We start from the raw sequence: 576,716 nt of genomic DNA, 5'->3' as shown, positions 1-576,716 counted from the left end.
GCCAAGTCAATCCAAGAAAGATCTGGGAGTAATCTTAGATAAAGACTTTTGAAATGTATTTGATAATAATTATATTCCATTACAGAAGAAAATTCAGGAAGATCTACAAAGGTGGACTAAATGAACTTTTCCTGGTTGGCATGAATGGCCACCGTAAAAATGAACATTTTACCTAAGTTAAACTTTTTATTTTAAGTGATCCCATTGGACATCAAGGACAAGACTTTGCATAAGTGGTAAATTTATTCCATTTATATGGAACACCAAGAGTAACATTCAGAGTCCTTCAGGATGATAAGAGGAGGACAAAGCATTTCAAACTTAAAGCTTTATCTACATGCTGCTGCGCTATCATAGTTAACAGACTGGATCATGGACCCACCTTCAAGAAGCTTAACATTTGAGAACTGTGGGTTAGAAGATGGCCATAATCTTTTACAGCCCACACAAAAGGTTACGAAAAATCTGGACTTAAATCACAGGGCCCTTACATTAATAAATATCTGGAAAAATATAAATAGAGAATAACAGTAAATTAATGTTTTTTTGAAATCCCCAATTGAGGCCCATTTTGACAAAGCCCAACTGAAAAGAATGGGCTCTCTAAAATATAAAAACTTTTTGACGGCTACGGGAAAATTAAAAACTCATGAGTTACTCAACAAAGAGGGGATAGATATTCTATGGTTTGCATATCTTCAGGTCACAACAAGGTTTAAGGCGGAAATTCAAGAGCAGGTAGATACTGTTCCTATTCTAACCAAGTTTGAAAATCGTATTTCAAGACAAACCTCATTTACAAGGGCAAATTTACAAGTTGTTGTTAAAATATGAAACTGAAGAGAAACAGGTTAAGAACTGTATGGTTAAATGGATGCAGAAACTAAATATTTCATTAGATGAATGGGAACTATTGTCGGGTAAAACTGTAAAACATAAGGAAAGTCAGTTATTAAGGAAAAATTGGTATAAAATGTTTTACAGATGGTATGTTACACCTAAATTAATTAGCAAAATGTCTAAAGAATGTGATGACAAATGCTGGAGATGGAAGGACAAGGTTGGCTCTTTTTATCATACATAGTAGTCATGTAAAATAATTAACAAGTTTTGGATAAAAATCACACTATTTTAGAAAAGATGTTAAATATCAAATTTCCGATGCATCTTAATTATATGTTATTATGTGTAATGCCAGTTAATATTCTTCAAAAGGCCAAAGATTCTTTCCCCCCCATGCAACTACAATGGCAAGAATAATCATAGCTAAGAACTGGAAACAACAGGACTAGTTGGATAACCTGGGAGAACTATCTAAAATGGAAAAGATCTAGTCAAGGGCAGACCAGAAGAAGAATTTAAAGAACTATGGCATTACTATATAGATTATATAGATTGATAGTTAACAATTGTATTAGTTGAAAAAGGGCTAACCATAACTTTACTGAGGTTCAATATTTCTTTCTTTCTTTCTTTCTTTCTTTCTTTCTTTCTTTCTTTCTTTCTTTCTTTCTTTCTTTCGCTTTAAAACTAATAAATGCTGGTACTTCCAGCAATTAAAAAAAGAAAGAAATTTCAAGTGGATCCTTGAAAGGATACAGAAAGTAATACTTGGGGCCATTTCGCACAGCTTCAAAGTAGCACAATGGTTGCTATTTGGAAACGCTACTAATTTGCCATAACCCACGACGTCGTAGACAATCTGCAACAATCCTGAAACCAATCAGCAAAAAGCGCTTCGTTGTGGCGCTTTCAGGGGAATCCAGAAAAGTGGATTCACCCTCCGGATAGCGATACACTCCTGCAACCAATCTGCAACAGTAGCGCTAAAGACCTGTGCGTTACCATTGTTGCTGGTTCTTCAAAGTCCCTCCCCCTGGCTCTCTCCTCCAAACTTCCGGCGAAGCGATCGCCATTTTTTTTTCTCCGAGCGAGCGGGGATAAACGCACCGGCGAGCCTCTTTCTGTTTAGAGGCTTCCCTGGCTTCAGTCCTTCACCTTTAGTCACTAAGCACAAACCACTGAAAAGCCCGTTTGCTGAAATAAAGTCCCTTTATTTTTTACAAATAAATTCAGCCGAAAATCGGGCCCGTGAGAGGGGGGGGGATTTTTTTTTTATCACTCGAGGCAGCGTGCAAACGATCATACAATCAAACGACAGCTCACATTAGGCAGCTGGATGGGTCTCTCCGTAGCAACGAATCTACCTAGATTCGTTGCTATGGGTCGTTTTTTTAAAAAAAAAACCTTTCTTAAAGGGAAAGGGGCTGTTTGGGAGCATGCTAACGGCTGCCCATTGGCTGCTTGACGGCCAGGGGCGGGACGAGCTTGGCAATAGCGCTTCCTTTCTAGCGATTTCTGCCGAGACCGGAAGCCTGTGGGAAACGCTAAAAAACGCAACTGATTCCACTACAAAGGCAGGTATGCATAACGACGAATTCCACTATTTTAAATGGCGATTTTTCATTCTGCAAACAATTTGCAACAAAGATCCCTGTGCGAAAAGGCCCTTGGTGCATAAAATGACAGAACAGGGCAAATAACTTGTGACATGCCTACTGTCCCCAAGGAACACGCCGGCCCCATAGAAGCATTCCATCTATCTTGCATCTGCTGTAGGATTCTGCCTGCAAGAGCCTACAGATGTAGAAAGGCAGTGTTGCAAAGGAGCTATGCTGTGTCTCAGCCTTATTATTTTCTAGGCCCCTCAGCCAAAACAAACTTCCCAGATCAAGATTTAAGGTGCATGAATATAGAATTAGGGGTTTCAAAGGAGCCATGGTCAAGAGAAGATGCTTATCTCTGTGGCATTAGTCTACAGCAAGGGAAAACATTCAACCTGTAAAAAAAAAAAGAGGCTTTTCAGCTAAGTGCTGACATTGGCCAGGCTTGGTTATAATTTGGAAAACTGCAACCTAGAGCCAGTAATGTAATTACAAATAAAGGAAAAGCCTAGATTGTTTTTCCATGCATGAAACATTAAGAAAATTAAGGCATTCCCCTCCCGTCGAAATATTGACTGTAATTATAGATAGCAACCGGCCTGAGCGGCTATAAAATATTGAAAGTGCTTTTTCTATTGCCACCAATGATAGTTTATTATTTAGGCCTTTCACAAAGGCTGCAATTTAATGAAGTGCAGTTTCACTGCACAATGGAAAAGAGGCCATTACCACATCGCATTGTCGCCTTTTCCATTATTAGCATGAAGCCACTCACCAGAAACAATGGGGACAGGTTTAAACTTGTTTTATTGTACCTCTGTAATGTTAATTTGCCCTGAGCTGCTGTACCACCATGTAATATCTTCTTGGAACAGGGAAAGGTACAAAGTTTTTAAAAAGAAGGCTTGCTGGTCAGGGAGATTTTTTCTTTCTTTCATGGCACATGGAAAAGGTTTCTGAACAAGGACCAGGGCCCACAGAAAGGCTGGGTTTTTAAAATGTAAAAACTTGCAAGCTCCGGCACTTTAAAAAAGTTTTAATTACCAGATTTTGGCCTGAAAAAAACTGTTTTTGGCCTGTTTTAATGGCTGCTTCAGAAAACAGGAGAAACTTGTCAAAATGTCATACAGCTCAATAGTTGACAGATGGAAACTGGTACATTATTTTATGATGAGTGAAAAGGCAAAACTCTTTTTTTTTTTTTGCTCCTAGTCTCAGGAATGGTTTCTCAACATCCATTTAGACTGTTTTGTTTTATGTGGGTTTTTAGTGACACTATTAGCTCAGTTTGTCCAGTTTAAGGTGTGCAAAAGAAATGTGCCTACTTGCCTTCAGATGCCAGTTGGATGACATTTGAAAACATAGCATAACATGTATATAAAAGACAAAGCAATTCAGATCCCAGATCATTTGCAGAAAATCCCATGGAGGAATTTTGCAATGCCTTCGGTCACTTGAGGTTTGTGATCCAGTAAAAGAGAGTGCACTACTGTCGAGGAACCGTGAATCTTGCTCGTTCGCATGGGAGGATATATGTAGCGTTCTCTAAGATGGTTGTGTTGCTCACAGAGGAGGAGAACACGCTCCACTGACTCAGGTTTCTTGGTGGGACATGAGTAGAGTCTGTCGGCATTTTTTTTTAGCATATCGACCTCTCGTCACTGCCATTGGTAGAAGGTTTAACCTTGCTAGGATAAAAATCGCTTCAGGGAAGATGATTTTAAAGATGTAAAGTACCCTGGAATCCTTCTTGCTGGGGGATAGATATCAAAAAAGATGGAAGAGCATGTTCTGCGTGCTCCGGCAATAGTGTTCTGATAGTCAACATCCAAGATTCATTGTCTGATGGTGTGGTAAGCTTGGTTCAAGGTTTTCCAAAAGTTCAATAGACAGTCCTAAAGATTGTAGTTTGATGTTAATCATCACGAACCAGGGTGATAGAAACGTATCAGACAACATAAGATAGACCAAGCCCCCAGCTTGGGCCTGGGAACTTTTTTTTTTTAATTGAATTTAAGCTAGTGTGTACAATATTTTGTTAAGACCCAGTAGTATTTTCCATTATTAGGTACCATGTACCTAAGTATTACATTAAGTGGAGACTGCATAGTTAGGAGAGATCCATGTGGAGGTCTTGAAAAAAAAAATTAGAGCAGATGGAAATGCCAAAGCAGTTCGTATTTTGAGGATTCAGGATGTTTTCTGGCCCCAGGCATCAGTTATCAGAAAAAAGATATAAATGATCAGAGAGAGTGTTCAAGATTGATTACAGTACAACTCAGCCAAAGCTGAAATAGGTCATTGCGCTCAAGTGACTATGACTGGTCTCATATCACTGGGGAGAGAAAAATGGCTCACCTTCTTTAGGGCGCTATGAATTTTTCATTCATGGCTATAAGTTGCATTCCTGCCCTTCTGCAACAGCCTTAAAAGTAAAAAAAAATTGTGAGGTAGTAGGGCAATGAGAGCATTTGCTTCTTCTTCTGAGACTGTGCTACGTGAGACTGGCCAAGGTCAAAGAACTGCCTCATGATGCTTTGCCCTTTCTTAAACTAGGCTCCTATCCATGGAAAGGAACGTGGCGATACAGAGCAGCTGTGCACCAGTAACCAGTTTAAACGAGATGCTGTCCAAGAGCAAATGTCCTGGGGGATGGTGGTCTTTTAAATCAAGCCCAAGGAAAAGCTCGGAGAGAAAAGATCATTACCACAACAAACCAGCACCATACTGTATAACCATTGCCACTGTAAATAAGGATTTCATTTTTATTCCTTTCTGCTGGAGAAGGGTCCTACATTTTTGTCACTCCAATAAAATACCTTCCAGAATGTTTCTTTGGAAAAACTAGTATTGTAACTGAGGGTTTCAGTTCAGAGCAAAGCTATGAGATCTAATAACAGATAGGAAGGGTGTTTGTTTATAAGAGGTGGAAGAGGTGTTTTGGAGGAAGGAGTCAAGTGCCAGTGGGCAGCCTGGGTACTGGCAGTGGGAACTGAGCAACAGCTACGGGAGATGATCTGAGAAACAGAGGTGGACAATTGGGGTGGGGGGATTTCCCCAATCCATCCATTATTTTGGAAGTTTGTGTTGTGTGCCATGTCTCTATCATGTGGCCTTAACTAGGATAATTAAAAAAAATAGTTGTAGAACTGGAACAAGCACACTCCATGGCAGCCATCAGCTCCTTCAGTTGCATCTGTTTCTACTTAGCTAAGGCACCTGTGAACATTGAGGTATCTTGACAAAAATATGTCTGGATGTGGTTGTCCAGCTGGTAGTTAGTTGTTTAGGAAGGTCCTGGTGGTTTCAGGGTGGATATCTGTGGCTTTGTTTTGATTGGTGAAGGGATGGAGATACCAGTTCAGAGGGGGGCAGAGCCCAGGAGGCAGGGTACAATGTCACAGAAAACCCTCTGCCTGACCTGATGGAAAGGCTTAATCACATAACTGAAGAAATTTAAAAGACCCAACTTAAAATAGTTAAAGTTATACAGTCTCTCTCTCTCTCTCTCTCTCTCTCTCTCAAACACACACACACACCCCGTACAACCAAAATGCAGGAATCCTAGAATCCTAGAGTTGGAAGGGGTCAAACAGGCTATCTAGTCCAACCCCCTGCTCAACGCAGGATCAGCCTAAAAGACTGAAGATAAGTATCTGCCCAGTCACTGACCCAGACCAATACCCACCTTGGTAAGTGCCCATACAAAAAACAGCAATGGCCACTACCCAGATTTAATCACACAGGGCAACACCTAGACAAGGAACACATTACATAATATAAATGTTCTAGGTCTTGGCATTACAGAATAATGACATGTACTGTCAGAATCACAGAATCATAGAGTTGGAAGGGGCCATACAGGCCATCTAGTCCAATGCCCTGCTCAACGCAGGATCAGCCCAAAGCATCCTAAAGCATCCAAGAAAAGTGTGTATCCAACCGTTGCTTGAAGACTGCCAGTGAGGGGGAGCTCACCACCTCCTTAGGCAGCCTATTCCACTGCTGAACTACTCTGACTGTGAATTTTTTTTCCTGATATCTAGCCTATATCATTCTACTTGTAGTTTAAACCCATTACTGCACGTCCTGCAGCCAACGGAAACAGCATCCTGCCCTCCTCCAAGTGACAACCTTTCAAATACTTAAAGAGGGCTATCATGTCCCCTCTCAACCTCAGAAATATGATAAACAGCATCTTCTCCCAAATAAGCTTTACAAGGCAAATTTCTGGTTGGTGTGGGTGGAAAAGAGAGGGAGAAAGCCCTGTGTGAAAGCAACGGGATGTGACTATGAAGAAATTTGTTTCCATGTGCTAAGTGATGCTTTGAAACAATTAGTCTAACAAAATTCAGAGCTACTGCTGCTGACTGGTTTTGGCTTCGTTAGTAAGTCCATTTCTGGTTCTAAGTCATCCAGAGTTAGTGGGCTGTCACCTGCAAGAGTGTGTTTGTTGTTCTGTGGTGTCTAATCTAATCCAGATACATGTTATGTTGTAATGTTCATATTTAAAATGTCTTCTTCCTTATCTTTGAGGGTCACAACAACCTCTTTGAGGGTCATAACCTTCTGGAGAGTTCCAGAAATTGCATCTAATCTCCAAACAACAGAGATCAGTTCCCCTGGAAAAAATGCCTGCTTGGGATGGTAGACTCTATGGCATAATACCCATCTTAGCTTCATCCCCCTGAAATCCTGATCTCCCCAGTTTCACACCCAAAACGATCTCCAGGAATTTTGTAATACACAGTTGGGGACTCTAAATGTATATGCAGGTTCACTGAGCTGGGAGAGATCAGGTGATTGTGCTCAGATCCAGGCATCTGTGGCCATAGTTCTGGACTGCTGAGGAGGTGAAGAGCAACTGAATGGCAGAAGGAGAAGAGAAGGACTCAGGAGATGAGAGGTTCAGGTGGGTAGCTATGTTGGTCTGAAGTAGCAGAACAAAGTCTAAGTTCAGGGGCACCTTTAAGACCAACAAAATTACATTCAAGGTATAAGCTTTCATATATATTCCAAAGCACACCAAAATAGTCCAAATATTAGCTGCTTCTTGGCAGAGTCTGCACTTACTTTGTTTATTCCATTGTCAATCCTGCTGAATTCAGATAGCTTTGAACTCGATTCTCCCTCCCCCCCCCCATTGAAACAGGAAAGTCTTCTGCCCGTGGTTAGGGAGGCTCAGAAGGTGGGGGGGGGGGACCCAAGCCTCTTTCTTTCCGGATCAATCCTTCTTGCTGAAGGAAAATTAAAATTGCCCAAAATCCAAACGGAAATCGCATTCTGTGTAGAGGGCAGGGACTGAATCAATCTGGGGTTGGAATAAAAACTCCGTGCAGTTTACACCAAGGATTGAAGGTAGAGGTTTTTTCTCGTAATTTTCTTTCACCCAACCTTCAGGTGCCCAACCTCACAGCAGGTACAAATGCTCTCTTAGCATTGGTGTGTGCTACCATTGTTGAGGAAAATCACTGACCCCCTTCTTCCGCAGCTGAACATGGTTTTAGCTGAACTTACAAAAGATTTCCACCACACTATTTTTATTATTATTAATACAGTTCCAACCTGGAGGTATTACCAAATAGTTCTATGTTCAAGTTTGTGTATGTAAGCACATGTTTGTTACACAAGCAGTTTCCATGGGCAAAACCTCTGCCACCCTGTTTTCCCTTGCTAAACTTTTCCTTTCAGGCCCTTCTCCTTACAAGGCAATGCCTGCTTCCATTTGCCGCTGAAATCAGCAAGTCTGATCATGGCTGACAGCTGGCATGCCACCCTCCAAGGCCCCAGGACAATGGTCAATTACTTTAAAATGTTCCACATTTGTTTTGCTATCCCTGATTTCCAACTAATTACCATTGCACTTAAATGGGAGGAAAGAACAGCTAACGGAAAGGTTATTTGCATTGAGCACTGCTTAGCTGTAACAGAACTCTTTGTACACCTTGGAGTTACCACTTTTTTCATCTAAACTCAGTTCAGAACAGACTTCTTAAAAAAAGACATATCAGGAAGCCTGTGACTGACCAAAACTCATCTCCCAAACACATGATGGAACTGCTTCTGCAATCACTCATACTCGACCTTTGATATCCTCGCTCCATTGCATCTATGTCTGGTGATAGGCTTAGTTACAAGATCATCTGGAACTCAACAGACACAACATGGGAAAGTTTAACTTCCAGAATTTATGATATAGCTGTGGTGTTGGTTTTGTTCCAGGTTAGATGAAGGCAGGTTTATGTATTATTATTAGTCAAATGAGTATGCTGTTTGTTTTCTCCTTGTCTCCTAGGAAACAATAGCCCTGTTTACACGTTACAATAAAAGCACATACGATCTTTGTACAGTGTATGTTTGGTTTTGTGTACTGAGTAAGTCCTATTTTACTTTCAACACATGTGCAGTTGACCATGTCCTTGCAACTGTGCGTTTCTCCATGTATCATGGGCAAACATGTATCCCTGGTGTAATTTGTAAAGTGAAGGCATGTTGAATCTTTCTTACAAACAGACATTAACTGTAGCATGTGGACAGGGTCAATATAATGGGCTTTACCATTGGGGGAATAAATGCCTCTAAAATTTGGGGATAGGTAAAGGGCACATACTGGGGAGCCATGATAGGTTTCCCTACAGATGCCTTCAGGGTATATATTGCCACAAACCTCTATTTAGAAGAACAGTTGGTTTTTATACCCTGGTTTTCACTGCCCGAAGGAGTCTCAAAGTGGCTTTTAATCGCCTTCCCTTTCCTCTCCCCACAACAATCACCCTGTGAGGTAGGTGAGGCTGAGAGCTCTGACAGGACTGCTCGGTCTGAACAGCTTTATCAGGACTGTGACGAGCCCAAGGTCACCCAGCTTGCTGCATGTGGAGGAGGAGCGGGGAATCAAACCTGGCTCGCCAGATTTAATGCTACCACTCTTTAGAGAAGACATCCTATTCTCTGACAACATGTGGACATTCTTCAGTAGCACCTCAACTTCTGGTTAGCTGAAGGAACTCCCAGCACATGTCTGAATTGGTATTGCTACTAAGCAAAGCAGGACTTCATTATGTTCAGAATGGCACAACAAAGTACTCTTACTACAAATCACAGTTAAGCTAGATATAAACCATGCTTTAGAATCTTGGTTTAATGCTCACCAGTTTGTTTGGATAAGCTGCATACCGACATCACTGATGTTTAATCAACCCTTCATTTATAAACTGAAAACACTGTCGTGGACATAAGCAAGAACCACGCAACACAATCATTTCCATATAAATTAAATAATAATTATTATTATTATGGTGAGGATAGCTGAAAAGTCTCCTTCTTATTTTATAGGTTTCTGCTACAGGTCAGTTATTATTCTGGAGGTTTGCAGATGTTGGCAGAGTTAGAATATGCAAAGACAAAGAACCAGGTTACTTAACAAACAAAACAGTTTTATTTATGGAGAGAAACATGTATAAAAAGAGAGAGGCAGAAGCTAACTGTTCTAGCCGTTGTCTGCAGTCATTCTGTCTGTTCAACAACAGTTCTAGAGGCAAGCAGGGAGGAAGTGAGCTCAAACAAGCAGGAAGTCTCTTGTTGAGTCGATTAGGACATTGGAAGAGATAATCTGAAAATCATCAGGAAGTTCCTATTCCAACCATGCTAAATGCACATCTTCTCTGATGCCCCATGCAGGACACTGCTCAATTTTGCACTCCGTAGATTTTGAATTTTCCAACAGTAGACTGGGGAGGTGGTCCTGTCATTTTTCCTGTTGCAGTAGGAATGGGACTTTGCAGAGGTTAAACCAGCTTCATGGGTCCAGAAGTGAGGAACACTATGGAATAGCCTTGCTACACAATGAGTGTGAAAACCAGATGCACTATGATAGTTGGAACTGGAAGCTGTAGCTTGTGATGTAGGTCTAGGACAGGCTTAAATGGCCAGTGATGGGCCTGGAGGGGGTGGGGAGGGGCCTATATGGGCATTTTTAGGCTGGTCTAGAGTGGTCTAGAGCAGTGGTCCGCAACCTTTTTAAGGCTGTGGACCGGCGGCTGCGGACTGGCAGACCGGCGGCGGTGGGGAGGGCGATTGGCCACAAATGTGCAATGTGCATGTGTGGCCGGGCACACATGCTTGTTTGCGCCATGTGCGGCCGCAAATGCGCGTGTGCATTTGCGGCTGCGCATGGCACAAACGTGCATGCGTGGCCCTGCTTCACTCTCCACCCCACAAAAAGAAGCTTGCTTCCCTTTCCCCCCTCACAAAAAGATTTGCTTGCGGCCTGGGAAGTTTCTTACTGCGGGGGGGGGGGGGCTGGGAGAGGGAGCTGCGGCCTGGTACCAGGGCCAGGCCGCGGCCGGGTGGTGGTTGGGGACCACCGGTCTAGGGCCTCTTGTGGCGCAGAATGGTAGGAGAGCAAACATGCAGTTTGAATACTCAGCCCATGAGGCTGGGAGTTCAATCCCAGCAGCCGGCTCAAGGTTGACTCAGCCTTCCACCCTTCCGAGGTCGGTAGAATGAGTACCCAGCTTGCTGGGGGGGTAAATGGTAATGACTGGGGAAGGCACTGGCAAACTGGGGAAGGCACTGGATGACTGGGGAAGGCACTGGATATTTTATTTGCCACCTTGGTATCCCAGTGCCTCAATACTTGTTTTTTATATGCACCAGCCTGGCCTCTTTCCAGACCCCACCAGAGAACAGCTACCCACCCACCCTCCCCTTCTTTATGGTTGTACTGGTTTGTTATGAGTTTGGGGTTGAGGTGTGTTACTGTTACGTGTTGTTTGAAAATTGTCACGGCCGACAGGCCAATGGAATGGAGACATGACCCGGTGCTTGCACAGGGGATACCTTTTTATCTATAGAGTGAAATAATCATTCAGAAATGGTTAGATTAAGCTAACCAGAATTGTTTTTTCTTTTGCATTGCAATCAATCAAAAGAAACCTTCAAGATGGACAGTATTCATCATGCACAGAAGGATGTGTTCTCTAAAAATCAAACATGATCTTTGTTAATGAGAATTTTTAGAAAGCAAACGTAAGGGAGGATTAATGTGGGGATAACATATAAATTTTCAGCCTTCTCTGTATACAGAACAGAACGGGACCCACTGCCTCTCCACTGTAGCTCCAGAGAATTGTGGTGCTGACTCACCTTAGCCGCAAGATTGACATGGCTGGGAGCTAGGGGTGGGAGCAAGGACACTCCTGGCATGCATGCCAGAGGGCACATAGTGTGTGTGTGTGTGTGGGGGGGGGTGAGAATGACACAGTGCTTCATCACATGCCCTCTGTCTTTCATCGTTAAAACCCAAACAGGTAGTGGCGCATCATTCTGGGCAGGGTGAGGCCATTTTAAATGATAATAACAATATAGGCTGTTGTAATTTGGTAATGTCTTAGTAATATACTAGATTCCTGTTATAATAATTGGATTTTTTTTATTTCTGTTCTAATTGTACCTTTGTACTTTCTAAGATTTAATGTCCCTTGACAAAGCTAGTGGGCGAAACGCGTTGGGACTGTTTTGAATATAAAAGAATAAACAGAAGATTGAAGACTCCACAGAAGTCTATTTTGGATATTTTATTTGCCACCTTGGTATCCCAGTGTCTCAATACTTGTTTTTTATATGCACCAGCCTGGCCTCTTTCTGGACCCCACCAGAGAACAGCTACCCACCCACCCTCCCTCCCCTTCTTTATGGTTGTACTGGTTTGTTATGAGTTTGGGGTTGAGGTGAGTTACTGTTACTTGTTGTTTGAAAATTGTCACAGCCGGCAGGCCCATGGAATGGAGCCTGTTTTTTTTTTTGTTTTTTTTGGGGGGGGGTCCAGCCTGCATGCCAGACACCCCACATTAAGAGGCAGCAAATTGCAAGCAGGTGCCAACCTGGGCGGGAAGGTGGGGGCTTACCTTTCCAGGTGGCCTGGGAAGCACTGGATGAGGTGTGTGCCTCACCCTGGTTTTCCCAGTACCCTGGTGGTGGGGATCCATACAGCCGGGTAACCCGAGTTCCTTGCTGGGAATTGGAGAGGGGGGGGGGAGTTCCCGGTGCCATTGGGATCCCTGAGGGGGGAATGGCTTCACCCATACCGGTTCCCTCTTCCATGCAGGGCCAACACTTCTGTTGGGTTGGAATACTGAAATAAACAGATGTGGCCATGTTAAAGCCCAAATATATATGTGTGTGTGTCCTTATTGGTGCCCACAAGATGCCCCCATGCTAGTCAATTACTGGTACTGAGACACACTTGGATATTGCCCAGGTACAGCTGCCCTATGGTTGGTTCTTCATACACCTTGATGGTTATGTTTTCTGCCTCTGCTATCTGTTGCGGTTTCACCACTGCAGCAATCTTGCTCCAGCACATTCCTTGCAATTACTCCATTTGGTCTTTGCTTCACAAGCTGGCTGTGTGACAAGTGAGACATTATCTGTGACACCTCATCCTTCTTCTGACAAATTGAATCAAATGCCAGAGTGCACTATAATTTACAAATTAGATGGGAGCTTGGACATTCATGGAGGCAGTAAAGAAGAGAGTTGCTAACAAGACTTCTTTAGATGGATAGGTACAGAGAGAGAGAGAGAGAGAGAGAGAGAGAGAGAGAGAGAGAGAGAGAGAGAGAGAGAAATGATATGGAGCTATTTTAAAACATTACTTTGAAAAAAATCAAAATGGCAGCCCATCTACCACCCAGGAATTTATATGAGGTCCACTAATCAGGGATTTGTTAGTGAGGTAGGTTATTTAGAACACTTTTCAACTAATAAGTCCCAGAGGCAGTTTAGAGCACAACACATTAAAAATTAAAACCAATACAATACAACAAAGCTTCAGTTAAAATATGAGCAGCAGCACCCGAGGCCATCAGCCCTGAGCTGGGCTGGCAAGAAGGAACCTCTCCCCAGTGCCTTGTGAGCACCTGAGACTGATGGAGGGGGCTGGTGACTATCTGATGTTCTTTCTCTCCATTATTAATGGTGCAGGGCAGGTGGAGCAAGCAGGTGGTCCAGGCAGTGTCGCCAAGGCCCAAAATGCCATTTGGGGCTGCTGCTTGCTCCAGCAAGTGTCCTTGGTGCACCTGGTGCAGCTGTGTATGTTCATCTGAGAGGTGGCTGACACTGGCTTTCCAACAGAGAAGATCATTTCAGAAGAAAACTGCATTGAACTGCAGTAGAACAGCTTGATTTGAGTCCAATAGCAGCTTAGAGACCAAGATTTTTGGTTGGGGGGGGTGAGCTTTTGAGAGTCAGAAGTGGATTTGAGTCAGACAGAGAAGAGTCTTTCCCAGCATTTGCTACCAGAGATCCTTTCATTAGAGGTGTCAGGGGTGGAACCTAGACCTTCTGTAGGCAAAGTATGAAGCTTAATGTTGAGCCACGCAGTTCCTTCCTTTAATCACTGAACTGTATCCCATGGGTTAAATCACTTCATGGACGACAGGCTATGAGCCATTACATCTAAAGGCAACCTCCATATTCAGATGAAGTATAGCTTTGAATACGAGATGCTGAGGACATACAGCAGAGCAAGGCATTCTTGCCTCACCTCTGGGCTTTACATTGGCTTACTGCTTTTGGGAAAAGGGGATTGTTCTAGATTGACCATGGGCTGATCCACCAGGGCCCTTCCTCTTTTCTTAACAGCACATGAGTCATCATGTCAAATGCCGTCTGTATCATCTGTAAATTAAATGTTATCCATGAGCATGTATTTTGCTGTCTCCTGGAAAAAAGGAGAATTACAGGGCAGCCCTAAACAGATTTCATCCATCTAAGAGCATTGGATTCAGTGGATTTTAAAGGGCGCTAACTCTGCCTAGGATGGCACTGTTAGTTGTTCCTAAGCCATTTGGGAATGCAGCAAGAACCAGATGGAGCTTCTGATCAGAGATAGTGTCAGTAAAGATTTATTCAGACAAAACATAACAAATTGCATCAGCCTGCATTCATCTTCTTCCATAAAAAAGAAAAAATAAATAAAACTTGGTAATTACAGTTTTGCCTTCCAGGGTCCTAGTACAAAACTTGGGAGCAATTCCTAGCAGGGGGAAAGAGACACATGTCAACATTCAGAAGCATACTGAGAGCAGTAATTACAGCCACAGATTCTAGACAGCAGCCACCACCAAGCTCCAACTTGTCACCTCCAGCTGTGACCTTCAAATGAATCTGACATTTGCAACCAATAAGGAGGGAACCTGGGATAAGCAGATGAAGCTGCATACCAATGTCTGTCAGGAAAACCAACCAAGAACTCACAGTGTCACCAGGGGAGGGGGAGAAGTAGCAAGTTAAAGCCCAGCCTGATGCTGAGATCTTTATCTCTCTTGGAGGAGCAGCCCATACCCAATGGTTTCCCCTGAGGGGCTGGCTTTTACACAGGATCTTGTGTTCATTGAGAGTTACTCACTGGGTTTTACCTTAGGGGAGTTACCCTCTCTCTAATCTCCCAGTGACCCCCAAGGCGAAAAGTTGCCCTGAGAAACAGCATAAGGGCCACACTCTAGGAACAGTGTCTTCCTACCTTCTCCAGGAACACATTGACCTTGACAATTGTTGGGTTTATTATAGGCACCCTGTTGTCTAGATTAAAGTGTGAGCCCTGAACACCCCTTTCATTAGTTATCTAGCACATAACTTTATTAGAATCAGTTTGGGATTTAACACAGTTGTTGGGACCTGGGGGAGGGGGCAAGGGGATGTCAAGTAACTCATCCCTCTGGCACAGAGGTCACATGAGTCGAAGTCTGGCTTGCCTCTGTGCTTATTGGACTGCTAGCTTCACAGTTTCCTGAGACATGATGATTACTTCAGCAATACCTACCATGCTTTACCACCTTGTCTTCCTCCTCTACTCCTTCTCTGCTGTATCCTGAATTGAGCCTCATTGTCCCTTGGCTTCTTTTATGGTGTGCACATACTGTTTATTGGATGTTTCAGAGTTTGAATTCAGAGTTTGAATACCAAGGCTGTGTATGTATGATAAGCTACAAGCTAAGCTACTAGAGCCCTACTTGGCCCTGGAGCACCTAGCCACAGTGATCCATGCGACAGGCATCTCTAGACCAGATTACTGTGACTTGCTCTATGCAGGCCTGCCCTTGGCCCTAATTCAGAAATTACAACTGGTCCAAAACACTGCTACTCGAGTCCTCACCAGAACACCATGGAGGGCACATATAATACTAGTCTTGCAGCAGCTACATTGGCTCCCAGTGGAGTTCCAAATTTGATTCAAGGCTTTATTGCTAACTTTTGCAGTCTGGGACTGCATAAATAAAGGACTACCTGTCTGTATGACCCTCAGAGAATGCTGTGGTCAGCAGTGGTCAACCAACTGGTGATCCCTCACCCCAAAGAAGTGTGATGGGCCTCAACCTTCTCGGCCTTGGTCCCTGCTTGATGGAATGAGCTCCTGGAGAACATGAAGGCCCTGATGAAGCTGGTACAGTTCCTCAGGGTCTGCAAGATGGAGCTCTTCTGCCAAGCATATGGCCGAGGCCAGTATAGCTGGAAGATCAGTGCACCATATGTGTCTCCCCAACCGGTCTGGGATCTCCTCTACAGGAAACATCAAGCAGAGACTCTGTAGATATCGCAGCTTGTCTGGGAGTGGCAGACTGTAAGTCAAACAATTAAATAAACAAACAAAATGTTAGCTTTTTAGCAATTTCAATGTAGTTGTGTATTTTTACTGGTTTTATTTCATAACTAGAAATTAAGCCTGCTGTACGCAAAATACAGCGGGCACTAGTCGCCCTCCTGGCAATCTACTTCTTTTCACACCAGTCATCTTATATGAGCATCTGGATATTATGAAGCTTGCAGTATTACCCCAGTCTAAAGCTCTTAACTGAAAAAGATATTTTTATTGGTAAAACAAAGAGAGCCAAAGGCATCAACAGAAATGCAATTTAGAAAAGAAAACAAAGGATAAAATGACTTCTCTACCTGGACGGCAGTTTTGCAGAGCCAGTCTACAACTTAATTACTAGGCTAAAAGGTAGCATACTCACAACTGAATCATCCTTACTGTGCAATTCAAAGCAAAATTAACCCTTTCGAAGTCTCTGGAAGTCAACGGACTTAGGATATCATTCTCTTTAGGAGTGCACTGTTGGGCTGAATTTTCCCTGGATTAGTAATTTCTGATCCAACTTTTTCCCCCAAAGGGCAAAGAATGTATAATTTTCCTTTGGGCATCTTGAGCAGTGACTCACAAAAGTTCATACCCTGCCCCAAATTTTGCTACTGGACTCTTGTTCTATTTTACTGTCTATTTGTCTACCTGATTTTTATTTCACTTTCCTCCCTAGTGTGGACAAAATGACAATGTAAACAAACCAACAGAAGAAACAAAAAAGACACATGTCATGTTCTGGGATGGTTACTAGGCCAGCTTACTCAAGACCACAGGCTGAAAGAGCCAAGAGTCTCTGGTCACACCTATGTGACATGCCTGCCACAGGAATGGAAGCTCAGCCAAAATCCTCCCACAGGATGATTAGAATGTGATTATTTGTGATATCATGAAGCTGTCTTATGCCATCGGTCTATCAGGATCATCAGGCTATCAGGCCATCAGTCTGTCTACTCATATCAGCAGCACTTCTCTTTGATTTCATGCAGAGATTTTTCACAGTGCCTGGTAGCAACTCCTTTTCACCGGAGATGCCAGGAACTGAACCTGAGATCTGCATGCCATGCTTATGTTCTTCTATGGTGCAATAGTCCCTCCCCAATCCATCAGTCTGTTCTCAGGACATAATAATGTATAGGTAGCTAGCATGATAAATCAAGAAGGATCCACAAGATCAGGGGTAGTCAACAGAAAACACTGGCAGGGGATAATGGGAATTGTAGTCCATGGACATCTGGAGGACCACAGGTTGACTACCCCTGCACAAGATGTTTCTTCAACAACAGTGCTTCCAGATAAGTAAAAGAGAGCTCACCCTTGAGCTGTCAGCATGGCATTGGCAAATGCCAGAAGATTTTTCATGTGATTTCTGAGGAAGGTAGAGTTTGGGGAGGATGTGACATCACTTCTGGGTGATGTTCAAGCAATTTCCCTTAATATTTCCACTAGTTACCATAGAAACAGAAACATTCCTAGAAACCCATTATGGAGGCCATTTCCCTATTTTTTCCTCTTTCTCCTCAATTTCTTGAGATCAGAAGATAAAAGCTGAGGGCAGTGGTTTGATAGTAGCAGAGCAGCAACCCTTTGTTAATATTATGAACAGGAAGTGGGAGCTAATATTTCCCTATAATCTATCAAAGGATGCTTCCTAGTCTCCATCTTTTCCATGCATGGTAACAGAACGTTAATCTGCCTTAGGAACAGAAGTTAGAATAGATTCAAGTGCATAGTCATGTTGGTCTGAAGTAGCACAACAAAATTTTAGTCCAAAGGCAACTTTAAGACCAGAAGTTAGAATATTTATTTATTTACTTTATTTTTGTCCCACTTTTCTTCCCAAAGCAGCCTGCATTGTTCTCCTCTTCTCCATTTTATCCTCAAAATAATCCTGTGATGTAGGTTAGGCTGAAAATTTGTGATAGGCCCAAGTCACCCAAGAAGCTTCCATGGGTGATCATATGGGTTTCCCAAATCCTAGTCCAACACTTAACCAATACAGACACTTAGCTTCCATTGCAAATAGGAGGGGGGGGCAGTGTCTGGAGTTAACCTGGGACAGGATATTGCTTTAATTTTTGGCCCTGGAACTCCTATGAGTGGCCAATTTTGACTTTCCGAGTTTTATTTCCTGAGTTATGCCTGCCGCAAATGGACAGACAGATGGACATGCAGATACTATTATTATTATTATTATAGATGCATGGTAAAACCCAGTGAAGTGATTTGTTTTGTTATGACATTTGGTTTGGACCAGGGTCATATGATGGGCCCAGATGAAATCTTAGTTGTGAGACACATGGCATCTCTTGGCAGCCCCATCCAATGTGCAATAAAATTTGAAACTACTCCATATTCTGGCACCCTAATACTATAGAATAGTTTTCTGAATATTATACACACAATTTTTTTTTAAATGCAGTATCAAAGAAAACACTCCAAAGCAAGAGATTTAAAGGGTTCAGCTACAGTTCTTCCACTTCTTAATATTCAATAGTTTAGCAACATTTATAAATTTTGTTTCACTTTTCAATTTTACCTGCTTCTAACAGGTAGCAGATACCAGGGAAAGACATTTTTGCCTTCCACACAGTCCTGACTTGCTTCTTGACAAAGAGAGAGTTTTATCAGTTGCTTTTCAATGTCAGTGGAAGATCTGTAAACTGAAGCATTTTCTGTCCATGGTATACAAAACTGTGTTCATAAAAGACATCATGTGGCTTTCGGCCATTATAATATGTTACTGCCAACAAGTCACAGATGGCTCTTTGTGCTATTAAAGGTAACTATCCAAGAACAAGGCCAGCTGAACTACAATATGTTATGGCAAGAATAATTCCATCTTTCCCCACAATATAGAAAATACCATTACTATTTTCTTTCCTTTTTTAAGGAGAGAGGTTTTTATGTGTCTGACCACAAGCAGCTTTAAGACCCAATGTAGCAAGCAATTTAAGTGTCAGACTAGGTTTATTTTGCACATGGAACAGGCATCATAACCGCTGACCATGCCTGCCTCAGATTTTAGGGACTCTCAAGGATGGCACTGTAAGAACATAAAATCTACCCTGCTGGATCAGACCAGTGGTCCATCTGGTCCACCACAACATCATGTGGCACAAATTCCACATTTAAATCACACATTGAGCAATGGAATATTTCTTTTCTTTTTTTCTGTCCTGAACACACTGCCCATCAGTAGCTGGATGCAGTATTTCAGAAGAAGTTACTTCCATCCACTCTCATCATATATCCATATCCATGGTTCCTCCATATATTTGTGGAATGTGTTATATATATATATATATATATATATATATATATATATATATATATATATATATATATATATATATATATATATATATATATATATATATATATATATATATATATAATCATGTTCTTCTGAGTTATATTTCCCCAAAATGAAAATAGCAGCAGTCTTTCCTCATTGGAAATGTGCTTCGATCTCTCAATCATCAAGTTTGTCCTATTCTATAATTTTTGCAACTCTGCTTACTTCTTTCCATTGAAAGAACTCTCCATTTGTTCCTAGTCTCTGCTGCTTTTAGTTTAACCAATTCTTAATTCCTAAAAGTACCCATTCTCTTTGCCCACAATTGTTAACCTTGCTCAGGAGTCTTTGGTGACTTCTGCCTCTCTAGGTATACCCCCAGGAAGAAGTTCTATTCTCATAATGGGAACCTGCTAATAGTCCCTGGTCTGAGGCAAGTGCAAGTATCTTCAACCAGGACCAGGTCCTTTTTTGCTTTGGTTCCAAAATGGTAGAACACACTTCCCGTGTGACCCAGGCCCTCCAGGACTAGTTGCAGTTCAACAGGGCCTATAAAGTGGAGTTGTTTGATGATGGGTGCTGAAATTCTGTTACTTCTCTTCCTGCAGACTCCACTCCTTTCCTTTCTTATCATTTTCCTTTCTTTTTCTTTTTTCTTTCCTTTCCTTCTTTAACTAAGTTTGTTTTTTCGTTTATTATATGTATACTAGTAATCAAGCCCGCTGTATGTCGAATACAGCGGGCGCTAGATGCTTACATTTGGTGTTTGTGGCGGCGTCCTGATGGCGGGGGCTCTGTCGGGCGGCTCTCGGAGGCGGCGGCCTAACGCAGCGAGAGGCGCTTTGCACCTCTCGCCGCGCCAGGCCACTGGGCAGGGAGCCCCTGGCAGTCCCGCTCCGTGCGGCTGCCGGGGGTTCCATTTGTGGACAGCCTGACAGGGCGAGAGGCGCTTTGCACCTCTCGCCGCGTCAGGCCGCCATCAAGGGAGCAACTGCGAGCTGCGCTCTGCGCGGCTCACAGTTGCTTCCTTGTCAGTAGGATGGGAATCGGCCGGGCCAATTGGCAGGCGCTTCGTGGTCAGTGTAAACTACTCTCACAAAGTTGCTGTTGTGAATATCTAGAGAAGGAGGAGAGAATGACATGAAAAGCTGCTTTGGGTCCCTTATTTGCATTATTTACAAAGTTTACACAGCAAATATTGTAGCATCTGTTCTGGTTTACTGTTTAAGCGCAGTTAAAAACAAGCAGCACAACTTCATTCATCTTAAACAACAGAAGAATAATCATGCCAGACATTTGCTCTACACTGTCATTTATCCGCTTAAGATTCCTGACTTCAGTGGATTTAGAAGGATATGACCCTGTTGACAATTGCCCAGAAACAGGTAGAGGCTTTATAAAAGAGCTTCATTCCAAGGGGTGGGATGGACATAGGCCTCCCATCTTCAAAATCAAGATTCACCAGAACACTATTGGAGATATAATTCCTCTACAGACCTTGACATTACAATCAATAAATTGAGAATAGGGTTTGCAAATTATTTCAATTTTACCAAGGGGAGCCATGATTTACAATGGAGTCAGGGTCCCATGCACTTAATTTGAGCTAAGGACCTGAATCTACAGACCATTCTAGACCAGAAGAAGCATAAAATCTACCTTTCTTCATCCTACAGAAATATCTGTGACACACCATTGATTTCCCTTAGACTTGGGTTTTAAAAAGCGTTTTTAATAGTCTACTTTGGAAGCAATTTGAAATGAAAGCTTTTAAAAACCTCTCAAGGGTATTAACTATTCTCAGATCAGGGGTCGGGGGAGGGAGAGATATAATCCTTCCTAAAAATATCTGAAGAAATACAGTGTAGATATTTCTCGGATATATAATTCTCTTGTGAGTGACACTGAACCATTCTGAAAAGGAAAGGGATAGCAGATCACTGTGCAGAATGCATAAAATTGTTATGGTGCTTTTGGAATTCTTCACAAGTCATCACATGGAGTTGCCTCATACTGACTTGGACCACTAGTCTTTGAAGCTCAATACTGTCTCCTCTGACTGGCAGCAACACTTCAACCAAAAAGCACCCACTGCGTGTCAGGGACTCTATGCAAGTCATGTGCTTAGAACTCATCATCTGGTTTATTTAGAAAGGGATGTCCTCCTAGGGCCAAGAGAGATGGTTTTGTGGGGCCTAAATCACCCAGAAAACTTCATGGCATGGTGTAGATTTGGACATGGGTCACCCAGATTCAAGTCTGACATGAATACCACTACATCACATTGACTCCCAGCACAGAACATGTGGTTCTTCCAAATGATGTATTCTGTGTTTTTACTGGGAATCCCTTTGGGCAAAAGATTTTTATTTTTGAAGCTGTGATCTATAATAAATACATTAAATACAAATGAAAAAAAAATGCTCAATTAAATGGATCTATGCTCCACATGTACACCAAGATTCAGGGCCATTCCGCGTGACTTAAATGTAGCCAAAGTCTTACCTTTCGTAAATGTTATTAATTCAACATTCTGCATGACATCGTAAACAAACCGCAAAACTCCTGCCAAACTCCAGCAACAATAAGAATTTTACAGCGCTTAGGGGAAAATCCAGAAAAGTGGATTCCCCCTGAAAAAAACACTACACTTCTGAGCACAAGCCACAACACATCAGCAAAAGGCATGTGCATTCTCAAAATAGCAGTAGGAAGAATGTCCCACCCTCGCTCTCGCCCCCGAGCTTCTGGAGATGCGATCGCCATTTTTTCCCCCTTAGACCAGAGAAAGCAATGAACGAACATGGCTTCTCCAACTAAAGTCTCTCCACAGAAGTGCTTAACAGTAAAACAAAGCTCCCTTCTGCAAGTTCCCGAGCACAATACAGCCCCCTGTTCGACACTGGCCGTAATTTCGGTCACAAATCGCGCCCATTGGGCGTGTAAGAGCGTGTAAACGATTAAGCGCCAGCTCCTATGCCAGCAAAAAAGGTCTTTCTGAGACAATGATTGAACAAATATTCGTTGTGACTGGTGCGTTTGGGTTTTTAAAAAACAGTTTTTAAAGGGAAAGGGGCCTTTCGGGAGCACGAACACAACAGTTCATTGGCTGTTCTGTTTGATTGATGCCCAGGGGCAGGAAGAAATGTGGAAAAATATTGCTTCCTTTGCTGCAATTCCAGCAAGACCAGAAACCTGTGGGGAATGAATAGACTGCTACTGGGATTACAATATTCCACTAGAATTGAAGGTATGTGGAATGACGAAATTTCACTATTTAATATAGCATTTCTGCATACTGCAAACATTTAGCAACATTGGTCCTTGTGCGGAAAGTCCCTCAGACTCCTTTGCTTAGACTTTTGGCATGTGTTAACAATGTGTTCTTATACAGGCTACTTAAAAAATTAGTATTAGATTTTTTCCAAGAATACATGTTGGATCTTTGCCAAGAGTCTTCCTTGTACCCCACCCCACTTGTACTGCTGAAATCTTAAATGGTGCCCTTCAAGGTACCTATCATAGTCATAGACTGTAGATTGTTCCTCCCTATGGCCATTCATACAGGCTTATTAGCTGTTAATAACCACAGAATCCACTGCATTTTCTCATCTTTGAATCTTGTGTATTATGGACAATGCAGGCATTTATTACACCTACAGGATAAAACAAGAAAGAGCATTAAAGGACTCATTGCACTGGATAAAGTCATGGGAGTCTTGCTGAATTGTTTACATTATGTTGTTTATTAAATAAGTTGGAAAATGGGTCACCCCTTATTACACCATGCTTCCATTTCCAAGCATTTAGGGCAAACAAACAACATTACTTATTATATTTTACAGAAGAACGTCTTCTCTAAGGTTCTGCTATTTGCTGCCCCCATAAACTCAGTTCTAAAAACCAATAACAACAGAATCTCAAGAGAACTTCTGATTTACAATCAATGAGCTTGAACAGAATAAGGTTTTTCAAAGGCATTTAAAAGAATCCTCAGGAAACTTGTTTTATGATAGTGATGTCCATTGGTCAAGTGGCCCTGATAGTTTGCCAGCCATATTTCTCTCTCATTGTTCTTTAGAGAGTGCTGATGATGAACCAGAAGGCAGCCAGGCCAGAGTTAGTGAGCCAAGTAATTCCCAAATCCAACTGTGTTTGGTTTCTTCCTTGTTATATATAGCTTGCACTATATGTCACATTTGGTGCTTTGTGGAGACCTTCTTCTGGACAGCTCTAGACAGTTCTTTCCTCCTGGATTTCGACTGCTGTTCTTTCCATAACAGAAGAGAAAAGACATAGTTTATCATGTGAAGTCAGTCTTTGCTAATACTGGTACAGCTAGCAAAATGACCTTCTCTATGATAATAAGGGGAGGGGAGGTTGGATGGTATAGCCTGATCTCATCAGATTTCAGAAACTGAGCAGGGTCAGCAGGTGGAAGGAAGCCCTTCCACGGAAGACTCTGCTTCTCACTTGTCTTTAAGGCCTTGCTGGAATTGCCAAAACTTTACAGACATGTACATGATAATAAGGGCCAGTTTACCGTAAGGACCCTCTGTATTTGCGTGTGCGTGTGTGTGAGAGAGAATGTGCGTATGAGATTCCATCTATGCCACCACAAGGATTTTGTATCACTGGTGAAATAGGAGTTTTCTGCCTCTCCAGTGATCACAGCAGCAGCTGTAGCCTTCCGCCCATGCCGTTTTCTAAACCTCAGACTACTCCCATCAAGCCACCATAAGTTTTATTGTGAAACTGATATGTAGCCATGATTTTTTTTTCAGCAGAGCCAATGAAGGATCCATGGGCTGGTTTGAGGACATGAAAACAGTGGAAGGAGGGAAGGAAGGAGAAAAGAAAAGATGGTTTATATCTCTCAGTTTATCTTAAGGAGTCTCAAAGCAGTTGACAATCACCTTTCTTTCCTGTCCCCACAACAGTGACTTTGTGAGGTAGGTGGGAGGGAGAGAGGGAGGGAGGGAGTTCTAAGAGAACTTGTGACTGGCCCAGAGTCCCCCAGTGGGCTTCATGTGGTGAAGGAGTAGGGAATCAAACCCAGTTATCCAGATTAGAGGCTGCCACACCAGCGAGGAAGGCTAGAGCTGCTTCACCCTGAGTACTGTGGTTGCAAAAAGAAAAGAGTTGGTATGAAGAAGAAGAAGTGTTGGCTCTTGTATGCTGTTTTTCTCTACAGTTGCCTTCCCTTCCCACAACAGACACCCTGTGAGGTGGGTGAGGCTGAGAGAGCCCTGATATTACTGCTTGGTCAAAACAGCTTTATCAGTGCTGTGGCAAGCCCAAGGTCACCCAGCTGGCAGCATGTGGGGGAGCGCAGAATCGAACCTGGCATGCCAGATTAGAAGTCCGCACTCCTAACCACTACACCAAACTGGCTTGCATTGCAGGGGCTCACAACTCCCCTCACACATGCAATACAAAAGTCACTGTGTTGTTTCCCAGTTCACCTAAGAACTTTGTAATGTGGTGCTTCAGAAAAAAAGCATGAGAGCACAGTGTCAGAGAGAGCCTAAGCAAGTCTCGGTTGAACTAAATCCCATTTGATTCAATAGGGATCATTCCTTGGAGAGTATTCTTAGGATTGTAGGATATGGTTTTGCCTCAGGCATAAAGAGACACTCGATCCCCAGCCAATGTGCCACCTTGGTTTTTGAGGTCCTTGAGCTCCAACGACCATTACAGAGTGGGAAATTTCCACAGTGGCCTCTGAAGCTTCAAACTTCAGGTATGGTGGCCAAGATTTAGGAGTTTTTCCATTGTGGGTAAACTGTAAATATTTCTAAGAGAGGCCTTTTAATCAACGTGCCATGACTTTGTTGCATTTTTATTGGATGCTGTTTTGCCACGTCTTGTCTTGGAAGTTGTTTTATTACGTTGTGAATTTATTTTTGCAACTTGACCTTCAGAATCTTGGTACTGAAAAGCAAGTAATAAATCTTCCAAATACTTTGAAAACATAGAGGCTTGATCAGTCAATGTCTTGGGCGGAGAGCACTGCAGTCTTGCCCTGAAATGCAGCACTTTCCCCCCAAGAGTAGCTGAATTATCATGTGTACCTCTGGGCGTGGAACCTAAACCTGATCTCTGCCTTTGTGTGATCTATAAATATCCCTGTTCCTAATGCAGTGAGGAGAGGGCAAGTCTTCACCCTGGATTCTGATCACTCGATTTTTTTTATAAGTCATTGAAGAGCAAATAAGTAGGTCACAACTTGGAGCCCAATTTGGGAGAAAATTGTGCTCCAGTTCTCCCCAATATGGGTGACCCTGTGACAATCTTGAGCAAGAGCTTTGATTTTTGTCTCCTGCTTTCTCCACATTCCAGCCAGCACACAATGGGACTCATTGTGAGCCAAGACCTTTTCATCCACATAGCTTTGCTGGCATAATTCTGCAACACATTTCCTTTCTTCATCACGAGCAAACATTCATTAGTGATGGGCAGTTTGGCCGTATTTTCAGGACATGGATTTTTTGTTAGACCACTGTTCAGAAACTTATGTGACATTGTCAGACAGAAGGTCAAGAATGTGGCTTACAGGAAATTGTGAATGTCACACCATTACTTATTTATATGTTTATTTAACAAAGTTTTGTGCTACCTCTCCAAAGAACCTGCCTGAGGCAGCCTGCAGAATAAAAGTGAAGGTCATAATTCAGGGCAACTAAGGACATTTTCATTCCAAACCCAGGCCTGTTCCCATCATGAGAACATGTGAAAGATATGTTATTCTAAGTCAGTCCAATAATCCATTTAGTCCCTTGCAATCTATTCTGCCTGGCCATTACGCTAAAATGTGTTGGCAGATTGTTGTGTTGGATTCTGGAGATCTTCGTAATATTAAGACATGAGGATTCCTCCCAAATAGGAAACAAGGAGCTCCAAAAGAAAGCACATTTCTATGATAACCCTTTATATTTTAGTCACACTGTACTAAAAGTATTACCATCTTGTACATATACAGCTCTGAGAAGATCAGCTTAATATGTTCTTAAGTGCTAGAGAGCTTAAATGAATTCTTAAATCTATGTGCAGAGCCTGGTGTAGTCCCAGACCAGGTTCTTGGGCCCAAACTGAGTGAGATGATAAAACTGTGTATTTAAACCCAAGACTTACCTAATCATGTAGAAAACAGAAGAGAAAAATGGTTGTGTGGTTGAGGGCTGCTAATATAGACTCTCCCTGTGGCTAATCTCCATACAGTTTGTTTCCCCAGGCTTTAATATCAGAAGTGAAGTAGGCTGGGAGAAGAAAACAGTTCTAATATTGGAGTAAGAGGCTTGCAGAAGGAAAATTCAACTCTCTGCACCCATACGCCACTTTTGTTCTGTACATTGGATTCGATGCTCCACTTTGACTCTGAGGGGCTGGCCTTTGAAAATAGCAAGGTTTACATCTACTTTAAGGTATTTCAGTGAATTCCTACAGTACTTTGCGGTAAGCTGCCTCTGCTGTCCTTGGAGCTGTCCATGGTGTGGCATAGATATTTTTCTCTACTGAACTGATTGCTTTCTTCTTTCACCTTGCTTCCAATGCAGAGTAACCTCACCAGCTGTTTTCTGTCTCCCACCTATGTGTGTCCTGCCACGTTTCAGGGGAACATTCTAGTTTTTTTCAGTGTCAACAAGCCAATGCAGGAAGCCCCACAAAAATTAAAGAATCCAAACAAAGCAATAAGGCAATAACAGTGGTACTATCTTAATACCGCCCGTGGCGCCACGGGCGCCACGAACTAAATAAAACGCTAAGGCGTTCTGAGGCGGGATGTGTCCGTGATGAGGAAGGGTCCGGATTGGACCCTTCCTCCGGACAGACAATCGCGCCTGCCGATTGGTCCCTCTGATTCCCAGCCCTGAGCAATTGCGAGCCGCGTGCAGCGCGGCTCGCGGTTGCTTCTTTGCCACCAGCCTGACACGCCGAGAGGCGCAAAGCGCCTCTCTCCATGTCAAGCCACCGGCCTGGGAGCCCCCAGCAGCCACGCTGTGCGTGGCTGCTGGGGGCTCCCTGACCTCATCGCCGCTGAAAAACAAAACCTCCGAGGAGCCACCGAAAACAGGAAAAAAAAAACCCGACAAGCGTCGACGAGCCGCGTCAGGAGCCGCCGAGGAGCACCTGTCCTCCGACGCGTGTGCACAGTGCGGCTGCCGGGGCCTCCCTGCCCTCATCGCCGCTGGAAAAAAAACCTCCGAGGAGGAAAGAAAAAAAAAACCCCAAGCACCACCGAGGAGCTCCCGTCAGGAGCCGCGGAACCGCCGGCAGCCTCCTCTTACAGGTAGCCTTCCGCCCCTCGCCTGCCCCCGTCTGCTAGTGCCCATTGTCTCCTTTATACAATGGGCTTTTTTTTACTAGTATGAATATAATGCTTTGAGAGTCAGCAAAGATGTTTTGGAGAAGAAACATGTCATTTAGCCAAATCATGTGAATCCTCTTTACAGTGTCACTATAGAAGAGTGGGGCTGGTCATATTATTTGGTAATGTGTTCATCAAGCCTAAGAATCTCTCCATCAGATGTCTTTGTTTTGCAACTCCTAATGCTGGCAGGGGCTCATGGGAATTGTAGTCCATGAACATCTGGAGGACCACAGGTTGACTACCCCTGTTCTAGGGGGCAGGAATGTGAGACTATTGAATTTACTCTACCTGACCATCTCAGTTCCTTGACTCTTCCCCTGACTGTTTCAAGGAAAAGATCAAGGAACTAAGAAGGACATCTAGGGTTGATCCAACAGTCCTGTCTTCCTACTGTCATTTTGTCAAAGGCAATCACTGTACCATCAGAGTGGAAAAGAGTAAGCTAGAGACATTCAATATGCTCGAAGCATCAAAGTTATTACTAGAGTTCTAGGAACAAGATCTAACCCTTTGCAACTCTGCAGGAAACTATCGACCTCCTTAAGGCTCACTCTTTACAATGTTCCATCCCTCCCCACTTGGGACTGGCTTTCTTTTTGATAGGACTTACAGTACCATTCTAAGCAGGTCTGATTAGAAACCTGAAATCTACTGAATTAGGTTTATGTCCAGGGAAAGGTCCTGAGCATTGCACTGATGTCTATGTAGCAAAAGCAGGTACTGAGTCCAGTTCACAGGCTAATGCTGCGTCTATCTGAATTACTTCCTGGCTCATCAAGTCTCTCCATCATTCCTGAGTCTCATAGGTCCAGTTGCCCACCTCTCTATCTACCCCAGTCTGCTAGACTATCTTCTGAGTATGCACCTCAGGTTGCTGCTTCAACCTACTTTTATCCATATATTTGTTGTAAACGGTAATGACTGGGGAAGGCACTGGCAAACGACCCCGTATTGAGTCTGCCATGAAAACGCTAGAGGCCGTCACCCCAAGGGTCAGACATGACTTGGTGCTTGCACAGAGGATACCTTTACCTTTACCTTAAGTAGAACTTACTTTTATAATCAGGCTGTCATTTACATTTTGTTGTAAACTGTTTATCAAATACATTCAAGGGGGGAAATAATTTTTATTTCAATCCAGGATGGAGTGGAGGGTTGATACTCCAGATTTTTGGATGTCTTATTACTTTTTTCTCCAGGACACAGAATTTCTGGACCAGTATGTCCTATGGGAGAATTGAGCTGGGGGCTGATCCTTGTGGGATCTCACTTCTTACTTCCCTTCATTGTAAGAACTGTCCTTTTATTCCTACTCTTTGTTTCTTGTCATTTAACCACTTTTGAATCCATAAGAGAACCCTTCCTCTTGCCTCATGATACTAACTTTACTCAGGGGTATTTGGTGAGAAACCTTGGCAAAAGGCTTTTTGCCAGATGTCTTCTGGATCACTATTGTCTACATGCTTGCTCACTTTCTCAAAGAACTCTAAAAGGTTAGTGAAGTAGGATTTCCCCTTGCAGAAGCCATGATGATTTTTGCTCAGCAGGTTTTGTCTCTCTATGGGCTTAAAAATTCTATTTTTTATTACAGTTTCTACAGACATTATCCCCTCTGAATCTCTTTTTAAAAAATTGTGTCATATTTGCTCCTCTTTAAGCTTCTGGTATAGCAGCTGAATTTAGTCATATGTTGCATATATTCGCCGACACCACAATGCGGGGGACAGTCCTCAAATGGCTGATCTTCTTCCTTCGTGTTCGCAAACAGAGGGTAACTATAGGAGGAAGAGTATCTAGCCAACACCTGCTCATATGTGAAGTCCCAAAGGGAGTGGTCCTCTCTCCAATCCTATTTAACATCTTCATGCGCCCTCTTGCTCAGCTGGTGTGGAAGTTTGGGCTAGGGTACCATCAATATGGGGCAAATTTAAATGGACTCCGGGGAATGGTAGAAGACAGGAAGGCCTGGAGGACCATTGTCCATGGGGTCGCGATGGGTCGGACACGACTTTGCACCTAACAACAACCACCACCATCAATATGCAGATGACACCCAGCTCTTCCTCCAGTTGGATGGCCACCCTGATTCTCCCCCTGATTCCTTAGCCAGATGCCTGGAAGCAGTGACAAGGGAGCTCAAGCAGAGTAATCTGAAGCTCAGCTCTTCAAAGACGGAGGTCCTGTGGCTGGGCAGGGAAGAACCAAGCAAGGAAGCACAAGCCTATTCAACCTGGATGGAGTGCAACTATCAGTAGATCATTCCACCAGAAACCTGGGTGTAATCCTTGATGCCTTCCTTTCCATGGAGCACAAGTCACGAGAGTAGCATGGCTGGCTTTCTACCACCTATATCAAGCTAAGCTACTAGCACCCTACTTGACCCCAGAACATCTAGACACAGTGATCCATGCAACAGTCACCTGTAGACTAGACTTCTGCAACTTGATCTATGTAGGCCTGCCTTTAAACTTGATGCAGAAACTGCAACAGAATGCCATGGTCAGGATCCTGACAAATACACCGTGGTGGGCACACATCGGGCCAGCACTCCAACAACTCTACTGGCTACCGTTGAATTCCAGATCAGGCTTAATGTTTGGTATAGTGGTTAGGGGTGCGGACGTATAATCTGGCATGCCGGGTTCGATTCTGCACTCCCCCACATGCAGCCAGCTGGGTGACCTTGGGCTCGCCACAGCACTGACCGGTTTTGACTGAGCAGTGATATCAGGGCTCTCTCAGCCTCACAGGGTGCCTGTTGTGGGGAGAGGAAAGGGAAGGTGACTGTAAGCTGCTTTGAGCCTCCTTCGGGTAGAGAAATGCGGCATATAAGAACCAACTCTTCTTCTTCTTCTTCTTCTTCTTCTTCTTCTTCTTCTTCTTCTTCTTCTTCTTCTTCTTCTTCTTCTTCTTCTTCTTCTTCTTCTTCTTCTTCTTCTTCTTCTTCTTCTTCTTGCCTTCAAGGCCATACGCAGTCTGGGCCCAATATACCTAAGAGACTGCCTCCCTGCCTATACCCCCAAAAGAGCCCTATGCTCTGCCATCACTTACTTAAGAGTCCCTGGCCCCAAAAAAGCATGTTGGACCTCAACCAGGGCCAGAGCTTTCTCTGTCCAGGCCCCCAGCTGATGGAACAAGATCAGAACCCTTCCTGAACTCCCTTAATTCCATATGGCCTGTAAAAGGGAGCTCCTCCACCAGGCATTTGGTTGAGGCAGACTGACCAAACAACATTTGCTGCATCCCCAGAGTGACCCAACAATATGGCTGGTCCCCAGACACCCCCACAATGAACTGAATCCAAACTGAACTCCCTGTGGGTTTATATTGGAAGTCAAAAAGTTATCGTATTGCAAACTGTTGTAAACTGTTGTTAACTTGGAACCCATTGTTACAATTATTGTTATTATTGTCATCATGATTCAATGTATACCTTCTCATTTTATGTAAACCACCCTGAGCCTCATGGAAGGGCCGTATAGAAATATAAAAAACAAACAAATAAACAAAATGTATGGCCTAGTAGACCAACTATCTCACATTTGAAATCCTTAGGGACTCTAGGGTATATGCCATCAAGATCTGGAGACTTATCCATTTTAAATTTCCCCAATAAGTGTAGAACTTCATCTCTGGTCACCTCAGTTTGGCTCAGTACTTCTACTCCCTTACTGAAACAGGAAAGTGCCCTACACGTTCCATAGTCATTGAGCTTCTCTGCTGTTTTGTAATCTGTTGACTGGCTTTTCTATTTGAGTGTGGTTAGTCACCTTATTATTGGTTCAAAGTCTTTTGTAAGGCAGCTTGAGAATGCCCCTCAAGAGGTGGGGGTTAAATGTCAGACAATCAATGATGGCACAGACAATTCAAGTCTAAGTAGGAGCACACCAGCAGCCTCTTCCTGCTCACAAGGGTTCCTGGTGGGTTGGATCTAGGGATGTGCACCTCAGCTCAGTCACCTTGCTGATCACTGAAGCCTGAGGCGGCATGTAGGAGGCCAACACCACACTGGCTGGTGCGCCACTGCCACCCCTGCTCTCTGCGCCATGGTGCTGGCCTCCCAAGTGCCGCCTCAGGCTTCGGTGATTGCTGAGGCAGCCGAGCTGAGGTGCACATCCCTAGCTGGATCCCAAGATAGCAGCAGTCTTGTCTTCCAAGGAAGGAGCAAGGAAGAATTCTTTAACCAAGTCCATTCGTCAGCTGTAACCTCTGCAACTCACCTTATGCAGGCCTGCCCTTAATCTTGATCCAGAAACTACAGCTGGCCCAGAATGCTGCAGCCAGGATCCTCATAGCAACATCATCGAGGGCCCACATTCAGCCCATCCTTCAACAACTGCGCTGGCTACCAGTTGAATTCCGGACCAGGCTTAAGAATCTGGTAATCACCTTTAAGGACATACGCAGTCTGGGCCCAGTGTATTTGAGGGACCCCTTTCTGCCTACACCCCTCAAAGAGCTGTACACTCTGCTATCTCCAACTGGCTGGTGATCCCTGACCCCAAAGAAGCCCGCTTGACCTCAACCAGGGCCAGAGCTTTCTCCATCCTGACTCTCACCTCATGGAACGAGCTCTCCAAAGAGATCAGGGCCCTTAAGGACCTAGAACAATTCTGCAGGGCCTGTAAAAGGGAGCATCAGGCATTTGGTTGAGGTAGACCAGAACCATTACCTTCCTCTGGGCCCCTGAACCTCCCTTCCATGAAAATCATCACCTGAACCATCCAATCGCGGGGCTGTTAGTATGCTACATTGAGTTACTGTTCATTACTGTTCCACTGTTCTATTATATTATTATACTGTTTTTATTGATATCTATTATTTACTATTACAGTTATTTATAGCCACTCGTCTGTATTGTTCCTGTTTCATTAAGTTCTATGTAAACTGCCCTGAGCCTCAGGGAAGGGCAATATATAAATGTAAAAATAAATAAATGAATAACATTAAATAATGTTGGTTTCAAGTGGTGTGATGCTGACCGATGGGCTTTGTGCTTCCTTGGATATCATCTATAAATTGGATCTTTTGTTCCACCAGCGTTTGGACAGCTCCAGATACTTGCTATGCTTGTGGGTGAATGATGCTTCTCGTGTTTCTCATGAGTCAGTGCAGCCCAGCTTCTTCCAGATGGCTCAAAGAGCAGTGGGATCCTTTGCGAGCCCACAAGCCATTTGAGCAGTCTTATAAAGATTTGTTTAACAAGTGCTTAACTGCTTCGGAAATGATTGCTAAACAAACTTCCACATGGACGGATACATATTGGAGAGCACTAGTCATACTCCGGATGTGCTGAAATTTTTACAAGGGCCCCTGCATATCCGGCCCTCTCCGTGCTTAACACATGGAAAATAAAATTCAAAACAGCAAGCACATAAAAAGGTAACGGAATATAAGTCTACAGGGACTGGAGGCTGAGTTTCAGCCTGCCTTTGCCAGCACATAATCTCTTAAAAGGTCCAGGGCAGAAGGAGATGGGTGTTTCAGAAGATTAGTCAAAGAACTGGCAGCTGCTTTGGGATGCAGAAAAGAACATTAGTTCCCCCTCCAAGACTGGTAACAGCCAAACTGGATTGCCACCTGATGGTCCTTCCTAGTGTGCCTCCACATGGGAATGGAATTATTTTGCTCTGAATAGTGAAGGTGATGTTTTTTACCAAGGTTTTTGTACAGCTGCTATCTAAAGACAGTTCCTCAATGGTTGCTGTTGGAAGACAATGGGCTGAATTCCATGCATGGACCTTCATGTGAGGGTCTCCTACTTCCCCACTCCCTCCTCCCTCCAGCAGCCAGTACTGACCCCAGGAAAGTTTATTTGTGGAGTTACAGGATCCGCTTCAAGTAAGAAGCACATGGATCAGGAAATGGAAAGGGAGTGAAATTGCTCCCTTAAGCTTCTTCCATCAGCAGTGCTCTACTCACACAAGACATAGAAGGGAATAGTTTTAGTCCATTTCCCACTGCAGTACCCTGATCTACATGGCAGTGACTCCACACAGGTACCCTCCAAATCCTGTCCTCAAACTACACCCTTCTAATTAGTGGAGCAACTCCCATTCAAAACTTTCTACAAATCAAAGAACTGAGAACAGTGAGAAATGACTACTTAGCACTCCACTGAGTACAAGAAGTAGAGGTTTGCATCATGAAACATCCAAACCAAAGACATACACCGGTCCTTACCATTACATCCCAGAATGATATTAGCAATCCAGTGAAATGAAACCACCCTCCCTGAAGATGTCTTTGTTGTTTTCCACTTTGAGTAGGCAGCATGTGCTTGAGTCCACCCTTGATTCTAGATCAGGGGTAGTCAAACTGCGGCCCTCCAGATGTCCATGGACTACAATTCCCATGAGGGACACAGTTTGACTACCCCTGGCTTAGAAGGTCTGCAAAACTGAGTCTCTCGCTCCAATTCACTTGGTACATGATCTTTAGATTAGAAGGAGTAGTATGTTCTGTACAAATTTGATGCCATTATCTTCATAAAGAACTGCCCCAAACATTATACACATTTGCATTGAAAACAATGTCCACTAAATCCAAAACAACATGGATAAGAATCCCAGAACAGTAATGCCCTACCCAGAAATAAGTAATCAAGGTAAAAATCCACCTACTTCCAAAGTACAGATCCAAACTTATAATGATTTTTTTTTCTCAAAGCACACCCCTAGTAAGAGCCTGTGATATGAATTTATTCATTTAACACAATTCGTGTAGCGTTTTGGTTGCCTCTATCCCTATTTTTGTTTCCATTTTAACTTTTAGGAATGAAAAAAACAGCACCTGCAAGATGTCCCTGGACAAATTGCTTTTACTTGTTCACTGTAACTTTTGTTGCTGTGGGATATTCCTCTTGTATTCTTGTGTCCAAAAGCTGTTTATGCTCTTGGGGAAAAGGATATTGGCTCTTATAATGAACTGGATCTTCCACAGCCTGATCCTATCTGTTTTTTATGGAAGTAAGTTCAATATGGGGAAGGAGACATGGGATAGTCCAATCTTGTCTCAGAAGCTAAGCAGGACTGGTGTATGGAAGGGAGATAAGCAAGAAAGTCTCTGCAGAGGAAGGTGATGGCAAATTCCCTCTGCTTCTCATTTGTGTTGAAAGCCACATGTGGGGTCACACCATAAGTCAGCTGCCGTTTGACAGCACTTTACATAGATACACACACAAAAGGGTTCTTAGGCCTCCAACCTCAATAGACTTTTTAAAGGTAAATTGTTCTACTTGCAGTGTGATTGCTGCTCTCCCATCATAGTAGCGAGTGACATCCAAAATTTCTCATCACATAATCACTTCAGCCTTCCAAATGACTGAATTTCTAACCCAAAGGTCTCCATTCAGCAACAAAAGTTCTTTGAAATGAAACTCCAGAGTGAAGCTCCTGATTTAGAATTCATCAGGAAGTCACATTGTATTTCCTGAGGCTTGAACAAAAATTTAGGACTCCTCAACCAGGTCAGGTATTAATCAGAAGAGACACCACTTTATCACCAGTTACTGATATTGTGAAAGTTCATCTCTTTTTTTCCCCTTGATTGCATTTGAATTTTACATCATAATATCCAACCACAGACCTTGCACTGCATGAACTTTTTACCCTGCTGTTTGCAATTTATTTTCTCCACACTATGTATGTCCACCAACCCATATGCCTAAAGGAGTAGAGTTTTTCCCATGCAAACATATACAGGAATACAAATGTATTAGTCTTTACGGGTGCCATATTTCTGGGTCACAGAGTTGTCAGATCAGCACCACACCTCTGTTATGCTCTTGTGATGTTCACATTGGAAACACCACATGACAAGAGACCAACTTGCAGCAGTATCCCAGATGTTAGCAATGCAATGCAAGAGCTGACTATAAAGGAGAGTTTTTAAAATTTGATTTCCAGCCCACCAGAAGGCTCTGGAAGGCAGCTGACATGACAACAAAATAAAACCACACTGTGGGAATTGCCATCCTCTCTAGCTCGACATGGCTCTAGGGTGGCATCACAGCCAAACTTCACTTTTCATTAGGTCACTGTGGTTGCCCCCTTCCCTTCTCATGCTAATTCACACCCCCAAAAACTGGCCATGGGATGAGGACCTGCCAGGCTGCATTCTCCCTAGCACTGTAGAGAGTTCCCACCCCGAAAGGGTAATACGTCGATTACAACGAGATTGTGGGGGCCAAACAGAGACATGAGGGAGGCAGACAACGTGTTTATTTTTGCATGTTTTGCTGTCCATGTATAAAATCACCTGGGGTGAATGAGAGCTCCTACTTAAGAATAAAAGGAGCAGACAGGAGAAGGTTGTTGGTGAATCCTGCCTCCCAGGCCTTATCTCTCTCATGTCTTATCTCTCAGCTCATTAGATATTCTGTTGTCATTGCTTTACAGCAACCATTTGCAATGACAGGACAATATCCAGCAATGTGTGCAGATGCAGTCTTCGTCCAGTTGCTCCAGTCTTCTTTCTCTGTCTTCTGCTTGCTTTGGCATCACAGACAGAAAGGCAGGAAACTGGAGGTGAAATGAACACACGCACACACACACATGAAGCTGCCCTATACTGAGATAGACCATTGGTCCATCAAGCTGAGCACACACAAAAGGCTGCCTTATATGGAATCAGACCATCAATCTATCAAGACCTCTGTTGTCTACTCAGACTGGCTGTGGCTCTCCAGGATATGTCCCCCTGAAGAACGTTAAGATCTTGCAAGCAGAATCTGCTCACAGTCCCTGGCCCCAAAGAGGTAAAACTGGCTTCAGCCAGGACCAAGGCTTGTTTTGACTCTGCCCCCAGGCAGGTAGAACATTCTGCCCTAATGAGATTGGGGTCCCGTGGGACCTCAAATAGTTCCACAGAAATGCTGCCAGGCCTATGGTGGAAGCATTTAAACAATATCGTCAGCTGGCCTCCCTGCCCAAAATCTCCCTAATTAGTCATTGAGATATACACTGTATACCCCCATGAAAAAGACTAGTTTTAATTGTTAATTGTTTGTTTTAGAATTTTAGACCAAAATAAAAATGAACATACTTCTTTGAGGCCCCTTAAGCAGAGATATCAGGGATTGAACCTGAGACTTTCTACATGTAAAGCAAATGTTCTTCCACTGAGCCATAGCCCCTTTCCTAGCAAGAAGGAAAGATATAGAAAGGGGAAGGTCTATTGCTTCTATCCATTTTTATTGTTAAAGGAAGATAAGATGCAAACCCACACAACTGATATAAACTAGTCACTTCTGAATAAGCAATTTAAAAAAATTTAAAGGAAGAAATACTGTTTGCAGCCAATCAGCTTTTCCACTGGGGAAAAGGAGAGGAGAGAATCTCCTTTGAATACCTAAAAAGGCTATGCTGGGGATCATGGGACCTGCATAGACAAAGGGGATATGGAATCAGGAGCTTTAATAAGGAAGGGAATTAGGTGTGGCTGAGTTAAAAAGCTGGTCTCTTTGGTCAAGCAGCAAGATTGGCAGGTGCTTGTTATTTGGGCTAGAGCTCTGTCCCTCTTCATGTCAGTTAATAATGCATCATTCATGTGGCCTAACAAAGAGATTACATATAGTTTATTTGTTTTGCCATAGGTTGTGCAAAATTAAAACTAAATCAAATGATGTACATTGGACCAGAGATGATGAAACAGCATAAAAATAAATCATCCACCAGGCAGATGTAAACAGAACTGATAAAAATATCACAGAGACCAATTTTCCATCTTAATTAGGGATGAGCCAAAATGTCCCTCATTGCCTTGTTCATTGGCTGCAAATGGGAAGTGTCTGTTCTTTTTCAAAAAGGGAGCTCAAAGGGGCACCATGTCTACCCCACTTATCAGAGATAGCAATCACTCAGTCTGCTACTGTAGGCACAAAACAGAAACAGAAATGCACTCCTTCCCATTTTTACCTGTGCATCTTTATTGGAGGAAGATAGTGAATCTGAAGGCAGATGGATATGCTTCCAAAATTCTCCTCATTAGAAATTTGAAGTCACCCTCACCTTGTTTCTGGAGTATAACCAATGCCTTAGACAATGCCTCAGTTTTTGTACAGACATGAGATATCTAATATATGTTTCCCCAATAAACCTGCCTACCCAAAGAGATTTTTGCCAGAGACCCTTGTATGCATGCTCCCTCCTACTAAGCTAAGATGGAATGAATAAAGAGGGGGCACCATTGCAGAACCAAGAAATTCCTGTAGAACCACATGCCAAAGTGCCAAGCCTAACAGAACCCAAATTGAACCAAAAAATCTCTGCAGTGGAAACTCAAGGAGGGGTACTTTTGCAAGCACAGCATAAGCAATTGCAATGTGCAGAAACCCAGAAGAACCCAGTGCTACTGGGGGTAGTGCAAGCCCAACAGAACCAAAGTTAAACCAAAGTATCCCTACAGTAGAAACTGGAGGGGGCACTTTTGCAAGCCTAGTAGAACCAAATGCAATGTGGAGAACACAAGGCCACTGTGGCAGTGCACGCCCACTCAGTGGATCCACATATACACTCTATATTTTAGAATAATCTGTCATCTTTTAGTGGCCTGCTGGTTGTTATTCTATCATTTTATGCTGTTTTAAATGTTATATTTGTTGCTGTTTCATTGGTGATAGCTCCTGTATTAGGAGCATTCTGTTGTCATTTAATTATTAAAGCTGTTTTTTCTGCAGATTTTGCATTATTAGATCATTTATCAGGCTAAATTGTTGTAAGGATTCTTTCTGCTACATTTTTGTTAAAGATTTTATACTGTCATTTACTAGTTTTCAATAATTTTAAACTGTGGTTGTTTATTTTTATTCCATTCAATATTGATCCTCAGTGTACTAGTTGACTGCTGTGAGTCTCTTTGGACATTTTTTCATGTTTAAAGTTGGGTTAGAGCAAAGGTTTGGCACTCTTCACCTCTTACAGTAAGGGCCCATATTCTGCACATTCATCCATCTGTTGATAGGAAAGGACTGATGAGTGCTCACATTGCTAATGACACCGGCGACCAGTACCTGATTTCTGCCACAAATTTAGCTGTATACGTGTTGAATCTAACATGAGAATTAATCAGGAAACTTATAAAGAAAAATCAAATGTACTCTGAACTCTTGTATATACATTCACTGTAACTGTAAACTTGTGAATGGGGCTTCTACTCTAGGGGTCCCTAGGGGTCTCCAACAGGGGTGAGAGGCTGTGGCCCAGTGTGAGAGCATAAGCTTGGTATGCAGAAGGTCCCAGTTTCAATCTTCAACATATCCAGGTAAAAGGATAAGGCAGTGGGAGATGTGAAAGACCTCTGTGTCATGCCCTGGTTGGAAGTGCTGCCATCTAAAGATTTAGGTGTTCAAGGAGCCAGAGCTAGTCACCCCACCTTCCAAAAAAGTGGACGCTGAGCTTGAAGAGTTGGTAGGGGATCGGGATTCTCCAGGGCCAAAACAGCCAGTATCTCTGGATCCCAGTTATGAGTCCACTATGTCCAGCATACTGGAGGTGCCAGAACCAGCTGTGACATCTAACTCCAGCCCACAGGGCTCCCAGCAGCAATGAGCTGTGTATGACAGCACACCTGCAGAGTGTGCACTTGGAGGCTCACTGTCAGGCTAGATGGAATGCAGCTGCATATCTTCTCTCTGAGGATGATTCAGCCCAGGCAGCCCAGTTGCATTTAACGGGCAACGGGACCTTGGGTTCTTTGTAAATGCAATAGACTTCTGAAGATGACCTTGGACTGCCACAGACCTGCAACTTGGATTTTACCCCTGGCAACCTTGTTCCTGCAACCTGTCACAGTTCTATACCAGATCCACCCTACCTTCTCCCCACCTGCCTTTCCAGTTTCTGGACTTACTCCTTTGCTTGCTTTGCATAGGCTGATGCCACTCTGGCCTTGGACTACATTTTGGTTGCAGTTCCCTGACCACAGCTGTATTGACTTGGCTAAGTCTGGCCTGGCAGAGTAGCGTACTCTACTTGAGACCCTGGAGAACCACTGGCAGTCAGAGTAGCAACTTCATGTGTTCAGGTGTTCATATGTTCATAGCTTGTTAACTTCTGTTAGCATCTGGCTACTGAAGAGTACTCAGGAAAAGATCTGCTCTAGACTTTCTATTTCATAGGCTCCCCCCCTCCCTTCTACGATGATAGCTTCATTTTTGGTGTTCCTCCTATTTGATGTTCCGTTTCTAGGAACGAACAAAAGTTTGGTAACAAGTTGGGGGAGAAGCTTAGGATATTTTCCTTCATTCCTCAAAAGCAGTGCTTGTTAAACAACAAGTTGTCAACATCTGGCTCATCTAATTTAGCATTCTATTTCACTGAGTGGCTAGCTAAAAGACTTACAAACAGGGCCTAAAGGTCGCAACTTCACTTTACAGAAGAACTGAGCCTCATGGTATATGCATACTTCCCACTTTGAGGGAGGGGGTGCTACACAGAAAACCTAACAGCTAATTTAGCCATAGAAATAAGGATGAGTGACTGGGAGTTAAAGACCTGTTTACAAAGGAGGTAAGGCTACCTCCACACATGGATCTCCTTCTTGGATAGGGTACTGCTTTTGTCCAACATTGCTGGCTGTTATATATGCAACTTTGGAAGGTATCTGTGCTGATCCATTGAATAGTTTCTCACTGGGAAGCTCACATCCATAGCACCTCCTGGGGTTGGGGGGTTGAGTATTGGAAAGAAACACTTCCTTGGCATTTTGCAGATCAAAAGGATTGACAGCTACCTCAGGGCTCAACCTTCAGACTCATCAAATCAATTTGGGACAGAGGCTGATCCAGAGGAATCGGAGCTGACAGGCTTCTCTAAAGAAATGAAGTGGAAAACAATGGGCTATAAAAATTCCAACTGAACCTTCACCTTTTAAGTTTTTATTGTCTGAAATTTGCTTGTTTCATCCTTTCTAGAATTGATAAGTCATGAGAGTTAAATGGAGCCCACATGCCATTAAGTCACAGAGTACCAGGTGCCAGGGACATGTGAGGGGGAAGAGCTTCCCTCCCCCACCCCCTTGTCTGATTGTGGACTTCCTGAGGACATCTGGCTGCCCACTGGAAACAGCAGGGATGGTAGAATGGATGGGCCATTTGGCCCGACTTTGCCAGGTCATTCTGCTGTTTGTTTTTAGTCACATATTGCTGTTTTTCAGATGTTTCCAGTTCAAGTAATTCTCTGTGTTCTAATAATATTGCAACTGCTTGCCTTTTGATGTGTAAAGTGGTATTATGAGCATGTTCATGATTCCAAAGAGTGGCTGATACATCCAATTGCCTGTGGAATAGTCATAAACTATACATATGGTACCCAATCAGCTGTGGTTTGTTTGGGTTGCCTCTCTAAATCATTGTATTAATCACTAACACTCTATTAATGAGTTCTCATGATGCCTGTTGGATGAATACTATTAACTGATTAATTTGCACTGGCATCAACTCTCAAATTTTGTAATAAGTCAATTGAAAACCACTTTCTAGCCAGCTTCTTGATGCCCATAGCTTGGCAGCAAGCCATTACATTAGAGTGGGGCTTAATTGATCCTTATTGAAATTCTTGGCTCTGAGGAATCTGGATGAAATGAGTCTGTGCAGTGTGGAAAATGTTCCATTATATTCTGTTTTTTTTTGTAAAACAGGTAAAGGGGAATGTGTTCTTTGCAATTTGTTCTATTTGTGAAACTATAGACCAGTTTGCAAATTAGCAAGGAACTCTTGCTGCTTTTTATCTATCTTGCTTAACAATCCACCCATTAATCTTTATGACTTACTATATTTTGGACAAATAAAAGTGAAAGTATCACTGCTCTCTGGAGGATGGATCCAAATGCCTTCATTCAAGATAGTTCTGTTGCTGGGAAACCACATTTCTCACATGGCTATATTTGGTCGTCTGGAAAATATCCATCAACCACAAGATCTACCACTTCTTCAAGCTAAGCCTACTTTTTAACTCAGAAGTAAGGCCTGCTGAGTACAATGGGGCTTACACCAAGCAAGTGCGTGCAGAATTGCATCCATGAGTCCCAACCCGCATTAAAGATAACTGAAAAGTAATGTCAGTGGGTTCAATGGGACTTAACTTCCTAGATTTCAGCTTCCCTTCATAACTATATACTTTTTTCTACACTCGTCCCTTTTCCTCCTTGTCTAATTTCTGCACTTTCTCTCTGACCATTATGGGAATGTAGTCCTGAAGGGACATCTACAGATGCTCAAAAAGGAAGGATCTCTAAATATAGAAACTGAATTCTCCATTCTGGTTCACCATGTTTCAGTCTGCAAGTCCTGTCCCTGTATGCTGCTGCTGTTGTTTTCTTTCCTAGCTGGGCTCATTTAGGGTACATGAGCCCAAGAAGTGAAGAATAATTCTGGGAGACAGGTTGCAAAGGAAAAAAATCAGAGCAGAGGGGTGAGCACTCTTCTTTGCATTGACAGACTTTAAATATGAAAAGAAAAACAACGTTGTATAGAAAGAAAGGAGAGAGAGAGAGAGAGAGAGAGAGAGAGAGAGAGAGAGACCTTACAAACTGCCTAATTGTTCTGTTCTGCATCAATTCTGTCTATTCTGGAGGCAAGCAGGGAGGATGTGAGCTCAAAGAAGCAGGAAGTGTCTAAATGAGCAAATTAGGACACCAGAGGAGATTATTTGAAAAACATTAACTATGCTGAATACATGTTGCCCCTTGTAGGATATTCTTCATATCCCTTTGAACCATACACACTACAGATCTTGCATATTGCAACACAATGCTTTAAATTGATTTATTTTACTTCATTTGTTTACCACCTTTCTCACCAGTAGAGACCCAAAGCAGCTTACATTCTCCTCACCTCCATTTTATTCTTGCAACAAGCACATGTGGTCAGTTAGGCTTAGAATGTGTGGCTGGCTCATGGTCAACCATGTGCAATTCCAGGTCCATAAACAATACCTCAACCCATTTGGGTCAGCCCTGAGTCAGATCAGTCCAAGGTCATTCAATGATCTTCATGTTAAAGTAGCAATTTGAATGCAGTTATTTCCAGTTCTAATCATAGAATCAAAGAAGCATATAATTGGAAGTGGGCATACAGGCAATCTAGTCCAGCCCCCTGCTTATTGCAGGATCAGCCTAAAGAATCCCTGACAAATGTTAATTTAGCCAGTGTTCAAAGACTGCCAGTGAGTGGAAGTTCACCACCTCCTGAGGCAGTCAATTCCACAAAAATTCCCAATATCTACCCAGTACCTTTTTGCCCACAATTTAAGCCCATTATCATGAATCCTATCTTTTGCTGCCTACAGGAACCACTCCCTGCCCTCTGCTGACAGCCTTTTAAATGTAAATTTCCCCCTGAACCTCCTCTTCTCCAGACTGAACATCTTCAAGTCCCTCAGTCCTTCCTTGTAAGGTTTGGTCTCCAGGCCCCTGATTATCCTCATCACTCTTCTCCACCTTCTCCATTCTGAACACATCCTTTTGAAATGAGGCCTCCAGAGATGCACATAGTACTCCAGGTGCAACCTGACCAGTGCGGTGTACAGCAGGACTATGACATCATGCAATTTGTATGTTATGCCTCTATTGATAGATTCCAAGACTGCAATAGCCTTTTTGTCCCAGCATCTCACTGATTGCTCATATTTAGCTGATAGTCCACCCATATCCCAAGATTTTGTTCGCACACACTGCCACACAGACATGTATCTCCCATCCAGTATGCGTGCTTCATATTTTTGCTACCCACCTGGTTCTCTTGAGTACTTCAAGATTCTCTTGTGCTGTGTTTTACTGATGTGCACATATGTTCCTGCTATATAAAACTATATAAAAATAATCTTGGTAGAGTTGTATATATATAGTTATATATAGTTACATCAAGAGTGCATTTCTGCAGTGGTTTCTCCCAGAAGTACAAAATTTGTGTATATACTAGGGAAAAAAGTACAATGTGATTTCATTTCAGAAAAGTCTGATGAAGCATAGCTAAGTCACAGCAATGTACATTATTTGCTTTGTCTGTATTCCCATATTTTGACTGATTTTCACCACCACCCAGCATAATTTTTCATTCTACCAGTTTAGATTCAATAAAAACATTAGAGGCTGGACTGGAAGAAGAAGAGGAAGACGAGTAGGTTCTTATATGCTGCTTTTCTCCACCCGAAGTAGTCTCAAAGTGGCTTACAGTCGCCTTCCCTTTCCTCTCCCCACAACAGACACCCTGTGGGGTGGGTGAGGCTGAGAGAGTCCTGATATCACTGTTCGGCCAGAACAGCTTTATCAGCGCCATGGCAAGCCCAAGGTCACCCAGCTGGCTGTATGTGGGGGAGTGCAGAATCGAATCCGGCTCGCCAAATTAGAAGTTCACACTCCTAACCACGACACCAAACATAGGAGGAGCTGCGGGCCCTGCAAGCCCTGCGGGAGCTTTTAGCTTTCCACAGGGCCTGCAAAACGGAGCTCATCCACCAGGTCTATGGTTGAGGCCAGGGCAAAGAGAAGATCTATGCTCCCCCTAAAGAAAGAGTATTCCACCACGTGCCATCTGTGGTGGTCAGCTGCCCCCCCTGGCTCCCAGTGAGGGGTAGGTGGTGGGTTGGTTGCCACCATTTGTATTTTAATTATTGGTTTTAGGGGGGTTATAGGGGTTTTAGGGGATTGTATTGTTTATTCTGTAACCTGCCACAAGCCAGCTTGCCAAGAGTGGCAGGTAATTACCAATACCAATAACAATACCAATAGAAGCCATGTTGAATCAGGCCACTGGCTTATCCAGTGCAACAGTCTGTGTCACACAGTGGTCAAAACCCAGATGCCATCAGGAGGTCCGCCAGGGGGCTCAAACTCCAAAAGCCCTCCTGCTGTCATCCCCCAAGCACCAAGAATGCGGACATCACACCTGCAGACACTGTCTTCCATCTATACCTTGTGGCCAATAGCCCCTGATAGACCTCTGCTCCATATGTTTATCCAATCCTGTCTTCAAGCTATCTGTTCTTTTAGTCTCTGCCACTTCTTGAGGGAGTGAATTCCATGTGATAATTAATCTTTGGGTGAAGATGTACTTCCGCATACCTGTTCTAATCCAATTGCTCATTACTTTCTTTGAGCACCCACAAGCTCTTGTATTATGATGACAAAAGGAGAAAAAGTACTTATTTATCTTTGCATAATTTTTTAAACCTCTATCAGGTCTTCTCTCAGTCACCATTTCTCCAAACTCATAGGGAAATTGTTCCATTCCTTTAATAATTTTTTTTGCCCTCTTTTGCATCTTTTTCAGTGCTATAATATTTTTTGAGGTGTGGTGACCAGCACTGTACACAATGTCCCAAATGAAGCTTCAGCATAGCTTTATACAGGGGCATTGCGGGACTGGCGGGTTACCTTTTAATCACTTTCCTAATACTCCCCAGTATAGCATTTGTCTTTTTAATTGCAATCGCACACTAAGTCAACATCTTCAGTGAGTTCTCTACCTCAACTTCATGGTCTTTCTTCTAGTCAATTACTGCCAGTTCAGACCCCATCAATATATTAGGATTTTTGGCTCCAATGTGCATTACTTTCCACTTGCCCACACTGAACCTCATTTGCCACCTTGACGCCCACTTTCCCAGCCCTGACAGATCTCTCTAGAGGGCCTCACAGCCTTCCCTGGTTCTCACTGCCATGAACAACTTAGTATCATCCACAAATTTAGCCACTTCTCTGCTTACTCCCAACTCTTGATCATTTATGAACAAGACAAAAGTATCAGATCTAGTACCAAGCCCTGCAATACTCCACTTCCACTGTGAAAAGAGCTCATTTATACTCATTATTGGCTTTCTATAAATTAACCAGTTTTTAATCCACAAGAAGTCTTGTCCTCTCATCCCATGACTGCTGAGTTTACTTAGGTGTCTTTGATGAGGAACTATCAAAAGCTTTCTTGAAGTCTAGATAAACATCTACTGGGTCACCTATGTCCACATGTTTATTCCCCTATGTCCCCTCAAAGAATGCTAAGAGGTTGCCAAAGCCTTCTCAACCTTTTTACCACTGAGAAATCCCTGAAACATTCTTCAGGCTTTGAGAAATTCCAGAAGTGCCACAATTGTGCAGAACATGATTGGGAAGCATGGTTGTATACATGCACACCTAGGGCCCATCCCCTTCCCACCCTCTCCAGGGGGTGACATGATGGATTGACATAACCATGTATGGTCATATCACCTGATAAATATTTAATTCATTTAAAAATATGCAAATAATTACCCATTCATAAAACCCTTCCAGGGCTGTCAAAACCCCCAGGGTTTCATGAAATCCTGGTTGAGAAAGCCTGGGCTAGCATAACAAGACCTGCCCTTACAGAATCAGGCTGATTCTTCCTCAGTAGCTTATCTTCAATTTTTTCTCAATGTCCTCTTTATGTTTTAGATTCTTAATGCCAAACTTAATAATACTGGGACCAAGCTCTTTATTTTATGAAGATCAGAACAATCAGATTGTATCATGGGAAGAAACTGAAAAAATATTCTTGGGAAATGGCCCCACTATTTTTTAAAATAAATTGTTATTATAATTAATAAATAACAGACAATCAACAGAAATACCCCACCAAAACAAAATTCACTGCTATGATACCCGTGTATCTCCAATCACTTGCAGGAATTTTTTTGGAGGATGCCTACTCAACACAGATGTCAGTAGCCTCCAGTTAGGGCCTTTGCATAACACATTTTCTGTGTGCCTTTGAAAAGTCCTTAGAAATTACAGGGGATCCAGAATGTGGCTGCCAAGTGATTAAGAAGGACAGGCTGATCTGATTGCATTATTCCAATCCTGAAAGCATGGAAGAAGTTACCACTTAGTTTCCAAGTCAAGAGGGTGCTTTTGACCTTAAATTTAACCCACCTGTCACTAATTCTTCGGTCATAGTGGAATTCCACAGTGTTGGTATAAATTTCCCTTTAAGTCTTTGGTGGGGCACTTGAGGTCTATAGCTGCAGCTTCAGATAAGGAATTTTTACATTAGCTCATCCTTGTATCTGGTTAGTTTGTCTTCTAAACTTGTTTCCCCCTCTAAACTGTATAGCTGATACAGAAGGAATTGGTCCTTAAAGTACTCTGGTACCAGATACTCTTCCCCTGGGATCTTAGGCAGATTTGCTGCATGTTCCCCTGCCATAAAGGGAGTGCTAGAGGGTTAGGTGGGAAAATGAATTCTCAGCAGATACTCCAAGAGTATAGAATCCCCTCCCTAAGTAATCTTGCTCAGCTCCATCCCAACTAGCTGTCAGCTATTTGAGATTATCCTTTTCCAATACTTTGCTACTAATGAATGTTAATTTAAACTGTTTATGCATGTCTGTTTTCTCCTCAACGTTGTCTTCAGATTTACTTATTGTTGATTGGATTATTATTGATTCCCATTGTTTTGCTTGTAGATTACTATATGAATTTTTCATGATCTCAGGGCTCCCTCAGCCTCACCCACCTCACAGGGTGTCTGTTGTGGGGAGAGGAAAGGGAAGGTGACTGTAAGCCACTTTGGGACTCCTTTAGGTAGAGAAAAGCAACATATAACAACCAACTCTTCTTCCTCTTCCTCTTCCTGTTCTCCAGTGGATAAAGCTATTCCAATATGCTCTATAATAATTGGGAAAGGGGACTCACCCAGAGGGTATCCCGGTGCCCCAGGTTTCCAGAGATAGCTCTTGGATGCCTGTCTAACTCTTTCGTCAGTTGGTTTTGCAGATACATATAAGTTAGGAGAGTCAGCTCAGCCTGACTTGTGTAAATGGATTGGCTTTTTCAAAATTACATTTTCTCTCATCTCTTTCAGAACATTTAGATGGTTAAAACTCAATTAAGGCTATTGTAATTAATTTAGCTTGATGTTCACTAATCATATGTATATCCAAGACAACAGGAGCATTCTTGCCTGTTCTATTTATAGCTCCCACCCATGGCATGACAGATTAAAGACAAGCAGTAATCTAATTGCACATATCTGAGCAAACACTAACAAAGATTTCCCCCTCCCTCAAAGCTGAAAGTCAGGCACATTAAAAACAAAACAAAACATGGAGAGTTTAATACCAAAATCTGCAATTGGGCAGGAGAGAGGAGAGAGAGAGAGAGAGAGAGAGAGAGCACACTGGGCCTGTAAAGTGACAGGGAACTTCATTCTCTCTAAGGGCCTCTTTACAGGATCATTCAGATTTGTGCCTGAGTGTCCCATTCCTGCAATGACTTGTGCTTCGAATGACATTTATTACATTTTGTTGCTTAGTCTTTCATTTTTATTCTGTGAGTCATGCAACATAATCCTGTGCATATTTATTCAAAAGTAATCCCACAGAGAACAATAGGGATTACATGAACATAAATGGGCATAGAATTACAGCCTATATTGGTTTTAAAGAAATCTATATACTTTGAGGTTATTGTAGCACAAGGTTGAGGTACTGAAACACATATACATTTTTTCTATAGAGTAAGCACAACCGGATGGATTGACAAAGTTGTTTATTCTGCTTTCCACCCAGAACACTCACACCTCATCATACGAAGGTCCCTGGTCTCTAACCAGGTTTACCTTTGCTTTGTTCCAGTGATACGACCAGGTCCCAAATGTGATTGTGGCCCGCCAAACTATTTTCCATCTGTCACAGGAATGTGAGTGTCATGCTTTCCAGGGAGACATGACACAGCCCTTTGTATTGAGTGGATTGAGTGACTTGAGAAGAAGAGTTGGTTCTTGTATGCCATTTTCTCTATCCGAAGGAGTCTCAAAGTAGCTTTCATTTGCCTTCCCTTTCCTCTCCCCACCACAGACACCCTGTGAGGTGGGTGAGGCTGAGAGAGCCCAGGGTGTAAACTGCACGGAGCTTTTATTCCAACCCCAGATTGATTCAGTCCCTGCCCTCTACACAGAATGCAATTTCCGTTTGGATTTGGGGCGATTTAAATTTTCCTTCTGCAGCAAGAAGGATTGATCCGGAGTGATCCTACCTTAATTGTGCGATATCTCAGACTGCTGTTAATCCAGAATATCCATTTGGGAAAGAAAGCTCCGTGGTAGAGAACCTCTGATAGGCTACACCTGGTCACATGACATGCTTGCCTTAAAGGAGAAGCCCCTAATTTATCTCAATTTCTGTCGGTCCTGGATTTTTCCTCCCTCGTCTGCCTTTTTCAATCATCTCCCCCACCCCTCCAAGAAAATAAAGAGGCTCCCTGCCTGGCTCCTCTCCCCCCCCTTCAAGAAAATAAAGAAAGAGGCTTGGCTCCCCCCCACCTTCTGAGCCTTCCTAACCACGTGCAGAAGACTTTCCTGTTTCAATGGGGGGGGGGAGAGAAAGAATCGAGTTCAAAGCGATCTGAATTCAACAGGATTGACAGTGGAATAAAGAAAGTAAGTGCAGACTCTGCCCTGGTATAACAATTTACTGCTCAGTAAGAACAGCTTCATCAGTGCTGTGGTAAGTCCAAGCTGGTTGCATGTGGAGAAGGAGCGGGGAATCAAACCTGGTTTGTCTGATTAGAAGTCTGCTGTCCTAATCACTTCACCAAGAGCCCTGGATGGTCCAGTTCTGACCCATGGGCCATACATTTGACATCCCTGCCTATAAACCTTTGCCCATCCCTACTGAATTGTTTCCTATAACATGAACATGATGCTAAGGCAGTGGGTCCTTCCCCAGAATTGGAGTCCCTCCTATTTGCCACCCTTCTAGCCTTAAACAGAGATTTGCCTCAGGTACCTTTGAATCCAGCACTTCTCAAGATGGTACTCCAGCTACCTATATCAAATGGGTCCTTATTGTTTTGACTGCACAGCTATTGGGCAGCAGTCTCCCTCACTGGTCATGGACCATACTATGTCTTTATCATGGTTTGCATTTTATTGCTAAGCATCACCCCCCCCCCCCGAATATAATGGAACATGTTGCCTTCCTTTCAGTGTCAGCCATAATCTCAGCAAATATCAGTCTTGAAAAATGCTGGTGCTGAAAAGTTTGCTTATTTGCACCTCTTGTTTTTGCTTAGCTGTGCCTGAAATTAAATACACAAAAATGCACAGGCAGACAAAAAACAAAACAGGGCTCATGCAAAGTCGAATTATTCAGATTTGTTACTTGATGAATAAGATGTCAATTTAAAACGAAAGGAGAATGTATGAAACGAATCTCATTTTTGCTCTGTTGTAAAAGAAGGTCCATTTGCTATTTATCAATTGTTTAATAGCTTCTAACTTCGCTCCCTCTCTTTATAGGGTGTTTTCCTGTTAAACTTTGGCAGTCTTTAATGAAAATGTTGGTGCCTCAGGTTCAAAGTAAAAGAGGAAGATTTAACATACACTTATGGAATTACATCTCTAAACAAAGTCGAGCATAGGAGTTAGGGCTGCATTCACCAATTTTCTGGCAACCAGCATTATGTTGTGTTTATAGCTGGAGTGTTGTGTTTATAGCTGGAGTAAAATCAGATACGAGTTTTTTTGTCTTATACCCCCAAATATTTTTAGGAATAGTTGTAGAATGTACTCACCCTCATAGGTGTGGCAGAGTTTAAATATGCAAAGGGGTACAGCACCAAGCTGCTTAAAGAATAAAACAGTTTTATTAAGAAAAAGAAACAACTTTGTAAAGAGAGGGAAGAGCGATAGTCCCGATAGTCTGACTGTGTTCTTCTGGAGGTAATCAGGAGGAAGGAGCAGGAAGTCTCCAACTGAGACAATCAGGACACAGGGGGAGATTATTTGAAAAGTACCAGGAGGTTCCTTTCGAAATAAGCTCACATCTCCTCCGATGCCCTCTGTAGGATATTCTTCATAAGCCGTTGGATCATGCACGTGACAGCTCTTGCAGAGTCCAACAACAGGAGCCTCCTCCCTGTGGCGTTCTAAATGATCCGTTGTTTCAGCTGTGCTTCTTTGTAGTGGCTTGTGCAGAGATGCAGCAGCCATAGCCCTCTGAGGGCTCTTACAGCACTGCATTGGGAGTAACTAAATAATCCGGACGCACTCTGTGAAACCTGAAGGTAACTGGCTGAAGGCAAGGCCGGAGCATTTGTGCACTGCAGGAAGCTCTTTCATGTGGATGTGTGCTTTAGGTTCACCGGAAAATGTGATTATTTAACTAGTTTCTCATGGCACCTTAGTGTGCCTTGGGATACAGTCTGTAAATTCCGGAGTGAGGGCTATGGTCTAATAGGGGCATCACAAATTTCCTTTTATTCAAACCAACACGGCTACCCACTTGAATCTTTCATTTTATCCTGTTTTAGCAACACATTTAGCCTTGAAAGTTGTCATGAGGCATGGGTAGAATCCCATACCAGATCCCACTCGTGACTTGAAGGGACAACTATATGATCTTGACACTGTTGACTACAGAAGGAGGTAATTTCCATAATGTCACCTTCAAAATGTGTTACAGAATCACCACAATTGCATAATTAGTTGTCATTGGTTCGAAATTGAGATTATCACTGGCGCAGCTTTGCAAAATACACATTTCATAAATTCTGATTGACAACCCAATGGAACCTAATCAAGCTTAATTAGATAACAGAAATAGAATCATAGAATGATATAATTTTATAGTACAAGATCTGCATTAAACAGTCCAGAGAAACCTTTCACATAAAGGCAGAGTTACAACCAGATTCTAAGCTGTAAATTCACTCACTCCTCAATGTTCATAGGATAACCCTACTACAATTTGTTACATGTACACATTCATTATTCAGTTTGGGTCTTTCCTTACAAACCTGAGTCTGCTACAGGCAATCTCAGAAATCTGATGTGTATGTGTGAGTTTAGTCCCCCTTGTTGTTCACCCTTTAGATTTTCGAGTACAGTTAAAACATCTGAATGAATATCTTTAAAAATGACAATCAGTCCTGTAAATGAGCAAATTCCAGACACCAAAATGAGTTTGCAGGGGTTCTACCCTAATGCTTTCCAATGCAGTTCATATATTTTGTGATAGGCACACATGTGAATCCGCTTGGCATGACTTGATTGTTTGTATTGTGGCCTTCTGGCAAATACTTCCAGGGAGTTGCATGCCTGTCAACCATCAAATGGTTATCTGCTGAGAGAAAGGGAGGGAGAGAGAAAAAGAAGGATTTGTCTAACAGGATAAAATGCCAAGTTCTTCTGTCAGACTGAACCACTTACAATAAAGATCATCTCTGAAGGATGGGCAGCAGGGTATGTTTGTCCTGCTGGTCAAGGCAGACACAACAAAGAGCAACAGGGACTGGTGCCATACCCTCCCTCCGTTAGAGGCAGTGCAAGCAATTGGGTGGGCTGAGCAGATGCAAAATAGGATGTACTTGGAAGAGAATGGGGGCAAGTTTTGTTCCTCATGCAGACACAACTCAGTAGCACCTGTGGCGATGCTTGCGTCTACATTCCAAGGAAATATACAGTCCCCTTTCTTCTCTGCACCTCTCCTGTCCTTGTTGTTCTCCCTATTGTAATTACTATAGCACTTGCAGTATCCATGGCTCTTTTCTAACTAATATAAGCAACCAGCCTTAAGGAGTTTACACGTAGACTTGGGTGGAGAGGAGACAACCAAAGGAGGGGAAAAGCTGTGGGTCCTGCTCTTTGATTCTCTGTCACATCTTACTAGTCAATGTTGGAAGCAGGATGCTGGACCTGTTCTTATATTCTGATGGCAGAAAGTGTAGGGAATGCCTGTGGAGACTGGGGATACAGCCAAGGAGAGCTTTGTCAGATGGAATTTGTGTTGCCTATGAAAGGGGATGGGGAGTTGTCTAGGGATCTGTACATTTTAATAATTGATTTGATAATTTGAAAACACATTTGATGCATTCTGAGGTGTTTGTTTTCAGGCATCAGAGAATGTATGTTCAAATCACTTCTAGCACACACACTTAGAATGTCTGTCTGTCTGTCTCCAGTATCCTTCCTTCCTTCCTTCCTTCCTTCCTTCCTTCCTTCCTTCCTTCCTTCCTTCCTTCCTTCCTTCCTTCCTTCCTTCCTTCCTTCCGGAATCAACTACCAGGAAAACTTTCTAAAGCAAATGCCAACAAAAAACAGCACTGAGATGAGCTGGCTTTGTCTAGATGATTAAAAAACATCTCCTTTCCCTTTTGAAGTTGTATTATTTTAGGAAGCAGCTTCCTCCACTAAGTCCCTTATTTTTAATATACATTCAGAAACACGCATTTCCCATACACAATGAAGCCTTTCCAGAAGAGAAGATTGCAGTGCATATTTTGAGTTCACAGGAACAATAGTATGTGTTTGGATGCCTTGGCTTCATTGTGCACACATGACCTTTCAGTATTTAAGGAGACAATTAAAACACCTGAGACTTTGAAGTATGAAAAGCAGCTACAGAGTAATGTTTTCCCCCCTAAAAAGGAAGGTTTGCCATTGGATAATGGGCTGAACACAATGCATATGCAGAAGCTGGAGTTCTCAGTGAATAACTAAACATTCCTTTCCAATAGAAAAAAAAAGTCACCCATACAGCAATTCCTTCTCTAAATAGTTTTGTATTTTATTTAAATCAGCTAGCACAACACTGTCAATTCCACCTTCGAGAAACGATGGTAAAGCACGTGCTTGGCCTTGTGAAGACCTCAGGTTCAGTCCCTGACCTTGATAGCTAAAACATCTCAAGAGGCTGGTGCTCTCCCACTTGAGGAAAGTTCTCTCAAATGCATAATTGTTTGCTTCGCTCTACTATGGTATGCAAAAAAACCCAAAAAAAACACACCAAAACACATGTTTTAAAAGGAAGCATTTTAAAAAGGGGCAATTTAACAGCACCAGTGATCTAACTTTGATGAAAAACTGAATGCATAACTGCCCAGGCCTCTTCCTGTGTCATCAGAGTTGACATATCTATTCGATCCACCCCACCTCCACCTACCTTTGACTTTTAGACATTGCCAGAAAGGCCAACCTCCAACCTGGATTCTCTAAAAAACTTTATGCTGAAACCATGCTATAATTATTACTATAATCACTCCACCACAAGCCATGCATACTGATTATAAAACCCTACTATATGGCCTGTCTTAAGAAGAAGAAAAGGTTTTTTTATACGCCACTTTTCACTGCCCAAAGGAATCTCAGATCAGCTTACAATCGCCTTCCCTCCCTCTCCCCACAACAGACAACCTGTGAGGTAGGGGAGAGAGCTTCTGACAGGAATGGTCAATCCAAGTAGCACTATTAGATCTATGACAAACCCAAGATCACACAGCTGGCTCCAAGTGGAGGAGCAGGGAATCAAACCTAGCTCACCAGATTAGAAGCTGCCACTCTTAACCATTATACCACATTGGCTCAGCTACAGGAAATCAAATTTTGAATACCACGAGAAGTTGGTTTTATTTAGGATGCTTTTGTTTACGCTTAGTAGCAATTTTGAATTGTGATTTTAAATCTTGGTTTTTATGTTTTTAATGTATATTATGTGTTTTGGATATGCCATAAGCCGCCTTAAGTTCTGTGAGGATGAAAGACATCTAATAAGTGTTTTAAATTACACACACACATACATCTGAATAATGTTTGCAATAAAAATGCTCAACGTCTGAGGACAATTCTGGAAAATAAAATTGAAGTAGGCTACAAAAACTAGGCCATTTTAAATGTGATTTACCAGCATTGATATTTCTGCTTTGTAGAGAAAAGAACATCTGCTGTTATGTGTGATAAATGCAGCCAATTGTGCTATCTCAGTAAGCAAAACATGACACTTGATTACAAATTATAGGTATACACATTTTCCTGTGTGGAATAATCTTTCTGCAGGAAATTCATGAGTGAAGTGGCTCCTTGATGAACTGACTTCAGCATCTACTTTGAGACAAGGCTTTGACCTATAGTTTGGGCCTTGTCCTGGAAACCATAAGTTGGTGTTTTTTCCCCCACTGCATATACATGTTGATTAAACAATCAAACAATCAAACAGAACGTGTCCTAGTGGCTACCACAGCGAGCATCTTAGAAACTCAGGGTGGCTTAGATCAAGTAAGGGAGAAGCAGGTGGTGGCCAAAGACTAGAACGTAACTTCCATATGCAAAGGCTGGGTACTTCAGAATGCCACGTGTTTGTGGTTCATAGTGAGGGCAGTTGCATCCTTTGTGTGATGTTTGTTGGTTTCTCAAAAATGTCTGGTTGGGCACTATAGAAAACAGAATGGTGGAAAAGATGGGTACCAAGGTCATAATTCACCTAGGGTGCCAAATAACCTTGGACCAGCCTTGAATGGGTAACTAAACAAATATTGGAAACCACTGGTTCAGTCAAGTTATACCCTTCCAAGTTTCTTAAAATCATCAGGCTTTGAAAGGTGTAATTCTCCTAAAGACTGCCCTGCACTGTTAGCCTGGCAAGCAATTGTCAGGGCAATCAGTCTGTGTCTGCACACAAACACACCTTTTGGCCAGTGTGATTGAGCAGCTTGGTGGCAGAGTAACTGAAGGCATCTCTGGATGAAACATCTGTCCTTGACCCATTTCAATCTGGTTTGAGGCCAAGTCGGCATTGATTGTTGATTTTCAGCTACAGCTAGATAAGGAAATCCATCACATCTGATAATGTTAGACCTATCAGTGGTATTTCTTGCAATCAACCATAATATTTTGGTAGAGCAACTACAGTGATTAGGATAAACAGGAAGAGCTGGTTTTTGTTACCCTACTTTTCACTACTTGTAATCTACTTGTAAGGGTAATCTTGCTTAGAAATGCCTACCCTCCTTTCTCCACAATATACAATTTGTGAGGTAGTTGGGGCTGAGAGAGCTCTGAGAAAGCTATGACTGGCCCAAGGTCACCCAGCATGCTACTTGTGGAGGAGTGGGGAATCAAACCCAGTTTTCCTTTGAAGATGGATTGGAAGCTTCTGTTGGTACAAAACTCAGCAGCAAGACATCTGAGTGGCATTGGCCTCAGTACATGTAACTCTAGTGCTGTGCCCTTCCAGGCCCAATTCAACATGTCATTTATCATCTTTAAAATCCTTCACTGGCCTTAAACCTATGAAACTGCAGTGCCCAATATATCCCCATGGCAACAGCTAGATCATGAACTTCCCAGTGGCCTTCTAGTGGGTGTGGAAGGCACCTTCTCTAGCTGCATTTTGGATGCTTTAGGATGCTTAGGGCTGATCCTGCGTTGAGCAGGGGGTTGGACTAGATGGCCTGTATGGCCCCTTCCAACTCTTCTATGATTCTATGATTTAAGAAGGCCCGGAAGTCAGTTTTGTTTCAGCAGGCACTTGGTGGAGGGCAAACAACTTTGGCCAGTTTGGCAGTTGTTTTTATCTGCATATATGTTTTGTATCTGTGTGGTTCTTTTTAATTTCTCTATGTTTTTAATCCTTCTGTTTCATTTGTATTGGTTTGTGATTAGTGTTTTCATTTTACATGCTTATTTCTGTAAGTTAATGGATGCTTTCGTGCTATCGTTGCAACCCACATTGAGTGTAAAGAGTGAAGCCGAATATAACTGATCTAAACCAATCTATCAGGAAAAGTATTCCACCTTGAAGCACTTGTTCTTTGTCATAGGTTGCTTTCTTCCTCATTTCCACATCCACTCCCCTAGCCTTAATTTCCTGTCAGTCAATTTTAAATTGCCAGCCTGCAGGCAGGGAATTGTCTTTTTTTAAATGCATAGAATTTTAGTCATTTTTCTCAGTAAAGGTGTGATAATGATGAGGACAGCACGGAGATATCACACCATGTATTTGGAGGTATATGCTGTATTTAACTGAACGTTATAAAGAAGAGGGAGCAATGTCATCTCACTTTCTCAAATAAGACCTAGTCAAGCCCTTGGGTTAGATCCAGCTTGTGCTAGTAACAAGATTATCAGCCTTGGCTTGAGAAACTCCTGGAGATTTGGGGAGTGGCTCCAGGGGAGAGTGGGGTTTGAGGAGGGAGGGACTTAAGCAGGATATAATGCCATAGAGACTAACTTCCAAAGCAGCCATGGTCTCCAGAGGGAACTGATCTCTGTCTTCTGGAGACCAGCTATAATTCCAGGAGAACTCCAGTCATTTCCTGGAGGTGGCAACCCGATCTAGAGCTCTTGCATGAATGGATACCTGCTTGCTCTGTACTCCTGCTTGCTCTGTACTCCTCACTAGCATCTCAGCTAGTGCAAGATCTTGTGCACAAATTTCTGGGCACTGTAATATGTAGGAAGAAAACTGCTAAATGTTCCACAAGATCTTGTGCCAATGGAACTGTGTCAAGTTCCATTATGGTTTTATTGTTGTTGTTGTTTTACATGTCTCATTATCCATCATAGAGTTGGAAGGGGCCATACAGGCCATCTAGTCCAATCCTCTACTCAATGCAGGATCAGCCTAAAGAATCCAGGGCAGAGTCTGCACTTGCTTTCTTTATTCCATTGTCAATCCTGTTGAATTCAGATTGCTTTGAACTCGGGTCTTCCCCCCCCCCATTGAAACAGGAAAGTCTTCTGCACGTGATTAGGGTAGTTCAGAAGGGGGGGGAGCCAAGCCTCTTTCTTTCTTTACTTGAAGGTGAGGGAGAGGAGGCAGGCAGGGAGCCTCTTTCTTTTCTTGGAAGGGTGGGGGAGAAGATCGAAAAAGGCAGACAAGGGAGGAAAAATCCAGGACCGACAGAAGTTGAGAGAAATTAGGGGCTTCTCCTTTAAGGCAAGCATGTCACATGACCTGGGTATAAACTGCACGGAGCTTTTATTCCAATCCCAGATCGATTCAGTCCCTGCCCTCTACACAGAATGCGATTTCCGTTTGGATTTTGGGCGATTTAAATTTTCCTTCTGCAGCAAGAAGGATTGATCTGGAGTGACCCTACCTTTAGTGTGGGATATCTGCTGCTAATCCTGAATATATTCAGAAAATCACAGTGTTTTGAATCTGGGCTCTCTTCTGCGGTAGAGGACCCGTGATTAACTACAGGTGGTCATGTGACAAGCCTGCCTCAAAGGAGAAGCCCCTAATTTCTCTCAACTTCTGTCGGCTTTGGATTTTTTTGTGTGCCTTCTTCGTCCCCCCCCTTCAAGAAAAGAAAGGATTTTTCCCTCCCTCCTCTGACTTCTTGGATCCGTTCCCCCCCTTCAAGAAAACAAAGAAAGAGTCTCCATTTGCCCCCTCTCTTCTGAGCCTCCCTAGCCACGTGCAGAAGACTTTCCAATTTCAATTGGGAGGGGGGGGGGAGAGGAAGACTCAAGTTCAAAGCAATCTGAATTCAACAGGATTGACAATGGAATTAAAAAAGTAAGTGCAGACTCTGCCCAGGTGTAGCCTATCAGAGGTTCTCTACCACGGAGCTTTCTTTCCCAAATGGATATTGAGGATTAACAGCACTCTTAGATATCACACACTAAAGGTAGGGTCACTCCGGATCAATCCTTCTTGCTGCAGAAGGAAAATTTAAATTGCCCAAAATCCAAATGGAAATCGCATTCTGTGTAGAGGGCAGGGACTGAATTGACCTGGGGTTGGAATAAAAGCTCTGTGCAGTTTACACCCAGGATAAGGATCTGTCCAGCTGCTGCTTAAAGACTGTCAGTGAGGGGGAGTTCACCACCACTTTAGGCAGCCGATTCCACTGCTGAACATGGCTGGCTGTGAATATTTCTTTCCTGATATCTAGCTGTTACTGTTCTACAAGAAGTTTAAACCCATTACAGTGGGCCCTATTCTCTTCTGCCAACAGGAACCTTTGCCTGCCCTCTTCTAATATCCAATCCCTTATTTCCCTTAGTTGGTATTTCCAACACACCTCTGTTATTCTATCTCTGTTATTCTAACTGCTGACCCAGTCAGTAAGCCAAGTTAGGGGGTTCGGTTTAGATTAGAACAAGGAAGAAGAGAAGGCCATTAGAAAACATGCCTGGGAGTGAGAGTTATGCCATTCACACAATACTGACTAAAATGCTGATTAAAAAAAAATGTTGCTTTATTAGAAGTTAGGGATCATTTTGTTTGCTTGCCTGTTACAAATGTTACAATATCTTTTCAGAAATGACAACCAATCCCTTGGTTTCAACTATTTCTTGTCTCTTCTTTTCTCCTCTCATCTCCTAATAGCTAGAATTTCTCCCTCTCTTCCTCCCCTTTATTGTACAATTTTTGTTAATGTAAAATCATTATTAGAGGAAGAGTGAACAAGTGCTTTTATAAGCAAACAGAGAAAACATCAAACCTGAAACAGCAGTGGTAACATTGATTGCAACTATTACAAGAACACTGGGAAAGGAGGGGACTCTGGGAGATCTCTGGGGTGCTGTCAGTCATCAGAGAGCTCTAGGAAACTCTTGCAGATGGTCTGACTTTTTCTCAAGGCAGTAATTTATTTTATTTTATTTTATATTTTATTTATTTAGATTTTTATACAGACCTTCCATATGGCTCTGGGTGGTTTACATAGAACCCCGTAGGATAATTACATAGAACATTGTAACAATATAACAAATCATAACATAACATGTTAACCAGAACAATATTATAACAGGAACAGTAACATTGACAAAATCCTTGGGTAGATCAGATTGTTCGATCATGGGAGGGAGTGCCTGGGGGGGGGGGAAACAGCAGATATTTTGGGGTCAGTTTGTCTCAAACAAATGCCTGGTGGAAGCGCTCCCTTTTACAGGCCCTACAGAATTGAGGGAGTTCAGGAAGGGACCCGATCTCTTCAGCGAGCTCGTTCTACCAGGTGGGGGCCAGGACTGAGAAGGCTCTGGCCCTGGTCGAGGTCCAACGTGCTTCTCTGGGGGAGAGTCAGGGTGGTCATCCATCAGGAGGAAGAGCTCCATGCACACTCTGAAGCAAACTTCACTGGGTTCTATGTAACCTCCATCATGCATAGGACTGAGCTGTAAGTGATTTCTTGCAAGTCACCTTCTTTATGGAGCATCTCTGAGCAAACCACTTGATTAGAAAGCTTCCTGTGCTTCCATTAGATATATATCTGGTATGCAAACTCTGACTCATCTGGAACCATCAGTTTGGTCTTCAGATCTAATTCCACTGATGCAGGGAAGGGGTGAAAGATGTCAGATTTGTGATTCTGTCTTCCCATTAGCAAACCACCATACTGCCATTTGGGGGAGCAGTCAAAAGGCTTCATCCAGCCAAGTGAAACCTCCACTACAGAAACAATTAATGCAAAGAAAATGGTATATAAATAGAGAGTAGAATTGCTGAGGGAGGGAATAAAAGCTAAACCTCTAAAATTTAGAAAAGAATAAGTGACTGGACCCCAAGGAATCTAAGTCCCAGAAATAGAAAAGTAACAGGGTTGGGTTCATAAACAAGTGAATCTCAAGATGCTAAAAGCCCACACTCACCTGAGCTCTCTATTCCTTTTACTTGATCAGGGGTATTACCAAGATGGTTCTCACACCTATAGGGTGGGGAGAGAGGTGTAGACATATAATTTCCCCTCATTTGTTGTTTATATTGGCACCTTAGGAAACAAATATTCATTTCCCCAAAGATCTTTTCAGAATCCCAAAACAATACACCAGTTTGAGCTCTTACTGTTGGTCATAAGATTGGTCTTCTTGTTGTAAGAGTTACAGGTATTTGTCACAGGTGTGTTTGTCAGTCTTCCAATGACAGATTTCAGGCTGGAGGTTATGGGAAAGTACTCTTGAATAACATGATTGTGCATGCTAACAGTCATGGGGGTTATCTTTCTCCCGTATATGTGAAACCCAGTCATAGAATCATAGTGTTCGAAGGCCATCTAGTTATACCCCTGCTCAATACATGATCAGCCTAAAGCATCCAGGATAAGTATCTGTCCAGCCACTGCTTGAAGACTGTCAGTGAGGGGGAGTCCACCACCTCTTTAGGCGGATTCCACTGCTGAGCTATTCTGACTGTGAAATTCCCCCCCCCCCCCGATATCTAGCCAATATAATTCTACACATTGTTTAAAGTCATTACTGAAGGTCCCATACTCTGCTACGAACAGCAGTTGCTCCCTGCCCTCCTCTGACAGTCTTTCAAATACTTAAAGAGAGCAATCATGTCCCCTCTCAACCTCCTCTCTTCCAGGCTGACCATTCCCAAATCCCCCAGCCTTTCCTCACGAGGCTTTTCCCCCAGGCCCCAGATCAGTCTGAACAATCTGGTTCTCATGGCATCTCAGCAGCTGCTTACCTTAGCTGATAAAATTAATATTCTAGTCAACATGCCAGTTTCTAGACTCATTCAGCGAAATCCACACATTTCCCCATTGGTGCAATCGCACATAGAAAAAGGATTTTAAAAGTCTAGCATTCCATGCTTCTTTTCACCCCATAATATCATGCAGGGTCAAGCATCATTGAAGTCCTCTGGTCATAGGGGTCTTCTGTTGTCCATTTGAACCAGCTCAGACAAGTTTTAAGCGGGTTTGTGTAAATTGCCCCCCTTAACAAAAGCGTTCTCTTGATACTAAGAGGTGCTTTCTCAGGGTTTACAGCTACTTGCGGTTAGATTTTCCTCATGGAATGCACAATCATCACTTTACAATTAATTACCAAAAGCCATAATTTCTGATGGCAAACTACATAGGAAGGATCAGAAATCCATTTTGTTCATGCATGGAGGTTGTAACTAGGCCAATTCAGGGCCAGAAAGATTAATACATTGCTCTGGATGCTAATGCAGCCAAAGGTGTTAATGATCAGAGACGTTAGACCCAGTCAGAAGAATAACAACAGAGGAACTCTCATGTCCAGGACCTGAAAATGACCTTGCACAGGCCAGACTGTCCAAGGTGATGCACTCTAATTGGCACGAGAAGCCTGATTTCTTTGCTAGCTGCAAATGCCACATGGGCTGTAGCCAGGAACATGAAGAATCTGAAAAATAGGATGCAAAGGGATTAATGTGATATTCTTTGTTTCTTAGACCTTGGCCTCGCCAAATTGCCTTATTGTCCATTACTTGGACATGAGCCTCCCATCTAGTGAGCTGTTCCACTTTATATCATCTTGAATTCAGCAGTGCTGTATCCTCAGATGCTCCCTGACCATTCTTTGCATCCCTGCTGCGCTTTAAAAATTTTTGTTCATATCGAAAAATGTGATCCATACATAATCCGTAAGCGTGACTGCAAATATGTAAAATACACTGCCGTGCCAAAAAAGCCATTTCCACATAATGTGATCCTAGGTGTAATACGGTCATCACAGCAGAAATAAGTGCAAATGTGCACTAGTCATATATTTACTTCATTTACAGCCCACTCTTCTTGCTGAGGCAACCTACTGGGAAGTTCTTCTTGCTAAAACCCACTAAAATTGTTTTAGTATTAACTGACTATATTAGTCCATTGAATTTATATGTGTAAACTGCCGTGATACAGTTTTCCTGAGAGGGGCGGTATATAAATCCATAAACAAATCAAAAGTGGCTACTGGGAATATGATAGCTCTAACTAATCTACATTTGGTAGTCAGGCTTATGTCCTTGCTTTTCCATGTTGGTTCTAGCTTATCATTGCTGAGCAACCCAGAGCAATTTGATATTTTATTTCAAAGCTGCAACCACCACTCTGATCCGAGAAAAATGAATTCTTCAGTGCATTTGATCTCTTCACCATCAGTCGCTATTATGTCATGTCTGTTTTTTGCAGTGGTCACTATTTTTGTCTTTCTAATGTTTAAGAAAAGGCCAAATTTCTTGCTTTCCTCACTGATTTTTATAATCAGCTGTTCTAGGCCTTCCTTAGTTTCTGACAAGAGAGTAGTGTCATCAGCATACCAAAGATTATTTATATTCCTTCCTTCAATCTTAATTCCAATGTTTGATTCTTTGAGTTCACTCTCTTTCATAATGATCTCAGAATACAAGTTAAACAGGAAGGGGGAAAATACAACCCTGGCTCTCTCCTTTCTCTATTTTGAATCAGTCAGTATCACCAAATGGCTTCTTGGTTTGTGTAGAGTGACTACATCAATTTGATCAAATGCCCTGGCACCCCCAAATTGTACAGGGCTTCCCACAATTTGCTGTGATTCATTCAATCAAAAGCTTTCTTGTAGTCAGTAAAGCAAGATACAGACATATTCCTGTGTTTTTTCTAAAATCCAGGACAGGTTTGCTATGTGGCCACCAGTGCTACGTCCCTTTTGAAAGTCAACTTGACCATTTGGTAATTCCCAGATACTGGGAATATCTGGGTGCTTCTTTTCTGGAGTTTTCTTTCCTGTCCTGCATCTAAGCATGTACAGAAAGGATATTTAAACCTGAAGAGCACATCGAGACTATTAAGTGAAGTTTTCAGACTGAATAGAGAAGTCTAGCTTCTCTTCAGAACAGATGGAGATGTTTCCCTCATCAACAGTCCTCCACATTAAATGCTTATTCCAGACCGGCCAATGAGCTCATAAAACTGAACCCATTTTCAAACAGCCCAGCTGTGATTTCTCCACTCCCAGCCTTCAAAACATTCACCTTTCCATGCTGTACCCTTGTTTCTGAAAGGAGCAGAATCACTCAAGAAACATCACCTGTTTTTATCAGGTTAGAGGGCTGGCACCGACTGAGATGAATGCAGGGTGGCTTTCCTCTACAACCTACCAGGCAGGGGCCTTTGGGTGCAAGTCTGTTCACAAGGCACAGCCTTTCTTCTGGAGAGGCCAAACCAATCGGCTAGCCCAACTCACTGAAATACTCTTCCTTTCTATAAAAAAAGAGATAGAACTAGACAGCACCTGGGAGTGATGGGATATAAATTGAAATATGATTGAACGAACAAATGAATGAATGAATGAACGAATGAATGAATGAGGAACAGTTGCATGCTGACAGCTGCTATGGTAGATCCTACTGTATCCCCAAAAAGCTGAAGCACCTTATTTCTTTGCACATTAAGGCAAAATACAAATTAAATATAATTCCCAGTGTTCCAAATAAGCTCTTCATTTTCCATGGATTATATTTTCCCTTATCAGGTTCCTACTATTTAAAAAAAATCTTCAAATTAGGTATCAGTAGGATATATATAGGAATCCCTGTCCCCTTCCTAAATGAAAATCTTGTGGCTATCTCTTCAACATGCCATGTAGAACTGCAACAAATTCAAGTTAGCAACCTTAAACTGAGTCAGACCATAATGATTAAAGACTAGCTTCAAAGCCCGTTCCTAAGTACTGACCTTCAAAAGGTCCTCTCCCCTGGCCCCCTAGCCAGGCAGCTTAAGGTGGCTTTGGGCCGCAGCTTGCAGCCAGTGGGGCGGACGGGCCTGGCCAGCTTGTTAGCAGGGCTGGGACAGAGCTCCTTAGCAGGCAATCAGCAGGCCAGAAGACCCTTGTTAGCAGGCCCTGTCCCCAGGCTGTTTCACAAATATATAGAGGAACTATGGATATGGATGATCATCAAAGAGATCAAATTTGATGGTTATGGGTCTACAAACAAGCAGATTTAATTTGGTTGTTCAATGGACTCTACTGAATGAATGCCACACATTTGGAATTTATACAATTGGATTTCTCCCCCTAAACTGTGCAAGGATTGTGATAGTCTTCTTCAAATATGCATATATTTACTGCTTTCCAGATTTCATGGTTGGGCTTGCCTGGTTTATTTCTTTATCTGCATGCATCCAACGTTTTTACTGCATTAAAAAGGTGCAATCTGCCTGTGACTCAGATAGAAATGAAATAAGGAAGGAAGGAAGGCTTGTGTCCTAAAAACAACTTTCATGGAAGGAAGTTCCCTCAAATAAAATGGAACTGACTTTTGGTCACAGCTGCTGAGGCTTGCTCCCTAAATCCACAAACAAAATAAAACAATAACAATAATAAAAATGATGACATTTATTTCCTGCCCTATCTCATGAGACTTAGGGCAGATTACAGTGGATGTAAAAACATAAAATTGTAATATAAAAATAGAAATTTACCAAGGAAATGATGATGGTGATAATTTCAAGCTTGCACACTTGCTGGCATCTGTCATACTATATGAATCCAAGCGGCCATGCGGTCACAAAACACAAAGAGTGTATTCAGTCCCCAGGTGTTCTTTGAGGAGGGTCAAGCTTTAGGAGAGTGAATGCCTGATGGGATGTAAGTGAAAGAGAGAGTAACTACAAAGAAAACACAGTTTGGTGTAGTGGTTAGGAGTGCGGACTTCTAATCTGGCATGCCGGGTTCAATTCTGCACTCCTCCACATGCAGCCAGCTGGGTGACCTTGGGCTCGCCACGGCACTGATAAAGCTGTTCTGACCGGGCAGTGATATCAGGGCTCTCTCAGCCTCACCCACCCCACAGGGTGTCTGTTGTGGGGGGAGGAATGGGAAGGCTACTGTAAGCCACTTTGAGCCTCCTTCGGGTAGGGAAAAGCGGCATATAAGAACCAACTCTTCTTCTTCTCTTCAACAACAACAAGAAGAAAAGTTGGTTTTTATCCCTGCCTTTTCACTAACTGAAAAAGTCTCAAAATGGCTTACAATCACCTTCACTTCCTCTACCCACAATAGGTACCCTGTGAGGTAAGTAGGGCTCAGAGAGCTCTGACAGAACTGCTGTGCAAGAACAGTTCTAACAGGACTGTGACTAGTCAAAGGTCATCCACCTGGCTGCATATGGAGCAGCAGGGCATCAAACTCGGCTCGCCAGATAAGAAACTACCACTCCTAACCACTACACCTCACTGGCACAACAGAGGGAGGAATAAATGTGCTGGGGAGGAGTGAAAGCTTCAGCTGTAGAAAATCAGATGGTGATAACTCGTTAGGGGCTCCTTGTTGAGGAAAATATGCTAGAAGTATCAAGACAAGTTAAGAAGAAAAAGAAAAAAAACTTCCAAGGAGATTGATGACTTTTTTGAGGAAGGGGTTTTTCCTGTCCCGGGGAGGCCTCTCCCAAACTCACCTGAAACAAATTCCAAGGACAGTGTGAAGGTTTCTGTTTGGACAAAACATCTGAGGAACTTTGAAGAAAACTGAACTGAAAACCATCTTAGAAGACTAGTGAAATCTCTGTGGAGATTCACACATCCTCCAGCGCTTTTTCGCTTCTCTGACTCTTGTGCCATCCATGGCTCATAAGGAACAGGTGATTGCTGTGAAAACCTCATTATAAATCAGAAGTGGAGAAAGGTTCACTAATAAATGAGAATATTCTCCTGAAGAGGAACTGAGGGGTCCAGCAGACTATGGGAAAAGATTACCAAGTGAAGACACGATTTATAAAAATGTGTACATTGTGAAGGAAGTGGAGAGAGAGGACATTGTCTTCCCCCTCCATGCCATCAGGCCATTGATGTATGTGCCATTATTTAGGCAGAAGTGGAAAGCAGCGCTTTTTAAGATGGCTTCTGAATGATTAAATATGTTCCAGTTATTGGCTAGCAAGTATTTTCTGCAGTGGAATTTAATTTATGAGACATGGTTTTATGGACCGGATTGACTGCTTTGAGCAATATGGAAGGCAGCAGAGAAATATTTCAGATAAATAAATAAATTTAATCTAATACTAGACAAAATTTTATACTAGACATCAGCAGCATCCTATCAATCCGGTGGAAAGTAGAGTTGGGATAGACTAAAGAAAGCAATTCTTCCTGCAGCACACAGTCAAGGAATTCACTGCCCCAAAATGTAGTATGGGTGTAATGACCCACAGGAAATGCATTCAGAAATGTATCTTCAGTCCCAACAGAGCAAAGTCCCAGAATATCATGCACTTAAAGTCCCAGAACATCATGTACTTAATCAAAGTTAGTTTATTAGAAGGAACAAATAGGAATAGGTCTCAGTGGAGGCTCATCACAGAAAGGAAATTGCTGAAAACAATTTAAACAGTGGACCTAAGGCAGTGGTCCCCAACCCCCGGTCCGGGGACCGGTGCCGGTCCATGGATCAGTGGGTACCGGGCTGCAGCTCCTCCTCATCCTCCTCCCCGTCTGCTGCCTTGGGGGGCTGCCCTGCCACTCTGCCGCTGGCTCACCTTCGGTGCTCTCCAGCAGCCTCCATGGCTGGGGCTCCCCCTCGGTGTGGCACTGCGCAGCTGCTGCTGGCAGCGCCCCCCAGTGGGCACTGGCAGGAAAGCAAGTGGAGCAGGGGCTCAGGTGGCAGTGGTGACGTCCCACGGCAAAAGACTACCCCTCCCCCGGGCTTCAGCAAAATTGTCAAGCGTTGACTGGTCCCTGGTGACAAAAAGGTTGGGGACCACTGACCTAAGGGACTATTTAGCTTAAGCTCCCGCCCCTATGATCAGGCGGGAAACCAGGGTAAATCATTTGAAACTCAGAGGTGCAAATACTGGTGTCAACTGGGCTGAGTTATCTCCCCAGCTGGCCTTCCAGTCTGCAAAGGCTGTTTAACATTTCAAAGGGGAACACGGGGAGGAGAAAGGCAAAGCATGGACAGGGAAAAAACGGGGAGGAAGGGGTGCAGTGGAGGAACCCACCTCCAACCCTGGAAAATTAACAGAGATTGGCATGGGCACATGACAATCGGCTGCAAGTTCAGATGCCTTTAAGGGGGACAAATTCAAGCAAGATAGGTCCATCAGTAACTCAAAGCCATGGTGTCTGTATGAAAGTGCCAATGTGCATTCACTTTACAAAGGGAGTCAAAAACTAGCACCTTTGGGTCGTGAATCATGCTCTGAGTTGTAATACATCTACTGTAAGATGAGAATGATGTGATGTGTGTATAAGGAATAATCAACTGTACATTCTATAGGGATTGTCCATACATTCACTGCAACTTGGGAACAGGGCTATGGGATTCCCAAGTGGTCTCTGAAGCAGGCATTGGCCCAACATAGACCTGGTTACCTCCAGTAAGGTTGCTGCAATATATGCCTACAGACCAAGCTTTGGCACCACAGCAGTGTCTTCCCTTGCTCATGTTCCATCATGTTTTCCTGCATCACAACACTGTGGAGCAGCCTAATTGGTATTCTAAGGGGTGAGGCTGTGGCTCAGGCATAATCCATTAACCCTGCATACAGAAGTTCCTAGGTTCAATCCCTAGCATCTCCAGTGAAAAGGATCAGGGGGCAGGTGATGGGAAAGACATTAATCTGAGACCCTGCAAAACCGCTGCCAGCATGAATAGACAATACTGATCTTGAAAGAACAATGGGCAGGACCAAACCCATCATACCCTTTGGTGGGGTAGCTAACAGGGCTCAGGGCTTCTGGTGGAGCCTGCTACTTTTGGCCGTTCCTTTGCCTGCTCACTCCTGAGGGCCTCTCCATCCATGCATCCAGCTGCACATGCTCAACAGTGCCATCAAGGAAAGAGCTGCGGGCTCTGCAGCTGGCTAGGAGGATGGAGAGCAGCAGGACTGGCTTGAGAGCAGGGGAGGGAGGGATGCACAGGCAGGCAGTGAGATGGGTGGGTGAATGGGTGGGAAGGGAAGTCTCTGCTTGGCATTTGGAACCAGCCTGATTATGGGCCATGTAAATGATTTCCTTTTCTATGAAGCCATTTCTTGGGGAAGAGTGAAGGGATGTGCTCACGTCTTAATAAGAAATCAGACTTATGAATAAGTTCAATCAGCACATTTTGTGATCAGATGGGGGTGGGCGGGAAGCAATTTCATAGCCCTGAGTAATGAGATAAGCATATTCCTGAGCAAATAAAAAGTAAAACATAATGGCCCTGGCAAAAATAATAGGGTTTCTCTAAAGGACCCTAATCATAATGAATGCCAGCTCATTGTCAATATTGCGGTGTAATGGGTTGCACAGACAACGCAGGATAGTACTCGGGGAAGGAGAGCTATGGTCCCATTATGTGTGTCAGTTTCTAGTATCTAATCTATATGCTAATCCCTCAAAGACTATCTTGCATGGATGCAACATTCAAGCAGTCACTACGCTCTGTAACTTTGGATTCCTGTGTGGCCTGAAAGCTAAAAGATTAGCAGAAATATTGTCCAAATGCTAAAACTGGTGAGCTTCTGCACATCTACTGTCTTTCTCTGCCCAGCCCTGCTATTATGCATGTGCAATGAGAGTTGTCATTCTAAATCTCAGAGGCAAATGGCCATGTGTCTAGTATGCATCCGGACATATGCCTGTGCAGGAACCATGCACCATGCAGCGGACAGACAGCCACTCCACAGACTAAAGAAGCTGAATTATATTTCAGACTGTTGATAACACCTTTTAAGGAGTATTATGTTTCATAGAATCATAGAGTTGGAAGGGGCCACACAGGCCATCTAGTCCAACCCCCATGCTGTTCCCATTGGCTGCAGAGGAAAGGACACGTAGTAATGGGTTTAAACTACAAGTACAACGATATAGGCTAGATATCAGGGGGGGAAATTTCACAGTCAGTAGTTCAGCAGTAGAATAGGCTGCCTAAGGAGGTGGTGAGCTCCCCCTCACTGGCAGTCTTCAAGCAAAGGTTGGATACACACTTTTCTTGGATGCTTTAGGATGCTTAGGGCTAATCCTGCGTTGAGCAGGGGGTTGGACTAGATGGCCTGTATGGCCCCTTCCAACTCTATGATTCTATGATTCCATGATTCTACCATGATGCATGGCAATGGGAAAGGCATGGCAAAGCAAAATGCCCATCTCCCAACTGAAATAGACTCCCAGCTGAGGACACTGAGTGAGAACATTCAGCACTGTTAATTGTAATACTAGGTAACTACAGCACCAGTGAATGGGGACTGGAGGTTAATTGTTTGTATGACAAGTATCAGTAGTCCACCTCATCCCAGCTGCTATTGTTTTATAACATTAGGTTGCAAAAAGCAAAGGGGAAAAAAGATTGCATAATCCTCCTGGAAAACATGGCCAAACTTCGCAGAACTCTGAATACTTTTTATGGTGCTCTGGACTGCTATGCTTTTTATTCCATTTCCTCTGCTGGCAGTGAAAATGCACGGTTATTATGCATGAGGGGCCTGATCACAAGTATGACATAAATGAAATGCGCTTGGTTTTATGTGTGGAAATAAAACACTCCAGATGTGCCAGGAACCCTTCAGCAAAACAGAGGTCTAAGCAGAGGGATTAGATGCCAGTCAGAAACATTCATTTTCCTTCTTTTGCTGTCTCATATATATATTTTTCATTACAGGAGCTTTAGAAAAAAGAAGGGAATTAAAGTGCTGCAGTTTCCCTTTGGAGAGTCAGTCATCCTGAATTCTGAACCCGAAATATTGCTTTGAGATCTTGGCTGACAGGAAATTTTCTCCTCAGTGGCTGCCATTATGTCAGACTGACTCATCCAGTCCTGGAAGGAGCAAAGCCAAGATGAGGGGCAGAGGGCAGCCTCACACAGGGCAGCTGATCTTCTTGTTGGTCCTAGAGAGAGGGACATAGCCTGAACTGCTGATACAAGCAGAAAGTCACCACTGACCCTGGGGACAGAAGAGTAGTGTTGTTCTGGATCTAGAAAACTTGTTCTGTAATTTAAGAGTGGAAATGTCAAAGGCCAGTTGGTGGCGGGATCATTTGGCCTGAGCCTCAAGCTCAGATGGGGTCTCACTTTTACACACTTGTTGGGTTTTAGAAATTCCAACCCTTTTCGAATGGCAAACCACCCTGTATTGAGTCTGCCAAGAAAACGCTAGAGGACATCATCCCAAGGGTCAAACATGACTCGGTGCTTGCACAGGGGATACCTTTAGCTTTACTATAATCAGATTACTTTTAAACCATCTCAGTTACCCAGTGGAGTAGGGCAGGTGACAAGCACCATGAAAGCTTGGCTAATGTTTTTAAAAGAAGAAAACCAGTCGAACCAACAATGGCAAAGAAGAATAAAAGGAATGACAATGGCTGTCCAAATAAGAAAATCCCACACAGGTCTCAAGATTTTAAAAGTTCTTGTTTATGTAGTTCAAATAATGGGGCTTTATCAGAATGAGGTCCTGTACTTTTTACCTCAGTTTCAATAACTTTTCCTCTATGCCAAAACTACTAATTAATGCTTCAAAAAAGTATGCATCCACTCTTGGTAATTTTTCAGGTTCTTCAAGCAGAGCTATGGCCAATAGCTCTGAGTTACATGGGAGACTACAGACTATTAAGGTTTTTTCTTAAAATGAGTCCATCAAGACTGGAGGCAGACTTCATAGTATGGTTGCTGTGCAGAGGAAGGCAATGGTACACCAACTCGTTTCTTCTGTTACCTTCAACTCACTGTGATACAGGGTTTACCAGTAGTAGTAGTTTCTAAAGAAGACCTATTGTAGATACAAACTGGAAATCCCCTTTTTTAGCCTGGAAATCATCTACGTAAGACAGCAAGTAGGAGTGAATTCATTCTTGCAAGGGGAAAAAACCCTCCAAAAGTACAGCACCCTAATGCTTTAGATAAAATATGGTAACTGGTATTCAATATCCAAAGTACATGGGCAAGCATATGTGCCACTTACTGAAGACCACGCCATTCTTTTGTCACAAGTTGGCTACTGACCAAACTATAGGCACCAGTCTTCCCTAAGGCCAGAAGAGAGTCATAATCCAAATCAAGTGGGTTCAGTTTATCTGTGAACAGGTGAACCCATTAAGGTTCAAAAGAATCTAATACTGATAGTGAAACCATAGATGTTTTTATATGCTATTAAAGGTTTTTTGAATTTGAATTTGATAGTGAAACTATTGATTCCGAGCTCTCTAGATTAATTGTAAGCCAATGTTTAATAACCACTAGTCAAGCTATACGAGAAATTGTCTTATACTCAGTTTCCATTAACAAGGAGGATGAGGCATTGACATGCAACTCCCAGATATTTATGACTGAACTTCTTCCACAATGTGACATGCATAATAACATGACCCGCATATTCCAGAGTAATAATTTTAGTCTACAAGTTCTTGCAAAAATCACATTTAGATTTTTTGAAATTAATTGTCAGCTGTTCAATCTGTCAATATTAAATAAAGATCTCAATTTATCAACACAGTCCCACTCTGGTTACTAACACAAAAACCAAATCGTCTGCATGTAACATGACTGGAGTCAGATGAGTCCCTAGTTGAGGAGGGTACAAAGAAAGACCTAATAATACATTGCAGGTAAATCTCTAGCAGACCCCTCAACTCCATATAGATTCAGTGGAGCCAAGGCTTTGAAGATCTTCGACCCAGTTGTCTGTTTTCAGTGGACTCACTTGTGGAACCAGTCCTCAGACATAAGACTAAGGGGCAAGGTTTTAGAGGGTGCATATTCCACAGTTTGGAACATCACAAATTTAAATCAGGCCACTTTAATTGATGAGAACATAGCTTAACGCTGGTGAGCTGAAAACACTTGTTGAAGTAGACATTTCAAATTTTGTTTGTTCACTTTGGCGGGAGTAACAATCTCTGGTAAATGTGGTCCCTTGACCAGTCACATGACTGTCTAGACTGACTTTCCTTTCTGGCTCAAAGCCCTGAGAGATTAAACTCATTTCAGGAAATTCTCATTCATTGCACTTGCAAACGCTCAGATGTGCTCCCCCCTGTGTACAATAAGGTGATGCTCTGCCAAGATTAAGCACTTGCTGGGGAAAAAATTATGCCAAGCTGAAGAGCAAAGGGAACTGCAATGTACATGGCAACTATAGATGGGGATGACTGAGACAAATCCATCAGAAAAAGAAAGCAGTCAGAGAAATGGTGGCAAAGTTTACAACTTCTCAGAGAGCAATTTTTCCCCACACTGAAGGTTTAAACCAGACTGCTGCAATGTGATCTATTGTGTGCAGATAGATTAGACTTTAAGCATTCACATTTCATTCAGTCAGCACAAGAAAGCATCCAAGTGTGTTTTGAGTTCTGCATTTCTGTGTAAAATCAGTCCTGTTCAACTCAGTGTGGGACAGTCTTCCAAGCAAATGTACTTGGTTGAGGTTGGCCAGAATCAGCCACACCACTAGGCCCTTGAATCTCCCTCCCAGGAATCTATGTACTGAATCAAGACCATGGCCCTGTTTGAGCCTCATGGCAACTCACTTACTTGTGTAATCTGTAACTGCCTGGCTGGGAGAATGTTTAAATCACCTAGTCCTCTGGGCAGGGTCCAGCTACATTGGTCTCTCCCACAGAACTGGAAATTCTATCCATGGATGGGGTATGGACCCTGTCTGGTTGGCTGGGTCTGAAATGTTCTCACAGCTGGCTTAAAGAACATCAGCACCCACACAGCAAAGAGAATACCTTAAGGGCACAAATGAATGGATACCTTCAGAGGAGCCAGAGAAAGGAAATGTTCAGTCTCATTCATTCTGACAGTCAGGCCACACAAGTGCATTTGCAGGCTGTTTCTTGCTATTCCACCATCTCACAGAAACAGCTGATGCCATAGAGAGTTGAGGGGGGGGCAGATGTTCCTGGAAGTATCCACTGCTGATGCCAGAACTCCATATTCATCAGGAGTTTCCATATGGTAAACAACATGACATTCCTCAGATGAAGAGTCACCCTAAAGTGCAGACAAGGTCAACCCTCAATCAGAGGACCCCCTTGCCAAGGGCAGGGCTCAAGACAACAAAGGAAGTATCTTCAAGCTTAGCGTTCAAAAGGCAACCATAGTTTTGGGGAGACTCTAGCGCAGATTTGCTTCTCGATTTCCTGATGACTAAAGTGCTGCCTTAAAAGCAGTGTTGGTATGAGGATTTTAAGAGCCACAAAAGAATTTCCAAGTCAAGCTTGGTCTAAGTTTGCACATTTTCCATAGTACGAGCCAATTCTGTTTGTAAGAAAAGAACTATCAAGCTTACATCAGGTAAGTGAAAGGAAGGAAACAATTCAACTAGTACTCAGATTGTCTTTTAAGGAATCATTTTTCATCCTTGCAATTATCAGTGAATAAAAATAGCCTTGTGGAAGTAGACTATTTATATTTTTGAAAGTTGGCCAACCTATAGCGAGTGTATTGGGAATTGTTGGCTGCAAGTCAGCAACTTCATATGGAACAGTAAGATACAAACAACTGTGGGCAAGAATCTTTGCAAACTCCTGGACCAATCAGTTTTCTGTCGGGGGGGGGGGGCAAGGTTCAAAGATTTGAAAGGCATTTACTGAAGCCAGTTGAGAAAATGAATGAAAATTCTGTGGCAGGACAAATTTCCGAATATCAATGACATTGCTAAACTCAAGTTGTCAAGTGTAGCAGCCCCATTTATGGAAACACAGTGGAACTGGTCAAATAACAACATTCAAATGTCTCGACCCCCGCTTCTCTAAAGGATCAGCAGAGAGATGTGTGTGAAGAATGAATTAAGTATGTGGCACAGGATGTATAGAATCATGGAGCTGGAAGGGGCCATACAGGCCATCTAGTCTAACCAAACTATAGGTACCAGTCAATGCAGGATCAGCCCAAAGCATCCAAGAAAAGTGTGTATCCAACCTTTGCTTGCAGACTGTCAGTGAGGGGGAGCTCACCACATTCTTAGACAGCCTATTCCACTGCTGAACTACTCAGTATGTGAAATTCCCCCTCGCCCCTCGATATCCAACCAATATAATTCTCCACAGAGGGGAAATGGGAAGTTAGCACCAATGAATTGCCATCTTTTAATGTATTGGGTGGTTTATGGGCTGGGTTGTTTAATTCTTTTATTGTAAATCGCCACAAGTCTTTGAGAGTGGCAGTCTATAAGTTAAAATATAAGACTGATTCTGTGAAGGTTCAAGGGGGTGGCAGTTTACAGTGGATGAGCGATAGGGTAGTGAATGTCCTGCATAGTACAGGGAGTTGGACTAGATGACCCAGGAAATCCCTTCCAACTCTATGATTTTATGTTTCTGTGATTCCATTATTCTAAAAAAATAAATATAAATAATCCATTATTGCGGGTCCCATCCCTTGCTACCCTTCTCTAAATGACAACCTTACAAATGCTTTAAAGAGAGCAATCATGTCCCCTCTCAATATCCTCTTCTCCAGGCTGAATATTTCCAAGTCCCTCAGCCTTTCCTCATAGGGCTTGGTCCCAAGATCCTGGATCATTCTTGTTGGCTCTCCTCTGAACCCTCTAAATTTTGTCCACACTGTTTTTAACAGAACTCCAGAACTGCACACAGTACTCCAGGTGGGTTCTGACCTATGCGATAAACAGCAGGACCCATTCCGCACACAGGATAATGCACTTTCAGTGTGCTTTGACAGCTGGATTTTCCTGCGTGAAACAGGAAAATCTACTTCTAAAGTGCATTGAACATGCATTATCTATTGTGTGCAGAATAGGCCCAGGACTATGACATCTTGTGATTTTGATGCGATGTCTCTGTTGATGCAGCCCAAGACTGCATTCATCTTCTTTATCGCCGCATCACACTGTCTGCTCATATTTAGCTTACAGTCCACAAGTACTCCAAGTTTTCATTCACACACACTGCTACCCAGAAGTGTATCTCCCATCCAGTATGCATGCTTCTAATTTTTGTGACCCAGATGTAGAACACTACATTTCTTCTTATTGAATTGCATCTTGTTCTCATTTGCCCACTTTCCCAAAATGTTCAGAACTCATTGAACTCTATCTCTATCTTCTGGGGTGGTTGCTACTCCTCACAATTTGGTGTCATCCATAAATTTAACGAGGAGTCCTCCTACTCCCCTCATCCAGATCATTTATAAAAATGTTGAAAGTACTGGACCCAATATCAAGCCCTCTGACACCCCACTACTCTTTCCAATCTAATGAAATACTATTGACAACCACTCTTTTGAGTGCAGTTTTCTACCCTGTTCCCTTATCCACAATTGTGGATTAATGGTGCTTTGATTGCAATGCTTTGTAAGAGAGACCTTTTGCATGGCATAGCGATGGAATTAGGTGACAGCATGACACAATGGCTAGAGCACTGGAATTGGATGTGGGAAAGTCAAGTGCAAATCCCTTGCTTGGCTATAAAGCTTACTGGGTGGCCTGCCGTGGACAGATCCCACACATGTTCTCACTCTCTCTCTCTCATAGACTTGCTATGAGGCCAAAGCATGCTCTGGTCTCCTCAGAGAAAGAGTGATTAACAATAATAAAAAAACAGCTATGTTCATTCAAGTGGTCTGTAAAGCATCACACAGAAATATAAAGCCAAGCATAAGTCCAATAATGTGCAAAGTTACCAATGACATTTAACTTCAAAATAAAACATATTTTTAATTGAGTTTTTCCCAGAAGACTTTTAAAAGTCTTAAAACACTGCTGCTTAATGTGTGTGTTTCCTGGTTTCTGAAACCCATTCCATCATCCCTGGCAAACCAAGAAGTCACTTCCCAGTCTTCTTCCTGAAAACCTCATTCTCTGTAGAGTTTGCATCTGTTGTTTTCATTGCTCAGATTTCTCCCTCCTTTCCCTGGAAGGCATCCTGTGTCTAGACCTCAAATCCCAGAATGCACTGTTTCTTCATTTTGTTGTAAGTGGTTCCTCTCTTTCACTTTCATCCCAATCCAATTTCACTCTCTACTCATTTCACATCTTCCTCCCCTCACATAGGAGAGCTCTGCACATTACAAACAGAAGAAGAATTACATGAAGGGTGAGTTGCCATACATATGTGGATACAGGTGTGCTTAAAGACACATATCAATGCATGTTACCTTGAACAAACTTGGAAAATGGAAGGTGGGGGCAGCATGTTTATACTTATTAGATTTTTAGATCACCCTCTCAGCAAGGTGGCTCAGAGCAGCATACACAGCATACACAGTTTGGTGTAGTGGTTAGGAGTTAGGAGTGCGGACTTCTAATCTGGCGAGCCAGGTTCGATTCTGCGCTCCCCCACATGCAGCCAGCTGGGTGACCTTGGGCTCGCCACGGCACTGATAAAACTGTTCTGACCGGGCAGTGATATCAGGGCTCTCTCAGCCTCACCCACCCCACAGGGTGTCTGTTGTGGGGGGAGGAATGGGAAGGCGACTGTAAGCCGCTTTGAGCCTCCTTCGGGTAGGGAAAAGCGGCATATAAGAACCAACTCTTCTTCTTCTTCTTCTTCTAAAATATACAATAACTGTAATAAAATTAGATTTAAAATTAATTTAAATAAACCTTAACAAGTTTTTGTTGTTAGGTGCGAAGTTGTGTCTGACCCATCATGACCCCATGGACAATGATCCTCCAGGCCTTCCTGTCCTCTACCATTCCCCGGAGTCCATTTAAGTTTGCACCGACTGCTTCAGTGACTCCATCCAGCCACCTCATTCTCTGTCGTCCCCTTCTTCTTTTGCCCTCAATCGCTCCCAGCATCAGGCTCTTCTCCAGGGAGTCCTTCCTTCTCATGAGGTGGCCAAAGTATTTGAGTTTCATCTTCAGGATCTGGCCTTCTAAGGAGCAGTCAGGGCTGATCTCTAGGACTGACCGGTTTTTCGCCTTGCAGTCCAAGGGACTCGCAAGAGTCTTCTCCAGCACCAGAGTTCAAAAGCCTCAATTCTTTGACACTCGGCCTTCCTTATGGTCCAACTTTCACAGCCATACATTGCTAAAACAGGCTAAAAAGAGCAATTATTATGTATTATGTGTATTGAATCCTCCCAGAAGTAGATGGGCCAATGTGTGGGTGGGGCCATGAAAAGATATGTAGATAGATGTTAATTTTGGCCCCAATCAAAAACCTGGCGGAAGAGCTCTTATCTTACAGGCCCTGCCAAATTGTCCTCACTCCAGCATCACTCAAGCAGGGTAATATCAATTATGAAAAAAAGATGGCAGTGATATCATGGAACTCTTCAGGATTTTCCAGAAATTCTGTGATGCAGTCCAGTTTGTTGCTGTTTCTTTCTACTGGCCTTTTAGGTGCTAGCAGACAACATTGAGGTGTGCCAGGAGATCAGCTTCTCCTCGCCAAAATCCTACCTTTCCAGGCTGTGTCCTCATATCATCAGAAATTTCCCAAGCCAGAGTTGGCAACCTAAACTAGGATCAGGTTTAGGGTTTCTAGGTCTCTGACTATATGTTGATAGGCCCTGGGGGAAAAGATGCAGGGGAAAAATGGTAAAAGCCATAGTTTTCTCTTAATGTTAGTGTGACAGGATGTCATTTTTGGGTCTGTCCCGGAAATTATGTCATGCTGTCAACATAGTGGTGCCCTCCCCCCTCAGTCACCTACAGGCTTGGTGAACTACCACAGGTTGTGTAAAGGCTTCAGAGATCTCCTCAGGTACATAAGAGAATAGGTAGGGTTGTGAAGAAGCATCCCAGAAGAAAAATTAAATAGAAATATAAGGCCAAATATGGCCTTGAATGTGAGTACCAGCACCTTAAACTTGATCCGGTATTCAATTGGTAGCAGCACAGCTGCCAGAGGATCGGGGTAATACGGGCTCTCCATGGTGCCTGTGTGAGGAGCAGCTGCATGTTGTACCAATTGTAGCTTCTGGAGCAGGAATAAGGGAAGGCCCACATAGAGCAAGTAAGTTGCAATATTCCAGTCTAGAGGTGACTGTTGTGTAGATCAGGGGTAGTCAACCTGTGGTCCTCCAGATGTTCATGGACTACAATTCTCATGAGCCCCTGCCAGCAAATGCCAGCTGTGCTACTCTTGTGATTTGAGCCTCCATGATTAGGGAAGCATCAAAGATCACACCCAGGTTCCTGGCCAATTTTGCTGTGTTCTTTATGCAATGATTGCTCACCCCTCTCCAAACAAATCAGCATCAATAGGCGAGCACTACAGTTACCTGGAGGTCTCTCACCATAAACAGGAAAGGGGAACCCTAAGCATAGTGGTATCCAACATCAGCTCCTGTGATTGGCGGGTGGTTTGCACTTTCCAGATTGGCCAGGCCTTTGCTTGGTCAACAGGGGAATAGGTTCTGCTTCTCCAGGGAAAAGACCTGCTCTTTCAGATCCTGCAAAGCAGACCTACCCAGTTTAGATTCAGACATAGCTCTGACCTGGCCTACCTTTAACACAACTCAAGATCTGGTTCTTTGCTGAAGTTGTTAGGTCTCTTTCTATGGCAGCACAACTCCACTGATTGTCACCTTGTCCAACTGCTTTTCCAAGCAGAGGCTGGAGAAAAATTGTTAAAAGCCACAAGCTTCAGCACTAATACATCACTTCCAGTACCAGTACATCCCCTGGAAGAAACCATGGGCAGCTCCAGAAATTTCCAGATACCATAAAGTTTCTAGCAAATCCTAGAGCTAACCATTGGCACTTACATATGACATAGTAACATCAATGTCATCACCAATGTCATATGCCCTCCCCCATACACATACATGTCCCCATCTACCAGCTGACCTGCTAGCTGTCCAGCTTGGACTGATGACTCTATTCTTTACATGTACAATCCAATTCTTTAGCTCAATTTAAGCTAAGGATGTCTGGAACCCTAAGGGAATTCTGTCATGGATTTCACTGATCATAGCAACAGATCACAGACTGATTCTGTGTGGCCCCTTCCATCTCTGATCCTATGATTCTATTTCTGTGGAAATCTCTCTGGCCTATCAGATTTGGCCCAGTCTCTTTGGCTAGGCTTGGGCAGTTTCTCGAGAATTAGGGACACTGTTTGAGGAGAGTGGAGTTCAGGGAAGGGAGGCAGCTCATGATACCCTACAGTCCACTCTCCAAAGCTGCTATTACCACCAGTAGCACCCCAGGCCACACCCTTGGCCTCTTGTCTTTACAATATTTTTCAACAGCTTGGTGTAGTGGTTAGGAGTGCGGACTTCTAATCTGGCAAGCCATGTTAGATTCCATGCCCTCCCCCACATGCAGCCAGTTGGGTGACCTTGGGCTCACCACAGCATTGATAAAGCTGTTCTGTCTGAGAAGTGATATCAGAGCTCTCTCAGCCTCACCCACCCCACAGGGTGTCTGTTGTGGGGAGAGGAAAGGGAAGGCGACTGTAAGCCACTTTGAGACTCCCTCAGGTAGAGAAAAGCACCATATAAGAACCAATTCTTCTTCTTCAAATCTTTTTAGACACACACTGGTAACTCGCAGTTACACTGCACAGTGAACCTTGTAGTATATAAGCACGGAATATGTCCAGTTAATCAAACATGCAAAATAATAATGTGACAGTTAAAACTGGCTCAAGAAATGGGAGGACTATATATAGCTTCCATCTTCAAGAAGTCAAACATCTGTGTGAGTGGGAATATGATGGCAACACTGTCCCTGCTCCCCTTACCCCTTACACACATTCAATATACTTTCTCAATGCGTCTACATGCATACTGTAGGTACTATACAAGCGACTGGAGGCCCCACAAGAAAGGCTTTATGAATGTATGTTCTGGATGCCAGTGTGAGTACAGTTTGCACACACATAGGTTTTTGAAAAGCTTGTGCATGCTCAGTTGCAGCCTCTCAGACATACAATCTCGTATCTTGAAAACTGGTCATCTGTAGGATTCAGCCATATGGTGAGCCATAAAAATATAGGCATTTGGAGAAGGTGAGTGATGCTAAAGTATGGCTCTCTCCCCACGACAGTGAGTAGGGGTCTGTTTCCATCATCAGTGAGACCAAGACTGTGGTTAAAACATATGACACAAGCCTGATTAAGATCAAGTGAATGTCGAGTGGGATGGAGGATAGAATTCCACAATAACTTGATTGTTGCCAAAGATCCATCATAGCTGATTGGCTTCCTGGAATATCAGATCAAGCAGAACTTTATTCTGCCACCTTTTCGAGCACATAGCACCAGCGTAATTGTGGGTGTTGTTTGGCTTGCACTTTCAGAGGCGAGCACTGGAAATGTTGCAGGGGGCGGATGGCTAATTATGTTGTCAGCAGGTAAATAGGTACCATATGGTGGCTACAGGCTGGGTTTGATAAAGCCTGTTCAAGGCACCTCATTAATATAAAAATTTGAGCAAACAAACAGAGAGGAAAGACACAGGGAAGCAACGCTCGATTGGCATCCAGAAATGCAATGCAGAGGCAGAACTGCGTCATCGGCAAAGGCAGTGACTGTACTCAAATCTTCAGAAGCCTAAGATTATTGAGGTTTATATAGCACAGGATCAAGACCCCCCTGGGGAGAGTGATCACTGGCTGCCGTATTGGTCATAAAGTAAAAGGCACAGCTGGGGAGGGGTACAGAACAGCAAGAACGCAATATTAAAATTACGCAAAGCATTTTCAGAAATGGAAAGAGTAGGGGCACAGAATGCCTTCTGTGACTTAGGTCCATTATGTAAGGTCTTTATCTGTGCTATGGGGCTGCCATCACTTGCTTCTGCAGAACTGCTGGAGGTGGGGGCCAGGCTTATGGTGACTTTGCATTATCAGGGGTGTTGCACAGGATGATCCAATTGGAGGGAGTTGGGGAAACAAATTCTAGCCCTCTGATTATGCAGACAGCCATAATGCCAGGCAAGTAATATAATTTGTTTTCCTTCAACATCCAGATTGGGTCTGCATGCTATAAAAGAATGCCAAGGAGGAAGTTTGTCAGGGAGCCTGTAGTGACTAGGAATGGGCACAAACCTTTTGGAGGTTTGTGAATCTAAGCTCATGAATGAAAGAATCGGGATGAATTTTGGGTGCAATTCACAGTGGAACATGGCAATTCATGAAGAGCAGAAAGCAGAGGTAAATGGCTGCTCTGTTATTGGGTTGAAACAGCTCAGAGCCACCAGAGTCTTGTGCTTCCTGCAGCTTTCTGTGGGGAGCAGAAAATGGGTTTAAATGGCACTGCTTTTTGCTCCCCACACAAAATGGTAGTGAGCAGAAAGCAGAGCTTACTGTAAATGGAAGGGATGAAATCCCTTCCAAGGAGATCTTCCCTCACTCCTTTCTCCTGGTGGTGGCTTATGTGGCCAGCAAAAAGGAAGGGGGGGGGAGATTTCTCTTCCTGGGAGCTCTTCTCCCCGCTTTCTGTCGGTCAGGGCTCTCTGCAGCCAGTTGAAAGATGGGAGGGAAGTCAATTCCCAGGAGATTCCCCCCTTCTGTTGGCCACTATTTTGGGGCTGTCTTCTGCAGTATTTTTAAAGATTAAAGGGACTGCAGTAGACAACGCAAAACCACTGCACGGCATGGAGTGCCTCCCTGCCCTGCAGCTGTTGCTCAGGCTTACTTCTGCAGTCCCTTTAAATTTTACTAGAACTGCACAAGACAGCTCGAAACAGTGGAGCAGCTTGCTCCCCACTGCTTGCCTGTTTCTCTGGCTTTCTGCAACCCCTGTTTAAAGGGACTGGAGTCCTTTTCAATGGGGTTTGCAGGGCTACAAACTGAGCAAACTGGTTTGGTTCATCTACGAGCCTCCTGACTTGGTTCAGGGTTCAGTCTGTAGGCTGCCCCAGACTCCAAACTGAACAGCCGTTTCCCAATCCATGCCCATCCCTAGTGGTGTCATTTGATAACCCTGGTGCTGCAACAATATTTATTGGAAGGAAAATAACAAAAAGGAATAGGTAAAAATATATCTAGCACACTAGCTGAGTGGATAGGAAAATAAAGGGGGAAGAGAATTGCAGTAGGCATATTTACCAGTCCTGGAGAGCAGAGAGGTCTGAGAGCGACACGACCAGCCAGCAGTGTGAAGGGTGTTCCGTATGGATCTGAATCAGAAGACACTTTCGCTTAGCAAAGCCAAAGTTTATAGAGGCTTTTAGGGGAGAGGGGGTTTGCTGGGCTCGTGTTGGGGTGAGTGAGGGGCATGGTTGGGTGCATGATGGAATTTTCCATGGGTAGGAAGTTAGGAAATGGTCTAGCCAGGTTCAGAGCTGGGTGTTAATGGGTCCATACAAAAGTAACCATCATGTCAATGGGTCTATCTATGGTGTGTGTGGGGGGAAATAGTTTCTCCTGGCAGATTGGCCCAGGGTGAGTCATATGTGTAAGACAAAGGAGCCCCTAGGCAAACAGGACCTTACCAGCCACTGGATCAGCAATACAATGGGGTGAGGGTGGTTGGAAACAAAGGAGCTTAGCTGAATCTGTCATTCCAAACCTGTAGTGAAGGATAGGCTAGAGAGGGGGGTTTACCCAGATGGAGTCTGGCCCTGCAGGGTCTTGGCAGACTTTAACAGTGTCTGGCTTTGGCACAAGCCTAGACTATGGAGGAGTGCCATGGATTGTGGAAGACAGTGAGCCAGTCTGTAGGGTAGGGTCCTGCCATATATAACACAGCCTAGGGCATCATGCTTTAGCCATCCAGGCTCTGACTGAGTGCCTGGGGCAGAGCTTAGGGAGGTCAGTGGACTCAGTGTCCGAGGCTGGGTTTGTTCCCTCTTGCCAACCTCCAAGTGAGAGCTAAAGATCTCCTAGAATTACAACTGATTTCCAGACTACAAATGTCAGTTCCCTTGGATTAAAAGTCTGCTTGGAAGGTAGATTCTGTGGCATTTTGCTCCTCTGAGATCAACCCCCTCCCCAAACCCCACTCTCCCCAGGCTCCATCCTCCAAATATCCAAAATATCCCATCCCAGAGTTGGCAAGCCTCTAAGGCTCCATGATACCTCAGTTGGGTGCTATAGGTCCCCTTGTGATTTCTTGGCCTTTGCTTTATTAGGAAACAAGGAGAGTAATTCTCAAAAACTCTAATCAGAACGATTTATTGGGGCCAAATATATTTCTACATTTTCTCCAAGAGGCATGGAACCACTTTCTGCTACAGGCAGCTAAACAAGATCTGCATATTAATCTTATTCCTTTTCTGGCACATTCCTTTTCTTCTTGGCTTGGTTAAAAACTGCAGAGGAAATGGAAGATAAATACTGTGAGACAATCCAAGATAGGGTGCCACTGGTCCAGATACTTTCCTTCCTCTTCATGGACCACCTTCTTCCTCTGCCTTGATCTCTTTCTTTCCATGGCTAATACATACAGATGGGTGGTCACATCGGACTCAGCTTGGCAATATTCCAAAGGATGTGGCATCTACTGGCTGATTGCCATGGGAGAGGTTGGTTGTCATTCTGAAGATGCTTCGATCTGGAGGTATCCAGTTGCACACACAACTGTCTCCAAGATTATAGAACCATGGAGTTGGAAGGGGCCATACAGGACACCTAGTTCAAATCCCTCCTCAATGCAGGATCAGCCTAAAGCATCCATAATAAGTATCTGTCCAGCCGTTGTTTAAAGACCACCTGAGAGGGGGAGTTCACCATTTCCTTAGGCAGTTGATTCCACTCCTGAACTACTCTATGAATTTCCTCCCCTGATATCTAGCCTACGTATGTATTTATCTATGGAGATTCTCTGACAATCCAAAGATTTGATCCGTGTTATGTATTTTACAGAAAGCCATATGAAAATGAGAAAAGTCCTACTGGACCAGGGGTGGTCCAACTCATTTCACGCCACAGCTAGCCAGTTGCCCTGGATAGCCAGAAAACATGGCTCAGATACGTTTCCCAGATGTTGCCTGATAGCACTGGTATTCAGAATTTTACTGCCTCTGGATATAGAGGTTCTCTAATGGCTTGTAACCATTGATGGCCCTTTCCTCTATCAAGCCGTTCCATTTAAAGCCATCCATACTCAAGGTGATAACTAAATCCATTGGCAGCATGTTCCACAATTTAATTTCTTGTAAAGAAGTATTTTGATCTGTCTGTCCTGAGTCTATTGGCCATCAGCTTCACTGAGCACTCCTGGGAGGGAGACAAATTTCTCTCCATCTCCTTTCTCCACACCATGCATCATTTTATTAGCATCAGCCATATTTCAGTCATCCCTTTTCTAAACAGAAAAGCCCCAGATTCCTTCGGCTTTATTCATCAGAATGGTGCTATTTACCCCTTATTATCTTGATTCTGCGGCACTTTTTGCAGGGGACTGACTGTGAAGACTGACTGTGGACCATAACATTTCATTCATCAGACAGGGTTGAGATTTGTTTGCTTGTTTCACGTTTTTAAAAAGCTAGCTGAAGAAGGGTAGCCGTGTTAGTCTGCCTGTAGCAGTAGAAAAGAGCAAGAGTCCAGTAGCTCCTTAAGATTAACAAAATTTGTGGTGGGGAGGAGCTTCCATTAATCACAGCTGACTTCTCCAGGAAAAAAACCTCTAGCTGTTTCTAGAAAACAGAATCGATTGCATTGGGCTTAGCCTAGGGCAACTTTGGCTAACATCATGCTGTAAGCATGTCATTGAGCAGGTATTGATTTCTAATGGCATGCTCCCATGGGAATCTTTTGTCTCTGTGACATTCATTGCTATGGAAGAAACAGATTCACTAAGGCAAGAAATACACATGAAACGAACAGGTCAACCTGTGAAGGTGGCAAAACGGACATACATGGCACTGGAAGATATTTTGCATGCACATAGCCAATATATGTGTCAAGTTGAGATGGCAATATAACGTTGCTGTTCCCATTTCCTTAGAATTGATTGGATCCCGCTACTTTTCAGCCGGTAAAAAAAAAATGGGGAGTTCCGTTTGACCACTAAGACTGCTATGGTGGCATTCATGGGAACATGCACTGGCAAAAGTCATGTGAAACAGGATTGTAGTAAATAGAGAACTGGGAGATGCTAGCTAAAAAGCAGGCTGGATCCAACCCAATTTCCACTGCAGGAAATATGACATTTTTGAAAGATTGCCTCAACACAGTCTTTAGCAGGAAATGGTGACCTTCTCCTGAAGAAAACAGCTGCTTTGGAGGAGCACTGGCTCTCCTACCCCCAACAGAGTGTCTACATAGGTCAACAGATGATCAACAGGCAGAGAGTTCTGACCACCAGGAGGGAATGGAGTTGCAGAAAGACCAGGGTTTAGATTCCAAAGTTGTTACAGGAGCTCCTAATTTCTCTGCCCATCCTCCAGCTGTAGCTGCCTGCCTTGTTAGCTCACCTGAGCCAATTAAGCAATGCTAGCTATGTGCTAGAAGAGAGCTCCAATCTAAAAGCCACCACAGTATGCAAGCAAGGCAGTTGCTGACTGAAGAAGACTGGGAGTCATCACAGACTGAGGACTGAGAGGCTGCTGACAGCATCTATTAACTTGAGGCTGGGAAGTCTGGGCTGTGGACACAATCTGTGACCTGTTCCTTCTGCTGATGACCTTGGACTCCTGAAGAAATCCTTGACTCACTGGACTGAGTTAAGACATTCATTGCATTCTGTCTGTCCGTTGGCATTCTGTTTTTGAAATACTGAATATGTCTGCCTCCCTTGCAGTTTGTCTGTGCTTCCTTCCAGCAGAGAGCTTAAACCTGAGACCAACACAGGAGGCAAAGGAATCAGCTGGCTTCCCTTTCTTGTCCGGGGAAGATAGAGGGTGGGAAAAGGCTGTGAATGGAGTAACCCTGCTGAGCAGGGCCTTTCAGAGAGACCAGCATTTCTTCCACCCAGCAAGCAGCATGAAGAGGAAAAAGAGGACAGATAAGCCCCATGATTGGCCCTCATTGGCAGACTGTTCTCTCCCTATTGGCTGAACACTCCCAGAGAGTGCCAATCAGATAGGGATTAAGTTGTCTGCATGCAATTTGACCTGATTTGCCCTCACTGGCAGATTGCAATTTGACCTGATTGGCCCTCACAGGCAGAGTGGTATCTCCCTATTGGCAGCACACCCCCAGGACCAATCAGGTAGGGAGTGACCTGGCTGCACGCAACTTCAACTTTCTAATGCTTAGTGGTATTTATTTTATTTATCATGGGATTTCTTGACTACTCCCCCCCCCCACTCTAGAAAGCCACCTTGGAGCAGTTTCCAACATGATCAGATGCTACTACAATAATTCATAAAATATACATGCAATAATTTATAAACATTCATTTACATTTAAACATTATAATTAAATTGAATAAAACTATTTAAACCATCTACATGAAACCATCAACCCATAACTAGCAACCAGCTAAGAACTCCTTTTTGTACTGCCAGTCATCAGTCAGATTGATCTCAGGCGGTGCATGTGGAAGGCTGTCCGGACTGTGTTGATGTTTATAAACCTCAACCAAATCCTGGTGGAAGAGCTCCATCTTGCAGGCCTTGTGGAACTGGGCCACTTCTGACAGAGCCCTCAGCTCGTCTCAGAGCTCATTCCACCAGGTGGGGAGGACAGAAAAAGCCCTGGTTCTGGTTGGAGCCAGATGTACCATTTGTAAAGAATACTGCAAATGTCTGGCATGTTGATTTGGTAGCTTGATACTTCAGGGATCCATCTCAAGAATTCTTTGATGTTTTCATGTGTTCCTTTTAGCCCTTGGCATTTTGAATGTTTGCATTATGCTTACAGGGAACATAACTTTTTTAGCTGCTGGTCATTGTGTTCTGAATCCAAGCCTTCTGAAATAATGGAATAATGGAATCTATCTCGTTCTATGAGGCTATGGTTCTTCTACAAAGTACCGGCTCAGATATAGTTTTTACAACTTCCCTTAGCAAACTTGGTGATGACTGGTGGGATATGGAACCTCCAAAACTCCGAGAAAGGGGATAGGGGAACACGTCATCATGGTAAACCTTGTTTACACCAGGCAATAATATTATCTTAATGGTGATCAGTACTCATCACCAGTCAGAAACATGGTAACTGCATATAGACTAGACCTGAGATCCCTTTAATTTGCCATGACGAGGGCTGAATTGGGGAGTTTCTGTGGGCAAATTATCTGCTCTACCATTGAGACACAGTCCTTTCCTTTCCTGGGGCTGAATCATGGTTTGAATGTGAGAGTGAAAACAGAAAAATGAAGACAGCCAGGTGATGTGAGAGGGGTTATAGAGAATGCAAATTAAAAGATTTCTTGTCCATGGTGCTTTCAGCTCTGCTTTCAGCTCTGGTTAATTGGTTGTGCAGGTTTTTGTTTCCAAAACCTCCTTAACAGAGGAACCTTCGACAAAAGAAAAATGTACACTGTGGAAAAATGGAATCTCTTTCAAACCACTTTCAACTCTAGCCACAGAGGGAACATTTCCATGTGCACATATCATATTGCTGCAATGATGGCAACTCTTTGCACTTCCCCAGGGAACTTCAGGGGTCCAGAAAATTTCTCACCCTCCTTTGACAGCATTCTGTAGGCCTCTCACGCTTGGGGCCACAGATGCCATTGTGAACACGTGCCAACCTTATCTGGTCTTAATGTGGTGGGATGCCTATGCCTATCTACAGGATCTAGGATCACATTTCAGCGAGTGCAGCAACATGACACGGCTTCAATTACCGCCCTTGATCTGATCCAGAGAAGCAGGGTGTGAAGCCGGCAGCCTTGCTTGCTCGGGCACTGCAAGGCAGCAAGCAAATCAGTGAAATGATGGTGACATGAGCCACGTTTTCGGGCGGCAGGGGTGGAGATGAGAAACCCTGAATGCCTTGTGTATATTGGTTGATGAGAAGTGGCACCTCAGAACAGCAGTGGCATCTGGGCTGGCTACGATAAGCATATAAAAGCTTTTCTGTGTAGTCTGTTCTCTGCACCAGGCAGAAGCTCCTTCTGGAATGAATTAAATATGCAATGAACCAGATGGATGAGGGGGAGGGGAATGGAGTCATGCACTACATATTGAGACACACAAATGCATAGGTGCAGTTTTGTCATATTACCACATGCAACATCCACTCTGCAATCTGACTACCCCTGGATGTTTCCCCCTCCTACAAATATTCTTGATGTGGATGAAGCTGGAGATGTGTCATGGCTTGTTTGTTGGCTGCTATGGCAAAGTTATGTTCAATGCAACGGACAAAAAGAGTAAAAAGGCTCCCATTCTGGGGCTTTCATTTCAGTGTATCTTTAACTATAATTCTGCCTCAGATTTCACCTTCTCTTCTGTCATGGTATGTTCTGAATTACTCTTGTGAGGCTTCATTCAGATATAAACATGCTCCTAGGCATCTAGGTTGTTGTTGTTTTTTTGGGGGGGGTTGCCCTCAAGTCACATCTGATTTATGGCTACCTCTTCTGGGTATTTTGGATTTAGCTCTATTAATAGGCACTAGGAACATGCACAGGAAAAAGAATCCGGACTGTTTCAGCTGAATCCAAAAGGGTCCAAAGCACCATTCTGTGGTTCAGGTTCAGCCAAATAGGTCTGAATTTCCCCCCATGTACATTGGTGAGGGCAGATGTTGGGTTCCCTTACCTCCATTTCCCGATATCAGCAGGCATATGACTCGGGGTGGGCAGGCATAGAGTTTCCTGCCCTTCCCTGATGAAAGTCTGCTCTGTGCTTGGTGGGAAGTCTGGGAGGGGAGGGAGGAGAGAGAGCATGCCAAACAGCTGATCAGCACTTTAAATGCCCCCCCCCTGCTTTCTAAAGCAGCAGAGACTGCAGGGGAAGGAGGCATTTAAAAGGGTGTTGTCCTGGGACCCTTCCAGACCCCAAACCCAGGATTTCAAATTATATGTCCCTTCCCTAAAACGTCCCAGTTTCTTCCCTTCTCTTGTATATGTGTACCCTCTTGTTGGTGTGTGTCCTCTTATGGATTTACTTCTCAGTGTAGGATTTTTACATTTTTATTATTTTTAATATTTTACTTTGTAGGCAACAAAGTTGTTTGTGTTCACAGTCACTCTCTCACTCTCTTTCTTCATAATTTTATTTTGGGATTTCTCTACCAATATCTACCTTGATTTACACAGAATTATAAGGTCTATTATTACTTTCTGGAATCCTTTTAAAGCTAATTTATCCTTCTTTTGGTCTAATTTGGGTAACACATATTGGGTCTATTCATGTAGATTAAACTGTTTCTAATTTAGCAGAAGCCACTTGCACCTTTGCTCTTTGTTCTTCTCCAAGGCACTTCTGCTATAGGCCTCTGAACTGGCTCTCCTCCTATGCTCCACCACCACTTCCCATTTGCCCATCTGATCAGGATATTCTGCAGGTGCGACACTACAGTTGCCAATTCCAGCTTGGTACATTCCTGGGCATTTGGGAGGTGGAGCCTGGGAAGGGCAGAGTATGATAAAAGGAGGGCAGTATGGATGTTATAATTACATTTATTAACCACCGCTCTTGGCCAGTTGGCTCCCAGTGGTTTACAACAGAATAAAACACACTAAATTGTAATAGTACAATAATACAATGAAATATAATGGTAGTACAATGATGCAATAAAATGAATAAGAAAAATCCAATCCACCCGCCAAATTCCTAACTCAACAGACCCATCTTGACCCAGTACCTCAAGGCAGGTGCTTGGAGGAGGGCCCCCCCAATCTTACTGCCTTCCGGCCTCAACCTGGTGGAAGAGCTTCATCTTGCCAGCCCTGCACAGTTCTAATCTGTTGCAATTACTTCCTGGATGTCCCCTTCGGTTGATTATAGTGACATATCATGTAATCCACCTGGTTTTAGGAAGAAAGATGGGCTATAGATAGTTTAAATGAAAGGCAGCCCTTATTCTGGACTACAAATGCATCTTCCTCTTTAGTAAAGACCAGCTTTTAGCACCCATTTTCATGTGTGTGTGATTGTGGAATATCACCAAATTGAACTCTGCTATATACTACAGCAAATAGGTGGTTGCTTTATCACTGGATCCTGCTGTCCTTCAGCAGAAGATGGTGATGCTTAGCGGTCTTTCTCATTGTTTTCTGCCCCCTCCAGCAGTCCATTTGGACCCCAGCAAAGTTGATGCCCAGAGTCGGCCAACCAGCCTGAATGAGGGAGCTGCATTGAGGAAGGAGAAGAGGGCAAAATCTCCACTCTGGTTTCTTCAGTCAGCAGAACTGTGCTGACAGAAAAGGATGTGGGAACAATTTTGCCACCTTCCTCTCTTCCCTTCAGCTTCCCCACACCACAGTTCAATTGCATGCCATGCCTGATCTTGGAAATAATCTATCTCAGAGTCAAAATAGACTGCTGTCAATGGGAGGGATGCAAGCCAGACTCTGATCATTACACAAGAAGATCATGCAACCCAATTCAATGCTGCCTCCTTCACCCTCTCGCTATTGGGCAATCAGGTGTCCTCTGTACCTGGCTTGTTGTACCCCACTTTTTACAACCCGATGGAGTCTCAAAGTGGCTTATAATCACCTGTCCTTCCGTTTCTGAACAACAGACACCCTGTGAGGTAGGTGAAGCTGAGAGAGCTCTGTGACTATCCCAAGGTCACCCAACTGGCTGTGTGTGAAGGAGGAGAGGGGAATCAAGCCCAGTTTTCCAGATGAGAGGCCATCACCACTACACCAAGATAACTGCTCTGTTTCCATTTCTGGTTCTTGGCTATGGCATGTGTTCCTTGTAACTAATGGTTGAGGAGGGGGTAACAAGGAGGCCATGAAAGAAATGGAACAGAATATTTAATTTCCATACTGCCCCTCCTCTTATGGGCTCACAGGTGAGTAAATTTTCACTGCGAATTCATCATCTTCTCCTTCACAACAACAGTTCCTTCTTTTTCCTCCTGCCAAGAATGGAAACATCTTGCAGCTGGATGCTTTGGATGGAAGTTGCCAGTCTGGGATGCCTCATTTCCCAAATAGAGGAACAAGAGGTGGCTTCAAAGGAGCAGCCATCCAGCAGTTGCAGCATATACCAGCAACAGGTTCATTGATATGCGACACTCACTTCTCCACTGCTGTAAGCCTCTTTGGAAGCCGAGTCTGTATGCAACCTTAGTGCTCTGAAAGCAATTTACATTATTATCTCTGCACAGAAATGCCAATCGGAATGATCCTGTGCCTGATGTCTCTGAAACACACACACCGTTGATTCTGAGTCATTCTTTCCACTCCCTGTTCCAACCTCAACACAAAAAAGAGAGATAAAAGACCACAACTCTGTAAAAGACAGATCGATATTATTATTCCCATGTTGCTGATGGAAGCTGAGGATGGGTGCCAGTGCTGAGACAGCAGCATGCCTAAGGCTACAATGAGTTCATGGCTAAGAAGAGTGCAATCTCTTCACTACTATATTCACCCACATTCTCTCATTCTCTCTCTCCTTTATTAAGCAACACACCTTGAGTTACAGATTAGAAAGCAGGGCCTGTTTAGAAATAAGCCTCCATAAGGAATTATTGCAGGTTCATTTCAATTTCTAGGTCAGCGACTTCAAAAAAGCCTTTATCAAGCGGCATACAAAATATCTGGACCATTTCCACATGAGGAATCTACCCCTGGACAGTCTCTGGTTGCTGGCAGGTTTTAAAGCCCCCTCCAAATGATGTTGCTTGCATCCTGTGTCTGCCCAGGGGCTGGCTCACATTTTGCCCAGAATTGCAAAAAGTGGATTTGCCATTTTTTATCTCACATCCCATTGGTGAGCAACCAGGGGCAAGCTTGTATGGATGGGGAAAGGCAAGATAGTCTCTGTAGCATTGTCCTGCCCTTGCACCTGGTTCCCCTCTCCATTTCCTGCCTGGAGGTTTTTGGTTTTTTTGGTTTTTTTATGGTGCAGTCCACATTGCAGCATGACCAGAAATCTATACTGTCAAAGGTTAAAAAAAAACTTTTTTGGGGGGGAGGGGGGGTGGGATCAGGTAGGCAAAAACACAGTCGCATTTCTGAACTGGGAAAGAGGGGGGAGTGGGTGATTAAGCAGCCTTCTCCCTATCATCCAGGCATCCTGGGCACTTTGTTTTTAAGCCAACCATTTACAAAAAATGACTCTTTGGGCTCCAGTCACCATGTTCAGTCTCTCACAAAACAGGCAGGCAAAACACAGTACCATTTCCATTTTCTGGAGGTGAGGGATGAGCCAGGAAACAGGAGGGGCAGGTGACCAAGCAGCCTTCTCCCAATCATCCAGGCATCTGAGCACTTTGTTTTTAAGCCAACTGTTTATTTTTTTTAAATGACTCTTTGGGCTCCAGCCACCATGTTCAACCTCTCACAAATCAGGCAGATAAAACACAGTCCCTGTTATATTTTCTGGAGGTGGGGAATGAGCTGAGAAAGAGGGAGGGAGGGTGATCAAGCAGCTTTCTCCCTATCATCCATTCATCCTAAATGCTTTGTTTTTAAGCCAAGCGTTTACACAGAAAGACTCTTTGGGCTCCAGTTACCATTTCCAACCTCTCACAAATCCACCCTAACAGAAATCAAGTCTGAAAAAAACATGAATCCCAAGATGCTGTATCATTCTGCCGTTTCTCCATAGCAACACAGCAGTGTTGATTTTTATTTAAAATATATCTGTGTTGTGGCATTACTGCATGGCAATGCAGAAGTGCTTTTTAAAAAATGGGTGGGCTCAGGGAGGAAGAAAGTTTCCGTCCACGAGACAACTACTGTGCTGTGATTTGTGGCTTGCTGTGATTGACAAGCCAAAGAGCAGAGGTTGCAGCCTCATCAGGAGGCAAAAAGCCAAAATGGGGCAGCGAGAAACCACAGGATGGTTCTCCCATGAGGAGGACTGCAAGCACAAGGTTTACCATCCCGTGTTTGCAAGCAGGAAGCCATGCACGTTTTGCCCCACTTTGTGGAAACGGTCCTGTTTTCAGCATCCTTGATTCAGACTCTTACTTATTTGGTCCTGCAATTTCTCCTCCTCTGATTAGGCCATGACACTTATGAGGGACTAGAAGGATAAGGAGAGGATGTGCCTGGGAGAAAAAATGACGGTGTGTCTTCTAGGATCAGGAAAAAAAGAATTTCCTTGGATAATTCCCAGCAGGCAGATTTCAGAAGAGTAGCCACAGTGCAATATAAAAGGACAAAGAATTGCAGAATCTGAAGAACTAATCGATTCTGCAGGCAACAGCGTTGAATACTTGCAGTAGAAAGAAAATGTGTAGCAATATACAGAAATGAGCAGGTTGGTGGAGGCACAAGGATGAGGGAAAGTGCATATAGTATACATATAGCAGTTTGGGGGCTTCAGAATCTGCCCATTGGGAACACACACATTACCTGCATTCCTTATGGTTGAACGCTGCAGTGGAAAATCAGGAATGAAAGCATGCTGTCTTTCATCAGTACGTTTCATTGAGAAATTCTGTACAGACTTATTAGGACATTTTCTCCCCAAAGTTTCCCTGGAAGAGTGAAGGAAAAATGAAGAAAGCTATAGCAGTCTATAATGCAATGAAAGTTGGTCTAATGAATACGTTCCACTTTCTTATGTATTTCTTTTTAGGTCGCCAATTATAGAACTGTACAGTTACACCAGTGTAAACCCATGGAAAATAATGGACTATGACTGGGGTAAAGGCACAAAGTATTGCACTATAAATGCATATTCAGATCAAGTGTCATTGTAGAGAGGTGTTTTTTTTTGTTGGTTTGTTGGTTTGTTGGTTTGTTTGTTTGTTTTGGGGGGCGAAGACCCAAGGCTAAAGAACCAAGAAATAACTGATGAAAAATTAACCAATCCTACTTAAAATTAATTTGACTCAGCCTTCCATCCTTCCAAGGTCGGTAAAATGAGTACCCAGCTTGCTTGATGGGGGGTAAACGGTAATGACTGGGGAAGGCACTGGCAAACCACCCCGTATTGAGTCTGCCATGAAAAAGCTGGAGGGCATCACCCCAAGGGTCAGACATGACCCGGTGCATGCACAGGGGATACCTTTACCTTTACCTTACTTTAAATTAAAGATGGCCAAAAAGTAGATTTGGGGTTCTGGGGCATTCATTAATTTTGAGCTCTTTGTGTCCTTCTCTAGTTCTTCTTCCAAAAATCTCAAATGTCAAATTTTTAAAAACCTCCATTATAAGATGGTTACTTTATTGTGGTCTGCTTTTACATGACTGAAATATGTTCTGTGGAGGTATGAATGGGCTTTTAAAGCTTCTCTATAATTTAGGCTTGTTCTTGCTATTTGCACTTCCTCATTTGGTAACTTCTAGGGTAAATTCTATTTCTCAGCTAAGCACCAAAGGTTTTTAATTGATTATTACAAACTAACTAACTTTTAATCTGCAATTGCAACTGTTACCGTAGGCTCTGTTTTCTGAGTAATTCTCTCACCAAGAAATGTGCTTTGTGGAAACACTGTAGATAGCTTAAGAAACACAGATGGATATTTTGTGTTTAAAAAAATCTTGCCATGCAAGTATGCATAAATGAGCAAGCATTGGTCCTTGCCCCTAAAATATCATTAAAATAGCTTACATAACCACATTACTAAATAACATGCTTGGCTGCCTCTGTAAACCTCTTTTCAAAATAAAAATCTTTGCTTAATGAAGTAGTTCTACATTATAAAGCAAATAAAATAGAATAGTTTAAGAATTCTGGTACAATTCACAAAGGGGGCAGGGGGTGGGGAGAGCAGATGGTGGTAGCAACTGGCCAGTAGTATCTGCAAGATGGAGCTCTTCCACTGGGCATTTGGTTGAGGCCGGTCGGGTTGCAATAAGATCAAGGGCCTCTCCTCAGTTTGGACAGGATATCATGCTCTCCTGCTGGTACATCTTTTTCCCCAAGGCATCGGATGGGGGTGCTGTCAAACCGAGGGGTGGGGGGAGGGTTAGTTGGTCATCGGACTCAGAATGGTTTTAGTTGGTGATGGTTATAATTTATTGTGTGTGTGTGGGGGGGGGGGTTAAAGTTGTAACCCGCCGTGAGCCAGGTAATAAATCCAGTCATCATCATTATCATGATGAGTATTTAAGTATTAGAAAGGTTGTCACTTGGAGGAGGGCAGGATGCTGTTCCCATTGGCTGCAGAGGAAAGGACGTGCAGTAATGGGTTTAAACTACAAGTACAACGATATAGGCTAGATATCAGGAAAAAAACGTTCACAGTCAGAGTAGTTCAGCAGTGGAATAGGCTGCCTTAGGAGGTGGTGAGCTCCCCCTCACTGGCAGTCTTCAAGCAAAGGTTGGATACACACTTTTCTTGGATGCTTTAGGATGCTTTGGGCTGATCCTGCGTTGAGCAGGGGGTTGGACTAGATGGCCTGTATGGCCCCTTCCAACTCTATGATTCTATGATTCTGTGATTCTGTGATCATCACCATCATCTCCATTGTCATAATTTCAGATGTGTGGAACATATTTGAAAAAAGCATGCACTCATGCAGTCTTAATAAAAAAAATAAACCAAACAAAAGGAAAATATCAGAAAAGTGTGAAGCAGACTTTACAAATCATACAAAAGATATCTAGTTTTGCTCTCAACATTCATATATAATCTCATTCATCCAATGAATGGTGGTTCAGCCTCACACTAAAAACATTTCTTCATAACATTATGATTTGAGCTGAACAATTTTTTCCTTATCCTTAATTAAAATGTCACATCTATTTTAATCTGTTATTTGAAAACGTTTGGTACATCATGACTGAGAATATATTTACTGGTATACAGACATGTCCAGGGTTTAATTTGTGCCAGGACCCTTTTAATGCCACAGCTGAACCCTGTCAGACCCTAAGAAATCTTTGCTGGATCCATTCCTTTGTCCTTGGAATCCAGTGTCTTGTTTCACAGAACCAATCATACCAGAGGCCAACAAATGGAGCATAGAGGCTTCCTTGGATGTTCTGCAAGAACAATTGAGCAACTTCAGAGTGCATTCTCCTTACACTGCAGAAACACAGAAAGTTGTCATACATACAGTTTGTACTTCATGCATTCCAGGATATTTCAGTACAGTAGCCATTTTTGCAGATGATACTAATGATTCAGAAAGATGAATAAGCAGAATGATGAAAAGCTCAAAGAAGATGAGCGATAGGGTTGTAAGTGTCCTGTATAGTGTAGGGGGTTGGACTAGATGACCCATGAGGTACCTTCCAACTCTATTATTCTATGATTCTAGAAGAAGAAGAAGAAGAAGAAGAGTTGGTTCTTATATGCCGCTTTTCTCTACCTGAAGGAGGCTCGAAGTGGCTTACAGTCGCCTTCCCTTTCCTCTCCCCACAACAGACACCCTGTGAGGTGGGTGAGGCTGAGAGAGCCCTGATATCACTGCTCGGTCAGAACAGCTTTATCAGTTTTGTGGTGAGCCCAAGGTCACCCAGCTGGGTGCATGTGGGGGAGTGCAGAATCGAACCCAGCATACCAGATTAGAAGTCCACACTCCTAACCACTACACCAAACTGGCTCTAGATACATCTACAGCCTGGGCAATGGGCAACAATGAGGCAAAGTATAAATGGGTGCACATTTAGTCAAAACCTCTTAGCTTTGCATATATCCTGATGGGGTCTGAACTACAGATGTTCAAACACCCTCTAGTTCAACTCGCATCCTGTTCACTGGTTGCATACCGGGAGCCATGCAGTTTGAATCTTTCTTGCTCCATTCATACCTATTTGGCAGGTTATTTCACTGTATTCCTTCCTAACCATGCAGCCCAGAGCAATTGGATTTTTGTGCAGGCAGGTTCTCCTCCTGCCCTTCCTTGCTGCATGAGTGCTCTGCTCAGCAGGCAGTGGCCTAAAGAGACAATTAAACCAAACACAAATCATATAAATCAGTGATGAATATATTCTCTGTGTTAATACAGCCAGACCCTTTGGTGTTGGTTTGTCTAAGTTGTTCCTAGGACTCCAATGGCTCGGTTGGCTTGGTTTGAAAAACCAAATGCAAACCTGTTTGGCAGGCATTTCACGCTGTTCATCAGGAGCCAAACCGATCAAGTAACTGGCCCACATCCAACAGGCAAGTTCAACTGTCAAACACATTTGTGGCCAAATTTGCAGGACCCCTAGCCCCAGCTGGCAGTGACCGACTCGGAAGGATTTTCTGGGTCAAGGCGGAGAGCTAAAAGAAAATGTCCACTCAGTGCATGGTAGCAATGGAAAAGGCAGACTGTGAGTATCAGGAAAGTGATTGTAAATTACACTGCTGGTATATAATGCCCTTGTACACGGTTCTGGTTGCCCATTTCAAAGGAAAGATAGCATGGGTCTGGAAGAGACACTGAAAAGGCAATCCAAATGACAGAGCCTGAATGCTAAAGGAATTGGAGAACCTTGGAAAGTGTATACAGCCTTATATTTTAGAGCAGCCTTTTTCAACTTTTTTACCATTGAGAATCATAGAATTAGAAGGGATCTCCAGGGTCATCTAGTCCAACCCCCTGCAGAATGCAGGAAATGGGCACAAGAACCAAGCACCTACATAATCTGTCCACCTACTTACAAACTGCCTAAATTCATAGAATTAGCATTTCTGTTAGATGGCTGGCTAGCCTCTGCTTTAAAACTTCCAAAGGAGGAGAACCCACCAGCTCCTGAGGAAGCCTGTTCACTGAGGAACCACTCTGTCAGGAAATTCTTCCAGATGTGTAGCCAAAAGAGTTTTTGAATTAATTTCAACCCATTGGTTCTGGTCTGACCCTCTGGGGCAACAGAAAACAACTCTACTCCATATGCGACAGCCCTTCAAATAGTTGAAACCCATGAAACATTCCTCATACTTTGAGAAACTCCAAAAGTGGCACAATCCTGTATAATATGGCTGGGAAGCACAGCAGATAAGTGTTGTGTTTCTTTTTTATCATGGTTGGCATATGTGTGCAGTGTTTTTTTTTAATGGTTTTATTGTATGGTTTTACTGGGATTTTATATGCTGTGACTCACCTCGAGCCTTTGTGGAGAGGTGAGTAATAAATCTAAATAATAACAATAACAATAACAATAACAATAACAACAACAACAACAACAATAATAATAATAATAGCTGTGTACACACCTATCTAGGGGCCCTCCTCTTCCACCATCTACAGGCCCCTCATTGGCCATTTTGAGAGGGGGGAGGTCATCATGACCATATGTGGTCATATCACCCAGTAAATGTTTTACAAATTTAAAAATATATTAAAAATAATTAACTCCCACCCACCTAGGCAACCCTTCCAGGGCCATCAAGAAACCCCAGGGTTTCACAAAAAACTGGTTCAGAAAGCCTGGTTTAGAGGGGGGAAATGACCAAAGGTGAATATGATGTAGGGTGGCCACTCTCCTTTGCAGACACCAGGTTGTGAGTGCTCATGGCATTGAAGGTTGCCACCTTCCAGATGGCTTGTGCAGGTGGCATCAACAGGTTAATAAACAAACCTCCTTAAACTAGCTGTATGAAATCAGGCTCTCTTTCTGTGGAGTTTCTCTGTTGCCAGTAACATTTCTGGTTCTTCCACAGCCAAAGTAGTTTCCCTAAAGGCCCGCTGCGATGATAGAAAGCTTGCTTTGCCTGCTTAGAATCAGAGGCTGTGAGAGTCTTTAAGTTTTAATTTACTCTGTCTGAGGACATAACAAGATAACAGGCTGCAAACCCACATCCGTTCTTAAGCACAGCTAATTTGGGAATTTAAGGAAGACAAGTGAACAAAATAGCGACCTGCAGTGATTACCTGCTGAGCTTCTGCTTTATGTAACAGCCCAGGAAGTAGGATAGGACAGATATTTCCACTCATGACTGGGAGAGCCAAGTCAATTTCCTATTCAGTTCAGCACACCTGTGCTCTTAAGCCAAGTTACCCCCTTCTAACTCCAAAGGATCTCAGTGGCTGTTATTCTGTTTAGGATTGCACTTTAAGGCTGCAACCTTGGAAACATTTTCCTGAGAGCAAGCCCTGTTTATTTATTTACTTAATTTATACCCAGTGGGGACCCAAAGTGGTTTATAAATTCTTCTCTTGGAGGTAGTTTAGGCTTGGAACTTGTGTAACAATGGCTGTAGTTTACAGACGCATCCTTATAACAGCAGAGTGAATGAGAATTTCCACAAGATCTCTAGGAGGGAAGGGCTGCAGGCAGTACGGCTTAGAGTGCAGTCAGGGAAGCTATAAGGATACTGTATTTGTTTGGCTATAAACAGGTACATTTATTTTTAGAAGAAGAAGAGTTGCCACTTTTTCTACTAGAAGGAGTCTCAAAGAGTCTCAAAGCCTTCCCTTTCCTCTCCCCACAACAGACACCCTGTGGGGTGGGTGAGGCTGAGAGAGCACTGATATCACTGCTCAGTCAGAACAGTTTTATCAGTGCTGTGGTGAGCCCAAGGTCACCCAGCTGACTGCATGTAAAGGAGCAGGAAATCAAACCTGGCTCACCATATTAGAAGTCAGAGCCCCTAACCACTACCCCAACTTATTATATAGAGTAATGATGGGGGTTGCCAGTCTCCAGGTGAGGCCTGGAGAAAGGGTTGCTAGGTTCTCCCTGGCAACCAGGAGAAGATGGAAAGTAGGGTTGACAGATTTAGGTTAGGAAACTCCTAGAGAAACTGAGCTCTGTAGTCTGGCCATGATTCCAGGGGTTCTCCAGGCCCCACTTGAAGGTGACATCCCTATCTGGAGATCTCCTGCTTTTACAATTGCTCTCCAGACTACCGAGATCAGGTGCCCTGGAGAAAATGGCTGTTTTGGAGAAGGGTAGACCAAACTGTGGCTCTCCAGATGTCCATGGACTACAATTACCATGAGCCCCTGCCAGCTGCTGGAAAGGGCTCATGGTAATTGAGGTCCATGGTCATCTGGAGAGCCAGAGTCTGGTTACCACTGCTGTATGACATTGTATTATGCTAAGGTACCTCCTCTTCCCAAAGCCTGCCCTCTCTAGCCTTCACTCATAAAACCTCCAGGTATTTCCCTGAAGTGGGATGCCAAACAGACATTTGAATCAGAAGAAGGAGCAGCAGGATCCTCTGGACAAGACCCAAGGATCTGAGGCCTGGTTGCAAACCAACAGCAGTATGGCAGAAAACTGGAGGACATTTAGGCAAAGATTTGAACCGTATCCAGCTGCCATAAGGGCTGGAGAAAAACTGACAATGAAAAATCATCCATCTTGTCACATGTGGTAAGAGAAACAGCACCGGAGATTTATAACAGTTTCCAATTTGAAGAAGGAGAACAGAACAAGTTCAGTGTAATAATGCAGAAAATTGAAGAAAGAATAAGATATTTGAGAGGCATAGATGCTTTACATGCATGCAGAAATTGAACGAAAGCAATATACCACAGAGCTTTAAAAAAAAGCAGATTCTCGGATCAGGGCCAGGATTATATGGAACAACAGGAAAAATGCAATAAGGGAAAGGCTGTTGCAGGAAGAGGACCTCACGCTGGGAAAAAACTTTTAAGATTTATAAAGCATCAGAAGCAGCAAAGGCCCGAGCAAGAGAATGGAAGAAACTGTCCATGCGGTAAGCAAGCAGGAATACAGACACTAGAAGTTAACCCAGATATTGCAGTAACCATTTGGGGAAGCACCTGGGAGTGGATACAGAGGGGAGGGGGTTGGGGGGGCAGTGTTCAGAAACTGTAGCATGCAACATGACCTCAAACAGTGTGAGGCTTACTGGAAACTCTGTTACACCTGTGGGGAGCACGAGCATTTTGCCAAATGCTGCAGATTACAAGCACTGAAATCCCAGGTGCATGCTGTGGAGCAGAGGCAGGAAGAGGAGATCTTTGTGGTCAGTATATGCAGGCAGCAGTAATGAGAAGAAATGGAGATTACCACTGCAGATCCAAGGAACGAAGATGTCCAGGTCAATGTTTTGCCGGAACAGACATATTACAGAACTTACTTCTGAGTATACCATTTTAGGATTGTTCCCTTAGGTCAGTGGTCCCCAACTCCCGGTCCAGGGACCAGTACCGGTCTGTGGATCAGTCGGTACCGGGCCGCAGCTCCTCCTCATCCTCCTAGCCCACCCTGCTAGTATAACTTAAGATACTTTTAAATGAGGTCACCCATGATGGCATCTGGCACAGCCATTGAGCCTGTCAGCAGCAGCTACTCAGCTGCCATACCAAGTACTGCACTGTTCCCATGGAAAATGGATCACAGTACGGCTCAGTATGTGAAGCCAGTCTTCACAGCGATCAAAAGAGAGGCTCAACTAAATAAAACAGGAAGCAATTTGAAGATGGTGAGTTTGAATGACAGTGATATTCATGAAAATCTGTTGTTCTAGTAACACATTAATATATTCCTGGGAATTCAGGGGAGGGCATAAGACCACGCAGGGATAGAAGGGACAAGAAGTTGCCACAAGCGGCCAAGGCCCCGACTATGAATTCCCAAGAATCTCCCACCACTTGCCTTGGTACAGAGAGGTGATAATGTAGCAGAATGAGAGAAATCCACTCTATCCAGTAGTAACACAGGAGAAAGATAAGACATGTCCTATTCCTATTAATAGATGCAACAGAATTTGCTTTGGTTTCACCCTACTGTGAAAGGAATCATTCTCCTAGTCAGGTTAGAGAGTGGCAGCTTCTAATCCAGATTCCCCGCTCCTCCACATGCTGCCAGCTGGATTGCCATGTTGCTCTGAATAAGCAGACAACATTTTAGTCCAGTGTCACTTTATTCGATGTGTGAGCTTTCATGTGCATGCTGATGTCCATAAACCCAGCTGAGGGATCTTGGCCTGGTCACATTTCTCTTAGGGCTGTTTCTGTATTGCAGTTGTCTCAGCACTCAGCCCCACTGACCTCACAGGGTGTCTGTTGTGGGAAGAGAAAGGGGAAAGTGTTTGTAAGCTGCTTTGGGACTCCTGCGAGGAGTGAAAAGTAGGGCACAAAAGTTCCGCTCTTCTTCTTCTCTTCCAGATAAGTAAGCTGATTTCAAGCACAGTTCTTTGGAATTACAATGAGAGTTTCCCTTTGAAAAGATGCATATTTAGGATCCAGAACAATACCCTCTGCAGAGTCTAAACTCCATCTGTGAAGATAGACAGTGTAAGAAGTAACCTTCCTTTGACTCGTGCAGAGTTTGCCTCTGTGGCAATGGCATCCTCATACATCAAAGGAGGCCATGTTGTCCATGTCAGAATTCAGGCAAGGAGGATCCAACAAATAGGAGGGATGGTGTAGACTAAACAATTCTGCCCATAAAGAAATTCTGACTGTGCTTCATATCAGTTACCAAAGCCATTGATCTTATTCCCTGATGCATTCAGTGCTGCATTGACGGAGATTTCTTGTTTAAATTCTAGGCTGACAAGGTCACATTGGGAGCTGTTTACCAGAAGGGGAATTTATTTCATCGTGACAGCAAAAGTCCATTGCAGTCCCAGCCTAATTCTTTGGGAAAAGAGTGTAAGACAAGCAAGTGCGATTTATTTTCCCATCAAGGCCCCTAACATAAAATGTGTCATTTCATTGCATCTTTGCTCAGCGTTAGAGTTGTTTTATGTTGATCAGATGCATTTAGATACAGTGTGCTGAATGCTGGTCTTGCATGCAGTTGTATAAATCCTTTAGCATTTTGATGATTTCTACTAGTTTTCGTCTACCTTCAATCCCACCAATATCCGGCATTAATGTTTTGAATGTGCTGCTCCAGCAATCAGCATGTACAAGAACTTTGTTTCCCCCCCCCTTGTCCCTACTCCAGCAGCCTTTTCCAACCCTGAAAAAGTTGGGACCCAGACTCATAGGACCCTGAGTGAACTCATAGCCCTACTGATTGGGGGACAATACCATCTTCTCCTCCTTCTTCCATTCTGTGGGCCCCCAAAGAAGATGACCCCATACTCCATTGTTTCTGGTGGGGGAAAATGTCCCTGAGAATCTCTGCAGTGAAAGGAGGGAGTTTTTTGCAAGGTTAGAAAACAAAACATTACTGAGCTTCTGTGTATTGGGTTGGCCATGTTTCATGCGGGCTGGCAAGAATGCCGATCCACCCTGCACTTCTGAGTGCTCTGCTAGCTTTCTACTGCCTTTGTGTCTTGTGGGATTCTCAGGTGTGACATTGGTGTGGTCCATTGGGCCTGCATTGCATTGCTGCCACTGTGGCACCAGTACTGGGGGCATTTCCACACATTAGTAAAAATAGCATTTTGCCAGCTGAATGGCAAAATGCTAAATGTTATCTCGCTTCCCAGCCATTCCTCACCTTTTCTGCTGTCTCACCTTGTCTGCTGCCATTTCACTCTTCTTACACTCCAAATGTGCTGCTGGAAATGGCAGAATAGAGCAACACACCTTATACGTGACTTGCTTCTGCCTGTCAATCAATCCAGGCAGCCAATCCCCTTCCTCCATATTCTATAATGGGAATTTTGTCATTCCTGCATATTCCAGGTGCCCCCATCCCTCCATTATATCCAAGGGGTTGGACTCTCCATAGAAGGGATGGACTCTCTCCTAGAAGTGGACCCCTTGGACCAATCATTCTGAAATTTGGAGGGGAGTCAGGGAAGAGACTCTCAGAGGTTCCCTGAAAGTTTGGAGGCTGTAACTGGAACCCCCCTCCCAAGCCCTGGGACAGGCAGGAATGCCAAAATTCCCCTTATAGTCTATGGTGCCATAGACTTTCATGGTCGCCAAAGCCCAGATGGCTGAATCGGACCCTTAGTGATTTGAGTCCTTTGATTGGGGAGGAAGGGGAAGAATCGCTCCTGATTGTGGGGGGGAAAACTTTAAAGAGCCATGCTTTGTGTAACAACTTGGGGGGGGATTCTTTTTTGGCTTCGCCTACATACTTGTACTCATATTCGTTGCTCCAGGCCATTTGCTTTAAAAAAAAAAAAGCATCCCCGGGAGAAGGGAGAGGGAGGCAGGTGCAAGGGAGGTAGAGATAGCACCTCCATTGGAGGTGGAGACAGCACTTCTTCACCTCTATACATTTCTTTAGTGTGTAGTGTGCCGGTGATGTCATGCAGAGCAACAGGAATATGGCATCTTTACAAGGTAAGCATTTCATTATATTTATTGCATGAAGAAAAGCCCTGACAAATACCAACAATACTGATTTTTTTTCTTGCACATACATAGTGGTGACCTCTGACATAACTAATTTAATATGAAGTAGGAACTGTAAGTAATAGTTCCAGTGGTTCCTGCTATGCGCATTTTAATTGTTATAGTACCAGCATATTCTGGTTCTTCAAAACAACTTTGAGATATTGTTGTTAGAGGAAATGGAAAGATCAAAGTATTTGAATAAACAAAGAGAAGCCATATCTTCAAGATCATCATAATCAGCATATTCCTAGGGAGTCCTGAATATTTATCTAACACAGTTTACATATCTATTTCTATGAATATATTTTTTCCTGTGTTTTACTAGTCATTTTAAAAACTGTCCTGATCACATAATCTGTCTGGAGTAAGGCTGAGATGAAAAATACTTAGTTGGATTATATATGGTTAAAAATGCAAATAGAGCAAGGAAGAGTCAGCTATCCTCATTCCCCAAAAGCAACAACCTGTCCTTGTGTGTCCCCAAGGCCATTCTTGCTCTGCCTGATCTTTCACTTTTCCACCTTTCTCCCTTTCTCCCCCACCCCTTCTCTGTCACTCCCCCACCCCTCCAGTATTGCCATCTTGGTGCCCAGCGAACAGAAACAACTCCTGTGCTCCCTCCCCTGCCCACTTGCAGCATCACTACAACATACAGGAAGAGGAGTGTCACTGCTTCTGCAGCAGGGAAATGGTGGAATCCTATACATTCTTCCCCATCTACCCCAAATGTTGCTGCCTTTGGGGGAGAGTGTCACTACTTCAGCAGCAGGGAGGGCTGGTAGATCTTGTGCCTCCTCACCCATATCTCTTCAGTTCACCACCTCAGTGGTTGCAGAGATTAGAGTGCAGTAGCTTCTGCTCATACTCTCCAACACTCCTGTTCTTTGCCTGGCCCCTGCCTCTGAAGAACAGTTATGTGTGCCTATGCAAACAACTGCTCTCTGTTTGGGAATTCTTTGTTTTAATTTTCTTTTAGGATTTTTCTGCAAATTTGGATCTCCCCAAGTTAGTAGAAATATCTCTGTTGTCCCTACATGGCCCCAATCTCTGGATTTAAGTATCTGCAGATGGGCCATGTTGACTATTAGCTATTGACTATATCTTATGCATGAGCCTCTTGTGGCGCAGGGTGGTAAGGCAGCAGAAATGCTGTCTGAAGCTCTCTGCCCATGAGGCTGGGAGTTCGATCCCAGCAGCCGGCACAAGGTTGACTCAGCCTTCCATCCTTCCGAGGTCGGTAAAATGAGTACCCAGCTTGCTGGGGGGTAAACGGTAATGACTGGGGAAGGCACTGGCAAACCACCCCGTATTGAGTCTGCCATGAAAACGTCACCCCAAGGGTCAGACATGACCCGATGCTTGCACAGGGGATACCTTTACCTTACCTTTACCTTTATATCTTATGCAGCTGACAATGGTTCAGTTCAGTCCTTGCTTTCAAAACATATCGAGGTTCAGATCATGAACTGTTACTGGCTAAAATCAAAACAAAACTCTGCAATATCAAGAGAACATCAGGGTTAAGGAAGTTCAACGTAAATAAAATTCCACTCACATGTGTAGTGGAGATGAAAAATTGATTTCAACTATTGGACATAACAGAGAAGATGCCTGATGAACTGTGGCAGGAAATTCAATTGTTGTTGAAACAGTAGTTAAATACACCATACCACACACCATCACACGAGAAGCCAGAAAAAGGATCCAAATGACTCTCAGAAGAATAGCTGAATGAAGAAAAGCAGCCAAATCTGCAGGCAAAAGGGAGGAAGCAAGAAAATAAAGAGCAGATTTTCAAAGGGCAAAAATAATAGACAGTGAAGCTTACTGGAATCAGAAATGCAAGCAGTTAAAAGAAGACTACAAGAGGGAACATGCTAGAAATGTTTTCTCACAAGTAAACATTCTATAGAATTATAGAATCAAGGAACCTCCTGGGTCATCTAGTCCAACCCCCTGCACTAGGATGCAAATGGGATGTTTTACTTTGATGCAAACTGGGATGTCCCTGTCCTTTTTGACAATTAGCTCAAGAAAAAAAGGAGAAAAGGGGTTGGGGAAAAGAAAGAGATGCACAGATCAAAGATGCTCAAAGTTGCTCTATCAGTGCTCTCCATTTTTCCAAAAGTTCCCAGAGAAGTAGGCCTGACTAGTCAAAACACCCAGAGAAATGTATTTCTTGCCTACTTTCTTACCCTGACAAGGCTAGTCAATTACATATGTTTCTTCCAAGGTCTTAAATATTTTCCTTACATGACTCTGAGCTCCTTGGAGGAAGGGCAGCATACAAATGCAATAAGAGTGTGTTCAGGCCATCATAATTCAAGGCATTAAAATATCTTTAAGTGGGCCTATGGATGTTGAATAGACACTTTCAAATGGATCTTGACAAACAGTTTTGTCTGTTATCACGTCCCAGCATAAAATACTCTTTTCGGTGCCTTTTGGAAGAAACCTGCAAAATCGCACACTCCACATGGAACGGGCAAATTTCCTTTTTTCTTTCTGCTTCACAGCAGCATTTGCCGTTTTGCTGTCAGAGTGGAAATGGTTCGGAAGTCCTTGTAGGAGGGGAGGGGGGAAGAGAAAGGAGTGCAGTCAGCAGTTTTGCTGATCAATGAATGTTGAACTTTAACACTTTCCATTCCATCATTCACAGCCCTTTGAAAATTCCAACTTCATTCTATTATCTTTCATTGCTTGATTTTTATCCAACAAATACAACTGCAAGTCACGTAGTAAAGTCAAATACATAGTAATTTGATGTTCGGTTACAATTGCTACAAACAATATGAAGTTCTCCTGGCCCCAAGTTTTGCATTACGTATAATATGCTCTGGTCAATAATGCACTTGTGTTCTGAAAAGATCTACAGTCAATCTCAATGGGAGAATATATGAACCAACTATCGAGGGCGACTACACTAGTTAATCTGCTTCATGCTCCCTTTCTGCCTCGCAGTGGGGAAAACATCTTACTTGTCCTGCATTCTCTGCACTAATCAAGAAGTTGAATTCAGACATCACAGCAAACCACCCTTTGTATGAACCAACAACAGATACTAATTTGAAGAAGAATAAGAATGCCAGATTAGAAGTCCGCACTCCTAAACACTACACCAAACTGGCTGTCATGGGACCGAGCATCTGCTCTCCCTCTCTCCCTCCTAGCTGTCTTCTGGTTTGGGACTAACCGACAGACTGGTGTGGTGTGACAGACTTAGTTGACAGACTTAGTTGCAGGCATAGATCCTTAGATGGCAGTCCTAGAGAGAAGCTGATATTTGATCATCAGAAGGTCTTCATTAGAACAAATCCATAATTTTATGCCCTGCAGAAATCCATTGGATTGATGCAGAAATACCTCAGCCTCCTATGCACACCTGAAGTTCTCCTGCTCACATGGGATTTACCATTGAAGAGGCAGCTTTCTGCATGTGTAATGATGCATGCTCACAGAGCTGCCCCTTCATTACTGCTTAACAGGCAAGCAAGGGCTTGCAAAAGCTCTATATGTACACCGTCATGTGACCATTAGCAACACATAATTCTAGAGATAGGCAAAAGCATCTCTCCCAAGTGCACTTGGGAAATAATTCAGTGAAAAACAGTTGTTTTGTAATTGTCCAAAATGGATCCACAACATGCTTGCAGTTTTTTAAGAAGAAGAAGAAGAAGAAGAGTTGGTTCTTATATGCCGCTTTTCCCTACCCGAAGGAGGCTCAAAGCGGCTTACAGTCGCCTTCCCATTCCTCCCCCCACAACAGACACCCTGTGGGGTGGGTGAGGCTGAGAGAGCCCTGATATCACTGCCCGGTCAGAACAGTTTTATCAGTGCCGTGGCGAGCCCAAGGTCACCCAGCTGGTTGCATGTGGGGGAGCGCAGAATCGAACCTGGCATGCCAGATTACAAGTCCGCACTCCTAACCACTACACCAAACTGGCTCTCTTAAGCACATTTATAGGAAAAGTGATAGAGAAAATTATGGCAGAGCAATTTCAGAGTTTTTGGAGTAATTCATCTACCTTTCATATGTTCCAGTCTGGTTTCAGCCCTGTGTTTGGTAGATTATCTCAGATAACCAATGGATGAAGGAATTCCATTTCTGTTAGTTCTGCTGTCTGCAATATTTGTTACTGTGAGCCACTCAATTTTGTAAATATGCTTGGAATCCATAGTAGGTTTATAAAGACCTATGTTTAAATGGTTTCAGTCTTTTTAGGGAGAAGTCCTTGGGGATGCCAAAGCTGCTCTGTGCTGTCTGCCTACTCCTGTTATCACCAGTATCGTATAATATTTATGTTAGATCTTTCAAACACATTGTCCATAGGATTGGATTGGTGTATCATCAGTATACTGGTAACACTCAAGCCTCCAGATTGGTTGTCTTTGCTATTACTCATGCCTGGAAGCTGGGATCAAATGGCTGAAAAAGAATAAACTGACACTGAATCCCCAGAGACGGTTGTTTAGTATTGACTGAGTTCGTCAAGAGTTCGTCTTTCAAACCAGTGCTTTTATTGGAAAATCAGAACAATATAGTAGCCAAGGAATGCTTTTATCAACTTCCATCTTCAGTGAAGAATCTCTTATATCATAAGCTCTTATAATTTGGCTGTTCTGGTTCATGTGCCTGTCATCTTGAAGGCAACATATTCTCAGTACAGCTGCCCTTGGAGAAAATTCAAACTAAAGTTGGTTCTACATGCAGCAGTTCCTCTTTTGAGAAGTGTTCTCCAATGTGATCATATTCAGAGCTGTTCCAAACCATCCACACGGTGCTCATCTGTTCCTGCGTTCAATTTAAGTTGTTTGTATGTATTTTTAAAGCCCTTCAGGGCCTGAGATTCACAGACTGGAATGATCATGTTCACCTGTAGGAACCTGAATGCCAGGGAGACTCTTAAGCTGTTGGGTTGTTTCTGTGAGGCGTAGGTTTTTTGGAAGCCTAGTAAACCCCCATTGTTCAGGTGGGCTTCTGGAAGAGACTAAAGTCCTTGAGAGTTGGAATGTTTCTCTGGAATCTCGATATTATGCAGATTTTTGCTTCATGTTTGCATTATATGAGCTTCTTGAAGCCCTCTTTAAAGGAAGAAGATGGGTTTAAAGCAATATATATATATATTAACATTTTTAATTTACTAGAGTTTTATATTCATGGTCTGGCCATGTCTATTCTATCTGACAGCTATCACGAGTAAAAACAGAAATCCGTCCTCTCCCCATAGTAGCTAGGTGACGTTATACAAACTGTGGAGAAAGCTGGTTATTGGAAAAGAGCCAAGCAGAAAAGGCTAAATTCTTCCCTGATCTAAATGGAAGTAACACGTTTACTCTAGCAGAGGCTTTCGCCCACAGCTTTCCCTTCCCTAGTCTCCTACATTCAATACACATATAAGTGATATTTACAACAGCAATACAGATAAGACATGTTTAGACACAAACATCCTTTTTACATTGTTGTTGTCTCTTGTTAATGATGCACGTTCACCTTTAGAATAAATAAATACTATCTTAAATGTGTGTGTGATATACTCTTTTAATAAAGAGTCTTCTGTTTTGTCACATGTACAAAAAATCAGCATTATTTAGAAAGCCTGATCCTGTGAAATTCAGGAAAGCCATCTTGGGGGAAGAGGGAGAATAGTTTTCTTTTACAAAATTTTCCTACAACAACACCTACATTTCTGAATATTATGAAGAAACAGCTAACCACTGAAAACTGCTTTCTATGTTTCCTGACTAGCTTTGAAGGCATTGATTGCTATTTATATTGATTGTCAAACAGATTGTTTTTTTTTGTTTATTGTATTCTGTACATTTGTCCTCTGTAGAATACTGAGCTTATGTGGTCCTGGCAACACAGTCCTTTAGACCTCGAGTCTTTATGCCAATAAAAGGTTACTGACTGACTGACCTCAAGCCCCATCAGGTTTTCAGTTTCTGGCTAGTCACATTTTATGGATGGAACACTGGATCTTGAATAAGATTGAAGTTCCTCCTTCCCTGCATTTCCATATCATCTTAAATCTCAATTTACAACTGAGAGATTATTCAGGTTCTGTCTAGCTGACCACAAATGGACCCTGGAATATGAGAATATGGCTGCAATCTTAGCAGTTATCCTGGGAGTAGTTATGCCAGGTCTTGAGGCTCATCGTGAGGGAGGCTCCCACACTGGGGATGGGTGCAAATGGAGTCACCGAGATGCCACAATGTTATTTCAGGCTGAACAATCAGAGGTGATGATAGATACTTGGGAGGATACAGTGTAGCACCAGAATCTGGAGTTTTGCATGTGGCAGTTTTGCATATTTGCATTTCCAGTTTTGCATGTGGCAATGATGATGCAGCATTGGCAATGCCAGTTTCCCCTCCCCATTTCCCCCTGTTGCTGTAAGACACTTTGAGCCTCCTTCGGGTAGGGAAAAGTGGCATATAAGAACCAGTTCTTCTTCTCTTCTTCTTATTTAAGCAACAATATGGACCAGGGAGAACTGGCAGAATCCCTCCTTCTGGAAGCAGATGGGTGGCATCCCTACCTGGGCATAAGCTCTACTGAATAAAATGGGTCCTGCTTCTGAGACCTGCTGAGTAGGTAAGCATATTGAGAACAAAACAGACATTGGATAAGAGAACAAACAGTATAGGAAAGCGGAGAGATAGCAGTCTTCTGTGTGTTCTAGCTGGAGCAAACCACCCAGTTGTCTGGACCTCTCAACTCTGGCAGCCCTCCTGGTCAGGAAGCTGGGCTTGCCCAAGCCCCTGGCCCCAAGGAAAGAAGATCCAGCAGCCAGGCTCCCCAGGAGAAAAGCCCCCACCCCACCCCCACACAATGGCTCACCTCCAACCTTGCCATGGAGGGTGAAGCCACCACTGGGAACCCTCCACCATCCCCTTGACAGAGCAGCCAGCATGGTGAGGGACCAGCCGCAGAAGTCCCAGCAGTGACAAGGGGTGGCAGGGAAAGCAAGGAGCCAGCCACAGTGCTCATGACTAGTAGCCTAGCAGGAAGGTGGGGAGGAAGCAAACAACAAAGATGCTGAGCAGAGGGACAGGGTTAATCTAACCTCAGATGGAGGACGGGATGAGAAGGGGCTAGGTGTAAGGGGAAAGATAAAAGGAGGGAAGGCTCAGGCACTGGTGGTAGGGGAAAACTGGAAGAAGGTGGAGTGCACAAGGTGACAGATAAGCAGGTGACCGAGGAGGAATGGAGATGGGATAGTGGTCTGGGAGAAAGGAGGAGAGACAGAACTGGTGAGGCAGAACTAGCTCTGGCAAGGGACTGGGGTAGAGGATGCTGGGCAGGCCAGAGCCATTATCTGGCTGCTTTGGAAGGTCGTGCACCAGGCAGTGTGATCTCTTCACTTGCACCACCATTGCTATTCATTGTAAAGGGACTGCAATAAAGCAGAACAGGGAACAACCTGAATGAGCCAATCAGAAGCATGAAGAGGAATCCTTTAAAATGGGGGAGGTCCCTAACCTTGCTAATCTAGCTAGCTGTCCCCTTTACTGTCCCTGCAGGATTTTTAAGTCATCCATCTGCATCTATACACATTAGATCTTGTATATTCCAACATTTTTTTAATGTGTAGGAAGGTTCATTCCATGCTGGAACTTTCAAACATTTATTCCAAACACATTTGAAGCTTACGTGAGCTGCAGATTGTTTTATGAGCTGCATGACTGTCTAGATCAGAGAGTCAACAGGGTGGATCCAGTGGAAATTTATGCAGAGGAGAGGCAGGGTTTTTGCCTCTGCTGAATTCTGATTTCCCCTCCTGATGTTCCTGCAGATCCCCTGTCCCTCAGAAACACGGGGGGGGGGGAGATTTGGGGATGCAGCAGGAGGGGGAATCTCACTCAGCTGACAGAAATCCTTTCTACCTGTGGCAATTTTGCACAGGATACAACCCAGAATTTTTGACAGTTTTGCATACCTGAAAAAGAGGACTCTAATCCATGAAAATTTCTGATACAATAAGTGTGTTCATCTTGGAGGTGCTCAAGACTTCGTTGCTTAGATTGGACAGTTACATACAGTGAACAGATTGGAGGTAGTATATGCAGTCTTAGGTGGGGGTACCTGTGTCAGGCCCCACATCAGGCACATTGCCGTTCTTTGTGTCAAGGAACATTACAAACATGCCTTATGCCAGGCATCCTGCAGCTGCACAGCAGTCTGGCTCTTCCCTTTCTTCCTTTGATTTGAAACAATAGCATCAACTGAACTTTTAAATATAATTTTTCTTATGAAAAACTGTCTCTGTACTTGTCTTCATTTCCACTTGTTAATATATTGCTCTTTGTTGCTCTTCTATAATATGAATGTTCTGTTTTGCATTTGCCACTCGATATGTAAGAGGAAATTTCAGTATTTAAAACCCACGATGCCACAGCTTTTTGATTTTACACCACTGAAGATAGTGGGCATGAAACCAGCTTCTCACTGTCTACAGAGCTGTAATTTTCCTGGTCCACATGGGAAAACAATGATGCTACGAATACTTTGCTTTACTTTGAGTTTGTTTTCATTTCAACCACTATTTCCCTAGGACATTTCTCTGAGCCTGACAGGGTGTACTCTTGAGCAAGCCTCTAAATAAAAACTGACCGTACTTCCTCTTTCAGCTGAGATTTTCATAATCTTAACTGTCATATGAAAGAAGGAATTTTAAGCAACACCTTTTGCCTGAAGGAAAGCCAACAAAAATACTGCAGTACTAAAGACACGTCATCATGGAAACCTTTTCAGTGGCATCAGAATGCTGCTTAATTCAAAAGATTTTGTCCCTTTTACAGATGGAGATCTTGGAGCGAGCCAGTGTGGTACTTAAGAGCCTGGACTCTAATCTGGAGCACCAGGTTTGATTCTCCACTCCTTCACATGCAGCCAGCTGAGTGACCTGTGGCCAGGCATGGTTCTCTTAGAGCTGTTCTCTCAGAGATCTTCTCTTAGGGTTGTCTCACTCTCACCTGGATCACAAGGTGTCTCTTGTGGGGAGAGGAAGAGAATGGTAGAAAGGAGTTTGTAAATCATTTTGGGACTAGTAGTGTAAATTGAGATTAAAAAACCCAAATCTTCTTCATGCCACTGGATTCTAAATCTGTCTTTGTAGTATCATTGTGCAGGAAGCTGCAATCAGCAGACCTGTCCACAATCCAAGGGGAATGCAGATAATCTGTCATACATCATAGTCTTTCAAGTGCTTGACTTCTCAATCTCAGCAATCCAGAAGGGAAGGAAGGAGATGTTCTCACTGTGATCAAGTAAGCAGTGAAAGCACTCCGGGTCTGAACATGCACTAATAGAGGGTACTGCATAGGATTGCAGGACTGGGTTGAGAAATACTTTGGGGGTGGAGCTGGGAGTGGGCGGGATTTGGGGTGAGGAGGGAACCTCAGCAGAGTATAATGCTATGGAGTCCACCCTCCAACGTAGCCATTTTTTCCCAGGGGAACTGAACTCTGTCACCAAGAGATGATCTATAATTCAAGGGAATCCCCAGGTGCCATCTGGAGGCTGGTATCCCTAGTACTGCCTGTGTCTGCTTCAACAGATGAATACTGACTGCTCAGGCCAAAAGTGGGACATCAATTTAAAATAGGCAACGGTGAAAGTAAGCAGAGGGGGGGGGGTGTTGGAAGCAGAAGATGGGAGGCCCCACTTTGACTTCCTTCTTCCTAGTACTTCATACCAGCCTGTACCATCTTATTCCCCCCCCCCCCGAGAATATTTCTTATTACTTGAAGAGCCAGTTTGGTGTAGTGGTTAGGAGTGCAGACTTCTAATCTGGCATGCAGGGTTCCCTGCTCCCCCATATGCAGCCAGCTGGGTGACCTTGGACTTGCCACGACACTGATAAAACTGTTCTGACTGAGCCATGATATCAGGGCTCTCTCAGCCTCACCCACCCCACAGGGTGTCTGTTGCGGGGAGAGGAAAGGGAAGGCGACTGTAAGCCACTTTGAGCCTCCTTCGGGTAGAGAAAAGCAGCATATAAGAACCAACTCTTCTTCTTCTGAATTATGAATGGAATATTTCAGGATAAGAGTACTCAGTTCACAATAAAAGCTAGAATTATGAGCAAGGAAAATGATAAGCCAGTTAATTGCAAACTAAATCAGCATTGATGGAAAATGCTGACCTTGGCCTCCTGTGGTGTGTTTAACAGGAGTTTGATATGCCGAAATCGGTAGGTGAAGGGTTTCACAGCAGGGAGATAAACATTATCACCTGCTAATGTCTGCTGATCAAGCAGCTATGGGGGGGGGGGGGAAGCTGGCCTTCCAAGGTCTACAAGATACCAGCCCAAGTAGAATTTGTTGAAAAGAACAAAGAAAGATTCGCCTTGCAGAAGGTTGTGTTTATTTCATGACTACCATCTTCATGATGGCTCTACTTGACCTGTGGAAGGAGAATGTTTTTCTCTGCTTATTTATTTGAATTCATTCTACTGGACTTTGGGGACTCTGGTTATCTCCTCTTCCCTGCAAAGGGCATAGGGCAATTGGGGTGATTTATTTATTGCACCCTTGCGATCCTTGCACACATTAAACACCTTTTAATGCCTTTCTTTATGTACCCAACCATCAGGAAACAGGACCTTCTATATTGTTGCATCCTGATGCTGTGAAGTTTCTAGGATGAGGGTATCCAGTTCATAATAAACTCTAGAATTATGAGCAAGGAAAATGATAAGCCAGTTAATTGAAAACTAAATCAGCATTGAGGGAAAATGCTGAGTTGGGTTTGGAAAACAGCAGGAGAGGGGGGAGATGAGGACTCAGATTTTGTGGAGAGATGGTCAATAGGCACAGTGTAATAATGTCACTTCTGACATGCCCATGAATTGACGTCCTGCTAAGATGAGGCGTGAGGCTCTATCATCTAAAGATATTTTTGGCCACCCAGGCTTTCAGGGAAATCTGATTGGTATTTGTTTATTATAATTTTAAAACATATGTTATTATTACTATTATTATTTTAAAATATGTGTTAATATAACCATTTTAACTGGTATTGTAAGTTACATTGCTGGGTGGAAAGGTAGGGTAAAATACATACAAATAAAATATCTTTATTTTATTTACTTTATCTTATTTCCCTGTTTACTCAGAATTGTGCTGCAGTGCTCTATGTGGGAAAGACACCCTAGGAAAATTTGGTTTGCAGAAACATGAAGCTGCTTTTCTCTGATAGTTCTACAATTATGGGATTCCATTTCAAGAACAGCCCTCTTGGGCATATCTCATTATTGTATATTGTGAGCTACCCTGAGCCCACTTACGGGGAAGGCAGCCTAGAAATTAAAGAATAAATAAATAAATTCCGCATGTCAATGATTGTTTAACACCTTCCAGTTTTGCCAAGAAAGAGGAAATGATGGCTAGTATTTCTCGCCCTGATCGAGCAAGGGTTATTGGCCTACTCCCACAAAGGGAAGGTGGTGTATAAATATAAGAAATAAAATAAATAAAATACTTCTCTTTGCATATACAATGCAGATGTTTTATTAATACTTTTATTATGAGGCTTAAAGATCCACAAAAGTAATTTTTCCCCCAATTTTTTTTATGGGGGGAAGGGGAGAGGCATGCTTTGTGTGGCAACTGGTGGGTAGAAATCTTTTTTTCTCTACCTGGCTTAAGCAACTCATATTCATTGCTCCAGGCAGCTTGCTACAAAAGAAAAAAAGCCCCATTAATTCCAGGAGAAGGGAAAGAGAGGCAGGCATTAGGGCAGGTGCTGGAGACGGAGATCATGCTACTTCTGGCCACTTTGTTTATGCACAGCTATTTTGCTTGTGGTTTCTGGTTGCTCTCCTCCCATTTGGGCTACAAGGCTGGGGGAATCCAGTTTTGTGGATTCCCCAGCTAGCGTTTTAAAATGTAGGATGTAGCTGCCAGTTTGCTGCTGGAATGCTGGACGCTGTCGACGTTATGTAAAATGTCAAAAGAAAGCATCTGCAAGAGGTAACCCTTTCACTTCATTTTCTGGGTGTAGAATGGCCCACAGTATTAATAATCCCCAACTGGTGGTCTTGCTGTCAGGATTGACTGACCAAGATGGGTTGCCATGTTTGTCTATCTGAAGTAGTAGCAAAGAACAAGAGTCCAGTAGGAGCTTAAAGACTAATAAAATGTGTGGCAGCTTTTGTGAGTTACTGTTCACTTCTTCAGATCTGCTACAAGGGTTGACCATCTCTAGTCATAGCACCAAGGTTCAATAAACAGTTAACAAGCCAGCAGCCTGCAGACACAAAAGTTAGTATTGCCTTCCTTGTCCCAACTAAGGTTGTCAACTCCAACTTGGGATATTCCTGAAGACAGGGTGGGAGGGGAGCAAGGTTGCCTCAGAAGGGTAGAAGGGGAAGGGGAGGGAGCTCAGCCGGCATGTAACATCACATCCTATGAAGTGACATCCAGGTCAAAGGTCACCATTAATTCCACCAAAAATAAAATATCAAATATCCGGTCTCATATCATTTCCTCATGTGTAGGTGTCTATCAGCATGTGTCATGTGCCGACAGGCCTCCGGGGAGAGGCGAGTGATAAATCTAATAAATAAACAAACAAACAAATAAAGTATTAATCCTTTGATCTTAAATGTTTATACTGGTATAACTGGCTGTTCTCCAGTTGTGATCCACTCAGGCTTAAAAAAAAAACCCTACTTAGAATTTATTTACTCCAGATTTTTTCTCAGTGTCAAAGAGAAAAAAGTCCACTCTGATGACCCTTGTGAGGATGCCAACCAACAACATTCCCACTCCTCTCTCAATCTGCATTTTCCCACTGCTCTTTTGTATATTTATAGATGGCAATCAATTTATCTTAGGAAAACCATCTGTAGATACTCTAGGAATTCTTTTTTTCCTAGACTCCATGGTACACCATAGACTGCCTGCAGAAGCTGCCATTTCACCATTGGAACTAATCTTGTTAGACTGAAGATCGGTTGTAATTCTGGGAGTACTCCACCCCCTACCTAGAAGTTTGTACAATCACATGTGCCACTTAAATCTACCCACCATAGCCTTCTCTTCCCCCTCCCCTCTGTCATGTCTCTTCCTTTCCACCTCATCATTCTTATCTGATTACTTTTCTTTCCATCTTTAGAACCACAACCTGTACCCTTAGCACCATCTCCTCTTGACTCAGCATAAGATCCTTTACTAAATGGCCATGACTGTGTATGTACATTTGTTAGATGCAGTGAAAAAGCTAGAGAAACGGCTTCCACATACAGTGTCTGAAGATTTCTTTGCAATTTCTACTCCTTGTTCATATTATTAACAGTGACTATGGAATGAATGCCCTTGCTACGAATGAAAATCTGCTCTCTAAATAACTAATCAAGCAGAGCACGCTAGCCTGGAGCCACTTTCTGAAGGGTGGGGGAGAGAAGCTTTGCATACGTATTATTAAACAGCAGGGCCATCCAATATCATCTTGTTACCATTAATAGACTCAAGTGACACTCAGGCATACTGACAAATGTTTTTTACCATAATGAGAAAGGGGTGGGGGGGGAGTTCTTATATTTTTAAACAAAGCATACAGACCATAATTTCTTAAGATTTTCAGAGTGCCGTACTGCTTAAATAGTTCTGCTTCCTATAACCATGCATGGAGCATTCGGTCCAGTGCATACTAATGGGAAGAGAACGGAGCTTCTTGCTCTGAAATGAAATACACCTCAAGGTTAGGACGAATTGGGAATGGGGGTTCTAATCGAGGTAAGGTGCCTGATCTCTATGTGGAGCTTCCAAAAATTAAGCCATGTGGAAGGGGGGTTAAGTATTTACCAATACAATATATTTAAAAATTACAACTCAGGTTCTCATCTGAATGTACAAGCAGCTTGGGAGGGGGAAAAAGAAAGATATAAAGAAGCCGCAGCATTGATTTCCTTGTCTCCCATTGTTACAAACCCCATCACTCCTTCCCAGCCGTGGTGGAGGAATAACGAGACTCATCATGGTCAAGGTCGCAGACTTTATTCATTCCCCATTTTAAAAGAAACCCTGCCGTTTTGATTCTGAGAAAATTAAGGACAAAATAACATTTCCTTTTAAAAGAGGGGGAAAAAAACAGAAGATGTTCCAGGATCTTATCAAATTTGTATCTGTGTTGTTCAGGCATGCCTACTTCCTATTTTTATTCCCTGCAGCGCTGCTTACTTTAACATAAGTGGCTTGTAACAGTAAAAGTCTGATAAAAGAATATTGCATCAAAAGGAAAGAAGCATCCCACATTCAAAATCTATCACGATTCTGGAGTTCTAAGTGGCATACCACAGATTTCCAGAGGACTGGTGATGTAGTGGAATACCTGATATCATGGACCTATAACTTCCTAGAAGGCAAGGTAACAAAACTTGCCGTAAGGCATCCAATTAATTACAGCAGCAGATTCATTCCTCAGAAGCATAAAGTGTACTGCCAAAGTTTAGGGATGTGCATTTGGGTATTAATTATAAAGGGATTAGAACTGTAGAAGAATGGAACACTTCAAGAGGGGGCCTTTGTAATAGAACAGGATTGTAGCCTACTGCAATAAGCATTGTAGGCATCATCTTTCTGTTATTGTGTGTCCTCTACCTTTGTAATTCCATTTCCTGCATTGTTTAGAATACCTTGCCTTAGATAATTCGTTGTTTGCATTGCTTTCTAGTTCTGCATTCCTAGTCCTGTCACATTGTTATATTTTTTTATATTCTGTAATCTGCCTTGAGTCTATTATTATTATTATTATTATTATTATTATTATTATTATTATTATTATTATTATTATTATTATTATTATTATTATATTTATATTTATACCCCGCCTCCCCCCGAAGGCTCGAGGCGGCTTACATAAACCCGTCCCCTAAAACCATAAAATGACAATAAAAACCAATGATTTACAATAATTGTAACAGCGATGGCGTAGCCTACTCATTTGCTCTCCGCATCCTCATCTACGGTGGGGGGTGACGCTCTCTACCACCAGTTTGTGAGGGGGGGGCTGATCTTCTTTCCGCCCGGCCTCAGTTATAAGCCTGGCGGAAGAGCTCCGTCTTACAGGCCCTGCGGAATGCTGGTAATTCCCGCAGGGCCCTCAGCTCTTCCGGGAGCTCATTCCACCAGGTTGGGGCCAGGACCGAAAAGGCCCTGGCCCTAGTCGAGGCCAGGCGGGCTTCCTTGCTCATGCTGTCTGTTGCATTGCTCATGCTGTCTGATTGCATGGGTTTATATTTTGTAGTCTGCCTCAAGTCTCAGGGAGCAAGGCAGGCTAGGAATAAAGTAAATGAATGGCTGTATTAATAATCAGAATCACAGATAAGTAAAGATTCATCTCTGTCTGAGGCCCCAGGGAATCGCAGTCAGTGAGAGGAGATAATGCTGAGCTACCTGGACCAAGATTTGATTTAATGTAAATTGTGAAATCAAACAATTCTGACTTTTATCAGTAAATCTCAAGATTAACCAGATTCCATCTTCACCCCCATCATTTACCAATAAATGAGCACAATAACTGTGGTCCAGAGAGAGATGCCAAAAACTGTCTTTGGTTTTCATTCAGTTTGTGATTCTGTTTCTGACATTCATAGGGTACATCTTAAGAGTAACAAACTATATTAATTAGGAAGGCCAAGAACCTTGTGGCAAAAGTGCTCACAAGGCAAAGTTAGTTTCTTCAGTCTTACATATGAGGCTAGTTGCTAATCCAGAATGGATCACCTGAACCTTCTTTGGTGAAGTTTGTCCCAGGCCATGTAGCGCCCTGAACATCTTTACGCTTGTACAGTAGCCTCTTATACTTACAGAGCCAAGTTGCTGCGTCTACTTTACTGGGGATCAGCCTTCATTAGCCATGCATTCCTCTCCAAAGTTATTCAAATCTAAGCCCACTACGTTAATCGGCTTAAACTGGAATTCATAGGACTGCATTGTCAAGTATGCAGTCCCTTGCTGTCCATCCCTTCTTTGCACCTACACAGTAAGATACATCCTTGAGATGACTGACATAAGATAACGCATTGCTTTCTGCACCTACACACTCCTTGGCATCTACCACGAAAGGGACTGCAAAAAGACTAGTCAGGTTTATGGGCAAATACCCAAGGCTCAGTCTTGACTCAAACATCTCAAACCGGTGTCATATCCACCTCCATTTTACTAATACTTTTTGTTTTTTAGTGAAAGTAGCTCCAGACAAGTGGCAGGGCCACAACAAGAAGTTTAGTCATGCAAGAAAGCAGCATAAATGTACGCATTAGATTATCCCAAAATTCTTGGACCCTTCCAAGGGAGGAGTGTTTCAGAGGGGAGCCATTTTGGTCTGTAGTAGGACAGCTAGAATTCAGTCCAGGATCATCTTAGAGGCCAACAAGAGTTTCAAGGTATGAGCTTTCAAAAGTCAAAGGTTTGAACAGTTGTGTGAATACATTCTCTCCTGAAAGATACAGATAAAAGGAGCTCTGACTCTCAAAAGCTTATGTCCAGAACATCTTGCCAGTCAATAAGGTACTGCTGGACTCAAATCTACCCCTTCTAAATGGCTTCTTGAATAATTGGCTCGATCAATAACGTACATTCACCAGTGGGCATAAATCATAAATAACCCCATTTCCCCTCAAATTTGCCGGTCATCTCCAGGTTAGATAACTGTAACTTACTCTACATGGACCTGCCCTTTTCCCTGATCTGGAAACTACAGTTAGTCCAGAATGCAGTAGTCCTTACTAGAACACTCTGGAGAGCCCATATTTAACCTGCATTGAGGCAGCTACACTGGCTTCCAATTGAATTCCAGATCAGGTTCAATGTACTGGTATTGGTCTTTAAGGTCATCTACAGTATGGGCCCAACATACCTGAGGGACCACGTGGAGAGAGATTTGCTCAGCCAATGTGAACAGGCTGTTGATCCCTAGCCCAAGAGGTGCATGCATGGTCTCAACCAGGGTCAGAGCCTTTTTGGTCCTAGCCTTGACATGGTGGAATGAACTTCCGGCAGAACTGCAGGCCTTACAGAAACTGCTATAGTTCCAATGGCCTGCAAAATGGAGCAGTTCTGCCAGGCATTCGGTTGAGGCCAATGAGCTGACAGAACACCATCAAAAGGGCCATCCTCTGCAACTCTCTCCCACCCTAGACTAAGAAGGGAGCTGTTCAATCAGCAACTTGGCAGCTACAGTGATCTGAAATGTTTTTAATGGTTTTAAAGTTGTTAAATGATTTTATTGATTATTATATCTTGTTGTAAACTACCGTGAAAGGGCTGTGCCAAGAGTAATATGCTGACTTACATTCCACAACTAGCAGATTCCTGAGCAGAATTATACCCTGCTAGACACATTAACTTCAATGGACTTATGAATTATGTTGACCAGGATGTAAATATTTATTTTAAAATGCAGGGCCCCCCCCCAGAAAAAAACACACATATAGGTCCATGTTTCCAGAAAAAAAACTTATTTCTTTCTCCCTACTGAAATCAGTCTGTATCCATTAAAAAGAGTTAATCAATGCAGAATCCCTTCCATGATGACAACTCACAGCTGAACTTCTCATTATCAAGGGGGAAATTATTATTTTAAATAAAGGAACTATGCAAATCCACATGGTTTAAGGATGCTGTAGAAATGTTTTATTAATTGTGTGCCAACAAGTTGCAACCAACTCATGATGTCCCTGGCAGGAACTGAGCAGAGGTGGTTTGCTATTCTCTGCCTAGGTAGAGATGTTTAAATCAAAATTAATAGTAACCAGTGTATACATAGAGGTATGACGCACATTATATATATAATGTGCTGACCGGTTTGTTCGCCTTGCAGTCCAAGGGACTCGCAAGAGTCTTCTCCAGCACCAGAGTTCAAAAGCCTCAATTCTTTGACGCTCGGCCTTCCTTATGGTCCAACTTTCACAGCCATACATTGCAACTGGGAATACCATAGCCTTGACTAAATGCACTTTTGTTGGCAGGGTGATGTCTCTGCTTTTTAGGATGCTGTCTAGATTTGCCATAGTTTTCCTCTCCAGGAGCAAGCGTCTTCTAATTTCTTTGCTGCAGTCCCCATCTGCAGTGATCTTGGAACCCAGGAAAATAAAATCTGTCACTATCTCCATTTCTTCCCCATCTATTTGCCAGGAATTGAGAGGGCCGGATGCCATGATCTTCATTTTCTTGATGTTGAGTTTCAAGCCAACTTTTGCATTGAGTGCAATGGTGCGGTAGTTTGAACATTCTTTGGCATTGGAGTGTGTGTGTGTATATATATATATATATATATATATATATATATATATATATATATATATATATATATAAAACTAATATGTATAACAAAAGATTGCAGTATCTGGAACTAAGAAACTTTGATCTCAACTAAAATGACAATTTATACTATCAAATGAGCTGCAAAAAAACAGAAAATCATAACTCTGTCACAAGCATCCATTCATAGAAAATGCTAGACATTTTAAGTATAAAATTAGGTCACCAATCAAAGCCCTACCTGATCATTTCCCCAGCATAATCCATATAATCCCAGCATAATCTCTTTTTTTAGGTGTATATATCCTTTCACACCATATCATATTACTGTACATTTTGGTTATTCACTCGAGTCAACTTAAAATAGGCATGTATTTATCTATTGTATGAAATCTACAAAGTTATTTCCTTCAATGGAATGCCCAGGAGTCATCTTTTTATAGCACTTCACAGATACTTCATGTAGTGGTTCTTTTGGGGAGAAAAGATATGTTCTCAGCAGGTACTAGAATTACTCCTCCCAGTTTCACCTACAAAACAGTATAAGTACGGTACACCCAACTCCTCTAGAAGTAGGAGCAAGTGGTTGAGTGAGTCTACAATTACATGGGAAGGTAGTACTGTTCAGTGGGCACTCCCACAGATTAAAGAAGGCTAAGCTGAAGATCACCAACATCCAGGCTGTTTTTGGACTAATCACATCATCTATTCCCAAAAAGGGCTGCCTTACTTCACAAATTGTACTAGGACACTCAAAATCAGAATGCATGTGACCTGTTCTGCATTTATCTCCTCTTCCATAAATTCATTTAAAAGCAGTCTGGATTGACTGATTATCAAAACAATGCAGAGTGAGGAACCCAAGGCACCAGTCTTTCCATGTCCCTAAACGCTTTCCGTGAACAGATCTACATAAGGAGGACATATATTTAAAAGGGGGAGGGGAAGCAAAGATGAATATAGAATGCCAGCAGGGGAGTGGGGGCTATCCGGTGTGTTGCACTGAGGGCAACATGTCTGTCTGATTGCCAGCTGGACAGAAGACAGGGATGTGTGCCCTGTGCAAGGAGCCCCTGATTCTCAGGAAATGAGTTTGCACCCTCAAGGTCAAGGTGGCTGGAGAAGTACAGACAGTTAGGCACACAGATAAGACTCTTGGGGACTTGTTAGATGTGTTCCACTCTGAGATTGGCAGCCCCATCTCTGTTAGTCTCAAACCAGAAGACAGCTAGGAGGGAGAGAGGGAGAACAGATGTTCGGTCCCATGAGAGCCAGTTTGGTGTAGTGGTTAGGAGTGCAGACTTCTAATCTGGCATGCCAGGTTCGATTCTGCACTCCCCACATGCAGCCAGCTGAGTGACCTTGGGCTCGCCACGGCACTGATAAAACTGTTATGACTGAGCAGTGATACCAGGGCCCTCCCAGCCTCACCCACCTGTTGTGGGGAGAGGAAAGGGAAGGTGACTGTAAGCTGCTTTGAGCCTGTTTCGGGTAGAGAAAAGCAGCATATAAGAACAAACACTTCTTCTTCTTCTGAGAAGTTCTGCTTGTTCCATGCCAAGGGCCAGATTGACAGGCACAAGGCTGGAATTTCAGTGTATGGATGAGAAGGTGATGTAGGGAGGAAGGATTAGGCAGGTACTGGGACGTTTTTTGGAACAAGCTTGACCTGTATGAAAGAGATGGACTAGGCTGCAACTGCTTAAAATCAAAAAGCCAATAGAAGATTAAATGTTTCTAGTTCAGAATGGTTCATCTCTAAGAGATAAAAGGGTAGCTGTTACTGTTCTAGAGGGAAATGTATTATGTTTGTCACTGAGAGGGAGACAAAATATATTAACTGTCTGACAAGGTCTAGAGACCTGTGGGGAAAGCTGCAGTCCTAACATGTCTGGGGAATTATAGATGTTCATATGCAAATGCTAAAAGTGTCTGAGGTAAAATGGTGGAGCTGGAATGCTTAGTGTCAGAGGAGAACATCAACACTGTAAGTATTTCAGAAACATGGTGGGTGAGGAAGCGATACTCAGTGGGATGCAGTGATTCCTGGATATACATTATATCAGAAGGATAGGGAGGGAAAAGTCAGGGATGGAATGGCTCTGTAAGTTCGGTGAAAGGGAGAATTGAAGAGAAATAGATTTGCTTACAGAAACATTATGGATGGAAATAGTGGGTCCAAAAGGAAGCTTAAGTCTCAGAGACCGTTTATGCACTGGAGGTTTCATGCTGAACTGCAGGCTGGAGTTTTAGCCATTGCAGGTTGCCCCACCTCTTCCTACACCCACACAGGGGAGCATTTGGCCTGGTCCGTCTCATCTGCCCCCGAATTTTGCTCCTGCACAAGAGGTGGGGCAGTGAAGTTCCCAGTGCATAAATGGTCAGAATATGTTATTGCTCACCAAATCAAACTTTAGAGGATAATTTAAGAACAGCAAAAGAATTAAGAATAGTAATATGGTATTCAATATAGGTCAGTTCAAGATCTGGGAGAAAAATCACAGTTTGAATTAGGTGTTCGTTGGTGATGAACTTGCTAAGAATGCGGGGGGGGAGGGGAGGGGAGAGAGACCCATCTAAGAGGAATGACAAGGCCACCTCAGCAACAGCATGATGTCACTTTTGGGCAAATGAAAGTGATTTCACACCATCTACCTGACAGTCATTTTTAATTATTATTTTGATTATTATTACTTTTCTCTCACCACTGATCCTGCAGGGCCAAAATGGCAGGAATCTTTTAATTTCTCTCCCCCCCCCGTCCCTCAACATTACCAGTTATTAAAGCTCCTGGATGTAAATGTTTTTTAAAAGACATATAGAACATCACACAGCCTCCTTGCAGAAAACAAGCCTCAATGCAGGATTAGCCCTAAGCATCCTAAAGCATCCAAGAAAAGTGTGTATCCAACCTTTGCTTGAAGACTTCCAGTGAGGGGGAGCTCACCACCTCCTTAGGCAGCCTATTCCACTGCTGAACTACTCTGACTGTGAAAATTTTTTTTCCTGATATCTAGCCTATATCGTTGTACTTGAAGTTTAAACCCATTACTGCGTGTCCTCTCCTCTGCAGCCAACAGAAACAGCATCCTGCCCTCCTCCTAGTGACAACCTTTCAAATACTTAAAGAGGGCTATCATGTCCCCTCTCAACCTCCTTTTCTCCAGGCTGAACATTCCCAAGTCCCTCAACCTATCTTCATAGGGCTTGGTCCCTTGGCCCCAGATCATCCTCGTCGCTCTCCTCTGTACCCTTTCAATTTTATCTACGTCCTTGAAGTGAGGCCTCCAGAACTGCACAAAGTACTCCAAGTGTGGTCTGACCAGTGCCGTATACAATGGGACTATGACATCTTGTGATTTTGATGTGATGCCTCTGTTGATACAGCCCAAAATGGCATTTGCCTTTTTTACCGCTGCATCACACTGCCTGCTCATGTTTAGTTTACAATCCACAAGTACCCCAAGGTCTCGTTCACACACAGTGTTACCTAGAACCGTATCCCCCATCCAGTAGGCATGCTTTTCATTTTTCTGACCCAGATGCAGAACTTTACACTTATCTTTATTAAATTGCATCTTGTTCTCATTTGCCCATTTTTCCATTGTGTTCAGATCTCGTTGAACTCTGTCTCTATCTTCCTGTCTGCCAGTCCTCCCAATTTGGTGTCATCTGCAAATTTGATGAGTAGTCCCTCCACCCCCTCATCTAGATCATTAATAAATATGTTAAAAAGTACCGGGCCAAGCACCGAGCCCTGAGGTACCCCGCTACTCACCTCTCTCCAGTCTGATGAAACACCATTGACAACAACTCTTTGAGTGCGGTTCTCTAACCAATTCCCTATCCACCTGACTATCTGAAAATCCAGATTGCAGTCCTTCAGTTTATCCATCAGAACATCATGGGGAACCTTGTCAAAAGCTTTACTAAAATCCAAGTAAATGACATCAACCGAATTTCCCCGATCCAGCAAACCTGTTACTTGGTCAAAAAAGGAAACTAGGTTGGTCTGACAGGACCTGTTGGAGACAAATCCATGCTGACTTCCTTGGATCACCAAATTGTCCTCCAGATGTTTGCAGATCGCTCCCTTTAATATCTGCTCCATTATCTTCCCCACAACAGAGGTCAGACTCACTGGTCTGTAGTGATAATAATAAATAATAAATAATAAATAATAAATAATAAATAATAAATAATAAATAATAAATAATAAATAATAAATAATAAATAATAAATAATAAATAATAAATAATAAATAAGAAATAAGAAATAAGAAATAAGAAATAAGAAATAAGAAATAAGAAATAAGAAATAATACTCTGCTTGGTGTTATAGCAATAAGGAATTGTTCAAGTATTGTTTGTATTGTAAACATGGAGGGGGTGTTATTGATCCAAATATTCTAGGCTTTAAAAAAAACATAAGTCTGAAAAATTTGTTTTAAACTTTATAATTATAACTTAGTGCATTTTATCAGGCAATGTTTGCAGAACTCCACTTGGATCTACAGATATACATAATTAATGCAAAAATAAAAACCATGAGGCTGAATTAAATTATTATAAAACTGTCACTCTTTTCCTAGGGAACTGAGCTCATAACTGGTTTGGGTTAGCTTTTTTAAAAAAATGAGTGCTATAATGATCAAGAACATATTTAGTAATTAATAAATGATCACTCTTATCTCCTTTTGGTTTTGGAGTCACTGGCTGTGCAGCAATGGAACTGGAACGCTATTGAGTGTAATCCATCTCTAATATTATTGCAAGAATATTACCCTGCTAGTTCCCCTGGAAGCCCCATAGTATGTAGCAATCCAGAAGAGATGGTGGAACTTCTGCTGCTTCCATATAGAAATTTTTCACCACACGAAAAACAAGAATCTTCCACTTTAAAGATGTGCACATTGTGCTCATTGTTGTGTTCCCAGTGCTTTTCACTTTAAACCCTGAATTCAGAGGGAAGAATGAACCTATTTTAATCCAGCGCAAAGAGGAATCCGTGGCATGACTGTTGGGAGAGAATCTGTGTGAACGCTTCCTCCATTGTCACTAAAGGGAACGGTGGCTTAGCAACGGGGCCCTGATTAATGGTCTCATTAACAGCTATGACCTGAGAACTTCCCATCAGATCCAGCTTTTTCCAGGAGTTTACTCTGTGGCCTTTGGCAAATCACCCTTTCTTAATTTTAGTTGCCCACCTGCTATATGGCAATAATAACACTAAAGTTTCTTGCAGGCTGTTGTAAAGATTAGATGATTGTGTTTGGAACAATCAAAGCATAATATTATCAAATTAATAGCTGTCAAAGTCCATGCTGCTGAAATATATTCTGTGCCGTGGGAGGGAAAGAGGCATGGTATAGCCAGATCTTTTCTGATCTCAGGAGGTAAACGAGGTCGTTACTTGGAAGGATGCCACCAAGGAAGACTCTGCAGAAGAAGGCCATGGCAAATCACCTCTGCTTCTCACTTGTCTTGAAAGCCCCTTAAAATATATTTTTATTTATCAGTTAAAATTCCCTATGTCAACAGACTTCCTTGGGGGAATCTGTTAGTTTTGTAGTGTTTATTCACTACTGATCTTGTACTCTTTTTGAAAAATATATATTTATTTTACACCTGGCTCAGGTGAAAGACTCAGCCAATTTTTTTGTTTTCAAGGAAGGTACCTTTTTAATTGTTTTGTGTAAGTTATTACAGCTGTCATTCCTCAGGGTTTATTTCTGAGGATCTTTAGAAGTTCAATCTAACAAGCCCCATCAGTGTGCCTGGCCAATGCACATACTGGGGATACAGAACCAAGGTTGAGGGTTCACATATCAATGAAGCTGCCTTATAGTGAATCAGACTCTGAGTCCACCAAAGTCAGTATTGTCTACTCAAACTGGCAGACGTTCTTCAGGGTCTTATGTGGAGCTCTTTCACATCACCTACTATTACAATCTTTAACTGGAAATTTATTTATTTTATTTATTTATTTATCATACTTCTATACCGCCCTCCCCGGAGGCTCAGGGTGGTTTACATTATAACAGAGAACCATACATAAAACAGTCTGTAGAACATGTACATCGATAACCAACAAATGGCTGGGATTGAACCTGGGACCTTCTGAATGACAAGCAGATCTTCTACCACTGAGCCGTGGCGACCATACCTAAAAGCAGTTGGCCCAGTAGCTCACCTAGCCTTCCTTCCCCCCCCCATGAACTCCCTTCTTTTTTGGTGGCAAATATGACAGCACATACATGAAGCTGCCTTAAGCATGGTCCTGCCTGTTACGCACCCTCAAGCACACTGGCCCCATGGAACCCCCATTCCTGATCATTTCTTATCATTGGGAGAGAGTTTGCACGTGTAGAGTTTGTACTCCCATAGACACTGTGCCCATGTGGGCTAAATACACACAGGAGAAGAAGGAACTCTATAATCCTTAAAAATGTTTTGTTACACCTTTTTAAATTAATTATTTTTTTAAATCAAGCCAACAGTTTTTCTTTTTGTCATATTCAATCTTTTGACTGTGCCACGAAGGTAGGTTTCAATAGCTTTAAAAGTTGGACGAACAACTCTGGTTGACAATCAGAACCTTTCTAGTTTCAGTACAAGGGAAGAGGAAACGGAACCCATGCTCTTGGCTCTGAGCATAAGAAGAAGAGTTGATTTTTATACCCCACTTTTCACTGCCCAAAGGAGTTTCAAAGCATCTCACAATCGCCCTCCCTTCCTCTCCCCACAACAGTTAGTAGGTGAGGCTGAGAGAGCTCTGAGAACTGTGACTGACACAAGGTCACCTGGGTGTATGTGAAGGAGCAGGGAGTCAAACCCAGCTCTCCAGATTAGAAGCTGCCACTCTTACCCACTACACCAAGCTGGCAAAACCAACATGCTGGTCCCCACACCCCTTCTACACATGTTGGCCATGTGCTTCAATATGTCATGAATACAGTGCTTGAGTGGAGAATCTGAATCATCTCTGTATTAAACTCCAGGTGCATGAGGACTGAGAAACACTACATTACACAGTCTTCCATTTATCTCATGTACAGCTTAACCGGGGTGTGGATAGCTCCAGAGTAGGATAGCAGATCATTACCAGGAATGCCCAGGAGCTTAGGATGTGGGGTAAGGCTCAGAAATGCCATTGCACGATGCACTGCTGTCACTTCCAGGTGACAGGTGTTATGGATCATGCAGTGTAAAATTTACAAGACCACAACAAAGACAGCTAAGCAGCAAGAGGATTTATTTAGGATACATGTTTGCAAGCATGGAGAGAAAGCTAATAGGTGCATTCTCTGAAGTCTGCATCAGTGCAGCTCATTTTTAAGACCTTGATACGTCATCATGAGGTATCCTGACGCTCACTCCCTCACTGCCCCTTTGACCAATCAGGTCAACGACGAAGGGCGTACAATCTGACCTATCACGGATGGCTATATATCTTATTACAATTTTCTCGCTCTTTGTTTCAAAGAATACATTCCTTTATATGGAGGGATGCTACATTCAGGAGCTATCTGCTTTTGACAAATTCAAGGTTACTTTGAGAGACAAAGAAATAACTATACCCATAGTGCCACAGCAGCCAACAATAAACTCAAGATACATTCTGCCTGACCTAAAAATAAACCATGTGGCTAAAGTGTGTTCCACAAATCTGTATTTGTGTTCTCAATTGTGTTCCACAAATCTATATAATCTATATCACAGGCCATATCACACAGTGTCATTTCCACCCCCCGCTGGTCAAGATGGACTCTGGGGAATGGTAGAGGACAGTAAGGCCTGGAGGATCATTGTCCATGGGGCCGCGATGGGTCAGACACGACTTCACACCTAACAACAACAACAACAACTGGTCAAGAAGCAAGGATGGATGAGAAATCCCATCTGCCTGGAGGTCACTCACTCACTCACTCACTCACTCACTCACTCACTCACTCACTCAAAAAGAGCAAACAATAAGCCTACTGCAGAGCACGGTATAGAGGAGAGAAGAGTGGATAGATTTAGAGCAGGGAGTGCTGCAGCTTTCAAATCTTCCTTCAGCCACAACACTCAGCAGGTCACCCGCAGTGCCATGCCATACAGAGTTACTGCAGCCTAAGCCTTCAGGGGATGTAAATTGGAGTGACTTTCCACAGGATTGCCCTGCCAGTCAGCTTAGTGGGGAAGAGCTGGTGACACACTCAACCATGCAGCGTTCTCCCAAGGTGGCTTCCAAGGGAGTCTCACTGTGACTGCCTCCAGTGTAACGAGGTGAGAATGGCGCCTCACCACAAGCAGCAACACCCATGTATGCTGCCAATAAGTTGCTCTCTAACAGGAAACATCCCCAATAGTAACCTATGCATGCTAGCATCTGTTTTCAGTGAGAGACATGTCAGCTGCTTTGCACTGGGAAGCAGCTGTAAAACCAGGCTATCTACTATGCTGCCCTTTAAAGCAGGGTTTATTTCTGATTTGTGCCAGAGTAGCAAAGAAGAGCCAGAGTATATCATCAAAGGCTTAAGGGGGTGGCAGGTTGAGCAATAGGGTTGTGAGTGACCCATGAGGTCCCTTCCAGTTCTATTATTCTATGATTCTATTATTCTGTTTTCTAAATATAACTTGTGAAATGCCCACAACGTCTGTAAGGTTCCTTCGATCTCAGCGACCTGTTCTCTGGCTTCCTCCTGACCAGACCTGCTCATATGGCCTGGAACGTAGCCAGAGGTCGAGGAGCCTGTCTAAACACTAAAAGCGGGCAGCATTCACAAAACTGTCCTTAAATGGGTTGCCAGAAGTTCAGGATATATTCCAGTAGCTGAAGCACATGGGATGGCAGGCTACACGCCATGCCCATGCTTTAATATCCATGTGTATGTATAGACGTACCCCTGCACTACAGACAAGACGCGCTCATTCTTCCCTTGACGTTTAATTTCTAGACACACTGGGAACAGAACTCTTAAAATATTACAGCTCTGCAATATACTCTACAAAGTCAACAGAGATAAAATAGGGCCAATGATTTACCAAGGAAAGGTAAACGGGGGCAAACATTATTTAAGGACCAAGTACTTTGTTCCTCTAAGAAAGTCAATGAAGCTTCCAGGAACTCATTAAGAAACAGGGGGAGATGCCAGCAATCTTCAATTTAAACAAGGCTTTTGGTACTGGGAGCCCAGCAAGGAAGGCCTGCAAATGCTCAGATCCGAAATGACCCTCCACAACAGCCAGTAGGCGCTGGACACCACTGACCAGTGTTGGCAAATCTGGTTAGACAAGTCTTGGAGATTTGATGGTGTTGTCTAGAGATGGCAGAGCGTGGGGAAGAAAAGAAGCTCAGTGGGGATCTGATGTCAAACTAGGACTTCTATTTCTCTAGATGAAAACCTTAGAATTTCCATAAAGTCCACCTTCCAAAGCTTCCATTTCCTCCAAGGGAACTTATATCTGTAGCCTAGAGATCAGTTGTAATCTCAGGAGAAAGCCAGACTCTGCCTTGAGGTTGTTATCCCTTTCACTAAACAACAAGACCCCAAGCTTTAGACTCACCTGCCAACGTTTTGTTTGCATGGTTTTAAATGTAGCCCCTGGGGTGGTTGCACAGAAAGTGACTGGCCAAGAGGGCTTTTGCTGAAGGTTGCCATGTGATTTGTAGCCTCTGTAAATAGCTGGAGACAAGCCTCTCTGGGGACCTAGCCCAGTTTGGTATTCACTTATACACCCGAATTAGCTTTGGAAACATCAACCCTGTTTTCCTCAGAGTAGCACCAAATTGGATTATGGGCAGTTCACCCATCTGTACTGACTGAGGAGCACTTAAGGCTGTTGTCATCTCCACCTGCTTCTGCCTTCTGCCCTCTCTTTGCTTGAAAGAAGTCCAGCTAGCCAGAGAAGTGTCAGTCATTTGCTTGTTGCTTGCCCAGCGATCTTGGGGTAGGTGGGGAAAGGTCCCAGTTCTGTCAAGGAGGGCATGAGGAGAGGCTGCAGCGGAGACCGCATTTGGCACCAATTACTAAGGGCATAATATTTAGCCCCTGTTTTAGTTAGATATTGTCAAATATTTCTGTGGTGGGAATGTGGAGAATGGTCTCAGGAATGCAGTCTTGATCCCAGGAGTAAATTGAAGGTAGCTGGTCAAAGACAAAATCCTTGGCACATTTGCTTGGAAGGAAGTCTTACAGAACTTTGTGCGGGGTTACCAGGTAGACTAAACTCAAGAGAGTAAGTATAAATAAGATTATTTATTAATTGATTTTATTAATCAGTTATTAATTAATTTTAAATTAAATTTATATACCTCCGCTCCAAGCAAGCTGGTTCATGGCGGTTCACAATAAAACATAATATATCACAGTTCAGTCCTAAAAACATCATACTAATAAATCCCCAAAATACAACAGTCTGCATGGCAGTAACAGTATAAAATATAAACTCCTTCCCAATGACCCAAAGCCCCATTACCAGTATGGGTCCCAATCAAAGTTGGCAATGAAGTAACCAGGGGATAGATGAACAACATCCGGACCTAGTATAATACCAGACCCGGGATCCAGAGGGAGGGGAGACCCTATCTCGAAGACCTCGGGATCTTGACCCAGCCTCAATCATATAGCTGGCAGAAAAACTCCATTTTGCAGGCCCTGCGGAACCCAGAAAGCTCCATCAGGGCCTGCAGCTCTTCTGGGAGCTCATCCCACCAGGTAGGGGCCAGGACCAAAAAGGCCCTGACCATGGTCAAGGCCAAGGGCACCTCCCAGGGACCCAGGATCATCAGTATACCCACAGAGTGAAGAGCCCTGCGGGGGACATAAGGAGATAAGTGGTCTCATAAGTAGGTCCCAAGCCCCATATAGCCTTAAAGGTCAAAGCCAGAACCTTGAACTTGATCCAGAAGCAAACTGGCAACCAGAAGCAAACTGGCAACCACTGCAGTTGCCTCAGCAACGGTTGGACATGGGCCCTCCAAGGTGACTTAGTAAGGACCTATGTAGCCGTGTTTTGTACGAGTTGCATTTTCTGGGTCAAGGCCAAGGGCAGGCCTGCATAGAGTGAGTTGCAAAACCTGGAAGTTTTTTATACTGGGATTTTAATTGGGGGTTTTGTGGGGTTTTACCCAGTTTGGTGTAGTGGTTAGGAGTGCGGACTTCTAATCTGGCATGCCAGGTTCGATTCTGCGCTCCCCCACATGCAACCAGCAGGGTGACCTTGGGCTTGCCACGGCACTGCTAAAACTGTTCTGACCGGGCAGTGATATTAGCACTCTCTCAGCCTCACCCACCTCACAGGGTGTCTGTTGTGGGGAGAGGAAAGGGAAGGTGACTATAAGCCACTTTGAGCCTCATTCGGGTAGGGAAAAGCGGCATATAAGAACCAACTCTTCTTCTTCTTCTTCTTCTTCTTCTTCTTCTTCTTCTTCTTCTTCTTCTTCTTCTTCTTCTTCTTTTTGTAACCCACCACGAGCCACAAACTCAAACTCAAACTAAACTAAACTAAGTGACCATTGCACAGCCAGGTGTTCCGAGGACAGGTAGGGCGCTAGTAGCCGTGCCTGGCGTAGATGAAAAAACACTGTCCGAACTACCGACATGACCTGAGCCTCCATGGATCAGGCATCAAAGATCACCCCCAAATTCCTGGCCAGAGGTGCAGGTGAAAGTTACTTAAAGTTAGGAGTCTTAAAGGGAAAAAGGACTTTCTACCTGAGGGCTGATTCAAACAATATTGGTTACCTTCACGGAAAACATAAAACCATCTGAAGCAGATTGACAGTGCCCAACCTATTTTTCTACAAGGCAAGACCAGGACTGGAAGCATTGGCCCTCACCCACCCCACTCTTTTAACAGAGGGGGCACGTAAATATAGGGCATGTATGCAGACTTAGTGTCTTGTGTGACACTCCATTTGAACCTGTTTTGCTTTGTAGATATGTACTTGGAAAACAATAGGTCCTTCTGCTTACACATGATCAGAGCTGGTTATATGTACAAGCTAAGTAAACTGCTGTTTAGGGCCTCAGGTTACGAGAGGTCTCTAAATATAACAAAGAGACATGAAAATACAAAATTACAATGGAGCCTTTTAAACTTGACATCTTTCAGAGCCTCAGCCTCCAGCTGTGCACAGAGTATTCAAACTCTATAGAAAAATTATTTCTGAACATATACTTTTAAATATGCTGCGGGACTGTTCAAGGAGCACTGTCTATTCAACACAAGGGTTCTTTTCCTTGAAACATTATTATATTTGAAAGATTCCCTCACTCCCCCCCCCCCACACACACATATACACACATAGTTGTTCCTGAAATTGATTCAGGGAGGATAGAGAAATCTCATTCTTCTAGCAGGCACAGTGTACATGCTGTGTGTTGCCCACTGGTATTATGCTGGTAGCTGCTGGGACACCCACGCCATGAATCCGTCTGTGGTCCAGTTTTTCAATTTCTTTCATTAAAGATCCCAGCAGCTTCTTAACAATTGCTCCATACTATTCCCTCTTTTCTGCTTTAAGTAGATGGCAATTCATTTGAGGAAATGGCTATTCCTGGAACAAACGTCTGCTTTAGCATCAGTGCTTTTATATGTATGATACTGTTCCTGTATAGTGGTACAAGCTATCTGTTAGATGCTCCTAATTCAAATCAGGCCTAATTTTTCAAACATCAAGCTGAAGCAAACGTAAATTAACCCTCACCACTATGGCAGAAGACTTCTCACAGGCAACCTTTGCTGCCCAGCACTTTTCTGCTGGCTGTTGGGTGACATATAAGCTAAATCATTATTGCGGCTCTCAGAATGTTGTGCCACTTCTGCAAAAGCCTGGAAGTGACATTATGCCTCTCTAGGAATCACAAGAAACTCTATGGTGCAGATGCTCCCACCGCCATGTTCCCCCAGTCTTCCACTGTTTTCCAGCAGCTGACACCCATGCTTCAAGTATACTCATTGGGGAGTTGCAGCCAGTTAGAGTTCTGTGAGTCTACCTGTACGATACATATATCTGCCATTGGAAGCTATTGCTGGATGGTTGGAGCAGAGTCGCCTGAAACTCATTCCCTCAAAGAGGGAGGTCCTGTGGCTGAGCAGGAAGAAGACAGGTCAGGAAGCAAACCTACTCACCTTGGCTGAGGTGCAACTAACATCTCACCCTTGGTCAGGAATCTGGGGATGATCTTGGATGCCTCCTTATCAACGGAGGCCTAGGTCACAGGAGTAGCCTGCATGGCGTTTTTCCTCCTGTGCCAGGCATGGCTACTAGTGCCCTATCTGTAATTGGACTGTTTGCCTACAGTGATTCATGCAACAGTCACCCTCAGATTAGACTTCTGCAACTTGCTTTACATGGGCCTACCCTTGTCCTTGACCTGGAAATTGCAGCTGGTACAGAAGGCAGCTGCTAGGGTTTTCACTGTTCCATCTTGGAGGGTCCACATCCAGCTAGTGCTGAAACAGCTGGTTGTGATCCAGATCAAGTTCAAGGTTTTGATATTGCCCTTCAAGGCTATACAGTACCTGGGCCCTGCATACCTGAGGGACCGCTTGCCTCATGTCCCCCACTGGGCTCTTTGCTCTGCATGTGCTAATCTACTGGTATTCCCTGTCCTGAGGGAAGTTCTCCTGGCCTTGACCAGTCCCTGGGCATTTTTGGTTCTGGCCCCAGTCTGGTTGGCTGGGTAGGAGCAGTTTATTGCTGCTAAGATATTTGGATTTAATTGCTTATGGGTTTTAATGTTGAGACCCGCCATGAGCCACATGTGGGAGTGGTGGATTAAAAATAGATAAAATAAATACAAAAAACTTTTTAGGCATTCAAGTGATACCATGATAAACTCTGTGGGGATAGCTACAGGTACCCTCCCTATCTTTTCAGTTTGCAGAAACTTCAACAGGAAATTATATTTCAGGAATCATTGCAATGCCACTTCTGTGGAGATCACATTACTCCTGTCCTGTTCCTCTCTATTAGGCCCTCTGTGGTTATTAGAGTTAGCAAGTCCCTCCTGTAAATAAGTCATTAAACTGGCAGGCTGTTTTCATATGGATGATCTGTCCCGGGTTCAATGCTGAAGGCGAGGGGGATTTCTTTTCCTGCTTCCTCCAACCATCATGGTGCTTCCATGTGCTTCCTGGGTTTTTCTCAACTTTTCCATGATCTTTCCTAACTTGCTTTGCTGCAATGTTTTTTTTGTTTTGTTTTGTTTTTTTAAGGAAAAATCATCGCAATGCATGCCTGGTTGTGAGCTGAAAAGTCTGGATGTTCCCATTCCTAGCTACATAGCATCAATTTTTCAGGCCTGTTTCCCTGAAGTAGCCAGCTTCCAGGTGGGGGAAAGAGATGCTTTGGAGGCTGGACTCCATAATATTATTCCCCACTGAGGTCTCCCCTCCCCAGGCTCTACCTCAAATCTCCAGAAATCTTCTAGCCCCGAATTGGCAACCCTACCCTGCATGCCACCAGGAAGCTTTGTTAAGGGTTTTTTAGAATGACAGTTGGCATATCAATATAGTGATACACTGGTATGCCCATTTCCAGGTTCAAAAAACTCTCCAAAACTCTCCTTTATAGTCTTGATGGTTGTCATGGTGACTGGCGCAGGGATAATGAAGGCAAAGCTGAAAGCCCCATTGCTGCTGGGATGCATTTGCAGCTGCAGCAACATGGAAACACAGGGAACCACTGTCATGTGAAAAAGGTCTTAATAGCTATCTAAGCCTCACTCCCAAAGTGGGAAAAATTAGACCTGAGTGGATCACTCTTCTTCTCAAAAGACATCAGAAGCATTGAAGAATTCCTCCTTTTTGGTTTTACTCTTTGAGAAACTTTGGCCTGCTCGTTTACACTGCCCTGATGTACTCTCGCTTAACTTAACCTGCACTCGATCATGGCATCACTTCAACAAATCTGATTGTCCATATTATATTGTGGCATCCTCCCATTCACTCCATAATCATCTCCCATAGCTGGGATCACCTTGGTGTCTGAATCAGGAAGTTCTATCCTGACTCTCGATTGCTTTCAGTTGCCTTCAGGGAAGCCATTACCGAGCCAAACGTGACTGACTGTGTGGCATGAAGGTGCCATAATATTCATATCATGACCCCTGATTGACAGGGAGCACCCTTATTATTAATCCAAATGGGAGAAAGAAGCAGCATTATTTCCACTTGGTTAGAAATAACAGCCATCCAACAAAATTGGATTTACTTTCAAGCAGGCTTACATAAGACTGGGCTATAAGCCATTTCATGCTATTTGTGTTAAATGCCAGTGGAGGGGAAATGTACCCTTCACTCTCTGCTTCTCAAGGGCATTTTGAAATCTTTCTGCAAGAATTATAAGAGAATTACTAAACGCAACACAGACTGATTTGATCAGGCTTCCCCCCCCCCCTCTTTTTTTGGTCCTTTGACATTTAATAGCCCAATTTCTGGTTCAGAGGAATCCTGTTATTAAGTGCCTCTGAGTATATAGAGGTGTTACATTATTATTTGACCCTTGGGTTGAACCATGTCTCAAAGATATTCCATTTGTACAATCTTTCCCAAATATTGGATAATGATATTGTTATGATTCATGGCTTGCAAAACCCGTTCTCTGCCATTATAACTATATTATGAACATATATGTCTTTCAAATTGTTTAAGAATACACTAAATCCAGGACAGCCTAGGAAGCCAAGGACTGAAGCAGACTGCTTTAGCTCCTATTAGCAGGCAATGAATGGTGCCTACCAAAACAAAAGCTATTGCCCATACACTTCTTTACTGACTTACTAGGTGGACCCAGTAAGTCATGTTCTATCCAGTGATAGGGCCGATCAACGTGTGATGTGGTAGGCTGGTGCTCTGGAATCCAGATCTTCTGTGGGTTTGGGGAAACCCAATCCTGTGGGCTGCTGTGGCAGTGGTAGCCAGCCTCCAACATAAAGGCAGAAGTGCTGGCTCCATCAAACGTGCAGCAGGGAGAGAGAAGAAGAGCAGCTCTGGCATAACCTGTCCCTCTGCACCATCTTCTCAGCTTAAATCACTGGAAACAGGAGAAATGGTGATCACAGGAGTTTTGCTTGCAATAAATGTGATTTGCAAAATAAAAAAGGGTTTGTCTCCAATGCATAGTGCACTCAAAATGAATGAGGAACTTTGGTCCATTATGTACAGGTGTTTTCCCTTCCTTTTCCATGCATGTCCATTGGGTTTTCTTTGTCATTCAGTATTTATTTTCCTCCCTTCGGTGCTCAGTTCACTTTGTTTCCCTGGGTTTTCTGAGAATGCTTTTGCGCTGATTTTCCCCTTGTTTTGCTACCAAGCTGAAGGTAATTCAAAAGCACTCAGGCTCCCTTGAATTCTCCCTCCCTGCCTTTTTGTCAACCCTTGAAGGTCAGTCCCACATCCACATTGAGGTCATTCCACCCAATCTGCACCTTCCACCATCCTCCCCCCTTCATCAGTGTACAAGTTCCATTTCCCCCACATTTAAATTTTTTACAAGAAGCATGTGTCTATCAATAAGAGACTACTGCTAATCTTGGGTTGCTGAATAAAAATATAACAATAAGGAAAAGTTTACAAGGAACTGCATAAGTTTTAGTTCTCTGTTAATATTTACTTGAAAGGGAGATTAGAGAGGTGGCAAACAGTAGTGTCCTCAGTGCAAGGAAAAAAGAGGATTCCAGTGCTTCATGCAAACAAAATAAAGGGGGAGTGTTATCAGCATGGATTTAAATTGACATGAGATATAAAGAGAGAAAGAGAGAGACACTGGGATGGGAAGCCTAAAACTTTGAAAACAGTTCTATCTTTCATGCTGTAGTGAACAATGTTTAGGAGGGAACCAATTTGACAGTGTCCAGAAGCCTAACATTAAAATAGCAGCTGAATCACATGCAAACCACTAAACTTAAGAATCACTTGGGATCAATCAGACAGGATCTAAAAATCTGCCAAGATAATGACAAGTGTGTACAATCAAATTAAAGAATCACAAAGAGAAAACCATGCAATTTTATAATGAAGGACAGGAAAATAGCATTGGTGTGCAGTTGTGCTAGAACATCAGCAAAAATACCCCCATTCTTTTTCAGTTCAGTGGGTCAATACTAAAAAAGCTCTCCAAAGCTTCTGCCAGAGGAACCCCCCCCCCATACAAACTACAGTCCTATTCCTCCATATTATAAAATCATGTGACTCTCATTTTTCACAGTGGCCAATAACACAGCAGGGATTCCCCTAGTGCTCAGCAATATGAAAAAGAGGGCCTTGCAGCTGCTTGTCAGTTTTAAAAAAGTCTGGTCAGGTTCAACATTGGGTTTTGCACTTTTTCCGTGTTCCATTCTATTCTCTTTCATTCAACACTAAAATGCATTGCAAAACCTTAACCACAAGATTTAAATGGAAAGTACTTGCTGTATGCTCCTGCACAGCTGTGGTAGGGCAATTACATAATTTGTGTTAAAAAAAAAAACTTTGGATGACATCCCCAACACATTACAAGTAACATCACATCAGTTTTTAGAAAAGTGCAATTTTTACATTGTAGCAGCAGAATAAATACACTGGAGGAAAAAGAATAGTGGGTAAGACGGGCACAGAATCCCAAGTCAAGATTAAAGGCTTACTGCTCTGAAAATCTGCAGAAAGATGTGTGAGCTTAATGGGCCTTTGAGTTTTCATATTCATAATTATTACTGTTATTCACCTGGACAGTCAAAATGATTTAAACAATCACATGTATTGCTGTGAACTGTAGGCTTGCATGGACAACATTACAAAACTCATCATCGTGTGATGTCCAGGACACTGATATGGGTGGCTGTAGCAAAATATGAGACAAATTCATGGGAGCTCAGAGTTTTTAAAAAAGAAGCTACCCACATTTCATATTTTTCTGATTATGAGAGGGTGGTGACAGACAACAGGAAATGGATATCACAGTTTGTAAACCTCCCAAGAGCATTTGGTTAGTTATTCTTATTTATTTTTAAAACAGTGTTTCTCAGAGTGAATCTTGTTAAAAACAAACCAACCAACAAAAAGACCTCCAAGCCTGCCAGTCTACGAATTACACAGAAAAAGGCAGTGAATATTTAGAATAAGTTCCTGGATTTCTCCTGGGGTAACAGCTGATCTCTAGTCTACAGAGACCAGTTCCCCTGAAGGAAATGGCAGCTTCCAAGGGCAGGCACTACGACATGTTATCCCTACTGAGATCCCTCCTCTCGCTGAACTCTGCTGTCTCCAGGCTCCATGCCTGATGCTGCATTCATTTCTCAGGTTGGAGATGGCAATCCTAGGGGAAGAAGACATAACTAAGTGGCTCAGAATGTATGAGCAACAGCTTTTTCTATGTCAATGGTTGGCTCTTCTTTAGGAAAAAAGAGAAATTAATATTCTATCTTTTGGTAGTACTAAAGTTTCTTTACCAAAGAGTTTCCAGAGCATCAGCTGACGTGCTGTTATGTCCACCCTGGCACTGCACTCAAAGTTCTTGGGGATGCCAGGCATCCCTAATTTATTCCCACATGATAAACTCACCTATCCATTAAAATCTTCAATATTAATCCTTCTGAAATTAGGAAGGTGGGAGAGAGAGGGTGAATCTTATCAGTGGCCAAGCCCCAATTATCGAATTTCCTTCCCCTGTGAGATCCACCTGCCATAGTCACTAACATCTTTTAGGTACCAGGCAAAAACCATGCTATTTACCCTCCTTTGGATTGCAGATATATAGGTTTATGGCTTCTTTTTAGCATTTTTATGTTTATGTTGGAGGTCTACTCTGGCACACCGGGTTCAATTCCCCACTCCCTCGCATGCAGCCGGCTGGGTGACCTTGGGCTCTCCACAGCACTGATAAAGCTGTTCTGACCGAGCAGTGACATCAGAGCCCTCTCAGCCTCACCCACCCCACAGGGTGTCTGTTGTAGGGAGAGGAAAGGGAAGGAGATTGTAAGCCACTTTGAGCAGTGAAAAATGAGGCATAAAAGACTTTGGGCAGTGATAAATGAAGCATAAAAACCAACTCTTCTTCTACTACTGTGAGAAATGAGATGCTGATCTAGTTGGACCTCCAGCAAAGTGTTTTCTGCATTCTTTGATGTAGGAATAAACGTCTCCTGGGTGTATATCCTGCACCACTGAGTAGATATGGAGAATCACCTCACATGAGGAATTTGGGAGGAAGGGTTCCAATGTCAAAAGCCACAACATGGTGATTCATTCTGAAGCTACGACATGGTGATTCATGCATCACGGGGACTTTCTCCGTCTTTGAATTTAGGCTCATACTAAGCAAAAACAAAGGGATTGGTAGATGGCATTAGACATGATGGAAAGCCCAGGTTTTGAGCAGATCAAGTGTGATGAAATCAGATCAAAACCATGCTAGGTGCAAAAAAAAATGTGTTACACTAAAAACTACTAGGACAAAGAAACAATGGCAGACATTGCCTCCAAAAATATAAAACCCAGGAATAATTTGAAACTATCTCCAACATGGAACAAATAGGTCCCTTTGTATAGCATTTTCAGGCAGACACCCACCTTAACTTCTCTTTTTCTAGAAGGTAATCATGACTTCACAATAAAAAGTCTCAACAAATTTGCTGCCCCTTCACTACCCTTAACCTTGAAGAGGTTCTTCCTCCCAGTACCCTCCAGATCTGTCATCCTGAAAGCAATGTATCCCACTTGAGACACTACCAATGAAAGCCCCCCTAATTAGTCTAGCAAGAAGAAGGATCAGAACAGACTGCTTAGAACACAGTGAAATAGAGTTGTTCGGAAAGTTCCAGTTGTCACAAGACTCCCACCAGCAGAATAAAACGTAGGGCCAGCCATCATTTCTATAGATGAAAGGAGAAGAATTCGGGGGGGGGGGGGAGTACGCCTCCAGTTCCAAAGAAAAAGAGCCGCATTTACCAGTGTGTAGGAGGAAGTCCCCAGGCTTTAAGTTTTCTGTTCCTGCTAATGCAGGGCCAGTGCCTTCCCTGCTAATGCAGGGCCAGTGCCTTCAGCTTTGACTTATTCTTTTACCATAAAAACTAGAAGTACATTTCACAGCCACACTAAATATCTCACAGTCAGAACTTGACAGTTATATCAACAACAGCCAAAGGTTTAGAGAGTAAAAATATAGCGTGAGGGGGGAAAGGGCGACTTTGCTTGTACTAGGTCTCAGCAGAAAATTGTGGCCTTTGGCTGCTAAGTCTCTTGTTGTGAAGTTCAATAGCAATAGCCAAGGCTACAGTGACCCGTGAGGAAAGTCTTTCAATGGCGTCTTTAAAATATTGGTCTGCACCAGCAAAAGTCGGTGGAAATGCAAAAGGAATTGGAAGTGGAAAAGGGATGAAAGGGCCATGCCAAACTCTTCATCACCAGCTGTTTTTTTCTCAACAGTGTATCCTTCCCAGGTCATCACTAATTTGTTTACTATTTGAAAACGTTTATCCCACCTTTTATCCTAGGCTCATAACCAAGTGGGATTTTTAAAACAATTAAAACTAGTGTTGTGACAGTGCTTAAAGCCAAAAACACATAATAAAAATGATCAATAGGGTTGCCAGCTTCAGGTTGGGAAATCCCTGGAGATGTTGGGGGTGGGGCCTCCGGAGGGTAGAGATTTCAGTGAGGTATGATGCCACGGAGTCCACCCTCCTCAGCAGCCATTTTCTCCAAGGAAACTGATCTCTGTCTCCTGGAGATCAGTTGTAATGGCAGGAGAGCTCCAGCCACCATCTGGAGGTTGGTAATCCTAAGGGGAAACATGAGAATAACCTGTCTTCATCTGACATCTAAAAGCTATCATCACAGTTGCCACGCGAGCGTCCCCCTGCAAGAGTAATCCACAGCAGAGACAACAGCACCAAGGATTCAGTATTCCTGGTCTTGATTCACCACCACATCAATGAAGGCCAGAGCTTCAGGAGCACAGCTTCTGACAGACAGAGAGACAGACAGACAGCCAGAGTAATGGCAGCTTCAAAAGAAGCTCTTCAGATTTTGTTGTTGGCTATGGTCCCAGACTGGAAGTAAGCTTAACTGGCTCAAGAGCTTGGGAAAGCATTGTTGGGTCCCTCCCTGTGAATCTCTTTGAACAAAACACACTGTTACCTGGGGAGGGGCTGGAATGAAATAGGGAACTGTAAATAAAATTGAGTTTCCCCCGCTGTTCTCTTTGTGGCCTGTGCTGATCTTTAGCTCATTTTTTAATGGCGCACTGGGATGGAAGGTGGTGAGAAGAAAATTGCCCTCCCTATGTAATTGGCTGCCAGAAGCAAGTTGCATCATGCCCTACCCATTAGTGTGCCTCCTTTGTTGGTAGCAATGATCACCCTTCAGACCTAGCAACCAAGGCTGCGCGGCATGAAACCCATTTTCCCAGTGTTGGCCTTTTGTATTGTTTTGGCTCATGGTAATGTAAAGTGACGAATTATTCTCTGCAGTCAGGAAAAATTACCCAGCCGGCAGACCCTCTGTCACTCAAATAAGCAGCAGCTTATCTCAAACATGAACACTTAATAGGCAGACATACCTGCCAGGTTCAATGGTCTGCCATTTCCCCTGCTAATGGCATGCCAAAACCCCTGCAAAAAAGTACGAATGTAGCCACAAGTCCAACAATATGAAACAGAGAGCCAACAAGATGTCGTTGCCTACCAAATCAGGACTATAAGGTTGTCAGCTTCCAGGTAGGCCCTGGAAATTTCCCAGGATTCCAAGTGATCTTCAGACTACAGAGATCAGTTCTCCAGGAGAAAATGGCTGTTTGGGAGGATGGGCTGTATGGCATTATGCCCGGCAGAGGTCCCTTCCCAAACCTCACCCTCCCAGATCTCCAGGAATTTCTCTAACTGGAGCTGGCCATCCTATGTATACATGGAATTGTCCTGGCTTCTTTAACATCCAGAAGCTCTGGGGAGCTTTCTTAAGTCTTGTGCCATGCTAATTTTCTGCCCTTCCTTTCAAATTTGTATGGTTTTCTCTTTATGATTCTCTCCGTTAATTCTGCACACTGGTCATTATCTTGGCAATTTTTTAAAGCCTGTCCTGTGCAGGTTGCACCCCGTCCTCCAAATCGATCAGTTCATACATTCAGTGCCTTGCAGAAGTTCCATGTGGCTCAACAGACATTTTAATGTTAGGCATCTGGAGACTTCCAAAATGGTTCACCCCCACCCCCCAAAAAAGCCTTGTTCATTAAAGCATGAAAGCGAAAAACGTTTTCAAAGCTTTAGGCTTTCCATCTCAGCATATCTCTCTCTCTCTCTCTCTCTCTCTCTCTCTCATGTTATCATTTTGTGCTGACACACACAACCCATTTATTTTGTTTCTTTATATATTTTTTGCTTTGGGGACACTGCTATTTGCTCCCTCTCTGATCCCCTCTTTTAAGTCAGTACCAACAGGGAACTCCCACAGCCCCTTTTAACTTCCCCACGTCATTTTATTTTTGTATTCAGCAGTCTAAGACTACAGATAGTTTCATATTGTTAGACTCAAGCCAATTGTAAAAAAATAAAATGACGAGAGCAGGGGAGTGACCTTTGAGGGGTAACAAAAGGCAGGGGGAAATCTGAGGTAATCTGCATGCTTTTGAATTACCTTTGGCTTGGAAGTGAAACAAGGGGGAAACCGGCACAAAAGCACTCTCAGAAAAAATGGGAAACTGCAACCAAAAAGCAAACTGAGCACTGAAGGGAGGAAAATCAATGTAGAATGACCAAGAAAACCCAATGGACATGCACAGAGAAAGCAAAGGAAAACACCCATGCATAATAGGCCAACGTGTATGAAGTACCTTGAACACTTGAGAGTGCTATACGATTGTTAAGTATTATCATATAAGCAATAACCAGCCATTTTCGGCAGTCCTACAAAATATGCTGTTAAAATGTCCAATAGTTCCATCTAGTCTCCCCCCTCCCCTCTCTGCTAGATCACATTGGAGTGGGCAAGGCGATCACAGCTGAAATAAAGCATGAATTTATTATTGAAGTCCTAGTTCTATGAAGCTCCTAGTTCCATCATAGACTCATGATATCTCCTAAGTTTGACTTACTGTTTGTCTTTGTATATTGCATGTCCCCTTTCCCAAGTGACTGATGGATGTCTTGTCCTTATTAATCTTCCCATGAGTCATGAGACTTGTTATCAACTACTGCTGAAGAAGTTCAACCAAACCATCCCCCATAGGAAAGGGATGATGCTCTTTAGTCAAAAGGGGTGGCCGTGATAAGTTTGCCATAGCAAAACAAAACAGAAGTCCAGTGGCATCTTGAAGACTAAAAACATTTATGTCAATCTGAATCTTCATGAGTCACATTTCATGACATATTAGCAAAAGACTGTGGTGGGTGAGGTATGGGAGTTGGCCATTTTCAAGGGTATAATATCACTTAAGGAAAAACCCCAGAAGCGATATTACACGTCTCTAGGCATCATCAGAAACTTTATAAGAAAATCATAGCATTTCCAGCAAATCCTAGAGTGGACTGATGTCACTGCTGTGTTTTCCCTGGAAATGACATCATGTCATTGGTCTGATGGCCTTTAAAAAAAGCCCTTTCATCACCCCACTGCAGCAGCTCAAAACAAGCTGGCAACCCTACTTTAGATATGTGAAGGAGGCTTGATTATATCAGTGCTAACTGGTACTATCAAGATCCTTTTGGGGGGAGGGACCAGCAAATGAGCAACACAATAGTTCAGTACACATGGGGAAGGCAAGTAGAAACAAAATTGGATTGTCCCTATGACTGCTAGGAACTCACAACTTCACAGTCTGCTGTGTACAGCCTGAAGATAATAACACTGACGTACATTGCAAGGTTATTGTAAGGATTACCAGACAATTGCCATATCCAACCCTACCATTAAGTGCCCTTTTCTTAAGAAGTGGTAGCAGAAATCCCCCCCTTTGGCTGCAGTCTACTGAACCTTCAGAAATTTTATTCTTGTGGCTTAGTGGACAGCCTCTCTAGAAGAGCCTAGAGGGGACAGGGAATGTGAGGGAAGCAGCACAACTAGATATGATTATTTGCCCCCTTTTTTGGCAGAAAAAGCACTTAGCAAATGGATGAAATATCGGAAATCTTCCTATGTGGAAGATTACAGGGCAGGGAAGCTGAGGTAGAGCAGTGGTATGAATTCTCTCATGAAATACTAAATTTCAAATGTAAGGGGGGAGGGAGGAGCTGAAAACAAAGGTTAGATTTGAATCCTATCAAAAATGGACAGAATTAGTAGTTAAACATAACACATGAAGACAGTGGCCAGAGCTTTGAATAGCAAGCAATTTGATGTAGTAGGATAATTTGTAGTAGGAGGCGGTCGACCACAAGTTGCTGGCCTGTCCCCTCACCCGGGCTAGGATACTTGGCACAGCCCTTCAGCGGCTGCTCTCCTTTCTCCAGAACTGGACCCAGAGGGTTGCTGTAGGGAAGGAAACATCTTCTTCCTTCCAGCTCTCTTGTGGAGTTCCGCAGGGGGGGTCCTCTCCCCCACACTTTTTAACATCTTTATGAACCCTTGGGCTCAGCTGGTATGGTGTTTCAGGCTGGGTTGTCACCAATATGCAGATGACACTCAGCTCTGTCTCCTGATGGATGATCAACCGGACTCTCCCCCAGAAACATTTGCCAGATGTTTGGAAGCCATGGCTGGATGGTTGGAGTTGAGCTGCCTGAAGCTCAACCCCTCCAAGATAGAAGTCCTGTGGTTCGGCAGGAGAGGGGTTAAAATTGTTGAAAGCCTGATGGAATCTCTTCCTTCCCATGAATCTCAATGATCTAAGGAGCAATGGAGATGGTCATCCTAAACTGTTTTCCCACTGGCATTAATTCTAGATTACTGTAGGCCTGGTCAACTTGTTATTGAGATACACATAGGATTGCATATCTCCGAATCCTCACAAAGGGTCTCCTTGTGGGCTGGAAGTTTGCACATGCAAATGCATGCATGGTTCATCCAATTTCTGTCATCCCCCCCACCCCCACCACAAATAAAAAAGGAAGAAGAAATTGAGCAAATGTATATCATTTGCTCACACAGCTTTCAACATATACCAATAGTCAGGTAAATCCCTCAGACATATTCTCGCAATTCACCACAACGTAGATTTCAAACTCCACTAATGTCTACCTGGCCCATAGAAGTAACATCCATGAATTCAATCAAGTGGAAATGAAAATGAGCAATGGCAGCATTAATTAATTAATTAATTAATTAATTAATTAATTAATGTTTGGAAGCCATGGCTAGATGGTTGGAGTTGAGCTGCCTGAAGCTCAACCCCTCCAAGATAGAAGTCCTGTGGTTCGGCAGGAGAGGGGTTAAAATTGTTGAAAGCCTGATGGATTAATTAATTAAAAGCAGCAACATAGAATTCAGAAAAGCAAATATATTCTCAGAGTGGTTCAAAATTATATGGAAGAGAAGTAGTACCTAAAATTAAATAAAAGCCCGAAGAGCCATCTCCTCCCATCCTGTCTAGCCTGCCAATTAAGATCTGCCAGAGAGAGGGCATTTTCAATACTGAAACCTCCTTGCCTCTGGAATGCCCTCCCTTTTGAGGCTTGTCTGGTGTCTGGTGCTTTATGGTCTTTTAGGTGTCGGGCCAAAGCATTTCTTGTTACCAAGGCTTTTCATTAGGGTTGCTGTCTTTCAATAACCCATTTTATGAGCTACAGCTGATCTCACTTTTATATCACTCAGCTTGTTTTAAATGCTTGCTTTTATATTGATATTTTATCATTTTTAATGTAAGTCATTTTGAGCAGAACTCAGTCTCCTAAATAATGCATTTGTTGTTAGCAGTGGATCTGTCTGAACGTTTGGTCCAGATACATAAGAAGGTGCAGAGGAGGAAAGAAAGGGGAGGGGAGAAAAAGGAAGGGAAGGAAAAGGGGGAGAGGTGTGACTAGGTCTCAGTCCCATGCTGCCACCCAATAGTCCAGTGAGGAGGAAGGGGGAGAGGAATAAACATTCAGCCAATATCACAATGTCACCACTAGCGCAAATCTGGAAGCAATGTTGTGTCAGTACAAATTGAAGCAGTGTGGGTCCTTAACCAGTTGAGGACACACATGATGCCAGTGCTCTCCCAGCTGCATTGACTCCAGATTGGAGACTGGATCAGGTTCAAGGTTTTGGTATTAACCTTTAAAGCCTAAGCAGTCCAAGACCAGTGTATCAACAGGACTGCCTTTCCCCTCATACCCTCCAAACAGTGCTGAGATCAGCAGACCAAAATCTCCTAGGATCCCTGACCCAGGGGAAGTGAACCTGACCTCGACCTGAGCCAGGGTCTTTTCATCCTTGATCCTGGTCTGGTCGAACGCTTTGCCAAAAGAGACCAGAGCCCTGCAGGTCCTTAAGCAACCCCACAGCTGTTTCACCAGGCCTGTGATCGAAGCCATGAGAGATCATCAAGAAGGAACTGAGAGAAGACCTGCTCTGAGAACCTGGAGCCCCTCCTGTCTAAATTGCTTGTGGGTAACTGAGATTATAAGCTATTTTGTGCTCTTTTATTTTATTGACTATTGTATAATCATGTCACCCACTCTGGGCTACAAAGGAAGGGCAGGTTATGAAAATATTTATTTATTTAATCCTTTAGGATTCCACTGAAACTCTGCGGTAAAACCATAGTGATTCGAGTGAACCTTAGAGCAGGGGTAGTCAACCTGTGGTCCTCCAGATGTTCATGGACTACAATTCCCATGAGCCCCTGCCAGTGTTTGCTGGACATCTGGAGGACCACAGGTTGACTACCCCTGCCTTAAAGCATTACACCAACACAATGATGCCGCTTCAAGGTTAGTGCTGGAAGTGACATTGCAGCTATGCCTATTTGCTTGTCCCCACTGGTTGTAAGTGCTGGGTTGGCAGCTCTACTTGTGGGTCCATTGGGCAGGCAGAAAGATATTAAATCACAGAAAGAGCCAACAAAATGGGGATAAATAGCCTCCAAACCGATCCTCGGCTCAAGCCACCCAATGGCTGCTGTGAGTGGCACAATAGGGGTGAAGCTGATGCACCCCAAGGTCTCAGCATGCTCCTGGCTGACAGCATCACAGAAGGTGCCAGATGATGTCTCCTTGACCTCAGCCGACCTGCACCAAGTCTGAGTCCCAGCAGCACTGCCACTGCTACAGAGATACTGGGGCTTGGTTGGCTCCCAGCTTCCTCGCTGAGTGAGAGGAGGTGACAGGCATGCTTTGCTGGGAGTGACAAAATGTCTTGACCAACAAGCCCTGAACAGCTCAGTGACTCAAAAAAAAGCAGCTGCTGCAGATGTTGATATTTGCATGTGAATGCTGATGACTGAGACATGTTTTATGGATGTTCAAAACCTCGCAGAGATTCCACCAAATACTGATAGTCACCCAGTCCAGCAGGCACCAATGCATTTCTGAAAAATACACAAATATTTATGTATGCTTGGGCATTCACAACATTTTTTTTTGGGGGGGGGGGACTGTCGGCATTCATACATGAATGTCAACATGAATTTTAAAACAAGCTCAGTAGCACTTTAAAGATGAACAGCATTTATTCCTGTATGAGCTTCTTGGTGGCCATTGGAATTACTGGAGTCCCCTTGGGAAGGGGTTGTCTTTCAGGTGAGGTGGAAACACCATAAGCCAGATCTTCATAATGTCTTGGCCAGCTAGAAGGAGGAGGGGACTAAGAGGGACATTTCCTCTTTGAGGTGCCCCGTGGCTTTCATTTTATTTTGCTATAATAGACTAACACAGCTAACCCTCTGAAACAGTCCTTAGCTTTTATTCCAATGTACTAGAGGTATGTTGGGAGTCATATTCCACAGCATTTCATTTTGTAAGACGGGAAGGAAGCAGATTGCTTCCAAAAGAAGAGAGACAGCTGCCAGCCACAGCAAATGAAAAAGCTATGATGTCAATTAAAGTGTCAGTCAAAATTAAGCAGATCATTTTGAGTTAAAACTTCCCTGCCATAATAGTTATGCTAGTATTGTCAATATGAAACAAATAGAGATGAACTGGTTATGCTCAAAGATCTTTGAACTCCTGCAAAAAATATAAATTAGCCAGCTGGTGTCCAAAGAAAATATATGTCAAAACACTTCCGGAAAAATGATGGCATGGGCCTGAAAAATAAAAAACATGAGGGCACTTTCCTTACTTTTCATACTGGAAAAGCAGATTTGATGGGCTTCTGGTACAGCCAAATGACCTCTGAATGCAAAGCAGCAGCGACTTTTCCAAGTCATTTGCAGCCCCAATAAAGCAAATGCAGCCAAGATGAATGATCAGCAATCCAGAGATTGATTTTTGCTGTAAGTAAACCTAAGTGAATGAACAAAATGGCAAAATGAAAAAGGGAAATGGATTATCGGGGAAAGTGGGGTAGTCAAACAGCGGCCCTCCAGATGTCCATGGACTACAATTTGCTGGCAGGGGCTCATGGGAATCGTAGTCCATGGATATCTGGAGGGCCACAGTTTGACTACCCCTGGGGGAAACTGCCAAGAAAAGGAGTGAAATGTAATAAGGTCATTTCTGCCCAAGATACTGCAGCCTGCACAACATCACGTTTCCTGCCGTGAATGTATGGCACAGCAAGGGCAGGGCAATTGTTCCATTTTAAACTGTGCTCTTACGAGTTCCTCTGAGCAGTGCATGGCTAATAAGTCTTTGCTCCATTGCTTGGAAAGGCCACATTCTGAATTGGACTGGAGGAAGCTGGCTTTTCTCCCATCTGGTGGACATTGTTCAAAATTAAGCAGCCTCTCCTCCCCCGTTGAACAATGTGCAATAATTGGCTCATGTAAAATTTGTTCTCCACTGTGATGCCAATTCTCAGTCTGGCATAAGCATGGACAGCACTCCAAATTGGGGACTCACAGCCCTGCTCACTTGCACGCAGACGGCTGCGCATACCTAGACCGTGAAAAGCATATCTACTGCTGGCAAGGCAAGAAAACCCATATGGCTGAATCTCTGCCCATTACACTGATGCCCTTTCTCTGCTGCCACCAATGTCACAGTGATGTTCTGTGCTTCTTTTGATGCCTAGGCTTCTGTGGCAGACCACCATACTCTCTATAGAAAGTAGAAAAGGAAAAGAAATAAATTAGTGACAGTCTGATTCTCACAAGTTACGTGGAAAACATACCTGCTCCAGGGCTCCTTGGTACTGGCCCCCTCCCTCTTTCTCTAAGACACACACACACATAGCCACAGACTCCTTCCCACCCATTTCCCTCTGGCCTCTCCCCCTTCCCTCTTGGTTCCCCGACTTCCACCCTGGTCCCTCCCCTCTCTCTCAGACACACACACAAACTCCCCCCCCACTTCTCCCTACCGTCTCCCCCCCCCTTACCTCTCACTTTCCTGACCTTCTCCCTGGTCCCTCCCCCTCCCTCCCTCCCTCCCTCCCTCCCTCTCTCTCTCTCTCTCTCTCTCTCTCACACACACACACACACACACACACACACACATGTGATGTAGTGGTTAAGAGCAGTGGCTTCTAAACTAGAGAGCCGGGTTTGATTTCCCCACTCTTCCACATGCAGCTATCTGGGTAACCTTGGGTCAGTCACTTCCCTGTTAGAATTGTTCTCACAGAGCAGTTCTGTCAGAACTCTCTCAGCTCCAAATACCTCACAAGGTGTCTGTTGTGGGGAAAGGAAGGAAAGGTGACTGTAAGCCATATTGAGACTCCCTTAGGTAGTGAAAAGTGGAATATAAAAACCAACTCATCTTCTTCATTGCTGGAGTCAGTTTCCTTATTAAAGGTAAAGGTGTGCAAGCACCGAGTCATGTCTGCCCCTTGGGGTGACGCCCTCTAGCGTTTTCATGGCAGACTCAATACGGGGTGGTTTGCCAGTGCCTTCCCCAGTCATTACCGTTTACCCCCCATCAAGCAAGCTGGGTCCTCATTTTACCGACCTCGGAAGGATGGAAGGCTGAGTCAACCTTGAGCCATATTATGCATATGCAAACACATTGCGAAGGAGAAGATTGTTTGTGAATTGTGGAGGTACAATGCCATAAAATTCAAATGGTCTAATTTGTGGCATTTCTATGCAAACTCAAGTATATATAAGATAAGCATAGTGGCCGATCACAACAGGTAAAACTGGCTAAACAGGTATAACCTATAAACCTAAACACAGTTTCAAGTTCCACAATCTCTCCTTGAGTGATGGTTTCTATAGAATAGGTGATGGTGTGGTTGTGGTTGTTGTTGTTGTTGTTTAACATAACAAGGTCAACATCAGCAGACAAATATTATATTGCTCAGCCTTCTTAGTACTAGATTTCCTTCCAGGGGTGGTTTTGATAGGGGGCCCAGTAGATGTTATCTGATTCAAAGGCCCCAGCCAAAAGGCTGGTGGAAGAGCTCCATCTTATAGGCCCCGCAGAACTGCACTAGCTCTGTCAAGGCAAGGATTTATTTATGGATTTCATTAGATTTGTAGGCCACTGCTCCCAGCCGGCCAGCTCCCAGCAGCTAATATCAAATTCCAGATACATATATAAAAGCAACAAATATATTACAACAAATAATCAAATCCGAGCATAAAAATGTTGAACACAGCTGGGGAGAGAGATCCAGCTTGGTGTAGTGGTTAGGAGTGTGGACTTCTGACCTGCCGAGCCAGGTTTGATTCCACGCTTCCCCTCATGCAGCCAACTGGGTGACCTTGGGCTCGCCACAGCACTGATAAAGCTGCTCTGATCAAGCAGTAATATCAGGGCTCTCTCAGCCTCACCTACCCCACAGGATGTCTGTTGTAGGAAGAGAAAAGGGAAGGAGAATGTAAACCACTTTGAGTCTCCGGGCAGAGAAAAGTGGCATATAAAACCAACTCTTCTTCTTCTTGTGGTTCTCCATGTGGGAGATGGGATTGAAGAGGCTGTATTGCCCCAATGGCTACCCTCTGTCCGCAATCCCAAAGAAAGGAGATCATTAAAAGGCTGTCTCACATATCCCAGCATTGGCAAGGCGGTAAGCTGAAAGTTCATGATTGACTAAGTTGAATGCTGCAGCAAGATCAAGTAATACAAGCAGTTGGTGGATAATGATAAAAAGATACATCAGGATGCCATATAGACCAATGTGATCTGTTAAATCCTTATATACTTGGAATTCCCCCCCCAAAAAAATACTTTTCCACTTTTCCTTCATTAAAGTACAGCATTCAATTGTATACTGATGATCTCCATTAAAAATCATATTCCTTTAAATGTCTGTGCATAAGCTTCCATGTGTATGCACACTTCTTCAGATGTATGCATGTGAAAGCTTACACCCAGAACAACATTTTGTTGTTCTTAAAGGTGCCATTGGATTCAAACTTTATTCTGAAGCTTCAGACCAACATGGCTACCTACCTGAACTTATAAATGTCTATTATGTTCCCTCCCTTTCGTCACATTTCTTTTAAGTCCGAAAGCCCCAAATGGCTGTAGTATTTTCTTCAAGGGGAGGTGTTCCATCTGACATCTGCTTTCAATGACCCTGCTGAAGGAGATACTTCAGTGAGAAGAATCTCAAAGAAAAGTCCTCCATTGAGTGGGGTTAAGACCCCAAGTACAATGGTAGGAACTCTGCTTATTGGTATCCCCCCCCCCCTCCCCAAGTCTCACAGCCGATTTAAGGCAATCCTGTAGGGCTTTCAAGGCAAGAGATGTTCAGAAGTGGTTTGCTATTGCCTGGCTCTACAGAGTTACCCTAGACTTCCTTAGGGTCTCCCATCCAAATACTGACCAGGGGTGGCCCTGCTTAGCTTCCACGATCTGACAAAATCAGGCTTATCCAGTTCAGGGGAGCCTTATTTCCTAAAAGCAAAAATAAAGATGTTCAAATATTGTGCTATTTTTCATCCTTGAATTATTCAGCATTCAGGTCCTGTAAACAAAACATGCAATTACTGCACAACAAAAGAGCCGCTTCTCCATGCTGTGTTGCCATTGAAGCAGCAGTACACGCCGGTAGCTTTAGTTGTATGACTGGGATACAATATCAACTGTTCACATTCAGTTCATTGTCTGACTGTCAGTCTTTTGTTAAACACCACAGATTAGTTCTGAAAATACTAATTTCCCTCTAAATCACTTCAGGCTGGGGTTGAGACAAAAATTTGTGGGCTAACATTTTTTATGGAAAAGAATGAGCTTCTGAAAGAAAGTCCTTTTGCTGTTTTGGTCACCCCTCTCAGCAGCCAGGGGGAGGGTTAAGACCCAAAAAGGATTGTTTTTCTTGAAGGCCTTGTCAATTATCTCATAAATCAGAATTAAAGTGGTAACAATGCTTCTTGCCCTACTCAGAATGAAAGAACATTGCTGTTTCACAGCCTCCAAATAATTGCCAATATGGTATTTATTGTATTGATATTGCCTTTATCAGTGCTGTCTTTCCACCCCAAGGTGTAGACTTGCCAACCTTCAGGTGGAGCCTGGAGATCTCAAGGTCTCCAGACAACAGGGAGCAGTTAGCTGGAAGGAAATGGCTGCTTTGGTATTATGCTCCACTGAAGTCCTGCCCATTCCCTAAGCCCTGCCTTCCCTACATGTTAATAGCTACGTGGTACAGAGCAATCTTTCTCAACTTTTTTACCATTGAGAAATCCCTGAAACATTCTTCAGGCTCCAAGAAACCCCAGAAGGGGTACAATCATGCAGAATATGGTTGGGTTTCATGAAACCCAGGTTGAGAAAAACTGGTATAGAGCTAGATTGCTCTGGATTCCTGCCTCCTCCACCTGCAGCCTGCTGGTGACCTTGGACCAGTCACGGTTCCCTCAGAACTTGCTCAGCCTTGGGTTGCCAGCTCTTCGTTGGGAAATACCTGGAGATCTTTGGAGGCAGGTTTGAGAAGTGAATGGACTTCAGTGGGGTAGAATGCCATAGAGTCTCTCTTCCAGAGCAGCCATTTTCTCCAGGTGAACTGATCTCTGTTGTTGTTGTTGTTATTTTCTATACCATTCCTCCCCATATGGGCTCAGGGTGGTTCACAACAATAAAACCACATATACAGTAAAATAGAATACATGAGAACATAAGAGAAGCCATGCTGGATCAGACCAATGGCCCATTCAATCCAACACTCTGTGTCACACAGTGGCCAAAACCCGGGTGCCATCAGGACATCCACTAGCGGGGCCAGAAGTCCTCCCACTGTTGTCCACCCAGCATTAAGAATGCAGAGCATCACTGCCCCAGACAGGGGTTTCTATCTGTACCTTGTGGCTAATACCCATTGATGGGCCTCTGTTCCATATGTTTATCCATATGCTTATATGTTGCCTGGAGATCAAGTGTAATCCCAGGAGATCTCCAGCTGCCACCTGGAGGTTGCAACCCTATCACAACCACACTTACGTGACAAGGGGGTGGAGGAATGCAGTTGTAAGCCAATTTAAGATTCCTCAAGGTAAAGAAAAGTGGGGGTATAAAAGCCATCTCTTCCTCATTATAATCCTTTACAGTTCTAGACAAGGGAATCAGGCAACTCACTGAAACGTCTCTAAGCATTACTAATTGTTCGGATTGTTTCCTGTCTCATAAAGCCAAGCTGGTTGGCAGCTTTTGGAAGAAACTCAGCATCTCCCACCATGCTCCTGTCACAAATCTCTCTCTCTCTCTCTCTCTCTCTCTCTCTCTCTCTCTCTCTCTCTCTTTATCTCTCAATTCACAATATGCTTTACTGCCTTTTAGGTGCAGCCCACAGAAATCGCCTAATATGTTTATGTTTTTTAGATTTGTAGACCACCCTCCCAGAAATATAACAAGAAAATTTAACATGAGCAAGAATGATAAGATGGGTGAGGCACTCTTGCCAAATGCACAAACCACCTGGAAAGTGGTTTGGTACCACCCTCATAACTGCACAATTCATGCCCAAGCCCGAATTGCAAGGGAGTACCTTACCAAATATCAGCTCCTATACACTGTTTCTTTAAGTGTGGAACTACATCTGAAAGACATCAGGGCCATGTCCTAATTTCTTTCCCATCCTTCCTTCCTTGTCTACATTCTGTTCTCTTTTGGCATGGTCTGGATCCATGTGTTTCATGTAACACCACCCCTGGCCTTGCTCCCCAAAGGAAGGAGGGAGAAAGAGCCAGACCAGCCACTGCTGCACGGTGTGTTCCTTAACCAGAGGTCTCCTCTTGTCAAGAGCTACAGTGTGAGGACAAAACATGCTTTGCCAGTGAATGTTTTTGAGCTAAGAGATGGTGGGTTGTCTCTCTTTTACAGGCAATGCGGTGAGGAATTCTTTAACGTTATTGAAAACAACCTGTTATGAGCTTGAAGTATTTGCTATATAAATGTGCAGTCCAGTCTTACTGTGATTAACCTGAATCGCACACTTTACCAGGATCCCATGTTGGTGTGTGTCCCCCCCCCCCATTTGTTCCCCCCAAAGGACACTCAGCTTACATCCCTTCACAGAACACAGAGACACCTAGTGGTTCACTGTTGTACTGCTACGTATCAAATCAATACAAAGAAAGGGCAGGCACCTGCAAAGGTCAGCTGAGGGGGAAAAGACAGTAACTTCCAGAAGCCTTTTCTCTTATATGTGGAGCCTCTGAGACTCTTCTACTCTTCATAACTGCATGCAGACCCTGGCATTCTGTCTTTCACGGTTATGGGTCAGTGTCCTAGAACATTTTCTTGTGAGAGATGCAAATGCAATTTACGCAATTTATGCCAGAGACATAAATTGTATTTATGTTCGTGAAGGAAGAGCTGCATTTCCAGTGCAAACAGACCTGCTGCTCAGTGTCAGTTTTACAGTCACGTTACACACCAAATGAAGTCAGTCTCTTGTCATCAAACTATTTTAAGCCTCATGTATGAAAACACCTTGAAGCTATTTCCATGCAAGGACAAACCCTGCTCTGGATAGCAAAATGCAGCATAGATTCCCTTTCCTGGATCACATCAATACATGTGAAATTTGAGCCGGGATGTATTTCAAAATGCCATGCTGCTTTGCCAGGCCTATTTTATTTGAAAAATTATATGGGAAAAATTGTACTATGTACCAAGGTTGAATTTGCATCATCTAGTCCTGCTAGTCTTGAAGTTACAGCTTCTTCATGAGCCCAGATCTTACTAGTAAGATAAAGAGGCCAACTATTATTTTGTGGCATCCTCTCTTGCTATCAGTTTCCAACAGAAATTCTCAGCTGAGATCAATATGGAATAATACCTAAAACCAGCCAAGGGTGTCAGGGACTGATTTCCCCTCAGCTCGATTCAGAATATTTACAGACTTTCACTGCCGGTTCTGTGGATTGACTGACAGGGAATTAACATGCTGCTGAAAGGTTTGCAAGCTATTTATTCCTTCACTTGGCAATGCAGGTTGCCAACGTTTGATTTCTGGGCAGGGCCCAAGGGACACAAAGTGAGCGTCAGAATATTCTTGACAGTCACCACACAGCCCCAGTGCTCTGCCATTACTCACCCTCAGGAGGGCAGCTGTGGGTGAACTCCATGCAGGGACCCTGCAGACCCTCTGGCAGCCATGTATGAAGCAAGGCACTCAATAGCCTGGTGCTCTAGCCGGGATAAAAACCAAAGAACTACGCAAGAGAAAGTTGTCACTTTTTGAGTCCCACAATAATACTGAACTAAATATTAAAATATCATTTTGTCATCTGTACTTGTAGGTAACATGCCCCCCCCCCCACCTTTCAGGATAATGTCTTATTTTCTCCTGATAAGGGGAGCTGCTTTTTACTTCTTTATTTATTGTACTCAGAAAATTTCTATGCTGCTTCTCCAGAGGCTACTCAAAGTAGCCATACTATGCCCCCACCATCCCCTGCATAGCAATCAGCATGCATTAAATGCTTGTTTACCTCTGGAAGGCACACAGACTTCTGAAAAGCAGATTGGGGGAGGAGGCAAATATTTCACCACACTCTCAAAAGGCAACAACAAACCAGTTGTGAAAAATCAGCATGAAAGATCAACCGGGTTGGGCGTAGTATGATGTAAAAGCAAGTGGAAAAGACCTACATTCCTCAAATACCCTTTGTAGTAGAGGACACTGGGCAGAATGCCAGAATGTCCCATGATCATCCTGAGGCTGACCGTAATAACTCTGTGCAGTGCACAACTCTTGATTTATTGAGCCTAATGGCATTCCCCTACCTAGTGGGAGACTAGCTATCTTACAGATGGAGACGTTGAGTTCCTGACAGGTACTGCGACCTCCCTGAGGTCATTTGGGAAATGTACAACAGAGCTAGGAATAGAACTAAGGTCTTGAAGTGACAGATCCAAGTTTCAGATATTGTGTTAACTACAGGTACTTCTCAAGGTAAAGTAATGAGGTCCATGACCTTGGAAGGTATAGAATGGCACTTCTTCTGTGTTTCCATCTGTAATTAAGTGCCAAGAGATCAACAAGTGGAAAGTACTGTGGAAACATCAGCCCATATGGCCAGCGTCTTTTTTTTCCTGGTTAAATGTAGCAACAGAAACCTCAGAAAGTGGAATAGGTGGCTTCGATGGGGGACATTAAAGTACAAATGCAGAGAGCTAGTTCCAGGGGAGGAAGTCAACAGCAGTCGGCAGCAGGCTCATAACCATATGGGGAGGTTGGTAGTCGGCAGCATTCTCCACTCTCCATTTCCCCCTAATCTCAGACTGGAGGCAAATATTTGGTAATCTTCAGTAGGAGATGTGAGGGAGAGCTCAGAGAGAAGGCTTCCAGGCTGACTTCACTGGCAGGAAGAAGATGCCTGATTGGCCCTCAGAGGACACTCCAGAATCAGTCAAGCTGGAATATGAGACAGCAGGCAAATGCAGGAGGCCTTCCTGGTAAAGGTAGTTTACAAGTGAAAACAATACCATAGGGCAACAAAATCAACATAAGTTATTAGTATTAAAAGCAAGTCCTGAAAAAAAAACCCTGTTCCCTGACTACCTTGGAAGAAGCCTTCTTGTCGTCTTTCCACCTGTCCTTTCTTTCCTTTATTTCCCTCCACCTACCTCAGCAGTTTGCATCAGATTTTTTGGATATTGTTAACCACTACACTACACTGGCTCTCAAATTACCCAACTTTAAGGGTAATTCCATGGTCATTTTTTTGTGGGACAGGGTTTCTTTTGTCATAAGAAGGGGTCTATTTAACCCTCTCAGCTTGGTGTAGTGGTTAGGAACGTGGGCTTCTAATCTGGCAAGTTGGGTTTGATTCCGTGTTCCCCCACATGCAGCCAGCTGGGTGACCTTGGGCTCGCCACGGCGCTGATAACGCTGTTCTAAGCAGTAACATCAGGGCTCTCTCAACCTCACCTACATTACAGGGTGTCTGTTGTGGGGAGAAGAAAGGGAAGGAGATTGTAAGCCACTTTGATACTCCTTCAGGTAGAGAAAAATGGCATATAAGAGCCAACTCTTCTTCTTCTTCTTCTCTTGCCAGCTATTTGCCCATTTGAAATTGCTCTGCTCAGCCTCAGCTGTCTCCCGAAAGCAAAAGGAATCAGGGCCTTGAGACGTGTCTCCAATAACGAATCCCTCCCAAGCATTCAGATTCTCATCTCTTTTCTCTCTCCTCTGCACAGCAGGTACTCAACCTGACAACAGAGACTCCTCCCTTGACTAACAATCCTTCTTTGCGTGCAATTATGAAAAGGGTGGGTATGTGTCTTGTCGCAGAGGCGAGTCAAAAGAGCCCTTCTGCAGAGAGAGCTTCCTGCTGTGACCCAGAGCTTCTCCGTGACTATGGAGAGCAATCCCTCAGACAAGTAGCCCTGTTGCCATCTGTTGGAGCCCCCCCCTTTGTATAATAAGGGCTCCACAGTGTGGAGGAGTGAGACTGCCTAACGTTAGGCCTTGGATGGAACACTTTGTGCCTGTTTCTTTGCCTTCCCTCGCCACTGGATTTGTGTGCTCTAATATGCTTTGTTTCTGACCCCCCTCCCCCCCCCCCCCCAAAAAAGATAGTCCTCATGACATGTAAACACAACTCCCACACCCCCACTGTGTGCCCAGAACCAGCTGGCATGGCTGCCTCTCCTATCGACAAGCCTCAGCCAACCAAAGTATCTGTTTGCTGTTGTAAAAATCCAGACTCACAACGGGGGCTCTTCCTCCTAACAGCATTTTATCTTTATTACACAAATGAGGCCGAAAACTGCTCACTGCTGCTTTCAGGGATGATAATTAGAACAAAGGAAAAGAGGGAAGTCACAGGCAAGAACTGTGTGGACCAGTGCACAGCACATATACAAGGCTGGAAACTCTTCACACATTGGCCCACTAGCCAAAGGAGTCCCAACGTAGCTAACAAACACCTTTCCCTTCTTCCCAGGTGGGCCAGGAAGCCTTCCTCCCACACTATCATTTTCTCCATAGAGATGAATGGCAACAAGAGAGAAAATCAAAGAAGCCACTTGGTTATACCATTAGGGCTGGTCAGCCACCCTTCACAACACCAGTATATGAAGGAAGGGACAAGGTCAAGCCCTTCTCTTAAACTGGGTTTCCAGCTGCAGCTATGTCCCTTGGACATCTGTGGGAGCTGCTGAGAATCCTATATATTGTCAAAACCTTGTGGTATTTGCCATATGTTCTATTTCTGTTTTGATTTGGTTTTGCAAACAGGCAGCCATCAAGCCCTACAAATTCCACATGTCTCTCACACCTCACACATCACTCACATCCTGCAGGTTCCCCGCATCCTCTTAGTCATCTTTTGTAATTCATATCCCCCTGGGCTAGCCCAGGTCTTGGGCTACTTCCTGCTGAGAGTGAGTAGCCCCCCACCATTGCTGTGCTGATCCCTTGCAATCCCAGGAAAAGAGGGGGTTGACCACCCAAAAGGTATTTAAGACCTGAACTGGGGGTATCTCTCCAGTTCAAGCAAGAACCGCATATGCTGTTGCTTTGATGCTTCCCATTAACAAGTTCTGATTACTAAAATCAGGAGTCTTTGTGGTGTCTACAAAGCAATCCTCCGAGCTATGGCCCCATATCCTGTCACTTTTACGGTCACTGTCTCACCAGTCTGCAATTGGACCCCAGGAACTGGCTAATTGTTGCCAGCCTCCAAGTGGGGACCTGAGATCTCCCAGGAATTCCAACTGATCTCCAGCCATCAGTTCCTCTGGAGAAAATGGCTGCTTCGGAAAGTGGATTGTATGGCATTATAGCCCTCTGAAGTCCCTCCCCTCTCCAAACCCCACTGTCCCCAAGCTCTACCCCAAATCTCCAGGGGCGGGGAGTTGAGATACTACCAGGGTACCTGAACTTATTTCATGAATTTGTGGCTCAGCTTAGCTCAGAGCTTCTTAGTTGACACCATTAGTTATTCATTGCAACATGAGTTCTCACTAAAGGAGGATATCATGAATGTTATACAATGCCAGAGGGGATTGGTATATGGCTGGCAGCTAAAGCTAAGCAAACTGACAGTCTAATCTATAGTGACCAGTAGCACTGGTGTGTGGAGCTCTAATGGAAGGGAAGGAGATCCAGGGACTGGTATATGTGATAGCACAAACACCCTACATTGAACACAGCATTTCCAGTCTATGTGCTGCATAAGTCCAGCTTAGGCTCTGGTACTTGTGAATCTGGATAAGCCCTTAAATCCAGGTAACCGTAAGCTGCTCTCTTTCATGGCTCTATTCCATGGCTAAAAAAATTTCTGCTGCAGTTGCCTGATGACCCTAAATACCCAGGGCCATTCTGCATTCGTCCAAAATAGCACAATGGTTACTAATTGAAATCGCTACAGTTTTGCCGTTATGCACAATGTCGTTGACAATCTGCAACACTCCTGAAACCAATCCGCAAAAAGCACTTTGTTGTAGCGATTTCAGGGAAATCCCAAAAACACCCTCTGGATTCACCCTCTGGAAAGCGCTACACTCCTGCAACCAATCTGCAACACTAGCGGGAAAGTTCTGTGCGTTACCATTGTTGCGGTTTCTGCAAAGTCCCTCCCCCTGGCTCTCTCCTCTGATCTTCCGGCAAAGCGATCGCCATTTTTTTTTCTCCAAGCGAGCAGAGATCAACGCACCAGCAAGCCTTCATATACCCAGTGAGGCTTCCCCAGCTGCAGTCCCTCTGTTTAAAGTCACCAAGCACAAGCAACAAAGAGGCCCGTTTGCTGGTTTATTTTCCCTTTATTTTTCACACTGTTTTCGGCCGAAAATCGTGCCTGTGAGGGGGGGGTTTCACTCGGGGGGAGCGTGGCAACAATGAAACGGCAGCTCAAACACCACCTGCTAGCTGGATGGGTCTCTCCGTTGCAACGAATCAATGCATATTCGTTGCAACGGGTGTTTTTTTTTTAAACCTTCCTTAAAGGGAAAGGGGCTGTTTGGGAGCATGATTGTTGTTGTTGTTATGTGCAAAGTCGTGTCCGACCCATCGCGACCCCATGGACAATGATCCTCCAGGCCTTCCTGTCCTCTACCATTCCCTGGAGTCCTTTCCCTGGGAGCATGATAACGGCCACCAATTGGCTGCTTGACGGCCAGGGGCGGGACACAGCTCAGCAATAGCGCTTCCTGGCTAGCGATTTTTGCCGAGACTGGAACCCTGTGGGAAACAATAGAAACGCAACTGGATTCCACTACAAAGGCAGGTATGCATAACGACGAATTCCACTATTTAAAATGGCGATTTTTTGTTCCGCAAACAATTTGCAACATGGATCCCGGTGCGGAATGGCCCCCAGTTTTCTCCATATTGTCACAGAACGGCATGCCCCCAATATTATGTGTTCCACATGGTTTTATAGCTTATGGGGCTGCATTATCATTATTGTCCTGTTCAGTGATAACCTTCTGAAGCTATCACAGTAATTAAGACTGGAGTGAACAATCACAAGTATCCAAAACTTGCTAAAAAAAAAATCCAGGTTTGCCACCGCTTAGTGACTTTTCAAATGTGAGCTTTGAATCTGCATGTAGAATTTTACTCAGTCTGAGTGCTTTTGAGACCCATTGACATTTCTTGATCATTTTGATTTCGGTAGCCTGTACATTCAGGTATACATGGCATCACAGGAAGGGTGGTCTGAAAGTGCGGTTTTATAGCATTACATCAGCATTGAAAGATATGCCCCCTATGGGTGATTTGGAGGGGGGCATGAGAGGGGACAAAGTTGTCTGCCTGTTTGAGAAGCATTTACCTGAACATTTGTGGTTTGCCCTCAGTGACTTTGGCATGTAGTCATTCTGACTGAGAACACAGCATTGTGACAGCATCATGTCTACCGCATGACCCTTGTTTAGTTAAGCAGATCTCTCTTTGGCTAGAACAACCCAGAATGCATTGCCTTTGCTCTAAATAGTCTTTCTTCTCCTCAGGGACAGCAATATATACACACATCCAACTGGCTATTTTGTATTTTCACATCATCACATTAACTACATTGATGGGAATCACTATAGGAAAGAAAAAGAAAAATGCTAATAAGGAAAAAAATCAAACTTGCTCCAAAGCAGATGCAGATTGTAGAAATTGTGACACTGAGGAACTCAGAATGAGGGTGAATGTGTGTACATTTTCCTCCCTTTCCCCAGTCTAAATGGGTTGGCAGAATATTAAACACAGCACACAGGAGAGATGCTGACCTCACTGTCCTAATTGTCTACTTGCTGCCCCCTGCAGGGTCTTCTTCTCCTCTTCTTTGTACACCAGACATTGCCTTTTCCAACAAAACTGAGGGCCCAATTGCACTGTGGTAAATGGTTTACAAAGTTACTTAATAAACTATAAGGACTGTGATCTATACCGCTGAGCTTAGGCTGCTGAAACTAGGATCCTTCTGTGCAAATTTTATATCATTTAATAATATGTCACGTGAAAACTTATGCTTTTAGATTTCCAATCGGTTCCACAACCCTAACCCAATCTGTGGATTGCGTTGACAAACTCTGGGTAATCCACCTTGAGTCCAAATGAGAAAGGTGGACTAAATATTACTTAGACAAAATAAAATTAAACAGAAGAATGAGAGTAAGTGCAGTCAGATAGGCTTTGCTTTGAATGGCAAGGATGTCTAACTGGAGAGCAGGCGATCATTCAGAAAGTGGTCCAAGGATTGGACTGGCCTCCCCAGTTCAGATCTCCACTATGCCTCAAACCTCCTCATCACTATCTCTCAATCTAGCTTACTCCACAGGGTTGTTAAACGGGTAACATGGGAATGAGAGAACCATGTATACAGGCATCCCCGAGATCCCAGGAAACACAGAATGAACGTGTAGTAGACGGATTTCACCACCTTGGAACTGAGCTGTGTTATTGCACTCATCAGTGAATAAAGAGTAGTATAACATTCATCACATATCCTCAAAATAGCTTTACAAGTTAGGCGTAGACACAGAGAACGACTCACTCAAGGCCAAACATTGAGCTTCATGGCTAAATTTAAAACTCATAAAAAGTCAGCTCTTTCTATCAGCTTACATAATATAATAAGAATCTTCTGTCTTCTAGAGATCCCAGTCACCAAAAAGAGAGAGAGAAGTTAAAAAATGAAAAGGGCAAATAGGAAAAACAGCTTCCTGTTCTACGATGAGTTCCACAAGTTAGAAAAAATGTTTTTTATTTTAAATGAGCTGGCCACAACCATTTTGCACTAGACGTATCTGGCAATTTGCCATGGTTTGGTTGGGTGCTTCATCTGTTCATTACTTCTCATCCATCATGTGACACAGATTAATTACCATTTCTAATCAACCCTAATCAAGGAAGGAAATGCTGGGCTCCTTCCCTTTTTTCTAAACAATATTTCCAAGAAGGCAGCTGGTCTACTATCCTTTGCTTTCCAAAAGTAGTGGGAGGAGCTGGTTTAATCTGCTTTCAAAGCCAAGAGAATAGAAAATGATTTTCTTTCCTTTATCAGCGATATGGCAGTGTATTTTCTCTGTCACATTACCTAACCCACTGTACAATGTGACACAACAATACAATCAAGTTCATAGAACTGTAGAGGCTGGAGTGTGTTCTCATGACCATCCAAGGGATGCATGGTCTCAGCTGGTGGTGGCTCTTTCTCCCTTACAGGGCTTTTGCCCATGACCCTGGATGAGTTTCAGCTTTTGGTGCTCTGAAACCCAAATCACCGTATATACTCGCATATAAGCCGAGGCGCCTAATTTAAAGTGACCAGATTTTAACATTGGTAAAGCAGGACACCATTGACCGGGGATGTTCTTGATTAAAAATTTGGTCTATATGGAGCAACAAAAATTTTCATAGAATGCAAAAATAGTATTGTAATATATATTTTTTTAATTTCAACATAAGTACAATTTGCCAGGTGCCCCACAGATGTCCCTCCAAAAGTCGGACAATCTGGTCATCTTAACCTAATTTTACCACAAAATCTGGGCAAACCTATTGACTCACATATAAGCCAAGGGTGGGAAATGCTCCGTCATCACAGGCTCTCCCATCCAGCCTCCCCCCCAACAAATACAGAAAAGTCAAGAGGATGAATAGCTGCTGGTTTTTGTACCCCACTTTTCACTAACCAAAGGATTCTCAAAGCGGCTTGCAATTGCCTTCCCTTCCTCTCTTGATGCCAGACACCCTGAGAGAACTCTGACAGAACTGCTCTGTGAGAACAGCTCTGGCAGGAGAACCAAACAGTGCCCCCCCCCAGGCCAGCAAACCAGAGTAGAACAACAGTACCTGAAGTTGGCAACCTACTACAAGTACAACAGCTACCAAACTGGGAGAATGGACTAGTCTAACTACAACTGGAGTGCCCCCAGAACAAAACACTGAAAGAAAGAACTGTAAAAATCAACTTTTAAAAGAAACACAAGTCAGAGCAAGCTCAGCTTGCAGTACACATTTGCAAAAGGCAATGTAACGAATGACCAGCTGGCTTTTATTTCAATTACTGTATATACCTGCGTATAAGCCAGGGAGGACTTTTTCAGTGTGAAAAAGGTGCTGAAAAACTAGGTTTATACGCGAGTATATAGGGTATGCCCATGGAGCCTCTACTGGCTTGTCATAAATAAGGAAACCAAAGTTCTGAGTAGACCAGTAGAGGACCATGCTGTAAGACCAAAATTTGTCACAAGGATTTTAGTGGTGAAGCTGAGATTGCATTAATCAGTTCTGAATAGTTGAACTAGGTGAAGAAGGAGAGCAAGTTTTTACATCCTGCTTTTCTCTACCTGAAGGAATCTCAAACAGGCTCACCTTCCCTTCCTCTCTCCACACTAGGCACCGGTAAGTGGAGCTGAGAGAGTTCTGAGAGAACTGTGATTGGTCCAAGGTCAAAAAGCCCCCCCCCCCACAAGAAAAAGCATAGAAAATGTGCCCTGGAGTTTGGCATCCTGCCAGGCACAGCAGCTGTGGCAGCACAGCCAACAAAAGCCCCTGCAGGTGCTGAGCTTCATCCTTTACTGGCAACAATGCCTATAAATGGTGAAGGCCAATCTGGGGCAGTGGGCAGCAGAGGAGTGAACTTCAAACTGCTATGATGGCATCCACAACAACTGCTTGTGCCCACCCTGCCAAGACACATGAGCCATCTTGGTGTAGTGGTTAGGAGTGCGGACGTCTAATCTGGCAAGCTGGGTTTGATTCCCCACAGTTCACCCACATGCAGCCAGCTGGGTGTCCTTGGGCTGCCACAGCACTGATAAAGCTGTTCTGACTGAGCAGTGATATCGGGGCTCTCTCAGCCTCACCCACCTCACAGGGTGTCTGTTGTGGGGAGAGGGAAGGGGTTTGTAAGCTGCTTTGAAACTCCTTAGGGTAGAGAAAAGTGGCATATAAGAACCAACTTCTTATTCAAAAGATACCCAGAGGAGACTGACATATGGCTGAGGATGTGAGGGTCATGTTTATGCGGGAGTGAGCCCCATAGACTCTGTGCTCCCCCTCCCAAGCCTTCTTTAAATTGGGATGCTGCCCATGCATAGCTAGGGATGGATGCTTTCAAAGTCAGCCCAGCTAAAAGAGGAGACTGGTGCCCCCACTGCCCCCTTAACAAAAAATTCCCTCCAACAAAAAATTTCTGCCTATGGGCCTGCAGTCTTCCCAGCCCCCAAATTATCAAGGCGATCTACCAGTGAAAACACAGAAGGGGGGAAGGACTGCTTTCCAAAGGAATGAGAAAAGGCTTCTTTCATCAGATAAAGCCAGTTTTTATTTTTAAAATGCTGATTAATAGCAAACACACTAAGAAAAGCTTTCTTCTTTCATTTCCCCCCCTATTTGAACAAATAAACCTATCAGCAATGACATTTCTTTAATTACTCAACAGGGTTTCTGCTTGACCACAGTCTATTTTAAGAAGACAAACTGCTCCATAGCGTAAGAATTTAATTAAATATTATTTTGTTTTGAATGCTGGCACCCTACAACCATACTGAATTATTCTTGTGCAGAGCCATGTGGGGTTGTTCCTGGCTGCAGCTACTGAAAAATCACGAGTCAGACCCATAAAGATCACAAGATTAACAAAATAATTGAGTGTGGGAGGAGATCTATTCATATATGTATATGCATCTGAAATGCCTGTGAATGCAAAACACGGCAATGGATTTCAGGAGAAGGAGTCACATATACCATCTCATTGTTATTGCTTCCAATTCTGGCCAGGTAAATTCCTGTAGACTTGGGGACATTGCAGAGAGATTTCACCTATAATCTATAGCAGGGTGGCCAAACTGTGACTCTCCAGATGCCTGTAGACTACAGTTACCATGGCCCCCTGAGCCCAGTGCAGCACATGCACTGCAGAGTTTGTACTCTGAAGCTGTCATTTTCTCCAGGAGTATGGATCTCTGCAGTCTGGACATCAGTTGTAAGGCCAGGAAATCTCCAGTCCTTTCCCCACCCAGAAGTAGGCACTATGATGCAGTGAAGCAAGCCACAGCTGAATTTGCATAATAGGAGCTTGAGTACAAAATCCTCTTTGAGGCATGAAGCTGACTGGGTGATCTTGAGCAAGTCACTGTCTCTCACTGTACCTACCTCAAAGGATTATTATATGGAAGAATCCCACCTAAACCACCTACAGGGAATAAATGGCTATCCAAATAGGAATGAATATGTGGATGGGAGAGTAAGATCAAGGGACCAAGCCCTATGAAGATAGGTTGAGGGACTTGGGAATGTTCAGCCTGGAGAAAAGGAGGTTGAGAGGGGACATGATAGCCCTCTTTAAGTATCTGAAAGGTTGTCACTTGGAGAAGGGCAGGATGCTGTTTCTGTTGGCTGCAGAGGAGAGGACACGCAGTAATGGGTTTAAACTTCAAGTACAACGATATAGGCTAGATATCAGGAAAAAATTTTTCACAATCAGAGTAGTTCAGCAGTGGAATAGGCTGCCTAAGGAGGTGGTGAGCTCCCCCTCACTGGCAGTCTTCAAGCAAAGGTTGGATACACACTTTTCTTGGATGCTTTAGGATGCTTAGGCCTGATCCTGCGTTGAGCAGGGGGTTGGACTAGATGGCCTGTATGGCCCCTTCCAACTCTATGATTCTATGATTCTATGCCTGATGTTCCCTGACCTCCACATGAACCTATAAATACTTAGGTGGCCCCTGATTAAATGTACAGAATTTATGGGCTGCTTTGGCCCATACATTCAGTCTAAATGTTGACTTAACACCTGAATCAGGCAGATATGCATACATGTCTCATGATCTGTTCTTATGTATTGTTAGGAAATCAGCTACATAATCAAAGAAGAAGAAGAAGAAGAAAAAGAAGAAGAAGAAGAAGAAGAAGAAGAAGAAGAAGAAGAAGAGTTGGTTCTTGTATGCCACTTCTCTCTACCCAAAGGAGTCTCAAAGTGGCTTACAATCTCAAAGTGGCTTACAAAATGTTAATGATAATAAATAATAACATTTTTAAATCTCCAAATTGCTCAGAGTAGGTAACAACATTCTCATGTCATAAAGCAAACTTGAGCATTCAAGAACCAGCATTCATGCTTTCTCTTCTGTGCTGCAGTTTTGTGTAGGCTGATGTGCACAGTAGTATTTTAACTGCAGAGCAAGTGCAAAGTCAGGGTCAAATTATCATTTCTCTGGACCCTGGACCCATTTGTAACATACCCCACCTGCATACGTACATCCCATTCTCTCAATTGGTTAGTCATGAAAAGAAAATGCCTGTTTTACAGATTGGATCCCACTAGGTTTCTCTGGTGATGGGAGGTGAGGTAGTTACCAAAAGGCTGAGTGGGAATTATGAAGAAGTGTTGGTTCTTATATGCTGCTTTCCTCTACCCGAAGGAGTCTCAAAGCAGCTTACATTCACCTTCCCTTTCCTCTCCCCACAACAGACACCCTGTGGGGTAGGTGAGGCTAAGAGAGCCATGATATTACTGCTCAGTAAGAACGGCTTTATCAGTGCTTTGGCGAGCCCAAGGTCACCCAGCTGGCTGCATGTGGGAGCAGGGAATCAAACCTGGCTCACCAGATTAGAGGTCCACGTTCCTAACCACTACACCAAACTGGCTCAATATACAAAGAACCATTCACAAAATGTTAATGATAACAATAACATTTTTTTAAATCTCCAAACTGCAAGTCTGCACTCCTAACCAATACACCAAGCTGGGACCCACATGGACAAATGCCATGTGGAACAAGAAAAAAAAACCCACCTTATTCCTGAAATGATATCTAGAGACTGTATCATGGTATTGGGAGTTAGTATAGTTTTCCCATGCCTCAAACACTTGGACTCTGAGAAAAGCATGTGTTGTATCAAGCCACCACAGTCTCTGCCAGTCCCTGGCATGAAGATTATTATTATTATTATTATTATTATTATTATTATTATTATTATTATTATTATTATTATTATTATTATTATTATTATATTTATACCCCGCATCCCCCCGAAGGCTCGAGGCGGCTTACATAACCCCGTCCCCTAAAACCATAAAATGACAATAAAAACCAATAATTTACAGTAATTGTAACAGCGATGGCGTAATCTACTCATTTGCTCTCCGCATCCTCATCTACGGCGGGGGGTGACGCTCTCTGCCACCAGTTTGTGAGGGGGGGGCTGATCTTCTTTCCGCCCGGCCTCAGTTATAAGCCTGGCGGAAGAGCTCCGTCTTACAGGCCCTGCGGAATGCTGGTAATTCCCGCAGGGCCCTCAGCTCTTCCGGGAGCTCATTCCACCAGGTTGGGGCCAGGACCGAAAAGGCCCTGGCCCTAGTCGAGGCCAGGCGGGCTTCCTTGGGGCCAGGAACGACCAGTAGGTTAGCCCCCGCAGAGCGTAAAGCCCTGCGGGGGATATAGGGCAAAAGGCGGTCCCTCATATATGCTGGGCCTAGACCACGGATGGCCTTGAAGGTCAAAACCAAAACCTTGAACCTGATCCGGAAGGCGACCGGTAACCAATGCAGCTGCCTCAGAACTGGCTGGATGTGAGCCCTCCATGGTGTAGCTGTGAGGACTCTAGCAGCCGCATTTTGGACGAGTTGCAGTTTCCGGATCAAGCCCAGAGGCAGGCCGGTGTAGAGCGAGTTACAGAAATCTAGTCTAGAGGTGACCGTCGCATGGATCACTGTGGCCAGGTGTTCGGAGGACAGATAGGGCGCTAGTAGCCGAGCCTGGCGAAGATGGAAAAATGCCCGGCTAGCTACCTGTTTAACCTGTGCCTCGAGTGTTAGTGAGGCATCAATGGTCACCCCTAAATTCCTGGCCTGAGATGCGATATTAAGTTGCGTCCCGGCCAGAAAGGGTAAGCGCGCTTCCTGATCTGCCCCCCTACGGCCCAACCACAGAACCTCCGTCTTGGAGGGGTTGAGTTTCAGGCGACTCTGCTCGAGCCATCTGGCTACGGCTTCCAAACATCTGGCAAATGGATCTGGGGGGGAGTCCGGGTGGCCATCCATGAGGAGAAAGAGCTGGGTGTCATCAGCGTACTGGTGGCAACCCAGCCCATAGCTCCGTACCAGTTGAGCCAGAGGGTGCATAAAGATGTTAAATAATGTAGGAGAGAGCACCGAGCCCTGTGGGACCCCACAAGGGAGCCGGTAAGGGCCCGATACTTCCTCTCCCACGGCTACCCTCTGTGTCCGGTTTTGGAGGAAGGAGCGTATCCAGCGTAACGCTGTACCCCTTATCCCCGTACCGGCAAGGCGGCTCGCTAGCAGCTCGTGATCGACCACGTCAAACGCGGCCGACAGATCTAAAAGAACTAGCACAGCAGAGCCACCTCGGTCAAGCTGGCGACGGAGGTCATCCAACAAGGAGACCAACACAGTCTCCACCCCATGACCAGGGCGGAAGCCAGACTGGTATGGATCGAGTGCCGAAGTATCTTCCAGGAACGCTAGGAGCTGGTCCGCCGCAGCCCTTTCCACCACCTTACCCAGGAACGCTAGATGCGCTACTGGGCGGTAGCTTGCAGGGTCATGTGGGTCCAGGGATGGCTTCTTGAGGAGAGGGCACACCATCGCCTCCTTCAGCACCTCAGGAAACTCCCCCAACTGGAGAGAGCAGTTAACAATATCCCTGAGCTGCTCACCTATCCGTCCATCCCTCCCCTTAAGGAGCCAAGACGGACAGGGATCAAGGGGGCAGGTGGTTGCCCTCATCCTCCCCAGCAACCCGTCCACTTCGGATAAAGAGAGCCGCCTGAAGCCATCAAACGTTACCTCCAAAGGCGGCTAACGGGCCTCTAGTTCATTAACTGTATTAACTGTAGCTGGAAGGGAGTGGCGGAGCGACAAGACTTTATCCGCAAAATGGCTCGCAAATGCCTCACAGCTGATGGTCACAGCTGATGATTAAATGCAATCCTTGCACAGAGAAGTACATGGAGACTGGATCCCAACCATGCAAACTTAAGCCAAGTTAGACCCTACTAAATCAAGTAAAATCACTGGGTTTAGAAGGATATAACTTTTTTAGGGTTGCTCTCTGCTGATGCCATTATTTATTTTGACATTCTTTATTTATTGTATTTATTGTATTTATATACCGCCCTCCCCTGAGGCTCTACATGGGACTACCCCAAATTCTTTCCCGCCTCAATCTCAAAATAAGTATACTTAGAAAACCAGATACAACTTTAACTTCAACTCCCTCACAGAGTTGTTGTGAGGATCAAGGGAAGTAAAGGAGGACAGAGTAAGCTGCTGCTGAGAAAAGAGGGGCATAAATAAATTCAAGAAAATAAATTTCTAAAGGGCAGTACTGAGGATTCTTCAAAGATAAATATTAATGAATTAAATGGCAGGGCACAGGCTATACCTTTCAGAATATGATGATGATTACTTTTAAATTTTTTAAAAACTTGGCCTCCCCCATTGCCAGAAGTCCAAAATCATTTAGTGCTCCCTGTAATTACATCCTAGAGCACATAACTGACAGTGTGTTGACATCACATTGCCAAGAACTGAAGCTCTTTCGTTTTCTGAGAAAGCATTTTTAAAACCCTGGCTATTGCTCAAAGATTAGCTAGGCTGCCAATGTGCCATGCTTTTATAGGGACAAGTTGCATTTGAAAGGCTGTATTTCATTATGGGGGGTTTGGGGTGTTGAATTTTCATGCCTCAATAAAACCTGGATGCAGAACTTAATAGATAGATGGAACAAGCGCTTAATATGTCGGCCAGACATGATCAGGTTTAAATTTCCCCGTCGCCCCCCCCCCTAGTGCAAATATATTTATTAACTTGTATTAATGGTCATTGGAGGTGGGATGCTCAGTCCGATAAAAAGAGAAAGGGATGTTTGTGAAGTTTTACCACTTAATAATTAAGAACAATATTCGTGATTAGATATGTTTAAAATGGTAAAGGGAAGACTTTGGAATGGGAATCAGGGGTTATAGCCTGGCAAATTGTAGGTGACAAATATCTAATACAAGCATTAATTTGCAAGATTGGCAGCTTTATTCTGGGGTAAAGGAGCTTTATTATTGCGGCTAGCACAGACCAATTGACAAAAAACCCATCAGAGCCCTAGCAACAGAAGGATCTAGGAGGAGGTCCAAAGAACATTTGCCCTTCAATTTTTGTATGGGTACATGTTTGTACACATATTGCTAATATGTTGTACTTTTATTCATTTTGTAAGCCCAAGAATCACAGAATCAAAGAGTTGTAAGGTACATCCAAGGTCATCTAGTCCAATCCTCTGCACAATGCAGGAACTCACAACTAACTGCCCACCCTCGGTGACCTCAGTTTCATGCCCCAGTGATTTCCCCCACACTCACCAAAATTTTCCAGAATCCATCCTGGCCTGGAGGAAATTCACCTACTATCCCCACAGTGGTGATCAGCAATCCCCTGGGTATGCAAGGAAGGGCCACAAGAGAAAAACACTGATACATCCTTTCCTGCCCACCAACTCACAATCTGCCTAAGTTCATAAAATCAAGTTGGTGATGGCAAACCAAACTTTATTCAAATAATATAAGCAAAACAAGTTCCTAGGTACAGTCTCATTTCCGCATTACTTCATCCGTGATAATTTATCAATATTGTACTCTATTTCTTTAAAGTTTATTTCTACTAAACTGTCAGGAACTTCTTCCAAATGTTTAGCCAAGTTGGAAGGTGTCATACAGGCCATCTTGTCCAACCCCCTGCTCAATGCAGGATCAACCTAAAGCATAGTTCAGCAGTAGAATAGGCTGCCTAAGGAGGTGATGGCAGTCTTCAAGCAAAGGTTGGATACACACTTTTCTTGGATGCTTTGGGCTGATCCTGCATTGAGCAGGGGGTTGGACTAGATGGCCTGTATGGCCCCTTCTTCCAACTCTATGATTCTGTAATTCTGTGATTCATACTTGCAACTTTATTAAGTGGAAGGCAAGGTTTAAAGAAAGTTCTAAATAAGCAAATGATCTGATATGATTCTAACACCTACAGTGGCATTCTACCCTGTGGGGTGTCTTTCAATCAGCCTCCCTTCAACTTCCTCCAATGGAAGAGCCACTTGAGTGAGAAGAATGGACCTTACATTAGAGGAAGGTTTCCAGCTTGAGACTGAAGGGAAAGTGGCGTATAAATATAAAACAAATAAAGCTTGTTGAATGGAGTAGTTAGAATTGTTGGAACCTGTTGGAACCTACAGTATGCATGACTGAACAGAATATGAAGAGGGGGAATCAGAGTAGATATATTTTACCATAGTTAGATCAGGATCATCCTGATATTTTTCAAATTATCTCTTCCAGTGTCCCGATTGACACAATGGGAGACTTCCTGCTCTTTCGAGCATACTTCTCTGCTTGCCTCCAGAATAGACACAACAGAAGAATGACTGCAGACAACACTTAGCTAGACAGAGAGTTAAGAATCTCTCTCCTTTCCTCTTCCTAGACAAAGTTTGCCTGTCTTCTTAATTAAAATATTTTGTTTTTTTAACAGCCTAGTGCTCTGTCCTCTTTGCAAATTTAAACTCTGCCAACTAGGGGAGGATCCACCCTAGTGACAGCTCTAAACATTTCTATTAAAAAGTATATAGAAATTGGAGTGTCAAAGTCGGTTTTATTGATTTTCTCACTTAATAGTCCATCTTTCTAGTTAAAATTCAAGGCAGGCTATAAACATAAAACAAGGCAATACGAAGCGTGTAAGACATCAGTATAATACATGAGATGACCGAATAATGTACACAGAAATGCAGCCCTTGACTCATAGTGAAAGTATTTCAAAGCTCCTTTCATGGAGAATTAAAGAATGGGGAAAACATGCTAGTATAGTGCAGTTGTGGCTAAACTGTGGCTCTTCAGATTTCCATGGACTACAATTCCCATGAGCCCCTGCCAGCATGTGGAAAGCCACAGTTTGGTCACCCCTAGGATAGAGATTAGTGTTAGACTAGGATCTAGCAGACCAGATTCAAATCCCCTCTCATGAGGTTGTTATAAGGGTAAACTGGAGAAGGGAAGAACATTGTAAGCCACTTTGGTTCCCCATTGGGGAGAAAAGTAGAGTATAAATGATGTAAATAAATAAATATCTGAGGGACCACCTTCCCTAATATGTTTCCTGAAGAGCAAACACCAACTTGCTGGTGATCTCTGACCCCAAAGAGATCCGACTGGCCTTGACCAGAGCCAAGGTGTTTATGGTGTTGGCACCTGCCTGGTGGAATGAGTTGCAAGTGGAGATCCAGGACTTACAAAGCTATCAAAGTTCTGCAGGACCCGCAGACCAGCACTCTTCCACCAGGCCGATGATTGAGGCCAGGGAGGCTTTCTGGATTTCAGAAAAACAGCAAGTTCAGGTAGTCCAGTGCATGTGGTCAGCATTTGAAGTGGCTACTCTCTTCTTTCCACACCATCAACATGCTTTCGTGGACCTGCAAGACCACCTCCCGGCTTCTCCGCCTCCTGTTTCATTCCCCTGCACTCTGCTGCCTTTTAGTTTTAAGTTTCTGGTTGCGTTAAGACGCATGATTGTTGTTAGAAATTAATGCACCCACAAAATACAGTATTTGCTGGCATATAAGACTACTTTTTACCCTTGAAAAACATGCCTCCAAGTGGGGGGGTCGTCTTATACGCCGGGTGCACTTCAGTTGGGATAGACATAGTTGCCCATAGTGGCCCATAGTACTGTATTTTGAGTGGAAATGTTGGGGGGTCGTCTTATACACCCAGTCGTTTTATACGCCGGCAAATACGGGTATAAACCTTTATCTCCATTTAGCAGCTAAAATCAGCTTAGAATGACCACCTAATATGTTTCTGGAACTCTTAGGAACCCCTCTAACCGCCCCAACCATGGCATTAGATGTGGGGCTTCTGAGCTATGATTTCTTGTTGTTTCCCCTCCCTCTCTATCTGATTATATTAAGATGCATGGTTGTAATTATGATTATGCAAACCCCCACCAACACTGAGGGCTTCTCTGGAAATATTTGAAAAGGCATTGTTTTCCCACCCCCTCCTTTTTGCCTTCTTCTTGAACAGACTTCTCTCCCTCCCCCCTCCCCATCATTTCAGCTTTGAAGTACAACTTTAGAGTCCTGTGGCACCTTAAAGACCAATAAGGTTTTATTCAAAGTTTTATTCACACTTCCTCAGATACAAAGAAATCACAAATCCATGAAATCAAATGTATGTCATTGCACATGTGCAAAGAAATAAAGATTAAAAATGAAGGGGGCGGGGCTCCGCACCTCCGAAAAAAACATGGGCACACGTGGCTCTGAAGTTAATGTGAATGGCATGAAAAGAAAGCACATTCTCAGTATCGCCATTTGGAAACTACATATGCAGATGGTCTGGGGCAAAAGTAAAGTCGACCTCCAGAGGCAGAAATGAGATGGGTCATTGTGCTGTAACACTGATCACTCCATTGGTTGAGCTCTCTTAGTACTGCTGCATGCTCTGACCAGCAGCAGCTTTCCAGGGTTTCACACCAAGAAAGGGGTTTCCAGGGTGGCACTCCTGGTCAACTGCGTGCCCTATAGCTGAGTCTCAGCCGTTCCCCAAACATTACAGGAAGAAGTGTGGGAAGAAGATGTGCTTGAGACATTGCTGTTGTTGTTGTTGTTGTTGTTGTCGATGTTATTAAATTACTTGCCACAAATGTCCAGTTAACACCCCCCCAAAAAAATTTTTTATGGCATTCCTGTAATGTGCAGGTTTTCATATTTTTCACGTGTGAAAACAATGCTTGGGCTAGAATGTTGAACTTACTCTTTTAGGATTTCTGTACGCCATTAACAGTATTTGCAAGTCATACACCTTCTAGCCTTAAAAAAGTATTGCTGGCTTCACTTGTGACAATGCCCTTTTTCACTGGCACAGAAACACAGTTGAGATTAATGTAATGCTTTCATTAGCACCAAATGGAACAGAACAGCCAACTGTAAATGTGTCTCTGTCCAAGGAAGGGAACATATTTTTTCTCTCAAGGCTGGTCTCCTAAGACTTTCCCAGAAGTTATGGATAATAAAATATCCCATTGTTGTGCTGTAAAGCAAGTGGCAGTGATTATGGTGTCCCAAGTCTGATGGCAAGCATTCATGGTGATTTGTACTCCTGGTGAGTTAAAGCAGGGCTCTGCACAAGAGCTGGCAATGGCTGTTCAACGTCTGTTCAACAAGCTCCAGTATTGTCCAGAAGATCTCTGGGCTTGTTATCCTGGTTTTGTGCAGAGTTCCAGCATGGACTTTCCAAGTGTTACTGATTATCAGTGATGTCCCACATTTTAATGTGCCTTCTAAAATTGTTCCTTGTTTCTTTGATTTCTCACAGTAGTCCCAATGTAGATGTCCAAGTGGCTGGAGTGACTAATGGTATGGATTGCTAGAATATGCAAGATCTGTAGTGTGCATGATTCAGAAGCATATGAAGACTGTCCTAGAGGGGGCATTGGAGGATATGTGTAGTATGGTTGGAATAAGAACTTCCTAATGTGCTCTCCTCCTATCTCTTTTGGAAACTTGCTGCTCTTTTGAGCACACATCTACCCTGTTTGCCACCCCTTATGGAATCACGAGTCTTGCTTCTTTTAAAAATGAATCGCATTTCTGATTTTTGTGGGGGAGGGGGGAAGCTTAGAGAAGCATGATTTGTGCTACAACTTTGGGGGGGATTTTTTTTTTTACTTTGCCTGCACACTTTTATTCTTATACGTTTCTCCAGGCAGTTCGCTTAAAAAACCCCACAAAATCCCATCCCCAGGAGAAGGGAGAGGGAGGCGGGTGCAAGGCAGGACAATGAAGATAGCACTTTTTCGCCTCCACACATTTTTTTGTTTAGTGACCTACTGGTTTCTCTCCTCTAGCTGGTGCTTTTTAGATTTGGAGATCCACTAGTGCTTTAAAATGGAGGATGTAGCTAGCCATTTGGTGCCTGGATGCAGGATGTTGGTGACATCCTGTGGAGCGCCCAGAAAATAACAACTACCTAAGGTAAGGATTTCACTTCATTTAGCGGGTGCAGAAAGCACCCCCCTCCCCGCAGGTTTGACTACCAGAATGCTTTCCATGTGGGACTCCCTTTGAAAATTGTTCAGAAGATTCAAGTGGTTCAAAATGCAGTAGGAAGACTGCTGGCAGTGGTAATATTTTAGCAGTTTTATTTTTTAAAAACCCTGAAACTCCACTGTAGGTCCCTTTTGGAGGTCCCTTTTAGAGGTTGGTGGATCAGTGAATTAAGAAGTCTATGGGGTCTATTTTCTCTCAGAGCAACTAAGCCTAAAAAGAGACAGGCAAGATCTCTACATTTGGCAGCTGGGCCTCTTAGTAGTAGTAGTTGCCATCCTGAAACCACCAGAACTAATGGTGTTAAGAGACTAATGATAAATTATATCCTTAATGAAATCCTGCTCTGTTCTTTAGGATCATACCAAGTGGCCTTGGTAAACAGTTATAGATTATTCATTAGAAGAAGAAGATGATTCATTATCAGCATCACACTCAATAGGAAGCCCTGCAAGGAAGGGATTACAAATTGCAATTGGGTTTTGCTAATAATCATTTAGATGGGGTTTTTTTTCTGGCTGGAATATGAAATATAAACACAATTAATTTTTCCAGCTTGCGGTGTCGATCCAACCCATTAATCAAACAAGATTGCCCCTTTTAAAACAATTTATTTTGGATGCCTTTGTTACCTGATGGACCATAGCAAAATAAGAGAGGCAGCAGAATATTTCTAGAACAACAGATTAGATTGTATATGACTGGATTTATTATTCCATTTATTTTTTACAAAAATATTTATTAGCTATGTGGTAGTTTAATCCCTCGCTTTGATGAACTGGGATGGAAGATATCACATTTCTCTTAGATTTATATTCACCTTCAGAGATTCAAAGGCATAAATATTACCAATCCTACTAAGCAGTGAACACCTTTCCCTGTCCTTCAAAAGATGATATTAAACAGAACATTGCTGAATGTACTAGAACAGGGTCCACAGCCGGAATGCAAGTCAATTGAGAGGGCTGCCAAGAGCCACCATGCCCCCCCTCCCCAGACAAAGACTCCACCTGTCCCCAGTGCCTGACCCTGATGCAAGCCACATGTCTAATTTTGTAATTTTATATTTGTACACACAAATCAGTGACATATTTTCTCTAAAGAATTGCCATTTGTTGTGTAACATGAAGCTTAATGTCTACTGTTGGAAAGTCGCACTTACAAAAGTGTATTAGATGCAGCACAATGATAAAACACGGCCAGGACTTACCTATGTCACTGTTGATGCAGCAGGAGGGAGGGCGAAGATTGGCACGTTGGGTGCAGGCACACAAAGCTTCGTGCCATGCGCCAAAAGGGGAGTGGGCACATGGCTATATAAAGAACTGCATGCTCAGAGCTCGCCCTTCTCCCGCTGGCTGAGCAAGGCATTTTTCCACCCACCACAAGTTTTTGATGTTTATAGTGTGTTGTTAAAGTCTGAACTTGTTATACAAAGTTTGATGAGTTATGTCACAACTGGCGGGAAAGGGCAGAGGGAGGAGCTTGTCATGGGGGAGTAGGACAGGCCAAGGGGATCTAATTCCACCACATTTGTTGTTGTTGTTGTTAGGTGCAAAGTCATGTCCGACCCATCGTGACCCCATGGACAATGATCCTCCAGGCCTTCCTGTCCTCTGCCATTCCCCGGAGTCCATTTAAGTTTGCACCTACTGCTTCAGTGACTCCATCCAGCCACCTTCTTCTTTTGCCCTCGATTTCTCCTAGCATTAGACTCTTCTCCAGGGAGTCCTTCCTTCTCATGAGGTGGCCAAAGTATTTCAGTTTCATCTTCAGGATCTGGCCATCTAAGGAGCAGGCAGGGCTGATCTCCTCTAGGACTGACCGGTTTGTTCGCCTTGCAGCCCAAGGGACTCGCAAGAGTCTTCTCCAGCACCAGAGTTCAAAAGCCTCAATTCTTTGATGCTCGGCCTTCCTTATGGTCCAACTTTCACAGCCATACATTGCAACTGGGAATACCATAGCCTTGACTAAACGCACTTTTGTTGTAGGACAGCCCATTATAAAAATGGGCTGCAGGAAGGCAAAGGGAGAGCAGAGTGGCCCCTGCAGACTGGGGCAGGCCCAGCAGCAAGACTGGCTGCCCAGGCTGTCATGGCAGAGTGCAGCTGGATCCCCCCCTCCCAGCTCTCCTGGCAGCCAGGGAGCAAGGGCAGCTATAGCAGAGCATGCATGGTCAGACAGGTGGGAGATTTCGGGCAGCCGAGGAGGAGAATGCTTGGACAGGCCTCCCCAACTCCCAAGCTTACCTCTTGCCAGCTTTTCCTCCTCATTCCATGTGCCATGAAGCACCATAGAAGAAGGGCAGGGAAGAGACTCTGACTGGCCCTCAGTGGGGATTGCTATCACCCTATTGGGGCCTATCCTCCAGTGAGGGCCAATCAGAGGCTCAGCACATCATCAGAAGGATGCAATACTTTTTATGAGGTATGACATGCTTCTTGTGTGTAACTCTGTCGTACAATAAATAATAAAAATGGAAGGAAGAGCTATATCCTGCCATTTTGAAGAATAGAAATCTTCCCACTTTGGGGAATCTGATTTTTTTTTAATTCAAAAAGAAGAGCCTATGAAATTTGACCCCTTGATACTTTATTTTATGGCTTTCAAGCGGATTATCTGGAAACAGCAGGTACTCAGCACTTAAAAAGTGCTTGTTCAGGGAGAACTGGCATAAGCCCCAGGGAACATTTCAAGTCAGTTAATTCAATAATTCATTCTCTTCCCTCCAGTACTGTTGGGGTGGGGGTGTTATATTCTATCTTTACGATTGATTTGTTGTTTATCTTAAAATGTTCATTAATTTTCTATTTTCCTACACATTAAAAAATACATCTTAAACATTAAACATGCATGCAATACTTTTCAGGTCAAGGAAATATATTTAAGCTATAACGTAAATATTCAGGTTCATGCTGGGGAGTGATATATCAGTACGTGTGTCATGGGCCACCCAGCTGCCTCCTACTCTGAGAAGGAAGAAATGGAAGAGTTGGGCCTTGCACAGCCTGAGCAGCTGAGTCAAGAACCAGACCCAGCAAGAGAAGTAGCAGGAAGCATGAATGTTTTCCAATCACAGCCAGGCTTCTCTTTCTGGCAGGAGAAAAAAGGAATTACACAGAACTCAGAGCATCAGTTGCCAACTGTTTCTCTTAAACCACCAGAGTGCAGAAGGAGGAGAGAGCACTTGACAGCTCTAGAGAGATGGAATGCCCATCGTGGCCCAGCAGTGATCAGTGTTAATTCTCATAGCAGAGGCTTTGCAGGAGCAGGAATAACAAGCTGATAGGGAAGAAAACTACTTGCACCTAAAGGACTAGCAGTAAGAAGCAACACCTGGGCTTTGGGGATGAGTCAGCTAAAGAGGCAGATAAAAGGCACATACTGAGCAAGGCCAAGTATGGCAGCAACCTTGTATGCCACATACTTCTGTGAGTTGGCTTGGTCTACCCTGACCTGCTGCCTTTGAATACTGTTCTTGTTAACCTTTGCTTGTGCTCACAGCTGAGACCCAGACTTTGCACTGGTTCCAAGTCCTGGACTTTCTTTTCCTTTGACCCCTGTACTGAGTCTTTGGCTCCCTGGATTGTGCACCTTGCTCTTGTCTCTTCCCTTGTTGGTTGCCACTGTCTATGTGTATCCTGGAATCTCAGGTAGAGTGACAGTGCCAGGCTTTGCCCTGAAAGTGACAACTTGTTCCTCTCAGAATTGTCAGAAGACCTTCAAAAAAACATCCTTTCCCTTTGACAAGGATTTAATGTGTGGAACTGGGCAGTTGCAGCTTTTCATGGAAGCAAACAGCATCAACTTTTTAAAAACATCAATTTGAGCCTATGTTAAAAGGACATGACCTTTTTCTCCAGGCAGTTGGCAACCTAAGTTCCTTGATTGGTAGCATCCGTCTTCCAGATGGAAAGGCACACAGCCCCTCCCATGAGCAGAACAGGCAGCAGGAACTTACTGCCCTACTGTGGTGAACTAAGGGGGGGAATCTCCCTTGGGTGAGGGAGGACTTTGTTTGCCCCCAGCAATAGACACTAGGGGAGGTGCTGTTGCTGAGAACAGAGAAGACCATCTTGGAAGGAAAGTTGGCCCTTCCCTTCCTTCCCTAAGGTACCAATTCATGAGTGATCTGAGGGTGTGGTAGAATGTTCAACAAAATATAGCAATACATGGTTAATGGCCAAGAGCATTGGTGAAGTTTTGAGCAGGTGCGGTTCATTTTTGGAATCAAAGGGATTCAATCTTGGAGGCAAAATTAATGACTATAAAAGTATAAACACAATCAAACTAGCAATATCTCCTGCCCTAGTATCTTGAAACTGGTAGGGTTGATGTAGGGTTGTCCACAGGCCTGAAGAAAAATGCCCAGCTTCTTTAAGAGAGGCTTAATGGCTGGAAATTAAAAGCATTAGATGCCCATGACATGGAGGTAAATTATATTGCCAAGAAAATAACATCCCATTAAGCCTCTATTAAAAATGGCAGGACATTTTTTCCCAGGCTTTTTGGCAATCCAAGGATCCAGACTTCCTTTTCACTCTTCCAGTGTGTCAGGGACAGAACAAACAGTCAATGACCAGGCAGCCCTTCTTACTGGTTATTTGAATTCTAGAGCCCAATTATCCCATTGGCTTATTTCCAGCAGGGGGCATTCTATAGTTCATTCCAGAGATGCTGTGGATCATTTGCCAGTTGTTCAAGCTAGCTGGCCCAGGCTATTGTGTTTCCTTACACTTGCCAGATTTTGGAGTGTCTGTGCCGTTCTTGATCAATGTGCCATCTGCTCAGTTGCTGAATGCTCAACCAGTGCCAATTATGCACTGGGTTTTCCTGCAATTTAGAGAGAGAAAAGGGGAGGGCCAGCAAGGATGGGGCAGGAGACTGGGGGGACGAGTGCTCCAACCCTTGGCCCAGATAATTTCAGGAACCCTCCCCCTCCCACAGTCAAGCCCATCATGGTTCGTGGGGCCCTCCTCTTATTTTGTGCTTAGTTGTTTTATTGGCACCCCCTTTTACAGCCTAAGAGCCACTTGGGGAATTTTATAAAGTCACCTGGGTACAGCCACGACACCAGAAAATCCCAGGGAAGGAGGGTGTGCTACAATTAGAAACTGAGGAAGTGTCATCTGTCCCAGCTCAATGGCATATAATTCTCAATTACAAAAGATTTTTCAACACCGGAGACATCATCCAATGTTCCAAAGATGACTGCCCAGCCCAAGGAAGTTGCTATTTCCAATGCCTGGTTCCTCTTTTTCTTTTTTTACTCCATCAAGAAGGACATTCAAGTCATTAACTTACACTCCATCCTGTTTCAGGAGCTAGCCTGACTCACCAAGACTTTTGTGTCAGTGCAGATCTGACTCACTTCAGGCTAATTAAAGTGTGCTGATCATGTTGCCTCACCCTGGCTCTTTACACTCATGCAGATTGGGCTTAAAGTAGCCTAATCATGATATTTTCCCCACCAAAGTGTGACAGTATTTAACTTTAAACCAGCTAGTGAGATTCAAACTTTTTTCTTGACTGAATCTGAAGGCAAGTTGGCCCAAATCCCACCGACCCTGGGGTCCTTGTGTCCATAAAAGAAGGGCCCCGTGTCCTAGCAAATGGTTCCTCAAGTCCCCTGCCCAAATCTTTATGGCCAGAACTCTGGTCTGTTGCTGAGAACCCCTACTGCACATTGCAGGTCTTGTCTTCTTGTTTAGCCAGCTCCTCATGCTGCTCTTTAGACCTCAGCTGCCTTTTCCCCTGGACCTCTACAGACCTCAAGCCCAGGCGTTCAGGGCATATGAACCTTCCCTAAAAACTTCCCAATTTCCTTCCTCCTGTCTTTTATAAGTGTGCCCTCTTGTTGGGTGTGAGTGTGTAGTTATTTAAAGAATTAGTTCTCAGGTGACTATTGCAGGTTCTTTACATTTTTAGTTTGATGTTTTTTATTTTGTATACAATAAAGTGGTTTCCTTTTGGTGGAAGGGTTACCAGTAGATTGATTGTTCTGACTGTTCACTTCTGAACTGCTCTTCAGGTTGACTAGCAGGGTGGCAGATCTTGCCAAGGAAGACACGACTCCTTGCTTCGCATAAACATGGCCACAGCCTTTATTGCAACTCTAACCTCTGAAGGGGTTGGCTCTGCATGTTAGGAAGCCTAAACCCCCCCAGCCGTCCAACTGCTTGACCCAAGGGTCCTTGGATGTATGAGGCCCCACTACATTCCAGCCGGGAGAGCAGGTCCTCAATGTCTGGACTCCTTCACCAGGAAGCAACTCTATTGGGGCCCATCAGGCATCCACTTCACTTTGGTACCCCTGTAGGTCACTTGGCTACGAGCCCCTGGCCTCCCAAATGCACCGTCAATGGCAGCCTCAGGTAAGTCTTTGCCGCTGATTAACTGCACACACCAAAAGTCTGGACGATGCTTCTGTTGCCCTGCCCCTACTGAGGAATGGGCAAGGAAAGAATGAAAGCAGGAGACCCCAAACTGCCACATCTCAGCAGCACAGCTCCTAGACAGCTGAGTTCAGGTGTTCCCATGCTGTGTAACTGCACAGTGCTTAGATTTATAACAGAAAGCCAATGTAAACTTACAAGCAAACAAGGGAGGTGGTCATCACTCAGTATTACAGCACACACTCAAAGATTCAGTCACTAGCTCCTCCAGATGCTGGAAAATAGCCTGAGATCTCAGCTGGTCAAGACTAGATGGTATAAGGCTGCATAGAGCAGTGGTGTGAGTCAGTCTAAGCTGCCTTCATCTGTGTTGCAGGGATGCCAAAAGTAGGAAATATTTGGCCAGTGCATGACCAAATATAATTTTTGGTATAATCAAAACTATCTATGAAAAAATATGAATGGTTTTGGCTGAAATTTAGCTCCAGTGTGCAGCACCTCTCTCCTCCTCACTATAATATAGAACGCATCCTGTTCTTCCTGCTGGCCTGGGTAACATTATATAATGGTCAAGATTCAGTCAGACTGCATCCCAGTAACCACGATGTGGCCTAAGCCAGTGGCCTCCAGACCATGGTTGGGGTCATCAGGTTGGTCATGCAACCCCATCCGTTGAGTCATGAACCTCTAGAGAGCTGCCATTTTTTGTTGCAGGCATAAATCCAAGATGCAGTGCCTCCTGCCGATCTTGGCATTCAGACTCAGGAATGGCAGGCTGATAAAGGAAGGTCAGTCATGGTTGGAGAGGATTCTTCCTTGTCTCTAGCACACACTTAAGTACTCAGCTTGGGTTTTTTGTCCCCAGCTCTTTGAGTCTGCTGCTCCTAGTCCTCATCCATGAAGAAAAGCCACTAACCCTGTCCTACCTCTTCCTCTTACTTACAGCTCAGCAAATCCCATGTCTCCTCCCCCCACCCCCTGAAGAACTTCTTCTGCAGACTGGAGAGCAGTTGTCATTTTGAAAAATCACCAGACCTCACCTGAGGGTTGGCATACCTGTTCAAGTGGGCCTTCCTCAGCCAGTCTGGCCATTCCAATGGGAGATTTCCCTACATTTCCTTCAACCACCCTCTCCTCCCTCCGTTTGGGTAGCTATACCATTTCCATACTGGAGGCTTCGCATGGGGCTGCAGGCTGGAGTTTGATCTGGGGGGCATGTTGGCCCACCTCTTCCTGCTCCCGTGCAAGGGAGCATTTGGCCTGGTACACCTCGGCCACCATGGATTTGTACTCCTGCACGGGAACTAGGGCAGCGAAGTTCCCATTGTGGAAATAGTCAAAGTCATGTTTTTATCTCTAGGAAAGAAGAGTTGGCTCTTATATGTCACTTTTCTCTACCTGAAGGAGTCTCAGAATGGCTTACATTTGCCTTCCCTTTCCTCTCCCCACAACAGTGAGGTAGGTAAGGCTGAGAGAGCCTTGGGGCCATTCTGCACCAGGATCTTTGTAGCAAATTGTTTGCAGAATGAAAAATCGCCATTTAAAATAGTGGAATTCGTCGTTATGCATACCTGCCTTTGTAGTGGAATCCAGTTGCATTTCTATCGTTTCCCACAGGTTTCCGGTCTCAGCAAAAATCGCTAGCCAGGAAGCGATATTGCCAAGCTTTGTCCCACCCCTGGCCATCAAGCAGCCAATGGGCGGTCGTTATCATGCTCCCAAAAAGCTGCGTTGATTCGTTGCAACGGAGAGACCCATCTAGCTAGCAGGTGGTGTTTGAGCTGCCATTTCATCGTTGCCACGCTCCCCCCGAGTGAAAAAAAAAATACCCCCCCCTCACGAGCGCGATTTTAGGCCAAAAATACAGTGAAAAATAAAGGGAAAATAAACCAGCAAACGGGGCTGTGTGTTGCTTCGTGCTTGGTGACTTAAAACAGCTCTGGGGAGGGACTGCAGCCAGGGAAGCCTCGCTGGGTAAACGAAAGCTCGCCGGTGCATTGATAAAAAAAAAATGGCGATCGCTTCACCGGAAGATCAGAGGAGAGAGCTAGGGGGAGGGACTTTGCAGAAACCGCAACAATGGTAATGCACAGAACTTTCCCGCTAGTGTTGCAAATTGGTTGCAAGAGTGTAGCACTTTCCAGAGGGTGAATCCACTTTTTGGGATTTCCCTGAAAGCACTACAACGAAGCGCTTTTTGCGGATCGGTTTCAGGAGTGTTGCAGATTGTCAACGACGTTGTGCATAACAGCAAAACAGTAGCGATTTCAATTTGGGACCATTGTGCAATTTTGAACGAGTGCGGAATGGCCCTTGATATTACTGCTCAGTCAGAACAGCTTTATAAGTGCTGTGGCGAACCCAAGGTCATCCAGCTGGCTGCATGTAGATGAGGAGCCCCCTGGGCTCGCCAGATTAGAAGTCTGCACTCCTAACCACTACACCAAGCTAGCAGATGCAGCAGGTGGTTCTTGCTCAGCTGGTGGCCATGACACATCATTGCTGGCCAAACTGTCTCCACTGGGTTGGGCCTGGAGAGACCAGAAGGCTGATAGCCAGTCACAGTGGGTGGGGCTTCCCTGGCCTCACAACAGCCTTAGTCTAATACTAAGGTGACCAGATTTTAACATTGGTAAAGCAGGACAATATTAACCGGGGGTTTCTTGATTAAAAATTTGGTCTACATGGAGCAACAAAAAGTTTTATAGAACGCATAAAACGCAAAAATAGTATTGTAATATATATTTTTTAATTTCAACATAAGTACAATTTGCCAGGTACCCCCAGATGTCCCTCCAAAAGTGGGACAATCTGGTCAACTTATTAATACCCCCATTTTAGAAAAGGGAAGCCAGAGCTGTCAGGAATCTTTCAAGATCCCCCAGATCAAGTGCTCGAGAGAGCCATGCCACTTGCCAGATCTTCTTATCATATTCCTCTTAAGCAGAAAACAGGGAAAGCACATCGAGTTTTTGAGAGGCAGCAATCCTACACTTGTGCCTCTGTTGGCATATTAAAATCAGGCAAAGCCGTGCCCAGGCCAAATATCAACCTTTGCTTGTTCAAAGGGCACTATCAGGCTTCAGTCTAGCCTTATGCTTTAAAGGCCAGTGGTTTGTTGGTTCAACGATTGTTGCAATCTACCAATGGAGCTCCCATTTAGTGACGGTTTACACAGCCTGTGCATTCGAGTCAATACTGTTTGTCTCCGACAACGGTACTATGTCAGATGGATTAAAAGAGAGGTGATAATAACTTCTTAGCCTCCTTTCGGCGCAGAGTCCTGATAGCCTGAACAAATAAAAAACACAGGAGAGCACGTAAAATAATATTTGCCATATACCTTTTCCAAAGAGGGCAATGAGCAATAAGAGGTGTAATAACAGTAATATTTCAGGAGGCAGAGCAGAAAGGAAATAATTACAGCGGGAGAAATACCTATATGATGGCCAGCATGCAAAGTTAAACAGGCCCTGTTTATTATCCTGTTCGTTTCTCCATCTGCAGTTCTGCTGAATTATTTTGGAGGGAGAGGGCAGTGGAAATCAAGCAAGCACTCCTGCTATTGGGCCTGCTTAACATTTATTTTGTACAAGCTATTGCCAGTGCCCGACCAGGACCTCAAGCCACTTTACCCAGGAGTAAGCCTAGGGAAAAGTGCATCTGGCTTTGGACTTCTGCATTTGATTTCCTGATTAGGGGAAGCTGGAGCTTGGAGTGCAGCAAGGCAGGCCGTTTTGCTACAAGCTGCTGCACCTGCAGATTAATGCTTGGAATGAGGTACCATTATGCCTGCACCAAAAACAGGGCTTAGCCAAAAGTACTCATGTTTTCCTCTACAATGACATTAAGTGCTCCCTTGCAACAGTTTCAGTGGTTGCTTCAAACGTGCTTGTCTCACTCAGAAACATGTCATTGAAGCCTACGACTTTCTTTGCAAGGGCAGCACATACTCAGAATCGACTGGCTACCCCCTGGTATTGATTGTGTTAGGAAAGCCCTGGGAGATCAGATCCCTGCAGAACATTAAACAATTCTGCTGGGACTGTAAAACTGAGCTGTTCCACTATGGGTGGGTGGGTGGGTTGATTGACTGCTTTATTTAATGAACTGCCCTTCCTTACGGCTCAGGTCGGTGTACAACAATCAATCCACATTAAACATATAAATGTTAATAAAAACCGTAAAATGATAAATACAGAACAATATTACCAGTTTTACATATCATAGAGCTACGTAGTTTCTTCAGATGTAGCTTATCAGTAGACATTCTGTGTGTGTGTAGGGGGGGATGTTATTCAGGGAGGTGCATTTGGTGTTATTACAATCATGGGCCCCAACCAATGCTTGGCAGAAGAGCTCAAGCAGGGCCCTGATCTCCTCCGAGAGCTCATTCCACTAAGTGGGGGCCAGGACTGAAAACATCCTTGCCCTGGTTGAGGCCAGACGTACTTCCTTGGGGCTTTCTGGAATTCACGAGGTATAATGCCCATCAGGGGACATAGGTAGAGAGGTAGTCCCTTAGGTATGCCAGGCCCTGACCACAAATGGCCTTAAAGGTAAGAACCAATACCTTAAACTTGATCTGGAATTCAACCAGAAGCCATTGCAGCTGCCAAAGAATGGGGAGAATATGGGCCCTCCAAGGAGTACCCAGGAGGACCTGGGCAGCTGCATTCTGGACCAGCTGTAGTTTCCAGGTCAAGGATAAGGGTAGGCCCATGGAGAGCAAGTTACAGAAGTCTAGTTTAGAGGTGACAGTCACCTAAAATTGAGGCTTAATATTTTCTCAGAATATCTGGCCTCTCTACTGAAAGCATTCAACAACTCATAACGATTATTAAAACCTCTGCCAATTTAACACTGAGACTCCAATATATGTTCCTCCCCCTCCCATCAGAGAGAAGGTGGCAACTTGATATGTCTCTTAATTAAATTAAGTGGACTGTTTTAAATGTATTTATGTGTGTGTATTTAATATTAAATACTTTATAGAATGCTGTGCACCACCCTAAGCCTTCGGGGAAGGGCGACATGCAAATCAGAATATAAATAAATAAAATAAACAAGAAAGGCAAGACACCTGTGCATTCCTACCATTTAACTGACAAAGCCCAAAGATTCACCCCTTGGTACTATTCACTCCTTCACATTATTATTTAAGATACCTTGGTGCTTGACTCTCTTTGCATATTAAATTCTATCAACACCAAAGAGGCTATTTGCTTTAGGTAAACTGATCTACATCACCTGCAGATCAATTGTAATAGTGGGAGATGTCCAGCCAGCACCTAGAGCAGCCTTTCTCAATTTTTTTTTTACCATTGAGAAACCCCTGATACATTCTTCGGGCTTCGAGAAACCCCTGAAGTGGCACAATCATGTAGAATATGGTTGAGAGAAGCATAGTTGTGTACACGCCCATCCCACTAATGGACCCCTCCCCTTCCCACCCCCTTCCAGGCCATTTTCGTGGGGAGGGGTGGGTCAACATGATCAGATGGTCATATCACGCGTTAAATGTTTAAGAAATGTAAAACACATATATAAAAATAATTAACTCCCACCTATTTGGGAAACCCTTCCAGGGCCCTCAAGAAACCCTAGGGTTTCACAAAACCCTGGTTGAGGAAGCCTGACCTAGAGAGTGGGAACTGTACACAAATCTTAGCATGCAGAGCTATATGACTAATTTGTATTAGCAGCACAGTGGAATCTATAGACCTAAAGCAGGAGGTATTGCCTTCCCTTTTAGCTGATTTTGTTCTCAGAGCTGTCAATACCAGCTAAACCGGACTGGTTTCTGCAGTGATAACACAACATCACATTCCTTATACCAACTCTGAGAGGGAGCCACAATCATTTGTAGCTAAAATGAGTAAGATTACTGCGGCGTTTTGAAATCAACACACTTTTATTCTGATTAAGATTCTGCAGACTAGAATTCACTCAGGCAAAAGCATGAGATGTTTCCTTGCTTTCGGCAGACCACCAGTCTTCTTACCAGCTTTTCACCAGCAACAGTGGGTCACATTATTAATAGAGTCACAATGCAGGAAATATACGTTTCCACAAGGCTGGTTGCTAGCCTTGTCTTGGTTCACAGTTTGGCAATACTGGTCCAGGAGTCTCTGGCTCATTCACTTGCTCATTCACTTGGCGGGGGGAGGGCATCTCTGGCTCATGCACTTGGGGGGTGTTAACAGGACATTTGTGGTGGATAATAAATATTATTATTATTATTATTATTATTATTATTATTATTATTATTATTATTATTATTATAATATTTGGAAAACTCAACAATGGCCACAGGATTGGAAAAGGTCAATTTACATTCCAATCCCAAAGAAGAACAATGCCAAAGAATGTTCAAACTACTGCACCATTGCACTCATTTCTCATGCTAGCAAAGTTATACTCAAAATCCTACAAGCTAGGCTCCAGCTATACGTGGACTGAGAAATTCCAGAAGTACAGGCAGGATTTCAAAGAGGCAGAGGAACTAGAGATCAAATTGCCAACATACGCTGGATCATGGAAAAAGCTAGGGAGTTCCAGAAGAACATCTACTTCTGCTTCATTGACTATGCTAAAGCCTTTGATTGTGTGGAGCACAACAAATTGTGGCAAGTTCTTAAAGAGATGGGAATACCAGAGCATCTTATTTGTCTCTTGAGAAACCTATATGCAAGTCAAGAAGCAACAGTGAGAACCGAGCATGGAATCACTGATTGGTTTAAAATTGAGAAAGGAGTTCGGCAAGGCTGTATACTGTTGCCTTGCCTATTTAACTTGTATGCAGAGCACATCATGAGAAAGGCGGGGTTAGATGAGTCACAAATTGGGATCAAGATTGCAGGGAGAAATATCAACAACCTCAGATATGCAGATGATACCACTCTAATGGTAGAAAGTGAAGAGGAACTAAAGACCCTGTTGATGCAGGTGAAGGAGGAGAGTGCAAAAGTTGGCTTGAAACTCAACATCAAGAAAACGTAGATCATGGCATCCGGCCCTCTCAATTCCTGGCAAATAGATGGGGAAGAAATGGAGATAGTGACAGATTTTATTTTCTTGGGCTCCAAGATCACTGCAGATGGGGACTGCAGCAAAGAAATTAAAAGACGCTTGCTCCTGGGGAGGAAAGCTATGGCAAATCTAGACAGCATCCTAAAAAGCAGAGACATCACCCTGCCAACAAAAGTGCGTTTAGTCAAGGTTATGGTATTCCCAGTTGCAATGTATGGTTGTGAAAATTGGACCATAAGGAAGGCCGAGCGTCAAAGAATTGAGGCTTTTGAACTCTGGTGCTTGAGAAGACTCTTGCGAGTCCCTTGGACTGCAAGGCGAACAAACTGGTCAGTCCTAGAGGAGGTCAGCCCTGACTGCTCCTTAGAAGGCCAGATCCTGAAGATGAAACTCAAATACTTTGGCCACCTCATGAGAAGGAAGGACTCCCTGGAGAAGAGCCTAATGCTGGGAGCGATCGAGGGCAAAAGAAGAAGGGGACGACAGAGAATGAGGTGGCTGGATGGAGTCACTGAAGCAGTCAGTGCAAACTTAAATGGACTCCAGGGAATGGTAGAGGACAGGAAGGCCTGGAGGATGATTGTCCATGGGGTCGCGATGGGTCAGACACGACTTCGCACCTGACAACAACAATACTACTACTACTACTACTACTACTACTACTACTACTACTACTACTAGTAGTAGTAGTAGTAGTAGTAGTAATAATAATAATAATAATAATAATAATAATAATAAATAGACACTCTGTAAGGTAGGCGGGGGGAGAGAGCTCTGACAGAACTGTGACTGGCCCAAGGCTGCCCAGGTAGCTGCATGTGGAGGAGCAGGGAATCAAACCAGTTCTCCAGATTAGTGGCCACCATTCTTAACCACTACCCCAAGCTTGCCCACACAAATAAGAGTTTGTTTAGCATTTGCATGAAATGTAAAAAATATTTTTTTTCTTTGAAACCTGCTGCGCAGTTAACCAGTTGCATATTTTTAATCTCTCTAAAGACTTTTAATCCATTACTTTGGCTGATTAATGAATGGAACATTGCAGCTCAATTCAAAACTGATCTCCATGATCTGAAATGCAAGAGGGGGGAAGCAGGTGCAATGATGGATGGTGAGGTCGTTTGCCAGATGGAATCATCTGCAATAACCGTAGGGTTGCCAACTGGCCTGGAAAATATACTCTGTTCCTCTTAACGGAGGTTTGAGGTGTGAAACGGGAAGCTTTTCATGTTGAGATAAATAAAATCACTTGGTACATAGTATCCCATGACTCTTCTGTTGTAGGATCAGGATATTTTTCTGCATGCCTGTTGGCAACTCGGATGACGGGGAGTGATTCCTGCCTTTTCTTGTAAGCCACAAGGAAGGGCAGTTAGCGTTATCCAAGCTGGTCAGCATTATCCAAGCTTATAATTGTTGACTACCCTACCTTAGAAACCAGACCTGCTCTCCCTGTCATCTCAGTTTATCCCCTAGCTCCTGTTATCAGGCCCACAAGTTCTCAACCCTTAATACTAACACATTTCACCATCGGGCATTTATGCTCGCCAGGTTAAACATTTTTCCATCAGTAATGTTATCAGGGATATATAAAGGTGTCCTCTTGGAGGAGAGATTGTGCAAGCTTTGCTCTTTTGAGCCTGATTCCATATCTCACATTTTACTGCACTGCCCATTGCTCTCCAACTGGTCAACACAATCCTATTTTACTCCATTCGATTTTTATGGAAGGGACATTCAATTATTATTAGCAAGCAAGTTTCCTACTGTAGGAGAGAAAGTGGGTGAATTTTTGGTCACAGTTTTTCAAGACAGACCTTGTATTTGTAAGGAGTAACATTCCTCTTATATTCCCATGCGATGGTTTTGAATTATGACTTCCCCTTTAGCTAACCTTACTAGTAATTCATTTTTAACTTCTGTTTTAAATGTTTACTTAATTTATAACCTAATTTTAATTTGTCAGACCTATTGTCTTATGCCTAGGTCTTATTATTATTCCAAATATCTGTTCTATTTTAAGCAGGTTGCATATACCTGATTACTATATACCTGGATGCTTGTTAAACCACTTTGGTGTATGGGGCATAATCATGTGATGTCTCCTACCACAAATGCATGATAATAAATTAGCCATTTTTCCCCTTCACAGTCTGTCACGGTGTCTTGCCTTTCCCCCTTATCACAGGCTGCGAAAAAGACTCTAACAAGAGCAACATGCTCTTTTAGTCACTGCTCCTCAGCCTGTCAATCAACGGAGGCAACCAATCAGAGGTTTTTGTGCCTCCAAAGTTCCCCTGGGCACGAACGTTCTTTTTAAAAAAATTGAAAGCTATGCGTGGCAATGAATATGCATTGCCATGCAAGACAAAGCACACACACAGAGAAATACAGCAGGGCAAGGGAGGCAGATTCCCACCCCTGCAGTACTTCAACCGCCATCTTTATCTAAATAACCACCACTGCCACGGCCGTCTCATTGCCCAAGCTGTCAAACCCCCATCCCTTATGCTCCTCTTCTCAGCCCCAATCCATCCCACCCCACTGGTCTGTGTGCCTGCCACTCAGCCTTCCCCATTTACCTTGGCCCTCTTCCTCCATGGACACTTCTGAAGCGTGGGCACTGCTTCCGCCACCTTCCCCACCATGCATGCATGCTTCCCTGTGATGCCTTGTCACTGCTGCCGCTGCCACCTCCCCCATGAGGCCTTGCCACCATCACCCCCCCACACACACACACACCTCACACAAACACCTGATCATAATTTCTCCATCTTCCCCTCACAGAGTTACAATCCATGAAGGCTTCAGCATAGAGTTTGAATGCATGGCCATGCCAGGCTGTGTAATGTCCTTTTCTGCATGGCTATTTCAGGACAGATGTTTCTCGACCAACTGGCTGCTGCAAACATACTTCCCCATGAGGCCTCACCACTGCCACACATACACACACACCCCATGCACACACACAGACCTCCCAGGGAAGCATGTTGTGTCTGCAGGAGAGTTGGCACAGCAGCAGCAGTGATGAGGCCTCATGGGGAAGCATGTGTGCATGTGGGCGGGGGAAGGTGGCAGACGCACGGACCAATGGGGTGGGATGGGGTGGGGGGGAGAAGAGGAGCAGAAGGGATGGGGGTTTGACAGCTTGAGCCGCGAGACGGCCACGGCAGCCACGGTTACTGCAGCTGAACTACTGCAGGAAATGGTGAGCAAGCAGAGAGGGCGGGATAGCACTCAACAGACTATAGCATGTTTCCCCCTCCATCTGTTCTTATCCCTGGCTCCTGGCTGCTTGCTCACCCCTGGGACGCACGATAGATAGTGGTAAATCCATTTTCCTGGATTTATCACATCGCGCTTTAAAAATGGCCACATCACAAAAAAGCCTCCAAATGTTGTCGACATCATTTGGAGGGGACTCAATAAGCCAATAACAGTAGGGGGCTGTGATGCGAAAAATGCCTTGTGCGGCAATTGTATTAGTGTCCCTAAACCGTTAAGGTCTAACATTTGAATTTGAATTCCCTACCTGCTGTTAGCAGCCTGTGCCTGCCCCAGGGGTGACCATCTACAACCACAAGTGTTCCAGGGCTGACTGAGTAAAGGCAGAAATCCCCCCCCCCCTTCACCTCACAGTGGTGGCCTGCACTTTTGACCGGAAAATCTGCCTCAGAAGCAGCTACAAAGTAACTATACACAGTCTCCCTTAATTATACCTTAACATGTTCTGTGTCCGTCTGTTTTTGTCTGTCTGTCTGTCCTCTCACGCACACAAACACACAGATCATCACTTTCCCAGCCCCATGACACAGTAGATCCAGTTAGCCAAGAACCTTCTGATTGATCATCACAACACAATTTATCATCTGCAGTAGTTTCTTTCAGCTGCTGTACAAGACAAACTTAGTTTTGCATTAAGGAGCTGAAGGGCGGCGGGGGGGGGGGGAGCTCCTTAACGAGAAAAATAATAAAATAGCGGCAACATTCTCCGTGGAGGGGGGGAGGATGATCACAAAAAAACCATCCACAAACAACACTTGAGACCAATCACAAAAAAACGCAAACGTTCAGCAGGTTTCTTCTGCATGTGCTAACTGTTTGAAAAGCAATCAGAGAAGTTAATGTGTTTCAGGCAAAAAGCATTTAGCTCCTTATTGGGAAAGTTGAACTGAGCAACAAAGTAAACTGCTGGAGTCAGCAGAACAGGACACAGTCAGATGGGTGCCTTAACATTTTCAAAAATAGTATCTGTTACTAAAGGCCTTTTGCAGCATGCTCTAATTCCAGAAGATATCAAAATGGGGAGAGGGAGAAATAGGCTAAACCAGTGGTCTTCACTGGATCTGTAATGGTTGCAGGAAAGCAGGAATTTTCACCCAGGCCAACCTATTCCATGTTGCAGCAAGCAATATTTTCTCTTCTACGGAGCTATTAACTCCATTGTCCTCTACATCTTTCCTTGTTAATCTTTTTAAAAAGAATCAAGAAAGAAACTCTAACCAGAAAAAAGCCATATTGATGCCATGAGTCCAAACCAGCTTAAATCCCTCTTGTGGGTCTCTTGTCCCATAATTGGCTCCCCAGCCAAAAATGGTTTGTTCAACAGCAGTACCAAAAATGATGTGTTTTTCCCCCTACTCAATCTGCACACAATCTATACATAAATTCATGATAACACATTAAAGAACTGAATTAAAACAGAAAATAACATCTGACTAAAATCCATAAAACTACATTAATAAAAAACCCAGCAATAAAATGAAATCAACCAGCACTAAAAGCAATAAAGCAATAAATGTGCAGTAATGTCAATGGTATCATCAGCTGAATATTTCATTGTATTTATTTATGCTATTTATAACCAGCCTTTCCCACAAGGACCCCAGGCAGATTACACATAATGAGCCAGTACAATCAGAAAAATGGGACATTCAGTAACCAGTGCATCAGAATATTAGAAGATTGGAAATCACAAGAAGAAACGGAAGTATAGCATAAGTTTTAACATGACACAAGTGGTGCAAAATTACATAATAGGATCCTAATTAACAGTAAGCTGTAGTGCAGCAGTGTAGACCACAGCCCTCAAACATTTATCCAAGTAACTTTGCAAAAATTTTGAACAGTGCAACCGTACTCTGTGCAGAAAAGCCTTCTTGAATGATTCGGGTTTGCATAGTTTGCAGAAAGCCAGGACAGTGCGAGTTGTCTTGAACCTCCTGGGGCAGGCGATTTCATAAGGTGGGAGCCACAATAATGAAAGCATGTGTATGGGCATTTGTTGAGTTGACCCCTTTGCAGTTTGGCTCCTGTACAGAAAATAAACATGGTAAATAAAATCACATTATAGTTCAAACTAAACAGGATAAGTAAGACAGAAGATCAGTGAATACTATGAACAGTTCTAAAATTCAACCCATACACATTAAGATGCATGGGGAAATGCTTGTGCATGCATGTGCACATGTCTGTGCTTGACTGACTTAAATTCTGCTTCCTCAAATACTCGTAGTGACCGATAACTTCAAAGATGATGTGAGCATGTCTACTGGCTCAACCTAAAATGATATGTCTGGGGGAAGGCAGAACCCATGATAAAAACAATAGGCATGTAGAAAGATAAACATGGGAATGCATTAATTGAACAGTAAAAAAAGAAAGGGATTGGAACAGTAGACTGAAGAACTATACAAACGAGTGTAAAAGTTTGCAAATTCCAACAAGAATCTTTTGAAGAAGAACCTATGGTTTTATAAAGTGAAGTGCACAGGGAGCAATTGGAAAAAAACATATCAGGAGTTGATATTATTTATTTATTTATTTAATTTTTATACCACTCTCCCTTGCAGAACAGGGTGGTTTACAGCATAGGGCAGTGTACAAGTTCCATTAGAACATGAAATACAGTACTGGGTCAGGGGGGACTCAGTGAATTGTAGCAACATTATTAAACATTTAAACCATTAACCATTTAACATGTAACTATTGCTTAACAGATTGGCCGGACTGGGAATTGCCTTGCCTTTAGTTGCCTTTAGTAAGGGTATCTGGAGAGGGGGGGGGGGGGTCTGGATGGCCCAGGGATGATGATAAGTCCAAACATGCACCAAGCAGTAATCCCAGGGCTCTCTTAGCTTTACATACCTCAGAGGGTTTCTGTTGTGGGGAGAGGAAAGGGAAGACAATTGTAAGCCGCTTTGAGACTCCTTCTGGTAGAAAAAAGCAGAATATAAGAACCAACTTTTCTTCTTCAGTAATATCAGGGCTCTCTCAGCCTCGCCTACCTCACAGGGTGTCTGTAGTGGGGAGAGGAAAGGGAAGGAGACTGTAAACCACTTTGAGATTTCTTTGGGTAGAGAAAAGTGGCATATAAGAACTAACTTTTCTTCTTCTTCACTTATGAGAACATAAATTGTGATTTGCTGAAATAGACCATGGCCCACCTAGTACAGCATTCTTGGCAATGTAAATCAGAAGGTCTGCCAGAAATTGTCCTATGGTCCATCTGCGGGTTGTGACCTACCGTCTATCCATAAATGTTTTATTACATATGAATGTCATTCTAAATCACACAGAGTCCATCAAAGTATTGGGATTGTGCTTACAAATATATGGAAAATAAAACGATTCAGAGATTGTTCAGTGTAAGGATGTGTCACAGTGACCAGGATCAAATTAATTCATGCCATACTAAAGAAAGCTGTCAGGAAGAAAGTTGAGTCCTTGGTAAATGTGATTTTGGCGGAGAGTTTTACAGATACCGCGGACTGCCAAAAAGACAGATAAGTAGGTTCCAAATCAAATCAAGCCTGAACTCTCCCGAGAAGCTCAAATGATTAAACACTTTATGTGAAGGCAAGAGTCACTGGGAAAAAAGACATAAAACTAGGGGGGAAAGATTCAAATGGGTAGCCGTGTTGGTCTGAAGTAGCACAATAAAATCAGAGTCCAGTGGCACCCTTATGACCAACAAAGATTTATTCAGGGCATGAGCTTTCGAGTGCAAGCACTCTTTCTCAGATATTCCACACCCCATTGCCAACACTGCTTTTTTGGTTGTTGTGCGGCAGCCATATTTTATTCTGGCAAATGGATCCACATGGCTAGAACTGGAGCATTAGTCACACAAGGGATTAATATTAGTAAAACATGTCTTGAACAGTGTTTGCATAGGCAAAAACATGCAGGGCCCCTTCTCCCTTAAAATGTTTCAATCCAAATGCAACAGCAGAGATGATGACAGAGGGAGGGGGAAACAGCTCCACCCCAAAGTCTCCAGATATTTCCCAAATTAGAGCTGGGAACCCTAGATACTAGATACTCTGGGCACTGTTCGCGTGTCAAAATTTGCCACGGCAACATTTGAAACTTCCATACTGAGAAGAGCTTTAAAGGTTAAGCGGTAAGGCTCCTTCCAAAGTCAAAGTCCTTCATTAAGAACAAAGCCATGCTAGCAAAAATTTAACAAGGAGGCAGAAAAATGAAGTGCTGCTGAAGGAACACATGCTTGGTCCAAAGACAGTCCAACAGATGCCAGCACTGCTGTAGCTGATTCCACATTAGTCACAGCACCAGCTGAATCAATTCCAGGTGGATAGAGAGCTCTAGTGGGATCTGCTGTGACAGCCCCGGTCTGCAAATGGAGCTGCAGTGAGAAACTATGTCACCATGTTGTACGGAATGCAATGGAACAGAACCTTCCAACCGCAGCTGTATCAGCTGACTTTTTAATAGCTCTCCTAAAGTGAGGAGCAGAATGAGCTTCAATGAATGCTTCTGCTTTAAACTATAGTGTTTTTTTTGTTCAAAACATAACTCCCCATTTTAGAAAAAAAACACACCGTGTAGTTATATCATAAAAAGGAGTAGACCCTTGAGAAAAGGTGACAGATATAGGTTTTAATAAATAAATACTATAATCGAGGGTGTTTCATACCCTTTATCTTCATGAACAGTTTCTGCCTCCACTTCAAGTATTCAGTCACTGATTATAATAGCACAGCCAACAAGGCAGGGGGAAAAGTGAGGGTAGATCCTGCTAACTGACTAGCAGCAGATGTGGCTGAGTTTGTTTCACTTGTGTCCATAGATTATGAAGGCCTAGATGAGTCTGGGGCTGGGGGTGGGGGTATGGGCTCTTCCTTTTTACCATGGGCTCTTGGCAGTGAAGAGCTGGCAGACTGGCTGCAAAGAGGAAAGGAGGAACAATTAGGGTGTTTCCGCACAAGGACCAATGTTGCCAATTGGTCGCACAAAGCGGAAATGCTATTTTTAAAAGTGCAATCTCGGCGTTACGCATACCTGCTTTTTTAGTGGAATCCAGTAGCATTTCATTCGTTTCCCACAGGTTTCCAGTCTTGCAAAAATCGCTAGCCAGGAAGCGATTTTTCCTGTGCTTTGTCCCGCCCCTGGCCATCAGTCAATCGAACAGCCAATGGGCGGTTGGTATCATGCTCCAGGAAAGCCCCTTTCCCTTTAAGAAAAGTTTAAAAACACACACACACACACGTTGCAACGAATATGCGTTAATTCATTGCAACGGAGAGCCCCATTTAGCTGGCAGCTTGTGTGTGAGCTGGTGATTCATTGTTGCCACGGTCCCCCGAGTGAAAAGAAAAATCCCCCCCCCCGCACGGGCGCGATTTTCGGCCGAAAATTAATGGAACTGGCAAACGGGGCTGTGTTGTGCTTGGGGACTTAGGGGAGCTTTAAAGCATCTCTGTGGAGGGACTGTAGCTGGAGAAGCCTCGCTGGGTGAATGAAGGCTCTCTGGTTCGTTGCTTTCTGCTCGCTCCGAGAAAAAAAAATGGTGATCACTTCACCGGAAGTTCGGAGGAGAGAGCCAAGGGGAGGGACTTTGCTGGAACTGCAACAATGGGAACGCACAGGTCTTTTTCGCTAGTGTTGCAGATTGTTTGCAAGAGTGTAGTGCTTTTCGGAGGGTGAATCCACTTTTCCCGATTTCCCTTTAAGCGCTACAATGAATCACTTTTTGCGGGACAGTTTCAGGAGTGTGGCAGATTGTGTGCGACGTCTTGCAGAACTGCAAATTAGTAGCGTTTACAATTTGCAACCCTTCTGCTTCTTTGAAGTCGTGTGGAATGGACCTTAGATTTTGGCATCCCTTCCCTTTCACCCATTTTAACTTTGTTACATGTTTATGTTTTATTTTTGCATTGTAAAGAAAAGCAGAAGAAATCAATAAATATTCATCTGAATTTTTTTTTTACTGACAGTATGACTCTCAGAGGGCATGTGAAATGCATACCTGCTCTGGGACTACTTGGTCAGGGTCCCCCCCTCCCTTGAAAACACTCATACACATATACACAGAGAGACTCCCTTCCCCCCTCCTGTGGGTTTCCCAACCTCCTCCTTGGTTCCTCCCCCCTCCCTTACTCACCAACACACACACACAAACACTAAGGTGACCAGATTTTAACATTGGTAAAGCGGGACACCATTGACCGGGGGAGGGAGGGGTTCTTGATTAAAAATTTGGTCAATTGGAGTAACAAAAAGTTTCATAGAACCCATAGAACGCAAAAAAAAGTATTGTAATATATACTTTTTAAATTTCAACATAAATACAATTTGCCAGGTACCCCCAGATGTCCCTCCAAAAGTGGGACAATCTGGTTACCTTAACAAACACAGACTCCCTTCCCCCCTCCCATTTTCCCCTTACCTGTTGGTTTCCCAACCTCCTCCATCGTTCCTCCTTCTCCCTCCCTCACTTGCAAGCAAACACACAGACACACACTAAAACCCTTCTGTCTCCCCTCCCCCTTTTCCTCCTTATCCTTGGGCCTCCGCTGGTGCTGCCATGGCCTCTGCCATGGCTTCAGCCCCTCCTGGTGGTTTAGTGCGGGTAAGTGTAAGGTTATGCACATTCGGACAAAAAAATCTCAGCTTCAAATATGGGCTAGCAGGGTCTGAACTTCCCTATGAGGCAAGGATGAAGAGTATGGGACTTTTCAGTTGAGAAAATAGACTAATGGGGGGACATGCATGGGGTGGAGAGCATGACAAAGATAAATTTTTCTCCCTATCCCAAAAGACTAAAATTTGAGGGCGTTCAATGAAGCTGATAGGCAGTAGGGTCAGAACAGACAAAAGGAAATATTAGTTTACACAGAGTGATTAATATGTGAAATTCACTGCCAGAGGATGGTCACAGGAATAAACAGCTTTAGAAGGACATAAGATGAAAGATAAGTATATTCATGGCTACTAGCCATGGTAACTAAGATGAACCTCCACATTCAGAGGCATTAAACCTCTGAATCCCAGAGCCAGGAGGCAGCATCAGGAGAAGGCATCAGCTGCTATGACCTCCACAGGAATTGGTTGGGCACTGTGTGAGACAGGATGCTGGACTAGATGGACCAGTGGTCTGATCCACAAGGGCCCTTTTTTTGTTCTTATATCCATCATCGTCATGATGAGCTTGGCCATTATTCATCATTTTTAGTTTGAAAAGGAAGAAAAGGGGGATATGGGGATTATTACATTTACAGCAAATATGTGCCAGATGTTAATTTGAAAACCTAATTAAAACAATGGATATGGGAACAAAGATTCTTCCTTCTCAGCTTTGGTGGTCGAGCAGTTCTCTGGCAAACTTCTAATCTTTGGGGGATTTTAGCTTCTTGTCATTGCTGTGTGTTTTTTACTGGCTGCTCCTGAATATTCCTTCTTGGCCTGTCTTATTATACCGTTGTATTAAAGCTGTCAGAAATGCAGGTTCCCTCCAGGTTTTTCTCATTAAATTATTTCTCCCCATATTTAAAAGATACTCTTTCATTTTAATGACTTTCTTTAACATTTCTGTGCAGCTGTTCTTTTCAATGTCTTCTGACTTTTTCCATTTAAAAAAACAACAATATAGAATATAGGTTTATTTTATTGAGAAGTAAATTCAGCCTGTATTTGTACAGATACGTTTGTACAATACGTTTCTGATTTCCAGTGGGAACTTTCCTTCCTCCAATCCAAGAACTTTTCATACAAAAAGAGGAAAATCCCACACACCTACGCCATTTGCAGATTTACATTCCTAGCTACCTCTCAGTCTGATGCTTAATTCTAATGTATGAAAGAGGTCAATATTCTGATTTGTTTGCCCTGAAGTGCAAGATTGTATTATTAAGGAAAGCATCTTACATATTACATTCTTACACCTTTTGACCACTAGCCAAAAAAGCATCCAATTTTAAGCTTTAGCCTGTCTTAGAAAGTATATTGAATATTAGCAGAACAGGAATACCCTTACCCATTTTAGATACCCCTCTTCCCATTTATTGACAGAGTGTGTTGAGCTGCCCATTGTAGATGACATAAAAGTACCTTTGGCTGCAGTCTTCTCTTCCCCTTATAATGGTGCACCCTTGATTCAGAAGGCCCTCAGGAATATCACACAGGTCAAAATGGGAGGGATTGCACTGAGAGGGGAGAATCAGTAAATTTCGATCACTTTTTTACATGGGTAGCACACTGCCTACAACAAGCAAACGTTTAGGATAAGACCCCTATATAATTCTATGTGTAGCTGCTTTGGAGTACTGTGTAGAATAAATTCTGGTCCCTGTATCTCAAAAAGGACATAGCAGGGCTGGAAAAAGTATAAAAGATCACAACCAAGATGATTTGGGAGTTGGAGCACCTTCCCTATGAGGAAAGGCTGATAAATCTGGAACTTTTCTATTTAGAAAATAGATGACTGAGGAGATACTTGATAGAGGTTTATAAAATTATGCATAAGTTAGAGAGAGCAGAATTTTTCTCCCCCTCCCTAAATACTAGAATTCAGGGATATCCAATGAAATTCATTGGCAGTCGATTCAGAATAGACAAAGTAGATACAAAAAGTTCATGCTTTTGAACAATCTAAGACTGAATTTAAAGTAGAATTGTGTACAAACGTTGAACATATTATAGCCAACATGTATAAAGTCTTTTTGAAATGTGAGATTGCGGTAAAATGAGTGAAAGAATGTATGATAAAGTGGGCTAAAAATTTAGCAATAACATGTAAATGGAACAATAGGAATATATGTGGTTAAAGGGGTCTTAAATTTACATATAAAAAAACTTTTATAAAATGTCTCAGTATTTGTCACCTGACAGGTTATTCAAAATATATAAAAATATTTCAAATGTATGTTAGAAATGTAAAAAAAACATGAAGGGACATTTTATAATTTATGGTGGATATGTAAGAAGGCAAAAATATTGGACACAAATCCATGCATTAATCCAGAAGAGTTTAAAGATTTTAATATACAAATTAAACCAGAAAGTTTTCTTCTGGGACTAAAGGATAAAGAACAAGAATAAAGAGACCTAATTTTGTTTTTTTTTTATATGACTGTGGCAGCAAGACTGTTATATGCTCAAAAATAGAAACATTTTACCCACAAAATGATATTACCCACAAAAGAATGATTTATAAAATGGTGGAATTGGCAGAGCTGGCTAAACTCTTTTCTTTAATTAGAGAGAATTGTTGCTAATTGGAAATATCTTATAAACTTTTTGCATGATATGAGGCAAAATGAACTGATGGTGTAGTGGCTTGAGAATTAAGGGGAAAGATACGAGTTTAAAGAAAAATCATAGAGCAACTGATAAATAATTTGATTTATATTCATTATAGATAAATTCAGAACCTTTTCTTTTTATGTAATTTATCTTTTTTCTGTATTTCTTATTCTATTATCTGTCTTTTATGTTGTGTTTAAAAATCTTTAATAAAAGTTATTACCCCCCCAAAAAAAGGATCTGTTTTATATACTCTTGAATCTCCTGAACCTGCACATGTCAAAAATGACCATTCGAAAGCAGTCATTTTTACCACAAACTGAGGAATGTATCAAATCATAGAATGACAGATTCATAGAGTTGGAAGGGGCCATACAGGCCATCTTATCCAACTCACTACTCAATGCAGGATGAGCCTAAAGCATCCAGGATCTGTCCAGCTGCTGCTTGAAAACTGTCATTGAGCTCACCACCTCCTTAGGCCAGCCTTTCTCAACCTTTTTACCATTGAGAAACCCCTGAAACATCCCTCAGGCTTTAAGAAACCTCTGAAGTAGCACAATCATGGAGAATATAGTTGGGAAGTATAGCTGTTTACACACCCACCTGAGGTCCTTCCCCTTCCCACCCTTCCAGGCCTGCCATTGGTCATTTTGGGGAACAGGGTGTGGTGACATAACCAGTTCTGGGGGGGAGCCTAGGGAGAGTGAGGTTTGTGGAGGGGAGGGACCTTGGGAGCCAGCTTAGTGTAGTGGTTAAGAGTGGTGGCTTCTAATTAGGCGAGCCGGGTTTGATTCCGCGCTCCTCCACATGCAGCCAGCTGGATGACCTTGGGCTCCCCACAGCATTGATAGAGCTGTTTTGACCAGGCTCTCTCAGCCTCACCTACTTCACAGGGTGTCTGTTGTGGGGAGAGGAAAGGGAAGGTGATTTAAAGCTGCTTCAAAGTTGGTGATGAGAGCAAGCAAAAAAACAAGGAAGGAGCGGGAACCGTGTCTCTGAAAATAGTACGGGAGGTGGGACCAGCTGCCAGCACCTCTGAAGTAAATATGAAGGGCATGACACAAAACCAGTTCTCAGGGCCTTTTCGCACGGGGATCTTTGTTGCAAATTGTTTGCGGAATGAAAAATCGCCATTTAAAATAGTGGAATTCGTCGTTATGCATACCTGCCTTTGTAGTGGAATCAGTTGCGTTTTTTAGCGTTTCCCACAGGCTTCCGGTCTCGGCAGAAATCGCTAGAAAGGAAGCGCTATTGCCAAGCTCGTCCCGCCCCTGGCCGTCAAGCAGCCAATGGGCAGCCGTTAGCATGCTCCCAAACAGCCCCTTTCCCTTTAAGAAAGGTTTAAAAAAAAAAAAACAGACCCATAGCAACGAATCTAGGTAGATTCGTTGCAACGGAGAGACCCATCCAGCTGCCTAATGTGAGCTGTCGTTTGATTGTATGATCGTTGGCACGCTGGCTCGAGTGATAAAAAAAAAATCCCCCCCCCCTCTCACGGGCCCGATTTTCGGCTGAATTAATGTGTAAAAAATAAAGGGACTTTATTTCAGCAAACGGGCTTTTATGTGGTTTGTGCTTAGTGACTAAAGGTGAAGGACTGAAGCCAGGGAAGCCTCTAAACAGAAAGAGGCTCGCTGGTGCGTTTATCCCCGCTCGCTCGGAGAAAAAAAAATGGCGATCGCTTCGCCGGAAGTTTGGAGGACAGGCTCAGGAGGAGGGACTTTGAACCCGCAACAATGGTAACGCACAGGTCTTTAGCGCTAGTGTTGCAGATTGGTTGCAGGAGTGTATCGCTATCCGGAGGGTGAATCCACTTTTCTGGATTCCCCTGAAAGCGCTACAACGAAGCGCTTTTTGCTGATTGGTTTCAGGAGTGTTGCAGATTGTCTGCGACGTCGTGCGTTAAGGCAAATTAGTAGCGTTTTCAATTAGCAACCATTGTGCTATTTTGAAGCCGTGCGAAATGGCCCTCAGTTTTGACATTCAGAGATGACGTCTGGTGAGCCAGGAACAAATTCGATGTCAACTTCCAGATACCAATATGAAGGAAACCTGGAGAAAACAGACAACTGTAGGAAAAGCCCTGGTAGAGAAAAGCAGCATATAAAAACCAACTCTTCTTCTTCTTCTTTTTCATATAAGGTCATATCACCCAATAAATGTTTAACAAATTTTTAAAATATCTAAAAATATACACATTAGGTAAATCCTTCCAAGGCTATCAAGAAACCCCACAGTTTCATGAAACCTGTTGAGAAAGCTTGCCTTAGGTAGTGGATTCCACTGCTGAACTACTATGTGAAAATTTTTTATCCTGATAGCTTGTTGATATTGCTCTCTGCATACTTTAAACCTATTACTGCAGGTTCTATCCTCTGCTAGAACAGATCCTGTGCAACTGGAAGTTACCAAACACTCAGGTGGCCATTTCCACAGAAAGCACTTTCCTGTGGGCAACTTCTTTGAGGGCCATAACTTGGACCCCATAAATCCAATCTCCCCCATTTTTGGTGGGCAGGTTGGAAAGAGTCAGTTGGGATTCCTTGTAATTTGGGGGTCTCTAACATGCCAGAGGGCAGCTAAAATTCATGATGGATTGTGGTTCATGAATGAGGGATATCACATAGCCTGAACCACATTTTTCCTGGTTCCCTATTTGTTACCCAAACTGGACTGAAAGAAAGGGAAATTAGCTTTAAAAGGGTTCCAGAAAGTAATAACACAGGAGCAAGGAATATTATTGTATTACACATGCATTAGAGATGGGTAGACGCCTCTGGGGTGTCTCAGGATATTGGGTGATGTTCTTAGCATTAAAAGGCTGTTGTTGATGAGAACAATATGCCACTGAGCTGGAGGAGATTGCACTTAATTAGTTTCTAATTCCAGCAAAAGCTTTCTCTTCTTTCCTGGGATTTTCCAGGGTCATGGATGTACCCACGTGCCTTTACGAAACTCCCCAAGTTTTAGATCCTCTGGCATTTAGGCTGTAAAAGGAGGCGCTTATTAATACAACTAAGTCCAAAGTAAAAAGGTAACCCTTCTATCCCAGAGGATTTCAGTTGAAGGAGGGGACAGGGTTCTCACAGATTGCAACACAGGATGCTGGATGAGAAAATGTAAGAAGATCCCTGCTAGGATCTCAGGCTGGCTCCCAGATTAAATATCTATTGGATTAAAGAAATCCACCACTGGAGTATAGACTCTCTGGGAAAGAACTGTGTCACTTCGTGTATTGTTAGAGATCCTGAATGTTAAGTAGAGGTGATAGCAATTATTGTGTGCAGCAATTTTAATCTTCTCACTGCATTCTGGTGTGACATTTATCCCCCCAGTCTGTAGAAAGATAATTGATGTCACCCTGTATTATTGTGTGCATCTTTATCCTCATTAACATTTTCTCTCTCACTGTAATAATAAGGATATCAGCAATCTGCTATTGAAATACTTAGAATTTTTTAACTTAACAATATAAGCATATAGTACTTTATATACTCTCATTTTTGCAACAGTTCTGAGAAATAGGTCAGTACGAGTGGAGACCTACAAGAAACTTGCTGGAGCAGCTAGCCTGTTACCTCTGCCTTGCTTGCTCTCCTGTCCTCCCCCCACACTCCTCTCTCTCTCTCTCTCTCTCTCACTATTTTTCTGGTTCTCCCTCCCCACAACACTTCTTGCCATTCTTCCTCCTCCCCCCTATTGTCAGCATAGTGCCCCATAGGTAGGGCAGGCTAATCTGGGACTAATTTCCCATGGTGGGGGTGATTTCTCTTCCGGCATCAGTTCCTCCTTCCTGCTATGCCCCCACCAGCTCTCTAGCCCACAACTCCATTCTACTGCGTTGTCTACACTTGCTTCTGGCGGGGTGGGGGTGGGGATTTAACCCTCCAATATATTTATTTTTCATTTCAGATTTTTCTGCAAAAGCTGTTTGCTTTCTGAGTGCTTGTCTTTCCGGTAGATCAAAAATAGGTTTCTGGGGCTGCCATTAGTATTCTGTACCAGCTGATTCCCACAAGGTGCATCCTTTCACCTGATTCATATGCCACTAGCATTGTGTAGCTGTTACTCCCCTGTGGCTAAATCCCAGGATGCTCCTATTATATCATGAGAAGCTGAGAATTTGGCAATATCCTTTTATTGTATCTTATGGTTATTTGTGATCCCTTAATGAAAAAAAAGCACTTGCTTTTGTTTCACTTTTAATTTTTTATGTTGGGTGACTGGCTAATAAATGATCTAGCAGTGACCAACTACTACTACTACTACTACTACTACTACTACTACTACTACTACTACTAATAATAATAATAATAATAATAATAATAATAATAATAATAATAATAATAATAATAATAATAATAATAATAATACAATTTACATCCCACTGCTCCCAGCAAGTTGACTAGTGGTGGGTTACAGGTAAAACCCCAGATATGAACTTGATGTTTTATGTTTTTATCTGGGGTTTTACCTGTAACCCACCACTAGTCAACTTGCTGGGAGCAGTGGGATGTAAATTGTAGTAGTAGTAGTAGTAGTAGTAGTAGTAGTAGTAGTAGTAGTAGTAGTAGTAGTAGTAGTATAAAACAACTTATTCATAAAAACTGCCTCCCATTATTTATATACCCAACTGAAATAATTTTCAGTCAAATATATCTAATAAATATCTAATTAATTATTATATACTATATAGAAGAAGAAGAGTTGGTTCTTATATGCCGCTTTTCTCTACCCGAAGGAGTCTCAAAGCGGCTTAAGTCACCTTCCCTTCCCTCTTCCCACAACAGACACCCTGTGAGGTGGGTGATATCACTGCTCAATCAGAACAGTTTTATCAGTGCCCTGGAGAGCCCAAGGTCACCCAGCTGGCTGCATGTGGGGGAGCGCAGAATTGAACCTGGCTCACCAGATTAGAAGTCTGCACTCCTAACCACTGTAGACTGTACAGTGTACAGTCTGTAGACTGCACTTCTGTAGACTGTAGACCGCACTGCTAACCATTGTAAACTGTAGACTTGGTCAGAGTCTTCAGTCCACAAGAAATGTGGATAGGAACTATTCAATCTGTGGGGTAGGGAGGCAAGGACACTGCAAGTTCATTCCAGATCTTTATTGAACCCACATCCTGTATCATGATTCTGTCTTCTGGTACGTTTGTTACCCCTCCCTGTTTAGTGTTGTCTGCATATTTAATAAGTACCCCCTCTCATCCCTCTTCCAGTCAGAAATGTTCTTGTAACCTAAAATGATATTTTTTGAACTTCAGCCTCATCTCAGTGTTATTTTTCGAGTAAAAGAAGTTCTTCCTCCTCCATCCTGGTCTCCTCACTGCTGATATCTATGAATGGATTGAACACCCAGGCTGGTATTTTAAGCAAGAAAACCTCTTGATATCTGTCAGACATGTCTTTATGCAGTTCATCCAAGTGTGCACAATACACTTGATGGTCATCATCTGGTATGCTCTTCTCCTTCTCCAGCTCAAAGGGACGAGGCGCTCGCAACTATTACCAGAAATACACCTGTCACCTGAATTGATGGTGGAGGAATTAGCAATTCTAGGAGAGTAATAAGTAATGCAAGAAGTGGTAACAAGAGGGAGACTCCACCTGTGTTTATGAAGAAACTATCTTGCAAGAAATACTAGACAGAGGCAGTTATTAAATTAATAAAAATGAATTTTATTGAAAACCAATAAAAATAATCCCATGCAAGTATCTCTGGAGAGAGTTTCAGAATTTTGCTGCCATGACTGAGAAGGCCCTCTTACTTAGATTGTTTTGCTGCTTTAGATTTTATATTCCTGCATTTATGTTCTAAGTTGGCTTCTGTAAGTCTCGCAATCATTCCTTTAGAATACAGCACACGAGGGCCTTAAATGAAATGGAATTTTGATCCCAAGGAACTTCATGTCTCAAGTCATTTAACTGCCAAAATCAAATGCTCTCAAAGTGCTTGGGTGAGTTAAATAAACTTCTCTCTTGATCAATCAAACAATGCTCTGAGGTGAGGTGCACAAGAAGATGACCAAGTGATCACTCCTCATTAAGCACCACTTATAGAAACAGCTAGTGACCCCTCCACTGACACAAATTATGTCATCACAGTCATTATTTAAATACTTGAATGAATATGGCAGCAGCTTCATAAGATGCTCTTAATAATGACTTCCACAATAAGCTGTTCTACTGGCTTCAATCTTATTAAGGACATTTTCGCAGCCAGCTGGGGATTCCACTGACTAATTGGACATGCCTTCCTGTCCCCAAAATGGAAAGTCAGCAGTTGGCAATCTGTTAGGAAGATCCAAATGAGAAAACTGTTGCTGCTGAAGCCCCAACATCAATTTATTTCTGACAAAGTCTTAGTAAATACATTGGTGTCAGAAATCCTCACAAAACCCTGATCACTTTCAGCAGGTAGCCACAAGTGCGATTCATTAAAACCACTGATGCTACAGTTAGCTAAGACAGTTAGGAGTGACTTGGATAAAATTTTGTTGGTCTTAAAGGTGTCATGGGATTCAGAATTTGCACCATTAAGAGCTGGAGCTGATTGCCCTGGTACAACAATACTTTCTGGGCTAGGCAGAGGAGAGCCAATGTACATATGCAGTACTCCCAGTCAGGGCATCCACTTCAGTAAGCAGGAGCAATTCTACAGCATTTCTGCATCTGTTAAATGTAATGAAATGATTACCTTATCTGGTCATTATATTCTGGCCCCTCCATATGACATCACCAACATCCAGTGTCTGGGCAGTAACTGGCTTGCTACATCCTCCATTTTCAAGCGCTAGTTGGGAATCTCATAAAGTGGATTCCCCAACCTATTTAACACAAGCTACTGGAGAGCAACCAGCAGGCAACCAGCAGAGGGAAGGTATGGAGGTTCAAACGTGCTAAAGGTTCCTGCCTTGTCCTGCCTTCGCACCTGCCTCCCTCTCCGTTGTTCCTGGGGAAAATAATTTCTTTTTAAAAATGGCTAACTTCCTGAAGCAATGAATAGGCAGACAAGCATGCAGGCAATGCCATAAATAAAATAATTTTTTGCAAAGTTATTTATTTATTTACTTTTTATTTATTTATTTATTTATTTATTTATTTATTTTTATAGTTGGATTTATATACCACCGTTTGCCAAAAGGTCTCACGGCGGTTCACAATCTTTAACCCTCCCCCCGCTCCGGAGGAGCGGGAGGAATAAAGGAGTAAGGGCAAGTGGGGAGGAGTTAGGGCGGGCCCTGTCTGGGATAAAAACTTGGAGGGCCCAATCAGGAGCCGCGAAGCGGCTCCTAATTGGGCCCTCCGAGTGTCACTCGAGGGCCATGGGGAGCCGCGCAAAGTGCCCCCGTCCCAAGCCTTCTGCCAGGCCCTGGATCAGCCGAGCCTGCTCCTAGGCCTGGCAGTAGGCCGCGGAGCCCACCGCCCCCGTCCCGAGCCTTCTGCCGGGCCCTGGATCAGGCGAGCCTGCTCCTAGGCCTGGCAGTAGGCCGTGGAGCCCACCGCCCCCGTCCCGAGCCTTCTGCCGGGCCCTGGAGCAGCCGAGCCTGCCCCTGGGCCCGCCAGAAGGTCCCAAGGCCACCTACCTTCCTCTGTTCCTCCCTTCCTCCCAGCATTCCCTTTGCCCTTTCCTTCCCTTCCTCCCAGCATTCACTTTGTTTTTCCCTTTCTCCCTTCCTCCCTCTCTTCCATCTGCCTCTTTATGGCTACCTGTTTCTCTCCCTCTTCTTCTATCTCTATCTTCCTCCCTTTCTTTCTGTCTTTCTGTCTCTCTCCTTTTCCTTCTTCCTTCGCCCCATTCCTCCACCCACCCATCATGCTAGGGCCCGCTGTATTTTGCCCACAGCGGGCTTAATATCTAGTCAAATATAAAATCGAAGTAAAATCACATAAAACCCCATAAATACCCCATTATTGCAATAAAAAGATGGCATTCTATTCTATAACTCTCCCCGCTTTCCCCGCTTGTTCAGAGAGAGGTTGGACGTTAATTCTGTAAGAGAGAGAGGAGAGAAAAACTGGCTGATGGATTAGGGATATTGGGTGGAATTTCTAAATGTCTCAAAGGACTCATGATCCCAGATGAAGCTGATGATGATGTTAGCCATTCAGCTGACTCTGACTCTTGGCAAACCTATGTCACAACTGCCACCACAATTTCTGACCTTGCACCACCCCTTTAATTGTGCAATGTTCTGGCCAGTATCCATTTTGCTTGTAACTAATCACCACATTCTTTGTTAGCCTGATTTCCTTTTTCCACTGACCAATCCTAGCATAATTGCTTTCTCCAATGAGTAAGATTACATGATTTGGCCAAAGTAAATGAGCCAGAGTTTCGAGATTTTGCCTAGTTGTGATAGATCAGGCTTTATGCACTGTAGCATTTCCTTGTTCTTGACTTTTATCATCCATGAAGCCCGCAGAAGCCTTCTCTAACACCAGAGTTCAAATGAATCGATTATTCTCTTGTCTGATTTTTTCATCGTCCAACTTTCACAACCATAAGTGGCTATTGGAAATACGAGAGATCTTACAACTGGTAGTCAGGCTTAAGTCCTTGCTTTTCCATGTTTGTTTCAAGCTCATCATTGCTGAGTGACTCAGAGCAATTTGACATTTTATTTCCATACTGCAACACTACTCTAATCAGTTTGGGATCCCAGAAAAATGAATTTTTGAATGCATTCAATCACTTCACCATCAATTGTTATTTTGACATGTCTGTTTTTTTGTAGTGGTCATTATTTTTTAGTGCTTAAGAGAAGGCCACATTTCTTGCTTACTTCATTGACCTTTGTAATCAACTGTTCTAGGCCTTCCTTAGTTTCTGATAGGAGGCAGTATAATCAGTAGTTCAGTTAGTTTTATTAAGGTCATAGACCAGCATAAGATGATACAGAAAAGTATAATCAGTATACCAAAGATTATTTACATTCCTTCCTTCAATTATAATTCCAATGTCTGATTCTTTCATAATGATGAATTTATGATTCTTTAATGTTAAGCAGGGAGGGGGAACGAATACAACCTTGGTGCACTCCTTTCTCTATTTTGAACCAGTCAGTGTCACCAAATGATTTATGTACAGTGGTTTCTTGGTTTGCAAAGAGTGACTGCATCAGTTTGATCAAATACACTGGCACCCCCAAGTTTTGCAGGGCTTCCCACAATTTGTTGTGATCCAGACAATCAAAAACTTTCTTGTAGTCAATAAAGCAGATGTACATATCCTTCTGATATTCCTGTGATGTTTCCAAAATCCAGTGCATCTTCGCAAAGTGCAGACCCTTGCTTTCACCACTGGCAGCATGAGCACCTGGGGTTCCTGCTGGATTTGCCCAAGGGTTATTTGCTGCAGGTCCTTGTTCTTCCTCAGTCTATTACCTTGAGGGGTTCACCACTGGGTGCTATATCAAAATTATTTGATAACTTTACCATAGGCTTTTCTTGGCAAAATTTTTACCAGATATGTTGCCAGGTCTTTCCTTAACCCTCCCCATTTACCCGGACTTGGGACCAGCATGCTCAGGTGTGCATGGCTGGGTTCAGCTGAAGCTGAGAAGTGGATGTGGCAGTTTATGAGCCTCGTAGTATATTACAGCAAATTCATTTCCCATTTGGCAAGTCAAGCAGTTCTTCATCTGACTGCTTAAGCAAGGATCATCCAACAGCATATAGTGGATGCTGGCTCACATGTAAGCCTTGACTAACCTCTGAACCACACTGGCCCAGATCTTGGTCTTGCAGAACCCAGAGTTTCACAAGCCCTTCACTGTCCACACTGATACATTATACTCTGGGCTCAGGGAACTTCAATAGCATGAGACAGAAGATCAAGTATATCTAATACTGTTCATTAAATAGACATTACAGTCTGCAAACACACAAAAAAGGCCACGGTGAAAAAGGAAACTTTCCCAAGTGAAAGAGGCATTAGGAGACAGGTCTTCAGGCAAAAATCTACTGTAATAATGCTTGTTTTACACCTGCAAAAACTTTGAACTCTCAAGAGAGTTTCTTGTTCTGTCTTTCAAAAGCACAAGTCCAACAATGTTTTGACCCAATTAAGGAAAATATTGCAACACTTCTCTCTTTCTAGCCATTAGTATTATTCACATTGAGTAGATTTGCTCCATTATAAATCATCTACAAATAATTTTTAAAGAGGCAGAGTGTCTTAAATTATCTTATCAAGCTGTTTAAATATTGAGCAGCATCAAATATTCATGTTGTTCAGTCCTGGCAAATTCCTGCCCTCAATTGCTTCAGTGTTCCAATCAGCATATAGATATTATGATGAACCTAGAGGTCAGAGGATTCTGGCATACAGATGCAAACAGGCATTGGTCACAGAGACCTGGCATTATGGGATAAGTTTTCATATTTCCGCTACTGCAGAATGTTAGCCAGCTAGTGACTCTGACTGAATTAATAGCAGGTGAACTACAAAAAAAAAAGGGGGGGGGCTTTTTAACCCCAGAGGCAAATAAAAATTACAGGAAGATGAAATTGGCTGGTAAAGAGGAAGGAAGATCATTGAATTTAAAACTATCCAACAGGAGGCTAATCTCTTTTTTACTGTCACCAGTCAGCTATTTCTCCACATACCTGCAAATCTCCCTGCTACTTCTGAACTGTTTACGGCTGCAGTCAGGATAAGTACCTTCTCACAGCTGGGGGAAGGAAAAAATAATTGGCTGTGTTTGATGGATCTATAATATTTCATTTGAGAGAAAATTGTACAAAATCTCTTCTCCAAGAAGCGCACAGGGGAAACCCACTTTGAGGCAACTTTCAATACCTTTGTAGCACTCCCAGTCAGTAAGCCAATCCCATCCTTTTTCTCACAGCTGTTTGCATAATTCCATGCCCAAAGCACAACAAAACTGAGATTGTGGTTCAAACAGCTTGGGGCAGCCGTCAGCAGAGAGATTTATAATGTCTTTGGGTAGATTTTTCTCCTCAAAAATTCATTTTTTCTCTTGTATGAAACAGTATTTTGACATGCTTTGCAATGTGACATGGATGCCTCTTGGCTGCTTCTAGTCTGATTCTTACTGGATCATGCTGTGATTACCTTCAAAAGTTGCTTCAAATCTTCCAACCAACTTGATTCAACAACCACCCATTGCCTAATGTTATACAGCACATCCCTGGATGAATTTCTTGACTTTATTTAAATAGAAGGCTGCCAATTTTCTCAGTATCTGCATCCCCCCCTCCCCTGCACAAAATAACAACTGAGAGAGGCAGCAATTCTGATCAGAAGACAAAACAGGAAAAGCGCTCTACATTTCCTGAAAAACTGGTGGTCTCAGCTGCATTTCATTTGTTAAAAAAACAGGATGTCCATGAGCACATGTCACTTGCCCTGCTACTGGGTTTGGAGAAACGATTACAATGCCTTTTCAACCATTTAGGACAACCAGCATTACCTTTTATATAAATGCTAAATTATGATGATATATTCTATAATATTCTGTAGAATTAAACTTTTAATGTTTGCACATGGAAGACAATTTCCACATGGTTGTCCACTAACAATTTATGGAACACCTAATCCCAGGTCTTCCTCCCCCTCCCATGCAATTGGCCACCATTTTGGAACCAGAAGAAAACATCCTCCTGTGGTGGTGATGACAGCAGCAGTGTGGAAACAGATGGGAGTGGCACCTGGTCCACTCACTGCTGTCACTGTCTTCTTCATGCTGTCCACCCGGTCACCCTCCCTAGCTGAGCCACTGTATAAAACTACATCGCAGTTAACTGGAAAAGAAAACAAACCCTTTAAAAGCCTGAGGGGGGATAACACAACAAGAATAAAGACAGGGAATGACACAGCTATAACCTTATATATCAGGGCTCTATACCTTCCAGGACTTTGTATTCTCATAAGTGCAGACCACAGAGCCTCTGGAGAAAATGGCTCAGGGAGGGGGGGGGGGTAAAGTCTATGGCATTATACCCTGCTGAGACTCCATCCCCAACTCCATCCCCGGACTTTCCCTGATGAGGGCTGACAACGCTAATCTATACAAGGAGAAAGACTGGCATGTGTATCCCACTAGTCAGCTGACTTCTTGACCTAGTAGGGAGAAGTCTGGTGAGACACAGGCAACAGCTGGTGCTCAGTGCCTGGGTGATTGGGAGAATGGCCCCCTCCCCATACATGCTTTCCCAGCCCTCTTGCACCAGCCCAGCTTCACACTCTTCTGTTTGTAGTCCTCCTGGCAGCAGTGTCTGGGGACAACTTATCAGTGGGAGGTATAGTCACTACAGCAATGCTCATCCAGCCCATTGCAGTGGGACTCTTACTTCCAGTGATTCTTGTGCTCTTGCTTAAATCTGTAGAGTGCTTATCCTTACATCTGCAGTTATAGCAGTAAAGTTGCAATTCCTGCAGGGCATGAACTACATGTAAGAACTCTGACAAGGGAAATATTAGCATTATGCCCTTTTGGCTTTCTTGCAAGCCCTGGCTATTTGTTCAAAAATGCCTTTTCACCGGCACCCTTCAACAAGTTTCCACTTTCATCCTTTTACGTCTACAGACATAAGGGCAGAGGCCTGTGTTCCAAGCCTGTGTTCCATAGCCAAGTCTTATGTACATGGGTTTAGAATCAATCGAAATTTTGTCCTCCATTTTGGCCAGCAAGGAAGACTGAGAAATGAGAAGGCTGATAGAACCCTAATTGGGCCATTTGGCTATCAAGGCAATCATTTGAGGTGGTAAATAGGCTTGTTCCTTATGGACAAGTCCAGTTCAGAGAGTTTCTCACCAACATGCTTCTGCTTATAATATAAGACAATGATCAGATATTTAAGCAGTTTCTTGGAGAATGCAATGCACAAATTTCCCCCACCATTTGCAGTGGTCCCCAACCTTTTTATCACCGGGGACTGGTAAACGTTTGACAATTTTACTGAGGCCCTGGCGGGGGTAGTCTTTTGCTGAGGGACGTCGCCGCCTGAGCCCCTACTCCACTGACTTCCCGCTGCCCTCTGGGTGGTGCTGCCAGCAGCAGCTGCACAGTGCCACACTGAGGGGGAGCCCCAGCCATGGCAGTCGCTGGAGAGCACCAAAGGTGAGCCGGCAGCAGAGTGGCAGGCCAGACCCTGAGGCAGCAGCAGGGGAGGAGGACAAGGAAGAGCCGCAGCCCGGTACCGAGTGATCTACGGACTGGTACCGTTCCCCAGACCGGGTGTTGGGGACCACTGGTTTATAGGATAAGTGCCTTATGGTGGTTTTTAAAAAACTCTCAGTCCTTTAGGTATAGTAGCCAATCTTTCCTATTTGTATTTTCACATTTCATATTTTATCTAGCCAAGTCCTGCCCATAGAGTCCTCCTTCAAAGCAAGGACTCACGGAGTAGTTGAATGCTGTTATCTGTACTACAAGGTTTGCAAAGGTCAAGGGGACAGACTGACCAAGCAAAACTGGTTGAACCAGCAAATCCTCTGCTGTACCAAGGGCTTAAATAACCTGATAGGATGAGAAGTCCCATCTGTCCCTGAACTTTATCTAGCTGGCCCAGGATTGGGACCTGTGTATCCAACCTTTGCTTGAAGACTGCTTGTGAGGGGGAGCTCACCACCTCCTTAGGCAGCCTATTCCACTGCTTGACTGTGAAAAAACTTTTCCTGATATCTAGCCTATATCGTTGTACTTGTAGTTTAAACCCATTAATGTGTGTCCTTTCCTCTGCAGCCAATGGGAACAGAATCCTGCCTCCTCCAAATGACAGCCTTTCAAATACTTAAAGAGGGCTATCATGTCCCCTCTCAACCTCCTTAGGGCTTGGTCCCTTGGCCCCAGATCATCCTCGTCGCTCTCCTCTGTACCCTTTCAATTTTATCTACGTCCTTCTTAAAGTGAGGCCTCCAGAACTGCACACAGTACTCCAGGTGTGGTCTGACCAGTGCTGTATACAATGGGACTATGACATCTTGTGATTTTGATGTGATGCCTCTGTTGATACAGCCCAAAATGGCATTTGCCTTTTTTACTGCTGCATCACACTGCCTGCTCATGTTTAGTTTACAATCCACAAGTACCCCAAGGTCTCGTTCACACACAGTGTTACCTAGAAGCATATCCCCCATCCAGTAGGTATGCTTTTCATTTTTCTAACCCAGATGCAGAACTTTACACTTATCTTTATTAAAATGCATCATGTTCTCATTTGCCCATTTTTCCATTGTGTTCAGATCTCATTGAACTCTGTCTCTATCTTCTGGAGTATTTGCCAGTCCTCCCAATTTGGTGTCATCTGCAAACTTGATGAGTAGTACCGGACCGAGCACCGAGCCCTGAGGTACCCCGCTACTCACCTCCCTCCAGTCTGATGAAACACCATTGACAACAACTCTTTGAGTGCGGTTCTCTAACCAATTCCCTATCCATTTAACTATCTGAAAGTCCAGATTGCAGTCCTTCAACTTATTCATCAGAACATCATGGGGAACCTTGTCAAAAGCTTTACTAAATTCCAAGTAAACGACATCAACCGAATTTCCACGATCCAGCAAACCTGTTACTTGGTCAAAAAAGGAAACCAGGTTGGTCTGACAGGACCTGTTGGAGACAAATCCATGCAGACTTCCCTGGATCACCAAATTGTCCTCCAGATGTTTGCAGATCGCTCCCTTTAATATCTGCTCCATTATCTTCCCCACAACAGGCTCACTGGTCTGTAGTTTCCCAGGTCATCCCTTCCTCCCTTTTTTGAAGACTGGAATAACGTTTGCTCTCTTCCAGTCCTCCGGGACATCTCCAGTCCTTAAAGAGGTCCCATTGCAACTGGGAATACCATAGCCTGACTAAACGCACTTTTGTTGGCAGGGTGATGTCTCTGCTTTTTAGGATGCTGTCTAGATTTGCCATAGCTTTCCTCCCCAGGAGCAAGCGTCTTTTAATTTCTTTGCTGCAGTCCCCATCTACAGTGATCTTGGAGCCCAGGAAAATAAAATGTGTTGTTGTGCAATGTTTGCAGTGGTTCCACTGGTTTTTTTTTTTAATGAGCCTTTGGTTCTGCCCTAGATCTATTGTCAGTGTTTGAGCTTTTTAATGATTAAAAGCACAATTTGATGTTGATATGAATAGACTGAAGGCTGCTTCTGACTGTGTTCACTTTGGTTCAAACCCTCGTTTACCTATAGGTAATAAGTAACATCTCCAAAAGGTCATGCAGTTTAATTGCCTCACCTTATTATGCTTTCCAATATTCCTCAGTGCTGGATGCATAGAGCTGGATGGGCTCTTATTGACAGAATGTTTGCAGAAATGAAAGGGATTTAGAACTTCATCAGTCGCATCAAGGCAATGTGCGCTGCCGAGATCTAGATAATCCTTGATTTTATAGCAAAGGCATATTAGGTCACAGCTTTCTGGTTCTCTCCATAGGACAAGAAATGGAAGGGACGAAGCTATCTCTGTTCTCTCAGTACATCATAGTTCAAACAAGTGCATCACTAATTATCAGCATAGCTGGGAGCTGGCTGATACTCCCTGGTTTTGATAAAGGACCCCATGAGCCAAGAAAGCCACCATTCTCATTCTGAAAGCCCTGGCTTTTAACACATTTTTGAAACAAAATAATATCATCCCCTAATTTTGCCTAAAAGAAGGCCTTTTCTGTAATTCTCCATTTGCAGACAATACCTTGCTTACACAGAGCAGAAAGATCAACAAGTATTAGGGTTAATCTGGTGAAAGGACAGTTATGTGCTTCAATACATTTTACCTGTTGCAAGACCAAAATGAAATAGCTTTTAAAAAAATACATCCACCTGGCAAATGAAAATATATTGGTATCTTAATGGTAGAGGAAATAAAATTAAAGTGGCACTCAGGAACTCCAATTTAATCAGGATTTTGAAACTTTCCAGTAAAACAATCCACAATTTGCTTGTTGGGTGTCCATTATTTGACAGTAAGATCTTTGTACAGTGGACCCTTCAAATTCCTTTAATGCAACCAGGCACTCCCCCACAACGCTTATTCATTAAATGCCTGCCTTTCAGTTTCTTCTAGTGTTGAGGATCTTCTCCAATACATGGCATGTGGATTATATACACAGTGCCACAGGGTCATTTTGAGTGTCTCTTGGTTAAAGGTAACTTTCCATGCTGGCTGTATTCCATACTGGCTATATTTATGGACCAAATTGCTTTATAAACATAGTAGCATGCTGTTCTTACACCAGCAAACAGGTCACTAGACCATACCAATCACATTGCATTACCACACCCACTGGCCTTTTACTTCCTCTTCTTGATTGATCTTTATTGTGCAGTGTTTGTGAGAATTTGAAATAATGCCAACTTCGTGTGAAAGAAGAAGAGTTGGTTCTTATATGCTGCTTTTCTCTACCCGAAGAAGTCTCAAAGTGGCTTACAGTCACCTTCCCTTTCCTCTCCCCACAACAGACACCCTGCCAGGTGGGTGAGGCTGAGAAAGCCCTGATATGACTGCTTGGTCAGAACAATTTTATCAACACCATGGCGAGCCCAAGATCACCCAGCTGGCTGCATGTGGGGCAGCATGGAATTAAATCTGGCATTCCAGATTAGAAGTCCGCACTCCTAACCACTACACCAAACTGGCTCTCCGCACCAAACTGGGTATTATAGTCCTGAGTATTTTTACTGGGAAACCCAAGTTTGAATCCTGACTCTGTTTACAGAAGCTCCCTGGGTGACATTGCACCAGACACTTTCTCTCTGGCTTACCTACTTCACAGGATTGCTGTGACAACAAAAATAGAGTCCAATAGCATCTTTAAGAACAACAAAGATTTATTCAAGGTATAAGCTTTTGAGTGAAATCAGTTCAAATTGCAAGCAGGCAACTCAGTGCCTACCTGATTGGCTCTCCCTGAGAGTGTGCAGCTAATAGGGAGGGAACACTCTACCAATGAGGGCCAATCATGGTGCTTATCTGTCCTCTTCTTGCTGGGTGGAAGAGGTGTTGGCCTCTCTGAAATGCCCTGCTCCTGCTAAGTTTCTCCATTCTCAACCTCTTCCTACCCTCCATCTCCCCCAGGCAAGGGAGGGAAGCCAGCATCTTCTTTTGCCTCCTGTGTTGGTCTCACGTTTCAGCTCTCTGCTAGAAGGAAGCACAGATAAGATGCAAGGGAAGCAGAGATAATCAATATTTCAAAAACAGAATGCCAAGGAATAGACAGAATGCAATGAATGTCTTAACTCAGTCCAGTGAGTCAAGGATTCCTTCAGGCATCAGCAGAGGTAGCAGGTCACAGTTGTGTCCAATACCCAGACCTCCCAGCCTCAAGTTAATATAGGCTGTCTGCAGCCTCTTAGTCCTCACTCTGCGATTAATCCCAGTCTTCTGCATTCAACAACTGTCTTGCTAACATGGTGTGGTGTCTTTTAGACTGGAGCTCTCTTCCAGCACATAGCTGGCATTGCTTAATTAGCTCAGGTGAGCCAGGTCAGATGACAAGGCAGGGAGCTGCAGCTGGAGGTTAGACATAGGAAGGAGGAGCTCCTGCAACAACTTTGAAATACAAGCTCTGGTTTGTCTTCAGCTCTATTCCCTCCTGCTGGTCAGAACTCTCTGCCTGTTGAACATCTGGCTGGGCTAAGCTCTCATCCAGTTGAGGCTTGGGTGAAGCTCGGAGTGCCTGGCAAGGCTTTTCCTCTGAGGACTCCTTCCTAATGGATCCAGCTTGGCCCTTGGGAGATGTGGGGGCATGAGAAGGATGCAGCCCCCTGCAGCCTTACCTGTCCAGCTTGAAGGCCTATGACTATGTAGTTCTAAGTCCTCTTTTTGCTGTCCTCGTGTTCCTTTCACTTGTAAAAAGTTGCCTTTTTTGGGATATCCAAGTAATACAGTTGACATAGCTATGTCTTCTTGTGGGCAGAGTCCTAAAAGGTACCATGATGCTTTTGTCTCTTTATCTGTTCTCTAGGCAGGTGGTGACAGGATGACATCACAGTCACATGATAAAGTTGGTGTTCATTGGTTGCCTACTCCCTTATTTGGCTGAGAGGATCAGCTGCATTCAGCTCCATGACTGAGTGGTTGATGGTGATGCTGTGGACTCCAACACAGTCATTCGTTTGTTCATTCAATTTATATACTGCCCCTCATAGCTGGCTCTTTATTGGAATTTCTTTTTTGTGCTGAGAAATTATAGGATACTGACTAGCTACACTAGCAGCAGCAACATCCTGATATTACAGGACTGGGCTCCCAAAACCCTACCCAAGTTTTTAGAATCCACATTCAATTTTCTTTCATTTCTCTGATAGTTACAACTTGAGTTCACTTGTTTAGCTTTCTGCTAAGAATTGTTCCCCCCAACACCCACCCCGTTGTTTGTATGCTTGCATGTGGACAAGATGGAGATGTGATTCTGAGCACAGAATTAGCAAATGATACTTATTCCCTAATAGGGGTAGGGATTTTAATATATTGCCCTCCACAGTTGCTAAAGGTACATACATATAAGATGATATAAAATTGATTACTTACATCTTAACATCATTTATTTATCTTATAATAAAATACAATGTGGTAGAAAGGGTTTTTTTAACCTATTCATTCCTTGTTTATGGGTAAAATGAGAATTTTAAACTGAGAATTTTAATCTGAGCTAACTCCTGGGATGTTGGGAGAGCAGTCAGGCCAATTTATTCTGGAATACAAGAGCATGCGTCAAATTTTCCATTATTTGAAATCCCAGCTTGAATTATCCACGCTCGTCTGTTTTATTATGATGTTGTAACCAGCAGCCGCAGTGTTCTCCCTACATAAACATAGCAAGCGCTCAGTATAAATTATTTGCTGAGTTTTAGATGTTGTCTTTATCCACTAGGACAGTGGACATTTCACAGTACGTATCAAATGTATTTGGTATGTACATATTTAACAGAGTCAAATTGCACTCTGGATGGTAATATTAATGACAGCTGTTCTAGAAACAACATTGCTTGTAATTTGATTATGTAGAATTAATATTTTCTTCCCTTTTACATCACCTCCATGTAAGAAACACTGAACCTATTAAATTTCTACCTGCCATGAAACTCTTGAAGGTACACAGTTTCTTCAGGAAAAAGAGCAATAATTTAATAACCCACAGTTGACCCTGGCTAACCAAGGAACAAAACAACATTGAAAGCTTTGAGGACAAATTTAATAAATTCTCCAGTGACCCATCATCCTATAAAATAGAGTGTACATTGGTTCCTCTGCTCCGCTTTCACTCAATAAAGATATGAATGCCCTACCTCTGTAAAATAAGGTATGAGCAGATTCCCTCGCTTCCTTTTCACTCTATAAAGCTACAACTTTCTTCCTAACATCATGGAGCAGGCAAATAAGAACATATGGAATCTAGGTTTTAAACTATGTGTGGAGACATCATGCCTATTTATTGAAGCTTGAGTCTGTCCAAATTACTTATAAAGGACATATAATTACATATAATTCAAAAGAAATTCCATCTAAACATCAGGAAGAAGTTCCTGACAGAGCGGTTTCTCAATGGAACTGGCTTCCTCGGGAGGTGGTGGGTTCTCCATCTTTGGAATCTTTAAACAGAGGCTGGATAGCCATCTGACGGAGGGGCTGATTCTGTGAAGGCTCAAGGGGGTGGCAGGTTACAGTGGATGAGATGTAGGGATGTGAGTGTCCTGCATAGTGCAGGGGGTTGGATTAGATGACCTATGAGGTCCCTTCCAATTTTATTATTCTATGATTCTATGACAGGATCTAAGTTTTAAACTGACAGAAGTGCAAAGGCAAGAGGAGGGCTGATCCCACTTTCTTAATATCACTCTATACTATTTCAAAACTAAGCTGGAGGAAAAAATGCCCTGCCTCTTTAATGAGAGACTCTTTTTGGCATCTTCAAGTCACAGCCCCTCTCACTTCGTAGAGTTTCCATGCAAGAGATGGTCGTGCCTGTCTTTGTATGGCGAACCTGGTGCTCTATGGTGATGTCTCATACCAACATTAACCCAAATCCAAGCTTTCTTAGCTTCTATGATCTGGCTATCCTGGGCTAGCCAAAACAGGGCTGAATAGAGGCTTAATTACTCTTGTTATTTTAAGGTTCTTGTCTCAGGAAATTCTGGGAAACTGGGCAAGGAAGGCAGCTCAGTGGGCATGTGATGCCAGAGCCTGGCCTCTGAAGTAGCAATTCCCTTTGATGAACCTGATTACTGTAGTGTGGGAAACTTCAGGCACCTCCTATATCATTTACCTACATATCATGTCATGCCCATTTCCACATTTGATTGATTGATTGTAGGGTGTGTGTAGTGTGGCAAGGAGATCCAAGGATTGTCTGGCAACCAAGCAGGGGACATTTGGAAATAGTTTGCTATTGCCTGCTTCTGTGTTCCTTTGGAGGAACTATCACCCAAATCCTTACAGCAGAGGTCTCCAACCCCCGGTCTGCGGCCCGGTACCGGGCTGTTAAGGCCATGGCACCGGGCCGCCAGCGGCTGCACCTGCCTTCCCCTCCCCCCACAGCGAGAGTGGGGGAAGAGGCAGGCGCGGCCGCTGTCACCCCAACAACGCAAACGCGCACGCGTGGAGCCGCCACGCATGTGTGTTTGCGCCCCCTGCTGGCGAAAACGCGCACGTGCGGCTGTTCTGCGCGTGCGCATTAACACCACCTAGTGGCAAAAACGCGCACACCCTCGGAGGCGGTCCCCGACTACAAAAAGGTTGGGGACCGCTGCCTTACAGGTCTCCCATCCAAATACTAGACAAGGTCCTGCTTAGCTTCCAAGATCTGACAGGATTAAGTTTGTCTGGGCTATCCAGGGTTGAACCTCCATGGAGCTTTTATTCCAATCCCAGGTCGATTAAATCCCTGCCATCTACACTGAATGTGATTTCCATTTTTGATTTTGGGTGATTTACATTTTACATCTGCAAGAAGCATGACTGATCCGGAGTGACCCTACCTTTCCCCCGTGATATCCTGCAGTGGATTTAGCCCTCAATATTTGAAAAATCAGCATGAGTAAGCGTGCAGCTGATTAGCTAAGTGCCAGTCCAAAGAATTCCTAGTTCTTGGTTGCAAGTTTTATTTTTTTAACAGTTTAAGGTGACTGTGCTTTAGAATCCACACTTCACGCAGCAGAGATTTGCCTCATTCTGTGAGAAGCTGCTGCTGTCTCATCTCCAATCATCTTGGCTCCCCCCCCTCCCCGAATGATCAGGCTCCTCCTGAGATGGTCCCCCTGAGGCATTGGTATTGGTATTAGTAGTCTGTTGAGCCTGGGAATGGGGAGGGAGTTGTTGCCATCATGGGGGGGTTTAACTGGGGTTTTAATGACTGTACTGGTGTTAACTGAGGTTTTAATTACTGTTTTATGTGGTTTTATGTGGGTTTATAAACCGCCACGAGTCGTTGGGAATGGCGGTATAGAAATTGAAATATAAATAAATAACTGCAAGAAGCATTCATAGGGATAAATAGCAAATGGAGTAGTTTAACCCCATTGAATCAAACTTGTGAACAGTACAGAAGTGAAGTGCTTACTACTAAGGTAAACATCTGCTGTCTAAAAGTATAGGTGCATTTGAGCCTCTATGCCTTTTAAGCACTCTGGATTCTAGACTAAATTAAAATAAGCACCTATTAGATGCAGGAGTTCTGGTGATATGAGGTGTTGGTATTGGTAATCTGGTGATATGTGCTGACTGAAAAGTCTAAGACCTCAGTTGAAGCTGAAGTGAATGCAAAGTTCCATACAAAGGACTGAGGCCTGAGAGAGCCCTTGTGGCACAGGGAAATATATAAGCAGCTATACAGAAGCTTAAGAGAGGGCAGACCATGGGGCTTTGTATGTATGGACTCCTCCTGAAGTAAACTGAGGGTCTTTGTGCCAAAGACATTACCAGGCCTTGCCAGTCAATGCTAGTGCATGTAGTGCTTATACCTGTAAGACATATATTGGGGAGTGTTCTAAGGCTGTAAGCTGTAAACTCTTTTGGGGGTAAAGGGAGGAAATCGGGAAGTGCCGTTCACTTTCTTGTTGTGTTTCTTGTTTTTCCTTTATCAGGCATGACTATCCAGTAACCAACCAGGCTAAACAATCATGTATGGGGACAACCAAAGTCAACCAAAACCACCTTAAAGAGTGACAAACTTTGCAGCAGGGTATGACCTTTCGTCAGTCAGAAGTGAGCACTGACTCCTGAACGCTCATGCCCTACTACAAATGTTAGCCTTTAAGGTGCTTCTGGATTCTTGCTCTTTTCTAGTGCTACAGGCAAACTAACACATCTACCCATTTTGATCTAGAACCAAAGTCTCAGTAAGTCACTTTTTTTGCTTCTTGCAACTGTGTGGGAGAATGGGACCAAGTGCATGACAAGCCATCATTTATGATTAGTGGCCTACCTCTCACTTGGCAGATCACAAGCTCAGTAGGCCTAGTAGACTGTTCCTCATTTCTCTCTCCCTTTTTGCCTGTTGGCTGATGACTCCCCCCTTTGCCTCCTTGTTATTTCAACTATTTACATATTTTTAAAAAAATGTGTTTCCCTTATCATAATGTTATTCTGTTGGTCAGCATCTGGGGGAACCCCAGGAGAGGGAATTGGCACATGAGGTGCATCCATCATGATACGAGCTCTAACACAAAGATACTCATGAACTCTTAATGAGCACTATTGTTAAAAATCTGAGAGCTCTATTGCACACTTCTCTCTTGTGTTTCTTTTCGTCTCCACAAAAATGTGACTTTTAACTTTCCATCATTGCAGACATGATGTATATTGTCTTGAAGCAGTTCCAAGTAACTTAACAAACAAACCCCTGATCTCTAAGGAAAGTTGAAAAGGTATTCTTAGAAATAAAACTGCTGGGGACCTTGTGAAAGAGAGGAAGGGAGAGGAATATGTCTTTTCCATGTATATTTAGTGGGACCTAATGATTACTGTACAAATATTTTGAGAACTAGCAGCCAAAGGAGCTGAGGGTTACACGTGAGCCTGAAGCCATTTTAAGTACAGTGTAAGCCTAAGCATCAATTTTTCATAGTTGCATATACTAGTCTCAAATGATTTGTTCCAGCCAGCAATGAAAAGGAATATGATGCCTTCAAGTTGATTTCAAAAGGGGAAAAGGACCAGTGTTGTGGCACAGACCAAAAGGTTGCAGAGGTGCCAGGCTGAAAGGGTGGCCCTTTTTATCCTTTATGTGTTGGATGAAGCCGAAAGCTGCCAGATAGCTTCTTTTCGACAGCTTGGAGTTACTGTTGGGAACAGATCCATGTATGGAAGCAAACGCAGAAAAGCAGAGATAAGCCGCTATCCAGCTATGCAAACCATGTTTAGAGACTCTTGAAGGACAAGCATCCAAACTCTTTTCTTTCTGGTAAATTTAGAGGAGCTATCAGATGAGGTTCTTGTTCTTTTTCAGACCTACGCAGAACTGCTGAGATCTGACGGCGGTAAGTGCTGGGGGGTGAGGGGACTTGCTCACTTTACCTTCCATGAATGTGTCGGTTTCAGCAATATCCAGGGGAAAATCATTTACACGGGAGGCTTTCGTCTGTTTTGTGAGAGAGAAGTTTTGGCTGCGGTTTCTGAACAATTGACATTGAGCAGACTGCTACTGGAAAGGCAGAGAAACTTTCCTGGGGAGGAAGGAGGCAAGTGGAGAAAGGAGGGAGAGATTTCATCACAGATGATTTTCTGTTGGGATTTATGAATTGCCTGGTTCTCATTCATCAACACTAACAAGGTCAGAAACTGGCCATTGTTTTGTCTTTTTGTCGATCAGTTCATTTAAGGTATCTGGTATCTTTTTACTTTCATTTTAAGAAATGTGTATAGCGGAACACTATATGAGTTGACTTGGATAGTTGTAGGGATAACTTTCAGTGAACAGGGATGTTTTCTTTGGCAGCTGAGGGCCTATTTCCTGTGTGAGGATTTTCATATGACTTTAATTGACATTGTGGTATTATACAAGATTGTGCCCCCTCCCCCCTCCCGCCGCATCTGCTTACATCCCTCTGTGGCTGACTTTGCATCTCAGGGAAGACACTGTGCCTCTCCTTTAAAGTAGTACGTATTTAACACAAAGTTAAATATTGCTTATCTAAATACAAAAGTCCAACTAATATAGGACAATAATTCTGCAGAAAAACTGCCTTGAATTAAATCTATAGTCAGGAGTTGTTTTATTTTATGTTTTGAATCTGACTTTTGACTAGTTGCGTTTGCATAGATAAAGGCTGCTAATTTTGGAAAGGCTAAAATCAGGTCGAAAGCAGTTTGGGGTTTTAGATGTGGACCAGGAGGAGGAGGGGCACAAAATCCTATTCCAAATCAGGAAAAACAGTTTCTTTAAGTAATCAGGCCTGGAGTTAAGGAAGCTTGTGGCCATAATTCCTTTCTCTTTGCTGCAGAAATACAATTTGTCCACAAGTTTCTGTTCCATTGTGTCTTCCTTTGGGATGGGCCTTTATGGTGCCAACCAGGTTGAATGATGCATAAATATAATTCAGCAAAAAAAAAGAATTCAGAGCTTCTGTGTCCTTGCTTGGTTCCAAACCATATATGTGTGTATAGAATAATAATAATAATAATAATAATAATAATAATAATAATAATAATAATAATAATAATAATAATAATAACAACTTTATTTTTACAGCCCACCCTTCCCAGCTGGTTTAGGGAGGGTAAAAAGGCATGTACATGTCATAAAGTTACACTGATAAACAGTTAAAATTAAAATGTATTAATTAAATTTAATTAAATAGTCCAGCCGCTTCGTTCTGGTGGCACACCATTTCTTCTGTCACTACCGTTTTCAAATGGAGAAGAGAATACCTCTCACCGCCTTTCTAACAATTGTCTTCCTTACAGGGCTGTTGTAAGACACATCAAAATAGTATATAGGAACCATATTGAATACTGGAAATGCTATTTAAATGCCTAGTGCAGACAAAGCTCTGGCTATTCTGTTGGCTAATTGTGAGTAAAGGGGGAGGGCTTAGATTGGTATAATAAAGTGTGAAAACATAAAAAATAGGCCAGAAGAAAGTTCTAGATTAATTCACAGATGAATTATTTGGCAGTCCAGGTGATAGTTACCATGTATAATGAGAAGTTATGTTTTGCTGATTTCTGTGAGATGACTTCATCTTTCATGTTACAGACTTCAGATTTGTGAGAATTGAAAGACATGAAACTGCTTTATACTGACTCAGACCCTTGGTCCAACAAGGTCAATATTGCCTACTCAGACTTGGCAGCAGCTCTCCGGGGTCTCAGGCAGCGGTGACATTGTTTTGTGGATCACCTAAGCTAGGGGGAGCTGGTATCAGTCTGGTTGTGGCACAAGGTCTTTTCAGTGGTGGCCCCACTTTTCTTGCATTCCATTTCAGGCAAGGTTCGTGAGCTGGTGTCTTCACATGCTTTTAGACAACAATTTTTTATTGTAAGAGCTCTTAATCTGTGAGGTGGGATGGGGTGTCTTTAATAATTTTCACAGCAATGTGATTTGGGGGACCAGTGTGAGCATTGTACCACCGTGTTTTACATTCTTGCTTGTTAGTAGTGTGAAGGCAGTATAGAAATTGTATACCTGCATGATTGCTGCCTGCCTCTGAGGAACTGCATTTCTGTCTGTTCCCCAGTTTAAACTCACCCAAGCGTGAGATCTGCATTTGTACTGTGGCATGTGTGAGAGAGGAAACTGTCTCATTCCTTAGACTTGATTTGTCTCCCTCTTGTCAACTGGTCTCAGCTGTATGAGGAGGTGGTTCAGTCCTGTGAGGTGACTGCACCATACCCCAAGCGGCTCATTTTGAATAATTCATTCCTGTTCTATTTGTCTGGAAATCTAAATACCGGGTCTGTTGCCTTTTGCACAAGATGTGTTTTTATTCCCACCCCCTGTCTATGAGGGGTGCACACGATTTATTTGCATGAATATTTAACAGCAAACACTTCAATTGGAACTAAAGAAGGTATTTGAAACTATGTCAGGTACCATTGCAAAAGGTATTCCATGTAATATTCAAAGGGATTGCAGAGATGGATTCTTAAAGCAATCTGGTTTGTGATCGGTGAATTTTATAGATGGACCTAGGATTTAGGAATGCTCAACTGAGGTGTTACAGTTGGATTAAAGTTCTGTGCCGAAGAAAACTTACTACATTGATATTACCCATTTCACAAATAAGCGACAAAGTAACGTCCTCCTCCAGTACGTGCCGCAGTTCTGTTAATTTTTGTCTCAATGCAGGAAAGAGACGGTGGTCAATTGCCGTCTTCAATCCATTTAAAACCACATTGTACCTAAATCTGGAACCATCTCTGGACTCAGGTGCCACTTTAGGCAATCCTGTCGTGATACGGTACTTTGACAGCAATCTCAAAACTGTATTTGCTGGAATGACAAAGAAGGTTCAGTTGGCCTAGTCTCGCAAATTAAACCTTCCCAGAGAGAAACACAGCAACATGTTGCATGACTGGTCACCCAGCCCTCACCATATTGCTCCCTTGCTAAATATCATTGATCTCAATGAGGTTTAGAGTCAAATGTGGATATTTAGGATTGCAGCCAGAATTGAAGTTCATATTGATGAGTCCGGTTTCTATAGTTGTAAATTAGGAACTGATGGGAGGGAATCTAAGGATGCAACAAGACTTTCTGATCTGTCTTGAATAACAGCTTCCCAGGCCTCAATTTTTGTGAGTACAAAAGGCCGGGGGAGGGGGCAGGGCCCTTTCCAGACCTATTTTGGCTTTTGGGGCAGAATTCATTGGGACCAGGCCTGGCAAGGGTTGCCAGCTCCAGGATGGAAAATTCCTGGAGATTTTGGAGTAGAGTATAACTGCTCTTCAGAAGACATAGATCAGTTCCTCTGGAGGAAATGGCTGCTCTGGAAGATGGACCTTAAAACACTATACCATACGGAGGTTCCTTCCATTCCCAAGCCTTATCTTCCCAAGGGTCCACATTTGAATCTCCAGGGATTTCTCAACTTTTATGTGGCAACCCTACTGGGAACTGATCTTTGTAGTTGAGAGATCTCTTGTGATCCCTAGGAGAGAAGAAAGCAGAAAAGGGGAGAGGCTATAGGGGCTTTCAGGAAAGGGAAAGAGGAAAGGAGGAAATGAGATGCCTACATACATACATACATACATACATACATACATACATACATACATACATACATACATACATACATACATACATACTCACATTGAATAAACATAAGTCCGGAGACAGGAACTTCTACCGATCCCACTAATTTGACATCTGAAGGCAGCGCTTTAATCATTCACCTCTCTCACTTCTCTCAAAGCTTGGCCTAGTGTTCCCTGCCACAAAGGAAGAAGGGCTCCACTATATAGGAGGGGTTTCCTTTGTGCAGCCTCTTTCTCCCTGCAAGAGTAGCAGTGTCTTCTAAAGTTCCTTCTACTAGATCTATAATAGCGGCGTAGGAGTTCTGTCCTCCTTTCCCTCAGCCTGCCCTGCTCCATGCTGCTAACAGATAATAAAAGCAGAGCTCCAAACTTTAAACTGTCACAACAGCCATTAGAAAAATATACAAAACTCCATCCAACGGCACATCTATAAAACCAGCAACTAACAAAAATATCTTTATAATCCTGTTTTAAAAATTTTTTTAAATACGATTGTTGAAAATTTTTTGTTCTTGGACTCTTCTTGGCATCAGTGTGGGAAGGGAAGTATTCTGCTGCATTGCGAAGATTATGAAAGAGGTCTGAATCCACCTCCCTCCCTAATGCATAAATTCACAGGAGTCAGGGAGGACGATGGGGATTCCTTTTCTCTCATCAGCTCAGGAGCATTTCATTCCCAAGAGGTGTATGGGTGTCCTTTGCTCTAGCCTTCCTTGAAAGTCTTAAGCGTAATGTGTGGTTGTGAATTTACAGTACATGAATTTCATCTGCATGTGTAAAATTCAGTCTGTAAAATGCATATTCAAAGTTCAGCCTTTAAACTACAGGCTAGATTTAATGAGAGACCCACAGTTAATATGATAAATCATGCAAACAGTGAAAATAGGTTTGGGATTTCAGTCTGTGGATTCCACACTGATATTGGCTACAGTGAAGACATATGCCGCCATCTTGAAAAGGATATTTGCATGCAAAAGCAACCTCTGCATGTGCCGCTGATATGGAATTTATTATTTACCATTACATTGATGCCCCCATGAATTGACTAGATCAGTATTCTCTAATGTGGTACCTACTCATGGGTAACATGGCACTTGCTTGTGGGTTTCGTAACACTCATTTGTTTCTTTTTCACAGCACACATAGCTTCTTCTAGCTGTCTTCCACTTCACTAGAGTAGGAAGCAGATCCTTCATGTCTGCAGGCATAGACTACCTGCATTATACAAGGATGCCTGACAAGGTGACTAGCCCTAGCCCTACAGGTCATTTTGTGATTGGCCATAGGCCCCATGGTGGTCACTTGGTGGTGGTGTCTACTCCCCATTCTCAAAATTCAAAAAGTGCTCACAGACATTTGGAGCCACTGGAGTAGAGGTATCTTTTGATATCAATAGAAATGTACAGTCAGATATGAACCATTAATTATTGCAGGTCAACTAGGGCTGAATCTGCATGGAGCTTTTATTCCAATCCCAGGTCGATTCAGTCCCTGCCGTCTACACTGAATGCGATTTCCATTTTGATTTTGGGCAATTTAAATTTTTTATCTGCAACAAGCATGATTGATCTGGAGTGACCCTACCTTCCCCCTGCGATATCCTGGAGTGGATATAACACTCAGTTTTTGAAAAATCACCATGAGTAAAGGTGCAGCTCTCTGCTTTTCTTGAACTAACTTGCTGCTGAGCCTCCAACATTGTAGAAAAGCCCTAATTGGCCAGGGTGTCAGTTCAAAGGCTTCCTCGTTCCCAGGTTGCAAAACTTCCCTTAAAGGGGAAGCCCTAACTTCTCTTGGCAGAAGCTCCAGAAGTCCTAACTTATCTTGGCAGAGATTTGCCTCTTGGATTTATTCCCCCTCCTCTGCTGTCTCCAATCGTCTCCCTCCCACCCCCCACCGCCACTCAATAAAAGAAAGAAAGAGGCTCCTGCTGCCCGCCACCCTCCTTCTGAGCTTCCCTAATCATGTGCAGAACACTTTTCTATTTCAGTGGGGAGGGGGTGGGATAGAGAAAGATCTGAGTTCAAATCCATTTGAATTCAGCAGGATCCACAATGGACTTAACAAAGTAAGTACAGAATCAGCCTAGTTGTGCACAACCAAAGCTGGATCAGCATTATCAAGTATGAAAAGATGTCTAAGTATGTTTCTTTCACATCCCCAAATACTTAACAACTCTTGCTCTTTTTCACATCACATGTTTAGTCAATACTGAAGTAGCTTTAGCTGCAGTGCACAAAATCAGATAAAATGACACCATCCTTAAGAGAAATACCATCTGGTGGCCATACGCATCCTGAGCACTAGAAGGGCAAGATATACATTTTAATATTATTATATAAAATCACAATGGGTCATCCATTGATCTGTGAGTTGTTTGTCACAAGCACCAACCATGAACAAGAATTCAGTCTTCTTGCTTTGTGTAGTTTTGAATGGATTCTTTTCTTTTGAACAGCTTTGTGGAAACCATTCCAAGCTGATGCAACCCATTGCTTTGGTTTTGGCTTTTTGCTTTTGAAACAGACCTCAGGCCAAGGACAGAGGATCCCTGATAAGGAAGTCCACCACAACCCCTCTGGGGAGGGATGCTGCTATTCACATAGCTAGCAAAAGAAACACTGATGAAATGCAAGACATCTCTGGAAAAGAATTTTTTGCACACCAACTTGTGACTCAGAACAAGCCTGCTGCACATCTTCTTTCCTGAAAAAAGAATCTGATATTTATGTCATAAATCCCCCAAAGCCAAATGGCTTTAAAAATGCTCCCATCCCTTTAAGACTTGACAGTTTTGTTGAGTTTCTAAACCTATTTAGGGACAACCCCTCAGAGATTTCTAAAACATTTAAGATGTGCTTTTGAGAATGTTTTTGTAACTATTTGCAAGGAGAGTCAAGAGAAACCTGAATATATAAATATACATATCTCTCTCTCCTCACTGACCTTCCCCACCACGACCCTAGTTTAACAAATTGGTATAATCCACCTGTAGTGAAGCAGGCCTCGCAAATAGTCAAAAATGATGGGATTAAACATTGCACTCCGGTCGACATTCTGAAAAGGACAGCATGCAAGCAACGCTAAGATCTGCAGTATGTAAAATGCATATTTAAAGAATATATGTGGCATTCCAAAACAAATGTGATCTCTGTGAGAGGGTGTCTGCTATTTTCGTGTCCATTTTCGATCCCACTAAGTATAGTTCAAATAGGTTCACAGCCAGAAATCCTCCCATTGATGGCTCATTATCCTTAATTGCAGCACAAATTCCATAAGAAAAGTATGCTTTCTGATATTTCATTTACGTACAGGGGTTCTTTTAATGCCAAAATGAATTAAAGATGCAATCCTAGAAACACAGATCTGGAAATAAACCTCATTTAACACAATAGGACTTACTTTAGAGCAAATATGCACAGGCTAAAGGGGTAAAACACTTCCAATTTATTGTAATTTCAGTTACCCCCACTTTCCCTGAACCTCACTGGATAATCATAGGCTAGTCATTTTCTCTCAGCCTAATCTATCCCTCAGGAGTAAAATAGGGGAGAATTGTGCATTCCACTCAGAGCATGTACATAAGCACTTCCCCATGTAGAAGAAGAATTGGTTCTTATATCCTGCTTTTCTCTACCAGGAGGACTCTCAAAGTGGTTTACAATCTTCTTCCCTTTCCTCTTCCCACAACACTCTGTAAGGTAGGTGATGCTGAGAGAGCCCTCATATTACTCCTTAGTCAGAACAGCCTGATCAGTGCTGTAGAGCAGTGGCTCCCAACCTTTCTGAGGCTGGGGACCGGCAGGGCATCGGGCCGCGCCCGCGTGGGCCATGCCCGCACATCGGGCCGCACCCGCAGGCCGCGCCCACGCATTGCGCATGCGCAAATGCGCCGTGCGCGGCCGAATCGCGGCCTGGCCCTGATTCCCTCTCCCCGCCCTCCCACAGTAAGCAGCTTCCCGGGCCGCAAGCTTGCGGCCTGGGAAGTTTTTTACTGCGGGGGGGTGGGGAGAGGGAGCCGCGGCCCGGCACCGGGCCGCAGCCCGCAGGTTGGGGACCACTGCTGTAGAGCAGGGGTAGTCAACCTGTGGTCCTTCAGATGTCCATGAACTACTATTCCCATGAGCCCCTGGACATCTGGAGGACCACAGGTTGACTACCCCTGCTGTAGAGAGCCCAAGGTCAACCAGTTGGTTGCATGTGGAGGAAGAGCTGGGAATCGCACCCAGCTCACCAGATTAGAAGTCTAAGGTCCTAACCACTACACCAAGCTGACTCTATTCTGTAGATCAGAATAGAAATCTACTAAATAAATAAAGGTATCCCAGTCCCATCAGATCTCAGGAAGCAAGGTGAGTCAGCCCTGGTTGGGATTTGGATGGGATACCACCAAGGAAGTCCAAGATTGTTACACAGAGGCATATTCCTTTGAAATAGTCTTAATTATTATAGGACTAGGCAAACTTTTGAGGTTTGCAAAAATCTTGGGGTGGTATTTTACCAACTTTTTACTGTTTCACTTTATCTATTAAAACTATCAGAAAATCCTGCAGATTAAAATCATTTATGTTTCTATTTATGTTTCTATTTATTTATTTCATTTACAAGATATTTATTTACATTAAACAAACTCAAGGCAGTATCTTATCTATACAATAAAGTATAGATAAAATATATAAAATAAAATACATCAATAAACCATAGATTTTACAAAAGGACAGGTCACTCGCTACCTAATTATCAGCCAGGAAGGGCTAATAAGTCCTCTCCACCTCCAACTTTCTGCCAGTTTCAGAAATCTGCTGGGTGGAAGAGAAGATAACCTCAGAACATGTCCTGCTGCCAGTAAGTTACCCTGGCCTCCTGGCCTCTTTCAACTCAGAGGACGGGGGGGGGGGGTGACCTGCCTCCTGGGGCAACCTCTGTGTGCCTTCCGCTGTCTGCCTCCAACTTCCTGCCAGTATCAGAAATTTGTTAGGTGAAAGAGGAGCCAACCTCAGAGCATGCCCTGCTGCTAGTAAGTTGCCTTGGCCTCCTGCCACTTTCAACTCAGAGGGCATGGGCAGGGGGTGGAGAAAGCTGCCTCCTGGCACAGTCTCTGGGCACCTTCTGAAGGCAGGGAGGCTGCGGGAGGACCAGAAATGGCTCCTGCCAGCCCTTTGAAAGCCAGGGCAGCCAGGAAAAGCTTCTGCCCTGGGAATGTTTACTCATGAGTAAGTTATGTGAAGTTTGCAATTTGCAATCTGAGAAAAGAGAAATGCTTGGGGGGCGACCATCACAGGCAATTGCAGCAGGGGAAATCATGCTGTGAGTGGGACCGGGAAGATGTAGACTTTGCCTTTCTATATGGGTACCACCTTGGTCTCGCCAGGGATCAAGGTTGCTCCCGAAATGGTCCCCTGCCAGCCCTGTGGAGGGCAGGGCACCCAGGAGAAGCCCTCTCTCCTTCCCTTCTTCCCCCTCCCTCTACCACCCAGATCTCTTTTCTACTTGTATGACTACTAAAAGAGGTGTCTCAGGGTGTATAGCTCATTTTATTGCCACATTCTTGGCCAAACACACCTTTGTTTTTATTAATAAGCAAGGCAAGTGGAAGTGCTGTTCCCAAAAGCAATACATATACCATAGACTATTTAAATGACACATCCTGGCTGTACAGGTATAAACGGGGTAAACTGCAAGTAGCAGTGCATATACATCAAAAATGTTTGAATTAATTTTGGATCTGAATTTGGGGAGGGCATTATTTTTCTTATCTTGTTTGGGACTGTCCTTACTACTTACAGATTTTGTTCATTTTTTTAAGAGGGGTCCAAAAATGTGGGACAGTTTTACCCATTGCTCTCCATTCCCCCATCCCTCTGAGGTAGTAGGAATGAGGAGGAAGGAAGGAGGAAAAAGGAAGATTGTCTTGCAAACAGTTGTTCAATGGAGTCTCTCTCCCTTTACATTTTAAAGTGCCATTGTTTCCTCCTTTCTCTTTTGGCTCATAGTCCCAAAACACTTAAGGAGATAAATTTTCATTACTTCAGGGTGTTTAGGCTATTTTGGATATCCCCAAGCCAACCTGAAACAGCTAATTTCCTGTTGCTTTCTAGAGCACATCCGATCTGTAAGTGATCTTTGCTTGAAATTCAGGTCACTCTAATGACCTGACCATGACCCTAGAGAGTATATTCCTTCACTAGTTCATTCACTGTGCAGGTACAAAAAACTACTACAACCTACAAAACATTTTGGCTCATTGGCCAAGGCATAATATACTTGTGACCTCATAACACACAAAGCAAATGATGCAGGAGAGCCTGTAGAATGGCTATCCAGGGAACCACTATGTTGGTCCCACAAATGGTACAGTCACAAAGCTCCCATGCCATGTGTGAACTTTGAAAGAAATATCAGGGTGATAGCCAGTGAGAGACTCAATTCACAGTAAAGAATCACTTTCATCACGGGAAAGTCTACAGCAGTGGTCCCCAATCCCCGGTCCGGAGACTGGTACCGGTCCGTGGATCAGTTGGTACCAGGCCGCGGCTCCTCCTCGTCCTCCTCCCTGACTGCTGCCTCAGGGGCTGCCCTGCCACTCTGCTACCGGCTCACCTTTGGTGCTCTCCAGCGGCCGCCATGGCTGGGGCTCCCCCTCGGCATGGCACTGTGCAGCTGCTGCTGGCAGCGCCCCCCAGTGAGCGGCGGGAAGTCAGGGGCGCCAGCGGGAAAGCAAGCAGAGCGGGGGCTCAGGCGGTGGCAGCGACGTCCCTCGGCAAAAGACTACCCCCCCCGTGCCACAATTAAATTGTCAAGCGTTGACTGGTCCTTGGTGATAAAAAGATTGGGGACCACTGGTCTACAGCATTTTTTGTGGTCACAGCATCCGTGTGTAATAAAATGGTCTATCCTGTTGAATGCCCAGTGTTTAAAAAATAGATTTTCTGTGTCCTTTCACTGTAAACCTATGGGTAGAATGGGGACTTTTGATTGTGATTATGATAAATTAATTAGATCCTATAATTATTAATTATTTTAGTTCACCTTTCCCCTTAAATTTAAACTCTGGCAGCAGAGTGGTAAGAGTGAGGGAGTGAGGGACACTCATTCAGGATTGTACCACAGTAGAAGAATGACAGCCCTTTTGTCATATTTATTTAGAACAGCAAAGCATATAACGTACAAGAGACCAGAACTGGCAGTGAGCAAAGATGCTGCCTGAGAGGTCCACATTATTGCCAAGGCCTAAGGCATAATCCAATAACTCCTTCTGTTTAAAGGAGCCTTTTCATCTACAGCTAAATCATGTCTCGCAAATGTTTGAGATTCCTTCCATGTGACGTTGCTGAGTCCTACAGACTGTGCAGGAATGAGAAGACCTCCTGAAGTTAGCAAATTAATCATGGAGGACATCACACTCTACCATTCTGTACTCTTCCACAAAATCGTTGTTGCTTTTGTTTTGGGTGTGTTTCCTGCACAAACACACAAACGTAGAGTTTTCCCCCTTCTATAAGGTTGTGACCTGGAAAAAAGCCTGGGAAGTACAGAAAGGGCAATGTGATCCTGATGAAGGAATTCTGGGAGAGCTCAGTTACTTCTCATTTTTCATCCTTCACCTCAGGTGCCCCAGTGACCTTGAGTCCGGGCTGTCTGCCTGTATAGGACTTTTCTCAGGTCCAATAGCCCAACTGACAAACTTCTGGGAAGATACAGACCTAAGCAACATTTCCTTCAGAAGGCTGTCGGGTGACTCTGTAGAAACTAGAGGGCCAGTGTGAAAAGGCAATACAAAAGAACCCCCTGCTCCCTCTTCTTTTAGAGCAAAGCTGACAGGTCAACTTAATTATACTTCCCACTGAGTCAACCAGCAATGTGTTCCAGAAATCAGTACCCCACCACCACCATATCTCTGATCCAACATATTGGAAATGGAAATGCCAGTTGCTTGTGAGTATTAAGAGCAGGTATATGAATGCATGGATTTTGACAGGCTGTAATATCAGGGTTATCATCCAGTTAGAGAAACTCTAGTCCATTAATAGTATGCATGTCCCAATGTAATCCCTATGCAATGTTACTCCATTCTAAGAGCATTGGCTGGAATAACACTGCATAAGTTGGCAGTGTTAGTCAATAACTCAGTTGTTTAATTATATTTGCATGTGCTTAAGAACCAAAGAGTTCTGATGGAAAATAACATCATTTATGGGCCAGGTTACTCAGAAATGAGCTCTGGGCTTCTATTTCACTTCTCTCTGTCCTGTTGCTCTCGCCCTCTTGGGGAGAGCAGGTGCCAGTTTGGAAAGAAGATTTTTAATCAAATAGCAGGCTAGAAATATTTTAATAACTCGAGTCAGGAGTACCTCTTAAAAAATGGCACCTGATTAATTTGGTGCTCTTTTAAAAGGTCTAGAGCTCTGTAAATTCTTCAACCCGTTAATTGGTTTAATTCAATGTAATGTAATGGATTGATCTCTACATTTTGAACCTGTCTTCTGCACAGGAAGCCAGACACTGTTTTCATGACACTATTCAGAGAGATGGAATGCTATAGTTCAAATGCCACCTCAACATGAGCATGAGCTCCATCCAGCATTGGTTAGGTGAGACAAATATTGTACTCCAGAATGGAACCTGTCCTCTATATCGTATTTTTAACAGGGAATGAACTAAATATAGTTTTAGTGTATCATCTGCATTTTAACTGATTAATTACTTGATTCAATTTAAATTTTACCAAAGTCTTTATATAGATAACATTTTTGAAAAATAGGCAGAAAGTGTGAGGCTAAAGATACGATGCATTGTTAGAAAGAAACAGGTTTGTTAATATATCTTTTTGCAATCCCTGTTACAATAAAACCTCAGCAACACAAACCACCTCAACAAATAAATATACTCTTAATTCCAACTCTAATTCTAAGAGGCACTATGGTGTAGTGGTTAGGAGAGTGGACTTCTAATCTGGTTCCCCACTCCCACACATGCAGCCAGCTGGGTGACCTTGGGCTCCTCACAGCACTGATAAAGCTGTTCTGACCGAGCAGTGATATCAGGGCTCTCTGAGCCTCACCCACCTCACAGGGTGTCTGTTGTGGGGAGAGGAAAGGAAAGGCAAATGTAAGCCACTTTGAGACTCCTTTGGGTAGAGAAAAGCAGCATATAAGAACCAATTCTTCTTCAGTAATATCAGGGCTGCCTCAGACTTGCCTACCTCACAGGGTATCTGTTGTGGGGAGAGGAAAGGAAAGGTGATTGTAAGCTGCTTTGAGACTCCTCCTGGTAAAGAAAAGGCAGCATATATGACCCAACTCTTCTTCTTTGAAATGGGTTCATTGGCTAAGAGGTGGCCCAATGGGGAAGGGAAAGACTCCCCCACTGTGCCAGCGTCCCATTGGGCTGTGAAGCCCTCTCGCCACCTCTGTGAGCTTTGGGCTTTGCAGCCCAACGGGGAAGAGAAAGCCACCCCCATCCCCCCACTGGCTCCCGCTGGCCCGGGCCATTACAGAAATGGAGTCCCCTACCCCCAGGGCACTGGGGAGCACCCGGGGGCAAACTGCCGGAAGAAAGCCCCTGACCGGCTGGGTGGGTGGGAGTGGGCATGGCCTGTGCCCACTCTCGGCCGTCTTAGCCCTTAGCAAGTTTTTATAACAGCGATCCCACTGTTACAGATACTATATGCATATGTAATTAAATTGCATAGCAAAAATGATTTTTTAAAAAATTAAATAAAACATTAAAATGAGTAAAATACAACCAACAATGCACAACCAACGATAATTATCAAGATAAGTAGCAGCCCTACAGGATTAAAATTAATAACTGCAATTAATTTTTGAACAGGGAAGTAAAAAAACCCAATGCTCCTCGCACAAAAGTTGGACCAAAAGTACAACAAAACAAATCTAATCAGATTGAGCTACTGACTGCCAAGGTTTATAGGCCTATTGTTTACATCATTCTAATCCATGTGTTTTTCAAAGTCTGTTGGACTTCTGTTTTGCTTTTCCCCAACAGCACTGCATGGTAGGTTAATACAAGACAGAGCAACTGGCTCCAGGTTATCCAGGGAGTTCTGTGGCTGAAAGGGGATTTGAATCCAGACAGGAACTCTGTGCCACACTGGACCTGTGAGGTCCTGCTTTTCTTGTTGAAAATGCCTTGACGATGGAACTTGATAGTATATCTCTGAGGAGGAAGTGGAAACTGCTGGCAGCCATTTTCATTCTACCCCACGACATTCCCTTTCCTTTCAACTGACTCCCAGAATAGTACTGTTTGCTGCTTTTGTGGGTGCCATCTCTAGCAGCTTTCTGATGAAAGCCACCATTCTGCTACACAAAAGGAAAATCTGCTTCCTCGCAGAAAAGTGAACAGCTGCTGCACATGTGGAGACAGATCACATTTGGAGTTCACTCTTGCATCTACAGCCTCAAAATAAATGTTACTTCTTACTTGTTGGAATCATCCGATTTTAGAGAATATCAGTCCCGCCCTAAACAGAGGCACACCTTTCTAAGTTAATTGATGGCGACTGACTTAAAAAGGGATAACTATGTCTAGGGCACTGTATGAGGCTGGAAGTACACTAGTGTTACATTCAAACCTCAGGGCAAATCTTGATGTGTGATGGGAATTTATCCAGAAGTCCTTGGGCCTGCATTCTATTGCCTCTTCTTCTGCCTTTTGTGCAATTGTGGTGATTAAAGCCTTCCTAACTTGGAACAAATTGGAACTTATTTATTTTCATACCTGCAGGAATAAATAGCAATTTAGAATTCTGGTTTGTAGAAAAGAAACAAACAATGATTTGTCATTTGGCCTCCTCTGAACCATCACAGTGAACTACGGGAAATCTTCAAACCAGGAAATCTTCAGTCTCCTGTCCACACATGAGGAAAAGAGGGAGAAGGGAGACAGGAGAGAGCACACTAGCCCAAGGACTTACAGGTTTCTGCTCATCATAAACCAAGGTGTATTTATGAGGTGTGAATAGAGTTATGATGTGGGGCTGCAGTAAACAATGGCCTTCTGTTATAGTCTTCCATTATCTTGAAGCATGTAGCATTATTTAGCATGTTGCAATGGCAGCATGCTGTGCTTTGCTGTCCCGGAAGCCAATGTCATTCATAAAAATACACCCTTTTTCATCTGGGACATACAGGGCTTTACACTCAGCAGGTGCCAACTTATTGACCATTCCTTGCCCCAGGGAGGCATACCTGGCCTTGACCAGGGCCAGGGCCTTTTCGGTCCTGGCCCCTACCTGGTGGAATGAGCTCCCAGTGGAGCTGCGGGCCCTCAGAGAGCTTTCTGCTTTCTGAAGGGCCTGCAGAACAGAGTTCTTCTACCTGGTCTATGGTCAGGGCCAGTGCTAGAGTCAAGTTGGGGCCCCCACTCTGGTCAGAGCCATATCATCTGGCTCTGAACATCATACCCCATATTGCCTCTGATAGTTACATTCAGCAGGGACTCGCCATCTGGATACTGGATTTTAATGGGTTACTGTTTTATTGTATTGTGTTTTATTGTACCACAATTGTGGGATTATGTAACCTGCCGCAAGCCAATTGGGAGCAGTGGATTAAAAATTGAAATAATAAATACATACATACATACATACATACATACATACATACATACATACATACATGTCACAACATGACACCAATAACCCTACATCTTAGTGTAGAGGAAAAGAGGAATGCTACTTTCCATTTAATATAATGTCGGAGCCTCTTGTGGCGCAGAGTGGTAAGGCAGCCGTCTGAAAGCTTTGCCCGTGAGGCTGGGAGTTCGATCCCAGCAGCCGGCTCAAGGTTGACTCAGCCTTCCATCCTTCCGAGGTCGGTAAAATGAGTACCCAGCTTGCTGGGGGGTAAATGGTCATGACTGGGGAAGGCACTGGCAAACCACCCCGTATTGAGTCTGCCATTAAAACGCTGGAGGGCGTCACCCCAAGGGTCAGACATGACTCGGTGCTTGCACAGGGGATACCTTTACCTTTACCTTTTAGGACCTGAGAGATCCCTGTGCGTATCACCATGAAGCTCACTGGGTGACCTGGTGGGGTCCATTTAAATTTGCAAGAAGAGTGAAGTGCTAGGCTGTTAAAAAGTGTAGAGAAAGAGCAGAGAAAAGGTACTAGTAGTCTGTTCTGTTGTCTTCATCCAGACTGTTGTGGAGGCAAGCGGGAAGGAAGAGTGCTCAAAGAAGCAGGAAGTGCTTAAATGAGCCAATCAGCACACTAGAGGGAGTATTTGTAAAAACACCTGGAAGTTCCTATTCTAACTATGTTAAACACACATCTCCTCCAATGCCCCCTCTGAGATATTATGTATATGCCTCTACAGATCTTGCATATTCTAACACCTAGGACAGTCACAATACGTCAGCCTGACATACAATGAGCCTATCTCACAGGATTATTGGGAGGATAAGTAGAAAGGAGGAGGGGACCACATAGACCACCCTGAGCTCATTAGAGGAAGTATAAAAATATACTAAAAAATAAATAATTTTCAGGATAGTCCCTGATCAATTAAGGGAATGTTCACAAAAGTTTCTTTCCCCCAAATGCCATTCAGCCGTCGCTTCGTGGTGTCAACTTAAGACCATATAACGTGGCACTTCGATCTTCCTGAAGAGTTCCCCTGGAACTTCCCACCAGAGGGGATCACGTAATATTATCACATGCTGCTGTTTCATTATTAATTGCTTTTCTTCCTTTGTCGGTGCTGGAGTTATGAATGGTTTCATGGCCTTGTTTCCTTCTTGGATGTACTTTCATCACTACTGGAAGCTAAAAATAAAGTATTGATTGTAAACTTCTCTGAAGTTTCTGAGGCAACCACAGCCGAAGCAATCTGCTGGCTGAGCAAATAAAAGGGAATTTATAAATAACACATCATCTTAAGAATACAAAGAAAACAACAAAGAAAGTTCTTAAACTGTTCCAAAAAATGCAAGTCTTCATTATGTACCGTTGGTATTATTATTGTTGAAGAGACATCAATATGTGTGCATAAGGACAAAATATACATCGTATCGATGAAAGAGTACCCTTGGAGTACTTCTGAGTAGATGGCCGTAAAGGAGAGGGACAATCTATCTATTCATGGCAGACACATAACTACTGCCGTGGATATTGGGATCTTCATGGGCTTTGAACACTAATCTTTCATTTTGCTGGGCTTTGCAATAAATTGGGGCAAGCCATAGGCACAGAACAAATGACCCCTACAAACAGCTTGTACACTACATATAAATATAATCTAAAATATTTTTAAAGACGAGTATAGAAAAGTGCCTCATTCACAAGACTGATTTTTTTTACTATTGTTACTTTCTCTCAATAGTGAATTCTATTTCTCCTTGTTCATTTGATCCATGATTTAAATCAATTGAAGATAATGGTATGCAAGTAAAGTCAGCTGCTTCAAGTTGTTTATTGGGAAAGGAGGTGTATAAATATGGCATGAACCTGCACAGTAGCTCCATCCTCTTTTTCTTGTCCTTTCCATCTCTAGGGTGCAGTCCATACAGGAGATGCAGGCTGGGAAATTACCTGGTGGGTCACTGCATTGGTGGCCTGAAACATGCTTTTCCCACGCATTTGCCAGTTTTCAGGAGGGAATGGTAGATGAGCTACCATTTTTTGCACGCTCAGCTGAGTAACCCTTGTGGCTCTCACTTATAGCACGGGCCACTCAGCTTGGCTTGCACCAAGGCCCCTTTCACTTCCTGCTCTTGCCATACTGCTCCACTCTCTTACTGGAGAACAGTCTCCTGGAAGAAATAGAATCATAGAATCATGGAGTTGGAAGGGGCAATATAGGCCACATAGTCCAACCCCCTACTCAATGCAGGATGGGCCTAAAGCATCCGGGATAAGTATCTGTCCAGCTGGTGCTTGAAGACTGTCAGTGAGAGGGAGTTCACCACCTCCTTAGGCAGCTTATTCAACTGCTGAACTACACTGCCTGTGATTTTTTCCCTGATATTTAGCCAATATCATTCTACACATAGTTTAAGGTCATTGATGGAGGTTCTATCCTCTGCTGTGAACAGGAACTGCTCCCTAAGTGGCAACCTTTCAAATACTTGAAGACAGTAATCATGTCCCCTCTCAACCTCCTCTTCTCCAGGCTGAATGAGGAAGGCTTGGAGCTTGCTGGCTTTTCAGAAGCTTGGAGCTACTTGGGAACCCTCTGGGAGGCTCTTAAGAAGTGTTTCATAAGCCAGGACTGCACAAAAAAAAGGAGTATTATGCTTAATTAATTATTGGTGATTGGCTCTGGGGAACGATATTCATTTGATGTAGTCTTTGCTGGCTGCTTGGGCTGGTTTTAATTGGCTTGGTATTTGATCTCTTGTTATGTTCTTGTATTTTGTTACCTGCCTTGGTTTCCTTCATTGTCAAGAAAAGCAAGCATATAAACATTTCTAAATCAACCAATTAGTAAATGTTTTAATAAATCAAAAAGGGGCAGAAAAGACACTTCCATCCTAAACTGGATGCATGCCAACTATGGAGAATGAATCTGACACAATTAATTCATCCAGTTTTTTACAGGCAATCTAGATAATGTCACAGGCAGCTGTTTTCAGACCATGGTTTGCCTTCTGTGTTTTATATGGGACCTCTCTTCTCTCTCTTACATGTGCTGGGAACCGTAGCACATTAGCTTTTTTTTAAGTTAATCTGTTCACTGTAAGTTAAGTGTACCTACATGAATATTTATGTATTTAATTTATATACCACCCCTTTCAAACCTGCCATCTCGGAGCAGTGTATGACCTTAAAAATACATTGTTACAATGTTACAGAAATAGGCAATTATTCAATGGAATTAAATAAACATTTAAAACCACTTAAAAGCCTCAAGTCTTATCTGCAAATCAAATAAATCAGCAATAAGCACGGTGGGGATCAGGAGTAGGGTGGGGCGCTTCGGCGCCCAAAGTGGCCGGTCTCTCCCGGCGCAGCGAAGGCCACAATGTGGTTGACCATGAGTTGCTAGCCGACCATCTCACCAGGGCTGGAATACAGGGGACAGCCCTTGATTGGATGCACTCCCTTCTCCAGAACTGGTCACAGAGGACAGTGGTGAGGGAGGAGTTGTCACAATCTTTCTATCTTCCCTGTGGGGTTCCACAAAGGGGGTGATCCTTTCCCCTACTTTGTTTAACATCCACATGTACCCTCTGGCCCAGCAGGTCCAGAGTTATGGGCTGAGTTATCACCAATATGCAGATCACAGGGATACCCTGCTTGATATTCTTCCATCTTCGCCAGGTGTGGCTACTAACTCCCTACCTGTCTTCGGACCCCTTGGCTACAGACACCCATGCAACAGTCACCTCTAGATTGGACTTCTATAACTCGTTCTATGCAGGCCTTCCCTTGTTCTTGACCTGGAAATTGCAGCTGATACAAAATGCAGCTTCTAGGGTCCTCACAGGAAGATCTTGGAGGGCTCATATCTAGCCTGTGCTGAGGTAGCCGGATCAATTTCAAGGCTTTGGTTTTAACATGGCCCCACTTATCTGAGGGACTGCCTGCCTCCTTCTGCCTCCCGCAGGTCACTCCCCTCTGTGAGTATGAATTTACTGATGATCCCTGGCCCAAGGGAGGTTCATCTGACCTCAATCCAGACCAGGGTCTTTTCGGTCCTGGCCCCCGATTGATGGAATGACCTCTCAGGAGAGCTGAGGGCCCTGACAGAACTCATGCAGTTCCGCAGGGCCTGTAAGATGGAGCCTTTCTACCAGGTCTCTGGTTGCAACCAGGGTAGTTAAGATCTGGGTCATCGTCCCTCCTCCGAGTCAACAAGCGAATGTGGTCATCACATTGCTCCCTATTAACTCTCTCAGGCACTAACATGCTGCCTGTCAAGTGGGAGCAGGGAGGGCAATACTCCGCTGTCAGATGTGGGGGTTTTATGTTTATGTTTTATGGGAAGGGATTTTATTGTGTGGTTTTATAATTTTGTTACTCACCACGAACCAGTTACGGGAGTGGTGGGATATAAACAAACAAATAAATAGCTTGAACAGAATTTTCCCTTAACCAAGAAACCTCGAGGACTGGGTATACTGAGCAAAGCTTCTATGGTTCCAAGGCAATTGATTTAAAAAATAATTAAACCCAATAGTTTTCTTATCAAAATCTTTCAGAACCAACATCTTTTATCATTTTTGGTTACTGCAAGAGAGAATTACTGAAAAGCTGCATTTACCCCTTCCCTGTTGCTATATTCCAGCAGTTTCATGCTCACATGGTAAGGATTTCTCCAAAGGGGCTGCTACAGCCATTTAAATACCTGAAGTAGCAAGCATCAAGCTGCTTTCCCGTTTGCGTTTTAATGCATAAATGAGAAACTGGATCACCTCTTCAGTGTGGGAACATCAAGGGAATCATCAGCTCCTCAGGATTTCCCACTGTTTTCATTGGGATCCTGAAAAGTACCTGATAGCTTTTCAGAATTACCATGCTAAGTCCTATCTGACTGGGACCCCCTTCCTTCAAGAAGTTCATGTTGGCAGTACACACAGTTATCCCTTTTCCATCTTACAGCGTAACATCCTGCCAGCATAAGTTTAAGCTGAAAATGAGGGACTGGCTCCGCATCACTCTGCAAAATTGTGGTAGAGTGGGAGCTTGAATTTGGCTACACTAGACTGTCTCTGAAGCCTTATGTCTGCCTTTGTTCATACACATTATGGCCTCTTCCCCCTTCCCTCTGACTTTTCAATGAAAAGAGCATAGTGCTGGTACAACTTCAAAACATACAGAGAGTAACAGTGAACATACTGTAAATTAGAGCCCTTTGTATGCATTGGAGTTGCCTTGCCCATGGAACATTGCTGCATTAATGCACAAGTCTCTCCCCAAACATGGACTAATGCCTTCCCCCGCCCCCAGTTCTCCCTATTGCTGTAGTGTTAATTTGCTTCCAGAATATAAGCTTTGCTGCATCATTCCCACCCGTGTCAGTTACCACCGTTTTCTTGCCTGTCATTTCTCTTCGGCTTCTCAGAGGCTACATCAGCCATGAAGGAGGCACGCAGTACTCTGAGGTGAGCCTGACCTACATTTTGCAGCAAGACTCCAGGGGATTCTGATTCTGCTTTCATGGGGGCAGGCAGGAAATGTCTGTTGGCAGCTTCTGACTGCTTTAAAACACATTCATGTCCCTCCTTATTAAATATGAAATGTGCTGTTGCAGTCCTCGCGTATGATGTTGCTTGATGTGAAATAAAATCCATAATGAATCATTTACATGGCACTTTAACTATACAAAGCGCTTCTTGATCCTTCTTTTGCTCATGCTCACAACAACCCTCTTTGGTAGGCAGAGGGGGGCAGTGGGTCACAAACAAGCCAATGTGGCAGGTTATCCAGGACTGAGCTCAGCATTTAAATCAATGGACCATAGAAAATCTGCAATGGGAATGTTTTGCAGGGAGGAGAGAAGAAAGTTGTCATTCTTTACATTTTTGTACAAGTTCTTCTGCCATCAAAGAAGAGAAGAGCCAGCCTGGTGTAGTGGTTAAGAGCGGTAGCTTCTAATCTTGCGAGCCAGATTTGATTCCATGATCCTCCACATGCAGCCAGCTGGGTGACCTTGGACTCACCACAGCACTGATAGAGCTGTTCTGACCGAGCAGTGATATCAGGGCTCTCTCAGCTCACCCACCTCACAGGGTGTCTGTTGTGGGGAGAGGAAGGGGAAGGTGAATGTAAGCCGCTTTGAGACTGCTGGATGTTTACTGCACAGAGGCTGATGAACTGGACTGCTGGATGGCATTTGCCATGGGCATGTTGCCCTGCCGCTTCTTGACTCCACATGGGGGAGTCTTTGATCAGTTGCATGCAGTCCGCCCTGGAATTGTGCTCCTGCACAGGAGCCAGGATGGCAAGCTTCTGCCTCTCTGTGGTGTGGTGAGGGGGCTGTTTATTTTTGTTTGTTTGTTTAAGAATGTGGTATTGCATAACAATGCAATACCGCATTCTTAAACAAAAAAATGCCCAGGTGACTCCACCACAATTTTCTGTCCACTCTAGGATGGGGAGGGACCAAGACAAGCCAGCCAGACTCTTCCTTTCTGTATGGCCAGGACTGGCCCACACCTGACACCCTGTTGCCTTAATCAAGGGCAAATGGCAAATGAGGGCCTGAGTCAGGCCAGGCCTGGGACAGCTCCGTCCTGGTGCCAGCATCAAGTGGAACTGGGAATTTGCCTCACCATCAGACGAGCAGTGAGTCAGGGCAAATTCCTGGTAGAGAAAAGCAATATATAAAAAACTACTCTTCATCATCATCATCATCATACAATTAAAATTATTCTAATGACAATGAATTGGGAACAAGTCAAAATACAGCCAAGAAATGGTTCATTGCTGAAGGCATAGTCAGAACTGACTTACAATGCATAGGGTAGGAAATATAGGGGCTCGAGGGGGCTACCCCTCCCCTGAGAAATCGAACCATGCACAGTTCAATAGAAGTCATAAAATGGAGATAACAACCCAGGCATCAAGGGGCAGGGAGATGTGGGAAAACCAGAAAACCAAGGGGGGGGGGACAGAGGGCAATAAGGGAGAGGAGGTGAGGAATGTTTGGGGAGGTTGGTATGCATAAAATACAACAGCAGGAAATCAGCCTTGGGATGTCAAACAAAAGCATCTGGGCTACATCAGGGCATTCAGGTCAGGCTAGGTTGGACACACTAAATCACAGCAGAAATACAATCATGGCAGAAATACGTGGGGGTGTCTGACAATTGTCTGCCTCCAGGGCTGATTTCATGTACAGCGATCCAAAGAAGCCTGCCATTATTTCTGCAAGGCCAGATTAGGTTTTGTCTTGGGCTTGTCTAAGAACAGCCTTCCCCATTTTTGTTCTGGTGAGTGGTGAAAGAACAAATGTTTTCCACTAGACGGCATTACATACACCACAATGCATTCTTTTTGTGCTAGCCTTAATGCACAATGTTAGCTGGTTTGCCCAGAAAAAAAGGGGATGCTGCCTTTAGGAATAAAGTCCATGCAAGGCTTGTTATTTTAGAGAAGAAATGAACATCCCTTCTTACTAAGGAATTTAATGCTGAGGAAAGCAAGAATGAGAATTCTAGATAATTGTCTGAAGTAGAAAAAAACTGAGTCCAGGGAGACCCTCAAGACCCGCAAAGTTTTATTCAAAGTATAAGCTGTTGTGTGCATGCACACTTCCTCAGATAACATTGAAATGGAAGTTACCAGACTATACATATAGGAACAGGGTGAACAGCAAATTAGGATGAAACATAATTAAAATGTTTAACACATGCAAGAACCAAACAGAAACAACAAGCTTAGTTTATAGGGTCACATTTTGTTTGATTTCAACTCCATGGGAAAGCATCTCCTCTCAAGTATGGAGGTAACTAGCAGCATCTTTCACTTTAAGGTGGATGTGCAGAGTTATGTCTCTAATGTCACCAGACCAGAAAAATACATTTGAATCTATTATTCCAAATTACATTTAATTGTACTATTCATTCCATTGCATTCACTATTCCGATCTACTATTCCAAATAAGAAATACAACAAAACAAAGAGGATGTATATCCCTTATTGGAGTCATTCTGCACTCATTGGATAATGCATTTTCAACGTGCTTTTACAACTGGATTTTTCTGTGTCACAAGAAAGTCTACATCTAAAGTGCATTGAAAGTGCATTATCCAACATGTCTTGAATGAACCTTGGGGAGAATACAGATGTAAGGACTGAATGAGATTAGCATACGTAGTGAACTAAGAAACCAATATCCCTGTTAATATCCAGGAGGTTGTTCTGAGTGTTCTGACTCATAATTCAGCAGTTTCCCTTTCCAGTCTGTTCCTAAATTTCCTTTGCAATAAAACAGCTACTTTGAGATCACCCACTGAATATACTGAAGGCTGAACTATTCTCTTATAGATTTCTCAGTCTTGTAATTCTTTATGTCCGATTTGTGTCCATGTGGTGTAGGGTTTGACCTGTTTGCCCTGTGTGGAGAATAGAAGGGCATTTTTGGTATTTAAAGGAATTTACAAAGCTATAAGCTGAGCAAGTGAATGAGCCTGAGATGGTGTAGTTGATATTGTTAGGCCCAGTAATCATATTGTCTTGGGTATATGTGGCAGTAAAGTTGGCATCTGGGTTTATTGCAAGCTCTAGTTAATGTTCAAGTTAGACATTGTATTTTTATGGGTCAGGAGTTGTTTAAGATTGGCAGACAATCTGAATAGCCTTCCAGAGAATACTATTTGGGCCACCATGAATGTGGAATCTGTTTTCTTCTGGGGACAGTAGTGATGTTTTTAAAAATCTCCCAGTGCCCAAAGGAATTGTGATAAGAAGAGCAGGTTGCCAGCATGATAGGTCTCATCACAACAGGGCAGTGGCATACCTAGACTATTTAGCATCTGGGGCGGGTGAGTGGGTGAGGCTTGCTTCTACCTGGAAGCAGCCCATCAAGGCCACAACCCCCCCCCCCAGCTTGTCAGCCTGCCTCAGCATGAATACACCCCACCCCCTCACAGAGTGAGCCCCAGACAGAATGGCTCCCAAGTAAAAGGGATGTGGTAAAAAGTGTGTTCCAAGCATCCTGGAAGGAGTGCCCTCACCCTCTGTAAGCCCAGCAGTGGCAGCAGCAGTAGACCAGGACCCTCACAGCCAGCAAGCCTATCCACACGTGAGGATGCCCAGATAGCTTGCGGCAGAGCCACAGCCAAGCCTCCTCAGGGCACAAGTCTCTGGCTCCCAGGGACAAGGGGGTGCCTGGTTAAGTATGCCTGGCCCTGCATGACAGGCGGGCTCAGGCTCAACTGGCTTGGCAATGGTGGGACCAGTGGCCTAATTGCTGCTGCCTTTGGACCATGCCTTGGCCTTTTGGGTACTGCCATACATATGGGTCAGATCACAAAAGGCCACTGTGTTTGGGGCCTGCTGGTTCCTGTTTTATATTAGCAATATGTTGACAGAAGAAAACATGCACAAATTTGTACTCCATCCTCTCCCTGGGGACCTCAGCGAGACAGTTTAGCCTCACAATGGCCTTGTTAGGGTTGTCATGGCTAAGAAACACTAACTTATACAACACAGAGATATATCCTAGCAGGCTAAAATTCCTAACTGGAGCTCCTTGATGAATCTCATCATGGGAAGAATAGGCACTCCCGAGTAAAGGCTGTATGACCACAGACTTTAAACACAGAAGATAATATACTTGTGCCTGCTTGTTTTACTTCCCCATCTTAAAAGGAATGAAACCTGTCCAGAGTAGCCTGTAAATCCTTGTCTATATATATTGCTGCATTTTTCAGTAGAACAGGGAGCATTGTAATAAATTCCAGTATCATGGAGTATATCCATGAATTAGCACTGAACATAAGAGAAGCCATGTTGGATCAGGCCAATAACCCCCCGGGAAATATTAAGATATATTTTATTAATACTGAAGATGTTAATTCAGTGATGAGGAAGGGGCTGTGCCCAAACTACTCAAACTGGCAGGCATGGGGGAAAACCCAAATACTACAGCTTCTACACTGAACAGCCCTAAATTAGACTCCACTAGACCCCCCTTAGGAGCCTCTTGTGGTGCAGAGTGGTAAGGCAGCTGTCTGAAAGCTTTGCCCATGAGGTTGGGAGTTCAATCCCAGCAGCTGGCTCAAGGCTGACTCAGTCTTCCATCCTTCCGAGGTCGGTAAAATGAGTACCCAGCTTGCTGGGGGGTAAACGGTAATGACTGGGGAAGGCACTGGCAAACCACCCCGTATTAAGTCTGCCATGAAAACGCTAGAGGGCATCACCCCAAGGGTCAGACATGACCCGGTGCTTGCACAGGGAATACCTTTACCTTAGACCCCCCTTTAAAAAATCGGTTTTCTGGGGATTCCTTTGCAGCAGTGCAAGTGAGGAGGCAATTCAGGTCTGCGCCTTAAGAAGTGGATTTTAGTGTAGAAATGGACAAAAAAGTTGACCCTTTAAAATGCAAATCTGAATGATATCATTAGTGTGGAAACAGTCTCTATGAGGGTTGTGTGCTTTGTCACCCAAAGCAGCTGTTTCAGGCCGAAGCAGCCAGCGCCACGGCATGGGGGGGGGGTGCCGGGGTACCAGTTGGTGCACACACACAGTTGCAGAGCTCTGCACCTGTGTGCAGGCGCCGGGTTGATGACAACAAAGCCACAGTTGCACCTATGAAATAATCACATTTGGTCTGAAACACATAAAAGGGAGGCTGCACCAGATTAATTGGGTGGAACAACTTGCCTACTCTCTTTTAGCAACACACAAAAGCAAGGGAAATGCCAAGCCAGTTTGTCTAGGCCACAACTATATTTTTTTTAAAGAACCTCAACTATAGTCATTAAGTATAAAGATAATTATTGTTGGGCGTTACGGCCCATCCTTCCTTTCCATATTGTGCATGCAAGTTATAGTAAGGAAAAAAATAGCAATAGAAGAAACAAGCGTGTGCACCAAATAGAATAATGCTATAACATAAAAAAGACTATTGATGTGATAGCCAGAAATAAAATCACTGCATGAAGTAAAAATAATATTTTTTCCCTCCAGATCTTGGACAAAAAACCTATACCTTATAGCCTTCCTAAAGTTGAAGCAACGGAACATTAACAACCATAGTATGCTAATTTTTTTTTAATCAAGATTAATTTGGGCAGTAATAATCTCTTTAAAGACTCTTGTTTCTCTGTAAAGCCTGGTGAATTCTGAATAGACATCACACAATGAAACTGTGGGCTAACATTCATAAAGGTGTACCTTTATTATCTCAAAGCCAAGCTATCACTGGATGGTTTTGCCCAGTTGTAGGCTTAGAGAACCTGAGCTGGAGGCAGGAATCTCAAGTATCTCCCTGAGCCTCCGGGGAGGGCGGTATAGAAAGATAATGAATGAATGAATGAATGAATGAATGAATGAATGAATGAATGAATGAATGAATGAATGAATGAATGAATGAATGAATGAGTACTGCAGCAAGCCAAAGGTTTGGCTCGGGCAAAGCTGTGTGTTTGAGCTTCTGCTATTTATGCTAGGCCTGAAAAGTGCCTTGATGATGCTCAAATGGCAAGATCACACATAATTTCTGTGACTGAGGGCAGCTCTGAGGACTAAGCATTATATAGCCCATGGCTGATCACCAGGACCCAGTATCATGTTGGAATATGCAAGATTGATTGTGCGTCTATATACAAATAAACGACTGGCAAATCATGCAGTGCCAGTAAAAAGGACAGCTAGCTAGACTAGCCAGGTTAGGCACCTCCCATTATTTCAAATAGCTCCCTTTCTTGCCTCTGAGTGGCTCATTCAGGTTTTACCTTTTCTTCCTTTTCTTCCTCTCTCCAGTTAGAGCAGACAGACAGGCCTCTATCTCTCCCCTTTCCTATATAGTTTGTTCTCTTATTCAATAAACCTATTTTGCTCGCTGTCAACATATGCTCAGCTCCTATGCATATTTAGAGTCTGCCAATACATCCGAGTTTGAGGCTCCCCATTAAAACCTCAACATCCCTAGCATGTTATTGGATTAATTAATTTTTGTACTCATTTTATTATTTTTTGCCATCATAAACATTTTACCATACTTATCTAGGAATCCTCCCAAGCCCCCCCCCCACACACACACACACACACCGAAACTTGTGGAGTTGCCATTTGTGGCTCCGCTGCCTGCAGACACAGCCTGCTGCCATCACACCAACTTCCCACCAAAAACTTTTAGATGCTGCACGGCAAACGGTGGCTCCACAAGTTTTGAGTGGGAGGAAGCAGGTGCACTGGTGGTGTCCGCAGGTGGTGGAGCCACAAACTCTGCAAGTTTTTTTTGGGGGGGGGGGAGAGGGGAGGTCAACATGAGGTGCAGCGCCTGCTCTGTTTCTGAGGCAAAACTTGACCATAGAGTGATGCCCTAAAGCCAGAGCATTACCCTCAGTATTTCCAGCATACTGGCATCGTTTTTGTTGATTTTCATGTGATGTCAGCATGGTGGAAAGCTGCCTTATTCTAAATTAGGGTTCCCATTGTTGCAATTCACCTTTAAAATTTTTTTTGGCAAGGTCTGATGATAGATCGCATGCCCCTCTCACTTTGATCCTGAGATGTGGTTCCAGGTTGGGAAATGCCTGGATATGAGCAAGGTATCACGCCACAGAGCTCACCCTCCAAAGTAGCCATTTTCTCCAGAGAATCTCTGTCATCTGGAGATCTGCTGTAATTCTGGACTATCTACAGGCACTTCCTGAAGATTGCTGCCCCTAACCCATCCTTCAGCCAGAGTTCTCCCCTCCCCCCACAAACACATTGTATATCCTAGTGGACAACCCCTTAAGTTTCTTTATGCATCCAGTTGCAGAGGTCTTGTACATCCCAGCCACATACCACAGGGATTTAGTCTGAAATATTTTATGCATCATTTTAGTTATGGTTTTGATAACTGATTTTACTATAAGCCATTTTGAAAACAAGAAGGCTGGGATATACGCTTGAAAAATGTCAGGGTGCCTCCCCCCCTTCTTGGTCATGGTTGTGTTGCTGGGTTGCCATGTTTGAGCAATATTCCCTCTTGTGGGCATGACAACCTTGTAACAACTCATACGGCTAGGAGGCAGCTGTCAGATTTCCCAGCAGCCACTGTTCTATAACAGATTTCTCTGACCCACCCAGACTTTAAACAAAACAGAATGGAGATGTGCCTCACCAAGTGAAACCTGATTAGACAGGCTATTAAATCACAATATATTAGATAACTGTGGACGAAGCTCGTGAGCAATCTTCCATGCTAAATAGAAGAATAGTGCCGGAGGGTTCTTTCTAAGATAGCAGGCTGAATTTCTAAGGGACAAAATGAAGATTTGTATCTTACCTTTCAAGAAAAATGTCTAAGGCAGCTCACAACAATTAATTAAAAAAATGCATGCCATGTGTGCCTTGGTTTATTTCTCGGTGCAATTCAAAGTACTGATTTTGACCTTTAATATACTAAGCAGTCTTGACCCCATTCTCCTACATGAGCTCAAGAGTTGTTTGCACTGTATGAGAGGCACAGCTTTTAAGATTATTTGTTGAATTATGTTCTGGTGCCCCCATCTTCAGAAGTGAGTGAGGTAGCTTCTGGAGAGAGGGCCTGATCAGTCATGGCATGCATTCTGTGGAATACTCACCCCAGTGATAACTTTATTAACTTTTCAGAGTCTGTGAAAGACCCTTAATGAACCCACTTTTGGGTAGTTATGCCTCCCAATAGTTTGTGGATTTGTGTTGGGCTGGTTCGTTTTGGCTGGTTCGTTTTAGCATAGGGCCCTGAACTGTGGGTCTCACAGGGAGCCATTCTTTTCCTAATGCTGTTTAAGATCTATATGCACCCCCTTGTCCAGCTTATCTGGAGTTTTGGGTAGGGTTGTCATCAGTATGTGGATGACACCCAGCTATTTCTGTTAATGGATGACCATCCAGCAGCACCCCAAAATAATCTGGCCAGGTGTGTGGAGGCCATGGCAGATTGGCTTGAGTGGAATCAGCTGAAATTAAAATCCAGCCAAGATGGAGATTCTCAGGCCAGGCATGTAAATAAACAAGTGAAAAAGTTCCCCACACTGGATGGAGTGCAATTAACACCAGCACCTACTGTCAAGAGCTTGGGCATGATTTTGGACCCTTCCTTATCAATGGAAGCCCAAATCATGAAGACAGCATGCTTCCATTTGCAAAAGGAGAGGCAGCTTGCCCCAGTAAGACAGTCAGAAGGTTGGCCCTGGCTGGTTGAGGGGGTGAGTTTAGTTAGTAGCTTTTTCACTTGCCATCTTGTTACCTTCAGTAATTGTAATTACGGGTATTTATGGGTTTTATTGTGTTTTTATTCTTTTATTGTGTAAACCGCTGTGAGCCCAATCGGGAATGGCGGTATATAAATTTAGATGATGATGATGATGATGATGATGATGATGATGATGATGATGATGATGATGATGATGATGATGATGATGATGATTCACTGTGAGCCTCTTGGGAGGTGGAAAGATTTGCATATATGATCAAAGAAAGGCAGGTAAAATATAAATTTGAGGGATAAAAATTCAGGATTACTTTCTCCAGCACAAAGTCAGAATGCATTTGTGAGAGCTGCTACACAGCTTTTTTTAAACTTCATTTTTATTAAACTTTGAAAGTTACAATCAATGTAAGTTACATGGCATAGGGTCTTGACTTCAGTGCAAAGATTGTGACTTGGTGTTATATATATATATACCACTGAATAGCAATTAAATATATACTAGAAGCCAATGATGAGCATGAATTCATTAGCAAATATGAGTCTGCACTGTGGCATTTGAAGAAGTAACATCAATAAAGACTATGGGTGGTTTGTTTCCATATGTAATGTTAAATTTAGAATTTTTGATGCTAGATCAAATTATATTTCAACTACAGATTGTATTCATGTTTCATCCTATGTAAAATCATACCCTTTTAAATCCATTGAAATTAGAAGGGAGTAACTCTGTTTAGGATGGCACTGTCAGTTCCGTCTCTGCATATGCCGGCTTTTGTCCATTATACTTTTTAATAATGAACCACAGGATGACTTGATCCTGACTGATGCAGTGTGTAAATTTTGTCTTTATTAAGTGATTGCTCATAGTTATGGCTCCAGAGATTCATAAATACTCATAGCATCCCTTACTCCAGAAGCTAGACCACATCTCTGTCATATAGGCATCCCTACTTCAGCTAAATTTTGTTGACAGTGCTTAAATGTGGTAGAGAAGTGAAGCATCAGTCAGCTTAAATAGTTTTACTGTGAAGAGAGGCCTAACTAACTAACTAACTAACTAACTAACTAACTAACTAACTAACTAACTAACTAACTAACTAACTGTTCTCTTGTCTTCAGCCTGTTCAGTTCTGGAGGCAAGTATAACAGGAAATCTCCAGGTCAGCCAATCAGGACATAGACTGAAAAATATTTATTTATTTATTGTTACACTTCTATTCCATCCTCCCTTGCCGCTCAGGGCGGTTTACAATGAAATGCATGGCTCACAGTTCACTGTGATGCTGGCATAGTACAAAGAACACAATAGCAGTTTTGGATTTATAATATTTGGATAACACTTAGATACAACAGTATAACATTTTAAACAGAAAACAGTCATAAACTGTGCAACTGAACTTTGTTTGTTTAGTGGATGTGCAGGTCCGGAGTTGCCTTGTTCTCTGTTGGGCATTACTGATCGTTGGGAGGGGGCTATTGTGGTGTTATTGCTTCGATTGGCCTCAACCCAAGGCTTGGTGGAAGAGCTCCAGTTTGCAGGAGAGCTCCTGTTTGTGTCAGCTCTGGCAGGGCCCTAATGTCCTCTGGGAGCTCATTCCACCAAGTGGGGGCCAGAACAAGAAAGCCCTGGTTCTGGTTGAGGCCAAACCAGCTTTGATGAAAGTTCCATCTTGATCTAAGTATGCTAAATACACATCTTCTCCAATGCCCCTTGCAGGAATCTCGTCACATGCTTCTGAATTATGCACACTACGGAGCTTGCATATTTAAATATATATATATATATATATATATATCGTTATTTGAATTATATGGTGCCAGGAGTAGTCCCAAGGCGATCTATCTGGGATACCTGCCCTATTTACAGTATACAGTAGGAAAAGCTTCTGAAAACAATGCTAGCTCCCACAAAACCAAAATATAACACAATAGTAAACATCTTTTAAGTAGAAAGTATATATTGCCAAGAAATATACTCCAAGGACATCCAAAAACAACCCTGCCTAATTAAGGGAAACTCCTTTATGTGTCCAAGCTTTGAGCATTAATTTAGTAGTTGTGCATCTAGGGAATAAAAACCAATGAACTGGGTGAGACGGAAAAGCTGAAATCTCCAAGAGAAACTGCAGATGAATTCCTAGCACTGCCCTAAGGGGGGATCTTTGAACCAAGAACTCAGGCTGCAGAGAGGTCACCACAGTTGGACAGAGGCCAAGGTTTATGTTAGTATCAAAAGTTCAGGTGAGTGGGAATACTCATTTTTTAAACATAGGATGCATAAATTCACTCAACGGCTATGGTGGATTATTTTTTTAAAAAACCATTCCAGCCCTACAGGTGTTATTTCCCCTACTCCACCCCCATTGCGTACGTTTGCAGGCTTACAGGCTTACAGCTTGTCTCCAATTCTATGCTTGGCCTGTGCCCAGAACAATGAAGCACTGAACTGTGCTGTAACCTTTGAGTATAACAACAACAGTAATGATGATGATGAGTGTTTCTTCTCTATTACGCCCTGCTTGAGTCTGGTTCTCCCTTGCTGGGACAAACCAGCGCCTGCATAGCAAAGCATGTGAAAACTGAGATGCCTCATTCTCTCTTCTCGGCAGTTTCTTGTGTTTGACAATCAGCAAGACCAATTAGATACACGTGTCCCCCGGGGTCTCTGGAACTGGCCGAATTGTGCCTCCCCCCCCACGTATTTGCCAAAAGGACTGTTCTTCACACAGAAAATAACAGATCCTCATTTTATTAATAAATTGCTTCTGACTCTTCCTTTTTCATTGTTTCCCCATTTTCTTCATCTCTGCGCATCTTTTCCATAGTGATTGCTATTCTTCTATCCTTTGTTCTGCACAGCACGCCAGTCATGTGCCCAAATATACACAATGAACAACAATGAGTATTTTGGCATCTTAAAGACTAACAGATTTATTGGGGCATAAGCTCTCATGGACCAGAGCCCACTTAGTCAGATGCATCCTCTGTTGGCAGATACATGGAGCGCATGAATTGGAACTCATTAGTAAATTTGACTCTGCAATGTATCTTTTATATGAGTAGGAATATGAGTGGTTTTCAATAAATACTTGTGCCATGGTGCTTATTTATAGAGTTCCTACTCAGTTGAATTACTTATAGTTTAACCAATTAATGTCCTGACTAAAATAGCCCAGGTTAGCTTGATGCTGTCAGATCTTGACAACTAAGCCAAGGTTAATATTTGGATGAGAGACCAACAATAATGGCAATCCACCTCTGAGCATCTCTTGCCTTGAAAACTCTGCGGGGCCACCATAAATTGGATGTGACTTGACGGCACTTACCATTACCAACCAATGAATAGATTAACCTGAGTAAGTCTACATATTTATATTGATTATATTCCATGTTTCTTGTTGAGACTCAAGGCAGATTAGCCAATTTAAATCAGGATCAGACATCAAATAAACCATGGATTACAGAAATTTGTAGCAAAGTATTAGCATTAAATATGTTAAACCAGGGGGCCCCAATATAGTGGTGGTGATACCATTGTGACACCTTTCCTGATGTTCACCAAGTGTTTTTAGAAAGTGGGTAGGACCAGACTTAGCCTTGTCCAACAAGCTCTCAGACTGACCCCTTCAAATGTGATTGGTTGTACAGATTTTTAGAAACATTGCTTTGACAGCAGCTGCCCGCCATAGCACAATGAACTACACAGTGTGACCAAAGGTAAGCTGCAGCATCCATTTTTGTGGCTGACTTCATCTCCTGTGCCATTTTGTGGCAGCCCATCATGCTGTGCCAGAATGCCCCAGGTGCACACAGGAACAAAAAGGTTGGGGGGCCCTGTGTCAAACTATGCAAAAATTGGTATTACATAGATGGAAATACAAACTTGTGAGAGCAAGATAATACCTATAGCAACAGATAATAAATACATAATGAGCACAATAGCCTAGTCTGGTAGTTCTGAAATGAGGTGTACCTCGAAGATGACATGCGCATGGATTACAGCAGAGACCATCTTAGAAGGATTTCCTTTGTGATACAAATCAAGCTTGTATGCACGTGTACTATGTACTCATCTATATTTATAGAATAGAGAGGCTGTCACAGCAGCAGTTTTCTAATATTGGTACAGTCTGAGTTTGCTATATAAAGAGATACCTGCTTAGAAAATAAAGAATAAGTGCTTTCCTATCATGTTGATAAACATGCTAAGAGGGTTTTATTCATTAATAACTGATACATAAAGGTACAAACAGCATCGTGTCATAGCTCAAAATGGAATGTCACAGGCAATGTGTGCTTAAGCCATCTTCTGGTTTTGTGCTTTGAATGCCAGTCACAAACAGGCAAGGCTTAAAGTCAGCATGCTGACAGGAGCTCAGAATCCTATGGGAAATTTTGACACCATCCACCAGTCTGTTCCTCCCTCCTGGTTTGTCCTGTTTTCATCTCAGAGAAAAGTCAGATTTGAGGGGGGGGGAGGATATGAATATACTGTACTGAGGAACCAATACAACTGGCCATTTCCTTCTCCGGCTCTTGCTTTACCCTGGGTGGTAGAAGTGATGATAGGAGTCAGCTGCCTGTGACTCCGGGATTGGCTTCAGCATCAGCAGCTGCCACTAGTGGTTCCAGCTCTGCACTGGGCCATACCTCATGTATTTCATTTTCTTTGCACAAGACCAGAGAGATGAATGCTGCCCTTTTATTCTCTAGTGACCATATCCTGTTTAAATAGAACCCTGGGAGACAGCTTGGTGGAGCGACAGCCTCTAGTCTGAAGAATGGGGTTTGACACCATCACATCTACCCCACAAGGTGTCTGTTGTAGGGAGAGGAAGGGAAAGTGATTGATTGTAAGCTGTTTTGAGACTCCTTCAAGTAGTGAAAAGCAGGGAACAAAAAACAGCCCTTCATCCTTTTCTTCTAAAATCAAAGTAACTAGCAGCCTTTTGGGAGATTAGAATTCTCTTTAGGAAGTGATCACCATCTGTTTAATTGTGATAAGGGATGTTTTAATTGGTTTTTATGGAATTTACTATATTTTATTATCTTGTGAACTGCCACGAGACCTTTGGAGAGTAGTGGTATTAAAAAAAAGAAAAATAAATACATAAAAAATAAAGAATTAGACCTTCCAATATAGAATCCCAAGCCTGGTGCCCCTCATACCTCTTGTAGAAGATGCATCACTGGTGGGATGGGGATGGAGTAATGCAGAGTGAGGGAACTTATACTAAGGGCAATTCCGCACAACGGGCCATTTTGCTAAGTCTGAGCTCTATTGAAAAGTGCTGAAAGCAAAAGCGGCAGGTCTCGGTAACGCACACAGCCAGTTCAATCGAAAAAAAGGCTCTCCCACTAGCGCTCCTATCGCAACAAAGAAGGTGATATTTTTCCGCGCTTCCTCCCTCCCCTGGCTGTCAATCAAAGAGAGCAGCCAATTAACTGTTGTGTTCGTGTTTCCCTTTAAAAACGTTTTTTAAAAACACAAAAAGACCAGTAGCAACGCATATTCGTTCATTCGATGTATCAGAAAGACAGTTTTTTTTGCTGGCTTAGGAGCTGGTGCTTATTCGTTTACACGTTCTGAAATAAAAAAAAACCTGTGCTATTTCTGGCCAAAATTAGTGCAGTGTCGAACAGGGGGCTGTATTGTGCTCAGAAACTTTACGGACAATTGCTTGTGGAGGGATTTCAGCCACAGAAGCATCGCTGATTTGTTGCTTTGGCCGGTTTAAGGGGGGGAAATGGCGATCGGGATGCCGGAAGCTTGGGTGCAAGAGATTAAGGAGGGACATGCTTGCTACCGCTATTTTGAGAACGCACATGTCTTTTTCGGATGTGTTGCAGGTTGTTCTCAAGAGTCAAGAGGTTTTTTTTAGGAGGAATCCACTTTTATGGATTCCCCGAAAATCATTACAACAAAGCGATTTTTGCAGGAGTGTTTCAGGAGTGTTGCAGATTGTGTACGACGTCGTGAATAACGCAAAATAAATAGAGTTACACAATGGTAACACTTCGGCAACATTAGCACTGTGCGGAATGGCCCTAAGAATCGGATGTGGAACGTAGGCACAGAGTACCATTGCTTGCCTTGTCCCACCTCCCTCCCTGTCTAGTGGAAGAAGTTGAAGCTGATATTCCCTTTGGGGCCAGGCAGAATTTTTTTTTAACCTCATGCATCATGTTAACATTGATTCGTATGTGTGTGTGTTATCATCCACTACACTCAAAGGAGGGGTTTGCCAGGTCCTAATAATGTGTTAGGGCCATGGGTAGAATTCCTTGGTCATCACTTGCAATGGCAGCATGAGTAAAGCAATTTAGCTCAAGGCCTAAAACATGGTGCCCATCCTTAGACATCCATGAAAAGGTGAATAGAATGTTCCTCAGACCATAATCTCAGGGCTAATGTGGCATGAGGACTGGAACGGGACAGCCCTTTGGGGCTATTATGATTCAGCACCCAAAGACCTCATGGCTAGGGAGGACGGATGTGGCACTTTGCTTAACCATATGATTAGTGCTTGTCAAAGAGGAAGCTCCAAACCAGATGGTACTCACCCAGATAGTCAGGGATGTTTATACAGAGCAGGCCTAATTCCTCTTAATTGTGGCCCAGTGCAAATTTACTAGTTGCAGCTCATTTTGATATCCTGTCCAAGCTGACTCTTTCCATTTCATTTTCATGCTTGCAATGACCTTGTGCATGTTCAGTAAAGAAGTGTTCTCCTGCAATGCTCTTAGTGGAATGGAGGATTATTCAAGTGAACATGTGCACAGATAATAGGCATGTGATGTATCTTTGCAGGGGCACATACCAGAGAGGTTTCTGGGAGTTATCTGTCCAAGTACAGTTTGGTGTAGTGATTAGGAGCATGGACTTCTAATCTGGCAAGGTGGGTTTGATTCCCCACTCCTCCTCCACATGCAGCCAGCTGGGTGATTTTGGGCTCGCCACAGCACTGGTAAAGCTGTTCTGACCAAGCAGTGATATCAGGGCTCTCTCAGCCTCACCCACCTCACAGGGTGTCTGTTGTGGGGAGAGGAAAGGGAAGGTGACGGTAAGCCACTTTGAGACTCCTAGTAGAGAAAAGCAGCATATAAGAACCAACTCTTCTTCTTCTTCTTCTTGGTAACACTGGCAGTCTTTGGGCTGCGGTGATCATACCTACCTGGCAGTGGCACTGAAAACGAAGGCTGATATGTTTTGCAATCACACAGCCTCCTCCATACAGGGCCTCATTGGATCCTTGAGCCTCGCTAGCCTTCATCCATACGTGCAAGCCAAACCGGGGTCACTTGTGGAATCAAACTCCGCGACAGCCGGGACGCGCGTGTGTGGAAGCGGAGGGTGGGAGGGCTCCCGTATGCTGATAAGGGGGGCTGGCGCACGGCCACCTTGTCGTTCAAAGCTCCCTCGGCAAGCCGCTGCTCCCGGAGCCGGGGAAGCCAAGCCAATCGGCGATCGGGCTTCTCCTGGGCAGAGGCGCTGAGGGAGCCGGCCGCGCGGGCGCGTTGGGGCCGCTGCGCTCCCCTGCCTTAGCGTGCCCAGTCGCGAGCCCGGGGCGCCAATCGGAGTGGCGGGCAAACCGCGCGAGGCCCTTCCGCTCGCCAGGGCAGCATGAGGAGGGGCTGCTCGGCTCCTGCTGGCGCTGGAGAAAGAGGGAAGGGGCGCCGGCGCCGAAGGAGGCGGCCACAAGGCGGAAGAAGGCAGCTCGCCCGTCGCCCTGCTGCTGCCGCCGCGGCTGTCTGAGGGGACGCGGCTGTTGCTGCTGCCGCCGCTGCCGCCTTCCCTCCCTCCACCCCCTCCCTCCTTCCCTCCTTCCCGTGCTGCCGCCGCCGCCGCCTGGTCTCTGGGCGCGTGTCTGCCCGCCCGCCCGCGAGTCCTGCCTTCCTAGCACGGGGGCCGCCTCCTGCTCTGGCCGCCGCTTGTTGTATGGGGCGCGGGCGCTTGGCGCTTTCCAGATATGGTCACGGCGGCGTCGGTGCTGCTGATGGAGGTGCCGGCGGCGGGCTCTCGCTGAGCACCGGCACCCGCGGCGGGCCCGGCGGAAGACGCGGAGGAGGAGGACGAGGAGGAGCGCTCGTTGCCCGGAGCCAGCCGGCGAGCAGCGAGCGAGAGTGTCTGCAGGTAGGTCGCCAGGCAGGCAGGAGCCCCCGAGCCTTTTGTGTCCGGGCGGGGCGGGGCGGCTCGCTGGCCCCGAGGAAGCCGGCAGGGAGCAGCCTCTGGGGTGGGCGGCTAGGCAGGCGCTCCCTCCCCGCCCCCCTTGCGAGCGCGGCCAGGGCCACATGCCGCCGAGCCTTGCGGAGCGGGCGCACGAACGGATGGATGGGTGGCTGGCCGGCCGGCCGAACGGACGCAGGAGAGGCTGCCTGGGCAGCCATGGCAGAGGCGCGGGGCGGAGTAGCCACCCTTGGCGGCTGCAGCGGGGCGTGCGCGCGTGGGAAAGCCACTTTCGGCGGACTGGTGGCGAAGCGCTCCATCCCGGGGCGCACTTGGCCTCGCGGCAGGATGCTTGGCGATGAACCGCAGGGACAAGGGGGGAGGCCGTGACATGTCGGGTGGGGGGAGGGGGGCGTGGGGGCTTGAAGGCAGCGGGGCTGGGCTTCTGCCGGCCAGGCTCGCGCCGGTCTCTTCTGCAAACACACCCACCGCCTGCCTGCCCGCCGGTTCTCCCAGTGCCGGATGGGAACTTCCCGGGAACTTGGGCTGCCTTTGACGTTGTCCTTTGCGACCTAGGCGCCTGATCTGTTGCTGCAGTGTGTGTGTGTAGCTTTGGAGGGGAGGGGGCTTTCTATAGACTTTCCAAGAAGGAACGCTGCTGGGGCTCGGTCTCCCTCTCTGCCGGATTCCTTTGGCGTATCCGCGCGGTGACAGTACTGCAGCCGGGCGGATGATGAATGGCTTGGGATGGGGATTTGTATTTCCCTCTTCCGTTGAGGGGAGGGAGGGAGGCGAGCATGTATATTTCAACTCCGCACGCACCAGTAACCAGCAATGCAGGACGTCCACGTCTCCCCTTGCCTCATGGAGACAGGAATGCAGACTTTGCCCTGGCCGGAGCGTCTGCATGCTGATGGGCACAGGAGCTTTCATCGGCAGTTTCTAGGAAAACTCCTAAGGAATAACAATTATTTCTGGCTTGGGCGGCTGCAGCTAGGGAAAGCAGTCAATATGCAGAGGTCCAGATCCGAGCGTTGTCTGGGAAGGGGAGGGGGGGAACCAGTTGTGGGAGAGTTTGGCTGGTGTGAGAAAGAGAATTCATAGCCTGGAAACCCCTGACATCTTGCTTCCTTAATCATCATTGGTATCATCTGTCAAAAAGGGTCTGCTGTGGAAAATGGTGTACAGAGAGAGACAAATAGGGGTTATCCGGATCCATGTATCTCTTTCTAGCATGGCTCCAGAACACACCCACCTAAAGGAATCTCCTTCACTGAGCCCCTCCCCCTGGCTCCTATACAGCAAAGTGTGTTAGTGGTTGGATAGAACACAACTGCATTGGGACTATTTGGGGAGGGGGAGAGCAGGGGCTGCACTCCGTTCTGCCTATAGGGCTGGGGGTTGTGATGCATGTGCGTTCTCCTTCTTTGGACTTAGCCAGAGGTGGGTGGGACAACCCACTGGGAATGCAATGCCTTTTGCCCTCAGTCTCCCCCATCATGAATTCTACAAAGCTACCTTTTCATCATTGTGGCATCGCTTTGGATATGACAAAGCATTAAACCAACCATAGAGCCAGGAGAGAGCTGGTGCATAAATGGGCACCCGCAGCGCCGATCAGTAAATGTACAAAGCAGGAGCATCACCACGTTTTTACTAAACTGTAGCAACCATAATCGTAAGATTTGCAGCCTCTGCGCTAACCATGCTGAAGCCCCAGGGTGGTGTGATGCACAGTGGTTCCCCCCCCCCCGACACACACACACGCACACACGGCTGTAGAAGCACATGTGCCTGTGTCTGTTGAGGTGCTTAAAGTAACCGTGGTCAGAGAGCAGCCATGAGAGCCTCTTGAAACAGGTTACCAGAAATAGGCGTGTCAAACTTGTAGGAAGGGGGAGGGAGGAAGCTCTGCACGTACCAAAACCTGCAGACTTTCGGCATGTTAAGTCACATCTGATATATCCCTTGCTGCACATATCACTGATCTAATGAGCAGGGAGAAAAGGCATATGATGAAGATGTAACGAGGAGGTAATAATTTCAACGCATGGTGAGTGTGTGTAAAGCGGGTAAAGTGTGTAAAGAAATGGTCTGTCTTGATCAAAGCGGGTAGCGAGTTGAGGGTTAACTAAGAAATACCCTTCATCATGGCTTACTCTAATTTCCTTCATTTTTCCACGTTAAGCAGTCTTAACAGGCAAAAAGAAAACTGCTGCCTTTGCAGCACTTGTTAATTTTGCTTGATTTAGTATGTTTGCTGTTGGATGAAAATCAATTTTTCTTTTTCCTCCACAATAAAAGCAGCGGCTTTTTTCCTCCCCCTCTTCCCCTTAGATATTTACTTAAATCTCTTTCTGGGACAAAGTAAATAATTAGGGACACCTGCAGCAGTGATTGAGTTCTAATTCTCTTTTCAAGCCATGTGGCATTGGCATTATTAGGAACTACCTTATTGTCAAGAAACACACTGCGTGGGCTTCAGCTAGGTGGAGGCAGGGCTCTGCAGCTCACCAGTAATTTTAGCTTAATTCTTTAATAGCAGCTTAGTTGATTTTTATCTTAGCTTTGCTGAGCAACCTTTCTGTCATGAATTTAGGGTAACAGCGAAGTGCAAACTACTGTGGTGATTGAATAGATCTCAGGAGAACCCCCCCCCTCTCAAGGTGAAAGATAAAATATTAGGGGATATATCTGGGTGCATTTCATTTTTTGCTCTCTGTTAGGATTAATTCAGGTGTGCATGACATCCCCCCTTTCTTTTTTTTTTCATCTTGCTTTTTAATCAGCAGTGTAGTGATATTTGTTTCCTGCTTTTCAGTTGCCAGATGCATCTGCAAACTAGGCTTGTTTTATAAACTTCCAAAAAGATTTTGCAAAATGGAAATCTGTTATGGTGCTACCCAAATCCATTGTTCCAAGGATTGCCAGACCTCCCACATCTTTTTGTGTGGCTGGTTGTCTGGTTGCATTCCACCAGAAAACTGTTCTTGTGGATGTTCCAGATCTTGGTTTTCAAATGTTGCCCTACTGAATCGTCTTCTGTCAGGAAGAAGCATGTGTGCTTGGTCAGCCCCAGGACTCTATCTAGCTCAGCTTTTTTGACCATGACCAGCTGTAACACCTCAAGGACAAAAGTTGGAAACATTCCAAGTGCTGAGGATTTCTAGAAGACAGCTGTTGTAACTCCTGGAACTGTAACACAGAATGCCTAGGAATCAGAAATATTTCAGTGCACCTGAAAATTAGATTTTGTCTTCCAGGCATTTGAAATATTGTGGAAGTGGTTATGATGGCGACATTGTTGATTATTATCTGCTAATTAAGGGCTGTTTAAAATTTGTTGTCCAGGCCTGGGGGAATAATTATAATATATCAGAAAATACAGCATTATAATGTATGATGATATCTTTTGAATGACCAAATCACTTCATGTGCTTTAAAAAAAGCAACACCTTAAGAGTCCAATATATTCTAGTTTATTCTGAATTCACACTTCTCAGGGAATAAGCCCCACTGAATGCTGTGGGACTTAATTTCTGAGCAAATGAGCTTAAATGAATGAGAAAAATTAAAATGGAAGAAGCAAAACTAAATATACTTGGGGTACGATTAGGATCCATAGTGGAAAGATGTTTAGAAGCAAAGGCTTATGGAAAATAGGAGACTGCTATTCCTGCTTTGCTTCCCAGAACCATCTGTTTGTGCAAACGGATCTGCCAGCCTTGCACGCCATTCTCCCTTTGATAAAAAGACATGGAGACCCTGTGGGAAAACAGATTCTCTAGCCTCACTGGATTGAACATACAAACTGCACATGCTTACCTCTTGCATTCTTTACAAAGGTAGGCAGAGGCAAATGAATACTTCTCCATTCCTCCTTGTGCTGCTGTCAACCCCCTACATCTTTTTGCAATACATAAGAGTATCCTGCTGGTCAGTCTGTAGAAAATGGACAACTGGACATGCACTATGGGCTGGAAGTTCCTTACTGTGCTGTCTTGGAGACCCAATCAAGCCATTCATTCTCAGCCTTCCACCTATAATGTAAGAGTAATAATACTGTCTAGCTGTACAGAGTTGTTGTAAGGAATCCATCAATGTAGAGTATTTGGGGGAAGCATCATCTAAATGCTAAGTATTATTTTAATTTTCTGTGTGAAAGGGTACAGCTACTATTATCCTGCTTGCTGACAAGGAAGTAGGTATAAATAAGCTTGGCATCAGAAGCAAGATGGTCAGGCTCTTTATACTGGTAAACCACTAGATAATTGGATCACAGTTGCAAGAGGATTCATACTCTGCTTTGCAGCAGTGGTGGCAGATCTGGGAATTTGTTCACCTCCTTCTTGTATGTGCACCATCTTCATTATATTTAGAGACTTTCAGATATAGTCACATATACCAGGAGGCTACCAAGCTCACTATCTGCCATCCTCCCAATATCACATGCTCACCATGTTGTGTAAACTTGGGCAACATGTGTATTTGTCATCCACATACTTCTTTAGTGTGCATGAACAGACCACTACACTTTTTCAAAGTGTGCATCCACACAAACCAAGGCCATATGTGCCTGGTAAATACACCTATTGCCTAGCTAAACCACTGGGAGAAGTCATTGAGAGATTTGGGCTGAGATTCCACTAATGTGCAAATGACACGCAGCTGCCAGCCAGTTTGGTGTAGTGGTTAGGAGTGCTGACTTCAAATCTGGTGAGCAGGGTTTGATTCTCCACTCTTCAGATGCAACCAGCTGGGTGACCTTGGGCTCCTCACAGCACTGATAAAGCTGTTCTGACCGAGCAGTGATATCAGGGCTCTCTCAGCTTCACCCACCCCACAGGGTGTCTGTTGTGGAGAGAGGAAAGGGAAGGCGACTATAAGCCGCTGAGATGACACTCCTTTCTTCCTCTTCCTCTTCCTCCTCCGGGCAAATAACACTCAGGGAGGATGTGGAAACTGTGAGTAGGAGACAGTTTTTGAATGGATGAAGGCTAACAAATTGAAACTTAATCCCGGAAAAATGGAGGTCCTACTTGTGGGGGGAAGGCCAGATCTGGGAAATGGGTTATCTCCTTTTCTAGGTGAGGTTTTATGCCTCTTAAAGGAGCAGGTTCTAAGTTTGGGGATGCTGCTGGCTGCTACAGATGGTAGCAGTGGCCAGCTGCAGCTGTTCTGGGTAGAAAAGATCTTGCCAGTCTCATGCATGTTCTAGTAACATCTAGATCACATTAGTACAATGGGGCTGTCCTTGAAGACTGCCTAGGAGCTATAGTTAGTAAGGAATGCTGCAGCCAGAGTGTTCACTGGAGTGGTTCACAGGGACTATAACACTTCAGTTCCATCTACACTGACTTCCAGTTTCCTTCCAGGCTGAATTAAAGATGTTAATATTGACATTTAAAACCCTGTCCAACTTGGGACCAGTGTAACTTAAGCACCCTCCTCTCCCATATGAATCTACTCATTCATACTGATCATTGTTGGAGGCCCTGCTTCGGTTGCTCCTGCCATCTGAAGTTAGATGGGTGGCAGCCCAATAAAGGGCCTTCTCCATCATGAAGGAGATTCATCCCTCATCTCCCTCTCCCTCTCCCTCTCCCCCCCCCCAGTGTCTGTTGCCAGCAGGTGAAGAATTTTGATTCATCTTGCATGCCCCCTATAATGGTTATTGCCTCCCTTCTACTGTTGTTTGTTAATGTGTTTTGTTTGGTTGGTTTATATGCCTCCCTCCCAAGCAAGCTGGCTCAGGGAGGTGCACAACAATCACAATAAATAGCAATACAGTTAATGACATTTTAAAAACCACTTAAAAACAACATCTGCATCTAACTATATCAATTTTGACTATAACTTCTAGCACATTCCCCATGACAGTAGACCTTCCAGTTTGCGGTGTTTTTGTACTTGTGTGTGTGTGGGGGGGGGGGCATTAGATGTCATAGAGTCACTAACCCCAACTGAAAGCTTGAAGGAAGAGCACCATCTTGCAGGCCCTGTGGAACTGAGCTAGCTTCATTAGGGCCCAGATCTCTTCTGGGAGCTCATTCCACCAATGGAGGGCAAAGACAGAAAAAATGTCCTGGCTCTCATTGAAGCCAGGTGAATTTCTTTGAGGCCAGGGACCATCGACTGGTTGGTATTCACAGAGCGGAATGCTCTCTGGGGGCATAGGCAGAGAGGCAGCCCCTCAGGTACACCAGGCCCAGACCACAGATGGCCTTAAAGTATCAATACCTTAAACCTGATCCAGAATTCAACTGGGAGCTAGTGCAGCGGACAAAGCACAGTCCAGATAATTTTAACTGTGTTGGTAAAACAAACCATTTACAATGTTTTTTTTTAATGTTCACTGCATTGTAGATCCCTGATTGACTGGAAAGACAGCATAAAACTTATAAATGCATACATACATAAAAATTAGAACAGAGTTTGAGTCCAGCGGCACTTTTAAAACCAACAAAGTTTTATTCTAGGTCTAAACATGAAGTGTGCATGAAAGCTTGTACCTTGAATAAAACTTCATTCTTCTGCTTCCAACCAACATTGGTTACCCAAGTGCATAAAAATTGACATCCCATGGCAAATGTGCCTCTCTGGAGGACGACAGATAGCATTCTCCTGTTACACATGATTATTGGGTTCCCAACATGCATGACTGTAAAGACTGGAATGGACTATTGTGTCTGGATTTACTATGATCTGGAAGTCTGGATCCAGTTTCTGGATCTATCAACAGCCCTTGTTTAGTATAAGACTAGGGTTACAGCTTATGGAGGACAGCAAAGGACAGTATTTCTTCCCCCTTCCAGTGTTATTCTTCTCCTGCTTGCTATCTTATGCAATGCACCATTTTACCCTACAACTGTATCATAAACTTTACATCATAAGTATGTGTGCCCAGTGGTACACTGTTCTTTTTACACTCCAAATAATTCCATATTATAAATAAGCTTAGTGCATTAGAGGATTATCTAAAAAGTTCATCGAGCAGAGTCAATGAAATTAACTGAAACAATTTAAGAGCAATCAACATTAGCAGCAATTAAGACAATTCAGCAGTGTGGCTGTTTGAATACAGAGGACAACAAGTGAAGAACAAATCACAAGACGCTACATAATCAGCAAAATGCCTGGGCATTTCCCTAAACACTGTACTTGGAGTAAGCCGTACTGAATAAACCCAAGAATGGTTCTGAATAGAACGGACATTTCCTTAATGCTGACATTTCTTCCACTTATGGTTGAAGATGTTTGTTTTTACTTTATAGAATCTCTCTCCTTCTTCACTCTTAGTCCTGGTATAAACGCTTGTGTTCTGGCAAGTGTTGATTGTTGCAAATATTAATTTGCATTGCTTAGTGTAAAGGATATTAAAAAAAACAACCCTTTGGAGATTTCTTACTTCATAAATAATTGTAAGCTTCGTAAAGAAAGTTGTGTAAGTTAGTAGTTCAAAATGAGGACCACAGACCCAGACAAGTTAGATAGTTCACATTCTTTCAGACAGGCTGGAATCAAAAGTCTAGGGCCAGCTGAGAGATGGAAAGCTTATTTCGTAATGTAAAAGTTCATAATGCCATGGGCCAAAACGTTTAAGTGAAACTAACGCAGACTTGTTGAGGTGGATTCTTGAGGTGGCAGCTCAATGTGCCAAAATACATGTGGAAAATATTATAAACAAAGAAATATGTCAAGTGATTATGGCAATATTCCTCTAATGCCAACATCTAGACCAGGGGTAGTCAACCTGTGGTCCTCCGGATGTTCATGGACTACAATTCCCATGATCCCCTGCCAGCAAACGCTGGCAGGGGCTCATAGAAATTGTAGTCCATGAACATCTGGAGGACCACAGGTTGACTACCCCTGATCCAGACTACAACTTCATCCCTTCATTTTCAACTTGGTTGACATTGTTCTGATCCATTGTCATTAAGGCAATGGTGCTGCAGAAACAGTACTGCCCATCAGAAAAACTTCTGTCTACAAACTCTTTAAGGGAAGATTCCTGAGCTCTGAATTTAGTTTACCCTTTTTGACATTGTAAATACTGTAGGAAGAATGAATGGAGAGAAAATGTTGTCATTTCTATTTTTTCCATGATAAAGTGATTTTCAGTAAGTACATTTTCCATAAACTGCAAAAATGGAACTGGTTGTTGCCAGATGTAGCAATGACTACTAGACTGTAGGACTTGAAAAACAAAAAGAATTGCCTACATTCATGGGTACATCTTCTCTATGCAGATTAAGAATGGAACCTCCATGATCTGATGCTCTGAATACCAGAAGCCAGAAATTAATAGTGGTGAAGTTTAGGAACGAGCATGAATTGGAAAATTCCAGTTCAGTTACAGGTGATCCCAAACTGGACTTCCAGATACAAACCAAAAGCCCTAAAACACTGTGTCTGGTTCAGACCCCCATGTTGCGTTTCCTTGCTTTGAAGCAGGAGGGAAGTGAAATGGATTGGTGAAATGCCAGGCAGCTTGGAAGGGGGGGGGGACAGTATTTAGACGTAACAGCCATTTAAACCTAACAGCTGATGGGCGGACTACCCTGCTCAGCTGTTAGGTTTAAATGGCCTGAATCCCTGAACTAAACTGAACCCAAGTCCAGGAGATATTTGAGGAAATCACCTTCCATTAATATCAGTCGGAGGGCACAAACTGGGCCAAATTCTTTATTTGTCTGTGTGTTTGTTTATTTATTTATGGATTTTTACTTCCCGCCACTCCCAAGAACTGGCTTGTGGCAGATTACAATAATAGTCCATCAACACTAAAACCCCAGTAAAACCCCACCGAAAATATTGGTTACAGGACATAAAAATACAAACATAGAAGATAAAACATGGCGGTGTAACTCATCTACCCATCCCCCTAATATAACAACCCACAGGGGAGTTGAGAGAGAGCCATAACTAATGCCATAGATGGTCACTAGGCAAAGCTGCTTCTTAGTGTGTGTGTGTGGGGGGGCTAACTGATCTTCTCTCTGTCCCAGCCTCAACCATAAATCTGGCAAAAGGGCTCCATCTTGCAGGCCCCGTGGAATGCTGAAAGTTCCCACATGACAAATTTTGGCTCATTAACCAGTTTGGGATCAGCCCCAGTTGAAAGGATCCTGTGGGCACATAGCCACATTTGAAGGCAAGATGCTAAGCTAGATAACCTTTGATCCCATCCAGTAAAACAATTCTTAAGTTCTCCTGTCTTCTGACTCCTGTATTCAAGCAACACAAGGATCGTATGGATTCATTTAGTGACAGTTTCATTTGCTTTGTTGTCTGGAGACCCATTGTACTTTCCAACAGACAGAATTTCAGCTCTTCTTATCCTCACCTTCACCTGTGTGGAATTTTACCAGTTTAAATGGAAAACATCTTTTATTCTAAAAAATGTCCTCATCTTTCTCTCAGTTGATACATTTTCCCACTGAGCTGTGAAGGCAAGTCAGAAAGAATGAGAGCAAATTCCCATTTTTAGGTGGCGTTTTGTGGAGATAGGGAGTAGGTGAACAGATCCCATGTCAGTATTATGTGGCTTCCCAGGATATAGGAAGCAAAATAAATACAAGTATAGCTGTATATAATGATGTACAAATTGGACTTCCTCCTACATAGGACTTTCAGTGTAGGGAACTTTTGTTTGTATTTATGAGCCTTGGCCTGAATAGGCCAATCTAGTCCTGTCTCATCAGATTTCAGAAGCTAATCAGGGTTGATCCTGGACAGGATATCAGGGTCACTGTGCAAAGGCAGGAAGTAGCAAACCAGCTCTGAAATGACTTGCTTCAAAACCCTACAAAGTTGCCGTGACTTGACAGCAAAATTAAAAAAAATTATTATGAACAACATTGCTGGAACCCAAGGTGGATTTTCTGTTCTGTGTTAATGAGAAATACAGGGTTAAGTACACAACATACAAATGCATGTAACAGAACCTTTTTTGTTGTTTGTTTTGATGAAAAACAGCCTTGGGAGTTTTGAGTAGAGGTGCATAAACTTCTACCTACCACTCAGAATCTGCTCAGAAGTACATACCAAAGAGCTCCAATTTCCCCGTGGATAGTTTTCAGATGTCTATTTTAAAGTCTTGTTTTATTAAAACTTGGTCAGTTTAGAGGAATCGGATTTTGAATATTTGTGAAAAACACTGCTCTTTAAAAATTTACCTTTTTTTTTTTTTTTTTGCAGTGTGGAGTGTGGCTAATACTCCCAAGAAGGCCATGTGTATAATGTTAAGTACAAACTTTGTATAGAGGTTAATAAAGCATGGTGGCTCACTGGACTACAATGGGTCCATTCTAGAATAGCCTCTGCAGGAAGCTTGTCTTGTCTTGGTGGCAGTCCCATCCCTTCTTCCTAATTACCGCCACTATTCATTATTTTTAATGCTGGTTGTAACAATATGTTTTTGGATGTCATGGCAACAGGGAGGAGGGCATGATATATTGCATGAATTCTTTCTAAGGATCAGACCTGGTGGTAGAGCACATGCTTTGGATTAATTATTTAATTCATTTATTGATTAATTACATTTATATACCGCCCTGCATTGATTTGCCATGATAGTGAGCGAAGATCATAAAAAGGTTCAACCCCTTGTGCCTTAAAGGCATAAATCTAATAAAGAACCAGAATAATTACTGTCTATGATCAAGTACCTAGATATGTCATCTACTTCATTCAAAGTAAGAAAACATGAGTCCTCATAGTTTACAACTCCAGATCCACTCTAATTAAGTACTACTTAAGAAGTCATTTTCCTGGCTTGAAATATAGTCAAAGCCATGTAAATTCTATGAATGGAATTTGGCAAACATGCATAAAAGTGGCATTCAGCTCCCTGAGAATTCCACACTATTTGGAGGAAGGGAAGCAAGTTTGTACCCTAATGACTATAAAGATAGGCTTGAAAGCATATGAATAATATGTGGGTGAAATCCTAGACCAGATGGGTGACAGAATAAGAATTCCAGTGATACAGGAATAATGGCTGGCAGTGTGCAAAGGTATTTGCCCCTCCTAGTGACTGCAGAATATATTAGGTGTAGTAAGCCAAAACAAAACTGCTTCATAATTTGTGTAATCTATGCAAGTTCAGTTTCTCTTGGCACAGAATTTAAACTACTTTTGCTGATTGTGAATAGTACCTTGGACCTAGATTTTTGCAAGGCAAGGCAAGTAATGTTATTCTGGAATACCAACATTGGAATAGCAACATTAGAAGAAGAAAAAGAGTTGGTTCTTATATGCCGCTTTTTTCAACCCGAAAGAGTCTCAAAGTGGCTTACATTCGCCTTCCCTTTCCTATCCCCACAACAGACACCCTGTGAGGTAGGTGAGGCTGAGAGAGCCCTGATATTACGGCTCGGTCAGAACAGCGTTCTCAGTGCCCTGGCGAGCCCAAGGTCACCCAGCTGACTGCATGTGGGGAAGTGTAGAATTGAACCCAGTTTGCCAGATTAGAAGTTTGCACCCCTAACCACTACACCAAGCTGATACAGATCTATGGCAGACAGAATTCTAAGAAATGAAGATGATAGTAGAATAAGGTAACCAGATTTTAACATTGGTAAAGCGGGACACCATTGACCTGGGGGGGGGGGGTTGATTTGGTCTTTATGGAGCAACAAAAAGTTTCATAGAACTCATAGAACGCAAAAATAGTATTGTAATATATATTTTTTAATTTCAACATAAGTACAATTTGCCAGATACCCCCAGATGTCCCTCCAAAAGTGGGACAATCTGGTCACCTTATAGTAGAAATGTTGGAAAAAATTGTAAACCCGCCCCCTGAATTCTGTGTCAAAGACATTGAGCTTCTGCACTCGCATACATGAATAGCGTGAGTTTGTTTAATAGTAATTGGATGTGGTGATAAACTTGATTCAAAAGAAGCACAATGAAACCACTGGTGGGGGGAAGCGAGGGTAATCTCAACATTAGACATTTTCTGGAAACACACAGGATATTTTCTAATGTTTGTGGAAACAGTTAATGCCTACAGCAAGTGCCAACTTCTTCATGCTAAATCCACAAATCTTTGATGATGTTTGAAGAAAGAGAACAATGAAGAAAGGAGCAGGAAAAGAGCTGCTTTTGGAGACCAGACTGAGAAGACGTGCCACAGCAGTTTTCTGCTATTATACCCGAGGGCAAAATGATGGCCATCTTTCAACCTGGTAGGAGTAAAATCATTATAATGTGCCCTGACCAAAGATTTTACCATTGGAAATTCATTTCTGAGAAATCCCACTGAAATTATTTGGCATTTAATAAGTCTAATAATAAAATACCCATATGTTCTCTGTCACAGTCAATCTGGCTGAAACTCCAACGATATGTTGTAGATTATACTAAAAATGCACAGATTTAGATAGCGACTCTGAAATTCTGTTGGCTCATTTTATTTTGAATGGTTGCTGGGAAGGGCATTAGACATGGTGGTTTGAAGAGGTAGAATGAAAAACAGAAAAGATCAGCTATGGCTTGAGAATTGTTTCAACATTTTAAAACATCTCCTTCAGGAAGATAAGATAACCGAGCAATGTTCTTCATTGGCTTTGCTTTCTGTGAGGTCTGGTGCCTTTGCCTATATTTGGAAAAAGCTTGATGGATTATTTTTCTCTGTTCTTGGTTGGCTTTGGTGCCTTCAAAATCAATTTGATGTGAAGACTGCAAGATTCAGGAGATTTGTCAATGCTGGACCAACAATAGGATGGCTGCTGGACCAACAATAGGATGAAAGATGAAGAAGGGTGGGGGAGAGATACTTTGTGGAAGAATGAAAGGGACCAGTGCCAACTTCTTTCACCCTATTGAGGCACATATAAATGTTGGGAAAGCCAAAAAAGCAATCTTAAACAGGTGTGCTCCAAATCCCATTCAGATCTCTTCAGTTAGGTTTACTCTCAGGTACGTGTTCTCAGGATTACACTGTATGTCACTTTGCATAGCGTTCATGATGACAGCAGTTTTAATGATCTCTCATTTTAATGACTTGATTCCTTTTTTTTTAAGGTTGACAGATTTATTATTTTATTTGCAAGCCACCTCAAGCAAAACTCTGAAGAAGCAACAGTATAGTGCCCAGAATAAATAAACAGTATACTCTGGCACACAGCATGCAATGGTTGTTTGTTTTGGGGGGGAACTTTTCTTTGTAGAAGTAAGTTATCCTAATATTCAGTTCTGCATTCTAACAATAGATTAATTTGATATTTGGGGTGAGAGCGAATCCAGTTTGGAATGCGTATAACTTGCACAGCTATCTTTTAGCAATCATGGCAGAACAGGGCATGAAAGAGGAACAAACAGCATTGCCTTTTCTAGAGTTATTCTGTTCCCCTGGTGCCCCCCCTCACACACACACACACACACACACACACACGGAGGTTATAACTTCAGGTATGCACTAGGAGTATAGGATACTGTAATATAAACTATACATTACAGTTTTTTATTATTTAAAGTGGTTTTATTAAGTAACTAGTAGAAAAGCCCATTTATAAAAATGGGCTTTTCCAGGGCCAGGGAGAAGGGTGGGTGGGCAGCGCTTTGAGAAGGGTGCAGCCGCTGCTGGGCACAGAGGCCGCCACCGCAGCAGCCAAGGTGGCGGCAGCAAAAGAGCAGGGCAGCCACGTGGACTCTGCTCATAGAGGGCCAGCCCCATCTCCTGGCAAGGTACCTCTGCCGGCAGCGGGAAGAAGGACGTGTCCGCTGCCGGGTGCACAGGCTGCGGCTGCCTCTGTGGCCAAGGTGGGCACGTCAGCAGCGGTGAAAGAGCAGGGCTGGCGTGTGGATGTGGCGGCCCTGCTGGCTTTCGGCCAGGCACCTCCCCGGGCAAGGTCCTTTACTTGGCGGAGAGAAAGAAGCAAGGCCGCCGTGTCCTCGCCGTGTCCTCCCACGGCCGTGCTGTGCGCGGCTCCCTATTGACCACTTGGCCCTGGAGTGCCACTCAGAGGGTTTTTATCACAGACTCGGCCCGCCCCTTTCTCCTCCCCATTAGCCCTTACTCCTTTATTTATACCGCTCCACAGGAGTGGTTTAAAGATTAAATATTTATTTTTATAACCCACCCTTCCAATACAGCTCAGGGCAGGTCACAACATCATTAAAACAATCAATTGTCAACTGATGATGTTTCTCCCAAGAACCCCTGAAGCTGTCCTGCCACCGTACATTGAATCACCTTACCCAGGAACACTAAATGCCCAATTTTGTCGATGGCTTCAGAAAGTCGGCAGTGCTAATCTTCCAGCAGATCATAGGGGGGTTTGGATTCTGTAGAGTATTCCAGAATCCATATCCATACGTCTCCTTGGGCAAGCATAAATCTGCTCTCCACCTATACAGGGAGGGGATGGCATAAATCTGAGCCTTCATGGCAAAGTGGTCCAACCATAGCATCTTAGTTGATTGGACTGGGCCAACAATTATCTCCATTTAAATGATCAACTTGAGAGTATGGCCTGCTTGATGTGTAGGGCCAGCAACCATTGGGTGAGTCTTAGTGTTGCTGTGACTGACACTAGTTCTGAACTCTGCAAAGAGTTGGTCTTCTTTGTGTGGACATCGAAGTCCCCCAGAATTAATAATCTGGGGAACTGCATAGGATACCCAGTGACCCACTGTTGGAAGTTTGTCAGGACACTGGCCAATGTGTTAGGTGGTATATCAGGCAGATGCCAAACTCTCCACTGTGTCCCACACACTCCATTCCTGGGATTGTTGGGATGAGGAATGCCCAAAAGGTAAAAGATTATCAGGCTTGTATTGCCACTCCCTCCCTAACCTCTTGTCCAGTATTGGTGGAGGACTGAAAACCTGTGTGGGGCATGTTGTCCTGGGGTGACTGTTTTGCCCCTTCCCCACCAGGTTTCTATCAAGCAAACCAGGTCCATATCTTGCCATGTGAAGAAATCATACAAAGCTGCAGCCTTATTATTTATGGACCTGGCACTGTACAGCACCAATGTTGGAGAGAGAGCATTCTTCCTTGCTCAACCACCATCATTTCTCAGGATGGGATGGAGGCTAGAAGGGGTGCAAGCATTACCATGCCTCCAACCCCTTCATTTTAAACACCTCCTCCCACTGCCATATTTCCTCATCCCCCGATCACTGGGATCCCTAGCCCTTTGCTCACCTTACCACTGTCCCTCAGCCTTTTCTGCTCCTCCCCCAATCTCCACCCATCACCACAGTCTCAATTCCCATATCCTCTTCCCTACCGAATTTAAATACAAATCAGTATAGTAACAAAACTATATCTATAAATCTTTGACATAGGTTGCATTTGCCTGATCTCACAATAAATGGAAACTCTCAGGTTATTATGCTAGTTAGGTAACCTTACAAAAATTTCATACTGGGTTGGGATTGGTAATTTTAAAAACCCCTTTTCTTCTAGGGGGACTAGCAGCAAGTTCCTTAGTCAATTGACAGCTCAACCTCTGGCAATTAGTTCTATGTAGAGTGGAAATTCCACCCTCAGTAAGATGGTATTTATAAGTCCACTAGAACGAGGATTGTAAATCAGCAGACCTAAGTGTCCTCTGATGAAGGAGGACACTTCAAGTGTCCAAGAGGCACCTTGTCCCTCAAAGCTGTTAAAGGTTTCTGCCCAGGATGGAATGCCTCCAAGCCAGTGCAACTCACATGGTAAAGGCCTTAATCTGGCTCCCGTCGGAGCCTCCAACCTATCTAGGTGGATCACTGCCAAGCAGCTCAGTCTGTATTGCAAACAGGCCCAAAGCAGAACTCAAGCTGGCAAAGTGGAACCCCCAGCCACACACTGGAGATGAGAATATAAACTCCCAACTCATAAGGCAGCAGCCGGATCCCCAAGTGCCTGCTGGGATCTGGCTGCCACCTTGCAGGTTGGAAGTTAATACCCTGATCTTCGAGGGGCAGCTCGGGTGGACTACAGAATTTAAGAATATGGATTTTTTTGTTAGACTCGCGGCTCCTGATTGGGCCCTCCGAGTTTTTATCCCAGACAGGGCCCGCCCTAACTCCTCCCAAACAGCCCTTACCCTTTTATTTATTCCGCTCCGCAGGAGCGGTTTAAATATTATAAAATATTGACAGACTTTTTAAATGGAATAGAAATAACATAGGGTATTTTATGCCTCCTGAGATGCAGATGATATTGTCAGTTTTTGCTAAAAGGACAAGGTCATCAAAGTGGCTTTGAACCCTCAAACAAATATGAAGAAAACGAATAGGTTTTTGTGGGTCTGTTGGTGTTTTTGGTATACTGGTTATCATTAGGATGGCTGTTCAAACCTCTGTTTCCTCTGCCTGAATGAGGGGGCCTTCAGACATGGTGAGTGAATGCAGTTGGCACAATGGATCCTGACTTTGTTGCAAGTGGATTGTGCATAGCCTAAGCCAGTGGTCCCCAACCTTTTAATCACCAGGGACCACTCAACGCTTGACAATTTTACTGAGGCCCGGTGGGGGAGGGTGTAGTTTACTCCTCTACTCTCAACCACTGCCCTAACGCTCTCTGATCGCTATGGTAATGTTTAAACATCCCTTCAAAATAAGATACAGACACGCCACAACAATAAACATAAGGAACATTTTATTTTCATGGAAATTTTAACTCATGACAATGACAAATCAATGGGAACCCTGAGCAATGGGAACCCTGAGCTTGGTCCGCAGCCCACAGGTTGGGGATCGCTAGCCTAAGCTGTACAACAGGATCCTCCAAACCTGTGAAAAAAATGACTGGGTAGTGAAAGTTGTCTGTGCCTCTTCATGATGCTCAGGGCTGCTTTAAGAAGATGCAAAAAATGTCCATAATTTAGGCGGAGAGACTTGTGGTTCCCAAATTTATAGTCAAGTATATATCAAGTATCTAAGTTTTGGTCATCTTGAAAATTAACCAAAACAATTATTTTTCATTCTCTACCACTTGACTTTCCTCCCAAGCACTGGCATTTGGTGATGGGCTAAAATTCAACTGTGTGAGATTTCAGCCTCAGTTTTAGTCTTTTGAACCCAGCTGCTCAGATGATTTTTGGTGACCCTTTGAAGTCCTAGTGAAAGTGATGTGGTTGTTGAAGAATTGCAGTGTACACATATTGAGCAGGAAGCAACCTCCACAGAACAATCCAGCAGCACATATCAGGCCTATGGAAACCACCACATATCTGGTTGTATAGGATACATAAGAGGAGGACTTGGAAAACAGTTGTGAGCATCAGATATTTAACCATCTGTCTTGAAGGGCAGCAGACACTGTCAGAGCCAAATTTGTATGCAGCTCGTTGACTAGCTGCTTGAGATTTTTTCCATCATCATTAAAACATTATCTGCCCTTGTATTTCCCATTATATTCTTTAATATGGATGAATAGTACATTCTTAACAATGTGCCAAATTGATGCAGTACAGGTAATGTGTGGCAAAATGATTAATGTTCCATGCCTTTGGAATTTCCTTTCTTACAGGGCAGTCCTAAACAGCCCAATAAACTGTACCAAGTTTCAGAACTTGGTCTGCAGTAGAATAGCTAAATTCAAGTAATACCTTGGTAATCAAGGGTATGAGCTCCCTTTGTCAGATACCTCAAAATTCTTGTTAGTGTCTACAGTGCTACTGGACAAATCTATTTATTTGGAATTTGCCTGTCAGGAGGTAGTCCTAGCTAGCAAAATCACAATCCCTGGCTTCTTTTACAACTGTTATACGACTTTGGCAGATGCTATTTTTCAGAATCAAGTAAATCCCATTGCACCTAGACACATTCACTCAAGCTACTTAAAACACTCTTCACTCTACTTTCTGTTGTTGGTGCATATGTATATGGAACATAAAAAGTTGGCTTGAAATTTATTTGTATCAGGTTTGTTTCTGTCAGGTTTTTGGTTTGCAGGAAGTTTGATTCACAGTTGCAAACTAACTTTCCTGTGCTTTAGGGCAGTGGTCCCCAACCTTTTTATCACCGGGGACCACTCAACGCCTTTTACTGAGGCCCGGTGGGGGGGGTAGTTTACTCCTCTACTCTCAACCATTGCCCTAACGCTCTCTGATCGCTATGGTAATGTTTAAACATCCCTTCAAAATAAGATACAGACATGCCACAACAATGAACATAAGGAACATTTTATTTTCATGGAAATTTTAACTCATGACAATGACAAATCAATGGGAACCCTGAGCTTGTTTCTCTGCAACGAGATAGTCCCATCTGGGAGTGATGGGAGACAATGACACCCGAAGTGTGTTGTAAAGGGCCGGGGGGGATGAAGTAAAGGGCCGGGGGGGGGGGGAGAGAAGGCGTCCTTCGGGGCCCACCTCCAATTAGTCAAAGGACCACATGTGGTCCGCAGCCCACTGGTTGGGGATCGCTACTTTAGGGCACATGCTGTTTTGTGTCCTTTGACACCTTAGAGGCCATCAAGCTGTTAATGGTATGTCAGGGATTCCCAACCAGGGGTCCGTAACTTTCCCCCTCCTGTCTTAATGGGCTTGGCCTTGCTTCCCCCTTTTCTCCCCCATTTCCTCAGCATTGTATGCTCCCCAGCCTTGGCAGTGTGACATTTGTTAGGTGGTGAAACTGCTGAGGGAGGAAGCTGGGACACTGGCCTAGTCAAGGCAGTGCTGGCAGGAGGCTTCCCCCCATTTTTCTACCTTGGCCTTCCCATCTCCAGCTCCTGCCATGCCCACCTTCACATGGAGGGCTTGGTGGTTAGGCCATGGTGTAAAAATCAGGTGGGGGGAGTTGATTGTGGCATGATATGGAGGGGGGACCCTAGCTGCCTTCTCAGCTCCTTCTCTTCTTTCTGGCCTACATGAGGTATAGTAGTAGTAAAGGTGGGGGGAGGGAGCAAAAGGAAGGTGAAGGGGGCGGATAGTGTTGACACTTCTGGTGACATGTCACTTTTAGGGGGTGGGGGTGGGGTGTGCCTACAGACATCATTTCCAGGGGTCTTTGAGGTCTAGAAGATTATTTCAGAGGCTCCTCCATTGTCAAAAGGTTGAAAAAGGCTGGTATAAGCGTTCAAGAGTCAAAACTCTCTTTGCCAAATATGTATCTGATTAAGGGAGCTTTGACTTCTGCAAGTTCATACCCTCAAAATCTTGTTGGCTTCTGCTGGAGACAGCTAACCTCTGAAAATATTTTCAAGTGATTTGGTTCCGTCTTGGGCTTATATCTGAGTAGTGCTGATAGAATCCATTGCAAGTTACTTAGACTACAATTTAGAGGCCAAGGTTTAGCCAGTCATGAGTTTGTGGACTGTTATGCTTTGGTAATTTTGAATTCAGTATTGAGATGCTTTTCTACCTGTGAATGTTCTGTTGTCCTACCTGTTGAGTTTGTGGAAGCAGCTAGTGTATACAGTCCAAAAATCTGTGACAGAGACCGGTTGCTGTTGTATGCAGTCAAGGTAATGGTTACAGAATCCATTATGCTGAATAAATTAACTTTCCTGTTTTTTAAGGGTAAGATCCTAAGAGTTATGGATACAGAGCTAGGCTAATAGACATTTGTGTGGGGAAACCCAGATGTTACAGCAGTCAGCACTGGTGCTTCAGTGTCTAGCAAAAATCCTTTGTTCTCTGCCCAAGCTTGGTATAGTGGTTAAGAGTGGTGGCCTCTAATCTGAAGAACTGGGTTTGATTCCCCACTTCTCCACATGCAGCCAACCAGGTAACCTTGGGCCAGTCACAGTTCTCTCAGAGCTCTCAGCCCCACCTACCTCACAGGGGAGAGGAAGGATAGGCAATTGTAAGTCACTTTGAGACTCTTTCAGATAGTGAAAAGCAGGATGCAAAAAACTGCGATTCTTTATCTCCCTCTAGTTTACTAGCAGAAGCCGGTATGAATGCAAAGGAAGCACATTTGTTTAATCTGTATAACAGATACAAGACACAGAATTCAGCTTTCTCAAGAAGACAGTTTGGATTTCCTTGAAGCAGAACATTGATCGTTTAGGGCAAAGCACCCTGGGCACGGTGCATATTGAGGCCCATTCCGCACAAGGACCAAAGTTGCCAATTGGTTCCTGAAAGCAGAAACACTATTTTTAAAAGTGCAATCTCGGCATTACGCATACCTGCCTTTGTAGTGGAATCCAGTAGTGTTTCAATCATTTCCCACAGGTTTCCGGTCTCGTAAAAATCGCTAGAAAGGAAGCAATTTTTTCTGTGCTTTGTCCCGCTCCTGGCCGTCAATCAAACGAACAGCCAATGGGCGGCTGTTATCATGCTCCTGAAAAGCCCCTTTCTCTTTAAGAACAGGGTTTTTTAAAAAAAAGAAAAAGAAAAACACATGTTGCAACGAATATGCCTTGATTCCTAGCTGGTGTGTGAGCTGGTGAGTCATCGTTACCATGCTCCCCCTAGTGAAAAAAAATCCCCCCCTCTGCACGGGCACGAATTTCGGCCAAAAATAAAGGGAACTTGCAAACGGGTCTGTGTTGTGCTTCGGGACTTAGGGGAGCTTTAAAGCACTTCTGTGGAGGGACTGTAGCCGGAGAAGCCTCGCTGGGTGAATGAAGGCTTGCTGGTTCATTGCTTTCTGCTCGCTCCGAGGAAAAGAAAATGGTGATCGCTTCACCGGCAGTTCGGAGGAGAGAGCCAGGGGGAGGGACTTGGTTGGAACCACAACAATGGGAACGCACAGGTCTTTTTCGCTAGTGTTGCAGATTGTTTGCAAGAGTGTATTGCTTTTCGGAGGGTGAATCCGCTTTTCTGGATTTCCCTTTAAGCGCTACAACAAATGGCTTTTTGCGGGACTGTTTCAGGAGTGTGGCAGATTGTGTGTGACGTCATGCAGAACTGCAAATTAGTAGCGTTTACAATTTGTAAGCCTTTTGCAACATTGAAGTCATGCGGAATGGACCTGAGTCTCCCAGAGTTTTCCAAGATGGGATGAAAATGATACCTTCTCCCACTCTCACTGCCCTTCTGCTGTTGACTCATGGCTACGTGTAATTTCAACAGAGAACCTTCTCTGCAATAATGACAGCTGTCCATCTTTTCCTTTGCATTGACTTTAGTCTGAACTTTTAAAAACACAGCGTGAGCTGAAGCTGGACACCTTCATATAACCAGAGATCCTTTCCTCTTTGCTGTGTTGGTTCAAGTATAACACTTTCTTGTGTACATCCCATCATCTAGTATCAACAAGACAGCTCTGGCAGCACAATCCTGTTTGTGGTTTCTGTCTATTGAAATTTGGTTTTAAAATAATTCCTACATGAAAACAGCTCATGGGAATAAGGCCACAAACTGAAGTTCAGGTGATTTATTAATCTGCTCCAGTGCTGCTGTGCAGCCAAAGGTACCTGTGCCAAATCCTTTTAAGGCAGTGGAGCCAGTCCAGACTCTGATGAGACTTCGCTCTTCTTTATGACCTTATGCAGTGACCCGAAGAGTAATAATTCCTTTTGAACCATCTGCTTCCTGTTCTTGCCAGAGGGAGTTCACAGAATACCTCCTTGCTTTTTCAAAAAGTTTTGAATAATAATGCAAGGATAACTGAACAGGCCTGTGTGCTGAGTAATCTGAAGGGAGGAGTCACAATATTGCAATGCTCTCTTAATACCTAAAGGTTGTCACAGATATTGATGCTCCCAGCTGTAGGATTGAGATGCTTGATGGATGTTTACTCATATAATGTTTTCCCTTCACAGTCCCTAAAATCCAAAGCAAAATGATTTCTTCTTATTCAGAGTGGATTCCATGTCAAACTCCCAAACCAAAGGAAATAGGGTTGCCAATCTCCCGGTGGTAGAGTATTACAACTGGTCCTGGATTACAACTGGAAAACCAAATTCCTCTGCTGTTCCCAAATTGTATGGCGGGACATATGTTCAAACTTACATTGCCAATAGTGCATACATGTCACAATGTTAGATTAGAGCCCCATTTCCCATGGCAGTTGTCCCATGTTCTGGGAAAATGGGTGGTATATTTAGGAATACTTTCATCATTGCTATGAGGTCAAAATAAAACTAAGTTAATTTTAAAACATAGCACAACTTGTCCATGATGATTATATCAAAGTTGTGAAGATACTGGGGTTCTGTGTGAAGACAAAGCAAAACTCCTTGCAAGTAGAACATTTAGAGAGAAACGTTCAAACCACCCTTTCTCGTACAAACCTAAAGTTAAAGGGAACTATTAAGACAAAGAAGCTATCATTTTTTAATAGTCAGCCAAACAGAGTTCTGAAGAACTCAAAAGCTTGTTCAGTGTTTCATGCCATATCTGTTTCCTCTCTCCAGCAGGGGCATAGACTGCTGAATTGTCCAGGGTGGAGGACAGGGCTGAATCTGGTCCTGACCCATACCAAATAATCTATATTAAATTATTTTCATATGAATTTAAATTATTTTCATATGAAATTCTTTATATTTCTAAAAAAAACATTTCCCATCAACAATTAATCACGTGGACTTAAAAATATTTTTTTTCACTCTTAATCTGATTTTCAGTCAAAGAAAAAAGGCTCTGTAAGAGAAGAGGAAAGATGTCATGAAATCCTTCAATGAGACAATTTGAGTAAATATTCCATTCATGTATGAATGGAAATATTTCTTCCCCTCTCTGTTTTCTTCACAGTTTAGGTGGAAAGTGTGTGACTGACCCAAAGTCACATAGTGTGCTTCATAGTTAAGTGGAGATTTGAGCTCTTGTCTTCCCAATCTTAGATCAACACTTAACAACTATTCCACTCATATAGTGGATAGTATGAAGCATCAAATACATCTCAGATACCCTGAAAATACAGGAGGATTTGTTTGGTTGGAATAGGGACCAGGACAGCAAAATCACCTCACTTTCTACATTCGGAGAACCAACTTTATCTTCTCCTCACGTGTACACAGACCAAATAAATATGTAAATAAGTCAGTAAATAAATAAATAAATGCTAAAGAGAGAACTATCCCCTTTTCTTCCATTTCTTTTCCCCCTAAAGCTGGATACCAAATCAGGATACCAAATCACATAAAATTCTAGTACATGGTCTGTTTTGATGATCCACAGGTTACGAATAGGGATCCCAAGGGGAAAAAAAATCAGGTAAGGTTGTGGAAGGGTGCTCCTGTGTGGCAGATAAATGTCTTAAAATCTTAGAAGAAAGAAAAGTGGAGTTGGCAGCCTCTGTGCAAGTGAAGAGGATGAGACTACACAGTGTTGGTTGGCACAGCAACAATGGTCACAGGACAAAAGCCAGCACAAAAGAATTTGAAAGAAATAAGATCCACGAATTCAGAATGAGAATCTATGAATTCCTAGCTCTGACTGAGTTAAGGGAAGGAGGGCTTCGCAGAGAGGTGAAAAAATCCAGACAGGAAGGAGGAAAGTAATGTGGAGGCTTTCTCTGATGGGAAATCTCAGAGGCTGACAGCCTAGAGAGGGCATTGTCCCCAAAAGAAATCCCAGGGAGACTTGAGCCTCATTCTGCCCCCCATAGTTCAATCAATCAAATTTTATTACAGCAATTGCCAGCCATAACAAAAACTATAAAGCAGTAAACTTAGAATAAAAATTAATGGTTAATAAAACAGGTAAAACTATACAGAAGCTATACTTAGTTGTGTGATCTTAATTAAAATTGCACAGTACTTTGCAATCTGGAAAGTCATGGGAGTCTTATCTCCCATAAAGAGCTTTTAAATTGTCCTTCCCATAGTTTATGGCTCTGCTCTCCAGGTGTACAAGGACTAGCTAACATTAAACTGTAGCAGGAAGCAACATTCACACATGCTCAGAGATAATTCTGGTAATTATTATTTGTATATTATTGTTGTAAGTTTTGGGAGTGGTGGTGCAGGACGAGGGTTCCCAGCCTCTCGGTAGGGCAAAGATATCACGAATTGCAGCTGATCTCCAGACAACAGAGATGAATTCTGCTAGAGAAAATGGTTGCTCTGGAGGGTGAACTTTATGACATTATCCTTCAGTATGGTCCCTCCCTAGGCTCCCCTTCCAAAACCTCCCGAAATTTCTTGACCCAGAAGTGGCAAACCTGTGTGAGGTATAGAGTAGTTTTCTTGCTCCCTCAGTCAATGGAAATTGTGAATGTGACACTCTACAGTCTGAGGAGCAATCACCACCGAATTACAATGCTGAGCCTTCTCTTCAGAAGTCAGTAGAAAACTGGAACTGTTCCCCAATTAGAGGAAACCATCTAGCTAAGAATATTCCAATGAGGATCATTTTCCTTATTACCAAAATGACATTCAAACTGACTGCCTGAAGCAGCATCGCTAAGCTGAGGGATTTAGTTCTTCTCCACAAACGACTTTCATTGTGTAGAATATATAATATGAAAGCAATAGAAGTCTCTACAAATTGTGTGGAAAAGAAGTATTTTCCTGGAGCAAGCTACACAGTGATAAAACTGTCAAGATTTTATCTGTCAAAACACTTAAATGTTCATTGTGGAATTATGTTCTTTTCCATGCTGTGGCCATAAATTTGGAAGGCTGTCAGACAAGTTTATCTGTTTGCTAGCAATTCTCTTTTTGGTCAAGGCTGAACCCAAAATTTGTGTCTGGAGAGGGTTTATGCCTTGGCCTTCTTTTCTTGGAACCTATGACAAAAGAGATATGAAATGAGTACTGCTATATATAGATTGCATTTATATCCCACCTTTCTTTGTTAACATCATTGGAACTTTCAGTCACCCTCAGCATGGCCAACCATTAATTATTATGGTATTTAAATACTGGGGTTGGGATTGGGGTAAAACTCTTGAATGCCAGTTTGGTGTAGTGGTTAGGAGTGCGGACCTCTGATGTGGTGAGCCAGGTTCAATTCTGCACTCCCCCACATGCAGCCAGCTGGTGACCTTGGGCTCGCCATGGCACTGATAAAACTGTTCTGACCGAGCAGTGATATCAGGGCTCTCTCAGCCTCACCCACCTCACAGGGTATCTGTTGTGGGGAGAGGAAAGGGAAGGCGACTGTAAGCCGCTTTGAGCCTCCTTCGGGTAGAGAAAAGCGGCATATAATAACCAACTCTTCTTCTTCTTCTTCTTCTTCTTGTCTTCTAGCCAGCCTTGTTAAAAAAGGTTTATGATTGATTAATCTGCTTCCTGATATTTATCTTTAGGAGTGCCATAGGGTTCTGTGATGTCACCGGTGCTTTGTAACATTTGTTGGAAACCTTTAAATGTGATTATCTGTAACTTTGGAGTTGGGTGTCATCACTATACTGATGCCATTCAGTTATAAACCCTTCATTTCACCTCTAGAAATGGTTGCTTCTGTCTTGGGCTCATGTTTGCCTGAAGGATAAAAAGCTGAAGTTGAGTTGTGGAGGTGGCAATACCATTGCCCTTCAGAGTGCTACACTTTCTACTTGTGATGGGTTGTCCCTATCAAACCCAGGAGTTTTAGGTGATTGTTGGACCCAACTTTTTAATTTGGTGGATGCAATGGCAAATATATATTTTCCATGTTCATTTAGCGTGTAAATTGTCCCTCTTCTTGGACTTGGTCAACTTTCCTGGGCTGATCAATGTTATTGCAAATTCAAGACTATAGTATGGAGGGATGCAGCCTAGTATAGTATAACTAGATCTTGTCAGGTTACAGAAGCTCAGGGTTGGTACATAGATGGGGGACCACTAAGGAAAACTGCAGAGGACAGCAATGGCAAACCACCTCTGCTTCTTACTTGATGGAGTGTCATTCAAATAAATGATTATGACTTTCTTATTGATTAAGTACCTATTGGAAAGGTGTCTATGAAATTGCATGGTGGAACCTCAAGAAGAGGGAGGGAACCTCAAAAATTACTTAGAGATAATGCAGGATGCAGAATATTTATATTAAAGATTGAGTCAAGCTACTTCTCTGCATCAGGGTCCCAGATAAAGGAATGTACTTTTGGTTAAGTAACCAATGAACCTTCTGTAAACAATGTATCAGCAGTTCTTGGGGAGGGGGTCCTGCAAATGACTGTCTAAGACCGTTTACGCACTGGGAACTTCACTGCCCCAGCACCCGTGCAGGTGCGCAAATCAGGGGAAGATGAGGCGCACCAGGCCAAATGCCCCCCATGTGGGGAAGAGGTGGGGCAACCTGCCACAACTAAAACTGCAGCCTGCAGCCCGGCATGAAACCTCCAGTGCATAAATGGTCTTAGAGTGGCATTATGGAATTGGCTGAGCAGCCCTGTGAGGTAGGCATGATGTGGATGTATAAAAAGCTGTGTAACTGGGTGTGGGGCATGCAGATTTGGGAACTTCCCTGTGTCTATTTTGCTGCAGTGAAATAAATATTAAGAAGGCTTTCCTCTCAGTGTGATTAACTGGGAGTGTTACACTGGGCAAAAGGGTTGCTGTAGGCTGCATAACATAAGGGAACATAAGTACGTAACACATGTGTAACTGCTTATGAACCTGAATGGTGTACATCAATAATAGAAAATGACTCCATTTTCATGTAGTATTATTATTTCTAAAATATTTTAAATACATTAATTGCAAAAATTTGAAGGCACAAAGGAACTAGACCAAAATTTAGATGAAAACCCTTCTGATACCCGTGTGGTATAATTCTTATCTCATCTGACAATCATTGCTAGTTCTAGCACATTGTCATGATGGGGCACAAGAAAGTTCACTTAACCAAAATGTTGTATGAGACAGGCAAGCTGGTTCGCAGGTACACAGCAAAGACTGAGTTGGATAGGAGCTATGCTGTGATCATCTTGAGCTCTCTCTTTTTTTTAAAGGTAGCTCCCTGCTTTTGGGAGCGTGAAGAAATATCAAATAATGGTGGGGAAATCTCACAGGGGCTTCAGACAAGTCCTGCTGCAACAGTAGACAAGGGGGAAATCAAAGATTGATTAAAATATGGTGAGAAGTCCTAACTGTGGAAATACAGAATGTACTGGGAGAGTAGTGGGGTTTAGTGAGCTTATTGTTAACTTCAATAAAATCCTCCTCTTCATCAGAGTATAGAAAATTTTCACAAGAGTCATGTTTATGTTGCAAGTGCCCAATTACCAGCCACTTGGTCCCAACTTCTCAAGAAAATGGAGCAAGAAGAAATAGGACCACAATGTTCTGGAGTAAACATCATCTGGATTTTTAATAATGATAGGCTGAATGGAGTATTGCAATAACAGAGAAAAACTTTTGTGTGTCTTTTACCATAATGTGGTATAATAGTAATATAGGTAAATTGAATTAAATTAGAAATGGTGTCAGAATCTAATTTGGGTCATCCCTATTTAGTATCAAGTGTGAGCTTGGAAGTGATTAAAGCAGAATATTTTATTTATTTAATTTGTTTTTAGAAAATTGTGCCCCACCTATCATAGAATCATAGAGCTTGAAGGTATCTCCAGGGTCATCTAGCCCAACCTCCTGCACAGGAAATTCACAACTGCATGCCCACCCATAGTGATCCGAATTTCATGCCCAAGTGATCCCTCCACCAAAAGTCATTAAATTCATTTTAGGCCAGTTTCCCAGCCTGTCAAGATCATCTGTATCCTGATTCTGTCTTTAGGTGTTTGCTACCCCTCCCAATTTAGTATCATCTGCAAATTTAATAAGCACCCCCTAGAATCATAGAATAATAGAGTTGGAAGGGACCTCATGGGCCATCTAGTCCAACTCACTGCACTATGTAGGACACTCACATTCCAATCGCTCATCTACTGTAACCTGCAACGCCTTTGCCTTCACAGAATCAGCCTCTCCGTCAGATGGCTATCTAGCCTCTGTTTAAAAATTTCCAATGATGGAGAACCCAACACCTCCCGAGAAAGCCTGTTCCACTGAGAAAACGCTTGAACTGTCAGGAACATCTTGCAGATGTTTAGATAGAATTTTTTTTGAATTAATTTCATCCTATTTATTCTGGTCTGTCCCTCTGGGGCAAGAGAGAACAATTCTGCTCCATCCTCCATATGGTACCCTTTTAAATACTTGAAAATGGGATCCCCTCTCAGTTGTCTCCTCTCTAGGCTAAACAGACCAAGCTCCCCCAACCTTTCTTCATACGTCTTGGTCTCCAAACCCCTCACCATCTTTGTTGCCCTTCCCTGGGCACGTTCCAGTTTGTCAACATCCCTGTTCAACTGGGGTGCCCAGAACTGAACACAGTACTCCAAGTGAGGCTGAACCAGAGCAGAATAAAGCAGTACCATCACCTTCTGTGATCTGGACACGATACTCTGTTTGATACAGCCCAAAATCCCATTTGCCTTTTTAGCCACTGAGTCACACTGCTGACTCATGTTCAATATATGGTCTACTAAGACTCCTAGATCCTTTTCGCACAGATCCTCTATTCCTTCATCCAAATCATTTATTAATATGTTGAACAACACAGGGCCCGGGACAGATACGTGAGGCACTCCATTTGTCACTCCTCTCCAATAAGATGATGAACCATTTACAAGCACCCTTTGGGTGCAATCTGTCAACCTTTTCAATTTCAGTTCAAGGCAATAGGAAGAGGTGGGGTAAGAGCTGAATACTCTCCTTGTCCATATTTTACCCACCCACCCATCCCCTGCCCCCAAAAACACTGTCACATCTATGTTACCTTTGTAAATCATTTTGGAATCCCAGTGGGGGAAAACCAGCTAGAACAAAGTGGGAAAGGCAAAAGAGAAACTCTGAGTGGAGGTGTCATTGGCTCCCTTTCCTGTATTGTCTTTTGCCCTCAACTTTCTACTATATTAAACTGGTTTGGGATGGCCCGACCTTTACACACACATCTGCCATTATTGCACATTATTGCAGATATAGTGTCAATTACAACCTACTGCATATTAAGTTTGCATAGCAATTTCCATTTTAATTATCCATTTTCAATCAGTGCGGGAATTACCAGCTTTCCTCAGGGCCTGCAAGACGGAGCTCTTCCACTAGGCGTATGGTTGAGGCCATGGTAGAGCCCGGGTTCTATCTTGGATCCCCAAGACCCATCAAGAGCAATCAGTTGCTCCCTCTCTCATGGCCTCTGAACAAGATGGGGTTAATAGTTAGAATGCCATCGTTGTCTGTATTTTTGTAATTGGGGATTATGGGTTTTTTATTGTAATTTTAATGTTTACAGTGAACCGCCATGAGACCTGTTGGCTAGCGGTGGTATATAAACTCAAAAATAAATAAATAAATAAATAAATAAATACTTGCAGAGGCATTCCATGTTTTTTTCCTCTGCCACTGGTGAATGTATTTAATTAATCAATTATCAGTGCCAGATTTGTAGTACTGAATGCACATCCCCCCACATCCAGGTTTTTAACAAAATGTTTCACAAAACCTATCTATATATGTAAAGCACTGGGTCATGTCTGACCCTTAGGGTGATGCCCTCTAGCATTTTCATGGCAGACTCAATACGGGGTGGTTTGCCAGTGTCATTACCATTTACCCCCCAGCAAGCTGGGTACCCATTTTACCAACCTCAGAAGGATGGAAGGCTGAGTCAACCTTGAGCCTGCTGGGATTGAACTCCCAGCCTCATGGGCCGAGCTTTCAGACTGCATGTCTGCTGCCTTACCACTCTGCACCACAAGAGGCTCTTCTGATTAGGGTAGAATGGGTGAACGAGGAGAGAACAATGTAAACTACTTTGGGTTCCCATTAAGGAGATGGGTGGGATATAAATGGGAAGGGCTGCTCTGAAAAGTGTCCAGAAACTTCAGTCAGTACATAATGTCTGAGTCAGCAAGCTGACTGCATTGGGTCATAGGTACCATAGGGTTGCCCACTACCAGTTGGGCATTGGAGATTTCCCAGAATTACTGCTGATCTCCAGACTGCAGAGATCTTCCCCAGGCTACTTTGGAAGGTTGACTGTATGGTATTATACCTTACTGAGGTCCCTGCATTTCCTAGGCTCCATTTCTAAATCTTCAGGGATATCCTAATCCATATCAGTTCAATCTTGGCTCATCTACACTGGTTCCCATTTTGTTTATGGGCCCAAATCAAAGTGCTGTTGTTGACTTTTAAAGACATAGGCAGTTTGGAACCAGCATACGTGAAGGACTGCTCACTCCCATACAAACCTACCCATCTGCACTGGGGCCCTGGCTCAGGTGATTCATGTTCTGACAAATGTCAGTCATGTCACCAGAATATTAATCTGTTCCCTTCTGTTGCTGTCTTCCCTCAGCATGGGAAGACTTTTAAAAACATCTGGTATTTCCTCAAAGATGCCTCCTTCCCACCCCCATATTTTAATCACTGTTCCATGTACTCTTCCATGTTTACCTCTGTTTTGTATTTAATTGTTTGTATTATATGCTTTACAGTCCTTTCTTTTAGCAATTAGCTGCCTTGGTGGGCCTGATTCGGCAGAAAAGCAGCATACAAATCTTGCTAAGAGATTAATAATAAACTAGTTCCACATGCCTGAGTTTCTCAATCAACAGAGTTCTGAAAATGCTAATCAAAACTATACAAGGGTTTGGTTTTTCTTAGGACCACGTGGGTGAGGGGGTTTAACTCTTCCCTTGCCATGTGCTTTTGTCAATCAAAATTTGCCCCCAAGCTGGTATAGACCTTGGAAGGGGAAAATAAGGGCTGTTTCCTCCCCTTTTGAGAGTTAAATGCCATATGTGGGAGGGGAATAAGTTTTAATTGGCAGTACCACACAAGAGAAGGAAGTTAAGCACCCTCCCTCTTACATGGCCCAAATCCAAACTGGGTTCCTGCAGTTTGGGCATTGGGCAATTTGGGCAATTTATATTAGCAGTTGAAAAACACTGAGTAGATTCCATAAGGATTTAATTTGTTTTGATCTTTAGCTAGAGTCAGCATTTATTTATTTAAAATATTTATATTGCACCTTTTTCAGATCCCAAGTGACTTATATAAGCAACACATTGCAATAGAAAAGTATAATAATATAAACATGACCACCCAAGAGATGCACTGAAAGATAATTGTAGCAGAACTTTCCCCAACAATGACTTTATCCCTTGAAAGAGAATATGATTCTCTTGATGTCTTTGATAAACTGCCATAGTCATTCCTGATGTGGATAAAAAGTCACTCTGTGGACAGGCGGCAAGTTGCTAGCCTTGCTCTCTCCTCTTCTCCTCTGTGGATTTGAGCCCATCAGCAAAACCTGTCTACCAAAGCTACATTTTCTGCAAGCTGTTTGCATGATTAATGGACACCAAAGATAGCATCTGCTAAAACCTCATCCTATGGTAGAAAGAAGGAAATGAACTGTCTCCTTTTGCTGAACAAGCCTTCCTTATATGATGTGTGGCATGAACATCAGTGACCATCAAGCTCAGGAAAAGGAGTGAGGTAGTCCAATGCCTTAGTATTCTTAGCATTGCCAAGTTATCAAAATAGAGATCAAAATGAGTAATGTGTGTTCCTTGTAGCTAGCCCATCTTATTGGTATTTTTGGAGGGGTATTAATTCAACTGTATAGTGATTTTGATTTTGATTTTTTTTTGCTATCCAAAATGGCTGGACCTGAAAAATCCCAAAAATGTTTGGATTTTTTTGGGACCACTAGATAGCTGCAGTTGAAGTGCATTTAAATGGCTCTCAGTCCCTTTAAATGTCTTCAGATTGAACACTCTGCTTGGAGAAGGCATTTAAAGGGACTGTGAGCCCTTCAAATTCATTCAGAGTTCGTTCACACTATGCTGCAGCTTGCAAAAAGCATTTAAATTTTAAAGGGACCACATTCCCTTTAAGGCTCGAATAACTTTTCCTGCAATGCAAGATGGGGGTATCTTCTTTGGGGGAAGGACTATAGAATTGGACCTCCTAGTGCAATATTTTTCAAATTGGAGTGGGTGGGTTGAAGAGAGCCATCAGCAGCTGTGCTGCAAAATTGACTACAATGGTCCCCATAGGCTATAATGGATATTTACTGAATCTGAATACGATCCCAGTATTAGGTATCAGGAATATTGAGAAATACCAACATTTAAAATTCAATGTATCTGAACCCCAAAATTATCGGGGCAGGGTGTCTGCACACCCCTAACAGACACAACAAAAGACAAAGTCTGTGTGTGATAACTTAACCCAAAAAGAATTAAGAACCAAAAAGATAAGGAAATCAGAATATAAGGGTCCAATAGTTCTGTGTATAAATTTGAATATTACCATACATGTATCTATTAAAAATGCAATAAAAACAAATATAGGCCCAAGTAACAGCCTAATTCAGAATAAAATCACACATTAATCTCAGTGATAGGCCAGCATTGACCCTGACCAAACATGTTTTAGCTAATTGGCCTTTCTCAGTGGTCAAACAATATTGTTACAGAGTGGCTCCAGAAATTACAAAAATATTATCATTTCTTAAACTTAGGCTAAGGTAAGATTGTTTTTTTTTAACCATTATCTGTAATATAGGGCGGAGATATAAATCAGAGACCTCATTCTAGATAACTTGCTGCCATGGGCAGGTACACTTCCCTTGAATAATGGTTCAATTGTGTACTTTTCTTTCCTGGTCAAAATTCTTTTTAGATGCAGTCTGAACCTACAGTCTCCTAGCAGGCTTTGAGCCAAGATCATTTGGGTTGAGTACTGTTTGCAGTAATTGCCAATCCTGTGTTCTGTTAAGCCTGAAGGATGGTGACAGCAGTCATGTGCTCCATCCAAGCTCTATACCTTTAGATATCTTTTGATTTTCAGTATACTTGATCTACTGTCTGGTACCTGTAAAGCAGCCCCGTAGTCAGTAGCCACACACTGACCCATTACGCATGGCAGCAGCCATGCCGGACTGTTGCCGGGCCTTATGCCAAGGTGGTATGCCCCGCCACATCCCATGAATGGGAAATTCCCCGGCGTATGCGGACTGCCCTGGCATAGCACGCGAATGCGCACTACGCCAGGGCTGGAAGAGCCTGGTGTACTGCACGGTGGCAGCGGGGGAGAGCGGGGGCAGGGTGCCCCCATTGCACAATAGCAGGGGGCAGCATGCCGCTCTCCCGCCAAGGTGGAGGTTGGGGAACGTCCCGTCCAGCTCCACAGTGTCCCTGCATGAGGCTGGGGCCAGAGGGCTGCAAATGTCACCCACAGTGTCTCAGGGAAGATGGGAGTTCCCACATTCACATACCATGGGCCTTCCAGGACGCTGCACTGGGCCAGGGCTGGGATGATGGCAGCGTCATGCGCAATCAGGACTGCCCTACTGCCGCCACCCCAGATTACCCGCCCTGTGCATAATTGGTCACTGGGTGTCTCCTGTGCTGAGTAGCAGTGGTGAATACCTTTCAAAACTTTTGCTCAGGCCACACAGTGCAATAGGTAGCTTGATAACATTAATTAAATGATTTCTTTGTTGCCCTTTCTTGTGTATAATAGATGATCATATGATAATATGAATGAAAATCTGTACACATGCCTGTTCCTTAAAAAAAATGCTGAAAGATTTACCAAACTTTAGTGCTGATCATAATTATTTGCCCTTCAGAAAACCTCTACCAATGTATAGGAAAATGTTAGGGGGGAAGGAAAAGTTGCAACTTCAGCAGTCCAAGAGGTACTTGCAGTTTAAAAAATTGATGCTAAACCAGACATGCTGAAATGGTTTTAAATGCTGGTTTCTGACCCTTTTTTCTTTCATTCATTTTCATTTTAATAACATCTGAACTGGAAATTATATGCCAGCAGCAGATCTGAAGATTTCTGAATGTAACTGTAACCTAGACTTGATGGGAATAGCTTGTCCAAGGAAGTTTCTGCAAGTGTGTGTGTCATATTGATATAGTACTTTATACCTCTCTTAAGCGGCATCTGGATAACACATTTTTACTGTTTTGTGTTCTGCAGGTTGGAAAACATTTTGAATTTAGTCAGACGAAGCAATCATGTTGGGATTAAAGAATCCAACCGCCTTTCCTGGTGGTCTTTACTTTTTAAGTGTCGCTGTACTCTTACTGTTGCACATGGACCTAGTGCATACAGAAAATTTAAATGACGAGCCGAAGAATAAATCACTTTGTACTGGTTCCTACATTTGCAAGACAGGGGTAATTTTGCCAATATGGCAACCTCAAGACCCTTCGTTTGGAGATAAAATAGCAAGAGCTACTGTATATTTTGTGGCTATGGTATATATGTTTCTAGGAGTATCCATCATAGCCGACCGCTTCATGTCATCCATAGAAGTCATTACATCCCAAGAAAGAGAAATAACAATCAAGAAGCCTAATGGTGAGACCACCAAGACTACGGTCAGAGTTTGGAATGAGACTGTTTCCAATTTAACACTGATGGCTCTAGGCTCTTCAGCACCTGAGATCCTCCTTTCTGTCATAGAAGTGTGTGGCCATGGCTTCAATGCAGGAGACCTGGGGCCAAGCACTATTGTCGGAAGCGCTGCCTTTAACATGTTTGTCATCATAGCACTGTGTGTCCACGTTGTCCCTGACGGGGAGATCAGGAAGATAAAGCATCTTCGTGTGTTTTTTGTCACAGCAGCTTGGAGCATTTTTGCCTACACATGGCTTTACCTAATTTTGTCAGTCATATCTCCTGGGGTTGTAGAGGTCTGGGAAGGCTTGCTCACCTTTTTCTTCTTCCCTATCTGTGTTGTTTTCGCATGGGTTGCTGACAGAAGGCTTTTGTTTTACAAATATGTCTACAAGAAGTACAGAGCTGGCAAGCAGAGGGGCATGATAATTGAGCATGAAGGTGACAGGCCAGTCTCCAAGGCTGATATCGAAATGGATGGGAAGGTGGTTAATTCCCATGTGGAGAGTTTCCTGGATGGCACCCTGGTCCTAGAGGTAGACGAAAAGGATCAAGATGATGAAGAAGCAAGGAGAGATATGGCCAGGATTCTTAAAGAGCTGAAACAAAAGCATCCAGACAAAGAAGTTGAACAGTTGATAGAACTAGCAAACTATCAGGTTCTCAGCCAGCAGCAAAAGAGCCGAGCCTTTTACCGTATTCAGGCTACTCGCTTAATGACTGGAGCTGGCAATATATTGAAGAGACATGCTGCTGATCAAGCAAGGAAAGCCGTCAGTATGCACGAGGTCAACTGTGAAGTGGCGGACAACGACCCTGTCAGTAAGCTCTATTTTGATCAATGCACCTACCAGTGCCTTGAGAACTGTGGCACAGTGGCCCTAACTATTGTCCGCCGAGGGGGTGATTTGACCAAAACTATCTCTGTCGACTTCAGAACAGAAGATGGAACAGCCAATGCAGGTTCTGATTATGAGTTCACTGAAGGGACTGTGATATTTAAGCCAGGCGAAACGCAGAAAGAAATACGGGTTGGCATAATTGATGATGATATCTTTGAGGAAGATGAGAACTTCCTTGTTCACCTCAGCAACGTGAGGGTCTCCCCTGAAGAGTCGGAAGATGGTGTCCTAGAGGTGAATCATGTCATACCTGTGGCTTGCCTAGGGTCTCCTGCTACTGCCACTGTCACTATCTTTGATGACGACCATGCTGGCATTTTTACCTTTGAAGAACCAGTCACTCACGTGAGCGAGAGCGTGGGAACCATGGAAGTGAAAGTTCTACGGACATCCGGAGCTCGAGGAAATGTTGTTGTGCCCTACAAAACAATTGAAGGCACAGCCAAAGGAGGTGGAGAAGACTTTGAAGATACTTGTGGCGAGCTCGAATTTCAGAATGACGAGATTGTGTAAGTACTGCTTAACCTGTGTGGGAGCATAAAAATGTCCTTTTCTTAATATATCTGGTAAAAATATTAAATTCAGAGCCCTTGTTACTCAAATTGTTATAAAATATCAGATAATCTTGAACATAAACCATGAACATAGCAGAAAACCTGTGCCCTTGGGTTTCAGAGTTTTGGCTGTGAGGAATTCATACAGATTTCATGTAAGTCATGGAAATGTGTGCATGAGATAGAGAGAGTGTGTTCAGGAGAGTGTAATCTGGAGATGTGAATGTTTGAAAGGCTGCATGGGCACCGTTGTGATTATTCCCTTTTCAGATATTCCAATAGCAGCCAGGCTGAGGTTAGCATAGAGTGAATTCTGCGCAGAAAGTGCGGCATCCCTTTCTAACCACAATGTAAGTCTGAATGCATCATGAAGGAAAGCAGTCCTTATTTTTAGAGCTGTATTGAGATGGTCCCACTGTTCACTTTGCAGAAGGCAGCCTGTGACTAATAAATGCTGTTAAGTTGCAAGTTCAGAAGGTCTTGGCATTAGTCTTTGTGACATCATGAAATGTTTATACTCTGCACTTTCAAGTTAACCTTACCATGTGGGGGAAGGTCTAATTAGGCAAGGCAGCCAGGTTTGACAGTTTACAAATGGGAAAATGGTTAGAAAGGAAACATTGCTGATAAGCTTCTTCTGACTACAGACTGAATTTCTTCTTATTATTATTTTCTCTCTCTTTCTCTCTCTCTCACACACACATAATACTTATTGCAGCCTTTGTTTATTGTAAAGAAAACAGAACTGTTAAGATGAAAAGTGCAATACACGCACACACAAAATTTCCATCCTATTTCCCCCTGTGTGGGAGAAGGATCACAGCCTATTTTCAATAACAAGTTCTTCATGAAATGAGCAAAACCTTGTGAACAGTACTTCATTTAACAGTGGTGATATAGAGTTCCCAAGCAAGAGTAGCCCCTATTGAAGGGAATCTGTGGGCAGTGGCTCTTAGAGTACTATTTTTGTTTTGTGGTTTTGCTCGTTCATATTGTGAAGTTGCTTTCTGTTGTTGTGCATTGTGGGAAGGTTTAAGGGAAAAAACCACAGTAGCGGTGAAATAGTGGTAATTTTGAAGGATGCAAAGTCTTTTTTTGAAAAGTCCTCCATGGAGAATGCCAGCTTGTTGCAATAAGCAAGGAGTGTATGTGTGTGGGGGGAGGGGGGTGAATGTTTGTTTGTAGTTAGCTTTTGTGTACTTCTCCCTGTAAATGGGTTTGAAAAACCCTCTAGGGCAAAATTAGTTTTCATTTTGAGCTTTTTCCTTTGGTCCACCAGTGTTGATGCTGATCTTTCCCACTGGCATCTGTCATATGTGACTGATAAGGCTGCAGTGTTGCTGCAGTGGGTTTTTCTTATAAAAAAAACTTTTATTCTAGACTTTTCAGAACATTAGTTTGCTATAGCTTGACAAAAGATAATTGCATCTATTAGTCACAATATAGGATGTTACTATGTGGGATGAGTTTATTTATTTCATTTTCAATACCAATACTTTCAAGATATGCACGTTTTCAAGGTATGTGTCAACTGTCATTATTTATGTAAGAGGAATTCTGTAGGACTTTAATTTGCGGAGTTATTTTCTTGGCTATTAAAGTTTGCTGTATTGTAGCAAGTATTTATGGCAGATACGAGTTTGGTTTTCCAGAGTTTATCAATTAGCATTTTTGCAGCCTAAAGCAGTAATGTTATTAATCCCTTACAAATAATTGGAAAATATGAGATCCTCTGTAACCCCAAATAATTGCATTTGGGGAATTAGGTATTTCGTAAGTTGTTTTTCCCCCTCAGTGTATCTAACTAACATTTGCACCTACCAACAAGACTGCCAGTTAAGAGCTATTTCTCCTACATTTTCTCCAGCATGTTTTAGGATATTTGGCCTAAGGTTAGCTGAAACCCCAGTCACATATATCCCGTAAGTTGGTTGTGATTATGAGCAGTACAGAAGTCGGATTTCATCTGCCGTGCGTCTGAGCCCCTACATTGACCATAACATTTAAATGACGAGACTTCAGTGTGTATAGGGCTGACCTATATTGCCTAGGCTCCCTTTAAACTTTGGCTTGAATCCAACCATGCATTTCTGCAGGCAGGAGGATTTCTGTCCACAAAGTGTGATTTTGGATTACATCCTAAAATGACCCCTGATATACTGCTCCTGGGATTATTTTGAGCTGTAGCGGGCAGAGAAGTTGTGCTCCATTGGCACAAATCCTTCTGACTGCAAAAATGTTGGCTGGATCCGAGGAATTATGTATAATGCATTGATGAAAGGCAGATCCAGTTGGGTGGAGATGGGTATAGTCTTGTTTCTCCCCTGTGTAGACGAAACACTCTTTGAGGTATATACACGTAGGACTTATTATCACAAGCTGTATGAGTATATACCTCAAAGGGTAGGTTCAAAAGAAAGGGTTGGGCAGCATATTTTACCTTTCATTTTCTTGAGAATTAAAGCAAGATAAGCCTGTGTAAGAAAGATGAACAAGCACAGCTGTAGTAAAGAATGTTAAAATATTTTAAAACTTTAACTTTCCTGTATTATTAAACTTGTATCATCCAGCCAACAGAGGAAAAAAAACAGTACCTAAAAAAATTAAGGTGTAAAATACATTAATTTATGATAAAGTCACAGGTATTTGGCAAATACTTTACAATTTCGTCTTTGCAGTTGTATGAAATGAAGTATGTGCGAAACACAACTGATACGTGGTGTCCTGAGGCAAAATGGCACCTTTGAGCCATGAATCTTTAATCTCAGGCTTTAACAGCTGTCCCACTGAACCTGTGGAAGCTTTATTTTAATGATATGTTTTACCACAGTTAAGTGAGTAATGGCTTAAACTACATGAGATGTTGGGAGTTCTGTGCACAGAGCTCACATATTTTTCTGTGTCAATGAGAGCTATACAGGAACTTGATTCAGTTTGGCATTAGGAGATGGAGAGTTAACCCTTTCTCCTCATGCAACATCTACTTGACTTGAAGCAGGCCTGGTGAGATGGGGCAAAGGTACAGCCAACATGAAGAGTGCCTGTACCTTTGCTCCAATGAGGCCATTTCAGGCAAACAGTCCAGGAGGAAAGGGTTAATCCCCCTGCTCTCCCGGTCAGAATTCTTTGCAAACAAAGGATACAGCCCCCAGCAGGTCCTAAAACCAAGGGCTGACCACATTTAGGGTAGCATTCCCAGGCATCTTATATTTAGTATAATTTTCTGGAAAAAAGGTGAGATAGAGTTAGAAATGAAATAACTTAAATAAAAATTATTTCTGTCAAAAACAAATGGAAAATCTGCTGGTGAATTTTTTAAATACAGATTATCTCCATGAATAAAACTACTGGTTGCAGAATTTCCGGGTGAGCTCAGAATGTACTTTAAATGAGAAAGTGGCCCGTTGTGATCAGCCTCTTTAGTACTGAGGTGTATACAAACTACTCAGATTACATGAAATGTGTGCCTCTGGTCTTGGTCCTTCTAGTTAAGAAAGCATAACTGGTGCTTGGCTTTCCAGTATTAGATAACCATTTGAAAAATTTTGTCTGAGCAACAAATCATTATTTCCAGAAGACTCTACACAGTTTATGCGCCCGAAGCATGTTCACTGGGTTAGTTCATTCACTATGATCTCACACAGGCACAGCTAATTTTAGACTCTTATAGAATAATGTAACTATGTGGTATTTTTGTGCAGATCTGAGTATAACATTTCCTGGTTTGTATCCTCTTGCACAAACATATCCTGACACTAATGACTAAAAACCATAGGTCCCTCCTGGTACAGATTTTCTACTCTTGTACTCTGTGGGTTAGATCCAGACTAAACTGGCAATCGATTCCCCCTTCCTGCTGCAACCCCCTCCCCAGGTCATTCCTCAGGGGTCTGTCTCCCAGGAGCAGCATTTTGTGGAGATCAGTGGGCTGCAGTGGAAGTGGGGAGGTACAAAAATTCTTTCTGCTAATGAAAAATTTAGTCTGGACCCAACCTAACATTTTATTGATCAGTGTAGGATCACAGCAATGACAGAAAGTCTTTTCTGAAAGATAGGTGCCAGAACAGGAATGGTCAGTTAAAAGAGGGAATGAAGATGTTAAAAATAATAATAAAGCAGCACTCAAAGAGGTTATAGCTATGGCCTAATTTTCTAAGGTGCTGTGAGCCAAGATCTCTCGGATAAAAATCAATAGACTTATAGGTGCTCAGTTCTTCTACAAACAACCCTCTTTAGCCTCTAACATGCATTTCCCCGGGGTCCAATTACATGAGTTGCCTCGTCATGTCTGCAGAGGCTTCCCTACCCATCATAGTACATTTTGCATTGCTTCCCCCCCCCCCCCCCCAGCTTTGGAGTAAAGTGCAGACTGCTGGTTTACACCATACATTCAGCATGCAAAATGAAGAATCATTTCTTTCTGTTTCCGACCAGAGACTCAAGGGACACACAAGGGGCCTTCCGCTGGGATCCAGGTCTAGCTGAACTTTGACTGGCTGGGATCTTGGGGGAGGCTTTCTCAACCTCCCCTTTTTCCCAAGTGGCTTCCTCTTTGCAGGCTTCCTAGACCAAAAGGAAGACCGTTTTTTCTCGTGAGGCCTTGAAATTTGATTGATTGGTGGCACTGCAGGTAGCTTTATGGTGACTTTGCTGACAAGTTTCTTGTGTATTACATGTTGCTTTACCATGCTGATGTTCATCTCTTTTTTATTATCTGTGATTTTCTTTATAATGAAACTGCCATGGGGACCTTGCTCATTGGAAAGGTGGTTTAGAAATGGATTTAATAAATAATGAAATATTAACTTATCAACAAAGTATTTATATTATTATTGCATTATCGTAAGCCACTTTGAGCCATGAGGAAAGGCTGGATACAAATACGAGCTTCTGCTGTGAACACTGAAGCAACTAATGCCTAAACCAGAGGTCCTGCACATTTTTGTGCTTGTGGGCACCTTTGGCTTCCTGACCCAGGGTGATGCGCATAATCACAAAATGACTCCCACAGAAGGCTGAGACGCAGGAGGTCGCTGCCGCAAAAGGTGGGGCCAATCACAAAATACCAGTGACTTTTCAACATTTCAGAGAGAAACTCTGTTTAACAGAATACCTTTTAATCTGCTCAGCCAGTCAGAAGGTCTGCGGTGTAGTGGTAAGGAACGCAGATTTCTAATCTAGTGAGCTGGGCTTGATTCTGCGCTCCCCCACATGCAGCCAGCTGGGTGACCTTGGGCTCTCCACAAGAGCGGTCCGCAACCTTTTTGTTGCCGCGGACTACTGCCATGGGGTGGGGGGAGAGAGCGATCCAAGCCCTGCGCATGCGCGGCAGCCCCGGCACAAACGCACATGCACCGACCTGCGCAAGTCCGCGCATGCGCGTTTGCGCCGCCGGCATGCCGGCAGCCACGCTTCACTCCTCCCCCCCCCCCCCCCGAAGCAAGAAGCTTGCCGGGCCGCAAGCTAATCGGCCACTTCGGCTGCCAATTTGCTTGCGGCCTGGTGAGCTTCTCACTGCGGGGGGGGGGCGGGGAGAGGGAGCAGCGGCCCGGTGCTGAGGCCTTCACAGCCCGGCACCAGGCCGTGGCCCGGGGGTTGGGGACCACTGCTCTACAGCACTGATCAATCTGTTCTGACTGAGCAGTAATATCGGCGCTCTCTCAGCCCCACCTACCTCACAGGGTGCCTGTTGCGGGGAGGGAAGAAGCCACTTTGAGACTCCTTCTGTTAGAGAAAAGCAGCATATAAGAACCAACTCTTCTTCCTTCTATAACCATTTGGCAGTTAGCAGGAAAGGTGTCAGAGAGCACTAGGGCTTCCTGCTCTAAGCTTTTCTTTTTTTTTAGTTTGCTTGCTTGCTTTCCTTACGCCAGTTTCCTTTGTATAAGTCATGTGTGGTTCTGATGTTAATTTAACTGCGGTGGTCAACAGAAGGACATTAGCTAAATACATTTCAGAGTTGTGTGGTTGTAGAAGATTGTTTAATAAATTATTTTGTTAGGAATATGCATTTGTTTATTGACATATGCACATTCTTAACAAAATAAGCATCCCAAATAGAGCTCTCTTTATAATGTTGTTATTCTAGCAAAAATGAACTAAGAAATTAATGAAGTTATGTAATATAGTGTCCACTAAATTGTGCCTTGCTGTATGGTACAGAGCATGCAGGCAACACTCAGATGTGGGGGAACGAGGGAGGAAGTGCAACTGACATAGATGTTTTCCAGTCAGGAAAAAATATTTATACAATATAGTACAGTTTGAAGTGATACAGGTCTACAAAAGCTGCTCCATGTAATCTGCTGCATATGTGGATTGGTTGTTGAACAGAAATAATAAAAATTCAGTGGTTTTTTTAAAAGATGATTGGGGAATAAGGATTATTGGGAAATCAAAAGGAAATTTTATTCTACTTTAGGAAGCGCTTGAATTCTTAACATGTCTGCGTCTCCAAGTGATGGCTCACTTAAGTTGTGGTTGGGTCCCATTTAAATTAATGGGCTGTGTTCTTTGTTGTAGTAAGATTTAGAAGTGACTTGTTTGAACTAGAATGAGCTGACATTTTTATCCATAAAAATTCCTCATTAAGCCCTTTGAATCAGTATTTGTCTGTGATTTCCTTCATCAATATTAAATCTGTTTCTCGTTACATTCCAAAGAGTGACCTTTGTTCTGTGAATTATGAAGGTGGAATAAATAGGACCATCTGGTGCATCTTTCCTGTACTTCTGTTTGTGTTGTATGCATCTCCTTTGCTCCCATCCATTGTAACCAGAACCTCTGGAGTCTGTAAATATCAATAGCAGAGATTCTGTTTCAGTAATGTGTCTGTAGTTGCTGAGACCCCCACTGAGCTGGCTCTGCACTCCAGCTTGGAAGCCTCCAGAAAGCCTGAGGAGCCAGAGAAATGGCCTGGAGGAGAAAAGGAAACTTTGCAAGATATTTGCAGTGCAGATGCCCCCAGCCCATCTTCTATTGACCTGGCTCTTAGGGAGCCTGCAGAACGAGCTTCCCTCTGGTACTGGGGCAACTAAACACCAGTCCAAGACTCAGTCCACAAGCTCACCTGAATCTGCCTTCAACCAGCAGGAGGGGCAGATACAGACAGTTCATACTTTGATGGTCCACTGAAGGCACAATGCCAGGCTGGCTGGCAGGCTGTGCTTCACCACATGGCCCAGATCATGGTGGGTGTGATCCTTTGCAGGATTCTGACCCAGTTAAGCCTGGCTAGATGAGTCCCAGATGCTGCTTCCAGAGCAGTTTGAGCCCTTGTCAGCCAATTTAAGCCTTGGGCTGGAAAAGGAGGCTTGCTTAGATCATCTGGTGTGCCGTTGATCTGAGCCCTGTTCTAGTTCATTGCTTCCAGTTCCTTGCCTCAAGCTCTGATGATGCTCAAACCTTACTATCCCAAGCCTGAAGCCTCTGCTGCATGGAAAGTCCTGCTGGTCAAATGAGCACTCAAGGATGTGTTTCAGAGGGTAGTTGTGCTGGTTGGCAGTAGAAGGGCTATGCTAGATTCAAGACCAGTAGTCCCTTAGAAACTATCAAGATTTGGGGAGTATGAGTTTTTGAGCCTCAGAGTTCCCTTTGTCAGATACAAGATGGATTTGCAGCACTTTAAATGTAGTGCACTTATTAGCTAACATGTAACATGATCAAATTAAATTGAAACCTATTGTATAAAATGCTTCCTGTATTTAACAGTAGAAACAATCAGTTCTCTTTTTGAAGCTTCTGTTTCCTTCTTCACTAACATATTTTGTGTATTCTTAAATCTCAGCCTTATCGATTAAAATATGGCTTCCCTGTTTAATTGAGTATAACTTAAAACAATTAAGGCATTTTGCACAATTTATAATGTCTTCATATGCAAAACCTAACTTCTATAAATCAGTGGTTCTTAAAAAAAAAACAACTTTGCAATGCAAGGGAAAAAGCTAAAACCAGCTGGCATCTTGAGTAATTTATTTGTGCCTTCTCTGTACAGGATCCCAGACCTTCCTTCAGTGCATTAAGATATAAAGAGAACTGCTTTTGACAGCTACAGCTGTATGTTATTCTGTCTGGGACTGATAACAGAATCATGGCAAAAAGACTGGAGGGCTGCAGAGTCAGATGGTTGTGATTTCCCCCCCTTCTTCCTTCTGGATGTGATGCACAGGCTTCGGGGCTTTTTCATTGCTCATTCATAAAAAGTTAAATTAGCAAGGGCTGTGGAGCTTTCAGAGTGGCTGCAGGGCCATAGCTGGAAGCTCTGTTTGCTGGTGAGTGAATTTGAAGAGGGACCAAGGGATGGCAAAACAAGTTCCCTCCCTCCCCTGAAACTGCCTTGCAAAGTTCTCAACATTTCTCTCTTTTTCAGAAAAAAAATCCACTCTCCTTGGCCCCCTTCAGGCCAAAGTGTGTGAGTTATGTTTACATAGTGCGACCCCCATTGTGCAAGGGAGTGCATTGTATGAAGTGGCCTCAGGATCAATCATGTGAGTGTTTTCCATGCAGTGATCAGCCCTGCCCATCTGGCTGCGTTATTGGGATAATACCCCATGCCGCCAGCAGCACGTCTGAAGACAACATGTCCTTCTCATCCCTGCGATTGTCAAGATGAATGGGAAGCACAGGTACACAAGCTTGTAGCTGAACAACACCCCCGTGTTAGTGCTTCAGAAGAGATCTGGAACAATAAGGGAGCACAGAAGATTGCGGCCTAGCAACTTCCCATTATGTTGTACTTCCATCCCTCCTTCATTTACCTGCAGCGGACATTTCAAACAATGGGGCGAGGGGAGATGCACTGTACGTTGTAGATGGGTGATAGACAAACAGAGCTACAGGAAATAACAGTAAAGTGACAGTAGCAGCATTTGGCAGACTTTGGCAGACTTTGGCAGACTTTGGCCAGGTGGCAGCATTTGGCAGACTTTGTTTGACCTGAGGGTTACCATTTGCCCATTCTCATGGAGGTGGATTTCAGGTTATCGGATTCCATATGGAATAGACTCTTGTGTCTGTGAAAGTTACACAGAACTGAAGGATTTTGTCAGGTCCAGCTTTTAATATGTGAAGCTGTGCTCACTGAGGTGAAGGGAAAGCGGTATAGGACATGGAGGGTGGTCAATGGCCTCCATTTTGGGAGGAGGGATTCTTGTTTTCTGTGGAAAATAAATCTCCACATGTGGAAAGATTCTGCCTTACTTAGTTTCAAGCAGCCACACACATATGTCACAGCGATTATTATCATTATTATTATCATTATTATTAATTAGATTTTTAGAACTCTCTCCCAGCACGCTGGCTCAGAGTGGTGTACAAAATTATATAAAATACAAAATTAAAAACAGATAAAAATTAAATTTAAAACACTGTCGTTTCATGTTGTTCCCACCCATCTGATTCTGAAGTCCTGTTTCAATAAATGCAGAGGAAAAAGGATCTCCATGCAAGCCTCTCAAGACTTGCCCTGCGGAGGGGAAGGAGGAATTCTGTACGTATGGGCAACTTTCCAAACTAGCATATATTTGATCCTGCTCCAAGTTCCCAAAGTTTAGCATATCTCTTTATATACTGAATAAATGAAACTGCTGTGTACTGAAATATTCATATAGAGAAAAGGCCACTGCCAATCAATCAATCCATTAGTCATCTTGACACTTGCCAAAAGAAAGTAAACATCATCCTCTGGTCGTTACACTAGAAACTTGTAAAATAAATCAAGGTTTCTGCTAATCATTTTGGAGCTTTCAAACACCTGTGTACAATTTGCATATCCTGCATACAGAATAAGAATATTACTTAACCCAAGCAAAGAAAACAGTGCAAGGAGGGGCTCAAGAAGAACTTAGTTCTAGCTGTGTTCCCATTAGAATTTGACTCTGCATCTGTCCTTGAAAAGCCAATGGTTTATTTGTAATGAACTGCTGTTGGCAATTTACCACTTCCAGCTGCATCTCAGCGCTTGATTAGAAGAGCTTGGATCTTAGCTGTGTAATATTTCTGAGAGCCAAGTGAAAACCACATATTAAGTTGATATAGGTCTGTGTACATATCCGCCAGGATGTATTGTGGAGACCCCCCCCCCCCCAATAGAACTTTATCATACAAAATTCAACAAACCAGGGTCTCAGCTAGAAAAAACAGGTGAAGATATTATTATGATTAACCAAGGGGATGGATGGACACAAAGTAGAAAGTCATTATGCATATAAATCAAGCTTGTTCTGGTCTGCTGAGAGCAGAGATCTTCTTTCACATGGAGGCAAATCACTGCAGTTCCAGTAAGCCTGAAAGGATGGGGATGAAAGAGTCCCTTCTCTGAGGGAATTTCCATTATTGGGGTAAAAGAAAAGACAGCCCTCCCCCCCCCCCATACAGTCATCCATCTTTCTTCAGGCAGGTTGACATGGACAGAGAGGTTGTTGAGAGGCATTTAGCTGCACTGGATGAGTTCAAATCCCCTGGGCTGGATGAAATGCACCCGAGAGTGCTCAAAGAACTTTTCAGAGAACTTGTCCATCATCTTTGGGGCCTCTTTAAGGACTGGAGATGTCCCGGAGGACTGGAAGAGAGCAAACATTATTCCTATCTTCAAAAAAGAGAGGAAGGATGACCCGGGAAACTACAGACCAGTGAGTCTGACCTCTGTTGTGGGGAAGATAATGGAGCAGATATTAAAGGGAGCCATCTGCAAACATCTGGAGGACAATTTGGTGATCCAAGGAAGTCAGCATGGATTTGTCTCCAACAGGTCCTGTCAGACCAACCTGGTTTCTTTTTTTGACCAAGTGACAGGTTTGCTGGATCGTGGAAATTCGGTTGATGTCGTTTACTTGGATTTTAGTAAAGCTTTTGATAAGGTTCCCCATGATGTTCTGATGGATAAATTGAAGGATTGCAATCTGGATTTTCAGATAGGGAATTGGTTAGAGAACCGCACTCAAAGAGTTGTTGTCAGTGGTGTTTCATCAGACTGGAGAGAGGTGAGTAGCGGGGTACCTCAGGGCTCGGTGCTCGGTCCGGTACTTTTTAACATATTTATTAATGATTTAGATGAGGGGGTGGAAGGACTACTCATCAAGTTTGCAGATGGCACCAAATAGGGAGGGCTGGCAAATACTCCAGAAGATAGAGTTCAACAAGATCTGAACACAATGGAAAAATGGGCAAATGAGAACAAGATGCAATTTAATAAAGATAAGTGTAAAGTTCTGCATCTGGGTCAGAAAAATGAAAAGCATGCCTACTGGATGGGGGATACGCTTCTAGGTAACACTGTGTGTGAACGAGACCTTGGGGTACTTGTGGATTGTAAACTAAACATGAGCAGACAGTGTGATGCAACAGTAAAAAAGGCAAATGTCATTTTGGGCTGTATCAACAGGGGCATTACATCAAAATCACAAGATGTCATAGTCCCATTGTATACGGCACTGGTCAGACCACACCTGGAGTACTGTGTGCAGTTCTGGAGGCCTGACTTCAAGAAGGACATAGATAAAATTGAAAGGGTACAGAGGAGAGTGACGAAGATGATCTGGGGCCAAGGGACCAAGCCCTATGAAGATAGGTTGAGGGACTTGGGAATGTTCAGCCTGGAGAAAAGGAGGTTGAGAGGGGACATGATAGCCCTCTTTAAGTATTTGAAAGGTTGTCACTTGGAGGAGGGCAGGATGCTGTTCCCATTGGCTGCAGGGGAAAGGACACGCAGTAATTTGTTTAAACTACAAGTACAATGATATAGGCTAGATATCAGGAAAAAAAATTCACAGGGTAGTTCAGTAGTGGAATAGGCTGCCTAAGGAGGTGGTGAGCTCCCCCTCACTGGCAGTCTTCAAGCAAAGGTTGGATACACTCATTTCTTGGATGCTTTAGGATGCTTAGGGCTGATCCTGCGTTGAGCAGGGGGTTGGACTAGATGGCCTGTATGGCCCCTTCCAACTCTATGATTCTCTGATTCTATGGATTCTAAATTCAGGTAGGTACTGTTGATCTGAAGAAGTAGAACATAAAAAGAGAGAAGGATATATTTTTAATACCTTGCTTTTCACTCTGCTGAGGAGTTGCAAAGCTGCTTACAAACACATTTCCCTAACTCTCCCCACAACAGACACCCTATGAGGTAGGTAGGACTGAGAGAGCTCTAACAGAACTGTTCCTTAAGAGCAGCTCTGTGACTAGGCCAAGGTCAACTAGCTGGTTGTGTGTACAGTAGTGTGGAATCAAACCTGGTTCTCCAGATTAGAGTCTGCCGCCCTTAACCACTGTACCACAGAGTTTGAGTCCAATGGCACCTTCAAAGTCAATGAAGTTTTATTCAAGGTATAAGCTTTTCTGTGCACACACACTTACTTCAGATACTTCTGTCTCATTGCTTTTATACATATGTTTATGTGCCTGCTTTCTAAACCAGAGTTCACACCAAAGTAGCCAAGCATAAAAAAGAAACATTCCCTTCACCCTTATCTCTATCATAGCTGGAGTTGAGTATTTAGGTTTGAACACCTGGCTAGAGAAATGTGTCTAAATTTAGATTCAGAACACCACAGTATATGTTAAGTATCTGTGATGAAGTGATGCTGCTCCTACGCAAATTTGGAAAGAAAACAGATTTGAATATAATAGAAAAAGAGAAATAATTTATCTGAGCAGAATGAAATATTCCAGCAGTCAGAATAATATTGGAGTACAACTGTAGCACCAAATACTAAAATGTCCACAGTAAATGCAAATATTTCAGTTCCCATTGTCCACACTGTGCACTGTACAAGTGAAAGAGAAAGAGACAGAAAGAGAGTTAGGATTGGCATGAAGGAGAAGTGTGGGAACAGGAGGTTATATTCCCTATCCTATTATGGCTCTGTGTAAGGAAGTTGGCTGGGTTGGTTTCAAGCATATGTGGGTCTCAGATCTGGAATTCCAGTTGTATTTCTTGGGACATTACGGGGGACCCAAGCTAATAGCCAGTTAATAATCCAAATGGAAAGCCAGGAAACAGTTCAGGAGGAAAGCATGTGGAACTGGCCAGGCAAGGAGAGGCTAAGTACAGTTTGGGAGCTGAAACTTAGGACGAGTGTCAATCACTTAGTACATATTAGTGAATTATAGGTACAGAAGAAGAGGAATTCTGGTTTTCTAGTCCATGAGAATGGGAGGGGAATCTGGACAAAGTCATACACCGGACAGAGATGCAGGGGAAACAGGTCCTGTGGTGTGGAGGGAGGCAAAAAAAAAAGGCTTAGAGCAGGGAAGAAGTAGACCTCATTACTTCATTGGAATGTTGAGTGTCATGTGAGAGGAGAAACTTCATTACGATAAAGTCGGTGTCACTGGGTTCTCCTTTGTTAGGTAGGGGTATGACAAGAATAAAAGTGGCATTGTGCCAACAGCCCCTTGATTGAACTGATTTACCTTGAACAATAGCCTAAAAGCTTTTAGTGCTTTCTCTGTGTGCCAGTTACCCTCTCTCTGAGCTTATCATGCTGCCAGTGAATACTTCTTTGGCATGCCGTTATGCCTTCGTGGCTACCATTCAATCAGACTCCAGGCATCTATCTTTTTCTGCCAGTTTGCCTCTTATCAGTCTACAGAAAGAAATTTCCAAGCTGGCGATGGGAAAAAGCTTTATTCAGAATAAGTTCCTAGGTATAAAACCTCGTTTTCATATTTTACTTCCTCAGTAAACTTATTTCTGAATTGTTTTTTTCAGGGATACAAAGTCTTCAACCCACTACCTAATTCTTATATATTATATACCTTATATTTTATATTATATATTTTAAGTCATATAATTTGGGTCTATTAGTATCAAAGGTCCATAAAGGTAACTACCTTATAAATGACCTTTAGTGGGTTGAAGACTTTGTTTGTACCTAGGAACTCATTCTGAATAAAGCTTTTTTCCATCGCCAGGTTGGAAATTTCTTTCTGTTTATTCATCTTCGTCTGACGGGTCGTCTCTGCTCTTATCAGTCTACAGCTGGCCTGAAATTGTATTTGATGAATGCCATGTGAATGGCCAACACAGGCAGATCACAAGCTTTGCCAGTGTGTTTTCATGGTCAAAATGGCAAACAAAAGATTGGGATGTTTGGGTCCTAGTCAGCCATGAAACTCTTCAAATATCTTTGGTCCAGATACTATCTCTCAGCCTAGTATACCTCACAGAGGTGATGCGAAGATCAAATGGAAAGAACCATATATGATGGCCTGAATTCCTTCAGAGCTTAGTTAAGGAAAAAATGGGACAATCATCCGCAGCAACCATTTTTGTTAAGGAGAGTATTTCAATTGCGAGAGCTTCCTTTTCTGATGAAATGGTCAGCGAAACAATTTGTAACTGAGAAGCTTAGACTTCCTCTTAAAATAGCCGCTAAAGAAAGGTTATCTGTAGTGTAGCTAAATTCTAATGATGCTTTTGTTTATCTTTTCTGAAATGAAATGCAAAATGTTTCTCAATGACCTTGGAGCTTTAGAAAGTAGAGATTTTGAGATCCATGCATCCAGCAAAATGTGACTCACAGTTTCTCCTGCAGATACCCTCTTTGTTCCTTATGCTATGGTTGAGTGTTTGCTCATGACCAGCAGTGAAATATTGGGGTGGGGTGGGGCTTCAGCGGGAGAGGGAAGCAGCAAAGTCCCACTCTTGAGAATTTGCAGAAGGCTGAATACATGCCTAGGTTTTCACAGAGAAAGAAAGCTTTCCTAGCAAAACCATTCCTCATGGAGAAGATTAACTTATCCTGGCCCATTAGGTTAGAAGCCTAATCATTACATTAGGGGCTGAGTCAAGGCAGAATTATTCTTTAACAATTGGCACTCCAGAGTTTGAATCTGTTTGCCTGAGTGGATAAATAATCCAGTTTAGCAGAGAAATCCATACCAGTTACTACCTTTTCTGTTCATACATATCTTTAGTGCACTGGTAGCTTAAAGAAAGAAAGAATGAAAGAAAATCAATTTATAGAAAGCTTCCCCATTAATACATCCGGGGCCAAAATTAACTCACTGCACCCAGGAAGTGGTTGTTTTCAAGACTGAGATGGGTAAGACTGTAAACCTTGTAAGGTTATGTAACTCTATAAAGCTTCAGTTTAAGCACAGAAACAAGCAACCTGGAATACATAAACAGACAGATAATCAGAGTGGCAACCTCACCAAAGATGCTTTTTGGGTTTATAAGGACACATCTGGTGTCATCAAGAGCCATGCACCCGGAGGAGCAGCCAACTGACTGAGTCAGAACCAGATACTCCCGAGAGACTGGAATTGCAGCCAGGAGGTTACCAAGGTGGAGGAACTCTATTATGGTATCTGATAGTCTCTAAAATAACGTGGAAGGTTACGTGTAGTGAGAGGGCTGGATAGGCAAGTAAGGAAGTCGGTAAGGAAGACAGCCTGGCAAGACAAAGTAATGAAGTACAACTGGTGAAAAACCTTGCATGTTTGCATTTGTCTAAGGAGAGTAATAAAGTAATGCATAACCAATCCCCCCAAAAATTATAATAAAGGTAAAGGTAAAGGTATCCCCTGTGCAAGCACCGAGTCATGTCTGACCCTTGGGGTGATGCCCTCTAGCGTTTTCATGGCAGACTCAATACGGGGTGGTTTGCCAGTGCCTTCCCCAGTCATTACCATTTACCCCCCCCCCCCAGCAAGCTGGGTACTCATTTTACCGACCTCGGAAGGATGGAAGGCTGAGTCAACCTTGAGCCGGCTGCTGGGATTGAACTCCCAGCCTTATGGGCAAAGCTTTCAGACGGCTGCCTTACCACTCTGCGCCACAAGAGGCTCTGTTATTAAATTATATTATTAAATTATAATACGTGACAGTAATTGCAAACTCACTAGAAAATAGCCTAGTATTATGTAGATATATATAAATTATTATGTGAATAAAATATACAAATAACTTTAGCAGTCTTAAACCTGTTTTAAAACCTACTGAGCAGAACTATAAAAATATTCAAAATTAAATGATCACATGACTACATTGTTTTCAGTTGTTATTGTTGTTGGTTTTTTTGCTTTCATAACATCTTTTTTGTACCCAGCAGTCATTGCCTTCAGATGCTCAAGACGCAGGTGTTCATATCAATATTTTAAATAAATAATTGTCTACTGCATCATTAATTTTTAAAGGTGACCCAGCAGGTTTATGAATAACCTCAGAGAGCTCTTTCATCAGAACCACCATTCCGTGGTGGCTTGTTCCTGCTCCTGCGAGTTTATATTGCCAAAAGTGGACATTGCTGCATACATGGACATCCTCTCCACATACATAGCCTTTGTCATACACCTAATGCCACATTACTGTCTTCTATTATTCTCCCAGACATCTCTTCTCCTTTTTATAGAAGAGAAAGTTAACACAGGAGGTGACTTCAGCTGAATTGTGTCCAGTGAAGTCCTATTCATATTCAAATTCCATGTTTGATAGGAATTGGCTGGAAGTTGTTTGGGTGTGATTCTAAAGGTATCACAAAAAGTGGCTTAGATTTGTTGCTGATGTGAAATATTTATTGGCAATGCCAGAAACAAACACCCTTCCTAGGGAAGCAATGGAAACTCTGTCTTCCAAGTCATTAAAAAAATCAAAACACACAATTTATAATAGGCTGCTATATAAAGTTGATTGTGGTTTATGTGTTGGAAAAGGATGGAAGGAGAACATGTATTTTCTTGTTCTACAGGGGAACTCTTGTGAATCTGTGTATCACCCTATTGTCAGGATCTGGATATGCACAAAGGCATATATCCAACAAAATGTCACACTTCCAGGGACCATCTCAGCATCCATAAGCAGGATCAGTATGGAACTATCCATAACACAAGATAAAGCAGGCACTTTAGACATCTCAAATACGGGATGTGCCCTCAACTTGGCATCCAAGTCGGAACAGATGAGAGATTTTGTCACCAAAGAACCTTGCAAAAAGATCACAGATGAGTGCCAATTTTTTCATTGTCAGCAAGGTCAGCCTTAGGTGTTATCATTAGTGGTGTGCATTTGGTTAATCAAAAATTGCAGAAAAATAATTATATGATTAATACTTCACTGATGGCAACCTAATCAGAGTTCTTTTATTTATTTATTTATTTATTTATTTATTTATTTATTTATTTATCTATTTATTTATCTATCTATAATTGGATTTATATACCGCCGTTCGCCAAAATGTTCACAATAAAATATAAAATAAAATATAAAATCAAAGTAAAATCACATAAAATCCCATAAATACACCATTATTATAATAAAAGATGGCATTCTATTCTATAACTTTCCCCACTTTCCCCGCTTGTTCAGAGAGAGGTCGGGCATTAATCCTGTAAGAGAGAAAGGAGAGAAAGACTCTCCGATGGATTAGGGATCTTGGATGGAACCCGGGCTCTGCCCTGGCCTCAACCATATGCCTGGCGGAAGAGCTATGTCTTACAGGCCCTGCGGAAAGATGGTAGTTCCAACAGGGCCCTTAGCTCCTCCGGGAGCTCATTCCACCAGGTTGGGGCCAGGACCGAAAAGGCAAACGTCCCGGGGGCCCAGGACAGTCAGTAGATTCATACCCACAGAGCGGAGAGCCCTGCGGGGGCATAAGCAACCAAACGGTCCTGCAGGTAAGTAGGACCCAAGCTGCATAGGGCCTTAAAGGTTAATACCAACACCTTAAACTTGACCCAGAAACAGACTGGTAACCAATGAAGATGACAGAGTACCGGCTGAATATGGGCCCTCCAAGGTGTCCTAGTGAGGACCCTAGCTGCCGCATTTTGTACCAGCTGTAACTTCTGGATCAGAGTCAAGGGTAGGCCTGTGTAGAGCGAGTTACAGTAGTCTAGTCTGGAAGTGGCCGTTGCATGGATCACAGTGGCTAGGTGTTCCGAGGACAGGTATGGCGCTAGTAGCCAGGCCTGGTGAAGATGAAAAAAAGCTGTCTGGGCTACTTTTGTGACTTGAGCCTCCATAGACAGGGAGGCATCAAAAGTCACTCCCAAGTTCCTGACCACTGGTGTAGATGTTAATTGTACACCATTCAGGCATGGGAGGCGTGCTTCCTGATCCTGCCCTCTTCTGCCCAGACACAGGACCTCCGTCTTGGAGGGGTTGAGTTTCAGGCTACTCTGCCTGAGCCATCCAGCCACTGCTTCCAAACAACTGGCGAAAGTATCTGGGGGGGAATCCGGCCGGCCACCCATTAGGAGATAGAGCTGGGTGTCATCCGCATATTGGTGGCACCCTAGCCCATAACCCCGAACCAACTGGGCCAGAGGGCGCATGTAGATGTTGAACAACGTGGGGGAGACTACCGCCCCCTGCGGAACCCCACAGGGGAGTTCGCAGGGATCCGATAGTTCATCCCCCACTGCCACCCTCTGCGTCCGGTTCCGGAGGAAGGAGGCCAGCCATTGCAGCGCAGTCCCCCTAATTCCAGTCCTGGCGAGGCGGTGAATCAATAGCTCGTGGTCGACCACATCAAATGCGGCCGACAGATCTAGTAACACGAGAATGGCGGACCCGCCTCGATCCAGCTGGTGTCAGATATCATCTGTCAGAGCGACCAGCGCGGTCTCTTACTTTCTCTCTTACAGGATTAATGCCCGACCTCTCTCTGAACAAGCGGGGAAAGTGGGGAAAGTTATAGAATAGAATGCCATCTTTTATTATAATAATGGGGTATTTACGGGATTTTATGTGATTTTATGTGATACCTACTATATCAAAATGGCCATTGAACACCAAGCATTCCAGCTGCCCCATCTTGGCTTGAAGACTTCTAGCATTGACATATAGACACCACTCTTGGGCTCTTAGTCGCCACATATGGCCCTCAGTTGCTATCATGCCCTCACTCCCTAGTTCTATTGTGTTCCTAACAATAATAACCTTAATGGTTACACAATCATCCCTTCGGACTGACTTCTCAGTTTTCTCCCAGGATTAGTTTGAAAACTGCCCTGACACCTTTTTTAATATAAGTGACCAGCAGCCTAGTTCTCTTTTGGTTCAAAAGAAGCCTGTCTATTTTGTACAGGTTCAGCTTGTCCCAGTGCCTAACAAATGTAAACGCATCCTCCTGGCACTACTTTCTCATCCATGCATTAGGACCCTGATTGATGCCTATCTAGTTCACTGTGTATGGTAACAACAGCATTTCTGAGAACACTACCTTTGAATGCTTAGCCTTTAACTTTTTGCCTAATAAGCTAAATTCTTCCTTCAGGACCAAATGAGTACATTTCTCAATGTCATTGATGCCAACATGCCCCATGCCCGCTGACTCCTCCCCAACACTATCAGCCTATCTAGACAGTGTCCAAAGGCACCTTTGCACCAGGCAGGCAAGTCACCTGCCACAGGTCAAAACACCTGCCACAGGCCCCATTTTTTGTATTCCTAATGATGGAATCACCCACTACCAAAAACCCCCCTCCCTCCAACCCCTCAGGGGTATCCTCAATATGACGGGATTTCAGTCAAGGGGTCTCTAATAAGGGATCACATCCCTCCTCAGACTGATGCCGTCCCACCTCCTGACTCTCACTCATCACAACTGCAGATGAGCCGTCAGCACAAGAGTGAAACTGTTCTGGTAAGTCCCTGAGCACTGTATATTTTCATAAAGATAAAATAGGAATTTATTTTCTCAAATGGTTATTAGAAGTTCCAAGTACATAATGTCCACCAGGTCACTCTTATCCATGTACTTATTACAATTTTCAAATATGTCCATAGTTTGATGAAGGACTTATCTTTGCAGAGGCCATTTTGAATCTTTATTGTTAAGGCTTGTTCTTCTTTGTGCTTAATAATTCTATTTTCAATAATGCATTCTTCCAGATCATGTGTAACAGATTGGATATGCTCTTCAGTACACCTGCTTCTCATAGAACTAGCACTTGGTTTTCTCAGAATCCCTCTGCTAGTTCACAATGCCGATGGAAACTGTTGTGGATCAACTAGATTATGCTGCTTCATACATGATTAGCATACTGCTTTGTGTGTCTCTTTAGGTACATATTGCCCACTCTCTTGATTATGCATTCCATCAGCTATAGTATCATTTAAATGTACTCTTTCATGAATTAATTGTCTTGCTTGAACTTTTTAGCCTTCCTGAATGGAGCCCCTAGTCTTTTCTGCTAACACAAATTTTGGACAAAGTAAGGCAGTCTATCCCCAATTTTTCTTTTAAGAAGTCTTGATGCCTAGTGGGGAAAAGAGAAATACAGAAAGACTTAGGGCAGCTAATTAAAGGGGGGGAGAGACCCTGGAGCTGGAAACATTACAAAGAGTTTTCATTCTACACAAGGCAAGTAGTACTTAATTATATACAATTAAAACATTATATTTCAAACCCCTGAGAAATGGAGGGCTTCAAGAGACCACTTACTGTGATTGAAAAGGTGTTAATGAACTCTAGAGGTTCCAAAGGCATCCAAGCTACATAGTGAACTTATTAAACTTGATCTGGGAGACAAATCTAATTACTGGGATAAATCGAAAAAAGGAGACAAACTTCAGATAAGGAAATTCCCTTAGAGCTCTAACTTCTTATTAGGGTTGTTTGAAACGTCTTTTGGGGCAACATTCTAAAAATTCCATGTTCTTTTTAAAAACCTAAAAGACGCTCAAGGAAACTTTTATGGCCACTACTTCTGAATCCATGTAGTAAGTGAAGAACAATCCTGGATAACAGCTATAGAATGATGGCAATGCTGTATAAGAAAACATGTGTACATGCCTATACCAGATGATCCTTACATAATGTTAGCATCTTCACTGTTCTTAATTCTTTCACCCACAGGAACACGTGGGGGTCATCTTCACTGAGCTTTGGCAGGTTTTGCATGCTCTTCATAGGACCAAAATTGTGGAGGGATAATCTTGTTAGTCTTTTGTAGCCTTAAACAAGAACATATTTGTTGCATCTTATTAAAGCTGCTATGTAAAGTTTCATGATAGAAGGTTTGCTCATATACCCATTTCAGGAGGGGAGGGGAAAAAACATGCCCTATGGCAAGCTCATACATGTGCTCTCTTCTGTAGTGGATGGGGGAATTCCCTGCACACTCTCCTCAATTACATTCACATTTTATCCGCATGTGAAACATTTGTATATGAGAATCGAAAAAAGTAGAATCCAAGAATGTAAGCACATACAGAGAGAGAATGTAAGCACATACAGTGGCGGCCACTGGAGAGCACCAAAGGTGAGCCGGGGGCAGAGTGGCAGGGCAGCCCCTGAGGCAGCAGCTGGGGAGGAGGATGAGGAGAAGCCGCAGCCCGGTACTGACTGGTCCACGTACCGGTCCCAGGCCCAGGGGTGGGGAGCGCTGAATAACAGGACATAGAGTCTGAGGGCTTCTCTTGACCATGTCTCCCGGCACTGAGATTCAGAGGTTGACTGCCTCTGAATGTGGAAGTTCCCTTTAGTGACCAGGGCTCCTAGCCACTGATAGACCTATCCTCCATAAATCTTTATAATTGTCAAGCGCACAGGAAACTCACAACAAAACTTATTCAAAAGAAAAATAGTTTTATTGATTAGCACTACACGCAATGGACTGAAAAGTCAAATCTGACTAGAAGCCAGATTTGCCTCAGCTTATCAATACATTTCTCCCGCCCAAAACTTGACAGTTCCCAAGGGGGGGAGGTGAGTGAGAAAAGACATATGTGAAAGCAAAACAGGATTCCAAACTCCCATCCTTGAAAGAGGTGACAAACAACCCCTTCTGCCCATAACAAGATAAGGTTAACATAACATCACTATTCTATTTTATTGCTTACAAACTACAAGGCCGGGACTAGCAGGCGCCGGGCCCCATCTAGTAATATAACTGACATGGAGGAACTCAGGCTAATTTATGACAGAGATTCTACAATCCTGACATCCCTCCGCATTAAAACTAACTTCACTCCTCCACCTAGCCGGCATCAACCGGGCGAGGACAATCAGGGAATGCTCGATGGAAAGCCCGGAGAAGGCGAGGTGCCTTCACATTCCCAGCCTCAACCCACTCCTTATCCCCAGAGGGGAAATCCTTCCAATCGACCAAATATTGGAGGCGACCCTTATGCAATCGAGAGTCTAAGATTTGGTTGACTTCATAGTGGGTGTCCTTATCGATGTAAATTGGAACAGGCATAGATGGAGGAGGGTGCCACTCGTCCGGGTCTGGAGCTCTTCGCAGCAGGCTGGAATGAAAAACCGGATGCACATTCCTATAAGTTTTTGGCAAAGCTAGCTCCACAGTCACATTATTTATCAGTTTCACCACTTTAAATGGCCCCACATACTTTGGGCCAAGTTTCTTGGACTTCTGCTGACACCTTAAGTTCTTAGTAGACAGGTAGGCTAGGTCACCCACTTTCCAATCAGGGGCAGGTACCCTCTTTTTATCAGCTTGAGCCTTATAGGCATGTTTGGCTTCTTTGAGGCTAGCAACGATCTCTGGCCAGCCCCTACTGATGGATGCTGCCCATTTGTTTATGTCAGGAACCTCCGTGGAGCTAAGTCCCCAGGTGGGGGCTGACATTAAATCAGTTCCGTACACCACCTTGAAAGGCGATACCCCCGTTGAGGAGTGGACTCCATTGTTATAGGCAAACTCAGCAAGTGGCAGCAAGGAAACCCAGTCATCCTGCTGGTGATTGATGAAACAGCGTAAATACTGCTCCAGGATCTGGTTCACCCTTTCGGTCTGGCCATTTGACTCCGGGTGATAGCCTGAGGTGAGGGCTTGCTCCACACCTAATAGTTTAAGAAGCTCCCTCCAGAACTTGGAAACGAACTGGGGGCCCCGATCCGTCAAAACACGTGTCGGGATCCCGTGCAGACGTACCACGTGTTTAATAAAAAGAGAGGCCAGTTTTGGTGCTGAGGGCACGCCTGTACAGGGGATGAAATGAGCCTGTTTGGAGAAAGCATCCACTACTACCCATATAACAGTGTTCCCTTGGCTGGGGGGAAGGTCTGTAATAAAGTCCATAGTCACATCAGCCCATGGACGGGAAGGGGTGGGCTGTGGCTGCAAAAGTCCCTTCTTCTTGCCCCCAATTGGTTTCGAGGCAATACAAATGGGGCACCCCTGCACATATTTCTCCACATCTTTACGTAAGGATGGCCACCAGTACTGTCTCCTGACCAGGTGCAGAGTTTTCACAAAACCAAAATGTCCAGCGGTTTTTGCATCGTGGCAAAGTTTCAAAACTTTTCCCCGGGCCATGGCAGGCACAAAGAGTCTTTCGCCTTTGAAAAAGAGCCCCCCCTTCTCAGACAGATCAGGGCGGAGGGAGCAAAACTCTGGGTCAGTTGACAACTCCTTTTGGACCCAGCCCCCTGGGATGGGCGTATCAGTCTTTGTGTGGCTGCGCGTCACAGCGGCCATCCCCAGTTGGGCGGGGGTAAAGACGGTATCTACCAATGGGTCTCGTTTGCTATTGTATTGAGGCAGGCGCGATAGTGCATCCGCCAAAAAGTTCAGTTTGCCAGGAAGATGCTTTAGGGAGAAGTTGAAACGAGCAAAAAACTCCGCCCATCTCATTTGCTTGGCCGAAAGCGAGCGGGGCTGCTTGAGTGCCTGAAGGTTTTTATGATCTGTCCAGACTACAAACGGGATCGCTGACCCCTCCAGCCAATGCCGCCAAGTGGAAAGGGCCAATTTCACTGCAGCCGCCTCTTTTTCCCAAATTGCCCAATTTCTTTCCGCAGCTGAAAATTTCTTTGACAAATAGGCCAGGGGGTGTAATTTCCCGTCCCCCCCCTCTTGGAGGATCACGGCCCCCATTGCTACGTCCGAAGAATCTACTTGTACTGTAAATTGCTTAGAGGGGTCGGCATGTGCCAACACAGGTTCAGACGTGAATAACAGTTTTAGTTTGTCAAATGCCTCCTGACAGGAGGGAGTCCAAGGGAGAGGCGCCCCAGGTCGGCTAGCCGTCTTCCCCCCTTTGGTTTTTAACAAGTCAGTGAGGGGCAGCGCAACCTTGGCAAAGTTGGGAATGAAGGTCCTGTAAAAATTGGCGAATCCTAGGAAACTTTGTAATTGCCTCCTAGTGCGGGGAGGTTCCCACACCAGCAAATCACGCACTTTGCCAGGGTCCATCTCGATCCCCGCCTGGGAGACCCGGAACCCCAAAAACTCCACTGCATCGCGGTGGAACTCACATTTTGACAGTTTAGCAAACAAGTGGTGCTTCCGCAAACGGCGGAGCACTTCGCGGACCAGCTTAGAATGACTCTCAACATTCTCAGAGTACACAAGAATATCATCAATGTAAACCAACACCCCTTGGTACAATAAATCATGCATAATTTCATTTATCATATTCATGAACACGCCCGGAGCGCCGGCGAGGCCGAACGGCATTACGGTGTATTCAAACTGCCCCAGGGGCGTATTAAAAGCCGTTAAATATTCATGCCCCTTCTTGATTCGAACTCGGTAATATGCTTCCCTTAAGTCCAGTTTCGTGAACACGCGCGCCTTCCCCAAGTGGCCCAATAAGTCTTTTATCAGGGGAAGCGGGTAGGCGTTGCAGGTGGAGACCGCGTTCAACCCGCGGTAGTCGGTACACAACCGCAGCGAACCGTCCTTCTTTTTTACGAAAAGGACCGGGGCTGCCAAGGACGACGTGGCTGGTCTAATAAAACCCCTTGCTAGGTTTTTATCCAGAAATTCTCTAAGCTCTGCCATCTCCCGCGGGCTCATGGAATAAAGTTTGGCTTTGGGGAGAGGCTCTCCTTTCTTTAATTCGATGGCACAGTCAGTTTTGCGGTGGGGGGGGAGCTGGTTGCACTCCACCTCCGCGAACACATCACCAAAGTCCCGATATTCAGGAGGGAGCGCGTCCACCCCTACTCCCAAAGCGGCCACCACCCCGGATTCCGTGGGACCCTGCTGCCGCGTGTGCTGCTCGCAGGCGGCGGAGGTAAATTCCACAGTCCCTTCCTTCCACTTCACAAGGGGATCGTGTTCCCTCAGCCAATCCAACCCCAACACGCAAGGGAAGGCAGAGTGAGGGGCCACCAAAGGTTGGATTTGCTCCCAATGTTTTTCTATGTCCAAGTCCATGGGGCGAGTTTTTGCCGTAGCTTCCCCTCCGGGAGCGCATTTCCCATCTAACTGGGTGATTGGCAAGGGTTCCTTCAGTGCCACCTTCCCCACCCCCAAAGTCTCGGCCAGTGCCGGGCTCACTAGGGATTGGGTGCACCCCGAGTCCACGATACAGCGGATTCCCACCGTCTTTCCCGACTTGGGGTTAGACAGGTTGGCCGGTAGGAGTAGCAAGGGGGAATCACTCACCACGCGTTTGCCCCTGTTGGCGGCCTGCTGGCGGGGCGCCTTTACAGCAGACCGTCCTCGTTTCCCGACTGCTCCTCAGCTTGATCCTCGTCCTCCAGCCCGCTTCCCTCCTCCGAGTCGTCCACTGCCGGTACGGCAGCCACTGGTACCAGGAGGGATTTGGCGCTTTTCTTCGTGGTGGTTTTCTTGGCAGGCGGGGCTTTCGATGGGGCGCCGCTCGCAGATTTCGGGGTTGATGCCGCTTTCGTTGGGCAGTGTGCGAGGAAGTGCCCGGCTTGGCCACATCCCAAGCACAGCCCTTTCTCCATGCGCCGAGTGCGCTCCGCCGGTTCCAATTTGGTTCGGGGCTTGGTCTTCACCGGGGTGGAAGTCTTCGCCATGGTTTTCCCGGCCAGTGCTTGCACCATTGAGGCCCGCTCTAAGCGGTTTTCCATTTCTCCGGCCAGCTGGACCCACCCTTCGACAGTGAGTGGGTCTTCCAGGAGGAGGCACTTGTCAGCCAGAGTGGGATTGAGGCCCCCCACAAACGCCAGCACACGTTGGGGCTCCGTCCAGTCCGGCACAGAGGAAGCCAACTCCTTAAATTCCCTGGCGTACTCAACCACTGACAATTTTCCTTGCCGGTGAGCCCGGAGTTTCTTCTCCGCAGTCTCCCGTTCAAACGGTTCCACGTACATCTGGCGCAGGGCCCTCATGAAATGGTTGTAGTCGCGGGTAGCTTGGGGGTGGTAACGGTACAAATCCACGAACCATTTGGCGGCTTTGCCCTCCAGGGCTTGCCCCACGAAACGCACCCGTTCGGCGTCGTCTTGGAAAGTGAACCCCATGTCCATCATGTAGGCTTGGAGGTGCACCAGGAACGTGGGGAAATCGGAGGGGTCCCCAGAAAACTTTGCCTTGAACTTATAGGTGTTCCGCATTTCCACTCCACGGAGATGGGCAGGTAGGCGCCCTGGGCCCCAGTCCGCCGGTGCTGGGGCCGGGGCCGGGGGTCTTGCACCCCGGCCAATGCCTCGCCCTCTCCCAGCCGCCGCTCTCGCTCGTTCCGCTGCCTGCGCCGCTGCTGCCGCCCGCGCGGCCGCTCTCGCTGCCTCACGCGCCGCCGCTGCTGCCGCCGCCTCGGCTCCCGCGACGTCCGCCGCTGCTCGTGCCGCTGCCGCCGCTGCTGCGTCCTCGCCTCCGTCCGCGCCGTCTCCACCAGCACCGTCGCCGCCGGCACCGCCTTCGTCCTCTCGTTCCTCACCTTCGTCTTCTCCCTCCCTCTGCGCTCTTGCGCGTGCTTCCGCCTCTGCTTCGATTTCTAGCTGAGCCCGGGCTCTGGCCAGCGCCTCAGCCGCCTCTGCCGTTGCTTGCGCGGCCGCCATGCCGTGTTCCTGCAGTGCAAACCCACCGCTCTCTCTCCGCGCACTGGTATCGTGTGCGCCCCCACCGAGCACGTCCTTAAGCAGGCGTTGTGTTCGACGTCTCTCCTCCGGATCCAGCCGACCCGAGAGGTCCTGCAGCCAGTTAGTCACCCTGTCCAGCTTGTACTGCAAGTCCTGTGTCTCACCCACAGGCTCCAGCGCGTAGCTAGGCAGTCCCAGGTGCTCCGGCCACCGTTCATCCCCAGTAGGGCGGTCGTATTTTGACAATCGCCTGCGCTGGGTGATGTGACGTTCCAAAAATTCCTCGGGCCCCGGGGTTGCCCCCGAGACAGCCCGCATCATGGCCGAGCTGGGCGGCCCCGCACCAGCACCTTCGGCCTGGGAGAGGTCCCAATCCAGGCCCTCTCCCGGTTCAGAAAAAGTATGTCCCTCGCCCTGCATTTTGCAGGTGAAAGGAGTTGTGAGATTTGACTTGATGTCAAGCGCACAGGAAACTCACAACAAAACTTATTCAAAAGAAAAATAGTTTTATTGATTAGCACTACACGCAATGGACTGAAAAGTCAAATCTGACTAGAAGCCAGATTTGCCTCAGCTTATCAATACATTTCTCCCGCCCAAAACTTGACAGTTCCCAAGGGGGGGAGGTGAGTGAGAAAAGACATATGTGAAAGCAAAACAGGATTCCAAACTCCCATCCTTGAAAGAGGTGACAAACAACCCCTTCTGCCCATAACAAGATAAGGTTAACATAACATCACTATTCTATTTTATTGCTTACAAACTACAAGGCCGGGACTAGCAGGCGCCGGGCCCCATCTAGTAATATAACTGACATGGAGGAACTCAGGCTAATTTATGACAGAGATTCTACAATCCTGACAATAATCTCCTTTAAATCTGTCTCTGCCTGCGGCCATCATTACATTTTCTGGCAGGGAATTCCACATTTAAAGCACTCCTTATATAAACTCCTAACCAACAATTTTATTCTATAAATTGCACTAGATAAGCCCTTAGGATGCTCACTGAAGGGAAAGGTGAAATGCAGTGGCAAGTTTTGCTAACCATTATTTTCTTCCATGATTTTCAATGCTACCCTAACCAGAATTACACCCTCTAAGTCCATTTTAGCCTATGAATTTAAAAGAGTTTTGAATTGCACTGTTAAGGTAAGATTTTATTATCCTGTTCCTTAGAGAGGGAGGATGAATTGACAGCAGTAGCTCAACTTACTATATCAATTTTTTAAATTATCTTTTCTGATGAGCAACAGGTTACATCTTGGTCAGTAGAACACTGACCCATACTGTGAGAGCCAGCCTTCTTAGATAATTAAAATTGGTTTGCGGATGACATGTACTGCATCATCGTAGACAGGTTTTCCTTTAAAAACTAAATATACATGGAGATTGTTCAGAGTAAGTTCTCTTGTACACTTTTACACATAGCAGAAAGAAACCGCTTCCTCTTACAAACCATACCAAAAGATTCTCCATATATTTTCATGGCGGTGTTGCCCCTACCATACCTGTATATCTCAACACTGGGGCATGATGGTGAAAATTGGACTTACATGAATACTTGTATGCAAAATAAGTGGAGCAGGAACAAGAGAGGCTCAGACCTCCTCTTCCACTACATACTGAGTTTATTCTGGCATAAATAAGATGTATGTTGAAATTGTCTTTAGGACTATTCTCTAATTCAAACAATCTTTCCTGCTCTTTTCAACATCTGGCTCTTCTGAGCACCAGTGTGACCCTCTTTCCATGTTTCAGTGGGCAGGGTAAGTCAATTACAAGTAAAAAATATAGCACAGAGAAAGGTTCTAAACACTAATACTAAAGTTACATTCAGCTTTATAAAGAGTTGTGGACACCTTGAAAGCTTGCACACTGTTTTCGGTCATAAGTCTGACTTGCAGTTCCTTCCCAAAGGCTGGTTAAGGTTCTACAGTGGTGGGGAGAGACATGTTCTTGGTATTCTGCATGAAAGTACTCTGGCAAATTAAGAGGTCATAATTAAATATTCAGTATTATCATATTGGATGAGCCTCTTGTGGCGCAGAGTGGTAAGGCAGCCATCTGACAGCTTTGCCCATGAGGCTGGGAGTTCAATCCCAGCAGCTGGCTCAAGGTTGACTCAGCCTTCCATCCTTCCGAGGTTGGTAAAATGAGTACCCAGCTTGCTGGGGGGTAAACGGTAATGACTGGGGAAGGCACTGGCAAACCACCCCGTATTGAGTCTGCCAAGAAAACGCTAGAGGGTGTCACCCCAAGGGTCAGACATGACTCGGTGCTTGCACAGGGGATACCTTTACCTTTACCTTATTATCATATTGAATGTGTCTGTTAGGTACAATGAGCAGACAAAGTATGCAATAGTTACGTGTTCCTTGCGATTGGTGTGAATCACACCATGAATACCACTGGGCTAGGGCAAGCAAAAATGACTTTGCTACCCTATGCGTTTTGGAAATTGTAAATAGGCTTCTAGGCAGAGAGAAGACCATGAAATTGTTTTCCCTGAAAGTAGAAAGTTGTCAAATCACAGTGTTCATTGAATGAAGAGCATTCATAATTTTAAACAAGAGCGAAAAAGAATTCCAGTAAGGTTTTTGACAAGATTCCTCATGAAGTTCTGATGGTTTAAACTGGAGAACTGCAGAATGGATTTTTGGATGGTTAGGTGAATGGAGAACTGGTTAGAAAACCACATACAAAGAGTAGCTGCCAATAGTATTTTATCAGATGGGAGGGTGGTGAGCCGTGGGGTGCCACAGGCTCAGTACCTTTTTCAGTATTTTTGTACATTTTTATTAATCATCTGGATGGAGGGGGGGAGGGACTACTAATTAATTTGCAGATGACACCAAATTAGGAGGAATAACAAATATAGTTCAATAAGAATACAGTTCAATAAGATCTGAAGATGCTGGAAAATGAGAACAAGATGCAATTCAATAAGGATAAGCATAAAGTTCTACCTCTGGGTCACAAAAAGGAGAGGCATGCATACTGTATGGGAGATACAGTTCTGGGTAGCAGTGTATGTTAATAAGATCTTGGGGTATTTGTAGACTGTTAGCTAAATATGAGCAGACAGTGTGATGCAGCGGTAAAGAATGCAAATGCAGTCTTGGGCAGTATCAACAAACGCATCACATCAAAATTGTAAGATGTCACAGTCCCATTGTATACTGCATTGGTCAGACTGTAACTGGAATACTGTGTGCAGTTCTGTAGGCCTCACTTTAAAAAGGATGTGGTCAAAATTGAGAGGGTTCAGAAGAGAGCGATGAGGATGATCCAGGGCCTGTGGACCAAATCCTATAAGGAAAGGCTGAGGGACTTGGGAATGTTCAACCTGGAGAAGAGGAAGTTGAGAGGAAACATGATTGCTCTCTTTAAGCATTTTAAAGGTTGTCACTTAGAGGAGGGCAGGGAATGGTTCCTGTTGACAGCAGAGGATAGGACCCATAGGATTGGTTTTAAACTACATGTAGAATCGTTCCGTGTAGATATAATGAAAAAAGTTAATAGTCAGAGATGTTGGAATTGGCTGCCTATGGAGGTGGTGAGCTCCCCCTCACAGACAGTCTTCAAGTAGCGGCTGGACAGGATGCTTTAGGCTGATCCTGCACTGAGCAGGGGGTTGGACTAGATGGCCTGTACAGCCCCTTCCAACTCTATGATTCTAGTTTTAAAGTAAAAGACAGAGGGATAAAGAGATGGGAGAGGAGAAAATGAAAAGAAATGTATGGAAAAGAGAAAGACCAAAAGCACAATAGATTCTTGATGACTCATATCGCTATTACTGCTCCCCAGTGAGCATAGGCACCCTTCTCCACTTTTACAAATATTTCTTTGCTATAGTGTTTTCACATTCCAAACTTGGAATCAGGTAATGCTCCCCCCAATTAAAATACACATGCACACCCCAAACCCCAACAACAAAAGCTTGGCTTGCACAGTCTAATTGAAAATATCATCTAAACCGCTCCAAAATGAGCTTGATGTCTCAGCCTTAAATTCATCTGGCTGATATTGGAAATGTTTCAACATCAATGTTTTTACAGTTGAAAGGACTGGCTTGGCCTTCGACAGCCAAGGTAAATGTAATAGGGGTTGGCATTCCTGTTCCGCTTGTCAGTGAAGATCGTGTTGGTTTTTTTCCTCTTTCTGTTTTTGGCACAGCTTGCTTAATTGCAGTCACTGCATGGGAAGGAAGATCAAAACTGATTCGATTTTATGCTATAATTGGAATGGATATTCTTTTTGGGACTAGCAAACTGACAAGGATGATATATTGCTTTGGGTGTGTGTGTGTGTGTGTGTATGTGTGTGTGTGTATATATATATATATATATATATATATATATATATATATATATATATATATATATATATATATATATATATATATATATATATATATATATATATATATATATATATATATATATATATATATATATATATATATATATATATATATATATATATATATATATATATATATATATATATATATATATATATATATATATATATATATATATATATATATATATATATATTGCAGAGCCTCTTGTGGCGCAGAGTGGTAAGGCAGCGATATGCTGTCTGGAGCTGTCTGCCCATGAGGTTGGGAGTTCGATCCCAGCAGCCGGCTTAAGGTCGACTCAGCCTTCCATCCTTCCGAGGTCGGTAAAATGAGTACCCAGCTTGCTGGGGGGTAAGCGGTAATGACTGGGGAAGGCACTGGCAAACCACCCCGTATTGAGTCTGCCATGAAAACGCTAGAGGGCGTCACCCCAAGGGTCAGACATGACTCGGTGCTTGCACAGGGGATACCTTTACCTTTACCTTTATATATATATATTATATATATAAAAAGAGTATCGTAGTCCTCTAAACACACTACTAAAGTTTTTACATGAACAGGTAATTTGACATAATAACAGAAGCTGAGCAGATATGAACATCCACTACCAGCCCAGCTTTTATATGGGATGAAAGGTGGCAAGGGCCCTGCTTCGGTCTGCAGACCTTGTTCCACCCTGCCCATTGCAAGGGGTTTCCAACCTCTGAAGAGCCCACCCTCTGGTACCCACTGTCAACACTGACCTTTATATTGGATTGCCTGCAGATAGGGGCAGACCTCCCAGCTTCCCTTCTCAAACCTGAGGCCTTTTCTCAGTGTCTTCTCTGCTCAGCCCCTGGCTGACATGGGAACAATTTACTGCCTGATGCACCCCTGGAGGAATAGCCACTTGCCACTTGCCAGCCTCTCTCCCTTGTTCAATAGTGTGAACAAGAAGGTGGAGATTTGTGTGGTACAGAAAATCACCGCCAGCATCCAAAGTTATAAAGTATGTATTAAAAATAATATATTTACAAGCACAGTTTTAATTCAGCATCAGATTAAGCAAGAGATTACAAAATAAATTAGGTAAAATGATAAATCCTTCTACCCTTCTCACTAAACATGCCCTATGTATGTTAAAATGTAGGACAGGTTCCTTCACTTAAGAAGTTACATCCTTCTATAGAGTTTCTATTACTGTTATACCTTCTTCAGCTCTCCAGGTAGCTGACTGGCCAATGGGTGCTTGCTTCAGACCTGAGGTAAGAGATTTGTCTTCCCTGAGCACAAAAGAGACTTTCTTCCTAGTTCCCCTGCGATTTATCACCTTTTATTTTTCCTACCTTCTGACCAGTTGGGTGAAATAAGAGTACCCTGGGCCGATTCTGCACAGTGGTGGCTGTGCCGGGCCGCTGCTGGTGTGTTGCTGTGGAGCTGCTCCAGCGCTGAAATGGGGGACTATGTGTCTCTGTGAGAAAGAAAGCAGCAGCGGATTAGTTTCACTGCATGGAGGGGGGGTGCAGGGGGGTTATTTTGCAGGAAGGTGGGATCCCCCAGTCCGCCTTGCAATGTGGCAAAACACTGCAAAGCCGGTCAAGACATTTCTTGCCCCCTCTGGGCCACCATAGGACAGGGAGGACCTTCCCTGTCCACATGGCCATGCTGTGGGACAGGCCCTGTTCGCCCCCACAGTGGGCTAAGGGAACTTGGATGAATCTGCATTCCCTTAGCCCAGGGTTTCTGGCTAACACTGCTAACAGCATCTCCAAGGGATAAGGATGAAAAGGTGCAACTTTGTCTCCCCAGGCCAAATCAGCCTTTCATGGATACTTTTTAATATTAAATACCAGGTTATGGAGTTCCCTCATATCATGTGGTTTGACACTTACATAGCATTTAAGCCCAGGATAGAGTGCCTTTGTATTTGGTCCCACATGTTTATGACCTACAAATGACATTGGTGAAACATCCAGAAAGTTAGAAGAACTAAGGAAAGCCTCATGAATAAAGTATCTCGGAAAGGGGGGGGGGGGTCTATGAAGAGAGATTCTGACCATTGCACAGCAATAATGAGTGTGTTTATGCCACAGAATCCAATAGATGGGAAAGGATAAAAAGAAAAGCCAAAAGCTGATGAATGCCCATTGTCCTAGCATATTGTAAGGGTGTGCTGTTTTTCTGACCATTATCTTTATTCATTGACATTTTGCAAATGAAGTAAATATATCAAGTATAATGTCTGTGGCAGAAAACCCATCTGAGTCAGAGTGTATCGCTGAAGCAGGGAAGGTTGTGTACAGTTTCCAACATCTACATTCCAGGTATCTCTGCCAGCAGTTGTTAAACTGATTTCTATAAGAGGGTTAAGCCAGTAGGGTGTATATGTAAATTTCCAGAAACACTGGTAATTTTTCAGGTATCGCTGTGAAAGGTGATGAAATGCCTCAGGGAGTAATTGCCCTGATGAAATGCTGTAGGGCAGCCTTCTTCAACCTTCTGACCATGGCGGAGCTCCAGAAGTGACGTAAGCTGGTCACACCTCCCTGCCATGGAAGTGACATGACACTGGAAATGAGGGTGGAGAGACCGATGGTGGTTTAAGGCAGGAGTTGGTGTGCAGGCTCTGCCCTCTCCCAGGCGCAGAAACCAGGAGGTTACTCACTAAGAAGGGGGGAGGGAGGGGAGCAATGGAAGTGGCTGGTTCTCTAACTCGTGGCCAAGGTCATTAAGGCAGGAGGGAAAGGACTACGGACCCGTTCCAGAGTTCCTGTTGACCCCCAGGTGTCCATGGACCCCTGGTTGGGAATCCCTGCTGTAGGGAGTAATTACCCTGAGTATACATTAAAATACTAAGGGACTTGGGAATGTCCAGCTTGGAGAAGAGGAGGCTGAGAGGGGACATGATTACTGTCTTAAGTATTTGAAAGGTTGTCATTTGCAAGAGGGCAGGGAAAAGTTTGTGCAGACCGCAGAGGCTGGGACCTACAATAATGGGTTTAAACAACGGGTAGAATGGTACCAGCTAGATATAAGGGGGGGGGGACTCACAGTCAGAGTAGTTCAGCAGTGGAATCGGCTGCCTAAGGAGAAGGTGAGTTCCTCCTTACTGGTAGCCTTTAAGCAGCAGCTGGACAGATACTTATCCTGGATGCTTTGCACCAGGCTTTCTCAACCAGGGCTTTCTGACACCCTGGGTTTTGTTGACAGTCCTAGAATGGTTTCCCAAATGGGTAGGAATTAATTAATTTTTCATATATATTTTTTAAATTTGTTCAAACATTTATTGGGTGATATGATCATATATGATCATGTTGGTCTTCCTACCCCCAAAATGTCCAATGATGTCCCTGGGGTGGGCGGGCTTATGTACAGCTATGCTTCCCAACCATATTCTGCATAATTGGTTCACTTCTGAGGTTTCTCGAAGCCTGAAAAAGGTTTCAGGGCTTTCTCAATGGTAAAAGTTGAGAAAGGCTGCTGTAGGCTGATCCTGCATTGAGCACGGGGTTTGGACTAGATGGCCTGTATGAACCCTTCCAACTCCATAATTCTGCTTGTATCCCATCTTTCCCACTGTCACCAGCAACTCAAGGTAGTTTAATTCCTGACACTATATTACAAAATTTAAAAGAATCATAAAAAGTCTAAATCAGCTGACAAGAACTCCATAGAGCTCACTCCCTGACTACCCAGGCTGTAGCAATCCATTCATCCACTGTTGAAAGCCCTTTGGAATTAAGCAGTCTCTCAGACCTCTTGTAAATAAACCAGCATAGGAGCCTTCCTTAATAGGATTGTGCTTGACTTCAGTGACATTATCCGTTCACAGTGTCATTCCTGATAGGCCAGGGTCATCCATCTGACTATTCTAGGAAGCACTGCCCTCAATCTAAGGTTCATTTGCCCAAAGTAACCTCAGCATGTAGCCAGAGCTGATTGGCTGTGTAGTATCATTATATTACTGACTGGAATCACTGTAGAAAACAGAAGAGAAGCCCTAAACAAGAATTTTTAAAAGGAAGTAGATGATGGAAACAAATGACAATTAATGTGATTGGGAAAAGGTGAACATTTGTAAAACTTCATGGGTAATATTAAACTCAAGAGCACTAGTTGTGTCCCCGCAAAATAAAAATGAGCAAGAATCTTGTGCATATCTGTTATGTTTCTGCACTACTAATGCAGCCATCACTTTCAAATCTGAACCACTACATTTGTTTTCTGTGGGCACGATCAAGCAAAAAGCAGGTAGATGAGTGGTGGAGATGTTTCTGCTTCTGTGCAAACTTATTATGCTGGATTTGGTATATACTCAGGGCCATTCCACACCTGATAGTCATGATCACCCTCCATCCCCCAATGCCCTTGTTCGGGTAGGTGAGAGTGGTATTTTCCGCCGTGTTGGGTATTTTTATAGTCTTTTAACGGGGTTTTTAATGGGGGGTTTTAAGACTATTGTTATCCACCATGAGCCTGTAGGGGGTGGCGGGAAATAAATCGATAAATAAATAAATAAATAAATAAATAAATAAATAAATAAATAAATAAATAAATAAATAAATAAATATGGTGTAATACTTACCTTCTGCAGAGGCCATATTTTTGGTGTTTTGCACAACGTCACCAACATTCGGCATCTAAGCAGCAAACCAGTAGCTACATCCCCCATTTTAAAGCACTAGCTGGGGAATCACATAAAGTGGATTCCCCAAGCTAAAAAGCACCAGCTACAGGAGAGCAACCAGCAGGCCACCAGCAAAAGAAATGCATGGAGCCGAAGTAATGCTATCTCTGCCTCCAATGTCCCACCCTTGTACCCACCTCCCTCTTCCTTCTCCTGGGACATGTTTTTATAAGCATTAAATTGTTCAGGCAAAACAAAAAAGAATCTCCCCCCCCAAAAAAAGTTAAAACACAAAACATGCCTCTTTAAAGTCCCCCCCCCGCAAAAATAAATCAGGCTTGAGATTAATTTTTAAAAGATTCAAGTCTTATGATTCCAAAAGGGGTGGAATAAAAAAAGCACTATGCATCTATGATCAGATGCATAGGTGTCTCAATGGAAAAGTTTTACTTAAAAAAAAAATAGCTGGCACTGCCGCGCTTTAAAACATCGAGAAAGGTGATTGGTTGCCTGGCTTGATTGACAGGCGGAGGAGAGTCACGTGTAAAGCACGTGACTCTCTTCTGACATTTCAAGCAGGCATGCAGAGTGCTAAGAACGTGGCAGAGAGCCAGAAGGTGAGGAATGGCCGGAGGCGCGTTATTTTTTAGCATTATGCCATTTTGGTGGCGTAACGCTATTTGTTTCAGTGTGTGGAACCCCCCTCAAGATTTGTTACAGTGGGCCATGTCATCTCGTTAGGAGATGTCTGGAGGCAAAAGGAGGTATGAGGGGATGTGTTTTGAATTGGTTTAAATCATTCCATACAGACTGGACCCAAAGTGTTCCTATTAGAGACCTGTTATCATTAGTATGGGATTTTTCTTGTGGAGTTTTTTTTCCAGTTAATAATAAGCGTGAATAATGTATTCTTCAGGACTTTGTTTTATCTTTAGTTAAACTTGAGGTTTGAAGAGGTTGTCTTCAATAGGTTACTGGTGACAAATTCTGAGAACTCTTGGCATGGTCCAGTTCATGATTAATTAAGCCTGAAACATCCATGGCAGATGTTTATCCCACCTAATTTGAGCTAGTTCTTGAAGTATAAGAGTATAGTTTCACAGATGTTATCATCACTAACTTACTTTTCTTGCTTCTGATAACCATGCTTGCCACAGAAATTTTACTAAGGTGAAATTCACAATGAATGTTGTGATTCTGTCTTAAGCAAACCTTTGATTGTAGTGTTGCCAACCTCTAGGTGAGGCTTGGAAAGTTCCTGGAACTACAGTGAATCTCCAGAAGACAGAGATTAGTTCCCCTAGAAAAATGGCTACTTTGGAGGGTGGAATTTCAAGTAGATGTATAGGGTAGGCTCTGTGGCATTGTACCATGCAGAGCTCACATCCCAAACCACACGTTCCCCAGGGACCCCCCTCCCACATTTCCAGGAATTTCCCAAGTAAAACAAGCATTGTAATGTCAAAATGGACATGAAGCTGAATTTCATTCAGTCCTCAACAAATTGACTTGCTAAGGGATTAGAGCTGGGATGGCAGGGTGTTGCAGGTCAGCAAAAAGAAGGCTAGAGATCAACAGTGCCGAAGGGGAGTTTAAATTGCCCAGTGGATTAGCTCCTGACTCTCCTCCCCACACCACCACTTTTAAATTCCATTAGCAAGAATGTGTATACGAGCACTTGAGAGTCAGGAAACAGGAGCAGCTAAAGTTGCACAGATGACAGAAACACAGACATATCCTGCATTATGCCATCATACTGGACTCTTTAAAACACATGCACACAAAATGAAGGAACAAAATTCCTAACCCAACAATAAATCATCTTTCAAAGATTTCATATAGGACTCACGTTGATTATTTTTTTCACATCTTTTAATTTTTGGGGGGTGTGGGGAGTCTGTTCTTTCTGGGTTTCTGGAATGATTATTTGAATGAGCTGCTTAATAGCACCATGGGAGAATTTTTTTATTTCAGCCTTCCTTTGGAAGAGGTTTCTGTTCTGGAATTGATGACGTTCACATGTTTGGTTATAGAGGAAGTTTTAGTCTCTATCAAAAAAATTCCTGAGCCATTCTAGCTTTGTCTCAGTTGCTGCTTCCCAGCCTTTATTAATTCATGTTAGTCTCTGTCCTTTTCATCATTCCTGTCTCGTGTGAATGAGCAAGTCCAAAGCCCACGGGCTGCCTTTGGGGGAAAAGGTGGCTATGTGCACAGTGTCTCACAATGACAAGCATAGAAAATACATTTGAAAACCTTTGGTACCCTCTCATGAAGGTGCAAGCAGAGGTGACAGTGGCTGCCATTATTTTCATTAGCTTTGTATATTGTATATAATAGAGCTAAGAAGGGACTGAAAAAAATCTAATTCTAAATTTAGTATTCATTAAAACTTGTAGACCTGTGTAGAAGAAGTCTTCTGAAATTAGTAGAGTTTATTTCCAAGTAAGCAGGCATCGGATGAGAAATGTTACTTTAGGCGGGTTTCAGTGTCTTCTTGGTACAAATCAACGGATACAACTACTGACGCTACTATATGTGGGTGTTCAAAAATAGTTAAAAGGTGGGTGTTTCTGACTCTATCAATGAATATTTACATAAATATGGAGCTGCAGGAGTCTAATTAGGGCCTGTGAATATGGAATCAGCAGGTGGGTAGCTATTCTGTTATTAATTAAACCAGATTAAAGAGTATGTTCTTATGTATGTGCTGTCAGAATTATTCTAATCCTAATTAATCCAGAAGAACATTGCATGACTTAATAGGACAGGGGAAATGCTCCCATAAGAACACTGAAATAGCGGGGAGTGGGAACTCTAACCCCTTTACCATGTTTTCATTGCCCTGATTGAATAAATGGGTGGGTGGTTTGTTTAAGATACATAAAAGGCTCGACAGTTCTCCAATACCATAACAAGGGCTTGGAAATCCATTTAATGTTCTGAAGTCCTAGTATCCACCTTTTAGGTTTTTGCTTTGTAAAATCAGGGGGAAACAAATGTGCATATTCCTAAACCGCTCACTGTCCTCTGCATCTGTTGCACAGTTCCAGCAGTAGAAAGAAGGGAGGGGCTGGAAACCATGCCCAGCTGCCAAGATTGCAGCAACCGCCTCCAAACCTGAGTTTAATGGGCAGAGCTAAGCCCCTGTGGCTCTCTGCATTAAGGCAGGGTATGAATATAAACATCTGAATGAAATAAGTTATGCAAAACAGGGGTAGCTGGATCTCTCCCTGCCCCTTCCTTTTAGCAGATATAGCACCATGATGCAAAACTGGGCTTTTTAACCTTTAGGGGAAGGAAGTCCATTAATCAAATGGTGTGTGAACTTCCCTTTGGAGTTATAAGCACCTGAAGAATCCATTCATCATGTGTGCCAGAGAAATGAAGTAGCCTGAGGCTCACATATTGCAAAATACAGGATCTGTTTCTAATCTAAAATTGCCTCTTTTTCATCCATAGGGATGGGGAATGCCCTCCTTTTGCGTTTACGTCTGGTGCTTTGACTCTATAAGAAGGGTGAAAACAGAGGCTCTGATGTTTAGGGGTGATCTCAGGGCAGGGGAAAACAAACTTCCATGCAGCACCAGTGGGTGTTGAGCTCCTACCAAAATAATTTAAGAGCCTTTATTACCTCTTTTTTGTTGTTGTTGTTGTCAATTAATTTGTGATGCTGCACCCTTTGCAAGTGGCTTGCCTTTTCAGGTGGTGCCTTCAGGGTGGCTTTTTTGTCTCCACGATTTCCGGTTAGGGTTGCCAGCTCTGGATGGGGAAGTACCTGGAGGCTTTTGGGGGTGAGGGTGGGAGTGAATGGGGTTTGAGGCGGGGAGGATCCTCAGTGGAGTCTAATGCTGTGGAGTCCACCCTCCAAAGCATCCAAAGGAACTGATCTCTTTAGTCTGGAATGAGCTATAATTCTAGGGGATCCCCAGGTTCCATCTGGAGACTGGCCTTGCTAGCTGGCCCATCTATGCAGGGCCTCAGAAACAATTACAGCTTCTTTAAAGTAACTTGCTTTGCAATCCCTTTACACATAGATAATTAAAAATATGAAATTGTAGTTTGTATGGGAGAGAGGCAGTTTAGAAATATAACAACAATAATGTTTACTGTGCAAATGTATCCATATAGCCATCTAGTATAATTACTACTGGGTGGACAGGGAATACCTTTTTGACACAGATGTTTTAGGATACTAGAGCTTGAAAGACCTACCATTAGAAGGGCCAACATCCAATCTGGCGTTCTTGGGAAGGGGAAAAAACACAATGCGAAAGCAAAAAAAATTCACTGCACCCTTATCATAGATTCACAGCCTTGTGTTTGCTAGTGACTCCCTACAGAAATGTTAATTTAAAATCACAAAAGGCCATTTGACTCTCTGTGCAAAGGCTGTTTCCGTTTTTTAAACTACAGTAATAAAAATTGGCTGTAATTAACTGGGGAGAATATGTGGTACTGCTGCTAAGCCAGGTGACTTGACCTGTATTAGTGCAATTAAATTTTACGTGCATACTTTATCTTCTTTCAGCTAATTCCAAATATGATTCTTTACTGCCTGCTTACAAACAGAAATGTCTAATTTAACAATGGAAATAGAAAGCTGTCAGATGTTTTTGACTTTGGGGAAGGTCTCGATGTTCATGGTTTGTGTTTATCCTTTTCCTAAGTTAAAGATAAACATGATAGGAAACAAGGATCCCTGTTGTTGTTAGTTGTGAAGTTGTGTCCGACCCATCGCAACCCCATGGACAGTGATCCTCCAGGCCTTTCTGTCCTCTACCATTCCCAGGAGTCCATTTAAGCTCACAAAGGAAAACTCTATGGACAGTACCAAAAGGATCCCTAAATATCTTTAAAAAATAGGCTAGGTCTGAAGTACAGCAGAGATGCTCAGGGCTCTTCATTAGTTCCTGAAGATCAAAGGAAAAACACTAAGAAACATGGCAGCTGTATTCCTTCAAGGGTGCTGAAGTAAAGTGACTTATGGTGTTGCCTACACTGTATTTCGTGGATCAAGCAGGAAAGAACTAGCTTTCCTAATACTTTTTTAACCAGTTGCCTGGCAGAAGATTTTACTCACCATAGGTGACTATCCAAAAAGATATTAGCATATATTTATTTATGCATTCAGCATTTCTAGTCAGATCTTTATTCTAACTGCAACATGGAGATCGGCCCTATTGAAAATAACACATTAGAAATCTTTACAATCATGTACAATCACAAATAATCATTGCACTTATTAATGTTGTAACAAGGAGGACCACTTTGGAAGAGAGGAGATAGCAGGAAAGGGAGTGTTGCTACAGCTGTCCAAAATTATGCTCTTGGCCATATTTTGGAAATTTTGCCCCAGTCTGACCTTCTGCATAACATAGCAACGGTCACAGCAATTCCACCCAGCAGTCTCTGTGAAGGAATGTTTGCTGTCGTTGGGGAGCTTATTTTTTTATCAAGAAAAAAAAAAGAAAAGCCTGACAAGAGAAACTTTTGAAGTGAGCCTGGAAAAACATAAGAAAATGAAATACATTTGTGTTCTGGGCTTTTCTTTACAAGTAATGTAATTTAAGGAGCAGATAAATTGGGGATTTCTTTAGTTGAGTCAGATACTTCCCCTTTATTTAGGCAACAAAAACACAGAGAGAGTATATCATCATTAGTCATAATAAAACTGTGGGTGGCAGCTGTCATCTTAAACTGAAGATAATGCCTCTTCCAAATAGTACCTGCTGAATTGCAAAAGGGTAGTCATATTAGTCTTCTGCTGGCAGCATGGAATGATTTTTATAAGTATGCAAATACATGCAAGTGTAATTTAAAGAGAGTAGTGAGCAGAAGAACTTGCAGAGGCACTTTTCTGGGCTCCACAGAGGTTATCCAGACGTCTTTAGCCTCACTTTTGCAGCTTCATAACTTTCATTTTGAGAAATGCCATCATTCTTCTTTATCAAGTGATTATAACAACTCATGCATATTAGGCCCAATCCTGAGATAATAGATACAGCATCTTCGCGCACTAAAGAAGTGCTTGACTAGAAAGACGCATACATTCATTAGGAGATAAGGAAAGCCATCTAGTCCAGCATCCTGTCTCACAATGTGGCCAAGCAGCTCCTCTGGGGGTCCTATAACAGGGCATAGAAGCTGAAACCTGACCCTGATGTTGCCTCCCAACACTGGGACAGAGGTCTCCCTGGCCCTAGATATGTGGTTGTCCCTTTGCCCTTCTGCCTACTCCAAAGAACCATTAATATTTTTGCTGACCTCCTGTATGTTTGACTGCAGCTACTGGTAATTGTACTCTATTATGTCTCTGCTGCTTTTAACTGATTTGTTTGTTTTTATGGTTTAGAATTTTAACAGGTTTTTTGTTGTTATATACCACCGTGGAGAGTAGAGAACGGGGCCTTGATATCAGAGAAATTCCCCTTCTATTCTTTTTTCTCTCTCTCTCTTTTACCAGTCATCTTGGAACAAACACAAAATATCACAACACAAATTAATTATCCTTTGATCCACACATACTAAGCCATAAAGGGAGCAGTGTGATATCTGACTAGGATCTTGGAGATCTGGGTTTGAATTCGTGCTCTGCCCAGGAAGCTTACTGAGTAACCTTCGGTTAGTTGCACACTCTCAGCCTACTCTACCTTACAGGGTTGTTGTGACAATAAAATGAAGTAGTGAATAATGTAAGTTGCTTTGGTATCCCCAATTGTGGGGTGGAAGGCAGGATATAAATGAAACAAATAAATAGCCCACAGTTACCAATAGTTAAAAGTGACCTTTGAAGGCATGGGCTATGGGTGAAATGTGGATTCTAAGGCAGCTATCCAGTGGGCTGAGTTCCAGAAGACCCACTGGAACACATTTTGAGCAAACATCCCACACTGCACAGGTGCATCCCCATGTCTCTTCTACTAGCAGCAATGGCTGGAAAGAAGAGCAAGAAGTATCTCATTAAAGGCAAGCTCTTGTAGGATGTTCTGCCCTGCCTCCTATGACAATCCTGCTTGTTGCTGTGAAATAATAATGTGATGGGCATGAGGCTACTCTCTGTTTGTGGCTGGATGGATTCAGAAAACTCGAGACTGTGCACAGGGAGGCCATTTTAAAGGTTAGTGTCTAGGAACCGGGGGAGGTTCATCTGTAACCTATGATAATTTGGGAAGCCCACTATTACTATTCTCCTGTGACCATCGAGAAACAGACAGATGTGGTCAGCTCTCTAATAGCTATTGCATCATGAGGATAAGCCCCCCTGAGGTATCGTGGAGTGATATTAATCTGTATTTCAGTAATGCAAAGTACAAGGATGAATGCAGCCTTGCAAAACCTAAATATATTTTCTCCAGTGAGAGAGTTCATGGCAGACACCTGAAATAATAACTGAGGGTCTTTCTTTCTTGGCATTTCTCAGAGTATTTGTCAGGCAGTACTTAGCAATCTCTAATTTAAAATAAGCCTCCTGTTGAGAGGGCAACTTGTGCCTATGGGACATTTCTTTGTCCTCTGTAGACATGCTCACTTTCAGTTGCTTGAACTGGTGTATATTCACACTGCAGATTCCCAGAAGGAGTGAGAAATGGGATTTAAAAAAAAATTAATTTATGCAGAAATGTCTTGCAACATTTTCACTTAGCATGAAGCAAATGGACAGATTTCTTTGAATTCTGGAATAGCTTGTATCTGAATAGCAAGTATAGAGCATGAAGCGTCAATGCTGTTCTGTGCAAAGAAATATTCTCTGTGTGATAACATGACAAGAATTTTGTTTAATTTGACATGTTCAAAATCTTGTAGATGTCTCAGGCGTTGCAAACCTGAGCTGATGCACGTATTAACTCAGAACTTTGGCCGCATTAAGGAACTGAGGAAAGACTTACTGCAAAGGGTGGAGTGATGTAAAACCAAGTTTGGGATACATGTCGATCCCAGGCTGCATTAGGGTAGCCAGGTCTCTTGGCCACCAAAGGGGGATGTGGGGGTAGGGTTGCCAGTTCCAGATTGAGAAACTCCTGGAGATTTTGGAATAGAACGTCAGAGAGGACCTCAGTAGGCTACAATGACAGAGTCTCCCCTTCATTTGTCTACAATGAGAGTCTCCACATTTTCTCCAAGAGAACTGATCTTTGTAATCTGGAGGTGTAGCCCCCGGGGATTCCCCGGTCCCATCTGGAGGCTAGCATTCCTAAATCTGTATCTGCACAATTGCATGGTGTGGTTAAAAACCTGGAAATCATAGCTTTCTGTTTTGTCACAACCTGTGTACATCTCTGGGGCAACACTGCCTTGGGCCTCAGAATGGAAGGGAAAGTGGTTTTGGGTCACTCGGGACCTCCTCCTCCCAGTCAGTTAATCTTTTCTGTGCATCTCAGGCTGCTGACTCATTCTCCTTACAGGCTTGTTATGAGGAGCTCCCTTTTATGTGCCTTCTCTTCCTCCTTCCCACTCTCCATGGCTTCCCATTAGGCCACCTCTCTGCTCCTCAGGCCAGGAACACTCCCATTGTCCACCCGGAGGGACCTCTCGCCAAGCTTCCTCCCCCTCCCAGCTGACAAAGCTCTTTCTGCCCTGAGGATCTGCTGAGTTAGGGACGGAGCCAGGGCATTCTCATATCTCCCTGCCTTACTCTTGCTTGTGGGAGACCCCTCTCTGCTCCCTCCCGCTGTGCCACCTTCGGAACTTGGGGCAGCTGGCTCAGGGCAACAATGGGCCTTCCCTTCCACAGGACCTGTCGCCATTGGCAGCACTGGAGTTGGCATGACCATCTGTGCTGCCTTCATCATCTTGGACTCTTCCAGTCTTCATGGAAGCTGCTGCATCACTGCTGCTGCCTGTTGCTCCCTTGGATTAGGAGTGGACTTGGCCATGTTCTCGCCAGCCGCTGTGACTGCCTCAGCACTTGCACTGATCCCTGCTGTTTCTTTTTCCTGGCAGCCCAGTCCAGGAAGTGGGACTGGGCTGAGCTGAGTCCAGGAGGTGGAACTCCATTCAGGCAGGGGTTGGGGTTGGCCTGAGTCTTCCTCTCATTGTGGGGCTGCCCCATCTCTCCTGGAGGCCTCTCTGAGCTCAGACTTAAAAAAATATATGTTTCTAATCCTCATTTTTAAAAAAAAAATTATGGTACAGACATTGGAGGGTTGGGAACAAGATCACTGAGCAACAATAAAGCCCACAATTCCCCCTCCCCAAAAACAATAATTGGCAAGGCAGCAACTTTAAAAGGGGGAGTTCTGGTTGTGTGTGTCTCATCAGCAACACTACTATAGCAGCAGCAGAATGTTTTTATTCGATGTATGTATCTATGTATCTGTGTATCTGCATATGTCTGTTTTGATTTATATCCCACCACTTTCACTGAGTGACTCGTGGGGGGGTTCAATAAAATCAGAGTCCAGTAGCACCTTTAAGACCAACAAAGATTTATTCAGAGTGTGAGCTTTCGAGTGCAAGCACACTTTGTGGGGGTTAACACTCTAAAATCCTCATACAAAACCTCATAAAAATGTGAGCGAGGGGGCCTCTTTTCTGTATAGTATCATCTAGGTGGATTGTGAGTGAAAACATCTGAAGATTTGAGGGAGCGGGAAAGCAGTACGAGAACCCTGTTCCTCTTCATTGTAGGATAGGCCTGAAAGATTAGCAGATATTCCTCACTAGTGCCTGAGGCAAGCAGGAATAACTTGGCAGCTGCTTCAAGGACTCCTTCTTAAGATGAAGCATTATGGTGCTGTGTGCGTGAATGAGAGAGGAGCAGGGGTGACATTTTTACAGCCCCCAGTATAAGAGATCGGAGCAAAATCCGAGGATTTTAGAACTTTAGAATAATTCTGAAAGGATAATATGGCAACACTGAAGCAAAAGCAGAGTCTTTCTGAAATGAGAAGGCAGGAAAGGGACTAGGCATATAAGGAGGCTGTCAGAGAGGGAGGATTGCCAGGGACAGAGGAGCAGAAATGCGAGGAGAGTTCGAGGAACCACAAAAAGCATAGCCAGAAGCTCAGTTTGAAGGGGGGGGGGGTTGTTTGTTTTTAGACCAGGAAAGAATGGCCCGGTTGGCTGCCTGTCTTTTTAGTAGTGCTTCAGTATGACCGTTTATGCACTGGGAACTTCACTGCCACAGCTCCCGTGCAGGAGCACAAATCGGGGGTGGTTGAGGTGCACTGGGCAAAATGCTCCCCTGTGTGGGTGCAGGAAGAGGTGGGGCGACCTGCACCAACTAAAACTCCAGCATGCAGCCCAGCATGAAACCTCCAGTGCATAAACGATCTATGAGACAAAAATGCTACCCATTGCTCCTCTCCTCTGAAACCTTGAGGGGCTCACCAGAAAGTATACCCCTACACTGATGAGTAGGTTGGCTGCTCAACTCCCAGTTCTTCTGACAGATTAGGCCACAGTCTGATTTGAGGGAAAATTTCTCCAACATAATTGTGATCTACCTTGCAGGGCTGCAACCCACTGGTTCTGTTTGTTCAGGAGGTTTCTGTGGTTTATGCAACGATGATAAAGCAGGAACCTCCCAGGGACTAAAATGATGGCTTACGCCAATTTTTACTGAGAAATTATGGAGAAGAGGGTATTAGTGCCATTAATGAAAAATCCCCTGGGAACAGTTTTAACAGTGTTAACTCTGTTACTTTCTGTAATTATGCTTCTTTTTAAAAGCTTCTCATTCTTTCTTTGAGAAAAGCAATGAAAATACATCTTAACTAAAACCTTCCACTCCAGAAAATGAAGGGAAATCTATTTTTGCCTAATACTTTTAATTTCTGTATTTTACCATCTAATCAGAGATTCTCGCACAATATTATTGTTGCTGTTGTTGTTTGTAATTTGTTATTATTGGATTTATTCCCCACCACTATCAGCAAAGCCATCTCATAGCAAGTTACATAAAGATAAAACCCCACATACCTAAAATTTTAAATCTTACTCAATCCCCCAATACAAGAATAACCCGGTGGCAAAAAGCATCTCACCCCTACCCCAAGTTCAAATAGCTCCCCTTTGTGCCTCAGGGGAGGGTCAGGGTGGTACCGTAAATCCAACTGCATAGATGAGTAATCTAATCTGGAGGGACCCCTCTGATCTTCTGCATCCTGGCCTCAACCAAAAACCTGGAATAAGAGCTCTGTCTTTCATGCCCTGCAGAACTGTGATGGCTCCTGCAGGCCCCTCAATTTTTCTGGGAGCTCATTCTGCCAGGTCAGTGCCAGGACTGAAAAGGCCCTGGCCCTGGTTGAGGCCAGGTGAACCTCCTGAGGGCTGGCCACCACCAACAGATTAGTACCCTCAGAGCGCAAGGCCCTGTGGGGACATAAGGCGACAGGTGGTCTCTCAGATATGTGGGTCCCAGACTGCAAAGGGCCTTGAAGGTAAGAATCAAGACATTGAACTTGATCCAGGCCACAACTGGCAACCCATGCAGCTGCCTCAGCACAGGCTGGATATGGGCCCTCCAAGGTGTTCCCATGAGGACCCTAGCAGCTATATTTTGCATCAGCTGCAATTTCAGAATCGAGGACAAGGGAAAGCCCATGTAGAGCGAGTTACAGAAGTCAATTCTAGAGTTGACCATTGCATGGATCACTGTGGCCAGGTGTTCTGCGGACAGGTAGGGCTCTAGTAGCCTCACCTGACATAGATGGCAGAATGTCTGGTGGGCTGCACTTGTGACCTGCGCCTCCATAGAAAGGGAGACATCAAGGATCACTCCCAGATTCCGGGCACAGGTCATAATGTTAAGTTGCCAGGATGGATAGATGCTCTTCCTGGCCTGTCCCTTTCCTTCCCAGCCACAGGACCTCCATCTCGGAGGAGTTGAGTTTCAGGCAATTCTGCTCAAGACACCCAGCTACAGCTTCCAAACATCTGGTTCCAAGTGGGAGTCCAAGCCGCTGTCCCTGAGAAGATAGAGCTGGGTGTCATCTGCATACTGATGACAGCCTAGCCCCCATGCCAGACCAGCTAGGCTAGATGGCGCTTGAAGATGTTAAAAAATGTGGGGGAGAAGATCATCCCCTGTAGGACTCCGATGTCCAGTTCTGCAGGAGGGAGAGCAGTCACTGGAGGGCTGTCCCATGTATCCCCGTCCTGGTGAGGTGGTGGGCCAAGAGCTAGTGGTTGACCATGTCAAACATGGCCAACAGGTCTAACATCAGGAAAAATATCACAAGAATGGCTGAACCACCTCTATCCAGCTGGCACTGGAGGTTATCCCTTCAGAAAATGGTTTATTTACAGAGAAACTTGCTTTCCTATCCCATGCAAGCCAGAAAAGCTGGATGTTTGATAACTATTTTGGGCACTGTAGCCTCAAATCATATTTCCAACTCTACTAGAGCTGCAGAAAGCTAATCAAATCCTTACTCTACCATGGAGCTCATTAGATGACCTTTCATCAATCACTCTTTCTCAGCCTAAGCTACCTCACAGAGTTGTTGTAAAGACAAAAACTGAGGAGGAAGGAGAACAATGTATGTCACCTTGAGCTACTTGGCGGGAGAGCAGGATAAAAACAGACTTAATATGTAGGTTAATTGAGCTGTGCAGCATAAACAATAATCACCAAAAATGTATAGCCTTGGCAGCCTTGGGGAAATGGTGGAAGATGAACAAGCTGGAGCTGAATCTAGAAAGACTGCAGTAATGCTGTTGAAAGAGCTCAGCTAGCTTCCTGTTAGCTCCAGCATTCAATTAAAGATGCTAGTTATTACCTCTAATAATGCCCTTCATGGCCTGGGCCTTGTATGTCTACAGCACTGTCTCTCCACATGTCCACTGTTGAAAGAGCTCTGCTGATCACCGTTTGCTACATATCTGATCTAGAGCAGTGGCCAATACGTTTTAGAAAAGCCTTCTTGAAGATGCTAAGAGGCCCGTCCCCCTCATTCCATAAACTCTGCGAAACTGAGTTAGTCACATGGGCATTTGTGAATCTGTCGTTCTGATGTACGGTACTCGCTTTTAGAATATTGGCATTTATGATACTGCCGTATGATAATATTTAGGATACTTTCACCTTTATCTGTTTTATAACAGTTTTAAGTAACATTGTAACCCACAGGACGAAGTTTGAGTCCAGTGGCATCTTTAAGACCATCAATATTTTATCCAAGGTATAAGCTTTCATATACAAACACACTTAGAATCATAGAGTTGGAAGGGGCCATACAGGCCATCTAGTCCAACCCCCTGCTCAACGCAGGATTAGCCCTAAGCATCCTAAAGCATCCAAGAAAAGTGTGTATCCAACCTTTGCTTGAAGACTTCCAGTGAGGGGGCGCTCACCACCTCCTTAGGCAGCCTATTCCACTGCTGAACTACTCTGACTGTGAAAAACTTTTTCCTGATATCTAGCCTATATCGTTGTACTTGAAGTTTAAACCCATTACTGCGTGTCCTCTCCTCTGCAGCCAGCAGAAACAGCATCCTGCCCTCCTCCAAGTGACAACCTTTCAAATACTTAAAGAGGGCTATCATGTCCCCTCTCAACCTCCTTTTCTCCAGGCTGAACATTCCCAAGTCCCTCAACCTGTCTTCATAGGGCTTGGTCCCTTGGCCCCAGATCATCTTCGTCGCTCTCCTCTGTACCCTTTCAATTTTATCGATGTCCTTCTTGAAGTGAGGCCTCCAGAACTGCACACAGTACTCCAGGTGTGGTCTGACCAGTGCCGTATACAATGGGACTATGACATCTTGTGATTTTGATGTGATGCCTCTGTTGATACAGCCCAAAATGGCATTTGCCTTTTTTACCACTGCATCACACTGCCTGCTCATGTTTAGTTTACAATCCACAAGTACCCCAAGGTCTCGTTCACACACAGTGCTACCTAGAAGCGTATCCCCCATCCAGTAGGCATGCTTTTCATTTTTCTGACCCAGATGCAGAACTTTACACTTATCTTTATTAAATTGCATCTTGTTCTCATTTGCCCATTTTTCCATTGTGTTCAGATCTCGTTGAACTCTGTCTCTATCTTCCGGAGTATTTGCCAGTCCTCCCAATTTGGTGTCATCTGCAAACTTGATGAGTAGTCCCTCCACCCCCTCATCTAGATCATTAATAAATATGTTAAAAAGTACCGGGCCGAGCACCGAACCCTGAGGTACCCCGCTACTCACCTCTCTCCAGTCTGATGAAACACCATTGACAACAACTCTTTGAGTGCGGTTCTCTAACCAATTCCCTATCCACCTAACAATCTGAAAATCCAGATTGCAGTCCTTCAACTTATCCATCAGAACATCATGAGGAACCTTGTCAAAAGCTTTACTAAAATCCAAGTAAATGACATCAACCAAATTTCCCCGATCCAGCAAACCTGTTACTTGGTCAAAAAAGGAAACTAGGTTGGTCTGGCAGGACCTGTTGGAGACAAATCCATGCTGACTTCCCTGGATCACCAAATTGTTGTCCTCCAGATGTTTGCAGATCGCTCCCTTTAATATCTGCTCCATTATCTTCCCCACAACAGCGGTCAGACTCACTGGTCTGTAGTTTCCCGGGTCATCCTTCCTCCCTTTTTTGAAGATCGGAATAACGTTTGCTCTTTTCCAGTCCTCCGGGACATCTCCAGTCCTTAAAGAGGTTCCGAAGATGATGGACAAGGGCTGTGCAAGTTCTCTGGAAAGTTCTTTGAGTACTCTCGGGTGCATTTCATCTGGACCAGGGGATTTGAACTCATCCAGTGCAGCTAAATGCCTCTCGACAACCTCTCTATCCATGTTAACCTGCCACCCAGACACTATCCTTTGGCTACAGCCATCTCTAGATGTGCCTAAACACTTTGACCTGTGGGGAAAAACAGATGTAAAATAGGCACTAAGCCTTTCTGCTTTCTCTGCATCTTTCGTTAGAGTTTGTCCATCCGCACCCAACAGCGGGCCTATTGCCTCCTTTACTTTACGTTTGCTCCTCACGTAACTGAAAAATCTTTTCTTGTTACAATGGGCTTCCCTGGCCAATCTTAGCTCACTCTCAGCTTTGGCCTTTCTGATGATTGATCTACAGTGCCTAGTAACCTGTAGGTACTCTTCTTTAGAGCTCTGTCCTTCCCTCCATTTCCTGAACATTTTCCTTTTCTTTCTTAGTTCCTCTTGAAGTTCTCTGTTCATCCAAATAGGCTTCTTAGAGCTCCTGCAGAGTTTGCGTATTTCTGGAATAGTCATTGATTGAGCATGCAATAGCTCTTGTTTGAGTAGCGCCCACCCTTCACATGCTCCCTTCCCTTCCAGCATTCTCGTCCATGGTATGACACTCATCATGTCTTTGAGTTTATTAAAGTTTGCCCTACGAAAATCCAACATCCGCGTCTGGCTACAAGCTTCCTTGGCTCCCCATCTCAAAAGGAATTCTATGAGGACATGGTCGCTTCCCCCTAGGGTCCCCACCTCCTTCACCTCATCCACCAACTCTTGCCTGTTGGTCAGTATTAAGTCCAGTATGGCTGAACCTCTTGTGGGTTCATCTACCATTTGATAAATGAAATTGTCAGCCAGGCAGGTCAGAAAGTTGCTTGACTGAGGACGCTTCGCAGAGTTTGTTTCCCAGCACACATCTGGGAAATTGAAGTCACCCATGATGACAAGGAAATTGAAGTCACCCATGATGACAAGGGAAATTGAAGTCACCCATGATGATACTTCTTCAGATACTTTTCATGCTTGCTCCCAAATGCTTATACCTTGAATAAAATTGTGTTGGTCTTAAAGCAACCCACCTTAAACTGAACCCTGCAAAGATGGAGGTCCTCTGGTTGGGGCAGAAGGGACCAGAGAAGGAAGCACACCTTCCCAGGCTGGATGGGGTAAAGCTTATAGTAGCACAATCAGCCAGAAACCTGGGAGTGATCTTTGATGCCTCCTTAATGATGGAGGCTGAAATCATGAAGGTAGCTCAGCTGGCATTTTTCTACCTATGCCAAGTAAAGCTACAAGCACCCTACCTGGCCCCAGAACACCTAGCTATTGTGATTCGCACAGTGGTCACCTCCAGACTTGATTACTGCAATTGTCTCTATTCAGGTCTACCCTTGACCCTGCTCCAAAAATTATAGCTGGCCCAAAATGCCCAGGTTCTCATATGAACACCATGGAGAGCCCACATGTCTTGTGGCAGCTGCATTAGCTCCCAATCAAGCTCTGGCTCCAGTTCAAGTTCTTGTTTCTAACCTATAAGACCTTATGCAGTCTGGACCCTGTGTATCTGAAAGACAGCCTTTCTGAATATGTTCTCCAGAGAGCACTTCAGTCAAGTAACACCTACCAGCTAAGGATACCTTGGCCTCAATCTGAGCCGGCCCTGGCTCCTGCCTGGTGGAACAAGCTCCCTGAGGAGATCAAGGCCCTGCCAGAACTGGCCACATTCTGTTGGGCCTGCAAGATGGAGCTCTTTTTCTGGACCTACAGTACAGGTCATTTAGGACCTACATTAGACCAACTGGCAGGCCTCCCTCTTCTCCCCTGTCTTCCCGCCTTCTAACCCTTCATACCTCTTTGTTGTATAGCACTAACAAAAATACTATGTATCAGGGTTGCTGGTAGCTATTTTAAGTATAATGTTAAAACTTTTTAACTAATAGATTTTATACTGTAATAAACCGTAATCTTGATTATGATGTTCACCACCCTAAGATGGTGAGTCCAGGAGAAATGGTATACAAATAAAATAAACGGTGCCACTGAACTCAAACATTGTTCTGTTGCCTCAGACCAACATGGCTGACCACCTAATTGCAGCCCGCATTGGAGAAAAGCAAGTTAAGGCCGATTCCGCACAGGCAAAAAAGGTGGGGTGATTCATATGAACACAGGCTAATCCCCGTGTCCACATGGAGTTGCCACTGTGCCAGCGCCCTCCTAGGCCTGCCGCAAGTTGAGCTCTTGGTAGCCCTGCATTCCCTTTTTCATCATGCCAGCCCATGTAGACAGGTAGAACTGGGCTCCTTCCAGGCCTAGGAGAGGGGAACAAATGCCTCAGTCAGCTTTATGGTGAACCAAAGCTTTTATTTTTTTTTCTTTCGCAGGAAGATGGAATTGTGTTCTTCTTCCTGCAAAATAGCCCCCCTGTGCACGCACCCCCCATGTGGTGGAACCTGTTGCTGCAGCTGCGTCCCCTGAAGGGGACACATTTCAGCGGCGGACTGTGTGCCCTGTTGAAATATGCCCCCTCGGGGACACAGAAAGCCCTGGGGAATGCAGTTCGGTATCACCATATTGGCCACTGGTGTGGAATTGGCCTGAGTGTCATAAATGAAGTGCAAAATTCTTGGTTAATTATTATTATTAAGGAAATGTGTATATTTTGCATGGAAAAGGTCATATATATGTCACTGAAACGCCTTACTCTGGCTGCTGAAATTATATTCAGCTATGCTGTTGTCTTCTTTGATTCTCTCCAGGCATTGTGAACATACTGTTAAACATGTTGTCATAACTATAAGGGCTAGAAACTTGGCTGAAAGCTGAATTCTAAGGAAACTGAATTCCGTGCCCAATATCATATTTTGTCGTCCCCCCCCCTTTTTTCTTTTTTTTCTTATTGGCCTTGTTAAAATGGGAGACATTTGTATGAAGAACATACAACTCTGATTAAAGTATTCCTAATCTGAAACCTCGCTGGGTGATACAGCGGATTTATGTAGCCATTTTTCAAACTGTCATAGAAACTGGAGGCTTTCATGAATTTTCAGGATGTTTTACATTCTCTGTTAGATATGACTTCTTGCAGTCTGAAGTTTTAAAACTGAAATTTTCCAGCTGTTATTCTTCCCTCCATGTCTGCACACAAATCATTGCTTATATGTGATATATTTCTTTCAGGGAAGTCTGTCATGTATAACATGGGGAGGGGAAAACCATTACCTCTTTGTATTGCTGCAGAAGTTTAAAATGTCCCTGCAGGTAAAACAGAGACAGGTGGCATGTGTATGCTTGGAAAAGACTCAGCAGTAAAAAACAAATTAAAAAAGAAGATTCACACATGATACAAAACATCCTGCTGCCGGCTTAGCTGGAAACATTTGTTCCCAGAATGGAAATTAAGGCAAGCTTATTTGGCTCACTTTAAGAGAGGATTGCAGTATAAATTTCTTATACTTGCAGATTCCTTTGTAATCCTTTCTTACCCACCTCAGTGTGTTGGGATGGAGATCAATATTACATTTAATCAGCCTTTCTCAACTTTCTTACCATTGAGAAACTCCTGAAACATTCTTCAGGCTTCAAGGAACCCCAGAAGTGGCATGATTGTGCAGAATATCATTGGGAAGCATAGCTGTGTACATGCCCACTTGGGGCCCCACCCCTTCCCATCCCCTCCAGGCCCATTGTTGGCCATTTGGGATGGGTCGGACCAACATGGCCGTATATGGTCATATCACCCGATAAATGCTTGACAAATTTCAGAAGTTTATAAAAAAAATTAACTCCCACCTATTTGGGAAACCCTTCCAGGGCCATCAAGAAACTTCAGGGTTTCATGAAAGACAGCATCAGCATTTGAGAGACTGCGCATGAATTTTTCACATTGTCTTTTTGTTGTTTTCATTTCCACAGAGTTCTTGCACTCCAACAGAGTAGAATCCGAGCCCCAGCCAAACCCCCTATATGTTTAATTGCCACCAAAATGCTTATCTTGTGCTAAGTTTCATCCTGGCAATATGCACTAAATAGAGGTGGGGAATATACCATGTTTCCTCCATGTTTCCTTTCTTTAAAAGTCACCAAACAGAAAATGGGAGTGGTGCCCGTGGTAGAACTCCCCCTTAGATTGAGGCTCTCCTCATTCGTGGCTCCATTAGCTGAAGAACAGTGAGATAAAATTACTGTTTCAGTCCTGAGGGGAGAAATTGCTCTTAAAGGTACTTCAGTAGAACTTGGTGACTTCTAATCCATCTTTCTCACAAAGAAATGAAGGTGAAAGTCATCCCCTCCTTTAAAAAAATTAAAGATCTTCAAGATTGCTTGGGGCAAAAGTGAGCTGCTACTAATCCTCCTGCAGTGTAAATAAGTTATGTACGAGCTTGCACTCTCCCATCTAATTAAGAGATACTTTAATTACACTGAAGGTTCCTGAATGATTTAGCAATCAGTTAATATTGCTGTGTAACTGAAGGCACTTGAAAGCAATTGGAGTTCTCTTAGAAAGGGACCATGCTTGTCATTTGGCTCTCACCATACATCACAATTCTATAAGACACAGGTGTTTTTCCAGTTTTATTTGTTCTCCAGTTCTGTCTAAAGAATTCAGAGTAGGTACACTGTATCTTTGTTGTTGTTAGGTGTGAAGTCGTGTCCAACCCATCATGACCCCATGGACAATGATCCTCCAGGCCTTCCTGTCCTCTACCATTCCCCGGAGTCCATTTAAGTTTGCAACGACTGCTTCAGTGACTCCATCCAGCCACCTCATTCTCTGTCGTCCCCTTCTTCTTTTGCCCTCAATCGTTCCCAGCATTAGGCTCTTCTCCAAGTAGTCCTTCCTTCTCATGAGGTGGCCAAAGTATTTGAGTATCTTATTCATGGTGATAACATTTTTCAGAGGAAGGTTAGCTGAAGGTATGGAAACCCACAACTGAGGGTCAAAAAATATATTTTTCACAAGTCAGCTCTGGGTTCCCCTGACCTCATAATCAGGAGGTCGCAGTGACACTTGGGGACTTTGTTCCCATTAGCTGCTATCTGACTGTGATAGCATATGAGTCAGATCAGGGCAACCTAGGCTCAGCTTGTAGGAAAATGTAACCTTTAGATAGGTATATGACTTTTAACATGGGTAGTATATTCGCATGCCAAACACTCAATTGTTGTGGTTTTTCTTAAAGCATGATTAGGTGGCTACTGGTGGTTCTTGGGCCACAGTGATGATAACAAGGTAGTAATTTTTCATATCTGAATGAGAAAGTCACTGAGGGTGTATAATGAATGCCTATTAGGTAAGCTTGGCTTTACCGGAAGGAACAAACTAATATACCGCTTGTCCACCCTTCTCAAGCTTGGCAAGGTACAGTTGAGGTGGGCATTTGGGTGTAGTCACAAGGCAGGATGGAGAAGCCAGAAAGCCTGAACAGCTGGTTAGAGCCTTGTAGGAATTGAGTATAGTGGGTCTTCTCCATTGCAAAACATACAAGGTTCTATAGTAAGGTGGCCAGATTGTCCCACTTTTGGAGGGACATCTGGGGGCACCTGGCAAATTGTACTTATGTTGCAAGTAAAATATCTGTACACCGCCCGTGGCGCCGCGGGCGCCACGGACTAAATAAAACAGTAAGGGGTTCTGGGGCGGGATGTGTCCGGGATGAGGAAGGGTCCGGATTGGACCCTTCCTCATGACAGACAACCGGAGGGACCAAACGGCAGGCGCGAAGCGCCTGCCGATTGGTCCCTCCGATTCCCAGCCCCAGCAACTGCGAGCCGCGCTCAGCGCGGCTCGCAGTTGCTCCCGGCCTGACGTGGTGAGAGGCGCGAAGCGTCTCTCACCGCGTCAGGCCGGCCCCAAGGAAGCCCCCGCCGCAAACACAACACAAGACTCCAGCCGCCGAGAAGCTGCAGAAAAAAAAAAAACACCCCCGGAGGAGCCTTTCGCCGCTAGCGCGACGAGAGGCAGCAGAAAAAAAAACCCCTGTAGGAGCTCCAAGCCGCCGCGCCGACGAGAGCTAGCAGAAAAAAAAAACCCTGCAGGAGCCTTTCACAGCTCCAAGCAGCAGAAAAAAAACCCCGGAAGGAGCCTTTCACAGCTCCAAGCAGCAGAAAAAAAAACCCTGTAGGAGCCTTTCGCAGATCCAAGCAGCAGAAAACAAAACCCTGAAGGAGCCTTTCCCAGCTCCAAGCAGCAGGAAAAAAAACCCCTGTAGGAGCTCCAAGCCGGCACGCCCACGAGAGCTAGCAGAAAAAAAAAACCCTGCAGGAGCCTTTCACAGATCCAAGCAGCAGAACAAAAAACCCTGTAGGAGCCTTTCGCAGATCCAAGCAGCAGAAAACAAAACCCTGAAGGAGCCTTTCCCAGCTCCAAGCAGCAGCTCCCTGTAGGAGCTCCAAGCCGCCGCGCCGACGAGAGCTAGCAGAAAAAAAAAACCCTGCAGGAGCCTTTCACAGCTCCAAGCAGCAGAAAAAAAACCCCGGAAGGAGCCTTTCACAGCTCCAAGCAGCAGAAAAAAAAACCCTGTAGGAGCCTTTCGCAGATCCAAGCAGCAGAAAACAAAACCCTGAAGGAGCCTTTCCCAGCTCCAAGCAGCAGGAAAAAAAACCCCTGTAGGAGCTCCAAGCCGGCACGCCCACGAGAGCTAGCAGAAAAAAAAAACCCTGCAGGAGCCTTTCACAGATCCAAGCAGCAGAACAAAAAACCCTGTAGGAGCCTTTCGCAGATCCAAGCAGCAGAAAACAAAACCCTGAAGGAGCCTTTCCCAGCTCCAAGCAGCAGCTCCCTGTAGGAGCTCCAAGCCGGCACGCCCACGAGAGCTAGCAGAAAAAAAAAACCCTGCAGGAGCCTTTCACAGCTCCAAGCAGCAGAAAAAAAAACCCTGTAGGAGCCTTTCGCAGATCCAAGCAGCAGAAAACAAAACCCTGAAGGAGCCTTTCCCAGCTCCAAGCAGCAGGAAAAAAACCCCTGTAGGAGCTCCAAGCCGGCACGCCCACGAGAGCTAGCAGAAAAAAAAAACCCTGCAGGAGCCTTTCACAGATCCAAGCAGCAGAAAAAAAACCCCGGAAGGAGCCTTTCGCAGATCCAAGCAGCAGAAAACAAAACCCTGTAGGAGCCTTTCCCAGCTCCAAGCAGCAGAAAACAAAAAAACCCTGTCGGAGCCTTTCACAGCTCCACGCAGCAGAAAAAAAAACACCTCCTGGTGTCCCCTGGGTCCTAGCGCCCATTGCATTCCTGGTTGCAATGGGCTTTCTTGCTAGTATATATATATTACAATACTATTTTTGCATTCTATGCATTCTGTGAAAATTTTTGTTGCTCCATATAGATCAAATGTTTAATTAAGGAGCCCCCTGGTCAATGGTGTCCCACTTTACTAATGTTAAAATCTGGTCACATTATATGGCAAGTAAGAAGATACGGAAAAGTGTCCCAGAATGCAGTAACTTTAAAAAGGGGAACATGCTGAAATTTTTACCACATGCTAAAAAGGCAACATATGTAAGCTTGTCCTTGGTAAATACACATCACTTCATAGGATCGAAGTTGCCAAGGGACACTTGCATTTTTGTTTTGGGAAGTTTTCCCTTGCAATGGCTGTAATGTAACTGAATAGGGCAATCTACAAACAAGTAAGCCAGAAAAATAAATCAGTGTACCAAAATTTAACAATCACTTTTCCATCTAGTCCACCATTCCGACATGTCATTGGTCTGGAAAATAATTTGGTATGCCTGCAGCCTAATCCAAAACTGTGCTGATCCTAATCCAGCCTAGTCCTAAACTCCATTTCTTCCCAAGTGACATTGCATAGAATTACAGCTCCAGTCTAAAATTGATGGAAACTGTGACTTGCAGGCAGGGATTAGTAACTCCATAAGAATGGAACCAGTTGACATTGGGTCAGATATAATATCGTACAAGTGCTCTCAGATGTGAATATTGTCTTACTCTCCCTCTTCTGGCAGTCTCCTTATGAACAAAATGGCATAGGTATGCGGAGTCAAGCAGGGACATCTGGAACAGGCCGATTTCAAACAGGCGGAAAAGACCAAAAGGGCAGCCATATGGAGGTGTGGCAAATCCCTGTTTTTGTATGATGTTGCTGCCAGGCCACCACTCTCCCAGGCCTGCTGTGGATCGGGCCCCAGAAGCCTTGTGCTAAGGGAACATGGATACTTTTGACACTGCGGGGGCCAACAGAGCCTGTCCCGCAGCAGGCCCATTAGGACAGGAAGAGCTGGGCCTTGAAGGCCCAGCTCCTTCCCACCCTGGGGAGGCCTGCAGGGGACAAACAATGCCCTGGATGGCTTCTGGCACCGCAGGGCACACAAGGGAATTGTTTGTTTTGTGTGCAGGAAGATAGGATTGCATACTATGCAATCCTATGGTCAAGCACACTACATGATCCCCCACCACTCCCCCGCACAGCCATCGCGTTTCCTGGGAGGACTCTTTTCAACAGGACACTGGATGTCCTGCTGAAATGTGTCCCCTGTGGGGACTCTGTACGCTGTGGAGCATGCAACTCTCCCTCTCTCCCTTGCAGTATTTTACTGGCGGCAGCCAGAATGGGTCCGCTGGTGCGGAATCGCCCATCATCACTCTTGACTCCCTCTTTTGCTAGTGTTGCTTCTGCTGATATGAATGATATCACTGGTAAAGGAAAGAGGCTGTTTCATCCCTTCTCCTTCCTCACTTCAATTCTTCATGCCCTGTCCCCGGCCATAAGGCTAGTACAGGACCCAGAATCATATTTGCCAATGGTCAATAGGGAGTGCTGTGAAAAGGTAAAGGTAGAAATGATTTTAGTCTACACACTTAATCCACTTTGGAGGATCAATTCTAATCCATCATATTTACCAATGACTATTTCCAAAACTGCATTTCCTGAGAAATCACTTTGTATGGATGACTGACAGGAAGAAAATTGCTTTAATTGAAATGTGGAGGAGACTTTTGCAGATATCCTGGACTGCCAAAAATTCACATAGGTGAGTATAAGAGCAAATCAAGTCTGGACTCCCACTAAAACTTATAATGACTAAACTGAGACTGTCATACTTTGGCCACATCAAGAAGATGAAGAAAAGTTGAAGGCAGCCTGAAAAAGAGGAAGACTCAACATGAGATGGGTAGACTCAGTCAAGGAAGCCAACAACCTTCAGTCTGCAAGACTTGGACAAGGCTGTCAGTAACATTAATTCATAGGGGTTCCATAAGTTAGAAACGACTTGAGAAATCATAGCCCATATTTCCTTACATAAGATTATATGTGGGATGGAGCGTAAAGGGCTCTCAATGGAGCGTAAAGGGCTCTCAATTTCACTCGTATGAGAACATAGATACCCCGTGGGGTATGCAGGGTATGTAGGGGAGAATCCACAAGGGAGAGAGGGAGAAATACTTAACCCCTCCAGGGGAAATGATTGAAATGGACAAGTAGAAGACATTTGCAGAAGAACACTGTGGGTAGGAAAGTAAAATACCTTCCAAATGTCCATGACTACTTTACTATTACATGAATTGAGGAGCCCTTGTTCCTCTTGTAATGTTTAGTTCTGCATGAAATGTACCCCGTCCTTTCCACCCCTGGCAGTTCTTTAACCATATATATCCATTGTATCAATTTACGGAGTGGAGTGTCATTTTCTCCTCCGAGCAAAGTCTGCAGAAGAAGCAGTCCTTCTAAACGTTTCCGTCTAACTGGCCATTTTATTTTCCATCCTTTCAAAATAATTTTATGGAACCACTTTTTGTCCAGGACAGATGGATAGATAGCACTCATAATAAATTGCTGGGGAAACACGCATCATTTGCCCCCAGACTGAAATGATGAAATCCTGCTCGACAGAACATGTAAACAGAAATGAATCTGAAATTGCATTCTTATTCTGAATACAACTGTACTGACGCTTGGAATGTTGCTAGCCTCCACCATCTGTGTTGTACTCCTTTGTTGCTTTGCAGGACTGCTGCTAAGGCAACAGGAAAACATACAATGTCACATACTCAAGAAGCTTTTACAATCAAAATGAAGCCTCTTCCAAGTGCTATCAGAGATGTTTTCTGAAAACACAAAAGAAGGGTCACAAATCTCACCCATGCTCAACTTGTCTCCAGGTAGCTATTTATGACTGAAAGCTGGCTTTGGATGATACATTAGGACCACTTGTTTCCATTGTAAGGAGATGAATGAAGATATCCAATTCAAAGCAGAGACCATATAGCTTTTCAATAAGGTAATGGCTTTGTTAAATCTGCCCTCTCCCAATGGACAAAACTGATAAAATACCTCAGGTAAATCCATGCTGCCATATTGAAAATTGTGTGACCATTGGTTGTCAGAGCTCTGAAATGAATCCGCCTAAGTCGTCTTCTCTGATGTGGAATGTGTTTGTGGAATGTTGGAAAAATCTAGGTCACCTAGGGACTGATGGCACTATTAACGGGTTGCTGAAAAAGAGACCACTGGTACACTAGACATTAACTGTAGATTGTGTGTGTGCGAGAGAGAGAGAGAGAGAGAGAGAGAGAGAGAGAGAGAGAGAGAGAATTCTGTAAATGATAGGAAAGTTCTGTATGCACAACATAGGTGTGTATAGACAATACAGATTAAGGACAGTGCTTGTCTCCATGCATTCAGATACTTATAGATGGGAGCAAAGTTAGTGTGTATGATCTTGTCTCTCTTCTACATGTGCTGCCAGGCATGGCATACAATATTTGTTTGTTTGTTTGTTTGTTTATTTATGAAAGACCGGGGGGGTAACACTAGACAGCCAGAACAGGAGCAATTTCACTCGTATGAGAGCATAGATAGCCCGTGGGGTATGCAGAATAGATTTTGACCCAAATGGGGTTAAAAACATAGATCATTGTATGTTACAAAGCAGCTAAATCTTGGTTCAAATGGGTCTCCACACATTTGTAGGTGTATGTTTTGTGGAAGTATTTTGCCTCAAGTGAAATTGCTCTTCTGGATTTTTGCTGTTTGCCAGAAGAGTAGAAATGCATCTCACACATGTATGCAAAAATATCTGGAAGTGGACCCATGACTTTATCCACGCAATGCATTTACTCTGGCACTGAACTATGGAGTAGCATTTAGTGTGTCTGTGGCAGGTTATACCATTCATACAACTGGATCCTCCTTCCCATCATTTTATAGTGGTTTCAGCTCATCAAACTTCAGTGTAGCTGTTTGTCTGGATCCGATGTGAGCTGCACATTGTTTGTAAGAATCTTGTAAATGGTACAGAGCTCATTTTAAAAGCTAAAACAAAAGCATCAATGGGTGAATTAAATTTGCACGTGTGTAAACCAATTAACAATAAGATCCAGCAGTGGAGGGTTTTTTTGCTTTGGCAAAATGACAGCTTTACCTGTATCAGTCTCCTGAGAAGCAGAAGCAGAGGCATTTCACAGCTTCCTGTGTTATCCACAGCTGAGTCTAATGTGAGAGGATGGGATGTGGTTGTCACCAAGAACAAACAAAACTGGCAGACAGCGATGATTACTGTTTCTTGTTTTAGGAAGGACTTTGCGGTTTGCGTATTCAGAGGCCAAAGTTGTTCTGAGAAGTCGAGGAACTAGACATTGTATATCATAAATGTCAATCATTGTCTACAAGTGTCTTGCATAAATACAAGAGAGGAGCAGCAGCAGCCAAAGCCCCCTAATGTTGCCCCTGGGTTTAAGATTCTACTGAGAGCTCTGTCCCATGCCAAATTTAGGACTATCAGAGGTAGAAGAGACAGCAGTCAGCCACTTCCTCATTGCACCTGGGTTCAGCTGAGACTTCCTTCCAGTTGCTATGGACAGGGCCCTGAAGAAAAACTGCTAGAAGCAGCCAGGCACCCACCCATATGCCTAGATCTCAAATCTAGAAGGGAAAGCTATTTTAAAGCCACTTTTCCATCATCTTTCTTCTTGCAGAAGATGTTTATTCTAGAAATTACATGGGCCAGGTACCACCACCAGATTTATACTTGCTGAGCACCAGGCGCTTTGGGGGGCATAGGCCTATAGGCGGTCCTTCAGATATGTGGGTCCCAGACTGCAGATGGCCCTGGACCGGGGGTTGGGGACCACTGGCTTAGAGGACAGATGGGGCACTAGTAGCCCCTCTTGGCATAGATGGAAAAGTGCCTGCCGGGCTGCTTTCATGAGCTGTACCTCCATTGATAGGGAGGCATCCAGGATCACCCCCAGAATCCTGGTGGATGGTGCAGTGTTAAGTTGCACCCTAGCCAGGCTGGGTAAGTGCACTTCCTAGTCTGTCCCCCTCCTGCCCAGCCACAGGACCTCCATCTTGGAGGGGTTGAATTTCAGGTGACTGCTCCAACCATCCAGCCATGGCTTCCAAACATCTGGCAGATGTTTCCAGGGGGGTCTGGGTGGCCGTTCATCAGGAGAAAGAGCTTGGTGTTATCCACATGCTGGTAACAGCCCAAAACTCCGGACCAACTGAGCCAGAGGGTGCATAAAGATGTTAAAAAGCATGGGGGAGAGGACTGCCCTGTGTAGAACCCCACAAGGGAGTTGAAAGGATTGAGATAACTCCTCTAGTACTGCAGCCCTCTGTGTCCAGTTCTGGAAAAAGGAGATCAGCCACCGAAGGGCTGTGCTGCGTATCCCAGCTCCAGCTTACTTAATTTTTTTATTTTGCTGACACAAAGTTGGCCAAGACCAAGCAGAATAGAAGTCTAATAATAAATAGTAACGGAATCCAGAATATGTTATTATGTGCAGCAGGGTACTGGGTATGGCTTCAAAATACGTTTTCTGGTTGGAGTCATGAAAACCTCCAGATGGGGCGTAGAGATCTCCAGGAATTGCAGTCAATCTCGAAATGGCTATAGTCAGTTTCCCTGGAGAAAATGGCTGCTTGAGAAGGTACTCTCTGTGGCATTTTCCTCTGCTGAGGTCCTGCCTCAAATCTCTAAGAGTTTCCCACCCAAACTTGGCAACACTTTTTCTAAATTGTAAAATAATTGTATTTGGGAAAGTTACTATTTTGAAAGTTACAATGTAGCCTTTTTAAGCAAAGGATTATCATATTGCATAATTTGGATATTATGACACAGTTTACTAAATTGCTACTCATTTACTTTCTCCTTATATCAGTACTTTCATGATCCCTGATCCATTTTGTGTTGTCTGAGGCAGTGTCCATGCACTCAAATTCTCACACCTTGAATAAATCTTTGTTGGTCTTAAAGGTGCTATTGGACTTGTATTTTGTTGTGCTGCTTCAGAACAACATGGCTGCCCACTTGAATGTTCCACTTAGAAATGATGTTCCTAGAAGTGAATTGTTCCTAGAAGAAACTTCTGCTGTAGAACATAGGAATGCATTTTCCTTAAGGTTATCCAAAAGGTACAAAAATCCCGCCCCAATGCACCCCCTGTTATAAGCCGGAAAACGTGAAACCATCTCTGCCTTTCCTCTTCCAGGACAGATCAAGTTTGTGATGAACTTGCAACCCCTGTTGGCAGTTTTTGAGTGAGTGAGCTGGTTGATAAAGTTGAGGGAGACGTATGACTTCACAGTTCAAATGCTCCTGAGCTGCATCCAGGCATAACTTTTAAAAACAGCACTGTGCATGTTGTGACACACCAAGCTGAATGCAATCCAGTAACCATGTCTTGCAGTCTGATGTTTGACTGCCCCACCCTCTCCCCAGTTTGGCAGTCTCAAGCAGAAAGCAGAAACCAGGAGGTTTATCAAGCCCCTGGCAGGCAGTGTTTTTAAACTCTGGGGTCACACATTGTGCAAGCCTGTAGAACAAATGACTGTATTTCCTTGGTATGAAATTGGCTTCTCTTTTTATCCCTCTGTTCATGAATTGGAAGGAAAGCTTCACCAGGGAAGTATCTTAAATGGTTGATAGTTCAGCATTAATTTTGAATCTCTGTTATTGCAAAGACTTTGCCTTTTCTCACCCGTGATGGCACAAATGCTGTTGACATCACTTCTGGGACTTCTCCAAGTCTGATAATTTTTTTCAGGGGCTTCTCCATGGTCAAAAGGTTGAAAAAGGCTGATATAAACTAAACTTATTATTCCTGTTTGGTCTTCACATCTGCTGAATGCCATTATTTTGTTGTATACTAATTTTCTGCTTGCACTTAAGTATGCGTGCACAAGAAAGCTTGTACCTTGAACAAAACTTAAAGGTCTTAAAGGTGCCACTGCACTTGAATTTTGTTCTTTTACTTCTGACCAACTTGGCTGCCCACCAGAAAAAAAAACACATGTTGGTCAAACCTAAAACCATTTTCATGCAGGACTTGATTCAAGAAGAAGCCAACCTCTGTACAAACAAAACTAAACAAACTAGGAAAACATACCTTCTCACAACTGTGTGCGTCAAGGTTTTTTTCGGGGGGGGGGGAGGGCTGTTGGTTTATCAACAAAACAAACAAACAAAAAACCTCCTAATGGCCAGGATAGGTAAACAGGTTACAACATTTCCTTATCCATGTGCTTAATCAAAGAGAATCAAGATTGTGATTGTTTGTACCTGGTCTTGGGTACATATGACAATTTGCTGCCCAACTGTCTTCCTGCAGAAGGTGGCCTCAGAATTTGTTCTACGGCCCTGTGATTCTTATTGTTCAGTGTTCTCAGTATTTCTGCTGAGGAAAGACGTCATGGCTACCATAAGACCACTGGAGCTATTCTCAGGAGCCAAGGGCGATGAGATGATTAAGTTGGCGTCTGGAGCACAGATGAAGGCACAATTGAATTGAAACTGACTGAAGGTAGCTTAGAGCAGGGGTAGTCAACCTGTGGTCCTCCAGATGTCCATGTACTACAATTCCCATGAGCCCCTGCCAGCATTTGCTGGCAGGGGCTCATGGGAATTGTAGTCCATGGACATCTGGAGGATCACAGGTTGACTATCCCTGGCTTAGAGCACATTTTTGTGCCAGCTCAATGGCAATGATGGCAGCAGAGCATTTCCTATCACCATTGCATCTGCTGAGCTGTTCTTATTTGTGGTGGAGTTTGCTGAGCATATGTTATCAGGCAAAGACTTTTAGCTTATTTTTAGTTAATTGGCTTGATTGTTTTCCCCTGTTGCTGTTTTACATTTTCTTCGCTTTAAGGCACTGTTGTTGATTTTGCTATTTGAAACAATTTCAGTAATCTTCCAGTTTTGGCTTGACATTATATTGTTGCTGATTGTTTATTGGATTGTGTCACTTGTTTTCAATCTTGCTCTATTGTATTATATACTACCTCATGGACATTTTGTGGCAAAGTAGCATATAAATATTTTAAAGAAATAATAAAGTGCAGTAAAACTGTAAAAGAAAAAAAAAGTTGAAATAATTAACAGCCCAAACAATAAACAATCCCAACCTGTAATTACAAAAATACAACAACAACAAAAATTAAAGATTGTTGAGTCTTATATCAGTCATTGCTGCAGTTGTTTGGGTGTTTTATAACAGAATTCATCTTCTGTCCTTCACTATTCTGGATGGATCATATCCTGTCATAGATTACTAGCAGAAAGCTTGAATATATTTTCTTTAAGCCTCATTCAGAGAGTCACTATGCAGTTAAATTTTATTATTACAAAAATTGGCATTTTCAGTGAGAACATGACAATATGTTCTGCAGAAAACATATGCTGGGTAAAATTTCATAGGCTTGGCAGGCAGCAAACTGCACCCTGCAGTCTTAATGCAGAAAACTTACTTCTGTTCGTTGTATTACTGGGATGTTTCTTTCAAGTGTGATTACATCACAGCACTCTCCTGGTTTTGTCAACAAGTCCCTAGAAAGGACAGGCTCCCACCCTCTCTCTTCCTGCAGCCATACTTTAAAAGAACTTCCCTAGCGTGTCACATAATCTAGCCCAGCTTTTCTTTCTAACCTGGGCTAGCCAGACTCCTCTGGGTAATTCAAAGGTTTGCTGGATCGTGGAAATTCGGTTGATGTCGTTTACTTGGATTTTAGTAAAGCTTTTGATAAGATTCCCCATGATGTTCTGATGGATAGGTTGAAGGACTGCAATCTGGATTTTCAGATATTTAGGTGGATAGGGAATTGGTTAGAGAACCGCACTCAAAGAGTTGCTGTCAATGGTGTTTCATCAGACTGGAGAGAGGTGAGTAGCGGGGTACCTCAGGGCTCGGTGCTCGGCCCGGTACTTTTTAACATATTTATTAATGATCTAGATGAGGGGGTGGAAGGACTACTCATCAAGTTTGCAGATGACACCAAATTGGGAGGACTGGCAAATACTCTGGAAGATAGAAACAGAGTTCAACGAGATCTGAGGGACCGCCTATCACCCTATGCCCCCCGCAGAGCCTTACGCTCTGCGGGAGAAAATTTGTTGGTTGTTCCCGGCCCTAGGGAAGCATGCCTGGCCTCGACCAGGGTCAGGGCCTTTTCAGTCCTGGCCCCTGCCTGGTGGAATGAGCTCCTGGGTGAGCTGCGGGCCCTGCGGGATCTTCCATCGTTCCGCAGGGCCTGCAAGACGGAGCTCTTCCGCCAGGTTTACAGTTGAGGCCAAGGCTAACATCTATGCCCCCCCCCGGACTCGGGACTTGGGATTGGGATTAGAGATGGGTACCACCAATACCCCCTCTCCACCTGCTAGTAGGGGAAAAGGGTAGTGGATTAGCCAATCTTGCCGGGTTAGCTTGCTAACCAATAGCTTGCTGGGTTAGCTTGCTAACCAATAATTGCTGGACTGTAGTTGTTTTAACTGGATTTTAATGGATTTTTAGAATGTTGTAACCCACCACGAGCCACAAGGGAGTGGCAGACAATAAATCGAATAATAATAATAATAATAATAATAATAATAATAATAATAATAATAATCTGAACACAATGGAAAAATGGGCAAATGAGAACAAGATGCAATTTAATAAAGATAAGTGTAAAGTTCTGCATCTGGGTCAGAAAAATGAAAGGCATGCCTACTGGATGGGGGATACACTTCTAGGTAACACTGTGGGCCATTTCGCACGGCTTCAAAGTAGCACAATGGTTGCTATTTGGAAACGCTACTAATTTGCCATAACCCACGACGTCGTAGACAATCTGCAACAATCCTGAAACCAATCAGCAAAAAGCGCTTCGTTGTGGCGCTTTCAGGGGAATCCAGAAAAGTGGATTCACCCTCCGGATAGCGATACACTCCTGCAACCAATCTGCAACAGTAGCACTAAAGACCTGTGCGTTACCATTGTTGCTGGTTCTTCAAAGTCCCTCCCCCTAGCTCTCTCCTCCAAACTTCCGGCGAAGCGATCGCCATTTTTTTTCTCCAAGCGAGCGGGGATAAACGCACCGGCTTCCCTGGCTTCAGTCCTTCACCTTTAGTCACTAAGCACAAACCACTGAAAAGCCCGTTTGCTGAAATAAAGTCCCTTTATTTTTTACAAATAAATTCAGCCGAAAATCGGGCCCGTGAGAGGGGGGGGGATTTTTTTTTTTATCACTCGAGGCAGCGTGCAAACGATCATACAATCAAATGACAGCTCACATTAGGCAGCTGGATGGGTCTCTCCGTTGCAACGAATCTACCTAGATTCGTTGCTATGGGTCGTTTTTTTTTTTTAAAAACCTTTCTTAAAGGGAAAGGGGCTGTTTGGGAGCATGCTAACGGCTGCCCATTGGCTGCTTGACGGCCAGGGGCGGGACGAGCTTGGCAATAGCGCTTCCTTTCTAGCGATTTCTGCCGAGACCGGAAGCCTGTGGGAAATGCTAAAAAACGCAACTGATTCCACTACAAAGGCAGGTATGCATAACGACGAATTCCACTATTTTAAATGGCGATTTTTCATTCCGCAAACAATTTGCAACAAAGATCCCTGTGCGAAAAGGCCCTGTGTGTGAACGAGACCTTGGGATACTTGTGGATTGTAAACTAAACATGAGCAAGCAGTGTGATGCAGTGGTAAAAAAGGCGAATGCCATTTTGGGCTGTATCAACAGGGGCATCACATCAAAATCACAAGATGTCATAGTCCCATTGTATACAGCACTGGTCAGACCACACTTGGAGTACTGTGTGCAGTTCTGGAGGTCTCACTTCAAGAAGGACGTAGATAAAATTGAAAGGGTACAGAGGAGAGCGACGAAGATGATCTGGGGCCGGCAGCACAAAGATATAGGCTAGATATCAGGAAAACATTTTTCACAGTCAGAGTAGTTCAGCAGTGGAATAGGCTGCCTAAGGAGGTTGTGAACTCCCCCTCACTGGCAATCTTCAAGCAAAGGTTGGATACACACTTTTCTTGGATGCTTTAGGATGCTTAGGGCTGATCCTGCGTTGAGCAGGGGGTTGGACTAAATGGCCTGTATGGCCCCTTCCAACTCTATGATTCTATGATTCTATAATTCTACATCACATCAAAATCACAAGATGTCATAGTCCCATTGTATACGGCACTGGTCAGACCACACCTGGAGTACTGTGTGCAGTTCTGGAGGCCTCACTTCAAGAAGGACGTAGATTAAAATTGAAAGGGTACAGAGGAGAGCAACGAGGATGATCTGGGGCCAAGGGACCAAGCCCTATGAAGATAGGTTGAGGGACTTGGGAATGTTCAGCCTGGAGAAAAGGAGGTTGAGAGGGGACATGATAGCCCTCTTTAAGTATTTGAAAGGTTGTCATTTGGAGGATGGCAGGATGCTGTTCCCGTTGGCTGAGGAAAGGACACACAGTAATGGGTTTAAACTACAAGTACAACGATATAGGCTAGATACCAGGGGAAAAAATTCACAGTCAGAGTAGTTCAGCAGTGGAATAGGCTGCCTAAGGAGGTGGTGAGCTCCCCCTCACTGGCAGTCTTCAAGCAAAGGTTGGATACACACTTTTCTTGGATGCTTTTGGATGCTTTGGGCTAATCCTGCGTTGGATTAGATGGCCTGTATGGCCCCTTACAACTCTATGATTCTATGATTCTATGTACATGCTGTTTATTTGTTCTATGGCTCTGGATCCTCAGAGTTGCTTCCAAAAAGAAGCTTTTCATGGCATGGATCCTGATCATTCTTCTCTGAGATAACTTCCTTTCTGATTAGAGCCCTAGAGCTCTTGATTCCTAAGTAAATGACTTGAGGGCTTTAGGGAAATGGGAATATAGGAGCCAACATGGTGTAGTGGTTAAGAATGACAGATCCTAATCTGGAGAACTCGGTTTGATTCCACATTCCTCCATATGAAGCCTGCTGGGTGACCTTGGGCTAGTCACAGTTCTTAGCCCCGCCTACCTCACAAGGTAACTGTTGCAGGGAGAAGAAGGGAAGGCAATTAATTGTAAGCTGCTTGGGTTATAAGCACCAACTCTTCTTCTTCAGAAGCCAAGTGACTATATGGAGGTAGGGTACAGCTGGGTACAGTTGCCAGCAGGATGAGCCTACATTTCCCTCAACTGTATAGTTTTTAATTGAGATGGCTGCACACAAACCCTTCCCCACACAGATTTAAGCATAATGACTATAATTTAATGTAATGCACAATTCCTGAATGCATGGTCAGGAGAGCAACACTGTTTTATATAATCCATGAAATATTTGACACAGGAGATGCTGAAAAGTCATGTGTCACAAATGGTTTAGACCTCAGTACTGGGGACTAGATTTTTACTTTGATGAAGATTGTGGACTTGAAGTGTCCTGCAAACTGAAAACCATACAGTGATTCTTTGTATATATTTAGTTGGCAGTGTATTTAGTTGGCAGTTCATTTGGCTTTACTCTGAAGTTAAGGGTGCATATGACTGCAACCTTGATGGATGAGATATGTCATCCTGTTTAGTTCTTTTGTTTAGACCAATGTAATTATGATATTTTATTTCTGAGCCAAACTTCAGGAGGTATTTTGTTATTCCTTCTGAAAACGTGGACATATTACCATGCCGGTATTAATAACCAGTGATGTGTTTCAGCCAAACAAAATAATTTGAAAGTTTAACAGGGTACTACTGAGGTTGTGATCTGCAGTACTGGCCTCTGGCACATGCTGTTGCCATTGATGTTGGCATCGGGGGGGGGGGGTGGCGGCACAACCAATAGGGCTTTGGTTTGTACCAACCGAATCTTCAAAGGCAATCCTTTGTATGGTACATTATAGTAATCCAGTCTGGAATGGATCAAGATGGCAAGTCAGCTGAGGCAAGGTGGGAGAACAGTTTATGAATGAATGTAATTCAAAGACAGCATTCTTAACAGCAGTGTCAGCCTGCTTGCCTAACTGCAAGTCTCTGTCCAGGAGTAGCTCAAGCTCCTCCACTAGCCAGGCAGGGTCAGCTAGGCCCCACAGTCCCCTTGGCCTTCTGTATGGTTTGTCCAAACATTTATTCAGGGCATCCTTCTTTTAAGGTAATTTTTCTTGCTTTTCATCCATAAAGTCAGATTCAGCAGCTTACAAATCTAAAAAGGCAGTCTAGGGTCTGCACAACAATAAGACAAAGGTAATGCCTATTAATGTATATATCTTCCAGCAAGGTATTTCCTATCAGGAAAATTCTACTACTCATGAATTGTGAGAAGCTCAGCTGTTCAGGTGGACCTTCACATAGCTTCTCCAGCTTCTGAAGGAGAGGCTTCTATGGTTTCAGGTAAAGCATACAAGGCCAAACACTAGCTCATTTTCAGGTCTGAACAGCCAGAGGGTGACTTAGCCCTTGGTTGAAAGAGTCCCCAACCCAACATATAGCCTCCATCTTGAAAGGGTTTTTTTAAATTATTATTCTCCTTCATCCCCTTGACTGCAGCATCCAGAAACTAGGAAAAACCAATATATTTGGAGGCTTAGAAAAGCTGGGTGTCATCAGCATACTCATGGTCAGGTGGATCTCATGCAGTTGTTCAGTTTAGATGTAAAGAGAAGAATTTTGAACAGGTCTACTCAGAATCTCACTCAGGGCTATTCAATGGGGGTTACTCCCAGGAAATAGGGTTGGAGAAAAATATCCTATCCCTTTAATAGAAGCATGATGACCTGGTGAAGTCACTTCCCTCCATGCCATGAAAAGCTTCAGCTGCGAATTTCCACACATTAAGCCTTTATTAAAGGGACAGCATGTTTTTACCCAGGCCTGTTGGCAACCTTACAAGGAAATTGTTCTTAGATTGAACCGTAAATAGCATAGGTGATAACACAGATGGGAAACATATTTTTAAAGACTTTCTTATTCATCTCTTCCATATGAGCACGGCTTTTTAAAAGGTTCCTGTTAGACGGCAGAGAAAGAAGGCAGAGAAAGCAATCAACCTGGAGAAGAGAATACTGTGTATCTTAATGACTGAAAAATTCTAAGTAGGAAACCCATTCAGAGAGAAAAGTTGCCAATTACTGCTGCACACCAACTCCATGTCTAGTGGCTCCTGCCCTCTGCCAAGCTATGGATAAATACCAGCTGGGGCTTGCCATTTCTAGTGTGGCAAATAATTGCACTCCATACTTGAGAGGGTAACCTGGCTTTCGACTAGGTATATTTTCTATTCTTTGGCCATTTAGTGTTACAGATGTTAATCCCACATTGAGAAACAGCAATAATTTCAGCCCAGATTTGCTTGTTAAATTCAACGATATGAGATATGACAGGGTCACTTGAACAACAAATGTTTTTCTGTTAACTTTTGGAGAGGAAAAAGGAGAAAGAGATGAAATGCTTTTAAACAGTTGTCCTTCCATCCTGAAAAAATGTACATAAAGGCACAGATGCAGAAACGTTAATGAAAGGAGTGACCGTAGACAGGTCCCTAGAATAGAATGAAACAAAAACAAGGTCTTAGAGATAGATAATCTTTCACAGCCCATTTGACTTTCTCACTGGCTGAGCTGCTCTTCCTGCTTTTATATCTTCTGCAACAATTATAATATCTTGCAGTGCAAGTTCTTTTTATATCAAGTAAATTAGCCTTTCGGGAAAGATTGATGTCCCTGGCTTTCCTTGGTTCCTTATTTGTACCAAAGTGGGTTATAATTATAGGTATAAAAGAGGGAAGAACTACTTTCCCATGTTCTAGTAATGGGTTTGATATGATACTCATCTCTAGCTGTAAGGACAAGAGCTAGGCACATTTACTTCCTTTCTGAATTTCTGACAGCTTTCATTTTTCAATACAGGATCTATCCTCTTTCACAAAAAAGGCACAAAAAGTTGGCTTTTCTGTTTTTCACTTCTGTCCCATGAAGTAGTAGGAAACAAATGGGTGAGGGACTTGGGAATGTACAGCCTGGAGAAGAGGCAGTGGAGAGGGAAAATGATTGCTCTCTTTAAGTAGTTGAAAGGTTGTCACTTGGAGGAGGGCAGGGAAAGGTTCCTATTAACAGCAGAGGATAGAACCCCACAGTAATGGGTTTAAACTATGTGTAGAACAGTACTGGATAGATATCAGGGTGGAATTTTGATAGTCAGATTACTGAAATGAGCTGCCTAAGGAGGTGGTGAGCTCCCCCTCACTGTCAGTCTTCAAGCAGCAGCTGGACAGATACTTATCCTGGATGGTTTAGGCTGATCCTGGATTGAGCAGGGTATTGGACTAGATGGTCGGTATTGCTCCTTCCAACTCTATGATTCTATGATTCTAACCTATGCACACTTAATATAAACGGGGGTCTGGATTCATACACTTTTTTGTGACAGATGAATTATATCATAAAGCACCGTTCAAACTAAAGTTCTACATATGGTGAAGTTTTACACATGGGGAAATGGATTGCATTTAAAACTTCAAAGCTCTGCACAAGACAGAGTGTGGACAACAGAAGAATGTCAGCAACTTACTATAGAAGTTGAAAAATTATAATTTCTTATGGACCTGTATTCTTAAATGGAAGGGCAGATGAGAAATAAACCAGTCTTAAAGTGAATGATCTGCTACCCAGAGTGAATGACTTAATAAGTCCACCTATCTGTCATTAAAAGAACAAAGACTTACCCTTCATGTTTGTGTTAACTGTCTGTGCCATTCCCTATTCCAGGGCTAGCAGAGTAACATACTGTGATTGCACTCTTCAGATTCATGAGGGCTCAGCCAGTTCATTCGTTAGATTTTTGCCATCACAGCTTTACAAAAGATTTTTTAAAAAACACCTGATTTATCAAACGTAAAATCATAATGATTGTGGCAACTGCTGAATAGAGTGGCCTGCTTGACAAGGTCATGCAGTCTCCCACATTATTTTTTTAATAAAGGAAATAGGGTTGTAAAAAAAAATGACTTGTTCAGGAAACTATTGGTTACAAAAGAAACAGGGTTTATTTTAATTGTTTAAATAAAATTTAAAACTAGGCTTTGTTTAAATATTGCATTGCTTATTATGTGTACTATGCTCGGTTATATTGGATTGTTTTCTAATTCTGTAATCCATCTTGAATTCAGTGAGAAAGGTGGACTGTAAATGAAGTAAATAAAATAAAGCAATGTGATACAGTGTTTAAATAAAGCAATCACATGTGAGGCACAATAACACTTTCACAAGGATATTAGGAACAATTAAATAGCAGGCCATATTTGTCCTTAAATCAGCACTTGCCCCATTCCAGCATCAGCACTGAGTGGGACCCAAAGCTGTGCTCAGAAAACAGATTTTTTTTCCTGCCTCCCGTTTCTGTCCCAGCACCTATGAAAAGCTTTTCATGCTATTAGAGGGACTGTTGAAATTGATGTATGACGTGGCTTGGAATCTTGCAAGAGGGAGGGACTATCAGCAGAAACCACTCTGTTGTATGGATAGAAGTGCCATTCAGTTTGCCAAAGGACAAGCTTGGGTCAAATAAATGGTGCATATTTGTAGCTCCCACTGTTAGGGTAGCCATGGAAAACATGGGATGTCACCATGCTGGTGAGATATACTGAATAAGTATGGTTTTAAAAGGTAAACTACACATTATTATTATTATTGTTGTTGTTGTTGTTATTAAACTTTTATACCGCCGTTCCCTTAGGTTCACGGTGGTTTACAAATTAAAAACTACAATAAAACCCATAGTTAAAACCATTAAAACCAATTCACACTATCAATGTTAGGCAACAGGCGAGCACTAACTAACCCGACTAACCCTCCCAAACCGCCCCACGTTAGCCGAGGGACATCAGGTTGCTAATATGGGAGTGAGGCAAACTATATATAGCCAAAAACTATATATAGCCATTTTGAACACCATGAAACAACAAGTGATTAATGATGAATACTTATGTGCATCTTTCTTGCTGGCACCTACAATTTAGAGCAAACATATTCACAGGCAGTGGAGAATCCAATAAAAATAGAAGAGAAGAGTTGGTTTTTATACTCTGGTTCTCACTACCCAAAGGAGTCTCAAATCCTTCCCTTCCTATCCCCTGTACAGACACCCTGTGAGGGAGGTGGGGCTGAGGAATCCTTGACAGGACTGCTCTGTGAGAACAGCTCCAACAGGAATGTGACTAGCCCAAGATCACACAGTTGGCTGCACGTGGAGGAGTGGGGAATCATACCCGCCGCTCTTAACCACTACACCAAGCTGGCCACCTGCATCAAATATTGTGGTTGTGGAGTTAGAGGTATGTCACTCAGTATCACTGACATCACAGGCGTTCTCCAGTACAGACTGTAGTCCTTGCCATGCAGATATAATTGGACACAGTAGGACAGGTTTTAATTGGCATAACCACATTCCATATGAACTTTACTAGTACACTAACACACCAAATATAGCTGCCCAAATGCTGGGGACATACTATTTCTCTGCAGATGTATTGTTGCTTCCAGAAAAAAATATCTGGGTCTCATTGAATAGTTAAGTAACAATTGTGCAATTATTACACAAAACCTCTCATAGTCAGTAACATAGTCGGCACGCTTGCTGTCATTAGATAGGTTCTCATGAGACATTAGAGGGGAATAGCATCTAATATTAATGATATTAATAAGGAGAGGAATGTAGCATGTTTTTCCCTGCCAGATCTCTATGTAACAATTAAAATTGCAAAGTCAAGATACACAGCACATTTACATCTGCCAAAATTAGAATCAGATGTACAGTATATAGTGTTGCACTTCTGAGTAAAATTCACAGTGAGTTCTCCTGTGCCTTCCCTGTTGAAATAAATGAGACACATGCAGGCCTCTATAATTTCAGCAGGATCTATGAAGAAGGACTTACCAGTGGAATGTGCTCAAGTATGACTGAAGGATTTCTAATATCCAGATCATAGAGACCAATTATGCATAGGCTGGGAAAGACGGGCCGGCACCTGCTTGCCAGCAGGACTAATGACCACTTACTCATGATGCCGGCGCTGTCCAGGCCCCCTCCCAGCCCTGGCCCATGTTAGAGCTTCTGATGGCCTGCAGCAAGGGAACACAGATTCCACCATGTTCCCTGTCTTGCCCTGGCGGCCAGCAGAGGCCCAGCCAAGGCAGGCCCATGCACAAAGCGCCCACCTATGGTGTCCCTGCAGGAACAAGAAATACCCCGTTTGGCTTTGTGGTGCTTCAGAGCTGAACAGGGCTTTTGTACACCCACCACAAAGGTGGGATCCTCATGTCCCCCACCCCTCTGCTGCCGCCGCCACCACAAGGTTCAGTGGACCCTTCCCATCTTGGAATTGTGTGTGCGCATACAAAAGCCTGGGGAGGTCTGTGTGCACCAGGGAAGTGCATACATGGGATGTGGCAGGGCATGCTGCCCCACCACTAGGAATTGGTGGTGGCCCAGCGCAGCTGTTGCCATGCATAATTGGTCAGAGAGTCACTTTGTTTGCAGCAGTTTAAATGAGAATTTGTACCATTGCAGCTATGAAAAGATATAGAAGTGCCTGGTATACCTCATATAATTGTGGGGATGAGGAAGAATTCAGTACTGCAACATCAAACTCTTCTCAAAGGGCCCTTTGGTTGTCACGTACAAGCTTGCATCTTCTCCTGACCCCTATTTGGAGAAGCTCTTTTCTGTGGAACGTATGACACAAATGGAAGGATTTTTTTTGTGCATGTGTTCACTTAGGGGGATTGACTAAGCACTGTTGCAGCACAGTCCATGATTGCCACTGAACTGCCACCAAGATCACATCACATTTGCAGTATGAGAACATTTTATACTTGATCCTTATAGTAGGATTAGACGAGGCTGCAAGAAAGTCAGAGTTATTTTTTTAATGACCCGGTGAATCAGTCTAATGGTTGCGGGGTGATTACCCATCCCCCCTCTCTTACATTCTAGAGCACACCTTAAAAGGTCATAGGAGCCAGAATTAAATTGAATGAGGGGAGAGTATTTTTGTTTATTTGTTTGTTTGGTGTCACATTTAGGAGGGAAAAGGTTTTCCTTCCTTATCTTCATTTGAGAGATATGGCATACATACTTGGTATTAAACGGGTAATTTTCATTTTGATCTAAATGTTCCAGTTTAATAAAACAACCTGTAGGGTCTTGCTTTTAGAGACCAGCAGTGAGGCACTTCAAACAACATGGGTCCAAATGACTAAAGACACAGTATAAGTGTCTGAATACCCTTGAGAGTGGCCTCTGTTTGGATTGTATCCTATTTCTGTAACAGAAGTATTTGATCTTCTGGTTGGTTATTTAAGAGACCAGTTCATCTCTCCTCCCACTTTGCATGGCAGGTGTTGGACACTATGTTTCCAACACTATTTCCATGCACAGGAATTAGCCCACAAGTCATGTTGCATCACAGGTTTTGTAGTTTTAAAACCACATAGGCACACTTCTGTTGCATGAACATGTCTGGAGCCTAATTTGAAGCATGTGCCCTTTAGAATGTCTTCAATACCAAGGTGCAATAAACATAAAAATAAATAAACATTTTAATTACTTTGTGGGAAGTTTCTTGCATTTGTTAAAATTTCAGTGGAAGCATACAGATGACAAGCAGCTTCTAAATCATGGTGATCCTGTGAATTGAAAACCTCCCAAACTTTCTATTGTTTACAGCCTGACTTTGGTATTGTAAACTGAGAACCACAATTTTCTTGACCAAGTCCATTTTTCAGATGTTGTGTCTTCCTCTTTTTCCTGCTGCCCTGAATTTTTCCTAATATTATTGTCTTTTTGAGGATCTCTTCTCATAATATGACCAAGGTACGATAGCCTTAGTTTGGTCAACTTAGCTTCAAGGGAGAGTTCAGGCTTGGTTTGATCTTTTTTCCTCTCTTCTTTTTTTGGCATCAAGTCACAGATGTTTTATGGCGGCCCCATAAGGTTTTAAAGGCAAGAGATATTCAGAGGTGGTTTTCTATCACAACCTTAGTATTTCTTAGTGAGCTCCCTCCCTGACCAGAGAGATCTGATGAGGTCAGGCTAGGCTGGGCTATTCAGGTCAGGGTTGATTTGATCTAGAGCCCTCTTATTTATCTTTTTGGCAGTCTACATTATCCATAAAAGTCTCCTTCCAGTCCACATTTCAAATGAATTATTTTTTTTCCTTTTGGCTTTCTTAATTGTCCAACTTTCATGCCCAGGCATAGCAATAGGGAATACTATGGCATGAATTATCTTAATCTTGGTTGCCAGTGACACATAAAATGACCATTCAAACAGCAGTCCTAATGAGCAGATTAACAAAAACCCCAACAAGCCCACTTTCATAGAGTCAAAAACAGTCCCTATAAAAACATAACAGAAAAGCCCTCTGAAACAGGGTTGTTTTATAGGCCCTACAGAAAGCTAGTATAGAGGGTACCTTGTATATCTGAAGCCATTTCTGTAGTACAGAAGCTACCAGTGAGATGGCACAGACTTTAGTCCTTGTCATGCAGATATCATTGGACATAGGGCATGGTCAATAGGACAGGTTTTTATTGGCACATGGTTCATAAAATAAACAAAGACAGAATAAATGGAAAGCAGACATATGCAAAGTGCCATATATTAGCAGGAACATTTGTGTGATTGTGGGGAAAGGATTTCTTGTTCAAACAATTTGACTACTGCTTTAGCTAGTGGTTTAACATTTTCAGTTCACCCATATGTAGTGAAATTCAAGCCACTGCTAATTGTTAAAACATCAAGATAATGATGGTTTAGAAATGACCAAATTAGGGAGATAGATACTGAGTTTAAACTTTAAAAAAATGCTTCATATTTTCTGTTTATCTACTAGTTGTCTGTCTAGCATCCTGTTTTACTGTGGCTAACCAGAAGCCCTGGGAAGTCCCAAGATTTCACTAGTTGTTGTCCCACACTGCCTGATATTCAGAGATATAGTGCCTCTGATCACAGAGGTTGAATGTAACCATTATGGTAAATAGCTTTTAATAAACTTATGGAATCCAGAATGATTACTGAAATAGTAATCAAGGAATTTTTGAAGGTGAAAATACAATATCTTTGTAAATATGAAGGTGATAGAGAAATATGCTGTCGATAGAGGTGGAAACACAAGATTATTGTAAATATATGATTGCTAGAGAATTGAACCTGGACTTGGATGTCTGGTTCCCACTTGGGAAACACAGGCCTTCTTGGATGACCTTGGACCAGTTTCCAATCTCCAGGCCTTAATTCCACATCCATAAAATGGGGACAATAATGAACTATAGATAATTGTTTTACTGTAATCATGAAGCATACCAGAAACTGTGCTGGACAAGTCTAGATAGAAACTATGCATTTCAAAGGTATATGTATTATAGGAGCAAGAGCAGGGATTTGCCTTGGGAAAACAGTCTGGAATAACCACCTTTCTCTTTGCCCTCAGTGACCATTCTATTTAAAGATAAGATGGTCAGAGGGAGGGGCACCCTGCTTTGTGATGTGTGAGTCTTATTGCTGAGTTGCTGGAGCAAACATTAAGGGATCTGTCCTTTTACAGGCCTGTCAAATATGAATCATGTACATTTCTTTCACTTCAGAGCAAACCATCAGAATCTAGCATTTGCTGCTGAGTAAGCAGTTTGAAGTTTGTTTTCCCACAGTATATTGTACTTTATGGACTAAAAATGGTGTGTGAGAAATAGCAATGACCACTTTTTCCATTCCTTAAACATGCTCCCCATCAGCTGATTACGCAAGGGATTTTGAGGCAGACTCAAATGAAAATGCTGGCATGTGTATGCATTTTTAAAGCATTGCTGTGCTTTGAATGTATTAAGACTCGGGATTTTCACTTCCTCTGACTTTATCCAGCACACATCCTCCCTTACATGTAAGTTGCCATGCAGTGAAAATGGCCCTCTGAGCTTTCCTAGTTCTGGGTATTTGAAGATCTCATAGCTCCTTACTCATGTTATTTGTTGTTATTTATTTCTGTTGATCAAAGGCCTTTGGACACTGGTTCCAGATTGACACATCCCCTGCAACTGGAGAGGGCCCTCCATATTATATTACTCTCCAATTTACTAGCACAATCCATTCCACTGTTAAGCTTGTAGGGTGAAATGTAAAACCACCATCTAGGAAACAGCAAAGGAAGAAAAGTGACACCTTCCATTGGGGGAAGGTGGTGTGGCTTCATTTACCAAGTATCTTGGGTGCTGTCCAAAAATATTTGCTAAAGCATGGGTGGAGATGATATGGCGTACTCCATTCATGGAGCTACAAAGAGTATAAGTACTGCTATCTGACCCAGGGTATATAATTGACATTTTTGAGTGATTAGGAATTTGGTGGGAGGTATTGCATTTTGGGCAATTGGCTATAAATGCCGAGGAAACACTGCAGTTTGGTTCCTTGATCATTTGGGGAATGGTTCTAATTTGGACTACATTACCCTACCTTGCTAGCCGGTGCTAATAATGTTCATTGTGGTCCAATGGTTGTTGCCAATCTTGTGGCTGCAGTTGCACCAACTTTTCCTAGTTGCCATTGGCTCTGTGCCTAGGTTGTAATTTGCAGCATTGCCTACCTTAAAACAAAACAGAGCCGATAGATAAGTCTGTTCATAGTGCTGCTCTTCTGCACACAATGTTTCAGGGGGGGGGGGGGATTGAGTGTGTCATTTCCCCTTTGACCTGGTAGTAGCATCTCTAATCCCAACCCAGTAGGAATGCTTTAGGGCTGAACCTGCGTTGAGCAAAGGGTTGGACTAGATGGCCTGTGTGGCCCCTTCCAACTCTATGATTCTATGATTCTAGGAACTTAGTAGCCCACTTTGGTTTGGGTGTGTGCATTTCAAACTGGCAGTTAACCTGGATTGGTAGGGTTAATTTTGGTATTATTTTCTGAAGCAAGGATACAAAGTGCTCCAAAGCACAAAGAGGTGACACAGGAGAGCTGGTTAAAGGCAGAAGAAGCAGGGTTGTATACACTATGGCTGAAGGAGTCAGCGCAATTTTCTATCTGGCTAGCAGTCAGAGCTGTAACAAGACAAGGCCTCAGGCACACAACACTGAGGGGTCTCAGAAAAGCTATATAATCACTAAAATAAAACATTCTTAGTCTTGTTATTTATGTATTTACCTTTTTATACATAGAGGGCACAATTGTAAATTCTTACCCAAAATTAACTAGCCATGGCTCATCTGGCAATGGGCCAGGACTCCACAATTTTGTTGAACTTATGGGTACTTTGGGAATTTTGAAAAGAGGTACTAAGTGCCACAGCAAAATGGCTGCCACAGGAGACCTCCTTTAGCACAGAAGTGAACAGAGATCTGTAAAATTCAGCTTCTGTGAGCTGTCAGGCAGAATGTGGTCTCTGGGTTGCCACAACTAGATATAAATGCTTCAGAAGTCCTCAGCTCCTGAATTCAGGGATCATAGGTTGGAAAGCCATCCCTAGAACCTCACTTGTAACACAACAATTAGCTTTTAACATAACAAGTCATTTTAGGCTTTCTTGCTGTTATAAATGAGGAGCCAGATTTGTACAATCCTGGTATTGAGAATTTGTAGGAGTCTGCTTGCTTCGACATTTTTTCCCTCATTATGAATTGATCGTGTGAACCGTTTGTCATGAGCACAGATAGCTCTACACAGTCCATTTATTTTTGGGCGGCATCCAAAATCACTGTCTCTGTTTTTGATGAACAGCTGTTCTGACTGGTTTTACAACAAGCAAAATTTGAACCCAGGATAAAAATAAATGGAACCCTAATGTAACAACTTTTTTAGAATTTGTCTTTTGACATGATGTCTTAGTTGTCTTTAGAAAGGGAACTCTTGGGAAATACTGAAAAAAGCCAAATTTGTTTATTACAAAGCCCGTTTATTACAAGGAGTGATCACAGGTTTTGCTGATGGCAGCTATCTGCCCTTCCATGACTGATGAACAGGGAGGCAAGATTAGAGACCATTCGATTACTGATAAAGCTATTAATGCTGAGTGATGGTATCTTGAGTTTAGGCCAGAATGCAATCTATCTGAATACCAATGGCCACCTGCCAAACTTAAAGGAGATGTTAACAGTCCTCATCAATAAGGGAAGGAGGCATTTTCCAAGCTGGCTTTCAACAGCTCTGAAAAGTATGGATGAGGCTACCATTCTACTGAATGCAATGGCAAGAACATTGAACAGTGTCTTCTGTGCAATTGTTTGATAGTAAAGGATGGTAGAGAATTGTTCTCCTATATGTTGACTCTGTATTATGGATCCTTAAGAACCAAAATAATAATATATGTGTCATCAAAATGAAGGCTTCCCCTTGTTGGCCACCCAAGGGCAAGACTTGGTATGGAACCACAATCTCAATATATTGCATTGCTTTTTAAGAATGTTGTGTCATCTCAGTGTTATATCATAGATTTTACAAGGACTTGTAAGTGGTATCTTCTCTCTCTTTCTCCACTATTTTTCCTCTCCCATCCCTGACAGCCCATCCCCATAGCTTTTTTCATTTTTCTGCTTCCTTTTCACCTTCCTACCCAGCTAACATACCTGTATCTGCTCCTTCTTCAGCTTTCCCTCCTTCACTCCCCTTGGCAGCCTGGCAGCCTCTGTTCAGGGAAACCATGGTATTCGTCATGCCAGGGTAAATGCAAGCTCTACCTAACAGAGTTAGTTATAAGTAAGTACTAAAGGATGCAATCCTATATGTCATTATTTTGACACACTGAAGGCCTATTGAATATATTCAAAGGTGAATGGCAAAAACTGAGTACTTCTTCCTACCTCCCTGGTCACCTGCCAACCAGTTCTACTGCTTCACTTCTGCCATTTTGAATGTCATGAACATTACATTCAATCAATGATGGTGGGGAGCAGCAAGTCTCCCCAATCCTGGTTGCTGTGTTCTCTGCAGACCCTGGATAGCAACATGCAGGGTTAAGTATGACCAGCAAAATGATATTGCTTGAACACTCAAGAAGAAGCAACCAATGCATACTTTCATGCAAAGTGATCACTTGAATCTATTTATTCTATTCAGTTTATCAAAGAGCTCAAAGGACCTATTGCTGAGGCTGGTGAAACAATAAACAGCACACAGAAGAAAAAGAACAATCTAGGCTCAGAGCACTTTAAATAAACGTAACATAAAAATGACTTGTTACACACACAACAGCTTTTGCATGTTGTCATTAAAAGCAGCTTCCTTGCTCCTTCAGCAGTCAGTCGCTGTAGCTTGTGCATGCCTTTAGACGGTACTTTCCAAGATGGAGCTCTGCTGAAGTTTCTTGATCTAGTTTCTTGCTCAGAGGGTGGTGGCTATGCTAGGATGTGCTCAGATCTTCCCCAGATTTTTCTGAGAATATTTACTTTATTATAAGCCAATGACTTTCTTAAAAATATATGATAATTTATCATATAACTTTGATTTTTGCTGCCCTGCTGAAGGAACTTGAGGAAAAATTAATGCTCATTCCCTCCTTTCATAAATTTTGTTATAGCTGTGCTATTCAGAAATGCAGAAACAGAAAAATTCCACTCTTCCTTTTTCAAACAAGTAACTGGTTCACCTCTGTTATTTAGATGGTAAATGGTGACTTTTTTGTCTGTCAGTTGTTTATGGCTACATTGATTAAAAGTAGGAATTCAGCTGGAGATTTTAGCAGAACCCTCCCCCCACATATTTTATGTGAAATATACAGTATGTTATACATTTACTGTATTTAGATGTATAAAAGGTAAAGGTATCCCCTGTGCAAGCACCGAGTCATGTCTGACCTTTGGGGTGACGCCCTCTAGCGTTTTCATGGCAGACTCAATACAGAGTGGTTTGCCAGTGCCTTCCCCAGTCATTACCGTTTACCCCCCAGCAAGCTGGGTACTCATTTTACTGACCTCGGAAGGATGGAAGGCTGAGTCAACCTTGAGCCGGCTGCTGGGATTGAACTCCCAACCTCATGGGCAAAGCTTTCAGGTGCAGCCTTACCACTCTGTGCCACAAGAGGCTCATTTAGATGTATAGCCAATCCTTATAAAGGTGACAGCCAATGGGTCCCTGTCATCTTGAAGGTTCATGGTTGCAGTGAAATTTATAAATGGACTCAGATATCAAGAGAAAGGCAGGACATTAGAACAGCTGTATAAAATATGTATTTGATTCAAGGCTTTAGTGTTCCAAATTGTGCCTCAGAAAAATTGTGGTATGGCTTGGTATTCATCATGCTTGGGTAAAGACAAACTCTACCTAACACTAGTTATAAGTAAGTACCAAAGGATGTGATTCTGTATGTAGTTACCTGGAAATAAGACATACTGAATACAGTGGGATTTACTTTTGAGTAAGCATGCATATGCATACAATTGTGGTGTATATATAAAGCAGATGGAGGCCTCCATTTCTCCTACCACTGCCCCTCCTGAACAAATTTACCTGCTTTTGTAGTGAATACATTTTATGTGGTTGAAGCTTTTGAACAACTTCAAACAATAGAATTGACAGCCATATTCATGCTGTAAGCTATTGACTGTTAAAGTTTCACAGAAACCCCTAACTAATATGGTCATTTTTCTGGCCCTTTACCACTTTCCCTTCATTTGTCATTGATGGGATGGGATGGTTGAGTGTGACTTGCTTAATATGGATTCACAAGGGAGTCGGGTTGTGTGCTTCGGCCACCAAAGCGACCGTTCGAGCCCAAAGATAAAAAAATAATACCCCCGTCCATGCTGCCATGAAGCATGGTGGAGCTGTCTGGGGCATTGTGGGACACCATAGTTGAGCCTGTAGGGCCAACTCTTCCCCTTCCACATGGGCCTGCTCTGGGATAGGCCCGCTGGTGCTCATGGTGAAAAAGGGAATGTGGAAATATCCACGTTCACTAACTGCAGGGCAACAGAGGGCCTAAAGCGGGACAGGGCTGGGACAGGGACAGGCCGGTGCTCATGCCGACATTATGTGGAAGCAGGGATTAGCCCCGCTGCCATATGAGCACCAACCCGGCCTTTTCCTTCCATGCAGAAAAAGGTCAGAGTGACACGGTGACATTTCTGGCTTGAACCAAGATTTCTCTAGTCCTAGTCTGACACTATGATATATCACTGGCTCTTACCTCTTATGCTTCTCCTAGCCAATCTTTTGTCATTATTTCCTTATGCAGTTATTAAATGGCTGGACCAAACATCAAAGAGGAAAGTGTGGTTGAAGGATAGCCTCAGACCTCTCTGGTGAGAGGTCTAAACCCACTGACCCATCTCAGTGGACCTTACCACACTTTATTCAAAAGTGGCATGATCTGCATTGCAACATGAGGCATGCCACAAGATGGCCTTCAGTTTGGGTACTGTAGTTGAGCACACTGCTAATCCACAGATATCTCTCCATTGAGGATATGAAGTTAGCCACTATGTAGAAAGATGTTTTACTGCAGGGATTTGCAAATTGGTTTAATTGTTTTATGTGTTCTAATACCCCTTGTTTCTTGGCATTTTTTAATCCTCTTTGAGTACCTGGAGAGAGCAGGGTAGAAACATTTAACCAAATAAATGTGGACCATGATGGTTCAACAAGAATCCCTGTCTGGGCCAACAGGCCATTATCCTAGGCAGAACCGAGCCATACAGTTGGATTAATGAAATTGCAACCACCTGGCTATGCTTGCAGCAGCATCCTGTTCTTTAATAAGGAACAACTGATTATTTGAAAAGCATTTACTCCTTATCTTCTTGAATTACATAATGAGGGTTCCAGGGCATCAGCATCCGACACAAACTAGGTCTTGATAAACTGGAAGTTTACTCCATAATGAATTGTGGCATAATTGCTCTACAGTATTAATTTAGAAATTCTGCAAACTGAGTGTATATGGAAGTGGAATGAGCAGAATGTAATAACAAGAGACAGACAATACTTCTTCTCTCCATAATTTGGTGTACTGTGTCTGAACATGGAGATTCCAACCTTCTATATTATGATCCGTATCTACTACTAAACCTGTTTGTCATGACTTCCTTTGTCGGTGTTCTCTAAAAGTGAATTAGGCAATGCATGAAGAACTTCTTGCTTTTGTCTGTTCTTAGCCTACTGTCAATAAGCTTTATTGGGTGAGCAAGGATTACAGTACTTTGGGAGAAAATAAATTGTCTGGGAAACAGATCATGAGAGAACATGAGAAATAGGTTTCCTACCTCCCCACTGCCATCAGCCCTCCTGCCATATCCTCTGAAATCATAACCCTGGTGAAAGTCAGTACCCCCCCCCCCCCAGTAACAGGAGGGAGAAGGTCTACATTTGGAAGAGGGAATTGGCAGACAATATGGCTAGGATCTACCCACCAGTTTTTACTCTCTCTATAGGATTCATAATTTTGTAAAGCTCTCTCAACATATGTGTTTTACAGCCAGATCCTATACATGTTTACTCAGGCATAAGTCCAGAATAATCTTCAGTGGAACAAGTACACACAGAAATATTTCTGTAACCCAAGGGACAGGTGGCGTATGATCAACAGTCAAGCATTTTGCTGTTTGGAAAGACACCGAAGATAGCATCATCTCTCATGGGTGGATACCTTTTGTTTCATAGATTTGTTTTGTTTGTCTCAGTCTAATGTGGGTCAGAATCAGAGTTTCAAGGAATTGCGTTGTTGGAAAATTCCAGTGCACTGAAGTGTTTCAACGCAGTGGCATCACGGCACAGTTAACCTTAGTTACTCTTTTCCATGTTTCCAGTGTTGGGAGTTTTGAATGATGGGTGTGGTGGTTCTTGTTCTGTGGACCAGACATTCTCCAGCTGTAGCCATTAAGTAGCTAAGGTGCTTTGAGAATCACTCTGTGCTTGGGAATTGTTACATGTCTGACTGGTTTTGTCTTTAATTGTGCCAAATTGGATTAGGCCTGTAGCTGTGCATTTGTAGACTGAAAATGTTAATGTTCTCCTCATTTGCAGCTTTCCTCCTAGAATTTGCAGTATATGAGGAACTGGAAATATTGTGCCTTCCATACTGTAGCTGTATTTCAGGGGGTTGCTGACCTGCTTTTCTCAATAACTGATAATTGAAGTCTCAAGACTCCCTCATAGCAAATAAAGAAGGAAAGGAGACAGATCCCACCCACCCAAGGACCCAGCCCTCTCTGCTCAAAGAGAGTTAGAGCCCTCAGTTTTGGAGGAGGAGGAGGAGGAGGAGGAGGAGGAGGAGGAGGAGGAGGAGGAGTAGAAGAAGAAGAGTTGGTTCTTATATGCTGCTTTTCTCTACCCAAAGAGGCTCAAAGCAGCTTACAGGCGCCTTCCCTTTCCTCTGCCTATAACAGACACCCTGTGAGGTGGGTGAGGCTGAGAGAGCCCTGATATTACCACTCAGTCAGAACAGCTTTATCAGTGCTGTGGTGAGCCCAAGGTCACCCAGCTGGCTGCATGTGGGGGAGTGCAGAATCGAATCCGGCTCACCAGATCAGAAGTCCACACTCCTAACCACTACACCAAACTGGAGGGGAAACAGTCTCACAGACCCTTGCTTCTGCAGGTGTGGGAACTGAGAAATGTTGATGTCTCTGTGACAATGACCCTCTCTTCCTTACTCATGCAGCCTGCTTCTCTCTGGGCATTTCCATTGCCACCAGCTAATACTAATGATTTTCTCTTGCTCTAGGACTAGGACTTTAGCACTCTATACTGCATGGCCACTTAAGGACTCTGTCTCATTTCTGTATCTATCCCTTTATGATGCAGGGGCTAGCTCTCTTTTGCACTCTAGGGATGGATTGATAGGCTGTTCGGGTTGCCAACTCTGAGTTGGGGAATGCCTGGAGATTTTTTTGGGGGAGGGCAGGATTTGGGAAGGGGAGGGCAGGACTTCACTGAGATATTATTGCCAGACTCCACCATCCAAAGTGGCCATTTTTTCCAGGTGAAAAAATCTCTGTCACCTGGAGATAAACTGTAATCCCAGGAGATCTCTAGCTACCACTTGGAGGTTGGAAACTCTAACTGTTGCCTTTACTTCTTGGTGGGCCTGGCTGAATGGACCTAATGTGGGTACAGGGATTGCTGCCAGCATTTAAAGTATTAAAAAGTTTAATAAGAAACCAAAAAGAGAGCACATGGTCTGTACATGTGATCTGTATGTGCAGCAACCATGAGCAAGTAAATGAAAAGCAATTACATTAAAACTGAAAAGCAATAAAACTAGTACTGTAATACTCTAAAGATGGTTAGAATAGGTTAGAATAGGCTATTGATTCTTGAACTTGCACATTTCAGAAATTATTCATTAGCCATGGTTTCATAGTTTGGGGTTCGTACCCTTTGTTTAGCAACATATGATCATGGCTGCCATTGTAATGGAGCTCTGGTGTGAGATAGATAAAATGAACATAAAAAGAGGGGGAACAAATTTAGAGTCCAGGGACACCTTTAAGACCAACAAACACCTATTCAAGATATGAGCTTCTTGTGCTTGCACACTTCCTCAGACACAATGTCATAGAATGAAAGTAATCAGTTCAAACTTATAAGTAGAGTGTGAGAGTGTATTAATATACAGCATAATGAAAAGCAACCATTTGGATTTGTTCGTATTCACTTGACATTGAATTTCATGAGGAACATTTGGCCACAATAAAAATGTAAATGTCTACATTAAGAAAATCCAAATTGCTGTTTTTTCCAATTTATCTCTGGAACCTGCTAACCATTTTCATTATGCTGCATGTTAATTTACTCTCACTCTTATACATCAGTCATATTACATCTAAGGAAGTATGCGTGCACACAAAAGCTCGTACTTTGAATAAAACTTGGTTGGTCTTAAAGGTGCCCCTGGACTCTAAATTTGTTCTGCTTCTTCAGACCAACACAGCTACCCAGTTGAACAAAAGAGGGGGATGTTTATTTAAATGTGAGGGTAAATGTAACCAAAGACTGGTGTATTTTGATGTACATTTGTAAAAATATATATAACTAGTAATAAAGCTCATTTGTAAAAATGGGCAGAATAGTGGAGTCGGTCAGTGTCTCTGCGCATAGGCAGATGTGTGGTGGCTGGGTCGCAGCGGGTGAAGTGGAGGAAGTGGAACGGCTTGCTGGAGGGGTTAGTGTTGCGGCATGGGCAATGGGGACAGGGGAAACGCATGCGCGGCAGGCCGCACATGTGTGGTAGAGGGGGGTGGGGTGTTCCTGTGGCAGGGCGCCAGGCAGGGGAACCAGGCATGCACGAGAGTCCGCGCATGCCTGGCTCAGTCTAGCGCTGTTGCTGGGGCCGCGCAAGTTGCGCGGCCTAGCTGCAGAAGCTGGAAAGATATCAGGGAAGAGGCGGCGGAGCAGAGGATAAGGAACAGGTAAGGAGGTGCGGTGCGAGTGGCGATCGGTCGTGTAAAGGGAGGGTTGGGGTGAGGGAGGGAGGGAAGGGCGAGAACGCTGGGGGAGCGAGGAGGGTGGCGGTAGGTCTTGGAGTGGCGGCGTGGCGGGTAGGGGTCTGAGGAGCAAGGGTTTTAGCTCGATCAGTGGGTGGGAGTGTGTGTCTGTGTGTGTGGGATAGGCAGTGGCGGCAATGAGGTAAGGGGTATTGGGGGCAAGGCGGGTAGTCTCCGAGGTGTGGGTGTCTGGCGGGCATGGCGGGAAGGGGTCTGTGGGGCGAGGGAGGTAGTTGGGAGTGTAAGGGATCGTTAGTGGGGGTGGGAAAGAAGCAGGGACGCCACGTCGCCCTGGATGGACATTCGGAGGGCCCACTGATTGGGCCCTCCGAGTTTTTATCCCGGTCAGGGCCCGCCCTAACTCCTCCCCAACAGCCCTTAGCCTTTTATTTAATCAGCTCTGCAGGAGTGGTTTAAAGATTTGATTAAAGGTTTTGGAATATAATTTTAGCTTTTTAAAATTGACAGTGATCATTCCATATATAAGTATTTTTCCAACCTTTTGATTGACTCAGAGCTCTTTTTCCTCATACTAAAGGCTTTATATCTCCTTTATATCTTTTGAGATTGACTATTTCTCCGTCCTAGAAGGAATATATGGCCTTTCTCTTGTAGCCTACTCCTTGTGTACTTGTTAACCTATAAAAGGCATATTCTTTGTATACGTTGGCTTTCAAAAGGCATTCAGAGTGCACACCTGAATATTATTTATTTTATTTATTTCTATTTATTTATTTAGATTTCTATACCGCCCATTTCTTTGCAGCTCTGGGTGGTTTACACAGAACATTATAACTTACATGAAACATTATGCCAACTATAACATCAAAACAACTTTCAATAAAACATCAAAAGATTACAAAACTACAATTATAATATAATATAATAGCAATTAACCGTAACTTTGGGAGAGTCATGGGCAGGGTGTCTGAGAGGGGACCAGCAGATGTTCTGAGTCGGTCGGCCTCAAGCAAATGCCTGGTGGAGGAGCTCCCTCTTGCAGGCCCTGCGGAACTGTGGAAGTTTGGGCAGGGCTCTGATCTCCTCAGGGAGCTTGTTCCACCAGGTGGGGGCCAGGACCGAGAAGGTTCTGGCCCTTGTCGAGGTCCGACGCGCTTCTCTGGGGCCAGGGATCCGCAGCCAGCTGGAGGTGGCAGAGCGTAAGACTCTTTTGTGGGTATAGGCAGGAAGGCGGTCTCTCAGATACACTGGGCCCAAACCGCGTATGGCCTTAAAGGTGATTACCAGAACCTTAAGCTTAATCTGGAATTCAACTGGGAGCCAGCCAAGTTGTTGGAGTGCCGGCCAGATGTGGGATCTCCATGATGTTTTAGTGAGAACATCATTATGAACTTTAATATGAATTCTGAAATGTAAGATGTTAGCTTACAGTTTCTAACATAAACGCATGATTTTGCCTCACACTGATAAATCATTGGTCTGTCTAGCTCAGTATTGCTTACTCTTACTCTCCAGGGTTCTCAAGCTCAGAAAGTTATCTCTTAAAATTTGAGATCCTTTAATGGAGAATGCCAGAGGCTGAACCTCACACTTCCTATATGCTGCAACTGTATCCCATGGTCTTTTTTTGTTACTATTTTCTGATATCTTCCCTGTATTGTATCTCTTGTGTTTCTATTTGCGCTGTGTTTCTTTGCATGTCACTTCATCAACCCTCCTACTTTTCCCATCAATTAAGTTGTCAGATGTCCTCATTACAAGTTTGCACAAATGCCCCTGTGCTCCCTTTAATTCCCCTCCTAAATGGAATTCAGTTATGCCCATAAATATTTAATTATTTCAATATCCATGTCTTATTTTAATTTTCTCTCCCTATAATATCAACTGTATTTTAGTATGAATAGCCTGTGTGTATTATTATTTTATTTGTGGCTAGTAAAACATTTATACATAAAAACATGTATGTGACCACTTCAGTGAGCAAAGTCTGACGCCATCCTCCAACTTAATTGGTTCTTTGTATAATAGAAAAGCCCTTTGGGGTATCCCTGCACTTGTCCCTGTGCCTTTGAAGCCAGCCCACCTGCTCCATACCAGGGAACTCCTGCCTAGCCCAACCTCCCCTGACCTGCTACATGGGCATCTGACAGCCTTCCATCATGGCCCTTTTCCCTGCTGGCAAGTCCTGTCCTGTCTCCCAGCTCAGCCTCTGCACATACTAGACTTTGCCCCTCACTCTTCTGCTGGCTTGCCGGCACAGAGCCACGACACTCCCATTGAGCAAAAGTTGGCAAATTTTTAACTTTGATCTCAGAGTGCATCAGGTTCTCTCAAGAGAAGGAGATGTGTTCCAGGAAAAGGCTAGCAGTGGTTACGTCTCTTCCCTACAAAAACTCCTGCCTCAGGTCAAGGACTTAGACTGTATGGTTCATTGAGTACATTACAAAGGCTATGACTCTGATTTTTATTAAAGAGGGGGGGGGGGGAAACCCTACCATATAAGAAAATGTGTCAGAGACTAAAATCAGACACAGATTGAGGTATCATTGGATACAGGAATCTTGGTTTGTAATTTGATATGAAGAAGTTTTCTTATATTAAAAGCACATGCCCACTCCATATAAGGTCTTCTAGAAGAGAAGAAAACAGCTGTTAATACTTATAAAATTCACTTTAGACTCAGGTTTATACATGATTGGATGCCCACCCCTTTGATAACCACAGGCAACCAGTTTGAAAAGCGGCATCATCAAAGTGGTTCTTTTGTCTCAGAGAATTACAGTCCAGTCCTAAACAGAGTGATACCCTTCTAAGTCCATGGACACTGGTGGATTTAGAAGAGCGTAACTCTGTTTAGGATTGCACTATCAGCATAAAATATGCATGAAACATTTCTGCTGCTAATATGCCAATTTCAAGTCATCATTATGTCATTTGTACCAGATTAATATGACTAAATGATCCCTACCTGGAGATTAGCCTTTCTAGTTGGAAAAATTTATTATCTGGAGAAATTAAACACTTTTTTGATGTAAAAGACATTGCCTAGAAATCAAGAGACTGGAACAAATGTTCTTCCATGTTACTGCTTTCCTCAACACAAGGGACTACACAGTCTGAAACCTTCAAACGATTTTACTGACGCTAAACAAAATTTCAGAAGCATGCAAATAAATTCTTGTGGCCTGAAGCCTATATCAGATTGGTGTATATGGCAGCAGTGCACATCATGTTCCAGAGAGATGACAGCTGCATAGACAGTGGGAAGAAGACAGAGCTCCCAGCTAACACTATTGCTGCTGCATGTCTCACACATAGATTGTCCAACACAAACAAAATGAGCTGAGAGGAGCAGTTCTCATGATGAAGTATCTTGTCTTCTGTTTCCAAAGCCTTGGTCAAGGAGCAGTTAGAAATATGGAGAACAGTTGTTCCATTGAGGGGTGGTTTGCACTTGGTTGTTATATTTTAATGTCTAATGTCACAGGCAATCACCCAAAAGAACTTATGGCTCTCATTCACCGTAAAAAATGAATTTCAGCAGGCTTGGAAGAGCATCTGAATGGTGATTGAGATAAGTATCCAACCATGGGTCAGCATGGAGACCCAATGCTGGTCAGAGTAGACAGCATTGAGCTAGATCAATCTACAGTAGAAGGCAACTTCATGTGCTCTGTTTCATTGACTGTCCTTTAAGATGTATTGATAGAATAAAAGAAGTATTGTAATTAACTGCATTCTGACCAACTTGATGGGGAGGGAGGAGAAATGTTGAGTAAGAATACACATAATATACTACTTGGTGTAGTGGTTAAGAGTGGCGGCATCTAATCTGGAGAGCTGGGTTTGATTCCCCACTCCTCCACATGCAGCCAGCTGGGTGACCCTGGGCCAGTCACAGAGCTGTTCTCACAGAGCAGTTATGTTAGGGTTCTCTCAGCCCCACCTTCTTCACAGGGTATCTGTGGTGGGGAGAGGAAGGGAAGGCATTTGTTAGCCACTTTGAGACTCCTTCAGATAGTGAAAAGGAGAGTATAAAAACCAATTCCTCCTCCTCCTCTTCCTCCTCCTTCTTGAACAAGGACACCTAAGACATACATTTCAATATGTCTGGTGTGCTTCATGAAAATGAAAGCACTTAAAATTGGTTGGGAATCTGGGTGCATTATTTATATAGAGTTACTCTGATGTGAGGTCTGTCTGAGAACAGAAATAGTAAAAAATAGTAAAAGCTTTAATTTTGTAGACTAGTCAAGACAATGAGCCTAATCCACTGATGACTCCTCCATGACTATCTGCCTGTATTTATTGAATTCTCACTCTTCCTTCAAAAATCAGTAAAACAGTTTTTACATAATTGTAACTGCACTTACTATGTTAGGTAGGGAAAGCAATTCATAGCTGGAAAAGGATGATACCAACCACTCTACATTGATCATAGAATCAGAGATGGACGGGACCTCCAGGGTCATCTAGTACAACCCCCTACACAATGCAGGAACTCACAACTACATACCCACTCATGGTGACCCCAAATTCATACCTAAGTGATCCCTTCACCAAAAATCTCCAGGATCAAGCCTGGCCTGGAGGAAATACCTCCCTGGGTATGCAAGGAAGGGCCACAAGAGACAAACACTGGCACATCCCTTCCTGCCCACCCACTCACAATCTGCCTAAGTTAATAAAACCAGCATTTGTGTCAGATGACTATCTAGCCTCTGCTTAAATGCTTCCAAAGAAGGAAAAAAAACTCACCACCTCCCACTGAGGAACCAGTCTGTCAGGAACTTCTTCCGGATGTTTAGCCAAAAATTCTTTTGAATTAATTTCAACCCATTGGTTCTGGTTTGATCCTCTGGGGCAATAGAAAACAACTCTGCTCCATCTTTTGTATGACAGTCCAAGTATTTGGAGATGGTTATCATATCACCTTTTAGTCACTTTATATGGCTGTATTATATTGTCTGTATCATGTGAAGATTGATGCACATGTTACTTTTTGACCCAGAAACCATGAGAAGATTTTACCTCAATAGTTTCATCTTTTAAAATGTATCTTGTGAATGCTTCCTCCCATGGGTTAGCAGAATGGGAAAAGCCATGAGAACTGGTAAGATACGAGATGTAGTAAACCCCTGCTATTGCCCTATAAAGATTCACTCTTAGGAAAACATTTCAGTTTGTAAGCTGACCACAGGAAAAATTATGATTTGAAAAATTAACCTGGAAATTAGTCCTAATACTACTTTATGTGAATACCTCAGCTAAACGAACATAATGGGGAGATGATCTACCTGCTTAGTAGTGAAATAGACCGGATGAAAAAAGTGAAACACTGCAATGAATTGTAGCAACTGAGAGTCAAGCAAAGAAAACCCAGTCATCTATGGAACAAGCTCTCCAGGGAAATTGTGGAGATCCCAGCTCTGGAGTGATTTAAAATGTTCTCTGTACAAAGCACCAGAGACCAGGTCTACATTGGTAGGCAGGTGATGTAATAGGTTTTCCCATCACTACTTTCCTGAGATTCAATAAACAATCAATCTTTGGAGAGATAATCCTGTTACTCAGCAATTCCAGGTAAATAAGACGAAGAGGATGACCACTGGGGAATGATACACTGCACAGCAAGAATATGTCTGCCGTTTCATTATTGTATTTTCAACACAACATGTTACTACATAAGTGGCAATTTCTAAGCAACTTCATTTCTTTGTAGTAGCTAGAAGGCTGAATCCCACTTTTTGTGGCTGTTCTATTGGCCACAAATCCATCTTTGTTTGCAGTGATGGAGAGAGTGAAAGGGAGACGTGTCTTCAAATACAAAAGCTGGAGAACTGGAATTGAGTACAGCTGTTTGGTGCATCTTTTCTGCTTGTTTGTATTAATTTCATATTTCAGAGTGTTTTTCGTAACAAGCAGTAAAATCTACTATGTGAAACAGTCCTTACACATCTCTCAGTATTGTCTTAAGGCCCTTTCTGGTATTACTGAAGCATGGTTTCTTCTATTCTCTTTGGTAAGATTGGAAGTTCAAGTCCACACTCTTCCCACAAGAGCCTTGTTCTAGTTCCTGGAAGTTGCAGTGCTGGAACAGAAAAGAACTACAGCAGAGAATCCTCCCATTTAACCCTGTTTCCATCCCCACTGATTAGGGTATGTGGTTTCCATTCCCACTGACTGTCAGAAAGACACTTTTAAGTGCATGAATATGGAGACTGCAGTACCTATAGTGTTGTTTCTACTGGCTGTATACATTTGCCATTCCCTTTAGTTCACTAATCTTGACATTTTTATTCCCTCTACTATGTTCTTCATACTGGAGTTGATCCCAAAGGACTGATTAACTTATCAGCTCAGCTTGTTGTTCTAACAAGGCTCTTGAATCTGCTAAATATTTTTATTATACTGCATATTTGCTGGATATTTTCATGACGCTGTGTGCTAATTTACTTTCTCCTTATATATGTAGTCTGATTATCTGCATTTCATTGTCTGAGGAAGTGTGCATATACAGGAAAGCTCATACCTTAACTAAAACTTTGCTGTTCTTAAAGGTCATAAAGATAAATAGGCTGCAATATTGGGGGGTGGGGAGCCAGTGCAAGATTCAGGCTTGAGTCCCTGCTCTGTCATGAAAGCTTGCTGGATGTGACCTTCAGCCAGTCTGTCTCAGCCTAACATTTCTCAGAGTGTTGTTATGATGATACAATGGAGAGGAGAAAAACAATGTAAGTTGCTTTGGGGAAGGTTGTAAATGATGTAAATAAATAATGTGCTACGGAGGCTTTGGGGAGGCATCGGCACTCTCTGTTTCTTGTAAGGCATGTGAAAATGTCCCATTCCACAGGGCCTCTGCTGTGGGCTGTGGGCTGTGGAGCTGGCACATCTTTGGTAGATCGTTGTACATTTTAGACTACTCCATTTTCCTCTGTACGTTCTTGGGACTATTGGTGTTGATTTTATTAGTATACTGCATCTTGCTGTCCCACGTGTAAGCTGCCTTAAGCCTTCAAAGAAAGGGTGTACATATTAAAAAAAATAAAAGTAAGCTAGTTGATTTTATACCTTCTCCAGTTCTTTTTTCAGTGTAAGATTACAAAGCCTCCAGGTTGAAAGTGCTTAAGATACTGACTTTTAGTGCTAATCAGAGCTGCACCATTCTGTTAAAGAGCGTAACTAAGCTTAGGTTGGCACTGTGAATCTCATTCTAGGGTTTCCAGGTCTCTTGTTATGGCAAGAAAGAAAGAAAGAAAGAAAGAAAGAAAGAAAGAAAGAAAGAAAGAAAGAAAGAAAGAAAGAAAGAAAGAAAGAAAGAAAGAAAGAAAGAAAGAAAGAAAGAAAGAAAGAAAGAAAGAAACCCTCTGATATATCCCCTGGTCACTGCTACCATTCAGTAGGCTGGCAGGGGGAGGGGATACTGAATAAACTTGCCTTTGGCATGACAGCATGATGTCATTTATGGGGAAATCCAAAAGTAATGTCACACCACTCGAGGATTCTGCAGTCATACTATGGTTTTACTATAGAGTTTCTCTGAATCCTCGAGTGGCATTTTGTCACTTCCATGTTTGCCCTGGATATGAAGGCATAGTGTCAACTTCCTCTCTTGTGTTCCCACCCGACAGTCTCCCACCAGGTGCCACCCTACTCATTCTACCTTTTCACCAGTACATTTCTTTATCTCCAAATTACATTGACACGGTACTTACTTGCCACTCTGAGCAGTTCTAGGATGGCTTGCAGATTTTGTTCATAGCTCATCTGGCGTGATTGTTTTGAGATTAAATATGAATTGTAAATAATTTTTGAAATAAAACACTGAAATAAATGAAATAGACACAGGCCCAGATCCAGTTGTAGCTGTGAGCAGCTAGTTATGTGTAACAATTAATGGCCCATATGTGGATGCGTCACATACACAAAATGCATTCCAGCAGGTTCGCCGGGTCTTAAATGAGCATCATGAAACAGATGAGGATTTGTATCCAGATGTGCATTAGCAAAATAGCACTGCTGATTTTCACTAACTTTTCTGGTAAATAAGGGTGATTTAATAATAATAAAAATGCCACTGTGGGTATCTTCACCAAGTATCCATAAATTAAAAAATAAATAGGCTATCAGAAGAGTATGCACATGTTTCTATTTGACTAGATAGTCTGTTTGCAATTATTATAAGTAATAAATCAACATTCATACCATGTGAAAAGTTTATGTGGATATGGAAAAATAATACAGATTAGCTTCATGTCTTTTTGATCTTAATTACAGTATTTAAACTACGTAAATGTTCTATGTGCTGAGATTTCCTTGTTTTTTCTCCTCCAGAATCCTTTCCTTTGCTGTTGAAAATGATTGTATTATCTCCAACTGCTTGTAAATCTTGTTACCAAAGTAATATACTTGGTACTTTCTGTTTCTTTGTGGACCTGGAGGGATTGTGGAAAATTACTTTCATACTGCCACTGTTGCAGCCAACTGCAACCAGCCATGCTAAGGAGGAGAGAGTCCATCTAGATTAATCTTGATTTTTTTCCTCCTTTGGAAAGAAGATAAACTTGAACAGTAATCATATCTTATAGAAAATTAGGCCTTATTAGCATGAATCAGTTTTTCCTGCTTGGTGCCTGCATTCCTCTATGGCCCAGTCCTTCACAGCAGCACAGGCTCCCTTTGTGCTGAAGGGAAAGGACCGACACAGCTGTAAGGTACACTTGAAAGGCTCCTGGAAGGAAATGCAAGGTGTTAATTTATTTGCATATAAATCTTCAGTAGCAAGGGGCATTCTTCATAATGGTACGGATATTTTAAACAGAAGCCATCAGTATGTGCTGTGCCCAGTCTAGTAAGGTCATGTATGAGGGTTTTTGTGGGGTTTTTCCCCACGCCGCTGTCCCACAGAACCCCCGGGTTGCCTTTTATAACAAGGAAGTTTGGAGCTGATATGTGAGTTTTAGAGTCTCTTTGAATCTCTCTCCAAGATTGGGAAGAGTCTTGTGGTTGTGCCGTTTTGCTCCTCATTACATGTGAACCATTTCTTGAATGGGAAATTTGCCTAGACACCCATAAAATGACCCCCCAAAGAAGATTACATGTTGGATCTCTCAGTTCTGAATTTATCTATCCCTGCAGTGAGGACAGCAGGGGATGGACAAGTGGTGCATGAGGGAGTAAAAGACAGCCTAACAGATCTTCATGGAAAGGAAAATTTAGAGACGGAAAAGCATATAGGCCAGCCCTAGCTACCCTAAAAGAGCCTCTTGTGGCGCAGAGTGGTAAGGCAGCCATCTGAAAGCTTTGCCCATGAGGCTGGGAGTTCAATCCCAGCAGCCGGCTCAAGGTTGACTCAGCCTTCCATCCTTCCGAGGTCGGTAAAATGAGTACCCAGCTTGCTGGGGGGTAAACGGTAATGACTGGGGAAGGCACTGGCAAACCACCCCATATTGAGTCTGCCAAGAAAACGCTAGAGGGCGTCACCCCAAGGGTCAGACATGACTCGGTGCTTGCACAGGGGATACCTTTACCTTTACCTTTAGCTACCCTTCAAGCAAAGCTTTGTGTACCCAGAGAAACTCAGTTCTGAACCCTGTTCAAATTATACTGTCTAGGGAAATGTCAATAACATGCTCTAAATTTTGCACAATTTATTCTGCATGTTGCCTGGTTTATTGTGTTTTTGCTTGTTGTGGAAAAGGATATTGAAGTCTCTTCCTCAATCACAAATAATATTGTTCTGGCATTTCCCTACCTTTTTTTTCTAGCAAGTGTTGCTCACACCTGAAAACTTGATTTTGTTGTTGTTTTAGGAAGCTGAGATTGAGGATTCCCCTGTGCTACAATGGATTTGCAGCACCACACACAGCCCATTTCTCTCTTTATTCAGCCGCCATAATTTAAAAGGCAGTTTGGGCAAGTTCAGTGAAGACAGCTGATGAGAGGAAAACTTAAAAAAAACAAACCCTAGGTGTTTATATGCAGGTGGCGCTCTGAGTTACTGCCAGTGTTAGTAAGCAGAGCAAGAGGCAACCCCTCATTAGATGGGAGAGCTGCTCACAAGGGACTGTGCTTATTTAATCCTGTGAAAACAAAGTTTCTGGCTGGGAAAGAAATCTCTCCGAGGTTTCCCTGATAAGAGTTTTTTTTCCTTTCATAATACTTCTCCCATTACTTTTGTGTCTGTGTAAAGCAAGCAAGATGTTTTTCCCATTTTCCATATTTGGGGAGCATATGGAAGTGTCTAGAAAGCTCTTTGTGCCCAGATGACCTACTGGTGGCCCCATGTTTATCCTATGGAATTCCAGAAGAATAGCGAGCCTTTGCTTTATAAAGGAAATCCTTATCCAGGGTTCCTCTATATATTTGTGAAACAGCCTGGGGGGGGGGGTGGAACATGTCCAGCTGTGCAAGTTGGAATAGTTGGCCCAAGTTGGCCCTTGCAGCTCCCGCCCTCCGTTCCTCTTTGCTCTCTAGCCTCTTTGCTCTCAGCTGCGCCTCAGTTCCTGGAGCCAGCAGCAGATAAGAGGAGAGGGCCCTGGGCGAAGGGTCATGGTGGAGGGCCTGCTAACAAGGGCCTCTTGGCCTGCTAACAAGGGCCTCTTGGCCTGCTAAGCAGGGCATGCTAACAAGGGCCTCCTGGCCTGCTGAGCAGGGCCTGCTAACAATGGCCTCCCAGCCTGCTGACTGCCTGCTAAGGAGCTCTATCCCGAGCCTGCTAACGAGCTGGCCAGCCCTCGCCCACCCTACCCCACTTGATCCCGCTGCGAACTGCTGCCCAAAGCCACTTTAAGCTGCCTGGCTGGGAGCTAGGAGAGGGGAACCTTTCAAGGCCCATTCTTAGGAATGGACTTTGAAGCTAGTGTTTATATAATTGTCACAGTACCTTTAATTATTGCCTTCAAAGAATCATGGGAATTCTAGTGTGTACACACAGACAATTCCTTGAGTTCCTGAGGAAGAGAAGGGAGAGTAGAAGAAGAAAAAGAAGAAGAGTTGGTTCTTATATGCCACTTTTCCCTACCCGAAGGAGGCTCAAAGCAGCTTACAGTTGCCTTCCCATTCCTCTCCCCACAACAGACACCCTGTGGGGTGGGTGAGGCTGAGAGAGTGCTGATATCACTGCTCGGTCAGAGCAGTTTTATCAGTGCCCTGGCAAGCCCAAGGGCACCCAGCTGGTTGCATGTGGGGGAGCGTAGAATCGAACCCAGCATGCCAGATTAGAAGTCCGCACTCCTAACCACTACACAAAATAGCCCTTCTGTACTTTCATTATCATTTAGAAGGATGCTGAAAAAATTACCAAGGCACCAGTGGGTTTCCCTAAAAGAGATTCCTAGCCTGGGAAGCCCTGTGGAGACTAATTCTGGTAGACAATAGTGCATCCATATGCTTCACCTCCCATTCTTTCTGTCTGTCTCTCTCTCCCCCTCCTCTCCCTCTCCCTATCTACCTATCTACATACCTGCCTGTCTGTCTTTCTGTCCACTTGTATGCCACATTTCCCCAGGGGCTCAGGGTGGCTCACAACAGTAATTACATAACATCATGTCAGTAAAATTGTTAGGGTTGGTACTGCTTATCATGACCGGCAGCAGCTCTTCAGGTTCAGTTGAAGACAGAATTGTTCCTTCCATCACCTTTCAACTAGAGATACTGGGGTCTGAACCTGGGGTCTTTTGCTTACAAATTTCTAACAAGGTTGATACTGTCTATTATGACAGGCACAGCTGAAGGCATAGGTGTTCTTTTTGTCATGTTTCAAGTGGAGATACTGGAGACTGAACCTTGGATGTTGCAAGGCAGATACTGTACCACCAAGCCACAGCCTCTCCCTCTTGGATTGCCCCATGTATTTCAATATACACTTGAGTTTCTAATAGTATTAATAATCAAGGGAGCAATGCTGGTGAAAGTCCCATCTCAGTAGTCAGATGGTTCTGCTGCTGCCTTCATAAATCTTAATATGGCAGTGTATTTTTTTTACTCCTGCTCTTCCTTCAAGGAGCTCAGGGCAATTTATATTGTTCTCAGTTCCCCAAGGTCCCCACCAAGCTTCAGGACCAAACTGGGATTTGATCCCAGTTCTAAGTCTTAACATTCCAACTATTGTACCACGCTAGCAGACTCCACACCAGCTTACTACCCAAAACTAGGACTCATAAGGGTGTGAGCAGTGGACAGAGGCAGATCAAGAGAGACCAGTCCAGCTACCAAGCAAACTGATTGGAAGCAGTAGCAGAAGAGCAGAGGCAGTAGCAGAGCCCACTTGTGGGGAGGGGAAGTACAAAAATCAAATCAACATCATGCCACATAATATAGTCCAGTACGCACTCACTAACTGATTGGCCATTGGGGATATCAGTTGCGCCCCTGGAGGACCAATCAGGCAGGGGATGCCCCACCCCCGACCTCATCCACCTCCTCCTTCCACCTGCAGGAAGAGCAAGCAGTCAGGTGAGCTGGCCTAGCAGGGTGGCTGAGATGGAGGGTGGGAGGGGAGAAAGAAGGCCCAGTAGACATCTCCAAACAGCCCCGTTGTGGCCTCTGCAGGTCGCAACGGCACCCGTTTGATTCTGGGGGAGAGAGAGAAGGCCTGACGGATGCCTCCAAACAGCCCACCATGGCCTTTGTAGGCCTTGGTAGCACCCGCCTTAGCAGCCCCTGACCGGATCCGGGGGGGGGGGTGGAGAGAAGTTCCCGTGGATGACTCCTCCTGGTCCGAACAGCCCCTCTGCAGCCTCTGCCTAGAGCCTGCTGTACTTTTGTACACAATAGGCTTTTTTTGCTAGTAATAAATAAAATAAGACATGTAAAGAGAAGGGCACGGTGCTGCATTCGGCAACTGGCTTCTTTTTAGAATTCTCTCAGTCTCAATTTGTAGATCAGTGGAATGGCTTTTCCCTATAGAAGGTTTTCATTGAGACCTGTAGCAGTAGCTTGCTGACAGATTCTCTTTACTAGATACTGATAATAATGAGGTCAAAATATTCCATTATTGGAGCTGCTTCTGAATGAACCCCTATGGCTGTTTGAGAGGAACCACGTGCCCTGACATGGGAGGAAACCTTTCCATGTAGTTTCTTTGTACTGGAGGAGGGAGTCCGCACTATTGAGAACTATTGGGAAGCAGTACTCATGGCACAGCGACAGTAGATTAATCCAGGTTCGTTGGTGGTGGTGTGGCATTGGGGGACTTATCAGAGTGGAGAAGTAGGTGCAGGTCTCTGTCAAGTAGAAACAGAGGTAATGGCAGTAAGAATTTGAGGAGGAATGTCTTTTTATCCATAATAGAAAATTAATATTCTATAGTATTAAATTGCAGAGCCATGATCTTAAAGGACTGGAAAAGACATGTTCTCTCCTGTCATTGTCAGAAGGGATTCTGCTGGCTGCCCCTGCAGAGGGCTGCAATTCTCCATCATTGCAACATTCTGGTGAAGCCTGAATTATTTTTTTTTAATCCAGGATTGGCTCAGAACAAGAAAACGAATCAGCTGTCAGACTCAATTATTCTCTATAAAAATAAGAATTGGCAAGAGCCTGCACAGTTTTGTGCATTAACTTGTTTTTTAATTACTATAAAGGGTTTTTCCCTTGCTCTGCATGTATTATTTCACTAGCCTTTAAACAGAAATTCAGAGCACTTTGATAAATGATTGGAAAAATTGTCCAAGCTTTTGTGAGTGCTTCTTTGCCTTCACATTTGGGGCCAGAATAGTCGCCATCATTATGACTACTTTTTAACTTCTTCCAGCTACTGAATGCAGTGCAGGTATAGGGCAGGGGGGGTTAACACGGCAGTCCTATCCACTCTAAACTCACCAATCGATTTCAGTGTGCTTAGACTTGAGTACCTTTGGATGGGATTTCACCATAAGAAAGCAATCTTAAACAGGCCTGCTTAGAATCCTACCCAGGCCTCAGCAGCAAGGCTTAGTCCCAGGAAAGTTTTCTTAGGATTGCACAGCTGCCTTTTTATGTTACTGAGAATTAAGGATAACGGGTAACAGAAAGACTTTCCCTGTGGTCGTAGCAACCCTATTAAGCCCAGCTGCAGCTATAAACTTTATGTTCCAGGTTTCAATTACCACCCCGATTAAAACAGAATTAGATTGTGTTAAACCAGGAGCGCACTTCAGTAAACAACAATTGTTAATTTTCCTTTTGATGTGGACCATCCATAAGCACATACTTGTTGGATCAAACCCATGGTCCATCTAGTTCAGCATCCTGTCTCATATAGTGGCCAATCAATTCCTCTGGATGGCCAAAAACAGGGCAAATAAGCTGAAGTCTTCCCCTGATGCTGCCTCTGGGCTCTGGGATTCAGAGAATTGGTGCCCCTGAATGTGAAGGTTTCTGTCCGTCACCATGGCTAGTAGCCATTGATAGACTTATCTCCCATGAATCTATCTAATCCCCTTTAAGCTGTTTATTCCTGTGGCCATCGCTACATTCTCTGGCAGTAAATCCCACATTTTAAAAACTCTTTGTATAAAGTAGTATTTCCTTTTGTCTGTCCCATCAATTTCATTGGAAGCCCTCGAGTTCTAGTACTTGGGGAGATGGAGAAAATTTTCTCTTTTTCCACCCTATGCATCATTTTATACATCTCTATCACATTCCCTATTATTCATCTCTTTTCTAAACTGGAAAATCCCAGACTGTTTTGCACTTTTAGTAACACAGTTTCCTGAATTTTTTTGCTTTCTTCCCTTGTTGCTATTGGTCTTTGACATAGCAAAAGCAATCCTACTGTGGAAGAGCACATAACTATATAACTCTTTCATGAGAACTAAAACTGTACACTTTTCAGTACCTAAAAAAAGAGCTTGGGGCAACAGAAGGCAAGGTCTTCACTTGTTCTCAGCATCATAAAGGTCAAGACAGCAAAGATCAGTAGACTGCTCTGCTTCCATAAAAGGTCCCAGAATTCCCAGAGGTATCAGGGACTCTGAACTGTAGCATCAGGACGAAGAAGGAAAACAAGCTGTCCGTTAAGCTGCCTCCCCACAGAATTATCCTTACAGGATTATTAACCTGACTGAAGGAAATATCCCAAAAATGTTGAAGTGGGAGTGCAGCCTGGAAGTCTAAATTCACTTCTGGATGCTTCTAGACCAGGTTTGGAGAACACTTTCCCATAGGAAACCTTGGATGTACTGGACCTTTAGCTTTTCACCCCGTCACAGCTTGGTTACCCTTTCTACTACTTTAGAATAATTGCATTTCCAAATGAACAGTCCCTTCCTGTGCATTTTTTCTGGTGCTGTTTGGGAGTTAAGAAACTGCTGAGTGGTTCAAGCTCCCGTCAAGGTAGGGGTTGGAGTGCAGAGTCAATAATCCCTCCCAGTAGGATGACTAAGGCTTTGTGTTCAGTCTTTGTGTTCAGTGTTTAGCACTCTGTTAAAGCTTGCTCAAAATTAAGTAGGTTTATCTCATCACAGCATTTTTCTGTAGCGTTTCCATTTAAACAGGGTACAAACATATATTTTTTTAAATCACATACTCACACAGTAAAACCAATCACAATAAACAAATATATGAAAGAATGAGAAGAGATTCTCAACAATATTCTTCCTAGAAAGTATTTTACTGCTACCTTGAAAGCTCTGGGAAGGAACATGGTGACTCTCCATAGGAATGGCTGCAGGCCTTTAAGGGGAAAAAAAGCTATTTACATATATATAAACTCAAATACTTTGGCCACCTCATGAGAACGAAGGACTCCCTGGAGAAGAGTCTAATGCTGGGAGCAATTGAGGGCAAAAGAAGAAGGGGAGATTCCCAGCCTGGATCTGGCAACCCTACCCCCCACATCTCCTGCTGCTGGCTGGGGGAGAAGGGACCTGGCTACCCTAAGCATCTTGCAGGGAAAGGGCCTATCTGTTCATGTCAGGCCCATCTGGGCAGTGAGAGAGAAGGCAAAACTTAGTGGCTGAGAGGTGACATTATGATTCAGAGAATTTCTGGCATGAATCTCATGTGCTGTGAACTCATTATGCTCCCCTTGGGCAAGTCACTTTCTGTCTCAAGCCTCAGCGTCTTGCCTGCGATATGGGGCTAATAAAAGCAACAGGGTAAAAATGAAAAGAGTAGGAAATAATAGTTGTATTATGTTATGTGTCTGCTATAGACTGCCGGGCCTGGCAGAAGACTTGGATGAGATGCTCCTAGACCAAATTACAAATTTCTCAGAGTGACATCGGAGACCAGATTACAAAATTCTCAGAACAACATCAGAGATTACAGTTACCCAGATATCTGTTGGAATACCAGCTCTACTAAATGAAAAGTCCAATAAATTATTGACTTTTCTTGCTAACAACTTCTTTCCCCAGAAAATGGAGGGGGCAACCAGGGGGTCTGCTATTTTAAACTTCATTCTTGCCAATAGGGAAGAACTGGTTGATAAGGTAAAAGTTGTGGGTGCACTTGGTAGTAGTGACCATGTGATTTTGGACTTTATGATCTTGGGGAAGAGGAAAGCTGTACGTAAACATACATACAGGCTAGACTTTAGGAGAGCAGATTTTAACAAACTTAAAGTTATGTTGGGTAGAATCCTGTGGTCAGAAAAACTTAAGTAGATGGAAGCTCAAAAAAGTTGGGAGAAATACTGAAGGCACAATCGCAGAGAATTCCCTTGAGAAGGGAAACTGGGAGGAACCTAAAGAAACCAGGATGGCTCCATAAACAGCTTTCAGAAGAATTGAATAATAAAAAAGACTAATTTAGGAAATGGAAGGAGGACCTTATTATCAAGGAGGAATATAAACAAATAGTCAATGCTTGTAGTGAAAGTGTTATAAAAGCTAAAGCTCAGCATGAACTTAGGCTCGCAAGAAATGCTAAAACACACTTTCATATTTTTGAGTTCATAACCATTATCCCCACATTCTTATTTTTTGTTTAGATTTTCCTAAAGCACTCTTCTTTCCCAGCGAGGTATACTATGCCATTCTTATGTCTTCTATTTTATCCTCAAAATAACCCTGTGAAATAGGTTAGGCTGAATGGCAGTATGGCTGATCGACAGTCATCCAATAAGTTTCCATGGCACAGTGGGAGTTTGAACCTGGCCTAGGCTCATACTCTGCACCACACTATCTGTTATTACTGCATACCTTCTGAGCACATTAGTGGTATGTATGGCGCACTTCCAACTTGTTTCATTTCACTGTTTTGTTATCATCATGTTGGACATATTTTAGAACCCTGCAATGCTGTGCCTTCATTTCAAAAAAAAATGCAATACACACTTTTGAAATCCTTTCATAGTCAACCATGCACCAAGAAAGAGGATACCCCCCACCTCTCCTTCTCTTGCTCAGAATGATTCAGTTAAAGTCAATGGAGCTGCACGGATGGGTGAAGGAAGAAACTGGCCCAAACAACTCATTAGTTTTCATATACCTTCCATGTCCATCTGGCTCATTAAATTTCACTGCAGCCATAATATCCAAGCAGTCTGTAGAGGAGGGAAAGGCTATATTGGAAGCAAGAATGAAGAGAAAAGAAGCCTCACTAACTGGTTAATTGCACAGCATGTGGAGAGTAATTTTGCGAACCACATTCCATATCTACTGTTAACATCCTGAAACTATTCTTTGTCTCTGTCTAAATGGGTCCTGGGTAAATGGAGAGTAGGAGCAGTACAAAGGCAGATATGTATTCCAGGTTTTGATAGGCCAGGTCAAGAGCACAGGAGATTAGATCCTTGCTTTGCCCTAGTCTAAATCAATGTATTCCTGGGGAATGGTCCAGCACCTTTCTTTAGGTGCCAGCCTCCTGCATCCAGCAGGCTTCCCTAATTGAGCTATTTTTTCACACCTCCTGAAAGCCACAGAGAAAACATCCTGTAAGAGCAAATGTTCAGCTCCTACACAGCAGATGCTGTTTGTGGGGATGGAGCCACGTGATGGTGGACAGATGTCCTTTGTCCTGTTAAGGTCTTGCTTCCTGCTGAGTCCATTGCAGAATAAATAGAAGTCCTGGTAACTCTGCTTGTTTTGAGTCCTACGTCAAGAAGATTTCTGAAGCCATCCCAGAGGTCAGTGTGTCATCTTCATCCAGGATGAGCTTGTCATTCAACATCTATGCTTTAACCCTGGCAGGGAATCAAACAGGGAGAGAAATATGGCCCCCTCCTGCTCATCTTCTTTCTTATTAGTTTTGGTTAAGGTGAGCCTCCATATGAGTCTGGAGGTTCAGGATCCCCATTCTCCTTGGCATCCCCACCCTGTCCCATCCCTTCTGTTTTGCATCTGAAAATGTCATGAAGGTGGAAGATTGAGACTGGAATGCAAGAAAACTTATTTTCTTATATACTCTTTATTTTTTTGGCTCCCACAAGTGTGTGTACACAGAGAGAAAGACACTCCCCTCCAGCACTATATATTAAGATAAGCATCTTGGAGCTGCTTAAGAACCCTTTATAAAATTTTCCACTGAGAATTTGGGCCTGGCCATTTAAGGGCAAAACAGCTCTTTCCTTTGTGATCTATATTTGACTCTTCTTTTAAGACTACTTCCATTCCAACTCACAGCTGTTTGTTTGCCAGAACTGGCATTAAAAATTGAAAACGAGGCTCCTCATTAAGCGGCAAGAGGCAGATTAAGGGTTCTAGTGGAGATCTACCTGTTGCTCTGAAATATAATGTTTCAGTGTGAGGATGTGATGAAGTATCATTCTCTTTGGCACCACTGCAGCACTTGCCAGGGTTCTGCTTCCCTGGGAGAGTCAGCTTCACTGAGGACTCGGTGCTTGTCACACAAGGCCACACTGCCTTGAGAAGCCCCTAATATAGGGTGGATCCTTGTAGGCCTACTAGCTAGGTTGAGGCAACCCCCAACACAGACCCTGCTTGGGGGATCAGCTTTTGCATTGCATGCCAGGTTGCCGGCAGACTGTGTATCTAAAGGGTAGGAGAGGGGGGGAAAACAGCTTAGTATTCTGCCATTGTAATCCTTCATCCTGCTTATCCACTGTAGGTAATCATGATATTAAAAGTCTTTGTTTTATTTCTGCTCTTATTTTATTCTTAAATGTATTCAGGGATCTTTTTATGAACATGGTACTGGTTGCAAAGGCTTAGCATTTTTAAGGAGACAGGTTCATTGATTTTAGGCATTTTAGTGATACATGTTTTTTGTTTTTTTGCTGTAATTTTGTAACCTTCTGCATTCTTCATAAAACAGGGTGAGATGGGGATAAACCAAACATCTAGGTCATGCTTGCAGGCATAGCAAATGTTTGCCCTCATCTTCTGCATGACCCAAACAGTGATGAAATCGTATTCTTTAGACTAGATTCACTCCTCTCTTGTTTGTTTGTTTGTTTTTAGTATATTCTACTAGTGTACTGGAATTCTTTTGTATACTTGCTTCTAGGTGTATCTCTTGATTGTTTCTCTTTTATCAGGTGGGGAATTGAGGGTGGGGAATCAAGACTTGCCCCATCAAGCAACATTGCATCATCCACTGGATCACACTGAGTCTCACTTCCCTTTCTTTTGTTTATTGATGTTTAATGGTGTAGCCACAGGCCTGAAGTCATCAGCAGTGAGTCGCTGGCCCACTGTGATGATCCAGTGAGACACGGGATAGGCAGAAGTGTCAGAGCCTTTCCAGTTGCCACTCTTGGTGCTGTGATGTCACAGATAAGTTGGAGAGTCTGGAGGCTATGCAACTGGATGGAGTGTGGTCTAGGAAGGTGTTAGCATTACATAGTGTGTCACACAGCAACAATGTTGAATCTGTGTTTCAGTACCTGTGGAAGAAGAGTGCTATATAAATGTAATAAATAAATGAGAGTTTGAATTCTAAGGCTAGTGAACAATGCTCATTAAGGGAAACATTAGAAATAATGGCTGTAGGCAGGGCTCTTCCAAATGGTCTTTTGGCGTAAATACCACATGATTTGCTAGCACATGCAAGAAATATGACATATGTGTGTAATTTTTAAAGTGCTTTCTGTAATGTTTTTCAGTGTTGCTGAGATTTTTTTCATTCTAATCTTTCTGTTGTGGGCATATACTAACTTCGTCTTTTCTCAGTTCTGATTCCAACTCCCAAGAATGGTCTCTTTGAGTGAGGGAATACAGACAGTTTATACATAGAATAAGGTGACCAGATTTTAACATTGGTAAAGCGGGACACCATTGACTGGGGGGGGGGGTTCTTGATTAAAATTTTGGTCTATATGGAGCAACAAAATTTTTCATAGAACACATAGAATGCAAAAATAGTATTGTAATATATATATATATATATATATATATAAAATTTCAACATAAGTACAATTTGCCAGGTGTTCCCAGATGTCCCTCCAAAAGTGGGACAATCTGGTCACCTTAACATAAAACTGAAAATGAAATGTCATGTTTCTGAAAACATACTCTTCTTTATTTTATAAATATTATAAATAAGTGGAAAAGACTGGAATTTATGTTCCATCATTGGTTCTAAACTGTCCCAGCACAATTGACAAAACTTAAAAAAAAAACTATCTTCTATAAAAGGTGCTTGTAATAGAAATGCAACTAACTATAAATCATTGTCAAGAAGTAATAAAAAATGCCTGGTGTGTTGTTTTTGCCTGCATTATAGAAGGCAGCCAATAATAGGCTTGCTGATAAAAGAAAGGAAATAGGCCGGCAAGATAAGGTTTCCCAAAAATCCCCAGGAAGGTGGATTCAGACTGGAAGACAGCCAACAGAACCAGGGCATTAGTTCACATTTCTTTTGAGTACATTAAAGAAGCCAGATTCATTCTGTGCATGAGGATACTGACTGGTTGATTTTGATTCATATATTCATGCACATACTTTCCAAGGGGCTTGCAATATGAATATGAATTTAACATTCTCAGTTGACTCAGGGTGGGAAATAAAAATAAATTTATTATTATATTAACATGTATCAGATCATCATTACAAGATGAACTTGAAATCTATCTGAAACAATTAATGGCAACAAAATAATAATCTGTAATAAATCACTAAATTAAGCACAAAGATTGGTAAGAAGTAAAATTCCAAAATGTGAAGGGGGTGGGGCCAAATTCACAGATCTCTATCTCTATATTATAGTGTTCGGCCCCTCTGTAAATGACATAAGTAGTAAAACGAGGTCCTCCACAACAAGGCAGGGTCTTCTGCATATTTAGGGGGCACACCAGGTATGCAGAAAATGTGACTTTGTAAAGTAGCCAATGGAAAGGCCTGATGAGAATGGAATATGGCTCAAGAGGCACAGGATTTTGAAAACAATGGAGAGAAGGAAGAGGGTATATGGGAAACTGGTACAACAGTGACAATTTTGTGAAGCATTTACCCCTTCTTTGAAAACTCTAGAACCTGCTAGGAGCATGACTGTTTGGTGCCAGCCAAGGGGAGAAAGCTGAAGGGCCCTTGATTTTTATCCATGTTTTGAGTTGCACTAGCAAGAACAAAACAAACAACAAAAGTGCGTTTAGTCAAGGCTATGGTATTCCCAGTTGCAATGTATGGCTGCGAAAGTTGGACCATAAGGAAGGCCGAGCGTCAAAGAATTGAGGCTTTTGAACTCTGGTGCTGGAGAAGACTCTTGCGAGTCCCTTGGACTGCAAGGCGAACAAACCGGTCAGTCCTAGAGGAGATCAGCCCTGACTGCTCTTTAGAAGGCCAGATCCTGAAGATGAAACTCAAATACTTTGGCCACCTCATGAGAAGGAAGGACTCCCTGGAGAAGAGCCTAATGCTGGGAGTGATCGAGGGCAAAAGAAGAAGGGGACGACAGAGAATGAGGTGGATGGATGGAGTCACTGAAGCAGTAGGTGCAAACTTAAAAGGACTCCAGGGAATGGTAGAGGACAGGAAGGCCTGGAGGATCATTGTCCATGGGGTCACGATGGGTCGGACACGACTTCGCACATAACAACAACAAGCAAGAACAACATCACACAAATAGGGAATGAGACGTCTTATCACTAAGGCACTGTTGCCAGGAGAGTAGGCTGGTTGACCACTAGATGTCAGGGAGGGTGAAGAATAGTGTTGTCATCTGGACCAGACAGTAAGTCAGTCAGTCAGGCTTATTGTATCTAGCCATTGGCCATCACAAGTAGAACAGGACCAAGCCATCACCATGCACCATTGTGCTTAGAGTTCTGATCTGACTATCCTAATACCTAACAGAGAGAGCAGTGAGCCCTCATCTTGCTCCTCCAAGTTTTTATGTTTTTGATTTGCTCATTGTACTGTTGTTTAACTTCTGTTGCTACCCTACTTTGGCTCCCTTTTCGGTGTGTGAGAAGGGTATAAATATAAATAAGTAAGTAAAATAAATAAAAGAAAATAGCTGGCAAATGGAAAAAATAGGAAGAAGGGGAATTTTCTGTTCAAGTCAAGTCCCGATGGTTTATAGAATTCAGAGGAAGAGGCAACAGAAGACATTAACCCTTTTTGTAGATCCTTGTGGGTCCCCAGCGGGTATATTTATATATTGTGTATGTTTATATAGTTCCTCAAGCACACCATCCATCCAGTGAGTGATCCTTAACATTGGATGAGTGACCAAATGCCTGTGTTGGTTTAAGAGGCAGTGTGCCAGGGCTGTTTGGGGTCGTCTTTGTACTCTCGCCAAGACCAAAGAGTGTTGCCAGAGCTACCCAGGGAGGTCTGCCTCGTTCCCTCCAGTGTGGTATTCAAGCACAACCTTAAAATGGTTCTGCTTCAAAAAGCTTTGGCATTTGAAATGCTGCTGTTAGTTTTGTTTACTGGAACTCTGTTTCCTTTTTATCTTCTGGCCAGTCCTTTGTTTGTGTTTTTGGGGGGAGATTTGTTTTATACTGTTTTATCTTGTGTGCTGTTTTAAACTTATTGTAAGTTGTCCTGTGGATCTCCTTTGGATAGAAAGGCAGAAGGCATAAATGCTTTTCTGGGCAAATAATAAGTAAAATACCTCAGGGAGGTGCTCCTATTCTTCTTCTAGGGTCTCTCCATTGTGCTGCAGTTTCAGTTCAGGAGGACAGGCAAGCTCTATTGCTCTGGGATGTTCAGGGTGGCCTTGCAAACCAAGGCTGTGTCAACTCACCACAGTTGCTCTGCTGCCCAAGTGACCTTCACTTCCCGTCAGCACATGCTGCAGAGCAGTTGTGAAGATGCAGTGTGTGGCTGAGCAGCATGCATGCTGGAGGCTGTGTGGAACAGCTGTCAGGGTGCATTCTTTATGCCCTAGTGAATAGCATATGTGCAAGCCTAAGCTTGGGTTTGCTAATTTTTCAGCAGTTTCAGGAACTGTTCAAATTAGTCTTCCTTGTTGTCCAGCCCTTGGGTTCAATGGCACTGCAGGAAACGTGTTGACATTGTTACATGTTACATGTAATGCTAAGTACTCCTCTTAAGTGAACCCCAGAGTGAGAACCAATTTAATTTTACTAGCACAACAAAATTTGAGTCCAGTGGCACCTTTAAGACCAACAAAGATTTATTCAAGGCATGAGCTTTCGAGTGCAGGCACACTTCCTCAGACTATGGAACGTGTCACTTGTGGGGATGCTTCCATGCTTGGGTGGAGACAGATGGGACTAGCAACAAGTCTCTTTTATTTACTTCTTTCTACAGCTGGGAAAGCATCTGCCATTAATCACTAACCTTAACATTTTTATATCCCCTTTGTTTTTGTGAATAACAATTGAACCCAGAGGACATATTTTGTTATTCTAGCAAAGAACTGGCCAATCTTCTTAATCATGCTACATATTTGTTGTGATGCTGTTTACTAATTTACTTTCTCCGTATATCTGTACTCTTAAGATTTTTGTTCCATTGTCTGAGAAAGTGTGCATGCACACAAAAACTCATGCCTTTAATAAATCTTTGTCGGTGTTAAAGGTGCCATTGGACTCAAATTTTGTTGTGTTACTTCAAACCAACATAACTACCCACTTGAGCTATCATTTTACTAGGTAAAGGTATGATCCTAGAGAATTCTTTTTCTTTTCTGATCCCAGATGTTTGGAATGTAGGAGGTAGCAAAAGGATAGTCCACACACAACTAATCACTTAGGGAAACAAAGCTAACAAAGTTCTGAAAGCTGCAGTAGCCTTTGGACACCAGTTAAACCAAGGGGTAAATAAATCAGTGTTACCAAGGGGTAAATGAAGCACTGTTAGGTGGAATCAGACTGATACGTGGAGCCTCCTGGGTGACGCCTGAGAACTTCTGCCACTGAAGGAAAAGGATAGTAGCTTGTCATTAACTGCCAGGTTGGTCCAGTGGTGATCAGGTGCCATTCACTGCATTTGAAGGTGAGGGAAAGGAAAGACATCGCTTTCACTCAACAGAACTAAAATGCAGCATGCTGATTTCCGGAGCTGTATTTTAGAATGTGCTTATATTCCCAGAGCTCAAGAAAGGCACTGCTGCATGATAGAGCTCAAAGAACAGATGGAAGGACAAAGCAGTGCCCGAGTTTGCCTTTCCAAGATGAGAAGACAGCTCCTCTCCCTTCATTGTAATGCAGGTCAGGAGGGCTGTATGTATGTGTTCTGTCAAGCCACAGCTTCTCGGGGTCTGTCTGGTACACCAAGTGGGCAGGGAAATGTGTTTAAAAAGAGTCCAGCCATGTCTATTTCATCCCACCGCAAAGGGCCAGGCTGCATCAGAAGTGTCACCTCAGCATTCCGCTCATGGAAAGATCAATACTCTCTTTCTCATTGCCCCATCCTGTTAATGGAACTGATGTGATCCCTGTGCATTTCCTGATCACTCTTGGATTGACTGATGGGGACCAGAGAAGCACCAGGTGTCGCAGTGTGTCCTGGATGCAAAAGTGCCTCATCACTCTTTTGCTGCGAGCCTAAGTGGCTGTCAACCTGACCATGGTAATTAGATGGCGCCAAAAAACAGATGCTGTCCTTTGTGTCTTCCTACACACACAAACACATACACATATTGCATGAGGGGTTTTGTAGTGAATATAGAGGAAAGGGTTTTGAAAAAACACATTAAAGTTTTATATCTCTGTCCCCATAATCATAGCAATAAATACAAGACCAGCAGTACATCCCAGCAGGGTGGTGGAGCTGTATCAATTCTGGTAATGGCACAGTTGCCTGTGAAGAAAGCAGAGCCCATTTTGCAGAGAACTCCTGCTTACCTTAAGTCAGCCCTCTGAACAGTTGGGAGACCAAAGGGTGCTATCTTGGTCAGCTTATGGTTGAAAGGCTAGGAAATTGTCCTTTGTCTCTTCACATTTTAGCAAGGTTGAATTCAGAAGTCATGGAGATATTATGATCACTGGGAATCAGTTCAGAAGTCTCAGCCTGGCAAAAGCTTGGGTAACTGCCAGGCATGCATGTTCCCTCCTCCTTCTGCCCTCTTTCTACAGCAGACTAAAATGAGGTACAAATGTAGGCACCTTGCTTATTTACTGAAAATATCTGTTTTCCACCTTTCCCCTCACAGTGGATCCAAGGTGGTCTGCAGGGATGTTAAGTGTTTGCTAACTGAGGTATTTCTGTACAGAAAATCTGGTTCTTAACCACAGGTCAATCCTCGTATCTCACTCATATTTTATTTGCCCACTGATTTGATTCCTTTGTCACCTGCCAGATCCATGGTTCTGGCGTAACACTATTTTTTTCAATGTGCAGAATGGCCCCAACGTTTCACAGTTTAAGATCAAAAGCCTTTAAAGGCATGAGCTGTATTCTGGAAGTATTAAAACACCTTCCAAATCATCCATAAGAGAACAAAACCCACTAAGTCATTCTCTCCCGAAAGCCGTGAGTCTCTGATCCATCTATTTCTCATATAAGACTTCATGCATGATTGCACCGCTCAGGTTTGCTTGAGGAAATGCTTTCTCTTTTTTCCACGTTCTTTGCCATGGGCAACAGTGCTGCTAAATGGATAGTGGTGATGATGTTATATCTGGGGAAGGAAAATTCTTCCAGCAAGTGCCAGAAAGCAAAAGATATCTTGTTGAACCCAGACTCCATAAAGATGCGGCACTTCAGGCAATACAATTTTATACAATTGTTTCTATAAAAATATTGTCCTGTAACACATTCATGAATAAAAACCAAAAAATGGCAGATGGCTAGGTACCCGCAGGGTATTTACACAACCGTGAGAGCCAGTGGAGAGCCAGTGTGGCACATGTGTAGAAAGGAAAAGTTGGGGAGTGGGAATGGAGGAAGGAGCACAGGGTGTATCACCACCATGCCTGCTTCTGTATTTACAACAACTGTGAAAGGAATGTGAAAAGCCCTTGTTATGCAGAAGTACTTAGACCTTTTCCGCATTTGAGAAAAAGGCCAGGCTGGGACATGTCTGACAGCAGGGCTAATCCCCGCTTCCACATGACGTCGGTGTGGTCACGACTTGGGCCTGGCCCAAATCAGGCTCTCCGTTGCTCTATGGTAAGAGGAAATATCTGCATTTCCTGCTGCCGCCCTGGATGCCAATGAGCTTATCACAGGTCAGGCCCATTTGGAAGGGGTCATGTCCTGGAAGGAACAAAAATTTCCCTAGTCAGTACCGTGGCAGCTCGAAGCTGACTGGGGCATTTTTTCCCCCAGGAAGGTAGAATTTAGATATAGCGCAATCCTGGCTTCATAAAAATACCCATCCTGCCCCAAAGCACAGTGGAACCCCCCACCCCACCTCAGCTGCCTCATGTGGGGCAGACCACATCCAGTGGGGAAAATCTTCCCTTCTCCAGACCTGGGAAGAGACTGGTCTACCTGCCCTGTGGCAAAGAACTGGTAGCAACCTGGAGCAGACGCTGCCATGCAAAATGGGTCAAAGAGAACTTGTCACTGAATCAGAGAGATTGACCAAGGATCACACGTGCCAGTGAGTGGCTGAGATGAGATCTGGAGCTTTCATCTTCTAGATCATAGTTGCTTAGTCAGTTCATTATTTACAGAGCTCCTTCTAGGGCACAGCTAGCAAAAATAGCTAAAGAATGACTACAACTTGACCAGAGTACAAGGAGCTGCCTGATATCAAACTTCATTTCATACAGCACCAGGGATAGATTTGCAAGTCTCAGCCCAATACATTTCCCAGCCCTCATTTAATTTCAGTTTACCTGGAGCCCATTCTTTGAAGCTTTAGGGGCCAGGTAAAAGCTTTCTCATTTGACTAGGCATTTTATTGATTGTATGGATCATGCACCATCCTGGTATTGTTTTCCTTCTGTGCACCCAAGTTTTTTTGTTTTGTTTTGTTTTTTGGTTTGCTGTATTAGTGGATACTTGTTCTTTGATATCTCTAATTTTGTTTGGTTTATGTTGTTTTTAAACTGGTATTATGCTGCTGCTTGACTTTCTCTTTGATTCAGATTTATTGATTGTATTTTTTTACCTGTGTATTAACTACTATGGTCTCCTTTTCTCTTTGAAAAGCCTTTAACATTGCTTAAATAACAGGGATAGATCTTTAAAACTTCTGCCCACAACAATTCCACTAACCTACCAACATCCAAAAAGAATGTTGGCATAGATAAAAATGGGAGAAGTTCAGGTGAAATAGACCCTTGAGCACTTTACACTAAGCAAATGAAAAATTTGTACCAAGATAGTCACAATAATCGACCAAAAGAAGTTGAATGAATTCTGTTGTTTGTATAAACACATTAAGCAAATTTGCATGGTTTCTTTCATTTTGCATAATGTTATTCTGCAGGTTTCTATATGCTTATTCATTTTATTACTTCCAGTCATAGGAAGGGCCCTGGATTCATGCTAGGTCCTAAAGCCCTGCCTTCGATCACCCTCATTGCATACAAATGTACTTTCAAGGGCTACTATCTTGCTCTTTAAATGAAAGCTGTGACTCTCTGTGCCCTTTCGGTGGACCATTGGAGTTGTGGCATACAACAGAGTTGCCAATATGAGCTTAGTAAATTCCTAGAGATTTGGGGGCAGTGCATGGGGAAGGAGGAAGCTGGGGAAGGAAGGGAGTTCAGTGGGGATATGATACCGTAGAACAGGGGTAGTCAAACTGTGGCCCTCCAGATGTCCATGGACTAAAATTCCCATGAGTGAATGCTGGCAGGGGCTCATGGGAATTGTAGTCCACGGATATCTGTAGGGCCGCAGTTTGACTACCCCTGCCATATAATCTGCCCTCAAAAGCTGCCTTCCTCCAGGGAAACTGATATCTGTAGTCTGAAGATTAGTTGAAATTCTGGGGAAACTCCAGGCCTCACCAGGAGGTTGGCAGCCCTAGCACATACACAGTCTTGCCAGAGATAGTATAATGTTACATTATTCACTATGCAGCCAGAATAGATAAAGATTAGGGTTGCCACCCATCCATAATTTTTTATGGGCTATTCATATTTCCAAAGCTGTATCCATAGTAAATATGAAACTTGTTATGGATGGAAATTGTCCATATTTTCCATGGAGGCAGCATTGTGTGCCTGAACAAAGGTCATATTCTTGCCTTCAACTTCAAAAAGGACGTGACTTAGAGAAGAAAGAGGTTTCTGAAAGCAGAAAAGGGCAATTACATGGAGACTGTAAACTACAAAAGGACGCAAATGTATCTATCTGCAAAAATATAATGTAAACATTCTTTTCTGGTCTCAGCACAGAAAATAAAGCCCCTTTGATAACTGCTGGCATTAGTGGTCTTTTTCACAATTCAGAATTTGTTTTAATTGCTGGATATCAGGCTCATTAAGGGTATAATAAAACATGTGATGTTGTGCTCATTTTATACCACTGACACAGTGAATTATAATGTATATATGTATATTTATTAACGTTTGCACCAAAATAGTACAAAAGAAATAAAATACAGTATATACCTGCCAAAGCATACCATTCAAGCACAAATAAATTATTAAAAGTTTAGTAGTAAAATTAATGACAAAAAATTAGAACTACGTTTTTAAAAATGTCAAGAACTAAGCATGAATGGCTTTTGGCCAATTAAAGTGAATTATGATTTTCTGTAATATAACTAGTTAAAAGATCATACAAACATTCTTGGAGAAAAATTGCAAGGGATGGATCCTCATTTGTCTGTTTTGGATAGTGCACAGGTGTTGAATAGTTGTGACTATGTATGTATGTATGCATGTGTGCATTCATTATAACATTTATATCTGGCCGTTCCTCATGGCCCAGCACTGCATTCTCTGCAAGGACGGATGGCTCTATGAAACAAGTCCAGTTTGAAAGAGTCAGAATTTTCCAGAGTGAATTGTAGGTTACTTGAGTGCCTCAGCGGAGTTTTCCTGTGATGCTAAAATGGCAGCAACGCTATGGAATTAATATCACCTGTACCTTGAAAATCTTTTTTCTTGTGCTATGTTGTACCAAGCAGTATCTTTGTCGGAGTGGGTGTTTTTAGAAAATGAAACATTTAAAGGCCATGCATCTCCCTAGCCTCATAAAGCCCTTCATGTGTGTAACAAACTGCACTTTTAAAAGCTTAGAAGTGCTTTACACAAAGCTAAAGGACAATAAAGGGTTAATTGTTCACAGAAACAAAGAGCCTTGAGTGACAAGCTGCTCTAAGCAATCTGATTGGTTGGCATCAGCCTAGCAGAGAAAGACTTCTGAACTAAATGCTGAGCAGAATTCAGCCTGATTTCAGGTCTAGCTGAGACAAGTTGAATACTGATGGTTTCAGAATTCAGCCCAGACTAAAAAGAGTTTTCCACTAACAGGAGAACTGGGAATGTTGGCAATGACAACATTCATTGTTGGCAATGACAAGCGGGAAGTTTGATGGAGACTCCCATTCAGGCCAAAGAAAGGGGACAGATCTTCTAAAAAGAGGAGAATTTCCCTACCCAATCAAACAGAGAGGTTGTTCTGAAGAATACAGAGATTCCTCGTTTGGTGTGGTTAGAAATTGGCTGTAGAAACCTCAAGAGTCAGTTAGAAACCCAAGATGAGTACTGAGGTTTGATATTGGAAATAGCATACCAGTCTTCAGAAAGCCAAAAGAGTTAGAGGATAGTCAAAGAAAATGTACTGAAGTGTTTGGAGGAAAACTCTGGAGCAGAAGCCTCTCAACATAAAGATTTAAGTAACTGAACAGCTTAAGAAATTCTCATTAGCCTGAAATACAAGAACCAGAGTCTGTGTATGTACTGGCTTTACCTCAGAGTTATCTATATTGAGTTAATTAGAAATTTCAATCCTTGATTTCACCTGATTTTTCACCTCCATGACCGTTTATGCACTGGAGGTTTCATGTCGGGTTGCAGGCTGGAGTTTTAGTAATGGCAGGTTGCCCTACCTCTTTCTGCACCCACACAGGGGAGCGTTTGGCCCGGTGCACCTCATCCACCCCCAATTTGTGCACCTGCATGGGAGCTGGGACAGTGAAGTTACCAGTGCATAAACGGTCTATGTTGAATAAAATGTTTAGTTAATTCTGAATTGTAAAACGTCTCAAGCGCCATTTTCGGTGGTTTAAGGTAAAGGATGATCCTGACCCTTCCCTCAGGCTCCTGGGCTGAGCCAGCAGTAAAATATCATACTGGCGCAGGGTGGGACAGCCAGTTCTTCAAGAAAGAAGAATACAGACCACAAGGGCTGCTCAATGAGAAAGGGAAAGAAAACCGGAGGCTTTCTTCTGAGGGAAGGAAGTGGATAAGGCCATCATAATATATCAACATCTACTTTCACAATCTAATGTATGGTCAGAGAGCTGTGAAGTGTTTTAATTCTATTGAATGCAAGAGAGCTATTTAATTTTTTTGTATTTCTTTGTTACCTGTATTAGCATACTGGTCTTTGGGATCTCTTGTTGAACTGTTGCCCCTGTGGCTTTTTAGTTGCACACCTGGGCAGCTTCTTCCTTCACTGCTATTAAATTCTGAGAAGCTTTTCTTGTTAAGAGGGGGAGGGAACCAAACGAACTTGGATCTTCCAGTCTTTGTAGCTACAGCAGACATTGAATGTGTATTCCTTTGTAAAATATTAAAATAAATATATCCTTCAAACCAAAAGCAAAAACTTCTCTAGCATACACACAGTAAAATACAATATTTAAATTCTAGAGAAAAATCTGTGTAGAAGCTCCCTAAAGATGCTTGTGTGATTATTTTCCCCCCGTTTGTATTGGGATAGATAAGAACCTGGAAGAAAGAAAGAAAACATTAAATAGATATTTTAATTAAAAGTTTCACTGCTGTGTCATATTGATAATTCCTCATCACTTCTCCATTAATTTTATTACCAGTGAACAAAGGAAGTATAGAAGAGAGTTTGCTAGAATTAGTTCTATGTTTTTAATATGTTTCAATTTCATCAGTCCAGTAGGACCTTAAAAATAATGAAATTTGTGGCAGGGTACTTGTTAGTTTTTTCTGCTGCTGCATACAGACTAACATTACCCATCTTAAAACATAACCCTAAGGAATAAGTTCCAGTGAACAGTCTTCAGTTGGATTTTGAGTAGACCTGCTTAACATAGTACTGTAATAGTGCCATCTTAAGTAAATATACCCTTCTAAGAACTTTTGTCAGTTGACTTAGAATGGTAAACTTGGATTACACTGCAAGTTTTCTAATTCAGAATGATTAGGAAAAAAAATACTGACCTAGAGGCCTTTGTTCAAATTTAATGTCGACCCACAGTGTAGTGTATCCTTTTTATGACCTAAATGGCTCAGGCTGGCCCCATGTCATCAGATCTCAAAAGCTAAGGATGGTATCCCTGATTAGTACTTGGATAGGAGACCACCAAGGAGTGCTACACAGAGTCAGGCAATGTCAAACTAAGTCTCTTGCCTTGAAAATCCCATGAGGGATTGCTATAAATTTGGTGGAACTTGACAGCACTTTCTGCTAGCCACCCTACTTGATCAGAGCAAAATGCATCTAGTTCAGCATTCTGGCGAGTAGTAGGTTTCCAAAATGTTTTCAAGCAAGGCGAGAAACTCAGAGTATGTTATTACACCACCATCCCTGCATGTGCAGTGCTAGATCTGAGCATGGAAGCTACATTAGGCTATCCTCTGGATATAGACTGATTTTTCATAAATTTAAGTAGATAGCGGTGTTGGTCTGAAGCAGCAGAGCAAATGGCACCTCTAAGACCAACAAAGTTTTATTCACGGTATGAGCTTTTGTGTATCTAAGGAAGCATATTGAATCTGAAGAAGTGTGCATGCACACAAATAAACTTGGTTAGTCCTAAAGGTGCCCTGGACTCTCCATAAATTTGTCAGACTTTGAGCCATGAGCTAAGAGAGCTAAAAGGCTAAGGACACTTTACTCCTTCCCTTCACGTTATCCCTCTAACCACAACCAGTCTTTAAACTGTTAGCAGGAAGACAGGGGCAAATGCTCATCCCAGGTCTTATTCAGTGGCTTTGATGTGAGCTCTGAACACTCTTATTTTAAAACTGGGGAAATGGATATCTTCTGCTGCGTCTCTGTCAGGGTTGCAGGTCCTGTTTTATGCTAAACCTCTCTCATTACACTATACCTCTCTCATTACACTAACTGTGGTTTATTGTCATGGTAATACTTTGACTAAAGCACATAATATGACAAAGCCAATATAATGTTCCCTTTTGCAACATAATTGCAGTCAAGCCCTTGCTTGGGAATAACTGTGGCAATGTGTTGGCCACTAATGGCTTGTTCTAGTTTGTATGTATTCAGCAGTGAGTGCCACATGTAGGAGGATACTTTGACCATCCTAAAGGGATATGGATAGCTCATAGTAAAGGGAAACTGAATAAATATAATTAATAATTGCCCCCTTGTGCTTGTCCAATGTCAATCCTTCATATTAAATCAGCATTTTTGCTTAGTGTTTTGGAGGCAGTGGATGATTGCAAGCATAGTTTTGACAGTGGCTTGAAACCATGGAGTAATGTGGTGCCCATCTCAAAATTACATAGCCCATGGGAGTTCCAGACTAGGGATAGGCACAAACCTGTTATAACCTCAAATTTGTAATGAATTTGGCTGGTTTGCCCCTCTCTGAACCCAGCCTTGGAGGCTGGTTTGCCCCTCTCTGAACCCACCCTTCCCCAAACATTTCCCAGACCATTTGTCTGGTTGGGGTCGAACTATTTAAACCACTTGTTTTGCTCCCTAAAATGTGGGGGAGCAAAACCAGCTATTGAAATGGCTGCCAAGCCTGCCAGGCATTTCAAGCTGGCAGCAGATGAGCATACACGCCATCTAGTCAGACCATGCTGTCAGCTCCCCACCCCTTAGTTTCGTTCCCCCCACAAGCTTGTAAGCAGGCAGAAGTTAACTAAACTGACCCAAACTGGAACTATTCATTTTGAGGGGGTTGGGTCATCTGGGTACGGGAGTTTGGTTTGGCAGCATCTCAAACCAAACTTGAATTTTTCGGTTTGAGCCCATTCCTATTCCAGACATATTCCAAAATCGCTAAATTATTACTATGAGGGTGGAGAAAACGAACATGTGCATAGGCTGTTCTTTGCTTCTGAAATGTGCCTGCTCCAAATAAGAATCTGCAGCTGCAAGAGGAACGAGTATATATGTATAGAAAACAAAGCAAGATTTGTATCAGAACATGAAGGGACAAACTGCAAGTAAATGTAGCAAGGGAAATTTTTAAGGAGAAATATGTATGCCATCGTTATCCATTGTTGTTCCTCTATATGTTTCTGAAACAGCCATGAGTGGGACGTGTCCGGCTGTCCAAGTTGGAATATGGCCAATCAGGGTGCATCACCTTGTTTACCATAGTCCTTGTTCCTTTTTATTGTGGGTCACTAGCAGCCAGCAAATTCGCATCTGTGCTGTATATATCCCTATTAATACAGTTTACAAAGACTGATGTCAATGCATCTGGCACTCATGACTCTCATGGTGCCTCCATGCACGGGGGTTTTAGCGCGCATTCGGGGTGGAATGGCGGTGACTAAAATCACTGATAACGCACGGTGCCGGCGGCAACTGGCTGCAGATTCGACGCATGCCGCCGAAAAAGCCGCGTCAGCTGAACGCAGGAGAAACCGCAGCTTCCTTGACAACCAGGGCCCAATCAGACGTGGCGCCGAAGGCGCCACGTGCATAATCGAGGAGTTCCGGGTTCAGCGGCAGAGGCAAAATCGAAGAGGCTGGTAGAACGTCGCGGCAGGTGGGAGGGCACCAAAGGGAACGGGGACAGAAAGGCGTCCGGAAATCCCAAAGGGGAGGGGAAACAGGGGAGCCCCGGAGACAACGGGCCGGGGCGCTGAGCACCGGCGGGGAAGAGTGGGCAGCATGTCCCTATGAGGGACGGCACAGAGGCCACCGCAGCGACCACCCACCAATCCCCGAACCCTCCCCCAACCACAAATGACAGCAGAGGTGAGGGTGTGTGTGAAAACAGACCAACTTTATAAAATATTAAAACAGTGTCAAAAAGTGCAAATAGTAAAAAACAGTACAAACAAGGGAGAACAGCAAACACAATACGCGAGGGGGAAACGGTAAGAAAGGGGACGACCTAGGGGGCAGATGGACCGGGGCAGCAAACAAGGGGAGGGGTGAACCGGGAGGCAACTAAGGGGACGGGAACGCGGCGACACCCGAACCCCCCCAAAGTCCAGCTTAAGGGCGGCAGTAGGTGCACGATGGCAGCTTACGTGGGCGGCGAGGAGGGTCCAGCAGCACTGGAGTCCGTTGAGGCATCCCCTGCAAGAGGGCAAGAAAGGGACCCGGCGAGGGCGTCGGCCGTACCAGCGGTCCCTAGAGGGCCATAACGGCAAGGCGCCGCAGAACGGCCAGGCAAGTGGCCTGGGTTTGCGCAGCCACCCGTTGCCGCCATACACACCCTCCTGCCGACGCAACATCCATGTGGGCGCTCCGGGCCCCGCCCACATGAGGTCCAGCAGGTCCACATGGGGAGGAGGCGGCCCTTGAGTCTCAGCGGCAATGGCCCGGAGCGCTTCAAAAAACGCTGCCCGCAGCCTCTCAAACCTCTCCCGGCACTGCCGGGGCGTCCGGGAGTATCCGGCGACCTCCAAATACCTGGAGGCCCCACAAAAAATGTTGTGGCAATTGATGAGCTGGCTGGTCATGAGCCGGTGTGCGTGGCCCAGGGACAGGCAGTGGAGCAATAACAGCTCCACTGCCCTGCATTGCCACCGGGCCCCGTCGCACCGCTCCCGCCAGCTCCGCAGCATGGTCGCAAGTGGCCAGCCGCGCCCAGTTCCCGTCCCGTCCTACCACGCCCTGTGGCGTCTGGGCCAGACTCTTGTGAGGGGCACAGGGACCGCCCTCCCACGTCCCCAGAGAAGCCAGCAGCCCCCGGACGCCTCGCTTCCTCTTGCCTCCGCATCGACGCCTCGACACCCGCCACTCCGGGTTTTGCCGCCACCACGCCCCGTCCCGTGCATAACCGGTTTGCTTCGCGTCTTCCCCCTCTGCATTTTCCATGTGATCCAAAATCACCGTTTCGGGGGCCGTACATAATGGGCCCATATGTAGGACAAGCAGAAGACTCCATTGTCTCGATATCCTAAAGGGGAATAAGGTCTCCACCACCTTAAGTATTTTTCTCTTCCTCTAGTAACAGTTGTTAGCAGATAGCAAGTAGAAGAAACAGTTACCTTTTTTACTTTTGGCTTTTTCATTTACTGGAAGTCTCTGGAACTTAAGTCGTTTCATTTGTCACTATGGCCTTCCTCTTTATCAGGTTAATTGGAACCAGTGTGCTGTTCCGGGCAGCATCTCATTATTTCAAGCAATTAGCTGCATCGCCAAGCCAAAGGTGTCACATCATGAGAAAAATTGATTCCTTTCAAGAGAAGGCGCCTTTAGCGTTGACATGACTGAAGCCCAATCTGAGCTCCTGCAAGATTGATGACAGGCTAACATGACGAGTTATGCATGCCTCAGGGCTTCTGCCAAAAATGGCAGCCGCGTGACATGCTCTTTTGCTCTCTCCTGTGACATTTAGCATTATTTACCCTGTGCAGTGACATCACTGGATCAGTTTCTTTGCCCCCAATGCCATTGGCTAGAGGGTGGATGGAAACTCACTGCAGGACATTATTGCAACTGTGGAGGGTAAGTATTATTGGAGACAGAGGGAGAACTCAGTACAAAGATGCTAGTTTTTGCAGCAGCCCCACAGTTCAAATAACATGTAGCATCATTCCAGGTTGAATTGTTCTCCTACCAAGGCTGGAAGCAGATCAGAGTCTCACACTAGTCTTATGCCAATAAATTATCTAATACATTCTTCCCTTCACCACTACTTCTTAGCTATTGGACACACTCCTAACAGCAGAAGGAGAAAGGAATAATTGCAGTGAAAGGGGAAGGCAAGTCAACAGGAAAAATAAAGGGGCACTTCAAGTATTTCCGCATTCGTTCACCTGCTCACTTACAGCAGTAGTTTTTCCTGTCGCTGATCTTGGGGAGGTAAGTATGCTGTGGCAGAGTGTCTGGGATGTAGACAGCACAACTCTCCTCCCACTCACTCTAGCAGTAAAGTTGAGGAGGAGGAAAGGTGGCAGCAACAGAGACCAAAACAGTGTCTGTAGAATTCACTGGTTCTTGGAATATGCTGCGAAGCCATTCCATTAAAATCAGAGCTCAAAGAGCATTTAGCAGCACTATGATCAGCCTCTTTTTAACATCTTGGGAAAAGGGGCAATCATGCCACACATCCAAACAGTCAGATTTTTAAAACCAGAAACAGATGTGATGAAAATGGGGATAGTCGTAGATTGTGTGACAAGTGCCATCAAATTGCTTCTGATTTTTGGTGACTTCATGAATTCATGACATCAAAAAATCCTTGCTTAGGTCATGCAAAGTGAGGGACTTCCTTGATTGAGTCCATCCATCTCATGTTAGGTCTTCCTCTTTTCCTGCTGCCTTCAGCTTCTCCTAGCAGTAATGATTTTTCCCAGTGACTCTTGACTTCTTGTAATGTGACCAAAGCCCAGTAGCATCAGTTTAGCTTCTGGGGAGAGTTCAGGCTTGATTTGAGTTCAGTCCTAGTTTATATTAAGACTTAAATAAAACAGATCTGTAGTGTATGTGAATTTCGTTCAGCTCAATAAGCGGCCTCTTTGACAACACTCACCATAATACAAAGGAAAGGGAAACTTCTGTTGATATACTTCGCCCTCTTTGATACAAAGATAGAATAATCTATGCCTGGCCTTTCTTCAGATATCATCAAAAGTGCTCTTGCTCACAGTGCCTTGGGTTGCTTCAGAGTGAATTTGTTTCAGCATAAATATGCATTTGAACTACTCAAGGATGTTAAGTTCTATTATTTATTAAGTTACTGACCTGTGTAAATCCCATTGCGATTAATTTTGTTTTGTGGTTTCTGATAATATAGTGCTCATATTTCAGGAAAATCATTTATTCTATCAGCCTTGCTCATGATTTTAGGGTTGTTCAGTGCTCTTCTCCCCCCAGTCTTGTTCCCCAGCTCGCCCCCCCCCCTCAAAGCCATCCTTCACTGCAAGTACAAGTGTGCTGTGTCGGTGGCTTTGGGGAGTTAGAAAAGAAGAAGTAAAAGAGTTGGTTCTTATATGCCGCTTTTCTCTACCTGAAGGAGGCTCAAAGCAGCTTACAGTTGCCTTCCCTTTCCTCTCCCCACAACAGACACCCTGTGAGGTGGGTGAGGCTGAGAGAGTGCTGATATCACTGCTCGGTCAGAACAGTTTTATCAGTGCCGCAGCAAGCCCAAGGTCACCCTGCTGGCTGCATGTGGGGGAGTGAAGAATCGAACCCGGCATACCTGTCCACACTCCTAACCACTACACCAAACTGGCCCCCAAAACGAAGGGGGCTCCTAAGCTTTGCTTTGCAGGAGATTCAACACTACCTCCATATATAGTAGGGTGCAGCCTACTATAATGATCAAATGATCCAACCACATACCATCAGTTCATTCTTTTGTGAATCAGTCCTTGCTTAGGGCCATGGGCTCCCCATGGAAAAAGCCACATTCCATACAGGACCGTCCCTGTATTGTGAAGCTGCTGAATTCATACAACCACTGCACCAGCCAGCCATGTTTGAAATGGAAAATGACATTCAGGAGCATCTGACATCATTGCTTTAGGCCTGCAGTAAACAGTGTTGCAGCGTTCAGTACTGGCTCCCTTTGCCTTCCTGGCTGTGCTAATGAACAGAACCCTGGATTTTCCTTTGAGTTGAAGCCTAAAGCAATAAGAGTGCAAAACATTTTGCTTTCAGATTGTCATAATGAATAGAGACCAACTACAGGTAGAGCCTCATTGTGGCAAATGTCTAGCAATTAAAAGGCAGAGACTTTTTTGTTGCACGGGAGGGGGGGAGATGATGAAAGCCAATGTAAAAACTTACTGCTTCAATCACTAGTTAATGAAAACCCTGAAGACTTTGGAATGGTGCTGAAATGTTTGTGTCTGCATGTGAGTAACGTTTTTGAACATGTTTTGATAATGAATGGCATTTTGATTTAATCATGTTTAAATCTAAAAGATGGGTATCTCACCTTCCCACATAACATGAAACCGCTGATGGGCGACCATTTGTGACTGGTGGCTTATGATAGGCTTAATGATTCACATTTTCTTTTCAAGAGTTGGTAGCAATAGGGGAAAAGATGTCACACCCTTTCTAGACAGCACCAAGAGGCAGCAATAGAGGCATTAGCACTCCTACTCCAATGCCAGCCAAATCAATGACTGCTGAGCAAATAACAGTGCTCTGTGCACGCTTTAAGGCAGCCAGGTCTCCACTGCAGTGGAGCTGTGCAAATAAAATCCAGGAGGAAATTGGTGTCACACTGACACCTCAGTGTCACTTCAAGCACAAACCCAGAAGGGGCATCACCATGTCAAGGTGACACTAGGATTCACCCCAAACTCTATGGTAAAATGCCTAATCATGTCTCTAGCTTCTCCTAGAGCATCACTCTGGCATGGTGATGTTACTTCTGAGTTGGTGCCAGAAATGATGCAAAGATGATGATCAGGACTCCCCCAGAAGCACCTTCCAGGTGAATGCTGGGTTGGGAACACTAGCAGGCACTAGTAATGACATCACAAGTAGTCCACCAACAAACTGCTACCAAAGCTGCTGCTGGTTGAAGGTGGCACAAAGGAAACACCGTTACCTATGATGCGTTCATTCATCCCACAGGCCTTTCTTTTTGTAGGTCTGGGGGGTTCTTGAACCCCTGAAAATCTGTGTTCTACAAATAAATGAGTGTATGAGCCACAGATAATGAGGTCTTGAAGAGAAAGCAGATGCAAGGTTACAGCAATATTAAAGTATGTTCTTTAGTACAGGTAATCATAGCCTCAAGATTTTTTAAATAGAGTTGGATATAAATATTTTCAGTAAACAAATAGTTCTGTAACATTTGGTGATACTGTTCCATGCATCTCTTGTTGTAGCATCAAGATCCTTCCAAAACACTGCAGTTGCATTTTATCCCTCTATCCTGGTTCTTTGTTTCTAGAAGTAAATGATTGAAAGGACAGCTAAAGCAAGTCCCTATGCTGCATAATTTAAAATATTTATTAACTTTCTCTACATGATTCTTTGCTAGAGTGGCTTTTGCTTTATTTTGTGTGAGATTCTCTGTTCTCTATATTACGTTCGTGAAATTTAAAAGCAGAAGAATCTACAGGATGGATGGATGGATGGATGGATGGATGGATGGATGGATGGATGGATGGATGGATGGATGGATGGATGGATGGATGGATGGATGGATGGATGGATGGATGGATGGAAGGAAGGAAGGAAGGAAGGAAGGAAGGAAGGAAGGAAGGAAGGAAGGAAGGAAGGAAGGAAGGAAGGAAGGAAGGAAGGGGCAGCAGTAATTCCTGGATTACATATGCTGATGCCAAAGATAGGTTGCCCCATCTTATCAAGACAGTTGGCACTGGACAGGAAGTGTATCCTTTCTGCATTCTTATTTGAACTGCAGAGATTCATCAGATAGAAGTTTTATGACAACGTGGCATAGAGCAGCTGTACAGTGACAAAGTCCATATTCACTCCACTTTAAGCATGTATGTTGTAAGAAGAAAAACGACAAGTAAGATTCATCAATTGCCCTGGCAGCTGCAGGGCAAGATGACTGAAAACCATCTTTTGCTGGGAATTTAATAAATATATTTCTTGTAAAATCAGTCAGAGATAATCTGTACTATATCCAGAGATAGTTAAAATGAGTTTCGCATTACTGTAGTAAACTGATGTGATATTGTGGAGTTATAAACTGGGAAATCCCCTGGCTCATGTATAGTTCAGCCATGAACTCTCTGGATAGTTTTATGCAAACTGTTTACCAGTTTTTCACATACAACTTTCCTCTATAATATGTTAATAAAACTGGCATCTTACCAGGCCTTCTCCCAGCAGCATCCTATCCTCTGCCCACCCTACTGTGAGTTGGGGCACCCTCCATGTGGCATGAGGGGCACACACACACACACTGTTTCTTGCAGTAGCAGGCAAGTGGTATGTATTGAGATATATTTGGAAAACTTGCTTAAAAGAAAAGTTACTTAAAAGCCATAAATGGTCTAGGCCTGCCTGGCACATCTCAGAAAGCACCTTATCCTATATGAAACACATCACATGTTTTTTGATCTGCTACGGAGCCCCGCTTTGGATGCCAACTTCTGTGGATGCAAGAGTGGCATTGGCTAGGAATGGGGAGTTTTCAAAAATTGCACTGGTGCCATGGAAGGCTGGGCTGGCACCTTCGCATGCCTCTTTTAGGAAACTGACAAAAACATTCTTGTTCCTCCTGGCTCTTCTTTGAGAGGCAGGTCTCTTGGACTGTTGCTTTCATATCTACTGTTTGGTGTATCTTTATCCTTCCCTTGTTAAGCTGTTTAAATGGGCAAGAGAATTGCAGATGACAGGAAGAGTTCCAGAACTGCCTGTAGAAATTTGTACCACAAATTACTGAATTGGGGAATTCATGTTCCCCAGAAATCTGTTTCGCATGGAAGCTAAGCAGGGTCAGACCTGGCTACTGTTTGGATGGGGGACGTCCAAGGAAGACCAAGGTTGTGACACAGAGACCCATTATGCATGGGGTGGAATGCCTGGGCTGGCAGCGACAGGGCTGCGGGGCTAATCCCCGATTATGCCTGGCATTGCTGTCCAGCCCTGGCCCAACTCAGGCCCTCAGATGGCCCGTGATAAGGGAATGCACGTATGCAGGGAGCGGCAGGGCATTCCACCCCGGCGTAAGGACCCGGCAGCAGCCCAGTGTGGCTGCTGCCGTGCATAATGGGTCAGAGACAGGTAATGGCAAGCCACCTCTGAGCGTCTCTTACCTTAAAAACCCTATGTGGTTGCTATAAATCAGCTGTGACTTGATGGCACTTTCCACCACACGTGTAGCTTCATGAATTATAACAGCGGGTGTTTATTGTTTTACCAGTTCCGAGCACCCTGGAAATTGCAAGAACAGTATTGATATGCAGGGACATGCCTTGTATGGTATTCAAAAAATGGACACAGCATTCATTAGTGAAAGCATAATTGCTTTGGGAAAGGTCCACTGTAAATTTGGCTTGACTGTGTCACCCCTTATCTTTTAAAATAAAGAACATTAATTTAATTGGAAATTTGCATTTATGAACATCTGCATCATTGGTGTAGATTAAAAAGTAGCAAGGATACTTTAGTATGGTACATTTAAGGAAGTAATTGCAGGCCTTTCTTATTTCAAAGCCTATATGGTGTAGTGGTTGAGAGCCATGGACTCTAATATGAAGTGGTTTGATGGCCCACTCCTCTACATGAAGCCTGCTGGGTTACCGTGGGCCAGTCACAGTTCTCTCAGAAATTTCTCAGCTGCATCTATCTCACAAGGTGCCTGTTGTGGGGAGAGGGAGGAGATTTTAAGCTGCTTTGACACTCCTTAAGCTATTTAAAAACACCCTCTTCTTGTTCAGGTCTTTTTTGTTTTAAAGAATATACTGTTGAATGAGCAGAAAATTCACACACACAATTGAAAATTTTTGTAGCATTTAAAATCCCTTAGGATTTTTCTAAATCCCAAATTTATGATATATTGATTCAAGAAGAATCAAATGATAGAGAGAAAATATCTACAGGTTAAAAACAAAATTATAAATGACTGTGAAGAGAAATTAGTGGGTGAAAGATTTCTATTCCTGTTTGTGTAGCAGTAAGTAATTCTATTACAATACTTTACGTAAATGCTATATCACTTCTGTTGCAAAAAGTAAAATTGATGTAGGCTTTTCATGTATATAAGGTGAACATGGCAGTTGTGCTTCCCCAAGAAACTTCATGGAGATGAAGAAGAAGAGTTGGTTCTTATATGCCGCTTTTCTCTACCAGGAGTCTCAAAGCGGCTTACAATCTCATTCCCTTTCCTCTCCTCACAACAGACACCCTGTGAAGGAGGTGGAGCTGAAGAAGAAGAAGAGTTGGTTCTTATATGCCGCTTTTCTCTACCCGAAGGTGTCTCAAAGTGACTTACAATCTCCTTCCCTTTCCTCACAACAGACACCCTGTGAGGTGGGTGAGGCTGAGAGAGCCCTGGTGTTACTGCTCTGTCAGAACAGCTTTATCAGTGCTGTGGCGAGCCCAAGGTCACCCAGCTGGCTGCATGTGGAGGAGTGGAGAATCAAACCAAGCTTGCCAGATTAGAAGTCCGCACTTCTGACCACTATACCAAGCTGGCTCTCTACACCAAGCTGACTCATCCACCAAGTGGATGATAGTGCTGCTGAGAGAAATGGGAGCACATGAGGGGCCAGCTTTCTGGTACTGCCAGCAGGAAATTGCTCGGTGCAAGTAGAAAACAATTGGGAACGCAGAAGGGAGCTAGTAAATGATGAACATGGTGATGCAGCTCTGAGGGCAGCTCTCTTGTACACAGGTGATCCAGACACATGGTCAGGTGATCTTTAAATATGTGTAAGGGTATCTTTGGGTAGTGGTTAGGAATGGATAAAGATAGAAAAAGAATATGGAGGAGCTTTAATTCTGGCGAGGTACACACATTTTCTATCAAGTTAGCAGGGAAATACTAATATGGTACTTGGTCTTTTGTTCTGAAGTCCTTTACTGCTGTCTTCTAAGGTGGAGAGACTTCAATGGCAGGAGGCTTCTGGGTTTCATAATGCCTCATTGTAATCCCTCAATTGGAAAATGTTGTCCTTTCTTTTCTTTGTTCTTTTGTCTTCTTTCCATCTTTTGAGAACTCTTGCTGAATCTGACTGCATTACTAATATGCATCCTAGGGATAATCCTTGTAATAATATGTGTGGGTTTTTAGATGGATTGGCTGAAGTGAGTGAGTTTGTGTGAGAGTGAGTTTGATTTCCAGATTTAATGAAAAAGTGTTGTCTAAGAAACAGAGTGGAAAGAGCAGACTCAATTTTCCCTAGGTGTTATTGTGGTGATCTGTGTAGAACTGGCAATTATTTCAAGGCGCTCAGAACGGTGTATTTTTCTGAAAGTCATTTTGCCATCCTCCTGAGATATTATGTTTTTATATGGGCTGTGAATCTTTACTTAATATTTCAGATCATTTTTCCTGGCAATCAGTTATCTTTTCTAAGGAAAAGATTATGCCTGGTCTGACAAAGAGTGCTTGCACTCAAATGCTCACACCCTGAATAAATCTTTGTTGGTCTTAAAGGTGCCACTGGACTCTGATTTCATTGTGCTACTTCAGACCAACATGGCTACCCATTTGAATCTTTTCTAAAGAAAACTGACATACCAGTTTTCTATATGCAGGGTTTTTAAGGGAGGGAATGAGTTGGTCAGCAGGTCGATCTGAGCACTCAGCCACATGCCTACCTGCTATCTGAAATAGTTTTCCAGTCCAGAGAACTAGGCCTTAGCCTTAGCTCTGGCCTACCTGTGACTTTCTAACATAGGAGCTTTATATTTTACCCCAAAGATGGGCTAAAGTCAGTTCTGTAGTTATGGGGGAAACACTTTGTGTGGACTCAGAGAAACTGTAGTGTATCTTCCTGAATTCTAGGACTCATCAGAATATAGGTTTTGTGGTTGAATGCTGATGACTCTTAGCTTAATTTTCTTGGACAGTATACAGGTCTGGCTGCCTCTCAAGATCTGATGACTTTTCTTATTAATCGCTTAGAAACAATTTTCTTCAGGGTCAAATTGGTTAGAGGCTCTGGATTTCTTTTGTTCTTAAAATCCTTGCAGCGGAGGCACTATTTCCCCCGCCGTTGTATTTTCAGTTCTGTATGGTACTCAATCCTTTGGGTAGTGAGTGCACCTTTTCCGTGTTGTTTCCTTGTGGTATTTTAAACTTGCATTGCTACAACTTTTTCTTTACGATGGCTCCAAGGATGCCTTTCTTTGCATACATAAACGTTACTGTGTTTTTTCTGTCCTTCCTTGTGCTATCATACATCATCAGGTGAACTGAAAACCCTTTTCTGTTTAAAGTCCCTCGTCCACTAGTGGGAGACCAATGTGTCCCTTGTTTGGTGGTGGCCCTCCTACCTCTGCTATTACTACATTGTACCAGCAGAAAGACATTCTGTCATTTCCTCAGAGGTATTTTAATCCACTCTTGAAGAGGAACAGTATACCTCAGGAGGGGAAAGGTGGTAGTGTTCTCAGAGATACAGGCTGGCATTCAAAATTTGGGAATTTCTTGTTGACGTCTTCAGATATCCATGAATTACAATTCCCATGAAGCCTTGCCAGCAGCATATGACAGAGTGGAAATCAGGTGACATTGCTGCTGACCATAGCCTACCAGTGACAGTCCAGTACAATATAGAAACTACCTCTCCCACTTGAGGATTTGTAGTCTTAAATGTTTCAAATACATAATTGTTTACTACGATCTGCTATGGTATGCAAAAACAACAACACAGTATTAGTGCACATGCATAAATGGGACTGTTTTTTTTTTAAGAACGATTTAAAATGGTCACCAGACTGACTTTGGTGAAAAAAGGTAAGTGCATAATACCTCCTGCCCTCCACAAACTAGAACTAGGCCTTTGAACATAACACTGTAGTGTGCTTTATCTACCCTGCAAACTAGGCCAGTTGAGAAAGGATTTTTTGTATAGGTAACATGTTGTATAGGTAACATGTCCAAGGTGGGAAGAGATATGTCACTGTACTGTATAGCAGTAATTCTCAAAGAGTGTTGTGCAAAAACGTTGTTTTGTGTTGTGAAAAATTAAAAGGCACATTATCACTAGATCTAATTCTTAACATGGCCTTGTCTGTGGATGCTTAAATCTAGAGATTTGGGACATCAACAGGCAAGACAGCTCTTACTACAAACTTAAGAAAGCCCTAGTTTTTCAGAAAAATGTAAAACCTTTAAAAAAAACCCAAATGCTAAAAGGAGCATCTGTGGATATGGCTTTCCTCAGTGACTATTGCTAAGCAACCACAACAGTAGGTCAGCCTCCCACCTTAGTTTCTCTCAGAAAAAGATAGGGAAGGGAAGGTCTCCCAGTTCATAGTCCAACATTAACCACTACTTCACACTGATCAGTGCCTGAATAACAGTGGTCAAATCCTATACAAAGGAGCATAACTGGTGAAAGACACTGCATGCAACAGAGGAGATTTGCCTCTCTGAAGGTCTAGATCTGATGCCAACCCAAACTATGGAAGTGATCCTTCAGAAGATGTAAAATCCATCTTGGACAAGCTGGTGCCTCAGTGACAAACAGCACATTCATTTTACCTATTCTGAGCTTCACTGTATTGGTCCTCATCAATCCCTTTGTTTCTCTCAGGCAACAGCTAGGGACCTAACTGCTTTGATCCATGAGAAAAAGAGAAAGAGAAGTGAGTGCCATCTGTACACTAATGATGTCATACTTCATGACCTCACCCAGTGGATGCCCATATTTGTCTTTTTTAATTGTGGGCTTAACTGCCTTTTCATTCTTGTTAAACAGAATAGTTTACTAAGAAACACTTCAGTTTTAAGCAGAGTTCTGCCATTCTATGCCCATTGACTTCAATATACTTAGAAGAACAGTTGGTTTTTATACACCACTTTTCACTACCCAAATGCACCTCATCTCAAAGCAGTTTATAATTGCCTTCCCGTCCTTTCTTCACAAAAGACACTCTGTGAGGTAGGTGGGGCTGAGAAAGCTCTGACAGGACTGTTCTGTGAGAACATGACTGTGATAAGCCCAAGGTCACCCAGCTGGCTGCATGTGGAGCAGTGGAGAATCAAACCTCACTCGCCAGATGAGAAGCCAACTCTCTTAACCTCTACAGCAAGTAGTTGTACTGAATGGTATAGCTCTCTTCAGGATTACACAGAAATTGTAGTGCATAGATCAGATTTCTGGATTTTGCAACTGAGGCAGTGTATTAAATTTGGAAGCTTAATATTAGTACATTGAGGATTTCCATCCTGGTTACTTGAGAATGTGTTAACATGGAACTGGGAAAATAGCTGGAAACTTCTCATTAGAGAAGTATGAAAACACTAAAGTTATTGTGTTGTGTTTCTACTTACATCTTTGTAAGGAAATCCAACAGTTTATGAGAAGTGAGAAATCCCTGCCATGCATTGTTACAACAACTTTAAAAATAAAACAAAAGGAAAAGGAATGTAAGTATCAAACTTCTCTGCCAGATTATGTCAATGTTGGATCTGATTAAATCTTTAATCCATAAGAGGTGGACTGGTAGTTGGGAGTCAAAAGGTGAACCAGACTGTATTGTAATACAGTTTAATTAACTGTTACAGAGTTTGGGCTACTTAGAACTGAACCCATTTTTTTATAGCCACCTCAATGTAACTGAAGCCTCTTAGAATCATAGAATAACAGAGTTGGAAGGGACCTCCTGGGTCATCTAGTCCAACCCCCTGCAGAATGCAGAACACCACTTAAACCATTCTTTTTATAAAGCCATTTTCCTGCTTTAAATATACTTTCCTCTTTTTGCTCCCTTTAGACTGGCTCAAATGTGAATGAAGTTTGTGCTTACAAGAGCTCCCCACGGCTCTCTCATTCCTTCCCTCCTTGATAACTGTGGCTCACTGTGACCTGAGGTCTGGAGTTAGAATCTACAACATGAAGTGGGTTTCCAATTCTAGTCTGTGATCACAAGATGGTTTGTAATAGCCATCACTTTCCACAATTCAGATGTAACAGCAAAACAATTCTGCAACCAAGAAGATAGGAAGAATATTGAAGCATGCAAGGAGACAACTGACCTGAGACAGGCTCTGTTATATATTGCTTGGTTAGTTTAACTTGGGGGGGGGGGTTTCTTATTCATGGCAGTGTTTAAATATGCAAAGAAGATTTAAGTTCCTGGCTACATAAAAGAAGAAAATAGTTTTATTGAGAACAGAGACAACTTTGTATAGAAAGTGTAGAGAGAAAAAGACCTGTCTTCATTCAGTCTGTTCTGGAGGCAAGCAGGGAGGAAGTGTGTTCAAAAAAGCAGGAAGTCTCCAATTGAGCCAATCAGGACACCAGAGGAGATTATTTGAGGGGGAAAACCAGGAAGTTTCCATTCTAACTATGCTAAGTACGCATCTCCTTCGATGTCCCTGTAGGACACTCTTCATATCCCTTTGAACCATGCACACTACCAATGTTGCGTATTCCTCTTTAAAGCCACTTTATGTTAGTGCTCTCTGCCCTTGCCATTTCACACTTTGCTTCTAGTATCCCATCCCCTCTTTGATTCTGCCCTATAGAGGCCACAGAACCAGATTCAGTCCATTGTTATTGTGTTTGAGGTTTGTTTGGGGACTTAAATTACATGAGGGATAGGCTATAAGCCTTGCAAGTTGCTACTGTCCTGAGATCCATGTGCCTATTCACACAGCCAGGTGGCCTGGAATTTGTGCCTTAAACACGACAAGTCCAGCCAGGGCAAGAGTGCGTACCCCTGGCCCTTCTTTAGGCTTCAGTTCAGAGCCATCACCTCTCTGCTGTTCTCAGGGACCGCCAGGAACCCTTAGCAGGGTGGTAAGAAGTGCCCAGAACTGACGGTTGTGGCTTCCAGGACTGTTTGGTGCCTCCTAGGTGAGTTGCTCATTCTCCTCCGGACACTACTGGTATTGGGTTCTGTAGAGGGGTTCTGTTCTGGGTTGCAGAAGGCTTGTTGAAGCTGTCTCCTTCTCGGACCCTGCCACTTCAGATGCAGGCTCTGGGGTGTCCTGGGACAGGACAGTCCTTCAGCCTTGTCAGTTGGCTCAGCCACCGGGAAAGTTAGACTACCCAGACTGCAGTCCAAGTTGTTATATTGCTGCAGGCCATGTTGTTCCTTCTTTGGTGATGTATCTTTTCTTTCACCTGGACCAGCTCTTCAATCTTCACAGAGCTCCTTTTATCTTCTTGCTTACACCTCCTATCAACAGTAGGTGATGGTAGAAAGAAGATACTGACTGACTTCTTTGTGCCTTTGAAAAAAGGAAAGAAAGCAACCAGCTACTGTAAAAGTTGAACATAATGAATGCTCTGAGGCACCAAGCAATGTCCTTGGCATATTTGGCTATGTTTAGCTCACTGATTATGGGTTCTGTTTGTTATAGATGGAACTTTTTATCTCTCTCTTTTTTAATCAGCAACCCTGGTAGTCCATGTCTGCATCATTATACCTTACTAAATGGCAGACCCATGCTCCAGCTTCCTCCCTGGTTTTTCTAGAAACAATCTCTGCTTTCTCATACTTCTCCCTGGTAAATTGCTTTTGAGACATTTGGTTATAATGCATATAAATTGAAGAAGAAGCAGATTTTTTTGACCCGCTCCCCCTCCCACTTTTTACTTACCTAAAGGAGTCTCAAAGTGGCTTACAATCGCCTTCCCTTCCTCTCCCCATAACAGGTACCCTGTGAGGTAGGTGGCGCTGAGAGAGTTCTGAGAGGGCTGTGACTGGCCCAAGGTCACCCTGCATGTGGAAAACTGGTCCTCCAGGGTAGAGGCCACCGCTCTTAACCACTACACCAAGCTGGCTCTCAGTTGGTAATAGCATTACCATTCTTGAGGGTTCAGCCCTTTTCCACAAACCTCTAAAGATAAAAATCTCTGAATGGAGGGCAGACACCTATACAGAGAGGAGTCATGGCCTAGGGGTAGAGTGCCTGCTTTATATGCAGAATATCCCAGCATCTTTAGGATGCTTAGGGCTGATCCTGCGTTGAGCAGCAGGTTGGACTAGATGGCCTATATGGCCCCTTCCAACTCTATGATTCTGTGATTCTGCGATTTTGATCTCTAGTTTAAAAGATCAGGTAGCTGGTGATATGAAAAACCTGAGACATTGGATAGCGGTTGCCACTCGGAGGGTTGTGCAATTCGGCCCCCAAAGCGGTGCTGGCTGCTACGGGCGGGAACGGCCGCTTTGGCGGCCGAATCGCACAACCCTACTTGCCAGTCAAATTAGACAGTACTGACCCTGATAAACCGATAGATGGCCTCAGGCAGTTTCGTATGTTCAGCGTTGCTGAATGTGCTTGAATTACAAGTGCCGAGTGAACATTTGAACCCAAGTCTCCCTGGAAAACCAGCAGAAAGAAACAGTAGCTTAAAAGAGACTAGAAACGCCCCATCATAACCTTTGAAAACCAGAGCTGTAAACCATAAGCAATCATTACCTTTTCAAACCAGGGTGATAAAACTAAAATAGCGAAGAAGTGGAGCAGCAGAGATATCCAATCAGTAGCAGGGGTAATCAAAACACCATAAAGTAACTAAAACCATATAAACAGTCAAGTAATACAGCCAGTTTGGCGGAAAAAAGATTACCATCAGTCGTAGTATGCACAATCATATTTACTGTGAGATTAAATGTATTCCACATATTCCATTGGAGAAATGTACTCTTGTGCTTGTAGTACTCAGTTACTGATAAGTGACTCAGGTGTCTTGAAGTTTCATCTGAGAAATGCTGGAAGGTATGAACTGAGTGGTCTGAGGCACTAAGATTAAACTTTGATGATTCATATCTGCCTTTTAAATTGTTCAGATTTCTTTTTTCCTCCAAATCCCTTCCTTGGAAGCCTTTGTAACAGCAGGAAATTTCTTAGCTATTTTATACTCTCTTGCGTTTTCAATTTTTCCCTACTTTTGTCAATCATCAAATATGTACATATTTCAAATGAGGACCTTGACTTCTAAAATGTACTTTATGCTCTTCATGATATGGTGATAACAATAGTACTGTCATAACATGGTAAAAAAAATGATCTGAGATTTTTGTCCTGAGTTCTTGCAAGGAAATAAAGGCACTCCTGGGTTAGGAGCAAAGAAGAGACGGCTTTTTCATCTATCAAAGAGGCCAAGTTATTATCTGGACTTAAAGAAATGAGTTTCCAAAGAAGCATGATCCTTTTTTATATATACTTTTCCCACAAACCATTTCAGATATTGGTTGTCAGTTTGAGCACACTGGCTGCCTTCAGTTAGGTCACCATGAAATTGCCTTCAGCTAGAGAGGTCAGGGATGGAACTGGCTTGGCATTCATGCTTGTTCTCTAGCTGGCCTGGAAGGCACAAAAATTAATTAATTTCTGCCTACATGTGCCTCTCCTGACAGCTGTCTTTAAAAAGCTCTATCAGTTTGAACGGTGTTATAAAGCACTGATTCTTTGCATCAGGGGCTCCATATCTCAAAACAGGAGCGAGGACTCCACCCAGCAAGTGCATGCACACAAGTCCCAAAACCCTCTTTAAACTCAGAAGGTTGTGGGGGCATGCAATGATAGACTCTGCGTTGGCAGCCAATTTGAAGGCCAGTGCAGTTGGCAAACAATGGTATAGGCCCTGGGAACCTTTCCATCAGCCTTGGCTGACAGTCCCCTTGTGCTTATTGGACTTCAGTATAAGGGCCCTGACTTCAGGGATCTGACACTGGCATTATAACACATGTATACCAAATCTCCAGAAATCTCCCAAATCAGACTTGGTAGTCCTAGATGGGAGAAAATTGACTGGGTAAAGTACATCATACGAAAAGAGGGCAACCAGGGACTAAACACATCATCAGCATAGAAGGTATAACAGCCCCAACCACTTTCTTTCCACAGGGGCAAGGTTGCTCCTCAATTTCTATGTGCTCTTTTGACTGAACAGCCCTGTTTTCTTCTTTCCTGAAGTACTCTGGTCATCTCACCATGTCTCAGAATGATATTTTACTGCTGACTCAGCTAAGGAACTTGAGGGAAGGATCAGAATTGCCCTTAAACCACTAAAAATGGCATTTGAAATGTTTTGTTTGTTTGTTTAATTTATATACCACCCTCCCCGGGGGCTCAGGGTGGTTTACATTGAACCTATGAACCATACATGAAACAGTCGTGAAAACATACATGAAATTCAATTCAAAATTAACAAAATGTTTTATTCGACATATAGGGGAAAGTCAGATGTCTTGGTTAGGATAGTGAGGTCTCTCCTGTTAAGTGTCATTCTTTGTCTCCAGATTGCTACTCTTAAGGGTAATTTATTGCTTATTCACAGAAGCTACAGATTCAGTCTCTCTCTCAGTTAGACATGTAGTCAGCTCCTATCTCTGTCTCTCCTCTGCACTATCAAGTATGGCCATTCCTGAATAAACCTTTACCTACTCTTAATCGGGGTATGCAACCTCACTGCCTTATTTACTCTGCCAACAAGATGAACTCAGAGGATAAAATTTCAGAGGTAACTCAATATAGATAACTCGGAGGTAAAGTCAGTACATGCACAGACTTTAGTTTATATGCTTTTCAAGGCAAGGTGAGAGGCTTTTCCCAAACACTCCAGTCCACTTTCTTTGAGTATTCATGGAGTTTTTTTGTTGTTTTCAGAAGGCTGGCATGCTCTATCCTTTGCCCAAACCTTCCCAATTAACCCTTCACAATCTTTCAGCTATTTTTAGAGGACTTCCAAAGTTTAAAAAGTGCAGTCCATCCAAGAAGGCTGCTTCCTTCAGCTGTCTTCATCCTAGTTGCCAGTTCTTTTTTATATTATTATATTGCCAGCAGAGACTGGGGATTAGGATTTTTGCACTCTTGTATTATACAAATACTAATCAAACAAGAGATGAGCAGCTTTGTATCTATTTTAATATTAGTCTCTGCTCAGTATAGTTTAAAGAGGGTAAAAGGTAGCCCACAAGTACTGCATGAAACTCATCTCTCCAAAGAAAGGGCCAACATTCTGTGGCTTTGGACAAGTATCTTAAACATGGAACGAAGCCAGTCTAATTACTTATCTTGGTTCTTTGCCCAGAGTTTATTCCATGATACATCTAAGAGACAAATGTTCTCATTTGAAGAAACTTTCTAGTATTTTTTTCCACTCCTTGATGCAGTATAAACACATGCCAGAGGCTACATGGAACCCAGGTGTAATTCTTATCCATCCAAAGCAAAGCTGGAAAATATCTCAGCAAGGTATTAATTACTACTGCCTTGAGAAATAAGTTGTGTAAAAGAACCCTGTGATTTAAGCCCTAAATACTGACAAGCTATATAGGAAATTCTTACATTGCTTCCAAAAGGTGCTCAGATTTATGCTGAATGTTCAGGGAGTAGAAACCTAGAGTTGTAGAACAGCCACCAGGAATGCATCCTTGGGTGACTTCATCACAGAGTCTTTATAGGCTTGAATGTACTTAGAACCGCAACCCAGAGGAGAAGGCGAGCTCTTATTATATGGTCCAAGCACTTAAAGACCCCAAACCAAAACTTGTTTGAAATATGTCTGGAAGAAGCTGCAACCCATATTGATTATTACTGAGGTAGGATAGGATTGGAAAATGCAAAAGGGAAGTGCCTTTTCCTCAAAGCCTTTGGTTGAAATAAGAGACAGAGTCATTGGATGACTAAGAATTGACAAGAATTTTTGTAACCAGACTATCCACAATGATTCAGAGTAGGAAACAACAAGATGTTGTTTGCAGCAAATAATATATAAAGAGAAAATATATGTCCTGAGCACTGTTAACATGTGAGGATACACATTCTCATCCACAACAACGGATTATTGAAAATGCATACCTTCATATTGATTCTTTTGAGGCAGTGAAGAGCCTTGCTGATCAGACCAAAGGTCCATATTGTTGGGCATCTTTTTCCAAATAGCAGCCAGCCAGATGTTTCCAGGAAGTATCTTACTATATAAGAAGGCGCATGATGTTCTGAACTTGGCTATATGGTTAATAACCAGTGTTAAACATGTTTACATGAATTTCTCTAGATCCTTTTGAAAGCCTTCTAAGCTGCCAACCACATCACCATGCCTGTAACAGGGTGTATTTAGTCAGCTAGTTTTTAGGTTTTTAGTTAGTTGTCATTTATTTTTAGCAGCTGAGATAGCCCAGTTTAGCCCAAACTTGTTGGAACTTGGGAGCTAAGTAAGACTAACATGGTTAGTACTCGTATGGGAGACAATCAAGGAAGACATGGGTCACTACATGGAAAAAAGGCAATGGCAAACTACCTTTGTTCCTCTTTTGCCCAGAACATCCTGGAATTGGGATTGCCATGACTTGGTTGTGAGTTAACAGCATGTTCTCTTTTCCCCTCTTATTTATTTTCTTCATTCACAACCTAGTTTTCTCTCCAATGGAGAGCAAAGTGACATTACTATTACTATTGCTATTGCTATTGCTATTGCTATTGCTATTGCTATTGCTATTGCTATTGCTATTACTATTACTATTATTTAGATTTCTTACCCACTGCTCTCAGTGGGTTACAACAAGAATAAAATCCGATACATAAAAAACATAAAAACTATAAAACTAAATCCAGGAATGAGAATAATAAGAAGCCCTCCTCCATCTCCCATGCCCCCCCCTCTTCAGTGCCCCAAGGATGCCGATAGTTCTTGGTCATGGAGGAGCCACTATGATCTCCTGCACCCTGGCCTCAACCAAAGATCTGGCGGAAGAGCTCCATTTTACAGTCCCTGCTGAACTGTAAAAGCTCCTGCAGCATCCCTCCTTACAACATCCCCCCCTCTATTTTATTTTATTTTCACAACAACCCTGTGTTAGGTTAGACTGAGTGCATTATTGACCCAAGGTCACCCAACAGGCTTCCATGGCAGAGAGCGATTTCAATCTGTCTCCCAGATCCTTGTCCAACACTAATCACTGCACTCTGCTGGCTCTCACATATTATTGTAAGCGGCCAGTCTTGTCTGGCAATTTGGTCATATAAAAGAGTTGCTCTACATATGCCGGCAAATTGCAGGACTGAGGCTAGTAAAATTAATGTGAATTAACGAAGGACCATCAGCAGAAACTTTCTTGCCACTGTCTGTTGACCCCAAGCACTAAATCCATATGAGGATTATTAAAAATATAAAATTTGACTGTGCTCTGGTTGTAAGCCAGGATGATTTAAGCTTTAGAGGTTCAGCAACAAAGACAGGACATTAATCAGGCTGGAAGTAGATGATATGCAGAACTCCTAACTGCCACCCAAAGCAATAGTTCTGTGTCTCTACCTCCCCTCCCCACATAACTTTCTGTAAAAGATGCTGGGATCTGAGTTCATTGAATTGGGAATTTCCTCCCTTTCACTGACTGTCCCGACTTACAGGAACATTCAGGGGCTTTACGCACCGGGATCTTTGTAGCAAATTGGTCACTGAATGAAAAATCACCATTTAAAATAGTGGAATTCGTCGTTATGCATACCTGCCTTTGTAGTGGAATCCAGTTGCGTTTTGTAGCGTTTCCCACAGGCTTCCGGTCTCGGCAGAAATCGCTAGAAAGGAAGCGCTATTGCCGAGCTCGTCCCGCCCCTGGCCGTCAAGCAGCCAATGGGCAGCCGTTAGCATGCTCCCAAACAGCCCCTTTCCCTTTAAGAAAGGTTTAAAAAAAAAAAACAGACCCGTTGCAACGGAGAGACCCATCCAGCTGCCTGGTGTGTTTGAGCTGTCGTTTGATCGTTGCCACGCTCGCTCCGAGTGAAAAAAAAAAATCCCCCTCCCCCCCCTCTCACGGGCCCGATTTTCAGCTGAATGAATGTGTAAAATGTGTGTGCTTAGTGACTGAAGGGGAGGGACTGAAGCCAGGGAAGCCTCTAAACTGAAAGAGGCTTGCTGGTGCGTTATCCCCGCTCGCTCGGAGAAAAAAAAATGGTGATCGCTTCGCCGGAAGATCAGAGAAGAGAGCCAGGGGGAGGGACTTTGTAGAAACTGCAACAATGTTAATGCACAGGTCTTTTTCGCTAGTGTTGCAGATTGGTTGCAGGAGTGTAGCGCTTTCCGGAGGGTGAATCCACTTTTGGGGATTTCCCTGAAAGCGCTACGAGGAAGCGCTTTTTGCAGATTGGTTTCAGGTGAGTGGCAGATTGTCAACGACGTTGTGCATAACAGCAAATCAGTAGCGTTTTCAATTGGCAACCATTGTGCTATTTTGAAGGCGTGCAAAAAGCCCCTCAGATTCCCAATGTGCTGATGCCACATCCTTTTTTTCTATGAAGACAGTGGTCACCTTCATACTATGCAGAGATTATTGCAACCATCCCCTGGAGCATTTTTGTAAGCACTGCAGAACTAGCATATAAATAAAAATTCTGCTGGGTACAGGGACAACTGAATAAAAATGTATGTTCAACCCACTCCATGCCTTGACAGGCTTTCCTAAGTAAACGTTTTATAGCAAACACATCTGCGATGCATGTAGAGGTCTACGCTGTTTCCAATTAGTCTTGGTGAGTTCTTTGAGGTAGAAAGCGTAGGGATTCTTGCTATCAAAAATAACAGAGCACCTTCCCTCATCATCAGTTCCACAGTATCAGTGTCTCATGCCAGCAATGCCAGCAGGTCTCCTGGGATAGTCTTTTCTCTCAGGTGACTTTTGCTGTGAAGAAGATGTGCTTCTGTTAGTGTACTTATTCCTTCAGCCCCTAGTGCTCTCAGTGGAGCATTTTGGCAAACATTTACACTTCAGGGGCAAAATGGCAGTGAGATAAACAAATTGCCCTTTCATGTTCCTTGAAGTGCAAATGTTCCTCTGTGGCTAAGAAAGAGCCCCTCTGTGAGCCAAAAGAAAAAGAGAAATAAAAATAGGCTGCATTATTTAAATGTCAGTTGTCATTCCTTGTGGAATTAATCAGTAGCACAGCCAAGGTTCTCAGAGTATTTCTCACCACCTTAAAATATTTTTAACAATACAGCTTTGATAATGTGTTCTCTTTATAAAACAAAAAGGCAGACACTGTGCCAGAAGTCCCAGAGAAGTCACTCCCCAGAAGCCTCCTGTAACAATGTCATTTTTCACACAGTGACTTCTGTCATCCCATTTGACAACAGCCCATGGGCTAGCTTTCTATTTCATTCAAGATTTCAAGCCTGTTCCCTGAGGGAAACAATTTGTTTTCAGTGAAGAGCAGCTTGCTAAATTGTCTACACAGTGATTGCATCAGCACATATTATTCATGCACTGTGCGTACCCAGACACACACATACATATAACAGCACTGAAGCATCTGTAGCTATCCCAGTTTTCTGGACCTGTGCATTTCTGAACAAGGATGCTTCAGCAATATCACTAGTTAGACCTGGTAGGTCAATCAAACTGGGAAAATTTGGCAGGTGGGCCAAGACTTAACATAACTATATTTCTAATAAGTCTGAAGAAAAGCATGGCTTGTTCTTCTGCTCCATAATGGCATTGAGCAAACAGGTTTTCATGATTCTTGTTGTGCTGTGGCAGCTAAGAATGGGAGTGGTCAGTTAGGAAGACCCAGCCTGGAATTCAGATCTGCCATGAATTCACTAGGTCAGGGGTAGGCAAACCGCTAGTCTTTCAGCCTCAATTCCCCACTTCTCAGTCTGATGTATGGGAATACCAATAATACAGAACTGTTACAAGGGTCATTGAGGGGGAAATATGTGCAAAGTGCTCTGGTCCTCCATAGCTAACAAGCATTATTGTTCCATTCTCTAACAGCAAGTTACCCCAGGTTTTGAGTTGCCACGCTTCTCGCTCTCCAATTTCTGCCACCCATAAGCAGCTGACCCGCTCTCTTCTTTGTGAATGTGAAGGATCCATTTAGGTTCACAGTAGCAGGGGCATTTTCCTGCAATCATTGAGTCCTGCAATTAGAGTCAGGTAGCAGGAATTTGTTAGCAGAGGATAATATAATTTGTTGAAACTTCTAGTCTGAGTACTACCAGGTGCTATGTTTCATTCTCAATAAACTGTTTCCATTACCCTCTAAAAGTAATAACTTGTAATTTCTACAAAGGTTAAGTTGTCCAATATTAATCATGGGCCTCCTTGTGTCAAGAAAGGAAAATCTTCTTGAACTTCTCCAAATCTAGCCTTAAAAAAGCATAATTCCAGCATTTCTGGCTGATGGAGCCGCTTGCTTTGGTATCTGACCTAACCATTGTGCTAGTTTATGCTGACACTTATTGGCAGCTGGCTTCAGAGCTAGCCCAGATATGTAAGCATTCTGGATTTATTTGGGATGGCCTATTCTACATGGTGTTTACTTGCCAAGACAAGCAGATTGAGCAGCTCATATGAGAGTTGCATTCCATCCATTCTGATACCACAGAATGGCAAGTTATGACTGCCGGCTCGTTTACAGGAGCTTCGGCTTCCACATTCTCCGCATTCCAAAGGCTGAGAGTCAGGCAGTAGCGAGTGATGACATCACTGTGTTGGGCCTGGTGGTATCCCTTGAATAGCATTACTGGTGGCAGTACCATCACACATCACTAGAAATTCTACCATACAGTGCTGTGAATGTGCGTAGTCACACAGTCTTTGAATATATTAAGCCCCCAAACCCGAGTCCTACAGCCAAAGCCTGAAACATGACCATTTTAAAATTAGCTACAAGTACCAGGCTCAGTTCAAGGTAGTGACTGACATGTACAAAGTCCATAGTGGCCATGGCCCCTCAGATCTGCAGGACCTCCTATCTCCTTATGTTCTGCTGCAGCCGATTCTACATGGGCAGAAAAGGCCAGGGGGTCGTTGGCATGGACCCAGGGCAAATTCCTATGTTCATACGACATTGCTGCCAAGCCGCCACCCTCCTGGGCCTGGCACGGATCAGGCCCCAGAAGCCCTGTGCTAAGGGAACGTGGATTCCTCTGTGTTCCCTTTCGGTGCTGCGGGGGCCAATGCTGTCCTACAGCAGGCCCATCAGGACATGAAGAGCTGGGCCTTCCAGGCCCAGTTCCTCCCCACCCTACGGAGGCCTGCAGGGTACAAAAAATGCCCTGAACAACTTTGTAGCGCTTCATGGTGCTGCAGGGCAGACAAGGGCATTTTTTTATTTTTCAGAAAGCTGGGATTGCACAGAACGCAATCCTACCTTCCAGTGAAAATATTTTTTTAAGACCACCACCCCCCACCCCGCATGGTGGAACCTTCCTGTCACTACTGTGTTCCCCAGGGGGACACATTTCAACATCAGAGATGATCCGGCACTGGAGAGTTTCCCCTGTGAGGACACAGCACACTGCAGAGCATGCAGCTCTGTAGCAATGCACCAGTGGCAACCTGGAGGGGTGTCGTTGGTTTGGAGTCGGCCTGCATGAATGAATGAATTATTCCAGAGAGCTTTTTGTTCGGTAAATAGAACTGTAGTGTAATGAACTGGCCAGAAAGTGGCATTAGTAAGGGGATAAGGACTGTGTCCTATATTACTATATTGTTGCCTGCTTGGTGTAGTGGTTAAAAGTAGTGGCTTCTAATCTGGCGAGTCTCACCTTATAGTGGTGAGAAGTGGAGTATAAAAACCCACGCTTCTTCTTCTTCTTCCTGTCTGTGTAAGTCTGCTCCAGAGAAGAACCACTGCCAGTCTGAGTAGACAATACTGACTTCAGTGGATCAAGATCCTGATTCAGTATAAGGCGGCTTCACGTGAATGTGAATCATGTAAGAGCCACTGCCCATCACAGTCATGATCCCCAGAGGATGGTAGATAGCAGCTTTCCTGAGCAACAAATGAAGAAGCATGAAATCTGCAAAGCACCTTCCCAGATCACTTGTAGCATCTCTGAGGGGCCGTATCATGCTCCAATGCACCGGTTACCACTCCAAGTGGTGCACAAACCCCTGGTCCCTCCCTGTGTAACATCGGAGTCTGAGATGCCATTCTTGGCTTAATTCATGCTTTCTTGGCAGAGGCTGCTTGTGAACTAAGAGGTGTGGCAAACAATCCTCTGTGATGTTATGGCAATCTAGTTATAGCTGGCTTGGCAAGAGAGCAAAAATATCTGTCGATCTTTTTAATTGAAACGGTTATGTCTTCCAGGTGGCAGATTTTTAAAGGGTAGCTGTGGGAATCTGTCTTGTACTATATCTGATTATTGGTCCATCTACACCAGTCAGACAAACTTTTCTAGTGCTGCTGAGGGTCTGAAGCTAGAACCTTGAGCACAAAACACATGGCCCTTGCCATTATGACCCTTCTCCGCCTACCTGTACCTGTACCCTGGCTAGAACTTCTGAAAGTAGCATATTTTCACCATTTGCTACCTGTTACATAAGTAGGAGCCGCTCTTTCTTGTAACGTAAGACAAACACATTTAAGTTCTTTCCCCAAATGCTGGACTGCCTGGCATTTGGCATATTGGTACTTAATTGGCAGGGAGATTGATAGCTACCTCTGGTACCACTGCAGTAAACCTGGGAAGCTGAACAATTTGTAAGGCTATTTTCCTGTAAGATAACAGCAAGAAGTACCATGTAAGTGCCAGTATGTATGGGCTTCAGAGAACTCTCTACGGCCCACAAAGGAACAGTATCCAGCTCAGAAACAATGCAAGGTTACCGTCAATCCATTGCTAGCTTTTAGGTTATATAGAGAGTTCGTATATTTTTTGTGTGTAGGAGGGTGTCTGTGAATGGATTTCTTTATGCAGCAGGAAGGAACAAAAACCATTGGGAATCGCCAAGAAACTGCTAAGTAGTATAGGCTTTTAATTAAAAACAATGGAGCTGTGAGTCACCATTAAAAGGGGGAGATCACACATTTCCTTTCTTTCTTCTTGTTTCTGCTTGAGATTAATACAAGGTACAAAATATCTTTAAAACTTGCAGAAAATACACCAGATCTTACAAAGGCCATAATATTCACCATAGGAGATGGAAAACTTCACAGAACAACTGAAACACTGAGAAATTGTACACTGAGTCACTCATCTCTCTCTTATTATAACAAATTGGTATTTCTTTTTCTTCTAGAAATATCCAAAGTGCAAGTTTTTCTGTGTGATAGGAACCAGAGCAACACCACCACCACGTTCCCGCCCCATCTCAGGAAGTTTAGAAGCCAACCAGATTTTCTAGGAGCCACCTTAAAGAGAAGAAGATGAGGGAGAACTCAAACTGAGTGTGCTAGGGACAAAACCCATTCTTGCTCTGTTCATCCCTGTCCCACCATCTTCCTTTCAGGCAGTGCTTAATTTAGAGGTGCTGATAGGTCAGCAGTTTCTAAATGATTATCTAGGACTAACCAAAAAGTTAAAGGAAGTTTTGGGAATTTTGCAGTATCACATAAACCGTTTATGCACTGGGAACTTCACTGCCCCAGCTCCCATGCAGCAGCACTAATAGGGGGCTGATGAGGTGCACCAGGCCAAATGCTCCCCCGTGTGGGTGCAGGAAGAGGTGGGGCAACCTGCCATGACTTAAACTCCAGCCTGCAGCCCAGCATGAAACCTCCAGTGTCTAAACGGTCTTAGTGAAGTCACACATAAATTCAGGTGTTAAATCTGAGTTACAGAAGAAGAGCACAGTTGACCATTTCTTCACTGGAGGCTTCGCACCGCTCTGCAGGCCTTCCGCCTAGAGGGAACTTTGAGCTATTTTGCAGGGAAAGAGGTCACATAAATTGCCTTTGGTTAGGTTGACAATCTTAAAAATGCACACTCACATATAACCAAACTGATTCACCCAGATTCAGTGTTGCAAGTTATTTGATTTATTTTCATTTGAGGTTTGGGCTGCGTCTTGGGTAATGGGGGGTTGGGGATGTTCAGAGGGAATCATTGTCTGGGGGCCTGTGGTTGCTCTTGGCAGCCCTGCCAAGACTTAAGTGAAATAAGCCTTCAGCAATCATGAATGCATTTGAAATTGGTCAGCTTCATTACACTGTATGTCTCAAAGGGCTGAAAAAGCAAACTGTTAACCATTGGCTGCATTTGGATAAGCTTGGCTGTACGATGCTCTTATTTAAATCATACAGCTTGCCCAAGGGTAAGAGAACCAATTAATATTGGACACTGCAGGCTACTCCAAATGGCAATTTTTGATCTAGATGACTCACCAGTGGTGGTGATTCTCACACACACAAATATTCAGGAAGCAAAAGGTCCAGTGAAATGGTCCCCTGTGGTATAATTACATGACCACATTCTGAACTGCTGCATTTTAGGACATGGTGACTTCCAGTCTTTCACCTGTTTCTTCATGCAACTATTACAGGAGAAAGACTGCCTTACCTCACAACTGTTGATAAGGATTGGTGCTGAAAATGTATGGATGCCTCTCATGTATTCCTTAAGTACTGCATTAGAAGCATTCTCTGAAGTTAAAAGCCTTAAATACAAGATCTGTGTGCTAGCTAAGTTCTACCATTTATATTTCTGCAGGAAATTTATGCTCAAGTATCCATACAACTTGAGCATATCCATACAACTGACTGGGGAAGGCACTGGCAAACCACCCCGTATTGAGTCTGCCATGAAAACGCTGGAGGGCGTCACCCCAAGGGTCAGACATGACTCGGTGCTTGCACAGGGGATACCTTTACCTTTACCTTTATCCATACAACCACTTCCAGAAAGAGAAGGAAGTGTAGAGTGAGCGGCATATATCAGAGGTGATATTGTAGCACTTCTGCAGTTACTGGGTAGCAGTAATTATAATTTGCCTCTTTGTCTCTTAAGCAGAGCAGCAATAGAAATGCATAGTAACTGATTGTGCAAAACACCTATAGATCTCGTGCTCTGTCTAGACAGTTCTCCTAGCTCTTTGATGGATAGGATAGCCCTCCTGCCAATGCACAAATGGAAGGAATAGGGAAGAACAGTGAATCAACATGTCAATATCTGGTGAAGCTGTGCTGGAAAGTCAGATTAGCATCATATTGATTCTGTGTGCTAACTAAGCAAGGGCCAGGACCTTTTCTTTTGAAGAATGGGATAGAGAATGGGATATCATGATGGAGTAGAAGAACGGTGACACTGGCAGAATCATTCAAGTGGGCAGCCGTGTTGGTCTGAAGTAGCACAACAAAATTTGAGTCCAATGGAACCTTTAAGACCAACAAAGATTTATTCAAGGCGTGAGCTTTCACGTGCGTGCACTGTTCCTCAGGCAATGGAACAAGGAGCATAAGAGTACAGATCTAAGGGAAAAATAAATTAGTAGCAAATTAGTAAACTGTGTCATAACTTCCAAATTACACAGTATGATAATTCTTTGGTTAAAAAGTTAATCAGTCCTTTGCTTTCAGTTGATGTTCACAAAAACATTGGAGAAATAAAAATGTCAAGGACCCCCACAGAGTATGAATTTGCTGATGGTCCCGGGGGCCCTGGGAAGAACACTTGGCCTCTACCAGGTCCAGGGCCTCTTTGGTCCTGCCTGGTGGAATGAGCTCCTGGAAGAGCTGCGGGCCCTGTTGGAACTCTCTGGATTCCACAGGGCCTGCAAGATGGAGTTCTTCTGTCAGGTGTTTGGTTGAAGCTGAGTGTGATAAGTACCAGGGGAAATTGGGACACCCCCCCCCAAGTTGCCATGCTTAGGTGCTAGACTGACAGGAAGCAAAGTGTTTTCCATCCTCAGCTGTTCCAACTTATAATTAGAGGTTTAGAGCATTAGAGGTCTAGGAGAATTAAATTGGTTAACTTCCATCTTGAGAATTTGTGTAATATTAGGATGTTTTATTCGGTTTGATGTTAATATCTGAGAATGGCAGTATATAAATCAAATTATAAATAAATTAGCTTCAAAGCCCGTTCCTAAGAACGGGCCTTGAAAGGGCCCCTGGCCAGGCAGCTTAAGGTGGCTTTGGGCCACAGGGCAGGCAGGGGCTGGCCCGGGACAGAGCTCCTTAGCAGGCTGTCAGCAGGCCAGGAGGTGCTTGTTAGCAGGCCCTCCACCACAACCCTTTGCCCAGGGCCCTCTCCCCTTACCTGCTGCTGGCTCTAGGCACTGAGGCACGTCTGAGAACAAAGAGTCTATAGTCCAGGGACTGCCCTGATTGGCCCTATTCCAACTTGGACAGCCGGACACGGCCCACCCCCCAGGTTGTTTCACAAATATATAGAGGAACCATGGATAAGGATAAATAAACTGTTCTAATCCAGACAATTCCTGGTGGACCACTTCTATCAGGAATTGTCTGGATTGCTGCTCAGTGTATTCCTCAATTTTGGTGTCTTTGATTATATAGCATTTTAATCTCTCCCACATTCTTGCTTTTTCTTTGTTCAGTAATGAAGGATTTAGTTCAGTCTAAAGTCTTCGGTCTTATATTTCCCCATGTTTTGCCCCAAGTACATACCTGTGCATGCCAGGATCAGAAGGCATACATGCAAAGGCCATGCTAGAGTTGACAGGATCCCCTGGCCATTGGCAGGAGAGGGGGTAAGGTTTCCAGCTCCAGGTTGGGAAACTCCTGGAGATTTTGGGGTGGAGCCTGGTGTGCTACAATGCCATAAACTCCACCCTTCAAAGCATCAATTTCCTCCAGGGAAACTGATCCCTGTAGCCTGTAGATTAGATGTCCTTCCAGGAGATCCCCGGTCCCACTTGGAATATGGCATCCCTAGGCCATGCATATATATATCCTGAATGATTAGTTGGGAATACATCCTAGAGTTATTTATTACATCAAATAGTGTAACCACAGAAGTTTTGCTTGTTGCCTCTTCTCCTGTGCAGAAAGAGAACATTGAGAATTAGCAGAAGGGCAATTTGTTGTGTCTGTCTGACAAGCTAAAAGGCTAACGTGATAATTGACTGCAGTCATTATCGCTCAAGCTAATAAGAAGACAAAAACAATGCGATTCTGAGCTTTAGAAAGAGGTGTGGCATTTCCCTCCTTTTGATTAAGAGCCTGTAAATAGTCCTCAGAGGATTTGCCTTGTGTCTTTCCCAAGAATTACACTGAGGACGTTGGACTTCAGTTCACAGCAATAAGATCAATCCGCCCCACATTCGTATGGCTGATAGAGCTCTGAGAGAACTGGAATTGGTCCATGGTTATCCAGCAGGCTTCATGTGCAGCACTGGGGAATCAAACCAAGTTCTCCAGATTAGAGGCCACTGCTATTAACTACTACACCATGCTGACTTACCTTTTCTCTCTTGATTAGGACCTTATAGCAGTAAACTCTTGGAACCAAGGTAGAGCTCCACGGTTGCCCTCCTTCCAGCCCTTTCAAAGCCCATTTTTAAAATGGGCTTTGATACTAGTTAGAATAGATTTTGTAATTTTGAATTGTCCATCATCATCCACTAACTAGGGGCCAAGCCATTGCATTCAGGAAAACAATGGGTGCTAGATCAGGGGAGTGGGAGGTGGAAGAACTCTGCAAATGGCCTCTTCCTCCCCCCAGGACATGGAAAGGCTGCAGGCTGGAGGCCCCCAGGAAGGGAACTCACTGGTAGGGGCAGCTCTCACAGCAGGAATCTGAGCCTCAGAGGGAACTGGAAGGAGGAGGGTGAGGTCAGAGGTGGGGGACCGAAGGCAATTGGCTGACCACTGGGCAGGCAGGCAAGCCAGTTGGAGGAGGAGGCATTCAGGGGCGGGACAGCCTCCCTAAGTGAGTGTTAAGCGCTGAGTGGCACTTAAGCCATGAAACACACTCCTCTTACCAGAAATATTAAGTGGAACAGGTGAACTACTAAAACGAAATTTCAATATGTCATGCTAAATAATATATAGACTTCCTTTAGAAAGACCTTTGTAGATGTTTTGCTGCCAGTATCAATACTGTCATATGCAACGACCACATGATGTGTGGCAAGTGTTTTAGTAAATAAGATCTGATTTGAAAAGTTAACTGAATCTGGCACATATTTTATTGGAGAAGATCTTTTGCATCCAGAACAGGATACTGTCATTCAATACATCTCCTATGCAAAACTGCTGCTGGTATCTCAGTTACCTGCAAGTTAGACTGGGAGGATTGCAAAACTTACCTCTGCTGCTGTTGTTGGTAATGATGCTTCTGGGCGGTTCTCTCTGCCACAGCATGTTGATTGATTGATTTATAAGGTAAAGATAAAGGTATCCCCTGTGCAAGCACAGAGTCATGTCTGACCCTTGGTGTGACGCCCTCTAGCGTTTTCATGGCAGACTCAATACGGGGTGGTTTGCCAGTGCCTTCCCCAGTCATTACTGTTTACCCCCCAGCAAGCTGGGTACTCATTTTACCAACCTCGGAAGGAAGGAAGGCTATTATATTATATACTTATTTAGTTTAGTTGTACTCTGCATTTCTCACTGAGATTCAAAGTGGATTACAAAGTACCAAGAGGGGGAAAATGCAATCATATAGCTTAAGACATCCTATGAATAGTGCAATAGGACTACAAGTATAAAATTGAACAATGCAAGACAACCATGCGAACATACAGTATAACAGTATAAGTGAACTGTATACGTGAACAATGCAGTAGCACTAGAAACACAAAACTGAATGCCAATACTAATGCATGGGGACTAAGAAAATAAAATTAATGGACAATGCGAGCATACATATGAATTCAATTTTCTGAACCATTCTGTCCCACTAGAGATCAATTCAGTTTTAAAAATATCCCATGAACATTTCTGCTCTGCACATTTTGTGGAATGATAATAGTACAGGACACCTCCTGACCTCTTTAGCCAGTCATGTCACAAGATGAGAATCACTGCAAAAATATGTACACATGAGGCTGTCAATCTATTATTATTGTTGTTGTTGTTGAATTTCTAGCCCACAGCTCCCCTGAGGCTCACGGCAGGTAACAACATGTAAAAACCCCATAAAACACCTAAAAACAATCCCCAGCCCACCCAACCCACCCCACCTGATGGCGGCGGAACTACCTGGGAAACCAGTTTTGAAGGAGGAATGTGCCAAAGGTTCTGTTCAGATGCTGGGGGGGAGCATGGAAAGAAAGCCAGTCCCATTGGTGGGGTGAGATGGGGGTTGGATAAAGTCATAAGAGTGATATCAGTTTCATACCTGTTTAATGTGAGGAGCCCTCAACTTCTCTACCCTATTGCCTGGGTAAAAATGAAAAAAGGAAGCTTTGAAATTAATTACTAAATCACTATCATTTAGCCATGTGAATATGGGGTACAAATGGGTGACTTACAAGTGCATGGACAATAAGAAGTTCAAGGTGGACTGAGATTAGTTTCTGGTTATCAAGGCAGTAAGTGGAAACTCTCTTCAGTTGTGTCATGGAAATACTAATTAGCAGTGGACTGGCCATTAAACTCACTGGGGAATTCCTAGTGGCTTGCTGTGGAGGGCTGATGGCAGCCTTCCTATTAACCCTTAGTCTCAAGATAAATAGTATAATGAAACAAGGTGCAAGGAGAGGGAAATTAGGCAGTCGAGGGGGTAGGCTGGGGGAAGTGGCCTGCCCTGCAAGGAAAGGCTCTCGGGATGTGTGTGAATGTGTGGGCCTTACTCCTGGTTAAAAGCACATAGGCACAATACATCACCACACAGTTCTGTAGTTCTCCTTTGACTGGCTAAGATCTGCCCCTAGACCTGGCCAGTGGATGCAAGAGAACCACTCTCTGAAGGTTTTTTCCAGGGCCATTTTTGCTTCCCAATCCACCCCTAATTCTAACGCGATCATAAAACTTACATTATTATTTTTGTTCCTCTTTTCTTCCAGGAAAATAAAGCCACACATTAGTCATTAGAATAAAGTTGTTCACAGAAAGACAAGTAGCCTTAATGGGACAAATTCATCGTAATCTATTTTTAGAAATATAGTTCTTGAGTCAACACAAATGATGACTCCTAGTAATTACAGTGTTCTAGTCTGGGGAAAGGAAGCGATTTCTCGAAGGCAAAGAAGACTTTCCCTCCTGGGTCAGCCCTTTAAATATAGAAAGTGCACTGAGGAACAACATGCCTAATCATCACTTCTCACCACCTCTATTTTGGTTGAAGTGACACTCACAGGGGGAGCTGTTTTCAATAAGTCTGCTCTAAATTATTATAAATTTTTTATCTGCCCTTGAAAATTAACCAAACTTGATGTTGCCACACCAATACTGAATGTTCTGATTGATTCAGTGTTCTCTGGAATCCTTTTTTTTCTTGGTGCTATGGTTTCTCTGCTCCTCCTTCTCTTGTTTTATTTATTTATTTAGAAGATAGATTAGATTTAGATGATATAAGAAGATGTATATGCCGCTGGTTCAGAGATCTGCTCAAGGAAACTTACTTGCTTTGTATTTTTACTGTTAAAGAAAATCTGTGGAGGTCCCTATGCGAAAGTACTATGGGGCATGGGAAAGGTGTGGTTAAAACTTCCCCTTCTGCTATTCCCTCATTCAGAAATGAGTTCTGCCGGTTTACTTTATTATTTTGTGTAAAATATTTTTATGCTACCTTTCCACCCAACCAGGGTCCTCAAGGTGGCAGACATTAAACATTTGCCTGAAGAACCCATACTGTGCCTGGCCTTCTTTCCTCCCTTTAACAGCAGCCTAGAGAGGGAGTTTTCAATCACAGGCGTGGTGTAGTGGAGAGGCAAACACCCCATTCCCCAATACTATGAAAGATCCAGGCATGGAACTCCAAGGTTATACACACATTAGCCCAAGGTCAAGTCCCTTTGCAGTTGGATCCCCAAGTTGCTGCTCTGCGTGTGAAATGTAAGATCTTTTGGGATGAGAAATGGCAGCATGTGCTGCAGAAAATTCTCTTCCTGTCAATATAAAGGCAGTCTTTCTCCCTGATTGCCAATATCAGTCATTAAATAGCTTTTCTTTCTTTCTTTCTTTCTTTCTTTCTTTCTTTCTTTCTTTCTTTCTTTCTTTCTTTCTTTCTTTTGCAGACACATGATTGCACTGTGTGTGTGTGTGTGTGTATGTGAGAGAGAGAGAGAGAGAGAGAGAGAGAGCGTGATGTGGAGGCATGATTTTTTAATAAGAAAAAATGGTTCTCCTGCTAAGATGAGATTTCTACATCCTCTGGTGGCATTTTTAAAATAGCCAGAGGAGTGCTGTTTGAGAAGGGGGGAGGGGACAGATTCTCAGCTGGCATGAATCATTGTAACTTGTCTTAACTTCCCAGTTGTGTCACTTTCCAGTTTCTCTGAGTAATGGTTATCTTAGCATTGCTAATCCTGACTGTAGACTGGATGCAGGTTAGTTTGTAATTAAAATATTTATTCTTCAAAGTTCCACCTTTATTGAAGCAAGTCTCTGCACTCTTCATTCTATCCCGTCAGCATCTTACCACATCAGTCTGACACATTATCCTGTGTATGTGCTGGAGGAATGCATCCTCACTTTTCATCAGGAAAGCTGGCAGGCCAGATTAAGTACCCATCTGAACTGGGCCACATGAACTTGGCATAATGTAATGCAGCTATTGAGGTTTGGGTTCTTTTTCTTCCTCTGCAACATACCAGGCTGTCAAGTTGCAACAAATACAGTGTGAATTTATGAAGTCATTAACTTAAGGCCAGTGAAGAATAACAGCCATTGCTTCTAGTGTTTACAGACCAAAGGACGGAATGGAATTTGTGTTGAGTCAGAGGGAGATAGCATGCCACATGATGGGAGGGGATTACTTCAAAGTTTTGCCTGAGAAATGAGGCTCTCTTCTGCCATGGTTGGTGAGGGGGAAACAAGAGGTCTTTTGACAGCCATTTCTATAGGTCTCTTCTCTGAAGATGCATCTACTATGATTGGCAATTAAATTAGTTGCCGCTGGCTAATTTTCCTCACAAAGATTATCAGATAGAATCATGAACCTGGCTGTCCCATCCTTCAGCTAATCACAAAACATTAACTCTGGCATTCTAGGAATAGCAGAAAAGACCAGAAGGGATGTTGGTGGGGGGAAGATGAAGATGAAAAGACACTGACAGCAGTATGATCATTCTAAAACTGATTGAGATGCCTTTAAAAATGGAATAAGGCAGGAGGAATGGGTTATCCAGTGCCTGGAAGCTTCATGGTGTTCCTTCTGATTACTGAGATAATGTGAGACAAGCACTTTGAAGTGTAATATCTATATACTATCAGCCACAGGGCAGCATTAGTGTCACCCTCCCCCATAGCCTGAAGGGGTACAATCCCTTCTATACAACAACAATCTGCTACATGAATGTGCTGTATGTGTAGACCAGGCCAAATTTAGAGTGCAATCTTAAACAGAGTTACGCCCTTCTAAGCCCTTTCAAATCCCTGGGCTTGTAACTCTAGGACTACACTGTCAGTCTCTTTTCTAGGATATCCTATAACCAAATGATCATTGTTATGATACTGAAGTGTTGCTGTCTCTAACACTACTGCGCTGAAGGGGTAAATATATGCTGATACCTCCCAAAAAGACATTTACTGTGTGACATCCAAAACAAGCTAAGTGGTACTCAACTGTTTGCTTTGGTTAGCAGTGAACAGCCTTTTCTGTATAATATCTGGCATAGGTGAGCAATTTTTCTTTATAATTCAATATGGCTTACACTATGCATTGTTACTTTTTGCTCTGGTGCATGATCTGGAGGCATGTCCTTGGTTTGAGAGCATCGGGGTGCCAATTTGTATTTCTACTTATGTTGAAATTTTTTAGTCTCAACTTTCCCTTCTTACAGAGGGATACCAAAATGGTTTTGACAGTTCACATTGATGTCAAAGACATGATACTGTAGCTTGTGGAACATGATGTTAAGCCTTTATTTTAGAAAGGTAGCTTCATGAATATTCAAAACTAGAAATTGTGATGTGAATATCATTACTCATGTAAATTACAGATCTGAGGATTTGTACTCCTGTTTTGTAAGGTTTTCAGATGAAGAACCTTGACTTTCTTTATATTTGCACAGCTTTATGCCCAGCTGGGATTTTGTAGGGAGGGAAAGGAAGGTCCTAGTAAGATAAAAATATACAGTAACACAATGTAAATATGCAGTAACGTCACTGTGGACATTTGCCAACAAACTGACTGTAACTCTTTTCTACTGGGATAGATTCAAATGAGTAGCCATGTCAAGGCATGAGCTTTCGAGTGCAAGCACTCTTCGTCAGATTAAGAACTGACCATCATAACAGTAGGAATATATAAGCAAAAGTTAATCTTGTTACATTAGTAAACTGTGTCACAGCATCCAAACACAGCCACATGACGAAGAGTCTGATGAAGAGTGCTTGCACTCAAAAGCTCACGCCTTGAATAAATCTTTGTTGGTCTTAAAGGTGCTACTGGACTCTGATTTTATTGTACTCTTTTCTACTGTACAAGAACAGCATACATCTTCCCACTGCAGTTCTTTCAAACAGTTCTTTCAGGGTTCTTCACTACCAGATTTAAAGATTTTCATAACTACCACCTAAATGTCTGCTGTATTAAGTCTAATGCACATCAGATAATGAAAGCGTTATTGCTTTTGTGGCTTGCAGCAGAAAATAATGCAAGCCTTAAGTACATATTAGTCACTCATTTATAGCATACATTTTAGAAAGTGAACCATGTATGTGGTTTTGTGAGGCAAAGTGTGGGATGTGTTGCTCCAAAGGGAGCTGATGAGGAGTTTCATCCTGTTGTCTGTTTGATCAGGAAACTGCTGCCGCACCCTGAACAAGGAGGTACTCACTTTGGTTTGGGTCTATTACAAGGAGGCCATACCTGTGTGGTTGCAGATTTGTTGTGGAAATAGACCACAACCCTCTGTCCTTTATTCATTGCATGAAGGGAACTAATGCCCCGATTCTTAGTTAGGTCTTATGCCTGCAGGATATTATTTTCAAAGAAAAATAGACACAGCAAAGAAAAAGAACAAAGGAATTATACCTAGCAATTTTGGTACTGTTTTCCCATCAAGGGGGAGACTAAGGCCTTGGGAGGGATTTTCTGTAGTTCTACTTTAATAGGTGTATTGCTTTTATTCTTACTTTAATATATCGCACTTGATAGAATTGTAGTTGTTTTGCCTAGGCATGTGAGCTTCAATCATGGTTAGACCATGATTTACAGTTTATTGGGAGGGAGAAGGCATGTGAAACAAAGCACTCCTGATTCCTCCCAAGGGCTAATGTGCTCGCGTAATGGGCTCATGCCATCTTGTAAGTGTTGTTCACTGAGCTTCTATGCCTACTTGGCCCTTATCTTTAGAACCAGAGTTAGGAATGGGGTAATTGGCTCTTCATGAGAACCTCCGATCCATAGGATGGGAAGGGGAATCAGGAATGATCAGATAATTTTCTAGAATGTTCCAGCAAGAGCATGATTGTTATTACCTGAGGCTGGTTGGTCAAAAAGATATAATTGAGCTAAGAACCTGGAGAAAAATTAACTTGGATTTTGATGCTGATATTGCAATGGACCACAACATAGAGAATGCTCAAGATATGGCCCTTGACTTTGGGACTATAAGACTGTGCCATTTGATGTAGGTTTCAAATGTGTTAGATAGTTAAGCTAGATTTTCTTCTTTTCCTTGCTATATAATTTTAGAGTTGTATGTTGTCTAAAGTTAAAACTGTTTCTGAAATATTATTAAAATAATTATATATGTTTCCATGTGAATCCTAGCTTTGGTAAACCATTCAGGCTTTGACTCCTTGAAAGGTTTTCTTCTTTCTTTTTTAATAAAGAATGCTCTATTAAATAGGTAATTATAACAAACAAAACTCATGTCCCACATGGAGGAAATTGGATTCAGCTCAGTAACTATTACCAATTAAAAAGTTGACATATAAAATAATATTTAGAATGTTAATGCTGCAAAAATATTTTCCCATGGGGAATATCACTTTCCAGCTTGGATAACCATAGTATGAACTATATTTGTGGACTAAAAATAAATTCCCTATTTAATATTATTAATATTGATACTGCTTCTGCAATTAGTTATTCAGTTTGTTGGAGTGCCCTGGATTAGTTCCAAAGTCCACTTCCTTATTCGCAAGCACCATTAATATTTGTGAATGCCCACTAATCATACTGTAAGAATGTGGGCTAATTTGGACATTTAATAGGAGCAGACATTGGAGGTGACCAATAAGGTGACCAGATTTTAACATTGGTAAAACAGGACACCATTGACCGGGGGGGGGCTCTTGATTAAAAATTTGGTCTATATGGAGCAACAAAAAGTTTCATAGAACGCATAGAATGCAAAAATACTATTGTTATATATATATATATATATATATATATATATATATATATATATATATATATATATATATATATATATATATATATATATATATATATATATACACACATATATATATATATATATATATATACACACATATATATATATATACATATATATACATATATATATATATATATAATTTCTACATAAGAACAATTTGCCAGGTAACCCCAGATGTCCCTCCAAAAGTGGGACAATCTGGTCACCTTACATTGGAGGGAATGATCCTAACATGTCTAATCAGAAGCAATCCCAGTCTTAGTCAATGGGACTTGTATGGTTCATAAGTTCAATGTAAACCGCCCTGAGCCCCCGGGGAGGGAGGTATATATAAATAAATAAATAAATAAATAAATAAATAAATACATACATACATACATACATACATACATACATACATACATACATACATACATACATACATACATAAATAGTATCCCCTTCTGTTGCCACTTTCGACAAATGAAGACAATTTTGCTTTTTTAAATTTTTAGTCACCTTAATGGCCTTCTGAAAGCCAAAACGTTGGGATATAAATTAGGTAAAATAAATTAGAAGCACATCAGCTAATGAAACTATTCCTGAATTTTATTTATCTATTTATTTGTATTTTTATACCACCCATTCTTTACATTTCTGTTTTACCGTGGTGAGCACAGTCACACAAGTCTCACCCATGAGCAAGACGGATATGCTACAAAAACTTGCCTTCTGTCTAAATTGAGCCTCAGTTGACCTCCTTTTTCTAGAACCTTACCAGCCAAGAAGTCTTTGCTTCTGTATTAGAAAACAGAATGGGTTGTACACATGAACAATCACATACACAAATCTCCCTTATAGTGAATCAGACCACTCCCTTATAGTGAATCAGAGGAGTCAGTACTGTCTCCTCAGGGTGATAGCAGACTGGTCTTTTGAACTAGAGGTGCCAGGGATTGAAACTGGGGCCTTCTGCATGTGAAGCAGATGTTCTACCATTCTGCCCATAGATCCAGTTCACACATACAGACAGACGCATTAGTGGTCACTTCCAATGCCTCTCCCTTGCATGTGAACTTCTTCTCTAATTAGTTCCAGGGATTCCAGCTATGTATTGGCTTTATGGAGTCAGTTGTAAAAAGACCTCAGATGCTGTAGTGTGGTCCAGGGTGAAGGACTCAGAGTATGGCTCAGAAGGCAGGACTTGAATTAAGTCTACATGGATCACTTATTTATTTGTTTAAAACATTCATTCTTCTTTTCTTGGAGAAAATGGCTGCTTTAGAAGGTGGGCTGTATAGCACTCTACCCTACCTTGGTCCCTCTACCCTCTCTAAACCACACTCTCCCAGGCAATTTACAGTAATCTGTATCTTGTCTGTCTGGAAAGGCTAAGGAAGGAATGTATGCTGGAGAAATTCTCATCCGGGGGTAAATAGGCAGTGGTTTTTAGCCTTTAAGATTTATGACACAGTATATGTTACACATCCTGTAAGGAAAGGAATCAGTGAATCTCTATCTCTATGTGTCATATGATGTACCCTTTACATTAGTACCTTTTCTTACAAGTGAATCTGAACTATATATTTTACCACACTATATAACAACAGCCATCCCAGTTCTGTAGCAACATTCTGTTTTTAAAACTTCTGGATTATAATATTGTAAATATTGATCAGAACCTCTTAGCTGTACCTTTAGACATAACCTGATTTCTTCCCTTAGGATAATGTTGGATCTAGGATCTGAAGGCATGTTGCTGCATCTGTAGGATTGCTACCTCTGGATAAGAAAATTTCTAGAGGGGGGACTGAGGAAGGGCCTAAGTAGGATTTGCGGAGAGGAGCCTAAGTAGGGTATAATGAATCCCCCTTCCAAAGCACCCATTTTCTTCAGGATAATTAATCTCTGTAGCCTGGAAATTATTGTAATTCCAGGAAATCTTCAACCACCACCAGGAGATTGGGAGCCTTTTGCATCACATTCCATACGGATATTTTCAAGACTTGAAATACTCTAGGAGACCTCATTTTCCATGCTGAAATGAAGGGAAGCAAACAAAATGAACTTCAGGTTGTTTGCAGACCATGAAGTGGTTAAGGGAGAAAATAGCTTTCTTCTTTCTTTCCCATAATTCAGTAAAGGGGGGGGGGGAGATTACTGGAAACTATAAGAACTGTAAACACTCTGCAATAACAAAAGCCATGTATCTCCTGCTGAAAATTCCAGCTGCAGGAACTAGGGGTGGACCATTCTAAAATGGTACTCAGTATGGTTTTCATGATAATTTGACCTTCAAATATTGTGGAGAGTGCTTTTTATATCAAGATTTATGTATTGCAAAAACATATGCGTTTCTGAGTTCCCTCTTTTGTAAGAGTGGCTTCATGCAGGGAAGTAGGTGAATAGCAAGAAAAAAAGAGTGATTCTGCATTGTAGATTATCTGCAGATAGGCTGGAAAACTAGCTAGGAATCTGCTCTGTGTGTTTATTTTCTGTTGCATGCAATATTTTGTGTATGTTCTTTTCCAGTATATTTTATTGTAAGTACCGTGCATCACTGCTGTTGGATACAGTCTATGTTTTATTAACATTTACTGTTGATGATTATTTATGTGGGGTTAGCACACAAGGAATCTGGCACAGTCCCAAGTAAATTAAGAAAAATTAAATGCCAATGTTTAAATCAACAGAACACTTATTATCACTAAATTCAATAGATAGTTAATACACTAAAAAATTTTTATCATACTACTGATATTCAGCATTGTTCAAAAATGCTATTTCTCCCAAACTAATCTATTACACTGCTCTGTATAGCCATACAAATGTAATGTGCAATTTTGTGCAATTAAAACCTTTTATGCAGGAATTATTTTGCAATCTTTGTTTAGGCCATAATATATCATAATTGCACATGTGGGATTTTTTCCCCATTATATCTGTAGGTGAGGAAAAGCTTCAGTTGTTTTTGACTTCCCAGTGTATGCAATATACATGCAGCGGGGAAAAAAAACGTGTACTGTTTAATTATTCCAGATATCTGTACATATAAATAAAATGCCAACAGGCTGCTGGGATATGTTGGCGCTCATAGCCGACCAATCAGGCACACTGTCCCAGCAGTCCCATCCCTGATTGGCCATCTGTCCAACAAACAGCCAATCAGGAAAGTCCCAGCCCTGGCCACATCCCCCTCCACCTTTTCCCATATGGAAGAAGTGCCAGCTGGTGAGTGGGAGCTGGGGGAGGGTGCAGTGCCTGGGACTGTGAGCCCCATGGGGTGAGGGAGGGACCCCTCCCCCGCCAGTCCTCACCCCTGCCCTGAGCAGCCCCAGCCTTGGTGGTGCTGTGGGAGGGGGGCGAGCCAGTCCCTGCCAGTGCTCCCACCACCCTGTGCAGCTCTGGCTGCGGCCTTGCCAGGCTGCAGTGAGATGGCGATGAGAAGAGCAGTATCTACGCCAGCACTTCCCACCACCACTCAAAAATGCTCATTGAGTGCTTCACGCTGCCACCCAAAAACGCCCACCAAAGCCTTGGTGAGCCTTTTGGGGCAGAGCTTCTCCCTGCCACTGCCCTGAAAACGCCTGCCAAGGCCTTGGTGACCCTTTTTGGCCCAGTGAAGGGAGGAGTGGGGTCCTGGGCAGCACTTCCTGCCGCCACCCCAAAGATACCCGCTGAAGCCTCAGCAAGCCTTTTGGGGGCAGCGGAAGAAGGTACAATGTCATCACTGGCACTTCCCCCTGCCGACACTGTAAGAATGCCCACCAAAGCCTGTGCCTCCTCCCCCACACCCCAAAAATGCCTGATGAGGCCTCTCCAGGCCTCAGCTGGCCTCCCTGGGGCTGGGGGCCCTTCTAGCACCTGTTGTATTTTAAAAGACGACAGGCTTTTTTGCTATACCAATTATATATATATCCTATAAAAAGTGTCTCTCAAATAGGTAGTTTAGAGTATAACCCTTTACAGAAGTACTCTAGCCTAAACTCATTTCAATAGACCTAGGCTGGAATAGACCTAGGCTGGAATAATTTTGCATAAGATTGCTCTGTTTGTTCTCTTTAATTACATGAAATTGCACTTATAGTTGATGGCAAAACACTGTCAATTAATCTTAGCTGATGTTGTAAACTTTGTGAACTATAGGTACCATAGAACAGATACCTCAAAAAGGCAGCAATAAATGCCTCAAATTCCTAGCCAGTATTTAAAGGTGTTTCTCAGTGGTCGTTCAGTGGTTATAATACTTTATAACAAAGTATTAATTATCAGGGAAATCCATGTCCATACCAACTTCCACACTAACCTATGATATTCATGATATGATCACTAGTGGGAACAGAAAGCAAATTGTATATAACAAATATGTATGATGATAGCCTTTAATTCTCTTACTTAATTTAGATATGTGTCTGTGTGTATTATATACTAGCTGAAAAGCCCGTTTTAGGAAAAATACAGCAGGTGCTAGCCTTCCCCTGGCCCCAACTCAGGCAGCCCCGCTAAGACCTGGTAATGCTGTGGCAGGGTTGCTTGGGATGTGAGTAGGGCTGGCAGGGGGCTGTCTCCTTCCCTCCTTCCCCCCCCCCTCAACCCAGGCAGCCCCACCAAGGCCTGGCAAGGCTGCAGTGGGGCTGCTTGGGGTAGGGGTAGTACTGGTGGGGGCCCCCTCCCCCCACAGGCCTACAGTTCCAGGCCCTCTTCCCCTCTCTCCCACCTCCAACTTGCCCTCCCCTCCATTGCAGTCCCAGGCCCGCCATCTCTCCCTCATAGCTCACTTGTGGGCTGGCTTACCTCTCAGCTTCAGCACAGTAAAGCAGGCTAGCACTTCTTCCATGGGGAAGAAGTTGGAGGGGGATGTGGCCAGGAGTGGGACAGCCTACCTAATTGGATGTTCATTGGATGGATGGCCAGTCAGATAGATGATGAGTCTCAACTCCTCCCGCCACCCCAGTTTTATTTCTGTTACACTTATGTATGTATGTATTTCTCTCCAACTTTCAGTAGATTAACAGGCTTTAATTTGCTGTGTTTGCTAGAGGGGCAAAGATTTATATTAAGAAATGGGAAGTGTACAATCCTAAAACTGGTTCTTGTGACGGCATTACAGCTAAATTTGCTCATTCAGTCAGAGTGTCAAGAGTTCCAAAGGGAAGGTACAGTTGATCAAAGGTCACATACACCAGATGTGGTCACTTTTTTCTGGATATACAGAATAAGTTAAAGACCCATTCACAATGTGCAAGATTATTGCTGATGCACTGATTGAGGTCATTTGCTAGATTATGGACAAGTAGCTGAATCATAAAACTGGAATGAACAAACCTACATATGTCCCTTAAGGAGGGTCTCCAGTAGAGCTTCTGCAAAAAAAAACACACAATATATCTGGACAGGTGATCATAGCAAACTTGCAGATCTAGTGATTGATGTTTCTGCTGTTGACAAGCCTCTGGACATGCTGCTTGAAATTTTGGAAGGGTAATGCCCTCCTAGCTGTAGAAGGGGAGACTTTTAATCTCTTTAATGGAAGGATTCCCTGTCCTAGCAGGCTTTTGATTTAATTTTACCTGGCAAAATAGTATTGTGTAGCACGTCACTAGTCAATAAGAGTTTGAATAATATGACACTTTAATCAAGAAATTGACTAAGCAAGCATTTGACTAATTCTCCTGCCGTCATACTTGATAGCTGCATGCTTTGAGCAGGAAAAAAGTATGGAGCAGCTGAATGCACTGGTTCACAGGGCTTACTCAGGGCTTACTGGATACTGCATTACTGGAAGGGATAATGCATGGGTAGCATAAGTACATGCTGGCTTCTCATCCTAAAAGATTGCATCTCAGTCTACTGGGAAATGTCTGCAATTTTTAAAAGACAGTTTGGTATATGTAAGAGAGAAGAGTATTGGCTTGTCTGTGTAAAAGCAGAATAGTCCCCATACATAATAGAAAAATATATAAAACAGGCTGTCTTCTTCCCAATTTAGTTTTTTCCTAATATTGAGGAGAGGGTGGGTAGGAGAGAGTTTCTTAACCATAAGTAACTAGTTCAGCATCTTTAGATATATGGGCAATATCATAAGAACATATGAGGAGTCCTTTTGCATCTGACCAATAGTCCATCTAGTCCAGAAGCAAAAAAAATTATCGAGCTTTCCCATTTCTTCCTTTAGCAATTCCTTTATTCCTTCATTATCCAAAAGCCCTACTGTTTCTCTGCCTGGTTCCCTGCTCTGGATATTTTTGATGTGGAAACACATCTACTGGTGCGCTCCCTGAAACAGATATGACTTTGATGGTGACGTCTGATGTCCCGCCCCAGGGAGCGTGCCAGTAGATGACAGCCGCCACCTATCTTGCATGGCCATTCCCACACTGAGGAGTATGGGGACGGGCTCAGAAGATGGTCAGTGAAGGAAGCTGTGGTGGCAGCACAGTGAGCAGGGCTCAGTGCCAGGCTTCGCCAGCTGACGCTGTACCAGTTATTTGGAATGTGTTTCCACATAATGGGCGAAAATCCGCTTGTTGCTAGATTTTTTTAAAGTTTATTGCTGATCTTGATGCTACTAGCAACCTATTCCTCAAAATCTATTTTTGCATACTTAATTATTAATTTGTACTTCTTTTGCCAGAATGTGTAGTCTGTCCTGTTCAATTCATTGGGGCAAACTTTCCATTTTTAAAAAAGAAGCCTCTTTTTATAGCTTCCTTGATTTGCATTGTTAACCATGCGTTTTTTCTTCTTTCTTGGCAGTGTCTTTCCTAACCTTTAGTGTGCATTCTATTTGGACTTCGGTTAGTATGGTTTTAAATAGCTTCCAAGCATCCTGTAGGGCAGACGTATCAAAGATGAGGCCTAGGGGCTAGAACTAGCCCATCCAGGGTTCTTATCCAGCCCATGAGCATCTGGGAGAAACCCAATCTGAAGACTTAAGGTATTATACCCCCTGCTGAGGTATAATACATGGGCCTTCCCCAAGGTCTTCTTTAGATCTCCAGGATGTAGCCAACACAGAGCTGTCAGCTCTATGCAGCCAGTCCCTTGGGGCCTGCCTACTGTCATCTGAGGCAACAGTCCAGGATATGCTGCTTCCCACCGCTGCCTTCTCCTTCTCCAGCCAGAGTGTGTTGGGCTCCTGCCTTAGCTGTTCATGTGCAGCGGGCAAAATCTTTTTGGGCCCCCTTCCCTGAGCCCAGCCAAGCTGTTTCCACTTTCAGGCAGCCTGACGAAGGTGCCCACAGGCACAGACACCTGTGGAAAGCCACTGTCGAGCTTGCCAAATATGCATGCTAATGTGAGTATGTGAACAGTGACTGACCAGGCTGGGGGTGCTGTGCACAGCAACCTGGGTGAGAGAGAAAAGCCCAGCACTTATGAAAGGGGTGCAATGCAAGTAGAACACAAAATTGGGTGAGCTGAAGCTTGCTAACCCACTAACCCAAATGTGTGTGGTTCCTCTTCTGCCTCCCTCCCTCAGCAGCACAGGAGGATTAAATAAGTGGTGATGCCGAAACTCACGCATGCTCCCTGGGCTCCTTGTATGCCAGCACTACCTTATGTAACAGTCTGAATGGAAGTTGGGGGGGGGGGCATCAAGGACAGAAGAAGATATTCAGGAAGGTGAACCGGGTTTGCAGTCAGCAGAGATGGGTGCTGCATGTGCATTTCTGCATTTGCAAACAGGGAGCAATATTTTAGGTGATTGGGTACTGTTGTGGAGCTGGCAGGAAATAAAAATGTGCAAAAAGCTATCAAAGTGGATCTGGGGAGTCGCAGAGTGTCACAGTTTCTCTCGTGGAACAAGTTTGTTGTTGAATTGGGGGCTTCGAAAGAGGGAAGTGTGGAATTGTGCGGCTGCCTCATCCCTCCCCTCCCCAAAGCCTGTTGACCACAGCAGTTTCTTTAAGACAAGGCTTGTTGGGTTCCCCTGATTGATGCCACTTAGCCCCCTGTCTTCAGCTGCTGCATCTGCAAGCAACAGAATATAGCACTTTATGATCCCGATCATCAAAATCTTCTGAAATGTGCTAGTCTTTAAAGAGCCATGAAAGTCTTTGATTGTTGCGCCTTGACTATCAGTCAATAGCTCTCTGCTGTACAAAACCTCTTGTGCCTATCAAGCAAAGGGTGGTTAGTTGGGTGGTTAGCTGAGGAAGGAGTGACTCATGGCCAGTGATAAACTATATCTGATCCCTGGCATTACATTTTATGACCCTGAAAAATGGCATTGTCACGAATGAGTTCAGCACCTCTGCTTGAAGGAGTTTATTATCTTGTGTTTCCCCATCAGCTTCCTTTTTACTATTCTCCTCATTTTTATAAAGTGCCCTTTTTTGAAAACAAATGTTACAGTTTTAGAATTTAAGGATAACTTTCCATTGACCTAAATGCTGAAGTTAAAAGCATTGTGGTCACTGTTTCCAGCTGGTGTAACAATCTCTACATCTCTCACCAGGTCTTGAGATTCATTCAGAACCAAGTCCAAGATCACTACCCCTCTAATTTGCTCTGTGACCAACTACTTCAGTGCACAGTCCTCTATGTTGTTTAGGAATCTCATTTCACAGAATCATAGTATCATAGAATAATAGAGTTGGAGGGGACCTCATAAGTCATCTAGTCCATTTCTACAACATGACTCAAGCATGTGTTTAACCAGTTATTGTGAGGGCAACTGAAGTCTCCCAGTATAATGCCAGTACCTGCTTTAGTCACTTCCTTTATTTCCTTCAAGATTTTGATCAGGTGGGCAATAGTATACCTCCACTTTTAAGTAACCCTAAGGACCTAGTTTTAAGTAACCCTAAGGAAAACGCTAGAGGGCGTCACCCCAAGGGTCAGACATGACTCGGTGCTTGCACAGGGGATACCTTTACCTTTACCTTTAAGGACCTAGTATCTCCACCCATATTGCTTTGAGACCAGGCTGGTGGATTAACTAATTACTACTAAAGGTGAATATCTGACTGATTAATAGCAATTGCTACCTTTCTGATACACCACGTGTGATTTGCCATATGATGGTTCATGATAGTGGAGATCCTATCCATGAAAGAATAAAAACCAGGCATTAGGAAAATTAGGAGCCTTATATTCACCCACCACTTTGAACTCACATTAGAATTGTCAGTATCCCCAAAGGAAGAAACTTTTGAAAGGCTCACCAGCTATACCAGCTTAAATTTTTGTAAACTGTATAGATAAACAAGCCACATTAGCCTAGCAATCTGTGTTTGTAATTAGTTTAGCAATCTGTGTTTATCCACCTCATTGACATCACCAAGTGTGACTTGACAAATACAAAAAAATTGTGGTAGGTATGGCATACAGCTGAGGGGAGGCAGAGAGGTATACTAAGAATGCCTTCTGTGTAACTAGTTTTCACTTCCAGTTGGTATGTATCAAATGTACAAACTGGATCTCCAAGAAAAACAACAACATAAGTTCTGGTCAAGAGCTGAAGATAAATATGAAGATCCTATAAAGTAGTCAGCTGGCTCATCCTGCCATCACTGTCACACCTCCAGATGGAAACTTAGGTGTATCTTGATAATGTGAGAGTGTCAGGGTGCTCATAAATGGTTTGTCAAGGAAATTGCTGCAAGAATCATGTGCTTTAGTTTAAGATGGTCTTACTCAGCTGGTATCTTTGTTTTGCCTTGGTTAAAAGATATAGTCCTTCGCCACATTTGAACCTCATCCATTCAGTTTTGTGAGAAATAGCAACTTTAAAAACTCGCAGCAACTAACCATTTTATCTGAGCATTTACAAAATCACGAGTTATATATTGCTGCAATTCTAGCAAAATACTTCGTATTGAATCAAAAGATAACATAGTCCCCTATCTGTTGGTGGATTGAGATCCAAGGAGTATATTTGGCTGTGGCCAAATATCTCACCACCATATTTACCTTAAAGAAAGGCTCCTTCCTCATTTCTCAAGATCCTTGGATCAAAGAGGCTTTCAAGAAAGGAAAGGAAAATGTCAACTTTCTCAGCATTCACAACATCAGTTATATAGAGAGTGACAGATGGTGTAACATTTACATTTCGCACATTAGTTGTTCACATGCTGTATTTTTTTAGTGATCAGACCATCTGAATATGTGCAACTATATGCAACAATTTCTTCATCATTTCTTAGAAGAAGACAGGTTGAATGGTCAGAGGATGAATGTATGTGCCTACACATATTTGGCCTGTGTTCAAATTTTGAAAGAGTGTCAACATGTATCAAGCGTGAATAGTTAGGATGCACAAAAGTGACACACATGGCGGATGCACTCATTCCCCAGCAAATGTGGAGTTCCCAAACCTGCGTTTGATGCATAATTTGTTTTTATATTTATAGTTTGCCTTTTTCACTGACACCTAAGACAGATTACACAGTGTAAATCAAGAGCCAGCTTGGTGTAGTGGTTAAGAGTGCAGACTTCTAACCTGGCGAGCCGAATTTGATTCCCTGCTCCCCCACATGCAGCCATCTGGGTGACCTTGGGCTCATCACAGCACCGATAAAGCTGTTCTGGCCAGGCAGTAATATCAGGGCTCTCTCAGCCTCACCCACCCCACAGGGTGTCTGTTGCGGGGAGAAGAAAGGGAAGGCGATTGTAAGCCACTTTGAGACTCCTTTGGGTAGAGAAAAGCACCATATAAGAACCAACTCTTCTTCTTCTAAATGAATACAATCAATAGGATAGGACATCTTGTGTTTCGTGTGTTGTAGTTTATTGTGGTTTATGCACTGTAAAATTTGGCACAAACTGACAAATCCTTTCTGCAGGATTAGAGTTAGATCAATGTTTGTCATCTGAATGTTGACTGATCATTGCCATTTTACATTTCAAAGTTGGGGGTCTACATTGTATTTGCATTATGCTAAGGACAGATGATATGTAAATCAACACATATCTCTTTTGGCTGTAACTGATAACTTAAAATTATGTAGATTTCATTCTTTCCAGGCATCACTGGGAATATGTGCTACTTCTTGTGTCTACCTGTGAATTAGATACATAATTTGAAACATAAAGGTCAGCGGAAAATAGCTCCAGAGAAAATTCATGTTAAATTCAAGGATGACTTTTAAAAAACAAGGATATAAAGTGCAATTACAGTTATGCAGAACTACATGCAGTCCTTTGTGACTAGCCAGCTACAAAAGGTATCACCTAACCAATTTCCTGACTATATATTCTTCAAGTAGATATACCTAGTTTATATAGATGTGCTTTTATGCTACTCCAGTTAATTTCAAATGGGATTTAAATAGGAAAGAAGGCATAAAATAGAGATGCTGGATAGTTAATTAATTACTTTTTTACAATATAAATATAACTACTCTCTGGATACATTTACATAGTAAGCTTTGAGGTGAGGACAGCAGTTCTTAAGAGACCGTGAAACCACCACTAAAAAACTGCTCTTGAGAAGCAAAGAAACTTTGAGGACTTCTAAGGCATAGAAAGCAGGACTAACTTCAGGGTATCTGTACAAAACATCTACCCCAGAGTTGGAAAACCCTTCTTTAAAAAAAATAAAAAAATAAAAAAACCCTGAACAATTCACATAAACAGATGGAAATGTAATCCATTTTAGGTCACCCCTCCTATTTATAAATGGAAATGAGTTGGTGTCTCAGATGGTTTTGATATAGGAAATATGTGTTCTCAGCCCTCCAGAAAAGTTGGTACTGCAGCAATAAAACTGCGGAAGTCAGACGCTTATCTATATGACAAGCAGTAATAATAAAGAGGCTAATTTTAAAATTCTAAAGCCCCATTAATTTCAAAGACTCTCATAGCTATCTGGCAGTTGAGCAGCCTGGTCCAATTTACTAGTATAGTAACAATAAGAATGGGAAGGCGACTATAAGCCGCTTTGAGCCTCCTTCGGGTAGGAAAAAGCGGCATATAAGAACCAACTCTTCTTCTTCTAATACTAAGCACTGACATAGCTCTTTTCCCATGCACTATGCAGAATTATACCCTTTTGAATCCAATGTAGTCCGTGGCCTTAGAAAGGTAGTAATTGTGTTTAGGATTAGGGTTAGGGTTCAAGTGTTAGAAATCTTTCAACTATTTTATAAAGTGGATTGCTACTACGTATACCTATATTGTAGATGGGACTGATGTTGATAGAATGCCTAAAATCCTCTCGTGAATTTCTTTCTGAGGTTAGATGGGACACCACGAATTCCTGGTCATTTGACTGGACTTGCTCTTTACTTTCCTTTGCAAATGACAGGGAATGGTATTTGTAGAGCCTGGTCCCTGCAAACCAGTCTATGTGTGGAGTGTACCAATTGGACAGCAGGTGGGATCTCCCAGGCAACTGTTCCTGCATGCAATGACAAAGAAATCCTTATAGGAAACTCAGGTGTCACATATTAGGTAAGGCTAGAACTCTTTGCTTCCCACTAGTGTTCTGTGTATAGAGGTCTTGGTTTTTTTGGCACGTTCAACTGAGTTGGCTCCCACCTGCAATCAGAGGTGGTATAGTCAAGACACAGATTTACCCACTTCATGTGCTATTTCTGAGAATTAGGCCTAAGGTGCAATGTACAACTTTTAGGCAATGCACAGGAAAATTATATGGTACTTAAAAACCTAATGAAAGAAGGTATCACATCAGATAAATCACTATAAAAGTGAATCATTTGATTGCATGTTGGATTGCATTTTGCATTTGTCGGCATGTTGGCCTGATAGAACACTTCAAAACCAAGCTTTGAGATGAGTGATTTTTAAACTCTTAGCTTTCTTCAAAGCCATGTTTCATTGAATCAATACAAGGTCCAAACAAGGGCAAATGCAGTCAAACCTTTCTCAGCACTTTCCAAGGAGTGAATCTAGAGCTCTCTGTTAGAGAAGTGCAGTAGCAGTTCCCTGACTGTTCACCAGACTTCTCTCCAGCCTATGTATACTGTAACCCTCAGTGATCCAAGGTTTTAAAATGACCATGCCCTATGATGGACAACACAGGTGTATGAATGCTTATTACTTAGTATTCATTAAAGCCCATTTTGCTGTGAACTGGATTTTTGTTGGTGGTGAGCGGTGCTCACCTAGCAACATTACACCAGACAATACATTCAATTTTATTCTGATCCCCACATGGAGTGCAGGAAGCTGCAGGATTTCAGTGGGACATCTAGAATCATAGAATCATAGAGTTGGAAGGGGCCATACAGGCCATCTAGTCCAACCCCCTGTTCAACGCAGGATCAGCCCTAAGCATCCTAAAGCATCCAAGAAAAGTGTGTATCCAACCTTTGCTTGAAGACTTCCAGTGAGGGGGAGCTCACCACCTCCTTAGGCAGCCTATTCCACTGCTGAACTACTCTGACTGTGAAAAACTTTTTCCTGATATCTAGCCTATATCGTTGTACTTGAAGTTTAAACCCATTACTGCGTGTCCTCTCCTCTGCAACCAGCAGAAACAGCATCCTGCCCTCCTCCAAGTGACAACCTTTCAAATACTTAAAGAGGGCTATCATGTCCCCTCTCAACCTCCTTTTCTCCAGGCTGAACATTCCCAAGTCCCTCAACCTATCTTCATAGGGCTTGGTCCCTTGGCCCCAGATCATCTTCGTCATCTTCATCTACATGATCTTGTGCTCATTCCAAGCACAAATCCAGCTTACGGGGGAAACTCAAGTTTTGTTTTTCTCCAGCTTATAGTGGAAAGTTAGTGGTTCCTGCAGGCAGAGGATCTACGTGAATGTTCCACCCATGGGACAGCATTACAGCACAGCTTGGCAGGGGAAGAAAGTTAGGAAAAGGGGGGGGGTTCCCAAGCTGCAGGGGGCGCAGTGCAATCCCCATTGTGTCTGTGCTTTGGAAAGGTATGATAGGCACAAGGGAAGGTGTGGGAGCAGGGAGTGAAAACAGCAAGCAGAGCAGGAACAGGTATATGTGAATCCTATTCCCATTATGCTTGCTGCTGCTGCTGCCATGGCAGCAGCATGTTTTTATGTCCCGTTGGGAAGCAGCTTCTGACATTTACTGGTGAGCTGCAATAGACCTAGTAAGTCCTCTTCCTCCTCCTTCTTTATTTGGTGTCCCCAGTGCTGCATTACACCAGGTCTTTCTTCAACATGGTAGGCAAAGTTGTCAGCCCGTTACTGGAATCTCTTGGCGTCTCTTTCCCTTGTTCAGTGTCAGCTTCCAGAACACAAGTTGCACAATTGCTAATCATCCACCTATACCTCCCTTCAAAAATACACATACACAGTGTCACACACACACACACACAACTGAGAGGCAGAACAGCTATGTTGTGTACATTTTAAAAACTGAGTCAAGTTCTTAACATCTCAACTTAAAGGATCACAAGCTGGAGACTATTGATGAGCAATACTGGCTGTTACCATTGCTTCTAGGATATATTATTTCTTCCTTTTTTATTCTAAGGCTGAGTCTAGCCCAGCCTTACATGCAGCATTGGCCACGGTTAATATATGGATGGGAGACCACCAAAGAAGTCCAGGGTCACAATGCAGATGCAGGCAACCATCTCTGGATATCTCTTGCCTTGAAAACCCTAGGGTGTTGCCATAAGTCAGCTGCAACCTGATGGCACTTTCCACCACCACCAGAATTGGGCTCCATTTAGCAGATAGTAAGTTCACCAGGGCTGCACTAGAAAGCCCTCTTAATTTGCTTCTACACCCATAATCTGCTGGCTTTAGTGAGTCCAATTTGGGGTACATTGACCAATTACGCATCGGAGGGATAAGCCTGGTCGGCACTTGCACAGCAGCAGGGCAAATTCTTGCTGATGCGCGATATCGACATCAGGCCCTCTTCTCAGCTGTGGCCTGAGTTAGGGCCTCTGATGCCCCACGGGCACCATTGGCATCTATGCCAGGCCAGGGCAGTGTATCCAGGGAAGAGGCTCTAACTCAGGCCTACCTCCTCTCCCCCACCTTCAGTGTCCCAGTAGGGACACAAAATGCCCTGTTCAACTTCATGGTGCCACAGAGCCAAACGGGGAGTCATCTCCCCCCCCCTCCCCATGATAGGATAGCAGTGTGCCATTATCCCACCGTCGTGTGGGGAAAACCCACACGGCGCGGTGGAACCTTTCTGCCCTGGAGTTGTGCATGCGCATGCACAACTCCTGGGCAAACTGTTTGTGCCAGGAGAATTTTCCCCCCATTAGTACACGGGAAGTGGCAGGGCATGCCACTGCCGTGCATAATCGGTCACTGCCTTCTTAAGCTGTAAAGGTCTATATTTCCTTGCTGTCGAGGGTAACGACTCTTCTGGGGTTGAGAGCTGCATACCATAAGGGAACCCTACCAGTGCACAGTTGTCAGCATTGCCAGCAGAGGCTCTTTAGCAATGATTATCCCCAAGGGTCAACTTTCTCTGAAGAAATGGAAGTAATGGCAGGAATCACAGCATGTTAGTCTGGGCTCTTTCCAGTGGGTTTTCCCCTTCCCCTAGTACATCTCCTTGTTCTCTCAGCAATGTTGTCCCCTTTGAATATCTGATGCCACCTCCCAGAAGACTCCAGTAAGAGAAAGAAAATGCCATCTACTCAGTGTATACCTCAAATGCTACAAAATGACACTATTATTTCCCCCAAAGAGCCATGAGGCTTACACGGTCTGGCAAGCCACTTAACGTTCACACCTGAATATCTTACAGGAATGTGGTCAACAAGGATAGGTAGGCTGCTGTTAATGCCATCCTTACTGGTCCCTGAGGTCCTTTTTGTACTTACTGTTGTTGTTTTTTAAGGACAGCCACCTACCAAATATTAACAAATGAGCTGAACAGTCGTTCCAGATCTGCCCAGTGTTGCTTCATTCTTGCATATCTTGTCTATAATATGTCAGCAGCAGAGGCTCGTTGTTTCTCCTTTGCTGTGGTTACACAGCTCACTCCTTTTTTTCTCCGTATGCAACACGGTCATGGCTCCTGAAAGAAGCTATCACAGTTTCCCAGCAGGGATCTTAAGGTATTGCTGCCCAGTTGGCTGTTTGATAGGCAGATGAATCCTTGCAAATAAGAAAGCTTCAAAAAGGAATGAGTCAGAAAGGACTGTCAATATGCTGGGAGGTTTAATAGATACGAAGAACCAAAGTGATGATTATGATTCCACAGTTCTGCTGACAGGTGGTTGTCTTCTCAGTTAATCCCCCAGCCTGTTCTCAAAGATCCATCCAGGACAAAATTATATGTACTCGTAATGGATGAGCAACGTGACTCTTCCATTGAGGGAAGCTTTCTTAGTCTGAAAGATAGCGGTTTGGTGTAGTGGTTAGGAATGCAGACTTCTGATCTGGCAAGCCGGGTTTGATTCCCCGCTCCCCCACATGCAGCCAGCTGGATGACCTTGGGCTCGCCACAGAACTGATCAAGCTGTTCTGACTGAGCAGTGATATTAGGGCTCTCTCAGCCTCACCCACCTCTCACAGGGTGTCTGTTGTGGGGAGAGGAAAGGGAAGGTGACTGTTAGCCGCTTTGAGCCTCCTTCGGGTAGAGAAAAGCGGCATCTCCTCTTCTTCTTCCTCCTCCCCCTCCTCCAGTAGGATCCACACCAGTGCTGTATGTTAGCTCCTGTCTTTAATCCCTGTACTATTTCAGTTCTTGCTGGGTTATGGAACAAGATAACTTTGAGTATTATGAAATGTCCTTTGAGAGACAATCTGCATAGAGATGATATATGAATGTCTTAGACATAATCCTATTAAAATTGAGGTGTTTGAGAAGATGGTTTTTTGTACCCTTTTTACTACTCATAGGAGTCCCAAAGTGACTTACTATCACCTACCTTTCCTCTCCCTATCCTCTCCTCACCATGAGGTAGATGAAGCTAAGAGAGCTCTGAGAGAATTGTGACTGAACCAAGATCACCCAAACTGGTTGCATGTGTAGGAGTGGGGAATCAAACCCGGCTCTCCAAATTAGAGTCTGCTGGTCTTAACCATTATACCTGATTTGGATTCAGTGATTTTTTAAAAATTGTGCTCCAGTTGTTGGTTTGAGCTGTTGCACCCAGTCAGTTATGAAGTTATGAAGACTAGATACCTTGCTAATGTTGTCTGTCTAACAGAAGGTGGCTACTGCATGATCCTAGAAAGATGTGTACAGGAAATTCGGAAAGATTATTTTCTAATCCAAGGAGGGAAAGTAAATTTAAGAACATGAAATCTCACTAGAGTGCTTTCATCTATGGTGGAAGTAACTCTTGGTTTGAAGGAGCTCAGTTTTCCATTTTTCTTCAAAATGAAGCAGGAATGCAGGAGTTCAGGTGTGCATGAGGGAGAAAGAACTTCATGTCTGGTAAAGGTTAAGTTCTTGAATACTATGTGTGTAGCATCTCCCTCTAGTGGCTGATTTTTGGGTGCGGACTTTACTAACGCCAAATTTGAAGAGAGAAGTGTGGGCATTAGAGATACAACAGAAAGACATTTTAAAAATAGCAGTTAGGAATATGCATATACCAAATTTAACAAAAAAAACCCCACCGTGTTATCCACCAGTTCCTGCATATACATGGCAGTGCACATGGAAGGGGTTAGAGGATTCCCCATAAAACTTTTTAGTACTGTCCCTGTGGTCTTTGGCCAGTTGTATGCTCAGTATCTGTATGTTATGACAGAAATGCCCATCTCTTTCACTTCCCAGCTTCCTATTCTGTGCAGAGCCAAGGGGAAGATCAGAGAATGCAAGCATCTTCTTGGGGTGGGTATTTGATTTTTTAGAAAGTAGTCTGAAAGCCAGAAGTAAATTTTGCTGCAGAAATGAGGTCCTCATTACTGTTCAGGTTCTATAACAAAATCAACTACCAATGAGGGCTTCACTGCTATGGAGCATGTTTTAGCAATTCTGGGTTATTCATGGATTTAAAACTGAGCATGGTACTAACTTTAGATACATTATAATATATGCTTAAGAAGAAGAAGAGTTGGTTTTTATACCTCACTTTTCACTACCCAAGAGTCTCAAAGTGACTTTCAATCACCTTCCCTTCCTCTCCCCACTGAGCTCTGACAGGACATCTGGAGAGCCACAGTTTTGCAACCGTGCCCTAGATAACAGGAGAGTTTTAGAAACTGAACTCTATGGAATTATACCCCTGCTGAGCTCTGTCCCCTCCCCAGACACCACCCTGAAACTTCCAGGAATCTCCTAAGTCAGAGTTAACAACTCAAGTTCATTAATACAAATTAATTCATTTAGTCATGAGTAAATTAAAATTTCCCCTTGACAAGCATTGATAACTGTCCAGGCCAGTTTAAAATTAGCCAATTGGCCATCATAATTCCTTTCCTTTCCCTAGATTTAGCAGCCATTAGCTATTCATCCACAATTTCTCACAGACACGCATACACATACAAAAAGCCAGTGAGAATAAAACTCAGTTCCCCCTTGACACCAAAATGAGAAAAGCTGCCACATCTCTCATGCAGTTCACCAGTCTACTTAATAGCAGATAGTAATAGTGTCTGCTTCTCAGAAAGTGTCATTAGCTGTTTTATCCAAGGAGCAGTATATTTGTTTGGTGCAGTATTGTTTTGGGGACATACTGAAACAATATGAGCTCAGGCATGTGTTCGATCCAGACAATAAGGGCATTTGCGTTCCTCTGTGACTTGCAACTCTAAGCAGTTCCACTTTGTGTCTAAGCAGTTCCACTTTGTCAGTAGAAAAATTTGTCTAAACATATGAATTTATAACCAGTAGAAATGATCTTACAAGGAGAAATCACCACTAAAGGATATCTGGAAGAAGAGTAGAGAACATTTGCGATTTTCATCCTGAGTACCAAGGATAATTAGTCTTCACTTAAGATCTTATTTTGAAACTTTTTACAGCTTTTTTCCCATAGTTCTGTTTCTCATAGCCTTCAGTCACTGTATTGGGAGGGAAAGTCTTTTTTCTAAATATTCCAGGTGAACATAGAGGTACCTGAAGTTAATGACTGAAACAAAATATTGACAGCTCAAAAAGGGGAGAAATGAAATTTAATGACAAATTGATAAATAATAGTAGATAGATAGGGAAGCCCCAGCTTTAATCCCAAGGTGGAATAGGAGATACGCCAAGCAATATCCAATGGCTTCTACTAATTCCCAAGAATCATTTTTGAGAATAGCTGATTTACTTCAGCTTTTTTCATAGTTTCATTATCATGAAACCTGATGTTTTAATTTGCCCGGGATTCCTTCCTTCCTTCTTTCAGACATCCAGAAGCATGTATTGGCTCTCTTTTAATATAGACCTGACAGGCAACTTTATGCTTTAGCTCAGCTAGAATTTAATACAACTTTTGTCTTGACATGGCATCAAATCATATGGTACATGGGGAATTCAGTCAGCTGAGTCAAGAACTATTTACTGCCTTAAGTCTGCAATTACATCCATCCAGTCTAATTCTGAGCTTCATTGTGGACAAAGAAGGGTGAGTTCTAATAGCATCTGCAGAAAATGGAGACCGTTCCTAGCCTATAAACATACTGGGTCATGTCCAATTTTAACATTTGCATTTTATGTTCAGAACAATAATGCTAACTGGGTCAAACATGGAGGGGCTGAGGCTTGGTGCTAGAGCGCCTGCTTGGCATATCAAAGCTCCCAGGTTCAATCACCAGGTGATTGGTGGGAGAAGCCATCTCTTCCTTGTCTCTTGGTTATGACATGACCACTTTAGACAGACTTAAAAATTAAGTGCAAGAAACAGTCCCCCCCCCCAAAAAAGTATCTCATATAGTAGGAGCAGCACTATAGAGGGGTTCCTCTCTACTTTGCTATGAGGTAAATAGCTCCCATGGAGGAGGTGGAAGGATGCTGTCAGAAATATGCATAGAAGGAGATGAAGCAGGGCCTGTGGAGTGTACAAATGATCTCTAGCTATTTGGCTGTGTAGGATGTTACAAGGTCTTTCTTCTTACTGTGCAATATGCAACAGCTTTGATTAAGACTTTTAATAACCTCATTTCCGCCATATCTCAAGGCCCAATTTTTTGTCTTGCCTGATTGCTCTACAGCTATCAAGGGAGGGTTTTTTATTTTTCTAGTTATTTGTCTTCTGTTGTGGACACACAGCATGGGATTAAGTGGCTTTAATTGTAGTTTTTTTATTATTCCTTTCAAATTATGCGACACAAAAATGCTTCTCAGAATTATTATCTGAACACACAGTCCCTTATGGCTTCTCTTTTCATTCTAAATTTCTTTGTTTATAGGCTATATCTCTCTAGAATTGCATGGAGATATATTTATTTATTTATTTATTTAATTTATATTTATATACCGCCCTCCCCCGAAGGCTCAGGGTGATTTACAGGGAACAGGAGACAGGTACAGATAACATAAGGAAACACATGTGACAACAGCAATAATAATATAGCAATAATAACTCCAACATGATAACAGCAGTAATAATATGATAGAACTGCAAAGGAGCCTCAGCTCACCTCTTACTGGGACCCAGTGTGTTAGGCAGATTAGTGGCGGTCATAATAGGAGGCAGGGGGGCCTGAGGGCCAATTGGAAGCGATGGTCTTTACTTCTATCCAGAAAGGATTTTAAAAGCATACCATGTCTCAGGTTTATTTGTTGTCAACACCAACAAATGCAAGCCAAAAGTTAGGACCATGACCTTCTACCAAAGGTTAAGATCATTATCTGCTATCGTATTCCCAGCCTTTACCCTTGACAGGTGCTGTTGTGATGATTACTGTGTAAAGAGATGTTCGGTGGGCATGGATAGTATCATTACTACAGCACTAAAGTAGAACTAAAAACTTCATTCATTCAAGGATTAGGCTTGAATGATGCATTATCATTTTGGAGGAGTGATTACCTGGAAAATGTGTACACAACACCAATCCTGTGGGTTAACAGGTTTCCCCGTCAGCACTATTTATTTATTATTTATTTGTTTTACTTTGTTTATAGCCCACCTATCTCACTGAGACTCAAGGCAGATTACAAAATACAAAAAAAAAAATCAGACAGCATAAAACAACCAATCAGCAAAACAATGCAGCTAGGATTATAGAATTAGAAAACAATACAGAATGTGGACTGTGAATTAGATTATACTACTCTTCATCAATTATGGTCATAACATGTAAAACTATACAGAAGCTATCTTTTAGCAGCAGTTCTGTTGTCTTGACAACAAGCTCATGAAACCATATGTATATATATATACTAGAGACAAAGCCTGTTGCATTCAGGAATTGGGGGGGGGGAGGTAGAAGAACTCTGTGGATGGCCTCTCCCTCTCTCCAGGACCTGGAAAGGCTGCAGGGTGGAGGCCCCTGGGAAGGGAACTCACCGGCAGGGACAGCTCTCACGGAGTAGCTTCTGCAGCTGGGCAGTGGAAGGAGGAGGGCGTGGTGAGGGGTGGGGGATGGAAGGCAATTGGCTGGCTGCTGGACAGACAGGCAAGCCAGTTGGAGGAGGAGGCAGGACAGCCACCCTGAATGGGTGTAGTGGCACTTAAGCCATGAGACCAGCTCCTCTTCCAAGGCCTTACCAAAAATATTAAGTGGAACAGATAAATAACACCATAAAAGAAACGCTGCCCCCAAAGACATTGCCCCTTAAATCAGGCCACTTGTACAAGGACCATGAGGAGTGTCTCATAAACAGAGATAGACAAGGAAATGTAGGTGTGGAAATAACTAACATGAAGAGATAACCAGGAGAGCTGGTGTTAAATGTCATACGGGCAAGGCTACGGCTGGAAAATGGAAACTTGGCTTTGGTGACGTCATATTCAGATGTATTTTTTACAAGAGTATAACTAGGGATTTTTCTTCATTGTAGTGAACTCCTGTCAACTTAGTTATTCACAACCAAACACTTTAATAGCTATGACCAAGAACTGTTATATCAGCTGTGGTACAAAGCAAGACTCTGTGACTGAATGTTGCCATATATCATGCACGGTAGAGGAACAGGGATATATAAATATACAGTTGATAATTGACATCATAACTGCTGCTCATTTAACCCTTAAGGTGGTTCTCACTTTTTTCACCCTGCCCTAACTAAAACAACAGATTGATCCCACTTTCAAATTTACTGTGCTATTTGGGACTCCCTGGGAAAGTAACTCTGCACCATTTTCTCAGTCCCTCACATAAAATACAGGGATCTCACATCAGTTAACACTGAACAAGTTCACATTTTATTTGTCATGTTGAATCTTTACAAATATATAACAATTTTGAGCAGCAGAATGGATTGAATGCCTTTAAGGGAAAAGAACCTCAAACATAACTTTTGATTATCACCAGCAGTTATGGTGTTATTACACGATGCCCGGCGGAGTAAAACTCCCTTGGTGTGACTTCTCTGGAAATATGAATATAAATCAGTACAATTCCCTGTAAGCCTAGGATTTCTTCCAAAAAGGATATAAGTATGGCACAGGGAGGGTTTAACAAGTCCTTTCTACACAGTCCTTTTACACTTAAAACTGCACACACACATACAGAGAGTGATTAAAACAGGCCTGCAAAAGAAATTAGTTTGCTGCCGTCTCATCTAGTTTAGCTTCCAAAGCCGCTCTAGAGTGCAAGTCCATCCTGGTTGGTGAAAGCTAGTTAAGTAAACAGTGTCCTCTGGTGGCTGAGAGCCTCCCTTAAGAAAGTTCACAAGTTTCTGGTCATCCATCCCCATCTCTAACTTTGATACTGATTTACCATCCATCTTTTCTGCCATCCGGTCTCCAACCTCCTCTTTTTGGAGAGTTAGGAAAAGTGGTCACTGTACATCTTCATACACTACTTTGTACATTCTGGTCTGGACTTTTGTATTTGTCTATCTGTGTTGATGATATCTTCTGGAAGAATAATAGGGGACGTTTTAGTAGCCTTTGGTAATTATTGATCATTCAGTTTAGTTGCAGGGAACTGTTCTGAGCAAGCCTGCTTGCTCCTTACAACAGCACTGTAAGATAACATAAGTTGATGGATAAGCACATTGGCATCAGAGCACACTTTCCACCTTCCTTCATCCCTATCAGAATTCTCTTTTCTATTTTTAATAACTTATTCAATCTCATGTTTGTATGGAAATAAATATAGAGTACAATTCTCATTTATTTCTTGGGCAGTCTTCGTCTTATTTTTAAGAACTGATAGGAAAATTAATTCACATACGCATGCAGCATAGACATTCTTTAATTTGTTGCATGGTTCAAGTGGTCTCTCTGTGCCTTCTAATTTATGGCTAGGCATAGCTGTCCCCTCTCCCTTGGTTTTGACTGCCCAGGGTTACAACCAAGGTACCTGTCACTTTAAACTTGGAGACAGGCACTTTCAAGCAAATCAGGAGCCCGGCAGGATCAGGCAGTAACTCCCGGCACCACCAAGCTGAAAGTTTTTGTCTGTTAAGCCATTTTTTATCACTATGGAGCCACACTTCATTATAAATATATTGGGAGTAGTAACTATGTAGGCATTATTATCATGTCACTGGGAACAAGCTAGCATATAAGCTATCTGAGAGTTCAGTAGCTTGAATTCCTTTAGGATTAGAGCTTTCAGCATGCAAGTGCATCAGGAGAATAAGAGATTTCAGGGTACATAACACAGTCATTACCAACAGAAAGGTCTTCAGTGTGTTTATCAGTAATGCACAAGAGGAAATTCTGGTTGGTGCAACGTCATACAAACTTATAAAATTCTTTCTTCTACATAACTGTGAAAGCTATAGGAGACCTGTCTTTCTTTGTAACAGGTTGACCTAGCTAATAAGAGTCAGCCTAGATATGATGGACTGTATTTTTAAAATCTCAGAAGTGCTGTGTAAAGTACTGTGAAGGGTTAATTTCTCACATTGCTAGAGAGCCTTGAGTGATGGGCTGTTCCAAGAGATATGATTGGTTAGGATCGGTTGAACACCGAATCACTTGAGAACTGAATACTGAGGTGAATTCAGTCTGAGTCTAGCCCTGATGCAGAAGAGTTGGAATATGAATTCAGCCCTGACTGACAGCTGTTTTACACAGACAGAGTAGTGGGCAAGTTGACAAGGAAGATTGGGTAGATGATGGACAGATGACTGAAGAGTGGAGCGATCCCTGGTCTGGTGTGGTTAGAAATCTTAAGAATCAGTTAAAACTCAAGAAGAGTACTAGTGTGTTTAGCGGATGAGTTTGGGCATTGGGTAGGGTGTTCCAGCCTTCTGGAAACCAAAAGAGTCAGTAAATATTCAAAGAAAGTGTTCTGGAGTGTTTGGGAAAAAATGAAACAAAACCCTCTCATTCTAAAGATTTTAAGTCAATGTGAATAGCTTAAGAAACTTCTGTGCATATGTTGATTTTACCTCAGAGTTATTTAACCTCAGAAATTTTACTTCTGATTTCACCTGACCTTTTCACCCTTTATGTTGAGTAAAATATTTTGCTATTTTTAAGCCTTCAAAAACCTTGAGTGCCATTTCAGTTGTTTAGGTTAGGGGGATGGGATTTCAACTCTTTCCTCATGTTCCTAGACTGAGCCAGCCATAAAATATCATACTGACACAGAGTGGGATAGCCAGAGTTCTTCAGGAAAAAATAAAACAGATAACTAGGGCTCAGTCACAAATGAAAAGAAAAACAGAGGGAAAATCTTGCCTCTAACGGAGGGGAGTGGATGGGTGCATCATGGCAAACATGCTAAACACAAAGTTGGCGCTGACACCAGTAGAGCTGCAACTGTATGTCTAGCTTCTCTCCATTCCTTTATATCAGTCCAGCCCCAATGACATTCTGTGCTCCTACACTGCTCCCAGTAACCCCCAGCAAGGAAGAGCAAGAGTGAGGAAACAGATTGTTGTGGTGTCAGAACATGGGTAACTTGTACAAAGTATTACCCAGCTGTTTTCCCCAGCAGCCGCCAGATGTTTCACATAACATCTGAGTGTTTAAGAGTAGTGACTGGAGAGTACATATAAACACTGTTTGTTCCTGAAGTTTTGTTGTGCTCTTTTATTCTACTGTCATTGCTCAATTTTGCTTCTTTATAAACAGATTGATTTTTTAAAAAACTCTCTTCAAACACCAAACTCTTCTGTTTAACATTCCAATTGGGTGAGGTGGAAAGGCATGCAGTAGAATTGTGAACAGCTGAGAAAGGTTGTCTCTCCTAGGATTTCTTCCACTTCTTAACCTGAGTCAGACTTCCACTTCTGCTCAGAGTGGCAGCTGCAATCCATTCCTAGCACCTACCTGAGATATTTGAACCTTCCTTGGATACAAGCAGAAAGCTGGAATTTAAAATGTTGAAATGAATTCAATGCACAGTGCACTGATTTTGGTGGGGAAATGGAATTTCAGACTACTTAATGCTAGATGAATTGTGCCTGATTAAGAAACAGAAACAGAAATGCAAGGATTTAACTCAGTCAGGACCTCATATAAGGAAAATGTACTATAGTACTGAGGCTTGTCATTCCATTTCTGCCATGCCTGGCTTCTCCAACCCCACTGAATCTTTTAAACATTGAATTAGCACCCTTGAGAACTTTAGGAGACAGTGTCTTGGTTCATTTGCTTATTAGGTAGTGTAAACATTATCCACTATCCAGAGGACCACTTTGAGGAAGAAGCATTCTCAGATAATTATGAGTTCCCTGTACAGAAGGTGCAGTGATTGGATGATGCCTACAAATGCCATCTGTGCTGTTGGTAAGTTGCCATGGTCTGTCTGTCTCCTCGCATAGGAGCGCATGTGGAAGACACATGCTGGAAAGCATTGCTTGTAGCCCTTCATTAGCTGCATAGTGATAGTGTAGACTAGTGAGGAAGGATGTCAATATTATTTTAATGTTCCTGTCTTTCTTGCTGCAGCAAGTTGCAATCCATGCATCTGCAGACATTAATAGTAGGGATGTGCAAATTGATTCAATCCAGCCAAAAAGTAGCTGCATCAGCCTTGATTTGGGCACGAATCTGCCAAATCCCAGTGTTTTAATAGATAAATGAATCTTGCTTGAATCACTGAATCGCCTGGGGACCAAGCCCAATGAGGAAAGGCTAAGAGATTTGGGAATATTTAGCCTGGAGAAGAGGAGTATGAGAGGGGACATGATAGCCCTCTTTAAGTATTTGAAAGGTTGTCACTTAGAGGAGGGAAGGGGCAGTTCCTGTTGGCAGCAGAGGATAGGACCCACAGTAATGGCTTTAAACCAGTGGTCCCCAACTCCCAGTCCGGGGTACCGGTCCGTAGATCAGTCGGTACTGGCCCGTGGCTCCTCCTTGTCCTCCTCCCTGGCTGCTGCCTCAGGGGCTGCACTGCCACTGTGCCGCCAGCTCACTCTCCAGCGGCTGCCATGCCTGGGGCTCCCCCTCGGCGTGGCATTGCACAACTGCTGCTGACAGCACCCACCAGCGAGTGGCGGGAAGTCAGGGGCGCTGGCGGGAAAGCAAGTGGAGCAGGGACTCAGGCAGTGGTGGCGACGTCCATTGGCAAAAGACTACCCCCCCCCCGGATCTCAGTAAAATTGTCAAGCATTGACCGGCCCCCAGTGATAAAAAGGTAGGGGACTACTGCTTTAAACTACATGTATTTAGCCTACTAAATACCAGGGGGGGGAATTCACTGTCAGAGTAGTTCAGCGGTGGAATCGGCTGCCTAAGGATGTGCTGAACTCTGGGGTTTCTTGATGGCCCTGAAATGGTTTCCTGAATGGGTGGGAGTTAATTAATTGTTAATATATTTTTAAAATTTGATATGGGTGATAGGGCCATGTCAACCTCCTCCCCCTCCCAAAATGGTCAGCAATAGGCATGAAGGAGGTGGGAAGGAGAGGGACCCTGGGTGGATTATAACTTCTAACCATATTCTGCACAATCACATCACTTACAGTTTCTCAAAGCCTGAAGAATGTTTCAAGGATCTCTCAATGGTAAAAAAGTTGAGAAGTGCTGCTTTAGGCTGATCTTACATTGAGCAGGGGGTTGGACTAGATGGCCTGCATGGCCCCTTCCAAGTGTATGATTTAATGATTTGGTGTGATTCAGCAATTTGAGTAAAGTGATCATTTAAACTTTAAAGGGAATGAAAAAAGGGGGAATTTCTCTGGAGGGTTAGAGGTAGAGGCACCATACATGCAACATAGCTACAGGAGCCTCTCCTCAGGTTTGATGCCTCTACCTCAAACTCCCAGCCCAGAGCCTGGAAAAGATGGAAAGGAGAAAATCCCCATAGACTTGAATGGTGCCGTTTATTTCAGTAGTACCAAATTGATTTGGCCATACCAAAATCAATTTGGCCAGATTAAAACTACACTATAGGTCAGGGGTAGTCAACCTGTGGTCCTCCAGATGTCCATGGACTACAATTCCCATGAACCCCTGCCAGCAAAAGCAGGCAGGGGCTCATGGGAATTGTAGTCCATGGACATCTGGAAGACCACAGGTTAACTACCCCTGCTATAGGTGATTCAGATGAATCAATTGGGATTGAATTGAAAATGGTCCGAATCTCCTCCTTACACATGCCTATAGCCTGGGGAACTATACAATGTTAAGTAGGGACTTTATTTATGTACTTCATCCATTCATTTCCTATTGGAAGGCATCACTTTTGACGCAAACATCAACTGTTAGTTTCAAGTGGGTAGCCGTGTTGGTCTGAAGCAGCACAACAAAATAAACTCAGAGTCCAGCGGCACCTTTAAGACCAACAAAGATTTATTCAAGGTGTGAGTTTTCAAGTGCAAGCACTCTTCCTCAGACTGTTAGTGTTTTCCTCCAGCAACAAATTCACCCTTGAATTTATTGGAAGAGAAAAAGAGCACTCAAAATATCCTGAGTGTGAGGGAAAGTATCTCCTACTGTTACATGGCTGCTTTACTATTAGACTGCTGGATTTTGAACTGTTTTTGTGATGTTTTACATTAGATTGCTTTTAGGTTGCTTGTTTATTGTTTTAAATTGGAATGGGGAAGGTAAAATTGTCCTGACATCTAGATCCAGCCTGCAGGACTCCCGTTGGTGATACCTGCTATAAATATCAGAGATAGACACAGCTTTGTTAACTGCAAAGGAAGATTATTTTATATGGAGGAAAAATAAACCTTTGCTTGCTGTGTACTGTATTGTCTGATTGATTGATTAATTAATTAATTAATTGTATTTTAACCCCCCTTCCCCACCCTCGGGATGGGCATGAACAAGGAAAATGTCGTTTAGTTCATGGCTGAACCATGATCCAAATCGAACTGTGAGAATTGGTGATGAACCAAACCAGTTCATGTGGTTAGTAACCCTGTAAACCCCATTGGAAGGGACTTCAGTCCCTTTAAACAAGGTTTGCAGAAAGCACAAAAAACACTCTGCTGTTTTGGACTGTCTCTACAATCCCTTCAAATGTTAAAGGGTCTGCAGAAGATAGTGTGGAAACAGCTGTTTCAATATCTGCTTAGGAGGTGAGCCTATGTGATGACACTGTAACAATTAGATTGTCGGAGGCTTGTTAACTTTGAAGTTAAATGGCCTCTGATTCATTTCAGGAAAGGCATTCCAGTGTGTATGTTCAGAATTCACTTCCGGCAACAAGTATGCTCTGCGGGAACTCTTTTGGCTATTACAAACAAGCATCGGCAGCTGACTGCAGAACAGGCTGTGCTAATCACTGGAACGGTGATTTATTTCAAATGGCAAACCTCCACTCTCCATGGCATGTATGCAGCGACATAGTTCCTCAAACAGAGCAGCATCTCCATTTTGCTCCCTATGCTGTTCCTGAGGGCCTACTGAATTGCAGGAACAAAAACATGGGGAGCTCAGTGTGCTTCAGCAGGAGCTGGAAAAGCAGAAAAATCCCAGGATATGAATTGATGATTGGATAGATGCTACAACACAAAAAAAAGGGAAAGAACAGATACTTAAAACCATCCACAACTTTGTACTAAATTCCATTTAGTGATAAATTTTCCTTCAAAAGCTTTCCAAAGAAGGAAACTTGTGACTTTGTGTCACACATCTAATATGGCAGGTCAGCACGGTAGAGGGAATTCCATAAAATCATACCTTTTCTGTATCCCTGCTTTTATAGTTAGGCCTTGAAAGGCAGAATGGACTTATCATTTAACCACCTCCTAGAGCCTGAACTAATTCTTAGAGGTCTCTTTATCAGTCTATCAAAACAGTAACAGAAGATTCAGTAGTTTCTCCTGCTGAGATTTGTAAAAGCACTAAGGGGATTTGAGAAGGCATCCCTAATGGGATTTGTCCTCCACTTAATAAGAAGTATCATTTTTAACTTCTACAATCCTTGAGGCAGTATTTCTAAAGGGAGGGGGATTGCCCTCCTGAGGATTCTTTTAACATCTCTGCTTTCCTTCAGATTAGTCTTGGGTGTTAGTTTTATAGTACAATAGCAGAGGGCTAAGATGAGATAGTCTGAAAAGGATCCTTTCCCTCTTCAGTTTCTTACTTATCCAAACAGAAACATGTCACAAAGCACTCAAGCAGTTTTCCACATTAACATTATTTTGTTTAGCTCTGTTTAAAGAGTCACCTTGGAAACGGAAAGTAGAAGCTGCTTTATATACTTAAGCTGGTTTGGTTCTGAATCCTTTTCATATAATTCGCTCCTAAACCAATAGATATTTTGATACCTCAGATTCTGTAGCTGACTTTGATCCCTCATATGTTGTAATAGTTGCTGTAACACACACACACACACACACACTGGCCTCTTTTGGAATTTTAGGGGACACTTATATACAAACGTTTTGCTACCTTATAACGATTCCAATTATGTGAAGGGGGAGAGTATGTTATTTCTCTCCTTAGAGGCTATGAATTATTTTTCTGCTGTAATTTTTCTGCTCTTTCTCTCACTCCATTTGTGAAGAGAACTCCCAGGTAATCAGGTCCAAGTCGATGGGGGATTTTCGTGCCATGGTCAATTAATCTCTCATTGTCTGCATACTTGATAGCAACACACACCCAAACAAACTGTATAAGGAGAAAAGATGCTTGAGCCAGCAAATAAGAATGATTTGTCAGTAAAGTGTTAACTGACTCAGTGCCAGATGTTGTATTTTATTTATTTATTTAAAACATTTATTGCCCGCCTTTTTTCCTTACGGAGCCCAAGGCAGCAATTCAACAATCAGGACAAACACTGACTGCACATTGGCCCTTATAGCTCCACAAGAAAAAGAATGTAGAGGCTGGGGATTCAGGTGTATTTCTGAGGTGGGATTGTCTCCATAACCCTTTCTGTAGTTTGAGATCTGCTTGTATTTTGTTTGAACACCCAGTATTCTCTTCAGTAGCCCCATTAACACCCCACTGCTCCAATTCTGTCAAGCCTCACTTGCTCTACTTCCTTTCTAGCCAGCTTTTGCATTGCTCAGGATTCCTAGAGGTGTTCTCAGCCGTGTCAGAAGCTGATTTAGCACAATGACACAGACTAAGAGAATATGTGGTCATCTTGAATCATTCTGGTTCAGCCCTCATGTCTGCCTTGAACTGGCCAGGGAACCTTAGATAAGCTGCTTTCTCTTACCTTGCAGTGCTGTTGTGAGGATTATGACAAAGTAATACGTATGAAGCGCTTTGAACCTTGAAAGTGCTACATCAGTAATAACTACTGTAGTCCTCTTGGCCTTCAGATTCCTGCTCACACCTAACTTCCCCAACAGGCTTATTCCTTAACTCAGAACATCCCCACCATCTCCTCCCTGCCTTTCAAAGGTTCAAAGTCAAAGGTTCTGTGGCTTCCTCTTGAAAGGGATGGAAATATTGTGCTGAGGTCAGATGAGCCTGACTTAAGTCACCAACTGAGTATATTCCTGCACTTTCCTGGGCAGGTTGTTAATTGAAACTGTTGTTGCCTATTGTGTGGCTCTATTCAGCTTTCTCTTAGAATATTTTCATAAATAATTTGCAACCTTTCTTCCACCGCCCTCCCCACAACCACCTCATCCACCAAACCTATCCTTTGTGGGCATCATGGGAGGGACACCCACTTCAATAATGGAACAGTCGCACATGTTTGAGAGCTGTTCTCATGGTAACTTTGACAGGTGGACAAAATAAGGGTGGCTTGGTATTGTTTGAAAGGTTACGGCAATTAATTTTGTAGGAGTAAACTGCTACTACAATCAATAGCAGCATTTGGTCTCCCATAGAACCAAGCTGGTTTTTCAAAGCAATTGTATGAGGATTTGAGAGGGGGAAGGATTTGTGTGGGGGTGTGGAGGATGTCAAAGAATCATAGAGTTGGAAGGGGCCATGCAGGCCATCTAGTCCAACTGCCAACTCAGTGCAGATTCAACTTAAAGCATCTTCCTGGGACGGGAAATGCATCTAAGGTAACAAGCAGTAAAATATAGGAAATCTAATTCAAAGTTTGATACAGCTGCAAACAGGTATTGCCCAACCCAAACTATAAAGCACAAAGATGGATAAGAGCTGAACATTAAGGTTGTGATTCTGAATATAGTTATACTGCTTAAAGCCCATTGAGGTCAATGGAAATGTATCCATTTACCCTGCATTTTTTTCATGTATTTCCCCATACAAAGTTATTCATACATTTTCAGCCTGTGAAAATACATTAGAAATCCTCTAAATACTTTGGCTGAATTTGGGCTGCTTTAATGACTGGCTACCATTCAAAATGAAACTTAAGGTTGAGTAGAGCTGGTAGAATTAGGTTTTGGTGTTGAAATAAAGCACTATAAAAGACAATCAAAAAATCGCACTCCCAATGTTTTTTGTCCTGGTTTCCAAAATGTGCAGGTGTCAGATAGTTTTCAACTATAAACTAAATGTCCCAGAAAGACTTTTTAAACCAATGAGCTGTGGAAAATAAATGGTCATATTGCATTCAGAAATGACAGGCCCCTGAAATTCAAGTGTACCAGCAAAGTGGGGACAGTGATCATCATCCATTGGCTCAATACAAATAGTAGGAACCTGATTTGGGAACTGTAATGAAGGGAGAGGGGAAAACGTTAGGGCTACACTGAAGTTTCTTCCGTTTTTGTTTTCAGGCCAAAAATAGCATGGGAAATACTTCCTGCAAATCTTAATTGTTTTTCGATCCTGTTTGGTATCATTTTTATCTCAAATGTTGCTGATTCAGCACAATCCCTGCCCCAAGAACCCACTACTGCGTCTTTCCTCCACATGGTCATCCCAGCCCATAGATAGGGTAAGAGAGAGAGCAATATCGTGTCATGAAGCCCACATGGTAAATGAAGCCTACATCTAAATCAGGCTGCTTTGCTTACCTCTTGAAGTAGGAGAGAAAAATCCCTACTGTACAATTACCCTAGGAGTGATAGGAATTGTAAAACTATACACTGCACCTAGATGAAAGCTTGCCTACAAGTACCAGGCTGTAACCTATAGGTTTTTCCACTGGTAAAAGAAGAAGGCTACTGGAAAGGCTGTTCCAGGGACCATGGGATCCTTGTGGACAAAAGTCCCATGGGTTCATAGCTCAGTGAAGAGGGGAGTCAGGATATGTCCACTGGGTCTAAGACCTATGTAACTGAAATGTTTGTCCAGCCCCACATATAGGGGGACCAGGCTTGCTGATATAACAGGAGATCTCCCAACAATTATGTTCCTTGTCAAGGCTTCAAAGGCCAGTGGATGGAAATGGGTGAAAGGTGTGCCAGTACACCATTACTTCCAGCAAAAAAAGGGGGGGGAGTAACACCATGATGTCAGGACCACACTCTAGTATTTAGTGCTCTCTGTTGTGTAGCGGTATGAAATGAGTGTAACTTTTTACAAAAACCTGATACTAGGAAAATCACTTGATTTCCTGAATAGATTATTATAGTCCCTATGGGATTAGATTATTATAATCAGCAATGCCAGTCCAAAAATTTAAAAACAATAATGTGAATGGCTTTATACATATAAATAAAGTTAATGCTTAAGAAGAGAAAAATATTTCTCCAGCCTTGTTAGTTCTGAGGGGGAAATGTTTGTGTAACTGTGCCAAGATTTACTCCTTCCCTGATCTTTTGAGAGTAGCAAGATGATGATGATGATGATGATGATGATGATGATGATGATGATGATGATGGGATTTATAGACTCGGGAGGGTGGTATACAAATATATAAATAAATAAGGAAGGAAGAAATGCAGGCAGGCAGGCTTGGGGTGGTGCACAATGTGTTAAATTGCTTTCAATTGAACAGCACATCTTGACTTTATTACCTAGACTAAAAAGACCAGTCTGTACCCTACCACTTGTGGCTTCCCAGTGTGGTCTGCTACATTGCATCTGCAAGGCTGCCAATTTCCAGTTGTTGATGGTTTTTCTGTGTTGGCATTTGACTGAACCTACCCAAGCTGCCCATTAGCCACTAGTCCTAAAGACTCTTGGCTCCTGTTTGGTGTGATGGAAAGCACTGTGTGGGCACAGAGGTCTCCTTGTGCTATTAGAAATGTCCTGAGTCATTCCATCTCTTCTGACTAATAGAAATAACAAGAGAATATCGGAGGCATTCTGTTCTGTCTTGTGTTTAGGTGTGTGTGAGTTACCCCCCCATCTTTGCCTTTCCACTGTTTTCGCAATTAATGGTTTTGCTTGGTTGTTATTTTTTAATTCACTGTAGCACATCACTAGTCTCCAGACAAATGTTCTAGTGTCTGCAAAAACATGTTTAACGTCCTTAGAATTGTTCTTTATAAAAGAAACAATAATAGCAAGAGAAAATATAAATTGGATTAAATACCAGTTATTGCTATTCCAGAATTAAATCAGATTTTATAATAATTTATAGTGCAGTTCTAAACATAGTTACACTCTTCCAAATACCTTGCAGTATCCTGGACTCTTGCGGTATAGCTGTATAATCTTTTTTTTAATGAGTTTAATCAGTTATTTGTATTTGGAAATTTCTATTGTTTTGAAAACCTTAAATGTAAACATACAGATAACAGAAAGATTAGAAAGAGACAAATGAACAGAGCAGATGATTTAAACCAAGGCTGTGCATATGTAGTCAAAAGGACACACGAAAGTGCTAAATGAGGTTTATTCCCAGGTAAAAGAAATATTCAGAAAATAAATGTCCTGATTGTACAATGTGAACAGGTACATGATGCCAAACCAAATGTAATTATGGAGCAAAGTTGTTCTTAAGATACATTTTGCCCTTTTGTGTCTTCTTGTATATATTTTATTGGATATTTTATTTGTTGTAAAGTACTTTGGATCCCATTAGTAAGAAAAAATTGCCAATAAATATAATCTGTACAGATTTTAGCACTAGGTCAAAGCATATTTATTCACACAAACTTTGGGTTAATTTAAGTTGATGTAGTGTTGAGGTGTAGTTGATGTAGTGATGTAGTGTCTTCCTCTTTTGGGATTACCACAAAATGTTGATCACTGTTTATTTTCCTCCTATCGGTTGATTTTTTATTAGGCACAATTTAATCAATTTTTGTTTGTTGTTCCTGTTGTATATTTCTTTTGATAACTGCCACTGGCACATGATTGAGAGACAGTACAACATTTATATTTGTAGGAATTGCTGAACATTGGAAGATAAATATGTATATTTACTACATCACAATATTTTTTCAACAAGGTGCATGGTATGTTTAAGGTTTGACTGGCACTATGTTTGAGTGCTGAATGACCACTTATCCATGCCTCGTTCCTATGTCAACTCAATGTATGGTAGTCCATAGTTCTTTCTCAGGCTAGCATCATCAACCATATGGAGTGGGAGCACTCCATAACAGGGAGGGGCCATGAGTTCAGTGCAACTATGTTGTTGTTAGGTGCGAAGTCGTGTCCGACCCATCGCGACCCCATAGACAATGATCCTCCAGGCCTTCCTGTCCTCTACCATTCCCCGGAGTCCATTTAAGTTTGCACCGACTGCTTCAGTGACTCCATCCAGCCACCTCATTCTCTGTCGTCCCCTTCTTCTTTTGCTCTCAATCACTCCCAGCATTAGGCTCTTCTCCAGGGAGTCCTTCTCATGAGGTGGCCAAAGTATTTGAGTTTCATCTTCAGCATCTGGCCTTCTAAGGAGCAGTCAGGGCTGATCTCCTCTAGGACTGACTGGTTTGTTCACCTTGCAGTCCAAGAGACTCGCAAGAGTCTTCTCCAGCACCAGAGTTCAAAAGCCTCAATTCTTTGATGCTCGGCCTTCCTTATGTTCCAGCTTTCGCAGCCATACGTTGCAACTGGGAAGACCATAGCCTTGACTAAACGCACTTTTGTTGGCAGGGTGATGTCTCTGCTTTTTAGGATGCTGTCTAGATTTGCCATAGCTTTCCTCCCTAGGAGCAAGCGTCTTTTAATTTCTTTGCTGCAGTCCCCATCTGCAGTGATCTTGTAGCCTAGGAATATAAAATCTGTCACTACCTCCATTTCTTCCCCATCTATTTGCCAGGACAATGCAACTATATGTCTTCATAAATTACTGAGACAATTCTAAACCAATTACAGGAGAGCAATTTCCAGGTTCTTTCCTCTTTAGTAACATGTGAAATAGATCCAGACCTTTTCTGTACCACTGTGTTGCTGCTGTTTCCCAGAGAGTTGAATCCCCAGTTGATGCTGCAACTTTATGGCGATATTATTACGTTTTTAAAAATCAGCATCATAACTCAATTAAAATGACACTTTTAAAAAAATCTGTAGTTCAGGGAACTGGGAGGCAGAGTGTAGATGCAACGCTGATGCCAGAAAAGGGCTGCAGAAAACAAAATTCAGTTTGGGGAATTCCACACTTCAAAATTGCAAGTTATTACCCACAGGTGGGGGAATTGTATTAAAAGTGGATCCGGCAAACATGGGGTAATGGATCAGAAAATTCAAAGCCAAAACATGTGTGGAAAGTTTTACGAACAACCATGATTTAAGAATTCCAATGCAACAGTTTGCACTTGTGAGGAAATGGTTTCAGTCTGCTGGGGTTTGTTGTGGAATGGCATTCCCAGTATTTGACAGAGGAAAAATAGATGTGTTAGTATTAATTAGGTGCAAAATGTCTAAGTACAGCAGTGAATAAGCTAAATAAACAAACTGTGTCTATACTGAGCCATTGGCTTACCAAAATCACTGACTGGCAGTGGGCTGTTTAGGCTCTCAGCGAGAGGTCTTTAACATCAGCTGATCCTTCTAAATGGAAATGCTAGAAACTGAATAAGGGACCTTCTCCATGCAAATCAGTTCACCATTTAGCAGTGGCCTCTGCTGTTTTGATGAACAAAAATTGCCACCAAAATGACTATTCTCTTCAAGGGTGTAAACTGCACGGAGCTTTTATTCCAGCCCCAGATCGATTCAGTCCCTGCCCTCTACACAGAATGCGATTTCCATTTGGATTTTGGGCGATTTTAATTTTCCTTCTGCAGCAAGAAGGATTTATCCAGAGTGACCCTACCTTTATTGTGCGATATCTCAGACTGCTTTTAATCCTGAATATCAGCTTGGGAAAGAAAGCTCTGTGGTAGAGAACCTCTGATAGGCTACACCTGGTCATGTGACACACTTGCCTTAAAGGAGAAGCCCCTAATTTCTCTCATTTTCTGTCGGTCCTGGATTTTTCCTCCCTCCTCTGCCTTTTTCGATCCTCTCCCCCTCCCCTCCAAGAAAAGAAAGAGGCTCCCTGTCTGGCTCCTCTCCCCCCCCTTCAAGAAAAGAAAGAAAGAGGCTTGGCTCCCCCACCCACCTTCTGAGCCTCCCTAACCACGTGCAGAAGACTTTCCTGTTTCAATGGGGAAGGGGGGGCTGATTCTGCACTTACTTTGTTTTTTTCGGTGTGGATCCTGCTGAATTCAGATCGATTTGAACTCGGGTCTTCCTCTTCCCACCCCCTCCCCACTGAAACGAAAGTGTTCTGCACTTGATTGGGAAAATTCAGAAGGGGAGGGAGCCAAGCCCAGACAGAGCCTATTTCTCTCTTTCTTTTCTTGAATGGGGGGGGGGGGCTTGAAGACAACAGAGAAGGGAGGGGGGAAAAACCACGAGGCAAATCTCTATCCACAGAAGGGCTTCTGCAGCTTCTACAGAAAGAAAAGAGCCTCTTGTGGCGCAGAGTGGTAAGGCAGCCGTCTGAAAGCTTTGCCCATAAGGCTGGGAGTTCAATCCCAGCAGCCGGCTCAAGGTTGACTCAGCCTTTCATCCTTCCGAGGTCAGTAAAATGAGTACCCAGCTTGCTGGGGGGTAAACGGTCATGACTGGGGAAGGCACTGGCAAACCACCCCGTATTGAGTCTGCCATGAAAACGCTAGAGGGCGTCACCCCAAGGGTCAGACATGACTCGGTGCTTGCACAGGGGATACCTTTACCTTTACCTTTACAGAAAGAAAATTAGGGCTTCCTCTTTTTAAAAAAACTAACAGTCTTGGCTAGCTTCGCAGGTTTAGCCAATCACAACTTCCATACCACGGAGTCAGCTGGCCAATCAGAACTGCTCTATCACAGAGTCAGCTGGCCAATCAGAACTGCTCTACCATGGAGGGAGTGCTTTCTCATGCTTTCTGAGCTGCAATATTCCAATATTGAGGATTAAAAGGACTCCTGGATATGGTGAAGAAATGGTAGGGTCACTCTGGATCAATCCTCCTTGGTGCAGAGGGAAAATTAAAATCGCCCCAAATCAAAACAGAAATCGCATTCTGTGTAGAGGGCAGGGACTGAATCGATCTGGGGTTGGAATAAAAGCTCCATGCAGTTTACACCGGGGAGAGAGGAAGACCTGAGTTCAAAGCGATCTGAATTCAACAGGATTGACAATGGAATAAAGAAAGTAAGTGCAGACTCTGCCAAGGTATAAAAGTCCTGACAATCCAGAAAGGATATTTTCTCATTTCTAGACTGGATTAAATCTGGATAGAATTGTGTTGTGTTGTCAGCCGACTTTTTTTATGGTTGTTTTTACGATTACCCAGCACTTATTGCTCAGAATAGTCAAGACTTCAGAATGTTAAGGCAGTACATCCTAGCAAAGGAAGCAATTGTAGCCCTGTTCATATGTTAAAGATACGTAATGTAGTAATGTTTCCGTCTGGTCCATCCCCATACTGCTTTTAATCTCTGAAACAAGAAAAGAATCAGATTCAGCAGCACAAATTCCAGAAGGAGGTTTTTTGAAGCACAAAGAATTTTCCAGGCACAAGCATTTGGAGCAAAATCAAGAGCAGACACATGTGATAGAACCAGGGAGGCAAACAGAGAGTGATGACTTAGGCCTACTGCAACAGTATAACCCCCTTGCTTAGGAATGGTCCCTCTGTGAGATTCCACACTATAACGTGAAAATAGTTGTAAAGGTTATACAAGGTAAAACACAAAGATTACACAAGTATCTTAAATCTGGCAACCTTCTACACAAGTTGTTAGTATTTATTAATATTATTAATTATTCAAAGAAAGGCATGGTGCTTATATCACCCCCAGACAGAATGTTTCACTTGCTCTACAGCACTGGTCCTGAAACCCCGGGCTGCGGCCCGGCGCCCGCCGGACGCAAACGCGCATGTATGGCAGTGTGCGCGTTTGCGCCACTGGCATGCCGGTGGCTGCGGCTCTCTCTCCCTGCCCCTCCAGGCCACCAGCAAATCGGCCGCCGAAGCGGCCAATTAGCTTGCGGCCCGGCATGCTTCTCTCCCCCCCATCCTGAAGCAAGAAGCTTGCCGGGCCGCAAGCTAATTGGCTGCTTTGGCGGCCGATTTGCTCGCGGCCTGGCAAGCTTCTCGCTGCTGGGGGGGGCGGGAAGAGGGAGCCACGGCCCAGGGGTTGGAGACCACTGCTGTAGAGCAAGTGAAACTTTCTGTCTGGGGGTGATATAACAGCATGTGTGTGGTTTTTTTCAGTTCATTTAATAATGTTACTGTAGTATACACTAAATATGAAAGAAGTGTTGCTTCAGTCAGCATATGCATGATGTCTGTTCACTTGATGTCTGACTTGGTACCAAACCATATCGCATGGAATAAAACAGGCATAAGATGACAGATGCTTTATTTTGAATGTAAACCACACACCTGTTTCAAAATAAAACATACACATTAAAGCATTCGCATGCGAAATGTTTATATGTATATTGTTTATTTTGATAGCTCAGCCTAGATGTATGCTGCGTAACAAAGGCAGGTCTTTCCTAACACTTGTGGACTATCTTAGGATTTTGTCAGGCTGAACTGTAGACATTGCATTACTCTTCAAAGCAAACAATACATGCTATTCTCTGTGCACCTTATAGATGAGAAGTCAATTTCTTTCCCAGTGGGCACTCATTAGGGAGATTAATGAGAATCCACTGTTTATTGCCGGTTCCTCAGTAGCACTCAGCCCCTTGCAGAGCAAATGTTACTTGATTCCTACTTATTTCCACTCTTTACTCCCAGATAAGGATTCAGTTCTAGCTAATTAACTCACTTGAGGAGTAGCAGATATTCTTTAAAAAGCAAAGAAAAAGAAATCAATTCAGCTGATTTAGCAGTGGTCTGAAATCATGGACTGAAAACAAAAGCTTCTGCAAACAGTGGTGTGCATTTCCCCTCAATGTCACTTAAAGGACACACTGATCAGTTTTACCTGTTACTGTCTCCTTTTCCTCAGAGTTGTTTGTGCCCACAGGCACTCATGTATACACACACACACACACACACACACACAGGTTGCCAGGATCTTTGTGATGAACTATTTATGTCATTAGTAGTACTTACACTGAAAGAATAAAAAAATCCCAAGAAACAAGAAAGCTGATTTTCAGCCATTAAAAATAGATAAAACACCACCCAATCCCGTTATCTGGATGGGTGGTATAAAAATCAACTACATAAATAAATATGGAAGGAAATGGCAGTTTCATAGGGCAAATTATATGGTATCATATCCCAACTGAGCTCCCTCCAGGCCAGTAATTCCAGCCTTCTCCAGGCACTGTTCAGAAATTTCCTAAACTGGAATGGGCAACCCTCGCCACATAGGATACTTCACAGTAATCTAACTTGGATGTGTCCCGAGCATGAATGACGATGGCAATCTACTTGAAGGTGTTTTGTGTCAATGAAGAAACCTGAGCCTCCATGGGTAGGCACAGTTCTAGCCGCATCCCACCAAGCTGTGGAGGGTGTACAAACCCATCTAGAACATGAAGAAGAAGGGGTGGTTTTTATACTCAGCCTTTTTCAACTCCAAGGAGTGTCAATGTGGCTTACAAGCACATTCCCTTCTCTCACCACAACAGATACCTTATGAGGTGGTTGGGGCTGAGAGAGTCCTGAGAAAACTGTGACTGGCTCAAGGTCACCCAGCTGGCATGTGGAGGGGTGGGAATCAAACCCAATTCTCCAGATTGAAATCCACGGTTCTTAACCACTACACCGTGCTAGATCTTGGGGGCTCTCTTGGGCATCTGCTTTGAGTGTTCCATCTTGTTATCTTGGCTAAAAGTCCTTGACAGCTCTATTTTCTATGATTTTTAAAGCCATCAAAACTAGATTTTTATGGGCAAGATCTGTTTTTGTCTGTCCCTTCAGGCCAAACAAAAGAGCAGGAGCATGGTTCTTCTTAACAGCTAATCTGCACTTGAAGAATGCACCCACTTCAAAATCTGAAACCTCTGTTTCATAGCACCAGTCACCTCTTGGAACAAATGCTTTTGCAAGAGCTCTTACATGCAGAGCTTGCTTCTGTGAATGAGTCAAGTCTGCACTTTGCTTTTTATCCCAAATAAACCCCTCCCATCTGCACTGTATTCAATTTCCATTTTGATTTTGGGCACTTTAAATTTTCCCTCTGCAACATCCATGATTGATCTGCTGTGACCCTACCTTTCCCCTGCGATATCCAGGAGCGGATATAAGTCACTATACTTGAAAAAACAGCTTTAAAAGCTCCCAGTAGAAGTGTAGATCTTCTGTATTTTGCCAGATTCCTGTCCCATACCTCCAACACTGATTTGGCAAAGCAGTCTTCCCTGATTGGCCAGAGCATCAGTTCAAAGATTTCCTGGTTCCCGGTTGCAAGATTTCCCTCCCAAGCCTGATTTTTGCCCCCATTTGGGGGTTTGTTTAAAAGTGTCTGGGCTCCAGAAGCCCACACGTCTCTCAACAGAGATTTGCCTCATTCTCTGTGAGGCTGCTGCTGCCTCCCCCCTCCCACCCACCCCCCTTGTTCAGGAAAAGAGAGAAACAAGCAGCCTCATGCTGCACTTGGCTCCTCCCCCAGCTTGCTCTGGCTCAGAGTCAAAAGTCAAGAAATAAAGCACACTCCTTTAATGCCACCTGAACTCCACCCAACCCCCCCCACACACACACACACACATACATGTGCGCTCGTTCAGGGAAAGAAAAATAAATAAGCAGCACACCCCTCCCCTTTCTGAGCTTCCCCAATCAAGTGCAGACCACTTTCTGTTTCAATTCGGGGGATAGGAAGAAGACCTGGGTTTAAATCAATCTGAATTCAGCCGGATCGACAACAGAAAAAACAAAGTGCAGAACCAGCCCTGGTGTCCATGACAATAACAACTGAAAACTTGTGTAAAGATCAGTAGAGGAAGCTACCGTATAAAGAAATGTGGAGCAGAATCCATACCAGACATTTGAAAAGGTTGTGCAGTATGTAATGTCAGTGCTCGTTAGTAAGAGATGCGGGTTCTCCATAACAGGCAAATGGACAACGGCTTTTTCATGCTGCTGTAGGAAAAGACAGAATTTTACTACAAAATACATTTTGCTGTGTCTTGTAGTGACTTCTGTAACCTGCACGTGGCAAAGAGCTGTACATATCTCATCCCTCCCTTTTGTTTAACACCCACAGAGAGTGAGAGAGAGAGAGAGAGAGAGAGAGAGAGAGAGAGAGAGAGAGAGAGAGAGAGAGAGAGAGAGAGAGAGAGAGATTCAGCTTTGGGAGGCTGCCATCTTGAACCAGAGTGTTGGTAGTTCCCTTGCTTTCAACTTATAATGTACCCCCATTGCTTTTCCACCCACGGGAAAAAAGATACTCTGCAAAATGGAAGGGTGGCCATTCTGAGCTAGAGAATACTAGAACTGTCATCCAATTCGCTCATTCTCTGCCTCGCAAAGCTGAAAGCATTGGCGAAAAGATTCACACAACTGAATTGTCATATAGAGTTACGCTTATTGCTATCATGGCATTTCAGTATAAAAATATGAAACTGGTGATTTTTTAAACAAAATTGAAAGCTCCAGTGGCCCAGAGGAGAGGAGACACCTACTGTTGGGGGACTGGGGCAGGGAAAGGAGCCCCATTGCTGCTGTGCTGTGTGGGGAGCCACCCTGGCCACAGACTTCAACAGGACCCACATAGGTGAAGTATCCTCTCTTTTCAAATGTCCCTATGCACACATCATGCTTTTCTCAGCAGCTCTTCCTCAGTGTGCCAGTGCCTAGGAGAGATCATTCTTCTTCAGCTCAGACTGCGGCCTTTTCACTTGCTGCTCTGATCTTGAGGGATGGCTTGCCTGAGAAGGTTGGGAGGCTGCCGTTGCTCTGGGCTTTCAGCAAGACATGTAATGCAGTGTTATCTAAGAGAGCTTTCTGCCGGCATTTGGGGGCTTTTTTTATAGATGCTGCTGGGTAAGGGTTTATCTTTGGTGAGTGATGTTCTGGGTGATGCTGCTGTTGATAGTTTTTAAAGATGACTTTTAATGTGAGATTTAACACCTATTTGTGTGTTTGTAGGCCTTTCAAAAGAAAAGTGGGTATAAATATTTTCATTAATTAAACTAACAAGGTAAACTTACCCCCAAGGTACTAACTTATTTTTCTATGCAGGGGAAAGCATTCAAAACTATGTTGCTTTTATTCAAGTGAGTATCCGTGTTGGTCTGAAACAGCAGAACAAATGTAGATTTCAGTGGCCCCTTTAACATTGTATCTGAGGAAGTGTGCATGCACATGAAAGCTCAGACCTTGAATGAAACTTTGTTGGTCTTAAAGGTGCCCTCGACTCTACATTTGTTTGATTGCTTTTTATCCCACCTTTCATTCAAGGAGCTCAAAGCAAACATGGTTCTCTCTTCTTATCCCAGTTTATCCTCACAGAACAACCATGTCAAGTAGGCTATGCTGGGTTTGTGTATTTTGGGTCAAGAATTGCCCAGGGAGCTTTGTGTCTGAGTGGGGATTAGAAAGTCTCTACATGCTACATTACACTGACTCAATATGGTACACACAGTCATTTTGAAGTGGCCAGAACTCAACCATTTTAATGTGTATAAGCAGGCACTTAAAATGCATTAACTAGACTTAAAATTTAATATTTATTACAAAGGGGGGGGGGAAATCCTCTCTAAATACTAAGGCGAGATGTGAAAATGCCGGAAATTCAAAAGGTCAAATGATTTTGCAAAATGTCGACTATGCGTTAAAAGTTCATTTCAGCTCTAATAGCTATTAAAGGGGGAGAAGGAAAGATGGACAGATAGGAAGTACATTTCCCTGACTACTAAGGACTTTCTCCAATCTAGCTCTTTTTAGGATTTGGATATTTCATTGATGCACATGAAAGTTTATACCTTGAATAAGACTTTGCTGGTCTTAAAGGTGCCATTGGGCTCAAACTTTGTGCTGCTGTTTCAGATCCACAAGACTAGCCTCCTGAATCAGTACTGTTCCCTCCACCACTACAATCAAGGGTACCCCAGCTGAATGAGACGGGGTGGCCAGCTGCTCATTTCACAGGCCAAGGACATCTCTGGTCTTCTCAGGGATGGCACACACTTCAGAGGTTTCCACCAGACATCAAAAGTTGATTTTCAGGACTCCAAATCCTCTGACAGGTATCAGGTGCAGTTGTGCTTTGCACAGCAGAAATCTGCAGGTTGGTGGAATACACACCATCCTGGCTATTATGGTGACAAAACCACTAAATCAGAAGAAATAGGAAGAGAGGGAAACAAAATGACTTTCAAATGCAAAGAAATTCCAGCAGAAAACAGCTTGAGTTGTCCCCTCCCCTCCCCTTCATAAAGAGTCTGTCATCTCTTTCCATTATCCACATAAATATTTTCTGGCGGATGCATGAATCTGCCCATAGAGATATATACTTCCCAGTAGCCATTTATCACTAAATATTAACTTCACTTTCTTATTTGTTTTGTTCACTGTTTCGCTAAGGCTTCTGATCATGGGGGAGGGGAATCTTATGACTAAAAGTTCATCCATACCCATAATTTAAAACAGAGAGATGGCCTGCTTGGGAAACTCTTGTACTTTCCCCAAAGTATTTCCCATGGCTGGAGGTATGGAAGCACCTTCAGTTGGAAATAAGGTTACCAACTCCAGGTTGGGAAATCCATGAATATCTGGGGGTAGAGCTTTGGGAAGAATCATAGAGTTGGAAGGGACCTCCATGGTCATCTAGCCCAGCACCCTGCATAATGCAGGAACTACCTGCCTACCCACAGTGACTCCAATTTCATGCCCAGGTGATCCCCCACTCACACCAAAAATCTCCAGAATTCAGCCTGGCCTGGAGGAAATTCACCTACCATCCTGCAGTGACTGCTCAGTCACTGCTGAAGAGTAATTACACATTGTGATATTAATATTACGAAACCCCTACTAATTTGGATATTGTAGGACCATTTGGGGATTGAACTATAAAAAGGAAAATATTGCCAGAGACAAAGTTCTTTCTATTATTTCATCATCCAAAAGAATACATTTAGAGAAGATTCAGTTATTAACAATACTGAGAATATCAATGATGAAGATATTGAAAATGGACTATACCTAGGAATCCGTTTTGAAATTGTTTTGAACATTATTTTCATTGGAATAAATCATTTCGCTATCGCCAGCTTGAGACCTTTTTCTTCTCCTTAAGTTTATAAAATCAGCATTTCTGATTATCTAGCCTCTGCTTTAAAACTTGCAAAGGAGAACCCACACCTCCCAAGGAAGCCTGTTCCACTGCAGAATTGCAAAGAAAAAACAAAAAGGGAAACCAAAACCCAACTTAACTAGAAAAGTTAGGAACCCAAAGGTTGACCTACAAAAATATATATTTTAATATTCAAATATTTATTACATAAGGTGCACTAGTTCAACATATTAAAAACATAGTCATCATAATTTAAAAACATTACATTTCTAAGTACACATGGAATAGACCAACATAGAATGGACCAAATGCATTTCAACCCCATGGGGTCTTCCTCAATGGTCAAATTATTGTGAGGAATGCACTCATGTATAAAATCAAAGGGCTTACTGGGTGGCAAAGAAAAATCTGACAAAGCTTTTTATGACACACATGGGAATGCACTGGTGATTGAGAGCTGGGCAAAAGCAGAGTGGTGGCCTCTGGAAATACATCTTTAAAAGGTGGGCTCCAAATCAGATACCTTTACATTAGAAAGACTAGTTGGAGCAGCACCTAACAGTGTTTTCTTTGCCACAGGAAAAGAAAGGAAAGAGTTTACAGCAGTAAGCTTAAGAACAAGCCAAATGTAGTCTAGATATCAGTTTCACAACATTTAACATCAGACCTGCAACACCCATCTTGAATTCTTAAAAGGATCTAGGGAAAGGGACAGGGTTCAGCATTCCCTAACATGTGTCTCCCTCTCTATGGCAAAACACCCACTTCTTGAAGGTGTTTGGCAAGACAGAAAGGATTGTTGTGGCCTTATTAGATCAGTATCACACATACTTTCCCCCCTTGGAAGCCATGTTTGATTAAATACAAGCCTTAACCAGTTTCATCCAAATGTGTGCATTTTGGTATCATCCAAAGTTATGCCTTATTAGGAACTTTTATGCATTTATCAGAGCAGTTGAAATATAGTTTGAACAGATGGAAGAGTTCTCCCTAGTGAATATAAAGTTCCTTTTTGGGTAGAAATAACAATTCATCAAATGTATTCTAAGGACCATGCATGAACAATCAATTATTGTTGGTCTTTTGTTTTCCATCTTTAAAAAAAGAAAGACAGTTTCCCTTATGGCATTTTCAGTTATGTTGTGATAAAGCATTAACTATTCATATATGGCATTTTGACTTCCTTTATGTGTTGTTTAAACAGGACCAAAAATGGCAAGGTGACTTTGACATTTACTGGAGGGAAATGAGAACATGGAAAATGACACACAGGGTACAGGTGGAGCAGACGACCACTGGCATTATTTATTATATTTATACTTAAAATATTACCTCAGACACTCTCCATTAAAAACATCTGAACACAATAGAATCATTTTAAATGTTTCAATGAAAATCCAAAGACATCCCAGCATAGACAGATAAAACTATCTAACTGGCAGCAATGGCTATTAAAAGAGTCCCAGTGAAAACATACTCATACATATAAATGCACCCAAAGATCACAAGAATCAGAAAAATATAGAGAACACCAGTATTCAGGTAAGGGAGGGAAAAAACATGAACACACAGTTCAGTCTTTAAATGGTTAGCAAAGCAGAAATGATTTTACCTATGGCCTAAAGATTTAGCAGCTGGGATCCAGACAAACAGCTATGTAGGGGGAATTCCAAGATACCACAGCAAAAAAAGGCCCTGTCTGTAGCCACCATCTATTGTACCTCTGAATGTAAGTCACCGATAGCAGGATCTCTGCACAAGATCTTAGCTGATGAACAGGATTATATGGAAGCAGTAGACTTTGGTCCCAGACTGTGTAGGGCAGCCATTCTCAATCTTTCTACCATTGAGAAACCTCTGAAACATTCTTCAGGCTTCAAGAAACCCTGGAGGTGATGTCACCTTCCTGCCATGCCCCTGGAAGTCACATGTCACCAGAAGTGACAGCACAGAAATATTTTCAGCTGATTTTGGATAGAACTATACCTGTACTCTGGGCTAGCTACTGGTTTGCTCTTCTTCGCCAAAAGGAGCATACAGTGAGAGCCTCCAGAAACAGTGCTGGGGCAGGCCTATGGCACTGCATTGCCCCCATGCCCACCCCAATCCCAGAAACAAGGTTGGAGCAGGCCTATGTTGCTCCATAGCCCCGACCCCACACCAAAAACAGAGGCAGCACAGGTCAATGCCACTTTATTGCCCCCATGCCCCCCAATTCCAGAAACAGGGCTGGAGCTTTGCAGGGCTGGAGCAAGCCTGTTCCACTGTGTCAAACCTCCCCCCCCCCCATGCAGGTAAGTTAAAATGAGAGTACTTACCTCTCTGAACTCTAGTCACTACCATGTGCAATGAGCCTCAGTCTGCAAGGATTTATATGACTGGGGCCCCTCCCCACCCCAGCCCCCTCCAGGGTCATCATTGGCCATTTTGAGAGGGAGAATCAACATGACTATATATGGTCATATCACCCAATCCTTTTTTAAAAAAAATTAAGAAATATATTAAAATATATTAAAAATTAACTCCAACCCAGTCAGCGAAACCTTTCAGGATGTTTCTTCTCCAGGCTAGCTGGCAAACTTACACCAAAACTTCTCAAACCACATACAAGCCATATCAAAGGGTCAAACTAGGGGCCATTCCGCACCAGGATCTATGTTGCAAATTGGTTTTGGAACGAAAAAACCCATTTTAAATAGTGGAATTCGTTGTTATGCATACCTGCCTTTGTAGTGGAATCCAGTTGCATTTCTATCGTTTCCCACAGGGTTCCGGAAGCGCTATTTGCCGAGCTTTGTCCCACCCTGGCCGTCAATCAAACGAGCAGCCAATGGGCGGCCGTTATCATGCTCCCAAACAGCCCCTTTCCCTTTAAGGCAGGTTTAAAAAAAACACACACACACATTGCAACGAATCTGCGTTGATTCGTTGCAACGAGAGACCCATCTATCGAGCAGGTGGTGTGTGAGCTGCCGTTTCATCGTTGCCACGTTCCCCCGAGTGGAAAAAAAAATCCACCCCCCCCCCCCGCACGGGCGCGATTTTCGGCCGAAAATAAAGGGAAAAATAAAGGGAAAATAAACTAACAAACGGGGCTGTGTGGTGCTTGGTGACTTAAAACAGCTCTGGGGAGGGACTGCAGCCAGGGAAGCCTCACTGGGTAAACGAAGGCTTGCCGGTGCATTGATCTCCACTCGCTCGGAGAAAAAAAAATGGCGATTGCTTCGCCGGAAGATCAGAGGGGAGGGATTTTGCAGAAACCGCAACAATGATAATGCACAGAACCTTTCCGCTAGCGTTGCAGATCGGTTGCAAGAGTGTAGCGCTTTCCGGAGGGTGAATCCACTTTTTGGGATTTCCCTGAAAGCATTACAACGAAGCGCTTTTTGTGGATCAGTTTCAGGAATGTGGCAGATTGTCTACAACGTTGTGCATAACCGCATTTTTGTAACGATTTCAATTTGCCACACTCCAGTTACAAAGAATCTGTGTGGAATGGACATAGGTGTCGTGAGCCAAAATCTAAGACCTACTATTCTATATTTTTTTAAAAAGAAGGAATCCTAATGGATAGAAGTGACAGTGCAGAGATTTTAATCCTCTGACTTCATGCTGTTCCCCAGATTTATCACCCACCCACCCCTCAAAACCCTGCTGTTCTCCCTGCAGAAAACATATCCAAGTACCACAATTCACCCTTAATAATGAATGATAGCCACCCTTATTCACTGAGCCCAAGAGAAATGATAAAGAAAGCTTCCGCAGGCACATCCCCTGCTGGACTGGGTAACCCTATGTTCAACAGAATGCTTCAAGTCTGTTCCTCGTTGCTGGCCAAGCACCTATGGATGCATCCATACTTTCTGGCACAACATGGGGGACCATTTTGCAATATCAAATCAATCCACACAGACATGAGTTTGCCATTTCAGACTATATGAATATTAATCTGGCCCCCCTCTCCCTTTTGGGAAGAAGAGTGAGAGGGCTTTGATTGGGATGCCAACCTTCAGGTGAGGTCTGGGGATCTTTCAGTATTGTGGCTTCCCTCAGTTCACTGGAAGAAAAATAGCTGCTTTTGAAGGTGGGCTCTAGGCATTGTATTCTACTGAGGTCCTTTCCCTCTCCAAACACCACCCAAAATCTCCAGGTATTTCTTAATCCAGAGCCAGCAACCTCAGGTTAGACTCAGCTTCTTCATGCTTCCCAACCAGTTTTGCCCAAGCCAACACTCACAAACTCTGGACATGCAGGGGCAACAGCTGTAGAGCACACTTATTTCTCAACTAGAACTAATATTGGTCACCTTGTAAAGGTTACAGTCATTTCTGTTTCACAAAAAAATGGGCTGTAAAAACAAATATTAGCAAGTCTAGCCTATTACTAAGTCAGAGCACAACTCAAGCACTGTTGAGTAAAACGATAGTCTACTTAAAGCTTTGTTGCCCATGCTGCTGCTGATACGCACTATTGAGGTTTACCGCAATCCTGCCCTTAAGTGAAAGAGAGCAATCAGTGTTTCAATCTGTTTTGCAGTGTTAGAGTGGATTGCAGGGCAAGGAGACAAATTGTTTTCATTGCCTTTCAGCAGACAGTGCTAATGGAATAAGGTCTCTGGTGTTCATTGTTTTCGCTCATTTCTCTCCACCTCCCATTTGGACTCAGCCTTTTATCATTATACGGTTAGATAGCTAACAGCTATCAAAGAGCTTGTGAGGGCGTACACAATATCTGCTATTCCCTGAGTGGCCGTGGTGGTCCCTACGTCACAAGCGGTCTGAATGAAGAATGGGCCTTGAGTGGGAAATGGCTCCCCACATTATTTATTTGTGTTTATTTACTTACTTACTTATTTGCATTTATATCCCACTACCCACAGCAAGCCATATTGCAGCGGGTCACATCATTTCAAAACCCACATAAAAACAAAAAACACAAATTAATTAATTAATTAACCTGGGTTCACACTGAAGAATCTACATGGACTGACAGCAGTTCTCTGGGCCATTCCGCACGGGGATCCATGTTGCAGATTGTTTGCGGAACGAAAAATCACCATTTTAAATAGTGGAATTCGTCGTTATGCATACCTGCCTTTGTAGTGGAATCCAGTTGCGTTTCTATCGTTTCCCACAGGGTTCAGGTCTCGGCAAAAATCGCTAGCCAGGAAGCGCTATTGCTGAGCTGTGTCCCACCCCTGGCCGTCAAGCAGCCAATGGGCGGCCATTATCATGCTCCCAAACAGCCCCTTTCCCTTTAAGGAAGGTTTTTTATTTAAAAGAAAACCACACCCGTTGCAACGAATATGCGTTGATTCGTTGCAGCGGAGAGACCCATCCAGCTAGCAGGTGGTGTTTGAGCTGCCGTTTCATCGTTGCCACGCTCCCCCCGAGTGAAAAAAAATCCCCCCCTCACGGGCGCGATTTTCAGCTGAAAACAGTGTGAAAAATAAAGGGAAAATAAACCAGCAAACGGGCCTCTGTGTTGCTTGTGCTTGGTGACTTTAAACAGAGGGACTGCAGCTGGGGAAGCCTCACTGGGTAAACGAAGGCTTGCCAGTGCGTTGATCTCCACTCGCTCGGAGAAAAAAAAATGGTGATCGCTTCGCCGGACGATCAGAGGAGAGAGCCAGGGGGAGGGACTTTGCAATGGTAACGCACAGAACTTTTCTGCTAGCGTTGCAGATTGGTTGCAAGAGTGTAGCGCTTTCTGGAGGGTGAATCCACTTTTTGGGATTTCCCTGAAAGCATTACAACGAAGCGCTTTTTGTGGATCGGTTTCAGGAGTGTTGCAGATTGTCAACGACGTTGTGCATAACGGCAAAACTGTAGCGATTTCAATTAGTGACCATTGTGCTATTTTGGACGAATGCGGAACGGCCTTCTGTGTCTTAAGCTTGCTTCTGTCGCCCACCGTGTGTGAAACCCTAAGCTTTGCAGAGTGTGTGAACTATTCTGCAATCAGGCCCTTGCTAAATATCTGCAGTGCCAGCCATTAATTAAGCTAACAGACTATTGGTAAGGACATTTTTTCTTGGAAAGCTTAGGAGGTCTGGGCCACACTTTATGAATGGTTGCCATAGTTGTTGTCAGAATAGACTTTTTATCCATTCTAATGTGCCACACATTTGATGTTGTTTCATTAATCTCTGTTATTGGGCATATACAGCAAGTATTGCAGGATGCATGTGGAAATCAAATCAATCTGTACCAGACAGTGGGTTTTGAGCCCCAATTTGATCAAAGTGAGGACAATGCCATTTTCTTCTCTCTCTCTCTCTCTCTCTCCCTCCCTCCCCCCCCCTCCTTTGAGGAGAACATGATGACTTGGCAGGGAATAAAACAGAGAAGGGCAGAAAAAGAAAGACATGCAGAGTGAGAAAGATGGATGTACATAACAAAAACTAAAAAAGCAGGTCTGTTTTGTAACTTGGGATAAAAGGTGTATCTCGTGTTGTCACAGTGTGCCTTCTTTTCTTGCATGCAAGAAACCAAGGAAGGGTTTATGCTGGCAGAGTAGAAATAGCTAGCCTGTTTCACATCTACGAAAAGAGGCATAAGTTGCTGCATCCAGATTGATATCCTGGGCCAGGAAATAGTGACCAAGGAGGAAACCCAGAAGACACTTGTAACCCTTCAGTGGAATGAGCACAAGCATAAGAACTTCACTATTTCTTTATATGCTGTTTGCCTACCGTGTTTCCTTCTGGTGGTACACTAAATTTAATTACGATATCACAAATAATCAGAAGTACGTTGATGCAATCAAGTCTTTGAGGCTTAAGAGGGACAATAGTTACTAAGAGAGATGGAAAAGATTCCTAGCAGCCATTGTTTTCCCGGGGGGATATGCATACAAATAATTGATTTGGGAGAGGGAACATCAACATTGGGATATCTCACGTAATTAGAACATCAAGAAGTGTCCTGCTGGATCAGACCAAGAGTCAGTTTAGTCCTGTATGCTTCTGCTCACAGTGAGTAGGCAGAAACTTCCAGAAAGCCCACAAGCAGGGTATGAAGCAAGTACATCTCTCCTGTTGTTGCTGCAAACTAGCAACAGGTATCTGTGCCCCCCCCCCCCCCGTTTCAGGTTTTTCCCTACTCTTAAAAATCTCCAAACACATTCACATCATCTCGTAAGGAGGATAGTCCAATTTTCTGCACCTACACCAACAGAGTTATATAAACCCATAATGATTCTGATCTTATTCTGATTCTTTTTCTCAATAATCTGTAGCACAGAATTTGTGAAGCATTGAAACTATGAAAGTGTTGGAAGTGCGCTATGGAGGCAGATCTCTGACACAAATGTTTAGCATTGATGAGTTGTTGTCAGTTTTACTCGTATGTCTATTTCTAGAAAAGACTGGGGGTTGGGAGGGAGGAAACAGCATGTTTTCATATTTTCCACTGAAATCTCCATTTTGTGCTCTTGGAAAAAATGTAAAAGGCCGCTCGGCTTTCTCATTCTTGTTCCTAATTAACAGTCCACAGTTGCTTGGAAACATAAATTCATCGCCATGTGTTTGCTACAGCTACGTAGATAAGAGAATGTTCTTCTTCTCAGGCTTCTTACACCTTTGAATACAGCACTTGCCATTTAATAACACTGCATTTTCCTGAGTGTGTGTGTGTGTGTGTGTGTGTGTGTGTGTGTTCCCTTGTTTCAATAAAGTGATGCTATACTGTGATTGTAGAAATCCCTGTGAAGGTGTAATTGAGTCTAAGAACCAGTTAGGGAGTTTCATAATAAACAGTTTATGCCAAACTTGGCTTTGGGCCTGCAGTCTTGGTCTACAATATTAATGGATCATCAATTACAATATCTTATTGTGTCAATGATTTTGTTTATCTAACTTAAAAAATAACTTAAATAACTCAATTTTAACCCATCCATAGTTAGTGGGACCTTGCTGAATGGCTCCACATGAAATCTGACAGGAGATTTGCTCTGGATTCAGTCTTCTTTATCTTTCCTCAGATTTGTGGTCTTTTTATAGCTTCTTTCTTAGACCAATAAAGGTATGGCTGATGACAATTGGTAACTACCCAGTGGTCTGAATTCATGTTCTCAATTATGTCAGCTCTGAGTATCACATCTGTGTTCCTTGACTTCTGCTTGGTTGTTCTACTTTCTTGTTTCTGTCTTATCTCCATAGACCAACCCTCCTTAAAATATAGTTTTATCACTGGTACAAAACATTTTGGAGTTGTATGACAGTCACATTTTGTCACAGTTATCAAAACAGGCATTCTTTGGTTTTCTGTCAGCTTCAATACCACCCCATAGACACTGATCCCATACTTTTGCTCTGTTTTGCATCCCATCTACACTCTCATCTATTCTCTACAGCCCACAGTCTCTAACTTCCCCCTCCAATGCCAGCAGGTTTTCCCACATCCACCATATATATTCTTGATCCTTCCCCAGTTTGTCTTGTATTCCCAAGGAATCCATCAACTAAAGACTACAGGTTTCATTATCTTCACCACCTCTAGTCAGTTTGGTGTACTGCAGCGGCCTCTAATCTGGAGAGCCGGGTTTGATTCCCCGCTCCTCCACGTGCAGCCAGTTGGGTGACCTTGGGCTAGTCACAGCCCCATTAGAGCTGTTCTCACAGAGTAGCCTTATCAGAGCTCTCTAAGCCCCACTTACCTCACAAGGTATCTGTCATGGGGACAGGAAGAGAAGGCAATTGTAAGCTGCTTTGAAATTCCTTCTGGTAGAGAAAAGCAGGATATAAAAAACAACTCTTCTTCTTCTACCAGTCACTCATCCTAGTGCTTGCACCTTTTCTATTTGTCTTGAATAGCCAAATAATTGCTGTTTGAATAGCACTTGAAACTTGGATGATAACTTTTAGTAGAGATGGACAACTCACAGCCAGTGGGCCAGCTTTAGCCCAGTAAATATTTTTTCTGGTTACCAGTTGACCATAGCAGAGTTCATTAATAGTACACACCTTTGCTCACAGATCACATAAAATAAAGTTGCTTTCAAAACTTACATTGATGTGGTGGAGGTGCTACACATTTGAATGTTAACATCTCTCATTAGGTTTGTACTAAGGCCATGCAGATTCATGTGTGCTCCATCCACATGATGCCATAACTTTTGACTACCTTCCACTGTTAGTTTTCCTCCAAGATCATGGCAGTCCATCTCAGATCTGCTGTTTCACCAGCATTCTTTGCAGCCTAGTTAAGACAAACGTTTCTTTTTTCCTGGGTCATGCAATTGCTGTAATGATTATTAATGTAACAAACTATTACAAATATTCATTAAGCACACACACATTCACAGACATGTCACAGCCCTCTAGCTTTCCACAGCCATTACTTGCTCAGACAGAGTAAATGAGTTTTCTCGTAAACAAGAAAGACAAACCTAATAGGACTTCCAACGAAAGTGTCCACTTTCCCCCTGCAACATGCTCTTTGGTGTTGGGTCTAAATTATGAAAAGATGGTACAATGTAATGCTAATAACCACAGTGAAGCATTTTCGTATGAATCCAAAAGCAAACACTCTGTTGGCAGATTTCATGGAACCAAAGTTAATCAAGTTTGATGTTCTGCTTGTTAACATTTATGCACATTCCACAGCCCAGTTCTGACAGAGTCTTGCAGTGCTGTTCTAAGAAGAGCTACATCCATCTATGGCCATTGAATTCAAACTCTGTCTAGGATTGTACTGAATGTAATGTCCAGATAAGATTCCCCAGAATTTAGGGATTTTGCCTGGCATTTGGAACCACTCTGGCAACTTTCTTCCTTCCCTTTGTCAAGAACATTTTGAAAGTAGTCTGCTCCTGAATACTATTTGTCAGAAAAAGCCAGCAGTTATGCATCCCCATAACTACCACAAAGTATGAAAAGCTGTAGATATAACATCCCTTGGAAGATTATTGAGAAGTATCTTTATAAGCAGCCCTGAGTTGTCCAAATCAGTCATTTCTTGGTTAGACATGACACAGCCATCTGTCTGTTTTCAGGTTCTTATATGCTGCTTCATTTATTTTCATGGGTGTTCATCTCTAAAACATCCTTGACCAGTTTCTAGGGTCTGAGAAGAGCATCTTTATTGATTTCATCCCAGAAATCTTTTCATAGCATGGTATCCTTAGGGAATGTAGATGTTGTAGTGCTTTTCGGGAAATCCAGAAAAGTGGATTCCCCCAGAAAAAAAACACTAGACTCTTGAGAACAACCTGCAACACATCCGAAAAAGACATGTGCGTTCTCAATGTAGTGGTAGAAAGAATGTCCCTCCTTCGCTCTCGCCCCCGATCTTCCAGAGACGTGATCGCCATTTTTTCCCTTAGACCGGCAAAAGCAACGAATGAGCGGAGCTTCTCTGGCTAAAGTCCCTCCACAGGAGTGCTTAACAGTAAAACAAAGCTCCCTACTGCAAGTGCCTTTAAAGTTTCCAAGCACAATACAGCCCCCTGTTTGACACTGGCCATAATTTCGGCCACAAATCGTGCCCATGGGGGGGGGGGAGATTTTTTTTTACTTGAAGAGCATGTAAACGATTAAGCGCCAGCTCCTACGCCAGCAAAAAGGTCTTTCTGAGACAATGAATGAACAAATATCCGTTGCGACTAGTGTGTTTGGGTTTTTAAAAAAACGTTTTTAAAGGGAAAGGGGCTTTTCGAGAGCACAAACACAGCAGTTCATTGGCTGTTCTGTTGGATTGATGGCCAGTGGTGGGAAGAAGCGTGGAAAAATATTGCTTCCTTTGTTGCGATTCCAGCGAGACCGGAAATATGTGGGGAATGAATAGACCGCTACTGGGGCTTCAATATTCCACTAGAATTAAAGGTATGCGGAATGACAAAATTTCACTATTAAATATAGCGTTTCTGCATACTGAAAACATTCAGCAAAATTGGTCTTTGTGCGGAAAGCCCCTGTTTGTTCTAGTTGATACTTAAGGGCTCTCAAGTCTCAACCCCTCGTAGGCTTTTCAAAACAAGAGAAGAGCTGAGGTTGTCTGCCATTGCCTTCCTCTGCATAGCAACCCTGTCCTTTGGTGGCCTCCCATCCAAGTACTAACGAGGGCCAGCCCTGCTTAGCTTCAAGTTCTGGCAGGCTCAGGCTCGTCTGGGCTATTTGGGCTGCTGTGCTCTACTTACCAGATATTGTTTCTGCTTTTTAAAAAAAATTGTTCAACTCTCAGTATCTGAGTCCGCTCCAACAGAGAGGGCGGTTTATAAATTTAAAAAATAAGTAAAAATAAAATTGTTGACTGAGACTCTGAAACAGTGAATAGTAATCCCATAATGGGATTCTCATGTAATATGATTCTTGAGTCTTGGAGTTCCTTTTCTATTATGAGTGCATGTTTAGAGTCTGACAGTATATCTTATAGGAGATCAGTAGTAATACAATGTCTTTTTAAAAACACAAGTCAATTTTATTTGTGTTGGGATGTTAAAAGAACTAATAAATAGCTGGCTGGAAAAATGCTGACTAAATAATGTATCTTTTCAGTATTCATAATGACTTGATAATCATGTTAATATATACAATTTTCTTTTAGAATCTGAACAACCCCCCTAATGCGTGCACACGCACGCATGCACCCACGCACACATGTGCCTTCTGGCACTGCAATGTGCTTTTTGTTTCCTGAATTGCTCACACATTATTGGTCAGCGTTGTCCAAAGGGCTTTCTTCTCCCTCAGTCTCTATCTCAATTTTCCTCCTTGGCTTGCAGTCATCTCCCAAGGTTGTTGGCTATATAGTCACTGTCTAGAATGCAGGGGTTACCTCTTGCCTGAAAGGTTGCCCCCCCCATCACCACCTTCTTCCTTTTTCCACTCTCTCACACCTGTAATTCACACATACACATGCCCCAGCATTCCCCCCAGCAATTTCCCTTACCACCAGAATCTTTTAGCAGGTCTGCTTCATCCTCACCTGGCCATTCCCTGCATGGGGGTCATTATAACCAAGGCCTTCTGCTTATAAAAGACATTTTGTTCCTCACCATTACATACAAGAATTGGAAGGGGGAAAAGAGAAAAGGAATTGATGTAAGTAGGTTACAGGAATGTTTTACAGGTAAATGCTTGACATTTCCTGAAGAGATCTCAAGATGCCTAAATACAAGTTGAGTCCTTTTAAAGATCATTATGCCAAAATCTTTATATATGTATAAAGATGTGCAAAGCTGTGGGCAAGAACAGCTTCATTTGCATTCTCCATCTGTCTGCAGTGGCCTTTTCGATTTGATTCCTGAAGTTACTGGAGATTTTCATTGTCAGCGTTCATGTTCAGATGAAAACAGCTCCATTCCCACTGTTGGACTTTGGGGTTCCATCTCCCTTTGTGCACATGCCTGGGCTCCAGTTCCTACCACATGGATATGGCAGGCAAAGTACTCTCAAGACTGAAAAGTAGACTGCTGGGATACACAGTTCTGAGGGACTAAGTAATGGGCAAGACCTGTGGGACATAACAGTGTAGGGAGCAGGAGAAAAGCAGAGTCTGCTGACCAGCTGGAAAATGGGAAGGCCATATGACTGAATGGTGAACACTGGAGAGGATGTGTAAGTGAGCAAGAGAGGATGATGAATGGATGGGTTTTAGGGAAATTGTGTGTCTGCATTTGCAAATATTAAACGACTGGTCTATATGCATAGTGAATTACACAGCATGGCTTTCAGAAGGTTTGTATTTTCCCCACTACCATCTACTCAAGAGATTTCTGAATTTCCTGCTCTTTCTAACTAATGATACTGTTACTTCTTTGCTGCTTTTCGCTACTTTACCTCCCCCCCTCCTTATTCCTTCATTTTGGATGAGAAAGCTTTGGGCAACCATCTGTGGGTTCCAGATCTCATTGCTCTGGGTTACTAGCTACTATCTTCAACATCACAAAATAAAAAAGGAGCCCAATGGTCTTTTGTAGACTTAATTTTTCATAATCCAGGGTTGTTTTATACAGAGGCTTTCCAGTGGTTTAGGTGCCAACCTGCAGCACTTTTTCTTCTGTGGCTTCTTCACTGTTTTTCCCTGTTTCCTCAAATTAATTGGATCAAAGGTGTTTTCAGAGAATCAAGGAGACATAACAACAAAAGACAACAAGTGGAACATCAAGGCTTTAAGAGCAATGTTGCCTGCTGCTGTGTGAAAGCGAGTTGGGCCTGTGGAGCCCAAATTCAACTCATAAAAATGGTATTGTGTAGTTTGTCGCTTAGAGAAGGTTGCAGGCTGGCTACCAAACCAAGCAAGAAAAACTCCATGTGCAAAGACCCACAATCTACATAGAGTTACAGGCTGATCCAGTCTTTGGCAAGCAAGCATATCTAATGCCTGCATTAATGCCTCACACATTACTGCGTGAAGAACCTAGGAGGCCATATCTGCCTGTGCTCATTTGCACTGTTCAGTCAATAACATTGCTATCAATGCTGTGTCCACATTTGAAGATTCTGCCCCAGTATGCGTTGAGGAGAGAATACAAAGTAGGAGGAATATGGGGAAATACCTGCAAAAACAGGCTACTTTGAATTGGTTACATAACCATGCCCCAGTCCCCATGGAATCCTGTAAATATTTTGAGGGTGGTTAATGGAGGTTCCCCTCACTCTCTCCAAGCTAGAATTCCACAGGAGCTTTGAGGGGAGAATTCATAACAGTTAAACTGGGTTAAAGCCATATGCATTTTTGTAGCTATTACAACATGCAAGCCAAGTTATATGTCTGCATGGGCTTCCAGAAATCCTCCAGGGCAGATATGCTTGTAGCAGAAACAGCTGTTAGTTGTATGATAAAAACACAGTATCTCACATTTCAGCTGTCTGGGGAAATGAACATTTAATGATGCTTTGGATATTTCTGTCTTCTATGCATTTTCTCTCTTTTTCTTTCTGTCCCTTGCTTTGCTCTTGAATTTCTATTCTTCTTCTTCTTCTCTGTTTCAGCAAAACAATATCAATCAAAGTAATTGATGATGAGGAGTATGAGAAAAACAAGACCTTCTACATTGAAATTGGGGAGCCCCGTCTGGTGGAGATGAGTGAGAAGAAAGGTGGGGGATTGGCTATGTGGGGCTAAGCCCTACCTGTATGCACCTGTCACTCATGGATGCCTGGCATATTCCAGCTCATAGAATCCCAAAATACACATTCCATTATCTATGTAAAAGGGCAGAGAGCTAAATCACTGACCATGAATTGGGTCATCACCCATCTCTTTTAACCCACAGCCATGTGGGAGACCAAGGTTCAAATCTCTGTTTACCAATGAGGCATACTGGGTAGCCATTGGTAAATCACTACTAGGATTGTTGTAATAAAGTTACCTACTTTAAATTCTTGAAATAAAGTAAAAGAGAAGGGGAGGGAGAAAATGTCACTAAAGTAACATGTTCATGCCAAAAAAAGCCCTAACTGTGCCATTCTTTTTCTCCCTCCTCTATTTCTATCATAGGACAGATATATGGATCTTTCTGATTTCACAGCTGAATTTGTGAAGGGCCCTTAACCAAACCAAGGAAATGTCAGGAATGCACGCTTTCTGCTCTTTCACATATATAAAAGCCGGGGATGTGTGTTCCCTCCATTATCATCACAGACAGCAACCACCTCAACTGGTCATACTTAAAGCATGTGCGTGTGTGCCTGTAATGCCAACCATTGTTTTGCCTTTGTCTTGTGTTCCCACAGGAAATACATTACCCTTAGATTACTTGACCGTGAGGAATATGAGAAAGAGTGCAGTTTCTTCCTTGTGCTTGAGGAACCAATATGGCTACGAAGAAGAAAGAAAGGTGTGAGAGTCAACTCAAACAGCTCCCGAGAAACTATGACCTTTCTCTGTTTGTGTCTTCCTCTCTCACAACTTCCTCTTGCCTCTCAATCAGCTTCCAATTAGTTTGCCACAATCCCTGTCAAGCTTAACAGTTTTAATTTCCTCTTTTCTTTTTTACCTTTTAAATACTTGTGTTCCCATGGGTTTTGATGTCCTATTTCAATGCCCATATAAATTAATGATATCACAGGCCCTGCGAGATGGATAATATAAAATCCAAATAATAAACCATACCTTGCCTCAAATTATGACTACAGCCATTGTTCTCAAAGGGCCAGTTACCAAATTATCCTCTTAATGATGTTCAGTTTACATGGTACATTGAAAGGCTCAGTTCAGACAGAATGAAGCCCTGGTTTAATTAAACTTACTATAAAGATATATTCATCTGGTGGGTAGCCATGTTGCTCTGAAGTAATAAAACAAATTTTGAGTCTAGCAACACCCTTAAGACCAACAAAGTTTAATTCTGGGTATAAGCTTTTGTGTGCACCCACATGTCTTCATATACATTGAAACAGACTTCCTCAAGCCTTACGGGGGGGGGGGGGAGTGAGCTGCCAGGAAAGGCTAGTCAGAGTCAAGATCCATAAATAACTGAGTAATAAGTATATATAAGATTAAAGAAATCTAAGACCTGTGGGTAGCAGTGAATTAGCATACAGATAACAAAAGAGTTAACAACAGACATGATAACACAGCGTGAGTACAGTAGCACCTTTAATACCCACTAAGTTTAATTGTAGGTATAAGAGAGGACTGACTGACTTAGCATGTATACTGAGATAAGAACACAGTATCTCTGTTAAGTCCTGGAGGATCCATTGCTGTGAGTGTTGTAATAATTTTTAATTCAGCAATTTCTCATTCTATTCTGTTTCTGAAATTCCTTTGCAAGACAGTTTTACTGTGAAATAAATAAATAAAACAGCTATTTTGAGGTCACCTGTTTGAGTGCCTTGATGCCCTTCCTGGCAACTAACCCCCCATACACCTACATGTAATGTTTGAGGAAGTCTTTTTCAATGTATCTGAAGAAGTATGCATCTACACAGGCTGTCTCTCATATCTCACTTATATCCAAGTTTAAACTTTATTGGTCTTAATGTTGCCACTAGACTCAAACTTATTTATCACATCTGTTTGTTTGTTTTTCAATTCTCTGTCTATATGCTAACTTGCTGATATTCATAGGTCTTACCAACTAATTTTTACTAAACTTATCACTCAGTTACTTATGCATCTTAATTTTAACTAGCCCTTCCTGCAAACTAACCCTCCCCTTACCTAGATGAAAGATGTGAGGAAGTCTGTTTCAGTGTATCTGAAGAAGTGTGCATGCACACAAAAGCTTATACCTAGAATCAAACTGTTTGTCTTAAAAGTGCCATTGGTCTCAAACCTTGTTCTAAACTAACTATGGTTAGCGTGGTTGTATGAATGAAGACCACTTATCTAACAGTGCTTAGTTAAGATACCTATGCCCATGACCTGAAGCCAGAATCTCAGGGTGGTTTATTAAGCACAATTAATCTTAGCTGGTTTCTGGTGATACACAAATGCAGATGTCCCAGATTGATCCAAGTTTAGAAGAAGAGTTGGGTTTTGTACCCTGCTTTTCACTGCCCAAAGAAGTCTCAAAGCAGCTTACAGTCTTTCCTTTTCCTCTCCCCACAACAGACACCCTGTGAGGGAGGTGAGGCTGAGAGAGCCCTGACATTACTGCTCGGTCAGAACAGCCCTAACAAGGCTATGATGAGCACAAGGTCACCCAGTTGGCTGCATGTGGGGGAGCAGGAAATCAAACCTGGCTTGCCAGATTACAAGCCGCCACTCTTAACTGCTACACCACACTGGCTGTTAATCCTGACAACATGCTCTAATGATGCATTCTCAGGCTGCAAAGAGAGGGGCAATGAAACCAGGATTTGTCAAAACGAACCAGAATTTGAATAATCATCTTTGAGCTGAACTCTAGTTTCACAAACTAGTCTTACTTATTAAAATAAATAAAATTGTTTTGTAGGAAGTATGAATGGAGCCACAGAAGAGTAACTGTAGATTCAACAGACTGTAGATTCAACAACTGTAGATTCAATAGAATAGATTCAGCAGACTTTTCAGAACAGAAAAGGCTACTTCCATTGGGGCTGATGAGGAGTACGGAAGCAACCAGGAATGACTGGGAAGCCCAATTAGATCCAATTTTGGATCATGGCCTGCTGACTATCTTGGACTGCTGATCACATCAAATCCCTGTCCAAGGGACTTTTCCACAAACAGCTTGACCATATGTGCTGGTGACACGTGATCACTTAGAGACAGTTCTCCAAGGGTCAAACTACACGTTTGTGTTTGTGTTCCCTGGACCTAACTAGGGTTTTCTGCAACCACACACGCAGCTGCAAGCAACAGCTGTTAAAAAATAAAGCTGTTTTCCCACATGAAAACAGTTATTTGTGTCTTTTTGCTACAAAAATGGGAAAACAACTCCCCACAGGCACTGTTTCGGCAAAAAAAAAATGGCTCGATGGGGGGAAGGCAGGAACACTTCTTCCCTGTACAGCAATAGTCTGAACCCTTCTGGGGTCTCCTTAAAAAAAAAAGCCATTCCCTGCACCTGCTCTGTACCTGTGGGAAACCTGAGCTGAGTCCAGGGAACCTGGATTCAGCTCTTTAAAAAAGAGCATGTAGTTTGGTTCTCAGAGTGCAACTGAGTTCATTTCAGTGGGCTCAGACTGACTGGCACTTGCAGAATCATCTCCAACGGTTAGGATCAAAAACATTGTCCCCAGGGTCCACTATCTCTGTAGACATGGGGAAAATTGCAGGAGGGAAGAGAGGGAGTCTTCCCTCTCTATCCCTGTGGTTCTGCTGCCTTGAAATGAATGAACTTTGACAACTGTCTTTGGGCTGAATTCCCAAAAGTGGAGAGGGATCGAGCCTCCAAATGGAATGACAATGCAAGAGCTCATCCTCAGGAGAAAATGGGGTAATTGTACTTAACTCTTTATGTACTTACCATTTTCCTGGTTCCTCCCCTTGGCTTCCCCCTCTATGGTTTCAACAGCATGTTTGCCTTCTCAAATACTTTTTTTGAAATCCTAAATGGGGAAGAGCTGCATCTGGGAGGATGATTTTGAGGGAGGAAAGATTTAATTGCCCTCTACTCCCACTATTTTTGCTGGACTATTGTTACACATGTCTGCATTTAACATGTAGTTGGGGCTATCTGAGAACCCATCTTGGTGTAGTGGTTAAGAGTGGCAGACTGTTAGAGGGGACATGATAGCCCTCTTTAAGTATTTGAAAGGTTGTCACTTGGAGGAGGGCAGGATGCTGTTTCTGTTGGCTGCAGAGGAGAGGACACGCAGTAATGGGTTTAAACTTCAAGTACAACGATATAGGCTAGGTATCAGGAAAAAAATGTTCACAGTCAGAGTAGTTCAGCAGTGGAATAGGCTGCCTAAGGAGGTGGTGAGCTCCCCCTCACTGGCAGTCTTCAAGCAAAGGTTAGATACACACTTTTCTTGGATGCTTTAGGATGCTTTGGGCTGATCCTGCGTTGAGCAGGAGGTTGGACTGGATGGCCTGTATGGCCCCTTCCAACTCTATGATTCTATGAATCTACTGTAATCTGGAGAACCGGGTGACCTTGGCCCAGTCACAGTTCTCAGAGCTCTCTCAGCCTCACCTACTTCACAGGGTGGCTGTTGTGGGGAGAGAAAGTGTAGGTGATTGCAAGTTGCTTTGACATTTTATGCACAGCAGCACCTTCCCCGCACTGGCACCGTGCCGTTGTGGCAGGGTACAATGCCCCGCCGTTTCCCGTATACACACGGGAGCGGGGCATGCTGGGTTGCCCCGGTGTAGCGCACACACTTTACGACGGGGCCAGGAGGGCTGGATCGCTGCCGGCCAAGGTAAGTGAAGCAGCGGGGGTGGGGGAGGTGGGAAGGGGCCAGGCCCCCACCACACATACTGGTGGGGCCAGGGGGTCGCCCCTGCCAGCTCCATGGCTCCACGGAGCCCACAGGGGCATGTGGTGTCCCTTAAGGGACACTGCAGGTCGAGGCTGAGTGGACCGACAGGTCTGGTGCTGGTAATTATGCACAGTGCCAGCCCGCCACAGCCCCGGCTTACCCAGGAAGCTACAGAAGATCCCGCATTTGCTTAACGCGGCCTTCCGTAGCCCTGGGCCGGGAGGTGCCTACGCTGGCAGTGGCAGCGAGCGTTATCAGGGATTTTCCCCAATGCGCTGCTGCTGCCAATGCAGGCATTATAGCCCATGCATAATGGGCCTTTGAGACTCCTTTGGGTAGAAAAAGTGGGGTACAAAAATATTTCTGCCCTAGACAGACATAATCAAAACAGGATGCTGTTCTTGTAAATATATATATTTTTAGCACAGAATAGGTTGGTACATTTTTAGAGGGGGGGGGAGACCTGGAATCAAATTTTCACCCAGATGTTCTCAAGGAATCCCTAGATCAGTCACTATCTGTCAGCCATTGCTATCTCAAAGGTGGCTGTAAGGATAAAATGGGATTGCCCCATGAACTGATGAGCTTGATTGAGGAAGTACAGGATTTAAGAGGGATTATAATAATTATAAAAAGCAGATGTTCCAGGCATGACACACTTCTCTTTCAGAGTCTGCTCTGCATGTAAAGTGCTTGGATATAGAGGGACATTCATTAAGGGTATGAGGTTTAGCCCAAGGTTTGACACAAACTTCCCTAAGAACATATGTACAATTCACTCCAGATCCTTTTGCCAACATTATTTATAAGTGTTGCTGCTCATTGAGCCAGGAGCTTCTGCCCATTGCTGGTGGTGATGGTGGTCTTGAAGGCCAATAGACCAGTGACCTACTTAAAGTAGCCTTTAGTTAGCTTGAATATTGGGAATCAGAAAGCAGGGTGCTCTCTAATTCAGCCCCACTTGTCCAAGAGCAGGACCATCTGTCCTTCTTTCACAGGTCAACCAGAGTAATATAAACAAGTGTCTGTGTGAAGATGCCTATAGAGCAGAATATTCCAGCCGTATGATGCCTGGAAGATGACAAGGAGCTCTCAGGGATTTGTTCCACTTATTCTGGACCAAACTTTTAAGCAACATGATCATGGTTCCCTCATGTTGGGATCAGCTCTCTATGTAACTGTTTGTGCCTTTGGTCATAGATCCTGCTTCCAAAAGAGAGAACGCATACCCAGTGCTCAGATATTTCTGTGTTTTGCAGTCACAGCATCACATCACAGAGTGAACCCATGAAAACAAAAATTGACTCAGTTGTCTGAACTAGATTTTAGCAGTATCTTCCCATGTGCTATGGAAGCACCAGCGGTGAAAGTTGTTCTGAAATGTTTAACAACTGAAGAATTTTGAATATAATGTTAGCAAGAACATATGGTAGGCAATATAGCAGGGATAAGTTACATAGGCCAAGGTAATAGAACTAGAGAAACATGCATGATCAGATAATTTATAGATCACAGTACACTCCTGGATAACTTTTAAAAGCTTCCTCTAGATTTATGGTACTTAAAAACCAATCCAGTTAATGTGGACATGAGCTAATTCTGTTTGGATAATACCTCTGTAAATTTTAAATCATCCCATTTTGATTGGGTAATGGGAATACTAGTTTAATATTGTAATTGACCTCTTTCACTTCAGCTGGGATCATTTACAACTGACAGGCAGGCTGTTTAAGGTGGGCAGTAGGTGGATGGCATAAATCAGGCGTTCCAGAACAATGACATTAGGAATGTCTGTAAATCACAGGAAATGAATTTAGCTTCCCCAGTACAATTTATGGGAATATTCTGTTGTGATGATGGTGTATTAGTTCAAAAGAACAGGGGAGGAAGATTAGAGCAAAGAAGAAATCACATAAAAGGAAAAATCTAGGGGAAATAAATTATCTACCTGTACCACTTAGACTGATTCATCTGGGTAGCCATGTTGGCCCAGAGCCGCAGAACAAATTTAAAGTCCAGTGGCACCTGTAAGACCAATGGAATATTCCATATTCAAGGAATAAACTTTGATGTGCATGCACATTTCTTCATATACATTGAAACAGAAGCTCAGATTTTGCTATATTTATTTCCATCACTATGTTTTCCCCAGGAATAAAACCCAAACAAATAGTGACCATATAAACCAAGCTTGTTATTCCAGTTTGGTATTTCCCTCTGTCAAACACATTTATCAGGCTAATGTTAATTTGCTGCTCACCCTCTACCTATGTGTATGGTCTGATAACTCCCTTTTTAATGTTATCTGAAGAGGTTTGCATGAAGCAGAACAGAGTTTGAATCCAGGGGCTGAAGAAGTGCACGTGCACATGAAAGCTCATAACTTGAATAAAACGTTGTTGGTTTTAAAAGTGCCTGTGGACTCAAACTTTGTTTCACTGTCAGATATTTCAGCAAAGTAGGAGGGCACATTTTACACTGCTAGAGAGCAGTGGATCCGTATTTAGGAAGGTTTTCCTCACTCTTCCAAGAATTTTAGGAAGCATTTTGTGGTTTGGTTAGTAGCCAGTGTCACAGAGTATGGATAGCATGCAATACAATCAGGTGATTTAGGTTTTTGTTGAAAATATTGTCCATATAAGCCTACATTAGGCTGAGGTTGTCAGAAGTAAAATTAGCCAACCTGGATAGCTTTACCTGAACCTGAAGAGCAACCTAGTATTTTGAATATTTTCTTTGCCCATATTATACCCCTTGAGGGCTACCTCAAATGTTTTTAAGTACCAACAGTCCTGGTAAATGTGAGGTGAATGCATACATTTCTTTACCTTTGTGCTCACAGCCAAGTGCACATAAATGGAGCCAGTCTTAATTTCCTGCAGTCTGTGCATACAGATAAACAAATTATTTGCCACTTTACAGGGAGCTCCATAGGTACACACAGCCTATGCTGTCTCTGTCATTGGAAGCCACCTTTATTATACCCATTTGGGAGAACTGCATTTGATTGTGACAGGATCACATGACCCTGAGCACTCCGTCTGCAAAGGCACAGTGCAAATCTATCAGGGAAGCTTCTTCTCTTCCAGTTTAGTAAAGCTGGAAGGTAAGAGGTGGAATGTGACCTCTTAAAAGGTAAAGGTATCCGCTGTGCAAGCACTAGGTCATGTCTGACCCCTGGGGTGATGCCCTCCAGCGTTTTCATGGCAGACTCAATACGGGGTGGTTTGCCAGTGCCTTCCTCAGTCATTACCGTTTACCTCCCAGCAAGCTGGGTACTCATTTTACCAACCTCGGAAGGATGGAAGGCTGAGTCGACCTTGAGCCGGCTGCTGGGATTGAACTCCCATCCTCATGGGCAGAGCTTCAGACTGCATGTCTGCTGCCTTACCACTCTGCGCCACAAGAGGCCAGCCCTTTATCCTGATGAAATTCGTTTTCTGTATTTAGCTCATTTCTTGGTCATTCAAAAGGAAAGTTTCTCAAAATTCTACATGAAACTTTTTCCACATTCTCCCCCTCTTTGCTTAAAATTTTCAGACTTTGAATGAACAGAAATTAAGTAGAATTGTTTGGTTGTGTTTTAGCTAAGCGAAAAAACTCACAACAAATGGCAGCAGAATATACAATAGCTGTAAACTGGGTAATCATCTCAAAATAAAACAAGGTGAATCTGCAATTATAACTATTTAGCACTTCCTAGTTAAAAGGAAGCAGTAATGCTGGAAATTCAGCAGGCTTGTTATTTTGCAGTGGCTCTAACATTATGAAATGGCTATCCCTAGAAATGTCCGAAAAACTGCTACAGCAGATTTAATAATTCTAGAGTGGTTCCCTTTATGCTGAAAAAATTCAAGACTGTCTGATAGTGGAATCACTATTAATGATATATTAACATTCCCATTTTTACTCTGGTCAAAAAGGTTTTGTATGCATTTGTATTATTTGAAAAACCTGCCAGGCCTGTTTTACCAGAGGAAATGGTATGGGAGAAAAGAAACATGTGCAAATGTTAAAGTCTCCTATATTACTTTAAAGGCTACTTAATCTATAAATTTAGCTAATTTATGCCAATTTAGCTGCTACAGTTTTCCATCATTCATGATAGTTGAGCTACAGGACTAACAGAGTTCCCTCTGTTAGCTCTGGCCTGGTTACCATATAAGTTATTACACATAATAACAGTAATACTTGTTAATTCTGTAATTGTTTTTGTGTTAAAAGCACTTCACACATTATCTGGTTAAAATGTTTCCAGGAGCCCTACATGGCAGGTCAGGGAGCAAGGTTGAGAGAGAATGCTTTTACCAAAGGCCTTAGGTAATGGCAGGATTTGGACTAGGAGCGTCCTGGGGCACAGCTTGTTCCCTTAGCCACTATGTTATACCTATGCAATTGGTGTTCTAATAGAAACTCCCCTGTATGGGTTCAAAACTTACCAATTATCCCTTTGTACAGCGACTTATGGTACAGCAGAGATCATTCCCCCAGTTACTCCAAAATCTAGCAGCGGTTTATCTGGAAACAAAGCTGACCAAAGTTGGAAAGACTTAGAAGCCCAGATATATGTATGATATTCTCCACGCAACCCCTTGCATCAAGGCCTGGTGCTGAGCAGAAATTCATAAAAGCACGTGGAAAAGACACATACAAAAACTATTCCTGTGTCATGTTATATGCAGAAGACCCTCAATTCCCCCCCCCCAAAAAAAGAGAGAGACAAATTCTCACTGACATCGATTCTAGTGGGACATATTCTTTCCTCAATCTCCAGCAGAACTGCAGTTGATGTAGAAGTAAGACATGGATCCAGGGTCAAAGGAAAATTTGGGGATGGGAAATGGATTTGTAAACATTCATTTCTTGCACTATATATATAAATAACAAGATAACGAGATGGTTGGCCATGGTGGTCTAACTGTAGCAGTGCAAAAAAGCAAGAGTCCGGAAGCACCTTATAGGCTAACAAAATTTGTGGCAGAGTATGAGCTTTCATGAGTCACGAAAACTCATTCACAATTTCTGTTAGTATTTAAGGTACTGCTGGACTCTTGCTCTTTTCTATATACATAACACAATGTATTTAATATATTCTTTTTCTAGAATTTTACAGCCCATCCCCATGAAGCATGTCTCTTTCCCCATTATTTTTCATTCTCTCTCTTCATAGTAGTGGTATCCTGCACCTTTACAGATCTACATTTTCTGGTCTCCTGGATCTGGAACCCTTCTATCGATGTTCCCTTTATTTTCATTGCTCATTGTGTTTTCTTCTTCTGTGTTTGTCCCTCTGTGTCTTCTCCACAGCCCTGTTGTTGAATGAGCTTGGTAAGCACTGCATTTCTTGTATCTCTTTTCCATTTTTTCCTATCAATCTATGCATTTTATATAAGTTGGTTGTTTTGCTCTGGTTTATTTCATTCTTTTCTAAAAGATATTTTGAGAATTTAATATTAAAAGAAAATAACTCTTGTCAAGTTTATACTTCAATTAATTCTTCATATCTTCTGGTTTAGAAGTGGTTGCTAGGATTTAGTGCACTTTTCAATTGAAATCAACATGCCAAGTTCTGCAGGGAAAATAAGAGTTATCTTCATTAAATTATTTTGCATCCAGCCTATCCAGAGGGCTTTTGGATGGAAACCAGTATGGTTTAGTCAGTCCAAGATTAAAATCTTTCACAAATTGATATATTAAGAAAGCATAAAGATATTATTTTTTTAAATCTGCTTTGACTCATAAAGGTAAAGGTAAAGGTATCCCCTGTGCAAGCACCGAGTCATGTCTGACCCTTGGGGTGACGCCCTCCAGCGTTTTCATGGCAGACTCAATACGGGGTGGTTTGCCAGTGCCTTCCCCAGTCATGACCGTTTACCCCCCAGCAGCAAGCTGGGTACTCATTTTACCGACCTCGGAAGGATGGAAGGCTGAGTCAACCTTGAGCCGGCTGCTGGGATCGAACTCCCAACCTCATGAGCAAAGCTTTCAGGCGGCTGCCTTACCACTCTGCGCCACAAGAGGCTCTTTTGACTCATAAAAGAGCTTATAGATGATTATTCACCTTTGAACACATAATCTTGAACAACAGTAAAACTGTCTTTCATGTATCACTTGAAGAAAGATTATTCTGAATCATTTCTGGATTTCTAGATCAGGCTCACTACGTAAGTAGCTCAATTAGAAATTAGGTTCCAGTCTGTTTGCCAGGATAAATGCACAACTGGGATCCTGTTGCATGGGAAATGCAACAAAAAGAGGGGTTTGGTAAAAAGCTAAATGTTTGGCAGAGAGAGCACTAAGCTCTGGCTCTTCCTCCACACACACAGAGATACAAGTTTCCCATTCTAAATTCCTCTCATCCATAATAGCCCGGGCTTCTACCTCGATGCCCAAAGCAAAAATCTTTAAAGGTAATTTGGATACATAAATACATAGAGTTGTACCTTACACTGCATATTCTTATTGCAATCATGGGGGATCACATATGGCATCAGATACTTGCCTGTTCTGGAAGTTATTAGAATCAGGTTACTTAGCCCAGTGGTCCCCAACCTTTTTATCACTGGGGACCAGTCAACGCTTGACAATTTTACTGAGGCCCGAGGGGGGGGGGTAGTCCTTTGCCGAGGGACATAGCCACCGCCTGAGCCCTGCTCCACTTGCTTTCCTGCTGGCACCCCTGACTTCCCGCCACCCGCAGCTGCACAATGCCACATCAAGAGGGAGCCCCAGCCATGGCAGCTGCTGGAGAGCACCAAAAATGAGCCAGCAGCAGACGAGGAGGAGCCGCGGCCCGGTACCAACTGATCTACAGACTGGTCCCGGTCCCTGGACCAGGGGTTGAGGACCACTGACGTAGCCTATAATAGAGCAAAAGTCCTGGGGGAAACAATTCACATACCAGCTCCAGAAATGAGTTGCTTCATTCAATTGAATGGGCTCTATATCGTGGAAGTTCTGTTTATAGCACTGTGGAGGAAAATAGGCTGTGTAACGGATACATACTAAATGTTTTTGTCTGTTTCTGTACCCAAGAGGCTGAAATGGGCAGGCTTTTTTTTAGTGACAGAGTAGGTGTTTGGCAGTGAACAAATTAATTCTTTTAGCTCAGAGCTGTCCATATTGATCAGCAGCCATTCTCCAAGGTCTTTCCCATCTTTGCATCCCATGACCCTGTAACTGGTGTGGGATATTGTATATACAAAGCAGATGCTCCACCGCTGAACTACCCCAGTTTTTAAAAAAATAACTAAGATTTAAGAAGAAACTCTTCATATGGGATAATGCTTTCCTAAGGTTCCTGATTGGATCTGGAACTAGACTTCAGGTTGATATATGGATGTTTCCAAAAACGAATCCTTCACGTCCTCATCCTCTTCCTTGTTAAATGTAGCAAAACAGGTATGTGATTTGACACCAAACACATTGCAGTTTCTCTCTTTCCATAAACAACTAATGAAATGGAAAGTACCATGAGGAATATCATAGCATGGTAATATGACATAACATGTATTTTAATACAAAAATTTACAAGGATGAGAAGGTGATGCAGGCATTCAGTAGAAACCACAGACTTAAATAAAATATTAATTAGAGTATTTAGGCAATAAATATTTTTTACACAAAGAAAAACTGGTGTTTTTGCAATTTGAACATATATTTCTCTAAACAACTAGATAGTTCCGCTTTAAGAAAGAAGTTTAAATGTAACAAATGGCATTGCAGTACAATCAAACAGATGTTAATTAGCTTTCTCTTTCTCTCCCTTTGTTTTGCCATTCCTTTAGGTGGCTTCACGATCACAGGTATGAATTCTATTTTGCTCTGTTCCAAATGTACACATTCCGTTTTAAAGGTTAGGATCTTGCTCTCCTTTTAAAACTTTATGTAAATGTGAATTCACTGCACAATACTAGTTCATAATTCAACATGAATTTAAGATAAAGATAGTTTAAACATTGAATCTGCTGGTAACATTGTTGGTCTTTCTATATGAGGCACAGAACCCCTATCCAAAGCCTCCTGGACTTCATGTTTCATGATAACAGACCTACAGAAAAATACACAAGCCCTATAGGCAGACAAGTATCAGCAACAGGGATACTGACATGCTTCCTGCCACTCTACTAGATTATGCTATGTTTTTTGTATTATTTTCTAAATTCCGTAGGCCCGCGTTATTACATGGTTTATTGCATGCAATTTAGCCTTCCTCCATCCTCAAGAAACTTACTCCACTTAAGCTGGGGGAAGTCTTCCTAGGCTGAAGGAACCACAGTTTCAGCCTAACCTTAATTGTGGTTCAGGGGCATTACATTCTTAGGATCTCATATCCGTACATTTTCATTCAATGCAAGCTGACTCTGTCAGCAAAATATATGAAATTCATGCTTCTTTCTCTGCTTAGGAACATATATGACCCACCTCCTAGAAAGGCCACATTACAAAAATTGTATATGTCATCTATATAGCACTACTGTTACTGGGTGTTAACCATGACTCAGTAAATGACCTTGCTGATGTAGCTCAGGGATGGTAAAACTGTCTAGTGAACAGTTTTCCTCAATCATTTTGTGGCCTTTAGGCCTTTAACTACCTCAATATTTGACTGAATTATATGGAAACATGTTATAAAGAGGATGTTCTGTTGTTGGGGTATCCTCCCACTCTAGCCAATCACAGGCTCTCTCCTTCCCTCATTACATGTGAATGTATGGAAATTCTTTTCACATTTGGAGCCAAAAAACAAAGCAGAACCATCACACTAAAAGGACTCAGGACACTTTCCACCAGATAATGTTCTTGCACATACCTCATTTAAACAAATAAGAATTGGATGAGACAATGCCCTTCCACTTACTTTCAAAGGTTTTTAATAACTTAATCAATAGTCACGTGAGCTTGACAGGATTTTCCGTAGGAGGAAGGATATGTAGGTAGTGGCAGGATGATGCTGGAACTTGAAGAGAAGCAGCGGCAAGAAGATACTGCTTGAAGAGGCAGCATTTTTAGGGACTCTGTGAAGTAGCATGCAAACCAAAGTTTATACCAAAACAAGCTCTAATCACTATTGCAATGGAACCTGAAGAAACCCTTTGTCATTCCATGTCTTGGGCAAGCCCCAAAGAAGAAGTAGGCTAAGAAGTTTGAAAAGCAACTACTATAGATCAAAATCAGAGCTTTTGGCATGTTATAAAACATTCAGCACCAAAAAGCCCATTGGATAGAACAATTAGACGTATCTGGAATAGATGGTACTTGTATAATCTGTTTGCTGACATCTTGGCTTCTTTTTGTTTTCACTGTTAAACTGAAGGGAAGCTTTTGAATGGTAAGACATCTTGATTTTAGTGCACATTAAGTTTTACACTAAACCCCACCTACTAAGCAACCAGCATGTACACTGAGTGTAATGACAGGGTGCAATGTGTCTTTCTCATCCACTTAACATCACATGTGTCCAGATAAGGAGTTAATACTCAGAAAATCCCAGTGATTCAGACCTTGAAGGATCCAAGGATGATGGGGCTGTTTCTTTTACTTCTTAAGCACCCTCCTGGCCACATGGCCTTTGGCACAGTAATCAGAACAATCATAGTTCAAACTCTTTCCTTTGGCTGCTGAACTTTTCAAGGTGTTTCTTGAAAGCCCCTAGCTTTCTTAGGCATTGCATTTTATCATCAGAACAAAATACAGGGAACCCCTATAAGCAGATGTCACCAACATGCCCCAGACATGTATCACAGCTCCTAAGTAACAGCAAAACACAGTCATTGAGCTCTGGAGAGCTAGTGTGGTATAGTGGATAAAGAGTACTGGAAATAGCTGGTCTTGTACTGGAGATACCTGTATTCAATTCCCTATTCAGCCTTGAAACTCGCTGAGTAATCTCGAGCTAGTTATCATCTTTCATCATATCCTATCTCACAAAGGTTTTGTTATGATGTTGTGTTTGGGAGTGGTAGCATGTGCTGTCTTTTATTCCATGGAGTAAGGGCACAAATGCTGATGCTGGAGGAAAGGTGTATTAGTCTTTAAGGTGCCACAAGACTCCTTGCTTGACAGGTGCCACGTTTCACACAGGCTGTCTTTGCAAAGGACATTCATAATTCCTCTGTTCTCTCAGCACTACTTGAGAGCAACCCATTTCCCCTGATAAATGTTCTGAGAAAACCTTAATAGCAATCAGATATGAATATAAATGCCGGCAGTTTTATTAGCAAGTGCCAGTCCCAGTTTAATTTGTCCAATTCCAAGTCCCAGTTTAATTTTTCCAATGCAGCTTCAGATGTTTTCCCCATATTCAAGATTTTTGCACAATAAATGCGCTTTGGATTCTTTTTTGCAGCACCCAGTTGACTCATCTTCAGCCAAGGATGTTTTCTTTGCTGGGGCTGCCACATTTTCTCAGTGTGATTAGAAACAACAGCTCTTCCCACCCCTCTGGAAAAAGAGCATCCTTTTCCCAGTGCCCATATCCTTCTTTAGCAATTTCTGTGCAGTGTGGCTTCACAGATGCTTGTGACAAGAGCAATGTGCAAAACAAATGTTTGCTATGTGGGTGAGCTGGCCCAGGAGTCCAGAGGCACAGCAAAGCACGAGCGGGGAACTTTGCCTTGAGAGTTTAGACCTCTGGGAGTTGGCCTCCCACTTCCACTCCTTCCCAGACTTCACCCTCCCAAATACATCCATTAGCATCTATCACAGGCTTTCTCAATCAGGGTTTTGTGAAACCCTGGAGTTTCTTGATGACCCTGGAAGGGTTTCCCGTATGGGTGGGAGTTATGTAATTTTTAATATATTTTTAAAGTATGTTAAACATTTATTGGGTGATATGACCATATGCGGTCCTGTCGACTTCCCCTCTCAAAATGGCCAATGATGGGTCTGGAGGAGGTGGGAAGGGGAGGTGCCCCAGGTGAGTGTGTACACAGCTTTGCTTCCCAACTCTATTGTGCACAATCGTGCCACTTCTGGGGTTTCTCAAAGACTGAAGAATGTTTCAGGGGTTACTCAACAGTAAAAAAGTTGAGAAAGGCTTTTCTATCATATTGGATTCAAGAGGGCAGCAACAAGCTGGAACAGTTTCCTACAAAGCCTTTTAAATACCTGTGCCTACTGCTAAGGACAAGGAGAACAGGTAGGGCAGCCTGAGCCTTCGGGGAGGGCGGTATATAAATATAATAATAAATAAATATAGATATAATAATAAAAATAGCTGTTTGTGAGGGGAGAGTGTCATTCTTAACATTTTCCCCTTTGCAATATGGACAATAAGGACATTATTATTTATCATGTGGCAGAACACATTTTGAGTCCAATTAAGACCAATAAAGTTTTATTCAAGGCATGAGCTTTTGTGCACGCTTCCTCGGATACAGTGTCAAAGTGACACACAGGAAGCATATAGCAACATAAAATATGTAGCCAAGTAGATACTACACTAGATTGGCTAATCCCTCTACATTCTAATAGTTTTTTATTATTATTATTTTATTTATTACGGTCATTGTCCAGCATCAAAGTATTTATAGACCACATACATTATTACAGCGTTTTAACAGGACATTCGGCATCAGGGAGTTAACAAAGGCATAAAACATTAATACAGCATTTTGACAGTCAGGTCATTCAGCATCAACAGTAGCCAAAGCTGTTTTCAGTCCACTCAATCATGGCTGGAGTACAAAGAGCTCTGTCACATCTCCCTGGAAAGCACAGCAGTAGTGGGCTGCACCACTCTCCTGGCGCAGCACCACAGGGGGGAGGGGAGGTGTGGGCGGCAGCTCTGCACCTACATGTGTGTACCTACTGGCATGATGATACTCGCCCCCCCCAACGCGTTACTGGATGCGCCGGGAGAGACCGGCCACTTCAGACGCTGAAGCGCCCAACCCTAGAGACCATTTAGGCAACAGGTACATTTCATAGCAGTACAGACATCCAAAAATTCCAAGGATTTTGTGGCGAGGGGGCAGTGCACTTTTCTGAGGGTCAGCCCTGGGTACTGCTTTGATGGGAGACCACCAATGATGTCCCAGGTCACAATGCAGAGGCAGGCAATGGCAACCCACCTCTGAACATCTTTTGCTTTGAAAACCCTACGGGGTGGACATAAATCGACTGCTAGAATCATATTTAATCTAATATTCATTTGTCCTTTTTTGGAGTATTCAGATCACTCCAGACACGTTCTCTCGGTAATCTTTATATCAGCTCTATGAAGCAGGTCAGCAACATTACCCCTGTTTGTCCACTGTGTGGCTGAGACAAAGTCAGGGTCTTGCTTGAGGGCACCTAGCAAGTTTACAGCTGACTTGAGATTTGAATGAGATTTCCAGGTTTATAGTAAGGCCATTACATCTCCTCCTATATTTTGAGTACAAAATATTCTCAGCTCACATCAGCTGAAAATGGCACATGCATTTTAAAAATAGCATTTTTTTTCTTGTCAAAATACACAAAAACAGTGGTCCAGTGCCTGTCAGGTTGCTGCTTACTATTATTTTGCTGTGAAAAATTGCAATATACCTGCCTGGGTTACTTTACAACAGGTGATGGGAGAACATGCTCTCAAAAGCAAATTAATAGTGGGGATTTGGACCTGGGTCTTTCTCTTGAGGCCAGGAAGAAAAATGCATTTCTAGAGAAGGCAGGTACATTTTGTTTAGAACCTATAAATATCATGTATGTTTTAGGCCAGGCTTTCTCAACCAGGCTTTTGTGAAACCCTATGGTTTCTTGATGACCAAATATGTGGAAATTAATTAATTTTCTATATATATTTTAAAATGTGTTCAACACTTACCAAGTGGTATGACTATATATGGTCCTGTCAACCCCCCCCCCCCAATGCCCATTGATGGCCTGAAGGGGAGGGGCCCCAGGTGGGCATGCTCCCAACCATATTTTCACAATCATGCCACTTCTGGGGTTTCTCAAAGCCTGAAGAATGTTTTAGGGGTTTCTCAACATTTAAGAAACTGAGAAAAGCTGCTTTAGGCTGATCCTGCATGGAGCAGGGGGTTGGACTATGACGCCTTCTGATTCTGTGATTCTGTGATTCCATGATTACCACCCACATTTTCATAATGAAGCACCTCACTGCTTCCTCTGTCTCCATCCAGAAGGCACAGCCACTAATCTTCCCTGCTTTTCCTACAGCCTTGTCAGATGCACAGGAGTTTTCTGTCATTTTGGTTTCTCAGGCAACCTTGCTGAGCACTGTGGTTGCTTTGGCAACCAAGCTGATGGCCAAACTTTCATAAGAGGAAGTCATCTCCTGAAAGTTCAGGAAGCCCTATAGAGAATGCCTGTTTGACTACCATATTGTTATTAAGAACGGCTGGGAGAACAGAGGGCAAGAATGACTAGGGACCCAGCTCTGGGACAAAGGCAGAGACAGCAGCAGGGAGGCAGGCAAAATGGGAAGTTCCACCCCTATGAATGCCCCACTTCAGGCAGGTGCCTCAGTTTGCCGAATGGAATTTTCTTTAGTAGTTGACCAGTTACAACACTCAAATTTGTACACTTAGTTGAAAACTCTTCCTTTTTCTCTCAGCTTATTTGTACTTTTGGCAAAAGACACAAAAACCTTCTGCCGTATCGTAGCCTTCTCAGGCAGCCCTTCTATGCTTCTTTCATCTTCGCTGCCAGACAGACTCACCAAAGATGCATCTGATTTGCTGCTCATTTCATGCTTCTCCATCATTGTTAAATGGGTATACTGTGGGAACAAAAGCCCATGCCACACATGTTGGATAATGCACTTTCAATGCACTTTAGAAGAGGAAAATCCAGCTGTACAAGCACATTAAAAGTACATTATCCAACATGTATGGTAACCTGCAGGAACCGTTTACACTTTTTGGGATAGTTTGCGTAATCACTCTTGTTCATTTTTCTGAGAAATGTGTATAGCATAGCCATGCCTTTAAGGTATTCAGCAGCAGGTTGGACCTGCTTTTGCTTTTTTTTTAAGGAATTAAAAAACGGAATTAAAATGTACAATTTTCTAGCCACTGCAATCATTTCTCACTTCAATTTTATCCTGAAAAAATTGCAAAATCAATGCAGATAGATTTTCTTTAAAGGTAAAGGTAAAGGTATCCCCTGTGCAAGCACCGAGTCATGTCTGACCCTTGGGGTGACGCCCGCTAGCGTTTTCATGGCAGACTCAATACGGGGTGGTTTGCCAGTGCCTTCCCCAGTCATGACCGTTTACCCCCCAGCAAGCTGGGTACTCATTTTACCGACCTCGTAAGGATGGAAGGCTGAGTCAACCTTGAGCCGGCTGCTGGGATTGAACTCCCAGCCTTATGGGCAAAGCTTTCAGACGGCTGCCTTACCACTCTGCGCCACAAGAGGCTCTTAGATTTTCTTTAGGAGACCATAATTTGAAAGGTGAACAGCATCCATCTGATTTTCTGGAGCACTTGAAACTGCTGCTACCTCATCCATGACTGCAAGAAATTGAGCAGTGGTTAGAGAGGCCCTGATGTGAGCATTTAAAACAACAATAACCCTGTGTGAACTTGACTTTATATTTCACTAGCCTTGTAGATTCTTCACCTCTAACAGAACCTAACTACACCGGCCAGGAGATTCATCACCCAGTAAACTTTACCCAGTCCCATCCACTGATCTTTACTTTTTTGCCAATCATTCTGTTAGGTCAGCCTGTCTTCAGGAAAGTTCATGCTAGAGACCACCCTTTTCCTTCTACTGTAATCAACATTCAAGGTATTCTGATTTGTTGGGATCCCAGGGCAAAAGTTAATATATAACCAATGTCTTTGGTGTGTGATACGCATACACATTGATACACATATACTGGGGGAAGTGTGTTTGAAAAACAGATGTGATAACTATGAAACAGTTACCCTAGGAATGTGATAACTAGGAAACTGCTACACTCTACTGTGTGAAGTTCCCACTCCTCTACCCCTACCAGCCTGAACCGCATTTATAGCTTTTCGGCCCTTTGTTGCTGGAAATCACTATTAACGAGTGATAAGGCTTGGCTCACACTTCCTACTGCAATGAGAACTTGTTCTTTAGAAGTCATAATGAAAACCTAGAAAGGATAAATAAATGGAGATTTGTTAGCAACAAGCATAAACCTACCTTGTTGATGTGTTTGTGAGCTTTCTCCTTTCTTTCTTGGTGTGTAACAGAAACAGAAGCTATGAACCTCACTTTTTGCCATGCTCTTCCATTCCTACTTCCCCTTGTGGAGCACAAGCAAACACTTCCAGGTTTTCAGGAATTCTCTGACAAACTCTGATTTGTGCAGAAGCCTAGAGATTTAGGCCCCTTCCTTTGGATATCCAAACAAACTGGAGATAGGTTGAAAATTTCTGAAGACCTGGAGGTATTCATTCATGTTCCACGTAAGAGGGGAAAGAAAGCATGCAAACACAACAGAAAAACAAATTTGTAACATTTATTTGTTTCTCAAAAGTTCATAGATACTTAGAGGCAATTTTCTAGGCCAGGCTTACCCAATTTTAAACCATCCTTGGTGAATGAGTCCACCAGCCATTTATGATGGTCCAGCAGGGACTCTGTGGGCCTGTTCTTGCAGCCTGCCTGGTAGTAGGGATGCCAGCCCAGGTGGGACCTTGAGATCCCCTGAATTTACAGCTCATCTAAAGACTACCAAGTTCAGTTCTCCTAGAGAAAATAGATGCTTTGGTGGGCAGTCTCTATATAGCATTCTACCCCACTGAACTCCCTGTCCTCCTCAGGCCGCAAACCAAATCCAGGTTTCCCAACCTGGAGCTGGCAACCCTTCCACCCTCACCACTCCTCTACCTCACCTGTGGACAGCAGGCACCTGGCAACCCTACCGAATTGTCAAACATGGAGCTAATATGGCATGGCCAATGAGCTGTATTCAGTTCAGTGATTTACACACTGCACAGACCTCTTCTGAGCCCTTGTAGTGCAAGCAAGGACCTTCCATCAGAAACGAGCAAACAGTGTCTGCTGTAATCCCAAGATTTCTTTACTCCTAGTTATACTCTCATTATCCCTAAGGCAAAATTCAGACAATCTCAGGCTCCCATTAGATACTGCTTTTTCCCTCATGTTACATCATCTTTTGTTCTGCCTTAACCACTTTGACACGATATGAAATATTAAAGTGTTCCCCCCACAGTCTGTATATATAAGGCTGTGAGGGTTTGAAGCCTGGTGACCCGTCTTTAGTCATTCTCCTTGACCCCTTTCATAAGGGCTGAGGTTGACTGTTGTGTTTTTAAATGCAATGTGTGCTCTGCTTCAGCCATCACTTTTGACACTGGCTCTTCCTTTGCTTCTTCCTATGCCCTTGGGATTCCTTACGCCTTTCTTGGTCTCTTTTTTGCCTACCTGTAGCATCAGCTCCTCCATGGCTTTGTCACTCCTGAACTGTATGCACAAGTTCTCATGGTGGTTCTGGGGAAAGCACTGCCCGATGCAGCCACCCAGAGTCAACTTTTGGTAATGCCAGCCAATCTCTCCCTCTCAGGCATCTGGCACATACCCTTCTAGCAAAACAAAAATCATGTTGTTTCCGCCCACCCTCCTCTCTATCATCATTGTCTTGGGAAGCATTCAAATTAACAAATTACTTCCCATTGTTTTTACACACCAATCAAGTAGCATTTAGCAACTTCCAAATTCCCTTCTGCTTCCAAAAAACAAAGGGGAAATGAGAGGAGGGAAGGAAAAGAAAACCCAAGGGGCTGGCAGAGAGCAAAGAATTAAATCCCTTTCTAATAAGAGGAGCTATGATGCTTCAAACATGAATGGTGCTGCCAGATGTGCCTTTTTTAAAAGAGAAGGGAAATCATTTTTAAGAGTTCCTTATTCCAGAAGAATAGAGATCCACAAAATGTAAGAGGCAGTTCCTTACAGCGTTAATTCAGAGCCTTCTCCTGCAGCTCAAAACATACAGTTGGATGGGATAAAGCACAGATGGAATAGAAGAAGAAGAGTTGGCTCTTATAGGTCAATTCTGCAAGGCAGTGGCTGCACTGGGCTGCCGGTGGTGCATTGCTGTGGAGCTGCAAGCTCCAAAGCAGTCTGCGTCCACATGGGGGACACATGAGCACCCCCAGGAAACAAAGCAGCAGCGGATTAGTTCTGCCACACGAGGGGGAGGGAGGCGAGGGGTATTTTGTAGGAAGGTGAGATTGCATGGAATGGAATCCCACCTTCCTGAAAAATAGAACTGAAAGACCTGGTCTACCCCACAGCGCAGCAAAGCGCTGCAAGGCCAAGCAGGGCATTTTTTGCCCCCTCTGGGCCACCATAGGACAGGGAAGGCCAGGCTCTTCCCTGTCCACATGAGTCCAGTTTCTCCATAAGACCCAGGCTTGCCTCCGCATAATAATGTTAAATTATTCTAAGTCAGGGCCATTATTGAGATTGTCATCAGCTCACACACATTCAAATTATCACTCCCACAAATCACAGAGAACCTTTGCAGGCAGTGAATTCATCTTGCAGTGAATTTATCTTAGTAATCTTTAAGGTAACAATAAAAGAAGTATCTGTGATAAAGAATCTCAATTAACAAAACATCTTCCCCAAACTGATGACAAAAAAGATGTTAATTGGCATAACCTGCACACCAGGCTGACTGTAAAAGTCATCAGTTGTCAAAACAGCTATGCAGAACTGACAAGTGAAGGGAGAAAATGTAAGATGAGCCACAGTATACTTCTCGGTAACCTTTAGTAAATGCACATTTAGACTCTAATATGGTGTCACTGGTGAGTTACAAGGAATATCTACCTGATTAATGAACATGTTGGTATTTTGTCAAGTGTGATATGTGTAATGTTTTGTTATGTATTCCTTTAAGATATTTGAGATTGCCAACTTTGAAAGAATATGGACCTTCCTACCCTTTATATCATATTTTGCATTGGGTTGCCTGTAATGTGGATGCAAAACATAGAACTGGAAATGACTCACATCACAACCCTGGTTCAACCTAGAGTTCTTTCTTTCTACAAAAGCCACAAATTGCTTTTACGGTCCTCCTGTTTTCATAAATAGGGCTGTTCTGCTTTTTTAGAATGGCAGGAAAATGGGAGGAGCCCAAAGGGGGTATGTGGCCGAGCAGGGCCAGACCTTCCGACAGCTCCCCTTCTCAAGAGCGTTCCTCCCACCCGAGGTCATTTCACATATAACAAGACAGCCAAACTGAGTTTGTTACTGAGTACACTCTTTACACTTATTTTCAAATACTTGCTTCATTCTTAAGTATATACTTGAAGGGGAGGGTGAAAATCATGGCACACAGCTACAAAACCATAACATATGAATAGTCCTTGAATCCATGGCAAGCCCGGGTTGGTCTCTATGAAATGAACCTGGAAGTCCCAGAACGAGTAACTGTCTCTCCATTTCATAGTAATGGCAGACATGCCGGAGCATAGCCATAGTACAGCTTAGAGCTAATGAGACTAGAATAGGGATGGGAAACACTCCCTTGAAGTGCAGTGGCATTATGAGCCAGCAATTTCATTTGCTAATGCTTGCAGGCATCTCATCTGCAGTGACAACTTTCACTGTACTGGCACATGTCCCTGAGTTCATGGCCTCTCTTTCTTCTGTCACAATTGTATGCCCACTTTTCTGCCATTGCAACAGGACATATTGGATCCAGATAGTAAACATGCAGCTCCGCTTGACAGCAGAAATGGGGGAGCCCGGCTCAAAGACTTGTGTGCTTCTTTTGCAGAAGAGAATGATGAGAAGCAGCCACTAACGAGCAAGGAAGAGGAGGAACGTCGCATCGCAGAAATGGGGCGCCCAATTCTGGGGGAGCATACCAAGCTAGAAGTGATTATTGAAGAGTCCTATGAGTTCAAGGTATGGTCTGGGGGCACCATGGGCCTAAACCAAAATATTTTTGAATGAAATCAGTGCACGTAATGATAGTCCAAGAACAGGATTGTGTGTTGTGTGTGCTACTAAAATAAAGTTAAATCAGAATTTTCCATCTAGAGAAGGTGGATTGTGAAATCTGCAGAAATTATAAAAATAAGATAATCACAAAAATAAGACAATCACAAATATCACAAGCACCCTTGTATCTTATTCTCCCTCATTTTTTCAACTGTATCTCCTGAAAAGTGAAAATCCAGTGGAAACCAGGTATTTTCCACAGCCTGAGTAAACCAGATTCTTTTGGCTTCCCTCCGTAGAGAATCAAGGTGACTGATGTCTCACTCTGGTGACTGATGTCTCACCTGGCAACAAGATTTTTAAACATTTTCACAAGACGAATTGAACTCTAGGCATCCATTCTCAAAGACTGAGCACCACAGGACACAATGACACCTACTTCTTGAGTCAACAGAGTGTTGAGCTTTAAACTATATGGATGATTAGTGTAGTCTGGATTTCAGGCCTTCTAAATGGACATATTCAACAAGCAATCTATTAGTGATTTCTACATGTTAACAGAATTATTATTTACTGATGATGAAAGAACTGAAGATCACAAAGACTCTGCTGCATTAACATTTCTCATAGAATTATAGAATCATAGAATCATAGAGTTGGAAGGCACCTCCTGGGTCATCTAGTCCAACCCCCTGCACTATGCAGGACACTCACAACCCTATCACTCATCCACTGTAATCTGCCACCCCCTTAGCCTCTCCATTAGATGGCTATACAGCCTCTGTTTAAAAATTTCCAAAGATGGAGAACCCACCACCTCCTGAGGAAGTTCCACTGAGAAACAACTCTGTCAGGAACTTCTTCTGGATGTTTAGACGGAATTTCTTTAGAATTAGTTTAATCCCATTGGATCTGGTCCATGCCACCGGGACAAGAGAGAACAACTCTGCTTGATATAAAGGCTTGATATGGCACCCTTTTAAATACTTGAAGATGGCTATCAGATCCCCTCTCAGTTGTCTCCTCTCCAGGCTAAACAGACCAAGCTCCCCCAACCTTTCCTCATACGTCTTGATCTCCAAACACCTCACCATCTTTGTTGCCCTCCTCTGGACACGCTCCAGTTTGTCTACATCCCTCTTCAACTGGGGTGCCCAAAACTGAACACAGTACTCCAAGTGAGGCCGAACCAGAGCAGAGTAAAGCAGGACCATCACCTCTCGTGATCTGGACACGATACTGCCAAGACAAGTCTCCCCCATTCTATACTGGGCAGAGTCTGCACTTACTTTCTTTATTCCATTGTCAATCCTGTTGAATTCAGATTGCTTTGAACTCGATTCTTCCTCTCTCTCCCCCCTCCCCATTGAAACAGGAAAGTCTTCTGCACATGGTTAGGGTAGTTCAGAAGGGGGGAGGAAGCCAAGCCTCTTTCTTTCTTTTCTTGAAGGGGGGGAGGAGGAGCCAGGCAGGGAGCCTCTTTCTTTTCTTGGAGGGGTGGGGGAGAGGATCGAAAAAGGCTGAGGAGGGAGGAAAAATCCCAGACCGACAGAAGTTGAGAGAAATTAGGGGCTTCTCCTTTAAGGCAAGCATGTCACGTGACTAGGTGTAGCCTATCAGAGGTTCTCTACCACGGAGCTTTTTTTCCCAAATGGATATTGAGGATTAAAAGCAGTCTGAGATATCACACAATAAAGGTAGGATCACACCAGATCAATCCTTCTTGCTGCAGAAGGAAATTTTAAATCGCCCAAAATCCAAATGCAAATCGCATTCTGTGTAGAGGGCAGGGACTAAATCAATCTGGGGTTGGAATAAAAGCTCTGTGCAGTTTACACCCTGGTGTATATGGTTTTTCTTACCTAATTGCAGAACTTTACATTTGTCCCTATTGAATTTCATTTTAGTCAGTTTAGACCAGGTCTCGAGCCGATCAAGACCATCTTGTATCCTGATTCTGTCTTCTGTTGTGTTTGCTACTCCTCCCAGCTTAGTATCATCTGAAAATTTAATAAGTTTCCCCTCTAAACCCTCATCCAAATCATTGATAAATATGTTGAACAACACAGGCCCCAGGACAGATCCTTGGGGTTCTCCACTTGTCACTCTTCTCCAAGAGGATGCTAACCCATTGGGTACGATCAGTCAATCAGTTATCAATCCACCTGACAGAATTATGATCCATTTTACCAGCTTGTCAACAAGAATATCCTGTGGAACCTTTCATCTTTTTAAAAGTGTTCATTCAGCTGCTTTTTAGGTTGGCTTTAATGTTCTAAAGCCAGCCAGCCACCTCCTCCCAGAAAGTTGCTCCCTGTCCTTAAACCAATTTCTGAACTGACAGTGTACTTAGCTTTCCTGTGCGTTTGTCTCCCCATCTGCAGAACACTGTGGACAAGCTCATTAAGAAGACAAACCTCGCTCTTGTGGTGGGAACAAACAGCTGGAGAGAACAGTTCATCGAAGCTATCACCGTCAGTGCCGGTAAGTTTATGTGCCTAGATGTGCCATGAATCCTGAAAAGTTAAACTTCTACCTTGGGACCAAGAAAGAGAATAAATAAGGCTTGATAGTCATGATTTTGAACAAACATAATTTTGCTGTAACCTTCCATCAGGTTAAGTATTTAGAAAACCTTCCCACTGGGGAGCCACCCACCAACCACAGCAGCTACACTGTGATAGTCCACGGCCAGAGTCCCATTCATTTTAATGAAGAAATATGTAGGTACAGAGCCAGGAAGTTTGTTTGCTGGGGTTTAGTGTTTGAGAATATATCTGATGGCAACAAAACATGGTCAGTGTGTTTTGCATGCCATTTTGATTTCAAAACTAGTACTGTCCTCTTGGCAAGTTGCTGTGAATTGGTTTGATTATCTGCATCTTCAGCTTTGATAATCAGTTCCATTATGGAGACAGGATTATCCAGTTAAATTTGAAACAATATAGCCAATGCTTGTAGCATATGTGCTCTGCTCATGTATTTCCTTCTGTCTTCCAACATCTTGCATTCATTTTCTTATTTCTGCTGATGCCTCTTTTTGTCAGGACTAGGGGCTAAGCCTTTTGCATTCAGGAATACAGTGGGCACTAGATTTGGAGGGGTGTGAGTGGAAGAACCCTTCCCATCAGGGCCTGGAAAGGCTGCAGGCAGCTATTAGGGAACTCACAGGCAGGGGGCAGCTCTCATGCAGCAGGGATCTGCAGCCTCTGAGCCTCAGAGGGAAGTGGAAGGAGGGGGTGGTCAGGGGTGGGGGACAGAAGGCAATTGGCTGGCTGCTGGACAGACAGGCAAGCCAGTTGGAAGAGGAGGCACTCAGGGGCAGGACAGCCTCCCTAAGTGGGTACTAAGCACTGAGTGGCACTTAAGCCATGAGACATGCTCCTCCTCCAAGCCCTTACCAGAAATATATTATGTGGAACAGAGGGAACAGATAAATGGGTCTCCTCATGAGCTGGACTTCAACCCTGGTTAAGAATGCCAGTTTACGTAGGGGCAAACGGGTTTACCCAGCTCCGTTGCTGGGAACTGGAGAGTTCATATGGAATTGGTGTTCCATGTTCCATGAGAGAGGAGGAGCAAGGGGAGCATAAGAACAGAACAGAAAATTTGCATTCATGGCCATCACTGAAAATGTGGTTTTAACAAACAGAGACCACAGGGGAGGAATTCTCGTGGATTCAGTCCCTTGCTCCTCCTCACCACTCTGCCCAGCTGCCCCTGTCCCTGCCATTCTGCTTGCCCATCCACCTGTCTACCCACTCACTCTCCCTTAGCTCCACTGGCTCTGTCAGCCTGGCTAATGTAGTGATGGCAGCAGTGGTTGAGATTCCTACTGCTTCCCCCCAGGCAAATTCAAAGAGAGGGAATGTCACTTGTCTACTCCACACACTCTCACCCCACTAACCCACCCACTCCTGATCCATTCTGTATGCCTGCCATTCTTCTAGCTTTTCTATTTTTCTTCCTATCTGTCTGCCTCCCTGCTACTCTGCCTGCCCCATTAACACCCCCAACACTGGCCATTTATCTGTCTTCTTCCCTGCAGCACTGCAGGAGGTTGAGGGTATCTCCTGCCCTCTTCCTCCTACCTGACTCAAGTCACTACTTCCCCTTCTCTAAATTCTCCCTCTCCCTGCAAGGAGAGTTGATGCTGCTGTGCCGGCAAAGGAGTTTGCAACAATGTTTCTCTTTGAGAAAAATCCCACCCTTTTTTTCTCATTCTCCTGCAAACCTAAGAGACCCCCAGATTTGCAGAAATATCTCCTTTCTCTTTCCATGGCCCTGATCAGTGGGTTTAAGTGTCTACAGATGGGGCCATGTTGAGCATTAGATACATTGTTTGCAGCTTGGCATAATGTCTGAAGGCAGACAATATGTGTAAACATAAACTATGTCCCCAGCCAAAGAACACCAAAGCAGATCAGCCCACTCATATAATTCCAGTCCTCACTGCATACAATTACTTCTTGCTAAGAGGAAATAGTAAACTATTAGTTGTATTCATATTTCTTTCACATTTTCATAATTTCTCCTTTATTTAGTTAAGAACAGAAATACGCATTTCGTGTAGTTCCTTGATCCTTTCAACCAACTTTTCTGCCTTTTTTTTTCAGAGTGCAGCCTTTGAAGCTGCAGTTGAAAGGGGGAAGCTGGTGTGGGAGGAGCAAAGAATATGCAACTCACATTTTCTTACTGAAAATATCCCTTATCTTCTCTATTTATGGTCTCAATGAGGAAAATGGCATAAAGATGAAACAGACCCTATTCCCTTACATTCTCTGTTTTAAAAAGAAAACATCAGCTAAGGGCCAATTCTCACATAATTGAGTCATTATGGGTGCTACAAAAACTCTGGACGGCATGTACACTGGGGCATGTGGGCCTAATATGGATAATATCCACAGTAAATATGGGAAATCTTCAGCCTCTCCTGCCCCATTTCTCCGACCTGAAACTTCCCTGGGCAGTGGCTATTTGGTCTGTTGCAGTCTCTCTCTGGGGCCCTTACAGATCAGGAAGGGGGGCTGGAGTGCCCACATGCACCTTGGAAGCATTGTTATTCCAGCATGTACGTGAACCAAAGTCTTTGTGACATCTCTGACAACTTTGTAATGGATAAATCTAAAGATAAGATTTACTTCTGCCATAATACGTTTAGATCTTTGAGCAGAGATTATTGGGATGGGGGGACTGCTTGGCTTGTACTTGGCAAAGGGTTATATTATAGGACTGAAAGAAGTCTGTGCAGAATAGCTGAAGAAACAAAATTGTTGTTTGCTGTTTGTAATGGGAGTGGAAACTGCAGTACCTTTGTTCTTTAAAAGTAGGAAGCAGCTCTGTGAGCAGTTTAACAAGGTCTTGCCCCCAAATCAGCTCCTAGTGAAAAATATTGTTCCTGGAAATCAAGTAGGAAGAATGCAGGGGGGATTAGAACATACCCCACATAGTGCAAGGGTGTTCACTAAGAGCCCTTTGCCCAAGAGCCTCTGAAATCTGGAGCCAGCCCCGTTGCATTGTTCTCACGGGACACTTCTAGGTAGTGTCTTTCTTTATTTCTTGCAACACACTAGTTGTTTTCTCATGGCACGCATATCGAAAATTAGGGCACCGCAGAGTTGCACATAATCACCGGGGATGCCACAAGACTCTTGTTTCCTCCATTAGCCCTTCTCCCGTCAAAGTTCCTCCTCCCCCTGGTAGCGGAATCCCCTCTGGGCAATTTGCCACATTCCTGGAGGCTGCAATCTTGCAATTCCAGAAGTGGCAAACTAAAAGAATAGCTCAGTGGTCACTTGACCATGGAGATAGGAGAGTGATAAATCATATGACAGCATTTTATCTTCTGTCACTTTTCCAATGTTCGTTCCAAAAGCAGCGAAGTGCAAAGACAAAGTGTGTGTCAAAAACTTTCCCAGGGAAGTTTCTAGGAGTCCATAACAGCCTCCTTCCTTGTTAGCAGCATCTGCTTTTTGCTTTTGAGGTTTGTGATTCCCCGGGTGTCTGTATGGGGCGGGGGGGGGGGGAATGACAAAAAGGCAACAATGTTTATTTTAACTAGGCTTTGTTTGGAAAGAATATTGCATGACCTGCACCAAGTAAACAAGGGAAAGAGCAGATCTTATCTCTAATCCTATCATGCTTTTATGTCACTGAGTTGTTCACTTCATCTGGACAGTATATCCGCTCTCCGATATTTCTCAGGCTTTTTCTTGCCCCTTAATGCTGTTGAGAATTGAGCATGTCTGAAGGAAGCTTTCCATTGCTGAAATTAGGTCTGCTATTGAGCCTTCACAGATGAAGGGCAGAAAATGAGGCTGCTGCAAGTATCAGATGTTCTCTTTACTCCCTTGTGAGTATCTTTAATTAAGGGCTGGAAATGCCAGTGTGAAAAGCATGTTTTTCAACATACTTATTTGCCACTGCTTGAGAAAAATGCAGTTTAACAAATTGTCAGCACAACAAGGCCAATTGTCCACTGAAGCATCAGTCTTTGGTCCCTCCAACTGAGCTTTTTCATGTTGCCACAATTCGTCAGCCTTCTTTTAGGCCCAACCCACACTGCTCATGCAATGCAGGCAAGAGTTGATGTCCCCCCAAATTTATTTGCTTGAAAAGACACAGTCGTCCAGAAGAGGACTATTCAGAAGCTCTGGGAGTCTCTTGGCCTCCACTTCTCTACTCCAGATCCCCTCTGAGATCTGCGTTTGTCCTGCAACAGCCAATAAGTTGTCCATCCAGAATCACAGAGACGTTGATTTCAGCTCTTCATTCTGACCTTTGACAGTCTAACCTTTGCTCCCTTCCCCTTTTTCCATTCTTCTTCCTTGCCTCCTTTGCATGAGATGTGCTCCTTGACACCAGAGTTGCCTTACATAAAAGCCAATTCAGCTGATTCAAAAAGTTCAGTATGTAAGATCACATATAGTATAGGTCACAGCCCTTGTAAGCACATTCAAAGCAAAATTAATGCAGCCCCCTGTGGATAAAGCTGAGCAGGAGATAGCAGTCTGTCCAAGGTATTCCTGAAATGTTCGTTAGCCTGCTATTCATTGCTCCACAATGAGTGGGTGGTCCAGCTAGACCAAGCTGCATGGCATTGAATCGTACTTACAGAATGTGGTAAAGATAGACCATAGAAGAGGAAATGGGATTTTTCTAATCTTACTTGGACATTTTTCATCATTGACTAGAGCCCTGGAGAAATGACTGAATCTCGCTGCATTCTTTGTGCCACAGTGAAAGCTGAAAGAATCTGAGCATTTCTTTCTTTCTCATCAATAACTATGTGTCAGAAAGACAACTAGTTAATGTGCCTTTTATCCGATCTTTTGTTAAAATATGATTTAAATGATCTTGATAAAGTTTGCAATTTATTTCTTTTTAAGACAGACAGTGTGCCTTTCAGTTTTAACACTGCAATCCTAAACAGTGTCACAGCCTTATATTACCATTGAAGTCAATAAGCTTAGGAGAGAGAATAACTCTCCTTAGGACTGCAAAGTAAGTCTGTTTCCTCACAGGTTGTTTGTCTCAGATTCAATGCTGTTAGGAAGTGGGACTTTTCTCTTCTTTCCCAAAGCCATTGGGGTGCATTCACACACCTCCTGGAATTTTCCAAGTTTTTCTCCAAACTTTCCCAAATGAGCTTTGTTGCAAAGTTTTAGGAAACTTTCAGCAAATCTCAGTCAACTATGCTGCCATATGAATGGGAACATCTAGAGTTTCTCAGTCTCACCCACACAGTAGCCTTCCTCCTTTCCATGCAGTAGCTATTTCCCTCTCCCCACCCCAGTTCTTCTTTTAAAAAATCAGCAAATGAATGTTATTCTATTGATATCACTAAACATCGTAAAGCTCAAGTTGACAACTTGCTCCCTTCTTGATTGGCCTTCCCTGGGCACTCTGCCAATAAGGGCCAATCAGCTCAAATTACATGCAGAGAACTCACTCCCTACTTTATTTCTCCCCCCCCCCCTGGAAATATTCCCCCAATAGGAGATGGCCCTCAGCCAGGAATGGCCTGCCCTGGTAGTTTACTCCCTATCAGGAGGGAGCTCTCAGCCAGGAAGGGCTAATAATGAATCAGTTCTCTGCTTGCAACTTCCTGCCAAGTTCAGAATTTTGCTGGGTGAAAGAGGAGGCAGACTCAGAGCAAGCCCCACTGCCACTAAGTTGCCCTGGTCTCCTAGCCACTTTCCACTCGGAGGACCTGAGAAGGAGCGAGCTGCCTCCTGGTGCAGCCTCTGCTCACCTTCTGGGGAGGGGGTTGGGAGGCCCAGAAATGGCCCCCTGATGGCCCTCTGGGATCCAGGGCAGCCAGGAAAAGCTTCCACCTGGGAATGCTTACTAATGAGTAAATCATGTGAGGTCTGCAATTTGCAATCTGAGAAGGGAGGAATGCTTTGGGGGTAGACAATTACAGCAGGCAAAATAATGCTGATGTGGGTAGGACTGGGAAAATGTAGACTTTCCCTTTTCATATGGATACCACCTTGATCTAGCTGCAATCTTTCCAAGGCCATCAGAACAAAGCAACATGGGAAGGGGGTAGACCATTTCCCAGTAGTACCTTCGCAATAGTTGATTTTTATATCCTGCTTTTCACTGCCCATAGGAGTCTCATAGTGGTTTATAATAGCCTAACCTTCCTCTATCCACAACAGACACCCTGTGGGGTAGGTGAGGATGAGAGAGCTCTGAACGAAGCTACTCTGTGAGAACAGTTTCTAACAGGATTGTGACTAGCCCAAGGTCATCCAGCTGGCCCAAGGTCACCCAGCATGTGGAAGAGCAGGGAATCAAATCCAGCTCACCACATTAGAAACTGCTGCTCTTAACCAGTACACCAAGCTGTACAAAGTACCATTGCCATAAAGAGATGTAGCTAGAGCACAGGCAGAAGAAGCTGTTGCAGGACGATGGTGTAAGTCTTTTTTGACTTGCTCATTGACTATTATTATGTTTAGTGATAAAACAGCTCAGTTTTTTAGGAGCCAATAAAACCACAAAATGTTCATCCATGATATATCTGTTATAATTTAGCAGCAGCTACCACCACAACGCAAGCATCTTCACTGCAGCAGCTCCTTCGTGGTTGGCTCCACCCTCTGTGGCAGCCATTTTGTAACAGCCATTTTGAATCTACAACTACCATGCTGTGTCAAAATTCCAAAGTTGCCTTCAGCCTGAAAAAGTCTGCACATTTGTGTTATAGTTATAGGTTATAACTGTAAGGAACTTTCCAGAATGCATAAAAACCAAACACAAGAACCAAGGACTATCACTCTCTCATTGAAATAAACATTCATATGAAATATAAATATTTTTCCAGCATCTTTGTAGGCACAAAGGAAGAGACACGGTCCCTGTCAGAATAATGCCATCTCTCTCCACTAATAACAGCTGAATTTGTATTGGTTTGGCCAACAGGTCCTTCTCAAGGGAAATCCTTTCACTAATCTTGCTGGGACTAGACTGCTTAAATATATAATTAACATTAGGATGAATAATAAATCAACAGCGGTTCCTAGTAACTATTCTGTTACAGCGCTGAGCCATTTATCAGTGTATAGCAGGGGAATGATGTTCACAAAATCGATACAAACGATACAGTAGAGATTATGCCTCTCTCCTGTGGGAGGCTTTATATAGTTGCTTTTCAATTAAAACAAAAAAAAGGTGGTGTCATTCTGTCAAAGACATATGATGGCGGCATGGAGAACACATTCATAGAAGCAAATTGCAGAGCTGAAGAAAAGAGCTGGTTGTGTTGGTAGTGATGAGAGAAAATCTTATTCTAGCTTTCAAGATAGATTGCCATTGCCACTACTATACCTGGTCTCATATATGATGTAATCAGAAAGGGCATAGAAGTTAAGGGTCCAACTAGACATGACAGCATCTAACAGCCACAAGAATACTGTTGCTATTTTAAAGTGATTTTAAAATGACATAATCCTGATCAGGTATGCAGCATGGTGCTCTTGTTCTCCCCCCCCCAGATGTGCATGTTCAAGTGCTGAAACAGCTACTGGGGGTGCCCCAATTTGGGGACTTGATAAGGCCAGGATGGGGAGAAACAAGAGCATCTCGGCACACCACACTGTGGACCCAATCAGGATCAAGCCCCCACATATTTTAAAATCACTTCAAAATGGCAGCCATGACCTTGTGGTATTCACAAAGTTGCCATTGGGTCTAGTTTGACCCTAGGCTTTTTCTGCAGAACTTGGGGGGTTGGTTGGCTCCAAGTTGTTTGAGAAGATTCCTAAGGCATCGGAATTTTTTACTCATTAATGGGAAACAGGTGATGGAAATTAGTAGTTTATTTCAACAAATAAAATTTAACTGCTTGAACTCTAAATATAACTATATACCAGTCTATAAATTATTCACTATATAATAACCATAATCTCTGTAGCTGAGTATTCCTATATGATGTGTGTGTACATTGCTTTCACAATTGACATTTTAGCTGCAGAAGAGACTGGCTGGAGACCAAGTGTCCATCTTGTCCAATATCTCATTTCCAGCAGAGGCTAACCAAATAATCCCAGGAAGAGCAAAACCAGCACATGAGTGATACAGACCCACCCCCAGCATTCAGGTCTACTGCCTCTGAACTTGAAAGTTTCATTTAGTTATCTCGACTAATAGCCAATCCATCATGAATTTGTCTAATCACTTTTTAAAGCCATTTAGTCCAGAAAGCATCAGTGTATCAGTGCAGTGAATTCCATAAATTAATTATCCATTGTATAGAGAAGCATATTATTTTAGCAGTCCTGAAACTACCACCAGCCCTTTTTATTGGGTCATCCCAAATTCTAGTGTTATGCAACATTGAAAAAAGTCTATCTCTAAACAATTCAGATTTTAAATCTCTAAAGACACACATTTAAAATATATATTATGTATAAACTTTCCATCTAATCTCTAAAATCCTGGATCTAGAAGTCTGCAGTTGTGTTCCAGGTTGTGCCCTTGGGCTACCAGTTGACTAACCCTTAACCAGCAAGTGGAGCAGAGCAACATCTGCAATGAAAAAGACGAGTGGTTGAGCTGAGGATTCAATTGCCACATCTCTTGGAGTCTGGAGTTTACCGAACCCTCTCTAGCCTATTGATGCTTCTGTCTGCTCCAGGTGCCTCCTGTTTATCTAATTTCTCCTTTGACTGTCTGAGATGTCTAATGGATTTGGGGGCAGATTTAAATATTGTGGAAATTACTAAAAATATTAGATTCACTTGCACATGAAAGTTTAAACTTGCACATGAAAGTTTATATCCTAAATAAAACTTCATTTGTCTTAAAGGTGCCACTAGATTCAAACTTTGTTCTAAAAAACATTAGAACACTCCGGATTACCTTTCTACAACCTGGAAACTCCTAAACATTTATTTATTTTTATTTCTTTATAAAACATATACTGTCCATAAGTTATGTATTGATTTACCTTGTTTACTCCTTGCCCTTCTCCCCAATGAGGCTTCAAGCAGTTTATATAATTTTCCTCAGTTTTATTCTCCCAATAACCCTGAGAGGCAGTTTGTTTATCCTTATCCATGGTTCCTCTATATATTTATGAAACATCCTGGGGGTGTAATGTGTCCGGCTGTCCAAGTTGGAATAGGGCCTGATTGGCCCTGCCCCTGCAGCTCCCACCCTCCCTCTCTGGACACTAGCCACGTTCCTCTCAGATGCGCCAGAGACAGAGAGAGAGACACAGAGCTCTGCCAGACCCAACACAAGCCCTCATTCCCTCCTATCGCTCCTGCTGCGAGGGAGGCAGACAAAGACAGACAGAGATAGCTGCTCCAAACTGCACACCAGCCCTCCTTCCCTCCTAAGAACAAGCCCTGATTACCTGCTAGGCCTCCTGCTAAGGCACACTGAGAGACACAGCGATAGGGAGCAGGAGAGAGACACACACACACAGAGATCTGCACCTCCTGGAGTCCCCTGGGTCCTAGCATCCATTGCATTCCTGCTTGCAATGAGCTTTCTTGCTAGTTTATATATATACTAGTAGATAAGCCCGCTGCAGTCTTAATGCAGCGGGTGCTAGCTGGGCTCCGGAGTTGGTGGGACCGGTGGTGGTCGTGGAGCGGGGCATGAGCGGGCCCCGGGAGTCGGCTGGGCTGGTACAGGCATGGGGCAGCGCGGCACGGCAGCATCCGGCTCATCCGGGCCCCGGGAGTCAGCGGGGCCAATGCAGGCGTGGCACAGCATGGGGTGGCTCATCACCCCCCCGCAGCGCGGGCTACCCTGGGCCACATGGAGTGTCGTGGCGAGGCGGCGGCGTTGCGGGGCAAGGAGGAAGGTGGGCGGATTGGGAGGCACCTCACGCCTCCTGATTAGGCATTCCGGCGGCAAGGGACCAATTGCCGCCGAACTGACAATCGGAGGTCCCAATTCTTGGCTTAGGCCTTTGGAGAGAGCCAGTTTGGTGTAGTGGTTAGGAGTGCGGACTTCTAATCTGGCATGCCGGGTTCGATTCTGCGCTCCCCCACATGCAGCCAGCTGGATGACCTTGGGCTCGCCACGGCACTGATAAAACTGTTCTGACCAAGCAGGAATATCAGGGCTCTCTCAGCCTCACCCACCCCACAGGGTGTCTGTTGTGGGGAGAGGAATGGGAAGGCGACTGTAAGCCGCTTTGAGCCTCCTTTGGGTAGGGAAAAGCGGCATATAAGAACCAACTCTTCTTCTTCTTTTTTAGCCTAGCTCCTTGCACACCACCACACTGGCTGTTATAACAAGTTTCTCTTTTTTTTCACTTTCTATTATCTTAAATTATGAACAGTCCATTAAAAATAGGGGCCAGCTAACCATTTCACGAATTGGGATAAATAAATATGTTCTTTATAAATATTTCATGCTTCAACAATTTAACTTCAAACCTTCCATTTTATAAGCTTAATCATAAATATGACATTCAACCTTTCAACTTCATAATGGTTCAGCATTTGTAATGGGGGGGGGGGGCTAGTGGTATATTGCTTTATTATTGTTTGTGGCACTTTCAGGAATAAGTTAAAACATCCCCGCTGAAATCTTGAAATCCAAGTGAAATTAGCAAGGTGGGAAGGAGTGGCAGAGAAGTCCGAAGGCGGAAAGTGCTGTGAAATGCAGTTCCACATAAATACAAAATGTTCACAGAATCATAGACCTAAAGACAAGGAAAGTATTTCAGAGGCCAGCAAACACTTATACAGCATCCCTGTATCTAACAAAAAAAACCCTGTTGGTTAAATTACTTGACAGTATGCTCAGTGCACATCCATAATGGTTATCTATATAGCTTTTACAACTGTAGACTCTCAGTAAAGCTTTTCTCACCATCTGCTCAAAAAATGTGGATCTGCTGTTCACATTCACTTTCCTCTGATGGAACTGAGTTGGTATTAGAAAGCAGTCCTCTCTCCATGTTTTATTTGGGGGCCAATTTACATGTCACAAGTTTTGACGAGATAGAAGATCAGAGTTATTGGGACCTAACCCGTAGTCACAAAGTAGCTAATGGGAAAGGAGTTTTTAAAATCCATAGGAGTCTGATTCAGTTTGGGACGATGGTATACAGAAAGGCCAAAACAACCCCCAGGGAGGCATAATTTTCCACACCCCAGAGCTGCACATGCAGCCCCTCTCCCATTCAGGATGCCACGTACCTGCTTCTAGGTAGAAGGCTCTTCCCACGGCTCCAATGAACTAGGAGAAGAAATAGGGAGACAGAAATGGCTCCATGCCAGTGCCATTATGTCATTTCTGGCTAAAAACCTGGAAAGCTCTAGGAATCCGTCAGAACTTAATGATGAAGAGTATAGAGATTGACAAGCTTCCTAAAGCATCATGGTAATGTGATAATGTCACCTTTAGGTTTTTAGCCAGAAATGACATCACAGCACCATTTTACCTCTTGGTCCACTAGTTGCCAGCTTCTTCCCCTGTACAATTGCCTTAAGCTTGGGGACTGCAAAAATTCCTTTTCCTGCAGCTGCTGTAAACCACCAAAACTGGTAATAACTGGTGTTATATTAGGGCCCTTGTGGATGATTTGGATGCTGTGTCTAGTGTTTGGGGTTCTATTATTTCTAGTTACACTAGCTTTAAACTGATAATGGTGTCTTAATTTTAGTTAATTAAGATTAATTAATAACCTTGAATTGACAGACATTATGCCTTGGTTGACAGACATTAAAATATAGCAATAACAACAACCATTGCGATTTCCAACCTTATTCAGCTTTTCACTGATGTGATTTTCAGTTATGTTAATTCATTTGGAAAGAGCTGATTTATAGGAGATCTGGCTGAATGGTGATTAAAATGAGCATCGGAAGTTCTCAAGAAGAGCTTACCTGGCACGGGTCCTCTTCATATAAGGGTCTTTTGTATCTGTGACAGCCTCTTGTGCTGGGGACCTCACATCAAAGGAATGAGTGCTAGGCTCCATAATGTATTCACCCATTTGGGCCAACTTTAGCTTTTTAATGCCCAGGGAGTCATTGAGCTAAGACTTGGCACTGATCTCTTAATACATACCTATACAGTGAATTATTCCTAGTGGAATGCTTTTGATTCTCTTAATGGATTTTTGTTGTCTTGGTTCTCCAATTCTCCCCATAAAGCACTTTGGCAGAATTTAACATGAAAAGGCTTCCAAGCATAGCTGGAAGGGTGACTCAATTTATTAGTGCAAAGGTTGTGTTAATGTCAGTTTTTTAAAAAGTACTTTAAACCGTAATGCTTTAAAACCTTTTAAAGCAATTTAAAGAAGCTCTTACCCCTGATTCACTCTGATCTCAGGGCACGCATCTCATTATCTTTGAATATATGAATCTGGGAAAAGTTGAAAGTATGGCTGATTCCACATGGCAGCAGCTGCACCGGGCTGCTGGCGGTGGATCACTGCAGAGCAATATGCTCCACGCGGGGGACACATTTCAATGGAATACCTGGAGTCCTGCTGAAATGTGTCCCCCTGGGAAACAAAATAGCTGCGTCTTAGTTCCACTGCTTGGAGGGCCACAGGGGGGTCTTTATTTTGCAGAAGGGTGGGATTGCATTCCATGCAATCCCGCCGTCCTGTGAAGGGGAAAATAAGTGCCCCGGTCCACTACACAGCATGGCACAGGGCTGCGAAGCTGACTGGGGCATTGTTTGCCCCCTCTTAGCCACCGTAGGACAGGGAGGGGCTGGGCCTGTTGGCCCCCACAGTGAGCTGAGGGAAGGCGGAAATCTCCTTATTCTCTTAGCCCAGGGCTTCTGGGGCCTGGTCCGGGCCAGGCCCGGGAGAGTGGTGGCCTGGCAGCAACGTCATATGGAAGCAGGGATTTGCCTCACCTCCATAAGGCTGCCCTCTCAGCCTTTTTCACCAGTGTGGAATCAGCCTATGCTAGCAGCTTAATGCCATCATGTATAAAGATAGTGCTTCAGTGCAATGTTATTGCATTGTGCCATCCCATGTGGTATTTCTTCCCTTAACACTTTCCTTGCTTATTATCCCTTATGCAGGTAACTGTCCTCATTAGTTATTAAGGAGAAAACCAAGATGTAAATGTGCTTCTCAGTCTTTTGGCTAAGTTCAAGCACAGTGTGTGTACAAAGATCAATAAAAAAGAAAGAGGCAGAACTTCTGTGCTTCCTTGCTTTGCAGATTATAATGGTGATTTCATTTCAAGAGCATGTAGCGCCAATACTATAGCAATTACACTGTCTACCAATCCACTTCTGAGCCCAGTTAAAGGTGTTCATTTTGACCTTTAATGCTCTACATGGTTTGGGACTGGGATAGGGATGCCAGGCCACCCCTGGCCACTGGTGGGGGATAGGGGAGGGGTTGCCACACCTAGGCTGGGAATTTCCCAGAGATTTTTTGGATGGAGCCTGGAAAAGCCAGGGACCTCCGTGGGCTATAATGCCATAAAGTCCACTCTCCAAAGCATCCATTTTCTCCAGGGGAACTGATCTCTGTTTTCTGGAGATGAGCTGTAATTCCACGGGATACCCAGGTCCCATGCGCTCCTGCCCAGGAATTAAGATTGCACAGAAAGGCCCGACTGACTATACCATCAATCAAAAAAGCTCATTTCAAGGGGTACACAAGAAAGGGTCTTTTCAGTGGCAGCCCCATAATTAAATAAATTCCAGGTTATTGTGGCTGTACTACATTATCTTCCAGAGTGGCACAGGCGGTCATGGGCTCTTTTGGCTAGATAACAAATTGGTGGGCAGATGAACTTATTTTCCTAGCTTAGGAAAAATACTATTTGTTAATGTTACCAACATTACATTTTAATTTATTATGATTATGTAGTAAATTTAATGACTGACAGGTCTATTAGAGATCCACCACACTTTGTACTCATAGAGAGGTATTTAGGAATGCACATTTCTGCATTAGCTTTAATTCATGACTGGGGGAATTGCAGGAGAGACTTGGCAAGTGGGGAAAATGGTTAACCCTTCCTGTGCCTACTGGCTAGCTGAGGAAAGAAGAAAAGTTCATTTTTATACCTCACTTTTCAATACTTGAAGGAGTCTCAAAACGTTCCTTTTCTCTCCCCACAAGAAACCTCCCGAGGTTGGTGGGATTGAGAGATCGCTGAGAGAACTGTAACTAGCCTAAGGTCACTCAGCTGGCTCCATGTAGAGGAGAGGGGAATCAAACCCAGTTCTCCAGATTCGATGCCGCCACTACACTATGCTGGGTTAAATAACTATCCCATTCACTAGTTTTCCTCAATTTAAACATATGAATTTGGATTTTGCAATATCCTTGTCTATTTAGATTGCCCTTCCAAATGAATCAGGTGGCCATAGCACATGTGGCATCAAAATTCAGGAACTGTTTCTCCAGCGAGACTCACCTTTTGTTGCCATCATCCACCAGCGGGGGAAGACCTTTTGTTCTGTCTGACCTTTCCTCAGTGACCCCTCCATCCTGTCCTATGTTTTAATTGTTGTGTTTATGTTTTGTGCCATGTATTTTAGCTTGGTTTAAATTGCTTAATTATGTGGTTTTGGCTGGTTTTAATGGTTTTTAAGCTATGCTGATATTATGCATATATTTAATCAATATTTATTTATTTTTCATATGACATATGTAGTATAACCAGCAGAGGTGGTTTTGCCATTTTCTAGCTCCGCTTGATGAGCCTCTTGTGGCGCAGAGTGGTAAGGCAGCCGTCTGAAAGCTTTGCCCATGAGGCTGGGAGTTCAATCCCAGCAGCCGGCTCAAGGTTGACTCAGCCTTCCATCCTTCCGAGGTTGGTAAAATGAGGACCCAGCTTGCTGGGGGGTAAACGGTCGTGACTGGGGAAGGCACTGGCAAACCACCCTGTATTGAGTCTGCCATGAAAACGCTGGAGGGCGTCACCCCAAGGGTCAGACATGACTCGGTGCTTGCACAGGGGATACCTTTACCTTTACCTTTAGCTCCGCTTGTGATCCCTAGTGTTCCTTGAAGGAACTACCACCCAAATCCTTGGAGGTCTCCCCTCCAAATACTAACCAGGGTAATCCCTCCTTAGCTTCTGAGATCTGACAAGATCGAGATTATCTAGGCTATCTTGGTCAGGTTGTGATGGCCCTGATAAGGGGAAAAAAGCATGGTATATATTTTGTAAATAAATAAACAAATAATATTATGGGCCTGCTTCCAGGATTTTTTTTTTATAATAAGGAGAAATGAGAACAAACCTCAGAGATTGTTTGGATAATGTAGATATGCAGGAGAGGTATTTAAGTCATATGTATTTCAGAAAAGGCCAAGAACTTTCTGTGCAAGTGTCTCTTACTGCAAGTGAATGGTATTTTTCTTTCCTCTCTTTAAAAAAGCTCATTTCCTTCCTGAGAAAACATGGCAGTCACATAACAAGGACACCTGAATGCTCCAGGCTTTAACAGATGTCCAGTGCTCTCTGGCTCCTTGCTTTTATAAGATTACATCAGTTTGTACTCCACAATGCATCAAGAACTAAAATTGCACGTACTGAAGAAACAAAAAGTTCTGCCACAAAACCTTGTACAGTGAAGACTCCTTCCAAATTGATATTGGTAATGGAGAAATAACATATGGTCTTGTGGATAAGGAATCAAAGCTTGTGAGTAGGGAGCAATAGAGCTGCTCTGGTAAGACATCTTCAGAGAATTGAAGGCTCAGATAGCACAAGATAGCAGCAACTATCTTGTGAGCCAGTTTGGTGTAGTGGTTAGGAGTGCGGACTTCTAATTTGGCAAGCTGGGTTCAATTCTGCACTCCCCCACATGCAACCAGCTGGGTGACCTTGGGCTCGCCACGGCACTGATAAAACTGTTCTGACCAAGCAGTAATATCAGCACTCTCTCAGCCTCACCCACCCCACAGGGAGTCTGTTGTGGGGAGAGGAAAGGGAAGGCGAATGTAAGCCGCTTTGAGCCTCCTTCGGGTAGGGAAAAGCGGCATATAAGAACCAACTCTTCTTCCTCTTCTTCTTCAACTGTGGTCCAATACAGAACTGAGCTCAGGTGAGCAAAATGTTACTGGAAGCACCAGGGCAGCAGGAATACATGCTCCATGGGGGAAGGTCAGTGCCACTCAGTCATTTGACCCCTTTAGTTTATTTCAGTTGGCCCCCAATTTAAAGTATAAATGGAGCAAATTCAGTCCTTTAAAATCCAATTATTGGGGGCTATAACACTGATTTTATGAAATGTTAAAAGGTAACTGGAGCATAAACCACTCTTCAATGGGGTGCTTCATTACATCAACAACCCATAGATTTATGTGTACCGTCACCTATGGGATACAGCCGGTGGATATGGAAGGGTGCCTTTTTGTTCTTACATGATAACCACCAATATTTCTTGGACTAATACTAGCTTCCCTAAATAATAATAATAATAATAATAATAATAATAATAATAATAATAATAATAATAATAATAATAATAATAATAATAATAATAAAGCTTTATATAATTGTTTTAAAAATGCCTTATTCTGCATAAGACTGTTCACCAATTTTGTGTATGGTTGTTTGTTCCATTTGTTACTGTCTCTCCACGGTCTCGTACAAGACTTTCCCTAGTCTTGCTATCATGTAAGTTCCACCATAAAAAGCTCCAGCTCCAGTTGGACAGAAATAAAAAGGCAACTTTACACTGATCTCTCTCACTGTCACTCTGTCATTCACTTTCTGGTGCTTTTGATTTCCAGGTGAGGATGATGATGATGATGAATGTGGGGAAGAGAAGCTGCCCTCCTGCTTCGATTATGTGATGCACTTTCTGACCGTGTTCTGGAAAGTCCTTTTTGCCTTTGTCCCCCCAACGGACTACTGGAACGGTTGGGCTTGTTTTGTTGTATCCATCTTAATGATTGGTCTGCTGACAGCGTTCATCGGGGACTTGGCATCCCATTTTGGCTGCACCATTGGCCTGAAGGATTCAGTGACTGCAGTGGTATTTGTTGCACTAGGAACTTCTGTGCCAGGTACATATATATACATATATATAAACTAATAATGTGGTCATAATAATTTAATTCCCTGCCAGTATTTCTCATGTCATCCTACTATATTTTATGCTGAGGATCCCTGGAGATTTGGCAACAATCCAGGATTCTCCATCTGGACTATGAGTTTATACAGCTTGAAAGGTTCGGTTAACCATCCTCAAAACAACTCCTTTACAATCAGTTCAATTTCTCCAGAGTAAGCAGGCTGTTTACTGCAGTTTTAGGCTGTACACCTTCATCCATTTATTCACAAATCGCCTTATTTAAACCAGAAGGATTCATCTGGATGTGGCTCAAAGACTGCATCTCACACGTGGACACGGTGCCCCTTGAAGTCTACATTTCATTTGTATTACTATTTTTTTACAGCAGTGATTAAGTATTTTTCCACACTGTCAGAAAGGATCCCGTTCTCACCATCCAGTGTCCTAAGGCTGCCCAGTTTACAACCCAACCACCCCCGGACTCCATTCTCATGAAAGATCTCACAAACACACATTCAGATAGTTCAGATAAAGCTTGGTCAGTTTTAATAAAGATAGTTTTAATGCATTGCAGAGGGGAAAACAGTGGATTTTGTGCATTTTTGCACCAGTTCTTACCCTGGCTTGCTATAGACAAGTGAGTTTTCATTTGCATTCTTAGAAGAATTTATAGGAAAAGTTCTCAAAGAATAGGGATGATTAGAGTGGAACCTGGGGGTGCTACTTGCTGGAGAAAAAAAAACCCTACAGAATGCCACAATATTATCTGCAATATTATCAGGTACAGTAAGTAGTTTTACTCTAGATTATGTTAGGTAGGATTGTCTGGCACACTGTATATGCTTCAAATTGCCCTTCAGTATAAATTGTTTTGTCTGTTTAATATAAGCCACTAGAAAGCTCTCCTGTAATAAGTGGGACACTTATCTCAAGATGACTCTTATCCACCATCCATATGCTGCCATCTGGTACATTCAAGGGAATGAAATGCAGAAGGCTGTGTGAACGATTTGCTGAGAAAATGTACAGCTCAGGTCCACCTAGTTTTTCCAGTGTAAAAAGTCACTGGGCATGGTGGCTGTGGTTCTTAAGCTTAGTTTGAAGACCAAAGTGGTGCCTGATGCACTCCAAGCTGGTCATCAAGCATGGAAGCCATACAGAAAAATCCTGGCGAGTGGCATATTTCTTTGAAGTTGCCCATGCATGCTAAAAAGGGCAAGCTTCTAATTTTTTTCAAATCTAAGCTGAAATGCTGTTTGCCTCTTTAGCAATGAAGCAACTGCAGCAGGGACTTCCAAGAAGGCAGCTTGCCCTCATCCCATGGGCAGAGCTCTCTCTCATGTATATGTATAGTTGTACTGCAGCCACAAATTCTGTAGCTGAACTTGAATGTAATATATGTCCATGTGCTAGCCATTTAACTGAAATGCCTGCATTGTAAAACAAACAAACAAACAAGCCAAAATGGTGGTCCTCAGTATTTACAGAGCTGTGAAACTGCCACATACAAAGTTTTCCCAAACAAGCCCCACAGAAATGAAAGCAACTTGCTCCCATGTTCCTAGTGGGTTGCATGCCCCCTTTTTGTCTCTTATTAACACTTCACTCTTTTAAAAATTCCATTCAATCAGAATTTTTCTGTTTCCCCAGCAATTAAGCCTTATTTTCCCCCTCCTACATCTAGCACTGTTTGACGACACCAGGTTTAACTTTGATGGTTCAAAAAGAGATTTCAGTGCTTCTGAAAAGCTGTGCAGCTCGCTTATACTTAACAATGCAATGTGTTCTCTGATATTCTTGTTTGACGTCAAATGCTCAGAGCATTTAATTAGCCTGAGTCTATGGGACTAATTGTTAGCTAGGGCCATCGTGAGAGGAGGCAAATCGTGCCTGATTCTCTTTGATTTTCAGTGCACCTCAGTAATAACCACATTTATGTAAAGTTTTGTCACCTCTGCCTTGCCCTTGTTGTTTTTGACAGTAGAAGTAGGGAGGAGATAAATCCTCAGAAATTGTCCCATCCTTAAGGAATGTTCAGAGCACTTCAAATGCTTCAGCCAAGATAATTTCAGGTAGCTCCAGAAGAGGAGATGAGCAGGTGTAGCAGTTCTCATTAGGGTTTCACGTGGGCTAGGAAGGGAAAGAACAGCCTTGGCTATTCCTTTGTCTTAAAGAGCAGCTCGGAATTTTAATTTTTTTTCATATACTTAGATTTATATAACACCCCCCCCCCCTTCCTGGCAAGCCGGTTCGAGGCAGTTAACATTATACAATAAATAACATTTAAAACATTAGCTAGTTAAAACAGATTAAAACCATGCCATTCGATTTCATTATAGCTGGTATATGTGGAGCCATTGCCTTCAGATGGTCTCTCATCCCAGGGGCAGGCTCTTGCAGGAGGGGTCCAACTTGATGATGTTCATTCGCCCTAACCAAATGCCTGGCAGAAGAGCTCCATGTTGCAGGCCCCTCTTGGAGAGTCCACAGCTCTTCCAGGACCGCATTCCACCAGGTAGTGGCCAGGATCAAGAAGGCCCTAGCCCTGGTCAAGGCCAGATGTATATCTCAGGGGCCAGGGATTGCCAGCACCATGTCCTTTGGGGGTATAGTCAGGCAGTCCCCCAGGTATGTAGAGCTCAGAAGATGGGTGGCCTTAAAGGTTAAAACCAAAACCTTACCCCTGATCTGGAATTCAACAGAAGCCAGTGAGGCTGCCTGAGACAGGCTTAATATGGGCTGTCCATGGTGTTCTGGTGAGAACCTAAGCCTTTGTGTTTTGTACCAGTTGCGGTTTCTGAGTCATGGACTAGGGCAGGCCCAGGTAGTAGTTCAGCCTAGAGGTGAATGCACATAGCAATGACCAGGTTAAGATTTCATGGCATGAAGACTGGAATATAAAATGCTCATTATACTGTTGTTAAAGGTCCAGGACAGAAGCCTTAAAAAAAAGAACTGAAGAATGAAAGGTCACTAGCCACATGATAGCAGAACACGCCACAGAGCAGATCAGAAGACTTTGAGTATGGAGGGTGGATGAAAGGAAGTCAGCCTAGGAGTTTCTTAGGGCTTTGTTCAGCAGCCAGTTGCCTGTACTGAGGGGTGCAGTGGATTTTCAGCTACAAAGTAGTCGTTTCTGCATGGCATATGCAGAGATAAGCCAACATACATATGAGGGGAGTAGGAGCCAGCACACTAACAAATTCAGCTGAATACACATGACTGCACATTCAGTCATGAGTAGGGACAGCCCTTCCCCTATCCCTCTTGTCTCTTTACATATGTCAAATATGGTTTAGTCACCATCTGACCTCCAGATTCAGGAGAATTCTTACCAGTAGTGCCTGTTGTCTCACCTGAAATGTCTGCAGTCCCTCCTATATCCAGCAGCCCTAGAAATGCAAGGAGAAAACACCTAGCCCATATGTCTCTCCTTTGGGCGGTTTGACTCTCAGCGCTGAGTAGCCCCTCCTTGTACTGCCCATGCAGTCTGAGAGCTGACCATGAGGGAGACTTTTTTCAGCAGTAATCACACAACCTGAGTCCACTGTGTGGGTCCCATGTAGACCTATGGCACAGCAAACCAGCTTAGCACCTTAGATGTTTTCCAAGATTAAAAATCAACCCCTCACAGGATGGGTGGAGCACACTGACTGGCATGAAGCTCAGGTTGAAAGGAGAGGTGCTTGGCATTCAGCAACTACCTCTCTGACTGCAGCAGAGCAGAAGGAAGGGCCGAAGGAATTTTACGCAGAGCAAATTGGCTGACAGGCCCTGGGTTTTTCGCCTTTATGAAATCCCCAGACGATTATGAGCATTTTGCCAATGTGATACTACGACTACTACTGTGACAGTATATTGGAAGAGCAACCACTGACGAAGATAAAACAGAAAGCGGGTCACTTAACCTAGGATCCCGTTTTGGTTGACTCTTTATGTTTGATCATATGTTTGACCATTTAGACTTGATGTTATAACCTTTTCACCTATAAACCTAGAGAAGACTACTATATTACTGTGCCTTGTGATTTCCTTTTTTCTTCTGAGTTCAAGATGAATTCCCAGGCATAACCAAAGGGGAGTCTCCTTAAGGGGCTCTGGTGGGCGGGGCACAGGACATCTAGCCTCGGGGCTGACCCATGCCCCCAGGATGGGGATGGGGGTAGCTAGGAATACTGGTTTCCATTTCTTCCAACCTAATACCAGCGCTCTGCCCTCAGTTACCCCAACAGGCAGTTTGAGGAAGGTGCTGACAGCAGTTGGGCCGTCAGCTGCACCCACTGTCTCCAGCCCTTGCTGCACCAAGACCTGAGGAAACTGTAAACAGTGAAATTGTGGCCTGATCCTTCTCAACATGATTTGTGTCATCCTTCTCTCCCCGCCATGGGGTGGTCCCCCCTTCAAGCGCAATGGGAAATGACTAGGACTTCAGTGGTCAATTGTCATAATAAAGGGAAACAGAATGAAGGCTATATATTTGGAGCTGTGTTTTTGATCACATTCATTAACTTAATTTGGAGAGGGCTGTGAACTGTGAAGTGGAAAGGAAAAGTCAGGTGATTATTCAAGAAGCAATCCATCAGGCTTACACCATTAAACTCTTCCTCAGGGAACCATAGACTCACAAGGTCCTTGTCAAAGAAGCTATTGAGAAAGTTCTGGATCACATTAAGGGGAGAGGCTACTGCTTCAGATAAGTCATCTCAAGGTCTTTAGCCTTAATTAAGCCACAGGTACCTCATCAATTCATTTGGGAAGTGAAGTCTCCATTGGAGGTTCTTCAAAATGTTTCACCCTGCCTAGTGAAATAGCCATCTTTCATAGCCCTAAATCTCAGAGCTGAGCATTTATGACTTCTGGCAAACTACAGATTGCCATTCCTTCATCACAGTGTTCCTGGCAGGAAGTGTCCCTCTGTTCCTCCTACCTTGAATGCAAGGCTCATTCCATTTCCTTAGCAAGTGTCTATCTGATGTAAAGTGATATGGCCATACTGGGGCAATTAAAAAACTAAAGCAAATGAACAACTCCTAGTTACATAATTAAGGATGGAAATGTAATGGTTTCTCTTGGCCAATTATTTACCTGTAGCAGAAGAATAATTTAAAACATTTGTTAATATTGCATGTTCCTTAATATGAAGGGAAGGAAGAAATGTGTAAGAATCATCATTTTAAAGTATCATTTAAGTAATATTAAACTTTATAAGAGGTAGACAGAATGAGCAATGATGTTGCAGTCAACATAAATTATAACACCTTGACTGTTGGGCTATATAGCATCCTCTGTTGTACAAATGAGGCATTGGTGGGCTGAATTGTATATGGTTCTTGCAGATGAACCCCCTCTCTGTGGTGCTGGGAATTAAGTGAGATGCATTATGTGAGATCTAAATCCAAAACCAAAGTGAATTTGATACATTATAAAGTTCTCTTTTAAGGACACTGAATTCCTTAGCAGATTGCAATAACATTTTATAGGCATAATAACTTTTTTTACTTTTCTTGCTGAATAATGGAGTGACACTTAAATCTTGTCTATAGAACTGTTATTTCCATTGGGAGAAAGAAAAAAACATGAATTTACAAATGTTGTATATCATATTACCATATGCAGAAATGCAAAGCAGTGGCTGTATGTATTTCAATATATCAGGCTTGCCTAAAAACCAAGAACCTCTTAGCTCTATACTACATTACAAAAATCTCAGAGTCATTCCTTTGGCCCAGGGGATCCTGGGAATTATAGCCCAACAAGTGGGCCCAGTGATGTCTGACAAGATCCTGGCCAAATTACTATTTCCCAGAATCTTTGGGGACACCATGACAGTTAAACTGATACAAAAACTGATTAGATGTGGCTGGTGGAGCGAGGGCATTGCTAGGTTGTGATGCCTAATTAGTAGCTATGTACTTGTGCAGCCCTGGGCCCCCTGGACCCACCGACTGACATCCCAGCACATGAACAACATTGAAATGCTGTAGTGAGAGGAACACCTTAGATTCTTCATCTCTTCCTTTATCTTTGGTAGCATTTTCAAAATTCAAATGGCATGGGGATATAAAGATAATATATAAAGATAACTTTCTTGGTATCTGCTCTTTACATTCGGAGGGGGGGATCTAAGTCAGATTAAGGCCAAACAAGTTTTGTTTATTTTTTTGTGAGCAACAGAAATCTAAGTCTTTCCTAACACTGTTCTCCCCCCCCCTTTAAGTGGGAAGAATGGGGGGGGGGGTTCCTGTAGCTTAAAAATGTCTGTGGGCAGTGGCTCTGACTTTGTGATGGTGTGTCTTTCGGCAGTTCCTGTGGCTTTTCCTAGGTAGCCACATAGAAGCCTAGTAATTTTGACATCAATTATGAAGCATAATTATTTAGTTGTTGTAGAGCCGCAGAGACAAAAGCCTGGTGAAATTGCCTCTTTTTTTACAGCAATTATGGACATTTCTACAGCGCTATTTTTGTGGATAAAAGCAGCTTTTGAATTTCACTGTAAATTAACTTTCCTGCTATATTTATTTGGCCTCTTCTTTGCATGCCAAAGAGGAGCTTGGCTGCCAGCTGGGATTTCATAAGTCTGCATTCAAAACTCCATGGGAAAAAATACATGCTCCTTAAGTTCCTCACGCAGGAAACGGTAGGAGGGGAGATATGAAATTTTAAGTAGCCGTTGCTTGATTCCAAGCTATTCATTGTCCCCTTTTACCCAAGGTGACCTAGAACTGCTGAAGTTCATTAAGTATTCATTCAGCTCCTGGCATTGTCTTTGATCACCATTAAGCCTTTCTACAGAATGGATCCAGTTATGTATTTGGGGTGGATTTTCAATCCTTTAATTGAATAGCTGTTTGCAGCTGGAGCAGCACAAGATCAACAAAACAAATGCTTTAGGAAATAGAATGGGAGGGGGCACTTGCGCATATATGATAGAACACTCAAAAGAAAAGGTGCAGACATAATTCCAACCATGTTCTTTCAATAAGGGACCAGCTTTAGAAATTCTTGTCCCCCCTCCTGCCTCTCCTTCCAGTATTTACCCCACAGAACAAAACCACAGTTAATGTAGCAGTTCCCTTGTAAATTAGAAGTGGAAAAACATGGTTTGAAGTGAGTTTTCTGATGGGTCACAGAGAACTCATGTGATATGAACCACGGTCTGCATCCATGCTTGCACTGCAAAACCATAATTAATGTTGCAAAGGGAGCAAATCCGAGAACTGATCTTGCATTTGACTTGGGTGTCTGTACGTGTGGCGAAATGTGAAGCCACAAAGAACTCACTGTGACTGCTATGAAGAATGTAACTGCTGATTCCACCCTATGCTGGAGTCAGGGCATATTACATACAAGATAATTAATATTTTCTCTTTTCATTTTGCAGACACATTTGCCAGTAAAGTAGCAGCAACGCAAGACCAATATGCAGATGCTTCCATAGGTAATGTCACCGGTAGCAATGCTGTGAATGTTTTCTTGGGGATTGGCGTCGCCTGGTCCATTGCCGCCATTTACCATGCAGCCAATGGCAATGTATTCGAAGTTGACCCAGGCACTCTGGCGTTCTCCGTCACCCTCTTCACTATATTTGCTTTTATCAGTGTCGGCGTGCTCCTCTATCGGCGGAGACCGGAGATTGGAGGTGAGCTGGGTGGGCCACGGACTCCCAAGATTCTGACCTCATGTCTCTTCGTGCTTCTTTGGCTCTTGTACATATTTTTCTCATCTCTGGAAGCCTACTGCCACATACAGGGCTTCTAAAGGAACTATTGGAAGATAGCATCCATATGTATCTATAGAGAGAGAGAGGTATATAGATATAGATCTAATATTATTGAACGGAGGAAGAAGAGACATTTGCCATGTTCACTTATCTACTGATGGAATGTAGCTTTGCGGTAGAAGTTTGAAATCTGCAGGATTCTTCACCAGGGGCAGCACTATAGAGACGGAGGCATGGATGCAGGGCCATCTTTGCAGCTCTACCTACAAGACCATGATGGAGTTACTTAATATCCCACCCCACCCCTCACAAGGACCAATCTGAATGCAGTGACAAAAGGCCAGGTTTAAGTCTATAGTGTTGGGCTTAAAGAGGAGTTCTTGACTTTCTTTCAAATAACTTTGTTGCCTTCTTCATATCTCAAGAATGAGCCGAATCGTCACCCTCAAAAAACAAAAAGTGAGTGTGGACCGCCATAATGAAGTCCAAGGGATTTTTAGCCCATGCTGTTTTCTGCTTTTCTGTTTTGCATTTATTTGCCTCCTATACTGTCCGGCTTTTAAGTTCAGGTGTTACATAAATCCTCTTCCTGGTTTTTCTGGACTCTACTATTGATCATATCCAATTTCGTTTTCAGAGGGGGGGAAATGAAACTTCTCAAACAATATCTGACCAGTGCTCCGTTTGCTCCCAAACTGTAGATTAAAGACTTGTGCCCAAGGCCATAATGTCCAACTCCTATCCCCCCTCCCTTTCCCCCCCCCTTTTTTTTTGTTGTTGTTTTGATAGATCTGGTCAGATTGAATTTCAGTGGCCTCTCATGCCCTTGCTCCCTGCCAGTTTTTGCTGCTGTGCTCCTCTCCATCACTCCTGTTTGGGAATGCTTTCATGGTACTTGTTGTAGCACTTTGCATGCATTAAGCAAACCATAATCTGTAATATAGCATTGAATAAGGATAGTCTGTTCATCAGTGCTGTTTGAACATTGAAGAAGTGAGCGCATTTTCTTCCTGCATATTTTTTTCCTTGGTCTTTTTTTCACTTTCAGTAAACAGGATGAGAGGCAGGAAGTGGCTGATATTCTATTGCTCTTCACATAGTCCCTAAGAAGCAATAACCAAGAGCTGTGGAGATGTGGATGTTTTTAAAGGGAAGAAATTGTGCAAGATGCACTCAGTAGAGACGTAGGCCATTGTAGGAAACCACGTTTAGGATGAACATGAATGTAGGAAGCTGCCTTACCTTGAGTCAGGCCAATGGCTCATCTAGCCCAATATTGTCTGCTCTGGCAGTTGCTCTCCGTGGTTTCGGTCAGAGGATTCTCCCAGCCCTGCTGCCTTTTGACCAGAGATTGCACGGACCGAACCTGGGACTTCCTGCTGGCAAAACATGCTGTGTGTTCAGCCACTGAGCTCCGGATGAGTAGAGCCTGCTTTGTGACTAGTGTCTATGAACTCAATGGGGACTTGGCCTTGTTCCTGCTAAATGTTTGTTATTGGATTGAGGCCTAAACAAGAGAAATACCCTACGCTTTTTTTTTTGTTTGTTTGTTTGTTTTTTTGGTCAAGCATTGGTTCACTCCCACAATGTATTTATGCTGCATATTCCTTGGTCTTCAAACCACTGATGCCAAATGCTTGGTCTCACTGCCCGCCACTGCCTCTGCTGCATCACTGTTAACAACCAGTAGGATGAAAAAAGTCCTTGTGAAGGGCACCTTGAAGACAGATCAATTCACATTTATTGCTGTCTGTTCCATTAAAAAAAACACATCAACGCCATCTATCAACCTTCAGAGCAGCCAAGTGACAAATTGTGCATTGTCCAGAAGCAAATACATGTACCCCCAGGAATTAGTGATATTACTATCATTATTTGTTATTGGCCATGCTGAACAATGCACAGAGAGGTCCCAGGACACCCTCTGCCCTGGAGATGCTACCAACTGGTATGCAGGTACAGTGCAACTGATCTACCCGTAAGTGCTTGTTTTGTTGCTATTTTTATTGTTGTTTTTCATTTCCATTCATCTTTTCCACGTACCAATTTTATTTGGTTTATGGCAAGAACAACCAATTAGGAGGGAGTCAGAACAAGGTATGGTGGTCATTGGAGATGGACTAAAGCCAGCATACAAGAAGCCAGATGTCAGAGTTGGGGAATCGTATACATGGAGGGGAGAAGCACTGCAACGTAGCAGGAACCAAAGAAGGGAGATGGATGGGACTAGCTTTTGCTGGGCCTTGAATTCAATTATGAGATGTCATTTGGCAAGCACTGCCAGCATTTGGGGACTCTAGTTGCTTGGAATTAGCCAGCAGAGATGACATTGGTACAGCCAGTTCAAGGAAACAGAATAACAGGGCACAATGTGAAGAATTTGGTGGCTAGAGAAACTGTTGGCATTTCTACCCTGACAAAGCAATGAGGTCTGATAGCAGGTGGAGGACTGCTTCCCTGAGAAAAACGCACAATGCCGTTCTCCTTCCAAGGACAGTCTATTAAAATGATAGACAGAGAGGCAGCTTTTTTATGAAAGCAGTACACCAAGGCTGTTTCTTCCCTGTTCCTGTGACAGGCAGCATTTTGGATGGGTGGGTTGCATGTCTTAGAACCCCCCCCCCAAATGGAACCCCCATGTAAACATTCCCTTAACTGCTGTCCCATTTATCAGAAGTGAGCACATAGTACATCTTGCTGTTTAGAATGAAGCAGTTACATGTTCATCTTGCTTAGGAGTGTCAAGGACCTGCCTTGTACCAAGTGATGGGGTTGGTCCATCTGATCCACTGCTGTATCTTCTGACTGGCAGTGCTCCTTTTGCTTTAACTAGGCATTCCAGAGGCTGAAGCTGGAACCTTTTAAATATATGGAACATGTGCTGTACCACTGAGTTGCAAGTTTGAACATTGTAGACTGGGTGTCCTCAAAGAGGAGTGAAAATGAGTGTTCCCTCCCGTCCACAGCCCCCTTTCCCATGTATTTTTCTACCAAAGCATCAAGCATCCATTGAGCCTCCTTAGATCTTTTGCACATTCACCAACATAGTTGCACTTCTCTCACCATGACCCAGTTGCATGTGGATTTGAGCCAATATTTCTTTAAGTATGTCTGATGAGAGCTAAGTGGTTGCATGAAGTAATCTTAAGAAGGAAAAAAGTAATACTCTCATCTTTTAAAATAAGGGAAAATGGTACCCGTGTCTATGTAGTTCAGCTGAGTCAAAACGTCAACTCCTGTAGAAAAAAAACAATTATTTAGCTATCAAAAAACTGGTGCATTCTTTCTACAATGGAGAATCAAATCCTATCATTCCTGGGAAGAAAAAAATGAGAGGGCGAGAAATCATAGAATCATAGAGTTGGAAGGTACCTCCAGGGTCATCTAGTCCAACCCCCTGCACAGTGCAGGAACTCACAACTACCTGCCTATCCACAGTGACCCCAATATCATGCCCAAGTGATCCCCCATGCCAAAAATCTCCAGAATCCAGCCTGGCCTGGAGGAAATTCACCTACCAACCCACAGTTCTAATTGTAGCAATAGATTTCTTCGTAGATGTGGAGCCCCTGGGTACAATCTAGCTTCTTTGAATTCAGTAGAAAGTCGGCATATCCCCACTTGACATCTGTCCAGGGAAGACTTATGGGTACAGGGACAGTGATAGGTACATAGAGCCCATTCTCAGAAATATCCCCCATTCATTTCCCTGGAAAGGGAAATCCATGTCATCCATTGACACAAACTGGGAAGTCTATAAACTCATGGAGCTTTTTATGAGGCCTATGAGTTGTGATTATAGAAATTAAGCACAGTTGGCCAAATCAATGGTAGGTCCTTTTTCAGCTGAAAAGTCATGAATGAAATTTTAATTACATGGCAGAAAAAGAATGGAGGATGGGCTAAGCTTTCATCCACTTTGAACAATCTGCAGAATGCTTGAAATTCTGTTTTTTTTATTTTTCTTTTAAAAACTGAATGAGCAAATTTTTTCTGTAAATCAGCTTTCACTTTTGACGAGTTCTTTTTGTTTGGTTTCATGTGATTAGCTTGTTATGGGGAAGAAAATTAAGCAATGGCTTTGGATTGTTCAGGGATTATTATTATTATATTATTAATTATTGTTACAACTGTCTTTGTGTAAATTTATTTCATTTCATCTGTTTGTTTCCTCCATTTTTATTTGCGTGTATTGTGCACAGAACAGAGCGACAGTGAATACACTAATTGTGATCAATGGTACACCGAGGCACAGAAAATAAATTTATAATTGGTTCTGACTTAAAGATTAGTGTCGCATTTTCCCTATGTTTTGTCTCATTTCTTCTTCCATTGACTCCTTTCATTCATTTTATTTATTATTTGATTATGGATTTCATCTACAGACTAGGAAAATAATGGACTCCTGTAAAGGCTGACTTGTTGGGGTTTTGCTATCAAATCACAGCTAACTTACAGCAATCCCATGGGATTTTCAAGGCAAGAGATATTTAGAGGTGGTTTGCCATTGCCTGCCTTCACATGATGACCCTGGTCTTCCTTGGAGGTCTCCCATCCAAATACTAGCCAGGGGAAACCCTTCTTAGCAAGGTAGCAAGGTAGCCTACAAATCAGGCAAGATTGGGCTAGCCTGGGCTTTCCAGGTCAAGGA

At 43.2% G+C, this 576,716-nt stretch overlaps 1 protein-coding gene across 7 annotated transcripts; it reads left to right on the top strand.

Moving 5' to 3' along the window:
• The first annotated feature begins 227,637 nt into the window (after positions 1 to 227,637).
• On the top strand, positions 227,638 to 576,351 carry SLC8A1 (solute carrier family 8 member A1). 7 transcript variants are annotated; one of them, XM_077335808.1, is made up of 11 exons: positions 227,638 to 227,768; positions 299,264 to 301,097; positions 521,080 to 521,186; positions 531,259 to 531,279; positions 533,739 to 533,756; positions 535,268 to 535,282; positions 540,625 to 540,693; positions 544,691 to 544,821; positions 547,242 to 547,341; positions 564,062 to 564,337; positions 571,727 to 576,351. In XM_077335808.1, the coding sequence occupies exons 2-11, from the start codon at positions 299,302 to 299,304 to the stop codon at positions 572,101 to 572,103; spliced, it is 2,910 nt and encodes a 969-aa protein (XP_077191923.1). In that variant the 5' UTR covers positions 227,638 to 227,768; positions 299,264 to 299,301; the 3' UTR covers positions 572,104 to 576,351. The 7 variants fall into 7 exon arrangements, with proteins under 7 accessions (XP_077191923.1, XP_077191929.1, XP_077191915.1 ...); XM_077335814.1 differs by lacking the exon at positions 227,638 to 227,768 and adding an exon at positions 227,827 to 228,061; XM_077335800.1 differs by lacking the exon at positions 227,638 to 227,768 and adding an exon at positions 264,750 to 265,443.
• Positions 576,352 to 576,716: the final 365 nt, after the last annotated feature.

Source organism: Paroedura picta, chromosome 1 (genome assembly GCF_049243985.1).
Source record: "Paroedura picta isolate Pp20150507F chromosome 1, Ppicta_v3.0, whole genome shotgun sequence".
Classification (NCBI taxonomy): Eukaryota; Metazoa; Chordata; class Lepidosauria; order Squamata; family Gekkonidae; genus Paroedura; species Paroedura picta.
Note: the sequence above shows the minus strand (reverse complement) of the source record. Positions and strands in the feature narration are given on the sequence as shown.

What these genes read in the sequence shown, in the direction of transcription:
- SLC8A1 (XM_077335808.1), top strand. Translation starts at nt 299,302, where the DNA reads ATGTTGGGATTAAAGAATCCAACCGCCTTTCCTGGTGGTCTTTACTTT. An exon ending in TTTCAGAATGACGAGATTGT is followed by an intron (nt 301,098 to 521,079) that starts GTAAGTACTGCT and finishes TCTCTGTTTCAG; the next exon opens with CAAAACAATATCAATCAAAG. An exon ending in ACTAGGAACTTCTGTGCCAG is followed by an intron (nt 564,338 to 571,726) that starts GTACATATATAT and finishes TTCATTTTGCAG; the next exon opens with ACACATTTGCCAGTAAAGTA.